This window comes from Pleurodeles waltl, chromosome 10, assembly GCF_031143425.1.
Source record: "Pleurodeles waltl isolate 20211129_DDA chromosome 10, aPleWal1.hap1.20221129, whole genome shotgun sequence".
Classification (NCBI taxonomy): domain Eukaryota; kingdom Metazoa; phylum Chordata; class Amphibia; order Caudata; family Salamandridae; genus Pleurodeles; species Pleurodeles waltl.
Genome location: NC_090449.1, coordinates 74,680,060 through 75,256,775, shown reverse-complemented (window position 1 = coordinate 75,256,775; position 576,716 = coordinate 74,680,060). Strand labels below are relative to the sequence as shown.

The 576,716-nt window shown below is 44.9% G+C and overlaps 3 protein-coding genes across 7 annotated transcripts in view; 2 read left to right on the top strand and 1 right to left on the bottom strand.

Moving 5' to 3' along the window:
• NHERF2 (NHERF family PDZ scaffold protein 2) overlaps positions 1 to 208,570 on the top strand; it is a 232,889-nt gene extending 24,319 nt beyond the window's left edge. The window contains exons 3-7 of one of the 2 annotated variants that reach the window (XM_069209755.1): positions 140,124 to 140,303; positions 155,624 to 155,777; positions 182,492 to 182,535; positions 204,027 to 204,092; positions 205,910 to 208,570. In XM_069209755.1, the coding sequence (XP_069065856.1) occupies positions 140,124 to 140,303; positions 155,624 to 155,777; positions 182,492 to 182,535; positions 204,027 to 204,092; positions 205,910 to 206,068 (603 nt within the window). In that variant the 3' untranslated portion in view covers positions 206,069 to 208,570. The remainder of the gene's footprint in view (positions 1 to 140,123; positions 140,304 to 155,623; positions 155,778 to 182,491; positions 182,536 to 204,026; positions 204,093 to 205,909) is intronic. The other variant, XM_069209754.1, reaches the window with a different exon arrangement.
• Positions 208,571 to 220,988: 12,418 nt separating this feature from the next.
• NTHL1 (nth like DNA glycosylase 1) lies at positions 220,989 to 335,817 on the bottom strand. Its single transcript, XM_069209753.1, has 6 exons — positions 335,624 to 335,817; positions 326,034 to 326,293; positions 277,033 to 277,203; positions 254,527 to 254,686; positions 225,865 to 225,970; positions 220,989 to 222,337 (listed from the first exon to the last, which is right to left on the bottom strand). The coding sequence occupies exons 1-6, from the start codon at positions 335,694 to 335,696 to the stop codon at positions 222,148 to 222,150; spliced, it is 960 nt and encodes a 319-aa protein (XP_069065854.1). The 5' UTR covers positions 335,697 to 335,817; the 3' UTR covers positions 220,989 to 222,147.
• Positions 335,818 to 336,332: 515 nt separating this feature from the next.
• On the top strand, positions 336,333 to 576,029 carry TSC2 (TSC complex subunit 2). 4 transcript variants are annotated; one of them, XM_069209748.1, is made up of 42 exons: positions 336,333 to 336,424; positions 350,632 to 350,831; positions 386,930 to 387,016; positions 388,930 to 389,040; positions 403,086 to 403,230; positions 404,810 to 404,927; positions 415,301 to 415,349; positions 418,490 to 418,615; positions 423,968 to 424,041; positions 425,535 to 425,661; positions 426,602 to 426,745; positions 427,623 to 427,760; positions 429,310 to 429,413; positions 429,505 to 429,586; positions 437,383 to 437,538; positions 440,273 to 440,377; positions 444,372 to 444,494; positions 446,195 to 446,301; positions 447,004 to 447,157; positions 447,702 to 447,824; positions 454,239 to 454,373; positions 455,133 to 455,322; positions 457,470 to 457,563; positions 470,067 to 470,169; positions 472,223 to 472,317; positions 474,723 to 474,851; positions 476,026 to 476,187; positions 481,688 to 481,834; positions 482,504 to 482,607; positions 492,809 to 492,961; positions 529,121 to 529,339; positions 532,853 to 532,921; positions 535,722 to 535,882; positions 546,957 to 547,480; positions 550,289 to 550,367; positions 551,249 to 551,335; positions 551,676 to 551,862; positions 552,287 to 552,426; positions 563,115 to 563,193; positions 567,612 to 567,703; positions 568,572 to 568,670; positions 575,642 to 576,029. In XM_069209748.1, exons 2-42 carry the CDS (start codon positions 350,694 to 350,696, stop codon positions 575,801 to 575,803), a joined length of 5,421 nt encoding a protein of 1,806 aa, XP_069065849.1. In that variant the 5' UTR covers positions 336,333 to 336,424; positions 350,632 to 350,693; the 3' UTR covers positions 575,804 to 576,029. The 4 variants fall into 4 exon arrangements, with proteins under 4 accessions (XP_069065849.1, XP_069065851.1, XP_069065850.1 ...); XM_069209750.1 differs by lacking the exon at positions 474,723 to 474,851; XM_069209749.1 differs by lacking the exon at positions 532,853 to 532,921.
• The last annotated feature ends 687 nt before the right edge of the window (positions 576,030 to 576,716 follow it).

Sequence of the window (576,716 nt, the reverse complement as noted above, 5' to 3'; positions counted from 1 at the left end):
CTTTGTCACCCTAAGTGGGAAAGGTATGCCCAGACGTGGGTCCCGTGCTTCCCATGCCACTGTATTCAAGCTAGCCTGGCTGATGAGGGGTGAAACCCCAAAACCGGTTCCAGGATGCTTGTTTCCAGTCCAGGGAAGACCTGGTCTAGCAGTTCGGGCTGGACTGTTCCCATGGGGAACAGGGTCAAGACTGATTTGCATATGGCTGGGTCCAAACTGGAATGGCATGGGTAGCAAAAAACGATGGATTTAGGCCCAGATCACTGTACTGGGGGTGAATGTTTGACAATGTTCAGCATTCCGTCCATCACTACTTGTTGTTTTTGCTTCACTAGTGTAATCTCCTGTTGTTGTTTTTGGCATTATAATTTATACGCTAAATGCGTCCCTGATTATGCCATGTTGTGTATTTGAGCCTGGGTAGAAATCCTATTGCTGGAGCATGGCAAGAAAACCCACTGAAGGCAGATGTCTGTTTTATTTACTGGCTGATTTGTAGAAAGTGCAACTAGAAAACGTGACTAAATCGTGGTTCCCTGATTAAATTGTGTGATCTTAGGCAAATATTTTATTTCACAAAAGCTCTTGCTTCATTATCGTGTATGCAAGCACTTTCAAAAATGAGTTTAGACTACCAGTTGCACAAACATGCCATTTTTAATAAGTACTCTTCAGAGCAGCGCTGCAATGCGCCATATTAATGTCAAAGCTTCCACGTGTTAAAGGAATACTTTAAAAAAAAAAAAATGTTGAACGTACTTCGTTGCATGATTTACATAGCAAATACTTTCAGTGCTCGGCTGGTGTACGGGTTCTAAGATCCGAGCCAGCCGCCCGGCTCTCCTTGTTGATTTATTTATGCGTAATTTGGACGTGCTGAACGCGACTCTATTCTAGCCATGTTTTTGTAGAGTTCAGTTCAGCACGGCACGTAGAGAAGAGTGAAGCCCCTTGCAGGAGTCCCCCCGAAGCTCCCACCCGCCTGTGGTAACCAGGGCCCGGGCAGGCTGCGCTCGCGGCGCGCGCTTTCCTGGGCTCGCGCGGCAGCCATGGTTACGGGTCACGTGCCGCCTGCGGGGCTCTGGCGCCTGCCACGGGCTGCTCCCGAGGCCTGGGGAGGGCCGATAACCGAGGGCCTGCGGCTAGGCCGAGGGAGGTGGAAGGGCTGGTCTCCTCGCCGAGGAGGCGCCTCCGTGTCCACCCCACGGCGTCTCTAGCGCGCCTACTACAAACCCCACAGAACTGATGCTGGGAGCAAGAGTTGAAATGTGTCCAGTACTCCAGCGAGAGCTGCATTCGTTGTGTTATTTGCAACGCGCCCTCGCAGGCTGGAGAGGAGAGCATGTGTGGGGATAATGTTACGAGACTGCTTCATGTCTGCAGCGGCGCAGTGCACCAGTTCTGTGGTTTTCCTAAACAAATTATTGCATACATGTGTGTTTTAAAAAGAAAATATTAAGTCGGGTGAACCAGGACTACAACTCCCAGGAGGCACTAGATTGGTAAATGAAATGCAAGAATTGAAAGCATGCATCCATGGTGTCGTGTGATCACCTGAAAACGTCTCACATGGAGCTCATTTAGCGCAGACTGAGCTAGTGAATGGTAAAGGTGCGTGGGGGTCGGATTGTGGCTTAACAAAAGAATGTGTACAAAATCGGGTCTGGAAGGTCGAGGGCTGCAGGGTCCTCGTGGCTTCAGAGGCAAAGGGGGTGGGGGGGAGCTGTTTGTGAGCTTCCTTAGGGATGGACGATGAGGTGCTCCCTGAAATTAGACTGGATCTACTTTCTGAGATAGGAAGTTCAGTTCACCAAAAATGCCTGAGGTAGCTGAAGTGACGTAAATTAATAAAAATGCACAAAAACCCAAGACGAACGTTACTTTAGGTTGCATGCCCTTTGACCTCTGTGGTATCACAGGAAGTATCATCAATATAACCATTTGCTCTGATGGCTCCAGATGAGTGTATTTTTTCAGCATACTGTTGCAAGCGAGTTGTGTTTTTCTGGATGGGAAGATACTTTACATGCGTGTCAAGTTTACCAATTAACTGTTCTGTGTCCAAATAAACGTGCATTTTCTTCAGAAGTCATAAAATATGAAGGAATTTACTTTTTCCTCCTGCCCCTCTGATTTACATTTTTGTTCTAATTTTTTTTCTCAAAATATTTTAAGCTGAACAGTGAGAAATAATGGGAGGGATGCGTATGGAGTACGGTGTCTACGTGACACGTGTCGTCTGAAGTTTACATTTTCCAACTTCTCGCTACATGAAAGAATGAAATGAACGCAACAGAATGTTCTTCACTATTTAATGGTTTTGTATACTTAAGAAGTTGAAATTATGAAACATAGATAAAAAAAAATAGCTAATAATCATGCTGACTTAAGCGCTCAACCTATGTAAATTACATTTGGCCTCCTCGTGTGGGTATTTCACATGTAAAGCCCTCAGTACATTACAGCAGTATTTGTATAAGCAATTAAATAAACACTCCAGTGTGTGCTTGGTAGCAGTAACTTCCAAGAGGTGTTTTCATTTTAATTTCTCAGACATTATTCCGGTGCTCTGGAGAGCACCGTAACACTTACTATAGGTTCTTTAAGTTCTGGACAACAGAAGCTTTTACCTCTGGCATCCAGCATCTGAGGTCCAGGGTGTGAGCGATCCTTCGATGAATGCCTCTTTACCTCGGAGTGAGCACCACAACCAACATCTCATCGCAGTACCTTCTGATATAGGCTGCGAATATATCATGATCGTTAAAAAGCAATGCGTAAGACCATACCAGTAATTAAATGTCCTCTTCCTGAATTATAGACCTGAGCCTCAAGGCTAAGCCTGTAGTTAGGGGAATCTATGTAATGATCAGTTTAGTTCTTTGTAGAAGGCCTATATTCCAGCTAGTACAGTCCCATGGAGAATAACGTGATCTGAATGATAAGGAAGTAACAGAAATATTAGAAAGAGGACAGGACTTTCACCAGTTGATCTTAGCTGTCTGCTAAGCTGTAGTCTTGAGTGTTCTTATTGTGTTTGGAATTCGACTCCCTTTCCTTGTCTCTCTCTGGTTCTCTTTCCTCACGGCTGTAAGTGGTTCATACTATTATGGATTATATTCACAAACTAAGCTCTGGCATTTGGATATTTCTGACAGGTGTCTTCCTCTGTTCGTTCGTCTTCTCTTCATCTGCTACAAACCTCAATTTCACCTGCAAATCCAGCAAGCCTTTCTTGAAGCCGTTGCCAAATTTAAGGAACAAAATCTCGCTGCACATTGATGCCGCATAGAATGCTGCTGATGGTCATTAAAAATAAAAAATCTGAGAGAAAGGGATGAAAGCCTTGTGGAGAGATGCATAGAAGCATGATTTTTGGCTCTGTGTGCTGTTCTTAAGTTGTTACAACTTTGGCAAAACGGCTTAAAGAACACACATGCTTCCCAATGGTAAAGTAAACGAAGGCTTTAATAGTGTAGGCTTTTAGCAGCAATTACAAATATCACCCTTGGCCTCGCTGATGAATTAACTTAGTCCTAACTCAACCCTCCCCAGTATTACCAGCCCCACTCCTGTTTCCCCTGAGACCGCCATCATTTCAAAGCAGAGCAACTGCGTCGCAGACATATCCGTTGTCTTCAACATCTTTCAGGTCCCTCTCCTATGTCCCTGCTTGTCTCCGAGCTGCAAACTTCCACCTGGCAGGACCCCAGCCGTTCTGTAGTATTGCATCAACACCGCTTTTTCTGCCACAGCCTTGGCCTGTCCAAAAGTAGTTAGGCGCCCAGTCCAGCAAGCGGCCCACAGGTATGGTAAAACTGTTTCCCAGCCATGACGGTCCCCTCCATACAGTTTATCCTGTAATTTCATCCTTCCTCTAAACTGCCATCTTTGTGCACTAATTTTGCCTAAGCCCTTCTTCCACAACCAAAGTACCACCCAACTTTAAAATGACAAACCCAACACTTACATTCTAACGGGATAGGTAGGTGGGTAGGTGGAAACCCTATCTGTAAGGAAACACCACGCAATCGCCTCACATTAAAGGAGCCAAGCTGACCCTAACTTAACTTTTATATAACTCGAAATCCCACCCGACATCCAATCAACCTATCCCTGTTCCTCCTGACCTAAGCTTATGGACTCCACATCCATTATCTATATGGGTTGCTCCTCAGACCTATGTGGATGGGCACATGCCTCCTTTTTAAGTCATTTGAAACCAAACCATGGCTGACCTCTTCATAGCTGTCTAGTGGCCCCATTTCACTTGTGACACGTTCAGCTACGTATGGCTTTTCTGTCAACTTCATGTTTCATTTTGGAAGGCAAAAACGTTTTCAGCATTCTGCTGCAAAGCGTTGTGTTTTTCTCAGTGGGAAGATACTTTTAAATGGTTGTCAAGTTTAAAACTTAGCCGTTTTTTTTTTGTCCAAATAGGTATGCATACTCCTTAGAAGTAATCAAATATGGAGTATACAATTTTCTAGAGACTTTTAGTGTCAACTTTTCATATTAGCACATCAAACACCTAGCTTGTAAAATACTGTTGAATTAAGGCCTAATACTGCCGAGTGGTTATGAATGACTTGGGTCCATTTGGCAACAGTAGGCATGTTATCTGCCCCGGAAGAATAAATAGGTTCAAAAGCTTGTCAGTTTCTAAATTTGAACTTTTGTCAGATGATTAAGGAGGCCGAAACCTTCTAGGATTGTTTGATGGATCTTCTGGCAGTTTATGAGGCTTCTCTGAATTGTTTTTAAGACCTTTGTGTTTACTGGTATGATGTTATGCTTCATGTTTTCTTTTTTTATTCAGACCATATTTTTTTAGTTTTGTTTATTGCTCATTCGTATTTTTATCTGTGAAAAGCTTCGCTGTTTTTTTTGTTGTTGTTTTAATTCAGACTTTTGTGGTTTTTCTGACATTCCATGGTGTTTTTTTCACATCTTTGTTTTTAATGTATGACGTGAAGATTCGTGGGTTTCTATTAAAGCCTTTGCATTTTTTTCTGATACTGTTTCATGATGCTTCATGTTTTTATTAGCACCCTTTTCTCGGACACTGTGGGATGCTATACTAAGTTTCATGTTGAAAACGTTTTCTTCTGTTTTGTGGTGGTTGTCTGGGCTTTCATTCGAACTTGTAAATATATATTTTTTGGCTTTGTTTCACCATGATTTTCTTTTGCAGACAATAAATATATTTTATGAGTATACCCTCGTACAGCATATTTAAACATTTTGTAGTGTGGATCATGTTTTCGAAGTCCATAGAATTTTTACATCCAAATAGATAAGAAGACACCCACTTAGGATGTATGGTCATCAATTCCGAGGTATAGAAGATTTGACTGCATCAATTTAGGTTTTGGAATAAAAAAAAAAATCATCATAGGAAACACCATAAAACTCAGTTAAGCTCAGCCACTCCTCTAAGCAGTGCTTTACCCTAGCTGTGGAGTCCTGAGACAATAGGGCATTTGTAAATTATCATTTGGCGCTAAGTAAATGAGATAATCCTGCATTTGTTTTGAACATGAAAATAATGCCAACGTTTTTCACAGATTTGGGATTGAAGTGGTCCGCATGTAGTCGGCAAGGTGAACAGTGACGTGAAGCTGACTAGCCGTATGAAGTTTCTCTAAAGTTTCTGTGTGTCTTATGACTTTTTGTGTCATCTACTTGGATCATGCCTCACTTTTGAAAACAATCTTCTGGGCAGAATTTCTTCCATACCTGTACCAGGCCTGCCTGCTGTGGCTCATAATTCTCTAGGGATCACCAAGCAATCACTCGCTTATGATGCAACTAGCCTCTTTTTTCTAGGTGTGTATTATGGGTGACCAAAGTCTTCTCTAAAACCTGTCCATACAGACTCCAACAAACCAATCACCTTAATAACTATCTCACAGAATTCTTAGCGTTTCATGAATTTCCTGTGGCTGCAACAAACTTGTTTACCTGGTCCTGTGCTGGCACTGGGACGTGTGCATTTCTCAAAGCTGCTCTGCAAATTATTTTGCAAACCAGCTGCTGTGCCACAGCTGCTCGGATGGCAATGATTGGAAAGTTGGCTTCAGCAAAAGTCAGGAGGCATTGTTTAAATTGTCTCTGGTTAGCTGGAATCCAGTCACCAGCCTCCGTCTTTAATCTTAGCATTATTATGAAGGGCTAAGTGGCTGTTTGACTTTAGTGATGGTGTGCGAATACATATAGCTGGAGATGAACAGTCATGCTTAATGAGTCTGCTCCTGCATGCCAGTAAGAGATGTGGTTAAGTTGTTGGCTGTGGCACCCAGAGACTCATCGCCTAGTTAAGACTACTCATGATTACACAAATAGTGTGATCGTGGGAAACTCCATCTTTTTTTGCGTGCCACAGTGCTTTAAATATGAACATTTAGCATGCTTGGAAGCCAGCACTTATCATTATGGCGCTCTGCATGAATTACTTTGATATTTGCATGTTGACTATTTGGGAATTGTTTGCTGATCTCAAGAAACACATGACTGGTGGTGGGGCCTAGGATTTTCAGACCTCCAAGTTGTTGCTGTTCTGGAGGTTGGGGGCTTTGGCACCGAATGTTTATGATCGGAGTCCATCGGGCACAAAGGTCAGGAAGCAAAGATGGCCGTCATGGATGGTTCTGGCACTTTAATTGTGTGATGGGCAAGGCAGAGAATTCAATGTTTTTGACCACTATCTGAAGTTCAAGGGGTGGAGCCTTGGATCATAAGTGCTGCTGACAGGAAAGTCAGTGGTGTTTGTGATATGAGGATTCTCATGCTGGTTGGGTGTGGGATCACTGATATTTTCAGGCCTCCCAAGTGCTGCTAGTATAGAGGTCACAAAGACTGGATGCTGCTCCTGTGTGCTGCTGGTCTAGTGTCAATACTATTTAGGTTCCCATTATTATGGAAATTGTTGTGGAGCAGCCTCAAGGTATCTTGTTGCAGTACATAGAGGAAGGATGGAGCTGGTGTCGCAGTAGAGATAAAGGCACTGGTGCTACTTCTTGCCAGACTACATCACCATTCCAGCCATTAACAAGTATCCGCTGTACTCCTTTACTTGCCTTCTCAGCATGTGACGGTAATAGAATTCCAAATCATGCCACGTTCATTAACCAAAGCTACTTGTGTACGCTTATACATCACTACTGGCGAAATCTATACTTAAGGCATCCGAGTGTGGATTCTGACACTTGCCTTACCACAGTATGCAATAAGGCACTGTGAAGTTTGATTTTTCTGATGGCAGTCCTTATGGACAGCGACATTTGATTTATCTGGTGAAAAAGGTACTGATTAAGGGTACAGTTTTATAATGGTCATACATTGTCACAGGCTGGCAATTCCTGGATTTCCCAAGCCCAGAGGAAGTCTTGTTTAGTCGAAACACGTTTTGGCTGTATTGTTTGACCAGACGGGTTATGTGAATACATAGACTGTACATTTTCTGTGGATGAATTTTTACCATCTATGTTAACTCCACAGTATTTTGTGTTCATTGGACTGGCTAGGTGATTCATGCTAAATATTGGCATGTCGATACATCGGATCATGTACTTTTTGATGATCATATTTATGTCATGTATTTTGTAATAAACGGAAAACACATTTTTTGATATAATGTTTTGACTCATTAGTTTGCTCCGGACTACTATACAATACGCTTATGCATCAAAACTGAAGACCAATGAAATTTGCTTGTCTCGTCTCCTGCTTGTTTTAGGCACTACATTAGCAATAGTTTTTCTCATTCTCTGACTTTACCCCTATTCTGTAATGACACCCTTGGGTTGTCCTAGGCCTTTCTGAATTCACATAACCTTCAGATGGAGTGCATGCTCCGTGGCCACCAGCGTACAATTGATGGCTCATGGGTTTGATGCTTCATGGGTTTGACTGCATGCTTGACTATCTGCACAGGTAGTTTAATCTGCTCTGCTTTTTTTCCCCCTGAAGCATTTCATAAAGTTCAGTTTGTGTTTGATTAATAGCAAAATACATTGAAGTAGAAGCTCAGTTCTCCTGTCCCGGTAATATTTAAGATCTTATTTCACATGTTCTCAATGTTGAAGGTCGCAGAGGACATTGTATAATCGCGAAGAGGAGAGATTGACTCTTGTAGCTGGAGGTAGGACAGCCTGCCCGTACTGAAACTGTGGGAGTTTGATGGCTCCGTAGAGTAGGAGACATCTGTATGTCTCAATAGGAGGTGGTAGTGAGCCTTACAGCTTTGCAGCTGGAGGAGGGTGTGAACCAAATGCTTCTAGCTGAGAGCTGGATGTGATAGTTAAAGGAAGAAGAGACTCAAGTGACACTAGTTGAGTGTACAGAAAGAGGTCCTCTGTACTGGACAGTGGAAAGAGATGACTTATCCATAATCTGACAGTAGGCATGATTAATACATTTCCTGGATGAGGACAGGAAAAAGCCACTCTCGCATGTAGTTGAGAGTATGAGAGAGGTAACGCCTCTAAAAAATGAGCCTTTTGCAGACCTCTGCATGGAGGAGCCCTGCACCTCTGTGTTTGAAGGCAGGGGAAGAATAGGGCACTTCTGTAGGTCTGGGTAGGAGAGAGCAAGGCAGCTGTATTCAGTCATTACCCTCGTTGATGAGGACAGAAGAAAGCTGGTCATCTCGACCGCCGCAGATGAGTGTACAGAATAGCTGAACACACTTATGTGAGACAGGCACCTCTATACTTGAGAGCTGTAGAGACAAGAGCATGTCTAAAAATACAGGTAAGAGAGAGCCAAGCACCACTATATATTGGTTGAGAGCTGTACAGCTCTACAGATGCAGATAGGAACCAGACAGCCGAGTATCTTTATCAATTAGAGTACTGGAGATGAGGATTTCTGTATGGTCGAATCTGGCACCTCTGTACTTGAAGGCTGGATAGAAAAGTCTGCTTGATTGTTAAGGTTCACGTTAATTCTATAACTCAAATGATACACCTGATGGCTGTAGCTTGAAGTACATGGAGTAGAAATAGATCTATGTGTGTTGGCTGAAACCTTCTTCCTTCGGGCCCATGGATTCGCGGATCGGATGAAAAAAAAAATAATTGGGCAATTTTCTTTTGCCCACGTGAGGACCTCTCTGTGTCCTATGGGGTCAGGATACCTGTATCCTGACCCCATATGTGTTTTTCCCCTCATCTTCTCCAACCCCAAGCCAATGCTACAAAGAAAATGGCGGATTAAGTTTTGTGTCAGGTTGTGGCCAGTCAATCAGGGCCTTGCTTTTTCCCTCAAATCCACAAATCTGAATTTGCGAATCTACTGCGCTAGATATGTTTACTCTAATAGCTCAAACTACTGAACGGATTTACACCAAACCAAAAAAGCATAAACTGCGGAACAGAATCTAGCTTGTGCCAAATTTCTTGTCATTCCGTTCAGCGGTTTGGGCTGTAGGCGTGTCTAAAGAATGAAAAGCCCTTATAGACCCAGAATAGAGAAAAAGGGTCGTCCCCCCCCCCCCCCCCACCCTTTATTTTGGCCCCTGCTTCACGGATCACCCCAAAACTTTAAAGACAGCAGCTGAACTGACCAAAGTATAAGTTTTAAAAATTTCATGAAGATTCATCAAGCGGCGCCAAAGTTATAGGCAAAACAAAAAACGCTTCCTCTATGGAAAAATTTCAAAACTATAACTACCTAGTGGTGACCACATCAAACCAATCTATCTGTGCCTTTTTTTAGGCACGCTCCAGTGTGTCATGCATTTGAGCACTTTCAAAATGATGCAGTAGCTGTCTCGTGTGTTCCTCGTTAGCAGACTTCAGAGTTCTGGTGGCTTATTTGGCCACAAAGCGAAAAGGATTCTGATTCATAAGTGCCACCTGAACAAACAGGTGCCATTTTTTTTCGATCATAATGCATTTGTTACCAGTTCATTGTTTAATATTACAAGTGAAAAATAACTCTCAAGTTCACATGTTTCGTATCACGAGTAATGAGATTTCTGTGAATTATGGAAAATAGGTTTTTGTGACATGCGTTTGCATTGAGAGTTTTGAAATCGCTGCTGTTAAGAGCCTAACAATAGCTGGCATTTAATATCCTATACTCGGGGCTTCCGGTTTTGTGTTTAACACTTCTGTATTGATCCATATTTGTTTTTTTTGCTCCCTGTGCTTTTTTTATCCAAGTTATGTCCCGTGGCACATTTATGCTACTCAGTTTCCACATTTGTTTAAACAATGCTTGTACAGTCAGGCGTGGACACCTGTGGGGCTTTGTGTGTGCGCAGCCGTATACAAAACAACCGTACACGCCTCTGAGAAGACGACCACTGTCTTTCACGCTCATGTGCTTATTTGAGTCTGCTTAATAATCCTCATTAGTTTCAGATTTTTACATTTTTGCACTAAGTTAAGACCTCAAAAGAGATGGTTTCTACCTGTGTAAAAATCAGCAAAAACTGGGAACCTTAAGTTTAATGCACTTTTGTCACTTCCTAATGAGTCTGAGTTGATGATAATCGATATTTGGACCCTGGCACTTTCTCTGCATGTTAAATACTCCTTCAATTTCTTGTATTGGCTTTCTCATGCTCAAAAGACCTGGTATGGATTGCAAGGTAAAAATGGGCTGTTGAAAAGGGAAAAAGACTCTCTGACAGAAATTACAGTCTTCTCAGATCTAATATGCTTTCTTAAAGCCCATGGGATATCTCATGAGGCAAAGCACTTGTTGGCTAATAGTTTTATCTACATGGAATCATCCATCAATATTGCATCTATAAAATTAGTGTGACCAATAACCAAGACCAGAAATGAAAGCAGGGCGTTCTCTGATCTGAATATTATTTCTTATTGGATAATTAAACTGGACATACGAGGTCACTTCCAGAGGATCCCCAGAGCACCCCTGTATAAATTAAGCCAGTTGAGAAGGTGATGAAAGCTACAGAATTTAGTTTGATTCAAGTATTTAATCTCTGGTGAATTCCCACATGCAGCCTTAACAGGAGTGTAGATTCCCATAGGCCTGAACTGCCATGAGATATTGCTTAGTCTATTGATGGATGTTCAAAAGTGAATGACAAGTTGCTAGGACACCAGAGTATTTACAAGGAACTTTGGAGAACAGGACCATTAATCCAAAAGAATTACGAGGGCATTACCACATGGAGATCTAAAGGGATTTGAAAAGGTTGATCAGCTGATTTCTTAAATGGCAGGAGAGATATTGGTGATGCCGGAGATGAGTTCTATATCTTCTGAGCTCTGCCTTAAAAGGCTTGGTTTGGAGTTTTGCATTTTCTGGCCACATATCTGCCATGGGGAGCAGATGCGAAGCAAGAATACCATGTGACGGAAGGAAAATGAGCCCCCGAGTCACTGTTTCGGCGTTGTGGTGCACTGAGCTGCACATACACGTCGGCCCAGTGCCATCGCTGCTACTGTACTAATGCTGCATGTGTCCCTACCCGGGGCAGGTAAATTCACCTGGAGAGGCACAAGGTGGCATGCCTTGAGGCCATGCTACCCAACCAGGGCTTAAACTTTAGACCAGATCGACCTCGCTTTCAGATCAGCAGGCCCTGCCTAACCCTTAACCTGGAGTTGTGACCCCAGGTGTGTAGAGAGCCCTGCAATTAAGTGCCTTCCCTGAGAACCAGTTGACCCCCAGTGCACAAAAGAAAATTCAAAACTCTGCCCTGCTGGTCCTCTCTGATTTCTGTTCACCTTTCCACCACCTGTATCAGGTGCCCCTGGCATGCTTCCAGGCTCACCCCTGCCCTGAGGATTATAGACGGATCACGGTTCTGGGGTGGGGGCAGCAGGCCTCTGTTCTGTCTTTGGCGTGGGGTGGGCTCCCATATCGGCTTTTCCATCATTACTCCGACTCTCTGGCCCGGAGATTATAAAATTAATCCCTTTCGCAGCTGTCTTCAGAGATTCCTTGGGTTTTTCATTTATTCCTTGTTTTTTTTCTGTCTTTTGCATTTTTTCCCTGTCTTGTGAGGAAGAAGTCAGTGCCCTTGTGGTGATTAATCGTCTTTAATTTCATATCTAAACTGTGCTTCTGTTTGCCACTAGCAATCCTACTCCCCAACTTAACTGACAAATGATATGAGAAGGGCTCCTAAATTGCCCTTTTCCTCGAATTCGGAAGCCGTCCCCGAATTTGGAAGGAGGCTGTTCTCAGTCCATGCCTTGGCTGTCTGAAAGAATGCCTGCAGATAAATTTTTTTTTGGCCTCCTCCTTTTGCAGATTTTTTTTTATATATATATATATACATGGCGCAAAATCGACCCAACAGTATTGGAGCGCTTTACGTGAGCACCTGTTACATTACACAAGGGCATTTTTTTTTTTTAAGACACCAAGAGGACTTTAAGGGCCTGATTACAACCTTGGAGGATGGGAGACTCCCGCCTACAGTTTTACAAGTTCCATAGGATATAATGGCATGTGTAATATGGCAGATGGGAAATCAGTCACATTTGTGATGGAGTATCCCATATAACAAGGTTGTAGTCAGGCCCGAAGTGTTTTACCTATGTACCCTTGTGAAGGATTAGAGTTTGGGGCATTGAGGCTGAGGGAGCCATTAGAGTCAAGTGAAGTTGACAAATTTAGCTGACATCGGAGGATAGATGAGTGCACACTGGGGGTGTGTAAAATGCCCGTATAGGAGAAGGTGGGTGAAATACAGCAATTTGAGGTTGCAAGTGGACCACTGTAAGTAGAGGTTGCTGGTGGCATTTGAAGGTGGGGCTGTGGAAAAACAATGTAAGTTTGAGTTGATTGGACAAAACACATGAGTTGTTGGGGGGAGGAGGGGCACCTAAAATTGACGTTTCAGAAGGGTTTTATCACCTGAAGGTAAGGGTGTAGGGGATGAGAAAACTTGTGAACTTCAGATTCCTATATCAAGGAACTCCTGAGGTGTTGGGGATGCACATTAAGAAGTTAATGCTGCTTGAAGGAGCACTTGAAGTTGTCAAAAGGAGAGAGGGTGCACACTTCAGGGAAACCACAAAAAAATCCTGGCATTCAGGTTTGAGCTATAGGTGCTCCAGACTTTGTTGTAAGGTAGAATTTTCACATGTCTGAGCACACAGTGCTGTGTCTGAAGTTTGCGGGAAGATCTCAATCTAGCCAAGCCCACCTGTCAGTTCTTCCAGCTTTGAAGGCACGTGAGAGTGTTATGGAGGACCAGTACTCATACCATTCTCCTTCAGGTTCTTATGTGGGATCTCCAAAATCGATGTAATATCCACAGGGAAACAAATGTCCTTTGTCAGTATCTAACACCAGAATCTTCAAACTTTTATTAACCCTGGTAACCCGAAAAATGCAAGGTTTGTTAAGAGCAAGACCCTAAACCCATGCTAAGAAGACCTGCAATGAGAAATCTATGAGGTTGCAGAGTAGTAGAGTATTTTCCATGTCTTCCAGGAAAGCGTAAAGTACTAACAGGCATTTAGCCCCTTGTGTGTCATTTTTTATGTTTTATATTGTCCACACAACCTCTTTCCGTTTTCCCATTCCAGAGAGCTGGGGGCAGAGAGGAAGGAGGGAATGATTTAGAGTAAGTATGGGAGTGCACATGAAATGTGGTATTGGGGTTAAAAAGCGTAGAAAGGGTATGTGGGTGAAGGGGTCATGAAGTCCTAAGATCTGAGATGTTAAAGGAAGGGGTTACTGGCGAAGAATGAAATTATGTTGCCACTTATAAAGTGCACTCATTCTCTGGGTATGACCATACGGGAGGAGAACTTAGGGGAAATAGTTTGAGGTTGAAATTTAAATTGAGGATACCAGTGAGACAAATCACATATCAACAGTGACCTAGACGTTGGTGGCGCTGAGTGTGCTGCTGGACCTGATGGAGAAATCCCTGAAAAGGTTTAGCTGCACACTTATAAGAAAAGAAACATGTCAGTTTGCAACCATTTCACTGAAATGCAGGCTATAGGCACCCCTCTGCCCCCGACGGCCATTTTCCACACTTCTACAACAAAACAGCCTAAGACCACACCTTCAAATTTTGGTTAGATTTTACAATCTCATGTTTTAGTTATTAAGTATCACAGCAAACGTTATGCTACAACACACAAAACAGAATTAAGATTTTTCACCTTGTACTTAATGTTAACAGAGTCCACTCTGCATCGTGTCACCTCACCCTTCTACCACCACAGCAACAAACTTCTGGGAACTCCTGGTTGGCATGTACCCGGATCACCCCTCCACCAACTCTGTCCCTTCGCTGTTGGTTGCGGCGAGGCGATGGGCAGTCCATGGGTGAAATGAGGTGACAAATGGCTGAGGCTCAATCTCGCCTCCCTTTTGAGTGCTGCCCCGTGCAGCCCCACCCCTCGACTTGCTGCATCTGCAAGACTCGCAACACCACGAGGACCAGGGTCTTGCAATGCAGCTGCCCATGTCCGCCAACCGAGGAGAGGCTTACCAAGTGGCCCACCATAAGTGTCAGCTTGCCCCAGTTGGGGCGAGCATCATGGCATCCCTTTCCTTGCCACCCTTCCTCCCCATCGTGCAAGGATCTTCCAGCGTCTTCTATGTACATGATCAGTGCATTTTCTGTAAGGCCCAGAGCTGAAGATACCTAGATGGAGGCAATATCCTTGGATAGTCAGTGTTTTTAGAAACTAACACCAAGGAACCGGAGTATGTGTCTGGAGACAGTGTAGATGGGGGACTTGACAAGTTCACACACATCATTTGCGTACATGACCCAGGGTTTCTAGGAGTACAGCTGTCTATGCATTGAGACAGGCCCTGCGTCACTCTTAAATTGCAAAGACTAAACCTACGGTACCTACCTTGTACTATTCAGCTTACACACCCCTCTTTAGGTTAGCTTAGGAGTTGGGGCTGTTGGAGGGTCTGTTGCTGTTTTTTCCCTGTGAGCCGAGGAAGGAGACTACCATTGTGGTGATTGAGAACGCTGTATGGAAGGTTTCTACTTCACATTCATGTGAATGAAGAGGAGGGAATGCAGCAACTTGTTTCTCGAGAGAAAGTAATGTTGAGTGTTGTCTTGATTTCGTAAAATGCACGGTGATCGCAAAATGCTGTGGGGCTCGTGTATCTCCAAGGAAAGCTTGAAGATGAACTAAAGCAGGTCCAGTGTGGCCAAAGGAAGGGTGTTTTCTGTCTTGACATTGTAATGAGTCATGGCCATCGTGCTTGTGACCAGGAAAGGACCCTTTGTTCCAGTCCTGGCATCCTTGGTCTTTGAGAAGTTACAATGAAAGTGTGTGAATCTATAAAGGTTCTGTTGCTGTGACATAATGTACCATTTAATAGACATTGAAATTTACAGAATTTTTGGACTGTAGTTATTGTGATAACTGGTATTAGGCTGTTTTTCGTTGAAACTGAGTTTATGCAGAATTTCTGTTAATCATTCGATCCTTCTCAAGCTAACTTTGATCTCTGTTCAGTTTGGTTGTGGTTACTAACAGGTTCTCTTCCCCGCTTTATACCTGTTTGTTTGTTTTTTGTCTTGCATTTATTTGTTATATGTGTAGTTGGATCTAGATTTATTGTATGGGAAACCCCTTGTTGCTTTGAGAGACATGTTCTGGTCAGCTATAACACAAAATTTTAAGCTGAGTGTAGAAGTTGCAGATGCGTGCACTCCATTCAGTGAACCTCGGTGTTTGGTAATGCAAAGAAGCGTATGAGAACTGAAGCCCAACGTAAATAACTTTTTCTTTGTTATGTGCAAACTGTACAAATGCCGTGGTTGTGCACTTTGAATGGTTATTTGTAATAAACGCAAGCACAACCAGATTCCTGTCGGTCCCATATTGTCTCCACTCGCTTGACAACTTTTTAAGTTGACCTGTTTTGGGTCTTAATGGAGAACACCTCCAGTAAACTCTGTCTGGCCTGCAGTGCTGACGGTATTTGCTATATATATATATATATATATATATATATATATATATATATATATCTGAAGATCATTGCTCTTCCCCCTGCAATGCCTATTTTTTTTTTTGTGTGGACTGTTTGTCTTCACAAAGCATGGGCGGGAAGAGAGCTTTCTTATCGTCCTTCTGTGTGCAGGCCAGCTGTGATATTGGATATTAAACCTTCTACAGTACACAAATAGCCTCAATAAAAACGCATCAAAACTTTAGTACCAAGACCTCTTCCTGGTATGGTTTGTAAATAATTAGTATCTAGAATGTGCCCTCAATTTGTCCTTGCTGGTGTCTGGCCTTCTCAAAGTTGACTGAGTTACATTTTTTTTTTAAGCTTCTGGAGTTCACCTTTAACCTCCAGAAAGAGACTTGGCATGCTTTGTACTACTTCTGCCTCGGTTTTGAAATTCGAAGTAATTGGTTTTGCCAGATATGAAAACTGTGCATAGTTCTCCCATACCCAGAAAAAAGTCTGTAAAAAGTGGCTTATGTAACTGTTAAGTTAAATATTTACTAAATTGTTTCAGAAGAGTCCGATCTCTTCACTTCGTTTCATGTTTTTAGAGAAGTGTGCTTTTGTTCTGCGTGTGCAATAGTCACCAGGTCCTCCCCTCCTCCGTGGGTCTGTGGAGCAAGCGTGCACTGCCCGTTATGATGTTTGCAGTATGTGCTATGGCCCACCGGGGTTTATCTAAAGGCCAAGCCCTTTTACCCAGGTGGCATTAAAGCTGACAGGGTGAGCTAAAAGCGACAGATGCATCGACTATAGAGACGGAACATCTTCAGGAGCCACCTTGACCATGTCCTGACTCAGTAGGAATGTCAGGCAGTTTGAAGTGATGCTCGGACTGCCGAAGTGGAATACTGTGTGCGTTAATAGGCCACTACTGATCATGCACACATAGAGGCAAAGGAATAACCCACAGAATGAGGGCGATTTTACCTTTTATAGTAACTTTATATTCTCCGTCTTTGACTTCAACATTCTCCTTTTGCCTACTTTTTTCATCACCCCCTGTTTGTGCAGTCAGCATACTTTTGTGCTGAATTAGACTCCTTCCTCGCTCCACGATCCCAGTGGAAGGGGTTTCCTAATCTCCACTCCTGACGGCGGTATTTCCTGGTGATCTCTAGAACCCGAGAAGGCAACTCTTCTCTTGAAATGAGGCCTCGGCCACAGGAATGTGAGCAGCTCTTATGAAGCCCTAACATATAGAATATTAAAATGCATGTTATTGCTGGGCCTTGGGAGGGTTTTCACTCTTATTTCATCATACTTGTTACTGCGGCCGCCTGCTGGCTTCTGGGGTCAGAATTTATTAAAACAGAAACCAGGTAGCTAAGGGAGTCCAGGGCGTGACCATGCTGCCCTGGCACTGTTAAAGGCCAGGCGCTCTTGTGCTGGAAGGAATCTGGGGAGCCATCGGTCCTCCTTTGAAAACATTGGATGGGAAGTACACAGCAAGGTGTGGTGATAACTTCTAAAGAATGACTGATCCTGGGAGGGTGTGTGGGTCCTCTGTCTGGGGCCAGCCAATCTTGGCCACACTGCACGGCATGCTGGAGACCTAGCGGGCGGGACATCTACTCGGCATTTTTAGTGTCCCAGGTCTGGAGGATCAAATCTGTGTTTTCACAGTATCTTTTTTTTTTTCGCAATGTTATTCATGTTCAGCATAAACTGTTAGGTTTTGTGTAGGCGCTTATACACGCCAAATGGATTCTTGGCACTTTTGGAATAACCCGGTGTTGCATGATGTACTTAAAGATTGATCATTTCCCATCAGAATCGCCCTGCTCCACGTTTGGCAGTAACTTGGAAATGAATTCCACACTGTACATGCAGCTTTGAAAAAGCCACGCCACCTAGAACAGAACATATGCCGATGGGACTTGTTCACAACACCCTGCATCAGCAGAGTCCCAGCAGCACAAAGGAACAGCGCTTACCTGATGCCACAGGTGGGTATCAGCCTGGTCACAGCGACACTGACCACTGAATAACGCCATCAAAGCATCCCTAATCGTATACTAGACCGAGCGCTTTAACACCGTCCGGATGTAGCATTTGGGTGAGTGTCAGTGTGCCACAAGTGCACTCTCCCTCGCCAGCATCCTCCACCACCCTACAGCAGGCCACTGCAAACAGATCTCCCAACCCCCACCAGCACAAAACTCATAGACCAGTGGCTTATTTCATGGGCTCACCAACCTTGCACACACGTAATACAGACATTATAGTCTCCCGTGCAACCCCGAGGCAAATATCCCGCACTGCTCGCAAGCATCACCAGCCACACCCAGCAAACCTCCAACACACTGAATTACCACAAACAAGATGATCAACTATATTCAGGATGCTTGAAAATGACAGAGCATCCACTAAGCAGACTTCCGCCTGTGATGGAATCCACAGTATCATTGCACGAAGGTGGCGGCCCCCTTCGGCCCTCTAAGGCCATACTAATGGCAGAGGAGTGTCCCTTACCGACGCTGGACGTGTGCGCACATACTTGTCCATCTCACCGACCACAAATGCAAGAATGGGCTTCGGTGAAACGCCACCCAAAGCTCTGGGCCCAGACTGACTTGTTCTGCTTCCGGAACAGCGCCGCCCTCGACATTCTTAGTGGATTTACAGCTGCAAATGTCCGCTTTTTTTCTAAAGCGATATTGTTCACGTGATGTTTGTGGTTCACTGTGCTTTTCTGATTTAAAATTGGTGTGTTTTGTGGTCTTTGCGTGCAGAGAACAAATCCCCTTCGATCCTCGGTACGTGGCACGGCCTGTGTTTTTGTAATCCGAACTAACCGAGGCTGAAGTAAACCTGCTAGAGCCAGGGAGGCCTGGGACCGGCCTCCCAGGGCCGCGGAAGGGTCCTTTCTCGTGCACAGTGGGTTTGGGGATGTTGGCTCAGTTGCTTTCCTAGTTTCCTTACACTGTAATAGCCCGTCCGCAAGGGGGTAGACCGTTTCGAACGAAGTTTGGAGAACTTTTCTTTCAAAGGAAAAACAAAACTTAACAAAAATACAGCACACTTGTGTTTGCAGCTAGACAATTGCCCTGCTAATATTTTACACAAGTCGGTAGTGCCCAGATTCGAATATTTGCTTTTGGACAGTGCTTAATTTGTAACAAAATAAGTGCCAGGTCCCTAGGCAGGGTCCGCTGCAGCCTGCACCACGGAATGCCCCCGCCGCCAGTGACGGTTCCAACGCAACTACTAACCAGGACACTCATGCAAGTACGACAGTTCAGACTATTCCAGACCCCCAAGGCTATAACCATGGCTTGGTTGGCAGGTATTTGTCATTTTTAATGTATTCTGAATTATAAAGGACATATTTCATGCTCATTTCTAAATTAGCGCTGCCTTCTGTCAGACTCTCATAAGCACTGGTGTAGATAATTAAGTGCCGGTGACGAGCACCGAAAACCACCGGCTCAAATTAAGCACTGCTTTTGGAGGTTTCTGAATATCAAATCCCAGTTTGAAGTCTGTGTTCAACCATTGCACTCATGGGTGTGCAAGCCTCACAGTAAACTGAATCCCTTGCATTCTCATCCTTGCAAAGCTTTATAGGAGGAGAGCGTCTATCCTTCCAACTGCCCCCTATTCTGACATGACAGATTTCATAAGCAACAGTATGCTGATTCTAAGCTGGTAGCAGGAATGGGTCCAGCTCAGCATTGTGTCCTCCAAAGGGAAGTCCTGCCATTTAAGCCAAATTTTAGAAGTCTGGACTTTAAAGATCCAAAGGTAAATTGGTGTCTTCCCTTAAATAGATGGCATTGTGCTCTCAAACCTTGAATGTGGCATTGTAGCGCCCTACACTTTTCAAATTCAGGGCAGATCATGGGAGGAAGGCCACATACACAGACAGCACTACAGTATATCAGTCCATAATACTTTCATTTTTAAGCATAGTTCGCAAAAGGGTGCCGAAAGAGAGGTCTGCACATACTTTACACACACTTTTACCCTCGCCAATTTTAGCTCTGCCCCACAGCCAGCCAGCTGCCTGTTGTCTAAACACCTCTTGTGGACCAATCCAAAAACTTACAGTGGGCATTTGGCTTCCTGTGTGGATGGAAGGAGATTATTGAGAGAACAAGATTGATGGCCCTTCGTTTAAAATTGTTCGGCATCTGGCCACTCATTTGCTTGCTTCTTATTCAATGGCTTTCCTTTTCTTGTGTTTATCCTACTCCTGGAGCAATAGCCCTTTGGTTGGATGGCTTGTGTACTTCCACTTCCTGCATGCGAGTAAACGGCTTGTCTTTTCATTTCTGCATTCCGTTTGGTACGCATGTGTTTTCTTGATTTTTTTGTTCTCTCCCATATGCGTTGCTTCTTTCTTAAATCCCAGTCTCCTGGGCTGTCCTATTGCGCCTGCTCCCGGTATGTCTGTTGCCTCCTCCACTCCCCACAGTCTGATTTTTCATTTCTTAAACCCCACTATCACCAAGTGTCCTTTTGCGCTCCCACTCTCCTTTGCTCTCAATTGCACCTGCTTTGCTCCTCATCTGTCCCCCCCCCCCCCACCATTTTCACCCCAAGGGCATTCACTTGTGAACCTTCTGCACCTGTTCCACTGTTGCTCTGCACCTCTCCTCTGCTGCTCCTTCACTTCTCCCTACCCCTAGCACCCCTCCCCTACTTTTTAGTAGGACCTGGCAGTTACAATCTGCTGTCAGTCCGCTTCGTGTTCAAAAAGCTGTTACGTACATGTTGACCTTTTTTTTTTTTTATTTATTATTTATTTTTTTTGTAATATAGTACTCCCAGGTTGATATCACTCCCAGATTGGTATCTGCAATCTTGGAATGGTAAATTAAAAAAAACAAATAATAAATAAAAAAACATACTGCCATACTATGACATGTCACCATTACTCCCTCACCTCGCCCCCGTTTTTACGCACAGCGTTGGCAAAAAAGCATTTTTTTTTTATTTTTTTTTTCCTTTCCCCCCATTTCTGAACAGCATTGCCAATAATCTTTTGAAAAGGCAATACGTTTGCATTATGGGCCGTAAGTGAAACCTATTGGTTTTGTCAATGCTTGTTTTTGGTGCAGATTTCCGAAAGCCCTTCTTATTACTGGAGCATCATACAGTTTTCAGGCTAGGACTAAGAGAATGAAGTTTTGACAGCTTAAAAATCTTTGTGACCGTTTGAATTATTAGATTTTATGGCAAAATCTCCTTTTTTTTCTTAAACAAAAAAAACGCATTTGCATTGGTGCCCTTTCCCAATGCCAGGTCATGATGGGAGAAGCAATATATGAATTGTTGCTGTCACATGAAAAGTGTAGCCATAGCGGCTTTAGACAGCAGAGGCGTGAATTTGGAGGACCATGAAAGTGATTGAAAATAGGCGGACCGAGGGTATAAAATGCACATGATTTGGGAAAGAATATTTGAAAAGAATATGGCATTTCGGCGGCCTCCACACTCCCACCAAGAGGAAGGGTGGAATTAAAATAGCAAACGAGATCTGCGTGGTACGGTCGCAGCCCGAAGTTGTTTTTCAGTTGAGATATCTTGATGTCTTTCTGACCAGAGGATACAGGCCCTGCCCATGGCAGTCAGGATTTCCTCCCAGCAAGGACTTCCTCGCCACGCCTACCTCCCAGGATCCTCCCCGTAGTTGTTTCAGCCTCTCTAACAATGCACCAGGATCTGCAGCGGAGATTACACTGAAACTCCAATTCTGCATGCTCCTTTTTTTGTTATTTTTGGCTAAAAATAATTTGAACAGAGGAAATTTTTTGCCTGAGGTGGGTCCATTCTGCCGGGGCGGGAGTCTTTTCCTGCAGACACATCTATTCAGAGTGCGGCCCGGCTTGGCTTCACCCTTAGGGCGTAGGGATCAAGCATTGTATCCTCTCCACAAGAGAACATGGAGTCCGGTACAGGATGGACATGATTGAGGTCAGGTTGTGACCGGTAGTCTTCTTGCACTCCTATGAAGACTGTAGCGCTGAGCCAGACAGGAAGGCCTATGTGTCTACATAAACAAGTGATTGTTTAATGTATTATAAGTGAATGCATGTTTTGTGATTTGCAGAAGTTAGAAAATGTATAGTGTCTAAAACAGCAAATGGTGCTCCAGTCTCATCTGTGGACTGCCATTCTTTATGATTTTTAGTATGTTTGTAGTTTTTTGTTCTCAATGATCAATTTTGAGCCTGCTGTCCGAGTCTCTTTGTATCCTGTACTGTCTGGGTATCTTAGTGACATCATCCAGAGGTTAACGCTGCCATTGCTCCCAGGACTGGTATCGCTACCATCCACCTATACATTAACTACTAATAAGGTAAATGCAGGTTTAAGGTTTGGTGTTTCGTAAAGAAAGACCTTACTTGGCTTCTGCAGCCTTCTTCATAGTCCGTGTTGCCGCTGAGCAAGACAGCAGATACAGCAGATACAAGAAATACAGGCAGATGCTGTTTGTGTTACTGAGGACAACAATGACCTATTCTACAGAACAAGTTTCATGTGTAATAGAGACGGCTTTATCAACCTGCAGTAGAGGTTACATAGAATCACACTATGCAGATTCAGTTAAGCATATGTTCCCTCCTATGGTCTTCCATCTCGGGTAGCCCTGGAAGATTCCATGTAAACTATGTATTGTCCGATAAAAGTCAGATGTTTCCAGTAGGTAGACTTAGGAGGTCAAAGGAGTACTCCGAACCCATCCGTTTGTGAACTCATTTTCTAATCATAATTGCAAATGCTACATACTGGGAAGTGGGTGCGCAAGGGCCAGAGCCATGCCTAGTTTATGGAATAACTAATATATATTTGCCAAATTTAGTTTTATCTTATGTAACAATATCTCACCTGATTATCTTCAAAGTTCTAACACTGTTCTGGCTCCTGGTGGACCAGCCCTGGTGTAAGGTCTGCCATGCCTAGGTGTTGACCGAGTACTCAAATGAGATTGGTTTTGGGGCTATTGTCTGTTGCTTTGAGGAGGGAAGGGGGTTAAAGTTTACTACGCTCCTCCTTGCTAATATAGAAAGAACACAGTGCGGCAATGCTGTGTCTGCTAACTGAGGAAACTTCTAGCAAAAGCCAGAGCTTTCAGAAGCCCGCTGGGTTGACGGTGAAAGGCCCAGTGCTGGAGGAAGATATTTTTCACTAGCCAGTCCGATCGAAAATTGTTAATTCAGGCCTAGATGCCAACTTTATCCCTTACTTTTCTTGAAACTTGCTATTTCATTTGATTTTCTAGTCTGAACTAAGCAGGACAGAGCAGTGGGGCGGGTAGAGGAGGATGTAAGATGTGATTTTGTTACTCCGCTGTGGGAGGTCTGTTTTCTCTTGGTTGTGAGCTGGTGATTTGACGTTGGTACTTGTTGATTTGTATGAGATTACCTGTTTCACTGAAATCTGGCAAGGAGTTCCATTGTTGCTGAAATATTACTATGTGTTCGTGCTCCCAGACTCTAGTGTGGTTGTGCTGTATATTTTTCTCCCTGACCAGATTTTAAACCATTCTACTAATGTTTTAGTGTTGAACCATTCTCTAGCTCTGTACTTGGTGGAGAGAGAATTGTTTTCTTAAATGATGCCTGTCTACCATTAAAAAAAAAAAAAAATCCATTGTTCGGAGGTCAGTTGTATGTGCTCATTCTTTCTTAGTGCAATTGCAGTCCCTTCTCCATCATAAATGCTGGCAGCGTCGTCATGTTTGAACAAGGAGGTGTTGGGCCTTTCTGACATTACTTCGGTCTTCCTCCTACTACAGAAGTAAGGGAAGAGTTCAGTTTATAGAAGTTTTAAATGGGTAGTGCTCCGCCCTTCAGAATCGTTGTCTTGTGTGGCTGGTTCTGGCGTTCTAAATCGTCCTATAAGGCTGGAGGGTCTGTTTGGTTACACCAGGCACACAACGGTTAATGCAGGAATGCTTGCAGTATGCCTTACCACTGTCAATCGCTTGGGGGTATCAATCCAATCCATTGTTACCTTACCCACCATGCCATCACAGTTTGGACACAGCCAACTGCCAAGCCTGGTCCTCTCTGAACCCAAAACAGAAACAACTCAAGACTGTTTTTGCCCTTATTGGGGCTCTTCGGTTGGGTGTAGCTTGGTTACAGCGGCACAGTGAACACGGGACCCATGCCTAGGCATATCATTGGCCACTTAGAGAGGTCCATCAAACACATAAAAGGTGATGAGAGGAATGCTTGCAAAAAGTCTAACCACTGGCAATCACTTGGGGTAGCACTCCAAACCATTGTTCTTTTGGTCCCCATTTCACCTTACATTGGACCCAGCCATATGCAAGTCAGGCAGACTTGGGTCCCGTACTCACAGTGCCACTGGAACCAAGCTAAACCCAACTAAAGAATCCCAATTTAGGCAAAACTGGTCTTGGGTTGCTTGTGTTCCAGTTTTTACAAGGTTCAGCAGACGAGAGCAAGGAGTGCACAACCTCTCCGAGCTATTCAACTCTTGCAGTCCTTCTTTTTAATGATCATTCTAGCATATACCCTCTAGGAGTTTGATCTTTCTTACCAAGCAATTGAAAAAGTTGTGTAGGTGGTGTGTGAGCACTTAACAGGGAGGTCGTTTGAGTAGGAAAGAACTGGTCTAGAGGCAGGGGTTATAATAACATGTTTTTGAATCTCGACTGGTGACAACTTTAGTTGTTTAATCAGCCCTATGTTTCCAAAAAAGGTCATAATAAATTTAAAAAACACACCCACATTCCTTCTGACCACTTAAACCGTTAATCTGTTCTTGTATGATTCACACATGGCTTCCATGACTCAGTGTAGAGAGCCATTGGTTGAAGTGGTCTGACCCACTATCCCAAGCTGTACACTGTGCTGCTTGGGGCAGTGGATCAAACTACTTCAACAAATGAAAAGTGACCCACTTCAGTGGTATGACTGGTGGGCCAATTCCCGCTTTCATTTCATGTTTTTTCACATTTTAAATTCGTTATTAGGGATATTTTAATCATTTTTGATTTTTGCAAGCACAGCACCTTTAGAAGGCAGCATTTTTACTTGGTATACTTCACCATCAATTCCTTTTGCACGTTTACAAAAAAATGAAGGCTTGCCAAAGCCAGTTCAGTTAGCTTTGCCAATGCTTGTTTTTTTCAGTTGTGGCGAAAGTCCTTATTCTGCTCCTTTCTGAAGGAATGCCTATCACATGGACTACTTCTGGTTCTTTGCCAGAATTAGGATCATCAAAACCATTATGGTCCTCTGGTGAAATCTCCTCCTTAAAGCCTGGTTTTCTTATCGTCTCTCTATATTATGAGAGAACCTGATAAATGGGGGACAAGCTCACTTCAGGAAGCAGGCTCAAAGTGCCACTTGCAGGCTGATGACAGGGTGTAATGGATTTTCTTAAGTTCCGGTTTGTCGAATACCTCATTTCTATATGTTCTAGAATTGCATTGTGGATTGTAACATAAGGGTACCCGGTGAAGTTAGATTTACAATCATGTGGCTGCCCTGACAATTCTGGGTGTTTCCTTCATAAGTTGGGAACTTCTGGCACTCTCAGTGAACGGATTGATCGGCCTCCCTTCAGAGTAACGTGCGTGGAGCACTGACAAAGCATTCACACTTGCCATGAAGTGTGCAATGTGCTGTACTTCAGGTGAAGTAGGGTGGGGGGTTGTGCATCTTGGAAAGTTTGACAACTCCCTCCCTGTTGCAGTCCTTGAAGCTGTTTGAAGGGGTTCTGATTTTGAGTATATTCTGTGCTGGTGGGGCGGGTTCTGACGGTTGGCAGTGCATGGACAAAGGAGTGAGGCCTACTTGTTTGGGGAGACACTGCCTGATCTGATGTCTCCAATGGCCAGAATCTAGAAGGACGCCAATGGGTCCATGGTCTTGGAGTGGATGAAGTGCTTCCTACACTTCGAGAAGGGCTGGAAGTGAGAGGTGGCACTTTTGTCCTATTTAGAGATTCTGTTCAGTTTGGGAGCCAAACATCTTTATTTGAGTATCGACTCGTTAGACTTCTTAGTTTTCTCTTACCATTGATGTTAGCTGGTTGACCTAACAGCAACTTTCTGTATTTTTCCCCCCTGCGTGTTGGTTAATTAAAACTTTGGAGTTTCTTGGCAGAGATGGCCTCTTCTGTGTTTACTATGCTAGTGGAGTAGTAAGTTTACAATTCTCCTAAATGCAAGCAAAGCAAGAAAAAACACGGCCCAACATCCCCTGGTTGAATATTAATCGGCCATGATAACTGGTCAGTTGGCATCTATGGCTAAAGCAGCAGGTGCAGAGGGCCCTTCAGTTCCCTGGGCCTAATGCACTAATGATGGAATAAGATGCTTGTTGCAGGAGCAAGGCTGTGGAAACATCCTCCCTTCTGCCAAGGGTCCTGCCCATTTTCCATGTTAACCAAGAGATCTTTCTTCTGACCTTTATACCTGCATCAGTATTCCTGATGTCACAGTCTGTGGTCGAGCTCACAGCAAACAAGCTCTTCATGTCACTGATAGTGGTTAGAATTCTGGAAGCCAGACCAAATCTATCAGTGGTCCCATATATTGTGTACTTCACCTTGGAATGTGCAAATCTGCTCATGCACCCTTAAGGGCTTTATACACATAGTAGCAGAACCATGTCAGTGTTTGGGGGGGCGGGGCTTTTTTAAAATATGTGGTGATTAACCTGACTCGTGAGTCAGCCACACAAGTTTCACCAAACGCATCCACGTGCACTAACCAAAACATGTGAGCTTTGCAACTAAATTCTCAGTTGGTCAGGCACATCCTTGCATCACGTCATATTTCTTCACCTAGTTAAAAATGCTTTGACTAAGATCCTCATATGTAATGATGTAAATGAATGGCCAGTATTAAAAAATCTTAACAAATGCAAATGAGCAAACTGGAAGAGATTCCCCCATTTGCTTGTCAAAGCCTGTGACACGTAAGGGAACGCTGAGGGGATGAGCTGGTACGGATGGGCCCTCATACTACAACTCGCAGTTTACTCAGGACTCCAACCCCTCACTGTTCTATCTAGGGTGCCCCAGGCTTATAATAGACGGTGTGGTAAATGAGTACGCGTTCAAGAGTCCAAAGAGTGAGTGACATTTACTTATTAATATTATTTTTACAAATTACAGCCTTTCCTCCTCCTCACCCTGCACAGCTTATCCCTGATGTACTGTTGCTGACTCCACGTTATAAGCTAAAATAGCTCAATCAAGAGGATCTTGGCTCCTTGTGCTGCCCAGAGTGCCAGGTGGTCCAGAGCTGTGAGGAGAGGGGGAGAGGAGGACACTGGGTGCGGGACAGCCTGTCCAATTACATGTGACCTCTGTGTGCTGCATTGCAAAGTTTCACCCACACAATCAATTAGAAGAGCACTCTCCTCCCTGCTGAGTTCAGCTACCTCCTGGCAGGCCCATAACTGCAGAATCATTAGCACAAGAACCCGTCATCCAAAGTGCCTTTGGGGGGGGGGATGTTAGGGAGCATCTGTATTAGCAGAACCAGAATAGCGGAGGCCCCTACAGCATCTCAAATGAAGTCTTAATCAGCCCAAAAATATGGAGCTATTTAACTTTTTGTACTATACGCCTGCAGAATTCTTTGGGAAGAGCATAGAAATATAAAATATTTGAAAGGTTCTTCTATGGTACCTCAAAATGTAAAGTCTTTATGAGCGTGCTGCAGCAGCATGTAGGATACCCTCAAAGTGGCCCTCGAATAGTCCCTTGTCACCACCCAGTTCAGAAGAGGCTTTCTCAGAAGAAAGGTTCCACTTGGTTTAGTAGATGGACATGGGACTAGGCCACCTTGGTTTACTTTGTGCTGCGTCCATGCTGGTGAGAAGGTGTCCAGGGTTAGTACGAGTCAGTTGATGTTGAGTGGTTGACCAGGTTCATGTTGTTGAGAAAGGTAATTTCCTTGTTGGGGTTGCCCCAGGAGCTGTATTCTAGGTGCGCTTAGTTCATACATCTAACTACAATATTGCTGCTCAGCAGAAAGGCTCAAGGCCTTACTTCACGAGTAATAACATAACTTTTGTGAACTGTGTTCCCAGTTGGATTCTCCAGCTACATTTAACTTACTTGCCTACCTTGGTAGGATAATTGCTTTGTATTTCTTGCACGTTTCCTCTCATCAATACACCACTTTTGTATATGTACTTTTGACTCCCTCCCCAACCCCCAAATTTCACAGTTTATTTGAATTCTTGCTAAACTCTAAAGCCTTTTACACATGTAATGACTTAAAATAATTTTGATCTGGAGTCGTATTAATGTGCCCCTTTCAAGTGGCACTTAATCAGTACGTACCCCAGCGATTTCCCAGACAGCAACAGATCCAAGATCCAATGAAAGTCATAAATTAGTTATGCATATAAAATCGTAGCATGGTGCATGGGGTTTGTTTTCTGAAGCGGCCTCCTGTCTAGATCTGCGCTTTAAGAAATCAAAAAATTGATGCAGTCGCATAATAAATGTGAAAAAAACACTTTTAAATAGTTTTGCTTCTTGTAAGTCGTATGCGTGATTTCTATTTATCAATGTTTAACATTATAAATTGCTGAAAATGACGACAGTATACAACTTGGTAATCACGTTTTTAAACTGATTTGTCAAAGAAAATAATATGTGCTGGATGTATATTTATTTTTCAAGACTTAGCCACGTGCTGTTAATTCTGCATTCTCACCTTGTTAAATCTTGGAATAGTTAAGTAGGCACAGTTAGCAGGTCTACAGATAACATCCTTCCAGGCCACTGCCAAAGACGAGGGTCGCTGCCACTGGGATGGACAGTTGATAACACCCCGAGGTCACATTTTAAGTGGTTGTGATGCCATACACCGACAGAATGAGCAAGCAGACTAGGTGGCGGGCCAAAAAGTGAAGTCACAAACACTGATCCTCATGGAAAGGGGGACTGAGTCCCAAATAAAAACAACACAGTGCACTCCATACACCCTCGTCCCACCACCGACTTGTGACGTGGCTCACAATCTGTGAAGCTTTCTCCCGAGTGAATGCACCTGCGAACAAACCCTCCGCCCCACCCTTTACACACGGAGTGAGGTGACCTAACACTTTCCTAATTGCAAAAGGCAGAGACGTTGGCCTGCAGCCCAGATCTGGCCACTGCCGCCCTCAAAGGTGCATTTGAGTTAAGGACTCCCGAATTGTCTAGAGCACAGTCAGACATGACAAGCTCACGAGCCCACGTCGAAGTGGGACACATTCAGAAAAAGCACGTTCCGGGCACACTGGTCCAACGTGGCAGCGCGTTTTTAAAGACAAGTAACAGCAAATGGTGTGTCCTAAAACTCACTGGAACTCTAACATTGTGCAGCACTAGATAGGATTTCAAAACTCTATTTACGCGATTGGCCACTAAGGGCTTTATGGGCCAACTAGTCTAGATGGTGCGTTTTAAGGGATATCTATGGCCTGACTTTACCTTGACCAGAGGACGTGAGGCTCCTGTTGTGGGTTTTCGTTTTATAACCTAAAGCATTCTGGGAATTGTAGTCCAGATGCATTTCCGTTGGAATATATGTGCCACCTAACAACGGTTTGTAGGAGAGGCCCGCGGCATTGTGTCCTTGATGACAAGGAGTCATCCGTCGCCTTTGGGCAGCTCTTCTACTAATACCCCACTCTAGCCATGCCCGGGTTGGATTCCTTGGGTCCTGGGAGAGCAGGCTTCTAGGGAAAGAACGACTGAAGGAAACGCCTTTCTCAAGGGAAACGCACCGAGTCCCGAGCGCCAGAATTCCGAGGGCCCTGGTGTGAATGACCTGGGCCTGTGAGGACGGGTCTGTGTGGACCGTGACCAGCTGTTAGAAGACCCGAGGACCGCCCGATGGGTGACCCTGCCTCCTCCACGCCAGCATTTCCTTCTTCCCACAAGCATATTAGCTCCAAATACTTTGAAGTGCGACGTTGTCCTGAAAGCCCTTTTTTTTGTCGAAACTTCCGACTTCATAATGGTTGAAAGATGTAAATTGCAGTAATAAATGTGCACATCTACATTGTATAGCTTAAAAAGTCTCTTTTTTTTAACCAGAGAGATTGTCACATTTTTGCAGAAAAAAAAAGAAAACTTTCTAAGCCAGAAAAAAACTTTATAGCAGAGTTTTGCAAATTTTTACAAAACTTTGAAACCTTCGTGAACGACAAAGTTAAACTTTGCAGGCAAAGACTGGAAAAAAAACCCAGACTTTTCAAGTAAGCCTTCAGTTGAAGACTGTGATTGCGGTATGAATTAGCCGAGTGCCGCAAAATGGCCAGACTTCAGCCACTTATAGTTAGTTGACTGCATATTCTACCTCCCTGCCTTCAGTCGTGAATATTAATAAGTACGTCGTGAGTATGAATGTGACAGAAGCCTCACCTGCTCCGGAAGCCAAAGCGACCAGACCAAAACCTTGTCCTCACCTAGGGCGACCACGTATTTGAAAACCAAAAACAGGGCATTGCCCAAACCTCGAAGAGGGTCTACCATTTGGCATTCCCTGAGGGCACAGAATGATTTAATCTAGAGCGATCACCACTATAGAAAGGACAATGAGGCACTAATGACAGTGAAATGCAACTTTTATTCACAATATGATCTTTGTTACTTAAATGTCTGGTCAAGGCTGCTAGCGAGTCCTGCTTTGGAACACATGAAAACGTGCCGCCCTCTTTGTTTGGTCAGCCCTCTGAAAAAGTAGGACATGGGCTAAAATCACTCAACAGATGGCGAAAAACCGGGATTGTCTGGGCAAATCCCAGACGCCTGGTCTCCTTACCCTCACGGTGCATAGTGCCCGTGATATTGTATCTCCTCTCTGAGTTGTCATCACAACTGTTCATGCGTTTGCTCTTAGGGACGGTAAACACCATGTGTGGCGCAGCATAAAATACCTCATGCACATTCCATGTTTTTAGGTCGAGTGCACAAGTGCTTTGACCTGTTTTAAGTATTATGAGCTTTTAACCACGCCCACCACACACCCATCACTATCACTCGTTCATGGGCTTGCCTTTCAGAAATCCTTCGTTATCATTGGTAAACGGTTTACGTTTGTCTTTCCTTGGGCGTTTTGTTACCGCCTTGCAGACTTCCCCTGTTACATAGATAATTGCACGCTTGCCGATATGTTTGACTGCGAGCGAACTTCTTTTCCTTATTTTTGTCTCTTCTTGGGGCTCATGCTCATGGCGGCCGCGGTGCTTTGAATCAGCTTGCTTATGTCAAGTGTTTTACTTTTCATTTTCAATTTAAGTGGCAAGAAAAGTCCGGTTAGGAATTAACAACGCTAATAGCTCTAACTCGAGGAAACTCAAGGCCCATTGCTTTGCATATGATTGTTATTCAATGCTTTTGCATTCCTTCCAGTCTACAGAAGAGAGTTGGAAATAGCCGATCTTTATGCATCCAGCACAAACCCCCTCTGTCGGCAGTGCAAGATATTTATTCAAACTGCCCCATCCTTGTGCTGCAGGGAGGACCAGAGATGAACTTCCCAGGCCAATCCTCATATCCTTCCTAGGCTTTTTAATTTTTTTTTTTTTTTTTAAGGCCATTCAATATCAGAAACTGTGTTTAATGGTTTAAGTGAAGTGGATAATATCACCTGGTGAGTGGGTTGACTCCAGCTTGTTTCTCATTATTCAATTTACTTATCTGTGTTTGTGTGGCTGAACCGTCATTTGGCCTGTCATTTCATTAGATCTGGTACTCTTGAGATCAAGTTGTTGAACCAGATGTTGAGGACACTTGTTTGATGGGAGAGTTGGGGCTGTGGGGGAAGTTTTGTAAACATTAGTGCTAGAGAGATGGATTTGATAGAACCTTGAGCAAATCAGATTGTGTCGCATCTGCGCAGAAGAGCTTCCATTGTGTATGTGGATTGGACAGCTGTGACTTCTTCAACTCACCTGAGCAGAGACTGGTTGGATTCAGGGGTGAATTACCTCTTTGAAGAGATTGAGGGTAGGTATGGACTGAACATGTTGATTGTTTGAACATGGACACGGAACTTTGAATTCATATTCCCAGTTTCCACAAAGACAAGTATACCAGTAGCATGCAATAATACCAGTAGCAAAGTATGGTGCTGTATCCCAGAAACTATCCTGGCCCCTATTTTTTGAGGTAGCTTGTTTGCTGTTTTAGCTGCCCCAGCTAGACCTTGGTTCTCTTAGTGCGCTTTGGTACTATCACATGGGCATGATGCTTAAAAAGAATGTAAGGAAGCATATCCAGCTAGCTTCTTTGGAAGAATACACCATGACCACAGCGTGTGACTGAGGGGAGATTGCTGTCAGGAGTTTTTGGATGATGATTTATGAGGTGGTTGAAGATACTCAGTGGGTGGCCTGTTATAGGTGGCCAGAGCAGGTGGCAGGGGTTTAGAGATTCGGGTCACCTCTGACTATCAGCCGTCTTGGAAATTTGAGTTATTAAAGAGTTCAGTATGCTTTGGGCAGATCAAACTTTTTATGTCGACTGCAGCATCATCTGGAAGGAGAGTCTGAAGCTTCTCAAAAGGTGCACAGGGTGAATATGTAAAGCGTGACTCAGTCGAGTGGTGAGGCGTGAAACATGGATGATGCAGAAGTTGACGATCAGGGTCTCTGAACCACAAGTAGTAGGTTTCATTCTTTCTTTATGGTGACTTTGGAGCCAGTCAAGGACGCAGCTTGGCTTGTTGTTCTAGTAGAGAATTGTAACTTTGTCCAGCAGTGTAGCAGAGCAGACCATGGTGACAGTCACCAACAGTTACCATCCGGTTGGGCAGGGTTGTAAACCCATCCTGTAGATTTGTAGTTGAGTTTGTGTTATTAAATAAATAAACATGTGTTAGTCTCCTCAGATTCTGAGCTGAAGATGCACCAAAATGATGCTTACAAGTGAGTCAGAGTGCATCTGCAAGTCTTGGGCTGTGAAAAGTTAGGTGGATAAGGAGGAATAAGAGGCTGCTGCCTGCGAGTGAGTGATGCAGCATGTAGGAACAACAGTTCACTACCGGAGTGATGTTTGTGTAGTGGAGCAGTTGTCTGCAAAGGAATGTCTCACGTCAAGTACTTCAGGTTGGTGCTTCCTTACAGGGGTTAAGAGCTCTCTTCAGAGGTGTGGGCCAATCTGTATTTGGACAAGGATTAGTGATTAACGAAAAGGAGCCTTTTAGGAGATGAGATGCTTTAAGTAGATGAATGCTAGTAACTGACTGATAGATTGTGTCTCCCTCTCCAATGACACAGAGATGATTGTGAAGTTGTCCGTGCAAGAAAGAGGGGCTACCTTGAGTCAGCATCCCTCCTGTCGTGTATTTGTCTTTCTGTTGGCTGCCGAGTGGAAGTTCCTGACTTTTCACCGGCGTTTCGTGCGGACTATAAGATTGCCTTGTTTAAGCAAATGAACAACTCTAGCCTATGAACTTCTTTATCTTGTCTTTGTTAGACTTAAGTAAACAGGATCCAGGCAGCGAGTTAGGGCAGATACTGCCTCGGCTGCTTGCCAGGCTCTGTGATAAACTTGGTAAGACTTGTTATTTCGTCTGTCACTTGACAGATATAATTTATCTTCTTGGTAACTGCTCTGACGTTTTAGGCCTTTCCAGCTGCAGTTACACCCCAGATAAGCAGATGACCACCCTCTGGCAATTTCATGAGAAGAAAGCGGATTAGAGTTTTAAAAGTAGCACTCCATGAGCGGGTTTCGTATTTGTAACCAGAAATCCACAAGTATGTACTTGGAACTCTTTAAAAACATCTGATCACATCACTCGCACCTTGACTGTGGTATGTGGAACCAGCTTCCTGCATTGTGATCCTGGTTCTCCTGCGTTTTTCCAAACATGATCAATTAAAATTAACATTCTGCCTCCAGAACCCAATAAATCCCACAAAATATATTTTGTCTGTTGCGCAGTTTTTGTGTCTCCTGTTTGATTATCTTTTCTCTCTCATGCCTTTAACTTTTTGAGTCCCTCTCTATCACAATTGTAATTAAACACTGTTGGAAATGGCCCTTTTTGCAGGTTTATCCCCAAACTTTTTGCCTTCTTCCTCCTATTTTTTGAGGTCTGTTTTTGCTGGTTTATTGTCTCTGCACACTTTACCACTGCTAATCAGTGCTAAAGTGCAAGTGTCCCTATATAAATTGTACTGTTGATTGGGGTATCCATGATTGGCATATTTGATTTACTATTAAAGTGCACTAGAGATGCCCAGGGCCTGTAAATCAAATGCTACTAGTGGGCCTGCAGCACTGGTTGTGTCACCCACATTAGTAGGCCTGTAAACATGACTCAGACCTGCCATTGCACTGTCTGTGTGTGCAGTTTTAAACTGACAATTCGACTTGGCAAGTGTACCCACTTGCCAGGCCTCAACCTTCCCTTTTACTACATGTAAGCCACCCCTAAGTTAGGCCCTAGGTAGCCCCAGGGGCAGGGTGCAGTGTATGTTTAAGGTAGGACATATACTAGTGTGTTTTATATGTGCTAACAGTGAAATACTGCCAAATTTGGTTTTCACTGTACAAGGACTATCTCTCTCATATGTTAACTTGGGGGCTGTCTTTAAATATCCTTAAAGCGCAGATACCCTTTGCGAGTAGATAAAAATGTGGCGTTTAGGGTCTCTGAACTCACAATTTAAAAATACATCTTTTAGTGAAGTTGGTTTTTAAGTTGTCTGTTTGAAAGTACCACTTTTAGAAAGTAGGCATTTTCTTGCTTATACCATTCTGTGACTCTGCCTGTTTGTGGACTGTCTGTCTGGGTCAGTTTGACAGTTGGGCTGTTCAAACCTCTCCTCTACACAGTGACACAAAAGAGGGTGGGTGTGTAGCCTGCATATCTTGATTAGCCATCTGAGCTAGAGAGGAGGAAGGAGTGGTCCTTCCCACCTTAAAGGACTGTGCCTGCCCTCACACAATGCAGTCTCCGACCCCCTGGTGTGCGTCTGGAACCTGGCCTGGACAAGGAAGGATCTTGCAAACACTTGAGACTTTGCTTTGAAGTTTGCCAACTTCAAAGGCAGAACTCGGTATAAGAAGACCCAAAACCCCAGACTTTTAGAATCTTTCTGGAATCAAGAGGAACCTCTGCCCAGGAGAAGAGCTGAAGGAGGAGAACTGTCCCTTTGTTGTGTTGCTTTGCTGGACTGGCCTGCAGTTGCTGCTTCTGCCTGAAAAGAGCAAAGGGTGAACTTTGCTGTGTGTCCTGCTTGAGAAAATTCTCCAAGGGCTTGGAGTAGAGCTTGCCTCCTGTTGGAAGTCTCAGGGACACCAAGGACTTCAGTTTCCTCAACCTGCAGCACTGGGAACTGTATGTTTTGTGCTGTTCAAGAGGAGAACCCACCGCGACGCCGCCAACGACATCGCTGGCCTGCACCCTGACCTGTCGACGCCACACAGAGTCACATTGCCCTGCTTCGCACCAGGACCCTGGTCTCCCCGACGCCATCATCAGATGACTTCACCGAGCCGCTGCTCGCACCGTGACCTGTGGGCCTCGCACTCCGGCATCGCCTGCTCACACCGCAGCCTGGGCATCCCAGACGATAACGATGCTCCTGCTGACACCGGCGCCGCTGCCTGCACCGTGGCCTGTGGACACCGCTCGTGAGGTACACTGAGCAACGTCCCATCCCGCACCGCAGCCCTGGTCCACTGACGCCAGCACAATCGACTCCTGTGTCATCACCAGGCATCCTGCATGCACCATGGCCTGTGGACACCGCTCGTGAGGTTCACGAAGCACCGTCCCATCCCGCACCGCTGGCTTGGGCCTACCGATGACAGCGCTTCATCAACGCCGCTGCCTGCACTGTGACCTGTGAACACCTCACGTCGCACCGCCCCGCTTCACACCACCACCCTGGTCTCACCGGCGCCGTCACTGAGCTGCAGACTGCACCGTGACCTGTGGGCACTGACCGTCGCATTGTCCTGCTTCGCTCTGCAGCCCCGACGCCATCCACGCCGGTGCACCTGACTTCATCAGCCTGGAGTTTGATCTGCAACGCCTGTGACCTCAAGGGCACGACGACTCCTGCACCGACACCGCAAGGTCAGTGACGCCGCTCTCCGGAGCTCACCACGAGGATCCAGATGCCCTGCAAATCCAAGGTACTGTTTGCGCTTCTTCCCGACACAGTAGCTGGCCTGCAACGCCGCGGCCAGCCTGAACTGTTGGTTTTGTTGATCATGACGCCGTGATAGCCCCAGGTGGAGCTACTGACTTCAAGGAACTGTAGTTTTGAGTAAATCTTGCATAATTCATATTTCTCTTACTGTATGTTGGATTTTTATCGTACTTGGTCTTGTTTTATATAGATAAATATTGGCTATTTTTCTAAAACTGGTGTGGTGTTCTTTTGTAGTGTTTTCACTTATTACTATGTGTTATGTGCAAATGCTTTACACATTGCTTCTGAGATAAGCCTGACTGCTCGTGCCAAGGTACCAAGGGGGTGAGCAGGGGTTATCTGAGCGGGTATCTCCCTTATCCTAACTAGACTGAGGGTCCCTACTTGGACAAGGTGCAAACCGACTGCCAACTAGAGACCCCATTTCTAACAAACACCAATAAAGCAGCAGTGGAATAAACTCAAAGACCGGAGAAGGAATCTGGCCGTGTAATTGCCACAAGGACTTGGGTGTTTATGACTCCCCAGCCTCTGTGTCAGGGCCACATCAGCAGTCTGGAGCATCCAGAGGGTCTTGTTGTGCTTGCGATAGTGGCTTAAAAACTGCGTAAGAGGCCTGTAAGGCGGGTGTTACGTTAAAATACATGTGCAGTGCGAATCCGTTGTGCATCATGCTCCCAGTATTTTGCTATGTAATGTTTTGAGCTATGGATGGGCAACTTGTTTTTCTCAAACTTGTGTGTGGACATCATCGGACGTTTGCACTCTGTACACAATCAGGCAGATGTCCGGGCGGGCTGGAAAGTAATGATTACGGGTAATTGGATGTCCAGGAAAAGTGCAAATCAAGCTACAAAGAAAATGTCTGTTATTTCCTTTGGCAAGACAAATTGCCTTGGAGCGTTGTAGATACTTTTCTGCCAGTGTGTCACAGTAAATGCCAGTGAATGCTCTGCTGGACACAGGTAGAGTATGCCGTGGAGGCATGTGCCCAGCGCCCACTAACTTAAGGAAACCTTGGCTAAAGTAAGATTTTTAACACCGACAAGTAGGACTTTGCTTACAAATTGGGGCAAAATTCTTGTTTTAAATTGATTTTCCGCCATTGCTTCTGAATAGCACGAGTCGCTGTCAGTTCACCATTTTCAATAGGAAATCTTATTTTTATATTTGAGGTGCATATCAGTGCCTGTGTTGGCTGTGCTTGGGCTAATGCAGTTTGATCTTTTTCCCTACACCCAAGGAATTATTGTTTGGGTTCAAGGACAGCAAGTTTTCATGTTGATTTTGTTTTTGGGGCAAGTAGGCCTAACCTCTGCAGCTCAAACCCTTTGCTCTGATTAGATGCAAACATCTGCAAAGGTTTGAAAGCAAGATTGCGCTTTTGTTTTGTTTTTTTCCAATATAAATTGTTCCCAAAAAATGCTGCTGGGGAAAAACATTTTGATAAACTACTGTGACACTTTAGGGACCATTTCTTTAAAGCGTTGTGTAGTAAAATGTTTTGGTACATGCTAGTGTTTCCAAAAATATTCATCATGGAAATTCAGTGTAACCAACTTCAATATGATTATTTGAGACCATAAAATAATCAAGCATTGCTAATGCCAGTAGGCAGAAACTGGTATTCAGCCTTTTGTTTTTGTCAATGTGTCTCTTCTTTTGACATTGTTTTTGTAAAACTTTGTTGTTGTGGGACCTTTCAGGCACCTACCATTATACCGGATATTCCAAAAATATATTTTGGTCTAAAAAATCACAACCTCTCTAGTCCCTAGCACTGAACAAAACTACTTTGTCAGTATGCTCTTTGTGAGAGAGCAGAATGCTGCCCCTTGCAGTGAGGATGGCCAATAGAGAGATAGAATTTCAATGAAAATGAAATGTCTTTGTTATTGCTAGGCCTAATTAGGGGCCCAATTCTTAAAGGCACAAAAATACACCCATGCTATATGTGTTTGCATTAGCACAGCTTTACAGCTTTCATAAATTATCAAGATTTTACAGAACTAGTCCATAAACTGGTACTCCTAGAAAATCTTTATTTGTGAACTGCATTTTTGCCCGCGCAAACAAGCATGTGTAGATTTGTTCATGTGACAATCTGATGAGAGTTCACTTTTCCTCCAACCCTTTTTTTCTCAACCCTAGAAGAATTGTTACTTCTGCCCTTGTTGGAAGTAAATTTCCAACCTTTAACAATATGGGAAAAGTTTAGCGAACATCTGTGAATACCCCTGAAACATGCAAGTTAGTAGGTTTGCACAGACTCTAAAAGGCACTCCATCACTAAAAATTGCTTACCGCTACTGCCAGCGCAGTTTGTAGATGTGCATAAAGGTGGCAATATCAGTAAATTACTTGTATTCAAGCCCCACCATAGCATGAGCCTTGGCGTTATCGGAGAGGCTATTAGCAGAGCTCTCATATGATGAGATTGCTTTCATAATTTGTTGCAGCACTACGTGGCATCAGAGACAAGTTGAGTTTTTGGGCTGGACAAACAGATTTTTGAATGGACAAGTAGATATTTTATTAAATTCCACACTCCTGCACACAGGAGAGTCCAAAATGCATGGTTTTTACTGGCCACAGGGCTCTACAATGTGATTATCCTTCTTGGTAGGACCGAGCTGCACTGGCCTTTTGTTGATGATTGTGCACAACTCTAGATCCTCTTCTTCTCATTTCATTTGCCAGTAGCCCATTCATAGCATTTATGGCTCAGGGTGTCTATTGAAGGCCCCAGTGGGCTAAATCCATACCATACTTCAAGGATAACCACGGATTTAAATACATTGAGTGTAAAGCTGATTGTTCTGAAATCTGGCCTAGATGAGACCCCGCCTGACCTAGGTTTTATATGCCTGTTCTAGAACTAAATGAGAGCTGCCTTCCAAATGTAGGGCTATAAAGAGGATGGATGAGGACTGCTGTGGTGAAGGTGGTAAAGATTTATAGTTTAAGGCAGAAGCTTGTGAAACATACCCTTTTCTTTTCGGGAACAAGAAGAATGTATCTTTCAGGAAATTATGAAAACACAACTAATTGTTCAAATAGGCTTTTTGGACAGAGGCCAGCTTGGTTTGCAAAGCACTTAATAAATGTGCATACACTCAATCACTGAAATGAAATGCTAGTGACTCGAATTACGCAAGGTTCTTGAATCCCATATGGGAACAGTTATACACTTAAGTACATGGTGTGCCTTCTAGGTGATGAAATCTCGAGAATGTCATGTCAGTTATCAGAGCCTTCTCTGCAGGGCCCAGCACGAGTTTGTAACTGTACATCCAGAGCAGAGGGTCTGGGACCATTCTTAAGTTTCAGTAACCTTCAGTAAACTCGGCCGAATGCTTTTACATAGTCGCTGGGTACGCCTGAAAGTCTGACTGAAGGCTGCACCCCTGGATCTGCGTTGGACAATTCTGAAACATGAGGGATTTCTGTCTCCATCGGTGACACTCCTGGCTCTCAAGAGGGAGGATGGTTGTCTGTCACTGTATATGCCCCTCGTGCGCAACGCAGAACAGAACTGGATGTGAAAATTGAAAGTGGTCATATGGACAGCTTAGGTGGAACCTGAACACTGACCTGCTATCAGTTCATTGGACTTCAGTCTCCGCTCCCCTTTTTATTAGGTCTTGCCTGAGGCAGCACAATTTACAAGAACGTTTGTTAACCTAACCTTAGGGGGTACCAGGAGGCTCCCTATTAATTACTGTTGGTTCGCTTCACCCTCACTTTTCTTTCCTTCCATTCATCGGTCATCACATTTCTGTTTCAATCCTGCTTTTGTCTCTTGGGTGGAGCATGGACCAAGTACTGATTCTTGTCTTTATTAGTGTCCTTCCGCTGCTCGAGTTGACATTGCAGCCATGGTCTTATTTGCTGATCTTGTGAACAGCGGTGTTTCCCAGCCTACGATTGCCAGCAGTGCACAGAAGGAGGATGCTTGAGTTGTGATTGTTTTTATTGTTATATTTTAATTAAATTAGAAGCTTCATCTACAAAGTAAACAGATGTTGCACTCGATGCGTTTGCTGTACCTGCGGATTCTGTAGGTAATGTTCACAAAGATGACGCCTGACCAAAGAGTACATGGATTTTGGACGTATTGATGGACTTTTCATGTATTTTGTATTAATTTAGGTTTTTCAAAACCTGCACATTCAACTTTTTCTTTGAAGGGAGGTGACTTTGGATGGATTATCTTGACACATTCTGTTAGTTGAGTACAATTCTCTGCGAGTACTATTGGCACCAATACTGCACTGGTTTTATTTCATTTTTCATATTGTACCATCTAACAATCGTACAAGAGTTTTGGAGGCCTTATCATTTTACTTTTTATTTTGTCTTGGAATGCATTAATAAGGATAACCATGTATGTGTCATTGCAAGGCGCTATTAACGATGTAGTGCATTTATCACATCTTTTAAAAGTCGATGCAGCCACCCTTGACAAAAATATGTATAAAATATGCAAGAGGTTGAGTTTTTAGAAGAATTTCATGTAGATACAAAAAAAAAACAGTAAAAAAAAATAAAGCACTGTTTAATGGTCAGCATTTACGTCATAGGGTACTTTTTTGAGTTTACTTTCAGCCATGCCTCGCGGCAGCAGCGCTACTGTACAACATGACAAAAATATTACCAAAGTAAGTAGATCCTGCATACCTATTGGCTTTGCCAATGCTTGTTTGTTAAGCATCAGTGATTCTGTTGTAGACCTACCCCTTAATCTCAGTTTATTTTTCTTTTCAGTAAGTGTAGTTTGCTTTGGAATCCAGACGTTTTCAGGGCTCATGACAGAAAGGAATTCTAAGTACATCCCAGTTTACTTTGCATCCCTGGCGAGTGAAAGCTTCTTATCATCGGGTCGGCTTGTCCAGTCCGATAACCTAATGGTTATAAAGTTCACCCCCACCCATCTGACAACCAATTCCTAAGAAAAAATTGTGTACACATACCGAATTATGCCGCCCAGTCCCTTGGAGCAATACCTAGAAGCAATTTGATTTGAGATGCAGCACAAGAATTTTTTCAATACAGGGTTTGAACAGTCAGGTGATCAAGCATCTCCGGCAGGTAAGGACCCTCCTCTCTGCATTTTGTTACTTGCATCCCATCGTTTTTAATGGGGGAAAATTACAACTGCATGCATCGAAAAGCACACCAATAAGAACCAAAAAGTAAAGATTAACCAAAGTATAGTTCACTGACTATCATAACAAAAATGTCTGCCAGAAATATTGTGTCCTAAAAATACTTTACAAAATTCTCACCACTCGGGCCAATAATAGAAAATCTACACTCTGTTTGACGATAGTTTTATAAATCATATGTAGGGACAATATTTTATGTTAGGTGAAATTTTTGATAATGATATTCCGACATAAAACACTACCTGAACCTCTTATCACAGACATGAACTGCAGCAGAAAGTTGTAGACCGGGGCCTTGCATCGGGGCGGTGCGCGCGTGGGGCCTTGCATCGGGGCGGTGCGCGCGTGGGGCCTTGCATCGGGGCGGTGCGCGCGTGGGGCCTTGCATCATGACAGTATGTTTTGGGCCTGCATCAGGATTATGTGCGATACCTACAGCAGTTCAATGTGTAGCAGAAAAGTAATTTTGCAGCTATTGATAGACCCATGAGAAGAGAGCGCAGGATCTTGGATGAAAGGCTTGAAGGCATTGTATAATATTTTAATTGCCTCGTGTTTCTCACCCTAGTTCTTGGTTACTGTCCCTCTACTCTGGCTGGAGACTGGACATGTGCTGCATCCAAAACCAGCATCTAGTGATGCAGGCAGCACACTACCTCATAAAGTGCCGATTTCAGACTTATGGAATTGGTAGGCCTATGCAGGATGGCCCATTATTTTTTGTGTTCTTTGATCTGGAACAAGATCACACTCCTGGATGTACAATGACTCTATAAAGTCTGCACGCCCTGTTGGTTTTCCTTCGTCCTGTGCCATTGCCAGTTAAGGGGAAGAATGGAACAGTTAATTTCCTGCCTCTGTTTCTGAAAAAAGAATATTGTTTATAATTGAAATAATGACCTTGAGGCTGGACACTTCCTTTAATTCACTGTTGGCTGAGTTGAGGGCCTTTGGCGGGTCCCCAGAACTATTAATGCTTCCAGTTATTTTCCCTTCTTATGCTTTTCTAAATGTGGATTGGTCACGATTTGTTAGTCAAGGTCTTTAGGTGTGGCCGGCTAGTATTTTAGTCACAGTGTGAAACAAGAGTGGTTGGAGTTCTATGTAAAGCTGATATTTCATTTAAAGGATTCATGATTTGCAGAGTTTCTCGTCCAGTTTGATGTGGCTTTCAATTCACGTTTCAAAACCCCAGCTTTCTCTCAGACTTTGCCTCACTTTAGTTTCCTGGGAGTTTAGTAGAGAGATGCTTAAAAGCTTTGAAGATTGAGGTACTGACTGACTTTCAGGTCAGTTGAGCGCCACAGCATCTTTTCTGCATCTGACTGACACAGATCATCCAAATCACATATGTTGTAGGGCCTTCAGGTCTTATCTACTGCATATGTTATAGGTCTCCGAGGTCACACATGTTGCAGTACTTCGAAGACTGACCGCTTGAGGTAATAGGTCCTCTCTGATCTAGTGCTGTCAGATCAACTCCTAAAGCTTCTGGGTCATTTATGCTTTTATGCTTCTTGGTCACTTTGGCGGTAGTGCTTCTAGGCCTCTTTGGCTGTTGTTCTTCTTGGTTGTTTCCGCTGCAGCTCTCCTGGGGGGTCGCTTGCGCTGCAGCTCTCCTGGGGGGTCGCTTGCGCTGCAGCTCTCCTGGGGGGTCGCTTGCACTGCAGCTCTCCTGGGGGTCGCTTGCGCTGCAGCTCTTTTGGGTCGCTTGCGCTGCAGCTTTCATGGGTCAGATGTGCTGCTGGCCTCTCTGGCCGGCTCAGCGCCTGTTCATCCAGCCCAGGTGGGATCTCCTTTATGGCCGCGCCCCCACGTCTGGCCTGCTGACGTCAGCCACGATGTAGAAGCCTTCTTCCGACGCAAGCATTCTTTATTCCTACATCCTATTCAAATAAAATGTGTGCAGGTTTACGAGTTGGTTTGGGGGTGCAGGTGCCAGGAAGCCTCTTCAGGCGCTTGATCCCTGCAGTGAATGTTTGAAGCGGTGCCAGTGGGGATGCAGCCACTGCTCTGCGCACTGCTTTTGTTAATCCGGGTGTTGAGAGGCTGCGCCGGGATCCTGCGCGCCGCATGTTAATTGAGAAGTGACCTGTTGAACTCTTAATCAGGCCACTGATATTGCGGCACAATGAGAGTCGGGCATTAGCGGTGTCGGGTGTCCCCAGAATCCTCTTTCGCTGCAGCTCGGCGCGCGCCAGAGCTCTGCTAACAATCACATGCTGTTCCTCGTGGGCTGGGCCGGGTCCCGCCATTTTGGGGATCGAGGGGAGCCAGTATTTTATGTTTCAGGCTTTTCTTTCACGGTGGTGCCCTACTCTTGCAGGGGGAGTTTTGTTTTGTAAAGCCTGCACCGTTCAGGTACGTTTTAGCGATGCTTTCTTGATGTGGGAACTATTTAATTATAAATTAGATTCGAGAAAGCAGTAAATGCCTAATTTAAAGCACTGTTTGTAGGGTCAACCCCACTAATAGCTTCTTCAGTCGTAGTGTCTATTCATCTATATGTTACAGTGCTCAAAATGCTAACATTTCAGGGTACTTTTAAAATATTGAACAGTGCTTTGTTCGATAACTTCTGTAGAGTAATTTGCTTTTAACAGCATCTACCAACCTCAGGAGAAGGATCTCAGAGCAGTTTTAAAATAGACATTAGCAAAGGTCACCAGGTCTTGAAAGATTATTTGTTGTGCGTTTTAATTTTGTGGAAGGATTAGTGAGTAAATGCAAGAATGAGTCAATAGTTAGGTCGATGAGTGATTGTATAATTGAATGAGTTACTGCGTTCATGGATTGTTGATAGAAGTGCGTTGATGCACTGATGGACGGATGGATGGATGAATGGGTGAATGCTACTTGTTAGAAATGGTTTAATTGTCTGAGACCGAGGCATGCTGTCATAGACTAAGAGTGAGATGCAATAGTGTCTATTCTTCAAACATCAAATATTGGTCAATTAACCATGCACAGCTTTTCTATCACGTAACTAGTCTTGCAAGTAAATCAGTGTCCTCGTTTTTGCCTAGAACAGCTACCATGATGCCAGGACAGCAATGTACTAGGAAGGCCATAATCATGCAGTGGTTTACCACATTATCCCAATAATTTTTACCATTAAGTCAAGCCCAGCATTATGCCAGAAGTCTGCACCATCATGCAATTTGTAGCTTCAGAATAGCAATTGTTTATGCATTTGTGCTTGAGTCAAAGAACACTGCCTTATTCATGATGGTCCTTGAGTCCAAAGCGGGACAACACTCTGAATGCAGTGAGCCATTGCGAAGTTATTGTTGCATACCAATGCCCTGGACCTACTTTTCCTCACAGAAACCTGGCTGAACCCTGAAATGGCATCAGACATTGCCACCATCACTGGCTACAAAATTGCCCGACAAGACAGCCTTCACCTTCACAAGCCTGGAGGCTGAATCGCCATCATCCACAAGAATACCATCAGCTGTGCCATGACAATGGGCACGTCATCTGCCGTCATTCAAGCAGCATGTCACAGCCAACCTCACCCTAATCGGCACTCCTCAACAGACCACTGGGCCTGCTCACCAACTTCACTGACACCGTCAAGGACTTTGTTGCATCACTCGCCCTCGATGCTAGCATTTACATCCTACTTGGAGAACTTAACTTCCTCCTGGAAGACCACGCCGACCCCCAACGCAAAAGCAATGATTGAAGATTTTGGTAGCCAGGGCCGCGTCCAGTGAATAACTGGGCCTACCCACGTCTCCCGACTCCTCCTGGACCCTATTTTCACCACCTTTGACAACATCCAAGTCGACTGGCCCACACTAGTCCGCTGGACAGACCTCACCCTTCTTAAAGTCAGCATCCTTGTCCAGGTCCAATGCACATTCACTACTGCCAGACCAGTCCGCTGAAACTGGAACAGCATCACCGACGTGGACTGGAACATTGCATTCAATCACCACTGACTTGAACACAGTAACAGCCTCCCCAAAGCCATTCAGAATTTCAACAATTCGATCCCCCCCCACCCCCCCCCCCCACCTCAGACAAAGCAATGCAACAAGATTCAGACCCAAGGCGGTCTGGTACACAGAGAAACTCAGACTGCTGAAATGCCGCAGCAAACAACTGGAGTGCACCCTTCACAGGACTTCTACGGCAGTCTTTCTCAATTCTTCAGCTACAAAAACACCTCCCTTTGCAGCAACTTTAACCCCCAACAGGACTGACGGAACCCGCCAACGCCTAGAGCCAATCCTAACCATATGGCCCATCTACACCCTAGATAAAACCACCACCACCATAAAGTCGATCTGCTCAGGGGCTCTATCGGACCGCTACACACACCTTGCATATTCCAGAGGGCTGCAACCCATCAGGGCCATGTTCACACCCATTCTGAATGCCTCCATCTCTTCCGTGACCCAGATGCTTGAAAACACACAGCTGTCCTTCATTTGCTGAAGAAACCCTCTGTGGACCCTAGAACACTCCAACTACAGACTGATCTCCCCGCTGCCATTCTCAACCAAGGTCTTAAGAAAATCGTCAACAGACACCTCATCGAATACCCCAACACCACCAACTCCTCAACACCACCCATTCTGCTTATAGACCCACCGCAGCATGGAAACTGCCCGTATCGCTGCCAGAGATGACGTCAACATGACTCCGGACATAGACACAGCCGCCCTCATCTTCCTCCACAGCATTTGACAGTCTCCCACCCCATCCTCATTCAATCCCTACACAATGGCGGAATTGAAGGACAGGCACTCCAATGGATCGGCTCCTCCCTGGCTAGAAGGACCCAGTCATTCAGCCTGGCACCGTACACCTCGGACGCTCGCAAACTCCTCAGGGGAGTTTCACAAGGATACTCCTTGATCTCAACCATCTTCAGTGCATACATGATCTCTCTAGCCAACATCATCCACTCTCAATTCCTCAAGGTCCTCTCCTATGCTGACGACACTGGATGCAGACCAACTTTGTAAAGTTGAGCTCCAACAAACTGAAATTGTGATCTCTGGGAAGAGCACATCACTGTGGCACTTGATGTGGTGGCCAACAGAGGTAGAACTGACACCCACCAGCCACACCAAGAACCTCTGGATCATCCTCATCAACAATAAATTCCAAATGACTTCCCAAGTCAATGCTGTCACCACATCATGCTACCATACCTTGAAGATGCTGAGTAAGATTTTTAAATGGCTTTTAGTAAGCAACCGGGAACCGTCCCTCGCATCACATCATACCTGAAAGTTCTCCACTGGTTCTCAGTTCACCATTTAAATTCCTCACCCACATTTTCAAGGCGCTACATAACATTGGCCCAACACACCTCAATTGCATCTGGTTTCACAAACCTTACAGACACCTCCGCTCATCCAGAGTCCTATAGGCACACATCCCACGCATTTAGAATACCAGATCAGATGGTCGAGTCTTCTCCTATATCACTCAGTTCTGCAAGAAGCTGAGGATCTAGCTTTTTTAGTAGCCCCATGAGGCCCAAGGTGTGGTTAGACTCACACCTGCTCAGTGCTAATGTACTGTCATGGGTGATAGTAGTAAGCCACTTGTTTATAATCCTTTGATATTCTCTTTTTCCACCTACAGGAGTTTCTCTTTCAATTATGGGGATAATTTGACATGAACACTCATGAATTTGTATTCCCCAGTTTGCATTAGTTTCGGGTTGTCGCCGAATACCTTAGCTCATAATCTGGTTTACTTAACAATGAGCTTCTTCGCAGTTACTTAATAGTTTTCTGGCTGCGTCATGTGTCTAACAGGTTCCAGACCATCTGGGTCAAAAAGTAAACTGCTGTTTAAGCTGCTGTGTTTGTTCTAGGGAGGAAGCCATCTGTGATGGGCAGGAAGTGTGTTCATGAAGTGTTTTCAGGCTACATGAACCATCAACTGCAGATTTGATCAGCATTCAAGCATTCAAGCCAGTGACCAACTCTGAGAATCGGGCCGAACCCAGGAATACACAAGTTGAATGGTTTGCAAAGATTGATTTTCCTAGAGACTTTGTTGAAGACTCAAAAAATGTGTTTGTGTGTCACAAATGGTACCATAGTCTTTAATGTCCGCCACAGTGACAAAGAAAACAAAAGCCTCATTATCGGCCCATGAGTGGTTTGTAACATGGTTTAGAGTAGTATATCACTGTCAGTTTGCTACCATTCGTATGCTCTGGTTCGCTTTCAGAATGTGGGAGCCCTTCACTGTTCTGGGGCGTTCATTGATCAAGTCAAAGTGATCTGTTCATATGGTATTCAGTGATGTTTTGTATTGTTTAGAGGAGAGTTATCAATGGAAGGCAGAAGTAGGTCATCATATTGTTTGGTGATTGATTATATTGGATAGTGGCGAGCTAAATCCTTTATCGACATTGCTGTTTGATTCACTCTGCTGGGTGTGGGTTGTCTGTGCCTCAACCTCTGGTGGCTGTTAAGTTTCCAGGCATCTTTTATCATTTTGTGGCTTTGATATACTGTTGAACCCATGAAAATGTGTTGAGCATGTGATCTCCTTCAGGGTGGTTGATATGTAGAATGGGGAGAAGATATGAATGTATTGTTAACTTGGCAAAGTCCTAGCGAACTGTATGACCTGGAGTTGTGCTGTATGCTTGATGGTACCAGGAGTTGTGTCTAAGTATGGAATAGAACCTGCTATGGATTGTTGTTGTGATGGCAAAAATGCAGCCAGCTATGGGTTGTGTGTAGGTCAGACAGGTAGGGCTTTCATTGAACCTCTAATGGATGGTATAGAACAGAGGTCCCCTCATTAGTTGTCTGACCTCATTGTGTGAAGAGTGCAATATTCGTGCTCATGCCTTGCATGGGTCACCTGCCAGGCGGATTATCATGTGCAGGTGCAAGCCTCATACAGCAGAAATTAGGAATTGTATCGCACATTATCGAGCAGGCCTTGGCAAGCTTCTTGGCACAGCATTTTGTTGCTCTCTGAAAGAGGAGCTGTTCTAGCTTTAGCAGGACACGGAATTCCTGTTGCCTCAATCGGGCCAAAAGAAGCCATGCTGTTTATGGTGGACATTGGCGGTAAAGGGCCAGCCAGGTGTGTTATGGGCTGTACATACCCTACAGCAGTACTGTCGGTGCAGCGTTCCCTTGCAATGGCACTGCGGCGGTCACATTTCTATTTTAATTCCAAGAAGTAATGGCCTTGGACCTCATGGCTGTGGTTTCACAGTTACCTGGTGGTTTACACGTCTGTGGTCCCCTGCAGTCGCCGCCATCTCTAGAAACCAGACCTTCGCCCGTTATGCTAGCATGTCTAAGAAATCAGAAACTTTTCACGCCCTCTCAAATCAAACATAACGAGGAGGCGAGTGGATGTGTTTTGCAACTCGCATTACATTTTATGGGCAGCAATGGGCGCATCGAGCACTGCTTTTTATGCCAGGGTCACATTTTTACGCTGATTGCCAACTTCTCCGTAGCATAGCATTTAATTTGACCGTTCCCTAGAAACTGCATGAGGAATGCAACTTGTAAATGTGACTTTTTATTGTTTCGAGTTGCATTTCTTCCCAGGTTTTTCTTCCTTTATTTTGCTTTTCTCTTCATTTGATTTTTCTTTTGCACATGCATGCACCCTGTTTTCCATCTCTTTGTTTTTGGCTGTCATTTTTTCCTGTAATGCGATTAATCTCACATACATAGTTTTCTCTTTCATTTGCATCTTACTCCTTTCTACTGCCTCCGCGTCATTTTTTTCCTTTTCCTTTCCCCGTGCCCAGTTTTTATAACTAAGGACGGGGTACCCACACCCCATGCACGCAACATTTTCTCTTCCTCTCCTACACTTCAGTGTTTTCCTACTCTCCTCCAACACATTTCGAAATCTTGTTTTTCTACAATATGGATGCTTCACAGTTTTTTGTTTTTGTTTTGGAACGCATGCTTTAGAACGGGGCAGGTGACCGAGTGACATTCTCCCTACACAAATAAATGCTTCTTGCCTTAAAGATCATGGTGTATTAGTTGAGTTCCTCAGTAGTTGTAGGACCCCTCCATTCCTGGTTCCTCATCTCATCAGCTTCTGCCGGCTGCCCACCTTCACCTGGATTGCAGGTCCACACGGTGTTACTAAATTCTTCTCGCAGACTACACACACTGTGCAGAGCTGATAGTTGGGTTATCCATAATTCAAGGGAGAGAAGTCTCAGGACAAAATGGAGATTGCCAGGTTGTCGTAGGTATACTGGTTTTCACACTATTTTAGAAGATAAAAACATAAAATACATTTAATATGGTACAATAAATTGACATCAAATACTTATCTGTATACTGACACCCTTTATACATGTTTGTGTCTCCCTTTGGCAACAGCAGAAGATGGCATTCAAAGTGCGTGGGACCTGAATTTTATATGGATAGGGTTTTCTGTACTTGGTTGCAGTGCTAGTAATCGAGCGAAGTTTAAATAAACCAGTAAACATGTCTTCTATGGATACTGCTCAGCATTAGGTACTCTGTACGAGTACTCTGGAATCTGTGCTGCCTTTTTCAATAGGTCTTGTCTGCCAGGATTGATCGCTTATGTCAGTACTGTGCTCTCCAGTTGTTTCTCCCTTGTTTTCTTGTGCTAGAGACCGGGTTTAGTGACCATCTTTGCTACAAGACCCCCATCCTGCTGATCATTTGTGCCCCTCTTAACGCTCAAAGCTTCACCAATAAATATTTAAATAAAGAGTTTGCCAAAACAAGGTAGGTTAGAACATCAAAGACATCCTCTGCCCGAGGCTTGCGAAGTCACCACCAAGAGCCAAAGTATAACCTTGTATGCATACATTTATCCAAATGCCATAGCACTTGCAAGGATCCGCGTGCGCTCAGGAGATAAGTAAGCTGGTTAGCTCATAACACAATACAGAGCATTAACTATTGGGACTAGTGACCATAGTCAAACGTGTTGATACCACTTCTCACATAGATTTATTGGGATTGATTCATGATGGTTCCAGTAGAAAGAGAAGATGTCTAAAATGGGCAAACCCTAATTTTACCAGTATCTCTGGGGGTACGCGTGTGCCAACCACTCGATCTATCCTGGTATTACTTCTACCGTCCCTTTATGTCTGTTGTGTCCTCCTTGTCTTTGTGGCTGTCTCTGACTTTGCCCCACTGCCCTCTGCTGCCCCACTGTCCTTCTCAGTTTCATCTCTTCTTTCCCACTCTACAACAAAGTTCATGTCAGTTCAGTTCTCTGCAATAATGGGTGCTTCATTGACATGGCAGGTCGAGAGCTAATGGCAAAGATAATAAAGTGCTGCTGAATATACCCCTCTACATGTTTCCACACGTCTTGTCACCTTTCCTTTCCTCGGTTTCTTCATCCCCATCGATTTCCAGGCCTTACTTCTCGTTTCTGGGTTCCAGCTGTGTTTGCTTCTCGCCGGATTGAGTTGTTCAACATTGTTGCTTGGAAAATAAGTCCCCAGAGAATTGATACAGATTCAAGGAATGTGTTGATGTCCAGAGGGTACAAACATCCAGCATTCTTTTCTCATTATAAGAGGTAAAAACAACGATAGGCCATCTTGAGAGAATCAGGACTATGTCCCAATATCCAGTAACATTTACTCAAGTGCCGATGAAGCTAGAGGCATGTAACTGTATTGAAAGCTGATCATACATGACATGGAGTGATGGCTGTTGCAGCAGTGACCACAGAGGTGTGAGGGAGCACCATGGAAACTTACAAAACTTGGCACTCTTGTGCATTTGGAAAGGGCTAGAGCAGCAGACCTCAAACACACCGCTATTTTAAGCCCCCCACTCCCCCCTGCTGCTAGTTGATCCTGGTAAACTAGACTGGTATCCAGCGCAAACCAGTAGGGGAATGGCTAATGATCCTAAAAACAGCAAACATGGGCACTTTGCTATCGGAATCGGTGGGGAAAAAAATGACTTTGTGTAGGGGCATATGTCCTTGCCCAAGCCCCAACTACTCTCCTACACACGAAACAATATATTAAGATTGATATAGATTCCAAATTGTGTGCAGTTTGAGTATTTATGGACAATATGACATCTTTATTTTTCTTTTAAGGGTGAAAATTGTTTATTTGCCGGATTAGTGATTTTTGGTAATCAGTGCTTGACTTTTAAAGTGGAACATTATTATGAGTTAGACATAAGAATGTTTGGTAGTGTAATAGACACTTGGTCCTCTAAAGCTGACGTGCTTGACTGCTACGCTGTTGTCCACCACTGAGTAAAAAAAACTCTTTGACTCTCTGCTTGGGGATGACAGAATGCACTCGAAGGACAACACAAAACCCAGCTTTTCTAGGAATTACGCTCCGAGTGCACTGAAACGTCCCTTGCTGTGGGGCTCCGGAGTAGCACGCACTGTTGTGCACACCTCCTAAGATTGCGCACTCTCGCCCTGCCACGCTTGAAGACCTCTGGCCCAGTGCAACTTTAGGCCACCTCAGATGGTCCTAAAATGTGTTCTATTTAGACTGCTGCTAAATGCAAACGCATGTTCTTCAACCCGGCGTGGAATATTGTTTGTGATCGTAGTTTGAAAATGTGCTTGTTAGCATGGACCCTTCTCCAACACCAAAGAGGTCACAATGGGCACAGTGTGTTACGGTAAATTTGATACACACTTGTATAGTGCACAGTTTTAGTATGGCCTTGTAGCTGGACTTCTTTCTTTGGGTGCCTTGTTATAGGATTCCGAGGTGTCCTTCGCAGACCTCTGTTTGAGGTGTCATGTACTTGGCTATGGGCATTCTGCTCTGGCAATCTCTACCTTGGATGGCAGTGTCTTATTCATTAAACTGGCAGGATGGCTCGGCCTCAGAGGTATGTGCACTGCAGTTCATGGGTATAACTCATGGCGAAGCCAGCTCGGCCTTCCATCCTTCAGAGGTAGGCAAATTAAACACCATTAAATGTGGTCTTAGTAACGCCTACTATTTCCAACGCTTAGGACTGGAAAACGTGTTCATTGTATTTGTCAGTGTTAGACGGGGCTGCTGGAGTGAGTACTACTTGCTTACGCATCTCTTTGGTCAGTACCATGCTCTTAGTTTGGTAGCTTGTCCTAATCTACGATGATGCTTCTGCATGGTTTATTTTTGTGCCTTGTACTGTTGAAAACCACTTGAAGTCACCAATATGGGATATCTGAACAGTGACTGCGTGCATGGCCTCTTCTTTCGTGCAAGTTCTGTTGGATGGACTCTGGTCACTAAGGACACTCTACTCCGAACCTGGGGTTTCCTTTATCAACATAATTCACTCAGGGAATTGAGGTCCAAGTACGTTCAGATGTTCCAGGTGAGTTAACACACTTGAAAGCTATGATTTATAATGAAAAAACTAGGACTAGAGGTCACACAGCCATGTTCAAAAGACTTCTGTTGCCATTACTGCACAGGCTCTGTTGTGTATCAGCATGTCTCCTACCAGCTTCTTCCAGACAGCGGATCTGCAGAGGATTGCTTCTGTGCTTGGCTACTTCAGTGGCGAGCAAAGGGGTAAGGCAAGCCTGCGACACTGCTTAAGCAATAGACTTTTGCACCGCGAGATGGACAATAAGCATTTTTACAAGATCTGCTGTCCTCCACTGCATGTCTACAAGAAAGCCACTTGGCTACCTTCTCCTGGACGTCTGCACAGCCCTCAGATTGGTTGGAAAGGACACATTGCTTTTGGCTGCAGAGGTTTCTCTTCATTCTGGGATGTCTTTGCTGGGAAACACCATTTTGGGAACTTGTTGGACTGGGATGTTGTAAAACAAAGATAAATATTCACATTCAATCCTAAACTCTCGTACTGCATATCCATATTAGCCTGCTGAGTCCTAAATAAAGTGAGAAAATCCATTTTGAAGCAGGTGTACGATAAGAGTGACACTTTTGCCTTGATGTGTGGATTCATCATTGGAGGAAGTGTTGGGCCTTAGGTTTTTAGGTCCTTTTTAAAGGTATCAACTGATGGGTTTGTTTGTTTTTCAGGGAAATGAGTTCCATATTTTAGGCACGTTCTCTGCAAAGGAATAAGATGTAGGGCCAGATGTATTAATATTAGGAATAACAATTTCATAAGTGTGATTATATTCGATTCACAACTAGGAAATTGCTATTCGAACAGGATGACATTTTTTATTTTAAAATAGCGATTCACAGTTTGCCACAAATCAACCTTCCTCATGAATATTAATGAGGTAGGTTGCAATTTACCACCCATTAGTAATTGCCGCCATGACAGGGATGGTGGCCTGCTTGGGGCGGCAGACCACCATGTCTGCGATTTTATTTTTAATTTTTTTAAATTAAAAAAAAATCTTTAAAAAAAAAAGAGAATGCATCCCATTTCCCTTAAAGGAAACATAACTTTGTTTAAAAATAAAAGGTTTTTTTTTTTTTTTTGCTTTTAAGAAGATGCAGTGGTCCCCTCTTCAACAAACTTTTATTTTTTTATGTTTTTTTTACATTTACAAAGGGGACAGGATCACAAGGGTCACCAATAGGTCACAAAGGATAGACAAGTTAGCGTTGCCAATGTTATTGCATTGTAATACTGCAACCACTTATGTATGAGTCGGTGTATGAATGTGATCCAGCAAGTTGATATTGTTGTTCACTGGGCTACAACAGCACATTTAAAATGATGCTTCTGTGCTCTACATGGTTATGTGGCTCTCCCAAGGAACTTTTCGACTGCTTTGGTCTTCTTGTTCCCAGTTTTGGTCTTGGTTGGGTGGAGGTGGGACAATATTGACACCACCATGAACACCATTGTCCAGGCTAACTCTGGCATAGGCAAGATGAAGTGCCGCCCCTGATGAAAGTAGTGGTTGAATAGGAGGATCTCTAGTGATGAGATGCTTTAACATAAAATAATAAGGAGAGGTGAAAGTGGGTGAGAACTAATGGGATCGGTATTGCCAAAATTTTAACTACGCAAATAGTCGTCTGCTGTTCAGGAACGTATAAGAATACGTCAGATCCAGGTCATTAATATGTACGGAGAAGGCAGGCTCCTGATCCGAGGACCCACCCTTTCAGCCTCACTCTACTTCTACAGCAAAGGTGATCACAGGAAGGGTGGGGCTGCAGGGGCCCTTGTCCTGGGGCCACTGTTTCTGGGGGCTTTCACTCTGCAGGGCAATGGAACATGTTAACAAGCCTCTCTGTTCCATAAAAATTTAAATATTTCACAATTAGTATGCTTCACAGCATGAGAACAGTGTCTTGATTGGATCAGACAGTTAACTGTGGGCCTCGCGCTTGGAGGACATGCTGTAGAACATCGAGTGGCAGTGTAAGGTAAGTATTTTTTTGTATGTTTATATATTGATATTAATGTGTATATTATTATGTAGTTTTTTTATGTATATATTTTTTGCGCCCCTCCAATGTGATTTGCCACCAACCGCCTCTGGCTACACATGCAGAATAAATGTAAACTACCGGAAGGTGACACCTTAATCCAGGCACAGGTTTATTGCTGAGCACGCTTTGTATGCTGGAACTTGTAGTATTCTACTTCATAGCTAGAGCGCAGTGAACACTTGAGTTTGTGGCTCTTTTTCGCCACATCACCCACGTTGACCCCGTCCACATAGTCCACAAACCTCCTCTCACTATCACTTTCCCCGCCCCCACAGCTTTGCGTCGTACATCAGAGTTCCCATGCTTTTTTGATGTGGCGTTAGACACGACCTTTGGATTTTAGTACAAAGACATCACTATGGCAAATAGTGCTTTTTGAATCCAAAAACATGTTTTTGCTTTTAAGTGTTTTGTTTATATTGTCTAGTGCCGGCAGCTCTTCAAACAAATTTGTACAAAAAAAATACTAAAATCTTTAAAAAGGCCTAAAAGCTTTTTTTTTTTTTTTTGAAGCTTACACATATGAAGTGTTTGCTGGTTTGACGTGGCCAGCATAACTAAAGCCCACTAAAGCAATCCCCGCATACTTTATACTTTACGTGAGTCAGTATATGCGCATTCCTCTGTCTCAGCCCGCACGCTCACCTCAAAACTCTCTGATTTTGCCTCCATGAGCAGTTGTAAGCATTAGGTATTCAGTAGACGAGCCCGTTCCTTGACCAAGACTATGGACGCATATTTCTATAAAGTAGGAGTGAAGGGGGCGAGTGACTCACAACAGATCTCATTCATAACACAATGCATTAGCGACCCGTATCCATCTCATTCATACGCTGATCAGTCTCCCTGTGCTGCAAACGCCTCCTCTTAGGCTGAATGTGGTTCTCATCCTTTACACAATGCTGTCACTGGAGTTTAAGGGTTGGCATGCTTCCAGGGCACGCACCATCCCCGAGAAACCAGTGCGGAGAGATTGGAAGGCTGATGCCTTTCCAGGGAGTCCAGGTCTCACCCTGTATTTTTTTTTATTTTTTTATTTTTTAGAGATTCCGTTTGTTTAGCTCCAGAACAGAGGGATTCCTTTGATATGGCGCTAGAAGCTTGTACTGAACTGGTCCCTTAACCCAGAACTGTTTCTGGTTCTAGTACTAAGCAATAACTCCTTCATTCTACCCCTGAAAGGGCTGCACATTTACTAGATGTATTTAAATGCCTATTGCATAGGCTATAGGTCACAGAAGCAATACGCACTCCTTTCACGATTCAAAAGTTGGTAAAAGAAATGTGGTGAAAGATATTACCCTGACAAAATGAAATAATCCTGAAGTTTAACTGAAAGACCTAAAGTTGTACTGTCAATTTACTATTCACACATTTTTAGGTTTCGACTGTATGCAAATTTGCACGCATGCTTGCATAATCTTGTGTTAGTAAAAAAAAAAAGCTTAAAAGGGGCTTGGAACCAGCCCCCTACTTGCCTGAACTTAACATTGGCTTACTCCAACGTTGTTCTGATTTACCTGCTTCGGATTGGCCATCACGTCGTCTTCACGTCACTTCCTGTCTTTGTCTTCATAACGTTTGGTGAAGAGTGGGTAGGACCGATCTGTGTGTTGTTGTATAGATATGTACTTGGTGCACATGTCCAAATGTCGCAGATGTGTAGAGTGCCTGTGTTGGTACAAATTGGGGACAGAAAAGTACCCTGTCGCTGGAGGTTGTGTGAGGGAGTGCCCCATGGTATGCATAGCTTGGTGAAGCGTAGTACCCTATCACTGAAAGTTGTATGAGGGAAATGCCCCATGGTATGTGTGCTGGGGATCCTGTTGTGAAAGGTTGTAAGGGGAAGTACCACGTGCAGTGAAAGTGTATAGGAGTCTAGTAGCTAGTGGTCTTGTGGTTGATGGCCGCAAGTTTCATTAAGAATTTTGTGGGTGATAGCTACAAGCCTGTGATTGTTGGTCCTCAATGTTGTGTTTGAATGGTAGTGTTTAACGGGGCAATCAGGCAGTGCTTGACAGGATGGTCTGACAAGTCATTCTGTTGGCTGTTTTTTACGGGCAAGAGCAAAGCGCTCCGTCCCATGTTGTAATCTCTCTTTGGGCATCAAAACACGCCTATGTCACGTCAGTTTCTTTCATTGGTTCGTGAGCATGCCTTTTAAAAATCCGTTTGCTTTCAGTAGTGAAAGGCATGCATAAGTCATGCCTTTTCTGGTGTTTACTCCTCCTCGAGCTCAGTGACCAAGTACTGAAAACATTTGAGGCTCCACGTTTTCCGTCCGGTATCTGGACTACTTTTTCTCTTTTATCGCAGCGCGATCTCGCTGGGCAGAAGTTGAGCGCTTTGCATGACATCAACCCTGTTACTGGATAATTGCACTTTTGCCGTTACATGGATAATTGCACTTTTGCCGATAGGTTGCACTATGAGTGAACTTATATTTCCTTTGTGTGTCTGTTTTGCACTGAAGGCGGCTGTCAGCTCACTTGTGTGAAACTTTTACTTTTCAGTTTATATGAAAAAAAAAGTCCAGTTAGTTATGTGAAACTGTTCTATTTTCATTTTCAATTTATGTGGCAAGAAAAGTCAGGTTAGGAGTTTACAATGCTTATTGCTCTAGCTCAAGCAAACGCGAGACTGGTTGCATTGCAAATGCTTATTTTGACTGCTTGTGGGCGCGTTTTAAGGTTTGCTAGGTTTTTTTTTTTTTCCCTTTTTTTTCTGATAATTTCTCTGTTATTAAAACAAACATTACTTGCAGCAAGCTCAAATCCATGCAGTCTTCTATACTATGCAAAACGCTTATACCAAGTGTCTATTAAAAGTTCAAAACTTTCCCAGTTTGCAAACATGGGTCACTTTTTCGAAACCTAACTCTCAAATGGTTGCTACTTTTATTTTGGTGCCAGGGCCAATTTAATGTCCCAGTTTGAACCCGGTATTTAATGCAGCTCTAGTGTGTTGTTGGTAAGTACTTCCGTTCCTTCTGACAAAGTCTTTTATTAAGGATAGCAGGTCTGCTCTAGGGTTTGATTGTTGTGTCACTAAAGTTTCAGTATGCATCTACTGGAGGCTCCCATCAATGTGTTCAGAGGAATTTACAACTTATGTTGGTGCAGTTTCCAGAAGGCCGGGTACTGGTTGAAGATTAAGCTCTTCCTCCGACCTTGCACTTGGTCAGGTTGGTTTGGCCTGCTAGTGTGATTGGGTGTGGAGCTTTTGGAGTCCTGGGCTGTTTGTTGTGTTTGTGGTAGAATAAATCTGTTTATTAGATTTTATAGCAACATATAGTCATTAAACTGAAAATGATACCCGCAATCACAATTCATTACCCCATGCATCCAATTAACCACCATAAAAACAATAATTAGACCCACATAGATTCATTCATATAGTCACTCATATCTGACTGGAAACTCAACCCCATTGGCTCCTGAATGGCTGTGTCCCACCCAGGTCTCTTCCCATATCACCCCATGTGTCCCTCTGCACTCCTCCTACACCATTTTTAATTTTACATATGTGTCTACGTGCCCTGTAGACCAACGTCTAAGCTCTTGTGCACCAGTTTAAGTTTGATTTCAATTCACCCATTGTAGGAACCATTTCTGATGCCCAACATAGAGTAATCTTGTGTCTTGCAACCATCATCGCCATGTTACAAAAGAGAAGTCTGTTTCTAAAGATTGTCACCCCCACCCCTATTCCCAAATATCAGCAGGGGGAGAGTACTATTGAGCTCTTTGTGACTGAGAGTATGTGGCAACAGACCTTCTCCCTTTATACTCCTGCTGGTGGAGAGCCCCTGAGGGTATTACACTGTGCCCCTTTGCCAGCAACCCCTAGGACATTGGTCATCTTCAATTATGCACACCCTAAATAGCCTGGATGTTTTGAAGTATGTTCGATATATAATTTTCACCTTTTTGGGATATTGGCAAGCCCCCCCGCGTTGTCCTTTTAGTCTCCCCAAGTACTGCTCTCATTTCCTCTTCAGCGTATCAAGGCGTGGTAAGCTATTGGCAAATAACGTGGCGTAGATCTGTGAGACTGCATGTTTGTGTGATGAGACCCCTAGAATTCTAAATTCAGCAGCGTCTTTTCCGCAATATCACACAATAGATCCCTATATCCCTGTAGAATGTGCTTCATCAGACTATATTGGAGGCATCGACTCCTTGTCAATTCAAACTTGTCCTGTATCATCTAACTGTCTCCTATTTTAGAGATGTCTAAAAGGTACACTTGATCAATGCTGCTGTTTCCCAGGGAGGTATCGTAAGCATTACTTTGCCCTTCCATCCTAATTCACTTGTCTTCATTCACCAGGACCTCGCCACTATATTGTTTGGGGTTGGAATCTTAATCTTTCTACCTGACCCATAGAGCTTGCACAGGTATCTTCTTGAGTCCATGGCCCTTCTATCTACAAGTATGGAGGGCTCCTCTTGTGTTGCAACAGCCTAGTTGTTGACAACCAATAACTGGTCGGCCCAATAGAACAACCGCAAATTTGGAATGGCCACCCCAACAACATCTGGCTTTCTTGTCAAGTCAGAAAGGGCTAACTGTGGCATGCCCCAGGCCAATAGCTACAGTCTCATCACCATATCTACCCCTTGGAAGAACCTCTCTGGAATCTTCAAGGGGGTGGTATGTAGGCTATAGAGAAACTTGGGCAAATGTCATTTTATATAGGGTACCCCTTCCCAGCATGGATAGGGGAAGCATTTGCCAGTGTCTCACATCCCTTCAGTACTGTTGTTCTTTCTTCACTAACGACCGACCGAGCTGAAGCACTCATTCACTGACATAAAATCTCTGGAATGTGCTTCTTAGTCCAAAGAAGACATTTACTATTTCACTACTTAAGGTTCCTAAAAGGAGACTAGCTTGCTGAAAGCACACGTTTAAAAATGGTCACACCAATTAAATGAAATAATGTACAAATGATTCTCCACTGCAATATACACAGCAAACATATGTATCTATATTATAATGCATAGCAAATAATGAATTAAAAAATATGCATCACCATGAGAAAAGGGCATCACTACTTCATCTCCCTCCTATTCAGCATCAAATCGCCAGATCCCAGAATCGATCAAAGAGAGAGAGAGATCAATTATCCTCATGGGAAGGATGGCACACTCCAGCGTCCTGGATGTACCTTACATCTGCAAACACTCTCTGTCCCCGTCCATCTGTTCTCGGCCTCTTAAACTTTGAACAAACAAGAAAGGAAAAGTCTTGAACTTTCCCTCTCCCTGCACAAGTTTATTTATTCAAAAAAATGCTGATTGCTTTAAGCCTGCTTTGAAAATAACACGTTGGTATGTGGCCACAATCCCAAGGTGATAATCCAAAACAAGTCCATTCCCTGCCGTCTGAGTACATTCTTATCAACCTGTGCCCTTGGTGGCGAAAAGCACAAAGAATAAAAACATGTGCACATTGTACAATGTGGTAAACTCCTTGCAGCTTTTAACGTAGCAGTGTCTAATGCTAAGATAAAGTCAATAGGCAGAATGAAGCTGGTGGTCACTAAAGTGACAGTGTAGTGCTAGGCTAACTTCAACGTGGAGTCAGTGGTCCGATCTCACATATCATTAGAACCGTCCAGTTTCTTCTCTAGATTTTCAAAGAGGAATACGTTTTAATTTGTGGTGACATAAATACCCAAGCATGTAAAACCCCTTTTGCTACATTTCATACGACAGTCCCATTCCCCTTGTGGTGCCCAATTTGTCAGTGGGTAGGTAATGGATTTACTCCAATTTGTAAAAATCCCTGCATATGTACCAAAGACTTTGTGAATTCTCAGGACCGAACACGACCTACCTGATGTCACTGTAGCCTAAGGGCATAACATGAAATAAAGAACTTCAACTCCTACTTGAATGGCTTCATGCTCTTGTACGAAGACCCTGGCTTCTAACTACAATATAGTGTGCTTCACTGGTTCTTCTCATACCTTTCCTACCAACCCCAGTTTGTTTACATGCACAGGTCCCGATCTCGATCCCTGTAGAAAATCTGATTTTTTGCATTATTCTGTATTATTATTTTTTTCTGGCAAACACTGCAGGCTCTGTGAATCTGTGCATTAAGAAACAGCTAACTGGTGTCTCGGTACCTGTGCTTCCATTATGGTGTAGAAAATTATCAGATTCGGTTGTTTCTCAGGTGCACAACCTGCCTGTTCTCTGCTCAGACGAGAGCTGCAGATGGGCTGGTTTCCCTTTGCACGACCTCACAACAGTACACAGAGAAGAAAAAGAGAGAAGTAGCAACCTTCCTAGGAGACTCTGTAGGAGACAAGAAAAGAATGTCCTTTAATGAATGTTCAAAACTGGCCACTCATATTGTGCCTTTGTCATAAATGAGAGACTGTCATACGTTGTAGGTGTGGGGCAATTGCAATAAAATGTTCCACCGCACACCTCTACTAGGTGCTGTCTCTTTTGATGTTTCGATGAGAAGCAGTGGATTGATTGAATTGTATTTACATGGAGACAGGAGTGCTTCTGCTGCCCATTGGCTTGAGACCCAAGAAAGGCAAACCCCTGAAGTGGGGCGTGAAGGTTTTCTGGGTCTGGACACCAGACTGGAACACAGCTGGCAGTTTGAGGAGACAGACAAATCCAATCAGATTGACACTGTGCAGGCCATGGGAGTGCATCAACTCTGCTTTTACTATGCATAGGAATGTGACCCACCCTGACTTAAGACTTGCGGAATTTGTTCTACAAAAGTATCAGTGTCAAGACTGAGTCATCTGTGGAGACGACAACCAAAGAGCACGCAATGACTTTCTGAAGATCTGCTGGCCAATTTTAACTATTTGTCTGGATTCATTTTTGAATCTGCAAAGTGAGTGACAAAGCTAACTGACACTCACTGTGAGCTGTTATCTGGAATGAGAACTCTATAGATTACTTTAGAGTTTACCTCAAGGTCTCGGCTTGGAGCTGAAAAGCAGGGTGTACTGTCTACTAGCTTAGGCAGACATGGAAACTCTAGAGACACATGGAGACTCAAACCCTCGCAACACCTACAGTAGTTCTTTTAAGTGTGGTAGCTGTGAGCTCTGTCTGCCTACACAAGAGGACTAACTCTTTCCAGACACTCCAGCATGACTGAAGGCTAGAGGTGGCCTGCACCTGGGAGTTATGAGTGGTGACTGGAAATAGGAGAAACAACCAATGGCCACTTATGAGTACTGTGCAGGAATGTTCATTAACTGTCCATGCAGAATGGAGAAGCAATGTGGAACTGGAGAAGCCAACGGAACTGTTGCTTTAAGAAGCTAGATCTTTCCTGTGACTGATCCATTTTTTTCAGTTTGACTTTACTTTAATCATAGTAAAATTATTTTTCCTTTTACCAACTATTCTGGGAGCTTTACTAAGTGGTTTCTTAATGCAGGTGTTTGCTGATGCTGTTAACCCATAACTCATATCTGAAGTCGCCTTCCTTCTCGCCCTGCGATTTCAATGGGTAGATAAGGCCTTCTTAGAATAATAGGGTTTGCCTTACTAGGAACTAGATTTGCATGGTGTTAGGAGAATTCGCCTACTGGGCAACATGGCTTCCTGCTATCTGTGTCACCTCCAAAGTCTCCCAAGGTTCAGTGCCGTTCCTTGTCATCCTCAGCGTCCACGTGGAGCCCTTCTATGCTATACTCTCATATAACTGCATCAAAATTCACCAATATGCTGATGATACCAACCCTGCTTGAAAGTCTCCTCTGCTCCAGATCTCCAATGCCTCAGACACTGCCTACACCTGATCTAGACCTTGATATCTGGCGCCTACCTGAAGCTCAGCCACACTAAAACAGAATCCCTGGTATGTGCCAAGAACACAAGCAAGAAATGATAGAAACCTGACTCAATGACCTAACCTTGATGGCTTCAAACCCAAACATTCACCAAATGCCAAGTCACATGGATTCACCCTGGACACCAACCTCACCCTTAAGGGCCACCTTCCACCCCCTTCAAAAAAAGGCCTGGTACCAGCTTTGTCTTAAAAAAAAAAAAAAAAAGCTGAACCTCTTTCTTCCCAAATGCAACATTAGAACTGCTGCTGAAGCTTACATATGCTTGCATTTGGATGAGGGAAAAGGCATCCCCCTTGGCCTCACCGCCTCCAAATTGACCTCCAATTAGGGGTGTCCTACATGCTGCAGAATTTCTCATTGAGGGCCTTATCAAATAGCACATCGCCCTCATCCTGATGGAACTCCATTGGCTCCCCTTGCTGGCCTACACCATCTTCAAAACAGCTGTGTAATTTACAGAGCAAGCACAACGAGCCTGTACCCTTGTTTGCAGACCAGCTCACAAACACTGACGGCTCTTGTCACACCTGCAGCCAGGACACCATTAGACTGGTAAAAACTGCAAAAAGTTAAAAAGTAAAAAAAAAAAAAAAAGAAATGCAACCAGCCTTTTCAATCTATGCATCCAGGACCTGGAGCAACATCTCCATGCCTGTCCTGACCGCCACAGTCATTTTCCAGTTTAGGAAAGAGTTGCACTTGCACCTCTTTAAAGAACACTATTTTACAATGAAGTGACAATACACTCCTGCTGTCTGGATCCATCTGCCTAACCTATCACTTATTGGCCGTATGCTTGCCCTTGATTCTATACAACGCGTTCTGTCTTTTGGCTAAGTTTGCACTATACAAATACCCCATTCATACATAGAAAGCATATGTATTCAGGAACATAATGCAAATGTGAAGCAAATGATCACTGTGAAAACATGTACAGTAAATGGTGAAAGAATCCTAGAGAGTTTTGATTTTGACAATATAATTTTGCAATGTTTGGCTAATTCTAGAATGTGAATGTCTGTCTGTGGACTTCAGGGTAGTGCACTCTGCCATTCAGTTGAATTTCGGTGCTTGCCTGTTAACCAGGCCAGGTCTGTAAACTTACAAAACATAGGAAATGACCTAAGAGGCAAGCCATTGGTCCATGACTACCCGACCAACAGGACTACCTCCTTTTACTTGATAAGTATTCAATACAATATACTGCTGGCTTTTAGGTGCCAGCTAGTTGACTTAAACATTTGAAACACAGAACGGGTCAGCTTTGGGCAGACCGAACAGTTAAGTTCTACAATTGTTCCAGTGGAGGCTGAACAGTTGTATTTCATAGTTGGTGTTAGGGCTCAGCAATGGTGCTCATCTAAGATTACAGCAGTGGTGCTCATGTAAGATTACAACATTGGTTAGCAATGGTGCTCATCTATGATTACAGCAGTGGTTAGCAGTGGTGCTCATCTAAGATTACAGCAGTGGTTAGCAGTGGTGCTCATCTAAGATTGCAGCAGTGGTTAGCATTGGTGCTCATCTAAGATTGCAGCAGTGGTTAGCATTGGTGCTCATCTAAGATTGCAGCAGTTGTTAGCATTGGTGCTCATCTAAGATTACAGCAATGGTCAGTAGTGGTGGTAATCTAAGATTACAGTAATGGTTAGCAGTGGTGCTCATGTAAGGTTGCAGCAATGGTTAGCCGAGGTGCTCATGTAAGGTTGCAGCAATGGTTAGCAGTGGTGCTCATGTAAGGTTGCAGCAATGGTTAGCAGTGGTGCTCATGTAAGATTACAGCGATGGTTAGCGGTGGGGCCCATGTAAGATTACAGCAGTGGTTAGCGGTGGGGCTCATGTAAGGTTACAGCAGTGGTTAGCAGTGGGGCTCATGTAAGGTTACAGCAGTGGTTAGCGGTGGGGCTCATGTAAGGTTACAGCGATGGTTAGCGGTGGGGCTCATGTAAGATTACAGCAATGGTTAGCGGTGGGGTTCATGTAAGGTTACAGCGATGGTTAGCGGTGGGGCTCATGTAAGGTTACAGCAGTGGTTAGCGGTGGGGCTCATGTAAGGTTACAGCAGTGGTTAGCGGTGGGGCTCATGTAAGGTTACAGCAGTGGTTAGCAGTGGGGCTCATGTAAGGTTGCAGCAATGGTTAGCAGTGGTGCTCATGTAAGATTGCAGCAATGGTTAGCAGTGGTGCTCATGTAAGATTACAGCAGTGGTTAGCATTGGTGCTCATCTAAGATTACAGCAGTGGTTAGCATTGGGGCTCATCTAAGATTACAGCAGTGGTTAGCAGTGGGGCTCATGTAAGATTACAGCAGTGGTTAGCAGTGGGGCTCGTGTAAGGTTACAGCAGTGGTTAGCGGTGGGGCTCATGTAAGGTTACAGCAGTGGTTAGCGGTGGGGCTCATGTAAGATTACAGCAGTGGTTAGCAGTGGGGCTCATGTAAGGTTACAGCAGTGGTTAGCGGTGGGGCTCATGTAAGGTTACAGCAGTGGTTAGCGGTGGGACTCATGTAAGATTACAGCAGTGGGGCTCATGTAAGGTTACAGCAGTGGTTAGCGGTGGGGCTCCTGTAAGATTACAGCAGTGGTTAGCGGTGGGGCTCATGTAAGATTACAGCAGTGGTTAGCAGTGGGGCTCATGTAAGGTTGCAGCAATGGTTAGCAGTGGGGCTCATGTAAGGTTACAGCAATGGTTAGCAGTGGGGCTCATGTAAGGTTACAGCAGTGGTTAGCAGTGGGGCTCATGTAAGGTTACAGCAGTGGTTAGCGGTGGGGCTCATGTAAGATTACAGCAGTGGTTAGCAGTGGGGCTCATGTAAGGTTACAGCAATGGTTAGCAGTGGGGCTCATGTAAGGTTACAGCAGTGGTTAGCAGTGGGGCTCATGTAAGATTACAGCAGTGGTTAGCAGTGGGGCTCATGTAAGGTTACAGCAGTGGTTAGCGGTGGGGCTCATGTAAGGTTACAGCAGTGGTTAGCGGTGGGGCTCATGTAAGGTTACAGCAGTGGTTAGCGGTGGGGCTCATGTAAGGTTACAGCAGTGGTTAGCAGTGGGGCTCATGTAAGATTTCAGCAATGGTTAGCAGTGGTGCTCATGTAAGAATACAGCAGTGGTTAGCAGTGGGGCTCATGTAAGGTTACAGCAGAGGTTCTCTTCCAAGATTACAGCAGTGGTTAGCATTGGTGCTCATCTAAGATTACAGCAGTGGTTAGCAGTGGGGCTCATGTAAGATTACAGCAGTGGTTAGCAGTGGGGCTCATGTAAGATTACAGCAGTGGGGCTCATGTAAGATTACAGCAGTGGTTAGCAGTGGGGCTCATGTAAGGTTACAGTAGTGGTTAGCGGTGGGGCTCATGTAAGGTTACAGCAGTGGTTAGCAGTGGGGCTCATGTAAGGTTACAGCAGTGGTTAGCTTTGGGGCTCATGTAAGGTTACAGCCGTGGTTAGCGGTGGGGCTCATGTAAGGTTACAGCCGTGGTTAGCGGTGGGGCTCATGTAAGGTTACAGCCGTGGTTACCGGTGGGGCTCATGTAAGGTTACAGCCGTGGTTAGCGGTGGGGCTCATGTAAGGTTACAGCAGTGGTTAGCGGTGGGGCTCATGTAAGGTTACAGCAGTGGTTAGCGGTGGGGCTCATGTAAGGTTACAGCAGTGGTTAGCAGTGGTGCTCATGTAAGATTGCAGCAATGGTTAGCAGTGGTGCTCATGTAAGATTGCAGCAGAGGTTCTCTTCCAAGATTACAGCAGTGGTTAGCATTGGTGCTCATCTAAGATTACAGCAGTGGTTAGCATTGGGGCTCATCTAAGATTACAGCAGTGGTTAGCAGTGGGGCTCATGTAAGGTTACAGCAGTGGTTAGCAGTGGGGCTCATGTAAGATTACAGCAGTGGTTAGCGGTGGGGCTCATGTAAGATTACAGCAGTGGTTAGCGGTGGGGCTCATGTAAGGTTACAGCGATGGTTAGCGTGGGGCTCATGTAAGGTTACAGCGATGGTTAGCGTGGGGCTCATGTAAGGTTACAGCAGTGGTTAGCGGTGGGGCTCATGTAAGGTTACAGCAGTGGTTAGCGGTGGGGCTCATGCAAGGTTACAGCAGTGGTTAGCAGTGGGGCTCATGTAAGGTTACAGCAGTGGTTAGCGTGGGGCTCATGTAAGGTTACAGCAGTGGTTAGCGGTGGGGCTCATGTAAGGTTACAGCAGTGGTTAGCGGTGGGGCTCATGTAAGGTTTCAGCAGTGGTTAGCGGTGGGGCTCATGTAAGGTTACAGCAGTGGTTAGCGGTGGGACTCATGTAAGGTTACAGCAGTGGTTAGCGGTGGGGCTCATGTAAGATTACAGCGATGGTTAGCGGTGGGGCTCATGTAAGATTACAGCGATGGTTAGCGGTGGGGCTCATGTAAGATTACAGCAGTGGTTAGCGGTGGGGCTCATGTAAGGTTACAGCAGTGGTTAGCAGTGGGGCTCATGTAAGGTTACAGCAGTGGTTAGCAGTGGGGCTCATGTAAGGTTACAGCAGTGGTTAGCGGTGGGGCTCATGTAAGGTTACAGCGATGGTTAGCGGTGGGGCTCATGTAAGAATACAGCAGTGGTTAGCGGTGGGGTTCATGTAAGGTTACAGCGATGGTTAGCGGTGGGGCTCATGTAAGGTTACAGCAGTGGTTAGCGGTGGGGCTCATGTAAGGTTACAGCAGTAGTTAGCGGTGGGGCTCATGTAAGGTTACAGCAGTGGTTAGCGGTGGGGCTCATGTAAGGTTACAGCAGTGGTTAGCAGTGGGGCTCATGTAAGATTGCAGCAATGGTTAGCAGTGGTGCTCATGTAAGATTGCAGCAATGGTTAGCAGTGGTGCTCATCTAAGATTACAGCAGTGGTTAGCATTGGGGCTCATCTAAGATTACAGCAGTGGTTAGCATTGGGGCTCATCTAAGATTACAGCAGTGGTTAGCAGTGGGGCTCATCTAAGATTACAGCAGTGGTTAGCGGTGGGGCTCATGTAAGGTTACAGCAGTGGTTAGCAGTGGGGCTCATGTAAGGTTACAGCAGTGGTTAGCGGTGGGGCTCATGTAAGATTACAGCAGTGGTTAGCAGTGGGGCTCATGTAAGGTTACAGCAGTGGTTAGCAGTGGGGCTCATGTAAGGTTACAGCAGTGGTTAGCAGTGTGGCTCATGTAAGGTTACAGCAGTGGTTAGCGGTGGGGCTCATGTAAGATTACAGCGATGGTTAGCGGTGGGGCTCATGTAAGATTACAGCAGTGGTTAGCGGTGGGGCTCATGTAAGGTTACAGCAGTGGTTAGCGGTGGGACTCATGTAAGGTTACAGCAGTGGTTAGCGGTGGGGCTCATGTAAGGTTACAGCAGTGGTTAGCGGTGGGGCTCATGAGCGGTGGGGCTCATGTAAGGTTACAGCAGTGGTTAGCGGTGGGGCTCATGTAAGGTTACAGCAGAGGTTAGCGTGGGACTCATGTAAGGTTACAGCAGTGGTTAGCGGTGGGGCTCATGTAAGGTTACAGCAGTGGTTAGCGGTGGGGCTCATGTAAGGTTACAGCAGTGGTTAGCGGTGGGGCTCATGTAAGGTTACAGCAGTGGTTAGCGGTGGGGCACATGTAAGGTTACAGCAGTGGTTAGCGGTGGGGCTCATGTAAGGTTACAGCAGTGGTTAGCGGTGGGGCTCATGTAAGGTTACAGCAGAGGTTAGCGGTGGGGCTCATGTAAGGTTACAGCAATGGTTAGCGGTGGGGCTCATGTAAGGTTACAGCAATGGTTAGCGGTGGTGCTCATGTAAGGTTACAGCAGTGGTGCTCACTTCATCGCTGAAGTGAAGTCTGGACAGTGATGCTTGCTTCAAGCTCAGCACTTAAGGATCAGCGCTGACACACACTTAAGACTACAGTTAAGGCTCAGTAGTGGCTCACCTGGACTAAAGCTTAGCAATGACACTTCATGAAGGTTTTAGATAAACATTTTGCACAGGTTCTCGTTTAGACTACATTCTGTAAGGTGAAATAGTGTGCACTTTTGCCCTTTTTATGAGTCAGACGGAGCAGAATCACCTCATGGAATTTCGCTCTTCTAATTCCAAGTGGTTCGCTTTTTCCACTCCCGGTTTTTCCTGGTGTGTGACAGCCAGACGCAATTTTACATTGCAGTAATTCTGCACAGTAAGAGGGCACGGGGCTTTTATTGCAGTAGCTGTGGTTCCTTCCCAGTTTTTTTTTTTTAAGTTTCTTTTTGACAGGTGAGGCATACAGTTCTCCCTCAACAGAAAACACCTCCCCCCCTTCCCTCTGCTACTCTGCCCTACCCTCAGCCCCCAACCCACCCAGGGGTCCGAGCATGTATTTACCACCTGCAGATAATAAATATATGCATTAAAGACCACAGAATTAGGACTTCTGTGAGGTTTTACAGCAGAAAAAATGGTATCCTAGTCAATGAGGTTTAACTTGTAATTGCACAGTACTGTGGCAGATTTACTGTAAAATTGCATGTGATTTTTATCGTGCCTTCAGCACCTCTCGTCTCTGAATCAGAGTCTTAATGTTGCAGCTAAGACTGAACAATTACACTTCAAGCTTGTAGCTAAGGTTCAATAGTTGTGTTCCCTCACACATACGATGAAGGGTAAGCAGTGAATCTACCTTAAGATTGCATCCAAGGCTAAGCAGGAGATCCTTCTTAAGGTTGCAGCTAGCACCTTAAATGTTCTTGTTTGACCCTTTATGCTTAGCAAAACCACCTTTCTATCAATTACATGTTTTTGTCATAAATATCCCAACAGTCGCAAAAAATGGTACACCTACTAGTCTTTCTCGGGAACCCCAACAGTCCATCCTCAATTCCCATTTCTGTGACTGCCAAGTTCCAAGGTTTTTGAGAGCCCTGGAAAGAGAGTCCTCCCGTTTGAGGATGAGAAGCTCCTGGTGTTCCACGTCCTGGCACCAGAGAACATGCATGAAAATTTCAAATAATGCAATTAAGAGGCATTTTAATGCATTGGAGGGTTTCTTAAAGGCGTCTTCAACTTGGTAAATGCCGAATAATGTGAATGGGACATTAAATAAAGCACATTTTAGTGCATTCAAAAAGTATTGAAGCCTTCTTGGAAATGTCATCCTCTCTATTTTAAAACCTACAGCTCCTTTATGCTACAATGAGACATGAAGTTGCTAATAAGGAAACCTTCAATGACTCGTCATTTGCTAAACTCTAAAATAATTTAAACGTTATCAGAAAACTTAAAGGGTTGATAAAGTGTGTAGCAATTCATGTAGAATCGTGTCTCCATTACAGAATTCATGTCTGAATCACTTCGGCATGGGTCAGTAGGCTGCTTACGCTTTGCATGCCCTGGATCAAGTCCAGTGGCCTTGACTTGGCCAACATATCAATATCAGCATCTCTCATGATAGTGCTGTTGTGCTACAGCTGATGCACCTCTGAAATCAGAGTGGTTGTGTTCCAAAATTCAGTGGCACAACCTGCTGTCCTGTTGCAAGAAAAAGGGCTTCTGTTCGCTAGTGGTTTGTAGGGATGGCCTCCCTGTTCAGGGTTCCATGTGGCTCTGTTTGGTCAACTATCAGTTCAAAGTCTTGAAAGTCTCATTCAGTGCCTTGGACTGAGGCACCATCACTACACAGATGAAGATGAAAGGACCTCCTCGTTGAACTGCTAGCCCAGTCCTCGATAGCTCCAGTTCATATGAGAATTTGGATAAGAAGAAATAGCTGAAGCCAGGTGCGACCGGATTGTGGCAGAATTCTAGGCTAAGAAGTGTTATTTGCAGAAATAACTTAAATATTGTCTGTGTTCATGGTGGTAATCATGGGGTTGCTGTTGTATTGTGGCTACTTTAAAATTTGAGTTTGCACCTTCTAAACACTGGATTTCATCTGCTTTCATCCTTTATGGCTCTTGGCAGAAACATGAGCAAACTACCAAATACCCCCCCCCCCCCCCGCCACCCTCATACGGCAGGCATAGTCCGTATTGGTCCATGCACTTAATCTGTCCTAGATCTTAAAGACAAACATTGTCTCCATAAATTACTCTATTTTAGATGTAGAGTATGCAAATATATCTAGTGGTAATAGCCTGAACCTGGTCATCATTGGCTGTTGACCCACTAAAAAAATCTGCATCTGAAGCTGATGGCTTTCTTTATTGCTAAAACATTTGAGACATTCGTACATATAACAGCCACACACTGTTCCTGGTGAAGCCCTAGCTTTGCCTCCAGGTGGGCCCAGTTTGAAACTCATTGTAGGACCTGTGACTCCTTTGTTTAGAGCCAAGACCCTGCTATAAACTGAAGCCACCTGGTTCAGTGATGCTGACCGTGGTGGATTCGATGTCTTTCTGTTACAAAAATGATATCCATACTAAATCTGTGCCCGAGAGTCCAAAGATATGAAGTTCTCAGCCCATCATTAATGAATATTCCAAATCCTATTCTCTTTGCCTGGCTCAGGAAAATGTGTCACTCGGCTCCCTGCCTGCAAATTCTCCCCGTAATGTCAGCCTTCAGCTTGGCGACGCCACCTTAATGCTTGGTTAATGCCCTTTCTCGTAATTCAGGCTGTGTTTTTTCAGCTCTGTTTTTGTTTGTATCATGGCAACAGATTTGCGTCGCCTCCTTTATTTCCTTTTAGTTTTGCCTCTTTTTTTTTTTTTTTTTTTTACATGTCAGATTAGTTAAATTTACTGTGAGCTTTACTTTGCAGTAGAATAAATATTTGTCCTGTGAAGCAGTAATTAATGATCTTGGCAAAACGGTGGTGCTTTTGTGGGAACAGGCTCCAGCTGCCGGGCCTGGTTAAGTTGTCAGAGGAGGGGAGGGTTACAAGAACCCGTACCTGTGGGTTGCATTTTTTTGTTCTGGCCGCAGGCCATATTCAAGTGATGCACAAGGTGACCCAGAGTGTCATCATTGGCTCCTACTTGCATCCATGTGCACAGACGGCTCATTCATCCCTGGATAATAGACCTAAAGTGGCTATTTCAGAGGAGGAAGAGCTTGCATCAAGGATCCGTGACCAAAGAGATGGCAAGAGACTCTGATGTGCCAGCAGTGCTGTCTGAGCTCTACCTGGAGAGAGACGTGTTGTCTCCATGGAGCTTGCTGTGCTTCCGATGTGTCCTGCATCTTCTGGGTTTTGTCCTTTCCATGGTCCTGGTGCATGTCTTTGCTTCAGTTGTTCCAGGGATTGATGTAAAATCACAAGTCCTGAGATTTATATCTTGTCCCAGTGATGCAAAGTGCAAAGCAGGGACTAACTGCAGGCCAATAAGCCCCAGTGTAGTAAAGCCCACATCTTCGGGAGGTGCACGACCACCGACCATTGGTTTCACCAATGGTAACACCAACCCAGTCAGAAATTAGTGTACACCAAGATCTCTGAATTTAGGGGAGAGAACAGCACATGACAGCATTACTTGGGCCCTTTTAGAAGCAACAAATATAGGAAACGTCTCATTCTTCATACTTTTAATTAAATTGAGATTACGTTCTGAGACTGTGGGTTGGCTTGAACCCCTCGGAGGGGCTGGTCTCTAGATTTCATTTATGAAGGATCTGTCGGGTGCTTGTCTGGCTTTGTATGCATCTGATAGCCTCCGAGGATTGTGAAACTTGGGGAGCTATGTTTGGCTGAAAAAGAAGACCGTATAGGAAGACAATATTATTCCATTTTCTAACTTTCTGTGTTTGCTTCCTTGTGTGTTGGTTTATTACATAAAATCATGGTGTATTTCATGAAGTTGGCTTTGCGGAAACGTTCTCAGGATATTCCTTCATGCTCCAACGGTATGCCTCCAAGGAAAAATGTAATGTGTGATAACCATAATACATAACTGGTATCTGCATTATTGTCCCACAATTGCATCAGAGACTTGAGAGAGGGAGATATTTCGTTCTCCACAGCATTACTTTACTACCACCCCCAGGAGCCATAAGCAGGCCTGCCAACTCACAGTGCCACAAGGTATTGACTCCCTTCAGACGATAACCTGGTAATGAGCCAATATCACACAGTAGCAGGGAAGACGGGCTGCCAATCACTGCACAGTTTGTCCTCCGAGACTTTAAACAGCGAAGGTCCATTAAGCGGTGTGAAAGCACCCCAGGACATCAGTGCCAGCCCTTTAAAAAACTTTTTTTGTTTTAGAACATGGGTTGATTGGTGAAGGAAGATGATGGAAGTGCCTCTGACCCAGCCATATGCCCAGACGTGGGTCCCTTGCTCACTGGGCCACTGGAATAAAGCTAGCCTGGCTGATGAGGGGTGAAACCCTGAAACCGGTCCCAGGATGCTTGTTTCCGGTCCAGGGAGGACCTGGCCTGGCAGTTCGGGCTGGACTGTTCCCATGAGGAACAGGGTCAAGACTGATTTGCATATGGCTGGGTCCAAACTGGGGTGGCATGGTGAGCAAAAGAACAATGGATTAAACCCAGATCTGTGACTGGGGGTGAGTGTTTGCATTGTCAGCACTCCGTCCATGATCCTTTTGTGTTGTTAAAGTTTTCCTGGTGACCTTCTACGGGTTCAGAGTCCTATGTATTGTGCGGGTGTTTCTAATGTAAAAAAAGAGAAAATTCTCGGTAAAGTTATTTGCTTCTTCTTGAGACGAGTCCAAAGTTTGAATAGTTGCTGATATAAAAAAAACAATTTTCAAAATGTGTTTTCGTGTCTTCCCCATTCGTTCAAATTCATAATTCACTGCCACCTCATAATTTCTGAGAATTATGGGGAAAACCACTGGCTTGACTTGTAAACCGTGAATTGTAGTTTTGTGGTCCCGTGGTTGTGAATGGTTACAATAGGCTGTTATGCTGGGATGCCGAAGACGGGTTCACAGGTCGGACTCCTTGCATTGTTTCCGGGCCGTCCACACAAGATACACGTCCGTGCAGGTAATTCCCAGGGAGACAATTTCCACAGGCTTGGCGGTTGTCCGGCATCGTTTGGGCCCTCTCCGACCCGTGTTTGGTCTAGTGGCTCAGGAGTATTCTGTTGCAGCTCTATGAACAGGCATTATTTCTTACTCTCCCACGCTTCACACTCTCTCCAGGGCGTTTCCTTTACTAACCGCGTGGCTGTGATTTGCTCGGCGCCGGCTGAAAGTTGCTAGTCTAGAGTGGCACTAAGGTCCTTGCCATGCGCTGCCAGCATGGATGGCCCAGGGTGGCAAGGTGCAGAGAAACGCCCATACTGGCACTCGGCGCATCCCAGACGCGCAAAAGGTGGTGGGTATTTTTAGCTCGGCTACGGCAGTGCCACAGGAAGTGAGCCGCACCCCACGATGCAGCCATTCAGGGCAGTGTGTGCACAGAGCCTGCCTTGGCATACACCGCATGGTCCTCGCTGGGGGTGCCCAGACCGCCGGGTAAAGGCCCCTGTTGCACCCGCAGCGTGAGCCAAGCTCACCCTGCAAACAGAGGGCTTGACCCAGAGGGCCTCTTGCCTGGCGGCCCCTTGAAAGTGCCGGAGGCGGGGCACAGGCTTTCTTCTGCTTCTTACTCGGCAGGCACGTCCATGCCAGCTTGTTTGACCTGAAGATTGCCCTTTCACTTCTTGGCCTCTCAGCCCAAATGTAACACGGAGGGCAAACGTGGTTTTACGGGAGATTTCTGTGAAACCAGATCAGAATGGGCAGACGATGTTGTTTGAAGGTTCATTTGACGAGGTTGAAATGACAAAAGGGGGAGAAGTTGTTCTTCAAATCTATGCATGACCTCTTCAGGGACCCCGAGCAAAACACTCCGAAAGCTGAGATCGCTAGGAAGGCAATTAAAGAGAAAGTATACGCTTTATCAACGCACGTTTTGAGCCTGGAAAAAAGCTGGCAAGTTTATCGATAAAAATGAACATAGTGAAGGGACGAAGCCAAGACTGTGGAGTGTTTGGTTACCTTTAAATTTCGCTCAGTTGAGAGCATCGTGAGACTAGGTTTCAAGAGAGAACTGCTGGACAGTTACAAGTGCTTGGATGGTTCGCCTCGGCGATGGCAGATCCAGAACTGTATGACGTCGGGTTCCGAGAGATGCTGGAAGAGTGTGTAGAGAGCCTCCTGCAGGCAGGGGCAGGGGCAGGCTACCAGTGCCACTGTGAATCTCATCAGCTGATCGCACCAGCAAATACTAAAACCTGCCAACCAAAACAGGGCAGTGTTGCTGGAAGACAAATCCGGATGTTTCCTGAGCCCAGACGCATCTCATCAGAGCTCAGGTAAGACTCGGCAGCCAAAGTCCTATAAGCATCGGTCGGTCATGCGTCGGGGCCAAAGAGATTGTTCCTGCGATACTTTCATTATCATTGCTGCAGCGTTTCCTCCCTGGGCTCATGCTGCTGCTCATACTTCCTTGGGGTTGGGGGTGCAGTCCGTCCTTGTTTAGAACCGAGTTTAATACAACCTTTTGCGGGGAGCACTGGGTTCAGGAGCTGGCCCGCGAGTTGTTTACACCTCTCAAGATGAGTCCCTTTCACTGCTTTCCTCCCTTCCCTGCAGGGTGTTGTTGGGCCTCTGTGTTAATTAAGAAGGTTCTGTTTATTTCCACGAGTCTTATGCAGAGCTCTAGTGGGTATATTCCATCGCTTTGCAATATCTATATTCTTATGCATCAGGGTCTCGACTGTAGGGATCTACATAAAGTTGTTAATAAAAGCACAATGTAAAACCCCTTCCTACTGTATGTTAGTTCTAAACAGAAAGCCGCCTCTTATGCTGTTTTTCAGTGTGTTCACAATGTAAAGCCTCTTCCTAAAGAGTTTTACAATGAGTTTGTATTGTAAGAAAGTACGTAGAGTACTTTCTACTACTATGATCCCCAAAATAACACTTTCTAGATGGCTCCCTCCTTTACCCCTTCTTGAATCATCTCAAACCTCTTTTACTATTCAGATCCCCACAAAAGTCTCTAAGCCCTTCCCTCTGACTCCTCCCCTCCACCTCATTTGCTCGACCCAAACCTCCTCCTACTGCTACAATCTCCAATTAAACACTTTCTAAACCCTTCCCTCTTCCATCCCTCCACTATCCTTTGCAATCCAACTAACAGACTCACATTTCCACTGCTCAAATTAATTTCATAATCCTGTATACTAATTCACTACTAATCCTTTTTCAGTTCCGGAGTGGTGGTGTTCCCACCGAAATACGCTTCTCTGTAGGAAACTGTGTTAAAAATATATATATATTTGCTTATAGGCTTCACAACGTTGCCACAACCCACCCAAGAAGGCATATTGACTTCAACATACCTTTTCACAATAAATCATTCAGACATACTGCCTTTGTCATCACTTTCAACAATAAACTGATCAGACCTATGGCATCTGACATACCTTTTCACAATAAATCAGTCTGGACTGCGGCCTTGATCAATGGCATACAACTTCTGCCCAATCAAGTTTCTGTTGATAGGAAGGTGGTGATGTGGGTGGAGCCAGAATCCCACCCTCAGCAGTGCCTAAAATGACTTTTTATGTTGATTACATAACGTCTGCAATAGCTGCACTGCCAAGCCAGACGTAAATCTCGTAGGCTCAAGAATCAAAACTGAACTGGTTGAACAGTGTAGAGATTACAATTTGCATATGTAAAATCAGAGAGCCCATGTAAAGGTAAGTTAAATGTGCTTAATAGCTACGAAGGAAACCACACCAAAAGTTAGTGATTAACAATTCTTAGAGTCGAATTGCTCCACAATTCGTTCATTATAAAGCAGTCCAGTCTCAAACTGCAGTCAAGTGCATTCACTTTTTAGGCACTTGTTACCAAGATGTCAGGGTCCAAGGATGATGCTTCAAGGGAGGAAGGAGATTCTTGTTGGTTGTACATATTGATTGCAGTTCCACAAAAACAAACAAACAAATTAACACATGATTGTCACTGAAAACACATGTATGCATGTGTAGATTAGGGTCTCTGAATATGTGTGCGCTTTTAACTGAGATGTAAAACCCTAAAGGCATGATTGAAACGTTATGCTTTGTGTGGCTTTCCTAGCCTATATGGCTTTTAGCCACAAAATTATGTGCATGGAATATTCGTGTGGTGGAAAACTCCTATCCATAGCGATGTAATTTTTATTTTTTATTTTTTTTACCAAATTTCGTTATTCTCGTTTCCTTCAGAAGGAATATCCTGTGGTCACCTCTTCCAAAATAAATAGTAGAAGTGCGTTCACGTCCCCTCACTTCATTATAAATTCCGCTTGGTTCATACATTACAAGGTGTGCGAGACGAATTGCAGATGTTTTGCGACTGCTCCCACAGTTTTGATTTTGTGAGAATTTACTTAATCTGCATAGAGAATCCTCTAGAATTTCTCACTGCCTGGTAAAACTGCGGGAATATGTTTGATTACCACCGATTCTGCACTCTTGAGTGATATCTTTTGAGAAAAATATGCTCATCTGCCTTTGTGAACCGGGGCCATACAAAAGCAAAGAAAACCAACAGATATTAATTATCTTTTCACATCCATGACTCCATTTCATGATCTCTGCCCCAGCCAGTATGTTTGTGTTAAGAGAAGAGAAACCCAGGGTGTTTTATTTTTTGAACTCGTGACAGCGCAAATATTTCAAAAGGCAAGGCATAGCTTGTTGGTGAAAAGCAAAATATAAGGCATTCTTTGACAAACGCACGCACTGGAACGCCCAGCCCCCCTTCCCAGAAACTCTTTAGAGGATTCCTTGAAAACCATCTCCTTCAAAAAGTGAACTTCCCGCTCCTCTCCATGGGTTGAAGGACATTGTGGGGGCCCATTAGGAAGGAATGCATCTGGTACATTGTGTGCTGCCTCGGTGCCCACCCATGTGCCTCTTTCATGAAACCTCTTTGGAACCAGCTGAAAAAGCGAATCTTCATAAATGGAAATTAGGGAACATGGACAATAGGACTACATCCAATTCCTTGTTTCCCTTAAATCCGGCTGGAAACAGCCAGAGAGAGGTCCAGGGCTCCAGATCATAGGGTGCCTGATGAGCAGTGCCTGACTGGGTCTGGATATCAAACTGCGCATCACCAGATTCCCTACATTAGGGTTTCCTGTTTTATGGTATTTATATTTTGACTCTTGCGTCCTTATTTTCCATTATTTTTTTGCATTTTATAATAGTATTCATTCATATTTTTATTTTTTTTGTTGGTCTGTAAAAAAAAGTTTCAGCTATATATTTGCAAAAAGTTTACCTTATATTTTTCAACTTCTATGCCTGTAGGCTGTTGGTGTTGTATGAAGGCACATACATAAAGTTGAGTTACCTGAAAACACAAGCTTTGCAGTACTAGCACAAGCATACATAGCTCGAATGATCGAGTATCGAAGATCAGACATGCATTACTAAAATGATGCTTCTGAGTAATACCTTCCTGTTGTGCAGACCTGAAGGTGAAAAGGTGAACTGGCTTCTAATCTTCATTTCTATTGTCTAGCAGACAGTGTTTTCAATACCGCTTTGAGGCCCTCGTCTAGTCAAAAAATACTAAATTAGTTGCTGTCTTTTTCTTTTATCATCAAAAACGTCTAGAATTCAAATCTTTTACAGTCCGAAGTATATTGCCCATAGTAACACATTTCGTGTACAATTTGCGTATTAAAAATCGACAAATTTAAAAAAAAAAAAAGACGATTACAATTTAGTGTTAAACATTTGCAAATTCCACAGTGAACAGGAAACATTCCTTAAAAAAATTAGTGCAATGGGACTTCGTCACTCTTATGTAGCAGTATGTTTTTGAGTACTAGTTGAATAGTTACTGGTTATGTGGCCTAAAAAAAGCTCTGATGGAATACAGAGTATGTATGTCATTTCGGGCCATTGAACACCACCTGGTAGGGTTTCTTCAGGACAATTAGTATTGTCAACAATAATGACCAATCTCCAAGTTCATATTAGGTGTTCATAAGCACAAACAGCAAAGTCAAAACATTTTCTGTTACTTCCGTTGTCTGTATCTTAACATTTTTGTATAAAAACTGTCAAAAGCTTCATACTTTCCGAAGTTCTCACCTACCAGACGCGTGAATTCATCCTGTGATGTCACACATCTGATGCGCCATCCCCTTGATTCTCCGTTGCGATGTGCACAAGAGGGGGTGCTTTGGGTAATACAAGGGTGGGTGGTGTGATCACGAAATCTTTCTTTCAGGGATTTCATTTTATTTATGGTGGATCCCGGTTACAAAGTATGTAATTCAGTTAATTTACTTCTGCAGTGGAATAAGTCCCAGGCACGGTGGTATCAGTTGCCTTGCGTTTGCCTCTTCAGTCTTCAATAAATACATACATAAAGGTGGTATATAAGCTCCACATCGTCAGTTATTTTAATATTTTAACATATGGCATGCCCCTGCTCTGCGCAAAACTGAATTTCTAGGAGACAGTGCAACATGTGGTGGGAATAAATACATCTACGTCACCAGGAAAGAGGTAATCCTTATTGTGTTGTTTTCATCTGTTCACTTCCTTGTTTTCATTGTTTAATCAGTCGATATGGGTGACTGCTGCTTTTACTGGTAATTCCTAAAACTTTCAGAATATCAGAAAAGTCCCTTCTCAGTGCCTAGTGAATGTAGCAAATAAAGACGCATGAATCACCTGTTGCAAAAGAAAACACCCCATTGTGGCAGGGATGTCTCTAACCCCTAAATTACTTACACCCTCATCTCTTGGATTGCACCCAATGAAGATGGTGACTCGCACAGAAGCAGTAAAATCTTGAGTTGCATGTACCTTCTTGTTAAATACCATTTGGGTGTAAATGTCTATATGAGGCATTTCCTCGTTGCCATTGGTTGGCTCAGGACCACTTTGGAGTGCTTTGTTGTATTAAGCGCCCTCCAGGGGGGAGGGGCGCCTGTATGGTATCAGATGAGGGTTCGTGCTTTGGATGCTAACTTTACCTAGAACAAGTTGTTTTCCTCTAACACCAGATACTACTGTCTGTGAATTCGGAGCCCTTGGTTGGTCACCACTGATATTTCATGTGCTCAATGCTGTTTCTTGATTAGCCGAGGAGTGAGCTGACCTTCTAGCTCTGTGAGGTGCGAGAGTGGTGGGTGGTCACACTTATTTGTGGAAAGACTCCCTGAAACCACTGGCCGAGGCCAATTTATCAGAAAGATCTTTGCTTTGTTAGAGTAATTGTACTTTAAGAGCAAAATCGCTGCCTCCGTATTAATATCAGAAACGCGCTAAATACGTAACATGTAACTATACTTTTAAAGGGTTTTCAATTATTTTGTAACAATAGAAATGCAAAACATTTACTATAAAATAACTGGTGTGCACTTGATTTTCTTGATTAATAATGTTAAGTGTTAAAGTCCTACATCATGTAACCACTTGTACGTTCTTTGTTCTCTGAGAAGCAATATCGGTTTAGGCCTTTATGTATTTATTTATTTATTTTTTTAACCACCAAAATCTGTTCTGTTTTGTGTACCTTACAACCATCCTATTGTGACTCTGAAAGGCACTAGCTAATGGGATTGAGATTTGGGGGGGGGAGGAATTCAGATGTTCCACTCTTGGTTCTTATACCAGGACAAAGAGCTTCTGAAAAAGATGGTTTCTCGGAGCCCGTAGTGGTGCTCTGACACAAGGGGGCGGGGTTTATAATAGTGCCGTGGCTGTTAGTTCCAGCGCTTTGAAGGCTGTGGGAGCAAGCTGATTTACCATCGCGGCCTCCCGAGCCATCTACAGTCACATTATCTGTTTCTTACTTCTGTTTCCATTATCTGTTCCCAGGGCTTTTCTTATCTGGCTCGGGGCCTTATCAGAGCTTTTATTGCTGTTATCTGAGTGTGGCTTCTCGGTCCTTCCTCTTAAGCCGGTTCCCCGCATTCCTGACTCTCCGCGGATCTCTTCACTCACCCAAGCTCTGCCGATGTACTTTTCATGTGGCATTTGCTGTCAGATGGTCTAATTATTTTGTTGACTTCTTACTGTTTACAAGACTTAAATGTTCACTGCTTTAACTTAGAGCTTGTTTTCGTTTTCCTCGTACATTTTGTTGCACAATTTGTACAGTACAGTGTTTTTTATGAAACGCAGCGAGAAGCAATCGTGCAGGATAATGCAAATTATTGGTTGTTGTTTAAATTTGAGTGTTGTGGCGAGTGAAAAAAGTGAGTAAAACCAATTCGGTGATTTGTCCAACTACAGGTAAACAGTCCTTCCAGCCGATAATCCGCCAGTCACTGCCTCAGTCACCCTGACTACCAGATGCCTCTATCCCCGTTGTTCTGTGTTTTCATTTTCCGAAGCATTCGAATCTGGTACTTCAGTAGCACTTGAGTCAAAGAATGAGGCGCAGTGCAACTTCATTTAAACACATTACACATCAGTGGCATTTCAGCTGAACCCCCGTATCAGTCAGTGTGCTGCCCGGGACTTCAGTGCCATTTCAGTCGGAGCAGGTTGCGCTCTAGTTAGTTGAGTTGTAGTAGTCCTGAAGCGCCATTGGCTCGCCTGAAGTTATCCATGCAACTCCCAGAATGCACTGTTTTTTAAATGAAGCTTAGGACGGTAAAGGTGATGATCGCGGTGGCATAGAATATTTCACTAAACTTTCTTTTAGCCCTAAATCGTGAAGTATCCGCTCAGAATCCTACTACAGATACGAACCTCACACATAAAAAAATGATGGTCCTTGGTGCACGTTTTTAATTCTTTTTATTTTTTTTACAAGAATAAAATCTTTTAATTCATTCCATTTGACGTGAAGTGCAAACGAAATAACAGATAATTTCTTAAACGCATGATTGATGCGTTGACCGGGTTTGCACACAGCGATTAATGTATTTTTTTTTTTATTCGCTAGCCCCCAGAAAATGACTAATAGCCCTATTGGGCACTTTATAAGAAGATGATCAAACAGGCGGTGGGAACATCGGGTGGATGAGGGCGGAAGTGTTTGCTTGGTTGTGTTGTGGAAGTTGAGATGGTGAAGATCCTGAATGTGCCTTAAAAAGCCAGAAGGGAAGACATATTTTCCCCCACGCCTAATGTGATTTGGGGGGGGGGGGGAGAATGGGGATGAGCTGACTGGTGGCCTCCAGCAAAAAGTGTCCAATGCTCTTTTTAGGAAGGCTCCAGTAGATGTGAATATCAAAATGTGGACTCCCTTCCCACAGACTCGTTTCCACCTGACATTGCCCTCACCTGTGCAGTAGACTGACACGACTAATCCCCATCAAGTGTGTTACACACCCTGCCTCCTCCTGGCTGAAACCTACTTGACACACACACTCACACTCTTCTTGCTGTGCTGATAACACTTTTCCAAGCATTTTCCTTTCTTCAGTTGAATATTTTGTTGTCTTGTATACAGTGCGATGGGAAGCAAAAGTCATGCATACAATCCGAGTACAGACCGACACTTGCTGCCGAAGAATCGAGATGGAAACTAATGTTTTTATTTTTAGGTCTTTCCTGTAAGACAGCACAAGCTGTCTGGTTGTAAACACCTATTTGGAACTTAAAGTGGATTGCAGCCCACTAGGCTTACCATTAGTTGGCTTTGTCACTCACTTGCATGCTTCTTATTCAGTGGCTTGCATTCCTCTTCTTGTGTTTGCCCTCCCCCGGAGCAGACTCTCTGACAATCCTTGTGACTAGCTGACTTTATCCTTCAATTGTCACATTTAGGGAAAACTTTTTTTTCTTTTTCATGCAGCACGCCATGAGATCGCATGTGTTTTCTCTCTCATACCCTTGTATGCTTTCCTCCGTCAAATCATCCCTCCCCTCCATAGCTCTGTTGCTCCGCACCCCTTCCAGCTTGTCTTTCACAGCACAGACCAGGATATTTTTGCTGGGACGTGGATGATGAGCAGACTTGAGGGATACTTTTTTATCTCCTGAATTGCATTTACTACTACATTGAAAGTAACATCATTGAGCCCAAAGGCTTTTATTGTGCTGGGGAAGGGCTTATCCTGGGAGCCCATACCTTTCCTCTCGGGGCTGCTACAGAGGACCAAATGGCTGAATCCTATGGAAAGTAAATTCGACCTCGGCAAGCTTTTTCCGTCCAGATCCCGACACTTCCTTCTTCTTTTTAAACCATTCCATTTATTAAGACTGAAAACATTGAGTTCGATGTAGAGTTTTGACATACCATATCATCCATTATTTTTCATTCATTCATTCATTCATTTATTTATTTTTTACATTTTAAAAATACAACTTTACAAACATTGGCAAAGTCAACAGCGCTCCACTTGCAATATAAAAGTGAGACTTGTTGGCCTTGTAAATTCTTGATTACTATGTGACGTGCAACAAAATACATACCGACTCGAGCTGTCTCGTGCCAGGATGAGCAGCACGATCAGTAGAGTTCGTCTCGACATCCAAAAGTAAAATCCAGACATTTTCAGAATGACCAACAAATATTCTACAATAACATTAATTATATCTATTCTATATATCCCCATACATCTTTATTGAAAGTGCTACAATGCCATGGTAATGTGGATTGTGTATAAATGAGAAATGTTTATATAATCTTCCAAGAGTCTTAATTTTTAAAATGCATTCTTTAATAACATTTATAAATCTGTTCCCAACCGTGTTAATTGTGGATATCCAGGGCACCTAGCAAAATTTAACTATTTGGTGGCTCCACAATCCCAGCCGTACCACAGATATAAACAAGCATAGGCAAAGCCAAAAGGTCTCGGCAATCCGAGAGCTACAGGCGTTGGCAATGTAAATCTATTAGTATACTGTTTTAGGGCTGATTTTACTTATACACACAGATGCATTATCATTGGCAACACCTATAGCTCTCAGATTGCTGCGACCTATTGGCTTTGCCAATGCTGGTTTTATTTATGTTTCACAAACCTATGTGAAAAAAAAAATGCTGGACCTTTTCATGTAACAGCTGCTCTCAAAGAAATGTTTAATATCATGTCTTAAATGTAGCTGCCATCGCCCCACTGGAGTTAATGACAGAAACTGCGACCAATGGGATTATATTATTTTTCTGCATCAGGCAGTTACTGCGATCAAAATACACATATGGGAAAGACAGGGCAAAGAAAACCGGAAAAGCATCTCAAAGGGAGAAAGCGGGAAGCTGCAAGATTGAGCTTAAGGGACAGAGTGGCTGTAAATGGATGAAAGTGGCCCGAGATGGCTTTAATATTACGCAGCTTCATTACTCTGTGCTGGCACATTTAAATGCAGCAGCTGCGTATTTCAGAGGAGAGCTTTGGGCACCAACACATTTTTATTTACAAATTAACCACTGCATGTGTGACCTTGTATTGAGTGACTAGTGGGGAAGAAATCAGCAGTCAGTGTGTTTGAGTGGCCGAGGTGACACCAAACACCTGAAGTGAGGTGGAGGTTGAAGATGAAAAGCAGGAAGGGTGGGGGGAGTTACTTAGCAGTACGAATGAAGGGTGGAAGTGAGCCAGAGTGAGTGGCAGTGAAAGTACACACAGCACAAGTGAGTGTGTCACGAAAAAGGGACGTTACACCGAGAGAGGTAGGGAGGCAGTGGGAAAAGATAGAAGGAATATTGTCTGCCTTGCAGTGGAAGCTAGTGGAAAAGTGGGGCGTCTGAATGACACTGTTTTTAAAGGCCCAGGTACAGAGAAAAATGAAAAAGCGTCACAAAGGGAGAAAGCTGTAAGAGTGAGCTGAAGGGGCAAGGAGTAGCTGTAAATGGATTAAAGAGACCGAAATGCCTTTAGGATTATGGTGCCTCAGCATTCAGTGCTTAGTTTTATGCATCAGACATTTACTGCGAACAAAATAAACCTATTCGTTCGATGGAGGAAAAAAAAAACGAAAGAACATCAAAAAATGAGAAAGCAAAACCACAATATCTACAGCAATTCTAGAACTCTGTAAACTTGTCCTAAAAAAAAAAAAAAGTTTAATTTAAAGTAACTGGTAAATATGTAAAGTGCTGAAACTAACAGGGCACATTGTGGCTCCCACATGCTGAAAACAGAAGTGCATGCCTTCGCACCCAAGTTGAAAGCCAGCTTGCGGTCTAGCCTAACCCCTGTGTAAATAAGTAATGAAAAGGGCCAGTGAGAAATCACCAACTCTCCTAACATGTGGCGGGTCTGTCACTCATTTGAAAACAAAAAAAGTAGTCCCAAAGCAATAGAAGAAAATGCCCACTGCATATGTTTAGCAGTAGTTGTGCAGTGCGCTCAGGGAGGGCTAAACCCTGGAAGAGGCATGACGTATTCATCCCCTTACCAAATGGGGAGAACGCGAAATAGAGTGACAGTAGTGGCAGCAATTGTCAAGCCTGTGGGCGGACTGCAGCCCATGATGTAGACACGGCATGTCTCGGTTCGCAAAGTGTTTATTACGCGACGGGTTGTGTGTTGATCCCAGTTATCGGTCTGCCACCAGATCCTCCTTTCCCAACTTCCATCCACTTGCATATTATTTTCCTGCAACCCTATATTCCTCACAGGTATAAAGTGGTGCTGAACTTGATGTATCATTTTCTCGCGAGTTAACTTTAAACCCTTTTTTTTCTTTCGAGTTTTAAAGTGGTCGATGTTGCTATCTCATATTGTCTCGCAACAACATTGGGGTGCAAAAGCTTCGAGACCCGCATAGTAAATCTGAGACGTTTGTAATAGAGAAACAGTTGCACTACACTGTTTTAGCGCAGGAAGGCATGCACTATTTTTCCCTCACTAGATAAAGTGAGATCTTGAGCGGCACCTGTGAGGTTGCGTGTTCTCTCCCCCTCTGAGACTGTAGGGGCTACCAGTGTGCAGTGCTGACGCAGGCGGCGAGCTGCCACCCGGGCTGGCTCAGCTGGTCCTGCAGCCTCTGCACATAATATGGCAGATATTACTCGTGACGTCATTGGGACTCAGTGCTTTCTTATGTCGCACTTTAGCATAAGGATGAGCAGTGCCATTAACCAGGAAGGTCTCTCTACCTCTGCACCAATGGAAAGGGCCCGAGTCCTTTTCTTTCCACTCAAACCCCTTGAAGCTGCATGTGGTGACAACATAAAACGGAGGCAGTTGTCTTTGTAGATAGTTGCTATAGCATCTGTCTTGAGCAAATCCAGCGTTATGGGTAACATTTGCAATTACCCCCATGTACAGAAAATCAGAGAACTTGCTGTCCAAGACATGTCAGGCCATTAAAGGCTGCCAACGTGCAGCTTAATTTCCACTTACAGGCCTAACATGGCCTCCGGTTTTACCTTTGCCTCCTCTACTAAACTATGTATTTATCCTTTGCTTCTGCTGGGAGTTTTTTTCCCCTTAAGCAATAACTTCTGATGTTACCCCTCATCTCTTCGGGTTCCTGCTTTCCCGATAGCCTTACAGACCTGCTTTCCCATCAACCCTATCAGCCCCACATACCTGCCTTTTCGTCCGCTCTGCACTCCTCCCCTCCCGCTCAACCCTTCTAGGTGCTAGGAGTACACCTTGCTTTCTGGGGTGCTGTAACGACCTTGCTGTTGTCTGCTGACTCAGTATCCGACTCAAGACATAGTCGCGTTGAAAATCCTGCATGGCATGCACCTTCCGAGAACCCCACTGTAGCTGTGTCGAGACGCATTATAAAGTCCACACTGACACACATGGAGTAGCCATCCAGCCATCGCTCACGACACCCAGCTCTGCCCATGTAGAACGCACTTGAGATCTACCATGTACCAACCAGGCACATCTTGCAGTGCGCCTGTGGCATCCTTTTATTCTTGCACCCTTCATCACCTTCATGCCTAATGAGAGCACCAAGTCCACACAAGTGCGTCTGGAGCACCTACCCATCCCTCACGAAAACCATCAGTGCTACCCACAAACATCACACTACAAAGTTACTCTCCCAATCATGAATAGTTACCTCAAACCTGCCCTGTATGCGGCAGCACTTCTATCTTCACCCTTGGAATGTATGCGCTCTGTAATTCGTACAGTATTAAGCAATGTATTTGAATGAGAATTGGCTCCTGATCTTGTGGTTAAAGAGCCAGCAGGGAGGAGTGAGACTTTAATGCACCAACGGGTTACTATAGAGACCTTCTGGTTGAGGAGCCAACAGGAAGGACCGAGGATTTCTGGTTTCCAGTTATTTCCATGGTCCTTGAAAGAAGGAAGTTTGATTCTCTGGAACCCAACATGAGCAGCTCTTTTTCCCGGTTTAATTATTTGCTGCTTCTTTTGACAATGCCTTAGGTGAACACGTCGACTGGGCCTCTAGATGCCACAGAGTGCCTCAGGGGGCCCTTACCCAGCATGCAAGGGTTTTGCTGGGACAAGGAAGCCTTTGATAGGCTGGATGGTGCTTTGGTGACCTGGAAGTGTCTGGAGCAGTGAACCGGAGCAGGTTACCAAAGGAAGCTGGATGAGCAGGATATGATGTAACAGTAATCTTCTACTCCAGGCCATAGTGGAAGCTGTGTATGTTAACAACACAGCTGCTCGCTACATTTGTTTCCAAACAGACGGCTCTGTTTTGTACAAAATATGAGCTCTGCTGTCGTAAATCTGGTGCATGGACTACCCCATGTGAAAGGTAAGTCTGTGAAAGTGAAACATCCCCCATGACAGCAATGGGAGTTTAAAGGGGGATTACGCTGAGATAGAATGAGGGGTGTGGTTGTAGATAAGTGATTTGCTTTCTCCCAGTTTTGTTGGCATGACAGAATCTGCACCTTTAGCTGTTGCGATTAAATAATTTTTTACTTACTCATAGTTGAGCCTCTCACCACAAGGTGAGTACCGGAGTTCTTTGGCCTGGTTTTAGCCAGAACTCTGTGTTACCTCACCAACACTACACGGCGATTTAAGGTGTCTTCACAAACACGACATGGCGATTTAATGTGCTCTCCCCTGTATTGTACGGTCAGTTGCTGGATAGCTGCTTGCCAGTGCATGGACAGCCTCAAAAGGCAACTGAACCTGCAGCAAATACGTTCAGAATACAAACTCGTGTGCCTGCGCTTCAAGCATACAGCAGGAAGCCTATCGCCCTTCAAAGCTTTTCCTGGGCTCCCATTTCCTGGGCATACTGAAACGTGGATGTGGCCTTCACTTCTTAAGCTGTTTGCGGATCTGTGCTAGCTTGAGTGAGCACCAGGGATTCTCATCGCCTGCCGAAAAGCACAAGAATGCATGCACTATTTATTGGCCACCGAGATGAGGTGAGATCTTGATCAGTACACAGGAGGTTGCGTGTTCTCTCCCCCTCTGAGACTGTCATGGCTACCTGTGCGCAGTGTTGACGCAGGTCAGACGGAGACGGCGAGCTGGCTTCACCTGGGCTGGCTCAGCCGGCCTGCCTCCCCTTGATGAAGGCAGGTATGTTCGCAAGGCCACCTTCGTGGCGGGGCACAGTGTGGGGACATGGTGTAGCACACAATGCATACAGGCTTATCTGACTCCTTCCAAAGAAAAAGGACTGGGCTGCTCTCTAGTAGCCTTAGTGTCCCAGGCTTTTGAAAGAGTATTGACGAATGGTACCCGCCAACAGCCAGGCATCTAGTTACGAATGGTGCTCCCCAGTCATATGCCTGGTATTGAGGAGCGATACTCTCCAGCGATAGGTCCTGTGTTGGTGAATGGTGCTGTCTAACAATAGGTCCAACATGTATGTTAATGTTGTGCCCTCCGAGCTACAGGACTGTGGAATTATTGTGCAAGCTGTTTCACTTTGGGCTGCTACAGGGGGAATATTTGCTGTGGAACCTGGTACGTTCCAAGTGGGGACCCCATGAGAGAAGGTTGGAGTAGATTTTGCCCCAAAACATGCAGGCCGGCCATACTGTACTACTTAATTTATGGAAAAATATTAAATTTCACCTTAAATCATTTATTTAATGTTTAGGTTTTTTTTCTCCGTACTGACCAATAAGTTCGTTATCCCCGTTTTTGGCTGCCAGCTGGGTAGCCCATTCTTTCGCAGAGTTTGTTCAGGCTTTGCTGAAGAACATTATTATATTCTTTGACTAAACATTAGGAGAGGTGCCAGGTGGACAGACGACTCTGCCAGTCGAGCGAGGTCTGTGACTGCCAGATCAATACCACCACCCAAACATTACCCCAAATAAATACTCCCCCCTACATCCACTGTCTCATCAGTATAATTACAAGATCTGAAATACACAAGAGGAGTGCATTAAATGTGTCCAGTGACTGATTAGGTAGCCCAATGCATTAACTTGCACATTTACCAGAGAATACATCAGTATTGGAGTAATCAGTAACCGGTTTGCACATCCCTGCACCCTGCAAAGATGTTTTAACAATTGTTGCCTTTCCCTAGGCATGACTTCAGGCATACGTAGGCTGCTCCAGGTTTTCTTTACTTGAGATTGTGCCGCAGGAAGGGAGCCTGTTCTTAAATTGGATTCTCCTGAAAAATCTGGGCATTTTGAAAACAATTCAATATTGTTGGTGTTCCTAGTTTTCTGCTTTTAGATCATTCCTCAGATAAAGGGTCAGGATGGTCTGATGCCCAAGAACCTGGTCTGCGATGATGCAGCTAGCTGTCCTCCAGGCAGTCTCTGAACCACACCTGGAATATAAACCATCGTACGACCCACGGTTAGCTGCATAGTTCAGATGATGCTTAGCTCTGAATTTCTGATAACGGACTTCTCATCTCCATCTTAGATATCCGGCACAGATGTTGTAGTTTTTAAGGGTGGAGCCCTAAGAGAATCAGAAGGCCGCGTCCCGTGGTTAGCTGCATAGTTCAGATGATGCTTAGCTCTGAATTTCTGATGACGGACTTCTCACCTCCATCTTGGATATTTCTCACAGATGTTGTAGTTTTTAAGGGTGGAGCCCTAAGAGAATTAGAAGGCCACGTCCCGTGGTTAGCTGCATAGTTCAGGTGATGCTTATCTCTGAATTTCTGATGACGGACTTCTCACCTCCATCTTAGATATCCGGCACGGATGTTGTAGTTTTAAAGGCTGGAGCCCTAAGAGAATCAGAAGGTCACATCTCGTGGTTAGCTGCATAGTTCAGGTGATGCTTATCTCTGAATTTCTGATAACGGACTTCTCACCTCCATCTTAGATATCCGCAACGGATGTTGTAGTTTTAAAGGGTGGAGCCCTAAGAGAATCAGAAGGCCGCGTCCCGTGGTTAGCTGCATAGTTCAGATGATGCTTAGCTCTGAATTTCTGATGACGGACTTCTCACCTCCATCTTAGATATCCGGCACAGATGTTGTAGTTTTAAAGGCTGGAGCCCTAAGAGAATCAGAAGGTCATGGTGGCAAACATTCCAAAGCAGGAAACTGTCCATCACCTGCAAACTGCAGCGGTGCTTCTCTCACAGACAATAGGTACGATTTGGAGTCGCGATTCTCGTCCACACGTTGCAATTCCTTTGGAATTGTGAGGATTTTCCATTACCAAACCATGGCCTTTGTGTTTTGTACTAGGAACTGTCTTGCAGTAAATAATGCTTACCGGTAGGCCTGGGCGATCAGATAATCCCCACTCAGTAAAAGAGATCTGTTCTGGAATGTATCTCGTTGTTTCGTTGGTGAAAGGGATGCATAATTAAATGGAAGAGTCTGTCGAGTATTCTCACTGCAAAACTTTTCTGTTTTTGCCAATTGACTGATTACAATGCTCTCTGGAACCTCGTGACAGCTTGCCGGACGGCCTCCAAGTAGGATCCGAACTCTGACCATTTGCACTAAACCTTTGCCAAATCCCACTGAAGTCGAGGTTTTGTAACTTTTTTTTTGCAAATCTACCACCTTAACATGCACCATAAATTACATTGTTCTTAAAGTTCAGTGAAATCGCATGTTTTGTATTTGTTTGCACTTTGGTTAAAGGGAAACCATGTTACCCATTCAGAAGTCTATAGCATTCTAAAGTGTTAATGCACTGAACATCCCCAGATATGGTTCCTAACTCTCAAAGGATACCAGAATAGTGATTGTAATTATGAGAAATACTGAGAAAGGCAGTAGAAAGACTGACAGTTGCGCAGAGCAATGAATGACTTTGACCGACATCTATAATATGATCACGTTCATTGTCCTTGAGTGTGAAATGCATTATCAGAGGACATTATTTCTGCAATTCACATTTACTATTTATGTATCCACCTTTTGAGTTTGTAGAGAGCAATTTGGTCTTATTTATGAATGGATTCAGGTCAGCTCAACAACTTTATTTGGTCAATTGACCATAAAAGCACAATAAAAACAAGAATAAAAAGCTTCATAATACAATAAAACCACGAAAAAATCATGCTGTGTAAAAAGTAATAATTTTCACCCACTAAAAATGCATACAAATTCTAATTAAGAACATTTGCCTTTCATAAGGATGTAAAGTGTTATAACACAAACATAACTTTACGGTGCACATTTCCTTCTCAGTTTCAATGCTTGCGTGATGAAATTTAAAACTGAGCAACATCGGTGGGTTAACTGTAGACTGTTAGAAGAAATTGTTTGCAAGTCACCACTAAAGAGGTTTTATTGTGGTAGTATTCAATTTTAGTTTCACGTGTTTAGAAATATTTCTGGCATACAAATCATTTTGTAGATACAGTGATTTAACCTAGTTGTAGATTTAGCATTCATAGTCTGATATCTAGTAAAGGGATCTAATTCTCGGTGGGACAGTAGATTTACTGATACCTCTAATCTCTTATAACGTGCATTCGATTACTCGCTTCTTGACATGCAGCAGTTTGTTGGGGTCCTTAGTGATTTTTTTTTTTTTTTTTTACGAGAACCTGTGTCGATTCCTGCGTCTTGAGGGTACCTCCCATCATGTAATGGTTGCAGTGCAGGGCTTAATGAATGCTGTTGAAGAGATAGATGCATAGGGTTAAGTGAATATGCAACTTAGCTGGAGAACAGGCCAGCTTTATTTTCTTTAATGTTGTTGTTCCTTTTGGCTGAAGGCTCATTGTTTGTCCCCGGCTTGTGTAATGCTAGAACGCATCTGCACATCTGAGGCCGAGCATTGTTGAAGCTGAGAACGGAGTTTTCTGGGCAGGATTCCCTGAGCCGGTGCCAGCGCCCCATCGTACACAGCACATGGCGACCATGGGGCAGGCGGCTGCCCAAGAGAGCACAGACCGGGCTTTGAGCTGGGCCTTTACTTCTCTCCATGAGAGATTCGTGCACTTCCGGAGCAGGCCAGATCTGCCCGCTCTCCTCTGGCCGCAGCCAAACGCGGAGCACTATTTAAGGTGGAGCGAGAACGACTTCCAGAGAACACGGTAAACCAGCCTGTCGCCTCTCTGATTTTAATGAAGGAACGGGGTAAGGACAAGGACTTCTTCCTACAGGAAGTGTTGTTGAGTCCAACAGACTTCGGAAAATAAATACCACCCAGATTACTGGATCAGTTATTCTGGTGGCCAAATTGGCAATAGTCAGGGAAAAATGAACTTTTATTGTGTGAGAACAAGCCCAGTTGCCGAAGTTAAATGGGAGGTGTTGATGAAATCACGTGCAGTGGCATGGATATATTCCAAAGCAGCAGCTTTACTTCTAGGTTAGAGCCGGGGGGAGTTCTGGTGTGACATTTACTAATCAAATTCCTAATTGTCAAGAGCTCGCCTCCCCACGTCCGCAGCACCACCTTGCTGTGTCCGTGTCCCTGACCCCCGCCCACGCTGCTGCTAGCGTGTTCGAGGCCCTCCTCCACCCGCAGGCATCCAACTGCGCCTCATTCCTGGTGTCTAGTGGGCTTCTGGTAAGCGTCGCTAGACTCGAGTGCATTGTGCCACTTTCGCCGTATTTGTGACTGTATTCTGGGCCTTGCTTTTTTGTGCCTTTTGCTCCATTTTGCTTCCATTTGTGTTTTTGCTTCCACTTGTGCCTTTTTAGACTGTTGTAACTGCTTTTTCGCCCCTTGTGTGCTCCCCCTTGCCGCTTTCCACTGCCGCTGCCACCTTGCGGCCCCCGCCCCCCTCGCGCCCCCATTCGCCGCTCCCTCCCGCCTCCCAGCTGCTCCTCCCTCCCCCTCTCTTCTCAATGGCTGGCGCTGCGCGTCGAGGGTGAGCGACATCTGACCTGACCTGTTTTCGGTCAAGAGCTCGCCCCCCCCACGTCCGCAGCACCACCTTGCTGTGTCTGTGTCCCTGACCCCGCCCACGCTGCTGCTAGCGTGTTCGAGGCCCTCCTCCACCCGCAGGCATCCACCTGCGCCTCATCCCTGGTGTCTAGTGGGCTTCTGGTAAGCGTCGCTAGACTCGTGTGCATTGTGCCGTTTTCGCCGTATTTGTGACTGTATTCTGTGCCTTGCTTTTTTGTGCCTTTTGCTCCATTTTGCTTCCATTTGTGTTTTTGCTTCCATTTGTGCCTATTTTAGAATGTTGTAACCGCTTTTTCGCCCCTTGTGCGCTCCCCCTTGCCGCTTTCCCCTGCCGCTGCCTCCCTGCGGCCCCGCCCCCCCATTCGCCGCTCCCTCCCCCCTCCCTTCTTAATGGCTGGCGCTGTGCGTCCGCGCGCCGGAGACGCGCCAGAGGCAAGCCCGTCTGCGCCCGGTCCGCGCCCAGCGCCACCCCCCCTGGTCCGCACGACCCTTGCATCACCAGACGCCGCTACTCGGCCAACCAGCTCATCGCCCTCAACCCCGGCCGCTCCACAACATGTTTCCAGTCATCCTCAAAGAACACCAAGGGACCATTCTCCTGCCACGCCTGCAACTTCACCTGCAACAGAACAAGGAAACCTGCAACAACCACAACAAACCACCTCCACTGCATACTCCTCAACACACGCTCCGCACGCAAGCATGCCATTGAGCTCTGGGACCTGCTCGACACCACCACCCCAGATGTAGCCATCCTGACCGAAACCTGGTGGAACGACTCTTCAGTACCGGACATCGCCATAGCCATCCCGGACGGCTACAAGATCACCAGGAGGGATCGCCCCAACGGAATCGGAGGAGGAATAGCCATTGCCCACAAATCCACCCTCAAAATCCACACCCACACGGACGACACCCTCAAGACCGCCGAACACCTACACTTCCAAATCCACACTGACCCCAACACCACTCTCAGAGGAACGCTCATCTACCGACCCCCAGGACCACGAGCACCCTTCTGCGACTCCATCGCTGACCTCACAAGCATCCACGCACTCACCTCCACGGACTACATCCTCCTTGGAGACCTCAATTTCCACCGGGAGAACAACAACGACGCCAACACCACATCTCTGATCGACAACCTCTCCAACCTTGGCCTCAGACAACTGATCAACACACCCACCCACATCGCCGGCCACACACTTGATCCGATCATCTCCGCAAGAAACCACGTCACCTTTAACCACATCACCAAACTCCACTGGACCGACCACCACTGCATCCACTTCACATTCAAGAAGCACATCGAACACCACCGCACCCAACTACCACCACACCGCCTCTCGAGCAAAGTCACCGAAGACCAGCTGACCAGCACCCTCGCCCAGAACCCGGCCACCTACTCCACCGACCCAGACACCGCCGCACTCAACCTACGACAGTGGATCAACGACTGCGCCAACACCCTCGCACCACTCAAGAGGTCCGCCGACAACCAAGGAAAGAAAAAAGCCGCCTGGTTCACTGACGAACTCCTCACCTTCAAACGCACCTGCCAGAAACTAAAGAATAAATGGCTCCTCGAACACACACCCGACAGCCTTGCAGCCCACAAGGAGGCCACCCGTAAGCCCCACCAGCTAATCACTCGCCAAATGTTCCCACTTCACAGAACGCCTGAACAACAACGCACACGACAGCAAAGAACTCTTCTGCATCGTGAAAGAGCTCTCCAACGCCAACGTCAACGACATCCCACCATTCCAAGAACTCTGCGACGTCCTGTCCACCTTCTTCTATCAGAAGATTGCAGACATCCACGACAGCCTCAACACCACGCCTCCGCCAGACCCCACCCCCGACAACTCCACCTGCACCAAACGCCTAACCACCTGGACCCACGTAGACGACGCTGAAACTTGCAAGATCATGAACTCCATCCACTCAGGATCCCCTTCAGACCCATGCCCCCACCACGTCTACAACAAAGCCGACTCTACCATCGCCCCCCAACTTCGAAAGGTCATCAACTTATCCTTCGAAACCGCGACTTTCCCGGAAAGCTGGAAGCACGCTGAAATCCACGCCCTCCTCAAGAAACCCAAGGCAGTCCCCAACGACCTCAAAAACTTCTGCCCGATCTCCCTCCTCCCCTTCCCGGTGAAGGTCACCAAGAAGATCGTCAACGCTCAGCTTACCCACCACCTCGAGGACAACTCCATCCTGGACCCCTCCCAGTCGGGTTTCAGACTTAATCACAGCACCGAGACTGCTCTCCTCGCCGCCACAGATGACATCAGACAGCAAATGGACAACGGCGAAACATCAGCCCTCATCGTTCTGGACCTTTCCGCAGCCTTCGACGCGGTTTGCCACTGCACCCTATTAATACGCCTCCACGAAGCCGGAATACAAGAAAAGGCCCTCAACTGGATCTCCTCTTTTCTCTCCTGCAGAACCCAGAGAGTCCGACTCCCACCCTTCCGCTCCGAAGCCACCAACATCATCTGCGGCGTACCCCAAGGCTCCTCTCTAAGCCTGATGCTGTTCAACGTATACATGGCCCCCCTCGCACAACTGGCCCGTTAGCACAACCTCAACATTCTCTCCTATGCCGACGACACCCAGCTCATCCTCTCCCTCACCAAAGACCCACACACCGCCAAAGCCAACCTCCACGAGGGAATGAAGTCCATCGCAGAGTGGATGAGAAATAGCCGCCTGAAGTTGAACTCCGACAAGACGGAGGTCCTCATCCTCGGACGCACCCCCTTGGCCTGGGACGACTCCTGGTGGCCCACCGCGCTGGGACACCCTCCAACGCCAGCCAACCACGCACGCAACCTGGGTTTCTTCCTCGACTCCGCCCTCACCATGTCCAAGCAGGTCAACGCAGTTTCCTCCTCCTGCTACAACACCCTCCGCATGCTCTGTAGAATCTACAAATGGATCCCGACGGAAACCAGAAGAACGGTGACCCAGGCCCTCGTCAGCAGTAGACTAGACTACGGCAACGCACTCTACACAGGCATCCCAGCAAAAGACATCCGACGCATCCAAAACGCCTCCGCACGGCTGGTCCTCGACGTACCCCGCCGATGCCATATCTCCCACCACCTGAAAGACCTCCACTGGCTCCCCGTGGACAAGAGGATCACCTTCAAGCTCCTCACCCACGCTCACAAGGCACTCCACAATGCCGGACCAGCCTACCTGAACAACAGACTCAACTTCTAAGCCCCTCCCCCAACTCCGCTCCGCCAACCTCGCATCGTTCCCCGCTTCCAACGCAAGACCTCCGGCGGCAGATCCTTCTCCTATCTTGCTGCCAAGACCTGGAACACCCTCCCGACCCACCCCACCCCCCCCCCCTTGCGGCAGACCCAGGACCTTCTCACCTTCAGGAGACTCCTCAAGACCTGGCTCTTCGACCAGTAGCAGCACCTGCCCCCCCCCCCCCCCTGCGCCTTGAAACCCTAACGGTTACGTAGTGCGCTCTATAAATATTGTGATTGATTGAAGTGCAGCTTTTATATATTTTTTTTATGAAGGGTCCCTCTGCATCTTACGCTAGGAAAGTAACACCCCTGCACCGCCTGACCTAGGACCTGTGTCAACAACCGTCCTCGCGGCAGGGTTGTACGCCAGGTTGTTCTGCTGCAAGAACATAACCCTGTGCTCAAGTTTTACTGGTTAATGACATTACGTTCTGTAGTTAGCGGCTTCCATGTGAAGTGAAGTTATTCCACAAAAAATAAACAAAACTAAATGGTTCCCTCTGAATTGCAAGTGCAGTTCTTGGGAACCAGCTCAAACCTACCTCAGACATCATTTGGTTTGTGTGACCAGCTGGGCAAGGACCTTACGCACAGAACAGCTGACCAGCGGGATGTACTTCATGTCACGAGTTTTCCTTGCCCACATTCCTTCCTCCCAAACAATACTTTGGGCCATTTCAGGGAGCGCGATTAATGACGCTTTAAGGTTCTGTGCCAAAGGCGGAACTAGCAGTACTCAAAGTAGGACCTGGAGGCCGCTTGCAATCCCTCAGACCCTTGCATGCGCCCCTTGAGGTAAACATAAGCATTCTGCTGGTCTTAACCAGGTTGACGACTAGCAACAGAACGATAATTGATAGACATGTAGACTATAAAGCCCGGAGGGCCTTCTGGGATGGCCTACTTACTTTGACCAAAACCTCAACAGAGCTGCTGTTGATGTTTCAGCGTCTTAACCTCAGCAGTCACGCCTCTCTGCCATACAATCCACCTTGTCCCTTTTTCTGGGACAGTGTTTAATGGGGTTATGTTCAGTAAATTGGCCGTAGTTTATTATGTATGAAAACAGATCATCACAGGTCCACCGTAGGTGGAAAGATCGTTGTACGGAAAATCTGTATTTTGATTTCACAGATGTGAACGAAAATTTGTAGTCCCTGTTCATGAAACTGATAGGACCACTTCTCGGACCGCATGTATTCATGACTCATTCTTGCTACCATTGGTCAGTCTGGTCCCTTTGCCTGGTACCCTTGGTCAGGAGGCAGTCTGCGTTACAGGGTGCTCTTTTTTCTTAACACTCCTAGCCATGCCGTCAGATATCCCAGAGCCTGCGGAGTATCAATGGTGCCCCTTTGTGCCCCGGGTTTTACCTTTTTCGTGGTCTTCTACAGCCAGTCGGCTGACAGGTTTTGGCCACTTTGTAGCTCTTCCCCCCCGTGATCTCCGGTCAAACCCAGAGATCCCCATATGTTCATGAACATCTGCACGCTTACCCAAGAGAGGTGTACACCATCACTCCCACAGAAACCTGGTACCTCTTTATTGATCAAGTCGTGTTTTACAAAGTCGAAACCTACGTTTTTGCAAAACCTATGCATTTTGACATTAAGCTTCCTCATAAATTACTCCACTGAGCTATGAGATGATGCCCCTCTCCATTCGGTTTGTGGGATAATCTCTGACCACACGACCGGAGCTTGGGCGCGTACCCTTGCTATCCTGTTCGTCTGGTTTCAGACAGTCGCCCTCTGCCTAGTGTCACCAAGTTATTCCGGCTTAGATGAATCTCCTCGATGTCTGGTCCCCCATGTTAGTCCACAAGTTTCTCCAAAGTGGGGAGAGGTTGTGCCATCTCATGGCCAGTGTGCTCATCACCTTAATGTGGTGCCAGTCCAGCACTCTGTCATGTCCCTGAGTCACCCACCTTGCAATGTACAAGTGTCCTATGAACCAGACTTTCTTCCTTTGCCTGCCGGCGTTTACGCCTGTCCAGGGAATGCAGAGGGTCGATAGTCGGGCCCATATTCAGTTTGTGTCCCCTCTTATATAGAACTTTATAGATTGTTCTTGATATTTAGTTTAACTACAAATACATTGTTTCCTCACTGAAATATCTCTTAATATATAGTTCCCATAAAATTGAGGCTTTTCTGTTAGGAGAACAAGCCCATCTCTGGTCCAGTGAATATTGGCCTCCAGCACTCATTGCTCTCATTGTGTCAAGATACTATCACATTTCCTCATCTAGTATCTCAACCTCTCTGATGGCTCAGCTCCAAACAGTCCAAAACTCGGTAGACAATGTAATACTTAATTTGCCCACAAATCTCCATATGTCTTTTGCGGGAGGTACATTGTCTTCCTATTTGAAGGAGGTTTTTTTTTTTTAAGGCCCGCTCCTAGTTCACAGGACTTCAGGGGTCCCTTTCCCAGTTACCTATCAGAAAAGGTCCATCTCTACTGCTCTAGGTAGAACCTGCACTCTGCCAAGGCTGTGCTGGTCTCATCACACCGATTCACTTGCAGCCGCACTTTCTCCTAGTTACCTCTGGAAAGATGAAATAAGTCTGCTTCATTCATCCGTCAAGAGACTGTTTTCCCCCAAGTTTAAGTAAAGACTTAGCTCTGATCACAGCCGTAAGGACCATTTTTCCTTTCATTCCTCTGAATTTCTCTCTGCCATCTTCAGCTCTTGGATACCCTTCTCTGTGTAACAGATCGCTTTACAAACCCTTATATTACAAGTCTGGCAGCAAATTACTATTGGAGGTAGGTAGGAGCCAAGATAGTAGCTCTGGAGCGGAGGCTGTAAGTAACTCCAGATTGCATTATGTGAAGACACTGACACACCCCGCCCCCCCCCCCCCCCTCCATTGCAGTACTACAAACACTGACTCTGTATCATTCCTCTTTTATTTGAGGTAATAATCAGGGGCAGCTCCTCCATAGGGGCGGAAGAGCGTCCATCACCACCCCCCCCCCCCCCCCCACCCCCCCCGCCTGCAGCGGCAGCTGCACTCCTTTTCACAAAGAACAATCATAAACTGTTTATGATCATTGTTTGGGAAAAGAGGGTGGGGCCACAGGGGTGTCGTGCACTGGGGGAGTGCTCAGCACTCCCCCTCAGAGTGCATGTTTGTTTGGCTGGCCGTCTCGGGCCAGCCAAACACACATGCACAAAGGGCTCTCTCCAGTCTAGCAACACAATTGCTGGGCTGGAGAAAGCCTGCACAGTCTCCCAGTCTGCCTGGAAGCACCCAGCCAATCCTGATGCTGCTCTAAGCAGCGTCAGGATTGACGCAGGGCGGACTGGGAGCCTGTGCCTGCAGCACCAGTGAGACGGGAGGAGTCAGAGGATCGGCGCGGGAGTGAAGGGTAAAGTGTTTTTTCAATTTTTAAAAATATTTAATTCAATCCCCCCCCCGGCTCGCACGCTTCCCCGCCCCTTTCAGTAAGCGCAAGCCGCGACTGGTAATAATAGCTCGTGCAATTCGGCTTGAAAAGCACCAGAGCTCTGTAGTTCGAACAATCAAAGTATGCCGATGTAGAGGTATGTACATAAGTAAGTACAGACACATGGTGAAACGTCACCTAAAGGGACAGGAGAGGAGAATGTTTTGTCGTTTCATGGTGGTTTCAGTCATGTTCAGTGACTTAATAAAGATCTCCTGACTACTGATGAAGGTAAAACATTTTCCTGAATTGCAAGAAGCAGAGGTGAGCCGGATTTGCAGTAGAGTTTTCTACCACAGTCTCGGGGATGTATACTGAGGCCGTTTGCCTTCATGTATTTTTATCTTTTGGAGATTTAGTCTAATAGGAGCTTAGTTGCTGATGTGTTTCTTGCCAGAGATAGTGAGTTTCCCTTGCCAGGGATGCAGTGAATCCATTGTAGGGGATTAGAGACTATTCTTTGTTGCGTGAGAATCCTTTGAAGGGTATCTAGGAGTACGTTATCAAGTGAGCATTCTGAATCACACAACATTGAGTCCCTTTTAAGGCTATTATGATAGACCCCAGTATGCATTTCAGTTCAGCACTATCGCTGCCCTTTTGGAAGGATCTATGGACTGGATGGGGCCTTGATAATCTGATTAGGGAAGGTAACCCTTATGTGCCACAAGTGGAAACGCTGAACCAAATGTATCTATTTTCATAGCTATCTAAGAGTGACTTTCTACTTAAAAGCTAAGTGACTCTGCAGGGACTGAATTGTGGGGAGTGTTGACGTTCTTTGCCGAGGGCCAAGCGGAGTTGCAGGTGTGTGCCTTATAGTCCTGTTTGGAAGAAGGCAGATGATGCTCTCAGGTGGTGCATGTTGTTGGCCATTGAAGCGTATACGAAAAGTGATGCATCATGATCAACCTGGTGAAAGTGGATTTTTTTGTTGGCAAGCGGACCTGCCTCCGCCCACTCAGTGGTTCTGTTTACAGGTTAAAAATTGTTAATGACACAACAGATGATTGTCGGAAGTCGGCACCGAGAGGTACTCAGACGAACAAATTGTTGTTGGTTCTTTAGGAAAGATGTGAACCATTGGAGCACTTTGTCCTCCAGAATCACGTGTGGTACACCTGTGAATGTTCTAGTGGTAAGCATCTTCTGAGGTTGAGTCTAGGAGCGCCAAGAGATTGGATACTCCTTTGTCCAGAGCACACTCCTAGTTCTTGATGGTGGCCACTTCTATGCATCAGCAGGTGACATATAAGTATTACCAAATATGGTAGTATGGGGATAAGGAAAGAACCTGTGTGCAATTGGTAGGAAGTCACAGTTGTGACACTAAATTATCATGACATATGACTCACTTCAGTCTTTGAGGCTGGTATCGACTGATGTAGCAGTGTGTCTTGGCATGGCTCACGCTGCTCAATAAATTTCACATCCCAGAAAAATTCCACCAATCATTTTTGCCTTGAGCATTATGTAGAATAGATGATATTTGTAGCTTGACTGTGTCTCACAACACTGCCCTTGTTAAGCCCCTGCCCTGGCCATTCTGTACTTGAGTTATATTGCCTGAGGCCCCCTTCATTGGAGTTAGTCTTATTGCAAGTATAGCCATATGACATAAAAATACAAACACCAAAAAATATGAAATATGATTCCTGTAAGTTAACTGGATATTTTTAAAGAATTGAACTTTGGTGGGGTGAGTAATCTGTGCAGCGATATAAAATTGACTATTAGGCATCAGTTTACTATCTATCAGCCTTGTGGCATACCAGACTTGGGTGGAACAAATGTGGCCTATCGTTTAGGAAACGCCCACAAAGTTGCTCCTCCCAAAGGCACAAAACACAGCCAGCCACACTGTCATTACAGGGAACGCTCCAGGCAATGGCTACAATTTATAAGTACACTGTCATCAAAGCTTACTTAGAGGCCTGAACACTGGCAGTAAATCATATCCCCGCCTTTATTAATGTGAGAGCTTCAGACACTGGCAGCAAGTCATAGCCCCGCTGTTATTAAAGCTGAGAGCGCCAGACATTGGCAGTACATCACACCCCAGCCGCCACTGCAAGGAAGAGCCCCAAACACTGGCATCAAGTCAAAAGTACACTGCCTTTAATCTGAACGCTGCAGGCAATGGCAGCAATCAGAAATAAACAGTGATCAAAATGTAGAGCTCTGAACACTGGCAGCAAATCATATCCCCACTGTTATTGAAACTGAGAGCTTGAACACTGGTCAAGGCATTGCCCCACCGTCGTTAATCTGATAGCGCCACACACTGGCAGCAAGCCGTAACTACACCGTCGTTAATCTGATAGCGCCACACACTGGCAGCAAGCCGTAACTACACCCTCATTAATCTGATAGCGCCAGACACTGGCAGCAAGTCGTAACTACACCGTCGTTAATCTGATAGCGCCACACACTGGCAGCAAACCGTAACTACACCCTCATTAATCTGATTGCTCCAGACACTGGCAGCAAGCCGTAACTACACCCATGTTAATCTGATAGCTCCACACACTGGCAGCAAGTCGCAACTACACCGTCGTTAATCTGATAGCGCCACACACTGGCAGCAAGCCGTAACTACACCGTCATTAATCTGATAGCGCCACACACTGGCAGCAAGCCGTAACTACACCCTCATTAATCTGATTGCTCCAGACACTGGCAGCAAGGCGTAACTACACCCTCGTTAATCTGATAGCTCCACACACTGGCAGCAAGTCGCAACTACACCGTCGTTAATTTGATAGCGCCAGACACTGGCAGCAAGCCGTAACTACACCGTTGTTAATCTGATAGCGGCAGACACTGGCAGCAGACCGTAACTACACCGTCATTAATCTGATAGCACCAGACACTGGCATGAAGTCGTAACTGCACAGTCATTAATCTGATAGCGCCAGACACTGGCAGCAAGCCGTAACTACACAGTCGTTAATATGATAGCGCCAGACACTGGCAGCAAGTCGTAACTACACCGTCGTTAATCTGATAGCGCCACACACTGGCAGCAAGCCGTAACTACACCCTCATTAATCTGATTGCTCCAGACACTGGCAGCAAGCCGTAACTACACCCATGTTAATCTGATAGCTCCACACACTGGCAGCAAGTCGCAACTACACCGTCGTTAATCTGATAGCGCCACACACTGGCAGCAAGCCGTAACTACACCGTCATTAATCTGATAGCGCCACACACTGGCAGCAAGCCGTAACTACACCCTCATTAATCTGATTGCTCCAGACACTGGCAGCAAGGCGTAACTACACCCTCGTTAATCTGATAGCTCCACACACTGGCAGCAAGTCGCAACTACACCGTCGTTAATCTGATAGCGCCAGACACTGGCAGCAAACCGTAACTACACCGTTGTTAATCTGATAGCGGCAGACACTGGCAGCAGACCGTAACTACACCGTCATTAATCTGATAGCACCAGACACTGGCATGAAGTCGTAACTGCACAGTCATTAATCTGATAGCGCCAGACACTGGCAGTAAGCCGTAACTACACAGTCGTTAATCTGATATCTCCACACACTGGCAGCAAGTCGCAACTACACCGTCGTTAATCTGATAGCGCCAGACACTGGCAGCAAGCCGTAACTACGCCGCCGTTAATATGATAGCGCCAGACACTGGCAGCAAGTCGCAACTACACAGTTGTTAATATGATAGCGCCAGACACTGGCAGCAAGCCGTAACTACACAGTCGTTAATCTGATAGCTCCAGACACTGGCAGCAAGTCGTAACTACACCGTCATTAATCTGATTGCTCCAGACACTGGCAGCAAGCCGTAACTACACCCATGTTAATCTGATAGCTCCACACACTGGCAGCAAGTCGCAACTACACCGTCGTTAATCTGATAGCGCCACACACTGGCAGCAAACCGTAACTACACCGTCATTAATCTGATAGCGCCACACACTGGCAGCAAGCCGTAACTACACCCTCATTAATCTGATTGCTCCAGACACTGGCAGCAAGCCGTAACTACACCCTCGTTAATCTGATATCTCCACACACTGGCAGCAAGTCGCAACTACACCGTCGTTAATCTGATAGCGCCAGACACTGGCAGCAAATCGTAAATACGCCGTCATTAATATGATAGCGCCAGACACTGGCAGCAAGTCGCAACTACACCGTCGTTAATCTGATAGCGCCAGACACTGACAGCAAATCGTAACTACACAGTCTTTAATCTGATAGCTCCAGACACTGGCACCAAGTCGTAACTAAACCGTCATTAATCTGATTGCTCCACACACTGGCAGTAAATTGCATCTACACCGTCATTAATCTGATAGCGCCAGACACTGGCAGCAAGCCGTAACTGCACAGTCATTAATCTGATTTCTCCAGACACTGGAGGCAAGCCGTAACTACACAGCCATTAATCTGATAGCGCCAGACACTGGCAGCATCAACTACACTGTCATTAATCTGATAGCTCCACACACTGGCAGCAAGTCGTAACTACACCCTCATTAATCTGATAGCTCCACACACTGGCAGCAGATCGTAACTACACCGTCATTAATCTGATAGCTCCACACACTGGCAGCAAGTCGTAACTACACCGTCATTAATCTGATAGCTCCACACACTGGCAGCAAGTCGTAACTACACCGTCATTAATCTGATAGCTCCACACACTGGCAGCAAATCGTAACTACACCCTCATTAATCTGATAGCTCCACACACTGGCAGCAGATCGTAACTACACCGTCATTAATCTGATAGCTCCACACACTGGCAGCAAGTCGTAACTACACCGTCATTAATCTGATAGCTCCACACACTGGCAGCAAGTCGTAACTACACCGTCATTAATCTGATGGCTCCACACACTCGCTAGAGTAGATTGTCAGTAAGGCTGGTTGGGGTCTTGGCTGTTTAGGAGTACCGCATTGTTTCGTGTGTGTAGATTCTCAAGGGCCCCAACCACATTGTGCATCATTTGTGTTACACTGCGGTTAAGAGGTCACAAACATTGTCGTTGTTACTCTCTGAAGCAGTTAATGATTCTGGCGAGTAGCCCTTACCAGGTTTACGTGACTGGGGTGGAGATTCTGACCTTCGGTAAGTGAGGGGCAGTAACTTGTGTTATTGACCATCAGCGAGGTGAACAATACGGCTGGCATATGATGCCATCCATGCCCGCTTACGTGACTTCCGTCTCTTGGTGTGCCTCCCCCAGTCAGTCCTGCCTCTTTCTTTGCCTATGGTAGGTGAACATAGCGCCGTGAGACGTCCCGGTGCAGTTCTTTGTCAGATGTTAGTGACCGCATTCAGAGGCCTCTGTTTGGAGTAATAACATTCAAACTTGCGTGCCAACGATTCTCCGCAGTGGCTCTGATTCCTCCTCACTTTTCAAATCAAAGTCTTGTTGTGCGTTCTTGTGCACTTTATCCAGACAGAATCTAAAACCTCTGAATAGCGCCTGTAGAAGTGGGGCCCGTCAGCTGTGTTGTGAGAGGCTCGCAGAACCTGTTCTGTCTGATGTGCAGCTCTCTGCCCCAGGGATGCGCCAAGCCTGGAACATGATGCTGCCGCGAACTCTCTGCTCCTCGATTTAAATGGAGATTTGCCTTTTCACTGCAGACTCCCCCCCCCCCCCCCCCCCCTCCTGGGGTTGCAGGTGTGGAGTGTTCAGTAATGCTCACAAACCTTCCCATGTTCTTCCTCCAGGTTCCAGGGTCTGAAGGGACGTCCTGAAGAGAGTTGTCACCCCTCGCAGTGTCACTTGTAGCAAGCGGTAGATGTCACTGCACCGTGACTTGTGCTGAGTGATTATTCAGAGAGTTGTTCCCTTCACGGCACTGAGGTTATTGGCCTCACAATAAGGATTGTTGACGTAGCCCATAAGGGCGAGAGCTGCCAGATCGTTGTCTTGTGGTCACGAATATCTCCTGTTGGAAACCAAGCATCACGCCTGCACGTCGAGGAAAAGCACCTTTTATTAAAAACTGTCTGTCATGTACATCCGCCCCTTGGCACACGCTTACACGTTCAGCCAGCTGAAGCCACCATTACTGGTGCCTGGCCCTTGGTACGGTTTGTGTGTGAGTAAAGCACACGCTTACACGTTCAACCAGCTGAAGCCACCATCACTGGTGCCTGGCCCTTGGTACGGCTTGTGTGCGAGTAAAGCACACGCTTACACGTTCAGCCAGCTGAAGCCACCATTACTGGTGCCTGGCCCTTGGTACGGTTTGTGTGCGAGTAAAGCACACGCTTACACGTTCAGCCAGCTGAAGCCACCATCACTGGTGCCTGGCCCTTGGTACGGCTTGTGTGCGAGTAAAGCACACGCTTGCACGTTCAGCCAGCTGAAGCCACCATTACTGGTGCCTGGCCCTTGGTACGGTTTGTGTGCGAGTAAAGCACACGCTTACACGTTCAGCCAGCTGATGCCACCATCACTGGTGCCTGGCCCTTGGTACGGCTTGTGTGGGAGTAAAGCACACGCTTACACGTTCAGCCAGCTGAAGCCATCATCACTGGTGCCTGGCCCTTGGTACGGTTTGTGTGTGAGTAAAGCACACGCTTACACGTTCAGCCAGCTGAGGCCACCATTACTGGTGCCTGGCCCTTGGTACGGCTTGTGTGGGAGTAAAGCACACGCTTACACGTTCAGCCAGCTGAAGCCATCATTACTGGTGCCTGGCCCTTGGTACGGTTTGTGTGTGAGTAAAGCACACGCGTACACGTTCAGCCAGCTGAGGGCCACCATCACTGGTGCCTGGCCCTTGGTACGGCCTGTGTGCGAGTAAAGCACACGCTTACACGTTCAGCCAGCTGAAGCCATCATTACTGGTCCTGGCCCTTGGTACGGTTTGTGTGTGAGTAAAGCACACGCGTACACGTTCAGCCAGCGCTTCCACGTTCAGCCAGCTGAAGCCATCATTACTGGTGCCTGGCCCTTGGTACGGCTTGTGTGCGAGTAAAGCACACGCTTCCACGTTCAGCCAGCTGAAGCCATCATTACTGGTGCCTGGCCCTTGGTACGGCTTGTGTGCGAGTAAAGCACACGCTTACACGTTCAGCCAGCTGAAGCCATCATTACTGGTGCCTGGCCCTTGGTACGGTTTGTGTGCGAGTAAAGCACACGCGTACACGTTCAGCCAGCTGAAGCCATCATTACTGGTGCCTCGCCCTTGGTACGGTTTGTGTGCGAGTAAAGCACACGCTTACACGTTCAGCCAGCTGAAGCCACCATCACTGGTGCCTCGCCCTTGGTACGGTTTGTGTGTGAGTAAAGCACACGCGTACACGTTCAGCCAGCGCTTCCACGTTCAGCCAGCTGAAGCCATCATTACTGGTGCCTGGCCCTTGGTACGGCTTGTGTGCGAGTAAAGCACACGCTTCCACGTTCAGCCAGCTGAAGCCATCATTACTGGTGCCTGGCCCTTGGTACGGCTTGTGTGCGAGTAAAGCACACGCTTACACGTTCAGCCAGCTGAAGCCATCATTACTGGTGCCTGGCCCTTGGTACGGCTTGTGTGCGAGTAAAGCATACGCTTACACGTTCAGCCAGCTGAGGGCCACCATTACTGGTGCCTGGCCTTTGGTGCGGCTTGTGTGTGAGTAAAGCACACGTTCAGCCAGCTGAAGCCACCATCACTGGTGCCTGGCCCTTGGTACGGTTTGTGTGTGAGTAAAGCACACGCGTACACGTTCAGCCAGCTGAAGCCATCATTACTGGTGCCTGGCCCTTGGTTCGGCTTGTGTGCGAGTAAAGCACACGCTTACACGTTCAGCCAGCTGATGCCACCATCACTGGTGCCTGGCCCTTGGTACGGCTTGTGTGGGAGTAAAGCACACGCTTACACGTTCAGCCAGCTGAAGCCATCATCACTGGTGCCTGGCCCTTGGTACGGTTTGTGTGTGAGTAAAGCACACGCTTACACGTTCAGCCAGCTGAGGCCACCATTACTGGTGCCTGGCCCTTGGTACGGCTTGTGTGGGAGTAAAGCACACGCTTACACGTTCAGCCAGCTGAAGCCATCATTACTGGTGCCTGGCCCTTGGTACGGTTTGTGTGTGAGTAAAGCACACGCGTACACGTTCAGCCAGCTGAGGGCCACCATCACTGGTGCCTGGCCCTTGGTACGGCCTGTGTGCGAGTAAAGCACACGCTTACACGTTCAGCCAGCTGAAGCCATCATTACTGGTCCTGGCCCTTGGTACGGTTTGTGTGTGAGTAAAGCACACGCGTACACGTTCAGCCAGCGCTTCCACGTTCAGCCAGCTGAAGCCATCATTACTGGTGCCTGGCCCTTGGTACGGCTTGTGTGCGAGTAAAGCACACGCTTCCACGTTCAGCCAGCTGAAGCCATCATTACTGGTGCCTGGCCCTTGGTACGGCTTGTGTGCGAGTAAAGCACACGCTTACACGTTCAGCCAGCTGAAGCCATCATTACTGGTGCCTGGCCCTTGGTACGGTTTGTGTGCGAGTAAAGCACACGCGTACACGTTCAGCCAGCTGAAGCCATCATTACTGGTGCCTCGCCCTTGGTACGGTTTGTGTGCGAGTAAAGCACACGCTTACACGTTCAGCCAGCTGAAGCCACCATCACTGGTGCCTCGCCCTTGGTACGGTTTGTGTGTGAGTAAAGCACACGCGTACACGTTCAGCCAGCGCTTCCACGTTCAGCCAGCTGAAGCCATCATTACTGGTGCCTGGCCCTTGGTACGGCTTGTGTGCGAGTAAAGCACACGCTTCCACGTTCAGCCAGCTGAAGCCATCATTACTGGTGCCTGGCCCTTGGTACGGCTTGTGTGCGAGTAAAGCACACGCTTACACGTTCAGCCAGCTGAAGCCATCATTACTGGTGCCTGGCCCTTGGTACGGTTTGTGTGCGAGTAAAGCACACGCGTACACGTTCAGCCAGCTGAAGCCATCATTACTGGTGCCTGGCCCTTGGTACGGCTTGTGTGCGAGTAAAGCATACGCTTACACGTTCAGCCAGCTGAGGGCCACCATTACTGGTGCCTGGCCTTTGGTGCGGCTTGTGTGTGAGTAAAGCACACGCTTACACGTTCAGCCAGCTGAAGCCACCATCACTGGTGCCTGGCCCTTGGTACGGTTTGTGTGTGAGTAAAGCACACGCGTACACGTTCAGCCAGCTGAAGCCATCATTACTGGTGCCTGGCCCTTGGTTCGGCTTGTGTGCGAGTAAAGCACACGCTTACACGTTCAGCCAGCTGAGGGCCACCATTACTGGTGCCTGGCCTTTGGTGCGGCTTGTGTGTGAGTAAAGCACACGCTTACACGTTCAGCCAGCTGAAGCCACCATCACTGGTGCCTCGCCCTTGGTACGGTTTGTGTGTGAGTAAAGCACAAGCGTACACGTTCAGCCAGCGCTTCCACGTTCAGCCAGCTGAAGCCATCATTACTGGTGCCTGGCCCTTGGTACGGCTTGTGTGCGAGTAAAGCACACGCTTCCACGTTCAGCCAGCTGAAGCCATCATTACTGGTGCCTGGCCCTTGGTACGGCTTGTGTGCGAGTAAAGCACACGCTTACACGTTCAGCCAGCTGAAGCCATCATTACTGGTGCCTGGCCCTTGGTACGGTTTGTGTGTGAGTAAAGCACACACGTACACGTTCAGCCAGCTGGAGCCATCATTACTGGTGCCTGGCCCTTGGTACGGCTTGTGTGCGAGTAAAGCACACGCTTACACGTTCAGCCAGCTGAGGGCCACCATTACTGGTGCCTGGCCTTTGGTGCGGCTTGTGTGTGAGTAAAGCACACGCGTACACATTGTCAGCTCAGGGCCACCATTAATGGTGCATGTTCCTTGCTATACCTTGTGCATGAGTATTGTGAACCGTTACACATTCAGTCAGCTTAAGCACACCATTACTTGCGCATAGCTCTTGATACGGCTTGTGCGTAAGTATGGCACGCACCTACACATTGTCAGCTGAAGGACGCCATTAATGATGCCTGACCTTAAACTAAACTGCTTTCTGCATTTTACAGGGTCGCAAGTGGATGGTTGCACACTGGCTTGTGCTCAGTGTGTCGAAACAGGAATGTCCCTTGTGGAATCTACTTGTTGTGTGAGTGCCTCACGACCTTCAGACTGGGCCCAAGGGTGGGAGAGATGAACTGGGTCTGATGCAGAGAGCCTAAGATCCCCTGACCTTTGTCTGGTTAACTAGGATTACAAGAGGTCCACACCGAGGTTAATGCAATGTAAACAAGTTCAACACCTTTTTGATAACATATGACCATAAAAAGGTTCAAAAGCTGTTTGCAGACAAAGTGCTTTGTTCTTTACTGCACCCCTTATTCCTTGGCTCGCCCTGTCTCTCTTTTTCCTTCTGAAGCATCTTGTAGCCATAGTGATTTCTTTGAATTGTGTGAAAATATCATTTTCTGTTCCTCTTTATCCAGTACGGATCATGCCATTGAACGCTTCGACCTTGAGCCTGTGTCCGTACATTGACGAGACATCTTCCTTTCCTTGGAGAGCATTTCACATTCTAGTTGTACAGGAGAATGGCTTGCTACTCTTAGGCTAGCCAGCTGCATTATGAGTGAGGCCTGGTCTGAGAGTGGAGATAAAGGTTTCATGTTTACTCCCACCACATTCTCTGCATACTGCGTACTCTAAATCCCTGTAAAATTTGGTACACCGGGGTGGGTACCTTTTGTGATAAGAACAACAATTGCACACCTTTAAAAATAACTAGATTGAAACACTTGTCACTGACAGTACTAGAGGTCTTCATTTTGAGTGTCTGAAGACCATTCACTTGGGTGTAATTCGGTTGAGATGGTGGTGGTGGCGGCGGCGGCCGGACCAACATGTGCAGAATCCCCGAGTGGCCCAGATGGGAGAGGCATTGAAGCGCCGAAGACCCTTGAGGATGTATATAGTACTTAAACTCTGGTTGGAAATGGTGTCTCTATCACCAGTAGCAGCGATTTGATTTAACAATAGAAAATGTAACAATCACCGGAATGCAACAAAAAAAAACATTTCCATCCTACTCAGAGGAACTTCAGGTCGGCCTTTCAGATGTCTTTGTTGCCCAGCGTGATCTTAAAATGATTTTGAGTTCTGCCTGATATTTCCACATGCAGTTCAGTGTGTTCGACAACATGGCTCTTGTACCTGGGTGTACTTGTTCTTGAACTTTCCTGAGCACCACATATAGACCTTACACTTTCCACAGTAGCTCTAGTTTGGCCTCTGTGCAGCGCGTTTCTCTAAATGTACCTTAACTTATTTTCTTTCTCTTCCTTGCAGAATCCTTATGTGCAGGGCACTTTTCCGTGCGTTTTAGCGCAACTCCTTCAACTCCCTTTTTAGGTGGGGCCTAGACTGAGCTTCAGCTAATTGTTGCCAGGCGTAGATTTTCAGCAGAGTTCCTAATAAAAAAAACACGTACAGAGATAAGTTCATGGGCTTTTCGTCAGACCTCTCAATCCGTTGGTCTATTCAGGTGCCATTCACATTTTGCTTTTGACCACCATGACATGGAGCAATGGCTCCGCCCACCCCAGCCTTGGACTCTCTCTTTACAGAAATGAGTGCATTTTGCTTGTGCTCACCTGCCTACATGGTAGTCTTCTTCACGGCCAAGGTTGGTAGGTCAGTCACTGCGTGGTCCTTTCATTTCAAGTTTTTGATTTGATTAGATTGTGGCATGTTTACTTTTGCACTGTAATTGCCAATGTGTTACCAAAAAAATAAGCATTGTAAGTTTGCGAATGCCAGTTTTATTGCTTTGGCAAAGCTTGTGTCTGTTCTGCATTTAACCAATTATCCTCATGCAGCAGCAGCACCGGGAGGTAATGAAGGAGTAGTTGATGGTGCGAATAATAACTGTAGTATCTAAACCAGTATCTACAGATGAGGAAGAAGGCTCATTGGAGCTCCTCAGTCATGTCTCACAAAGGATCTAGCAAGACTCTGGTACTGTTGGGGCACTAAGATTAGTGTGTTGTGTTCAATGCATTTAGTAGGCGCTTGTCCTGCAGGATGGGCCTCTGTTGGGTCAGGGCTACTGTTAGGCCAGCACCATTGTTGGCGCTCAGCCACTACAAGAAACAGCCCTGCCATGTCCTCCCCAATACCTGGACCAGTTGGGTTAGAACTCCAGTCGCATTCCTGAGTGTGCATTAGCGCTTCCCTACCCGTGTGTTCAGGTACACCTCTAGATTCCAGTCTCCTTCTGGATTCCATTGTCTGCTTTTGATTTGCAGACTTCCCAGGTGGGCTTGAAGGGTGAAGGCATTGCTGCAGATTAGGTCCATGGTTTTGTCTTCAACGACAACTGTCCATAGGTCGGAGTGGGCTACAAAGATCTATCAGCTAGCTTACTTGTGTGCACCCATCCTCAGGGAGGAGAACATTGTACACAATCCGCGTATTGAGTCGAACTCACTAACTTAAACCAGCTTCCCGGAGGCCTGTGCAGGCTAGGAGGCAGGATGAGGGGTAAATTGGCAAGGGCTTTGGGGTGGGGAAGAGGAGAAGGGTCTATACCAGTACCTGGACGGGGCTGTGAGCACTATCCATACCTGCAAGTGTGCATGTAGAACCTTGCTACACCTGTTGCTACTGGCCACGTGGAATGCAACTGTCCCTGGAATTGGGCACAAGGCAGCAAGCAAAGAAATTGAACCTGTAAAAGCTGGTTGCATCTGTTACTGGGCAAGTGGAATTTCCTTCTCAGTTTCTCGACTTGTGCACACGGACTATGGTGTTACTAGGCAGGATGTAGGAATGGACTATGCCTTTTATTGCTCATCCTTGTGGAAACAGACAAAACAGTTACCTCTCGTGAGTTCATGTTATTATTCTGTTTCTAGTGAGAATGTACTTTTCACTTGGCATGTGGATCCTAGCAGTCTCTGACCGCACCATCAGCTGACTATTTTGTATGGGTAAAGCAAGGATTCCTACTTCATGCAGTTTCTGGCGCTTGGTATCGTCAGCTGAGTGTTGTGTGTCTTGAACATGGGTTCCAACACCTAGTGGGGAGATGTTTCCAGGTGACCATGCAGTCTCCGGAACATGGCATCATCAGCTGAGAATTGTTTGTGTGTTGAACATGGGTTCCAACACCTTGTGGGGAGATGTTTCCAAGTGACCATGCAGTCTCCGGAACATGGCATCATCAGCTGAGAATTGTTTGTGTGTTGAACATGGGTTCCAACACCTTGTGGGGAGATGTTTCCAGGTGACCATGCAGTCTCTTGGCGCATGACATCATCAGCTAAGTGTTGTGTATGTGTTAAACATGGGTTCTAACACCTTGTGGGGAGATGTTTCCAGATGACAGTGCAGTCTCTTGAAGCATGACATCAGCTGAGTGCTGTTTGTCTTGAACATGGGTTCCATCACATAGTGGGGAGATGTTTCAAGGTGACCGTGCAGTCTCTGGAACATGGCATCATCAGCTGAATGCTGTGTGTGGATTGAGCAAGGATTCCAACATCTTTGAGAGAGATGCTTCTAGGTGAATGTGCACTCTTGGAAGTCGCAGTTGGAAGCAGCACGTGTCATGACAGTGGCTGCTAGTGCCTGTGATCGAACTTTGTTTCCATCACGTTTATGCAATGTCATTCACCACTACGACCCCTTCCCCACCATCATGCCACCCCCCTCCACCGAGAATTCCCTCATGTGCCTTTAGAGAGAGTGATACACAAAAGGCTTGGAAGGTGCACTCTGTGAATTGATGATGAGACTGCAACAGGTAGGGTTGACTTTATGTGTGATTGTAGCTTTACACCTGCATTACCTCTGGTGTGAGGGTCAAGGATATACCGATGTGGATGTGTGGGAGAATAATTTTTTACATTGATGCGTTAATAAAGTTATTATGCACCTATGGTTTGGCTACCTCTGGATTGGTTCAGGTTCTTCTTTCTGAATCAAGGGAATAATTAATCTATTGGGGAGCTTGCAGCGTTATTACAAATAAAGCCACTGCCTGGATGTTGGCAGCTTATAGCAGGAGTTTAGATGTGGCTCGATTATACATCTCTCCAATAGTAAGTATGGGGGAAGGCTGAGGATGAATGGTGAAGCCACGATACGGGAGCTGAGGTGTAGAGAGCTTTTTGAAAGGTGTATGTGGATTAACAATGGGAGGAACTATCATGAGATAGAATAGATGAGGGCGTTGGAGAATGACTTGAAAGTAACCAGGTCACCTATTGCAGCATCATAGTTCCAGAGTAGTCTATTAAAAGCACCTGGATGAGGACTGCACCAATGAAGCAGAAGAATTGGGTGAAGTTTGGGTATTTTTCTTCTGTTATTTATTATTTCATTTCCTCGTCATTGCAAAGAAGGGGTATATGCACACGTATTGTGCTTGTAGGTAGGTCCTCTGTGGCACGGAATGGAATGTTTTACGGGCCGTTCCAGCTTTGTTAGCGGAAACATCTTGATGGCCAGAGCTAGAGGCTCAGGGGCTCTTTACGGATAAAGTGCTTTATTCTTTACAGCAACCCTCATTCTTTGGCTCCCCTTGTGTCTTGTTTTTCCTTCTGAGGCGTCTTGTAGCCATGGTGATTTCTTTGAATTCGGGAAAAATATCCATTTTATCTTGCCCTCTGTCAAATACTGGCTATGCCATTGAAGGATTCGACCTTGAGCCCGTGCCTGTACATTGAAAAGAAATCATTCTTTTCTTGGAATGCATTTTCTATGATCGTTGTAGGGGAGAATAGGCCTGTTACTTACAAGTGAGCCAGCCTTTCCTTATAGCAAGAGTAGACTCTACTGCATTATGATGAGGCAGTGTAGATGAGTGAGGTTTACTCGGGGAGTGGAGATGAGGGATGTGTTCAATCCCAGCACATCCTCTGCTCCTTACACTACACTAAATCCCTGCACAACTTGTAATTGAAAATTGTATTTACTCAGGAGTGCGTTCTGTGATACTGAGAGCAATTCTACACCTCTAAAAATGCCTCGATTGGAACACTTGTCACTGACTGTGCTGAAGGTCTCCCTTCTGAGTGTCTTAAGACCATTCATCCGTGGGTGCGAGTCGGTAGTGGTGGTAGTGGTGGTGGTTGTGGCGGCAGCTGCGACTGGGTCAGCATTTGCAAAATTCAATGACTCACTCAGATCAGAGAGATCTTGAAGTGTCCGAGAAACTTGAAGGTGTATAAACTGCTACAGAAGTGGTGGTGCTCATCATTTACTAAGGGAAGCAGATAAAGCAACTGGTACTAAATGGTGCCACTCCTCCCATGACTTTAATTCAGGCCTGGAATTAATTCAACAATCTAATATTGTCCGGTAGTTCATTAATACTTCTCTAACTTCAGGCATTATCCCGAAGTCCTTTTGTAGAGGACTTGTGAAGTCACTCTCAAAAAGGCTGACTTGAACCGTGACAAGCTGCATCACCCTTTGCCTACCAGTGTTAAGAATACGGAGCAGCATATAGCCGTATGGCTAGCCAACCATGACTCCTTGGGGGCCTCCGCTTGTCTCAGGCAGAGCTCCTCACCAAGCACAGCACAGAGAGCTGTGTTAATAGCTAGCTTGGATGATTAGAGCTTGCAGGCAAGCCTCCTGTCTTTAGACCTCTCAGTTGCCTTCAACGTGGTCCATCTTGACCTCCTGATTGATCTGACTACCTTGGCTTCAATCCATTTCTCAGTAGACTGCTCAGTTATTCATACTTCTCCCTTTAACTTATTTGAACACCTCATTATTATGTGTGGTGTTCCAATGAGTTTGGACGGTTCACCCATCTTATTTAACCTGTACGTTCAGCGCTGAGGGAATGTATTGTTCCCTCAGCTTGCATGCTCCGTCCTGTCCAGATGTCACTCACCTCCTGCTGATCTTGGAACATCGGTCTTTGGACAGTAGAGGAATGTCAGAGGATTGCCGTACTGCCACCATGGGTTGGATGGCTTCAGGACCCCTACAACAGAACAGGATAAAACCGAGCTTTTCATTGCAGGTGGTAAGTGATCTCTTGGTCTTACCTTGCTGGCATTGGCCTGACTGCGTCAGTAGCCTCCCAGCTCCTGTGCCCAATAAAACAAAATTTTAAAAAACGTTATCATCTTACATCAAAATCTTACTTCTGACAACTAGGCTGTGAAAGGTTGTGTTTGCAGCTTATTTCAATATAGATCACGTACTGCGCATTTGCTCTCTATCCAGTATTTGGCCCTGTGCCTTGAAAGTTGTCCTTTTTAGTTCTATTTTCTAGTGTATGAAATTGTCTTGTGTCTCTCCAACATCCACAATGCACAGGCATATAGACTCCTTACAATATTGTATTCAGTCGTTGATTTCAACCCTTTCCTTTTCATTTTTTTGTTTTGTTTGAAATATTGGTTTTCTTTGGGGGTTCCGTTATACAGAAATAAGGAAAGTAACACCATGTAAAGATTGCATTTTCTCCCCATATATCATTTAAATACTATGGGGGTCATTCTGACCCTGGCGGCCGGTGGCCGCCAGGGCCACCGACCACGGGAGCACCGCCAACAGGCTAGCGGTGCTCCCACGAGCATTCTGACCGCGGCGGTTCAGCCGCGGTCAGATGCGGCAAGTCGGTGGGCTCCCGCCGACTTACCGCTGCTCGGGGGAATCCTTCATGGCGGCGGAGCGCGCTCCGCCGCCATGAGGATTCTGACCCCCCCTACCGCCATCCTGTTCATGGCGGGAAAGCCGCCATGAACAGGATGGCGGTAGGGGGGGTCGCGGGGCCCCTGGGGGCCCCTGCCGTGCCCATGCCAGTGGCATGGGCACGGCAGGGGCCCCTGTAAGAGGGCCCCGCAAAGTATTTCAGTGTCTGCCTTGCAGACACTGAAATACGCGACGGGTGCCACTGCACCCGTCGCACCTTCCCACTCCGCCGGCTCGATTACGAGCCGGCATCCTCGTGGGAAGGGAGTTTTTCCCTGGGCTGGCGGGCGGTCTTTTGGAGACCGCCCGCCAGCCCAGGGAAAAACTCATAATACCCTCCGCGGTCTTCTGACCGCGGAGCGGTATAATGGGGGCGGAATTCTGGCGGGCGGCCTCCGCCGCCCGCCAGAATCAGAATCACCCCCTATGTCTGATGTATGTCCTCAGAGGAAGGAATAACACCACAAAGTCGCCTGATGCGCATGTGCAAACAATAAGCAAAAGACAGGGAGGAAGGAAGAAGATGAAACAACTGCAGAAAGTGAGGGGAAGAGGAGACTGCATAGTGATGTAGGTGGTGGAGGGAACTTACATCATACCACTGTTCTTCCCTGTACTTAATGATACTGTAGAACCTCGTCATACCAGAATAAAATACTGTGGCGTTTTGGAATCCTAGTGCACCCTTTGAAGAGACATGCTTTTCACCACCCTTCTAATGGCATAGAGTTCACATACAAATACAGATGCCGAAGACTACACCCCACTCACGGCCTACACACATCAGTCAGACTTCTAGATCACGTGAAAATACTGTACGAGGTTCCAGGATCTGAGACCCAGGTAGAGGGAAAGGCAATGAGTTTGCATGATTCTGATAACCACACTAGGAAGAGTTTGTGAGTAGTGGAAACCTTTCCATCCAATCTGCATGTCTCCTCTACATCATAAAGGTTATCCAGTAATTTTCATCTTCGCTGCATTATCATGAGCTCTCTTAGCCTCATGTTAAAAAGGCAGTACTTTGTAGGACATGATTACGCCAGGGGGGAGAACCATCAACCTTTGTGTTCTACTTGATATTTATTTGAAGTAGGTCCTCTTCATCCCTGAACTGCATGTACACTGCCCACCAGTAGCATGAACAGTTTGTCTAGAACAGCAGCAGTGGGCAGTGAGCAACTTCCGGGAATAGGAATGCAGATACCTGCAGTTCTTCCGTCATCTGTCCCCCATGCAGAAGGCCAACCTCTGAGCCTGGATCCTGATGTTTCCGTTCTCAGCATCTTGTTCAATCCTACGAAGAAATAGACCCCAAATGTGTTCAAATACAGTTTATCCTTAATCTTGTGTATGACCCCTTCGTTTTCTGCAGTGCGTTTCAGTTCAGTGAGCCCTCCTTCTGTTGTGGGGCTTGCTGGCTGCCTCCAGTGCTGGAGGACATACATCTTTGCTGTTCACAAGGCCATTGCCAGCCATCTATGGAAGGGAGTCATGGTCTGGTACATACATTTTATCTCTGAGTAGCGCAAGATGTGTTGGAGTGAGTGGTACTGACTGTATTTTGGACAGCTCTGTCTATAATGCCTGCCAATATTGGGACAACGCATGTGAGGGACATCACAGTGAAATTGATTTAGTCTCTGTCATTAACCGTGCGGCCGCAGTCTGGCCTGGTATAGCTGTTGGGTTGGCTTGGTACTATGAGTGGGGGATTTCAAAATACAGACATTTGAGTCCTGCAACCAGCTCTGTCCAATTTGCTTCTGGGAAGTTCTTGGTGAGAATAGTCTTCCATCTGCGCCCAGCGTGTAATTCAGTTGGCTTAGAGTATAATACATTGGCCATGAACCCGTCCATCCCGGAATCCGGGCCTCTCGGGCGCCCAAACACATTCAGGTGGGGAGTCTGCAAGTCCATAGGGTGGAGGCCCTAACCTGCTGTACAGGAAGCTTCTAAGCTGTCAGTGACGCCTGAAATAGTGTTTATGAGGCTGTGTTTGTCTCAGTGTTTAAAAGTCTCTAAAGTCCCGTTTGAAGATCAGTTGATCAACTGATTGTATTCCTTTGGTAGCTCAGTCTCCCTGCCCCAAACTAATATACCTACCACTTACCAGTAGTCCTGTGATCACTCTTACCGAAGCAGGAATATGTGCATGTGGATCTGTTTTAGTAGACGGTGACATTTATTCCATATTGACAGCGTATGCATGTCGTCACTGGACTGAAGCTTGTCCTCTGGGGTGTATTTTTGTAATAGATGAACAGGGGAGGTTCAGGCCGTAGTAATAAGTCCCTCTTTATGTACCCATGTGAGTTTGTGCGGGGATTGAGGTAGGAAATTAGACATGTGAGCTAGATAGTGGATGTAATCGTATATATGGTGTGAGGGAGTCCAAGGACACCTGATGTGTTGTGGGCCCACAGTAGTATTGGGGCCTGGTTTCTCCCCATACAATTGTTTTTATAGCTTCGTCAATTCAACTCATTGCAGTGGAGTTAATCCTCAAAAGTAGCATCCCTGTAACGTATTTGTAACAAGGTGGCACCGTGATTTTAACAATTTGGACTCTACCCCATGTGGCCCCAGACTCCTGTGCCTCCTTGAATGAGAAGGACTAACATGGTTTTTACTTGCTTTGGAGGCTCACCCGGAAACCGATCTTCTTCCCTTGGTAATCGACATCTGGAAAGTGTCAAGGTGGCCACCACTATTTCCTCATCTGTGCTTTTCCCCTCCAGGAGCGCTTTACCTTCCTCTGACAATGGTGGGATTTGAATATTTCTCAAGATCTCAACTTCACTTTCAGTTGTGTCCCTGTTGCCCGAGGCATATGAGATATTTCCGTCAGGTTTGTCAGCAACTTTGGAGTATCATCTCTGGTCGTTGGTATGCATGTCTGGGTCTCTCTCTGCTGTAGCTGGGCTTTGAATAGTCGTTTATCATTTTCTTTCTCTCATAGTAATTTCATGAGGACGTGTTTTGCCATTTATGAGGACATCTTTGCCACTGTGAGTTTGTGTTTTATGGTCGATGTCTCATTATATTGTGATGTCAGGTCACAGATTTCACTGGCAAGTGGCTTTAGCTGCCATCTAGAGCATCTGCACTGATGCAGCGAGGGGGCAATCCAGCAACACTTGGGTACAGACCCTTTGTGCAGGTCACCAAACTTGTATTGATCTTGTATATATCAAACTGAAGAGGTTAATACAGTGGGCAGTGCCAGCAGGCCTGGAAAGATACTCTCCGAATCACCCACTATCCAGTGGGGAGATGGGGAGGCTCGAGGTCATAAGAGACACCAGAGAGTGCAGTTACAATGTGAATGATTGGACAGGGGAAATGCAGAGGGGGAAATGGGGGGCTGAAAAAGGCAACTAAGTGGGAGGACATTCAAGGGTGTCAAGGGTCCCCTGATTCCAGTGCGAAACCTCAGTTATAACTGTAGGCTATTAGCTATGCTCTGAGGCCACAAGAGGATTATCCTGGATACGGGTCTGAATGATTAATACACAATAGGGGGGGGGGAGAGGTTAGTTTAGTGACCTGGAACCGACCTAGTGACAGGTTGGTTGCATGATCATCCAAGTATGAGGCTGAATTTGAAATTGGAGCTTAGAGTGTGAAACGTCCAGCCATCTGTCCTTGCCAGGATCTAGTGAGAGGGGACAGTCAAAGTCTCATGGCACCCGAGTTGTTCCAACTCATTCAGAGGGTATGGAGAGGGAATGAGTGGTATAGGCCAGATTCGGATTCAGGGAGAGTTTGTATTGGTAGCCGCACTTCTCACACCTGGGACCATTGTTGAAGGAGTCAAACTGGACATCCAAGGTCTGCTATTAATAAAGGGAGGATTATTGTCCGGCTGGATGTGGTTCAAGCCATCTATTTATCCCAGTTGCAGTACCAACACCATGGCAACAGTACTACAAATCGGCAAGATAGCACTACAAACAAATACGTTATTCACCGGTGACAATACCTCATAAAACCCTCCTAGAACCCCTTGTCGCTGACCTGCATGGGCTGTTCTGAAAGTCTACATGTAGTGAGGGGCATAGAGCATATTATTACTTGAGTGGTAACGATAGCCTATTTGGTGCATTGTCCTTGCATTGAAGTTGAAGTCACCAAGCCCCAGCCTGCTTGCGGTAAAGTCCTTCAGAAGGGACCTAATTTAACCTTTGTCTCCACAATCCTATTCAGAGTGTCTGATTTGCGACGACCATCCAGTCCTGTGAATTTCTGGTATTCATGCTTGTTCTCTCTTCTGGTGTGCCATTGCACGGAAAGGGATAAAGCCCATAGGTGAGGTCGGTTTTAGTACAGAATCCATGTTGAGTCCTGTAAATACATAGAACAGTGGTTCCCAACCTGTGGTCCGGGGATCCCTGGTGGATCTGCGAAGCCTCCTTAGGGGGTATGCGACTTCTTGGAAAATTAAATAATATGAACAGATTAGGTCCCCGACTTTCAGTAATGACTCAGTTGGGCAGGGGGATCCCCGGATTCCAATAATGATAACGTGGGGGTCCACAGAAGCCAAAAGGTTGGGAACCACCGCCATAGAGTTTTCCCCTTCTTCTGGATCGGAGTACTAACTCAGTTTTTCCTTCAGAAGTTACAGTAATTGTAGCCAGCTCCAATAGTCTAAATGTTGTGTCCGGCTTTCAGAGCTATGTTGTCTTTTCACATTTGCCTTGAATGCGAAGTCTGCTGAAATGTAGTGGTCGTACTTTTATTTAGGCCTTTAATAAGACAAGCTGCAGCATATAGGATGGATTTTATAGTGCCAATGTAGGGTTGGAGAGGTCGGCAGAGCACCCAGCCTCCAGCCAGGATCTAAGACCAGACCAGTGTGGAGTGGCCCTTCGCAGGAGGTGGCTTTGTCCACAATACGTCCAAGTGATTTAGTTGAGGCGTGAAGCTGCCTAGATCCATGCTGGGTAGCCGTGCTTTAGTCTGCGATGTGGGGTCTTGTGGGGGGCAGTTGTCTTCGGATGGAGGTTCCTTGCATCATCTAGGGGGAGTGTAAGCTCTGCCTTAGATCCGCTCGGGATGCAAAGGCTCCCCAGCTCTTAACTCAGACCAGGTCTCCGTCTGAGCTCGGCGGCGGCCAGTCACCAGGCACCTGTGTACTCTCGATGTTAACGCGTCACCCCCGGCCCTTCCACTGTTTGTTTCTAGAGGGGCGGGTGGGAGTGCTGCACGTGCACTCGGCCCCAATGCTGCTTGAACTCCGTTGGGACGGATTCATTTTCCGAAAGTAAGTGTCGTATCAAATGCAGTTTCTCAATTTAACTGCAAGCGAGCGCTCTGCGCCGTACAGTGCAGATGTGCGCGTCTAGAGGCGGCTGCAGGTCGGAATAATTGACCCCAGATGTCTCCGAAATTAATGAAATAGCACCAGCTCTTCTTGAAACGCACCACGTCTCATAGAAATGAATGCGTAGAAGTCGCAACTGCGATTATAGGAGGATTATGTGAGGATTTTTTTTTAACTCTGATGTCTGACGTAGTTTTGGTAGTCTGTGAACTGTTGGTTTTCTTCTGGGTGTCTGGGAGTCTGTATGGGGCTAAGTCTGTTTGAAGGGAGTTGATGGTATAATCCCCACGCCCTGCATGGTCTTCGGATACTCACTGCTTCATACTCTGTAGTCGGAAGAGAACATGTCTGATAAAGTTCCGCCTATAGTCACTGACGCGGAAGGTTTGCTTTGAAGAGCTCACACAGCGCCCCATGTTTTCTTCATTGGGGTACGGGCACTTTAATCGGGCTGGGTCCTGCTAGGTCTCTTACCTGGCAGTATTTAGTCATTAACTTTGAAACGACTCCCTATCTCAGACTTGCCAGATCACACGGTATCGCCATGTGTCACACGGTATGGATTCCCTTCACATGGTCACCCGGTGAGGAGCCGATATCACACGGTGGCAGGGAAGACAAGCTAGAAACCACTGCCTAGAGTGGATTCCTCATCTTTGAAGGCTTTTAAAAAGTGCTGACCATTAAGGGGCGTTTAAACACCCCAGGACGTTGGCACCATCTACAGCAAACTTTTTTCTTTTTTGCCTCTTCGGTAGTTCTCGGCAGGAGGCCAGGCCCCCTCCACAGCCAGGCCCCTCCTCATACTTTTATTTTCGGTTGGCAGGTTTCCTACCGGACCCTGTGTTTATGAACTTTACTTGGGGGACAAAAACACTGATCGATTTCACATGCACGGCTGTAAATATCCTTAAGGTAATCCACGTCCGTGACACAATTCCCGTTTACTCTTCACGTATTGCTTCACCGTAGTACTCCTGTGCAGTGCATGCCATGGAGGGAGTGGCCGCTTGATGTCCTGGTGAGATTAGGTTGCGGATGGGCACTCATTACAGGGCACGACTCCAAGCACTAGAGATGAGGCTTAAGGCAGTGCCAGTTTGTCACTCTCTATTTGGGTCAGAAAGGCGTTCAGACTACATGCTCCTGCAAACTTTGGCCTCTCTGCAGAATGCACAGAGCAGTGACCACATGTATGCAAATTGTATTTAACTTTTTCTGTGAACAATTGCTGCTGGAGTATAGATAGTGTCAAAGGAAAAGAAAACGCTGTGATTATTGGTGTTGAGAGAGTATGTGTGTGTTTGAGGTGGTATGGTGAAGAGATGGGTCGTGCAAGAAAGTACTTGCAAATGGAAGACAGGAGATGGCGTGTGAGATATAGATGGAGGATTTCAGTACAGTGTTGGGAGTTGGGTGGAGGGCGGGGTGTGGCCAAGTGCACCATGGGAAACTGGTGTAAAGAGGAGAATGAAAGGTATTAGGATAATGCAAAGACCACAGACCTTAGTAAGGTTTTACTCAGTCATATATTTGCAGTATTGAAGTAGTTTGTTTTATTTTAATTATTTGCAACATAATCATTGAAGCTATTCAGTTAGCTGATTATTTACAACAGAATCATTGAAGCTATTCATTTAGCCCATACTAGTAACGGGCATTGCCAAAGCCAATGGGTCTGTCAGGTTTTAGTCGTATGGTTGTTGAGTGATGTCTGGACACAGAAACGGAACTCAGTGAGAGGCACCCAAATACTTGCCGGGGGCAGGCTGTGTGAAGCACATTTTTAAGTCACACTGTTAAAGACATCGACCACACTGCTTGCAGAGGATTTCCATTTGCGATTATTAGGCTACTACGAGTGTAAGGGGCGCCTTATATTTTAAACTCCCTGCAGTAATGGGGTGACGGGGCCGTGGGTTGGCGTAGGTGGTATTCTCTCAGGCCTAGAAAAAGCTGCCAAACTCTAGGGATCTGAGAAATTGTGTCCTATACAGAACCCTCGGGACAACTTTTTCCCGGTGATTTGTGTTCTTGTGACAAATGGCCATTTTGAGTCCTGGAAAACACTGTTGGCCCTCATAAGTGAGGACGCCAGATCCCCGTTTTCCGCTGTGAGCTCTCACTTTTACGGATCATTGTCTGTTACTTTTAGTCCAGTTCGTTCACTTGAAATGAACTAGGACTACAGCTCCCAGAATGCACTTTTTTTTAAAACGACACCCCGAACCATGTGTCGACAGTGAAGTGGTTTACCCTGCCCTGTTTATAAATACCAGTGTGTTGCTAGTTGCGCCATCAGCAGCTCGGGGCACCCTTTAGAGGCCCTCGTGTTAATGCATGAATAACTCTTCCTCCTGGGGCGAGAGGGTCTTTGCGAACGGTGCAGGCTGTGGGGTAGCCGCAGTGTAGGAGCCCCCGCGGGCACAGAGGACCCTCTGGAATGTGGGGATGGTGCTGGTGGGCACTTCCACCACTGTTGTTTGATGAAACCCAGGCACGACGGAGCTCATCCGTCTCCGTCCTCGGTTTCTGGAGGAGGCTGCATTCCGTGGCAGGCGGTGCGTGTGTTTACGGAACGAAAACATGCATTTCATCAGGCAACAGCTGTATCCGCGCTCCGGCCCCTGTCCCATGGACCGGTGGAATGTGGGGCCCCTCCCAGGGCCTTGGTGCCAGGCGGCGCGAGAATGTGTGCTTGACGTACTGATGCTGTGGTGCCGGGAGGCCCAAGGGTACGGGGATGGACCCTTGGATGTCAGGAGGGCAGGGGGGGGGGGGCTGGATTCTACCAAAGGCATGGTGCAAGGGGGTAAAGGGAAGGGTGCTTACACTATCAGCGTCGTAGTGCAAGAATGCGTTCGTAATGCACGAACCCCATGGTGTCAAGCGGCGCTAGGGTGGCCTCTTCACATACTCAAGCCACAGTGCCCGATTCTGCAAGAAACTCTGCTTACTGCACCAAGATCGTCGTACTACAAGGTGTGCTTCGTTACCAAAGCCATGGTGCCAGGCTGTGCGATTATGTGTGCTTCATGTACCAAAGCCATGCTGCCAGGTGGTGCAAGAATGTCTGCTTGATGTACCAAAGCTGTGGTGCCAGGTGGTGCGAGAATGTCTGCTTGATGTACCAAAGCCATAGTGCCAGGCGGTGCGAGAATGTCTGCTTGATGTACCAAAGCCATGGTGCCAGGCGGTGCGAGAATGTCTGCTTGATGTACCAAAGCTGTGGTGCCAGGTGGTGCGAGAATGTCTGCTTGATGTACCAAAGCCATGGTGCCAGGCGGTGCGAGAATGTGTGCTTCATGTACCAACGCCATGCTGCCAGGTGGTGCAAGAATGCATGATATTCCAAAGCCATGGTGCCAGGCGGTGCGAGAATGTCTGCTTGATGTACCAAAGCCATGGTGCCAGGCGGTGCGAGAATGTCTGCTTGATGTACCAAAGCCATGGTGCCAGGCGGTGCGAGAATGTGTGCTTCATGTACCAAAGCCATGCTGCCAGGTGGTGCAAGAATGCATGATATACCAAAGCCATGGTGCCAGGCGGTGCAAGAATGTCTGCTTGATGTACCAAAGCTGTGGTGCCAGGTGGTGCGAGAATGTCTGCTTGATGTACCAAAGCCATAGTGCCAGGCAGTGCGAGAATGTCTGCTTGATGTACCAAAGCCATGGTGCGAGAATGCATGCTTAGCCTACCAGTGCCAGGCAATGCAAGAGTACGTGCTTGATATACCAAAGCCGTGGTGCCAGGCGGTGTAAGAATGTGTGCTTGATGTGCCAAAGCCATGGTGCCAGGCGGTGTGAGAATGTGTGCTTCATGCACCAAAGCCATGGTGCCAGGCAGTGTGAGAATGTGTGCTTCATGCACCAAAGCCATGGTGCCAGGCGGTGTAAGAATGTGTGCTTCATGCACCAAAGCCATGGTGCCAGGCGGTGTGAGAATGTGTGCTTATCTTATTCAACCTTTGCGAGGGGGGTGCTGATATGGATGTCAGGGAGTGTTCCATTTCTTCTAACATCATACAGGATAGACCAGGGAGGTAGGTACGTAGTGGTGGAGGGCAAATTCGACTGCAAACAATTATCACTCATAGGAATATACGCCCCCAACACTGCGTTGCCTGAGTTCCTGAACTCGCTCACCCCAGCCCTATTGACTAACCCCGCAGCACCTGCAATATGGGGTGGTGATTTCAATAATACGCCGGACCTGACGTTGGATAGGTCTAGCCCCCCCACACATTCAGCGGCCAACAGATGCCCCGGGGGCCCACTGGCAACATGGGCCAGCAATATGGGCCTCTGTGATTTGTGGCGCATGAAGCACCCACAACACAGAGAATACTCATTTTACTCAGTACCGCACAAAGTGTACACTAGGATAGATCTGCTATGGGGTACCCGGGACATTTGCACAGTAACCAACGGGATTGAATACTTAGCTAAGTCACTATCAGACCACTCACCGCTTAAAATAACTCTAGACTGGGGCAGGAGGCGACAAGCGATCCCAACCTGGAGATTACAAGTGGAAGCGCTGCAGGACCCTGCATTTAAAGACGCACTGAGAACAGCGCTCAAACAGTACTGGGAATTGAATACTGGCACCACAAACTTAAGAGCAGTAGAGTGGGACGCACATAAAGCAGTGACCCGCGGGCACTGTATTTCCACTACATGGGGGGTAAGACGCACACTTCATGCTGAGGTTAGCAAACTGGAAAAGAAACTAAGAACACTAGAAAACGCAGTGGCCCGCAGCGAAACACCATTTACGTCATTAAAAGATGCGCGCGCAGAATACGCAGCCGCAGATGCCACACTACGCCTTCATGACTACAAATACCACTTGACCAGATTACAAGCGGAAGGCGACAGATCGGGTAGGCTGCTCGCATGGCTCCTGCGGGAGGAACGGCAATGCCACCCAATAGGGGCAATAGTGATAGGTGCAGGCGCAATAGCAACCACACAGGATGAAATTAATGATGCGTTCAGGAAATACTACGCACAGCTATACAGTACACGCACATCATGCACCTCTCAACAACTCGAGTCCTTTTTGGTGGAATCCTCTCTGCCCCAACTCACACAAAACGACAGGGAGACATTAGAGGCCCCCATTACACTAGGAGAACTAAACAAGGCTCTTGAACAACTACCTAGAAATAAAGCTCCAGGGGCAGACGGCCTGCCGTCAGAATACTACTCCACTTTTGCGACACACCTTGTCGCACATCTCCTAAAAGTCATTGAAGAAGCAGAGGTCAATGGTATTCTCCCCCCCACAATGAGAGAGGCAATGATAGTGGTCCTTCCGAAACAGGGGCGAGACCCCACCGACGTTAGGTCCTATAGACCCCTGTCTCTACTAAATCTAGATTGCAAACTACTCGGCAAAATACTAGCCAACAGGCTAGCTCCCCATATGCACACTTTAGTACACGAAGACCAGAATGGATTTATCCCAAAACGCAACACCTTCCTCAACATTCGTAGGCTATTAAGCGTAATGGGCGATACCCCCCTGAGTGCATCTGAGGAAGCGGTGATTTCGCTAGACATCGAAAAGGCATTCGACACATTAGAATGGGACTTCCTGTTTGCCACCATGCAGTGAATGGGCATAGGCCCAAAATTTATAAGATGGGTACGCATACTGTACACCAACCCACAGGCCAGGGTGAAGACAGGAGGAGTCATATCAGAGAGCTTCCCAATTAGCAGGGGAACAAGGCAGGGCTGCCCCCTCTCCCCCCTGGCGATGGAACCACTGGCCGCGCGTGTCCGTGCAAAAACAGAAGAATGGGGGGTGGTAAGGAACGGCACATCCCACGTAATATCATTGTATGCAGATGATGCCTTGATCTATATACGCAGTGTTGGGGTGGCACTGCCCCCGGTGATGTCATTGCTACGCGAGTTTGGAGAGATATCGGGCTTGATAGTTAATTGGGGGAAATCCTGCATATTCCCGTTGGCTGCCCGGTCCCCAACGAAACGAGAGAATACTTCAGCAGGACCATTAAAATGGTGCTTCGACACATTCAAATATTTAGGGGTTAACTTCTACCACAGAGCAGAAGACCTCAGGGATGGCAACCTGGGGAGAGCGGTGACACCTATAAAGAGCTCATTGCGTTTTTGGGATAAACTACCGCTCTCACCACTGGGAAAAGTTGCCATAGCCAACATGCTAGTGCTGCCCAGGCTGCTGTACTACTTCGCTGCTCTGCCGATCATAATCCCTAAAAGCTTCTTCAACAGTTTAAATTCTGCATTGGTGCAGCTGGTGTGGGGTGATGGCAGAAGGCGGGTCGCACTCAACACACTATATCACCCAGTGGCGGCGGGTGGACTGGGAGCCCCTAACTTTGAGCTCTATTCTGCGGCAGCACAGCTGCAGTGGATCTCAAATTGGATTCATAATCCCGGGTCGGCGGAGGCTGCCTGGCTGGTAACCGGACCCGGGGAGTCCCTCTGCTTGAGTGGCTCACGAGCAAGCAAACTAAAAGCACATGCGCAAATCCATTGATGGCAGCAGCACAGGCATACTGGAAGAAGTATATTCAAAAGGATGCCAAAAAACTTCCCTACTCACCTCTCCTACCACTAGAACGAATCCCCGGATGGGTGACAACTGGATCTCACCCATCCGCAACCTGGATAGAGGCGGGCATAGGCATGGTAGGTGAATGCTTTGAGGAAGGAAAACTAATGTCCTTCGAAGGCATACAGGCCCTCACAGAGATCAGCCCAGGGCAATTTCTGACATACCACGCTATACAGGGAGTGCAGAATTATTAGGCAAGTTGTATTTTTGAGGATTAATTTTATTATTGAACAACAACCATGTTCTCAATGAACCCAAAAAACTCATTAATATCAAAGCTGAATATTTTTGGAAGTAGTTTCTAGTTTGTTTTTAGTTTTAGCTATGTTAGGGGGATATCTGTGTGTGCAGGTGACTATTACTGTGCATAATTATTAGGCAACTTAACAAAAAAAAATATATACCCATTTCAATTATTTATTATTACCAGTGAAACCAATATAACATCTCAACATTCACAAATATACATTTCTGACATTCAAAAACAAAACAAAAACAAATCAGTGACCAATATAGCCACCTTTCTTTGCAAGGACACTCAAAAGCCTGCCATCCATGGATTCTGTCAGTGTTTTGATCTGTTCACCATCAACATTGCGTGCAGCAGCAACCACAGCCTCCCAGACACTGTTCAGAGAGGTGTACTGTTTTCCCTCCTTGTAAATCTCACATTTGATGATGGACCACAGGTTCTCAATGGGGTTCAGATCAGGTGAACAAGGAGGCCATGTCATTAGATTTCCTTCTTTTATACCCTTTCTTGCCAGCCACGCTGTGGAGTACTTGGACGCGTGTGATGGAGCATTGTCCTGCATGAAAATCATGTTTTTCTTGAAGGATGCAGACTTCTTCCTGTACCACTGCTTGAAGAAGGTGTCTTCCAGGAACTGGCAGTAGGACTGGGAGTTGAGCTTGACTCCATCCTCAACCCGAAAAGGCCCCACAAGCTCATCTTTGATGATACCAGCCCAAACCAGTACTCCACCTCCACCTTGCTGGCGTCTGAGTCGGACTGGAGCTCTCTGCCCTTTACCAATCCAGCCACGGGCCCATCCATCTGGCCCATCAAGACTCACTCTCATTTCATCAGTCCATAAAACCTTAGAAAAATCAGTCTTGAGATATTTCTTGGCCCAGTCTTGACGTTTCAGCTTGTGTGTCTTGTTCAGTGGTGGTCGTCTTTCAGCCTTTCTTACCTTGGCCATGTCTCTGAGTATTGCACACCTTGTGCTTTTGGGCACTCCAGTGATGTTGCAGCTCTGAAATATGGCCAAACTGGTGGCAAGTGGCATCGTGGCAGCTGCACGCTTGACTTTTCTCAGTTCATGGGCAGTTATTTTGCGCCTTGGTTTTTCCACACGCTTCTTGCGACCCTGTTGACTATTTTGAATGAAACGCTTGATTGTTCGATGATCACGCTTCAGAAGCTTTGCAATTTTAAGAGTGCTGCATCCCTCTGCAAGATATCTCACTATTTTTGACTTTTCTGAGCCTGTCAAGTCCTTCTTTTGACCCATTTTGCCAAAGGAAAGGAAGTTGCCTAATAATTATGCACACCTGATATAGGGTGTTGATGTCATTAGACCACACCCCTTCTCATTACAGAGATGCACATCACCTAATATGCTTAATTGGTAGTAGGCTTTCGAGCCTATACAGCTTGGAGTAAGACAACATGCATAAAGAGGATGATGTGGTCAAAATACTAATTTGCCTAATAATTCTGCACTCCCTGTATGTCATGCAATTAGAGGTACATGGGGGTCCGGGGACACTGAGCCAGACACCTCAACGAACCTACACCATATGCTGAGTTACGACACACGTGAAAAAGTAGTTTCAAACACGTACAAACTACTAAATAAGCCCCCGGAGTCTAATCTGCAGAAAGCCCAAGAGAGGTGGAATGCCGTACTGCCTGACCCGATCACAGAGACAGAATGGCCAAGGGCCCTGAGTCACACACGCGAGGTCTCAAGAAATCCCAGATTCCGATACACACAATTTAGTTACTTACATCAGACTTATTTAGCGCCAGCCAGAATAAAACGTATGTTCCCTGGATCGGACCCAACTTGCCCTAGATGCAAAACCCCAGCAGCACAGTTTTATCATATGGTCTGGGAGTGCCCGCAGGTGAGGGGGGAGTGGACCGCGTTGACCACTGCACTGTCGGAAATGACCGGCCTGGGCCTGGACGCGAATCCCAAATCCTGCCTACTTGGCCTCAGGACAAGAACAAAAAGAAGCAAATATGTGCATAGATTCGTAGACCTGGCTTATGCAATGTACAAAAGACTAATAGCCATGAACTGGAAGGCCCAGAAGGCCCCTGACCATGGAGCTTGGCTCGCCCTCACGCTTCGCTGGACACGAGCTGAATATCGGGTACTAACGAAACTGGCGCGAGGTGGTCCTCGACACTCGGGCTGTGAAACCTGGGGCACATTGGTCTCAAAACTAGAAACAAAGAACGACAAAAAAAAACCCTGAACAGCAGATAGATGCGATTACCCAGATAATTGCAGGTCTCACCCCGGTTGCAATACCGCAGTAAATCATGAGTAGTGCACACACCTGCCAACAGTGCCTAGGCACGGACATAAATACACTGCACCCCCAAACACACACTAGCCAAATAATGCACACAGACTACTATCCCCAATTAGCGAATACAGGTTCGGCAGAAGCCAAGCTACCTCTTTCCCCCGACCCCCGCTCCCCCCCCCCCCCCCCCCTATCTTAGGGTTTGCCCTTAACCAGAACCCTTACCGGCATCGAAACCTTCGCACGGAAGAAAGACTCAAATGCGCGAACTAGAAATGCATGTAAGTACAGACATAATAGCGCGGATCTAGCGGTGTACGAAAGTTATTGGTTGTTTGTTAAGTTCAATAAATAAGCGCCCAGCAAATCACTGTAACTGTCAACATCCTATTACTGCTGTTAAATGGACGCATCGAAATGTATGATTCTATTGAAAATTCAATAAAAATATGTAAAAAAAAAAAAAAAAAGAGAGAATGTGTGCTTAGTGTTCTACCAAAGCCGTGGGTGCAGGAAAGAATGCTTGCATTAGTAAAGCCGTAGTGCTAGGCAGGGCAGGGATAGGTGTACTCTTTAACAAAGCCTAGATGTCAGGTGGGTTTGATAGTTGTGTGTTGTGTTCTAAGGCCCTGGTGCCAGGTGGTGTTAATGGGTGCTAACACTACCAAAGCCCTGGTGCCAGGTGGTGTTACTGTGTGCTAAACCTACCAAAGCCCTGGTGCCAGGTGGTGTTACTGTGTGCTAACCCTACCAAAGCCCTGGTGCCAGGTGGTGTTACTGTGTGCTAACCCTACCAAAGCCCTGGTGCCAGGTGGTGTTACTGTGTGCTAACCCTACCAAAGCCCTGGTGCCAGGTGGTGTTACTGTGTGCTAACCCTCCCAAAGCCCTGGTGCCAGGTGGTGTTACTGTGTGCTAACCCTCCCAAAGCCCTGGTACCAGGTGGTGTTACTATGTGTGCTAACCCTACCAAAGCCCTGGTGCCAGGTGGTGTTACTATGTGTGCTAACCCTACCAAAGCCCTGGTGCCAGGTGGTGTTACTGTGTGCTAACCCTACCAAAGCCCTGGTGCCAGGTGGTGTTACTATGTGTGCTAACCCTACCAAAGCCCTGGTGCCAGGTGGTGTTAAAATGTGTGCTAACCCTACCAATGCCCTGGTACCAGGTGGTGTTACTGTGTGTGCTAACCCTACCAAAGCCCTGTACCAGGTGGTGTTACAGTGTGTGCTAACCCTCCCAAATCCCTGCTGCCAGGTGGTGTTACAATGTGTGCTAACCCTACCAAAGCCCTGGTGCCAGGTGGTGTTACTATGTGTGCTAACCCTACCAAAGCCCTGGTGCCAGGTGGTGTTACTGTGTGCTAACCCTACCAAAGCCCTGGTGTCAGGTGGTGTTACTATGTGTGCTAACCCTACCAAAGCCCTGGTGCCAGGTGGTGTTACTGTGTGCTAACCCTACCAAAGCCCTGGTGTCAGGTGGTGTTACTATGTGTGCTAACCCTACCAAAGCCCTGGTGCCAGGTGGTGTTACTGTGTGCTAACCCTACCAAAGCCCTGGTGCCAGGTGGTGTTACTGTGTGTGCTAACCCTACCAAAGCCCTGGTGCCAGGTGGTGTTACTGTGTGTGCTAACCCTACCAAAGCCCTGGTGCCAGGTGGTGTTACAGTGTGTGCTAACCCTACCAATGCCCTGGTACCAGGTGGTGTTACTGTGTGTGCTAACCCTACCAAAGCCCTGGTGCCAGGTGGTGTTACTGTGTGCTAACCCTCCCAAAGCCCTGGTGCCAGGTGGTGTTACTGTGTGCTAACCCTCCCAAAGCCCTGGTGCCAGGTGGTGTTACTGTGTGCTAACCCTACCAAAGCCCTGGTGCCAGGTGGTGTTACTGTGTGTGCTAACCCTCCCAAAGCCCTGGTGCCAGGTGGTGTTACTGTGTGTGCTAACCCTACCAAAGCCCTGGTGCCAGGTGGTGTTACTGTGTGCTAACCCTACCAAAGCCCTGGTGCCAGGTGGTGTTACTATGTGTGCTAACCCTACCAAAGCCCTGGTGCCAGGTGGTGTTACTGTGTGCTAACCCTACCAAAGCCCTGGTGCCAGGTGGTGTTACTGTGTGCTAACCCTACCAAAGCCCTGGTGCCAGGTGGTGTTACTATGTGTGCTAACCCTACCAAAGCCCTGGTGCCAGGTGGTGTTACTGTGTGCTAACCCTCCCAAAGCCCTGGTGCCAGGTGGTGTTACTGTGTGCTAACCCTACCAAAGCCCTGGTGCCAGGTGGTGGTACAATGTGTGCTAACCCTCCCAAAGCTATTGTGCCAGTGCTTAGTTTGAGCTGGTGGTTGATTTGGGGGGGGGGGGGGTACCAGAACTTACTTTTTTGGGGACCGGCAGTTATTTCCCTGCATCAGATATGTACTGGGTGAAAGAGTGAAAAACAATCTGATTGGGAAGACCGAGATAGAGAAAGACGGAAAAACCACTGCCAAGGAAGGAAGCAGGCATCTACAAAAGCAAGAAAAAGTGAGAGAACTTGTCTGGTAATGGATTAAAACTATCATACTTGGTATTCGCTGTGCCAATGTTTGAGTACACCAGCCGCCAGCTTCTGAGCAGAGCTTTGGGCACCTACACTTTTTTCTTGCACTGCAGGGCTTACAGGGATGCATGAGTGCCTACTGTTCCACGATCATGGTGCAAGAATGCGGCTGGACAGGCGCCTTCCCTGCGTGTCATAGGGGCATATTCCCCTGCCCTGGCAGCCCAACTGCATGTGAATCTGGTATCATGACCTTTATTTTAGCCCTGGTGTCACACTAATCTAGCATGGGTGCAAAGGCCTAGGCCTGAAGCCTGTCCCCGACGGTGCGAAGTCCAGGACTTGCCCTGTGACCTAGAATGGACAACAGTCCTGCCCTCAGTAGGCAGAGGACTGTTGTCCATGTCCTGGGATGGAGCCCATGAAGCAGTGGGGACGGGGACGGTCGGACATTTTTAATCTATCTAACTTGCCCCTCTCCTGTAAAGTTCTGCTGTTATGTGAAACTCAGAAACGCCCGCTTAGATCAGGATTGGCCTTGCTTACATCGGACAAAGGGATGCGCCATGCATTCACAATAACGAGTGGGTCTCACATCCTTGGTTCTCAGTTCTTGGCTCAGCATACAACCGGAGCCGCCCTCCAAGGCTCCTGTGCTCACTGAACGATTCCCTCAAAGGCAGCACTATAGACCCTCATTCTTCCACCATAAACACCAGTCCCTGCCTTGACCGACAGGAAACTGCTTCAAACCACAACACTGGCATGGAGCTCCTCACAGGAGCCGCTGTCCGGTGCATTACAACATCTGCTGGTTTCACTAATACACTTTGAGATCTGCTCTTAGGTCCGGTCCTGATTCTCCTTTAAGCATTCAAACCATCATGCTGATAATTTATTCTTACACTGCCACGAATTGAGGGGTGCACTGTGATCTGTTATCTCTTAGTCCAAACTGAGCTGTTACTGAAGCAACCAAGTTAATTTATTCTGCACCTCTTCGTCTAATAGCACATCACTGTTAGGAAGCCCATTAAGGCAAATCAGTTTCATTGTCAGTTTTCATCTTCCTTTTAAAATGAAACAAGGAAAGTAATTAACATTCCAATTTTTTTTGTAATTTGGCATTTTTGTAGTACTGACTCTTGCTCAATGGACAGTGTTTCTCTTTACATAAGCCAAGGATTAAATGCAAAGTGTGCAGTTTATGGCAGAGAGACGCATGCATACAGGTGCAGGTATGCCATCGGAAGAGGTCGCAGCACGGACCTTGGTACACACGCATCAGAGGCCCCGGTGGTTTGCAGTCGAGATGGAGATTGTCCTGGCCATAAGGGAAAATACCTTAATTTCTGAGCTGAAGGTCAGGAGTCCGAGGGCCAATCTTGGATAAAGTCGAAAATATTGCCACAGCTAGGATCAATATTCAGTGTAAAATGTCTTTATTCAATGCAAAATTTAGAAGGCAATTACCTTCTAACCTGCAGGTTGTTGCTGTTGCCTCCCTCATTCCTCTGTCAATATGATTCTGTGTGGTTGGGTACAGAGAGCTCTGCCTGTACTCCGTTCCTAGGCATGCACCGCAGTCAAGTGGAGCTCATCCCTGGGTTAATAATTTCCTGAGTGAGGCCTCTTGAATCCCTGTCAGAAAAAAAGTAGATGGATTTGCCTTCTAGTGGGGACATCACGCACACATCTAACCCCGCCCTTCTGCTTACATCTAACCCCGCCCACACATCTAACCCCGCCCATCCACTCACCTCTAACCCGGCCCCCCACGCACCCTTCTAATGTTAGAGCTTTTCCTGTGACCGGATTCCGGGTTACACGTGAAATATGTTACTTCCGAGCGCCTTGTCACTTGGCACGATGCAGGCGAGAGGTGGCTTTCAAGGGCCAGGGTTGGATCATTTACTAATAAATACTGAAATGTCAACAACATGACATCTGGAGCCAAAGAGCGGGCCCCGCCTCCTGCTTTAAAGGGTAATCTGCCAACGGGGCAGGGGATTGCCGCCAGTTATTGGGTCAGACCGAGAAAAGCATTTGAACAGATTGCAAAACTTAAGGCGGTTGGCACAGCAGAGCGACTCCAGTCCTGCTGCCTGCAAGTCTGGCTTCCAAACATGAGTCCCTTTCGAGAGACTGAAGAGGGTTTTCAGCAGCAATGGTGTTTTTTTTTTTTTAAGTGTAAAATCCCAAAATTGTAAAGGCAGTGTGATGCTGCCCGTAGGAAAGGTCTGAATGAGGATTGGGTCTTGTTGCTATCTACAGGGGTCTGCTTGCCCACTGAAAGGGGTCTGCTTGCCCAGGTGAGGGAGCGGGCCAATCATGGGGCCACCTACAGGAACACTCTGGTTTATAATGGGGAGGAATAGGCTGCTGTTGGGTAGCAAAGGGTGTATCTAACACCACCTTCCTTCCAAATAGTATTTTACATCTGAATGAGAAACTAAACCATTTTTAGGTTTTGCCTACAGCGCGCATGCAATATAATCGAAAGCTATTGTAAATGAAAAAGAGCTTAAAAACTGGCTTACGTCTTGCCCCATATTTACCGTTACCATTGGTTGCCTTCCACGTCAGTCTCATTTCCTTGCTTCTCATTGGTCAGTAACCCCTGCTGTCTCGACTAACTCTTGAGTTGTCTATGGAGCTTGAATCAAGTGCAATTTCCTGTATCTATGGTCAGTGGCCTTCCACTGGCCGTCACTTTTGGAGGTACTCTTTAAAAAATATTTTAAATTGGGCACTCTTTGCTTGCCCTGTTCCTACCACACCATTCCTTTAATTGTTGTAACGTCCCTCTCACCCCCTCTCCTACCAAGTGCTTTAAATGGGCCGGTACTGCCCAGTATTGAGTACCAGCACTTTTTTATTTTGAGAAGGAGAGTACCTGAACTTCTCAAGAAAAACGTAATACTTTTAATTGGAGAGTACCGGCACTTCCCAGAAACAAGCAGGTACTTTGGTACAGAGTACCTGCACTTTTATTTTTCCATTTCAAGCATTGCTCCTACCCTTTTTTGCTCTCCCCCCCACCTCAGAACAAAAAGAGCTATGATGGCCTGTGAAGGATACACCACAGCACTTTGTTTTTATTTACTTTAAGCCATCTTGAAAAAACATTGACAAACCCAAATTGCTCGAGTAGAGATAATCGACTTAAGATGTTATTTTAAAGATGTTGTATGTGTACTTTGAATGTTTCTCTACTTTTCCTCCTTAGTTGGTAGCTATTTTCGTTGTTGCTGCTTCTTTCCCCCACCCCAAAGTTTTTGTGTTGTCGTCTCCTTTTACATGTGTAGTCTGTTTCATTCTAGTGAGTGATGTTCTGCCTTTTAATGTCCTGTTGGTGTGTGGCTGATGTGCTGATTCCAGCATGTGTGCAGTGCTGCTGTTAACGGGCACACTAGTAATCGGCCTTTATTTTCCTCACGTGTGGGTACTATGCGCATGTGCAAGTGATGCGCAAGTATACACCATTTGTTCTCGTTCGGCGGTGGTGTTTATAGGGGGAGAGACTGGTAATTCAGTGGATATGTGCAAACCTTTACCTCTCCTTGGTACTGGCCATTGCGTTAGGTATGTGTACTCTTTCTAGGTAGTCCAATGTTTGTATATGTAAATGTGATGTTTACCTATCACCATATTAACAACCTTGCAGTGCTGTTCTGGGTGAAGTTGGTTAGCGAGGCTCGTTGCTATGGTTAGAAATCACAAAATGAGCATTTTAAAGAGCTTATTTCAAATAGTCTCTCATGATACACGTATAGCAGCGCATAGTTGGGACTTTACCTTTACCAGTGATAGTACATTGACGCTCTGGTTCCACTCACCTCGAGTGATCACCTTTCACACATCTTGCTTGGTGATTTGGTGACCGTACCTATTTAATATTACTAACCGCCCCCCCCCCCTTCCCAAAAATAAAATAAGCACACAAAGGTGGCACGTTATTTTGTGGTGTTTTTAAAGGAACCATTGTATATAGGGATTTCTTCTCCTTCTCCCAACCTTTGTACCCCCCACACTCATGCTTTTTTAACATCCCCTCTTCGCACATTTTTTACACATATTGTACAGCAGCACGAGCTTCTGTGCAACATGTTTCAAAAGAAAAAAGTGCTATAGCGCAGTCGTCGCTGGCCGCCTCATGGTGCTTCTTTTTTTTTAAAAAAAAGACAAAACTAATAGATTTCGCAGAGGTAAAATCTGTTGGCTTTGCCAATGCTTGTGATGTTCTGTCTTGACAGCACAGCGTTTGCCTGTCACTTACGTGAGCATCACTAAACAAGGACTTTGGCTCCACCTCCATGCTGGGAACTAGGAGTACATGTTTTCATGGGGCAGAACGTGGAGCTTGCGCTCCACCAGCTCTGATCATTTTGTTCATGAATCCATCATCTTAAGCTTGAACTTTAAGGGGCACACACACCATTATAATACTATTAAAGTATCTCAGTTAACCAGATATTTTAAGTTGTTTTTCTCTGATAATGATGAATATCACACTGATATGTGGCTAAAAAGAGTCTGGTCCTTTCTGCTTACACATAGCTTGGTTCAGTAAGTTTGCATAACATGTTCCACAGATGTTCACCTTTGAAATTGTCAGTAGATAAGTAACGTGACCTATGTATTGTTTTAATAACAATATTTGATTCTAAAACACCTGCACCTCTGATAGATCTACTGGTGTTGAAGTGGGTTAAACAATCGGCCTATGCTGTGATGGACGAAAGCAAATTCTAAGGACATTTTAGTAGACCAGTGGTTGAAGACTGATGACCACTCTGCTGGTCGGGCCAGTGAAAGGCGTTGTGTTGAAACACATCAGAGGCCTGTGATGTGTTTGTTTCTGTGGCGTGAAATAACTCCCATAATTCCTAGAAGGACAGTATCCAGGTACTTATTGCAAGCATTGAAAAGATTGCGTGAGATGCATGCAGGCCTTCTGGCTTTCACTGGGTCAAGATTGGGACAGATCATGCATGTATGAAACTGTGATAGTTTGGAGGGCACATATAGGATCTTGAACATTCAGAGCTGGCACAATAGGTTTGGTCTCTGGGTCACGTTGAGGCGGCAATCAAATTTGGCATACTGTGGAGCAAGTTGTGGGCACAGTGGACCTGCACGGTAGGGAATGGATGACCGTAGGAGGGGCTGTTAACTCCTTCCTACTGGTGCTTTTCCATACAAATCCATACAAATTATGTTCACATCTGCTGCTGGTTGGATTTTATTTGATGTGACTAGACGACTCCCAAGCCCGCTTAAATGAACTTATTGGTCTAGCCATGGATAACAGGAGTCCTGTCACCGTAAAAAGTTTCTACCACTGCAAAGATCATGTTATGACTATCTGTAGAGCTCTTCACACCATCGAGGGATGTTTCTAGGATCTTGTGGAGCTATTACCCTGAGGAAGAAAGAGCTGCTGCCAGCAACAGAGGTGACTTTCTTATATATAAAAACACCTTCCACCAATGTGAGGAGCAGCCTCCACCAGGAGCGTTTGGTTTTTAATACTGGGAGCAGTGTATACCACATTGCGAAGAGCTTTTTATAGGTCGAGCCCGCAAGCGCTTTGACCTGTTGTCTTTTTGTTGGGCCTTTTAACCAGGCTCATGTCACGCCATCACTTTCATTGGTTGGTGGGCTTGCCTTTTAAAATTCCTTTGGTTTCATTAGTGAAAGGCACGCATACGTCATGGCTTTTCTGGTGTTTAGCCCTCCTCGAGAGCACTGGCCAACGACGGTAAATATGCGCAGTTCCATGTTTTCCTCAGGGTTCCAGGACTACTTTTCAGGTTGACCGTGCAAGCGCTCTCGCCTGTTGTAATCTATCTGTGGGCCCCTGATTACTCTTAGCTGCTGGAATGTTTCACTAAGGCCTGTTCTATTACGAGAAAGATTATTTCTATTCAAAAGTTGTAAACGTATTTACTTTTGTTTCCTGAAGATGTTTTCCTTTACATAAACGTCCGAATGAGAATGTAAAAGGTTGAAAGGTGGAAGCTAAGGTGCGTGTGTAGAATTTGCAACTGCGTTGCCCAATCCCTTGCAGAATGAGATGTTTGACCTGGTTGAACAAAAAATAAAATTGTGCTGCTTAAATGAGTCGATCATGCTGTACATTATTAATTATGTGGCAAGCATGCCAACTCTGAAAATTTGCGCACAATAAAGCAGCTGCAGAATCACACAATGCCACGGGGTCACCCTTAAGATCCATTTGTTCAAAATGCTGGCGGCTCTGGCACAGACAGAGGAGAATTCACCGCTCCAACCACATGTTGATTTGGGGCAATTTGCAGTGTTTGGGGGCTATTCAGTCACTAGACTTGCGAAACTACGGTACAAAAAACAATCTAAGAAATGTTCAGCGTCATCAGGGCAAGACTGCAGTAAATGAAAGTGCGTTAGTTATATGCAGGGCCATTGGAATCATGTGGCAGAGAGGCCCAAATCATGCAGCGTAGTTGACAAATTTATGTGGCAAGAAAAGTCCGGTTATGCATTTATAATGGCAATAGCTCTAACTCAAGCAAATGCGAGACTTATTGCATTGCAAATGCTTGTTTCTACTGGAAGCAGTAGGCATCTCATTGTGAAGAAATAGTTCTTCTAGTAGAGGGTGGTTTTGGTGATGGAAGAGCGGATTTCTTCAGAAAGGAGTTGGTACCACATTACAAAGAGCTGGTTCCTCTGGCAGAGGATGGTTCCTCTTGCTGGAAGGAGGTGGTCATACTGTGTAAAGAGCTGATTTCTCCAGTTCAGACTGGAACTCGTGTAGGGAGGAACTAGTACCACATTGTGATGAACTTGCTCCTCCAGTAATGGTTGGTTTTTCGGGCTGAGAGATAAAATTACCCAACTCTCAGCAGCAGATTTTGCCAGTAGAAGACATTGTTTTCTCCCTGTGGAAGGAGCTGCTTAGTCCTTGTTAAGAACTGGTTCTTGTAGTCAACGTTTCCCACAGAGTGGACGACAAATTACAAGAAGCGCGACCCATCAGAAATGTGTTGACAACCGCATTGTTCCCTAAAAAATTGTGAGCCTAACTGATGAGGTGACCGCAGATTCACCCACCCCTGTAGAAATAACAGTACATACATGTGTATATTTTACATATGTTTCAGTGCAATAGAAAGTGTGATTTGAAAGTAGCGACTGACTGGTGTCCTCTCTGCTTGTCTTAGGATGTGAATGGCCAGATGAAGGAGCTCCACCCTCGCCTCTGTGTGCTGAAGAAGGGCGCGAGTGGCTATGGATTTAACCTTCACAGCGAGAAGTCCAAACCTGGCCAGTACATCCGCTCTGTGGACCCCGGGTCTCCGGCCGCAAGAGCTGGGCTGCTGCAGCAGGATAAAATAGTAGAGGTAAGGTGCCCAACGCTGACCAGTGGCATGCATAAAACAATATTCTGCTACCAATGTCTTCTTAAAGTGATACCGCATTGTTTAATTTGCACAGGTATTCTGCTTGTCTGTGCTTGATCTTTCACTCCCTTGGAATTGTTTTTCATAAATATGCCTGCTGGACCACCAGCCGCCCCAGGGCACAGACATGGAAGTGGGGTCTATGGCTGCTAAACACGTGCCGTGTCTCCACCGGGGTACTTGCAAAGGCCTGACAGGCCTCAGTGGAAAATGCAGATTATTTCTTGATTTCACGCTCTTCTGCCTGCCAGAAAGCCCCTGTAACTCCCTTAATAGGAAGTATGTGGTAGCAAGTCGGACTGTTACCAGTTTGTAGTGATGCTGTTAGCAGAAAGTACCCAGTTTGCTTTAAATTCTTTTAGCAGCAAGTACTGTGCTCCGGGTCAGTGATGGCTGGAAGTTTATTGCTGAGGCCACAGTATTTGCAGGAAGATTGGCTCCCAGAGCTAGGCTTTTGGGAGGAAGTACTCCAAGACCAGGCTGTTTTCAGAAGGAATACTATTTAGGGTCAGGCTTGTGCTAGGCAGTGAACTCCCCGCTGTCAGCTGCAACAGTAAGGGAGCGCCTTGTGGAGGGAGGAAGGTAATCTACCTGCAAAAGGGCAAGGGGGGGGGGGGGGGAGAGAAAATGTGGTTCTCACAAACAAGAACACTGTTATAGATTAAATGGTGGTAAGCAAGAACATTGAAAGTGGTGCCCCTAAAAATGTTTTTATTCTGCCAGCAGGTGGGGAAAAATGGGAAGCTTGAGAAAGTAAACCTTTAAGTGGTGCTTGATATCGCAGCAGCATGTAGGTTTGGAAATAAATTTGGAAAGGTGGAGGCGAGCAGAGACGTTAACGAGAGCAGGAGAGTATCAAAAAGTTGCTCAGCATTCCTTCTTTACGTCAATGGCTGGCAAATGCAGGGTCATGATTGAGAGACTCGATGGTGCTGTAAGGAGTGAATTAAAAAACTGTCCCTTTAATAGTTTTGTATATTTATTTTTCGACACCAAGGCTGAGGCTTGAGATGCACTGCAGAAGTAGAGTGGTGAGCTCTTCAAACATGCACTGCTGAGGAATGCTTGTAAAAGTTAAGGTGAGGAAGCCAACACAACCAGATGCTGCATATACTAGAACGGTGGTTCCCAACCGGTGGTCCGGGTACCCATAGGGGGTCCGCGAAGCCTCCTCAGGGGGTCCGTGACTACTTAGAAAATTAAATCATATTACGAGATTAGGTACCCAGGTTTCAGTAATGACTCATGTGGGCGTCCCCGGATTCCAGTAATGATTCATGGGGGGTCCCCGGGATCCAGTAATGATCAAGTGTGGGTCCACAGAAGTCACAAGGTTTGGAACCACTGTCCTAGAATGTTAGTGTTTTTTATGTGATCTGGCTGCCCTGACTTTTAAAGTTCCTCTTCCAGTGGTGTCCCTGCTCCTCTTCTGTCCTCTTCTAACATGTCAACATGTCCATCTTGTCTTCTCTCCCTCATTTCCCCTGCTGCTGAGTCTCCTTTCCTACTCAGCTCTGTACTGTTCCTTGCTCCTCTACTCTACTTGTGGTAATAGAAATAAATTATATGACAACGTGATTGATTATTACCTGATTATTTTTTCTTTTCTATTTTTAAATTAATTCAACTTTTCATTTTATATCATTTTTAGCAATTGCCTGAGGTCCCGGGGCCTAACGACATTTTCTGATAGGGAGCAGTCCTAGAGATGTTTTTACGTTTAAGGCAATCATGTTGTCATTAGTTTTGCGGTTCATGTTTTGATAAATCCACAAGGCTGTAGAGTTCCTGAGGAAGGAGACTCCCAACAAGTGCGATCCTGTTGAAGATGTTATAAAGCTCTTCTGGTACCACTGCCACTTTTCATCAATTTTGTAAGGACTGGAGGCTGTCGGATCTTGATTTGCAAAATGTACAAAACGGTCCAATACTTTAAAGTGAGTGGGTTAAATGGCCCACTGCAGAACCTGTTTGTAAAGGGAGAGTCATACAGATCTACTCAAGCTTTGGGTGGGTGGACTTGGACAGGGGTTAAGCCAGATCAGTTGCATCAGGTAGTTTTACCCTGTGTCTCTAATGAGATGTTGGTGTTCGCGTAACATAAAACATTTTAGGATTAAGGGCATTGAGATCAGTGGGTCCATTAAGTTGCAAGAAAAGAAACTATACAAAAGGATTAATATAGAAACTAGAGATTCCATCCGCCCTGCTTCCTCTGTGCACAACACTAACCTATGAAGTCTGACTTTGAAGCACTAAAAATCTATTCAGCTGGTTCAGAAGAGCAAAAGTAGCTGCCAGGAGTCACAGCATCTCAGCATCTCCATTCTGTCACATCTGCGCATGGCACTGGAGCATCGGCACTTGGCTACTAGAGGAAAGAGTTATGTTACGTGTTGGTTGTGGTTGGAATACTGTGTATAAATGTTGACATGGATCAATATTTTGTCTCTTAGGTTCTGCTTGATTTTCTTGTGTTGCTTCTTGATGTGTGGGCCAGAATAAAGTACCTTTGCTACCCTGAAACCGATTTCTTCGGTTTAAGACGAGACATGGACCAGCAGGAAGTTCGATTTTGTTTTTCTTCCTGTTTATTAATGTACCATGGTTATGGAGGATCTTGTGCCGTCTGACCCTGAACATTGTCCACAGGCTTGTGTTCTCTCAGCATAACTCTCAAGAGAGACACCCCCACTGTGCAAGTGACTGACAATTTACGCAGTCATGCCTCCTTGGAGATAACCCTGCCTGAGAGGAAGGCAGATCTGCAAGAGTCCACGAGGTTTGTGCATGGTCTTGTGCCTTCTATGATCCATAAAAGGTCATCCTGATATACAAGAGGTCATATTTCTACAGGAAGGTCTCACATTGAATGTGGTTTAGGTTCTCTCTGGAGCAGTCATACAGCAACACTACCGTGATGCTTGTGCTTGCTGTTTAATGAACTTTTGCCAGAATAAACCGTTACCAAGGCTCCAAGAGACCTGTTTTCTTGCCCGCTCCTTAATTCCTCGGAAGCAGTGGGGCCTTTGCAGCCAAGAGAAGGACACGTTGTCCCCCCTGACGTTCAGGAGGTGTATGGTGCTGGCTTTGCTACTCTTTGCATTTGACGAATGTGCAGTTGTGGTCATCTGATTATCCCAGACTTGAATTCTTAGGTGGTACATTTGTTAAAAGAGCAAACAAAATGTTGGGGTGCTTAGCAAGGGTTACATCTAGAAGAAATGAGTGACTTTGGTTTTCACGTCTACGACCAGTGGAATGCCACAATCTCGTGCTCAACACAAAAACAAGTCCCGACTGAGCTCAAGTTTCAAAGCAGACACTGTCAGTAAAAGCTGACCCGCTGAACGAAAGAACCAGCTGTCAACCTATCTTTTCACATCCTTGGAAGTAACTTGGTGCCTTCAGGCACCTAAAGACCGAACACAGAAAATCTGTGTGCCACTGGCTAATCTGAAGTGCATCGCCATGAAGCACACATCTCACCATATCATATGCACTTAGTATGTGTTTTTGTGAGAAAGAAAATTGTTGGAAGAAGCATTTGACACACATTAGCTGACATTTTAGCTTTGCCAGTGCTCTTTTGTGACACTGAAGAGCAAAAAAAGAAAATGCCTCTTTCCCTGAACAGACTGCAGCTAGGTAGAAACAACAAAAAAGGGATAACACAACACCACCTAGAAAATTGCAAAAACTGTTGAATTTTTTTTTTTTTTTCTTAGTTTGCCTGTTTTTGAATTCTGTGAAGATGTAGATATTCACACAGTAACCTTTTGTTTATGCCATTTGTTAGTGAAAATACATTTTGGTTACTTTATGTCCCTCAGAGTAAATCACAAACCATAGGTATTTTTGCAATCCTTAACATGGGCGTGAGGTTGGCTGTCTCTTAGGAAAACTAAAATCTTTTGACACTTTCGAAAACCAGAGACCCGCAGGGGTCCAGGGTGGTATAACTTGGGTGGATTTCAGTACATTTTCTACCCGGAATGCCCAACAAACATCAACATTTGGGTGATAGCACTACATTTCCTCACACCACTCTAAGAGGAAGTTTCAGAATATTCAGTGAGTAACAAAAGTCCTACTACCCAACATCCCCATACTATGCGCAGTTAAAAAGTGTATACTACGTATGTGTGAAAGGGCCTATTTGTGGGAACAGAAAAGGCCCCAAAACATACCACTGAAATGTCTAGATTATTGGGATCATAATAATTACTCAATTTAGGCCTCGGCTTAACTAGCACCAGGGGAAGCTATCAACTCTATATATTTTTAACAACCAGACAAACTCTGAAGTCCAGTGTTGTGTGGCTTGCATGGATTGTTTTCCTGACACAGAATGCTCTGCAGACATCAAAACAGTGCAAAATCACATAATTGTCTAACATTTGACAGACAATTCTGGAATCTGTCTGCAGAAACATGGGAGATACCTACCAGCATTTCAGCATTTTTTTTTTTACCATATAAACAATATCCTGCTTGACTGGGATGGCTCTATCGCCTGGGGAAGGAAAGGCCCAAAAACACATCATGAAAACATCAAGGATTTTGCTTTGAATAACATCCATGCTTAGGATTTGGGCAGCTGTTGGTTTTTTTCCTGTGTAAAGCCAGCACCTATGGAAACCTACTAACCTTGGGGAAATTCTGAAAACAAGAGACCTAGGGGAATGTAGGCTGATGAGATTTGTGTGGATCCCAGTACGCTTTCTTACCCAGAATGGCCTCCAAACGTCATGATGATGCCTAAACACAGTTCCCTCTCACATTTCAAGGGGATAAACTGAATTATTAGCCCAGGGGCGAACAGCACCCTTTAAAACTTACAATCCTACATAATTCTCAGACCTGGTGATGGACGGGAATGCATGGTTGTGCGGCTTCCATTGATCCAACCACTTTTGCATACCCAGAATATCCGCCAAATGTCAATGTATTGGCGAAAAAAAATCCGTTTCCTTGCAACCAACAGTAAAAGTCCTACTATCCTGCATTCTCTCTCTTCTCCCAATCAAAACATACCGCACATGTGTGGGTGGACCTATTGTACCAGACAGAAATCCCTTAAACTTTGGGCTGAGTGACCCCGGTGTGGTCTTCACCTGGTTACTGCCACATGCGTTAAGTTTATATACAGGTTCAGGAATGACTGATCTCACCCCCCTTTTGTTAAACTACACTTGGTGTTCAGAGGCACCAGGAATTGTTGGTTTGGGTTGGCCACCTGGATATTTAGTTCTCCCTTGGGGATGGGCAAATTGGGAGTAACCCTCTACACATGCTCTCCACTCAAAGGGAAAATAGATTTTGGGGCTTCAGGGGCTTGGGGAGAGGACAATTGGGTCGGGGCGGTAGGTGCAGGCTAATGCCAAGACAAAACTACATTTAATTTTTTTTAATTTATTTATATATAAACATATCCCTCTCTATGGAGGACAGATTAGGGGGTAATCCCCCCAATTTCCTCCACATAGTGGATAGTGTCTCTGCCTTTCAGCACCAATTACACTGGAAGTAGTCGGAATTTTCAGCCAGAAGTTCTTTCCTTGCAGCTATTTAGTGCCAACACCAGAGGGATTCCCAGATCTGGGTGTATGTGTTTCACCTCACCTTCCACAGCACTTGATTGGTTGCACTGGGGACGGGGAGATCACATCCTTAGCAACCAAGTGGTTAAATCAATCTTGCCACGGATAATTCCTCTGGCTCGCATTACAGTTATTTATTTTATTGCTCACTGTGCTGCTGCAGAAAAGGACCAGCCATTAGTAAATCATTCCCTGCCCTGCTCCAAAAGCGACAGTTCAAATCTAATTGCCACCATGTCTTTTATGTGTGGCAACACATGAAACCCTAGACAAGTTTTGTCATTGCTGCCCACATCAGTGAGTTGAGCTGTGGGTCCTTTCCCTCAGTGAGCTATAGGATGTTGTTCTGCGCATGCAAAGGGGATCTTGCGAGGGTGCGGGAGAAGCAGATAAAGGGGTTGAATTAATTGAGATCTTCCTTCCCTCCAGCCACCGCGACCATTTTATTATAGATCCGGGCTTTTTTCTTTTTTGTGTTCAGATTACCTGGATTCTTAATAAAACATAAACGCTTAATTGAAATTGAATTGAGACCCTCTCGCTATTTTTCAAGTCAAACACTAACAGGGTTGCAGTGTTTGGCACGTATTGACTGCAGCATAGACTGTAAGCCGGTGGCCCACCTATAGAACATTCCCATAATACAGTTTTTGGTTAAGTGCTCGATTAATATGGTGTTTGGCAGTAGCGATAAATGGCACACAACTCAGTTGCTCGCATTTGAGCAGGATCCTGGGATATCTGTCCCTAACTCAAGAAAAATAATCTTGTCCTCCGTTGATCCCACATGCAGTCATTCTGAATGGTGTGTTCTAACAGGAAAAAGCAGCTGCAAGTGTTGAGTGCTTGAAGGAGGGTCAGGTCTCAGTGCACCAATATAAAATAGTCCCTGCTGGGAGACTGAATTGATTTTTAGCTATTAAAATTGGGAGCGGATTCCCAGGTAACACTACTTGCAAAGAGTAACATGGCTGATGCCTGTAATGTTGCATTAGCAATGAGGAGGCCGGTTGTAGATCACCGGGTTGGACTAGGACACAATGGAACTCCATGCACCAAAATAAAAGTAGCCTCCAGTAGGGAATTGGAGAGCGGCACGTTTGCAGACTGGGACAGTTTGCAGATGGTAAAGACCATCTGTATAAGTGCTTTGCAGGGTATGGGAGACTGTATGCATTTGTGCCTGCTACAGAAAATGTTTGTTTAAATATCAGTAGCATTAACAGTGAAAAAACGGCCCAAGCAGACCATAGAAGAGGCCTACAAACATCTTAAAGACCGTCCCACACACACAACCTATCAGACCAGCCCTTTAGACATTGCCTGATTTCCCTATGGGCTAGTCCGACCCTGGTAGAAGATGGTCGGGTCTTGATACCTGCATTGTTGTGTAGTATTTGTGAGCTTGAGTTTTGAGTCTCCTCTGCTCCTTCACTGTCCCTCCATCAGGGCTCTGTGACAGTGTAAGGAACCTCTCACGTTGGTGACTGATACACGGATATCTCTTGCCATCAGGTTACTAACAGCAGGTCACTGAGTGTCCTAAGGTAGATGTTAAACAGCGAGTGCAAACCTGTGTTCTGGAACAGCTCCTACTGAAGCAGGCGGGTTGAAGACATCCTCGTGGTAGCACGTGCAGCGCCCAATGCATACAGTCAGGTGCAGTTTTTTTCGCATGACTTTTGCTACTTTGCATAATGAGGTATGTCGTATGAGAGGTAGGATTCTGTGCCAGGATACACAAGGAGAGAGTACGATTGCTGTCATGTTACTTCTGCATGCAGGAAAATGCTCATTGCTTGCAGGTGACTGACTGCAAGGCATGCTGGATGAAAGTTCTCTTAAGGTCACTCAGTAACTTCAAAGATCTGCAAAGAGCTTATCCACCCTACAGAAGCCTCCAAAAAATGCTCAACTATGGCTAGGGATTGCATTCAGAAACCAAGTCATCGTGCTCAAGGGATCGCCATTCAAGAAAGTTCACCAGTGAATCCTTTGCGTCTGTGACTTGCACAACACTGAGAAATGTCAATGTACTTCATTGACAACATCGCAGGACTTGTGCTGGACACTGACTTATGTGGCAAGAAAGTCCTCATTCTGTGGGGGTACTGGTGCATCCACTCATGTCATGACCAACACTGAATTAACCAGGCTGGCAAGTGGTATCTCGATTAAAACAACCACTGTCCGAATCCACATGCATTGCATGCACCAACTATTGCCTTGCAGAGAATACTCCTGTAATTGTTTTTCACATGAAGGTTATATTGCCTACTCTGTTGTGTTCATCGTATGTTTTATAGTAGCTGCTTACCTTTCAATCTGCACTTAAACTTGGTCTGGATTCCTGTTGGTTAGTTGTTACAATAGAGATGATGTTTAGATGTTCCAAAGCCGTGTCTAGATCGTGGCATAGTAAGGAACAAACATTTTAGGCAGAAATAAAACCCACAGCAGTGCTTCCTTCAACATACAGAAACAGATTGTAGTTTAAAGTGAAAATCTTCTCCTGCACCTCACGACTGGACCTGTAAAGGGACCCACAGCTTGTGTGTCACCAGCTGTTCTTGTTCCCTTACGGCAGTCACGTGGCCAGATTTGTGTCCGTGTGGGCATGTGACAACCCAATCTGACAATCCAGACAAAGCGACACCTTTGCATCCAGCACATGACAAATCAGTTGAATGGTGCTCAGCCATTTTCTACATTGAACATAGACCATACGTATCAGTTGGAAGTAAAGAAGTCCTTGCAATATATGACAGAAGTTTGCCTCTCACTTGGGCTTGACTCATTACAAGCGACTGCGTGTTGGGTATCATTAGCTAGTTTTTCTCGAAAAAATAAAGAAAATAATTCAGGGCATCTCAAACCGTGAGATTTAAAATGATATAGTTGTATTTTGCGAGTCCAAGTAAGAACATGATGAAATGTTCAGGGTAGTTTAAAGAGTCATAGTGGAAACAAGTATAAATTATTTCTTGATGGTATGAGCTCTGATGCTAAGAAAGGCACTCTCGCTTCGGTACCAGTGCCCGATAACTTCTTACTACTTCGATCATGTCTTGACATGGCCAGTTACTGTGCAAAGTACATACAAGATTGTGTTCTTATAAGGGCTCTGCTGAGAGATCACACCAAAAAAAAGACATATTTTACAGTGATTTCCCAACACTGCCAAGCCAGTTTCGAAGCCATCAGAAGATGAATGGCTGAAGCACACAACATGACTTAAATTGATCTGTTGCTGAATACTGATTAGCTGAGTGGGACTTGGTGCCAAACTTGCCCAATGAGAACATGCAGAGGCATTGATAAGGATCACTGCTCATCCCATGAGCAGCATTACTACACCTGCAACCTCTTACCCACAAACCGAGAGAAAGCCAGGTGATAGTTTGAGACTGAGAATTTCTGTCTGCTTGGTACATGGAAAAAAAATCAAAGTTCGAGATGATCATCTGACCCACTCCTCCATAGTCGGAAATCCCAAGGTAAAGATGCCAACAAGAATTTAAATGTTCGGGCTGCTTCTTAAAGATTACTCCTTCAATACAGTTGACAAGCACCACAATCCTGTTGATTTTCTCCCATATCCCACTGGAAAATACCTTGTCACAAGCATTGATTGCAGGTACCTTGTGAGGTAGGAGGAATACCTAAGGAAATGTGTTGAAATTAGTTCAGTTCGTAATCAGTCGTATCCAACTTGCTGTGACTGAGCACATCAACTTTAGTTGTTAAAGGCATTGTTAGCATACTAAAAAGCTGTGGAGGCACAGAGAAGATCTGAAGGTTTTCGTAATCGATTTTCTGATCTAAAATGACATCATAAGGGAACCCTGTTGATTTCACTGTGGTTCTTCAACAAAGCATTGAAGGGCCCAGAGGCGCATAGTGGCCACTAGAGTGGTGTTGTGCCAAAAAGTGTGGTTTCCTCTTAAGAAACAGCTTTTTGAAAAGATGTTTCAAAACTGTCAAATGTGAAAAAAAATATTGGAAAGGACAGAGGACTTGAGCCACTCCAGATAAGGATGATGGATAGAAAGTAGATGTTCACTTTAGGGGCCCCACTGAATCAGGTCAGTACCTACTGGTGGTGATAGATAACTGAGATTTCGTCTAGAAGTCTCTGTACCAAGATACAGCTGCTGAGATGGTTATTTTGGCCTTGAACAGAATTTTCTTGATGAAGGAAATACCCAAGTGTTATTATGTCACACAACGAGTCTCAGTGGTTGGATTTCAAGAAGTTTGTAGATTACATGAAGTTCGAGCATCACGTCACACCCCTCTAGGCTCAGACCACTGGCATTGCTGGACGATTCATGACTGTGCTGGAATAAACATGCAAGTGGTCAGTTCGACCTAAGAGCCAGCTTTAAAGGCGCTGTGATAGACCTTTGAGAGCAATCCACACACAGCTCCAAAAAGTAAGTCTCCAGCTGAACTGCTGTTTGAGAGATGAGGATGAACTATATTTTGATCACCAGCCAATTATCCGTATAAATGTGAGAGGATCTGTGTTTGTGTGGACAGTTATATTTTAACTGGGAACTAGTCTTACTTCCTCACGCTACATGGTGAGCTAGGCATTGTCTCAACCTGAAGATGACACTGATTAGCCTGTTGAACTGCTTCATGAAAGCCCATCTCTGAAAGACTTCCGCATGGACCTCTCTCACGCATTTGTCTCCCCAGATGTTAGGCCTCATGACTAGGCTATTTTGTCTCCTCAGCCAGTACCCCTTTACTTCTACTACAGCTACTGAAAAAGCAGCCTGTCACCCTCGTCGACACATCACACCCCTTGAGGCTTATTCCAGATATGGCCTGAGTGTTGTGAGTTTCAGACCAGCAAAGGAGAGATGCATCCAACAGTAAGGCCATTTGCAGTACGCTGGTAACAACACAGAGCTCACAGTGTGTGTATGCTTGGAGATAGTTCAGAAATTGAATACAGAGATGGGGGACACAATTCTGCTGCGAGTCGCCAACGAGACCCCACCACCTTTGCTGCTGTGATAGATTTTAAATTAGTTGTGTAGAAATTAGCGTCATTTTCTTTGCAGATATTACGCAAAATTCCTGAATACATTTTACAAATTGTCAAACAAGCATTTAGTATTGTATTTTAGCACGAAGCGCGCACTTTTCATTTTTTAACATAGGGATGCATTGTGTGTGTTTAAAAAAAAAAAAAAAAAAAAAAAAAAAAAAAAAACTAAAATCGCAAGCGACTCGAAACATAGCTGCTGGTGTTTTGTTTTTTCATGTTACTCCTGTGCTCCAGCAATAAGATTTTAATCCGAACGGAATCTCAGTTACGCAAACTAACATGATGGCTTCTGTTTGCACGTTTCTTAAATTACGCTACGTGACCTAATGGCTTCGTTTTAAACATTTTACTTATTAGGCAGAACGCGAAATGCTGGGAGTTACGCGAGATTACGCTGGTGTAAAACCTTCGCCGAAGCTCTTACTGTCAGCCTCAGCTGTTGTGTTGGGGCAGTGTTTTTTTTTTTAATGTGAATCTGTACAATTAGGTTGCGCTCTGTGGAAAGTGGTCCCACCGCCTTTAAAACGTTCTCTGGGGTCGGGCAGTTCTGTCTTCCCACCAGGGCGGTGGGGAATAAAGGCCGCTCCTGGGAGCACGGAAAGGTGATACCGCACCTGTCCGCCTCGCACACGTCTGTAAATATTACATGAAGAACAGCCGCGCTGTGCGGAGCGGGGTCAGCAGGGGCATCCGCGGGAAGCCTGGCTCCGCTGACCGGGGCCGACCGCGGGGCATAGGTGCAGGCGAGCAGAGGTCACAGGCCTTCGAGGAGCACAGCAAACGGGAAGGGAACGGGAGCCAGGGCGTGCGGGAGCATCACGGAAGAAGCAGATCTGAACCTCACCGCCAGCCATTGGCTGGGGAGGAAGAAGCAAAGGGTTGCTAGGTAACGAGCAACAGAAAGAAGGGGAAAAAAACAAAGGTGTTGGCTTTCACTTCCAGGAACAAAAATAAACTGTGCACATAGTTTTCTCCACAGGGATGTGAGGAACACGGGGGCCTTCCCTTTCGGGGTGTGGCGCTGCGCAGGCGCGCCCCCCTTATTTTTCTTGATAGTATCTCAAGCTGTCTCGTTTCTGCAGGTAATTCTGTAGGTCAGACCAAAGAGGTCGATTTTTTTTGTTGCAGTTTTATACAGCGCGAACTCGACCCATTGGAATTGAGACGCTTTACATGAGCACCCGTTACATTACAGACTCGAACCTAGTTTCCCACTTCCAAAGGCGGCAGCCCTAGATGTAATCGCACACCCTTTACCCAGTCGGAGGCACACGTGTGTGTGCGCTCACCCAGACCTTCAGGTACAGTTAAAATCCATGTGCGGCCAACTCAGCCTTCCATTCTTCATATGTCGGTAATGCGGGTACCGTTAAAATTGATGAGTTCCACAAATAACTTAGAACGCCTTGCTTTCCCTGCTTGGGGGTGGGGGTTGATACCCTCAGTGTGCAGAGCGTACATAATACAGTAGCTGGAAGAAATGTCGAAATAACCTGTGTCTTTTTGCCTAGGGTACATTCCACATCCAGAGCACTATAAGAACACTCTTTATAATGACCTCTGTTGATGTCAAGCATGTGGGCGAACGGAGTGGACACCCGTGAGGAATTAGTCACCAGTGTTCCCATGTAGTCTTGTGAACGTCCTGGTTCTCGAGCCTGGGGGCATACCTTGCAAACAGACAAACGCCCATCCCATCCGTGGGTAACCATGGCCACGGGGATGATTTTCGCTGAGAGGTTCTGAATGACATTGTATGGAAGATGAGAGTGAAGCTCGAGTTGTCTATGGTGTTACTCAGAACTCAGTGTTGGAAAACAACCTGATATTCACTTTTCAACCATCTATATATTTTTTATGTATGGCTGGAATAATTGCAATCATCTGTTCCTTGCTTTTAACTACCACGTAGCAGCAGAGGAATACTGGGGGAGCCAAACATAACATTCCCCCCCTGCCCCCCCACCTCAAAGGAATCTGGAAAAACGTAGATAATTGCAGTTTGCGATGAAAAGGCAGAATTCCATAAAGGCAAGTGGCATACAAGAAGCTTGCCACACGGTAGTAGGCACGGGTGACTGCAGGGCAGCGTGACTTCAGCAAGCCAGCGCTCCGTGCACTTTGGAGGGGTAAAGTTTGTCAGATATAGCGCCATAAAACCTCCCTGGTTGACGGAGCACTTTATACCACTCTCCTAACATCACATAAGATTTGTGTAGTTGATGTGCCCCTCTCCCACAGGCCTCACGCACTGGTTTAGGACCATAGTCTATTTCCAGCAATGTCGGAGTATAAATCACAAACTTTGCCTAACATTTCAGCCTCTGGAATCTTTGCTTTACCATGTCAACGCCAGCAAAGGCCTTCAGGTGGCGAGAAGTGTGTGCACCCAAAGCCCCAGGAGGTGATGCATTGGTGAGTCTAAGGGTACCAAGTGCTGCACGAAGGCATCAACAGCACTAACCAAAGAAGTGCGCATCATGTGGCGAGCGAAACCAACCATGTCACAGGCACAGAGACAGACTTAAGGTTACTCCCTGCAGTTCATCACGTTCACTAAGCTTTGCATAAAACTAAGAGAAGCTGGGACAACACACCTTTGCATAGTAAGTTACTTCTGCATTAAATGAGACCCTTGGGCCAGATTTAGTTGGTGTTGTTCCAGTTGGGTTCCCGATTATTCATCGAACTAGATCAGACCATGGGCAGGGTTACTATCATTTTGAGAGAAAACCTTGAAATTACAGTAGGCAAGTCTATTAAGGACTGTGCTACTGTAGATGAGTTTCTGGGTTGCAAGGTGAAACTCCCTGATTCCTCACATATTTACTTTCTGGTGATGTACCACCATCCTGCCCCAGTATACCTGTAGAACCTTAAATCGGGCTTCTTCAACGAGGATCTCATGAGATACTGGTAGATCCCTAGCTACCTGTAAGTAGCCCACCATGTGCAGACCAGCCTACTTAATAAGAAGCTTTTGTGTGGTTTAATGAATTTATCGATATCAAAACTGAAAATCAAGTATTCAAGATGAAAATTAATGTATTTTCAGAAGCTGATGTTTGCAGAAAAACGTTTGACCTTACAAAATATAGTTAAAGCCGATATGAGAGTTCAGTCGTGGTGCTGAGGAAACATGTTACTCTTATTATTACCTTGGTGCCAGGAACATTGTGGCTAAGGCTGACACACATTATCCATGTATAGGCATTCTAAATTCCTAACACCTTTTTACATTAGTGCTGGCATCCCTGCCTGATGCACTGAGGGGACCACTACAGACGATCTTGCATGTGGTGACTACTAATGTAATTGTGTGTGATGTGCTCACTATTACAACACTAATAGTATTAGTAGCTTGGGACGATTTTCATTGAAATAAGTAGCTTTTATTACAGAAAAGGCTACAATTTGAGGCCAAAGTTATGGTGAACCCCCGGCCACACCTGTTACCTTTTTCCAGGTCCAGATATGCCTGCAGCAGGGAGTTCCCCCACTAGTACTACTGACCTGAAAGGCCGGTGGGGGCTAGTTGGACACTTAGAAGAGCCACGAACAGAAGTGGCCATTTGAGTTTTAAAAGCAGGCCCACAACCATGAGATTACTGCATTGCTTTGTTCACAGGGCTGTTGTGATTTCCTAGGGTAGGGCTGGGGTCTTCTTTGTAAGTCCAAGGAGGAAAGGATCCATAACTTATCTTTAGGATAATCACTAGCTAGGCATACAAGCTACAAGTAGATGTATTCATTCCAAATGTATCATTAGAGTATACCACAAAACCCGAGCATGGATCTTCTCTTCCTGGACCTTCGTTCGACACCGCAGAATTCACCTTAGCAAACGTGTGATGTAGACAATACATCCGATGCTGTGTGGATGCTTAGGCAGTGGTAGCTGGCTGGACCGTCCCAGGAGCCCCACTTGATGTCCTTTCTCAGGTGATGGGCCCACAGCCTATTATACGACCGATGTTTCAGGTGGCAACAGTGGGTTGATACGGTAGTTGGCTCTCCAGCAGAGCTTGGATTCAGGGATCACCCCAGAGAAGTGGGTGAGTGTGTCTCTTGCCCCATCTGAAACACCAAATGCATACACTGCAGTTCAGTGAGTAAGAAACGGCCACTATATAGAGGAACTATGACACACTAGCTTTAAAACTCCTTTACAAGCAAAATCATACCTTAGCAATAGAAACCTGATAACTGTTTCAGAATTCAACACTGAACCCTAAAAGCACACAAAACCATACCACCGTCCTGGTGTGCGCCTTATAAATGCCCATAACATTTAAGCTGGGGTAGTCGGTTCATCTGTGCCCTTGACAGTAACTGGATTGGTGGATGGGATTTGCCCCTCTGGTTTCTGGTAGCTTCTTTGGGGAACTGGGTTTCCAACAAAGCGCAGTTGGTTATAAGAAAGGTGCCATTTGAATCCTGTTGACCATCTTAGGGAGGCTGTATTCATGGCACGGTTGTGACTTGTATCAGGCTGCTGCTTACATGGTATACCTAAAGTTGCAATGAGATGTCTATGCGTGCTAATGCCGTATCTGTCTGTGCACAGCTTGACTGTATTGGTTTTCTCTGTGCAGGTGAATGGACAGAACGTGGAAGGCATGAAACATTCAGAGGTGGTTTCAAACATCAAGTCGCGAGAGGATGAAACCAGGCTTTTGGTAGTTGATCCAGAGACGGATGAATACTTTAAGAAACTTGGAATAACGCCGACAGAGGCTCATGTTCAAGGTGAGACAAATTTAAACCATTCTCGTTCCTTACCATGTTGAAATCCTCTGTTTATAATGAGCACACCCATGTGTTGTAGTTGTGTTTGAGAGGTGAGTTCTGCACACTTGAAGTCAAGGGCTGGTTGTTATTTTGGCTTCTCTGGGTATTGTGGACTTTACCGACTGGTCTATGAAAATGACTTACAATCTCTGTATGTTTCAGAGGAGGTCTGGAGATGCGAGTCCAGTTAATGGTGGGAAGTTAATTCTCTGCAGAAGTTGGAAATGCCAGTGGTGACGAACATCTTAAGGTTCTTAAAGATCAGGGGAAATTCTTCTTGCTTAAAGACCAGGCTTCTGGAGCTTGTTACTCAAGGGCTTCTAATCAAATAGCCCAACCACCTAGTCTGCAAAATTAAGGTATTTTGTGGTCCCCGTCCATGCAGAGTACTTCCTTGGTCAGGCTTAGCATACAGAGGACTACACACAACTGACACAGAACCAGCCCTTTTCATCATGTGCTCCATACCTGTGGAATGAGCTTCCCACGTACTCCAGACATACTTTGCCTCTCTCTGGTGTTTCAGAAAAGATCTAAGGACGCGCATCTTTACTATCTTTTTACCACCAGAGGGCTGATCCTTCTCATACCTCTTCCTGCTACCCTTTTGTTGTTGTAACCTGCTCGCCGCACATTAAATAAATGTTCCTTCATGCAGGTCGCCCTCCATGTGGGTCACAAATCCCGGTAGCTGTGTGCAGCCTTCTGTTGACCTTGGGCTAGGCCAGCCCTCTAGCAGTAATCCCTGTCCAAGGAATACAACAGCAAATCTCTGTGTGGTAAAAAATTGGTTCCTTCTCTAAGGAGCAGTAAATGGTCAGCTTGCTATTTTTCAAGAAACCTTGTTTAAACTTCTCAGTTTTTTTCATGTGCTCTACTTGATCCACATTCTGCAAATCTCATTTAACTTCAGCCTTTTGGTCTTTGCCAGTGCTTGTTTTCTCTCCAACAAATGAAGGCTAACATAACTGTGGTGGTTGCTATGTGCTCCCCTTTTGCTGACATTTTGCTGTTTTAGATCAATTTTGTAATATAATAGTTGTTTTTTGTGACTTGCTAGAAATACTTTCTAGAAATACTTGCTAGTGTTCTGCCCACATTGAACTTCCATCAGACATGAGCCACGCTTATGTCGGTAGACCTTGAAAAAGCATTTGATTCTATCCGTTGGGATTTCCTGATCAAGGTCATGCAGCGCATGGGCCTGGAAGAAGACTGCATAAAGTGGGTGACACTTTTATACACAGAACACACTGCTAGAGTAAGAACTGGGGTTACTATGTCTTCAGAGTATGCCATCTTTAGAGGGACTAGGCAGGGCTGCCCTCGTCTCCTTTATTATTTGCGCTTGCCATAGAACCATTGGCAGCCTGGTTTAGAACAGAAGGGATGCAGTCTGGTCTACTGGTAGGTGGCCACCGTCATTATTTCACTATATGCGGATGATTTGCTACTATACCTAGAAAACAATGAAAGGTGGGGGCGAGGGGATACTAGACGCTACTGAAAGACTGGAGGAGTTTGGGAGGGTATCAGGTCTGCAGCTGAAGCGTGCAAAGACCTGCCTTCCTCTAGGAAGGATACTCACCCCCTACAGCCCTTCCCTCGGGGAATCAAGTCGGAGACCTCTTCCTTTCAATACCTTGCTATCCAAATTTACCACACCATGGTACATGTATATGAGGGTAATCTGGGTAGAGCATATTGTTCCATAAAAAGCAATGTCATCTTTTGGAGATGACTGAAACTGCCTTTGATGGCTCGTATAGCGGTAACAAAGATGGTAGTATTGCCCCACCTACTTTATCTGTTTGCAAACATATACCGATTACTATTCCGATGGGATGGTTCAGTCGAGTGGATGCATTAATCAGAGACCTTACATGGGATGGAAGTAGACAAAGAGTATCCATTGCAACCCTGAAACGTACCCCAATGGAAGGGGGAATGGGAGTGCCAGACCATGAGTTGTATTACTTAGCCGCCCAACTACAATGGATGGGGGGGGGGGGGGGGGGACTCAACAGGGAGGGTTGGAGCAACTGGGTTTGGTCCCTTATCAGGACAGGTTGTTACTGAGGTTGTTGAGAGCAGACGTGCCGATCCCCCACCCAGCGATACTGGTGAAGGTGGCACTATACTCCTGGAAAAGGAGTCATGTGAGGGCTCGTAGACTTGTGGCGTATGCACCAGGGCTTCATATAGTGGGTCTCCCACATGGCACTGAAGTTACTTACTTATTTTACGTCAGTGGGGCTCCAGAGTTGGTTGGCTGCGGGTCTAAGGACTGTTGCTGATTGTTTTCAAGAAGGTGGGCTTATTCTACTGGGAGATCTCATTGACACACGTAGTGTACCGGACTCCCAGTTTCTGTCCTACAAAGCTGTAACCCATGCTTTTGGAGAATTATGGCAATGCGGTCGCCATGAACCCCCTACACACAAAGTACTCCAACTTATTCTTTCTTGGGGTTGGCAAAGAGGGTGATTACATGGTTATATAGAGCACTGAGTGACACGGGGCATACACCCCTAACAAGATTGAGAGAAAGATGAGAAGGGATATTAGAAAAAGAGATACCGGATACAGAATGGAGCAGGATGATGTCATACCCCAGAGTGTCTCCCTTACCGCTAGACTTCAGTATATTCAACTTAACTTCCTACACATGACCTACCTGACGCCACATAGGTTACAAGTGATGTATGGTGGGGAGGCCCGGGGATGCCCGAGATGTGGACTGACTGATGCTGAATTCTGTCACATGTTGTGGAAGTGCCCTTTATTGCAGGTCTACTGGAGGGCAGTAATAAACAAACTACACCACACACTTGGTCGCGTGCTTCCCTGCACCTTGGAGATATGTCTGTTGGGGAAGTTCCTCAGGACTGAGAAAGGCTAAGTTGGGGTCCTGATTGCTAGAGCTAGCGCTAGCTTTGGCGAGGAGGCGTATTACAATGGCCTGGAAATCGGCCAGAGGTCCAAGTTTTATTGCAGGGGAAAAAGATCTCACAAAGTGGGCAGGAGCGGAAGGGCGGGCACTTTGGAAAGAGGATGCTAGTGGGATTAGGATGTGCCCCATAGCACATCTCTGGGATAGATAATTGATGTGTGGCTGAATCCTGCTGTAGTGACTGAATCCTGCTGTAGTGACTGAATCTGACATAGGGGAGAGCTCGGACTAAGGACTCAAGCTATAGAGAAAAACCTGTTGGGGAAGACCTATATAAGATGAGCGATAAACCAGGACCAGACAGAGCTAGAAAAGGGAACATGAGTACTGGCGGACTGAACACAAGAGTTGCACAACAATGGGTAACCTGGATCCTGGGCTCGTAAACATATCTATTGCTTGAGAATGGAAGTAACACATTTACTGTGGTGGCTTGACCGATAAGAATAAGTAATGCAACATGGTCCTCTCTGATCTTCGGCCTTTAGCGGATACCCACAGAAGAATAGACAGACTTTAACAATTCCTGCCTGCCTTTCTATGATATTTTAGTTTCCCTTTTTTTCGTTTTCTTTTCTTTTGGGTTTAAGTTTGTTCAATTTGTTGATGAATACACACATAGGCTACGAGGTTTTCGTAAAAACATTAAACAGACTGGTGTTGATGCAACACATTGACAATGCTTAAGAATTAAGACTCGAGAGTGATTGGACATTTCTTTGACAATAGCATGCTGTACGAGTCTAATACATACAAAGGAATCCTACCCATGATATTTTACATGCTTTAATTACAGCTGAACTTATTTAATGCCAAACTGTTTAAAATTGCCAATAAAGAGGTTTGAAAAAAAAAAAAAAATCTCCCATTGTGAGCGCAGGCACTTTAAATGGAGGTGCTTTGTTGACTGCCTGTGTGAGCGTTTCTTGCTTGATCCAAGTAAAGCTGCTTTATCAAAGGTAATCTGTTGAGCTGGCGGCAGCAGAGGTGGCTTTGGGTGCTAGCCGTGGGGTTTTGTCTTCATCTTTTTCCATGGGCTGACCTAGGAGCAGAGAGATGCCATTTGATTAGGACCGTCCTGCCATGCAGCTCTGGTCTCCCAATTTGAGTGATGGACGGATCCAAGGGCGGCCAATATGGTGCGGGCATCACGCAAGAGCATCACGCAAGAGCATGGATCCTTACAGAGGGTTGGTGAACCAGCCCTCTTAGTCCCACACTGTTCTTCCGTTACTGTGTTCATAAATTTATAACTCCATGCTGTGCCTGTAGGCTTTCCATCTGCCGCTCTTCCAGTTCACTGACTTTCACAAAACTATTCTGATTCTGTGGCATGTTAATTCTGGTAGTAGTCCTTTGGTCAGCATCTCTTTGGTGAGGTACATTTTCATTTGTGTTGAGCCGTTTAGTACGAGGTCTTCTCAACAGGCTTTCATTCTGAAGTCAGATATTTTCATATGAATCTAGGTGTGAGAGTGCCATAAAGTCTTTGTCTGCCTTGTTATCTTGCTTACACAAGCACCCTAGTTTGCCTATCAGTCTCATTTACTGCACTGTGGAATGTTTGGTTGAATTTAAGTATTAGGAGGTTAATTCATCCATTAGCATCTCTATCTCGGTAGAGGAAGCAGGGGTGGGTAGGGGCGCACAGGGGCAGTGTGGTAGCTTGTTCAATAACTACCAGCAGGAATGACTCTTAGCTTAGACCCAACAGACTCATAAACAGTGGTCCTGAGCCTCATGGTCAGAGGCTTCGCTGGGCCTCAACATAGCAGTGTCCCGATTCTGCACTAGAGCGTGTCCTCGTCATGGGAACTGTGAAATCCATAAACCTGGAAAAATAGTTAAAATAAAATTCTGATCCCATACCTTTTGAAGCTACCCCTCTCCTCCAGCCTTGCTCCACATTATCTCCCTAGCATCCTTTTTTAAATCTTTGGAGTCACTTCTGTGTTTGCCATCCCCTGCTGATGATGGTAATGTATCGTGCACGGTAATCCAAGGATAATTATTTCCTCCCAGATTCCTGAGTGAGTTCAAAATAATTCTATTGCGAAATCATGGGAGGTCTTGCAAGACACTGCTTTATTTAAAACAGAAGAGTTGATATTTACCATCAAAATGTCTGTAGGAACAATAACCTTTGCTTCCTTGTTTTCTACTCTGATAATATTTCTTCCCAAGATTTTCACATTGAATTCGTTCTGTGTGTATTACGTGGGTTTTCGGAAAGGTACACCAAACGCAAGTGGATGCAGTTTGTTTTCACCTGACTAGTCCCCCAAGCAAAGGCTTTGGGCATGTATAGCCTGTGATGACTGGACGGTGATCAGAGGTAGGTTTTACATGCCTTTCTACCAAAGAGAAGCCACATCCGGTGGCACCATATGTGCTCCCAAGTAGAGGTCACCCTCATTGGCAGAGCTCCAAAAAAAACATCTTGTTACCACTGGTCCATCTTTTCTGGTCTCTGTTCCTTTTAGTTTCCCACCTCTTTTCCTCCAGAGATAGTAGGCATTGTTCTGGATAGGATGCACTTATATGATCCATCAGACCCAGAGCAACTGGGCCATCTCTTTTGATTCATCTACAGATTTAACTCCATGCTGTACTCGATCCTCAGCTCATACTCGTTTCCTGAATGCTGAAGAGAGCCTCATGCCGGAGAGACCACCCTAGTCCCACAATCACAAGTGCTAATGCAGTTCTCTTCTACACAGCTGCAGGCTCTCTTGCTTTAGCAGTCAAAAGATCTTTCCAAGAGGCTTGTTTTTCTGGTTCACATCCAGCAGTCTGTCCTAGATGCTTTAGATGGGTATTAGGGATAGACTATTTTCCTTTGGACCAGTCTCCCAATCTGCCGTATTGCAATAGATTATGGTTGGGAGAACTGGACATTGATCCGGAGAATAGTGGTCATGGTGACCTGGGTCCAGCCGAGTGCCCCATTCTGCCCTGACCAAGGCTTGGGTGGTGCTATTGATGCCCTAGCATCCCTGAGAGAATCTTGCAACAGCCCCCCTCACCCTGTCTGGCCCTACAGAATATCAAATAGACACAGAAGATATTTTAGAAATTCTTTCTCCAAGTCAAGCATCACAAAGTCCTTGAACAACACATATGGCCCCCTAAAGGATACCTAGTCTTGGTTTCATAGAATTTCTGAGCGCTTTCTGTGGTGGTGATAGCAGATTCTTTAAAACAGAAAGCTGGGTTACTCTCTTTCAGGCAGGAGGGTAAATGGCTGAAGAGCTGTGGTTAGAAATTCTACCAGTCCCGGGGTCTTTACCAGAGACATGCAAACATCATTATCTTAGCCAACTCGGGGTCCATCTCTGGCATGAATTCAACCAGGAGATCACTTTACTCATAACTATGCCCAGGAAGTATAAATGTCCACACTCCCTTCTAGGCAAAGGGACTACCAAATAGTTGTTGCTTAGGACTTCATGAACACTGCGCTAGACCCATGAACTCTGGTTGGACCATGCACCAGCAATCACTGTTCAGTTCTCATCCTGAAGCCCATCAGTTGGGGGGAGTCATCACCACTCCTGTCTTTAATGCAGCATAGGTCTTCCAGTCTCTCAAGGCAAGAGACACATTTTTTTTCTTCTCCAAGACATCTGCCATTTGTTTGTCCACCTAAAGAAAATGGGCAGTCCTTTCCTCTAGCCTTAAAGGCATAGACGGTAGTTCCACAGGCAATACACTCTTCTTAACGCAGTCTCATGGGGTCAAATCGACTCAATTCAGGGCTCTGAGGCTTTATGGCCTCTAGCACCACTGGACCAGATAACCAAGGATGCATCTGTCCTCTGACTTGTGAAGAATGGCTGTGCTGCCACCACCATCCAAGCCGCCACTTCACTTCTCAAGGACTTACAGGAGAGGCTGCTCCTTAAGGACACAACGGACCCGATGCGGACCCCAGAAAGGGAGCAGGGGTACTACCACCACCGCATCCTTGGAAGAGAAAATGGGAGTAAGTTGTGTTAAGTTGTCCCAGACCTGAACTTCTGAAATATAAAACTAATGTTTTCATGGTGTGTGGACCACATTTGCTTCAGTTGAAAGTGTTGGACAAGGACAGAATGACAAACCAAGCACGTTACATATCTAGTCTGAGTTATATTAATGTCCACTCCCAGCATCTCTAGACGTGCAACTTGTATGGTGGGGAATCATGTGTCAAAAAAGATTTCAGTGCTTCTCCACGAGTTTCAGCATATTTTCATCATAATTCTATCAAGCTATAGTTTTGGTGAGTTTGTCAGTGTGAAAGCTTTCAATTGTGCATCACGAATGTCATCATAATTACCACAGTTCCTAGTTAGCTGTGGTTTTTGTTAGTTGGTCAGTTGTCATCAAACTTCTTTTAACCCTAGCTTCCCCATGTGATCCCACTTCCTCCTTGAATTCGAAGGTTAAACTAGAGCAAATATTGTTCGCCCAGAGGCAGACCAAGTAGAGCATCAAATTTGGTCTGGGCTGAGACTGGCTAGAGGTATCCGTCTGATTATCCGCTCTTTTTTTGTTTTCTTTTCTTGCGTTGTAATTTTCCCTGTGGCCTGGCATTTCTGCCTGGCTCCGTAGCATTTATCTGGCTCTTGGTCAGGGGCGCATCTAGATTTGACCCTCAGCGGGGGCTAGTAGTTCAAGCCACGGTGGTGGGACTACCGCTTCACCCAATGAGGGCGGAGGCATACTCCGAGCTAGTATGAGGACACACACTAGCAAAGCCAACAGGTTTGCCTTTCATGTCCTAACACACGCAAACAGCATTTACACATGCCAGTTTTTAAAATAAAAGCCAGATCTATTGGTCCAGTGGATCAAGAGTTACTGAAAATGCAGTGACCGGTTGAAGTACAGTGGAAGGCCTTACAGAAAGGTTGTCGGGCCACCATTAGTTACTTTTGCCTGTATTTTGGGTGTTAAACTAGTACTGGTGAAGGCGAACCTTAACCCAGATGCATATAAATGATGAAATATTGACGTAATACTATCACAAAATGTGCCACATTACATCACATAGTATCCCTCTAATTGCCAAATAATTTAGTCAAACCTGCCGCATAATTTGGTCATCTCGTTGCATAATTCTATTGTCCCTGTTACTGCTACCATCCATGGGCACCACCGAAAAAAAAAGTAATGCCCATAATCGTATTTGCCAAAACCACTGTGCTGTGCAGGTTCTTATGTTTTTTAGCCACTACTTGAATTTGTTTTAGAAGAAAAACCACAAGCCCCCTCCGCCCATACAGGAATGGAGGATGTGATGCTATTGGTAGAAAAGTCTGGACTGAGCCTATGCAAACCCATTCAAAAAGAAAAAAAAAGTCTTCTCTTTATTGTGTTTAAATAGTGCTCGCTACCGCTCCTCGTGGGCGATAAGGGCTGTATATAAATGCAATAGCTTGCAAGACAATTTGTCATTTTCTGCCCATTTCTGCCAATTTGTCCTTTTCTGAAAACCCATTTAAAAAGAAAAAAAAGTTTACGGTTTATTGCCTTTATATAGTGCTTGCTACCTCGCCTCTTGGGTAATAAGGGGCATACATAAATGCTATTTCTTGCAATACAATTTCTCATTTTCTGCCTTGTTTTCTTAGAAATTCGAAGGGTATCAGTGGAGTTAGGGAAGTAGACGACATCCACTTTTAAGAGCCGATGATAGGTCTCTCATCCCAGTATTAATTGGCAACCATTAGCTCTACTTTTAAACCATAGTGAGGATCTAGCAGTTTGCCTACATTGCGAGAGTCCCCACCATGAGGTCTGCACCCTAGGATATTGTGAATCACCAGTTACCTCCATCCCTTCCTCGGAAAACATTCAGTAGCAGCAGAAGAGGCTGAATCTGCCTTTAAAAGAAAATGAAGCATCCTCTCCGACGCGCTTCCCGATCAGTTTTCGGCTTTCTGTGAGGCCAGTTCCCTCCAAGGTGTAATGGCCCGGGCTGTGCCCCGCGGCGGGGCGAGCGGAGGGATTGGAGAGGGAGGGGAACTGAAGCCCCTTCAGCCCAATAGAGGTTGTGCGCCGCCCTGCTCTTGGTTAACTGCATGACCTGTTTTTCTGAATCTGACATCAGATGGAGTTTTTAACACACAGTGGCAGTGGTGTAGCCGGTTATTTTACGAGGGGGGGGGATGGGGAGGTTACCCATACACACGTACACCTCACACCCATTCATTCACCCACGCACTCACACACCCATTCAAAACACTCACTAACAAATACACATACATTCATACACGCACGCACCAAACAAAAAACAAAAAAATACTTACCACAAGAGCAGCAGCTCCGCATCGGAGGTCCCAGGAAGGTTGGGGCTGCTGCCTTCCATCATTGGCTGTCCTGTGGTCAGCCAGTGAGGGAAGGCAGCAGTCCCAATCTCCTCACAGATTGGGATGGGGTCAGTGAGACTTCTGACCCCACCCCCCCCCTCTGATGAGGTGTCACTGATTTACACTAGGCCCAGGGCACGTCCATGCTTAAAACCGAGTCGGCTAAGGTCCGAGGCAATCAGTGATGCTCCCCCATGTCACAGGGGAAGTGCCTTGCGGCACTTTTGCCAGGCTGAAGAGGTCACGCCCACAGCAGCTGTGAATTCTTCAGACCAGGAAAATTCAGCTCCTGCAGCCAGGAGTCTGTCCATTTGGCGCGTGTCTAACTCCTGGCTGCCTTACCTGAAACAGAAGAGTATCTGTCAGGATGACTTTTGTTCAGCCTGATAGACACTCTTCATGTCAGGAAAAAAAGTAGGGTGCATGGCCCCTCAGCCTGTATGGACGGGCCCCTGCTGCACAGTGCTGTTTACTTGAAAAAGTGGCTACTGATAAGCTACGCTTTCCCTGCAGCTGGTGCTGTCTCGCCTGAACACGTTCAAGCATTCTTTTAATTTTCTTGTGGTACTGTAGGTCCAGAGTAATTTGGGATTTGGGCCACGTTTGCAGAGTTTTCTACAGACTTCCTTTAAAGGTGGTGGACAATGGCTGGATCTGAAAGAAAACATGCATGTTTTTGTCCTGGCTAAAATGAGACCTCAATACATATGACTGCACCCACACTGTGATAAAACAGGGGCTCTGTGTGCTGATGATCGTGCCAGGCAATGTTAGTGCTGTGCCTTGATGCCTGGAACCCAGCGGTGGTACTGTATGTTTCCAGTACGGTCTTACTCAGCGTTAGTGCTGTGCCTGCAGGCCCCTGAATCTCAGTGTTAGGGCTGTGTCACAGTGTTAGTGCTGTGCCTGCAGGCCCATGAATCTTAGTGTTAGGGCTGTGTCACAGTGTTAATGCTGTGCCTGCAGGACTCTGTGTCTCAGTGTTAGTGCTGTGCCTGCAGGCCCCTGAATCTCAGTGTTAGGGCTGTGTCACAGTGTTAATGCTGTGCCTGCAGGACTCTGTCTCAGTGTTAGTGCTGTGCATGCAGGCACCTGTTTCTCAGTGTTAGTACTGTGTCACTGTTAGTGCTGTGTATACAGGCCCCTGTGTCTCAATATTAGTGCTGTGCCTGCAGGCCCGCCTGTCTTAGTGTTGGTGTTGTGCTTGCAAGCCTCCCTGTCTATGTTGGGACAGTGTCTCAGTATTAGTGTGGTGCCTGCAGGTCCCTGTGTCTCAGTGTTAGTGCTGTGCCTACAGCCCCCTGTGTCTCGGTGTCAGTACTGTCACACTGTCAGTGCTGTGCCTGCAGGCCTCCGTCTCTGTTAGGGCTGTGCCTTGGTGTTAGTCCCATGCGTGCAGGTCCCTGTGCCTCAGTTTTAGTGCTGTGTCACAGTGTTAGTACTGTGCCTGCAAGCCTCCGTGTCTCTGTTAGGATTGTGTCTCGGTGTTAGTGCTGTGCTTGCAGGTTCCTGTTTCTCAGTGTCAGTGCTGTGCCTGCAGGCCCCTGTGTGACAGTGCTGTGTCCCAGTGCCCGTGCTGTGCCCGTAATCCCCTGTGTCTCAAAGTTAGTACTGGGATTGTAGGCCCCTGTGTCTCAGTGTTAGTGCTGTGACTGAAGGCCCATTTGTCTCAGTGTTAGTGCTGTACCTGCAGTCTCATTTGTCTCAGTGTTAGTACTGTGCCGGCAGGTCCTTGTGTCTCAGTGTTAGTGCTGTGCCTGCAGGCCCCTGTCACTCAATGTTAGTGGTGTGACGCAGGCCCCTGTGCCTCAGTGTTAGTGCTGTGCCTGTAGGCCCCTGTGTTTCAGTGTTAGTGCTGTGTCACAGTATTACTGCTGTGCCTGCAGGCCCCTGTGTCTCATTGTTAGTCTGTGCCTGAGGGCCCCTGTGTCTTAATGTTAGTGCTGTGCCCGCAGGCCCCTGTATCTCAATGTTAGTGCCATGCCTGCAGGTCCCTGTGTCTCAGTGTTAGTGCTGTTCCTGCAGGCTCGTGTCGCACTGTTAGTGCCATGCCTGCAGGTCCCTGTGTCTCAGTGTTAGTGCTGTTCCTGCAGGCCTGTGTTGCACTGTTAGTGCCATGCCTGCAGTCTCAGTGTTAGTGCTGTGCCCGCAGGCACCTGTCTCAATGTTAGTGTTGTGCCTGCAGGCCCTTGTCTCTCAATGTTAGTGCAGTGCCTGCAGGCCCATGTTTCTGTGTTAGCACTGTGCCTGTAGGGCCCTTTATCTTAGTGTTAATGCTGTGCCTGCAGGTCCCTGTGTCACATTGTTAGTGCTGTGCCTGCAGGCCCCTGTCACTCAATGTTATTGGTGTGACTGCAGCCCCCCATCACTCAGTGTTAGTGGTGTGAGTGCAGGGCTCTTTGTCTCAGTGTTAGTGCTGTGCCTGCAGGTCTCTGGGCCTGTGTTACCGCTGTGTCTGCAGGCCCCTGTGGCTGTTTAGTGCTGTATCTGCAGGCCCCTGTGCCTCTGTGTTAGTGCTCTGTCACAGTATTAGTGCTGTGCCTGCAGGCTCCTGTGTCTCAGTATTACTGCTGTGCCTGCAGGCCTTTGTGTCACAGTGTTAGTGCTGTGCATGTAAGGCTCTGTGTCACAGTGTTAGTGCTGTGCCTGTATGTCTCTGTGTATTAGTATTAGTGTTAGTGCTGTACCTGTACGCCTCTGTGTCTTAGTGTTAGTGCTGTGCCTGTACACCTTGGTGTCTTAGTGTTAGTGCTGTGCCTGCAAGCCCTGTGTCTTAATGTTAGTGCTCTGCCCACAGGCCCTTTTATCTTAGTGTTAGTTCTGTGCCTGTAGGCCCTTGTGTCTTAATGTTAGTGCTGTAATCGCAGCCCCTTGTATGTCAAAGTTAGTGTTGTGACTGCAGGCCCCTGTGTCCGAGTATTAGTGCTGTCTCAGTGATGTGCCTGTGGGCTCCTGTGTCACAATGTTAGTGCTGTGCCTGTAGGCCCCTGTGTCTTAGTGTTAGTGCTGTGCCTTAAGGCCTCTTTGTCTCCGTGTTATTGCTGTGCCTGCAGGTCTGTGTCTGTGTTACTGCTGTGTCCGCGGGTCCCTGTGTCTGTTTTAGTGCTGTGCCTTCAGGCCCCTGTGTCAGTGTTAGTGCTGTGCCTGCAGGCCCCTGTGTCACAGTTTTAGTGTTGTGTCCCCTTGTTAGTGCTGTGCCTGCAGGCCCCTGTGTCTTGGTGTTAGTGCTGTGCCTGCAAGCCCCTGGGTCTTGGTGTTAGTGCTGTGCCTGCAAGCCCCTGTGTCTTGGTGTTAGTGCTGTGCCTGCAAGCCCCTGTGTCTTTGTGTTATTGCTGTGCCTGCAAGCCTCTGTGTCTTAATATTAGTGCTGTGCCCATAGGCCTTGTATTTCAGTGTTAGTGCTGTGACCGCAGGCCCCTGTATCTGGATGTTAGTGCTGTGTCTGCAGGCCCCTGTGTCTGTGTTAGTGCTGTGCCTGCAGGTCCCTGTGCCTGTGTTAGTCCTGTGTATCAGTGTTAGTTCTGTGCCTGCAGGCCGATGTGTCTCAGTTTTAGTACTGTGTCTGCGACCCCTGTGTTGCAGTGTTAGTGCTGTGCCTGCAGGCCCCTATGGCTCAGTGTTAGTGCTGTGCCGTGCATGCTCTGGCACAATGTAATGTTGTGCCTTGCGGCCTTTGGGACTCGATGACAATGCTGTGTCGTGCATGGGCTGTGACTCAATGGAGGTGTTGTAGTCTGCTGTACTATGGTATTTTGTGCCTGTCTGTTCTGTGGTGAAATGTTCCGGTGTTCCTTGTACCCCGTGACCCTGTGCTAGTCTCATCTCTGCTGTGCGACTTTTGCAGACCCAGTGCTAGTCTCCTCTCTGCTGTGACTCTTGCAATGTCTTCCCTTGTGACCATGTGCTAGTCTCCTCCCTGCTGTGTCTCTTGCAGTGCCTTCCCTTGTGACCCAGTGCTAGTCTCCTCTCTGCTGTGTGACTCTTGCAGTGCCTTAACTTGTGACCTTGTGCTAGTCTCCTCTCTGCTGTGACTCTTGCAGTGCCTCAACTTGTGACCCAGTGCTAGTCTCCTCTCTGCTGTGACTCTTGCAGTGTCTTCCCTTGTGACCCAGTGCTAGTCTCCTCTCTGCTGTGACTTGCAGTGCCTTCCCTTGTGACCCTGTGCTAGTCTCCTTTCTTCTGTGTGACTCTTGCAGTGCCTTAACTTTTGACCTTGTGCTAGTCTCTCTGCTGTGACTCTTGCAGTGCCTTAACTTGTGACCCAGTGCTAGTCTCCCCTCTGCTGTGACTCTTGCAGTGTCTTCCCTTGTGACCCAGTGCTAGTCTCCTCTCTGCTGTGACTCTTGCAGTGCCTTCCCCTGTGACCCCAGTCCTAGTCTCCTCTCTGCTGTGACTCTTGCAGTGCCTTAACCTATGACCCAGTGCTAGTGTCCGCTCTTCTGTGTGACTCTTGCAGTGCCTTAACTTGTGACCCAGTGCTAGTTTCCTCTCTGCTGTGACTCTTGCAGTGCCTTCATTTGTGCTGTGACTCTTGCAGTGCCTTCCCTTGTGACCCAGTGCTAGTCTCCTCTCTTCTGTGTGACTCTTGCAGTGCCTTAACTTGTGACCCAGTGCTAGTCTCCTCTCTGCTGTGACTCTTGCAGTGTCTTCCCTTGTGACCCAGTGCTAGTCTCCTCTCTGCTGTGTGACTCTTGCAGTGCCTTCCCTTGTGACCCTGTGCTAGTTTCCTCTCTGCTGTGTCTCTTGCAGTGCCTTCCCTTGTGACCCAGTGCTAGTCTCCTCTCTGCTGTGTGACTCTTGCAGTGCCTTAACTTTTGACCTTGTGCTAGTCTCCTCTCTGCTGTGACTCTTGCAGTGCCTTAACTTGTGACCCAGTGCTAGTCTCCTCTCTGCTGTGTGACTCTTGCAGTGCCTTAACTTTTGACCTTGTGCTAGTCTCCTCTCTGCTGTGACTCTTGCAGTGCCTTAACTTGTGACCCAGTGCTAGTCTCCTCTCTGCTGTGTGACTCTTGCAGTGCCTTAACTTGTGACCCTGTGCTAGTCACCTTCTTGCTGTGTTACTCTTGTGAGCCAGTGCTAGTCTCCTCTCTGCTGTGACTCTTGCAATGTCTTCCCTTGTGACCCTGAGGTAGTCTCCTCTCTGCTGTGTGACTCTTGCAGTGTCTTCCCTTGTGACCCAATGCTAGTCTCCTCTCTGCTGTGTGACTCTTGCAGTGCCTTCCCTTGTGACCCTGTGGTAGTCTCCTATCTGCTGTGTGACTCTTGCAGTGTCTTCCCTTGTGACCCAGTGCTAGTCTCCTCTCTGCGGTGACTCTTGCAGTGCCTTCCCTTGTGCTGTGACTCTTGCAGTGCCTTCCCTTGTGACCCCAGTCCTAGTCTCCTCTCTGCTGTGACTCTTGCAGTGCCTTAACTTGTGACCCAGTGCTAGTCTCCTTTCTGCTGTGACTTGCAGTGCCTTAACTTGTGACCCAGTGCTAGTCTCCTCCCCGCTGTGTGACTCTTGCAGTGCCTTCCCTTGTGACCCTGTGGTAGTCTCCTCTCTGCTGTGACTCTTGCAGTGCCTTCCCTTGCGACCCCAGTGCTAGTCTCCTCTCTGCTGTGACTCTTGCAGTGCCTTAACTTGTGACCCAGTGCTAGTCTCCTCTCTGCTGTGACTCTTGCAGTGCCTTAACTTGTGACCCAGTGCTAGTCTCCTCTCTACTGTGACTCTTGCTGTGCCTTTCCTTATGACCCTGTGCTAGTCTCCTCTCTGCTGTGTGACTTCTGCAGTGCCTTAACTTATGACCCAGTGCTAGTCTCTCTCCTCTCTGCTGTGTGACTCTTGTGACCCAGTGCTAGTCTCCTCTCTGTTGTGACTATTGCAGTGCCTTCCCTTGTGACCCTGTGTTAGTCTCCTCTCTGCTGTGACTCTTGCAGTGCCTTCACTTGTGACCCAGTGCTAGTCTCCTCTCTACTGTGACTCTTGCTGTGCCTTTCCTTATGACCCTGTGCTAGTCTCCTCTCTGCTGTGTGACTCTTGTGACCCAGTGCTAATCTCCTCTCTGTTGTGACTATTGCCGTGCCTTAACTTGTGACCCAGTGCTAGTCTCCTCTCTGCTGTGACTCTTGCAGTGCCTTAACTTGTGACCCAGTGCTAGTCTCCTCTCTACTGTGACTCTTGCTGTGCCTTTCCTTATGACCCTGTGCTAGTCTCCTCTCTGCTGTGTGACTTCTGCAGTGCCTTAACTTATGACCCAGTGCTAGTCTCCTCTCTGCTGTGTGACTCTTGTGACCCAGTGCTAGTCTCCTCTCTGTTGTGACTATTGCAGTGCCTTCCCTTGTGACCCTGTGTTAGTCTCCTCTCTGCTGTGACTCTTGCAGTGCCTTCACTTGTGACCCAGTGCTAGTCTCCTCTCTGCTGTGACTCTTGCAGTGCCTTAACTTGTGACCCTGTGCTAGTCACCTTCTTGCTGTGTTACTCTTGTGAGCCAGTGCTAGTCTCCTCTCTGCTGTGACTCTTGCAATGTCTTCCCTTGTGACCCTGAGGTAGTCTCCTCTCTGCTGTGTGACTCTTGCAGTGTCTTCCCTTGTGACCCAATGCTAGTCTCCTCTCTGCTGTGTGACTCTTGCAGTGCCTTCCCTTGTGACCCTGTGGTAGTCTCCTATCTGCTGTGTGACTCTTGCAGTGTCTTCCCTTGTGACCCAGTGCTAGTCTCCTCTCTGCGGTGACTCTTGCAGTGCCTTCCCTTGTGCTGTGACTCTTGCAGTGCCTTCCCTTGTGACCCCAGTCCTAGTCTCCTCTCTGCTGTGACTCTTGCAGTGCCTTAACTTGTGACCCAGTGCTAGTCTCCTTTCTGCTGTGACTTGCAGTGCCTTAACTTGTGACCCAGTGCTAGTCTCCTCCCCGCTGTGTGACTCTTGCAGTGCCTTCCCTTGTGACCCTGTGGTAGTCTCCTCTCTGCTGTGACTCTTGCAGTGCCTTCCCTTGCGACCCCAGTGCTAGTCTCCTCCCTGCTGTGACTCTTGCAGTGCCTTAACTTGTGACACAGTGCTAGTCTCCTCTCTGCTGTGTGACTCTTGCAGTGCCTTCCCTTGTGACCCTGTGCTAGTCACCTCCTTGCTGTGTGACTCTTGTGACCCAGTGCTAGTCTCCTCTCTGCTGTGACTCTTGCAGTGCCTTCCCTTGTGACCCTGTGCTAGTCTTGTCTCTGCTGTGACTCTTGCAGTGCCTTCCCTTGTGCCCCAGTGCTAGTCTCCTCCTTGCTATGTGACTCTTGTGACCCAGTGCTAGTCTCCTCTCTGCTGTGTGACTCTTGCAGTGCCTTCCTTCCCTTATGACCCAGTGCTAGTCTCCTCTCTGCAGTGACTCTTGCAGTACCTTCCCTTGTGACCCTGTGGTAGTCTCCTCTCTGCTGTGACTCTTGCAGTGCCTTCCCTTGTGACCCTGTGCTAGTCTTGTCTCTGCTGTGACTCTTGCAGTGCCTTCCCTTGTGCCCCAGTGCTAGTCTCCTCCTTGCTATGTGACTCTTGTGACCCAGTGCTAGTCTCCTCTCTGCTGTGTGACTCTTGCAGTGCCTTCCCTTGTGACCCAGTGCTAGTCTCCTCTCTGCAGTGACTCTTGCAGTGCCTTCCCTTGTAACCCAGTGCTAGTCTCCTTTCTGCTGTGACTCTTGCAGTGCCTTCTCTTGTAACTCAGTGCTATTGCTCCAGTAAGACTGTGGTAGTGCTGCGCTCTGCAGGCCATGGACCAAAGGGACGTTCTATGTCCTATGACTGTGTCTGGTCTTACCTGTGGGAGCAAGGAAAGTGGCAGCACGGCCCTGCGCACACTGTGACTCAGTGGAAGAGCTGTGCTTGTGAAAGTCTGGTAGTGCTGTGTCCAGGTTGTGCATGCATAGATGGTAATGCAGTTCACTTCTCACCCTGTGTCTTGGTGGCTGTATCCTTGGCCGGCCTGCCTTATGACTCCGCGGCAGGGCTGTCCCTTGCCCATCCTGTGTCATTGTAGTTTTTCTGTGTCCTGTCTGCCCCCTCCCCACTCCAGTTCATGTACCGGTCACGATTTTTATCATCTGACTTTGAAGTAGAGCAGCCATCTCCAACATGCATCTTGTGAGTCACTGGTAGCTCTCGAGATACCTGTAAGTAGCTCTCTGGTGTACAGGACAGCCTACTAACTTGGACGTTTTTGCTTGGTTGAATTAATATATGTACACCAACATTGAGAAGTGAGTATGTGGGATAAAAAAAGTGTGTATTTTCAAAACACATAACCTGATGTTTGGAGAAAATGGTTGGGTTTTAATATGTTAAAAGCTGATATTTGAGTGATAAGTCACGAGGAACTGGGAAGACGTATTGCTGATTTTATTCCTTTGGTGCCAGGGGCATTGCAGCTATGCCTCATGTATTAACCACGTAGAGGCATTCCAAATTGATGGGACCTTTTTTTCCCATCTTTTACAGCTGGTGACCCTGCCTGACGCACTGAGGTGATCACTGCAGCTATTCTCACACAGGGCGGCCAATAATGTAATCTTGTCTGACATGATCACTCTTGCCACACTTAAAGTGTTAGTATCTCGGTAAAATGTGCATTATTAGCCTGTTAATACAGAAACGGTTGGAGACCGTTGACTTAGAGTGAGAAGGGCAGAAAAGGGATAGGAAACGAGGAAGGGAAAAGCCGATAAAACTGGGCTGAAACCTGCAAAAGTGAGGTAGTGTCGGGGAGTGCAGGGTGTTGGAAGAAGGGGGCATGGGGTGGAACTGGCACTTGGCAGCCTTGGCACTTGGCAGCCTTGGCACTTGGCAGCCTTGGCACTTAGCAACCGCAGCATTCGGCAGTGCTAGTGGCAAATTAAGCTCTGCAGTTTCAGATTGGTCATTTGCGTCATTCCTGTGGTGGCAGCTTCAGCCGATCCTCTGTTCCTGGGCAGTGCTGCCCATCTGCACTGCTTTGGTGGTGAACGGTGCCAGCTTGGCCCGAGTCCACTGAGAGGTCCCCAGTGGTCTTGGCTGGAGACCTATTCTCAGACGAGGAGGCTTTGATTGACAGCAGTACATCCGGGGCTGCTGCCAACGGGAGGCCCGGGAAGATACCCACCACTGCCACATTGTTCCTTAGACCGTGTGGGTGCAGGTGCCTTCTCCCTAGAACCGTGCCATGCCCGTGTAGCACGGATCGAGAGCAGCTACTTGCATCGGGTGGCTTGAGAAACCTTAGCAGCACTTCGTGCCCTTAAAGCAGATTTTGTTTTTGGCGAAACTGTTCTTGTTCTTCGCCAAGGTGGTGAGCTCATCAAAGCCACAAAAGAGCTTTTAGAAACTTTATCGTTGAAAGTGAGGCGGAACTACTTTATTTGCAAAGATAAAGCCTGAAAGAGGTTGTTTCTATTTCCAGCCTTTTCTGGGCTTTTGGTCTCCTAATTTTTGTTTTCTTGCAAATTGAAGTGTGCTTTTTCTCCAGTTTTTTCCATGTACAACTTCCCTCAGCCTCCCTCATGTGACATGTCTTGACGTAAAACTATGTTCTTCAGTCATAAGTAGTTCTCTCAAAGGTCCCGAGTGCTTTCTAGATTACTTGTCCCGGGAGGTACACTGAAGGAGCTGCTTGTTAATTGGTGGGTAAAAGCAGCACGTACCATCCCCATATTGTATCGCACGAGTGTGGCGAGTATTTGTGCGGGCAAATTATACAAAATAATCTTGTGCCTTCTCCCAGGCATGACCCATGCTGGAGAGCTGATCCATCCATTCATTCATCCATCCCTAAGAGCAGTCGGTTTCTCTCGGTCCTATATGTGCAGCTCAGGGCTGGAAGGCCCTCCGAGACATTCTCACTCATGCTGAAAATAGTAGTGACATCCTACAAACACCGAGAGCGCATCCATCACTGAACCTCTGATTGAGTACTTTAAAAAAACTGGAGTCAAAGGATTATACTGATACTAAAATCAGTCTCAGCCATTGCATCCCTGCAGGGAGGGGCAAGAGACCCCGGCTGACCTAACCCAGTACCCCCGGAGTGGGTTATTGCCCCTTGTGGATAACATGGCCTATATTCGGCTGTGTTACTGCCCCGCGCGGACGGGATGCTGCTGGCAGAAGAGAACGGCGAACCGAACGTATGAAGCGCACTTATTCTCCATCCCCAAGGTCTCGCTGCTGTTAGGAGCGTTTGGCGCAGCTGTGCTCCGCGAAGGGCCAGGCGCGCCGCGACTATCTTTAGCAGAGTCGTGCATTGTGCAGGTCTTCGAGCACCGCCTCTGGGAGCGGAAGCGCATCTTTCTGATACTATAATTGTGTCCTTTCCCTTGTCCTCTAGATGGCTATTGTAATGAGAATCAGTTGCCGCTCTGCGCGAACGTGGCATGGAAGACGCAGCTCTGCCTCTCAGAGCTGCACACTGATGTGAGCATGACGGGGGTGCTCAGTGCTGGACTGTGCAAGGTTTAGGCACCCCGAAGTCGTGAACCCACAAATGATGGAAAAGCAGCACGCGTGGGCACAGCTGGAAAATCGCCAAATGCTTGTGGTTGTCTGCAGTGTTTTTTTTTTTTTTTACTTTGAAAACGCTTTATCACAGAATTATACAGAGAACCGCAATATAAGTAAAACAAAAGAGGAAGAAAATACACGAGGATAATAATAAATACAGCTGTAACTTAGAAAAGGTCTGTGGGTGTTAACAAAGATATAAGCCACTAAGCCTGGGCTCCAGAGCAGCATGCTGCCAGTGGTAAAGCGCTTGAGTGCCTCCTCAGGGGCAGTAAGTGCTACACCAATGCCATTACAATACAATACCAAGCTTCAAGAAGTGGACCTCAGTGAGGGGCTGGTCCTTCACTGGTGATGCTCATATGGTTGCCTCTTGCTGTTAATGGAATGCCATTTTTAGGTCTTGTCAGGGAGCACATGCACTCTTCCACACTCAACCATCTTCTGCTAACCAAAAAAAAACTAAAAAGGTCTTAGAGCCTGCCTATTGGATGCCATTGGTTAGCTTAATTGTTACTTTAATTTTGTTGCTTCTCATTGGTCATCGCGTCCAGTTGGCCTTTCTTATTGTGCTTGTATCTTGAGGAAGTATGTCATGAAGTACTAATTGATGTGTTTTTATTAGAGCTTGTGCTCAGACTGAGGCCTTTTTTTGTTGTTGCTGTGAACTGAACCCCTGCCCTCTCCCCTCCCCCCAACCCGCGGTTAACGAAGCAGGGTCGCCTTTACTATTCAAAAATGTAACTTCCCAACCTATTTTAGAAAAGAATTATGCTACAGTTTTACACGTTTTTCTGGAAATTTCAAATGACTGAAAGGGATTTAAATGTCGTATAAAAAAACAATATGCCTTCTACCGCTGAAAATTTCACTGGGTCCATCGCAAAAAGGCTACCACTTGACATAGATGATGGCTAATGGTTTGGGCGCCTTTAACAATAGAACATCTCGGATTGCTTCTTGGAACTGGTAATTTGTTTTTTTCTGTTTAGAATATTCAGTTGGTAGCTTTATGTGCCCAATTGAACATAGCTTGTCATTTCTTCACAGTTTTAAAATTGAATTTCAATACATAAAAGCTGAGAACTTGTATAACACATTAATGACTAGTCTACTGGAATTCAACACACAAAATGTTGGGTGGATTCCACTTCCGATACCTGTCCAAATCTTGCTCTATACTATGTACTTTGCCTACACAAAGGTATATTCCCTCTATGGATGGAAAGGCTTCACCCACTCACTTATGGCCTGCTTCATCTTGGGCCAGTCCACCCGCTGAGTTAAGGTTATACTAACTTGGTAGTCTCAACCACACCCCCAATAGAGGGCTAGCTCCTTTTGGGGCATGGAGATCAGAATAAAGCGTCTTCTGCTCAGTAGAGCACCAGTATCAGTAACAAACATTTGCAATGCATTGGGTCTTGCATTTGCTCGAGTTAGAGCTATTAGCGTTGTAAACTCCTAGCCAGACTTTTCTTGCCACATAAATTGAAAATGAAAAGTAATACCGTTTCACATAAGTGAGTCGATTCAAAGCGCCACGGCATCAGCGTGAAAAGACCCAAAAGGAAAAAGAAGTTCGCTCGCAATCAAACATATTGGCAAAAGTGCAAGTAGCCATGTAACAGGGGCGATGTCCAGGGCGGTAACTAAACCGCTCCGATGTGAAGCATTTAACAACGAAAATAAGGGATTTTTGAAGGGCAAGCCCATAAACGAGTGATAGTGATAGAGCATGCAGTGGGAGTGGTTAAAAGCCAAGATACATACCAACACCTCGGAAAAGCAGCGATTGCGTTTTATTATGCTCAACCTAAAAAGGATGGTTAAAACTACCTCCGCATATATACAAAGGCGCATCCCTATTTGGAATGATGTGGGATAGGCTTGACAATACCAGACACTCCTATCCTATAGGGGGGCTGCTACTTGGTGTTATTGATCTACACTGGATCTCTACACCTCCCTAAATGCCAACATCTTTCGGCCGTAATTAAGATACCTGTCAGGATCATCTGTACTCAGGACAACGGTCCTCCGGCCTTCTTCAGGGTAAACAAGTCTTCCAAGTCCACCCTGTCAGTCACATGTTTGGTTTACATACATGCAATGTTAGTGAAATGGCCACACCCAGTCGGAGCACTGGAGCTACTGTAAAGTCCCTGCACGCCCCTCGCCCCACTGACGTCATCGTGAAGTGCAAAGGCACATTGTCGACAAGATACTGCTTTTTGCTGGAGTCAAACCAGAATGTGGAATATTCCTATTTTAATTGTGGAAACCACTTGGTTTAGCGTAATCAGGCTTCCTGGATTTGCTGTACTAGTCATGGTCTTTCGCCACCTGTCCTGGCAGATTACACTAAACCCCATGTTGGCTAGCGCTGACTTGTAATTCCTCACGCCCCTAGGTTGATATGATATTCCAGTCCTACTTTAGTGAAATGACCCATTTTCGGTTTTCAAAATCGGGTCACTTTAACTTGGTAGCTTGAGAGATTCTGAGTAGCTTGAGAGATTCTGAGTGAAACCGAGACGGCCTCCTGAAGACCGGCCTCTCTCAAGGCTGCTCGGCAATCAGAGACATATATTGCCCTGTGTGGAAATCAGCAGTGTGATGTAGTCAACAGGCGGTATAAGTATATATGTCCTCCATTTGCATCTACATTCTCCTTGTAAGTTGACTATCAAATATTTTGTTTGCATGTTATTTTATGTCTGCTCTGCCATCATCACTGTAGAGCGCCCTGTTGTCGACAAAGATGCCATCCATGGTATATAAAATCCCACAATAAATAATTGCGAGCAGTGCTTGAGTGTGTGTTTGGGGGAGAGGGGTCTTCGTAAAGTGCACGTTTTGAAAACACTATAAAGGGGTAATTTAGGCTCACAGCAAGAGCTAAATCTAGGGCAAATATCATGTGCACCATCTTTTGCAAGTGCCCCTATGAAGGCAAATTCCTCTAGTTCCAGTTACCACCAGCTACTCTCTCTGGGCCTAGCCTTACCCTTTGCACATGGCTTACAGAGTTTAAGGTGTGGCAGATGACACAAGCAAGCACCTTGCTTGTGCCTTTCCCCCTTCTCAGTCAGACCCTGGCTCATGACTTCTACAGAGAAGAAAAACTGTTCAAAGGATGCATGGCTCAACTGTGTTCCATGCTCGCATCCCACTCACTGCACAAACCGCTTGCATACACGAAACGTGCTACAGTTCCCCTAATTAGACCTATTCATAGCAAAAAAGCTTCTACAGCAATGTGGATGAAGGATACGTGATTGTAGTACAAGCCTACTTGGGTCCACAGTTTGTTGACCCATCATATCACTTTTTTATTTTTTATTTTATTATTTTTTTTTTTTACTTTCAGCCATGCTGTTGTACAAACAAAAAACACCAACAAAGCCAAAAGCTCTCCCGTCTGCATGAACTCTTGGATTTGCCAGTGCTTGTTGGAGAAGTGCTGGACCGCTGTTGATGAGCTGAGTTGTCAAATAGGAGGTTTCTTTGTCAACTGGTTAGATCAACCTTTTGACTTCTGTGGACCCCCACTTTATCATTCCTGGAGCCTGGGGACCCCCATGATTCTTTGAGTCATTACAGAAAGCTGAGAACCTAACCTAATCTGTTAATATTATTTCAATTTTCTAAAGCTAAGCAGTCGACCCCCTGAGGAGGCTTTGTGGACCCCCCCAGGGTCCCCGGACCACAGGTTAGGAACCACTAACTTAGATGGCATTAATAAGAGGGAAATTGCACTACACTGGAGCACTACCTGGATAGAGACCCTTGGCTCCCGCCTGTTGGACACTTCAGTGTCACCTCATTCCCCCCCCCCCCCCAATTGCTGGACATTTACTCACACCAGCATTTGAGGTTTATAGATTTGTCCTAACTGATTGAGGCCTCAGTACTAAGAATAGTACTGGCAGCAGAGTTTGGTACCAAGGCAGGTCTGCGAAGGGGGAAAGAGGTGCTTCAGAAGCCAGTAAAATCTCTCAAAATGCCTTGCAGCAAAAGATGAGAAATCAGGAGAACTGAGCTTATGTAGTTTCTGCATTGGTAGCCATTAGTGCTGCAGTTTTCATTTACATATTTATAGGAGGTATTTATGTAGTGTACACATATTTCCAGCATCATTGTAAAGTATGTATAGACATGTGAGGGAAAAACTGATACTGAAGCCAGCTTTATCAGTCTTTTTCTACGTTCTGTTGATGAAGCACAAGATTAATTTAGTTGAGCTTCTTCTCCTTTAATTAAACTGGGATTAATACTTGATTTAGCTCCTGAGGACCGCATCCCTGGTTGCTATTGCACCTGCAGACAGCAGTGTGTTACTATCCAGAGGCGGCCCGCCATTAGGGCAGAGGAGCGTCGTCCCCCCGCCCCCCCGCTGCCAGTGTAGGAAACGTTAAAGATAAAATGCTAATACAATGAATTACCATTTTATTTTTCCGCTACCCCCAGCCCAGGCAGTGTTTGGGGGCAGGCGCATTGCTGCTGAATGGCAGCACGGGAGTGGTGCTCACGCCCCCAGTTTACACTGCGCATGGCTGTCTTGAGCCGGCCAGCCTCACATGCGCAGTGTGGACCTCGCCAGTGGAGAGTAGGCAAAGGCCCCAGTGCCTCCTGGAGCATCGAGGCGCCCGCTACAGCCAATCCTGGCGCTACTCTCATGCTGCTCATCTGCAGCATGAAAGCAGCGACGGGATTTGGAGTGGGGATCTGCCTGAGGCTCCAGGAAGTACCATCGTGCATATTAGACGAAGAGCAGGAGAGTGGGTAATTATTTTCTTCCATGCATTTTGGCCAACTGGCTAGCGCGGTGAGAAACTTACATTGCCTTCAGCTTTAGTTCAATAGCTGTCAAAGACGGCCTATCATAATAACGAGCCAGGATTAAGAGCTTTGGAATTTGAGTTGAAGGCATTGTGTGTGTTTTTATTTTTATTTTTTAACATTGCCTGTCCCTGGACTGCGGCTCGACGACCCTCCACTGCTAAGGGTCATTGGCCGCTACAGTTACTATCCAGTTCATTGATGAAGGAAGTTTGTGAAGTTGATATGCAGCAGGTGGACCACCATATCAGGGAGCTGTTTCCCTCTAAACCTGGAGGGTGTTGTATGCCTGCCTCACTCCCTAGTGAAAGCGTGGTTGCGCCTATAGATAAGCTGCATGTAGAGACGTGCCTTTCCTACCTACAGTTTGCTCTAATATGTGTCATAGAATCATCACTAGATTGCTTGGTGGGTCAGTGCTGCCGAGGGATGGGCTTCCTTAATTAACTAGGGTGATCCTGAAGTATATCCCACTCTCTGATTTTTTTTTTTTTTATAAATAAAGAGGATCCTTGCCTACTGGCGTCTCTAGAATGGGGCCAATGCCCCAGCTTTATTTGTCCTGCTCCCAATCACCACTACCACAGCTGTTGAATGTGTCAGAAGGTGAGACAGAAAGGCAAACAGACACTGCTCCTTTCCTTGCACGTAAATTTGCACAACTACTTTTAACTTCAAAGCAGTGTTGTTTGCGTAACATTTTTAAACCTGATTTATGCCTGTGTACATACATCTATGTAGGCATGTGACATAGTGCTGATCACTGCTGTGTAATTGTAGTTAGGTCCGACTTTCCATAATAAGAGTTTTTTTGTTTTGTCTTGCTAACAACTTTAGCGCCGTTTGACTAACCTTCACAAATCTTTGAGGGAAAAAAAGTTAATTCACCCGCCACCCACCTCCTTCCTGAAAATTATCTGGGTGATCCGTCAACATCGTTCGTAAAAGTAAAAAGAAAAGTATAAGTGGTCAGGGCAGGGTCACCATGAGCATCTGGCCTTTGAGGGGAGAGAAAGAGGGATCATCGCCCTCATTTCCAATCCACAGGGCCACCCTCTGAGCCAAAAACCCAAAGAATTTGGCCCGCAGTGGTACTGCTACACCTAGCGAGATCTCCTGTGTGTTCCACCAGGACTCCTGCGGGATACAGTGTGGACACCCTGCAAGATATATATAAAAAAATAAAAATAAAAAAATGACAGAAAAATCATTGAAAATACGGTGTAGGGGTCCCTGAGGGGGTTGGCCCTCGCAGGTGCAATGTTATTTTTTTTTATCATAAAGTAAAATCTTACTACCTTAACTATTTTTTTATTTGTTTATTGATTTTTAGAATACACACAAACAAACATTAAACCCACACGGGTCTGAAATTGACATTAGAAGGCATACATTGAAATAACAGTCCGTTTATTCGCAGTAAGCTCTCTCTTGAGGCCCACAGAGTAGTATCAAGGTGCAGCAGGAATATGTACTTTTTTTCTAAAAAAAAAAAAAAAAAATACCTTACCTAACTATATCTATATATGCATATAAATTCAGATGTAAACATTTTCAGCAACATTGTACACCTATATTCACAGATATATTTATATATTGTACTATTTTATATTATATTATAATAATATATAAAAACCTTTATATGTGGTCTGACCAGTTTTACCTATGACTCGATGTGTGCCTCCCCCAACTATAATTGACTTCTAGAGGCACCACTGTCCCTGCTGTAGAAATATTGACTCTTCATCCATTTTGGCAATTCCTCGGTCCAATGTCTCATTCCTAGTGCCTGCTCTGTGTGCTTCCATCTTCCCTAGTGACTATGTATGTGTGCATCACCACTCGTGGTGGTGGTTGTTTTTCGGGGTATCTTTCCGCGGATTAGGACTCTGTGTTTGATGATAGTGCTTTGCAGTCGTCATTCAGGAGTGTGTCTGATGTGAAATGGAGGTTGTGTGTCATTTTGTGTATTTAGGTTGGAGTGGTGTACAAATCGCTAGATGTTTGTTAATTTTTGTGTTGCTTTTGTCTCATTTCAGGACCAGCGCCTCAGCCCCTTTCGAACGGATCTGCACAGCCCCAGGTCAGTCCTCCAGCTTCACACTTTGCTAGTGGAATTGAGAAGCATAACATGACTTATCCAAAGGTGCATTTGAGAATATTAAGGGAGGATGATTTCAGAATGCTTTATGGACCTACAGGGCCCAGCAGGTGCCCAACTTACCTGCTTAGTGTCATGTGTAGTAATCTCGCTCATTCTCCACCCTTGTGAGAACCTGCATTTGATTCATCTGACGGACTTACTAAGCACTGCACCGCCAGGGGCACGGCACTTAACGTCGGTCTAGCAGTTTAGGATAACCACTAACTCTGTAAATGATTCTCTGTTAGAATAATTACATTTCAGTGCGTTTTTTTGCTGCTTGTCATACGTAGGTGTTCCAATCATGAGGTCTTGCAGCAATGTGGTCTTGTCTCATTAGGCTCAAACTGGGGGAGTTACGCCTTGTCCAGTTCGTTGAATGCAGTATGGAAATACCTGAAAATCTGTCACCGGTCACACCCACGTTTGCCACCCCCTGTTCTCTGGGCTGCTGCCTTCAGGACTTTCCCAGCATCGTACTCTTGGGGGTCCCAGTGATAGCTAGACTACTACATCCCAAGTCTTCACTCTACTACAATATGGCAGTTTATCTTAGCTTTTTTTTTATAAACTTAAAAAAAAGAAATTGTAACATGAGTGTATACAGATGCTAAACAATGGCATATCAAACAATGAATTAGTTGCCATTTGGCAGATCCAGTAGCATCGGTTTGAGTACTGAGATAGGAACACTTCAAGGTCACCTTGATACTGGCTGTAAGACCAGGTCAGTTGTGAAACACTATTAACTAATAGCGTTTTGTTACCAGTAATGGAAAGAAACACAGGAGTGATCATATCAATAAATCCACAAGAGGTGGCAATTACTCTACAGTGGTCCAACACCTCTCTCCAGTTGGTTCAGGGTGGTCTGAGACCTATGTGGGCCACCAGATCCAGCATCTTAGTTGCATCAGTTCCTTCCCTAGGGTGTTCTTTTAGTTCCTTATGCTGAGCACTCATCCCAGGGTATAATCTATTGGAAACCTTCAGGGAGAGATATGGCCAGGGAACTCGTGCCTAATGTGTGTCTCTCAGCAGGTTTTCAAGTCACCCAGATCGTATGCTCCATCCTTGATGTTTGTGTCCCTCCCCACTGGCTAGGCTCGAGTTGTGTGAAACCAATCCTGGGTTGCTTAGGTTCCTGTTCAGAGAGGACCTGCCACTGCAGTAAGGCTGGACTTGTTCCTATTGGAACAGGACCAAGTCTGATTGCATATGTTTGGTTCCTGCCTGAGGTGGCACGGTGGGCAAAAAACATGATCTGGAATGCAGAGCTGTGTAAATAACCAATGGACAAGAATATTTGAAGCATTCCACCAATCACCCTTTTTTTGTTCCACCCTGCCACACCACTTCATCACACTTACTACGCGCCCCACCAAATCGTGTGAAAATGTTCTGAGATTTTAGAAGTGCTATTCGACCACATAGATAGGTGGAATGCGCTACACAAATCGTTTTCTTGTTTTTGCTTTTTCACAGTCTTAAAGATGGGGTGTATCCCAAGATCTTCCGGCACTATGGGGAGGTGAGGTGCGGGAGGCAGTTGTGTGGTTCACCTTGTATTTCCTGCTCACAGGCGACATGGTGAAGGGAGAAGTACAATGATGATAACGCCAACAGTATTTTAACTGCAATTTTCTCCGGTTTTCCCCCCTGAGGGTCCTGGCAGTGTCACTGTGACGGAAATCCTATAAAGGAAGAAAAGATAGAAGATCTGGATATCCAGCCAGTCCATAAAGAAACTTGATATAAATATCTGTGTTTTACATCCTAATGTACTGTGGCAAATAACATCTTCACAATTAGTAAAAACAAACTTTCCTCCGAAGCCATATGCCCGCACAGCCCTCTCACAGCGGGACGCAGGTAGGCCTCGTATGCAGCACCTCTGCTCTGACGTAACCCCTTTCTGGATTGTGTTCACTGCGCCCTGGACGGGAGGCCTCTGGTCTCCCCCCTTGGGGTGCAGACCAGCTTTGTGATGTAAAACAGATTTTTTGATCAGCCCGTTCAGCAGAGTGGATGTGAATGAACAGTCCTTGGCACCCGGGTGCCCGCAGCACGTGGGGTCTTTTGCACACAACCAGTCCCGGCTCGCGACCAGGATATGGGGCGGTACGGCGCTGCGGGGGGGAAGAAGGGGGAGGGGTGGTTTGGGGTGTCAGGACTAAAAACAAAATAATTAAATATAAATAATAATAAAAAAAATACTTACCGCCGTTGCCACCGCCGCTCCATCCGCCCCTCTGCAGGCAGGCTCCCGGCCTGCCCTGCTCCAATTCTGATGCTGCTCAGAGCAGCGTTAGGATTGGCTGGTAGCGCCCAGCCAGGGCACTCCCAGGCAGACTGGGAGCCTGTGCAATCCTCCTCCAGCCCAGTGACTGTGGCGAGAGCCCACTGCGCATGTGTGTTTGTCTGGCCCGAGACAGCCGGCCAAACACACATGCGCTCTGAGGGGAGTGCTCTGTGCACTCCCCTCAAGTGCTCATCACAGCCTGTGCCCCCCCCCCTTCAAGAAAAACATAATGAACACCGTTTGTTATTGTTTTCTTGAAAAGGTTTGGTGCTGCTGGCAGGGGTGGGGGGCGGCCACGATCCTCCTGCCTCACGGAGGAGCCGCCTCTGCACACATCTCACCAGCCTTGATAGACCTAAAGTGTGCACTCACATTTTTTGGAGCCTTCCTACCTCCCTTTGTAAGGGAGAAAAAGGCCTGGTTTAACAGATAGAACAGTCCCTTTTACCTGAGTGAAATGTTCAGCGCGTCCAGAAATTGGTCATATTGTGGTGCACGTTTGTTTTCCAGTCATCCCACTAATGATGTGCTGCTGTGGAGAAATAATGCTCCAGGCGCCAGGGTCCTGGGTGAGTCCATGAAATATTTAATTATCCCGTGGGTTCCCGTACACGGCCGCCTGGAGACCCCATGGTTTTAGTCTCTTTGCAATGATACGCTGTAAATGCACCTTTTGTTGCAACTTCTTAATAGATTATCAGGGGTTGTAGAAGATCAGATGAAGGTTCACGCTGTGCACTTCTACAAGGTTGGCAGGGGTGCTTCATGTCTGCACCCGTACGAACCCCGATAAGGTTCCAGGTGCTCGACAATGCCAAGGTGGGAACAGCCAGAGCAAGGTGTGTTGGGGAGGGCTTCTCCGCACACCTGTCTGCGGTGAGAAGGCGCAGTACTCCTCGGAGGGCCCTGCCCACCACATCTGTCCTTCACCACGACCCGTGGCAAGAGGCCATTTCCTTGCCTCCATTGTAGTCCACTCCAACCACTATTCCAGTTACAGGGGCGGAAGACAAGATCGCCCCCACCTACCCCAAGTGCACACAATGGACCTCAATGCTGCTCGGTACAAAAAATCACGTAACATAACATATGCCAGACCTGCAGTTCACATGCATTGTTAATCTGTGCGTGGGAACCGCTTTTTAAAAGAAGTGCTTCACAGGGGACTGAGAAGGTTTTACATTTACAACAAGCAGTGTTCTGAGTGCTCTGGGCTCTTAGCGCGCTGTACTACGAACTTGTGAGACGTTGAGCTCAACCTATCCTGCTAGCTGTTTACCCTCCATTGGCGCACTGAGGTTCTGTTCGGTGCTTTGAGGCCTGTGCCCCGGAAAGGAATAGTTAAGACACAGCAGCAACCTCCTTTGTGGCTATACATGTGTTTACATTGACTAGGCCAGCTGAGGGAGGTACGCAGAGAGGTACTGATAGTCAGTCGCTTCTACTTCCAGATCATCAAAAAAAGGTGTTACTTCTCCCATGCATTAAAAGTACAACCTGATGTGTTCTGGGAGGTGTGGCCTTCGCTTGCTTCAACTAAACTAGTGGACCTGACTTTAAACTGGAAACCTCGAGACCAGTGCTTTAATTGAGCTGGTAGTAGCAGGTACTCAGTGCCGGCACTTCTTAATTAGAAAGGGATGGCATCAGCACCAGTGCTTTTTGGGAGAATGCCGGCCCTTCTCAGCAACAAGCAGGCACTCTGGGACAAGGAGTACCTGCATTTTTCTATTCCCATATCAAGCAGTGCCCGGAACTAGAAACATGGTGTCCTGACAACACACAGCTTGGTACAGCTCTTTATTGGCTGAAGCTGTAGTGTGATTACTAAAAACATGAAAACAGCTGCAAGATAACACCAGCCATCAAAGCCTGCGATTGTGTTGCGCCTCGGAGTTTTGCAACAAACCCAGAGCCTGCAGCACCAGCTGCCCCGGCCACGGGGCCTGGATGTCGGGTCGGACCTAAACCTGAGTTTGTTACGCCCTTACTGCGGAGCGCATGCTGGATACAGCTTGTAAAGATGTGTACTGAGCCTGTTTAAAGCAAGCAGGTGATCGTTGCAGCGGTGCTAATCCTCACAGGCATTTCCCATAAGACGCTGTCATGTTCGAGGTGAGGATCAATCCCTAAGTAATATGTGAAAACATTGAGCTAAACCTCGCTGCCCATGCACATTGTGAACTGCTTTTTATTTACGTACATACTGTTGCCTCCTCATTCCGCTGATGCTATGAGGCATGGCTAAAGAGGAGAAAAAAGTGTGGCTGGTCTTGTCATTTTGTAGGCGTTCCCACCACGCATGTGCACCTATGAAATGATGCAGCCATTTATTTTTTCTTTTTATTTACAGATCCTAGTTGGATCGGTATATAAAACAAGCATTTGCAATGAAATAGGCCTCGCATTTGCTTGAGTTAGAGCTATTGGCCTTGTAAATTCATAACTGGACTACTCTTGCCACATAAATTGGTCAACCCTGACTCATAATGTCGTCTTTTACTGCCATATAATTCCAGTGGCCCTGCAGATAACTAAAACCCTTCATTTACCTTCTTCCTCTGTCTGCAGCAAAAAAACTAAATGTTTTCATTTAGCATCCTAATTTAAATCTGCCATGCTAATTCCAATAGAATACCACTTTCACCACACCACCATCAGAGTTGCTGGGTGGCTAACACAATCCTCCCTCCCCACTCCCCCCACCCCAAAAAAGACACAAGACAGCTACAGAGGAGACATAAACTAGATGCATCACCCAAACATATCAAGAATGTTCAGACAGTCATAGTTGAATAAGGATGTTAAGAAGCCCTGAATTATGGTCACAATTGTAGTAAGGAGAGATTATTAAAACATATACAATTAGCATTTAAACCGTTTTCAGAAATAAACCTTTGGCATTAGACTGTAATGCACAAAACAGTTCCTAGAGGGCACAACCCCATGAACAAATAGGAGAAAGTAATGCAGTGTAACCATATACATAGCCCCTAGAGAGCATTTTTAGGGCTATTAAGTCTACTGCAATGATATTACAAACAAGGCCTTTAAAATACAACTTCTAATTGTAAAATGAAAGTTCTAGCCAAAAGAAATCTTAAAAGGCATTGAATGGTGGGGGGGTATTATTTTGGAGTCCCCACTAACATAATGTGGGGTCCCAGAGATGATGTAGACAGAGCACATTGTGGTCAATGTTTTCAAGGTGGCTCCCTTGTCCTAGGACCACCACAGGCTGAGTTATGAACAAAAATGTTTTGTAAAAGTAATGCCCTGCAAAGCAATATGGGGTAAGTTTCCGTGCCACGAATATTTTTAATATGTTGACATGACTGTGATGCTTAGAACAGCCTCTAGAGGACATCAAAATGAAAATAGCATTTGTAAGAAACATGGTCATGTAACTATATAGTTAGCCCCCTAGAGGGCATAACCACACAAAAAGAAAATGACAAATAATACAAAAAGAAAATGGCAATAAATAATGCAAAGTAACCATATATGTATCCCCTAAACGGAATAGCGCATTACATATTTTCAGGGGTAACAGGCCTATAGCAATTATATCACAAACAAGGACCTTAAAACACAGGCTATTCCCATCTGGAAAACAAAAGTTCCAGCCATGAGAATACTTAAAAAGACACTGAATGGTGGGAGGGGTTATTATTTTGGAATTCCCACTAACCTAGTGAGGGGACCCAGAGATGACCTAGACCGAAAGAGTGCGTTGTGCTGAATGTTTTGGTGGTGGTCCCATTGTCCCAGGACCACCACAGGCTGAGTTATGGGCAAAAATGTTTTGAAAAAGAATACTTGCAAAGCATTATGAGTCGAATTTTCCAGAGTGCAAAGGGAGGACATCATAGTATTGACCCTCCTGTACTGGGAGAGACGCTTTGCTTTGAGGACATCTGTTTTAGGGAAAGCATTTACTAATTTCAAGTGTTTTAAGGGTAGAGTCACAAGAAATGACTGATTAGGTAACTGGGAACAATATGACCAGAGCTCCAGTACCGCCGATCGAGTTCACACAGTTGTGCCTGTTGGCTCTGTGAGTGCCACGGTCACCATGCAGCATGAAGGGGAGAGACAAAAGATAAAAATAGTTCACCCACCCTGATGTATATCTGCAATTGTGCAATAATCCATGTAACAGGGGCAGTCTGCAAGGCATGATAAAAAAAACAGCCTCAAGGCAGGACAAACGTAAAGCCTTTACCAATGACATAAAGAGATTTCTGAAAGGTAAGCCCATGAACGAGTGAAAGTGATGGGCATGGGTAAAAGCCGACAATACTTACAACGGGTCAAAACGCCAGCGCTAGACCTAAAAAGGTAGTGCAAAAGTGTTTTTCTAAGTGGCGGAGGAAGCAATTTGGACAACAGTGGGCAGAAGCAACATAGAGGATAGGGTGGAAAACACACGGAGGGTAAGCAAAACAGAGGGAGAATGGTGTGTGGGAGAACAGAAGCACACAGATGGGAAAGCAACATGGAGGAGAAGCACATGAGGGCAAGGGCATCATGAACAGTGCTGTGGCATACCAGAGAAACCTTACCTTCCAGGGGTGCTAGGACTTTCCCTCCCAGTAGATCTTTAAAGAACATTGGCAAAACAGTTCACTTTTCCACATAACATCCCCTAAATGGTGGCTAAAAAGCTATATATTTTCTAGCTAAAAATCTAGTTATGCTGGGCTAGCTAGGCCGTCAGGGCATCTCCCTGATAGTAAATCACTTGGTGGGACCTTTAAATGTAAAGGAGGAAGAGCCCAGCTGGTGGTACCTGGTGTGCCACTAATGGTGGTTGCAACCCAAGGTGGAACAAGGCATCTTCCAACAATGTGGAGAACCTTTGCTGGTTCTTTTCGCCACCATTGAGAATACGCAGTATAAAATAATTTTGCATTTTGAGGTTCCAAAGAAGGCTTTCCTCGGGAGACTAATTACAGATAAAGTGGAGCACAGGACTTAGTATGCCTTTCCTCGTCTGCCCTGATTTCTGAAGATCAGGATTGACCAGTCTCATGTCATCCTAATGGTTCCGGATTAGGCCTGGAGTGTTGCTACCATGACCTTCTGGGCATGAGCATCTGTCCTCTTACTAGGTGTCCGCTTCTGGAGGATATTGTGTCGCAGCAGCAGGGCAGGGTTCTGCACCCAAATCTGCATGATGAACACCTACATGCGTGTAGATCGAGCATCAGCAGTTAATTCCATTCAGTCTACCACCTGAGGTTGTGGATGTTATTCTTGCTACCAGGTATCTAGGACAAATGTGTGGTCAGGTGTAGAGTCCGCTACACAGACCCCTTACCAGCCAAACTGTCAGATGTTTTATTGTAAGTTTTGTCTTTGGTCCACCAAGGTATTGCAGTGGGAAGTGTTAAAGGTTATTTATTAGCTCTTTCAACCTTTTTTTGTTTGCTGGACCAACCATTTAAATCACCTGTTGTGACGTTTTATTACAGGTTTGCCCAGGCTGTTTGTGATGTCACAATGGGACCTTAATTTGGTACTGATGTTCCTTATATGTATCAGTTTCAAGTGAACGTACAGCTACTTAAAACATTTTCTCACTCTCAAAATGTTTTTCCTGATTGTGATCACTTCAACTCCTTTGGTGAGTGAACGCTAGAGTCTTTTAGTACAGCCCATCTACACCACCATTTTTGCAACAGGCTGGTGTTGAGAACTTGGGAGGCCTTTTTGCCGAAATTCATGATGTCTTTTCACGTTGGACAATCCACAGTTCTTTGACCCTCCTCACCCCTCAAAAAAGGAGTGGAGACTCAATTGGCAAGACCCAAAAGGGCTTTGATTCTACATAAATCACTCCGAAGACAATTGGTTGGACGATCAACTTTTTGTGGGGTTCTCTGGTGGCAAAGAAAATGTTAGAGAGCCCATTCCACCAGGGCTAAGTCTGCTGTCAGTCTATTGGTATGCAAAGTGCCTATCCTCAACAGCTGCCAGGCCATGATGTGGGCGTCAGTTCATATGTTTATGAAGCACTACTGCCTTGACAACCAGGTCCGACTGGAAGGGCATTTGTCTGTTTGGTCTTGCAATACGTTTTGATCTGAGCCCACTGCACAAACCCTCCACAGGGTATTGCTTTGGTATCTGTTCTAAAGACGAGAAATCTGCAGTTGAAGTGTCTGTCAGAAGAACAAGTGCCTTACCTTTAGTAACACAGTTTCTGGTGGATAATCTGTAACCACATATTCCTCATTGCCCTGCCTCCTCCCCGTTCTGTGGAGTGGTCTCCCTTTTTTTTTAATCTATAAAAGGCCTTAAATTGTGTACTGACAGTTGTGTTGTGCCCCACAACTAATGGTGCAGAAAGAGTCGAGGAATAAACTGACACGGGTGTGCAGGCTTGGCACTTACATATGACTTTGCTGTGTCAGAACGAAGCCAAGACAGAGCCACACTGCGCCATCTAGTGGCACGTGGAAGCAGTGTTGAGAACTTCCAGATCTTCTACTGGTACCTGAGGATATTCCAAAAATGAGGAATCTCTAGTTAGATTATCCACCAGAACGAGTTTTATTGAAAGTACTCCTACTACATGTTCGTCTGAGCTGCTTGCTCCGCACGCCCTTTCCTCAAAGCACTATTCTGGCACCACTGCAGTCCGTCCGCTCTCATTTACAGTGGCTTGCTAAATCTATATCCTTACTGCGGGAATGTGTAGTATCAATGCGGGTTTAGCAGATAAATAGGAATTACCTAGCAAGAACACTGTTTCTGCAAGTTTCAGTGCCTTTATCTGTGTGTAGTTACTACCACCTGCCAGCTGGTGATAACAGGCACTATGGATATGAATATGGAAGAAAGGGTATGGCAACGGAATAGCAGCACAATAATTTGTTTTTTATTATTATTAATTTTGTTGTTGTTATTTTAAGTGAGTGTTTCTTTCGGACAGAAAACTGAGACATTTTTTTCTCTCCATCGACTGAAGATTTCCAAAAAAGCACCTTTCACTTGCATAGTGAGCACATACCTTCCGTTTTTTTTCCCCAAGTGAATACTTTTGTAGAACTGTAAAACCAGAAACTATTATCAAAGTGATTGACAGTTAAATCAAGAAGTGTGCCTGGATAAAAGTCTATGGGAAGAGTTTCAGCTTGTTCTGTTCTCGGCTCAAGAGGTACTTCATTTCAGAATGATGCATCAAGAATCCTTTCTGAGCTTACCTTCTCTCCTCAGTGCACTTCAGGCAAAGTGATCCTCTAGGATCATAGGTGCTGAGCGCAAAATGCTTCATGTACCAAAATTATTGTCTTCAGTGCCTGTGCTACAGCAGGAAACCACTGAAACCACAGTATCATGGGAGATAGATCACCCGTGGATCGTAGCAGCTGTTCTTATCACAGAGTTCAGGACCCCATTGTCTGTTTTGCAGTTTCTTGGGCAGACCCACGACTATTGCACTGCAATGGCCCTAGCGTTAAAGAACGACCTCCTCAACATCAGACCCAACATTAGTTTAGCAAAAATAGTGACTGGGACCACTCAATAACTGAATCATAGATCATGGAAACGTTAAAGGATTGCATTACAAAAATCTCTAGATAAGCATTACAGATAAGTAGAACATTTATGCCATGAAGGGTCACATACAGAGTTTATAATCAGGAATCATACATTTTAAGTCCCTATAAGCAGCAAAATGGGAAGGAATTGGAGGAATGGACAGAGACTGGTAGAAAAGGTAAATCATCTGGCTCCCCCAAAACCAAAGGGGTTTTACAGTCCTTTTATGAATAGGTAATAAGCAAAACCTGCAAATTCAACATGACATGACTAGTGATAACACATACTGAGCAAGTCAGAATTTAGATAATCACAAATGGACATACAGGACTAACTAAATTTTAAGGAAAGGAAAATGCCAACAGATTGTGTTGTTGCTTGTAGATGCACAAGACAAGTTGAAACGTTTTTCAAAGACCCGTACACCAGTGTATTCTAGCAGGCCCACATATACATTTCTTGCAGAAGAGTCCTTACGATTGAAACATTCAGTACAGAAAGCTTCATTCACAACACATGCTCTCTAAGGAAAATAACCAGGTGTAGGAAGTTGGCTCTGTATATACTATTTCAAAGTAAGAAATAGTGTGCAGAGTCCAAGGGTTCCCCTTAGAGGTAAGATAGTGGCATAATTAGATAATTCTAATGCTCTATTTTGTGGTAGTGTGGTCGAGCAGTAGGCTTATCAGAGGGTAGTGTTAAGCATTTGTTGTACACACACACGCAATAAATGAGGAACACACACTCAGACTTACTCCAAGCCAATAGGTTTTTAGATTGAAAAATATATTTTTTTAGTTTATTTTAAGAACCACAGGTTCGAGATTTACAGTAAACACTTTAAATGTAAGGTACTTCACTTAGATATATTAGGAACTTTGAATAAAAGCAATATCATGTACAGTCTTTGTAAAAAAAAAAAAATTGGCAACAAGCTATTTTCAAAGTGGACACAGTGCAAAAATCAACACTTCCTGGGGGAGGGAAGTAAAACACTTACAAGTCTCAGTCCTGGGGCATAGGCAGCCCACCGTTGGCGGTTCAAGGCAGCCCCAAAGTTACAACACCAGCAGCTCAGGCCCGGTCAGGTGCAGAGGTCAAAGAGGTGCCCAAAACACATAGGTGCCTATGGAGAACAGGGGTGCTCCGGTTCCAGTCTGCCAGCAGGTAAGTATCTGCGTCCTCAGGGGCAGACCAGGGGGGTTTTGTAGAGCACTGGGGGGGGGACACAAGTAGGCATACAAAACACACCCTCAGCGGCACAGGGTCGGCCGGGTGCAGTGTGCAAAGCAGGTGTCGGGTTTTGTATAGGTTTCAATGGAGGGACCCGGGGGTCACTCTACCGGTGCAGGCAGGCACAGGGAGGGCTTCTCGGGATAGCCACTACCTGGGCAAGGCAGAGGGTCGCCTGGAGGTCACTCCTGCGCTGAGGTTCGGTTCCTTCAGGTCCTTGGGGCTGCGGGTGCAGTGTTGGTTCCAGGCGTCGGGTCCCTTGTTACAGGCAGTCACGGTTAGGGGGAGCCTCTGGATTCCCTCTGCAGGCGTCGCTGTGGGGGCTCAGGGGGGTCGTCTCTGGTTACTCACGGGCCCGCAGTCACCGGGGAGTCCTCCCTGTGGTGTTTGTTCTCTGGATCTTGAGCCGGGGGTCGGGTGAAGGGGGTGAAATCTCACGCTTCCAGCAGGAAACGTGCAGTCTTTTAAAGTTGCTTCTTTGTTGCTAAGAAGTAGCTGGTTTTGAACAGGGCCGCTGTTCACAGGAGTCTCTTGGTCCTTTAGTCCAGGGCAGTCCTCTGAGGCTGCAGAGGTCACTGGTCCATGTCGGATGCGTAGCTGGTTGCAGGTTTTCGAAGTTGGAGACAGGCCGGTAGGGCTGGGGCCAAAGCAGTTGTCGTCTTCCTCCTTCTCTGCAAGCTTGTAGGTCAGCAGTCCTTCTTGTTTCTTCAGGATGCAGGAATCTGATTTCCTGGCATCTGGGGAGCCCCTAAATACTGAATTTAGGGGTGTGTTTCGATCTGGGAGGGTAGTAGCCAATGGCTACTGTCCTTGAGGGTGGCTACACCCTCTTTGTGCCTCCTCCCTGTGGGGAGGGGGGCACATCCCTAATCCTATTGGGGGAATCCTCCAAACAGTTCCTGCAGGGGGAGGTGAGAAGCACCTCCACCCAGTACAGGCTTTGTTCCAGGCCACAGAGTGACAAAGGCACTCTCTCCATGTGGCCAGCAACATGTCTGGTGTGTGGCAGGCTGGCAGAAACTGGTCAGCCTACACTAGAAGTTGGGTTGGTATTCAGGGGGCATCTCCAAGATGCCCTCTGGGTGTATGTTACAATAAATTGCACACTGGCATCAGTGTGCATTTATTGTGCTGAGAAGTTTGATACCAAACTTCCCAGATTTCAGTGTAGCCATTATGGAACTGTAGAGTTTGTGTTTGACAAACTCCCAGACCATATACTCTTATGGCTACCCTGCACTTACAATGTCTAAGGTTTTGCTTAGACACTGTAGGGGCATAGCACTCATGCACATATGCCCTCACCTGTGGTATAGTGCACCCTGCCCTAGGGCTGTAAGGCCTGCTAGAGGAGTGACTTACCTATGCCACAGGCAGTGTGAGGTGGGCATGGCACTCTGAGGGGAGTGCCATGTCGACGTAGTCTTTTTCTCCCCACCAGCACACACAAGCTGCAAGGCAGTGTGCATGTGCTGAGTTAGGGGTCCCCCAGGGTGGCATAAGACATGCTGCAGCCCTTAGAAACCTTCCTTGGCAGCAGGGCCCTTGGTACCAGGGGTACCAGTTACAAGGGAGTTACCGGAGTGCCAGGGTTGTGCCAATTGTGGAGACAAAGGGACAGTTTAGGGAAAGAACAATGTTGCTGGAGCCTGGTTAGCGCAGGGTCCCAGCACACTTTCAATCAAAACTTAGCATCAGCAAAGGCAAAAAGTTAGGGGGTAACCATGCCAAGGAGGCATTTCATAACACCAGGTACATAACAGTGTCATGTGCTCTGCGAAGACTGTGGGGAGAGAAGACGCACAGGAGGGCATTGATTGGGAGGGGTAATGAGCAAGACTAACAGCACCCCAAAACAGCATACATATTAATAAAATGGTGTCTCTGTAAAAATGTGCACAGCTAAACTACATTAATAAACAGATTTTTCTTCACCTAATAAAAATAATTTCAAGGGCAACATTAATAATTCATCGGTTAAGAATAAATTAATCACAAATCATTAGTATTAAAAAATAAAGTACCACCATAATTGCACATTCTGAAAAAGCTTCCACAACAAGATCCATCGAAACCCATTGAGTCTTGCCTTTTTTTTAGTGCAGAGGTGAGGCATTCTGCTCTGGAATGACATGTATTCCTGGAATTAGGTTTTTTCAGAACCCCTTTCAGACTGACACTCATTAACTCTACCCTATTTCCATTCAAGGACAGCCAGTTTGAACTCCCAACCATACTTTCTGAACAGCCAGCACTTTGATTTGAAACTCAGCGTTTTCGTCATAACCACCCATTAGCTAAAAGAAACGTTGATGAAGAAACTGGACACCAAAATGTCTTCTGTTGCAGTGTCCAGTATTTAAAAGGCATTGTATTATCTCAGCTGTGGCACCTGGGTTTAAACTTCTGGTCCTCATCATCTCTAGTCTTCTTATTCCTATCATGAATATCTCAACTCTTCTTGTGAAAGTGTACATTTTGGCACGAAGGGAATTGGTAAAACAATAGAACATGGTCTTCTGGTTGGATAGTTTTGTAGAGAAGGAGGTGTAAGGGATATCTCATAATCTGATAAAGGTGGCCTTGGTGCAGGGACTGTGGTACCGCAGATGTATTCCTTTCACTTGACAAGAAGTGATCCAGGGCCTTCCTTACTAAATAACTAAAGTCTGCTCTAGACGCATGTGGGGAACCAGGAACATAGCAAAGGCCTAATATATAAGTTTCCAGTTCATGTTACACAAAAGTCCAAGGTATCCAAGAACCATTGTTTTGGCCTTCATTAAAAGAAGCATACACAGCAAAACTGCCCATGGTTGTTGTTGCCTCACTAATCAACCCAAACGGTAAGTAGTAGCTGTCCTGAAAAGTCTCTAAAGATTATGAACCTGATGGAAGAGCCTCACAAAGGCCTGCTTCTATCAAGAAAATTTCTCTCTCAAGAAGAAAGTTTAAATTATTGTATCCTTAATGATCACCTAATGCCTTATTGTAAAGTGCTCAAGCATGTCTGAGCCTTTTTGAAGGTCACCTCTCCATAATCTACTCAGGGTAGAAATCTTCAGGTTACAAAACGATGTGGGAGCCGGTAGCCCTCCTTCTGTTGCAGTCACATAGACAAATAGTGAACCCCATGCAGAGGTCTACTTCAGGTGGTTCCAGTGTAAAGGCTGAATGCTGCAAGCCTTATCAGTCTTTCCTTTTGGACTACAGAAAGACTCCACCTGAGCCTCTTTCAATCTAGAAGTTGATTTAATCATTCAAGCTCCTTGATAATGGAAGAGCTCTCCTTAATGCAAACATTAAGCAAGTTCTCAAATTTTGCTTGGACTGTATAGAAGGCTTCTGGGTCATGCAAGACCACGATAAGCCCTTCACCTCTTAGAGAGATCATTTAAGTCTATATAACCTACTAGACTGTTTACACCTTTCTTGAGTATTTCACTCTGGGGCGTACTCCGCTACAGAGATCCACGTTGATGGGTTCAAGGCCAAGGCAACTTACGTGCTCTGACCTATCAAAAGTAACCATTCAGAATCTTCTGTACCAGTCTGGTAAACACTATGAACACAACATTCTATCCAGGGTTACTGTCCAGATCCTTAAGCACATCCTAAAGACTGTTTTGCTAGATTCTCCTCCACTGCCTTATTTTTCTTGAGTATTGATCAGGTATTGGGCTGCTAAGATGGAACATGGAGCCCTGGTAACTTCAGAGCTCACATGTTCAGCACCTTTGGTCATATGCCACACACCATCCTCTTTATCCCAAACCAACCATAGAAGAATCCACACATGGGCAGAGAAAAGAATCAATATACACTGGTTGAGTAGCTCTGTGGCTTGGGAAGTCCTTATTGCTCCGGCTTTTTTTTTTTTCTTCCTAAAAGGACCAGCAGGCGTACTGCAGTTCTCTGCACTGTTATAAGATTCCTAACCTCTGCACCCCACGCCCCACAGAGAAATGTTTCTATTAATTATGCTTCGCATTAAAAGCAGTAACCACGAGTCATGCTCCCAACAGAAGTATTTTCCATGTATGCGTGTCACCAGCAGGGGTGTTTACTGTAGTCTTCAAGAGCGCAACAGCGGCCTCTACCCGCTGAATGAGACCCACTCAAGCATTCTTTGCGGGCTTTAAGGGGAGGTCCACTCTGCAGTAGTGGGCCTTAAGGTTATTAACAGATTCTGTCCTCTGCACGTCTTTAATCGTCAGATTAATCCACCGCAATCAGCTACAACACTTTATGGTACCAATAGCTGGGATTTTCTACCCTATTTAATGCGCCCAGACCAAGTCATGGTCAGAAATCCTACCCCCCAGCAGAGGTGGAGGGTCATTTTCACCCTGCGAGAGTTATAGGGTGCATTTCACAGGTGTTCATTGCCCCATCTTCAACAGAGTTATTGGGGTAGTAGACATGTCCCACTGCAGAAATCTTATGCCAGTGATCGTGCCCCTTGGCGCCAGTATCTAGTCTCCCTGCTAGATAGGTTGGACTATTTATGTGCACGCACAACCGCCCCCCACCACCAAGTCCCTTTTGAGTTCATGGTCACTCGCTACATGCACTTTGGTGCTTGTCTAGCTTGCAGACTCCTGTTAGCACCAGAACACCCATTAGGCTATTACACGCTTCAGAAATACCATAAATTCTTAAATCTTTTCCATAGAGATCCAGAATTATGAAAGCCAGGTACTGGCAACTCTGTGAGAGCACTGCACATTGCAGTAGAGGTAGAGTGCAAGAAAGCACCGCTAAAAGTTCACTTGATTTAATTGACAAAGATATACATTTTGGGTGGCTCTGCTTAAGTGGGTATAGGCTCACCATAAGACGGCAAGCAATGAATAATTAAAACGAAGATACTTAGAAGTTATTTTTCATTTGCAGCTAGTGAAAGATTTGGGTTGATGGGTCCCTTTTTAGGTTGCGCGCGCAATTGCTTTGACCTGTTTTAAGTATTATGGGCTTTTAGCCATGCCCACCGCATGCCCATCACTTTCACCCGTTCATGGGCTTGCCTTTCAAAAATCCTTTATCATTGTTAGATGCTTTACGTTTGTCCGTCCTTGGGGCGGTTTTGTTATCGCCTTGCAGACTGCCCTTGTTACATGGATAATTGCACGATTGCCAATATGTTTGACTGGGAGCGAACTTCTTTTTCTTTTTGTGTCTCTCCTTCGCGCTCATGGCAGCCATGGAACTTTGAAACGGCTCGCTTATGTCAACCTTTTTACTTTTCATTTTATGTGGCAGGAAAAGTCCAGTTAGGAATTTACAACGCTAATAGCTATAACTCGAGCAAATTTAAGACCCATTGCATTGCAAGTGCTTGTTTGTACTCAGAACGGCACAGCCAGCTTCAGCAATAAAGATTTCCCTCACACCAAGAGTAGAGGTGAGTGAGCAAACAAGTTAACAAGGCGTGTCGAGGCAATGGTCTGGCTTAGCTGTTAGAGCCTCTGCACAACCTGAGCCGTGAAAATGTTTGTCCTGTAGTTCATACAAGAAACATCATTTAAAATATTGTTGCGTTTCTTCAAAAAAGTATTTATTTAAAATGGGGAAACTTTGACATTAATAAGAAACACGATACCACTGAAATGAGAACTACTACATAAAAGTGATAGTTATTAAACATGAACTTTGAACCATTCCTGCCCCCCCACGTTAGCAACAGCGTCATAAGTGAACTACGATGGCAACACGGTTATCATGTGAAACCTGTTTGTGGTCCAATTTCTTACAGACAGCGCAATATAACAGTCTGTTAAATCATACACAGCAGGTTTTTGTGCAGCTGGTATTATGAAGTCGCGTATATGAAGATGCTTTCAAATGCAATAGTGATGAAAAATGGGCTCTGTAAAATAAAATGGCTACATAAGATCACACAATTTAGTTAAGGAGGGAAGCCACGGTTAATCCAGGTTTCCTGGATTTGCTTTGTACAAGTCAGCCACTAAATGGGTATCACTAAACTGGTGTCTAGGTGACTTTCTTTTTTACCACAAATGTCGAAGCTTTGTTTTTACCTCTTTGTGGATAAGGAGAGGGGGACGGGCAGAGGCCACACATAGCTTAGATTGTTATGGGCTCGAGTTCCAACAGGACCTCCAGCTGACCCAGGCTCCAGCCTGGCTCGGGCTTTCAGCACCTCATCCACCCCTAACCAAGATACCCTGGATGGGCAGCGGGCCATGCTGAAGACGAACCAGGCAGCATGTAAAGCATGCCCCGGAGAGCTGTCCTGTTTATTCACCTTGAGGGAAAACACTTTAACACCACCGGACAGGGAGCCTGAGAACAAAAGACTGACTCAGTGACAGATATTGATTTATCTCACAATCAGAAATGAGGGAGTGCGGAACATTTATATGGAGGGTTACCGCAGCTCCCTTCAAAGAAGAGGGAACCTCCTAGAGTACATAATACCCAATATTAGAGGGGGGGGGGAACACTCCTGTTTTGTTTTACAGGAGTGTTTCCCCCTCTAATTTTGGGCATTTGATGTTCTATGAGGTTACTTCTATTTTTTTTATGGTATTGTTGTGTCAAATCCTCCCTAAGCAGCAAGAGTGTAGGATGTAATACCAGGTGGCGTCAGATATACACCGCCAACTGGATGACCACTAACCACCTCAAGCTCAACTCAAACAAAACCGAGATCATCATCTTCGGCCCCAACAAAACCACATGGGACGACTCCTGGTGGCCCACCGCCCTAGGCCCGCACCCACCCCCGCAAACCACGCACGCAACCTCAGCATCATCCTTGACCCCTCCCTCTCCATGACAAAGCAAATCAATGCTCTAACCTCCTCCTGCATCCACGCACTCCGCACTCTAAAAAAAAAAAATCTTTCAAATGGATTCCCCCAGAAACCAGAAAGACAGTCACCCACGCACTCATCAGCAGCAGCAGACTGGACTACGGTAACGCCCTCTACGCCGGCACCACACTCAAACGCAAACTCCAGAGAATCCAGAACACAGCTGCACGCCTCGTCCTTGGCCTCCCCCGCCACAAACGAATCTCACCACACCTCAAATCCCTTCACTGGCTCCCCATAGACAAGAGAATTACATTCAAGATCCTCATCCACACACACAAATCCCTCCACAACACCGTCCCAACCTACCTCAATGAAAGAGTTAACTTCCACACTCCCACACGCAACCGCTGATCAGCCGACCTCGCCCTAGCCACAGTCCCCCGCATCCAACGCACCACCACAGGAGGCAGGTCTTTCCCGCAGGCCCCCCAAAACCTGGAACTCCCTCCCCACCTACCTTCGCAAAACCAAAGACCTACTGGTCTTCAGAAGGAACCTCAAGACATGGTTGTTCGATCAGTGACCCTCCCTGCCCCCCTTCCCCCCCTCCCTGTTTCCCCTTCCCCCCCTCCATGTTGCCCCCCCCCCACCTCCCCCGTTTCCCCTCCCCAGCGCCTTGAGACCCTCACGGGTGAGTAGCGCGCAATACAATTTTTTTTTTTTTATGAGATAAATAAGGGGTAGGCTGAATTTATTAAAACCGTGGGCTAATGGATTGTCAGACGCAGCCCTTCTGCTGCCCATCGGGTCATATTCTGCATGTATTCCACTTCTGTGACCGACATAAACCATTTTAAACAGAACATATAAGAGGCCATAACCTCAAAGAGGTGAACATAGGTTTTTGAAGACTAGATATGCTGGTGGCGGCCGAGCTTAGCAGCCGGCCGAAGGCTACTGAAGGGGGTGGAAGAAAAAGCAGAAGAGCTGACCATTTTTAACCTGCAAACAATGGTTTAGGGGACCAGGAGGGAATTTTCTTCCGGACATAGAAAGTTACTTTGAGATAGAGGTCTACACCTGGAAAAAGTTATACTGTTTATAGGTAACCAGGAGTGGTATTCACCAGTAATGGATACATTCTTAGGAAGCCATAAGCCAGCCTTCACCCAGAACGTAGAAATGTTTAGAAGTTGCTTGAAGGAAACAGTCACCCTGTAGGAAATTAGTTGAGGTAGAGGTAACCGGAGTAAACATTAACCAAGAGGGACATTTATGAAGTGACGGCCTTGAATACCAGGCACTAGGCAAAGTAATTAAGGAAACCAGTGACCCTAAACCTGCAGCTTTCATTCTTCGAATGCAAACTCTGGCCTTAATTATTGTCTAGCTGTGGCTAGGTAGGAGGGCCACTGATCAGCTGAGTGGGGGCTCTGCGCCCAAAGGTGGGGGGCTCAGTGACTTAGACGTTGGCAAGCACCTGTTGCATCCATGTGCACCTGATAGTAACAGACAGAATAATGTGACCTTTGAGAAATCACTGTCCAGTGCACAACTCCGGGACCTGGATGTACTTAATGGCATTGATGACGCGGTTCTATCGTTTTTAGGCCGATTTTATTAAAGTCCCTGGTTTAAGTGTGTAATTAGGGATGGGGCCCTGTGGTTCTGATTTTCCATGCTAAATTACCAAGTGCAAACATATGCACTTAGTTTTGAAAAGAGGGCTGTCTGAGGTGCACGCCTCCTGCTCATACACTGTACCCAAATTGTAACAACTAAAATTTCATGACTTCTTGTTACAGCTTTTGTCGTTCCAAGTGGGAGTTCGATGTCATGGCGGAACGCCATATTTCCCGCTGTTTCAATCCAGAGCAGATGATGAGGGCTGTTCACTGGCATGACAGGAAACAAACAGGGCAGGCAGTGACGCCTCTGGCTTCCCTGGGGAATGTCCTTCCCACACAACATGTGCTGAGCACGGGTGTATCCTGGGGGAGCGCCTTTGTTACCCATTGACTTGGGAAGGAAGGCCTGCAGCACTAATACATTCTGCACCGAGCAGGCTTATCAACACTGTCACCTTGAGATGCTAAATGAGGATCCTGGACAACTTAATTGAAGGAGCAGGGACTGGGGGTCATCTTTATGGTAGACCGCAGTGATTAATTAGCAGGGCTGATGTCAGAGATCCTTTTGAAGCAGAGAAGTTCTCTACTTTGTGTTTCATCAGTTAGGTGCAGTTGTGGAGTAAGTGGTCATTATTTGTACTAAAGTATACCAATTTTGCCTTGAAAATATAATAAAATTATGATGTGTACATTGAGAGTACTTTGGGGGCTTTTTCCTGGGAAGATAGTGCTCATTTGTCCTTTTGAGTCTGTTTCCACATTCCCGCCTTTAGTGCAGATTAAATTACTAAGGAACATTGAGACAATGATTTGCCCAAGATCAAACAGTTTGGTAAACTAGGCGAACCGATTTTGCTATTTATGACGCATTGCTCATCCCTAGAATGTTCCACCAATAGCACATTTTGGTGAATAGATTGTGATACTTGGTGCTGTTTCCTCGAAATAACCTACAAGGCACGTGGGGGTACCTGTCTAGTTTTTTGTAACTGGCCCTTGTGACAAAAAATGGGAGCAGAGGAATTAAGTTCAAAAAGTGATGTTCCAACACCCCTATATTTGTTCAGCACGGGGGGCCAGGATTGAAACTCCTTACTGCCGGTCCCGTTTTCCAACTTGCCCACTAGACCACAACGTGGGTGAAGATGGCTCTGATTGCAGGGGCCTGGGACAGCATTTCCCACAGAAAAGCCACTAAATATCTCACCCGCCCTGATTTATAATGGTGTTTATTACCAGAATATGCTGGTGAAGTAGTAAAACCGAGATTAAATATCCAGAAAACTACTTCCATTGAAAAAAAAACTTAGCCACATTTAGGTTGAGGGTGGTGCTGGCAACCCAAAAAAGACATTCTCCAGTCTTTACTCCCCAAATTCTGAATGCTTCAAGTGTGTGCAAGTAAGTAGGTTGCATGGCGTATTCTGTGGTTACAGGGCAGGATACCTGGTCAGTACTGTTGTTCAGTATTGGCGTGCTAGGGGTAAAATACAAATCTTCCTGCAGGATGACCAAGGTATTCTCTGTGCTGTGCTCTTCACTCTCTAAAGGTAGAGGCCATGAGCCGACAATGCTTAGGACTGGAACTCCGATCACTCTATGAATTCATTGTCCGTCAAAATTACTTCTCATGAACATAGTGTGGTCCAGAATGAACCCCCAAATATCCCTGCCATGACGCCTAACCGCCCAGAATAAAAGTTTTATTATGGCTGCTTTCGCGTGTAGTGCCTTGTGAAGTGATAACGGACAGCAGGGCAAACTTCTGGTTAACCCTACTGTAATCGGTGCCCTTTGTTGACCCAGGCCCTGATGCTAGTTTGTGTAAAATGGCCAGGTGTTCAGTGTAGTTTTTTGTGTGTCTTGTGCGTGCGTACACCTACTTGAGAGCCTCTGGTTGTGACACTGAAATGTGCTGCGTTTCTCCCGCAGGTCAACGGCGGCTCCTCCACTTCGTCGTCGCACAGTGACCTGCAGAGCCCCGAGAAGGAGCCCGAGGTAAGGCGATGCCCCTGGTGTCACGCGCCGCGGGCCTGACCCGCCTCGCTGACCCCGCTCTCGCGCCGGGTGCGCGCGCCTGGACCGAGCGCGAGCGCGCCCCTCTCTCAATGGGGCTCTGTCCGGAGGCAGGCGGCTGAGCAGGGTCTAGTTGCACCGAGAACAAAAATTGTAACCCGATATATTTTATCCCTTTAAAATATGCCAAGCCCCGATCATGTGAAGCTACGTGAGTTTAAGGGGAAATGTCTCCCGGAGCGCTGGCTTCCCAATCTCTGGTTTCACGGCGCTGCAGAGCAGACCGCGTCAGCGTAATGAGGCTTGAAAGACGACTGACACAAAGATGTGTCCCTGAGCACGGCTGCTCTGGCCGGTGTACAGGGTCGGACGCATCCTTCGGGGAAGACTTTCCATTACAAGGCATGTTAAGCACATTCTAGTTTTTAGGAATAGAATAGCCATCCTAGCAGTTCTTTAAAAAAAAAAAAAAAAAAAAAGTCTTTAATGCTTAACTCGGAAAAACACAGCTCGGAGAGGTGCTACAGCTAAATCCACAGCCACTCATGTCACAGATTAAACACAAAAAATGAAAGCCAGCTTGCAGTGGGCGAAAACATTGAGATAACACACATCTGCCTAAGAAAAACAACACTGGGAGGAATATGTGGCGCTACGGCCAGAGGTGCCGCCTTTGGAATTGGGGATCCTGGGTCGAGTTCCGGCATCGACTCGTCATCCTGTGATTCTGGGCAAATCACATAATCTCGGCGAGCCTAAAAAAATCGTCTGACCTTGTGTAAACATAATGTGGGGTTCACGTAAAGCGCTCTGAAGCTCTTGGGTATGTGCGTGCCGCCCCTTTAAGGAGAGCATAAGAGATGAATAAATAGACTGAGTTTCCAACAACTGATCTCAGTGCTGCGCTGAGGGCAGCTCCAAGGACTGCATGTGCTCATTGGTGTCTGTGCATGAGGTATGGAGTCACTGAAGCCCCTGGAACCACCAACTTTGAGATGCACTCGAGAAAGACGTCTAACCTGTACTTTGACACGAGTCTGCCGGGTCATGGGCGCCCTATGATGCTTTGAGTCTAGATGTTTGCAGTTAACCCTACAGCAAAAAGAGCTCAAAGGACCCAGGAAACATTAGTGCAACCAGATGTCTATAGGATGACCTCATCAAACATTGGTCCATGCAAGTGTAGCATTGGACTCTTGCCCGCGGCAATGCTGCAACTGGGGGACAACAGTTTGTTAATGTGTGGAGGTAGCTTCAGAACAAACGGCAGTGTTTTTTTTATTGGTGATGATACTTTCTAATGTGGAGGCATCCAGAGGGGCCTTTGATCTTGGCATACAAGTATGCATGTAATATTGGTATTTATATAATGCTAACCTAGCTAAAAAGCAACGGAGCACATTACATTAAGGAATGGGAGACAATCTAGGAGATTTTGTACATCAAGTTTGGATTACACAAATACAATTCACACATTACATCCCAGCTTTTGTAAGCACTGGGAAATGAAGTGATTGGCCCAGAACATGATCGGAGTTTAGGCTGAGGCTCGAACCTGGGTTCCCAAGCTCCATAGTTGACAGCTCTAGCAGCTAGACCACATCTGCTTCCCAGGTCTATGAATTGTATCGCCAGCATGTTTGATGATCACTGGATGTTGTGCTGTTTGCCATCACGCTATGTAACTTTATAAAAACATATTTATGACCCTGTTCCTCCCCCCCGACACTTTTTGGCCTCTTGGACTTCTCTTGATTCAGTAATGTAGTAAAAGCCTCTTTTATTCTGTCTTTCCACAGGCGAGAGGATCGGACCGGAAGGACCCCTTCGAGGACAGCGGCCTGAGCCTCAGCCCCACCGCCGCTGAAGCCAAAGAGAAGGCGCGAGCCAAGCGCGCGAACAAGCGCGCCCCGCAGATGGACTGGAGCAAGAAGCACGAGCTCTTCAGCAACTTCTGAGGCCCTCCTCGGAAGGAACTCTCGCGGGAGAGCACGAGCGCAGTCTGCGGGGCCAGGCGGAGGCAGACGAAGCCTGGCCCTCAGGGGGACCCACCTATCCATACCGGCCAGCGACGAGAGGCGGACAACAACGCAGGGGGACCCTTCTAGCGTTTCGCATCCTCTCGTCCAGGCCCCCGGAACCTCGAACTGCGGGGGAGGGGTGGGCTGCCGGCCGTGAGGGTTCTTGCTTCATGTCTGTGGTTCCCAAGCAGTTTTATTTCGATGCCACTCGCGAGGGCGGAACACCATGCACATTCCTCGTATGAACGAATCTGCAGCTGGCAAAGGGGCAACTTTTAAGTAGTTGTGGACGGAGAAAGCTTGCGAGCGCTGCGAAAGCATCTTGTGAAGAGCGCTCACATGCTCGACGTCTTGTCACAGCCTCCTCCCCAAATGCCTCTAGGGGCCCTCACCACGCTCTCTCCTTGAAACAGACCAGACCCATTTCAAATTACTTAATGTGATTGAATCAAGGGCCACCACTGATGCGCAGAGGGACCTCGACCCGGCACAGATGCACATTTGGTTTTAATCGAGACCCGGATGCAGAGCGCGTTTTTTGTTGCCATTGCAGTCACCCTTCTGCCCTCTCCAGACTCCGAGGACAAATATAATTTAAAGCCCCTCCTTTCCGTGCCTTCCTCCTGAGTTGCAACATCGTGGTATGTTGAATACGAGCGGCTGTGCAAGATCTGCAGAAAGAGGCAGAAACCTGCACAGCAAAGACTGCCTTTAAAAACCCCGGGAATGCCATGCTAGACTGCAAGGGGGAGGGTTCCCCAGGTTGGAGGTGATGTTACCTAGGATTGGTGTAGCACATACATACCTGACATGATCATCCTGTTGCCATGTGAAGGCCTAACCTCTGTAGAAACACAGTCTCCATGCACCATCTGTTCACATCAATCTCTGTTGTGTAACCACTCATCCACTACAAACTTGAAACTGCACAGAGACAGTCAAAAGATAAACTCAGATTTTCAAAATAAGATGCCTGAAATACCATTACATTTCCATTGCAAATGACTGCTCATAGTTCTACAACTTAAGCAGAACCGATGTGTGAAGGACGCATAAGTGAACCAGCAGATGTCATGACATGGCCAACAGTGGTAGAAGTGGCCAAGCCTTTTGCTGCCTTTGCGCACACTTTCTAAATGTTTCTGACGTCCCAGCTGTGAATATTCTTGCAGCCTAGTTTCATTAATATTTGTGATGAGAATGTTCACATTACATTTTTTCTTTTCCTTATTTTTTTGGATCAGTTGAGAGAAAATAGCTGTGTGCAGAAAAAATATGGCACATTATGTGAAATTTCCAAGAAAAATATAACCGCTGGGGTTGACTAGTATTAAGAAAGTGATTAGCTCAATGCAACTCTTAGGATCTTGTCATTTCTTGAGATGGGAAGGGGGGGGGCACTAACACTGAGATTTGGTTTAAATTTGCTTAAGAATGTGCGAGGGATCGGAATGGAATTCGACCTATTGGTGCCATTGAATGGGATGTGCTGCTGAAGTCGATGGATTATTTCTACAAATGTAATTTGCACCTTCCCCGAGATGAACCGTTGTGCTTATCAACACAGTGGTGACGAGGAAGGATTCCTTCGTGCAGCGAGCACGTATTTTCAAGGCTTTGTTTGGTTTATTGGCGTGATCCGCAACCAGAATTTTTACGTACCTTTCGAAAAGGATTAGGCTCACCTGCCTGAAACCCTCTTTTACGGTGAGCAACATTGTTCTTCGAAGTGGGGGGTCTTTTCTGCAGGTATTGTACATTCCAGTGGACTTGTTTGTAATGTGGCATTGCTCAACAGTACAGTGTGTAGCCATCTCAGAGAAGCGGATACTGGGAACTAGGAACTGGGCGCCTTTTTGAACAGGCTTGCACCTTCCGATAGGTTGACCTTGTTTTTTGAAGATTTGTTAGTTTCATTCTTTCCACCGTTAACGATAGGTTAGCGCTTGAAAGAATAGGGAAAATTGTTCACGCTATGAAAAATGAAGAATTCAGTGTCTTTGAACAATACAGCTCAGATGCGTAAAGTACACTTTATTACATTGGGACTATAATTTGTAGACACTAATAATCTTGAAGGACAGGTAGTTAACCAGTGATTTTATACTTGTTGTCACACTAATGTCTAGTGTGTCGGCGGGAATAACACTAAACAACGGTATGTATTACTGACTTACTCTCACTAACGTATCATACATAGTTCCTTGTACTTATAAACCACTGGCGTTAAATTTGTCTTCTTTTTACGTTTTCCCTTCTGTGGGCGATTGCCCTGACAGTGCACTTCATCATATTTTTGACACCATGTTAACTCTGATAAATTCTCACACTTTTGTACATTTAATCTTGATAAAAGAAATTATAAAGCAGTGTATCTGTATTGGGAGCAACATAATGTATAGTGTACTGTTAATAATAAACATTTGCTTTGTTCATGTATGCCTTCGCATGATAATGCAATCGTGTTCCGTATGCTGGGTGTTGCACGCACATCCATTGAGCCTGGGGTGTACATTGCCAGCGATGAAGGGGAGAGTCTAGTCCGCAATCAGCAAAACTGTAGCAGCCTTACCTACTCACCTAGTTATGTGGTTACTAGCACAGCATCATCCAAATATGTGATAGTTCTCAACTACAGCTTCTTCAAAATATGTAATATAGTGAACTCAAAATCCTGGTGAACCACAGGGAGTAACTGAGACTCTGAAACCGTACCCAGCTACACTGAAGGCACAAACCTTTTTGGGAAACAATCCAAGGAAATCACGTTGGTAGCTTCCTTACAAAGCACTTCGACCCTGCCCCCCAGTAGTGTTCCCAAAAACCGTGTTGTTGATGGTGAGAATGCAAGGGAGGACCACTGTTCTTTCACTTATCTGTCCCTACAACCGTATGTCAATCTTATACACAACATGCCTTTGTTATTTTTATGCAAGACCTAGGTCTGTTGAATTTTCCCATGCAGATCTCAGACAGACGTCAAGGATTCTGAAAAGGTTGAGATTAAAGGGTGTTGAGAAGGTCTGAATGTAGGTGTCAATGAGGTTTTACCAGGACATAACCCCCAAAAAACTACTTCTTAGCGCCACCAGCCTGGACCCTGCGTCACCATAGATGTGCAGGTTTGAGTGTAGCAATAGATGAAGAGGGACGCATTTTATGCTACTGGGGTCCTTGAGGAGAAGTTTTAAGGCAAATAATGAAAATGAGGGAAGAAAAAACTATTGTGAAAGTATATGTATGTATATGTATAGATGTGTGTGTGTGTGTGTGTGTGTGTATATATATATATATATATATATATATATATATATATATATATATATATATATATAATCCAGTAGGGGGGAGGATAGTTTTGACTAGTCTAACCAAAGAGTTAAATATGACGTACATCCAAACATTCATCCCAAGATGCTTCATTTCGAGCTTGGAGAGTCTGCAGGACTGAAGGTTTTGAGTCTGGAGATGTTCATTCTTCACTACTGAACTGGGCTGTTCGAGGGGAAAATTGTCTAGCGTCAAAGTGGCATCTGTGCCCGTTGCTCCTTAAGTAGGTACATTTTGTAGCACCTTAAAGAGCAGAGTAGCGTAAAGGCTAAAGTCAGTGTGAAGGAGTTTGAAGCCTCTGAAACGCAGTGCGCCCAGAGTCGTGGTAACTGGAAAACTATCCACCGCTAACAAACCCTGTTCGGACCTGAAGTCAGAGCAAGTGTGGGATCACGAACTGATTTTCACTGGTGAATACTCCTGAAACATGTACACTCCTGGGAAAGAGGCACGTGTGTTTACACTTCTTAGCCTGCCACAAGTCTTGGCTGCCTCTAGGAGCTGTTTAATTTGTGCAAGAGGCCTTTGGCATGTTGACAGCTGCAACAGTCCTTCAGCTCTTAATGACATGCACCGCCCAGTGGAGGTTTTGATGAAGCTGATATAAGACTTTGGAATATTATAGCAGATGGGTGCTAACAAAGGAGTAAAGTTTGGTGCTTCTGAAATCGGAAAGTAAGTGAAGAAGCGGAGTGATTGCCTAACTGGGTCACGAGACCATTGGTGCGAGAGTTCAACCTAAGCAGTCTTAAGACCACGGTCCAGGTGCTGGAAAGAGCTAACCAGAAACAACTGTTGTAATGCTTCTGGTTAGCACAGTTGTACTCGAGGTTTGTAAGAGGCTTTTGTAGTATAACGGTGCAATGGGGATTGGTGACTCGCCCTTGCAAACACGTTCTGAGTGAAACGATTCTGTTCAACATCACCACAGCCACTAATAGTTACTTAAAAGGTGCCTTGCGATCGAAGGCAAAGGACAAATGAGACTAGGATCTTTTGTCTCAAGAGAGCCAAGGATGGCAGATACGCTTTTAGAAAAACAAATGTGTTGGCAGTTGCTGGGGGACCAAGAACTTTAAAAAGTTGTGTGAAAGGACAAAGTTCAGTGTTCCAACATACCAACCACGAGCACAGACCAGTTTTTCATGAAAACTGAAATCATAATATTTAACCCAGTGTATGCCATTCAGTGATTAAATTACAAGAATACACAATTGAGTACAATGTATGGCAGCAATAAACTAGTTACCTACCTTCAGTAACTCTTTATCTGGTGGCGAGACTATCTAGCTGCAGCTTCCTTCCCTTAGAATAATCCCCAGGTGTCAGACTAGATATGGACATTTTTCGAGAGCTCGCCAAGTGTCGATTGTCACACCATGCACCCCAAGGTCTTGAGGGAGAGGTCTCAAGCTCCTTGCTGCTCCACATGCAGCGCCACAATGGCTTTGATCCTGACCCAGAGGAGGGTCCCGGGATCGGTCCCTGAGCCACTCCAAGCGCTCATTGTCAGTCGGTCGTTCGAGTAAGTCCCACAAACAGAAGAAGAGAAAGAAGTCAAAGAGGTCAGAGGTCTTTGACTGCGCCCTGTCAGTCAAAGTTATCTGACTAGATGAGAGAGCATCGGCATTCAGGGCCTGGCTCCATGGTTGAACCTGTGCCCTCTCTGTGCCTTCCCGAGTTTCCAGGAGCCAGAGGGACCCCCTATCAAATCTCATGAATTTTTGGTTGTCATGCACCTCATATTTGGGTGGCCCCTCCCTGGCGCATTTGGGCCCGGTGGGCTCGGGAGGGGCCCCTACTGGTCTTCTGCAGCAGGTTAGCCCCTGGCACCAGTCAGGCCCCTTTGATCCATGAATGGGTCAGGAGCGACACCAGACAAGCCACCTAGACCTTCTCTGGAACCGGCTCCACTGGTGTTACTCCTCGACTTGTGATGGCTCTGGTTGTCCCTCCCCCCACTAGTATGTTGACCTGCCTCCAGCGTACCTGGACTACTATTGTTCCATACCATGGACTCCCGTCTCCACTGCCGTACCACTATGTTGTGTTCCCCAAGTATCTGAGGCTTATCCCCCTTTTCTTAACTCTAGTTCCTTCAAGGTCCCCATATTTCTTGGGACACCCCAACCCTCAGACACCACCCTTTGCACTCCATATACTAATCCATCCCGGTGTGCTGCTTGGCTCTAGTGGGATGGGATGTATTTCCACCATTCTCTCATTATGTAAAGTATTATATTTTAAGCAGACTGTCAGTGTTTGCACTGCGGCACACTTTTAAGGTCTTTCACGGTGCAGTCAGCACTGCCTTGCATTTTAATGGGACAGTGTCCCTCTGCAAGTGGTTGCATTGAGTGACTGCACAGTGTGTCTGTGGGGTGGGGGCTACATGGTGTCCCTTTATCCTGTCCAGGGGCTGCCCTTAGGGGGTGGTAATAACTGTGTGCCTTCTGATGTCCTCTGTATGTCTCTTATGGGCTTGGATGCAGAAGCAAAGTATTTCCCTCATTGCACAGAGTCATGGCCCCATTCAAATCAGGGAACACCCCTCCAGGATTGTTCATGGGCTCTCTGAATGGGGAGCACAAGAATCTGCTGGACCTTCTGTAATCCCAAACTGCGTGAGTGGCACAGAAAGCAGGTGCGCACCCTCGGAGTGCTCCATGTAATCCACCCCTGTATGTCTTTTGGCAACTATCAAACCTAGTGAGTCCAAAAGGCGTGTGTCGGAATCTGGTTAGTACAATATCCTACAGTATCCCAAGTTGTGGTGTCATGGGAACATGGGCTGCTAGTACCCCCACAGGTCCTCTCACACTTTTGTTTTTCTCTAAAATTACTGTATCACTTCAGGCGGTATCCATAGTGATTTCTACTTCAGCACCACAGTTAATATATTCACCATTGAGTGGCTGTCCCATTTATGAAGTCTTCTCTGGAGATTTTACACACACTGGCGGGTCTTCAGTTGTATCAGCGTTTAGATGTCTCTTATTCCCGCAACCCTTGTGTGCCTTAATGCCTTCCCACTATCTTGGTCTTCTAATGTTTGAAGGTCTGCATTCCATCTCTCTTCCAGTCTGTATGAGCATTTCAGGGCATTATTCGTGGGTGCTATGTTTCCCAGGCACTGCAACTTTCTCGAGCTCCACCTCACGGTCTATATCCTAGCAGTGATGCTACAAGGATGTGAATCCCTGGTGTGTCGATCTCACGCTTCGGTTTGGTATATCAGAAGCACTGCATTGGCACTAGTTTGAATTTCTCCCTCATTGGGGTCTGTGAGTTGAGGCTTACCAATTGTAGTTTCCAGGGGTTATTTCCGGAGAGTCAACTTTCTGAATCCCTGAAATCATGCAAAGTCTCATCGTTTCTCCTGTCCCAAATGGTTTACTTTCTGCCAATCTAACACAACTCAACCCTTTTCTACTGTGACTGTTCATCAGTTGATTTGTTGCTTCTGTGAGATGTTTTAGGAGTCTGCTGCAGTATAGATAGCGCTTGCAGTTTTTTTTTCTCCATTAGCAAGTCCGCCTGATTTCAACCGCTGGGTCACCAAGCGCAATGAAGATCCACCATTCGTTGACCATCACTAGTTACAAGAGCCAATCGTAGTGTTGTATCGTGGGGAGAGTGGTGGCTCCCTTGAAGACTGTTCAATAAAGCACTGTCATTGTTACGTTTAGTGTTTCCCCGTTCCGCAAGACAGCCAACAACTCCCTCTCTAGGCCGCCAAGTTGTAGACAGGGATGGTTTTTAATGCATAAAGAAGTCCGGGCAGAGCTCATTTTAAAGTGTGAAGACCTTCCCATTAATGTAAGTGTTGGGGCCACCACCTCTTTACATCTTCATTACGTCTAGCAAATGCCGGTGTTAAATCATGATCAAAGAAGTCCGTCCTAGTTCTCGTTATGTCCATCTTCTCTCACGCTTATACCAGACAGTTGCACCTCACTCACATCAAAATCATACATTTTGAGCTGAGTCGACTTTGCCCTGTTTACTTTATAGTGAAATTGATTCTCAAATTCTCCAAGTATGTCTAAGAATCTGGGCATGTATCACAGGACGTCTCCAATAGAGAGGAAGACATCATCTGCTTACAACAATATCCTGTCAACCTACTATGCACCACAGGTGAAGCCATCTATTCTTTGCTAACTCCCAAACTGGCTTGCTAGAGGCGCCATCATAAAGAGCACTGGGGATGGAAGACATCCTTGTTTCAGGTCCCAGTCCAAGGGGAAAGTTCTACAACTTTGTGCGGCATGGGTCATCCTGGCATTGAGGCCCATTTATTAGTTTTTTAGGATTTTTATTTTATTTTTTTAATTCAACTAGGACCATGATATGGGAGCACCTAGGGAAACAGATTTGGGAGAACCACACAGCCTTTTTCTTGGCTGGCTGGTTTTAATCCCAGGCCCAAATCCAAGCTGCTGCTCAGCTGATTTCAAGTCTGGCTGCATCAGAGATTTCTTCAGTCTGCCTAATTTTGTACCTATAATCCCCTTCCAAAGAAAAGGCATCTTGATCCACAGGGTGAAAGTCAGATGAGTTTGAAGAAATTCTTGACTAAGCCAAACAACCTACCCCCTCCCGCACTGCTAAAGTGTTTGAGGCCCATCTCTTAATTATGGACTTGCTACCCTGCAGGAACATCATTCTCTTTCCATGCACCCACAAAAGCTGCCTCACTGCAAACTGCACCAGTGGCTAGCATTATGGGTAGTTAGCCCATGAATTGTGGAGGAACAAAGAGGGCTACCTTTGTCTTTCTAACATCATTGACAAACATAAGCATTGGCGATGCCAATAGATCTGGCTTGAAGTTGTGATGTGATGTATTACAAATAGCATGTGGATGGCTATGTATTTGGGTGAAAGCAAGAAACAGTGGAATAATCTTGATGTAGTAGGTTAAAAGGTTAGGTGACAGTTGCACTTGCAAGCCAGACCTAAAATGCAGGTTAATGACTGCCCTCCTCCCATCTGTGCTGCTTCCAGAGAAAATCACAATACATTAGCTAAACATCTAAGACACTTTAGTACCTTTACAATGTCCTGTCTGTGCTGCTCTGACAGTTGGATAAATAAAGTTATAACTGTGCAGAAGGCAAGAACCTTTTTTTGGGGAAGGGGCGTGTAAGGAAATGGCTCCCTGTTGCAGTTACCCCCCACTTTTTGCCTGATACTGACTTGACTGAGAAGTGTGCTGGGACCCTGCTAACCAGGCCCCAGCACCAGTGTTCTTTCACCTAAAATGTACCATTGTCTCCACAATTGGCACAACCCTGGCACCCAGGTAAGTCCCTTGTAACTGGTACCCCTGGTACCAAGGGCCCTGATGCCAGGGAAGGTCTCTAAGGGCTGCAGCATGTCTTATGCCACCCTAGGGACCCCTCACTCAGTACAGACACACTGCTTGCCAGCTTGTGTGTGCTGGTGGGGATAAAAAGACCAAGTCGACATGGCACTCCCCTCAGGGTGCCATGCCAACCTCACACTGCCTACAAGTATAGATAAGTCACCCCTCTAGCAGGCCTTACCGCCCTAAGGCAGGGTGCACTATACCATAGGTGAGGGCATAAGTGCATGAGCACTATGCCCCTAACGTGTCTCAGCAAAACCTTAGACATTGTAAGTGCAGGGTAGCCATAAGAGTATATGGTCTGGGAGTCTGTCATGCACGAACTCCACAGCACCATAATGGCTACACTGAAAACTGTGAAGTTTGGTATCAAACTTCTCAGCACAATAAATGCACACTGATGCCAGTGTGCATTTTATTGTGAAATACACCCCAAGGGGCATCTTAGAGATGCCCCCTTAAACCATACCGACTACCAGTTTGGGCTGACTAGTTTTAGCAGCCTGCGACACACCAGACATGTTGCTAGCCACATGGGGAGAGTGCCTTTGTCACTCTGTGGCTAGTAACAAAGCCTGTACTGGGTGGAGGTGCTTCTCACCTCCCCCTGCAGGAACTGTAACACCTGGCTGTGAGCCTCAAAGGCTCACCCCCTTTGTAACAGCACCCCAGGGCACTCCAGCTAGTGGAGTTGCCCACCCCCTCCGGCCACGGCCCCACTTTTGGTGGCAAGGCCAGAGGAGATAATGAGAAAAACAAGGAGTCACTGGCCAGTCAGGACAGCCCCTAAGGTGTCCTGGGCTGAGGTGACTCTGACTTTTAGAAATCCTCCATCTTGCAGATGGAGGATTCCCCCAATAGGATTAGGGATGTGCCCCCCTCCCATCAGGGAGGAGGCACGAAGAGGGTGTAGCCACCCTCAGGGCTAGTAGCCATTGGCTACTAACCCCCCCAGACCTAAACACACCCCTAAATCGAGTATTTAGGGGCTCCCAGAACCCAGCAAGATAGATTCCTGCAACCTAAGACGAAGAAGGACTGCTGAGCTGAAAAACCTGCAGAGAATACGGAGACACCAACTGCTTTGGCCCCAGCTCTACCGGCCTGTCTCCCCACTTCACAAGAACTGCTCCAGCGACGCGTTCCCCAGGGTCCAGCGACTTCTGAAGCCTCAGAGGACTACCCTGCATCTAAAAGGACCAAGAACTCCAGAGGACAGCAGCTCTGCTCCAAGAAAGAAGCATCTTTGCAACAAAGAAGCAACTTTTGAAAACCACACGTTTCCCGCCGGAAGTGTGAGACTTTGCACTCTGCACCTGACGCCCCCGGCTCGACTTGTAGAGAAACAACACTACAGGGAGGACTCCCCGGCAACTGTGAGCCCGTGAGTAGCCAGAGTTGACCCCCCTGAGCCCCCACAGCGACACCTGCAGAGGGAATCCAGAGGCTCCCCCTGACCACCTGCTTCTAAGAACCAGACGCCTGGTAAGGACACTGCACCCGCAGCCCCCAGGACCTGAAGGATCCGACCTCCAGTGCAGGAGCGACCCCAGGTGGCCCTCTCCCTTGCCCAGGTGGTGGCTACCCCGAGGAGGCCCCCCTTGCCTGCCTGCATCGCTGAAGAGACCCCTGGGTCTCCCATTGAACTACATTGCAAACCCGAAGCCTGTTTGCACACTGCACCCGGCCGCCCCCGTGCCGCTGAGGGTGTACTTTTTGTGCTGACTTGTGTCCCCCCCTGGTCTGCCCTCCGAAGACGCGGGTACTTACCTGCTGGCAGACTGGAACCGGGGCACCCCCTTCTCCATTGAAGCCTATGCGTTTTGGGCACCACTTTGACCTCTGCACCTGACCGGCCCTGAGCTGCTGGTGTGGTAACTTTGGGGTTGCTCTGAACCCCCAAAGGTGGGCTACCTTGGACCAAGAACTGAACCCTGTAAGTGTCTTACTTACCTGGTAAAACTAACAAAAACTTACCTCCTCCAGGAACTGTTGAAAATTGCACTGTGTCCAGTTTTAAAATAGCTTATTGCCATTTGTGTGAAAACTGTATATGCTATTTTGCTAATTCAAAGTTCCTAAGTGAAATACCTTTCATTTAAAGTATTGTTTGTAAATCTTGAACCTGTGGTTCTTAAAATAAACTAAGAAAATATATTTTTCTATATAAAAACCTATTGGCCTGGGATTGTCTGAGTGTGTGTGTGTTCCCCCTATGATTGCCTGTGTGTGTACAACAACTGCTTAACACTACCCTCTGATAAGCCTACTGCTCGACCACACTACCACAAAATAGAGCATTAGAATTATCTCTTTTTGCCACTATCTTCCCTTTAAGGGGAACCTTTGGACTCTGTGCATGCTATTTCTTACTTTGAAATAGTACATACAGAGCCAACTTCCTACAGGGCGCATCCAACCTCTGCTTTACCAAAACATGTGCTCCTGGACCTCAATGTGTAGGCGGAGTCAACAAACTACTCTTCTGGTGATTCTCACATAATTGTCTGGCCAGATGTGCTGTCAAGCCAGACCATAATGAGAATGGGCAAGTTGGTTTTCATCGCCTAACTACCCCAAGAACAGTCAAGTGTAGTCGACTATAAAGTGGGGCAGGGCCCTAACTTTGCATCTTGGCTGCAGATCCTCCAAGCTAACAGGCTAAATAAAATGAGAACAGAAACTGCAAACGTAGTCACTTTTCAGTGGTCGAAGATGTGTTTTTAGTTTCAGATTTAAGGCCAGGTAGTTTCTATAAAAGCATGATTGCCGGAAGACACTTGGTTAGCAGGAACTGTGTGTCATTAAGGAGAGTGGATTGAACTGGAGTGTTTCCCTTGTCATACTTTCCGTGGGTAATGTTAGACAGTCTGAGCTCTTCAGTAGTAGGATGAATAGCTGAATGTTGGATAGCGCTACACACCACAGAAGGTAACATTAGGACGTGTGCAAGAAGAAAACTGCATATAATCCATAAATCGACAAAGTAGTATGTGTAAAATAAATACATCTGCAAAGGAAAAAACGTTTCTCAAACACTTGCAATATCACTCTGCACACCAGTGTTGGGGGAGATATATATATATATATATATATATATATATATATATATATATAATATAACTCCTGGATCAACAAACAGGCGGTAGTGGCCGTATGCGGCAGAGGGACTGCCTCTGTACAGCTTCTGGTACTCATGAGGCAGCTGCAGGATGTGCAGATACTGCATAGCGATAATGCCAGTGCCGACCAGCAGGACTGAGACGTGCCAGGGTTCTGCTTCCAGGTGAAAGGTGCACAGCCTGAGCAGTAGCTCAATGCATGGATCTTGAATATAAGGTTTTTAATACAAAGCACAGCACGTGGAAGCTGCTTAAACATTTGGTTTCCGCCTACCTACTGCAGAAATAGACTGCACAAACAAACATTTTTTGAGGAATAAGACTCCTAAGTTTAAAAGCAAACTGCACTATTCCCCAGTTGTTGATACAGTAACAGTTCTTCATTTGGAAAGTTCCAAATTTGGCATCCCCTCTGGAAACCCAAACCTGGTACTGACAAGCGAAGTTTAGCTGCAGTGCAGTAAGACGCAGGATGACGGCAAACTCTTCCAGCAAACTCTTCCAGCAGCAATAAAACCTGGGAATCGCACCTCTGGCTGGGGTAGTTTAGTTGACAGTAGCATAAAATGCACAGAGAAAACGGGCATCTTCTTCCAGGATAAAAGAACAAGTTACTTTCAGTAACTGTTTCAGGTGGATACTCTCCAACCACAGAGTCAGTCTGAAAGCTTTAACAGCAGTCATTCTGCATGCCTCTGCGTTGGGCCTCTTCCGCCCCAGAAGTGATGGATCAGGGCCACAAATAAATGCCACCCCTCTGCGGTCAGTTTGCCTCTTGTCTGGCTGTGCCCTCGGATGCAGAGCACAAAACAAGAAGAGGTATCCGTGTACAGGTCTCCAATATGGGACCTTTTTAAATGTTAACAAGTGGCCACTCCATAGAATGGGGAGGTGGGAGGCCTGTGAAGAATCTGCAGTTAGGGTGTCCACAAGAGAGAACGTTACTGAAGGTAAGATAACTGTTCTTTTGATGGCCACTGCTAACCCCAGACTCCTCACCATATCAGTACCTCCCCAATGTGAAGTCAGTGGAGTGGACTCAGACCAAAAAGTCCAGCTGGGCAAAATGCCTTTCCTGTCAGACCTAACAGCTAAAGCAGTAGTGTTACATGAATGTGTGCACTGATGCCCAAGTCATGGCCTGACAGATGTCAAGAACAGGCACCCTGTGTGCCAATGCAGTGGTAGTAGCCTCTTCCCTTGTGGAACTGGAGACAGCCTTTACAAGGTGAGCATTAACACACGTTTTTACCATGCCTGCTTTTAAAACGAAATGGTAGAAGTAAAAATGAGGAGTTTCTCTTACCTTATAAATACTTACAATTTTGTGATAAAGGCATGTGTTGTAATGCCGTGCAACCAGAGGAATTAGTATTCTGTCATTCTAGAGGCTGCTTCTTGGCCAGTGCATAGCAGATCTTAATGCAGAGGATGATCCACCTTGACAAAGTCGGTTTCTCCACCACTGTACGTTTCTTTGCTCGCTAGAACCCCAAGCAGATGGTCCAGAGAATGGTCGTTTATGCGAAAAATGTGAAAAATTAAGATACTTGGGGTTTAGTCTATGGACTCCCGCCTCTTTAGCTGGGGGAAGGTTGAGCAAGGAACATTGGGAGGATGGTGGATTTCCCAAAGTGAGCAGGATTCACAGTTTTTGCACAATGGCAAACCTGGTCTTCAGCCCTAGTTTGATTTGAGGAGGAGGGGGTGGGGGGGGGGGGAGGGGCAGCTACACTGAGACAACCTGCAAACTTCTCATGTGACGAGCTGAAATGATCCAAGAGGCGAAGATAGTTTTGAGAGCCCAAAGATGCAATGAGTAGCCATGCTTTTGCTCAAATTTGGTGACCATTAGGAAAATCCAGACCAAATTAAGATCTCACTGTGGCATCAAAAATGGTTTGGGACGGCACATGTGTCAAACCTTCTATAAACGTCATCACAACAGGTGAATCGAACAAGGAAAGGTGATCTGGCAAATGCCAAAAGGACTGAAAAAAATCACATTTAATAATGACTATTACAACCATTATGGGCCAAAGAGAAAACAAACGAAGCATGTGACAGTTTGTCAAAAAGTGAATCTCACATCTCAACAATTGCCCAGTTTTCCTTTAAAATATACATAATCACTGCTCTCTGGCCTTACTAACTCTTGTAAACATATCTTGTTGGGACTATGCAGAAGCCACCAAGATTATTCTTACATTGGTAAAATCATCAAACCTTGAAACAACTGGCATTACTGAATGCTTGTAGGCAGTAGACAACTTAGTTATAAAACCATCCGAAAGTAAACCCATCACAAAACAGAGATCTTAACTTGTGAAACATCAAAAACCTATGACCCACCTGAATCTTGGTGTGTGGAGATTGGATCCCCTCATACATAAGCAGAAATTAAGGAGTGATTATTAATTTCAAACTCTCACTCAAGTGTCAGGTCAACCATCAGACAAAACACTTTCCACATTATGAGAACTTTACCATGATGTATCCCCCAATTCGGATACACCTATATGGTACAAACCTCAACTGCCCTAGGGCTGTAGCCATCTTCATGGAGCTTACAAAATGCATAATCAACACCCTCCATTGAACCCAGCATGCTGTTGCTAGACGAATTCTTAGTCTAAACAGACGTGAGCATATCACACCTCCATTTTGAGTCCTGGATTGGCGAGACTAATCTTCAAGTCTCTGTATTCTCCATGAGGCAATCCACAGCACTGTAGCAATTTTCTACACTCCAGATTCAAACTCCTCACAAAAAGAAGGTATCTTGGACTACAAGCGCTTGTTGGTACTCATTCCTGTACATAGGAGGTAGCTCCATCTCAGCACAAGCCTGCAAGCTATGGAAACTTGGCTATTCCCCCAGTGTCATTCAACTTCGAGAAGACATTGTACAGTCTGAGGTTAGATACATGTAGTTATTAACTGCTTCACTAAGAGCACAACCTCTGCTTAGAAACAAAGATTTAAAGTGCTTTGTTCTCAAACCTAGTGGGGTGTGATGCAAAGGCTGAGATGTCATTGTAATATTTTATTTAACGTGTTTAATAGAAAACAATGGTTTACACGCAGACAAATGACGAGATGCAGCTGTTTACTAGAAGACCATATAGACATGACAGTGGAAACCAGCAAAAATATTTCCCCAGCTTTATACTCCCAGCATTTGACTTCCTTGTGTCACAGAACATGATGCTAGCCACAAACCAAGAAAACTGAATTTGCTGTGCAATCTTGTTGGCTGTAGAATCACATGGTCTCCGTGTACATAGGTGCATCTCACTTTGCTCATAACTGATCCGAAAATATTTTGCGCCAAATGTTGGCATGGCTCCTATTTACAGGCTTGGGTGTACTTGTTGAGTGTCTGCACTCCTGATTTCTTGCTAGGCACGTGCCCATAAAGTGCAGTTCTTGTGTGTCACAATTCCTTGTATGACACCCATTAGTGTTGCACTTTGATGGAATGAGAATGTTCTGCTCCTGACCCAGATCTACACCCAAAGTATTTTGCCTGCTTCGATTACTGTGCTGCCCAAAAAAAATAATCAAATCACAATAAATGCAAATCCAGGATATGCGCGCTAGAGAGACCCAGCTCCTGCTTCACCCACAACCCCCAACTTTGTTCAAAGCTATCAGGTTTGATTTTGAGGGATGTGTACAATTGTGAAGACTTTTACCTCCAAAATCTGAAGCTTTTTTTCCCCCAAAACTTCACAAACTTTGTAAATAGCAAAAAAGACGCCAAATGCTGTAAAAAAAAAAAAAAAAAAAATGTGTGGGTCAAAACCAGAAAATGTAAAATTTGCAAGCAAAATATCCACGAAAACCACTTTCAGCAGGGACATTTTCATGTACGTGACATTTTTTTCTGTAAAAACTTTTTTGCAGGAATGTTTGGGCAGGGCCCAAGTTTTGCAGATTCTACAAATTTCAGAACAGTGAATTTTCGAAGTTTGCCACCTTCGTGAAAATACACCGGTAAAATTATAATTTTGCACACCCATCTCACATTAGACGGCCTGTCTAAAATATTCTGCTTCAGAGCAAGGCTAGTGCTTCGAAGCAAGGACCTCTTTCCTCACACACTTCTTGAACCGACTGGTCATACTGTCTCCAGAAAGGGACAGGGCAGTCATGTTGCTTGGCTTCCGACCTCCCATCACAGACCCTCATTCTACCGCTGTCGCCCCTGAGGGGGCCCCTTTCCGTTTGTCTTTTCTGGAGAGGTTGGGCCCTTCCTTCGGTCTAGCGGAAGGACACACACCGCGGTTCAGGCAGGCCTCGCAGCGCGGAGTCACAGGAAGGCAGATCTGCTGTCCAAAGCCCACGAGGAGCCAGTTAATCTCGCTCCAAAGATCCCTGCAGAGAGAGAGAGAGAGGCGAAGAAATAGTTCAAAGATCACAGATGTTGTTCAGCAGAAGAGGGCTGGGGGCAAGGGGGGGCCGAGGAAAGTACGGCCGGATGCTTTCTAAAGAATGCACTATTTTCCCACTCATGTTTATCCATGGCTATGGCCTTTTCTTGCAGCACTGCCAACATTCTTTACAAAAACTTACAAGTTTCCTGTTTATTGCTTCTAATAACCTCAAACCCCCAGTGCTTGCTTTGTTTTTTCATAAAACTTTAAGACCTTTCGAATTAAAGGCGAGCACCTTTAATTATGCCTGCAATTTCAGAAAGTAATCGAAAATGATTTGTTGGTCTAACAGCACCTATTCTTTTCCAGCCTTCCAACCATTTGCACTAACTCATGTGAACCCACCCAAAAATGAAATTAATTAACCTACCACTCGGAGCCATAGGGTCGTGGATGAGATGGTACCCGAGAGACTAAACGTAACCCATAACCACCAACACTGGGTTCCGGAGTAGCACGCTACTCGCCATAGAGTACTTTATCAGGCGTCGTAAGTTCTGTTTCAGTACAATTACAACAAAAATATCTTGAAGGAAACTACGTTATATTCGAGTGTTTTTTTAACCTGGTTAGACAGCTGTGCTTCAAGTTCTGCTGCAATGGGTATTATTCACCATTAGTGCCTTTAGAGGAGGCTCTTAGGTGATGTAATTGTTAGAATTCAAGCGTAACATTCAAAAGAAAGGTAATGATTTCTTAAAAAGAGGAAATGACTACAGGCGGGTGCAGCGCTCATTCCTAAAGAGCTGACATGTCCAAAACTTTACGAGAGAGAAAGAGAGAGAGAGAAAGAGACTGAGAGACTTGTTTCTATGCACTAGGTACACTCCTCAGATTTGGGCCATCAGCGGCTGCAAAACTTGAAAAATAAAACGATAATAACCCATGTTTATTATTGTTTTATTTTTCAAGGGGGTTGGGCCATGGGGGATGACCGGCATGGAAGGGGAGTGGGGTGCACTACCCTCAGTGCGCAAGTGGGTTTGGCTGGCCACCTCAGGATGGCCAAACCCACATGTGCACTGAGCTCTCTTCAACCCAAGCTCTGTTGCTGGTTTGGAGACAGCAGGCACAGGCGCCCAGTGTCCATGGGAGTGCAAATCGAGGGTGCTCAGGCCAATCCTGACGCTGCTCTCGTGCTTCCAGCAGCATGAAAGCAGCACTAGGATTTGGCCGCAGAGCAGGCTGAGAGCCTGTGCCTGACGAGCAGCAATGTGAGGATGCAGTGATGGGCAGGCAAGGTTTTTTTTTTTTTTTTTTTTCCTCTCCTTTTTCTGTTTTGTCCCCCTCCTGCCACTTTGCCCCTACTCCAGCCAAGACTGTGGGCCAGTCACCTTGGCACCAAGGTCATTAACTGGACCAGGAACATCAGGAGGATGGGTACCTGGATGAACAGCATCAGGACTGCCAGGTGATTCTATCCAACATGTATGTATATCTCTGTCTATCCATCCATCTTGAAAGACAAGAGGAGAAGGCTGCAGAGAGCAGGGCCGTAGCTATCAATGACGCACCATCTCTGGTGCCCAGAGGTCTGAGGTGCCCACTGAATCCCGATTACTGCTGCATTTTGCTACCCATCCTTTATTTATGGGGGTCCTTTTTCCTGCTTCCACTTAGAGCCTTGGCCACCTTCCTATCCCACTGGTTTTCATAATACCTAACATTTTCGAATCTATTTAACAACCTCTAAAATATAAAGGGCCCAAGTCTGCTCTGCAGTTAGACCCATGACCCAGCACTGGGCTCTTTCCCAGAGTGCTTAACTCTCTGAGCTTTTGTATCCTGTTGCAACATATTCATAAACGTAGCTCCCACGGAAAGCATTTAAGAAGCATTCTAAAAAGGTGCACATATGAACCAAAGACAAACATCCAACACCGTGCAGGTAGCATACTATAAAATGTGCCCCAAAATGCAACAGGCATGTGCGCCCCTGGGGCACTTTGGTATTACAGAAGTGGGCACAGACACTTATGGGGCCACTTCTGTAATACTGATTGCGCTGGCACACATGTAGTGCCAGCACTATCTCAAAGAGGTTATTGCCTCATTTGTATGGGGGCGTGGCTTTACCCCTGCACCCACATCATATTATGGATGAGAGTGCAAAGGCAAAGAAGCTGTCATGAGGCGCTCTGACCCTGCACCACAAAAAGGTGGCACACTGTCAATGCTCCCCCAGATGGCAGCCCTTTGGAGGGTGTCAAGGGTCTCCTGTGCATCCCCTAGACACTCCCTTGAAGTCACTCACCTGCAAGGAGATCCAGCTCTCCCCTCTTAAAAGTGCAGGCATGTTGCCTCCTGCACTGTGAAAAGCAGACCAGCTCTGAAGCAGCTGCTTTATCAATTGAATGTGTTGCCCCCAGGGTAGCACAAGTTAGCAGTTGCCCTAAGCCCGCTTATTCAACACAACAGGACGCACTTTCCCTATTTACACGCAGAGCACCTGTCTGAAGGTGTGCCACGGAGCAAACAGTGCACTTTATATATAACAGGGCCCTAATGTATTTAAAGGAAATTTACTAATCCTAAAAAGATTGCCTCTGCATTAAAAAAAGACACAATAGAACCTAGACCCCTTTAGGGGATAAAGCTGCACAACCACCAACCTTTCCATCAACATTCAACAGGCCAGCAGTAGCGTTACTCTTGCAAAAGTACCTTACCTGGTAGTCTCTGTGGACAAAGTAAAATACCACACCCATGGGCATAGGGAGACAAGGTGTGATACCCGAGAACTGAAACATTTCCTGGAAGAGTGCATTCTCCACCCACCCACCTCTCCGGCAATGCTTTGGGCAATGACACTCACATGGCTTTGCAACAGGATTTAAAGTCGTTAACCTACATTCTAACAATGTCACTTAAATGAACTGGTGAATTAGGTCAATAAGACTTCTATGAAAGTCAGTACGAGGTGTGTCAACACAGAGTTGGGAGTCTGGTACTATCTGTTGCTGCGTAGTCTGCACTCTATATTTAAACTACAGCAGCATGTGGATCCCCGAGTGTCACACATGGGAACCAGGACAAACGCATGACTTGAACCCTAAGAGTCTGTTCCTTAGCCACAGTGTAGTGTGTCCCAGTGCTTAATTTGTAAATAAAAAGGTGCCGGTGCTAAAAGCTCTCCTCTTAAACACGCGGCTGCTGCAATTACAGATTCCGAGCACATAATACTGAGGCAGAGTAATCCTGAAGCCACCTCGGGCCTCTTCAATCCATTAACAGCCACTCCCTGCCACTTCAGCTCTCTCTTGCAGCTTCCTGCCTTTCCCCTTTCTGACGCTTCTTCTTTTTTCTCTTCCTCCGTCTTTCCCACATGTCTTTTGCTCAAAGTAATGCTTGAGACACAAAACTAAGCGCCGGCCCTCAGAAATAAGTGCCGGTGCTCAGCACCGGAAACAACAAGCACAAATTAAGCACTGGTGTGTCCCCCTTGTGGGAGCACTACATGTTCCCAACCTTGGCAACCAGTCCTCCAAGGCGACTCTGGTCTCTTCCGGGGTTTTGGTTTCCTTCTTCACCCATCGCAGTCTATTGGAGATCCTGTGCACGTGTGTGTCCACTCCTGTGGGATGAGAGGTGAAAGGCAAGTGAGGGTTACCAAAGGATGGGAGCAGATATTTAACAAGCTTCTTTACCCTCTAACATTTCAGCCGAAATCATCCAGAGTAACAAGCTGTCCTGCTACCAGGGACGTGCACACACCATAAACTGGAAGGAACATACTGTAAGCCCTACAGCTCGTGCAGTGCTGTGACCACAGAAACATGACCAAATGACTCCCAGTCCTTTTCCCAAGAAGGATGCAAAGTCGACGCTAGCCCCTGCTTGTTCTATCTTGGCCCCCAAAGACATTTCACACCAATCTAAAAGGAAAAATGCACCCTGTCTGATGCTTGTGTTATTCAGAAGCGGACAACATTTTCTCCAGTTAAAATCACAGGAATATGGATTTACAAAATACGTCCACCTTGGCATCTTGGACCTAAATGGGCTTGACGAGGGTATCGCCTCATCAGGATACTTCACAGCGTAATTCTGAATAAACTTGTCCGCTCGGATGTGACTGAACCGAGTGGAGGGAAGCAACACCAAGGGCAGTGGTGAGGAGTAAAAGCAACAGGTGAGAGAGAAAAGATGGGGGCGGGTGGGGCAACACCAGAGGCAAAGCCAATAGGTCCCAAAGGCAAGACCTATTTCTTTTGCCAATGCTTATTTAACTAGGCAACTACAATTCTAACTTCTGGTGCAGAGGTGCGGTACTCATCTTCTGTTGACGGACATGTTTCCTGGTTTGTCTGCGGCTAGTTAGAGTGAAGTCTCCCCGCACACCTGGTAAGATGCATCAAAGTACTTCCATAATACCTACCTGTGTAAGCAGCCTCATTCTGCTATGGCCTTACCTTGCCTCCTGAATGCTGTGCCAACCTGGGTCTAAGAGAGGCCAGCCCTTCTGCCAACCCTACTGCTGGTAAGAAGTGTTCTCTTTAATCCATCACCCCCTCTGAGAAGCAGGTACTTCCTTCCTTCCTGAAGTGTGGGTCCCCCTCGAGGTGAGAAGGTGGGATCTACAAGGGTCGCGTCAGGCAGCACTCTGAGGTGCAAATTCACCCTTGGTGTAGGAATGCAGAAAAAATGACGCGAAGATTAGCATTTAGGTGCAAAATTGGTCTTGTTGCAGCATTAACGCAAGTGTGGGAACACCTTTAGGAGCAAATATGCACCACCATTGCAATGTAGGCACACTCCACAATCAATGCACAGCAACGGGAGGCACCGTTTAGGCAGTTTAAGCAGGCCGTATTAACCAATAGGAGACAGCGAGACCGAAAACTCTTCTGGCCCTATCCAGTGTGAATTATTCTTTCTTCAAACGAGAACCGAAGGGAACCTAAACTAGTGAACCAATGACTAAAGGCGCTGGCCCAAAGTCCTTCTACGCATCATCTTTTAGGTATTGTTGATATGAGCTCTGGTAACAGCTAAAGAAGAAAATGCTCTCTACTTTTTACTGCATAGCTAATAAAATCCATCACAACAAAAAAAAACTAGGATCTAAAATGGGGACTGAAATCATTTTCCAATGTGCAGTCACAAAGTACAAATCAAACTTTTACAGTAATGATGATTGTCCCAATTTTGTCTCAAAAATATCCGCATGCGAGTACTTCTACATCAGTCACGACCTACTCGAGTACTTCTACATCAATCAACACCCAATTACTTCTACATCAATCATGACCTAAGTACTACAGACTATTCTGAAAATGGGACCGAAGAGTGATGGTTAAAAGGAAATAATTCACAGCTATTATCCCGGCAGCATGGCCCATAAACTTGATGAGTCTGCAGTGTGACTGAGGGTGCGGACAAGTTCTAATTTTCAGACAAACAAAACACTGGGTGTAGGCAGGGCAAACACTGGGTGTAGGCAGGGCAAACACTGGGTGTAGGCAGGGCAAACACTGGGTGTAGGCAGGGCAAACACTGGGTGTAGGCAGGGCAAACACTGGGTGTAGGCAGGGCAAACACTGGGTGTAGGCAGGGCAAACACTGGGTGTAGGCAGGACAAACACTGGGTGTAGGCAGGACAAACACTGGGTGTAGGCAGGACAAACACTGGGTGTAGGCAGGACATACACTGGGTGTAGGCAGGACATACACTGGGTGTAGGCAGGACATACACTGGGTGTAGGCAGGACATACACTGGGTGTAGGCAGGACATACACTGGGTGTAGGCAGGACAAACACTGGGTGAAGGCAGGACAAACACTGGGTGTAGGCAGGACAAACACTGGGTGTAGGCAGGACAAACACTGGGTGTAGGCAGGACAAACACTGGGTGTAGGCAGGACAAACACTGGGTGTAGGCAGGTCAAACACTGGGTGTAGGCAGGACAAACACTGGGTGTAGGCAGGACAAAGGCCGAGCACAAAGAATATGGAAGATGGGTTCATTTTTATGGCCACAAATCCTAGAATTTGACCAGCCCCACTCGTTCTCATGGCAGGCTTGGAGGTTTATAGTTTGACCAAAAAAACATAACAACAAATGAGGGCTGTGCAGGGTAAAGCTTGCAGAGGAGGAATCCTCAATGATCAGTGCAGCGTGATGGGAGAAGAGACTCAGTGGAAAATGGAACGAAGTTAGCTATAGTTTGGTATTAAAGAAACGAAACTAGAGATGAAAGCATGGGGATCACTGTCAGATATTAAATTAATACAAATATCCACATATTACCAACTACTAAGATCAAGCAAATAAATACGATTTAGGTGGGAAAAAACAGAATGGTTCCACCCATAACGGAAGCTCCACAACAAAAAATAAAATGCAGTAATGGACTCTAGGTTGGCTCGCCTCATCACGACTCAATCGTAGCCCATGGACAATGAGGTTTATGGAATGGTTCGGGTGTTTTTTTTCTGGCTTGTCACTGCTGGTTTCTGGTACAGACACAAGACTTGGTCTCCGCTCCATACGTCCTCTCACATGACTGAGCCGAGTGTAAGATTTATGCCAGACATCTCGCAGACATATTTCGAACAGTCTGGGTTTCTCAAACCGAGCCTCTGGGGAATGTATCCTGTACAGTGAACCTTTCCACGAACCTGGCCACAGGGAAAGCTTTGTAATCACTCACAGTTCCCACTATTACGTCTGCTCTGCCGAAGCCTACTACAACTCATATGTAAACAATCGGCTGGAGTGAATGATGCCACTGGGAAGCCTGTATCACATTGCCTGTGCTTAATTTGAACCGGTGAGAGCCACCAGAACTAACTTTTGGGAACCGTTACTAATTTCTTTTCTTTAGGCGCTTCCCAAGAGCAACAGAGGGAAAAACAAAGCAGAAAAACAGAGAAAGAGAAAGATGGAAAAATCGCCACAAAGCAAGAAAGCAGGAGCCTGAAGAGATGAAAGAACAGAGACACAAGGGCAGGGAGTGGTATGGATTAAAGAGGCCTGAGATGGATTTTAAGCACCAGCTGCGGGCTGCCGAGCAGGGGTTCGGGCACCGGCACTCATTCCTTTACAAATTAAGCACTGCATGCTGCACCATCCTTACTGGCTTAATCTGCTAAACCCACTAGAGCTGAAATGTACTTAAACTACCTATGTCTTTCCTGAGCTGACCACGTTATATGCTGAATAACTGTGTTCCACTGCCACAAGATGTAATATCGAATGGTGGGTAATTTGTTTGCATGGTCGCTTGTATGCCAGCTCCTTGAGCCATAGGCAGCTTACCCATCACTCCTCCTCACTTCAACTCATGCCTGGGTGCAGAGACAAGAAGACAGGGGCACAACTCCGGTCCTCACGCACGACCTAGACACTGCCCTGTAGGTACCAGAGCAGACCCATTATCCCATCCATGACACTCCACGGTACCCAAGTGCATCATAAATGAAATTACAAACCCGTAGACCAGGGGCACCTCAGTGCCCAACCATGAAGCTACAGTTTGAGGCCCTGCAGTCTGTCGCGCCCCGTGCAGTGCCTGCTAGAGGGTCCTCTGACATATGGTGGTGCCAGAAAGGAAGACTGCGGCACAGAGCACCCCTTCTCGTCGCCTCTGTGGAAACCCATGTCAGCACTGCTGCTGAGAGGTGACCAGATCCAGCCTCTGCCTACCCAGCATACCCTGCACTTTCCAAAGCGTAGAAATGAATTACATTTATTTCTTCGCCAGATGTTCGAAAGACATAACCTTGGTTTAGAATAAAGTTGACAGATGTGTTTGTTTTAATTTTAGGCAGCAGAGTGGTTTTGTTAATAAGCATTGGAGGAGTCCACACTTCCTGGCTCCGTTTGGACATCTGTTTTACTTCCAGTGTTTTTGTTTTTATGTATTTTAATTTCGAAAGCCAAACAGGACAGAGTGAGTTGGCCCATCCATCCACGAAAGGTATCCGTAAAAGCTGGTTTCCATCATTAAAGAAGCCAATGAGGATGGCCTGAAGGAACTATTGGGAACCGCTGGGTCAAACCGCTATGACGTGCACCGCACACACGTTTACTCACACTCAGGCTAGACTGAGCACCTAAGGGCTTTCTTGCCTTACTGAACATTCACTAGCCGAGCAGCTTGTAGGGATTTCTTGATATATTATCTGATATTTGTATGGCAAAGACCTGTTCCGGGGTGCAAAAGGACCTGTACTTAGCACTGTAGTCTTATGTTCTATGTTCCAACGATACACTCTTCAACTGTTTTGCAAGAAGCTAGTAAGGCATAAGGCATTGATTGCTTCTTGCAAATCTGGCTTATTGCTTTCCGGGAAATCCTGGGCAAAACTAGAAGGACCATCTGCCCTGAGTCCCTAATTTCGGCCCAGTCCCTCATCAGGGTAAAAATAGGTCAAGGAGCATCTAGCAAAGCAACCTATGGTGTGGTATGCAGTGCTGAAAGCCCAGTCCAGGCCAGACCCAAGCCTTCAGAAACCTGTGGAAGGCTCGTCAGCCTAGAACCTGGAGACCAAGTCAGCTCCTAGGAAAATGAGTAGTCGCCTTCATCTTCAGACGTGGGTAAATGTAGCTATTAGGTAAAGGCTGCTGGAGAGGCCACACTGTAGACAACAGAAATGGGAGGGGCTGGGAGAAGGATGGTTCTCCTGGCTTCCTGGGACTCTGTCACCTGCTTCAGTATCTGTCACACACAGCCCACGATTCCTTACACCCCCCATCCCTCCTCCCTCCCCCCAACCTCTATACCTTCTCCCATTCCTGACACTTTCTACCACTCTCTTCCCAGATACAAGCATTTCAGTGAAGACCAACCATCCACAAAGCTTCTTCCTCATTCTCCCTTTCGTCTCATTTTTACCTCTTGCCTCCTCGCATCCGCCTCTTGTTATCTCTGGGGCTACGATGTGACCTTGGAGAGGCGTAGAGTGCTACTGAAATGACCAGCATCGCACAGCACTGTTCAAGGCACATGGGGGTGGCTGGCCCACAATCATCTCTGGGTAAGGGTAAAAGTCCTCACTTTCCAGCCAGCATGGCCTTTCTGCCCCTTTCTTCAACTTCGGGATGACACCGTGTTTTCCCGCAACAGACTCCAAGTCTGCCTGCCCACTGTTGGAGCTTCACTGTTTTTGTTGCTGCTTCACCAGCAGGATCCTGGGTTGGGATGGTGCCCCAAAGTGTACCCCGCATCCGTGCTGAAATATGGTTACTGCCACGTCATTAAATAAACTAATGGTTTGTGATGGCTAAGATTCTAGTGAAGGGCGCAGGTTCTGGTTTTTTTTTTGTTTAGCGGCAGCTTAAGAGCCTACTCACCCTGTGCCTGTAAACTCTGCTGAATTTTCCAAAATGGGGGTGTTTCACTTTTCCCTGCATGCATGTGGGAAGTTGTGCCATGTGGCAGGCTTCTCAAAAATGTTGTATTCAATGTGCAGCATGGATGGTGTCCTCAGTGAGCACCCAGTGAACAAAGTACAAGATGGAGGTTGCCCATCTGGACCTGACAGTACTGTGGTACTTTTTCAGTCTCCTTCCCTGAAGCTCATCCCTGAGATTGTAAAGATTCAACATTCAGCCCTGCCTGAGCCCTACTGGGTAGTAAAGGGCTGCCTGGGACTGCTTCATTCTGATTTTGGGAACTGCATGCAGATCCGCCCAGCAGTAAGCTAGTATGGGGTGTCCGGCGTGACTGTGGGCATCTGTGGTCAAACCTTTTTGTCCTAGGTTGCGAGTTGCTTATAAATCAGATACACTTCTCTCAAAAGGTTTACAATGTAATGAGGAAGAGCAGTGGACTGCAGAGGCATCAGTCGAGTTTTCCCATATGCAAATTGGATAATTTAGCAACGGAAGCGCAACCTGTTCTGTGCTGTGAAGAAGGAACAAACTAACACTTTGATGGTGGCATCTGTCCAGCAGTCTACCTAGGCGTCCGCGAGGCATCTAACGAGGACTAACATGTCTACCTGGGTGGCTAAAGGTGATGTACTTCCTATTATCGCATGACCTAAGAAGGTAGTAGCTGCTTCCATGGAGTGTTCATTTTAGGGCAATCCTTGTTTTTGGAGTTCACATGCAAGGACATACCTGGGGTGGTCACTTCATAGGTTTAATTTACTGTCAACACTGGATTCCTTGCTCCCTTTAATGCACCTGATTCTTAACCTTCCTCGCAATGCAAACTGTGATTTGGAGTTAGGCGGAGTATACTTCTAATGAATATTGAATGGAATATAACATTTAAACTACCAAGATTATCTCATACTGGTTAAAGATGACCTGCCTGGATTCAGAGCTGTATCATCTGTCAATTTGCTGCACTTTGACTACTTAAAATTTAAATATACAAAACAGTGAAACTATGTTTTGCTTTGATGTCATTTTTTGGCAGACTGTCAGTAACTTGGTGTACAACCCTACGAGTTATTCCCCGCTGCAGTCAGGACAGCTGGAACACTGGGACAAAAGTTAACAGATAAACATTACAAGGCGCCAAGAACTATATCCACGGGCAACAATGGCACAGTCTACACCCGGGTCACAAGAGCAGACTTGCGAAACCCGCATTTACACAAATACGAACAAACTATATTTCAAAGCCTAAAAATATTCATAAAACAAAGGCGGACAGTGACAAGCGTTAAAGTTAATGCAAAGCAGTGGACACACTGTAACAGTCTTTCTGGCACCTTTCTCCCCTGGACTGTGTTCTGTAAACAAAGTCAAGGTGAAAACTGAAACTCGAAGTTTTGCAACTGCAAATCACTAACAACCCTGTTCCCACAGGACAGCATTGGCACTAGATGCCCGTTAGAGGAATTGTAGCGCCTTACTGTCTAAGCGCTCTTTAAATTGTCTAGAGTCGTTTTTACCTGTTCCACAATCCTATATGTAGGTAAAGACCTCGAGCTTTTAAAGGCCATAAGTACTATCGTCTCCTGGAGTCCGCCTCGATTGGTGAAAATAACAAGCATTGGTAAACAACCGTACCCAGGAAGGCTACTGTAGGGGAAAGGAGCCACAAACTGGAACAGATGTAAGATCTCAAAGCTACGGGTGTGAAACGTTTTTGTCTCGGAGTTTGTGGAGCTCAGTAGGACACTTTGCAACTGCACAAAGTAGTAAAGTTTTACTCTTCTGCACAGCTGCATGAAAACTGGCTTTTACTACAATGTCGGTGTCTGGTGAAGTCCAAATAAAACATCGTCTTTGTGGCTGGGAGACTGGGGGCGAGGTTAATCCGATTAGATGTAGTGGAAAGCCGTGACGAAAAAAATGCAATGCGATGCAAAAGCAGAAAAACAAGATTTCCGATTTAAATACATCAACATTAGGATCTACTTCCTAGGTCGGTGGTGCCACCTATTGGTGGTTGTTGGGATTTTGCAAAATCAACAGGCTAGAAAGAAGCTCCCCTTGAGTAATCCTCAAACCTCAGTTGATGATGGATTTGCGGTATATTTCCAACAACGTCCACATAACGAATTACAGCTATGGGAGCGCTGACAGAAGGCAATCAGCCTGCTTTGCACCCAGTGGCGGCTAGTGACATTCTAAAGTGATGGCGGTGTAACAGTTGGTGCGACTGCAATCGAAACAAGCCAGCTCGACAGTCAAATGTCGGTCTGGAATGGGTGGGAGACCGGAAGGGTGCCTTCTCCCGAGAATAAAAAAAAAAAAAAAAGATTGGTAAATAGTGCATGTAAAGTACATTTCAATAGATAATTTAGTGATAAAGCAACTGTGAATGTGTTGTCTTGAAACATTTAAACATATTAAAAACTGCCCCACATCTTACTGCATTAATATTTTCAACAGTTATTGTAGTGAGCAAATTCTACAGCTCGACAACTTCAGGCCCTTTTAAGTGTCTTTTGCACTGCATGCATCAGCTTTGGAAGTAAATGCTCTAACCAGGATTGGGGAAAGCACCCACAGCTTCTGGCTGCAATAGAAATATGTGCAGATAAGGCAATAAGTGTGGGATTTAAAAAGTAGGGGTTGCTAAAAAAACATGCAAGTACATTCCTGTGATTCCCACAGTCTGCCAACTGCCTGGTATTTTGGTTTCTCACAGATTTATTTGATTACATCCAGATAATTAACACAACTGACATGCATCTAAAGCTCACCAGGGCTATTAGCTTTGTCAAGGGTTGTTAGTTTCAGATACGTGAGCAACAACGATTTTGTTGGAAATAATACCACAAATATTTAAATTCTGAAACTGTGAGACTTAATTCAATATTATTGAGCCTAGTGACAGGAGGATTGGTTTAGAGTTATGTGCACTTTATGTTATGCAGGCCCTTCTTCTCTCCAAACCTCGTCCATCTGCATATCTTAAACCTCATCTCTTTCCTCTTAGCACCCTCTTTTCACTCTCTCCTGAATGTACTTGCATCTGCTTAACTTCACCTCCACCAAACATACACTGCACTCACTCATGCGGACAACCCACTGACAGGCACTGTGAGAAACTGGCACTGCCCTCAGCCCTGGCGCCACAGCTCCCAATGGCGATCCCGCAAACACCCGGCTCAACTCTGCTCCAAGTACGCACTATAGGATACGCAGAAACCCCCCCCCACAGAAACAGCATGAGGGAAATAGCTAACACTCTTAGGAAATGCAAGCTTTAGTTAAAAAAAACCCATGCAATATAGAAACAGCAACTGAATCACCGACCTATTACCTTTACATTTTTAACATTAATTGTTCGGAAATAAGTGTTTTGGGTGTTAACGTTAAGGGAATGAATATAAGACTCGAATTGTGTGATTCTAGGCAAATACTTTATTTCAGCACGTTCTGTTTTGTTAATTATTGCACATCAGAGAACCGTCAAAGACATTAGTCCAGGAAGGGCACTCTACCAACACCTTTTGTGTCCCATTTAATAAACTACAATGCTGATCTGTTTATAATAAGAATTTAGGCCACATACAGGGTATACATGACAACTGATTTGCCTTTTAGCCCACTAATAGCATAGTAATCACGGCAGAGACAGGAAAGTTTATCGGTTCAAGTTTAAAAACTATAACTTTTAATAAATACTTTTCAATACAGCAATAAACTGATGTACTAAGGTGAAACACTTCATGTGTTGAAGAAGTACGATTTTTTGAATTCTGAAGACATCGCATCATTTTCTAACGTGAAGAATTTTTCATAAATTTCATGGCAAATATTTTCAAGGCTCGACTTATGCATGACCTCTTAGAGCACGAGTCGACTCAGCAAGTCTTGACTTTCCCACTTAATATGTTGGTTCGCCCACCTCTAGTTACGACAGTGTTCAATGCGCTATAAAACGTATTTTTACTGACATGTAAGATGATAGCTTGTACACAGAAACCGTTTTTCTTAGAGTGGTCCATTTTTTTGCTTAATCAAAAGCTCCACCTCAAGACGGGTATCTTACAGGTCATTATTTCCTGTCATTTTATTTACTTAAATGTTTTACCAAGATGTTCTCCTATGGATCCTGGTGTTGCATTGTTATATTTGTTTGCTACAAACTCTGACCTCATGTCTGTCCCTCCAACATGGCTGCGCAGGAGCCTCATGTGGTCTAGCTGCTGCAACCAAGATGTACCTAACTTCTGGCTTCTAAACCAGGACTGCAGGATTTCATGCACGCATCTGGGTCTCCAGGGGGTGCATAACATTTCTGAATTGTGACTCCTGAGATATGCGCTAAAACATCACCGACACCTGAGAAACACTGTTGTCACCTTGCATCTTACAACATGCCTAGGAGACTGATGAGAGAAACAGATATGAAAAATGTTCTGCTTTCTCAAGTTTTCATAAAAGGGAAATTATTTCCATGGACAATGCATATAATACTATTTTATGAGAACATTACAGCAGATGTACTTCAATTCTCTCCAAGTTAGGAGTGTCTTTAGGTTGATGACTGTATGTAGCACAAAGCAGAAAGTGATTTTTTTTTTGGGAAATGATTGAACTTAGTGGTATTCACCTTATCAGCCTATGGATGAATTAATTTTGATTTAAATATATGCCCTTTACAAGCAGATCTTTGCCGCAAGAGCATAACCATCTGATCTATCATATCAGGAGTCAAATCTGTAGCGTACTGGTTAAACTCTTAAGAACTAAGTGTAGGGCTTGCAACACCTACTTCGAGGGTCTATAACCGTTTATTAATCTACTATTTAATTTGATAAAGTGTTGTACATACAATAACAATTTAAAACGTACATTTTTAAAATGCTCTGTACGAAAGAAAGGAATTTCAAATTGGAGTCTAAAAATTAGGCCGGAACCTTAGCTTAGGAGCAGTGCAAGTATAGCAAACATAATTTATTATAGAAGACTAGTGGCCTGAATGGAAGCACTGCTATGGACGGACAAAATTAAAGAATGGGGCTGGAGGGGAAAAAAAAAGACAGTGTGTTATGCTAGAGTCTAACATACCTCTGTCTTTAAAAATAAATCCTTTTTTTGAAAAGCTTCAACAGTCTCATTAAAATTTTGATTTTGTATATTTTTTGTGCATTAAATAAATTATGTTTCGTTTATACTTACTCCTAAATTTTGATGCAGTGTTTTGGGGTTCAAAAGGTAGAAATTGCTAAGGTCTTGTCCACAGCTTCCATCTGTAAGACCCTGGGGTGGTCTTACAGAATTCAAACCTTGGCCTGCAGATTATACACAAAACTTTGCCCTGAGAGCCTTAAGCCAATCAGCCATTTTAGCAACAGTAACTTGCACCGTTAAAATACAGCCTCAAGATAGTGCAGTTGATGACTGTTCCTGTCGCAGCAATTTTACTGCAGGCAATGGAGCATTTATTCTCTAAGCAGTCGATACATGAGTGGGATAAAGAGGGTCAGCCATCATTTACAGCGCTATGAAAATGCAAGGCTGCAGTAATATATAGCATGTACATCTGGTAAAGATTTGTTGGCATGAGCGAACTTGCACAAGTATGTATTGTGTGAAAGCAGTGTTTCATTGGCATGTCACTTTTAGGGTCTCACCCACACAGTGCATGCCCTGTGCTGCGAGACGTATTGGTTAGTATACTGTGGGCGTACAACTTGCTACAGCATACCACTGGATTTTTTTTGTTGTCACACTCATTTACAATCTTTCGATTGCTTAGTTCCTTAGAGCTTGCTTCCTTCCTCTTTCTTTCTTGTGCTAGCTCTTCCCTGGAGCATGGACCAAGTAGATGTGTTCTTTCTTGTCTTTTTATAACACACTTTTTTTTTTTTTAATTTAAAAGTGTGCCAGTATTATTCCTGAACATGCAATGTACTTTCCTACTTTTAACACAGGCATACAGTTTTTTATTTATGTTGCTTTCACCTTCTGAAGCATCTGTCGATGCGTAGTTACTTACAACCCAAAACCATACTAATCCACATCATTCCAGGCTACTCCACTCTGTCCCATTCTATACCACTCCCCTCCACACAATGCAACTCTAAGCCACCCCCACGTCACTCTGTGCACTCCACTTTATACCAATCTCATCTACACCACTCCACTTCAGGCCACTCTACACCATGCTATCCTATCCAGCACACTCCACTCTATGGCTCTCCACACTAGGCCACTAACTTTTAGCCATGCTGAACATCAGTCACGCTGCTGTAGAACATGGCTAAAAGACACTGGCAATGCCAATAGATCTCCCATGGATGAGACCTATTGGCCTTGCCAATGTGTGTCAGATGAGCGGAGGTTCAGAGCCAACCAATGCTCTGCTGAGAAATCTCAAGGTTTTCCATACAAGACATAGGAAGTCTTTCTCTGGCCTAATATTAGTTTCTATGACAAACTTCTTTCCAGAAATGAGCATCAGCAGGATCTTAGGTTTTGAGCAATAAAATAAAATAAACACACAAAAGAGGATGCAAGCAATTCTTGCAAACAGGCTAAAACATCAGCAAAAGTTGTGTGTTGTGTTCTGTTAATTTGCGAAGCGCACAATCATCCAGGAGGGTATCCCGGCATTCTAACCCATCATTTGTCACCCTCTGTGCCACTCTATGCAAGTGATGCCTCCTTCAGGAGGAAACATAAGCAACCTTCAGGCGAACTCACTGATTGGGCAGTGCCCATTCTGCACACAAGGATGTCCATACAACATGAATGTGCTTTTTTGTAGGTGGGGAGACCTTCCAGTGATGTCCAGACTCTCACTGCGAGAGTTGAGGCGCGCCAAGTGAAGAGGCATGAGTAGGCCACCGAGTTGTTTGGCACTAGTGCCATTGTTTGCTGGGTACATCACACAGAAGCACTGTAAGTGACACAAAGTACATGGGTGTGACTGTGCAGTGTCCAGTGTAGCGACACACAAGTGTGCAACACTGCCAGACGAGCATAAGGATTGGCACACAAGTGGGCATCCCGGCAGGAGATCACATCAAGTGGAAGGAAAGTAAGGGGTGGTGCAGTGCTTAATCTGTGTTCACTGTTTCTGGTGCGGAGCACCGGTACTTATTTTTGAGGGCAGCACTTATTCTTCTGCATAAAGCGTTTACTGTGAGCGCAAGACAAATGGGAAAGAGAGGTAGAGAACAATGAAAAAGCGTCTCAAATGCAGAAAGCTGTAAGAGTCAGTTGAAGGGGCAGGGAGAGGATGTAAATTGAATAAAGCGCCCAAGATGGCATCAGGATTACCCTGCCTCGGTATTTCATGTTCGCACATTTAATTGCAGCAGTCTCATGTTTAAAAGGAGGGCTTTGGGCACCGGCATGTTTTTATTTACAAATTAAGCACTGGGGTGGTGTTCGGACATTGAATTATAACAACCGAGCCATGAATTTATACAGACGTGTTCCAAGACCTTCCCTGCATTCCTATCTTCTGTGAGGTTAATATTCATAGGCGTGTGATCAATTGCTGATCCCCCTGCAATTTCTGAAATGCTTTTTGTTGCTTTGTATTTAATATAGAGCACACCTAGACCTAAGGAGTAGTAACACAGTTTACAGATAACATTTTTATTTCACCAGGACCAGTACAGAATATGTTGTTTCGAACTTTGCTGGAGCCAGGACACAGAAAACATGATGTGAGTGTGATGCTGGTGAAGGGCTATAGAGTGAGAAGATACCAAAGGTCGCACAGTATCATCTACGGGTTATTTTACGTCACATATTCACAATTTGTGGCAGTGATGGTCCTAAAACCAATGAAGGCAATGGGATGCCAGACAAGGAACTGAACCACAGGACTCCACCTCCTCCTGCTGCAACCGGCGAGAGTTAAGCCTCCAGTTGTTGAAAAACCCTTATATCAGCTGCCTTTTCTCGTCATACTTTCTCCTACAATTTGTATTTAAATGAGCTCCACTTTGGCCGCGGTTCAAGGGCTTGCGGCGGTTCCAGCAGGATGCTGTGTGGCAACACAGGGCTGGAGACAGCAACACACCCACCGCAACCCGACCGCCAGAAATCTAATCTCCACAGCTACATACTTTCCAAAGGGAACCAGGAAACCGCCGTCAAATACCATCCACTTCATAAAGTCATTGCTCTCTGGAGGAAACAACTTTTTCCCCTCCAAATCAAAACACATCTCCTTCTAACCAAGTGATTCGGAAAATAAGTGAACAAAAAGTAAACAGAATAGTAAATAGTTTGAAAGCATTTTTTAAGTAAAAAGCAAAATTGTTGAAGAGGGGATAGGGAAAGGAGGAAAAGAGGGCGGATGAGGAAGGGTTCGAAGGTGCTTGAGTATATGGAGGACGCCTCTATTAAGTAAACAAGCACTGGTCAAAGCAAAAAGGTCGGTGTTTAAAATTCTAACACATAAAAACAAAGCATTAACACATTAAAGACAGGCATTTGTAACAAACAACAGATGGTCTATATGGAAGGCTCCATTGCCTTCATCCAAGTCTGGCTTGGGTGGTTTCCATGCGAGAGGAGACAGTCACATAGAACGAAATTATTGATTACTATGAAAGGCTCTATTCCACAGAGAGTGGCAATGAAGGTAGGGCAGCCTTCATTACATACTGCCTTTTCTTACTATCAGAAAGGAAAATTCGGTGGTAACAAACCAAAGCTTCAATGTCTGCCCCCCCTTCACCACCCTCCCAAACGCCGAGCCACCAGGAGGCAAAGACAGTCAATGGTAACAAGGACTGATATAGAGTGGAATGATGAACGTGAGTGCGAGGCGGACAGGCGAATACCCCATTGAATGTGACAGAAGTAGGAGGGAGGACAGAGAGGGAGGAAGCAGTTGCTGACACAAAAACGGGGACTGGAAGAGACATCGAGGAGCCATCTCAGGGACCTATAGTTGTGCAACCGCCTCTCATGCACATCACCTCACTGGAGGCAGAAAGTCACACCCAACAGCACAGGTGAGAGAATGAATCCTCTGGGCTGAGCTAAGATGTGACTGACAAAGTCTCAAGCCAATAGCAGAAAGAGGCTAGTCAACTTCAGGCAAGGACCGAAACAGAAACAAAAAACACCCTAAGAACCTCATTACAAATGACCTGGCATTCGTGGTTGGGCTGAATTCAGGGTTAATAGTCGGTTGAGAATGACACATCCTGCAGAAACACTGCAGGCCCCTTATGTTTTCCATGGAGATGTAGGTAGCTAAAGGCAGTCAAAGGCCCCAGGGGACACTGCAGAGTTTAATCAGTAATTCCAACCCCAACACTCCCTGGAATTCAATATTACACAGAGTTCAAACCCTAATACCGGTTAATACCTCACTCCCGAAGTCAACTAGATCCTCAGTTTTGCTAACTCCATGAGTGCGGAATTAAAGCGACCCGACCAGGGCCCTCAGCAAATTAGAGACAATAGTTCTGTATGACAAATGTGCAATGAAATCTCAACCCTACATACCAGAAAAGGGACAACTTTGAGCAAATTGATCCGCAAAATAAAATCAACTAGTGTACAATGTAAATGAAATTCTTAAATCAACTGAATTCAGAAGATTTCATGTGAAAAACTAGCTTTAAACCGAACTGAGAAACTAACACATTCCATCCGGAGTGATTCGTCATTAACGGTGCATTAAAGTGCAGACAATGTATCCTAAACAAGCAACGGGGCGGAAGGGGCGTTACAATGGAAAGCTCTGCTATGCTGTTAGAAATGGGTCTTCTGGTTGGCTAGGGGATATACCCAAGACAAGCAGAACACACAACCCTAGTCAGGGTAAGTCAGATACGCACCCTAAATTAACCTGTGCTCACACTCTGGTAGCTTGGCGCAGCGCAGTCAGGCTTGAGAGGCAATCGCCACATGCAGTTACCCAAAGTAACCACCACAAAAAGGACGCCACACAGTGTTAGAAAAAACATAGATCAATTTATGGACTTCAATAAGATTAAAGTGACAATCATCCAACTATCAGTACCAAAAATATGTAGCTTTGTAACGTTGTCAGTGCCAGAGTTCGTTCAGCACATTTATGAGGCTTGGGCAATGGGGATGCGCATTGCTCCAGGTAATTACGGTAAATCCTCTGGTCGCGTTCTCATCAATTGAGCGGCCAGGGAATGGGGTCTCTGGTGAGGCTTGTTCGCCTCCTGGCACCACGGGAAGAAGTGCTGGTGCGGGCGAGTTCTGTCGGGAGGAAAGGATGGTGGAAGGGCTCCATCAGGCAAGCCCAATCCCAGACTCACCACACCGGGTAAGCCGCAGGTGTTGCTGCCGAGGGGCGGAAGCTCCAAGCTGCACACAGGGGCGGCTGCTTTGATGAAGACAGCCCAAGAGCACCATGTCGCCGGGCCAGTACAAGCCTTGAGAATACTTCCACCGGTGGGAGTGACTTTACTCCGTATCACATGCAGGCTTGGGGGCACGGCGGTGGACTTGGTTGTAGTTGCTTGGCCGCCTTGTCAATCTTGAAGACCCCGGGTGGCAGACACCAGGTTCAGCGTTGCTATCGGTCCTACAGGCTGGGGGGGTGATCTTGTCAAGGTTACTCCGGCAACCTCGTCACTGGGAGTGGGGCCGCACTGGCAAAGGGATTACCGCAGAGAGCGACAGTTCTTTGGGTGGGGAAATCAGTAGCGAATCAGGCGATTACGCCGATTGGGGTGCGAGTCTCCACGGTCCCTGATGACGGCTGGTCAAACTTCACGGAACACAGCACTTGGAGAAACAGGGTATGCAATGAAGGCCCTGGAGACACTCTGGTGTTGCTTGGGAGGTTGTTATGCCGGGCAGAGGTCAGCAGGCAGAGGGGCAGCTCAGCAAAGCCTGGCAGCAGTTCTTGGGAACACTCAAACACAGCAAAGTGGCGATCCTTCTGGCACACCAGGCTTTACTCTAGCAGAGTTTCTTCTTGGTCCAGAGGGGTACTACCTGAGTGGGTCAAGAGACCCAGTACTTATACTGACAAGTACCTTTGATGTGGAGGCTGACTACAAAAGAGTTCTTGTGAAGTGCACAAGTCCCCCTTTCAGGTCAGCCTTGGCTCCAGACTGCTAGTGGGAGGTAATCAGTCCCTTTGTGTGGCCTCCAGTCACCACCCTTTGAAATGTAAGTGTGAGCCCTTCCAAATCTCCTCCCAAGGAAGACCCATCATTATGCAGATTAATGCATATGTAGCTCAGCATCATATGTGGTGGCTGTGTGAAGGGAATGTACAAGTGTTGCTGTCACCTAGCCCAAGCAAGATGTGTATTGGAGATAGACTGTAGGCACGCAGGGCTGAGAGTTTAGAGAAATGCCCACTTTGTAAAAGTGGCATTTCTAAAATAGTAATAATAAATCTAACTTTACCAGTAAAGAGGCTTTATTATCACCATTCCAATGATACTAAACATGATGCAGCTACTCCTCTCAGATGAGGTATTACAGCTTAAAGATATTACAAGGAATTCCCAATGCAGGCCTATGAGAGGGGCGGAGGACTCACAGTAATAAAAAAGTGACTTTAGGAGTAGGATATGAAAAGCTTACAGGTACATGCCCTGTTTTTGCTTACATGGCACCCTGCCCTATCGGCTACCTAGAATCTCCCTTAGGGGTGACTCATATGTAAGAAAAGGGGAGTTGTAAGGCTTGGCAAAAGGTTATAAATGCCAAGTCGGGGTAGCAGTGGGACTGCACACATAGGCTCTGCAGTGGCAGGCCTGAGACATGTTTACAGAGCTACATAAGTGGGTGGCACAATCAGTGTTGCAGGCCACTAGTAGCATTTAATTTAGAAGCCCTGGGTATGTGATACAGCACTCTACAAGGGACGTACAGGTAAATTAAATATGTCAATTGTGGGTACACCAACGTTACCATGTTTTAGGGGAGAAGCATGTGCACTTTAACACTGATTAGCAGTGGTAAAGTGCTCAGAGTCTTACGGCCCAAAAACAAAACAAAAAAACAACCAACCAACAGGAGGTAAAGGTTTTACGTCTGGGTAAGACCCCCCAAAGGATGCCAGGTCTAACAGGTGCAGTCATTGCTGGCCACGTCACAGTGCTTTGCAAAAGAAAATAGTTCCTGTTGAATCACAGTTTGAGCAGCGGATGGATAGAGGTAGGACACTAATCAAGCTAAATCAATCAGTAGTTGGTTTAGGCTCCACATGAAAGAAGAGGAAGTCAAGCCAACATGCACTGGTTAGATAGGGGGCAGCAAAAAAGAGTGACAACAAAGCCAACGAATGGTAAGCAGTGTGCGAGCTCCAAGCCCCTTGTGGTAAACAATATCTCTTGCAAGTGATAAAGCATTTGCTCTAACAGGCGAGACCTAAAAATGTTGTGCCAATAGTACACAAGGTGCACAAAGTAATAATGGTCTACTCAGGCTTTCTCCAAAGTTTCAGACTTGGCTAAATCTTAATTTTCACTCAATTAAAACTTTCATGCTGCACAGACCATGTCCGCTTAAATACAGATCCTTCTGGCACCATTGCAGACAAAAGCTTTATTAAAAACTTTAAAAAGTTAAAACCTCAGACCTTAAAATGTGAATCACACTTGAACAATCTGGTTGGATGCATAAGACCACAGAAATTCTTTGGAAGTCCACAGCAGGAAAATCATTTTTCAACAAAAAACGACCATAGTTAATTATCAGAAGAAAGGATCATTGGAGAGATGATATTCTTTTAGAATTTGAGATCAGATGAATGGGGGAATATAAAAGTCCATCGTTGGGTAGAGGCATGTAAGAAGTATAGAAGCATGACTGCAGACGGTACAGACTGTTTAAGCCATTTGCACAAGTAATTTCTAATTAATACATACAAGTCCAGATCGGAATTCACAAAACTTGAATTAAGGGACTTACGGACTTGTTACTCTGTGATGGTATAACTCTGCACATGTAAATCATACTCCATGGTAGTGGTACTTCCTGGGTGTGGAAGGCCTGGAAAGTCAAGGAGCAAATACAAATGTCTGAGTTTGCAGGTATCTGTATACTTGTTTCTAACCCATTATCATCCTGGTAACAGTTCGAGATTTACTCCTGTCAAGAGCATTCCATGGTGGAAATGGACTGGGAGCACCCCCAAAATTAGGGACTAAAGGAAAGAGAAGTCGCCACTGAGACAAATGTTTTCTCTGTGGACAAACAAAAAACAGAGTATACATAATGCACATTTTGAAATATGGTCTAATTTGCCACCAAGGGGTATGTATGTCATAAACCAAGAAGCCAAAGGTTGAGTTATTTGTATACGTTACATGAAGAGAGAGGAGGCAATATAGGAGCATATTACCAGGCATGTATTTTTAAAATATTTTTTTATATTGCATGTTTATTTTGGGGTATTTACCTTTCTAAAGCTGTTTTATTCGTAGTACAGATATGGACACAGACTGGAATTAGAATGTTCAAGTTCATCTTTCCACAAATAAAATGTTGATAAAAAAACAGGATAATTATGAAAGCCATTGGATATATTTGGCACATAACTTGCATTAACTGCAGATTTCACAATCAATGCAGCCGCTAGATAAAATGGATGAAAATAAGACTGCCTGAATATGTGTTGCATAACTTGAAATTTGTGCTGTGTAAATGAGTAACAAATTGCAACATAACGTGGCCCTCCATTCTGTATAATTCTAGTAGCCCTGACAATGATAAGCTCTGCAGAGTCGTTTGGGGAACTGTCATTATGATAATGAAAATTGGTACTGTACAGGGAACCGTCACATAAATAAATATACCTATGTATTTTTCATTTACAAATCCAAAGGACACAGCTCCTGCCAAGTAAAGGCAAACTGCTGACTCCTGAAGGGGGGCCGCATGCCCCCAGGCCCAATTATGGCCTGGTATAGGGCCTCCCCTTCCAGTTATGAATATATTACTTGCCACAGGGAGGAGATGGCCCCAGGAGTCCGTGCAGCACCCAGCCCAAATGGAAATATAGCCCTGGGGAGGTGGTGGTCCCAGAGTCATCAAACTGCAGCAGGAAGGGCGTCCGCATGGCCCCCCTCTATATTACTACTGATGCTGCAGGTTAGTGGTGGTGGTCCCGGGGGCTCATAGGGGCCAAAAAGGGGTGCCCATGCAACCCCTCCTTTTTAAAAAGATTCTGCATGACCCATGACCTGACCCATCCGGGGGTTTAAAAAAAAAAAAAAAAAAACACACATAAGAGCAGGCTCCCGCATTTTTCAAAAAATTATTATTTTCTCCAGATTTGCGATTCCTCCTTGATTTTAAGCGAAAATTAAAAAGATTAAACAAAAGTTTTTTGCTCTGGTGGCTCCTAGGAGAAGCCCAGCACCAAGAATAGGGGTTCAGGGTATTCCTACCCTTCCCCCTTTTCTATTTTTTTATCATTTTTTTTTTTTGGGACCTTCGTTAAGGCTGAGTCCCAAAATGGCTGCGTAAACTTCCTGGTTGAAGTGTTACCAGCCAATCGAACGAGTTACTTACCTTCGGTAACGACTTTTCTGGTGGATACATTAGCTACCTGTGGATTCCTCACCTAATGAATACTCCCATGGCGCCAGCATTTGATGGAAATCTTCTTCCTAGTCTCTGCACGTCGACGAGGACGTCACTCTAGCCCACGCGACGCCGTCTGACGTCATACAGGCAAATAAGAGGTCCTCGCTGATGTGCCGACGTCAGTACCAACATTTTTTACGTGCATGAGAACAACAACCCAATGCAATGAAAGAGCAAGGCAACATCCCATAACATTGTAAAATACACAACATTGCAATAAAATGGTTGTAGATTTAATATAACTTTTTTTTTTTTTTAAACCAACAAATATATGCAAATCATGTATATACACAAAGATACATACATATATATATACATATAAATATATACAAGTATCCATATATACATCATCTATTGCAATCTTGAAGACCAAGAGGAGCGCACTCGAGGATTACTTGGTAAGACCAGAAAGGCAACGGGGAGGCGGGTGGGACCGTGAGGAATCCACAGGTAGCTAATGTATCCACCAGAAAAGTCGTTACCGAAGGTAAGTAACTCGTTCTTCTGATGGATACAACTACCTGTGGATTCCTCACCTAATTAATAGAGTCCCAAAGCAGTACCACTCCCGGTGGTGGGTGTCGAAATGGTCAAACCAAGAAATCCTGCAGCACTGACCGTGCAAAATGGCCGTCCCTTCTGACCTCAGAGTCCAAACAGTAATGTTTCGCAAAAGTGTGAAGGGACGACCAAGTTGCGGCCTTGCAGATGTCGACCACAGGAACACCTCTGGCCAAGGCCGAAGTGGCCGACTTAGCTCTGGTGGAATGAGCTCTAATGCCATCAGGAGGATCCTTCTTTGCCAAAGAGTAACAGATTTTAATGCAAAGAACAACCCACCTGGAGAGTGTTCTCTTGTGGACTGCCTTTCCTCTCCTCTTGCCCACGTATCCGATGAACAGCTGATCCTCCAGCCTGGAATACTTCGTTCTATCAATGAAGAAGCTTAACGCCCTCTTTGGGTCCAAGCGATGTAGTCTCTCTTCCTCCTTTGAAGGATGAGGCGGAGGATAGAACGTGGACAAAGTAATTGTCTGGGCCAAATGGAAGGGTGAAACAACCTTCGGGAGGAAAGCAGCCTTGGTCCTCAACACCACCTTATCCCCATAAAAAGTTCTATAAGGGGGTTTTACCGATAAGGCCTGCAACTCACTCACTCTCCTTGCAGATGTTATAGCCACCAGGAAGACTGTTTTAATAACCAAATACCTTAAGGGGCAAGAATGCATAGGCTCAAAAGGGGACCCCATAAGGAAAGTGAGGACCAAGGACAAATCCCATAACGAATGGTTTTGGAGGATATTTATTTAGAAGACCTTTCAAGAATCTGAGAACAATAGGGGATTTAAATAACAATGGTGATCTGGAAGACAAATGAAGGCTGACAAAGCCGACAAATAACCCTTAATGGTAGCCACTGCACAACCCTTCTGCGCTAGAGACAGAGCAAAAGACAAGACGTCCGACAGATGAGCATGTAAGGGATCAATCTGTCTCTCCCCACACCACATAACAAATTTAGACCACCTATTAGCGTAGATAGATTTAGTGGAGTGTCGCCTGGCCGCTAATATAACATCCACTACATCAGGCGGGAGAGAGAAAGAACTCAGGTTGCCCCGTTCAATCTCCAGGCATGTAGGTGTACACTCTGGAGGTTGGGGTGTAAAACCTGCCCCTGCGACTGCGAGAGGAGGTCTGCCCTGAGAGGGAGACGGAGCGGAGGGCACAGTGAGAGTTGGAGAAGGTCGGAGTACCACACCCTCCTTGGCCAATCCGGAGCTATTAAGATGACTTGGGCCCGGTCTTGGCGAATCTTCCTCAACACTCGAGGAATCAAGGGTATGGGGGGAAACGCGTAAAGCAACTGGTCGCACCAGGTTATCAGAAACGCGTCCCCCAATGCTCCCTGCACCGGATACTGGAGGCTGCAGAATAACGGACAATGCGCGTTCTCCCGAGTGGCAAACAGGTCTATCCGAGGAAACCCCCACATCTGGAAGATTAAACGGACTTGATCTGGATGGAGACGCCACTCGTGGTCGGCTGAGAATTGGCGACTGAGACTGTCCGCACGTACATTCAAGACCCCGGCCAAATGATTTGCTACCAAGCAAATCTGATGGGCCTTTGCCCAGGACCATAGTCGAAGAGCTTCTCTGCAGAGAAGGTACGACCCTACTCCTCCCTGTTTGTTTATGTACCACATCGTGGTAGTATTGTCCGTCAGGACCTGTACCGACTGACCACGAAGGGATGGGAGGAAGGCCTTGAGAGCCAGACGTACAGCCCGTAACTCTAACAGATTGATATGAAACATCTGTTCCTCTGGAGACCAAAGTCCTTTGATCTCCAGATCCCCCAGATGAGCTCCCCACCCTAGAGTGGAAGCATCCGTTATGACCGTGGCCACTGGTGGCGACTGCGCAAACTGCTTTCCTTGTGAAAGATTGTTGCTCGCAATCCACCACTTCAAGTCCACAGCAGCATCTCTGGAGATCTTGACCGCACCTTCTAGATCTCCCTTGTGTTGAGACCACTGCCTTCGGAGGCACCACTGAAGAGCCCTCATGTGCCAGCGAGCATGCATGACCAACAGTATGCAGGAGGCAAACAGACCGAGCAGACGAAGGACCTTGAGGACTGGAACTACCGCTCCATTTCGAAACATTGGAACCAATTCCTGAATATCTTGAACCCGCTGAGGCGGAGGAAAGGCTCGATTCAATGTTGTATCCAGTACTGCCCCTATGAACAGGAGGCGCTGAGAGGGCTCCAGGTGAGATTTGGGCACGTTCACCGAAAAGCCCAGGTCGAACAACAACTGGGTTGTTGACTGCAGATGATACGACACAAGCTCCGGGGACTTGGCTTTGATCAACCAGTCGTCCAAGTAAGGGAATACTGCTATCCCCTCCCTTCTGAGCTCTGCCGCAACCACTGACATCACCTTCGTGAAGACTCGAGGTGCTGAAGTAAGACCAAACGGGAGGACCGCAAACTGATAGTGCTGCGACCCTACCACAAACCGGAGATACTTCCTGTGCGACTTGAGTATCCGGATATGAAAATAAGCATCCTGCAAGTCGACGGACACCATCCAATCTTCTTTGTTCAACGGCAAAAGCACCTGTGCTAGGGTCAGCATCTTGAACTTTTCCTGATTGAGGAACCAATTCAAGATCCTCAGATCCAGGATCGGTCTCAACCGACCATCTTTCTTGGGAATCAGGAAGTACCTTGAGTAACAACCTCGACCCCTTTCCTGCTCTGGAACCAACTCCACCGCACCCTTTGAAAGGAGGACTTGAACCTCCTGTTCTAGCAACAGGAGGTGTTCTTCTGAACAATAAGATGGGTGGGGCGGGAGGGGGGGGCGGAAACTCCAGAAAGGGAAGGGTGTAGCCTTTCTCCACAATACTGATAACCCAAGTGTCCGTTGTAATAGTCTCCCACTTGTGGAGAAAATGCCGTAATCTTCCCCCCACAGGAGAGGAGTGAGTGGGAAATGGTGGAAGCCTAAGGCTGCTTTCCCTGCTGCACCCCTCCAGAGGACGAGGAAGAGGCAGAGTGCTGTTGAGAGGCTCCTCTGGTGCGGACCCTACCTCTCCCTCTAAATGATCTATAGGGGTGAGAAGAGGCGGGTTGCTGGAACCTCCCCCGAAAGGAAGAGGAGGAAGAGCCACGCCCAAATCCACGAAACCTCCTGAAAAACCTGGAAGAGGCAGAGGAAGAAGGAGCTTGCAGCCCTAACGATTTGGCTGTGGCCCTGCTCTCTTTAAATCGCTCCAAGGCCGAATCTGCCTTTGCTCCAAACAGTTTGTCCCCATCAAACGGGAGGTCTAATAGGGTCGACTGTACATCCGCAGAAAACCCTGAATTACGGAGCCAGGCCTGTCTCCTTGCCACCACAGCCGTGCCCATCGCCCTAGCCACCGAGTCGGTCGTGTCCAGCCCAGACTGGATAATCTGGGTTGCGGCAGCCTGGGCGCCTGAGACAACATCCAAGAGTCCCTGGGGAAGCTCCGTAAAAGAAGATGAAATATCATCCATAAGAGCATGGATATATCTCCCCAGAATGCAAGTTGCGTTGGTGGCCTTCAACGCCAAACTGCAAGAAGAAAATATTTTCTTGGATTGCGCATCCAGTTTTTTGGAGTCCCTGTCTCCTGGTACCGTCGGGAAAGATCCAGGTGCTGATTTTGATGAACAGGAGGCTTGCACCACCAAGCTCTCCGGCGTAGGGTATCTTGAAAGAAAACCAGGGTCAGATGGTGCAGCCCGATATCTCCTGGCCACAGCCCTATGAACTGCCGAGGAAGATACAGGCTTCTTCCACACCTCCAACACCGGATCAAGCAAAGCCTCATTAAACGGCAAGAGAGGCTCCGCTGCAGCAGAGGCCGGATGCAGCACCTCCGTCAATAAATTCTGCTTCGCCTCTGCCACCGGCAAAGGCAGGTCCAGAAAGTTAGCCGCCTTCCTCACCACCGCGTGAAAGGTAGCAGCCTCCTCCGTATACTCCCCTGGAGATGAAAGGTCCCACTCAGGGGAAGTATCCAACCCACTGGCCGTATCCAGACCATGCAGTCCATCACCAGAGTCCTCAACCTCTCCTTTCTCCAGGACTCGCTGGTACTCTTGCTCTTCCAAAAGACGGAGAGCACGCCTCCTTGAATGTAGTCTCTGCTCAATACGCGGAGTCGACATGGCCTCTGCCGAAGTCGAAGATCGGCGCCGATCTCCAGAAGCATCCGACGCCGCATCCGACGCCACAGGCAGCTTCGGCGCCGATGAAGGAGCAGGACAAAGAGATCTTGGAGCCGATGGACCCACCGGAGTCACAGGACGAAATCCCGACGTCGACGGGATGGAAACCTCCGGAGCCAATCCCTCTGAAGCCACCGGAGCGGCCACCGGCGCCGACACCGGCGCCGAGCCCACATTCCCAAAAGGGAGAAAGGGCATAAAGGGTGCCGGCCGAAGAGGCGCAGGATCACCCAATGAAACAGCCAAAGGCCCCGAAGGACCAGCCGGAGCACCTCCTGGAGCCATCTGCTGAAAGATGGTATACATCGCATTCAGAAATGCGGTACTATCGGCTCCAGGGGCTGGAAAAGCCGGATACTGAGGTGCCTGGATCGAAGACGACCCCAACGCCAGCCTCGACGTCCGCGACACCGGAGACATCACAAGAGGCTGCATCACCTCAACCACAGACGCTTGTCCAGGCGAAGTCGGTGACGCCGGAGAGGGCAACGGCGTCGATGGATGCGGCGTGACCGTGGGACTGACCTCCCAAGTCCTCCGACGCCGAGCCGAAGGCGACCTCGAACGAGTCTCCTTGCTTGAATGACGGCGTGAATCTCTACGGCGCCGGGAGTCTCGATGACGCCGATGAGACCTTGGCGAGGAAGACTTTTTGTGATGTTTTTCCTTTCTCTTCGACTTCGCCAGGAATAGTTTAGCCTCACGTTCCTTGAGGGCCTTCGGATTCATGTGCTGACATGAATCGCAAGTCACAACGTCGTGGTCGGAGCTCAAACACCAGAGGCAGTCGGAGTGAGGATCTATAACGGACATCTTGCCCCCACACTCTCGACAGGGCTTGAAACCCGACTTTCTCTGAGACATTGTTACCGCAGAGAAGAAATACGCAGCAGAAAACACACTGTAACCACTAAAGTAACAGTAGCTCCCTCGAAGATAACCGTTTCGAATGCACGGAAAAAAGGGAACTGACGTCGGCACGTCGGCGAGGACCTCTTATTGCCTGTATGACGTCAGACGGCGTCGCGTGGGCTAGAGTGACGTCCTCGTCGACGTGCAGAGACTAGGAAGAAGATTTCCGTCGAATGCTGGCGCCATGGGAGTATTCATTAGGTGAGGAATCCACAGGTAGTTGTATCCATCAGAAAGACCTCAGCATGAAATCTCCAGGATCTGCGGAGCCTCCATGTCCCTAGAGAGCTGTATTTTTTAACCATTAATAACTCAAAAATTACTGAACAGATTTACACCAAATAACAAAGGCACGATCTGCACGCCAAGATCTGTCTTCATGACAAATTTGGTATAATTCCATTCAGCGGTTCGGGCAGAGCAAGACTCCTGCTATGTTTTAGGGTGCCTACCCCCAGGACATAGCAGTTTCCGAAATCTCTATTTGCTCTCACTTGGCAGGAGCAATTTAAAGCTCCTGCCAAGCAAGAGCAAACAGTAAGTCTATTTCCAGCGGGTGGGTGCAAGGAACATTTTCCTGCTCGCTGGGAGTGAACTTTTCATCTGTATCCCTGCCAGCTCAGAAGCAGGCAAGAAAACAGATGAAAAGGTTGATTCTGCATGCAGGGAGCAGCATTTTTTGCTGTTCCCTGCGTGAAGGAGCAATCCTGGCTCCTGCAGGATGTGGGGCATCAGCAGGGACCACAGAACATTGGGGATTCCTCCCACATCCCTCAAGAAAAGAAAAAAAAACAAGACACTGGGTGACCTGAGTGAGGCCAAATTGGCTTGGTTGGGGGGTGTGGAGGGCGGGGTAGGGGGCACGTCCCCCTCACCCTAATTTGTGACAGACAGGCTCCAGGAGATGGGGTCCCGGGAGGGGGGCCTCCGTGTCCCCATCCCCATTTACTATATCAATGGGCCCCAGAGGAAGGGGTCTCATCTCTCCAGTCCCTTTTACTTCAGTTTTCAGGCAATAAAAATAATGTCAAGGTAACTGGTGATTAATGTTCCTGCTGGAGAGAGATTTTTTTTATATAGTGGCAGCTCTGATGTATCAGGAAGTAGCACAGAGGGTAAATACGCCTCCTGTAAGCAACGTGTACTATGCAGATCACAGACCTGTACTTTATGTGGATAGCTCAGTTGGTTACTGCTTTTGTCACAAAGATCCTTTTGTTACTTACAGTTCATAAATTCAATCTTAATATAGACCCTCCCCCCACACGCCGGGACTACCACCTCCCTGGGGCTACACTCACTGGAGGCGCCTGGGGACTGCCACCCCACTGGGCCAGCTACCACTATGTCCCATGGTGCCCACCCAGGGGACATAGCGGTTTGCTTTTGCTTGGTGGGTGCAGACCGCGCCCACCAAGCATAAGCAAACCAAGTCCAGTTTCTGCAAGAGAGCTGTCGAACAGCTCACCGTTGCAGAAAGCTGAGTTTTTCTCTGCCTTCCATACATGCAAATATGCGTGCAGGGAAGCCAGATGAAAAAATTGCTCCCACAAGCAGGGAGCTGCTATTAAAAGCAGCTCCCTGCTTGTGGGAGCAATGCCAGCTCCCACAGGTCGTGGGGAGGCAGCTAGGACCGCAGGGGCATGGAGGCTCCTCCTGCGTTCCTGTCACTCTCTCTATATCTCTTCCATTCCATAATGGGGTGGGAGAGAGAAAGAAAGAGATAGTCATTCCAATGGTCTTTCCATGCAATGACTATTAAAAAAGTCACTCATGGTCTAATGGTTTAGGTCACAGACATTCACACTGAAAGTTAAGGGTTCTACTCACTATTTTAATTTATTTCAAACTTTAAAGTTTATACTAAAAGGAGATCTGTCTCTTTTTAATTAACAAATACATTTTTATTTTCAATTTGTCCAGAAATATCTTATTCTAAGTATATAATTCATCAAACCATACAAAACTCACTATATCTCTCCCTCACTTTCGCTCTCAATTTCGAAAAAAAAAACTAAGGTTACAGGGACATTATAATTAGACTCAAATTTTAAATGTACAAAACCACAGAAATTTACCAGTTATAGTTAGAGTTCTCAAGTAAATATAACTCATGCCGTAAGGTAACTATAACTCGCACCCTCGCCATGCACTGCTAATAACCCCACAAATTATGGCCCTTATGACATCTTTGATAACATCACTGATAATATCAATGTAATATTTGCAGTAAAATTTGACAAAAAAACTGTGCACGACGAGGGCACAAGTTAGTGACTTGAGATAACTAACTGTGACAGGTGAATTTCTATGGTATCAAGTTGCACGTTTCCGCACCAAACTACGCTCTCTGAAAGAGATGCTCCTCCCAGGTGAAGCATCTTTAATTTTGTCTATTTTAATAACCTTGTCCTTTGTCCGCCAAAAGTGGAGTAAGACATGTAATCAGCAAAGAAGGGAGGATTGTATTTATCCCCTGATGAAAGCCCCCACCCCCCCCCCCCATTTACCAACCTACCAATCCCAGACACACGGTTCCAGGCTATATCCATAATGAGGTGCGCCATCTTTGGTCCAACTCCTGGCAGCTTCACCAGTTCCTCCACATTATCGGGGATATCACCATGGTACTGGTGCTTCAAGATCTCAGTTGTCTGCTTGATATACTTCACTTTGCTCTGTGATGTGACAATAGACAATGAAAATGTTAGTTACCAGAGCACTGTCTTGCCTCAGAACTTAGCAAAACAGACATAAAATCATCCAAGGCTCTGTTGATCGAATGCATGGTCAAAGCAGATAAGGCAGAACAGTGTACTCAGAAAAGGCCAGGCCAAAAAGGAGCCTCCCATCAGAAGAAACAGAAATTATCTGCAGCCTGTCAAAAGGTAGAGAGTTTGTAGTCCTAGCTGTATGGGCTGAGCTCTCCCTGTCAATTCACTAAACTCTTTCCTTCGCCTTATACAAAATACAATGCTGTGGCTCCTACCAACAGGATGGGGAGTTGATTAGGCCCTGTGAGGAAGGTTCAGTAGGCCAGGGACAATCAGTGGTTATAGAACACTGCCTCTGCTGGGTATGGTCCTTTTCCACTGGGGACCACCAGCTTTAGATACTACTGTAATGGTTATTCTGCTTGTGCATTTTGCCTCTCCAAGGGTAGCTAAACTGAGCACTCAAGGCACAAACCAGAAAGCTTGGAACGCTGATACAGAATAACACAGTGTTCATGCCCAATAAACAGTGTCGAGTCATGAATGTCTTTATTTACATATAGGAATATAAGGCAGATACAACAGTCATCAACAAACCAGAAAGACAAAGGAAAAGAGGAAAAATGATGTGTCTCTGTTTTCAGCTGCTGGCCCTGAAGCCGTGTCCCAAGAAATGTCTGCTATTCGCCCAAGGGGAAGAAACTAGTAAGTGGCTCGCATTGCCCAGTGAATGCTGACCACTTTCCCAGAGGGAGAATGCAGGTACATGAGAAGTCCCCTGGGTCCATAAATGAGGAATTCGAGGGGACGGGGTCTAAACCCTTCCAAGAGGGACACGCCAGATGCCACAACCCGCCCGGGTGCAACCAGCAGGGGTTCGGTAGAGGGACAAACCGAAGAAGTAACCTCACAAAGGTCCATCAGACTGAAAACGTAACTAACCACGTCATTCTTTTAAGAGCAGCATCTCACAGGACCATGGGCCTGTCTCCTCCATGTACAAGCATTTACTTAGGTCTGCTGTGATATGTTCAGAACTCTGTCTTTGATTTAGGTTTTAATCATATACCAGGGATGTGGAATTCCTATCGCCCGACGCCCGACGCCCATCTTGTTTGGGGTCAAGGGCAACAAGTTTTTATGTTTACTTTGTCCTTGGGACAAGTAGGCCCAACCCCCTGCAGCACAAACCCTTTGGCTGCCTGTTTACAGAGAGTTGAACTCTCTGCAGTTGAGGTAATGTGTTTCCAAAGGATAATGCTGTTCGAACTTGTATTTATGGTTCATTATTTGAAAGCCTTCATTATTAGGGTGCGTGCTGTAAATAAATGTTTTAAGGTCACACTTCACTACTGACGTTGGTTCCAGTACAACAAAAAAAAAACGTGTACACACATGTTTGAAAAGTTTAGGCTAAGAGGCTAAGTATAATGCTCCCAGAATGCTCTCAGATTATATGCAAATGAAGTGTCATTTAGTAAAATGTGTTGATGCATGCTAGTATTTCCCAAAAATATTTCTAATGGAAAATCAGTGTAACCATTTTTAACACGATTATGGGAAGCATGAAAATAAACAAACACTGACAAAGCCAACTGATCTGACATATTTTTATAAGTCTTTTAGTTTCATCAATGCGTGTCTTGTTTTGACATGGCTTTTGTAACACTTTATTGTTGTGGGAGCTACCAGGCCCTCAACATTGTAACAAACATTGGCAAAACCCCCCCAAAAAGTTTTTGAACTCTTAAAGCACACGTTGCCACCAGCGGCATAACAAAGGCCCCGCAGCCGCCCTCCAGGGGGACCCGTCAGCACAGCACCTGCCCTGAGTGAGTCTGGAGAGGGGGCTCCTCCATGTTCTTTGCAAAGGGGCACCCTCCAGTTTCGTTACGTCACTGATTGCCACTGTAGTTCCTGACACTGAACAAAACTACTTTGTGTGGCAGTATGCTCCTTCTGGAAGAGCAGAATGCGATCACTCACAGTAAAGCCAGCCGAAAGAGAGAGAGATAGAAGTTTAATAAAAACAAAATGTCTTTGTTAACACCAGACCTAATTAGGGACCAAGACCCACATGTAGGTAGCTTTTTGCATGTCGCAAACAGCGACTTTCGCTGTTTGCGACGTGCAAAAAGCACATTGCGATGCACAAACCCAGTTTTGCGATTCAGTAACCTGGTTACCGAATCACAAAACGGGTTTGCTACTCGCAATTAGTAAGGGGTGTTCCCTTCCTAATTGCAACTCGCAGTGCAATGTAGGATTGTTTTGTGACCGCGAACGCGGGCGCAAACCAATCGCAGTTTGCACCCATTTCAAATGGGTGCTAACACTTTCGCAAAAGGGAAGGGATCCCCATGGGACCCCTTTCCCATTGTGAATGTCACTGTAAACATTTTTTCAGAGCAAGCAGTGGTCCTGTGGACCACTGCCTGCTCTGAAAAAATGAAACGAAAACGTTTCATTTTTCGTTTTTGTTATGCATCTCGTTTTCCTTTAAGGAAAACGGGCTGCATTACAAAAAAACCTGCTTTATTGAAAAGCAGTCACAGACATGGTGGTCTGCTGTCTCCAGCAGGCCACCATTCGTGAGGGGGTCGCAAATTGCGACCCACCTCATGATTATTCATGATGTGGGCATTTGCGAAGCCCTTGCGAATCACAGATGGTGTCAAGGACACCATCCTACATTCGGATTTGCGACTCGCAATTTGCAGGTCACAAATCTGAACCTACCTACTTGTGGCCCCAAATTCTTAAAGAAAGTCACAAAAGTGCACCCATGGTATATGTCGAACCCCTATAAAATATTTGTGAACTGTATTTTAGCGTGGGTAAATACGATGTGTAGATTTGCTCATGTGAAAATCTATTGAGCATTTGCAAGTTCATTTTCCCTCCAGCCACTTTCTTCCCAACCCTGGAAGAAGTTCTAATTCTGCCATTGTCAGGAGTAAATGTCCAACCTTTCTTATTATGGGAAAATATTAGAGAGAAGCTGGTAACAATCTTTAAAACATGCAGGTTAGTAGGTTTGCAGACTCAAAGGCATTCCAGCCCTTTAACTATTGCTTACTGCTTCCTCCAGCCCCAGTATGCAGATCTGCAGAAAGGTGGCAAAATAAGGACATTTCTACAGTAGGGATTGAAACTCCAAGTATTCAAGCCCTACTATGGTAGTAGCCCTGGCATAATCAGAGAGGCTATTAATTGCTGCCATAATTTGTCGCCACACTACATGGCACCAAAGGGACAAGTAGATCTTTTTACAGGACAAGTAGATTTGAGAAGCAACCTGTCCCCTGGACAAGTAGATATTTTAATAAATTCCACACCCCTGATATACATTTTAGTGCAATACAAATATGAGAACAGTTCTTCTTTTCGTATAACTACTGAGTACGAGAAATAACAGTGACAGTACTTCTGTCTCGAACTTTAAAGACAACACAGGCCATCATTTTCGGTTCCAGCACAATCATGACATGCAGTGGGGACTAACACTACCTCAAACACTCACCAATGTGTGTATAAAGCCAGCACACAGCTCCTAGGAATCTATGTCGAAAGCTCATCGCTATTTTTTTTAATCGCCCAGAAGCCAACACTATACACTAACATGATGAAAGCCCCTTTAACACCAATAACAAATACGAATGGATGAAAACTGGTCAAGTTTTAACACCAAAAAAACAGACCTGCGACTAGCTGTATACAAGAGTGTTACCAATACAACCTGTCCACACACCTACGGCGTGCAGCGGAATAATTCCATATAGAAAAGGGGACTATAAAAATTCAAATACAAATGGCGGAATGAGAGCAATATCCAATTTCTACCAATTAACCTGTAATATGCTATAAGTGGCGTTTATTTTGCCAGGTCCCACAATCGCTGGGAAGTGAGTTTAGTAACCAGTCCATATTTTTGAAGCCATTCTGTATGGTCTTTAATTGTTGAATCTGTATTTGCAAGCACTTCCAGTTGTAATTCCATTTACCTTGAACAAACGTTTAAAAACTATAAAAATTATGAATTCCTTTTATTGGGTTTAAATTGGAGCAACAAAGCAATCACGTGACAAAACAACGCAGTTTACTTATATCATGTCTCTTCCCAGGCCACAAAAATACCTCCGCAACCAAGAAAGGACCAAACCCCCTGGAAGAATCATTCAAACAAAACTCGACAACTGAAGTGTCTTTTACTTAGATTGCCTAGAAGAATGACCTAAGAGCTACCGAAAACTGAAAAAGCAGCATCAGGAGGCATTGCAGGAAGTCCCAGATTCGAACATGCAGCACCAAGACAACTGCAGATGCCACCAGACTTAAGCTAGCCTGGCTGATTAGGGGTGATACCCCGGGATCGGACCCAGGATGCTTGTTTCTGGTCCAGGGAGAACCTGGCCTGTCAGTATGGGCTGGACTGTTCCCATATGGAGCAGGGCGAAGACTGATTTGCATAAGGCTGGGTCCAAACTGGAATGGCACGGTGAGGAAGAAACTGAGAGCTTAAACCCAGGTCAGCGCCTGGGGGTGATGTTTGATTTGTGCTGCATGCGTCCATCATCTGTTCTTTTTTGCAGATGTTGCGATCATAAGCCTGTTTTTGTGGTTTAACTTTTCTTTTTTTATTAACAGTTATTCAGCTACACATACATCCACCTGCAACCACAAACTGGTTGAGATGCTTAATTAGTGTAGAAGCAGCAATGTGTAATAATCCGAAAAAACCCAACTTCTCACACCATGTTACTCAGGGGTGTGCAAAAGAAAGTTCCAAGCATCATGAAGTGTTAGATGTAATCGATGGGCTAGTCTCGAGATACACCCTCCTCTTCATAAAGTCAAGGAACCGGCGTAACTCTCTGGTTCATACTATAGGACTGTGCGAAACGAATCCCTCGTAAATATCTAGGACATGTGGGCTCGCTAAATTCTAGAGATAAGGCTGTGCATGGGCCCCAGACTTTATCAAAATGGTTTTCCCGTCCCAGAGACCTTAAAGGCATGGACAAAGTGGGCTCTGGCCCAGGGTCCCAGCCTTCCATGGGCAGTGCTTAGTTTTTAAATAAAATGGCCCAGTGCCCTCGTGGCTGCTGCAATTATATATGCAAGCACGGAAAACTGAGGCAGCGTAATCCTGAAGCCTTCTCAGGCCTCTTTAATCCATTTACAACCACGCCATGCCCCTGCAGCTCACCCATGTAGCTTTCTGCTTTCTCCCAGTGTGACGCTTTTTTGTTTTTCTCTTCCTCCGTCTTTACCATGTGTGTGTTTTGCTCGCAGTAAATGAATGAGGCAGAAAAATAAGTGCTGGTGCCCGCACCAGAAACCACAGGCTCAAATTAAGCACTGTTCATGGGGCCCTCTGATAGACCCAGCTCTGTTCTCCATGCAGTTCTGCCCTTATGACTTGATAAATTCTTAAACAAATTGTTTTCAGACCGTTTGCCTTTAATTTATTTATTATGAGTGATGTGTGGGAGTCTATTACAGACATGTTTGGTTTGCGGCATCATGCAACATCCATAAAAAAAGGTCCTTTTAGAACATACCAGGACCTCCCATATGAGAGATGGCCGTCGGTCGCAGAGATTATTTGCATTAATATTAGTGAGCTGCTGCTATATTACAATATTGAACTAAGAGATAGAAACACATTTAGGACCAATGTGCCTGTGCAGTGTTGACCACCTGGCCAACGAGGGCATGAAAAAGCTAAAATTGAATCATGAATTCGAAGCTGTACTGAAGAGGTGCCCCCAAATCCTTGGGGAGTCCCTGCCCTCTAAGCTAGCTGGGAATTTCTCCATTCTCCACGGGTCCCACAGTCTGTTGAGCCACGTGTTGTGCAGTTCGGGTCCACATCGCTTCCCCATAACGCAGTCATTGCTCGTTTAGCTGCACATAGCGCTAATGTGATTCTTTGCCTCGAGCTGAACGGAGCAAGGAAGTCAGCCTGTTGAAGAGGCCTACCAGGATGTAAGCCGGGAAAGGTGGCGTATCGGTGGAACATATAGTGTTAATACTTGTCAGGACTTCTTGTCAATATCGCTGTAGCTTGATTCCAGTTCTCCTCTTGCTGCACTTCCTCCAAAAAGCCAATACTTTCACCGGGGATCAGACCTGCATTGGAGCCAGAGTGTAACACCAAAATAGAGTAATTCGAGCCAGAGTGTAAAGCCAATATTGGTTAATTCGAGTCGGATTATGAGGCCAATACTGGGTAATTTGAGCTGGAGTGTAAAGCCAATACTGGGTAATTCAAGCCGGACTATAAGGCCAATACTGGGTAATTCAAGCCGGACTATAAGGCCAATACTGGGTAATTCAAGCCGGAGTATAAGGCCAATACTGGGTAATTTGAGCCAGAGTGTAAAGCCAATATTGGATAATCTGAGCCTGAGTGTAAAGCCAATACGGGGTAATTTGAGTCCGACTGTAACGCCAATATTGGGTAATTTGAGCCTGAGTTTAAAGCCAATACTTGGTAATTTGAGCCTGAGTGTAAAGCCAATACTGGGCAATTCTGGCTGTAGTTTAAAGCCAACACTGGACAGTTCGATCTGCAGTGTAACGCCAATACTGGGTCCTGAGGCCAGTATTGGACCTCCTTGTTTTCGCTGCTCGAAGCGGAAGTGCATGTCCTGTAAGATATTTCTGCCCCCTCGCTATCCAAGTGTTCGTTCTAGATCCGCCTTTCCCTTCTCTGAGCTGAGGATTTTACCTGAAAGGCTAGCATGTTTTTAAAAGGCATACAGAGGGACTGAGTGCCAACTGATGCTTTTTCTTCCAGTGAATTACAAGCCCGTTTTTTTGGCTCAGTGTGAGCAGGTTAGCCCCCATGTTGACCTGGTAGTAGGAGAAACACTGGTCTCGTCAAGGCAGACCGGTCTCCTTTGCATGTCAGCAGGTACACCACACCTGCAATACTGCCAATGTTGAAATTCACCATTTTATTTGTTCTCCGTATGGGTTGGAGGTCTACGCAATAACAATTTTCTGTATTCCGGAAATAAGCACATTCCTTAAGTAAAATCCCCCTTTATGCACTTGTTCGCCACCACATCTGTTGACTGTTTGGCTCAGATGTGCAAGCTTTACGCACTATTGAGGAACGGTAACATGAGAACTGCCAGGGTTTCAGCCTCTCAAAGCAATAACTCTAGGTCTCGGCTTTGGAACACAAAAGAATTTCCCAGTGGAACCCAACAAATTTCGTCTTTTCCCATCAAAACCTGCCGCAGTTCTCGTTACAGGTTAATAATGCACATCTGCACAAGCACACTGTGGAGGAAAGCTGCTTTGCCTCTTCTTCAATCAATGATGATCCTACCATGTGTTTTTGGAGACTTCCTATGGCTTGTGGCCCCTTCTAAGTGTCTTCAATGTTCAGCTGCACGTCGCAAGACGTTTCGCTTTGGCAGGGTTGTGTTTTTAGTGTATGGGTTCACATCACTTTCTAATTCCTGCTTGAATTTATGCTCATCAAGGATTTTAATAATGGAGTCACGGCTTCTAATTTAGCTTCTTTATTTGCATTTATCGCATGGTGTCATAGTAACATAGATGTCATCTGTTAGACAAATGTGTTTTTGAGAGGCTTCCAAAATTTGTTTTTTTCCAGCTGTCCACAAACATGTTTAAGCCACTTGGTGCATCTTTTATTGCTCTGTGTATTTTTCTCTTATTTTCTGTCTCTGCCACATCATCTCCTCTGATTCTGTCCTATGACTTCCGGAACTACATTGCATCCGATGGACATATGTCGATATTTAATTTCATCACATAAGCCCAGCGCAGTAAAGGAAGCTTGGGTTTTGTGGGTGAAAATGTACAGATTTGCTCCTTCTGTCACTTCATTTTCTTCAGCAAGTGACACTTGTCTCTCTCGGTGTAACTGGAAAGAGCCCTTGTCCCATCTGGTTTGTTATGTAAACAGCCAGAAGAGACACTGGGAGGGAAGTCCTTCTACAGTAGCACTGGCAGGCAGCAAATTACAGAGACTGCAGCTAATGTCAGCCTTTCATGAACAAAAGATTGATTTGATAAATGATGGTTTAGTAAACTGGTTAAACCGGTGTCTCTCTTCCTCCTCCAGCGTACGCATGTTTTCTCAAATGCACTATATTGATTTTATTTCTTTTGAGTTCTGTATTCTTATTCACTGGGAATCATAGCTTTTTTATCCTTTTAATCCCGGTGTGAGGATTACCGCCCAGTTTCCTAACATTAGGCAAATATTTTGTTACTCACTTTGATGTTTTTCTCAGAATATTATTTTCACGTCCTGACCCACACCACAGAGGCTCTGCTTAAGAGCCAGTCAGAGTAAAATTACTCTATGGATTTTTTGTTTTACTTTTGCTCCGTCCGATATGTATCTCCGCAAATGGATAAATCGTACGAGGAAATGCCAATTAAGAAAACTGCATAAAACTGTTTTTAAAAATGCAAGAAATATTTTTGTATGCAGAAACACCTAGAATTAGAAGTACCCTGCGTAGAATTACAATCAGAAAAAAAGACTGACATTATGAGCTGTGTGGTTACCAAAACCACATGACGAATTAATACCAATTTTGGCCTCTGCCCAAAGCAGGTGCAAATTATATCTGAATTCCTAAAACTTAGTTAAATGCATAATATGTATAAAAAAAAAATATATATATATATAAAATGTCACTTACCCAGTGTACATGTGTTCGTGGCATGTTCTGCTGCATTTCAGTGGGCCCTGTCATATATACCCAACAATGCCTGAGTGTTGGCTATTCTCAACTGGTTGGCTGCCTGAGATGCCACCCTTTTCCCTGCAGCATCAAACTTCCTACTCTCTTTGTCTGGTAGGGGTGCATCACCTGACGACTGTGAACTTGCTCTCTTCCTGGCAGCGCTTACCACTACTGAGTCTGGAGGTAGTTATTGGGTAATATAGACAGGATTGGAAGGAGGTGGCTTATATGTTTTCTCCACTCTAGGAGTAATTATCCTTGCCTTTACTGGCTCTCTAAATATCTGGTCAGCATATTTTAGTATGCCGGGGAGCATAGCAAGCGACTGATACGTTTAATGCGTGGAGGAGAGTGTATTAAATAAGAAATCATCCTCTAATGGCTCAGTATGCATGGTGACATTGTGATATGTTGCCGCCCTAGCTATCACTTGAGTGTAGCCTATACTATCCTCTGGTGGTGAAGGCTTATAGGGATAGCAATCTGGGTTATTGTCTGTACTGGGGTCTGGATCATAAAGATCCCATGGATCCACATTGTCCTGCAGCAAATCAAATGAGTGCAATGGTGACTGCATAGGTGTAGGACTGGTGTGAGGAGAGATATGTAGATGTGGAGAGTGAGGAGCAGACTGAGGAGGAGAAAATTGAGGAGGTGGAGGTCTCTTTTTTGTTTTTGGCACTTTAGCTGGAGGCTGTGTAGTGTCCAATTCCTCCTGAAAGGCTAATTTCCTCTTTGGTTTTGGAGGAGGGGCAGTTAAAATTCTGCCAGTTTCTTTACGGATATGAATCCTGTCTTGCGTTTCATCCATTGCTTCTATTTGTGAGTCCACCTCAGTAGTTTTGTGGCTTTCTTTAAGTGCTTGTGAAAGTCCATGCTCCTCAGTGTAAATAGTTTTTTTCGGCTCCGAAATTGGCTTTTTTGGTATAGAAAAAGATGGGGTTGAACATGGTCTTGGCTCCGAAAATGATTTTCAAGATTTCGACTCGGAACAGCAGTGTTTGCTCGCTTTGGCTCGAGTCCGATGGCTTCGGAGGGGTGGCCTTTTTCGGGGGCGAGCTGGTGGGTTGCTTACCGAGCGTTTTCTTTCAGGTCGAGTCATGGCCTTCCGGCAGCGGCGTTCCCAAGGCCTTATGTTTGGGCTTAGATGACACAGGGGCAGGCGTACTCACGTGCTGTCCTGCCGTGACCGGTCTGTCCTCCTCGGAATCCTGGTCGGAGTCGAATCCTCGAATGGAGACTACGGTCTGCATGATTTCTTCCTCTTCGATGTCGAGATGTTCGGTGCTCTTTGATGCCATCTTGAGTCTCCGTGCTCTACTGTCTCGGAGCGGCTTTTTCAACCAGAAGGATCTGCAGGCCTCGCAATTTTCTTCCCTATCGTCGGGAGAAAGGCAGAGATTACAGAAGAGGTGTTGGTCTATATAAGGGAATTTAGCGTGGCACCGAGGACAGAATCGGAATGGAGTCAGATCCATGAGGCTATCACGCGGTCGGCCCGACGAGGCCAGAGTTGGGCGTGCGCACACCCGAAGGGCGAGTAGAGATGTTTGTTTCGACGGTACAGAAGTGTCGATCAAAGGTGTAACGCAATCAAAAACAATGCAGACGAGAAATGAAGAGTTTTAAGCTTTCCCGAATCGAACTACTGGAGCAAAAGGAAACACGTCAGAACCCGATGGCGGAAAGAAAACAATCTAACATGGAGTCGATGCACATGCGCAATGGAGCTGAAGAGGAAGAGTCACTTGATCTCGTGACTCAAAAACACTTCTTCGAAGAAAAACAACTTGTAACAAACACTCCGAGTCCAACACTAGATGGCAGACGTATGCATAGCATGTGTATCCGCAGCTACACATGCCATCGAACATATATATTCAACCAACATATACACATGGTAAAATATTAAATTTTAAAAATATAAATTACAAACATTAGGAAACGAGAAATGCACAGGCAAATCAAATTAGCCATAAAGTCTACAAAATCAGCCAACATGGACAGCCACACTTTTTTCCGGAGACCAAAGATCAAGCACATATTGCAGACTACTTCGTCCTGCATGAGATACAACCTCAAGCATCAAGCCTTCATCCAGGTGCAGGAGGAAGAAGGTGCACAGCGCCAAATGGGCAGAGTAAGCAGAAGGCGCTGTGGAGTGTCAACAATATCTCATATACATGCCTAATCCCTTGAGACATCACACCTATTTAAAGCATATAGGCTGGACGCGGGCACGAGCATCAACTATTTACAGAGAGACACCTTTTACAAAGGCACAGGGGATAGGGTTCACCCACTCCAATACTAAAGTTTTTCTAGTGGACTTGTTCAGATTCCATCTTCACTATGTAGATGTTTGATTATCAACCTAAGAACAACAGATATAACTTGGATAAGAAAAGGAACAAGTCATGCTCCAGCAACCACCCCTTCTTTATGTCTTTATGGTAGAGGAGGCACTGGAGCTCAATATTGCTATAAGGACAGCAGTGCCTTCCCACATGAAACTGCCGTCCTGCACTTCTTTGTGACAGAAGAAGAGCAGATGCTAGTATGCCAGTAGGCCATCTACACAGGTTTTTCACAGCCAACTTTTTGTGATATCCTCAGGCAGGTAATGGGTGCACTCCGCACCTCACTATCTCAACTCATCATTTTCCCCACATATTCACATTCACTGACATTAAGGCAAAGTTCTATGCAATAAGGGGGGTTTCATAATTTCTTGGGTGCCACTGACCACCCCTTTGTAGGCCTGCCTCCTTCAAATGTACCGCAATCAGAAACACCACCCGATGCTGAGCTTGCCTTGACCCACTCCTGAGCATGATTTGCAGAATGACTCCACGATCCTTCGTAACAGGATAGCACATACCACAGAGACCTAGAACAGAGGTCTTCAAACTGGGGGCGGGCCCCCCTAGGGGGGCCTGAAGTGATCCCAGGGGGGCCCCAGACTCTGGCCAAAATAAATGTTATACAGATAACAGGCCTTTGTTTTAAGCAGAAGCATGTTATGGCAGTTTTAAAAAGGTAACAGTACTTAACTGCAATGCTTAAATAGATTTAGACATATTTAAACATTGCCATGTTTATAAAATAATTGTGAAAAATTCTGAGGGGGGCCCAATGATTTTTATTTTCCAACTGGGGGGGCGCGGCATAAAAAAGTTTGGAGACCTCTGCCCTAGAAGGACATGGCTAACGGGCAGGTATAGACACGTCTATCTATCACTCAACCTCACTGCTGCAGACAAACCAAGTAAACCCAACATCAAGTTACAAATTAAGTGTTGTCTTTGTTAGTCAGAAGAATTGCATTACCTGGCACATATAGTTAAAAGAAGTACAACAGCAATGCATTATGGTCCTTGTAGTACTATTTCAAAACTCACATCAATGTTAAAAAACAAAACACCTTTGCTATAGTAAAACATCCTTTTGAAACGTGACATACAGGCTGTAATAGATAATGTGAACTTATATATATTACCTGCATGCTCTCATTGCTTTAGATGACTGGATATCCACGTCTCTGCTCCACTTAATATCCCAAGAACACAACTGAAAGGGCATGTTACCAATCACACAGCCACACTCCAAATTCAAGTGAGCATGCTTTTGCACTACTCAAGGCCCTTCAGGTGCCTGCCATGATCAGGAGATGCAGTGGACTAAGCACTGTAAAATGTATGCAACATCCCAGCTGCATGCTCCATAACATTTGTGTAAGGCGATTAATGCCCACGCCTACAGAAGAAGAGGATACAGGTGATGACTCGGAAGACAACGAGGAGGACACTACAGACAGAGGGACTGCAGCAGCTGCTGGATGACAGTGCCACTGGTCCCAACAACTACCTCATACCCCATTAATTGTGAAAAAAACAAAAAAATACACATCTTTACTTTGTAAAATAAAATTCCACATTCACAAAATGTTAGTCAACACTGTCTTTTATGTTAGCAAAGATGTTCCGTCAACACAAAATCCTTTAGCAATGTCCACATCCATTATCCTGACGAAACAAAAGTGGAGTGATATACTACGCTATCAAACAGGCACTCCTGAGATCACCGTAATATAAATGTATAGCGAAGGCTGGGGTGCAACAAAGGAGAAAGTGGGGGGAATAAGCAAATGACCGGAAATAAATGTTTTAAAAAAGCAAATGAGGGAGAAGCAATGGACAGGGTAGGGGAAGAGAGAGAGCAACACAGAGTGCATGGGGTGGGTACGTAACAAGTAGTTGAGCGTATGGGAGAGCGCTAGTGGGGGCGTGAAGGAGCAAGGTATAGAGCACAAAAGGTGGGTATTGGTGGAGAACACATACAAGAGAAAATTACAACATATGCCCTTCAGAAGGAGTGCTTAAAGAAAAAGAAAACTGTAGTTACCTAATGTGACCAGCCAATCAAAAGGATTGTAAGGAGGCTATGCTCCAGGACACTGAAATACAGGTAGAGGAAGGCTAGCCAATGAATAAGCAGCAGGCAAATGAGAGTGACGAAGCAAACCAATGACAAATGACTGGGGGGCTCCAAGCCCACAGCAACTTTTTGATATGGTCCATAACCAAAAGCCGTCTTTCGTAAACAGAAGATAAAAGCTATCCGCAGGTGAGACCTAACAGGGTATGGGCAGCTGTGACCATCAGAACACCCAGGCAAGAACTGTAAGTGATGTTACAGGAAACTGCAGAAATGAACCGCAGAGCACGCTCAAGTGATACGTTATTGTCTCGAACACATTATAAATGCAAATTAATAAGAATCTTGCATTCTCAACATTTACCTTCAATCAACTGGGATGTAAAGGAGGGCTCGCATTAGGTGGAAGAGCAGAAGCCTGGCTTTTCACTCACCCAATATGGCGACCATGTTTCCTAAAGCCTGCACTTGTAGATAAAAAGTGAATGTTGACCACTGATGGATTTCAGTACGGTTATCGGTCCCATGTGAGTTGGCTCTCACAAAAAGAAACCATAAGATGGTTAACGTTTGTAAACTCACCCCTAGTTTGGATTTCACAAACAACTCGGAGACAGGGGCTTGTGATTACATTGAAAGGATATGCAAGACCCTAGTACGTCTGTTTAATTTCACTATAAGGCTTAAGATTGTATTGTGTTTGATAATGTTAAGAAGGTTGCAGCGACGCCTAAATCGTTGTTAACCAACACAAAGTTTGCTGATGACAAATTATATCAGATCCAATTTTTATGGAATTAGTGCTTGTAACTCCCTAGGTTGTGAATGTAATTTTTCAATAACAGCCTGTACACGGTAAGGAGAAAGGGAGAGCAACGAAGAGGGTAGTGTTGGAGGGTGATGAATTGTAATTGCATGACAAATTCTAACATTACTTTGCTTATATTTTTCAAACTCTTCAATAAAAAATGCATATACTAAAATATATAAAAGGCACTGTCCACTAAACAAGCACTAGCAAAGCCAATAAGTCTGGCTGTGGCAAGTGTGTATTTTTTTTTAACAAACATATGGACAAATAATGTCAAAATAAAAAAATAAAGACGTGGTCTATAAGCCTACGCTGACCAGCCGTAACACTGAAGTGCACTCCTTTTTTGGTAGCTGTGAACATCGGAGCAGGGAAAATGCCACCACTCAGTGTCAGGCAGCCAATAACTGAAGGGGGCTCACCTACTTCCCCATGTTGGAGTGCGAGGAACCAGAATGTAAATGTCACTTCAATAGACCAATGGATTGGAGAATTGGCAGAAAATCCCTGTTTATTTGCACATATACTTTTTTTTTTACTGAATAATATAAAAACAGGAGTCTGGTGTTGAATTTACCATGTAAATGTGTCAGTGAAGAAGGTGAAAAGGTTTGTACGAGGCCATAAGACATGTTTTTGTAGTGGCGGCTAGTAACACCTACTTCTGAGAACCCAAAACACCAATCAACGAAGACATGTGAAAACCTAGACTCAAAAAACAAAACTCCTACTGTTAAAAAAAGGAAGCAGAAAATCAAGTCTGGCGTGTTTTTTATTTAACAAAATTCGGTTGTAATAGGAGCAGAAACGGTTTCTCAAAACCTATTACAGCTTGTACACAGTTCCACATCTCTTTAACAAGAAGTATGAATGTAGCCGCAGAAAGAGCGGTAGGATGACGTCAGGAGAGGAGAAGGCAAGAAGCAGAAGGGACACTAGGACCCTGTGGCACCAGACCAGTCCAACAGCTCTGCTTCTAGTTTAAGGTTTAAACTTCACTTGAGTTCTATTTCAGGACCAGAGGCTTCGTATTGTGCTTCTCTTTCCTCACTGTTTATTTTCACAGCAGCCAATCAACAAAGTTTTTTATAAACACTACATTACCCATGAACACAGTCACGAGACCAACCATACAGCCTCAGCCCTATATAACCTGACAGCCCCTCAATTTCCTCTTTCTTTACTGCTCAGCAGCCATACATAAGTGCAATTTCTATATTCCAGTTTGCAATTGATTGTGCTATTTCATTGAGTTTTGTCGCACTTGCTACCCTGAGCCTTTATACAGAACGCACACCAGATAGTGGGGTGGTAGCGGGACAAGCAGAAGCTTTGGTGCTCCATTCATTCACTGAAGATGCAGTCCTCCTTCTATTGGCGATTCACGCGCTCACTGAGCCAAGTCGGATGCGTTTTCTTTTCCAGTTCGCTCAGTGTGCAACACGCATCTCTGAGAAGCATTTTGGGTCCCATTTACGCCCGGAGGGGCTGGAAAACGCATTACAGGGCCTGGCCCAGGGGAAATTCATACATATTTGGCAAAGTAAATTGCAGTAGGTGGCTCTCTCCACAACAGACTTTCATACTGGCATAACAGGATTTGGGTCACAAAAAGACATTCTTTCCCCCTTCAAAGAAAAAGCACAAAACTCACTATGTCCTGTCAGAACTCCCAGGTTCGAGTGGCCGCAATCTTTTGTCTGACCCAGAAAATATTATCCACCCCACTCTGAGTGGGTTCCTTGTGTGGAAGATGTGCATTATGTTCAGACTAGATTGTACAAGGGCTTCGAGAAAGAAGTTAGGAGTACCCTGAGATCTGAATGCCCTCGCCTTTCTTTCCTTGGGAAAGTGGCCGACACTCCCGGGCTAGATCCAAATCTGATTACCTTCCTAAAAAAGTTCACAAAAGATCCGAAGAAGGATCTGGACCGTGATTGGCGTGGGTGTCAGGATAAACTTCTACATCTTTCTGAACCTCACAAAAAATTGTGACCTGGCTGTCTATGCTAAAGAATCCAACTCCCCCTTGGATCCGGAGGTCATTTTGGAGTGGGCGCAGAGAGCCACTTGCCTATTGAAAAATGTGAACTGCGCCATGTCACCAGAAAGGAGAAGGTCATTTCTCATGCAACTGAACCCCAAGCTGGCAGGATCGGCCTCCACTGAGGCAGGTTCTCTGGCCAACGAACTGTTATTTGGCAATGAGTTTGTTAAGGATTCAAGTAAATAGGCTGCCACCTTTGCGGTGCTTGACAAAGCGCAGTTTTCACTCAATAAAGTTTTCAATAATGCCCTTTTTAACAGGGCCGGGTGCTTCAGAGGTCGCATGTCAGGCCGTGAAAATTCCCAGGCCTCACGGGCAACCTATCAGAGAAGCAGAGGAGGTGCAAACAGCAATTCTAACTTCTACCTGTCCCAATACAGAGGGGGGCGCAGACGCACCTCCAGAGGTTACAGAGGAGGAAACAACTGTTCAGATGCTGCCATTACAGGTGAGGATAATACAGTTCTTTCTGAGTAAGCGGGTACACATCACATAAGACCCGTGGGTGTTGTAAACCGCGCAGGGGGTTTTGTCTAGTTTTATTCCCCTCCAGTTCAATTTCCCCCCACCCGATTTTTCTCACTCAAAACGCACCTTCTTAGAGGAGGAAGTTTGCTCGCTTCTTCGGAAAGGAGCCATCATGAAGACTCTACCCCATCCTCGAGGTTTCCTCAGCACAATCTTTTTGGTCCAAAAGAAGGGCGGAAAGTCCCACTTAGTGCTGAATCTCAAGCATTTCAACTCATGGATGGTGTTCAGACATTTCAAAATGGAAGGCATACACTTACTCAGAGACCTTTTACGGCAGGGTGATTAGTTAGTGCGTTTCGGCCCAAAGGATGCTTTTCTTTCGGTGACGCCTTTCACTCACACAGGAGATTCCTCCAGTTTCAATGGGGCCCTTGCTGCTACGAGTACTGTGCCCTTCCTTTCGGGCTGTCTCCAGCCCCTCGGTATTTAGGCTTTTGTGACCGGTAGTGCAACACCTCAGAGAAATAGGTGAGACTAATTGTCTATCTAGACAACATTTTGGTTATGGCTTAGGACAGGGAGACAGTTGTTTGCCATCTCTCTTGGACAATTCAACTGCTACAAGACCTAGTGTTTTTCATCAACGTAGAGAAGTCCAGCACGTTGCCCTCCCAGAATTTTGAATTCTTAGGCTTTCAGATAGATTCCGTCAAGGCACAGCTCCTGTTACTCTTGTACAAATGGTGCTCTATCAAGATTTTAGCCCATCTAGTGAGGCTCTTGGCATAGTCAATTCTCGCAATCTTTGTGGGCTGTCTGCATTATCAAGCCGTTCAGCGTTTAAAGATCCTACACCTTCACAAGGGTCTAAAGTACTCAGAACAGAATTCTGTTGGAGTAGGCCAGTACGGAGAGTTCCTGGTAGCTGACCCACATGGGTGCATGGAATGGCAGAGCAATCTTTGCCTCTGTTCCAGAAGTAACCGTAGAGTCAGACGCCAGCCGATAGGGCTGGGGAGCACGCTGCGCCCGGTAGAGACAGGGGGGCTGATGGTTTCAGGAGGAACTTCAGTATCACATCAACTGCCTAGAACTGCTAGCAGGGGCATTTAAGATCAAATCCAGCTCCCCCAAGAAAGCTCAATGTTGTAGTCTTCTCAAGATGGACAACGTGTCCGTGATAAGGCATATAATTTGCTTGGGGGTACGAGATCTCGCCTACGGGAAGAGATAGCGAAGGATTTCTGGCATTATTGCCACCATAATCAGATCTCAGTAGTAGCGGAATACATTCCGGACAGATCCAATGTGAAAGCAAACTGGAATTTGCGTATCCTTTGTGATTCAGGCAATTGGAAACCACTTCCGCAGGTGTTTCAGGCATTGAATCTTGGTTGGGGACCATTCAAGATAGATCTTTTTGCCTCTCGTCTGAATTGCCAGCTACCAACATTTTTCAGTTGGAGAACAGATCCTCTAACGGCAGGTTCAGAAGCATTTCTTTAGTCGTGGTCCCAGGACCTTCGGTATGCATTTCCCCCATTCTCTGGGATGCCGAGGGTTCTCGCCCTAATACAGCAACAGGGTTCTTAAGTGGTCTTAGAGACCCCATGCTGGAAAGCTCAGCCCTGGTTCCCATCAGCGATGGCACGGTCATGCGATTTCCCCAGTAAAGATACCAATTTTCTAGGATCACCTAATGGATCATATGGGCCTTCCACACCCTCTGATATCTCAGGGTCTGTTGTCCCTCATGGAGTGGAGACTTTCCAGAGACGCTAACAAGTGCAAGGAGTTTCAGATTCTATGATTTTTTTTCTTATCAAAATCCTGGGCCCCCTCTACTTATAAGCAATATGAACACGCAGGGTGGCGATGGGTACACTGGTGCAGTGAACGGAGTGTAGATCCCATGGGGGCAGAAATTCATATCCTAGTAAATTTCCTTTCAGATCTGGCTACCCAGGGCCTGGCTTATAGAACGGTTCCCTTGGACCAGATAATTCTCACCTCAGTGCCTAATCTAATAAATGAGTCCCACTCTGTAACTCTGGGCAATAGCTTGCTTAATCTCCACAACGGCCCTGACAGCACCTGGATGCCTGGGGGTTGCCCAGGAGTGGGCGCCTCACAGGGAAAAGCCAGGAGGGGTTCCACAGCGTTATGCGTACGCCTTGAGACCCTAACGGGTGAGTAGTGCGCTATACAAGTGCAAAGTTTACAGTTTTTTTTTTTTTTTTTTACAGTCAGTCTGTAAACATCTTTGCGGCATTTGTATGGTGAAACCGCCTCAACCCAAAATATTCAGTGTTATGAGATGTCAATTCCTCAGGAGCTTCCCTTGTAACAAGGACTTGTCTCGTAGACAACTCTCAGCAAAGTTGATGATGCTTTTATGCCTGATCTCCTGTACACAAATTTCAGATGTGAGAGCCTTGAACATTGCAGGTACAGTATTTACTCCCTTCTGGGTGTCTTTTTCCTTTTCAAGACATTCAAAAACTGCATCCCGTTGTATTTCTTACTCTGCATTTCCTCATGAGAATAAGTTGTGAGTGGTGCAATGCATTGAAGCTTACAAAGAGTGTGCACATTAGTTTAGACAGGATTTGACAGGCCGATTGCTTCTTTCTTTACAGAAACCTTTCCACCCGGTCTCTACGGCAACTTTAGCTCAGTGGGTATCAATGTGACTCTTTGGAGCACACACTGTTCGTGGAGCCATGGCCTCTAAGGCATTTTCTACTGGTTCACAACTAGAGGATATTATGGCCGTGGCTGACTGGTCTTCTGATTCTACTTTTAAAGTGTTTTATCATAAGCCTAGGTTGATGGGGCATCTGGGGTTGTGAATCAGCTTTAAACTAGCATAATTCGAAGCCTCCGGGCCTGACATAGGATACCAAATTTTCTAGCTATTGCGTCAAGAATTTTAGATTCCATTAGACCACGTAGGTGAGGATTATCCCACCCAGTTGAATGTTTCATATTAGGACATTCTTGTAATTTCATGGTATGGCGAATTGCAATAGCTGTGTGACAATATTATCTTTATGAAATTACCCTCCCGTTTATATGGTTGTTCCATTTAAGGTTTGGTTACTAGATTTCTTGTATCCATCTGGGACAAATGCTCCAGCTACCTGAGGTCTGTTGGCAGATCTTTGATGAGGATGACCTCAGGTTCCAGAATTAAGTATGATATCCAGTGTTGAATACCCTGAGTTAGCCAATTTGAGGAATGTGACCTGTTGTTTCTTACATTTGTGTTTGATGGCCATTCTTCAGTTGTGCAGTCTGAGAACTTCTGGTTCCGAATTCCACAATGTCAAGTTCAGCCCAGTTGGGGCCTTGGTGATTTTTGACAGTTGTTGTGGGTCCTGTTGTTGCAGGGTCTTGGACTGTTCTGGTTAGGAGACTGTTATCCACTGGACTTCAGCAAAGAAAGAGGAAGTTAGGGGGCTGTCAGTAAGTTATATAGGGCAGACGTTCTATGGTTGGTCATGTGACTATGTGTTCATGGGTAATGTAGTGTTTATTAAAAGCTTTAAGTTGATTGGCTGCTGTGAAAATAAACGGTGAAGAAAGAGAAGCATAATCCTCGCCTCCATGTCCTTAATAGAATCTAAAATTCTTGATGCAATAGCTAGAAAATATTGTAATCCTCCTACCTGGTCTGAGTGGCAGAAAGCTGATTTACTTTAACTCTTTCTTTGCAAGAGCAGCCTTTTTTATTAGAATCTACAGGGACGCCACTATCTTGAACAGAGTTTAAGTTACCCATGTGAGACTGACCTAGACCACGGGTTCTCTTTGCATCATGGGACTTGTAGTCCAGATTGTATAGTGGGATGAGTAGGACCATAAATCCTAAAATGCAAATAAAATGACCTCGACTGGATGAGTTACACAGGAATGGTACTGGTAAAGTTTAAAGCTCAGCATCCAGTAAACTCTGCTTTTTATCACACAGCTCTTAAAAAATTATTAATACTGATAGGAAGGATTGGAAATACCTTAACAAGCTAATACTGTGGCTCCTGGATAGTAAACTATGTCTTGAGTTGCAATACCAGGGAAGGAAATAACAATGCATTTTTATGTAGCGCTACATGAACAAGTCGTTGCCATCTCTAAACACTACAATTGTCCCATGTTACAATTATATTTGTCAGGGCTCGAAAAGTCTACTCGACCACTTGCTATGGGATAATTGATCAGGTCGAGCTATTTTTAGGACTTATTCGCCCCCTTCTGGCGAGTTCACAAAGAACAGGTGTTCTGTTCAGTCAGAAAGTGGAGGGGCAATAAAAGATGCCTTTAAATCTTGTTCTTATGTCACATTTGCTCTGTGTTCACAGACAGAGGTCAAAAGTCAGTTTGTCTTACAATTCATTTTCCTTCTGAATGCAGAGTTCCAGTACTTTGTAAGGTGAACTGTGTGACCTGCTGTTTAGAATGTGAAATAAAAGGACATAGGGTGTCTGGTTTTTCCTAACACACAACATTTAAATGACTAAGTCGACTGTATAAACATTTCAAAATATATTTCACTAGTTGTGAAAGCCCATTTGAGTGTATTTCTGTGTGAAAATATCTGAATTGGATGAAAACAAATGAGAATACTTTAGGTGTTGATGTGCAAAGGACATGTTTTCTAAAAAAAAATTTTCACAGATTGTTAACACACTATATAGTTTTATCAGTAAAGCTGCAAGTTAGTGGAACGATATTTGGACATTTCTTGAATATTTACTGTATGTAGATGACAATATGCTACCACATCATGGTTTAGTAATATATTTCTTAAAAGTGAGTGTTCAAACAAACTGAGAAACACTCCTGCCTTGATGGCAATGCTGTTAGAAAACTAAAAGCAAGTCTGGGGCATGTGTTACCTATATTTGGGCTAGATTATTATGATACATGCAGCAAACGTTAGTCTACTTAATCAAACAAAAGAGTTTTTTCTGTACTGCAGAAATGCTGAGCTCACATATTTGAAGGTGCAATCATATGTGGGAATAAAGAAAAAGGCAACTCTGTAAACTGTTTGCCTAGCATCACACAATTTGAGACCCATTTACGGGTCAAGTACATTACAGTTAGGTTGAGTAGATTACTTAAGTTACTCGACTTGCAGGTCTAGTAAATTTTTTATGATTTTTCGAGGCCTGTAAAGTGTACTTAAATAACTGACCGTGGAAGGATGGAATGCAAAGTTGCTGTAATTTGAACTTTTGACCTGCATACCACAGCAGATATCAGCAAGGAGCTTTCAACTCACTGTTCTGTCCACCTCGACCTTGAAGCAGAGTGTATGGGCCTTGTGATGTTTTTCTGTCATTAGTTTGTATTATTCAGGGTGTCTCTGGGAGGATAACTGCACACAGTGCAAGATCCCATCCCCCACCCAGTCACACCCCAAACCCTAGGCGCTGCTTTTGCCCACGATGAACAAATATCACAGTTTCTCCAACTGCCTATGTTGGCTTAATTCTGGTGTTATTTTGCATTTGTTTGCAGCTCAGGATCTCAGACTCTGCCGAGGCCTTCAGGCAGTATGATGACGTTTTACTGAGCACCTAAACCTAAAAAAAAAAAATATATAAAAAATGCTAAATCACATTTATGGGCAAGTATTATCCAGTAACTGGGTGCAAGAGTCCGAAGCCCATCTCTTTCAATTTACCGCTGCACCACCCTCTCGTAGAGCTGGGCGTGCATGCGTACGTCTAACACTCCTTTCATCAGTGAAATGCAGAGCACAGTCTTCCAAGTCCCAGACTGCCGAGCTTACCTTCCAGAACCCAACGGGGTAAATAAGCTGCCCCAGCGTAGCGTCATCTGTGTCCAGGATCCTGTCCACCGTCAGGCCGTGCTCCTTCAGCCTGGACATGGCCGCTGCAGTCACCTGGTCCTTGGTCTGGCTGGATAACATCAATGAAAGTAGGACCTGGTAGCGCATCACCTAGGGAGGAAGAAGGGACAGCAGTGAGGAGACTGAGCACGTCTGAGAGGTCCCCCATGCTCCCTGTGACAACAGAGACCACCACCCTGCTTCTTGCAGCCTTATAGCTGAGTTTACTAACAGCTCCTAACAGACCCCTCCTTTGGTACCCACAAGCAACACAGATTAAATGCCCACACGAGGACCAGGACTGCACAACTTGGGTAGCTTCACCCCTCTTATTTCAATCGGCTGCTCTAAAGCAACAGGCCACTCTGGACTAGGAGAACTCTCGGTCCAGGACAATAATCACATCAGTGCTGTAATGGTTGTCTCTTCTAGGCCTAGGACAATATCAGAATGAATGCTGCAGTGGTTGTCTCCTCTAGGTCTAGGACAATAATCAAATGAATGCTGCAGTGGTTGTCTCCTAGGACAATAATCCTATGAACGCTGCAGTGGTTATCTCCTCTAGGGCAATAATCGTATTAATACTCCGGGGGTTGTCTCCTCTAGGTCAGTAATCATTAGGATGCTGCAGTGGTTGTCTCTTCTAGGACAATAATCATTAGAATGCTGCAGTGGATGTCTCCTCTAGGACTATAACCGTATGAATACTCCAGGGGTTGTCTCCTCCAGGTCAGTAATCATTAGGATGCTGCAGTGGTTGTCTCCTCTAGGACAATAATTATTAGAATGCTGCAGTGGTGGTCTCCTCTAGGACAATAACCGTATGAATATTGCAGCGGTTGTCTCCTCTAGGTCGATAATTGTATGAATACTCCAGGGGTTGTCTCCTCCAGATCAATGATCATTAGGATGCTGCAGTGGATGTCTCCTCTAGGACTATAACCGTATGAATACTCCAGGGGTTGTCTCCTCTAGGACAATAACCGTATGAATGCTCCAGGGGTTGTCTCCTCTAGGACAATAATCATATGAATGCTCAAGGGGTTGTCTCCTCTAGGTCAATCATTAGAATGCTGCAGTGGTTGCCGCCTCTAAGTCCAGGACACTGATCATACTGGATGCTTTAATGGTTCTATCCTCTGGGCCTAGGCGTGTTCATTACAGGCATGGACTCCAGTAGTTGTCGCCCGAGTGCTGAGTTATGTTTATAGTGGAAATATGCAGAAAATGTTTTCTACAAAGGATGATGGCCTTTCATTAAAAGTCAGCTGCAGTTGTTCCGTCACCTGAGCAATAGGCAATTATGCAGGGGGGATTGTCTCATCCGCATGCATTTTAGGTGCCACCTCCCATGTGGCAAATGGCTAAAGCCCTCAGATAAATATCAACGCAATGGGATCACCTGCCCATGTCAGAGATGGCCAAAGTCCTCAGATAAAACTCGAAGCACTGGGACAGCACATGTGGTTTGTGTCACTGGTCAGAGATGGCCAAAGCCCTCTGATATGGGGCATTGCATGCAGATTGTCTCAGCTGCCCACAAGAGACTGCCAATCCCTCTCAGTAAGGGTACAGCAATACACAATGGAATTCAGTTCATATACTCAGTTCCTGTCCCAACGCATTAAAAGATATTTAGAAATGCTTTGAAAAAACGATGTATTCCGAAGACACTATATAGGAAACACAATGCTTTCAGAGGGCACGTGTGGATACCGCTAAAGTTTGGAAATGCAGGAAAATGTATTTTTTTTTTTTTTTTTTTTTAATTGTTTTGCACTTGTGCATTTTCTTGATAAAAAGTAATAAAAAAAGTAAATACTACTGAAGGCCTAGCACTGGTTACAGGATATATTGCTTTCAGTGCGAGTCACGCAGAGGATGCAGGATTTTTGCTCGACCCCTTTTCTGTTTCTTTACTTAAGATGAGACCTTTATCTGTTTGATTTCTGGGCCACGAGAAACACGATTCTATCCTTCAAAAAAAATGGGCCGGTGCCCTAAAGAAGTGGAAATTCTCTAATTGTCTAAGATCCTGCCCCACGGGTCACGGCCCAATCACTGTTCCAGCTCTGTCTCCCACGTGAAGACAGGCGCGCTGGGCAGTCACAAACATCTGAATTCTGAAATGAGAAATTTGCAAAAACGTGTCCCATTTAATACAAGACCCCATAAATATTATGGGAAACTTGGATCCTATTTTGTTAAATATGTTACCAACTTGCACACTGATGCAGAGGCGCATCCTGGCATGTTACCGGTTCAAACTTGTTCATTTTCACTCTAATTGACTGCAGACGGTATCTTTATTTAAATATAATGCTGATTCAGGCTGATCTTGCTTTCATTTTATCTCTATCTTCCCCATGCAAGGCCTCTGTCTGAATTTATCAAGGAAAAACGTATATTATCAAATGAATTACTTTGAATCATTCAGATCTGCATTTCAATATTATGGCATTTCCAGACAATCTAGTGGAAACCTGGAGCGATGTTCGCCCACAATACTAGGGAGGAGGATGCATGCAAAATGTTTCTTATTTGTAACAACAGTATTGATGCTTTAAGCTGTTCTCGATTCAAATTTTGATCTTTATGCTGTCATCTAGCGGTTGGAATAGTAATACTTTTTCCAAAATATGCTGGAAATGAGGGCCACTGGAATTCTGCGCCTGTGCGACCGCGGCGTTATTCGCATAATTATGGATTTGCTGCATTTGCCACATAATCCGTCATCTGCCGCATAATCTGCGGATTGTAAACCAAAAATGTTTGTAGATCAAATGGTTCAAAAAGTTACTAAAAATGCAGCGATATGTGTTGCCACGCAGAGGCACATCCTTTGCAAAAGCTGACTGGTCACTTTTCTGTTGCTAATTACTATATTTGGATGTAGAACAAGTACTAAATAAGGTGCAATCTATGCCGGACAGTTTTAACAATTGTGAAAAACAGAAAATAAGTAATACTATCACAACATATGCTGCATTACACCTCATAAATTAACTTTTCTTGCCAAATAAGTCGTCCCTTCCTTACCGCATAATTCCAGTGACTCTAGAAATAGGCATGCAATGTTTTCCATACCAAGAGTAAGCTGCGTTTTCCAATGGCAGTGACGCTCCAGCGTGCACTCGCTTTTCTTCTACTTTACTTTGGAGCGGTTGGCGACACACAGTAAGTGCGGTGGAAAATATTTTCAGGGTTTACAGAAGCAAATGAGAAAGGTGATGTGAGGATGTAATATACCCAGGGCCACTGAAACTATGCGGCAGGGGACAGCCAAACTATGCGGCAGGGTTGAGTTAATTACGAGGCAAGAAAAGTCAAATTGTGCAGCGTAATTCATCACATGTTGTGATCGTGTTACTTCATTATTTTGTAATTTTTGCACTTGTTACCACTGCGCCTTGGCATTGGCTGCACCTCATTAGTACCAAGTTATCACCCAAATATAGTACCAATAATTAACAGAGAGGGGACCAGTGCAGCTTTGCAAAGGGCCTACCACTGCACTTAAACACATGTGCTGCGTTTTTTGTAACTTTTGAACCGTTTGAGCTAGAAGCAACGTTTATTTTTGTTAAAACCTGCAGATAATGCAGTAGATGACGGATTATGTGGTAAATGTGGAAAATCTATAAAAGTGTAAAAAAATGCAGCAGCCAGACAATCGGATCGTTCCAGAGGCCCTGAATAAACCGCTACATGGCCAATGGTAGACAACCTCTATCTTCTTACCACCGGGAGACCTAGCAGGGCATCATCGGGGTAGTCACAACAAACTTCCCCTCAAGAAGAGGACTGGCAGTGGATTGTTTTTCCCTTTTCAATGTCTTAAGGCAGGCCCAGCTGATGGTACTCGCACTGTTTCGCAAATAACCTCTTTTTCGAGTGCCATTTTTCTAACGAGTTTAATGTTAGCCCATGTACAGCGATTTGCCTTTCAACTGCTAGCTCTGCCCTCTCACCTACTGGGCTGGGTGCTCTCAAGTGTGATGATTATGGAAATAGAGGCACAGCAAAAATAAGTAGTTGCTCAGGGTCACACAGTTTGGTCAAGCTGAAAAGTCGAATAGAAACCAGGGTCTCTGGCTCAGGCCACTACAACTAGTTTTTGCACAGAGCCCCACAAAAGGTTCTCAAAGGTCTGGGAATCCTTTGGAGGATTATTCAAAATATCCTTTGTTTTTAGGTTGAAGCCCACAAGACAGCACAGCTGTCTGGTTGCTGAAGATTTCTTGGGGACATTCTGAAAGCTTCCCTGGGAATGAGTTCCACCCATTGCTTACCATTGGCATTGGCTTTGTGGTTTGTAATTCACATTTGTTTGCTTTGTATTTGATGACTATTTGTTTTAGGCTGTCCAGAATGCCTTTGTATCTCCGGTGGAGCATAGCTTGTTTACTATATTCTTCAATGAGTGCTCCCTTTCTGTAAACAGGCCTTTAAAATTTGGTCTTATCTTGTCATATTTGCTATGCATTCATCAACAGAGGTCAAATGTCTAGATCTGTCTACAGCCTGAGCTTGGTGTTTCCTTTTCATTCTCTGTCTTCAATGTAAGAGGATGAATCTGACAATTGGGGGCGGGTGTGAAAGGAAAGGCTTTTTTCTAGCACACCACACAATTTAAATATCTGTAAACAGAAACATGCAAATATTTCAGAATATATCAGCATTATAAAAGCACAAATGAAGCACATTTTTTGCAATTCTGAAGTGTGGTGGAAACAAATATTTTAATAAGATCAAAACAAATCAGACTAGGTGATGCCATGTCCACACATTATTGTTTGTGCGTTGTATAGTTGTCAGTAAAACTGTATGTCTGTGAAAATGTAATGGTCATTTCAATTGAAAATGTGTTGTCTGTAATGGCAGTGTACTACCACACCATGCATGCTCCACGGCAATCCAGGACACGCTACTCTTTGCCCCTCCATGACACTACAACACACTTCTCTAGTCCATGGCCCTCTATGCCATCCACTCTACGACTCTCTGCCCGCCTTTCTTAACCTTTTGACTTCTGTGGACGCCTATTTGTTCATAACTATAATCCGGGACCCCCTCCCCAAATCAATAAAATCCAGCAACCCCCCCTGAGTCATTACTGGAAGCTAGATACCCGGACCTAAGCAAACTTGATTTGAACCTCAAAACAATGGCATAAAAATACAGAGATAAGCATTCATCAAATAAATACACAAATGAGGAAATATTTTAGCGAATATAAAAAAACTAAATTGCAATGGAAGGTTGGCGCTTTTCTAAATTCAACTGAGGTCACTCATCCTCCATACTATATTCTTTTTCATGCACTTGCACTGCTCCCAAAAAACAATATCATACTAACAAGGTTTAGCCTCCTCTTCAAATTCCTTCACATTTACAGAACGTTTTAAAATGTTTAACTTCACATTTTGCTCCTTTATTTATATGCATTTTATTAATCTGTTGATATTATTTAATTTCTTAAAACACTCACAGGCCCCCTGAATAGGCTTTGGGGACCTCCAGTGGTCCCTGAACAATAGGTTAAGAACCACTGCTCTATGCCACTCCATGCCCCTCCACTCCAGTCCATGCCACTCTCCTCTACGTCACTCTTTTTGCCATGGTGAAAAGCAGCCACACTGTTGTACAACATGGCTAAAACACACTGGCAAAGGCAGTAGTTCATGCATAGGCGAGACCTATTGGCCTAGCCAATGATTGTTTTCATAAGATGGGGCAACAGTAGTGGAAACAACCCTTCTTCGAAGAAAAGGTACACCTTGCGCAGAAACGATGGAATCTTCCCTCTGTCAGAGAACAGGTACAGGTAGGGCAGCATCAGCATGAGCTTTTCCCATGACAGGAGAGGCACCAAAGGGCCAGCTTCAGTGCGAGCTTTAACTGCTTACAGAATAAAAACAGTATGACAGTAGCAAAGCAAGTTTCTCTCTTAGAAGACAAGTGGAAACTTCCACTCTCCGCATAACAGGGCAGACTAGTACAAGCTTGAACTTGTAAAGAAACAATTACAGTTAAGGCATGTGAGACAAGTTGAAGTCAGATCTTTGGAGTGGATGCTTAGGTCACTGAGGGTATGTATAGATGGATCAGTGAGTGAATATGCGAGTACTGACACCATTCTCACTTCTGTGATATCCCATATAAGGATCCTGAGAGTCCTACTTCTATCAATTGGAGACCTATGTGTATTGATTCTTTCATTAAGCATCTATTTATAAGTAGCCATTACCTAGAAGGTCACTGGGCCTAAGGTACCAAAGGTCTTTTTTGCCCATTCTCAGCCTATGGAGAAAGGCCTCTCTGCCGCCTCTCAGAAGCTTAAGTAGGTATCCTCCAGACAGTCACGCAGGTGTCAACCTATGAACAGGTTTTGAATGAGCACAGACCAGGCTCTGTGCACTCCCTGCTTCTGTGTTGCACCTGTTCAAAATGTTGAGGCTGCCAGTGTTTCTTATTGTCCTTTGCATGTGTCTGTTGTTTGGACCCTCGTTCTGTTGAGACATTCCTGTCTCTGGTTGCCTCACCAGATGACGAACAGCAGCGTCACCGCCTCATCGCCAGCGCGTCAAGGTGACACCCGCTGACTCTGCTCCCGGCACTGTTTCTCCCCCCTGATGCCAATTGGCATCAGCACATGGTTCTGTAATGACAGTTTAACGACAATTAAATATATGATTTAGAGATTTAATAACTGGAAATTTGACTTTGTTATGCACAGCACAGCATGATGAGCAAACAGTCTCTGCACATTCTCACCATCGCCCTGGAGCACAGATTTCCTGTTTCTCAGTTGGATGTGAAGCTTAAACAACACGAGTAGAGCATCATGTGTTTAGCGTAAACAATTAAGCTGCAATGGGTACATTTCCACATGTATTTAACTGAGAAATGTATACGTGCATCTTAATGTCCAACAGATTTAAGCCATTTACCGTACATAATAATCATTTAAAAACATTTGCACCCTGGAAAAACCTTTAAAATCTATACATCTGCAGTTATTTAAGCTTCCTCAGTAAATATTTTTTCTTGTTCTCAACTCCCCTTCCTGCACAGCTTGTGACTTGGTAGTCACTACTGACCGTAGTCAGAATCATTCAAAAGAAGGACCATTTTCCAAATTCTTCCACATGTGAAAACAGACAGACAGGAAAATAGATGGTTTTCCATCTGTGTTTTTTTCTGTAAGAATCAGCAAAAACTGATAACAGTGGGCCTTAGTTATAAGAATGTGACCGACAAGACTTCCAAAGCCCTATTTGTTAGTGCATTTTAAGCGATTATACTCTTTTCTGTTTTTGTACACTTGTGGACACCGGAAGGTTGCGCGAGATGTTTTTGTAATGTTTGTTAAATGTTCACCCTCATTGCAATTTGAAACTTGCAGGGATGCCCAAGCTGTTTGGACTCAAAAGGACAAGTCCAATAACCATATCTAATAACTGCCTCTGGTCACCACGTTGAATAGTGTGACATAGAAAGAAATTGTAGGCATTTCAAAGCAGGGAAAAGCTTCTCTTTAAGGACTTATGCATACCTCCATCAGACCAGGATCCAGACTCTGGACACCTCTGGGGTGAAACCTACTTCACTGTCAAGGCACAACAGATGGTCCATGCTGGTTTCTGTTCCAAGATGACTGAAGGGTACAACACAGTGAAATTACGTGCTGCCACTGGACATGACGACACAAGGGGTCCATGAGCACATTGGAAGCATGGGGCTTCTTTTTATCATTAGGTTCACCAGTGAACCAATGCCCTGCAGCTCTGCCTTGTTTAAGGAACAGCAAGTTCAGCCCCTCACATCCGAAACCAGTATGTCCAGCAACCTGAATGCACCCACGGTGACTTGTCTGTGCAATTGCCTTGACCATCTGTTACAATTTTTATCTACAACATTTGTTATGTTGACTTAGTTTTTGTTAACCTATATGAAGAATTTATTCATTAGAACAATGTATGCAGTAAAGTGAGGTCTATTCAATTCTGGCAGAAGGGATACTGCCATGCTGCACTGTGAGCACGCAGATCTATTGACGTTGCAGACAAGACAAGCTCTTGAACAGGTTCTTAAGTCAGGATCCGAAGGTTATGATTTGGTTTGGCAAAGAAATTAAAGTTACTGCTAGTTTGTCTGGTTCTTAGCAATTTTGGATGTGAAGCTGAAGGTGTTGTGATATGGAATTCAAGAGAGTTGGTCATTTCCAAATGTTGGAGCAGAGTAGAGGTGGGCGTAATCTCACATGGCATTTTGCTGCAGGCATTCCTGGACTTTAGCTTGTCTGGTGCCGCTGGTGATCGGGAGATACGAAGTTTTCCAGGGTATCAGATTTAGGTAGCCCTTCAGCAGCCACGGTGGAAGAACCGTGAGGTAGTTCTCCAGATGACCAGCGCTAGCAGATGTGATCTTCAAACTAAGGTATATAATCCACATGCTGGTGGATGCTGATGTTCTTGCTGAATGGAAGTATGCCAAGAGGTTCCACATAAAGAATAAAGACGACTTACATGGAGCCTTGAGCACGACACAGACTTTGGTGTTATGTGTCCTGATAGTGAGGGGTTCATTTGGGCAGGGTTGTACCAGTTGGTCAGGATGTGAACTACAGCCGCACAAGCTCCTTGAAAGCCATTCATGAAGTGAGGCGCTAAGCAAGGATACATTGTTCACTATGTCCAGTGTCGCATGGAAGTCAAGTGGGTCAAGACGCCACTGTTCACCACTGTCAGGACTTCAACCACAAAGAAGGATGCAGTTTCATGGACTGCACTGTGGCCTGAACCATGAATGGTTTTAGTCACTCTTAATTGGTTAGAGAATGCTCTCTTGCTGATCTAGGCTAAACCCGGAGGTAAGTAATTAGGCAATAATTACAGAGGTTGTTGCAGCTTGAGGTTGACCTACTTCAGCAATGGGAGGATCAGTCTGGACTCGAGTGTCTGGGAAAAGACGATCTTCAGCAGTGAATTGAAATATCTACCAGAGAAGGACTTATGATGGGATGATGTCCCCTTCACTAGATGGGTCTGATGGAGTTTATGGGATATGAAAGGGTTTTGATCAGGAGAGTCGTGAAGGGCATTTACTTGGGTGAACTTAAGGGTTTCACAGCAAGAATGGCATTCGATGCTTCAAAGAGCTTCCCAAACTATCCTGTCCATTTTCTCTTGAATAAATGGTCATATTGTACTTGTATATGATACATAGGCCTGTCAGATGACAGCTCTGCTCTCATTTGGGGATGTGCTCTTTCTGTTAATGGACAAGACTGCTTTCGAATTTGGAATTGTCTGTTTGTTGGGTGTAATATTTTCCTAGCCTTAAGGTTTTTCTAGATCTGGGATCCTCACCACTTCTTCTCTTGCCTCTGGGTGGTGTGCTGGTTTCTTGTGAGCTCTAGACAGTGCGTGGACGAAAGGATGATTATGGTGATTGAATCTTCCTGTATGCATGGTTGTCCAAACTGGATTGGGACCTGCAGTTAGGGCTTCAGGTTGGTTGGTTGAATGTGATGGCTAGTACGTAGAAATCTTGCTGTGCAGTATCAAAGGCATAATCCTTCATGGAATGGAATTCCTATCGGGAAGCCTCTGGATGGCCAAAATGTAGAGATCCATCACGGAAGGAAGAAGTGAAAGTAGCATTACCTTCTGTAGATATCTTCAAAGGAGCATTGCTTTCACATCTTTGCAGCAAACTAGGTGTCAATCACAAGTGATATCTTCTCACTTCAAGACATCATTAGTGTAAAGGTGTACCAGTTAACAGTGGAGGGATGGAGTTAGGCACATCGGCCAGTCGCTGAAGAAGATGCTAAAGGTTAGAATTCACACTCCTGACCTGTTGACAGCATGAAGGTATGAGGGGAAACTTTCTATGGCTTGGCATATTTTCAGTTTAGCAAACAAATACAGCCACGTGAGTTATACGGCTAATAATATTAAAGGTATTTGGGCTAGGGAATGGATTAACAGGTTAAGGAAGTATGGTGAAATATGAATGGCCCATATTTAAATTCACGCTGATCTGCATATCTGCTGAATTGCTCAAACAAAAACGATTGGCCATACAGATGCACACGATTTAAAGGCAAATAATGCAAAATAAATTATATGATAGAATCATCCTAACCTCTGCAAGAGTGTATTGATTGGGGAGTATCGGGGAGGGGGGAATCAATGTATGAACACCAGCAGGTAAGTGATTCTCAGACCAGCTTATCTGACTCATAAAACTCCTTGTCTACCAGAGCATAAGTCGCTACAGGAGACTTGAGTCACCTGCCAGTTGTTCTCATCTCTGAAAAAGCGTGCTATTTCCTTGGGGCCAACGGGATCGACTGGGTGTGAACCCCAATAATAATGGGGTGAATAAGACAACTGCCCTCTATATTCTTCTCCCTTTAAGCCTTCCCTCCCAATCTTCTACCACATAACCCTTTGTCTCCCTCTCACCTATTTCTTCTCATCCTCTACTCTCCCTAACCTTCAACACTTGCCTCCATTCTCCATCCAAGCCCTTTAACTCCTTTATCCCATCACCCTTCTCCACCCAGGTCTTCATCTCACCGTCTTACTCCCCCGCCCTTCTACACCGTACGGACCCTACACCACACTGCACTATCTCACCTGCTGAAATGAATCTTCTGCCACCCTACATTCCTCCTCCACATAGGGTTGTAGGGTTCCCCGTTTATGTGTAGCAGATGTGGGTAGTAGTAATAGTGTTTTTGCGCTTGCTGATATAACCCTGAGATAATGTCCTTGATAAACACCTGATAAGTGGGATGATTGGGCAGCATGAGGAGGCTGCACAATGAGCGATAAAAAATATATAACATCGTGAGGCTGCAGATGGCTTCTTAAGGACCGATGGGAGCATCTCTTATGAGACTGCCTGCTATTCTGGCAGCCGACGCGGGTAAAACCCTTTTAAGTAAGTGGGTGTTACATGCCTGCTAGAAGGACCACCCCTGCCAATACACAACATCATAATCGTAAGCAGCTCAACTGCTCATTTCCCAACTGTGTCGAATGAGCATAAAAGCTTATGTGCTTAGACAGGTCTTGCGAACCTGTGATGCCTATGAATGTAAAAGTAAAACAAGCACTGGCAAAACCCATATGTCTGGCGTTAACTACTGGCCTTTGTCAACTATTTTGTGATGACCTTTGCAAAACTTTACAGTTAGGAAAGCTGTAAAAAGCACATTGGCTAACAGAAAAAAATGGTCAGAAAAATCACATTGCCATAATAGTCTGGCACCGACTAGAACTATTTTGATATAGATGTGCTCCTTATTTAAATGCAGAATTTCATCACTCACATTGAAGTTAGCCAATGCCTGAAGTGGGCTGACCCACTGCCCCATGCTATATGCGGGAGTGGGTTGAAGGAAAGTTGAGTGACACAGCAACAGAGAAATGGATGAAGAGGGCTAGCTGGAGGCCCCATAAGTATATTATTATACATATAATTTAGGAGAGCCGAATGGTCAGGCTAAAACATGAAACCTACAAGCAAGAGTAAAGACTCACTGCACTGAAGACCTTGAAGCTGCTACTAGCCATCCAGCGGTGCCTTACTAGCTCTGGTGGGGGCACGTCTGTGGAGACCGGGACTTGCGTTCCATCTTCAGACTTAGGTTCACAGCAAGCAAGAAAGGCAGAAAGAGGATAAGGGGGGAAGCAAAATGGTAACAAAAGTAGAATGCAGAGATGAAAAATAACGTACATAAGATCAGAGACAGGGTAGTGGAAGAAAGAGGCATGTGCCTAAATCAAGAATGGGCAGCCCTGGTGCTCGGCAGACCAGCGGTACTGGGAGTGGCTTGCTAAGAAAAGTTCTGGTCACTTACACAATTGTTTTTTTTTTTTTTTTTTTTTTTTTTTTAACAAACATAGCATCAATACACATGAAAAAATTATTGATCTCAAAAAAGAAATATAATGTATACGGAAGAGAGTCAGAAGGGCGACCACACCTGCTAATAACTTTTGATAAAGTACCCAATCAATAAAAGTAATTAAAAAAAAAAACAAGAACCCTTAGTTGAACCCAGGTGAGATTAAAAGTTATATGGAGCGGGAAAAACTGTGCTAACAGCCCAAACAATCCAATTGTTAACCATATGATTGACTCCACCAAAAAACGGTCTCAAATTTGTAACAAACATTTTCAGCGCCGGGAGCAATAAGCCATTTCCCTCGGGACTTTAAATTGTGATCATTTTGGGGGCAAAAATGAACCATTAGGCTTCACTGGCGTGCGAGCCACTGGAGTGTGGTCAGTAGTGACAGCCCAAGGATGTGGCACACATTTTCAGTGGAAAGATATTTTTTACTTTTACAACTTTCCCGGAAGTGATTAAAATTCTGGTATGAACAAAAGATTTTAGAAAGAGGAAAACCATATAAGAGCATCAGAACCGAATGGGGAATAACTGGGGCAAAGGTTTGGTGGCCGTGGCACCTATTCGCATAAAACTGCAACACTACAGGCACTGACTGAGGTACCCATTCATTTTACCAGCTGCTCAGCCAAGTTTCACGATGGGCTGATCAGTGGACGCCTGCTCAGTTTAAATATTTCTATACACTTGCTTTGTAAACATCCAAGAAAACTGAACTAAAGACAGCAAACACGTAGAAGATTTGCACAATTGTTTCCAAAGATTCCCTAAGCTTCCACCTAGGATGGTGCCTCATTTCCCACAATAAAACTTGAAATATTTCGGAACACTTTCACATGTTTTTGGGGGAGTCTGTCTATTTATCAGGGCTTTGTGGATCTCGTAGGTTTCGGCATGTAAGATGGACTTTAGCGGTACCACAGTGGAGTTTTACAATCCACTTTTTCTACATATTGTGCCTGAACAGCAAAAAGCATTATCAGCAATTGAAATAAATTATTAATAATAGTGATAATAAAAATAAAAATAAAAAAAACACGCAATATATGGCTCCAGACACCAAGCAGTACGGCCTCTTCATACCAAAAGCCAAGGGTTACTTCCTGACATGATTGGAAAATAAGCCCCGAACAGACTGCATTCTAAACATTGATTCAGGAATGCAGGAAGGTCAACCACCCACACATAGAAACCAATCCGGCCTGTACACAAAGCAAGGCCACGTGAAGAGAAGGTCAGGTCCGTACAATGGGCAGAAAACAAGCAGCGGCCATCTTGTGGCCGTCAGGCCTACAAAGTAACTCTCTCTCCCTGGCACTGGGCAACACGCAAACAGGGTACATATTTACGCCCAACAGTTACACTGACCAAGTCAAGACACCCTCAAGGTGATCTAACATTTCCAGGGTAACACCACAACAGCATTCCGTCATCAGTTCGTCATGCTTGAAAAATACTGGGTAAATTAGTTACTTTCAGTTTTTTCCCCAAATGCAACTGTTGCGTCCTAACTACTGGCCGCCTCCTCCTCATTGTTTGCAGAAGGTCCTTCAGAGTGGGGAGGCAGATCTAATGCACATGTTTGAAAGGCCAGGGTAGAAATGGAATTTATAGACGGGGCCCCTGAAGTTATGCGGCAGAGAGGGACAAATGTGTCAGGGTTGAGCAAACTATGTGACAAGAGAAAGGCAAATTATGTGGCATGATGCAACACAGTTTTTGACAGTATCACTTCACCACTTAGTCATTTTTAGGTTGAGCGGCAAGCGCTTTGACCTGTTGTGAGTATTGTGGGCTTTTAACCATGCCCACCACTTTCACTTGTTTGTGGGTTTGCCTTTCAAAAATCCCTTGATGTCATTGGTAATTACTTTTGTCCCGCCTTACAGACTGCCCCTGTTACATGTATAATCGAACAAATGTCGATATACTTCTGCATGGGTGAACTATTTTTTTTCTTTTGTCACTCCTCTTCGTGCTTCATGCAGCCATGGCCCTCACAGCACTAACAGCGCTAACTATTGCAGCACTGGTCACATTGTTCACACTGTTACTTTTCTATAGTCTTTTCTGTTAGCTCTCCCCTTTACGCTCCATAGCTTTCCCAAAAACAATTATAATTGATAAATGGTTTACTAAAAAACACAGAAATCCGCAACGTGGCTCTCCCAGCACAGCAGGAGAGAATATTCCAATATTCACTGCACTCAGGAAAAGTTGTCCCATAATGCTTTGCAAGCATTCTTTTTCAAAACATTTTTTGCCCAGAATTCAGCTTGTGGTGGTCATAGGACAATGGGGCCACCACCAAAACGTTCAGCATGACACTCTTTCTGTTTAGGTCATCTATGGGTCCCCACACTAGAATAGTGGGGACCCAAAAATAACTCTTCCCACCATTCACTCTCTTTTTAAGCTCTCGTGGCTGGAACTTTTATTTTACAGCTAGGAGTAGTTTGTGGTATTGCAGTAGGCCTGCTAGGCCTGAAAATGTGTAAGGCACTACGACCTCTAGGGGTTAAATATATGGTTGCACTACATTACCTTGTGCCCTTCTATTTTTATGCACATATGCCTTCTAGGAGCTAATTATATGGTTACATGACCATGTTTCTTACAAATGATATTCACTGTGGTGCCCTCTAGGGGCTTTTCTGAGCATTACAGTCAACATACTAAAATATTTGCTGCTCTCGGTCGTCCCATAATGCTTTGCAGGGCATTTTTTTCAAAACATGTTTGCTCAGCCTGTGGTAGTCCTATGACAATGGTACCACCTTCAAAACTTTCACCACAACTTGCTCTATCTAGATCATCTCTCGGTCCCCCGACTAGGTTCATGAGGACCCCAAAATAACCCCTCCCTCCATTCAGTGTCTTTTTAACCTCTCTAATGGCTCTAACATTTGTTTTATAGCTGAGAGTAGTTTGTGTTTTAAGGGTCTTGTTTGTAATATCATTGCAGTAGGCCTGCTAGCCCTGAAAATGTGTAATGCACTATGCCCTCTAGGGGCTAAATATATGGTTAGACGGCAATACTTTCAGTCATTTTCTTTTCATGTGTTTATGCCCTCTAGGGGCTAACTATATGGTAATATAACCAGATTTCTTACACATGCTTTTTTCAATGTGGTGTCCTCTAGGGGCTTTTCATAGTCGAATGCCAATTGTTTATTTCTGAGAAATGTTTTTATTAAGTTTATATTATAATTGTGCATGTTTTATTATTCTCTCCTTGTTGCAATTATGACCATGATTCAGGCCAACTTAATATCCTTATTACACTATGACTGTTTGAACACTATTGATATGTTTGGGTGACCCTTCTAGTTTATTTCTCTTGTTACTCCTCCATGGCTGTCTTGTTTTGGGAATTTTGTTAGCCAGCCAGCAACGCTGATGGTGGGGTGGTGAAAGTGGTATTATATTGGAATTAGCATGTCAGATTTAAATTAGGATGCTAAATGGCAACATTTTCATTTCTGGCTGCAGCTAGAGGCAGAAGGTAAATGGAAGTGCTTTAGTTATATGCAGGGCCACTCGTTAGTTATGAGTTAGGGTTGCCCCATTTATGTGGCAAGTAAAGTCCAGTTATGAATTTACAACACCAATAGCTCTAACTCAAGCAAATGTGAAACCTATTGCACTGCAAATGCATGTTAAAATTATTAACGATGTCTGGCCACTAGTTGTACCTCGTTAGTACCAGTTTAACACCCAAATATAGCAATAAGCTGCAGAAAGGTGGCCAGTAAACACTGACAAAGGGACTTCCTCTGTGTGGCAACACATGTTGCTTCGGTTTCACCAACTTTTGAACAAATTGAGCTAAATACATTTTTTTACGTTAAAATCTGCAGAACATGCGGCAGATGTTGCATTAAGTGGCAAATGCTGTAGAGCTACAATTATGCAAAAATTGTGCAGCTGCACAATCGCATAATTCCAACGGCCCTGCTGATAGAGGTCTTCTGTAATAGTGCTACATGACCCTACATGGCTCTGTTGGGAACAGGGGCAGACCTGGTAACAACTGGCTAATGCCTCCGACTCTGGATATGCATAAATAACAAGAAGAGCAATGTACTCCTCGACTGCCAGAAAAATGGGCAGGAGACAAGGCATAACCATACAGGGGTAGCCGGTCTTTCCTGATTGACAGTTGCTGGACGTTCCTGATCGACAGGCGCCAGATGTTCCTGATCAACAGGAGGTGGTAATTCTTTATTGACAGGCGCCGTGAGCTTTGACTTGTGAGTAGACCAACTCCTCATGGGAAATAGCTGTCATGTCAAGTGTAACAGGAGGATCCCTTGGAATGGGTAACTATTTAGCATCTGAAACTGGTAACAGTTAAGTATCTGTTCCTAATGCAACAGATGATAGCCTGAGATCAGACTGTTTAGTGGCCTTGAGTACTGAACAAGATCTTAGAATGTGTTTACCATAGCTTGTACTGGCTGAAGGAGAACAAGACGCATTAGGATTGTCAGGAAAAGCCTGCCCATCGAATGGGGATTCAGAAAGTGAAAAAGTGGAATGTCGGTTTCAGTGATGATCTGTTCTTCTCCCACTTGACCGCAACACAAATTCAAAGCATTTGATGCTTTGAAAGGTTTTCTGTTGGCTGCAAAGAAGCTACTGACTGGAGCAAACAGGCAGACTGGTATCATCTTTCAGGAAGGATCTTATAAAGTCCCTGTTGAAGACATTTTCCAGAATTTTTCTGGGACCTTCGCTCCTATGGATTTTAGGGAGCGACAGTGCACTGTTTCTTACATGCTTAACAGAACTCTACTCACACTAAAGGTTATCCATTTCCCAAGAGAAAAAACAGACATTCTGTAAACTTGAGAATATATCTGAGTTTAGTCCAGCTAAACCTTGAGATGAGAGTATATACAGTTTTACCATTTTAATGATGTAAATACTATGGTTCTGAGCTGATTGACCTTGGAGTGATGGAAGGCTACATGGCCCGACAGTTTGAGGTTTTACCCAGATCCTTCTGGTCACAGTAACAGACGATGACACCAAAGCGCTAAAGACAACGTTCTTGTGTACAGTTCTTACCTAGCTTTTTCATATGGCTCCCAATAATCTAAGTGACCCGTTTCTATGCACTCTGGATTTTGGATGAAAAGGGAAGTTGGTAAAAGGAGGTTTGTCTTTGTTTAGTCACACATTCATTCACCCACAGAATTTGCACCTGAAATGATGTCATTGATAACAATAACCTGCATGGTGAAGGCATGAATTATAGTTATTTGAAATAACGATAACTGGTGAGTTTCAGTGGTTTTGTTTATTTAAAACAGTAGGTTTTAACTGACTTTGTCATGTAGCTATAACATCCCTTTAGTCTCTGCTTTTTCAGTGAATATATAACATTTTCCACAGAAAAAACAAAGGTTATAGGGATGTTATAGTCAGGCTCACATTTTAAACGTACAAAACCTTAGAAATTCACCAGTTATAGTTACAGTTATCTCAAATGACAAACTCGGGCCCTAAGGTAACTATAACTCTGCCCTCCCCATGCACTGGTAATTACCCACAAATAATTGGCATTTATGACATCTTTGATTACATCATTGATAATATCAATGTAATATTTTGGACGAAAAAATTGTGCATGGCAGGTGCACAAGTTATAGTTACCTTAGGGCATGAGTTATAGTTAGCTGAGATAAACTACAGCTGGTGAATGTCTATGGTTTTGTACGTTTAAAATGCAAGCATAACTATAACGTCCCAGTAACTTTTGGTTTTGTCAGTGAATTTCTATGGTCTTTAATTTTCATTACTATAAGTTAGTCCAACCACTGCTGTACAGGGCCTGGCCTGGGTCCAGGCCCTGCAGCCAAACCCCTAAACCACCCAACCTTACACCGTGCATAGGCTTCACCAATGTGTAGCGGAGGTTGCCCGCAAGACCTGGCCTGCATCTAGACCCTGCGGCCAATCTCCATAACTACCCAACCCCATGCTGCGCATTGCCCTTTGGGCGTGCGTGGCAGGAGTTGTCCCGGACCTCGCTGGGTGTGAGAATAGGTGTGAGATGGCATATCAGGGGGTGAGAGTGGTTGCCAGATTGTCTGTCTGGGTGTGAAAGTGCATACACCAGTGTCTTAGTAGGTAAGTCAGTGTGTGGGCGCATCTGCAAGTGGGTGCATGAGGGGGTCAATGGGTCTATGACTGGGTGTGACAGTCTGAGTGAGTGTGTCTGAGTTGGTGCATGAGGGTCTGAGTGTGTGAGTTTGAGTGGGTCTGCGAGTGGGTACGTGAGTGTCTGAGTGGGTCTGTGAGTGGGAGCATAAGTGGGAGAACTAATGAAAAAAGAGAGACCGAAAGAAAGTGAGAGGGAGAGAGAGTTTAAGGCTTTGATGTCTGATATACTTAGAATGAGATATTTCTACCCAAATTAAAATATAAAAATATATATAATTCTTTTTGAAAGAAGAAAAGAAAAAAAAAAAAAAGTTAATTAGTCCAGCTTGACTCGAACCCCCAAAGCTCAGTGTGAAGGACTGCAACCTTCACACTGAGCTACGGGGTCTTTTTTTTTTTTTTTTTTAAAGCCCAATATGGGCTCTATAGGACTGCAAGGGAGCCCTCAAGGCTGCCCCCCCCCCCCCCAGTCCCTCCTTATATATTTATGTTTCAAAAAATAAAAATGCCCTTTAAGGGCTATCTGGCAATGCAGTGGAAGACTTAAGGCTTCCCTCGCACTGCCATTGCTTCAGCAAGCACAGAGCTGCAGCACTGCAGCGAAGCCACAACAAACAGCTATGTTACAGGGGGTGGTCACCCCGAATCATAGCAGGAGCCGGCCTCAGGGGGGTGGCGTTCCCCAGGCCCAGGGCCATCAGTGGCTCTCAGAGGGAAGCTGCGCGGCCCCCCTCCAACAGGAATAGCTTTGAGGGCGGGGGGGGGGGGGGGGGGAGGCTTCCCAGGGCCCGGGGGTTCCCATAGGCACCCCCTTTCTTTTTTAATCATTTGCCTGGGGGGGGTGGGGGGGGGCAGAAGGGAGGGTGGCCCCCCGCATTCATTAAATGGATAGCCCGGGGGAGGTGGTGGTCCATTTTGAAAACTTCATGAAGATTCGAGAATTGGTGCCAAAGTTATAGGCAAAACAAAAAACACACACATAAAATGACAGAGGTTTTGTCAGCCTGAACCTTATCAACATAGGGTTTATGCATGGGACAAAATATGTTTTTTTAGACTTTAAAAAAATATTATCAGTGAACTTCTGAGCATGCCTGAGGAAAGAACTTTGAAAAGATACAGCCAACATGCACTGATGATATGCAAATGATTTATTTTTAAAAAGCCAGGGTTTTTGTACATTACACTGTTGGTCAAAAGGCTTGACAGTTTTTTGTGGTTCATTTGGAAACAGTGGGAACACTGTTCCATCACTTGCCCGTCCCCTTCAGTTTGCACAGTGTGCTGCCGAATCATGGTACCCTGAGGAATAGTGTAAAGCAATCCCTCAGAAGTGAGGAAGACCTATTTAGAACCTCATCTATCTAGTACTTAGTAGTTTGTAAACTATATGAGCACAACATTCTGGCAATAAAGGGACTTCCTAGAACCCCGCCCTTCTATAGACATCACATAAATATTTTCCTGTATGAGTCTGCCACTGCCCACATGGTGATCTCTCCTCAAAGATACTGGTAAATTAGTCGCAGAATCTATCATGGAGTGTGCCAGGGTCCTTGAGGGAGAAACCTAGCTGAAGCTTTACATTTAGGCTTTGCTTTCCCATACTAACAAACAAAGATACAATGTTTCAGAGTGAAAAAAGGCTAAGAGAACATAGGGCAATCCCATTGCTAGAAGCAAAAGCCCTCACACATTCTCATGGATGTCATGTTTCATTATTGGGCCTGCTCCTAGTCAGACTGGTGCTGCAATGTTCTGACGGACACCCCACAAGAGGGGCTCTTTGCCGGAGATTTTTTCTCAATATTTCTGTGCCGTGGTAAGAGATATAGGCACGTAATAGGAGAGAAAAAGAAAAAAAAGATGAAAATCGTCTCAAAACCAAGCACAAAACAATTATTTATTGATCTAGGAAGGGTCTTGGCCAAGGTTAAACCAACGAGTAGAGTGTGGAATGAGGTAATGGTCTTTCACTCTCTCAATCACAATGAAGGAGGGGAGGGAAATGCCCTGTGTTCTCGTAGCCTTTTTTCACTCTGGAACAGTGTATCTTTGTTTGTTAGTATCATAGTTGGGAGGCAGTACAGTGGACCATTAATCTCCCTGTCCCTCATTTGTAATATATTTGCTTTCCCATGGATACGGCACCCCAGATCCCAAGGACCAACTCTCCCCATGCTGCTGCATCACTCCTGCTGCGGTCGTCCCCTTGCTTTACCCCCCATTGTTTTGTGTGCCTTCTCCTTGCTTTTCCCTTGCTCTTACTGCTTTCTCCTGTGTGTCCCCCGTTTTTAGGTTTCGCCTGCACAGAACTTGCAAAATCTCCTTTATTTAAAACAAAGAAAAATCTTAAAAGGGGCTTAGAGCCCACCCATTACTTGCCTATACTCACCATTGGCTGGCTCCTACGTGGGTCTCACGTCGCACTACTTACCACTGGCTGGCTCCTACGTGGGTCTCACGTCGCACTACTCACCATTGGCTGGCTCCTACGTGGGTCTCACGTCGCACTACTTACCACTGGCTGGCTCCTACGTGGGTCTCACGTCACACTACTTACCATTGGCTGGCTCCTACGTGGGTCTCACGTCGCACTACTTACCACTGGCTGGCTCCTACGTGGGTCTCACGTCACACTACTTACCATTGGCTGGCTCCTACGTGGCTCTCACGTCGCACTACTTACCACTGGCTGGCTCCTACGTGGCTCTCACGTCGCACTACTTACCACTGGCTGGCTCCTACGTGGCTCTCACGTCGCACTACTTACCACTGGCTGGCTCCTACGTGGGTCTCACGTCGCACTACTTACCACTGGCTGGCTCCTACGTGGCTCTCACGTCACACTACTTACCATTGGCTGGCTCCCACGCCTGTCTGGTTTCACTGGTCAGCACCACTTCCTCCTCGTCTTGTTCTGGGTGCCTGGAGTCCAGACTTCTCCTGCCGTCGAGTTTGGCATAAGTACTGCTTCCGGTGGACAATGTCCTTACACTGCAGACTCTGCAGTATGGGCACTTTTTATATACTTTGACACACACTCTTGTCTCTACAGTTCCTATTCAGCCTGCTTATATATAACAAGGTGAATTTTAACTCGCAGGCTTTATAGTGAAACCCTGCAAGCAGAGCGCATATTTAATTATTAATACTTTGGAGAGTACGGGCCACCATTACACGTTGATGAACGGCTGCTTCTTATTTGCATTTGTAACTGCCGCTCTTTGTTTTGTGTAATACTTCCAACTACGGTGTGCATTTCATCTCAACAGTGAGCCGTGACTGCCATCTTGTGGATCACTTGTAAATTTAAAACAAATGTTAAAAAAGAAGGACGTCTTTTGTTCTTCACTGTGGTTGAATGGTGTCGTCATCTTACTCTGTGCTCACTACTTATATGAGGAATGTAAAGAGAGCAGAAGCAGTAAATATCTGGAGACAAAATGATAGAACAGACAATGTACCATTTTGTCATGCACAGCTATTTGGCTTTAAAAAAAATTTTTTTAATGACGTTGTATAGCAGCGCGGCCTGCTTTGCAACATGGCTGAAAGTAAACGTAAACAAAAAGCACTCTAGGTGGTCAACACTGGTCGCGCCATAGAGTCTTTTTTGTTGTTGCTTACTTTGAGTCATGTTGCAAAGCAGCCTGCGATGCTCTGCAACATCTTTAAATAACATTGACAACGCTACTAGAACTTGCACAGGTGAAACCAATAGTTTTGCCAATGGTTGTTTTGTGTGCCTTCTCCTTGCTTTTCCCTCATTTTCGCTGCTTTTTCCTTGCTTTCCCCTTGTTTTCACTGCTTTCTTCTTCTCCACCGTTTTTTGGTGCCTTCTTGCTTTTCCCTCATTTTCACTGCTTTCTTCCTTGCTTTTCCCGTTTTCTTTTTGAGCCTCCTCCTTGCTTTTCCCTCATTTGTGAGGTGCCTTCTCCTTGCTTTTTCCCCTGTTTTTTGCGTGTGCATTCTCCTGTTTTTTCCCTCGTTTTCACTGCTTTCTCCTTGCTTCCCACCTGTTTGACTCCTTTCTCCTTGCTTTTCCCTCGTTTTCACTGCTTTCTTCTTGTGTGCCTCTTCCATGCTTTTCACTTCGTTTTCACTGCTTTCTCCTGCCTTTTCTGTAATTTTTTGTGTGCCTTCTCCTTGCTTTTCTCTTATTTGTGTTTTTGTGTGCTTTTTTCTTGCTTCCCTGTATTGTCTCCTTGCTTTTGTCTTGCAGCTCCTCCATGCCTCCCACCTAGCCCTGCCCACCACCTCCCAGCACCCCTTACTGCTCTCAGGACCTACTTAATGGAGGCTGCACCACAACCCATTGATTAGGTCCCAGACCCAGCTCTCCAGTGCTACTGCATCACTCTTCCTCTGGCCTTCTCCTTGCTTTTCCCTTGTTCTCACTGCTTTCTCCTTCCTTTCGCCCTACCCCCCCTCCCAGTTTGTGTGCCTTTTCCCTAGTTTTCAGTGTTTTCTCCTTGCTTTTCCCTAGTTTTCACTGCTTTCTTATTGCTTTTACCCCTAAATTTTTGTGTGCATCTTCCTTGCTTTTCCTCCATTTTCACTGCTCCTCCTTGCTTTTCCCTTGCTGCTACTGCATGCCGCATGTTATCTCCTGTCTTCTGCCTAGCCCCATCTACCACCTCCCAGTGCCACTCCCTCCTCCCAGGAGCTACCTAATGGAGGTCGTAGCTCAACCCCATTGAGCAGGTCCCAGACCCAGCTCTCTCCAGCATCGCACTTGCTTCTGTCTCTCCTTCATTTTTCAGTGCCTTGAGAACCTCACAGGTGACTTGCTGTGCTTTATAAATCCTTTATTATTTGATTAATGTTTGATATCCGTCTTTAAAGTACTTTAACAAGGAACATAAAACACAAATTTTCTGGCCTTTCTAGAATCAGTACGTCCTGGCATGTAATCTAGCATTAGTTGCAGAAGTTCCTTACGATATAACAAAAGTTGCTGCCCTCAAAACAGCAAACTTTTCAATAAGCCTTTTTTCTGCGGGCAATATACATCTTTATCTGCAACTGGTTGAAACCCATATGTTTTGAGTCAGTATATTTTTCAATGGGATGAATGGCTTCTTTGGTTCATGAGGCCATCTCCTAGACAGAGTATCAGTGTTGGAGGATGGAAAAGAACAATATCCAACAAGTTTGTCACTGGTTGGCACTTTGAGCTGCCTCTAGGAATCCAAGAACGCAATACTTTTTGATGTCCGTGAATGGCCACTTTGCGCCCTCCAAGTAATAGCAAATAATTTGTATTCAAAATGGTGCAATTGGATTTTGCGCTTTTCAATCTTATTGAGGAACAGATCATGGGTTGTATGGTGATGTTGTGCATGCAGCTGGAATGCAAACCACACATTCAGACTAGCATCATCAATTTCTACAGTAAAGGACATCTCTGGATTAGGATGCTGATGGTATTCAGCCATGCTACACTGATTAGTGAATTCCTAAAATATGTTTGTCGTTTGCCCCCAGGAACTATCTACAGGTTGGCAAGGGGGCTTCATTGAATGAGAGTATTTGTTAGTATCCTGAGCAGTGTGTATTAACGTGTCTGACCCCGAGACTCATCTGTGAGTATCCACAGACACCAGATAACCATGGAGAATAGAATAGACAAGTTCTGAACACCACTGGAGTTTTGTGTCACCATGGAGTGGTGAATTTGTTGTGCTGACTCTTTACCTGGGGTTTGCAAGCAAGACGTGGTGTTGACCATGCTCTCAACAGTTTTTTTACGGGTCAAAGGCAGTGGCATAGATGGTTGCACAACAGTTTGGGAGTCTACATGATCAAGAGTACATGTTATCCTAAACATTAGCTATTAAAGGTGATGAACTTAAAACACATAAAAATTATATTCAGAACAAGAAAAAGGACTGATAAATTCATAACAAAACACAAATAAAAAGAATATGCAAAACAGAAAAAGGTCTGATAAATTCATTACAATGCTAGTACTGTTTATTTAAACAGACAAAATATTCTGCAATTAAAAATTTGCTTTAAGTGTTGCACAATTAGGAATGAATTTAAAGTCCCCAAAGATCACTGAGTGAGAATAATAGAGAAACTAGCTCATGAAAGTAAGAAAAATTAGATACTGTTTTAAAGCCTCCAGCGACGTTGGTGGCAGTGAGTTTAGTGTGGACAACAGGAGTGTGGGCGCTGGGCTGGGCACCTTACCCAAAAGTATTATTAAATACAAGTGTCCACCATAGATTGGAAAACAGCATACATCATGTAAAACACATCAGATCTAACTTTAGATGCTTCAGAAGAGTTAGATATTCCATTCCGCCTCTGCAAATCCATCAATAGATATAAAGAAGAGCTCTGACAAGCTGTCAAAAAAGCTACTGCCATTGATTTACTTAATAAAATGATGCTAAAACAATAAAAATACAATCAGCAGACCCGGAGATATGCAATTATAAAGGCTTAAGTAAGAATAGTGCCAAGAAGTAGAACGCACTAACTGCTTGTATCTGGTTACATTAAATCAGGACAAAGTCTCAAGTTCAAGCCGACTGCGATGGAGAGTGGGCAGGAAACCGCAACCAGGTTAGTCCGGCTAAAAAGGTACCTTCTCAGAGTCCGGAGCACAGAGTTCAAAATGTCGGGATTTCAGAGGAGGAGCTCAACTGCCAAGGGTCCTGGACCTAGGGGGCGGACCACTTGGGGATCAGGAACTCACCCCAGCAGAGATCAGCGGGGCTCAGGCAAGTCCAGTTGCAGGTAAGGCAGGCCCAGTTGCAGCAGGTCAGCTGGGCAGGTGCAGAGACACCTCTGGAGCTTGATGTATCCCTGTAGATCAGAACAGGAAATCAGCAAACTTATCATTGGAGTCACTCAGGTAGTCTTGGTTTCACAGAGATGGTCCTCTCCCCTTCAAGATAGAAAGCAGTTCTCTGAAAAACAAGGCAGGCCTCAAGGAGCAGGGCAGTCTTCTGAAGTAAAAGGCAGTTGTTTTGAAGTGTTCCACAGGTCAAGCAGGGTACTTATGAGTGGCTTGAGAAATCCAATATTTACACTTGGTGCCATTCTTTGAAGTAGGGGAATCTTTTAGCCCACCCCCACATCTGGCTCTGGAAAGATTCTTCCTTCCCTTTTCCTCCCCTGCCCAGGCCCCCTTTGGTCTAGAGTGCCCAAAGGCTGGTGTAAAGTTCATTTGTAAGCATGCTCGGGGAAAGTCTTTTGAAATGGAAGTGGGAAAGGGAACAGCTCCACCACTCTCATCCTAGTTGGATGGCCTTTTCCCTGTGAAACGCAGGCCCTAGTGTTCACTAGTGTTCCTGATGGGAGAGCAATTAACAGGCCCAGGCAGCTGGAAACTCGTAGGAGGCCTCACAAAGTTTCAGGCAGGGAAATGAGAACTTTCTGAAAGTGGCATTCTCAAAATTATATTTTAAATTCTGACTTTACAGGTAAAGAGGATTTTAAATTACAATTCATTTGAGTCAAAATAGGACATCTCTCTGTCCCCAATCAAAAGTTGGCATTTAGTAAATGTAATAAGGTAACCCAATGTTAGCATACGGGAGAGGTAGTTCTTACAGTAGTGAAAAACTAACTTAAAAACACAAGGTTCTACTGCTTAAATACAATGCACAATGCCCCATGGGCTGTTAAGGCCTACTTTTGGGGTGCGATGTATGTCTTTGTCTGGCAAAAAGTTTATTTTGCTAGGTTGAATTGGCAGTTTAAAACTGTAAATGTTTTTAAAGCATGCTTTTAGAGAGTGGAACAATAAGCGGTCCTGCCTGCTAGAAGTATTACATTTACAGGCCTGTGTCCCTGTGGTACCATATACAAAGGACTTACACCTGATTGGTGCATTTAATTTACTTGTAAGCCAATTGTACCATGTTTTAGAGGCAAAGCACAAGCACTTGTTGACAGTGGTAAAGTACATAGAGTCCTAAAACCAAACAAAAATGGGTTCTAAAAACAGGAGGGGTGAAGGTAAGGTTTGTGTGTGACCCTGCAGAGATGTCCAGGTCCAGCAGGTATGTATCAAACCACACTCACTGATGCTGATAAGAGCAATCCACGGCTACTAACAGAATAGAAACAATGATCAACAAGCTCACCCTTCCCTTGCTTCCCAAACCCAAAGCGGGCAACACCCATCAAAAATACACAAAGATACTACATGATGAAAACATTAACCTTGTTGTAATATGGTGTTATCAGCCCATTCCAGATTTCTACAATGCTGCTATCATCCCTTTGCAACTCACAGGTCACAGTAAGTCTTTAATACCCGGAATAAGAGGAAGCATGTGTAGGGGGTTTGAAATGATGGTTTATGGTTTCCAAGCTGTGCAAAATGTACCCCTTTCCTTTCTCGAGCCAAATGTTAACATATTCATTGCCATGATCAGCTCTATTCTACAAGGACAGTTATAAAGTGATGGGGAAGTTGGACTGCTCCACTTCCCTGCAAACTTCTTCTTTGCTGCTCATTAGATAGTAGTAATCAGAGTCCAATCACGCTTAGATAATCTCGCCATTACCTCAGGCTACAAGCCCAGAACAACCAACCCAGGGCTAAAAGCAGGAGGGAGACTATAACACTTAATATGGCTGAATATATATATATTCTTTTAAAACAGTATTACAGATGAGTCCTACATAATGTGCAAATTATCCCCACCTCCAGCAATGTGTGTCTATGTATGAGAACTTCTAACTTAGACTGCTAGGAGCTTTGTACTAATAAAACATTATTGTGTACATAGTTTCCTGATTCTCAACTCAGGTGACAATTGTAGGTATGTTGCACCTTAATATAAGCCTTTGAGCCCATGTGATGCGTTTCTCTAGCCGTTTTAACCGAATATACGTCGGAACAACGCATGCTGAAACCACGCATTCCTGGACAACACAGTCGGAACAATGACCGCGTTGTTACCACTAATGCCTTTACCACAAATGCCTTAACAATGATTTTTCATTATAAAGGCATTCCTAGTAAAGGCATGCGTGGAATAGCATGCATGGTTCCAGCATGCGACCTCCCTGACCCCCCCCCACCCGACCCTAAAACAATCCTACCCTGGACCCACCAACCCTGTCCCTAAAAAGTAAAAACCCCCCCACCCCTGCCCCTGAAACTACTGCGACCCCCCCCACCATGCCCCTAAAAACTAAAATTACCCCGACCCTCCCACCCCGCCCATAAAACCACCCCAACCCCCTGCCCCTAAAAATACCCCAACCCTCCAACCCCACACCCCTAAAAACCTAAAAACGACCCCAACCCCACACCCCCAAAAACCTAAACTACCCCAAACCCCACCCCAAAAATCCTAAACTACCCCGACCCCCCCACCCCTGCCCCAAAAAACCTAAACTACCCCAATCTCACCACCCAAAAAATCTAAACTACCCCGACCCCCCACACCTGCCCTAAAAAACCTAAATTACCCTGACCCCCCCAAAAATCCTAAACTACCCTGACCCCCCCAACCAGCCCCAAAAATCCTAAACTACCCCGACTCTCCCACCCCTGCCCTAAAAAACCTAAACTACCCCGACCCCCCACCCCGCCCCCAAAAAACCTAAACTACCCCGACCCCCCACCCCACCCCACCCCCAAAAAACCTAAACTACCCCGACCCCCCACCCCGCCCCCAAAAAACCTAAACTACCCCAAGCCCTTCCCTAAAACCTAAACTACCCCAAGCACCACCCCGTCCCTAAAACTACCCGACCTCCCTACTCTGCCCCTAAAACCTAAAACTACCCCAACCCCCACCTCCTCCCCATAAACTAAAATTACCCCGACCCCCACTCCTGCCCCTAAAACTACCCTGATCCCCCACCCCTAAAACCTAAACTAGCCCAACCCCCACCTAAAACTACTGCGACCCCGCCAATCCGACCCATAAAACCTAAAAGTACCCCGAACACTGCCCCTAAAATGACCCTGACCCCCCCACCCCGCCATTAAAACCTAAAATTACCCGAAACCCCCCCCCCCCCCCCGGCCCCTATAAACTAAAACTACCCCAGCCCCACTTACCTGGCTGCGTCCTCTCTGATCCGGAGTCTGTTTTCCTCTGCTTTAACGACGCATGTTCTTTGTTCAGACATGCGTGGTAAAGGCAGAGGAAAACAGGGTAGTTCAGGAAAGATTTGTTCCGCTTTCATGGACAACACGCATCGTTTTTCAGCCGTCATTATTTAGGCTGCTTCCCATTTCAACCACGTTTCCATTTTGTGAATATGTCTCTAGACACGGCTGGCTAAAACCTGCATTATCATCGTTAGAGGTGAAATGAAACTAGAATGTTGTGATACCCATGCACTGCAATTTTCAATCCCAGAACTCTAGAAGGTGCTGCATGATACATTAGCTACTGTTGGTCTGCACTTTTCTGGGAGCCACAGAAGGTGCCAAATTGTTCATTTCATCATGGACCTTTTTTTAAACTATCAGCGACCATTCAAACACTATTCAACGCTGTGAGAAGTTCTCTACATGAGGGAGCCAAGTCCAACCTCTCTTTTTTCCCCACTTGTTACACCCATGTCTACACTATGCACTTTTTACCTCTCCACAGGAAGGAGTCAGATACAGTTGAACTCAGTATTGTAGGTATAGCAACCACGGAAGCACATTAATTTTAAATGAGAGTAACCAGGAGGTAAATAGTAGTAACTAATTGAAGATATCATATTTCATGTCTGTTACAGAAGGTGGTAGGTTGATTAATACAGTCCCTGTCAAGTTGGGGCTGTAAAGACACCCATAACATTTATTTTCCCATTATTGGCCCATCTGAAGGGGATATCAGTTTATTGTGGTAGCACTACACTTAACACTTCTAATTTACTAAGGTTCACTTTGAACCCTGAGACCGTCCCATAACAATGAGATACCAAGCCCTTTGGTTTGACCTCCATGGGTTACACAAAGTAAGCAACATGTAATCTGCATCTTGTGTCATCAAAGGCCAATCCCTCCACTCCCTCCCCCTTTCCAGTTAGCTGTGTTGGTGGTCCAATGACAAAGCAAGGAGAAGTTAGGCTAGAGGGCAACCTTGCTTTGTTACCCCACTACCGCTACACTTGGGGCTACATAGCTAGCTACCATATATTTTCACACCACGGGACCCATCTCTACCCTCAGCAGAACACTTCCCAGGAACGTACAATCAACTTGTTCAAAAGCCTTCCCAGTGTCTAGTTAGCAAGATCATCGGGTCCTTGAGTTGGTTTGACTTTTTGACCTTGTGCAATGCACGCTGCGTTTCATCAAAGTTCTGTCTAAACTATGAAGCATGACTGATCAGGTTCCACCCAGAAGGGGATTATGTGCTCCAATTCTGTTTGCAAGAATCTTTGTGTAGAACAGATAGTCCGTAAGATGCACCACAATTCCTGCCCATGCCCTCTGTGTAGTAATAAAATGATAACTTCCATGAAGGCATAACTGCTCCAGACTCCCAAAAAGAGTTGTTGTGCTTCATCAGATGTGTTGCAATTATTGATTAGAATGTTTTATAGAAGTGAGAGGTCAACCTGCTTAAGCTTGGTCTGTTGTTTACTGGCAGGTTTTTGATCCCTTTACTAATTTTCTCCTCTGAGACTGCCTACTCTAGCCTCTGGTAATCCAGAGTTGTGCGGCGTATCCAGTCCCTCAAAAAAGGAGGTCATAGCTTTGCGATCTAGGGTTCGTCTCAGATACAATTTTTGGAAGAAAAAGACAATTCTTTTCTTTTACTTAGCTCTGGATCAACCATGCTGCCATTTGGCTGCATGACGTTAGGTATTCTGGATCCCTTTTTTCGCTATGCATAATCTATTTGACAGCAATTTGTCTGCTTTTTTCACCTTTTTATACATCATTGTATAAGATGGAGAAGAATGTTCTCAGATATGTCTAAAAGTAATAAGTTAATCTGTCCCCTCAAGGTTGTTACTTCCCAAAGAAATGCATGTAATCTAGTCACTCCATGACAATGCTCCGCTAATTTAACATCTGATCTGGCTTTCATTTTGTTCCAATGGCATCTCTGGTTGGTTTTGGCTGCTGTATACTTCCCTCTGATGACAGCCTTAAAGGCATCCGACAGTACCTCCAGTTATGATTCCCAATTATCATTTTATGTGAAGAATCGCTTCACTTGGGTCTTAGATTCTTCCTCGTATACCTTATTTTTGAGAGGAGAGTGGTCTAAGTGCCATGTACGTGCTTTCCCTACGGGGGCTACAAACTTGCGCTCCCATATGGCCAGGGCACGACCTTGAGATGGCAATGAGACCTATATCACCCTGTCTGTCTGTATTATTGAATATGGCCTATGCATTCTGGAGAGAAAGATGTATTCTCTCTGGAGTAAAGGTTTCTCTAGATGGTATGCCAGCCCTATTCAACAAATTCCTTGATGAGTGAGACATCCCCAATCAGAAAATGTATCACTTGGGATTCTATCCATTGAGGATGCATGAACTGCATTGAAGTCACCCCCCCAATACCAGTTCTTCCTCACAGTTTTCTCTAATTATTACATTGAGGAACAGGAGGAATCATTCCTGGCTGCGTTTAGGGTGTACAATACTAACAAGGTCAGGCTACAGACTTCTATTTTCAGAGTGATGTACCTCATCTCCTTATTGTGTATGAACGTCTCCACTATTTCAAAGGTTAGGTCCTTACAGACAGCTACAGTGATACCGCTTACTTTGTTTGTCTGACACATGGGATTGTGTCAAAGTCTGTGGCCACTAATCCTGCTCTATTGATAGAAGATGGGTCTCCTGCAAGCAGATCACATAAGGGGATTCCCATATGGCTGCCCACAAGATGTTGTGGTGTGTAATCATGGAATTCAGGCCACGTAAGTTTCAGGTGAGGAAACATTACATGGGTCAGTGTGGGAGCATCAGCTTCTACATAAGAGCTTCCATGAGCGTTTGGATCAGTTACTTCCACCCACCTCACTGTGTGTGCCTGAACTGGCAGACTGTGTCCCCTGTTTGGCTCACCCATCAACCATGCCCCCCAATGCTCTCACACAATAAAGAACAAAAGGACCACTCATCCTGGCATGAACATATTTCAAATTAGCATGGAGTACTGTCAAGATAGTCAAGTCGCTCAATGAGTTCCAACCGGGGTGTGTAAACAGAAAGAGGTGGGACCTCCCAGTAAGTCATCAAGATGCCATTTGCTTGGATTCTTTAGTCATTGTTATAGCCGGTGCCAGGCCTGTTATCCACAATTCCTACCTATGTGATTCTTTCAGTCATATCAGACATTTGATACAAAAGGAAAGGTTTGCAGATATCCAATGTGTTCTCTGACTAATTCCTCTACAGTTTCTTGTAGATCACGTCTCTGGCTTAGTGAGCTTTGGGATAAGTCCTAAAAAGTTGTATTGTGCAATCATAAAAGTTCACACTGACCATTTGTCAAGCAAGGATATCAAGGGTGGGTGTGCACTGCCAGCTGTTGCGCCCCTACCACCTATCAAGTAGCCCTTTCCCCTGTGAAGACATGCCCAAACAGGATTGCTTCTAGATATCAGCAGCTTCTTCATTTTATCTCACATTCCAGATCCATACGTTGCCCCTCCAGATCGTTGCATTTGTCAGTTACTAATCTTACTTATTCAAATATGTTTCACCTATCAATCAGGTCTCTTTGAAAGTCAAACCCAACAGGGTGAAGGCATCTTCATTAGCACGGACACAATGTGCAAGGGACCAGATGTACTTATAAATTTCATGCATTTTGGAAGACACCTCAGTTTTGAGAGCAAGTTAATGGTCTGAAAGATTCTTACTGAATTTCTCTTTAAGATCCAATAAGCAAATGAGTAACTCTTCCTTCATTAGGGTGGTCTGTTCAACTTTTCTAGAAGCCCTATGGTACCCTCCGAGAGAGCTTTTGTCGTTCTGTTTTGCCTTGCCTGCTGTGCTCCCAGCTGGATCATAAACTGTGTTGGAACCAGAGCCCCAGGCCTCACCCCAGTATCCATCAAGCCCTTCCCATCTCACTGCACAGTCCTGGGATTTCCACAACTCATTCCGTTGACACTGCAGTGTAGATACAAGCATGAGTAATATCTGGCAGGAGCTCACGTCCGAGGACACTTCATCACCTCAAGGCCATCCACACTCCATGGCCTTTTTTTTTTTTTTGTGTGGATAAAAAAAGGGCATCAGGGAATCAGCAGGGCCGGCTTTAGCAGTGGTGGCGCCCAGTTGGATAGTCTGTTTTGGTGCCCCTCCAATGACCTCCTTCTCCATGTATTCTCTCACTACCACTCTCCAACAATGCACCTAATCTCTCCAAGGCCTCTCTCTGGCATAAATTTATTTTTTTATGGCGCTACTCATAGTTAACTCAAACTCACTTCTGTGATCTGCAGAGTACACGTTCTTTTCAGCTAGCGCATTAGCCCTCTTCGCTAAATTGTGATGAGTTAAAACTGCTACAGGACAAAATTCGATCTCTCACTAGTAGTAACATTAACCACAGCAATTATCTTGGAATTTTTATTGTTGGCTCTAATCTACTGCACACACAAAGTTGTTTGTGCTTTTAAGCCAATAGTTATTTTTATTCACAACCCCTTTCCACAAAAGGCAGCATCAGGTGTGACTGCACGGGTCATATATGTGGAGATCATCAGGGGGACTAGATAGCACAAAAATAGACTATAGCATTCGGAGCCACCAGTGCTGAAGCTGGCCCTGGCTATTGGCTTTGACATTGTGTTTTAGCCATGCTGTACACCAGTGTGGATGTTGTTCAGCATGGCTAATGGTTAGTGGCGTGGGGTGGGGTAGATCGGAGTGGAGTGGGGAGAGTGGGTCAGAAAGAAGCAGGTGTGGAGTGAGGTGGATTGGAATGGAATGGGGGAACTGGGTAGATTGGCATGGTAGATTGAATTGGGGTAGACTGGGGTGGAATGGGGTCAAGTCGGGTGGAACGGAGTAAAGTGGGGTGGAATGGGCTAGAATGGAGTGGAGTAGATTGCAGTGGGGTAGACTGGAGTAGGGTAGATCAGGGTATACTAGAGAGGAGTGGGTGGATGGGGGTAGATTGGAGCAGAGTGGGGTAGACTGGATTAGGGTAGACTGGCGTGGGATAGGCTATACTGGGGTAGATTGGGTGGATTATAGGAGGGTAGATTGGAATGAAGTGGGGTAGTTTAAAGTGTGGTAGATTGGAGTGGCGTAGACTGGGGTAGACTGTAGTGTTGTGGGGTAGAGTGGAGGAGTGGGGTAGATTGCATTGGGGTAGATTTGGGTGGAGCGGGGTAAACTGGAGAACAGAGGGGTAAACTGGGATTGGAGGCATGGGGTCGATTGAATTGGGGCTGATTGGGTTTTAGTAGACTGGAGTACAGTGGGGTGGAGTGGGGGATTATTGTAGGGTAGATTGGAGTGAAGTTGGGTAGACTAGAATGGAGTACGTTAGAGTGGAGCAAATTGGAGTGGGGTAGACTGGAGTGGAATGGGGTCGATTTGAGTGGGGTGGGGTTGAGTGGGTTAGATTTGATTGGAGTGTGGTAGACTGGAGGGAGTGTGGTAGATTGGAGTAGGGTAGATTGTGGTGGAGTGTAGTGGGGTAGATTAAAGTGGAGAGGAGTTGGCTAGATTGCAGTGGAGTTTGGAGCGGGGTAAATTGGAATGGAGTGGATTAAATTGGACTGGGGTAGATTGGAGGGAGGTGGGGTGGGGTGGGGTGGAGTGGGGGGGGGGGAGGAGTGGATTGAGGTAGATTGGAGAGGAGTGGGTTGGGTTTCAGTGGGGTACACTGGTGATGGGTAGACTGGAGTGGGTCAGATAGGAGCAAGGTGGGGTAGAATAGAGTGGGGGTAGATTTGGGTAGATTAGACTGGGGTGGGGTTGATTGGGTTAGACTGGGGTAGACTGGAGTAGGGTAGATTCGCCCACTCGCTAGTCATTTTATTAGGTTGAGCTATTTTTAGGACCTACTCAAACCTTCTGGGAGCTGACAGAAAAGGTGTTCTGTTCAGTCAGAAAGTGAAGGGGCAATAAAGACACCTTTAAATCTTATCTTGTCACATGTGTTTTGTGTTCGGAGACAAAGGTCAAATGTCAGTTTGTCTTCTTACATGTATTTTTCCTTCTGACTGCAGAGTTCCAGGATTTTGTAAGGTGAACTGTCTCACCTGCTGTACAAAGTGTGTGAAATGAAAGGATGTAGGGTGTCAGGTTTTTCCTAAAACACAACATTTAAATGTTAGGTCAACTGTACAGACATTTCAAAATATATGTCAGTAGCTGTGAAAGCCCATTTTCTGTACTTCTGTGTGAGAAACAAAATATATTTGAATAGGATGAAACACATCAGAACACTTTACTTGGTGCTGTACAAATGATAAGTATGTTTTCTGAAACCCAATTTTCACAGATTATTAATACACTATATAGTTTTATCACTAAAGCTGTGAGCAGGTTTTTGGACATTACTTGGAAATGTACTGTTTGTAAATGACAGTGCACTACCACATCATGCTTTAGTAGTATATATTTAGTAATATATTTATTAAAAGTGAATTTTTAAACAAAGTGAGAACCACTCCTGCGTTTATGGCAATGCTATTAGTAAACTAGTAAAATAAGAGGCAAGTCATGGATCATGTGTACCCTATATGTGTGCTAGATCCTTATTATACCTAGAGCAAATGTTTAGTCTATTTAAATCAAACAAAAGAGGGTTTTTTGTACAGCAGCAAAGCTGAACTCACATACTTGAAAGTGCACCCATATGTGAGAATGAAGAAAAACGTGACTCTATAAAATAAAGTATTTCCCTAGGATCACCCAATCTGAGACCCATTTACTGGTCAAGTACATGATAGTTAGGTCGAGCAGATTATTCAAGTTACTCAACCTGCAATTCTAGTAACATTTTTATGATTTTTTGAGGCCTAATTCGAGAGGGACTGTAATGGAGTTGCATATTTTTGAAAGATTGGACTGCAGTAGATTGGATCATAGTGGAGTGGGGTAGACTGAAGTGGGGTAGATTGGAGTGCAGTGGTGTAACAAAACTGGAGGGACACGTGCAAAGAACATGGAGGGGCTGTGGGGGCCTTTGTAATACCACTGGTGGAGTGGGGTGGGATAGATTTTGTGGAGTGGGGTTGACTAGAGTGGAGTAGATTGTAGCGGAGTGGGGTATATTAGGTGGAGCTGGATAAATTGGAGTGGAGCGAGGTAGACTGGAGTGAGTTAAGTATTGTGGAGTGGAGGGCTGCAGACTGGTGTGACACGCTGGGTCGTGGAGTGAGTGGTATAATGTGGAGTAGCATAGTGGCGTAGTGTGGAGTATGCATGGTGTGGTACCACACTGATTAGAGACAGCCCATTTTCAAAAGAAACTACCATTACGCTTGCACCAAAATATGGTTTTACTGTGCAAATGTTATCACCTAGAGTATTGATGTGTTTCGATTTTATTCAAATATTCCACCACACTTTAGAATTACAACAAAATAAAAGTGTGCTTTTTGTACCAACAGATATATTCTGAAACATGAGCACAGTTCATTTTTTGTTGCGTGCTAGGAAAAAAAAAATATCCTGCACACTCTCCTTTCACATGGGTACTCAGCAGGATTTTCACAAATTCTGTCACTTTGAAGACAGGGAAAGAAAAGTAAACACCAAGATCCCTTTGAAGACAGAGCCTGCTGACATTTGACCTGTCTTTGAATGCACAGCAAATGCGACAAGATAAGAACAAAATTTAAAGGCCTATTTACATAAATGGCGAGTTTGTGGAAGAACAAGGTTTGGGCAACTGGAGAAAAACGGAGGATGGACAGCCTAAAAAAAAATAAACCCAGGAAATAGAAAGCTGGAAACTGAGTTACAGGCCACGAAGCCAGTAGGCAGCAAAGGATGGCCCTGGAATGGAGGCAACAGACATGCCCTACAGACCTAGTAGCTGGAAGTATCGACACACCTGTGCGATAAACAAAAGCTAAAGATATTTCTTTGGCTAAAGGCATGCTAAGTATGTATAACTGTTTAGGACTAAGCTAAGTGCTGGGTGGGGGTGCATGACTGGACTGTCTTGAGTCCAGGGATCCGCAGATGGCTGAAAGATTTCAGATGTTTTCCGTTTAATTCTGAAGTCAATTCTGGTGCAACTTTGCCCCCGTTTGGGTGCCTCACAGTGATGGCGTGTTAGGTTTTAAATGTGACTATTTCACTCAGCATCATCCATCTACCAGAGCAGGTTTTTACCCTGGTGTTCACTTCATCTGTTGTTGCTGCAAGCCCTGCTTCAGCTCTTTATTGGAGCACCCAGTTAAAGGACAGAGAGTTCATGGGCATCTTCGTGTGGGTGCCTTCTCTGTTTGGACCTGTTAGGACCAGGGCCACCACCTAGTCATCCCCCTTCCTTAACTTTTCCATCCATCGCCTACACTTGCTTATACACCATAAATGCATTAGTTTCACAACATCACCGATAGACAACCTCTCGGTTCCTTAATGACACATCCAAACACCTCGCTGGGTTGTGCTCACTGCTTCTAGGTGCTACCTGGATACCCATGTAGGTGTTGTGCCACTCCTGGGCTCAAGCCAGCATGTACTATAGCTGGTGTATAATGCCAATTCTTACTGGCTGTTTCTCAGTTGTTTGTCGATGGACACTTCAGTTCCTCCTCTGACGCTCCCAATCGAGTCCTAATTGGAAGCACTATGACTGGGTGTCTAATAAATAAGGCTTCCAGTTTTCCATTTTTACTGATATACAGACAGAAACAATCTATTTCCTCTCTGTCTTTATTTTTTTTTAAACGGAAAAATACAGAAAATTGCGTTTCTGGTGAGTGACTCTCCTTGTTGTCAACAAAGCAGATAGATACAATGGGGATTTTAAACTATTACGAGATCCCCTCAAATAAAGGCATAAGTTAACATATATTTGTATATAATGCTAATATTTACATGTCCGTGGTGTTTTGTAATATTTGGCTGTTTACTTTGCTAAAACGGGACAGGCATCGAAGTATGAGTGCATGTTTATCAGTAAAATAAATGTGGAAATGTACAATTTTTCGACGCAATTTACTCTCAAAACATAAAATAACTATGGATAAATACCAATAAAATGGCATAAAAAATAATATATGGATAAATACAGATGGAAATGATTAATGCCATCAAATCGGGGGCCCTAACAATAAACCATCCTACGTCTTGCTCTCGGTTCCACCTGGTTGACACTTGAGGCATATGATATGAATGATCAAATCCAGCAAGACTCTTTAGAGTAAGTAGAGTGGCTGGTTAAGCAATGGCCATTCCTGTGGGTAGGTCTGCCTCACACCTTGGCGGATCCCTCAGGAACATACCATAGCAGATCGCACTCCAAGTGGAACAATCAGCACATATACAACGATGGCCGCATAATACCCATTCATATGGGTTGCTCCTTGCCACTCCAATGTAAAGTACACAGCATATAACATAGATGACGCAATGGACCTTAAGTTAGCACCCTTCACCTCTGGGCTCTTACGAGGCCCAAACCCAAAATGGCTTAAACAAATCAAAAACAGTAAGAATCCGCATGCTCACAACTATATTTACTCTCACACTTCCTCTGGCATTCTGCAGCACTCTGTCATAGGTGCAGCTCAGTGCTTGCAGTGGTACAGTTTCAGTAGTCACTTACACGTATGACACCAAAATATTCCCACATCAGCTGCATTGCACTCACACTTTGTATTCATCCATACAAAGTGCTCTGTTTTTTGTGGTATTTATTATTTTAAACATTTCCATCTGTATGTATCCATATTTATTGTCTGTGCATCTTATCAGTATTTATCCATATTTATTTTATGTTTTGTGAATAAATGAAGTTGTAAAATAGTATATTTCCACCAGTATTTAACTGATACGCCTGCATACACACTTTGATGCCTGACGTGTTTTAGAAAATTAAGCAGCCAAATATATATCATTACAAAACACCCTCAGGTAAACATCAACATTATACTACAAGTGTATGCTGACATATGGCGTTATGTAAGGAAATCCGATTCTGTTTTTTAACTCCCTTTTCTGTCTAACTGCTTAGCTACTGGCTTGCAATTGATGAAAGACAGCCAGGAAAGTCAAGAACAAGAAGCTCAGTTTTCTGTACTCTTATGTAGACAGCAAATACATTGTTTTCTGTCTTTGTTTACCTGTAAAATGGAATACAGGGAGCCCTATCCATACATCACCATCTAATAGTTAAGCAATCTATCTCTCTTCTAGCACCTCTTCTCTGAACATTCATCTATGTGCACAGCAAGGAAACACAATAAGAAAATAAATATTGTAGTTGTGCAGGACATCAAAACACTACCCAAATAGCTCACAGGACAAACACACACTTCTGTTTGTGACACTGTCTGAGAGTTGGGTGCCACACGTCCACAAATGTGCTTCGGTATCTCGTCTGGCGTATGAAGCAGTGTATAAGTGTAACTAAAAATCTGTATAAAAAAACAAAATGGAGCACTGTGAGAAAACTGATTAACTCAGACCAGCAGAACAATATGCGGGCTCTTGCACAAGAGCCCTGTATTTATTTTAATACTATGATATGCTTTTTGAAATATGGACCTGGTGAGCCTTGATGTGAAAGAGCTGAGTGCTCACATAGGGTACAAACTCTGGTTATGGGGAAATGTTACAGGGGTGTCTTTGTACAATCGTACAGGATGTACAGAGAAGACATTAATCGTCGAAGAGGGGAATCTGAGCCTAAAGAGATGGTTAACCTGACCGTCATAGCACATCCCCTAGGTCCTTATCAAAGTCCACTGTTTCCATTTCTCTAAATAGTCAAATATCAACTGCTTCCATACACCGAGTTGGTAAGATGCAAAAGCTAAATAATTGACACCCACTTCTCTCATTCCATCACCATTACCGCTTGTACCAAACACAAGCCTTCATTTATCCAGGATAAAAGTTCACGTCCTGCTAACAAATTTCCTTGGAAAAACAACAAGAGCATGCTTTATGTTTCTTCTAAAAAACAATGCAGGAACATACTTTTATTTGTTAATTTATAGAATTTAGTGATATGAGTATTTACAGTTTTTTTTTTTTTTTTTTGACGTTTCTCTGACAGGTTTTCAATAAGTTCAAAGGACATCTCATCTAATTCAGTGAAATGAAACATTAAAGGAAATCAGGTTAGAGAACTCATTGCTCTCTATGAGAGCCAAATGTCAGATAGTTTAACCAAGGACTGCACTGAAAGGCCCTCAACTAGAGAGCATGCAATAAACCTGCAGTTCTAAAGCATGGCAGCAAACAAAGAAACACAAAGGGATGCTAACTTATCATAGCACGTGAATTCTTTATCTATGGCTCGGATGGCTACAGTTTAAGCAGCAGTGAGAAAGACACACACTATTAACATAAATAGCCGCTTTCATAAGGCCTGATGCAAAGCTCGAGAATTTTCTGAACGATAAATAATAATTTGTTGACATTTCTGAGACTGTAGAAATGGCTTACATCACGAGTGTAATGACAATGTAGAACTCATGTACATATCTATTGTTTACAATAAAAATGCTCAACAAAGTGAGCTAAGATGACGCGAATAACCTATGGCTTGGTGAACTGTGACAAGACATGAAAAGTGCTGCTGACAGCAATTTCTGCACCGTAGGAATATTGTTTGAGCATTGCCCTCTCTATAAGAGTAAAAGTGCACCAAGTAACCCTATTTTGCTAGTGGGTGCTATATTGTTTGCAATGGATGTGGCCAGCAGGACTGCTCTGTGAATGAAGAAGTTAAATGTCTGAAGCTGCTAGTGAGAAAGAAGTCTGGCAACGACACAGATGATTGGAGCTGGACAGCCTGTGGAGAGTTAGGCTAGTTAGTTATCTGTCTGCCATGCTTCGGATGAGCAAGGCCTATTAAGACTGGTGGCAATGCACTGCAGTCTGCAAGCATCATGAATGTCACCAGAGGGCAAGTACTATGGTACAAAGAAGAGCTGAGAGACATGGAGTAGTGTGGGGTCTTGAAAGCAAAGCCTTTCGCTGTCCTGATGACGAGCCCTTGCTTGTTTTGGAACACTGAAAAATAAAGTTAACAGAAATCTATGTTCCAGACCAAGGCATGTAAAGAGAAACCGTTTTAACATATGACTGCCCTCCAAGCAGCTACATGTCTACAGAACAAGGAATGCGCGGAGAAACCTTAGCATAGATCACCACTGGAGCGGCTCTCATAGAAAGTGAAAGCTTCTAGCTCAGCAGGACAGAAGAATAAGTATTCTTCGGGTAAGGAAGGCAAGAGGACTAAGCTAGAAGAAGTGAAACTTGAGCAATATTATAGGTCTGCCATTAGAATCAATCACTTGAGAACAATGTCATAAATATGATTTTTTCATGTAATTGAGACTCTGGATCCACTTACAAGCAGTGTTTTCCACCAATAACTGGCACAATGTATTGCTGAAAATAAAGATAAATCAGGTCATTAGCCTTGCATCTTGCCTTAACTTTATTTCTAGAAACAGAGTAAGGGAATATCCAGAATAGGGTGCTTCCTTCACTAAAAACCCTGAAGCTGGAAAGCATGTGCACCCACACTCCCTGGAATCCAAAGGGCTGTCACCGTGCTACTCTTCCATGAATCGGGAAAAGTGGCAGAAAGAAATTCACCAAAAATCCATATTGCCAAGCTAGCAATGCAAAAGGATAAAAATAAGTTCTATATTTCATAAATTTAAAAGGAAATTGAGTGTGTCATTATGGAGATATTCTTAATTACGCCACTTCAGAATCTTGACAATTATCTTCATTTTTTTGCCTTGTTTTAACTCGCTCTTTCTCATGTCGAGGCTCAGGTTGCCTGGCCTATTGGTCTCTAAAGCCATTCCCTACTTCCTCAGGGTGCATCTATACTTTGTTTAAACCGCCTCCCCCAAAAAAAAAAGTAAAATATACATTTGCATTCAAGGTCGTTACATTGGAGACAGAGCGGTCATGTGGTGCTCCCGCCATGCTCTGTGCCTGAGAGCCCCTGTGAGCCGCGCGGCCCTTCTGAGACGTGCACTGTGAGCATTTTGCCCCCTGAAAGATCCTGTGCCTAGTGGAGGAGATGCAGTGGTGGAAACCGCTGCGTAACTGGTGAAAGCGAGGCCTCGTGCGCACCTGGGTTTGAGCAACGCAGCGCTGGGGGGTGGCCGATACCCGGAGTTAGAACATGCTCTGCGGCTCTCTACTGCCTGCACCCCCTCCTTCCTGGATAACTAGGAATGCAGTGCTTTTCTTCACGTAGGATGTGGCGATCGAGGCAGCAGACGAAAATGAACAATCCTCAAGGTAAGTGCTCTGTACTCGCATCTGCAATAGGGGTACTGGAAGCTTTTTGTTTTTTGCTATGGGTGTCTGAGGAGATAGCAGGCAACACTCATCTAATGCAATGGGGAGGACATACTGCAGACAGTTTATAAACACATGCTGACTCCAAGACTGCATAACTTAACGAACGCTAGCTGTGCATTTAGCCCTGCTAAACAGGGGGATCATTACTAGGGGCACTATATTGCTTGGGATTTTTTTTTTTTTTTCTTCAAGACTTTGGTGAGTCAAAAACTCTATTATCAATGGGGCCTATGACTTAAGAGTCCGAATAGCTTGGTACAGCACAAGGCAGAGGATTAGGCTCACCTGTGGGGCTAGGGGTGTGACGGAAGTGGTTTGCATGGTTCGCAAGCATGCGGATGCGGCTTGTTGTCCCCTCTTTTTTGTCTCTCCAATTCAGGCATTGTATGTTAGTAATCCCTGGCAGCCTCCTTTGGTCTCTCCATACTTCACCCCTTTTCAGCATGCAGACTTTTGATTCTATTCTACTATGAAGTGCACGGTGCGTGATGCAGGGCATAAATCAAAGACAATGGGAAAAACCCCGAAAGGACCTAAATCTAAGACTTTGACTCCCGCCACAGGAAGGCATAGACATAACTCTGAACAGCAGGATTTAGGGGGTTCTTCAAGAGAATCTGCAGGGATTCAGGATCTTTCACCCCCTTTTTCAGGTCTTTCCCCACTGCTGGAACCTGGTATGGTAGAGGGTCTCGAGCAACCAGTATGGCGCCCAGCGCAACCCATCTAACTATGCTCTCAATCCTCCACCTCCCTATTGAACTATTCGACCAATGAGTCTCATACCCCATCGCCAACTCCAACTTCACTAGGCAGCCTACCCCTCGTCTGCTCTACAATACTGCCTCAACATAAGGAGAACCCTACGTATCCCTTGTTTTTGACTGTTAGTAGGAAGGTCAAAGGGTCACTTAAGGTGATCAAAAGGGGTTCACTGAAAGAGGGAGGGCTTGAGAGAGCAACCTCTTCGGGCAAATAAATTATAATGGACAGTGGAGTACCTTCTGGCACGGCTCCAAAACCTGTATCTGGGGGTTCTTGTCCGGTGTTATCCGAATTAATTTCAGTGGATACTAATACTATTATTCTGCCTTCTCCTAGCTCCCTCATTCCAGTTAGCTCTGTGTGAAGGGGGAACTGGTACCTCAAAACAGTGGAGGAGCTGATGGGGCAGATTCTAGCGGAGCTACAAGCACTAAAAGTTTCTCAGGCGGAGACTCGCAGGGAGACTAAGGACCAGTTTAGCTAATTGAATATCCACCTAACCCTTCTCTCTACGTGAGTATCCCAAGTGGAAGAGAGGGTCTCAGATCTAGAGGATGCAGAAAATCAAGATTGACAACATCTCGGATCCAATCAGAACTCGAGGCCCTTCAATTAAAATTGGATGAGATGGAAAATAGGTCCCAGTACTCAAACCTTAGATTCGTAGGGGTCCCCGAAGAGATCGAAGCAGCCTTATCTGTGACCAAGGTATTCACGGAACTCATCTACAATTGCATCCTTCCGGACAGGGCAAAAACTGAAGGGGATCTTTCAATCATGAGGGCTCATAGGGTACCATTCACTCGTCCTGCTAACCCAAAGTTTCCTCGTACTATGTTGGTCAATTTTGGAGATTGCAGAATAGAGGAGCAAATTCTCTTGCAAGCTTTAAAAATGAGGACCTTTAAGTCCGGCGACAGTTTCGGCGTGTTTTCAGATATGTCAATTGCAGCGGCCCACAGGCGTTGCAAGTTTGTTGGACGAATAGACGCTTTTAAGAGATTGGGGGCTCCGGAAGGTATCATACAACTAGCCAAACTTAAAGTATTCCATAAAGGACAAGCGCAAGTCTTCCAGAACGTTCAGGATGCAAGGGACTTTTTGGAGTTGCTAAAAAAAAAAAACAATGATGTGGTTCTTGATGAGGGGAAGCGAGAAAAGGTGGGGGAGTGGATAGGGAAGAGAGGATGGAAAGGAAGGAGGGGAGAAGAAAAAAAAGAAAAAAAGTATATATGTGCAGTATGGCATCCCGTTTGTTGGGAACTTTTTGAACATTACGTACTGGCGCTTTATGCTTCAATATGTTTCCTATTGTTGCTGTTGTTTTCTTTACCCTGCTGCCTTACTGATTTCTTTGAGATCAGGTTTTAGACAATGATAGGCCTTGGGGGGGGGGGGGGGGGGAACGAGGGGAAGAGGGAGGAGGGGGAAGGAAAGTGCAGGGAAAAAGAAATGTTTTTCATGGTATTTGGTTATGAGGGTTCGCTTTAGTTAGGCACGCTAAGTGGTCTCTTTTCTTTTCCGCTTTAGTCTCTGCCCTGCTACTTTGCTGCTCTTTCTTGAGATCAAGGGTCTAGGAGTGCCATGAAAGCGCACTCTTTTGTTGGGTATGTGGGGAGGGGTTTGAGGGTGGGGGGGGGGTAGCACACAGTGTGGTGGGGCCATGACGGGTGGGACCTGCCGGAGAAGGGAGGGGGGAGCCATTCTCCTCCTGGTAGGGGGGTTTGCACCAGGGTGAGGGAAAAAAGAAGATGACAAAGCAGATTCTAAATCAAAAAAAGTATTTGTTCAGAGAGCCTCTTTGGGAGTTGCCTACGATTGTGGTATTATAGGATGACTGAGTTTGGTAAAGGGGGACTAGGTGGTAAACTAAGTCGTTTCTTGCAATATTAACGGCTCTAACCATCTTTTTAAATTTGCTGCTGTACTCAACTGGCTTAGGACCTCACAATCACACATTTTCTTGAGGGAAATGCATTTAAAATGGCAGAATAAGCCCCCAAAACTTCCCAAATGTATTGCTCAGGCATACTATGCTTCAGCAAACATTGCTGTTCGTGGGGTCGCTATTTTAGTGCCTGAAAAATTCCCCAGGAAGGTATACCAGATCCATAGAGACCCACAGGCACGGTGGGTTGTAATCAGTTCTCTTATTTCGAATAATCACATTCATTTTGCAAGCTTTTAAGGTCCACTGGATGACAATCCAAGCCCACTTCAGAGTCTTTACAAGGTATTGGGCTTACTCCCCGGCTTTTTAATCACTGGTGGAGATTTTTATGTTATTCCAGATATTCAGATGGATTCTCTTGTAAGAACAAGAAGCAGAATAAAACTAAAGTTTCTCAGTGGTTGGGTAAGATCATCTTGGATCTAGCGTAAGTGGGCGCTTGGAGGATCGATCACCCGCAGGACCACGACTATTCATATTGTAAAAAAATGCAATAAGGCTTCCAGAATAGACTTCTTATTAACCTTGTTTCTTTTTCTACAAAACAATTCTTATATAAATGCCAATCCTTTTTCGGATCCCTCAGCACCCCACGTCAATCTCAATGTGCATTGCGAGATGGGAGTTCGTCCTCGTTGGAGCTTTGATAAATCTCTTTAGGTAGACAAAGGACGGCTACAGACCCTTACAACTTCTGTTACCAATTTCCTCAAGATTAATAGAGATTCAGATTCTCCATTTTCTATGTGGGAAGCACTTAAAGCGTACATAAGGGGAGAAACTATATCCTATAAGGTTTCAAGGTAAAATGAAACAAGCAAAAGGCCAAGGAGCTCCAACTTGAGCTTAATCGAGCAAAAAGTGTCCTCCTGACTTCTCAAGACCCAAAGGTGTTTTCAAGATTGAACAGGGCACAGGCTAAGTTAAGGGACTGTTTCTTATCTCGTGAGATAGTCAATCGACACACAAGCTTGCAGAGCTGGTACGAAGAAAGCAAACATTTCGGTACATTTTGGCTGGCTTGGTAAAAAAATAAAATCCCCAAAAGACACCATGAAATCTATCTTTGACGAGGGGCTAGGTACGCTTATAAGTCATCCAGGAGATACTCAAAGAGTCTTTCTTTCTCATTATTTCAAAAATGTATTCTCATTCAATTGCAACTAATGTTCAGCAGATCAATCAATACCTTGATTCAGTAAATTTGCCCAGTCTTCAAGGGCAAAACTTACATCTCCTATTTCACTTCTTGAAGTCAAGAAGGCAATTACGGAGTCATCGAATGGGAAGGCCTGTGGGGAGGACGGTCTTCCGGCAGAAGTCTACAAAACTTTTGTAGACCAAATTGCTGGGTGCCTAGTTGTTCTTTTCAACAATATTTTCCAGGGGGCGGATATACCTGCATCCTTTACAAGAGCTACTGTGATCAGTTTAAAAAAAATAAAAAAGACAGGCCACCTCAGAAACCGGATTCTTACCTTCTGATTAGTTTATTAGATTTCAACTATAAGCTCTTAGCAAAGATATTGGCACAAAGATTGACTTCAGTAGCGCAAGAGCTCATCTATGGAGATCAGTGTGGGTTTCTTCCGGGTAGGCTGTTATCAACAAATACCAACTTTCTAATCCAGGCGATAGATTATTATTCTCACAACAACAAGCCGGCAGCTATCATAATGTTGGATGCAGAGAAAGCCTTTGATTTAGTCCAATGAGAGGTGCTTTTTAATCCTAGCAAAGTTTAATGTTCCTAGCCAATTCATTCAGCTTTTGCAAAATCTTTATTCTAAAGCCCAAACGAAGATTCTCATAAATCCATGCATAGCAGGAACTCTTCAAGTTCAGTGAGGCACGCGCCAAGGATGCCCCCTTTCCCCTGTGCTCTTCGCACTGTTTATCAAGCTGTCAGCAGCAGCATTGCAACAAGACACCTCTTCCTCCTCTGACCCAGGCTCCGAAACTAAAACTGTTTGCCGATGACATGATTCTCTATCTTGCAGCAGAGTCCACAAATATTAATAGGGCTTTTGCTAAAATAATGGTCTTTTCTGAGCTCGGGATATTGTATCAATCACTCTAAATCAGAAGCCCTCCTGTTCAATACCGCTGATAATCTTCTTCCTTTGGAGATGTGGGCTCATTATCGTCTGGCTCGCCCTATTAGATATCTGGATATCCATGTCGCACACGATTTTCCAGATCTTTTTGCCCTAAACTACATCCCTACCTTTAAGAAGGTGCAACATCTATTACAGAAATGGCAAGCTTCTCCTTCATCAATTATTGGACGTGTGGCTCTTGTCAAGATGATGATTCTTCCTCTTGTCCTTTTCATTTTCTCTAGCGTCTTTATTAAAATCCACCAAAAATTCTTTAAACAACTCGATGCATTAGTATGACAGTTAATATGGGCCAACAAAAAACCAAGGTCAGAGTTGGAGATTCTATCCCTTTCAGTCGAGGATGGAGGACGAGCTCTCTCAAATTGTAGGAGATACTATGATTCTGTGCTTATGGATTGGGTTTCTAGAGTAGCCTCATCCCCTGATCTTAGTTTCTACTTAAAGTCTATATTAGTGGAGAATAGATGCCAGCTAGCACCATTTCTCAAATTTCTGCTGCAATCTAAACGCACTAGATACAAAGTCGTTACTTTAATTTATGCTGGACTTATTCAATTTTGGGAGAAATATCAAATTCCCAGGCTTTATCCTGAAATGTCATTGACCCATTCAGGGATGGTGGGTCTAAAACTGATTCCTTCACATTTAAATCAATGGTTAAATTCGGGGTTTACCAGATTTTCTGATTTTTTAGTAGGAAATCAAGTCAAGACCTGGGATCAATGTCAGGCTGGAGTACCTGTTCCAGACTCTCTAAAATATTCCTACATTAGGTTTGGCATTTTTTGCTCCTTTTTACTCCTTTAGTAGATTCATCCTTTTCTCCTATCATCCAGGCATTCTACAGGAACCAGAAGGGGATCGGTAATTGGTATCGGATCCTTAATCACCAGGGAGCATCGCAAATACTTCCTTTTTTTTTTTTTTTTAACGTAGATCGACAGTACCACTGGGTGTAAAATGGAGTTAAAAATGTGGAGGAATCTCAATAGCATATCCCATAAGGCAATCTAGGGGGGGGGGGGGGAGGGGGGGGAGGGATGGGGGTAATTTTAAAAGAATGGCCTTCCATACAAAATGGATGCTATATCTTACTCCAGCTCAAATCAAAAAAGCGTTCCCAACCACTTCAGGCTCTTGTCCACGATGCAATGGCAACCCAGGGGAATGGCTTCGTATGTGTTTTAACTGTCCTATGCCTATGGATTTTTGGGATAGTCTTTGCGTGGATCAGTATGAAGACATGGTGCGTACTTATTCCAGATGCCCTAGATGCCTTATTCGGAATTTCGGGTCACCCTGAATTAACGATGGAGGCAAAGCAGTTGCTATTTGTTGCATCACTAATCGTGAAATCTCTAATATTACAAGCTTGGAAATCACCCTTTCCCCCTACATATAAAGCTTGGAAAGCAAAAATGAATGTGGTGCAGTTTAAGGTGAAGTTATACGCACAAAGAATAGGTGCAGGCCACAAGTTTGAGGGTATCTGGGGACTAACTTTTGAAGTAGAGGATGTACTTATGATATCATAAGACATGAAATGTACTGTTACAGTTGCCGCCTGTAGTTGAATAAGCCTCAATACAGTTCTGGTTGGCGAATTGTAATTTTATGTCTTGCCCCCTGTAAATTTCTTTAAATTTGCATCTGCTCAATAAAAAAAACAAAAAATAAAATAAAAAAAGTTCATTACATTAATCATGAAGGAAGAATGTAGCAAATACACTAAACAAATTATTGGATTAGTGTAATGAAATACTTCTGTATCCATATTTGTCATAATACAATGTTTCACTTTACATAGCTATTTTATATGAAGTCATAGGTATTATACAATTCTACAAGTGCCACGTTCAAAAAGCATTAGTTAAGAAGATTTCTATGGCATCCACAGTTATTGTATATGAAAAAGAACACATTATATGAAGTTTAAAACACAGATGACAGAAGGAGAGCATATGCTAGAGCATTCATTTAACCAAAAGAGTACCCTCACTCATGCTTAATAAAGCAGAAGAAAAGAAAATCACTCTAGACCCGAAGCACTCGTCCTGTGAATTGTGCTCCTTCACTGGCTTACAGCCATGCAAATGTTACCTACAGGTAGTCTTGGTGTTACGAAAGCTTGAATAAAGACAACGTCCTGTTTTCTTCCAGGCATGGCACAGCTTGTTGGTCACCAAAATGGAATTAAAATGTTGCCTGTATTTCCATTTAGAAGACACTGTAAATTGCAAAGAGCAGGGACCAGAAAAATATGTGCTTGTCTCTTTACACTGTGCTTAACTTTATAAATGAATCATCTATTAATATTGATCCATAAATGGCTTAACTTTAAGAATCGATTTCTATTTCTTGTAAATGTCTGTCTGCTTGCCCAGTACTAAGGTTGAAGAAAAACACCTCTACAGAACCTTATCCAATATTCAAGGCACCAGACCTTTTTCAACCATATTTAAAAGGAAAAGAAATTGTAGGATTCAATCCATGAATCATGTTCCCCAATGTATTTTGGCAAAAGAACGAATATTTAAATAGTCAACAATCTCAGTATTACCTCTGGGGCTGCAGAGCGATCGAAGCACTTCTCCGCACCCATCTCATCCACAGGGGCGTCCTTCCCCTTGCGCAATTCCCGGATGTTTTCCAATTGCTCTCTCCAGTCTTTTGGCTCCCATTTTGATTTCTTAAGGTCACAGTCTTGGGGGTCCTTGATGTTTCTCTCATTCGGTTGTGACTCATAAGCAACTTTCAGGGATGATTTCTTTGACCTGCGTTTTGGACAGGACTCCCCTCCGGGCAGCTCCTCCTGGACACCTATGGTAAAAAGGTGAGGGACTGATTAACGGCAATTTTAATTTGGCATACAATTCTAGGCAGGACAAATCTCCGTGAAATATTAAGCCTGTGAGTCTTTGACCTGAGTTTAGGATTTCTATAGACCTACTCATTTTGGGATTCACAACAAACAAGTATACCCTGAAATCTATGAAAACCGTAAGCTTCCAGGTGTAGTGTTACTTTACCAAGCTGTAAACCTGCCTTTGGCCCAAAAAGAATTACAACCTAAAATCTTAGTGGAAATATGAATTTGCACAATTATTGCCTCTGATTATTTTTTTCCCCACTTGTTAACTACTATATTTCACACGTGTGTAAATAAAGGCATGTTTCTCTTCTAAATAACAGCTCTCACTGGACACTGAATGCGTGTTACTGGCCCCTACTGCCTCCTATAGTGAGCTTTCACTAATTGACTTTGATACCCCCAGACAGTAAGGTGCCTAAGTGTAGTACCTTGGACATTCAACTGTTGTTCAACAGTTTGAGGCCTGGATCATCTCTGGCTTGGCACATAGCAGTAAACACCACATATAACTCCTAGTAACCAAAGATTGTTCCATAACCCAAAATAAAAGCTTTGGCACAGCAATAGGTCGCTTAACTGGGGCCGACTGGCTTTGCCAATGATTTTATTCATGCTGGACGGCACAAATAATGCTGTTCAGCATGGCTTTCAAAAAAGCAAAAAAAAGCCATACGCAGCTAGCAGTGTCATTTTGTAAGTAGGCTCACCAAGCATGCGCGAGTAAACAAAATAACAAGCATTTTTTCATGTTTGGCTGGCCAAGTTGGATTTGTAACAAACAAAAAAGCTGGGGGCGGTAGTTGGGAGGCAGTGTGGTAAATAACATGGTGGGTAGCAACATCGAGGGGTGGAAGCAACATGAGAGGTTTTGTGAATCTACATGAGGGAGTACTAGCAGAGGGTGAAGTAATGAGAAGAGACAACAACAAGGAGGTGAAAGCAAAAGATGGGCGGAGAAGGAACATGGAGGATAAGGATGAGGAAGCAAACTAAAAGAGAAGGGAATGTCGGAGGAGTAAGCAAATGGGAAACAAGGCAATCCTCAGGTGGGCGGGAAGCAAAGTGAGGTAGGATAAGCACAAGGGGGCCATGGGAACCCATCTGGGCAGCAAACGCAGTGGAGGGAGAGACCTAGAAACATTCTTATAGAATGCTTAAAGAAAAAGAAAAAAGTAGCACCTTACAAAGGAGCAGTAGAAGGACACAAGTAATGGGTTCTTGCTCTAGGGGAGAGACAAACTAAAGAAGAGGAAGTGAAGCCCACAGGCACTAAGAAAGATGATAACAAATGAGTGACAACGATGACAATCAATGGTAAGTAATGGGCAGGCTTGAAGCCCAACATAAGAAACAAAATGTTACACAACAGACAGAGCATGTAGAGGAAAACTCGTACGTGATAATCCACACAGTCCTACCAATCTTAAGAAAATTTACAAAGTATGGGATGAGATGCTTTTTTTTTTAATATATATAAATACAATATTAGGTTATGTTTGTATGCAGATAACGTATGCTGTATAGGCAAAGCAACACGTTTTTAAATTCAACCCTTTTAATGCTGAGAAACGTAGGAACACAGGTGCTCATGCTAAAGAGAAAATAAATCAAAAGGCTTGCAGATGCCTAACAGTACAGCTTTTGCTTTAAGATATTAACTACTGGCATTTCACCTCACTACCTCAATAAGCTTAGCATGCCTTCTATAGCACTTCAGACTAAAGACTACCAGCACAACAATACAGGTAATACCATTCTTCATTTGTCGTCCTTCAGCTTCTGTGAGCCCTGAGCAGCCGAAAGCAGAAAGTCAGAGCAAAGTTGGTAAGAGTTGGCAGCTTTTGCTATGCAAGTTCATATCTGAATATCTGTTTGTGCGCCCCCTCCCCTTGGGGTTTTCCTTTGTGAAAGCTCTACTAAAGGATAAAGTAGCAAGAGGAAAACAAAACGTTTATTCAAAACCTATCTTAATTATGTGTAGGGTGCGTTATCTGTTTGGGATGGTAAGAGGAGGATTTTAAAATGTGTGATAGCATTTTCACCTGAGTTTAAACTGGACCTATTGCCTTTCGAGCTTAGGACGTGGGCTTCTCTTGGTACCTATGGTTTGAGCCCCAAACAATTTCCCAGGGCTAGGATTTCTATTGGTTATGGTTTAGTACTTGCTCTCCTATTGCCTCATAAGAACAGAGTTCCCATCGGCAAAGTTCATCTGAACACTAGTGTTATTTAAACGGACAATCTAAGGTGTCCACAGAAAGGGTGACATACAAAGGGTGCTGTCTGTTTGGGTCTGTTAGAGCTGGGAAAGGGCCTCAGCCCAGAAACCCTGCATCTCCACCATTAAAACAAAAGGTTAGCATCCAAATATTTCAACAGTCTATATCTATAACTAATCCCTAAAGGCTACATATCCTAAGTACAGACTCCTCTGAACATTCACAAGGTGAACTTAACTTTTGCTGAACCAAAACATCAACCATATTACCTCTTCAACCAAAACCAACCACTGCATCTACACCACTGACACTAACTGCAAACCAACAGCACAATGTCACTTGCAAGGAGGAAACTAAAATAAATAAATTCAAAGGAAGTTGCAAACGTATGAACACAAGGTTCTCTTAATGTACCTTCCACCCAGAACCTTCCACAGCTACAACACCACTGTCTTCCATTAAAAGCCCACACACCTCTCAAAAATCAAAGTAATCTAACCTAACAACTAATCTTCTACCTTCACACCAAGCTGCAACTACATTACCCATTCAGCCCACCAACACCAAATTCCCATATGCCCAGAGACACTCGAATTATACAATTGTGTGGCTGCAGTCTTTTTTGCATAATTACAGATTTGGTGCTTTTGCTACATAACCCACCACCCAGATTTTAGCAAAAACATTTTTACTAGCTCAAACTGTTTAAAGGTTACTAAAAATGCAGCAACATGTGTTGCAGTGCAGTGGAAGGCCCTTTGCAAAGGCTGACTGGTTACCTTTCTGTTGTTTATTGCTATATTTGGGTGTTAAACTGGCATTAAAGAAGTGCAACCAATGGCCAAACAGAGTAAAAGAAACAAAATAATAAAGTAATACTATAGCAAAATGTGCAGCATTACACCTTTTCTTGTCACATAGTTTACTCAGCCCAGCAGCATAATTTAGCCCTTCCCTGCCACATAATTCCAGTGTCCCCGTCTATGCTCCAGTTCCTCCTCCCATACCGCACCACACATCTTCTCAGAGCAACACGAAATGAGGGAATACACAGCAACTACACTGCTTACTCTTCAACGCAAGAGCCATGAACAAAAATGTTCTACAAAAATCTTCAACATTTTCGATCTGCTCTCAGAAACTACCTCAGACCTCATCTTAATTACAGAAATATGGCTCAGTGAAGACTTTGCACTCACATGCAAGAAAGCCATCCCACTGGAATTTTGCATCATCAACAAAAAATCATATTGGTAAAATTGGAAGGATCCTGTCCCTTGTTCGTAAAAGTCACTAGAAAGAATACACATGGAAAACCACACCATGGACAGCTTTGAATTCTTGAAAATAAATCCCAGATTTGTAAAGCATGGCAAATCACCTGTGAGGCACTCAAGGCGCTGAATTGTAGGCACGGGAGGATTAAGTGATTTGCTCAGACACACAGTATTTTGAGCTGATGCTGAGACTCAAAGCCATCAGCTCAGGCCTTTACGCCACAACCTCTCCTCTGATAAGATGGCACCCAACTTAACTATCACTCATTCCTTCCTCTTAAGATGTAGACCACCATCCAGTACTGCAAACTTCAAAGAAATGTAACTAAATACAGTGACCAAGACCCCTTAGAACCACCCAAATATAGCCATTCTAGATGAGGTCAACATATAATTTGACAAGAATCTAACCAAAACCACAGTAATCACAGCCAACCTTGAGACCTTCAACCGCAATAAATTGTTTCCAATCCCACTCACTTCACTAAACACACTCTGGATATCACATCTGCCCCTTGGGAGAGGCCATAGTTAGACAATTTCTTTGTAAGCTGGCGTGACCACATCATCATCAAGATCAACACAACTATCAATGACAAAGTCAAAGACACCAATAAAACAAAAATAAGAAACACTTCTAAAGACAATGAAAAAATAGACCTTCACAAACTCAAATCCCATCTTGAGAAAAACCAAATAAATATGCAACCTCAAGACATATACACCTTCTACAACTGGATTGTCACTTCTCAGAACAAACAGATAACAATTACCATCACATACTGGTTGTAGAACAAGAAGAACTCTACAAAGATTAATAACATCAAATGAAAACATAGCTATTTAGCTCAGTCATCATCCTATGCCTACAACCCTGGGACAGAATCTGGAAAGATAATCACACCGTAAAGTGTAATTTATAGTTCACAACCTCTAGACAGGGAACAACCCAATCAGTACAGTACTTTCTAAATCCAGGTAAATCAAGAAGGGCTGAACTATGCTTAGACTGAGTATTATATAATAATGTTAATGTATACATAATGCCCTGGCCCAGACTAATAGGAATACCATAACACTCAGAGGTCGACAGCCAACTATAGCATAATTCTCTTACTCACATAAGATTTCTGCCACAGGTCTTGTCCATCACCTTATACTGTACCAATCGGTTGCCAAACAAGTGATCACCAACAGAACAGGCAATAGTAACTTGAAGAGATTAGTCACATAATGAAGGCCAAATGGAGGACTCTAATCTAGTCCACCACCACAAGTCCCAAATGGATAAACACTATGACTGTCTTTACATCTCACAATGACCCTCAGAAATAGGATGATAGTAACAAAGCCCATTCCATCAAATCTTCCCTGTATATCTTTCTCCAACTATGCCTGCTCAGGGCAAAAAAACTTTAAACAAAATATCAGCTTTGACAACCCAATGCAGTGACCATCTAAGTGGGCTACTGTCATAAGAAATACCATAAAGAGACCTGCAGAGCTGCTCAAGGTTGCTGGCTTACTGAAAACTATCAACTGCACATCTATCACTCACACCTGCCAAGTGCTACGTCCCAGAATCGATGATTGCACTTTGCTGGTCATCATGCATGACATAGAAATATTTTACACAAAGGATCAAAAAAAGACAACTCTGTTCCAACCACACATTCAATATGGCTTAGTTTGCTGCCCATGTAGGCAAGCCTTTCAAAGCCCCAAACAGGGGTAGCAAGCTCTATAGAAATGCTGTAATACAATACAATATCTCAACTAGTCTTTTAACTGAAAGTATTTTTACTTGGCACTAACTTGTATATGATTTTGCCCTCTGTGTAATGCCATAGATACAACTTAAAACTTCTGGAAAAAATGCATCAACAGTAATTACCAGTAGTTCAGAATGGTCCAATAACTTCCATTCATGACTCTTATGCAGTTTCTTAAGTCTTCCTGGAAGAGAGGGGCAGGCCTGGCATGTTCTAAGCATGTTGTGCCATGGGGATGCAATCTACTCCTCACTGATGATGGTAGTAGCAATGAACATAGAATAGTGTAACCAGAAAATAATTCAGCATTTAACAGATTAAACTAGTTAGTTGAGCTTGGAAAGGAATCCCACATTTGAATATTTAGCTACTGTTAAACATGCAACAAAATGCACTAAAAGAATTGTGAATAAACTAAATGAATAAAGATGTTTGTATTTCAAGTGATTAAGGAAATGCCAGTCAAGTATGTGATACCCAAAATTCACAAAAATGCCCAATTCCCACTTTTACAATCATTAGTTGTAAGAAATATTTTTATTTTCAAGATGATGGAAAAGTATATACACATTATTTTTAATAACAATTGGGAAAGCAAATTAAATCTCACGTACAGTAAATGACTGATGTTCTTTAGAAAAGGCAGCAAATACCTGCATTGGAAAGTACTTCTTTATGCAGTATGGATTTTTCTAGGTTATATACGCCATTCCAAAGGCCTAAATTGTGTAGGTAGGGCAGCAATACATGTATTTTTTAAGCAAATATTTTATACTGTTATCATCATACAACCTCATCATGTGGAAAGAACAATGGGGGTGATTTGTATGTTGGCGGTATACAATCCGTCGCAATGGCAACAGAGTAAACATGTCACCAACTTGAATGCCAGCCCGCTCAATTTAAATACAGGAGGAGCTTCAGTTTGACCACAGCTAAGACTACTCTGCCGTGGGCAATGTTTTCAGATAGCCCTGGAGAGTGAGGACAGTCAGAGTGATAGGTCCACCCACCCAATTTATATGGACGGGCATGTAGTCATTTTTTTTTACAGTTTCTTACTGCAAGGTTTTACCTGGCAGGAAGGAAAAATAAAATTGTAGTAATTCGCCCCCCGCAATGTGAAAAGGCTCTCATGGCAGGTGGAGCATTATGTTTTTTTCTTTACATAAAGAAAATCCTGTTCCAGGATTTGTTTCTGTAAAGAAAGACAAATTACTCTGTGCCACATGGCTACGTCCTACTGATGCAGCCCTGCAGCCCCAAGTATAACGCATTGACAGCAGCCACAGTGACGGCAGTTCCTGCTAATGCTTTTATAAATGACCACCTGCCTGGAGTAATTTTCTCAGTCCCCCTGGTGGGAAGGCCAGCCGTCACCTAGATTCAAATCACCCCATATGCCATCTGCAAAAAAATAGTGTATACATTAGTTTAAATAAATGTTGTAGAATCAGTGGGAAAACATTCATGAAAGATTACAAGGAGAAATGCACAATACATCAGGATGAGAAGTCAAGCCACTTGGAATTCTTAGGAATACATAGTTTTGGCATGTCATCGCTGGATCTAAAGAAAAGTTGGTAGATAATGATGGAGAATTAAATGTGATTTACTAAAGATTCTGTTTCACAGATAATATTCACGAAAAATAATGTTTTTGTATGTGAATATTTTAAACGATAAAAATAACTGGCAAACTAACATCCCTTCTAAACCATCCTTTGGCCATTTCCTTCAATGGGCAGAGTTCATACAGCAGCTCACATGCATGGTCCCTGCTAGCCAAAAGCACAAGAAACATTCTCTGCCTCATGCTAAGTACTCAACGATGGGGCCATCCATCTTTGATATACTTCAATGGAAGGTTTTTTTTGTTTACAATGTTGATATTCATTCCACCCTTCACAGATTTAATGTTTTACAAGTTTTTTATGTTAAGCTACGAAAACGCTCATGCCCCGAGCCATGTAACTTTGGGTTTCTAGGCGCTCTCAACCCCAGTTAAAAGATTATTGATTAACACTGCATAATTTAAGAACTGAGTACATAAGATAATAGGCCTAATAAAGTCCAAACATGTCCGGGGTGGCTTTTGTCCCCATTCAGAGGGAGGTTAACGTTCGACTATAACTTTTACGACAATGTCGGAGCTGATTTGTACGTAGTTTGATCTGGTCTGTAACCGAACGGAGGAGCTAAAACCATGAAACAAGAGGTACCTATTGTCGTTATCAATAGTTCAGACAGGATAAAGCATTGTCCACGAATTTGCTGCCTTCTAAACCATACGCTCTAACCCATGTTCTATTTCCACAGCTTTAATAGGTACAGGAAGCCATCATGTTTCCATCCAGAGTTCCAATAAAGAAGTTAAGCGATTTATTAGCTTACTGCCAACATCATGTGTGGTCAGCAATTCATCCTTCCAAGGAAAATATATCGAAAAGCATTAATTTGAGCGATACTATTAGTTATTTTCAAAGAGGTTACAAAAAACACAGTTATGACCTCTATTTTGAAAAAGGCAAAACAATTCTAGCAAGTGCTGTCTGAAAAAAGATTATTATTATAGACATCATGATGCTGAAAAGGGTGCTTTAGAACTTGCTTCTTACCCATAAAACTAGCTGCAGACTGTTATTTTGTTAATGAGTATTTTAAACCTGCCTCAGACCTGGAAAGAAGTGGGACTATGTGTTTTAATGAGTTAAGGAAGCATATAGTTTTAAATGACAAGTCACAGAGTAATTCTAACATGAAGTCCAACATCCCCTTTCCAAACTCCAGCTGTGCCGTATATTTATTTACGACTGCGGTGATTTACAGTGAAATGCTCTGAATACAATATTTATAAAGTATAGATACCTTGTGCTTGCCTTATGAAATGGCTGCATAGAAGGTTTATTAAATAAGGCACCACTTTAAAGGAAAGATTGTGCTTAATCAGTTCTTTAAACTTTACTTGATGAGTTTTGGAGGGGAACAGAAAAACAGATCCAGAATGGGGATGTTAAACTCGAGATGTGATGCTCATTAACACAAACTTCTATTGTTTGTAGATATTTACAGAAACAAATCTACAACCATTACTCTATTTTTGTAGAATTCGGTACCCGGTTAACTTAATGGGTGCACTGATAATGGTATTATTTACATTTTGGGTTTAAGTGTATATCAAAATCCCAGTTTTAATAACCTCTCGGTGAAGGGTGATGTTTTGCAATACATTTACATCTTGGTGTTCAAAAAGTGGGGTGTCACGTGAGCAATTAGACATCTATATCAATAGGGAACTCTAGCTAGCTCAGGTCTTGATTTTCATTTTGCATTGTGGTACTTGGAGTACTACATTTTCTAGTGTCAAAAGCAAAATAGACGAACAAACCCGGCAAGCTTCTCACACCAGACTCTAGGCATGCTATGAACTCTCCATTATATTTGGGGTAAAAAAAATAGAAGAATTTTAGCTTGAAGCATATTTTTCACAGTTCTAAAGAATTGGGACTATGTCACAAAGAATCCCACTTCTGGTATACATTGTCAACGCGTTTAGTTCTCCAGCTCTTTATTCGCTCTCTGTAGGATATAGTCGGGGCCACTAAAACTATGCGATTTTGCGGTCACTGCTTTTTCCGCATAGTTATGGAGTCTCCCATTTACCACATGATCCATCGTTTGCAGATTTGAACAAGAAATGATTTAGGCTAAACGGATCAACAGTTACTAAAACGGTGCAACGTTTGAGCACGCCAATGGAAGTCCCTACACAAGTCATTCACCTATCTGCTACGTATTTCTGTACCTGGTTTTTAAATAGCTACTAACAAGTGGAAATATTTTCTCAGACGGTGATACCAAGCGAAAATAAAGTACAAAATAATATCTAATACATCCGGCATTATCTCGCATAATTTGCCTTTTCTCGCCGCATTACTTCGGTGGCCCTAACTATATTCAACTACTTTTACTTTATTGCGCATAATCCATTTTCAGGGACAGACGCGCACCTTCGCACTTGCTCCGTGTCCGTAAGACCCCAACGCTGTTCCGCGGGAGGAGACGCCGGGTGCCGCCACTCATGGCGTTAAAGCCCCGGGAACCCGCACGCGACAGACCACCTTCAACCCCTGTATGTTTATTTTCCGGGTCACCGGAAACGTGTTATTTCTGGCTCGAGATCACACACCCCGCCCCTCTCCCAGCGGCGTCTGGGACTAGTACAAGTTTTATATAGCACAAACGGCGAGCTAGCAGGGGGCGTGGCCAGGGGGGCGGTGTGGAGGCGGCGTTCTTTTATACCAGTAAACACGCTGAGCAGCGGATAGTCACGAGACCCAGCTAACGTTTCCTCACTGCTTTTTATTACTGGATAGGGGCCAAATCCTATAGGAGCATATTAGAAAAGAAATCAATTTCAAGATCAGGGGGTCAAACCCCAAAGATATTTAGGTGAGACAAATTACTTTAGGATTGCCATAAAACTGACCTTTTTTTTTTTTTTTATAGTTTATAGATTTTTATTTAGTAAAATCTCTGTTCGTAATTTGTAGTATTTATCACAAAATATGACCCAAATTGGATAATTTTTTGAAGAATTGTCCCATGCTACTGAAAATTTATAGTCGTTTCCACCTCCTGTATGGTAGAATTCCACCTTTCCAAGATGTCTGATGCTCTCCTGTCAATGATTGGATGGTCGTGTCCGTTTATGATAGTCTCTCTTCCATGTCCCTGACAGCAGAGGTTTTATGGGTGGCCCCGGAGCAGCGGGGACGAGCTCGTTGCAAATGGGCATGAGACCGCTTGCGGTAAGTGATGAGAGGGCATGGGCATGGGCATGCCAGGAGGGGCAGAGTGCCCCCGCGGGTTGCACATGGTGTCTTGCAATGGCCCATTCGAATCTCCTTCACTGTGGCCGTGGATAAGTCATTTTAAGTATTCCTCGAGTAGCTGTCCTGGAGCCACAGCGAATCCTGTGTTTTTAGGTTTACTTAAACTGCGCGTGGTGTTATTTTGCAGGTTTCACCAATTGAAATACATAGCGCAGGTGTAGAGAAGTAAAGTGTAAGTGGGACGCATGCTCCCCGGGCTGAGACGTATGTTTTTCTTGGATCTGTTTGCTAAACACGACTTTGAATGCGGAAGACTCCTCTCCCCAAGCAAACAGGTGTGCAGAGGTACATTCATTCAACACATGACATCACCAGTCCTCTGTTCTTGCACAGTAGGATGTAAGGTTGCTGACACTCTCACAATGCCGCGTAGACACTTGCATGAGTTCCTCACGCACTGCTCTGGAGACATTCTTCTGAGTCCCCACATATTGGCCTGCATTTTGATTCACCGAGAGGTTCCATGCAGGGTCCTTTGAATGCTGCACACATTGACATACAGGCATGCTCAGAATTCCTCACACACATCAGTGACTGTTGGCAAGTAGAGTTCACCGTGAATTCAATTAATCAATCATACCATTTGTAAAGCGCACTCCTCACCCGTGAGGGTCTCAAGGTGCTGAAGGGCGGGTGGTGCGGGTGCTGCTACTGCTACTGCTTGAACAGCCATGTCTTGAGGTGTCTCCTGAAGGTTAGCAGGTCCTGTGTCTGTTGCAGGTGGATAGGTGGATGTCTTGGTGGCGAGGTGGGAGAACGATCTGCCAACCGCATTTGTTCTATGGATACCTGGAACGGTGGCGAGGGCAAGGTCAGCAGAGAGAAGCTGGCGGGTCGGGGTGTAGAAAATGAGTCGTCTGTTGAGGTATTATGGTCTGGCGTTGTGCAGTGCTTTGTGAGCGTGGGTGGGGAGCTTGGATGTGATTCTCTTGTTGAAGGGGAGTCATTGCAGGTCTCTTAGGTGGGCTGTGATATGGCTGTGGTGGGGGATGTCCAGGATGAGGCGTGCGGTGGCCTTCTGTATGCGTTGCAGTTTTTTCTGGAGCTTGGCAGTGGTTTCTGCATAGAGGGCATTCCTGTAGTCAAGTCTGCTGCTTACTAGGGTTTGGGTGACCATCCTTCTGGTTCCAGTGGGGAATCTGTCTGTAGATCTTCCGAATTCCACACAGTCACCTAAACCTCACTCTCCCCCTCTGCATACTGTTGTCTTAAGGGGTTTCTTAACTCCTGCTTTCTTCCATGTAGTGCCCTAGTAAATCCTCCTTGTTTACAGTCATTTGTTCTCGAATCCTGCTGTGTTCAAGTGTAATCTCGTATCTCTGTGCTCTACTTTGCAAAGTATTGATTTTCTGATTTCCAAGCACACTGCCATGCAAAGAATCTTTGAACCCCAGCCCCTACCATGCAGGGGCTCATCTGAAACCCTTGCATTTCTTTGCGGCTTACATTGATTGGCTGACAAATTGCATGCAAAGGCTGATCTGGATCACACACCCAGCAACAGAGGTTGCTGATTCTGCATTCACATTACCATGCAGAGCCTGAAATCTTGCATGGTCTTCTCTGCGTAGCCTATTACCTACCCTCACATTGCGGTGTTGGACAGGAACCCTTTTTGAATCTTGAAGAAATTTCAGGTAAGGTACTAACAAAGTTCCCATGGAGATCTTCCTAGAAGCCCTCCCTTACTGTCTTTCAGAATCCCCTTTGCCTCATTTACCCCACTGTAAAGGTTCCACTCCAATCACTCTACACTGGTATTGCTGAATGTCCCAGATTTGGCGAGGTCACAGTGATGCCACATATTTTCAGAATATTGACATGCACCACATTCTCTGAACTCCTAACAATGCTAGACACAGACCACCCCCTGAAACATTCTACTCATTGTATGCTATACATGTTATCTTATAAGTATTTGTAGAACGAACAGTTACCCAAAGGTGTCCTGGCGTTAGCTCTAGCTAAATCAGAGGCTGACGTCTGATTCCTGAAAAGCCATGTCTTAAGCTTTTTCCTGAGGGATTACAGACTGAAAGCAGATCTGATATGGAAATTAACTGATTCCAAATTTTAGCAGCACAAATGAAAATGCTTTTTCTGTCCCAGTTAGTTATGCTTAATCGGGGTACCACCAAAGTCTCGGTGCCTGCAGACTAGCAATTTCTTTTGGGCTTGTACCCGTTAAAGTTTTGCGTTAGATAAAGGGGGTCTTGATCATGTAACTGTTAATAAGCAATACAAAGTGATTTGAACTTGGTACAGTATCTGATAGGTATTCAGCGTAACTTCCTAATTGCCGTGGTTGCCAAGCTAAACTTTGAGATCCCGGTTAGTAGTCTTGTCGCAGCATTTTGTAACGTTTGTAATTTATTCGGATGTTGTTGCATATTGAGGTTTAACCTGTAGCAGTAGTCAATTTTGGTTATCACCATAGAGGTGACTACTGTTTTTTGTAAGTTCGATGGGATATATTTGAGAATTATTTTTATCGTTATCAAAGTACCAAAGGTAGCTAAAGTACCTAAGGTAGCTGAAGTAACTGCACTTACTTGGTCCCTGAAAGTAAGCTTGTTGTCCATTTGAATGCCTGGATTTCTGGCTTTGTGTACCGGTGTTGGAAGGGTACCCAAATCCTCCGGCCACCAAGCATGTGACCAAAAGGAAGCATGATTTCCAAACAGGATGACTTCAGTCTTGTCAGAATTAAGTTTTAAACAATTCTTTCCCATCCAGCTACTGCTGGCAAGCATACAATAGTGAAATCTAGATCCTGTATTTTCAACCCAATTGGATAATGACACAACAATTTGCATGCCATCCTCATAGGAAGTAATAAAAAATCTATAAGATCTTATCAGTGGAGCCAATGAAGATACTTAAACATTAAACAATCTGGGGCTCAATGAAGACCCCTATGGGACTCCACAAGTCAGGGAAAAAGGTTCTGATACAAAATAATCGAGGGTAACTGATTGAGTGTGCTTAGAAAGAAAGCAAACGGTTCAATCTAAAGCAGTTCCGTTAACTCCTATCGTGGCCAGACGGTCAATCAAAAGACTAATTGACCGTGTCAAAGGCTGCCCATAGGTCCAACAGCACCAAGGCAGCATTTCCTCCCATATCTGCAGCGGCTCTGATTTTGCCTGAGGCTCTCACGCCTTTTCAGAACTGTCTGCTTCTAAAGCCATGTTGGGTTCAATCAAGAAGATCATTTTCCAGAAAAAATTTGATAGTTGGATTTTTATAGCTTTTTTTAGACGTGTAGCTGGCAATGGAAGACGTGAAATAGGGCGAAAGTTGTTCGGATCGCCGGGACTCAGGTTAGGTTGTTTTATTAAGGGGAGGATGAACAGAATTGACCTGATTTTAGTATCTGATTAAATATTGAAGTTAGGTTTCCCGCAATAATATCAGGAGCAAGTTTGATCTCAGACGGTGGACATGGGTCTAAAGGAGGCCCAGATTTGACTGCTTGTATTTGACTCCGAATTTGTTCCACCATTAATGGATTAAATTCCAAGAAGGGAGCGGATTTACTATCAGGTACCTTGTGCCCAGCCTCCTCTTACCCATCTCCCCTGGATGTTACAAACTTATTGTATATCTGTTCCACTTTGTTTAGAACAATTCTTGCAGTAGAATTGCTAATCACTCGCCTACCAGCGACCTGTCCCTTACCCGGACTAGCCGTAAGTTTTGACACTGTCTGAAACAGTTGCTTTGTGGAGTTTTTCGCTTCTATCTACTTAGTAAAATAAGCTGCTTTTTCCTTGATCAGTAGGGCCTTATAATTTTCCAGAAATAGTTTATTTATTTCTTTATATAGAGGACTGTAATCGTTCCTCCATTTACGTTCGAGCTGTTTACATAGCTGTTTGTTTCCTAAGACCGTCATTATGCCATGGGGCAGAAGGACTGCTACGCTTCGAGCATAAAGATTTGTCAGGAGCCAGCAGTGAAATAAGAGTACAGTCAATTAATATAAGCAGAAACATTATGGTCCACGTCTTCAAAATAGGCTGAGAGCAGATGAGCGTACCTTCAAACTGATCTTTATTAATTTTGTTTCATGCCCTGGCTGTGTGCACCTTGGGGCACTTTTAATTTGTACTTTAGATAAGTACTGACTGTCAAACATGACTGTTTAGTGGTCTGACCATGTCAGTGGAAGGGAGCTTTGGAAAAGCTGATGTTCTGAGGCACTGCTAACACGCAGTGATATTTAAGCCCAAAAACCCCACAGAAGGAACACCCACAGAAAGTTTCTAGTTCCATCTGCGATGTAAGTAATTTCCACACAGGATATACGAATAACAAAATTAGACATATTAATTCTTAGAAACATGATAATCCTTAAAAACAAAAGTGGGTAAGTTCCCCTCCTTGCAGTGCAGTTAACATACAATGAAGAGCCTGTATGTGGGCCTGCAGCGTGTGGTTATGGTGTGTTGACTTGTGAGTGGTCCTCACTCTCTGACTTTTAGCATGAGCCCGGATGTGTGATCTGATGGTACACAAAGCTCTTCGACTTTGGGTCTCGAACTCAAGCGAAGCAAAAATATGTTTGAAAGCACAGTGTATGGACATATTTTGCTAAAATGCTAAATGAATCGTGCTGTGTGGTTTCTGTAGCAGCGAGTGACCAAGCTATGTGACCTTTAGGTGTGATCTCTGCAGAAGCGTGCACATTTCGTCGTAGTCTTGAAGCAGGATGTGCACCTGATGTGTCTTTCTGCATATATATTTCAGCAAGTGGTGGAGGTTACTGCATGGGCATGTACAGAGGAAGCAGGCCTTAATGTGATTGGTGCATCTCAGCTCATCTCTTCTAGAAGACAGAGATTGTGGTAACCTACTTTGTGACATATGCACCAACGTGCACTGTTTCATCAGTTTATTGGAACTTATGGGAAATGTGCCCTATTTTCATGCAGCAGCTCAGTTAGCTAACCAAAAGGTGTTTCCTGAAACAGGAGTGCTACCATGCATATTTGTCCCTTTGGACCTACATGTAACCTGCCGATCTTTGCTGAACCCTTTGTTTTCTATTTTATTATGTATATTTGTCCCCATGTGGGCCTGTCACTAATTACATAGGTTTAAAGCTATATCTAACCTGTTCGCATGGGGATCTGGTGTCCTAGATCTGTGAGGGTCTCTGCACGCAGCACCCCATTTTTCTCTGTATCAGCTATTTCATAACAAAGCTAGAAATAAAACTCAGATAGGCTCGTGATGCAGCAAAGATGTAATCACTAGTGTGCATCTACAGGGAGTGCAGAATTATTAGGCAAATGAGTATTTTGACCACATCATCCTCTTTATGCATGTTGTCTTACTCCAAGCTGTATAGGCTCGAAAGCCTACTACCAATTAAGCATATTAGGTGATGTGCATCTCTGTAATGAGAAGGGGTGTGGTCTAATGACATCAACACCCTATATCAGGTGTGCATAATTATTAGGCAACTTCCTTTCCTTTGGCAAAATGGGTCAAAAGAAGGACTTGACAGGCTCAGAAAAGTCAAAAATAGTGAGATATCTTGCAGAGGGATGCAGCACTCTTAAAATTGCAAAGCTTCTGAAGCGTGATCATCGAACAATCAAGCGTTTCATTCAAAATAGTCAACAGGGTCGCAAGAAGCGTGTGGAAAAACCAAGGCGCAAAATAACTGCCCATGAACTGAGAAAAGTCAAGCGTGCAGCTGCCACGATGCCACTTGCCACCAGTTTGGCCATATTTCAGAGCTGCAACATCACTGGAGTGCCCAAAAGCACAAAGTGTGCAATACTCAGAGACATGGCCAAGGTAAGAAAGGCTGAAAGACGACCACCACTGAACAAGACACACAAGCTGAAACGTCAAGACTGGGCCAAGAAATATCTCAAGACTGATTTTTCTAAGGTTTTATGGACTGATGAAATGAGAGTGAGTCTTGATGGGCCAGATGGATGGGCCCGTGGCTGGATTGGTAAAGGGCAGAGAGCTCCAGTCCGACTCAGACGCCAGCAAGGTGGAGGTGGAGTACTGGTTTGGGCTGGTATCATCAAAGATGAGCTTGTGGGGCCTTTTCGGGTTGAGGATGGAGTCAAGCTCAACTCCCAGTCCTACTGCCAGTTCCTGGAAGACACCTTCTTCAAGCAGTGGTACAGGAAGAAGTCTGCATCCTTCAAGAAAAACATGATTTTCATGCAGGACAATGCTCCATCACACGCGTCCAAGTACTCCACAGCGTGGCTGGCAAGAAAGGGTATAAAAGAAGGAAATCTAATGACATGGCCTCCTTGTTCACCTGATCTGAACCCCATTGAGAACCTGTGGTCCATCATCAAATGTGAGATTTACAAGGAGGGAAAACAGTACACCTCTCTGAACAGTGTCTGGGAGGCTGTGGTTGCTGCTGCACGCAATGTTGATGGTGAACAGATCAAAACACTGACAGAATCCATGGATGGCAGGCTTTTGAGTGTCCTTGCAAAGAAAGGTGGCTATATTGGTCACTGATTTGTTTTTGTTTTGTTTTTGAATGTCAGAAATGTATATTTGTGAATGTTGAGATGTTATATTGGTTTCACTGGTAATAATAAATAATTGAAATGGGTATATATTTTTTTTTTGTTAAGTTGCCTAATAATTATGCACAGTAATAGTCACCTGCACACACAGATATCCCCCTAACATAGCTAAAACTAAAAAACAAACTAAAAACTACTTCCAAAAATATTCAGCTTTGATATTACTGAGTTTTTTGGGTTCATTGAGAACATGGTTGTTGTTCAATAATAAAATTAATCCTCAAAAATACAACTTGCCTAATAATTCTGCACTCCCTGTATTATTGGGCATGCCCATTTATGTTTGGAACAGTTGTAGCTTCTGCTTCACTTCTTTCCCAGCCACGTCAACACACATGCAACGTGTTACACTAAACATTTCTCAGCATTGCAGATTTGGGGGAATTAGTTTCTGAAAAAATAGACATTGGTCGGCCCTCATTTATTTTGCTCACTTTTACCTGTGGAAATACACTTTTTATGGGCGAGCATAAAGTGCTCTGTCCATTCTGTAATCTCTCTTTGGACTTGAAACCACGCCCATGCTATGTCGGTCACTTACATTGATTCGTGGGCTTGCCTTTTAAAATCCGCTTGCTTTCATTTGTGAAAGGCATGTATACATCATGCCTTTCCGGTGTTTAGCCCATCTACACAGCACAAGTAAAGTACCAAAAACATACGAGGCTCGATGTTTTCAGCCTTGAGTCCAGACTACTTTGTTTATTTTCCACGCAGTTCAATTGCGCTGCATTTTACATAGCGCGATCGCGATGCATTTTGTTTTTTGCTTTACAACGCCAATAGCTCTGACTCGAACAAATGCGAGACCCGTTGCATTGAAAATGCTTGTTCGTCTTGTACCCTCTATAATATTGTCAGTGAAAAAATAATGTTACCAGCATTCCAGGTACACTTGGTCTTCATCACACTTATGAAAAGTTGCAAGCTGTGAAGCAATCTGAGATGAACAACATGGTGGTCTTCAGTGTTAAACTTTGTGATTAAGCAGTGTTGATAACAGTTGGTGTGTGCTTCATTGTAGATGCACAACATAGTCACTGGTTGCAATACCAAAGTTATCAGAGATTTTCCAGGTGCAGTATCTATTCATTACTATTTTTTTTTTAGACCTGTAAACAAACTGAGCAGCTGATAGCCACAAAACCTAGCTAGCATTTCCTGACTTCTATGTATTATTGGGTATGCGCCAAATCCTATAGAAGCATATTAGGAAGGAATTGATCCCAAGATCAGCAATTCAAACCACAAAGATATGTAGGCAAAACAAATTATTTTAGACTTGTCTTTAAACTGAATTAAACTTTTTTATTTATAGTTTATGTATTTTTAATTAGAAAATCTCTATTCGTGATTTCTAGTATTTCTCCCCAAATATTACTCTCATTACAGTAATGAGGAGACAGTTTTGTTTCTGCACAATAACTTATTCCAGACCCTCACATGGTTCCTTTTGTGGTAAATCATGCAAACCAAAATAAAACCCTGAACATTGAATTTTATGTACTACAGTAGTATAGCGTGGAGAGGTCCCTTTTTTAGGTCGAGCATAGCAGCGCACATGTGCTGCTTTTCCAACGTGTTGGTATATATCTGGGCTTTTAACAATGCACACCCATCACTACCACTCGTTCGTGGGCTTGCCCTTGAAAAATCCTTTGACATAGGTAAATGGTTTACATATGTCCCTCTTTGGGGAGGTTTTGTTATTGCCTTGGCCATCGCCCCTGTTACATGGCTAATTGCACTTTTGCCAATAAGTTTGAGTGCATGCGAACTTCTTTTTCTTTTTGCATCTCTCCTTATCGCTGATGTTCATGACGGCTGCACCGCTGTGAATTGGCTCGCTTATGTGAAACTGTTTTTATTTAGATTTTCGATTTGTGTCAAGAAAAGTTTGGTTAGGAGTTTACAATGCTAATAACTCTAATTTGAGCAAATGTGAGACCCATTGCATTGCAAATACTTGTTTCTCTTTGCTTGTTGGCCTTTGAACTGCATGCCCAGGAGTGAAAAATGAGAACTGTGTTTTCACTGACAACACGTCACATGAATAAAAAGAGTGACCTTCCATATTTGAATAAGTCACCTGCCCACGAAGAACAAACAATTGATGAAAAAGTTGAGGAATCCACAGGAATGACAGTAGACACCGGGTAGATCACTGGTGCAGAGACAATTGACTGAGAAAATAGAAGACTTCAGTGACATAATTGAGTAATTATATGCATATTTGACAGTAAGAAGTAGTATTTTCCAATTGATCTGGGTGACAGTCACAAAACTTTGCAAAAACTGTTTAAAGACCTAGTTACAGATTTGTTTCATACTTAGGCTATGACAGCTAGCAGTTAAGTGTGTTTATTTTCAGAACCTGGAGGGAATGCAAATACACCAAAGCCCCTTGAACTCTATGTATTGAGGACTATCATGGACTTGAAGTGGGCTCTTAACGTATGTATATTGGATATGTGCCTGCTGTGTAGACGTGTGGAACTGGTCATACTGTGCTTTATTAATGTTGCTAAAATTAATAAACATTGGTTGTGAAACAAACTCTTTGTATTGATGCACATACAAGAATGTAATCTTGCTTAGACATAATGAACATCGTTTACATATTGAACTTCATCGGGGTATCATTAAAAAAGAAAACAAGCATTTGTAATGCAATAGGTCCCGCATTTGCTTGAGTTAAAGCAAATGGCGTTGTAAATTCATAACTGGACTTTTCCTGCCACATGAATTGATCAACTCTCCCTCATAATTTAGACTTCTCCCGCCACATAATTCCAGTGGCCCTGCATGTAATTAAAACACTTCCATTTACCTTATTACTCTATCTGCAGCAAAAAAATGAAAATGTTGCCATTTAGCATCCCAATTTAAATCTGTCATGCTTCTTCTTAAAATTTCCAACAGAAGGATAATTTTCCAGCATTAATTTCTAAACACAAAGGAAATGATACTCTTGTGTATTTGATATCAATGGCTAAAGCAGAAGCCAGGTTCCAGTTAGATGATTAAAGAAGTATGAAAACAAAAACACCCAAAAAAATAGCTTCAGAGTAGGTTGTGGGTTTCTTGTGGTCGCGTGTTCTTTGGAAAGCCCCTCGCCCGGGGTGTCATAATCTGAAGCGGTGTTGCAGGCAGCAGCTTGTAGCTGCCTGGACAGCGGTGTGGAATTTAATAAAATATCTACTTGTCCATGGGACTGGTTGCTTCTTAAATCTAACTGTCCTCTGAAAAAATCTACTTGTCTCTTTAGTGGCATATAGTGCGGCGACAAATTATGGTAGCAATCTCATTATGTAGGAGCTCGGATAATAGCGCCTCTGATTATACCAGGGCTGGCTTGAATACTTGCAGTTTCAATCCCTTCTATAGCAGTTTCCTTATTTTGCCACCTTTCCGCAGATCTACATACTGGTGCTGGAGGAAGCAGTAGGCAATAGTTCCAGAGCTGGAATGTCTTTGAGTCTGCAAACCTACTAACTTGCATGTTTTAAGGATTTTCACCAGCTCTTTTCCCATACTGAGAAAGATTGGAAATTTACTCCTGACAATGGCAGAAGTAGAAGTTCTTCCAGGGTTGGGGAAAAAAGTGGTTGGAGGGAAAGTGATTTTGTAAACGCTCCATAGATTTTTACATGAGCAAATCTACACATGCATATTTGCTTGTGCTAAAATACAGTTCACAAATATTTTCTAGGAGTACGATTTCCTGGTCTACTTCTGTAAGCTCTTGTGAATTCACGAAAGCCACTAATTCAGAGACATATACCATGTATGCACTTTTGTGACTTTCTTTAAGAAATGGGTCCCTAGTTAGGTCTGGCATTAACAAAGACATTTTGTTTTGATTATAATTCTATTTCTCTCTCTATCTATGGCTGGCTTTGAGTGATCGCCATCTGCTGTTTCAGAAGGAGCATATTGGCAACCACAGTAGTTTTGTCAGTGCCAGGAACTACTGTTGCCATCAGTGGAGTAACGAATCTGGAGGGGCGGGGGGCCCTTGCAATGATCATGGAGGCCCCCCTCCTGTCCAGACTCAATGAGGGCAGGTGCTTTGCTGTGGGGAACCACTGGAGGGGGGCTTTGGGGCCTTTGTTATGCCACTGGTGGCAGCATGAGCTTTTTGAGACCACAAACCTTTTTTCCTTTTTGCCAGTGTTTGTTACAATGGTGAGGGGCTTGCAGCTCCCACAACAACAAAGTGTTTCAAAAGCCATGCCAAAACAAGACACACATTGACGAAACCAAAAGCCTCACACAAAAAAAATGTCGGATCAGTTGGCTTTGCCAATGCTTGTTTATTTTCATGTTTCCAGTCATCTTGTTAAAAATAGTTACGCTTATTTTCCTTTAGGAATATGTTTTGGAAATACTAGCATTTTACTAAATGATGCTTCAAAGAAATAACACCTAAAATTTCATAGTAGCAAAACATTTTTTTCGTAATTGCATTTGTTTTGGACATTTTATTTTGTAAGCAAATAATCATCACTGTTGCTTACAAGCTTCTACAAACATTTGCATCTAATCTGGGAGCAATATACTTAGCCTCATATTGTTAAACTTTTCAAACGTGTACACTATTTTTTAAAATCTTTTTTTATATATACTGGAACCACTGTCAGTAGTGCAGTGTTCCCTTAAAACGTTTATTTACAGCGGTTGCCCTAATAATGAAGACTATTCATTAATGAACCATAAATACAAGTTCGTACAGCATTAACATAAGAACACACACATTACCTCAACTGCAGACAGTTCCCTTCCCTGTAAATTGGCAGCCAAAGAGTTTGTTCTGCAGGGGGGTGGGCCTACATGTCCCAAGGACAAAATAAACTTGAAAACTTGTTGCCCTTGACCCCACACAATATGACGTGGGCATCGGGGAATAGGAATTTCACATCTCTGCTGGAATGCGGACGTTAGCATGGCTTTCACTAAGTTTTCTTAACACTCATTTGTCTCAGTTTCTTTCAGAGCAGAAATGCAGGCACTGAAGACCTAATTGGGCTATGACAACAGCGGTTTGCAGAGAGATAAAGATTGTACTTAGGAGATTCCTATTTTAGCCAGCATTCAAACTCACATGCCCTCTCCTCATTTGACCTAGAAAGACACACTAGGGCCTGTTCTTTTTTTTTTAATTTTTTTATTTTTATTCACAACAAATGTAGTTTCATTTCAAACTGAAATATTTTCCACAAACTGTGGTCTCTTTAAGATCAAATGTTTAGAATCACATGGACACTCATGTTTGAACAAGTAATTAAATAAGAAATGAAGGAGGTAAACGTAAAGCGAGGTGTTCCGTGCTGTCACAATGAAAGAAACTGGAATGTCTCATGCACTCCATAGAAACGTGGTAAAACAGGGAGAAGGTGTGGCACAACGATTAGAGCTGTCAGTTTTGGAACTGAGGACCCAGGTTCGAGTTACAGCACTTAATCCCGCTGTGCCTACAAACAATGAATATGTCCTTTTGTAATATAACTGGTACTTGTGTAAACCCTCCAATACCTCGAGCTACTAAGGAATCAAGTAATGAAACACACTAGGCAGGCACACTCAGTAAACAGAATCCAAACCAAGGTAGGGTGGGAGCCAGGCAGCTGAGAGAAGGCAGCGAAAGAGGGTGCAGAGTGAGGAAGAGGAAATGTGACCAGGTTACAGCCTGATTTACAGCCTTGTTACAGCGAAGCTAAGCTGAGAGCAAGAATGCACTGCAAATGGAAAGGGAAACTTCACCAGGAAACGATGAGAAAAAAAGTCCGCCAAAGAATAGAGGAACACAACAAAGCATAATTATACAGTAGTTTGTCCCTGCTCCCAAAGTGAAAAAGGAGGGACAAATAGGCATGACTAACTACCAGGAAGCCAGGATTTTTAAATGATACAGACGAGAATGAATGAAATGGCTATAAGCCCACAGTACTAGTATACTTAAAAGTATAGAATAGTCCGTACTCTTACACTTAACCTAAAAAACAATCTGCCAAAATGTTGCTTGATTTAGTAATGCAGTGATAGAAAAGGTTGTACTAGAAAAAGAAATGTGATGTTGTGGCTAACAACCAGTATAACACTGATATGTACTTGCAAGTTTGAGTGATCGATCCGAATTTAAAATTACAAGTGAGCTCCCATAAAACACCTCCACTGCAAAGAAGCAGACTTGATTGCAAGACTTTTCTATTGTGTACTTGAATAGTTCCTTTCATGGCCATAAAGAATATTGGGAGGGACAATTGAATGTGACTGAGTGATAACAGCAGTTTACTTACAGTAATCCATAGACAACCCACCTGAAGACTAAAATATTCCAAGGCCTCCTTTTCAGAGTCACGCTTGTCAAGTTTTAACTTCATGTTTTGGCTTAAGTACTACTTAAATATGTCTTTACGGTGTTCAGATAAAGAAGACAAGATTAGCATGCAAATTGAGATAATTTAATTGATTGTCACGGTCACACAAGTCACATTGCGGCTTATCGACATCCCTCATACCCTGTCATTCTTGGAGGGGCGTCTTCTGGTTTTGTAAACCACCATCTCACGGGTGCAGCAGTAGTCCATAATAATTTGTCAATTCTTGTAACATGGAGTGTGGTTACAGGCACTCCATTTTTTTAGTTTTTTTCTTTGGCTCATAAGTATCCTAGACCAATAAATGTGCATTGAGCCAGTGTACCTCCAAGAGGGTAGTTTTAGGTGATAACGCAACAGGACAGCCCAATAGAGAGGTCTGACCTGTTTTAGCCTTCTTGGTTGGGCATTCCTCCTGTGATGTCTGACAAAGTTAAATGCTTAGGATTTGTTCTGGACAAACTGTATCTCAGATAAACTCAGTAGACTCAACATGCATTTTCAATTAAGGAAAAGTTTAGATTTTTGCCCTACATTCTTCAAACCCTTGTTGCCAATGCGGTCTTTAATGACCGATTGGGCTACGCCAGTGCCTATTATCTGGGTCTTTAAGGGAAGGATGGCAGCAAATGTGAAAAAAAAAAATACAAAATGCAGCAGTAAGAATAGTCTTTAGTAAGAGCTAATTGCATACATTTCTGAGTTTTGGAGAAGTCTCCATTGGCTTCTGATGGACGAGAGCATAATATTGAATATCTTATGTCATAAAGCAATCTATGTAAAGGATTGGCCTTTTCTTCAGGATTTGTTCCCAAAGAAAAAGGGAGTGAGAAGATTAAGGTATTACCATCTCCTTCTGCTACATGTTCCCAGGGTAAAATACATAAGAACTGGAGGCAGAGCCTTTTTCTACAGCTGCTTCCTCAAATCTGCAGTTCATTACCTCTCACTCGCCAAACAGACAGTTATCTGATGTATTTCAAGAGGAATTTCATAATTTGTATTTAGCTAGTATTTACACCTCTAGCCACTACTTGATTTTCCTATACATGTTCTGTTAGCGCCATGAAAACATAGGGTGTTACTTGCACATTAAAGGTACTTAGTATACTGTCTCATACGCATGCTTTTATGTGACTAGCTTTTATTTCATTTGTTTTTATAGGAGCCTCTTTCACAAGCTCATCACTGACTTGTCTTTGTGGATCAAGTCATCCTGTCTCAACCATGGCAAAGCTGCCAGGCAAGGACACAGGCCTGCGGGAAAAGTTCAAACATTTTTTAGGTCTGGGACCATCACGATCAAATTGCAGAGTATCAGAGGGCAAGCGAGCAGAGTTCATAATCACAGCAGAAATACTGAAGGTAAGGTCCTGCTCATTAGCGGTTCAAAAATGTTATTGTATGTTTAAGTATACTGTGGGTATCACTGGGTGCTATTGCGATGGAAGCTAAAGTTGTGTCTATTAGAATTTGTGAGCTTCCTTATTCTCTAAGTGTGGGCATTGGGAGCTAGACACTCCTTACGTAGCGAAAATTGAGCTAGCCTGCTTTGTCGTCTGGTCTGGCTGGACCATTGATGAATCTGCGATTAAAGAAGGCATCTGTGACCTTTATCTTGTTAGGAATGAGAAGGATGTCAAAAGCTGCTGGCCTTCCTGGATTAGGACTGGTTGAGAAATTAGAGGTGTGGCCGGGAACCTTTATCTGTTAAAAGGGAGCTAATCATATGTTGGAAGCAATCCTGATAGGAGTGCTTCAGGGGTGCAAGACGGGCTTTGTAACCCATGTGAAGAGTATTAAGCTAGATGTCCTTGTCAGATGACCTACTTGGGATTAGAATACTTCTTTGTGAAATCCATTGGATAGTAAACATTTATCTAGTGAACATAGTTAGACTTCCCCTGTAAGACGATTGGCCTAGGCATGGTTCTTACATAGGAGGGTGGATCTTAAAATCTTTTAAGTGAAAAGTGAGCTAAATTGCCACATTATCTGACTTGCAGGGTCTTGAAATATTTCAGGAAAAATAGACGTGAAATGTTAAGCTGCTAGAGAATGAGCAAGACCCAATTTACTGCAGTACCTCCGGGCTGGGGTATGCTTTGGGGATACAAGCTGATTGATCAAGCCTTAGTCCAAAGAAGTAGGTTGACCTAGATCAAATCTTTTTCTGTTTTTTTAATAATTGTTATTTAGATCAAATCTGTTAGACCCTTCCATATGAAGGCTACTTCAGGGCTAGTGAAGTGACCTCAAACCCTTAGTTGCTGATAATTTAGCCAGACTCTGTTGTCTTTTGGAAATGGCAGAACTCTTTGCTTCATGGATAAATGATGGCTTGAACAATTCAGAGAAACTTACACAATGCCACTTATCTTTAGTGCCCCTCAAAGCAATGACTGAATCATTACCTCACAATGTAGTGAGGTCACAAAGCAAATGCATCAAGACTGAGCCAGTGTAACTCAGGCAGATTCCATATGTTATGCTCCTGAGTGCAAGCAGAAATGATTCATCCTTTCTAAACTAACCTCCACAAGATGGAGGTTACTGGTAAGCCTTACCCTGTGTTAGTGTTATCTGTGACATGAACGTGCTAACTTATCTTTCGCCTTTCTGAAACTGTTTATCTCCGTTTTATTTCATAGTTTGACTTTGCGTTTTTGGTGTTTGTTTTAGCTGCGTTTTTATAAAGACTTATATCTATTTATACTGTCAAAGGTTTTGTTTACTTTTGATAGTGTCTCCAGTTTCCTTCTGTCCCCTGTCATGTCACCTGAGACTGAAGCTGGGCTTTTCTTCCTGTGCTGCACATCCTTATAATGATATTTGTTCCACTATCATTGCACATTGAGTGTGCTGTGGTTTACCACCTGAGCTTGTTGTTAAACATAAGCTACTTTCCCAGTTCAGCATATGCTAATGGTTCTTTTTGTAACCTCAACATATGAATTGCTTAAGACTTTCGCCTGCTTTCCGATTTCCAACATAACGGGTCTCTAACTTACTTGCTACTGGGCCACTATACTTTAAGCTTTATGTGTAGGTTTTTGTGTTTTGAGAAACACCAGTTACCAAACTACTGAACCCTTTAAGTTGTATTCCTCACCCATTTGAAGATACTAGTGATTATTTGTTTTCCAGTGGGACCCTGTATGCGCCCTTTAGGAAAAAGTGGTTTTATATTGATATTGAGTGAAATTGAGGTGACGGTGTGTTTCGCTATGAAAAGGTTTTTCTTTAATTTAACCTAATATTTCCAGTGCCTTCACCCACTACATCACTGATGCTATGTCTTGCAGGATTACATAGATCCACTACCCTTCTTCATGTAGTTTTACTGGAATGAGGGCATACTTCCAATGAATAAAATGGCTTGCTGAAGCACTGGAGTGTCCACAAAGAAATGTCATTTCGTTTTAGGGAGATGGTTTCCCTCCAATAGTGTTGATTTACCTGCTTTAGGACACTGCGTCTTTTTGTCGGACCCTTTCTTCGTATTGATATATAATTATGTAGGTTAACTCATTATAATGCAATATCCATTAGGTCTTTGCATAGCAGATATATACACCTTCCTATCTGTAGCTGAGCATGCAATCTTTATTCCTTAAGGGTAAACAGGTACTGTTCATAGGCATTACAACTACTCAGTGACACTTCCTAGAAGATATCTGTGGTCATGTTTGGCCTTCCGTGCTATACAGGTAGTCTTCTGAGTGGCCTGTTTCTCTTGTATATGATAGATTTGCGAAATACTGGATGCAAAAGCTCTCTCAAAAAATGCACATTTGACAGCAATCTGTTCTTTTATGCTTTTCTTTTGAACCAACATTTCTGCCACACCACCTAAACTGGAAATCTGTTCTTGACTCTCCTAATAGGATTACACAGTGGTTCCTAACCTTTGACTACTGTGGACCCCCACTTAATCATGACAGGAATCAGAGAATCACCACTGAATCCTTTTTGGAATTCAGAGACACCTATTGAGACGTTGCTGGAAGCCGGGGACTCCTACCTAAGTAATTTTCATGATTTGAACCTCCAGACAATATGCACAAATATAGAACAGTGCATTAATCAAACAAAAGCACAAATGTATTTTATATTTTATTTAATTTACAATCAAATCTAAAAATAAATCGAATTTTTAATGTGAAGGTTAGTGGTTTTTTAAATCCAATTGAGGCCACCCATCAACCATACTGTATTCTGTTTGATGAATGTTGCGTTCCTCCGTTAAATCAATCTGAGGACACAAACTTAAATTTTAGCCTCCAATTTCAAATTACTTCACAGATGCAGAACGTTTTAAAATTTCCAGTTTTACATTTTCTTTTCTATTTATATACACAATCTGTTAATATTTCATTTTCAAAGCAGTTGCGGATCCCCTGAGTAGTTGTTGCGACACCTACGGATCCACGGGCGACAGTTTAAGCACAACTAAGATAAATCTTTTCAAGATATTTTCATTCACCTTACCTACCCCTACTTAACAGGGGTTATGCTCTTTTCAGGGATAGCAATGCTGTAGTAGTTCATCTTGACCTGAGGATTCAATACTTAGTATGTTTATCAGGCATTACTAATGCTGCTATTTCCGTTGAATGAAGTTTTGTAACGCAAATCAAACCAAGACTTATGTAATCTGTATTAACAAGCAGAAGCTTGTGGCTGTGCTTCAGACGTACTTCTGCTCTAACCTCATCTGCAGCAGTTGGGGCCCTTGGCTGTAGGCAGACCTCTTCCTTCCAGACGATTGAGTCTTGTTGTCTATAGCTCAGGTTTCCGTGGGATGAGTTGATGATACAGTCCTCTCCCAGGTTGCTGACTGAGTGGCTTCAAGGTACTATTGGGTAGCGGTAGCATGATCCAGTGGGGTACAAAGGAGATGGCACCACGGGCAAGCACACTGTTGTTTTGGCACAGGGCAAATGCCTTGAGTTAGCAACTGTTGCTTTCAGCGGCATAGTCTGCCGGGACACATAGTTGACCAGTACCGGGGACTAGTCTGTCCGTCAGGCACACTTGGCTGAGTTCCACAGCTTCATAGGTCTCTTCTTTAATAGAGCACACTATTTAGACGAGCATGGGTGAATGTCATAGCTGCATTAGTAGAGTTAATTTAGGGTGTGCCAAAGGTCAGCATCTGTCACTTCAGAAGACCACACCTGCACACATAGGCAAGATCCACAGCTGCAACAGCATGGTCAGTTTAGTGATTTGCGCATGCACTATTTGGCAATGGAGTGGATCTTCAGCTCCGGCTTTAGTAACTGGCTCTGAGGTGGGAGCACACCAGTCATACTCTTTACAAGTATCTGGTAGACTGACCCACAACACTGGGGTCAATTGCTTATGTCCATACAGTAGTCAGCTCTTCCTGCAGCAATGGCTTACTCATTCCCCCTTCTCCCATGAAGGACTCTCCACGTGTTCCAGGACAGGGAAAACAATTCTTCCTGTGGAAAAGACACCAATATCTAGCAAGTTGGCTGTCCGGCAGACATCTGCTGTGGTAGGGCAGTAGTTCACTAGGTACTCAGAAGAAAATGCCCTCCTTGTTGAGAAAACTTGAAACTGGAAAAACAAGTGGGCCACATTTCCCACATTTATGTAGGAATACACCTCGGGATCTGTATTGTCAGTCCTCCCTTACAAAGCTGACTTGGGTCAGTTCTCCTTTCTTGTGTCCCTCTATTGTTGTCTTCCAGAATGTGCCAATTGTAGATTGGTTCTCTTCAAAGCCGGGTCATCTCCAGGCTGGAGCACCCACAACAGAGGCACAGAGAGGTGTGAGCAGATTGCAGTTGTCAATCAACATACACACTTAACATTGGATTTGCTGACTTTCCACCACGGGACAAACTCACTCTCTTGATGCCGCTGTTTGCCTTGTGGTGATTGGCTTTTTTTTTGTTTGTATAGGAGAGTGGTCCCTGTATCTCTGCTGCCCCATCTATTCTCCCCACAGGAATTTTGCCACCTACAACTGCAGTTCTGTTTAAGCGCTGCAATGCAAGAAGCAAAATGTCAGTAGCATTACTAACGCGGGCCAAAGCCACACACACCCTGACCTTGATGTGGAAGAGTTAAAAGGCTTGACCCCCTTCTGAAGCACCCTTTGCACTCTAACAAAAGGCACTGCAATCCCAGCATTCACCTCAACCATACTCAAGGTGCCAGTTTCACAGAGATGTGACATTTCTATAGCCCAACGCCCAGGACATATTGTTTGGGGTCAAGGACAACAAGTTGCCAAGTTTTTGTTGTCCTTGGGACAAGTAGTTCTAACCCCCTGCAGCACAAACCTTTTGGTTCCCAGTTTACAGGGAAGGGAACTGTTTGCAGTTCAGATAATATTTGTATCCATGTTAATGCTGTTTGAACTTGTATTTATGGTACATCAATGTTAAACCTTTATTATTGGTGCGAGCTCTTTAACCACTTCGCTGCCAGGCCTTTTCCCCCTCCTGTGCCAGGCCTTTTTTTGCCTATTTGGGGCAGTTCGCGCTTAGGCCCTCATAACTTTTTGTCCACATAAGCTAACCAAGCCAAATTTGCGTCCTTTTTTTCCAACATCCTAGCGATTCTAAAGGTACCCAGACTTTGTGGGTTCCCCTGAAGGAGGCCAAGAAATTGGCCAAAATACAGTGAAAATTTCGTTTTTTTCAAAAAAATTGGAAAAAGGGGCTGCAGAAGAAGGCTTGTGGTTTTTCCCCTGAAAATGGCATCAACAAAGGGTTTGCGGTGCTAAACTCAGCAGTTTCCCAGCTTTCAGGAACAGGCAGACTTGAATCCGAAAACCCAATTTTTCAACACAATTTTGGCATTGTACTGGGGCATACCCCATTTGTGCAATTTTTTGTGCTTTCAGCCTCCTTCCAGTCAGTGACCGGAATGGTCATGAAACCAATGCTGGATCCCAGAAACCTAAACATTTCTGAAAAGTAGACAAAATTCTGAATTCATCAAGGGGTCATTTGTGTAGATCCTACAAGGGTTTCCTACAGAAAATAACAGCTGAAAAAGAAAAATATTGAAATTGAGGTGAAAAAAACATCAATTTTTCTCTACTTTTTACTCTGTAACTTTTCCCTGCAATGTCAGATTATCGAAAGCAATATACCGTTACGTCTGCTGGACTCCTCTGGTTGCGGGGATATATAGGGTTTGTAGGTTCATCAAGAACCCGAGGAACCCAGAGCCAATAAATGAGCTGCACCCTGCAGTGCGTTTTCATTCTATACCGGGTATACAGCAATTCATTTGCTGAAATATAAGGAGTAAAAAATTGCTATCAAGAAAACCTTTGCATTTCCAAAAAGGGCACAAGATAAGGTGTTGAGGAGCAGTGGTTATTTGCACATCTCTGAATTCCGGGGTGACCATAGTAGCACGTGAATTACAGGGAATTTCTCAAATAGATGTCTTTTTTTACTCACACTCCTATATTTGGAAGGAAAAAATGTAGAGAAAGACAAGGGGCAATAGAACTTGTTTTGCTAATCTATGTTCCCCCAAGTCTCCCGATAAAAATGGTACCTCACTTGTGTGGGTAGGCCTAGCACCCGCGACAGGATATGCCCCAAAACACAACGTGGACACATCACAGAAAACAGAGCTGTTTTTAGCAAAGTGACTACCTGTAGATTTTGGCCTCTAGCTCAGCCGCCACCTAGGGAAACCTACCAAACCTGTGCATTTCTGAAAACTAGAGACCTAGGGGAATCCAAGGAGGGGTGACTTGTGTGGCTCGGACCAGGTTCGGTTACCCAGAATCCTTTGCAAACCTCAAAATTTGGCTAAAAAAACACATGTTCCTCACATTTCTGTGGCAGAAAGTTCTGGAATCTGAGAGGAGCCACAAATTTCCTTCCACCTAGCGTTCCCCCACGTATCCCGATAAAAATGATACCTCACTTGTGTGGGTAGGCCTAGCGCCCGCGACAGGATATGCCCCAAAACACAACGTGGACAAATCACAGAAAACAGAGCTGTTTTTAGCAAAGTGACTACCTGTAGATTTTGGCCTCTAGCTCAGCCGCCACCTAGGGAAACCTACCAAACCTGTGCATTTCTGAAAACTAGAGACCTAGGGGGATCCAAGGAGGGGTGACTTGCGGGGCTCGGACCAGGTTCTGTTACCCAGAATCCTTTGCAAACCTCAAAATTTGGCTAAAAAAACACATGTTCCTCACATTTCTGTGGCAGAAAGTTCTGGAATCTGAGAGGAGCCACAAATTTCCTTCCACCCAGCGTTCCCCCACGTCTCCCGATAAAAATGATACCTCACTTGTGTGGGTAGGCCTAGCGCCCGCGACAGGATATGCCCCAAAACACAACGTGGACATATCACAGAAAACAGAGCTGTTTTTAGCAAAGTGACTACCTGTAGATTTTGGCCTCTAGCTCAGCCGCCACCTAGGGAAACCTACCAAACCTATGCATTTCTGAAAACTAGAGACCTAGGGGAATCCAAGGAGGGGTGACTTGTGTGGCTCGGATGAGGTTCTGTTACCCAGAATCCTTTGCAAACCTCAAAATTTGGCTAAAAAAACACATGTTCCTCACATTTCTGTGGCAGAAAGTTCTGGAATCTGAGAGGAGCTACAAATTTCCTTCCACCCAGTGTTCCCCCAAGTCTCCCGATAAAAATGATACCTCACTTGCGTGGGTAAGCCTAGCGCCGGCGACAGGAAACACCCCAAAGCGCAACGTGGACACATCCTAAATTTTGGAAAAAAACAGAGGTGTTTTTTGCGAAGTGCCTACCTGTAGATTTTGGCCTCTAGCTCAGCCGGCACCTAGGGAAACCTACCAAACCTGTGCATTTCTGAAAACTAGAGACCTAGGGGAATCCAAGGAGGGGTGACTTGCGGGGCTCGGACCAGGTTCTGTTACCCAGAATCCTTTGCAAACCTCAAAATTTGGCTAAAAAAACACATGTTCCTCACATTTCTGTGGCAGAAAGTTCTGGAATCTGAGAGGAGCTACAAATTTCCTTCCACCCAGCGTTCCCCCACGTCTCCCGATAAAAATGATACCTCACTTGTGTGGGTAGGCCTAGCGCCCGCAACAGGATATGCCCCAAAACACAACGTGGACATATCACAGAAAACAGAGCTGTTTTTAGCAAAGTGACTACCTGTAGATTTTGGCCTCTAGCTCAGCCGCCACCTAGGGAAACCTACCAAACCTGTGCATTTCTGAAAACTAGAGACCTAGGGGGATCCAAGGAGGGGTGACTTGCGGGGCTCGGACCAGGTTCTGTTACCCAGAATCCTTTGCAAACCTCAAAATTTGGCTAAAAAAACACATGTTCCTCACATTTCTGTGGCAGAAAGTTCTGGAATCTGAGAGGAGCCACAAATTTCCTTCCACCCAGCGTTCCCCCACGTCTCCCGATAAAAATGATACCTGACTTGTGTGGGTAGGCCTAGCGCCCGCGACAGGATATGCCTCAAAACACAACGTGGACATATCACAGAAAACAGACCTGTTTTTAGCAAAGTGACTACCTGTAGATTTTGGCCTCTAGCTCAGCCGCCACCTAGGGAAACCTACCAAACCTGTGCATTTCTGAAAACTAGAGACCTAGGGGGATCCAAGGAGGGGTGACTTGCGGGGCTCGGACCAGGTTCTGTTACCCAGAATCCTTTGCAAACCTCAAAATTTGGCTAAAAAAACACATGTCCCTCACATTTCTGTGGCAGAAAGTTCTAGAATCTGAGAGGAGCTACAAATTTCCTTCCACCCAGCGTTCCCCCAAGTCTCCCGATAAAAATGATACCTCACTTGCGTGGGTAGGCCTAGCGCCGGCGACAGGAAACACCCCAAAGCGCAACGTGGACACATCCTAAATTTTGGAAAAAAACAGAGGTGTTTTTTGCGAAGTGCCTGCCTGTAGATTTTGGCCTCTAGCTCAGCCGCCACCTAGGGAAACCTACCAAACCTGTGCATTTCTGAAAACTAGAGACCTAGGGGAATCCAAGGAGGGGTGACTTGCGGGGCTCGGACCAGGTTCTGTTACCCAGAATCCTTTGCAAACCTCAAAATTTGGCTAAAATAACACATGTTCCTCACATTTCTGTGGCAGAAAGTTCTGGAATCTGAGAGGAGCTACAAATTTCCTTCCACCCAGCGTTCCCCCACGTCTCCCGATAAAAATGATACCTCACTTGTGTGGGTAGGCCTAGCGCCCGCGACAGGATATGCCCCAAAACACAACGTGGACATATCACAGAAAACAGAGCTGTTTTTAGCAAAGTGACTACCTGTAGATTTTGGCCTCTAGCTCAGCCGCCACCTAGGGAAACCTACCAAACCTGTGCATTTCTGAAAACTAGAGACCTAGGGGGATCCAAGGAGGGGTGACTTGCGGGGCTCGGACCAGGTTCTGTTACCCAGAATCCTTTGCAAACCTCAAAATTTGGCTAAAAAAACACATGTTCCTCACATTTCTGTGGCAGAAAGTTCTGGAATCTGAGAGGAGCCACAAATTTCCTTCCACCCAGCGTTCCCCCACGTCTCCCGATAAAAATGATACCTCACTTGTGTGGGTAGGCCTAGCGCCCGCGACAGGATATGCCCCAAAACACAACGTGGACATATCACAGAAAACAGAGCTGTTTTTAGCAAAGTGACTACCTGTAGATTTTGGCCTCTAGCTCAGCCGCCACCTAGGGAAACCTACCAAACCTGTGCATTTCTGAAAACTAGAGACCTAGGGGGATCCAAGGAGGGGTGACTTGCGGGGCTCGGACCAGGTTCTGTTACCCAGAATCCTTTGCAAACCTCAAAATTTGGCTAAAAAAACACATGTCCCTCACATTTCTGTGGCAGAAAGTTCTGGAATCTGAGAGGAGCTACAAATTTCCTTCCACCCAGCGTTCCCCCAAGTCTCCCGATAAAAATGATACCTCACTTGCGTGGGTAGGCCTAGCGCCGGCGACAGGAAACACCCCAAAGCGCAACGTGGACACATCCTAAATTTTGGAAAAAAACAGAGGTGTTTTTTGCGAAGTGCCTACCTGTAGATTTTGGCCTCTAGCTCAGCCGCCACCTAGGGAAACCTACGCATTTCTGAAAACTAGAGACCTAGGGGGATCCAAGGAGGGGTGACTTGCGGGGCTCGGACCAGGTTCTGTTACCCAGAATCCTTTGCAAACCTCAAATTTTGGCTAAAAAAACACATGTTCCTCACATTTCTGTGGCAGAAAGTTCTGGAATCTGAGAGGAGTTACAAATTTCCTTCCACCCAGCGTTCCCCCAAGTCTCCCGATAAAAATGATACCTCACTTGCGTGGGTAGGCCTAGCGCCTGCGACAGGAAACACCCCAAAGCGCAACGTGGACACATCCACAATTTTGGGAGAAAACAGTGCCTACCTGCGGATTTTGGCCTGTAGCTCACCCGGCGCCTAGGGAAACCTACCAAACCAGTGCATTTCTGAAAACTAGAGACCTAGGGGAATCCAAGGAGGGGTGACTTGCGGGGCTCGGACCAGGTTCTGTTACCCAGAATCCTTTGCAAACCTCAAAATTTGGCTAAAAAAACACATGTTCCTCACTTTTCTGTGGCAGAAAGTTCTGGAATCTGATAGGAGCCACAAATTTCCTTCCACCCAGCGTTCCCCCAAGTCTCCCGATAAAAATGATACCTCACTTGTGTGGGTGGCCCAGGTGCCTGCAACATAATAAGGCCCAAAACCTGAAGGGATAGAAGGGATAGCACAGCAAGTTTATAAGGGCATATTCTTTTATACATCTTTAGACGGACTCTGCTTTGGGGACCCACATAAGTGAGGTGTCATTTTACTTGGGAGACTGAGGGGAAAACTGGGGAGTAGGAATTTTGTGCTGGAGCGGTGATCCTACTAAGAAAAATCAGGAAAATATGCTTTTTTATGCAAATTGTGAGGTTTACAGAGGAGTCTGTTTAAGAAAATGTTGGGGGAGCCACACAAGCCACACCTCCCTAGACTCCTTGGGGTGCCTAGTTTTAAAAAGTTTCTGGGTTTTGTAGGTTTCCCTACATGACGGCCGCACCCAGGACCAAAAACATAGGTGGGCCCTCCCCCCCAAACACAGGTATTTTTGGAATATATCACTTTGATGTGTGCACATACGTCCGTGATGTGCCAAACACTAAAATTGTGAAAAGAAACACACTTAGGTTATGTGAAGAAGACCCCTCACCCACCAACCAAGTTGGTGGCATGCTTCATCATCGGGGTCCCACCAGAGGCACCTAGCGTGTCTCAAGTGTGCTGCGACGCCTGATTACAGCGGAGCAGGTTTTGTCATTTGTACCACACATACTGGTTGGATTTGGCACGAGGGTGAGTGATGGTTCAGTAGATCAAATTTTATTAACAAGAGATTTCACAAAAGTGAAATGCACTGGTAATAACTGAAAGGCCAAAAAACTGAACCAATGACTCACAGCTCGTGAGCTGTAAAGCCACGACAAGGCACCAACCGCTTTACAGTCCATTCACACACCTTTCATACATGACATGCACTAGACCATTCACGCCGCCAGCCACGGGCCCAGCACATTACAAGACTCGCATCCACAGACAGCGCCAGTCAAGGGCCCATCACTTTCATACGCCCACATGCCTGATACAGCAATCACACCAGCTGATGAGTGTGTGGACTGGCGTTTGGCCGGCACTGCCAGCCAAGCGCCACCCCACCCACACCACCAGCCAAGCGCCACCCCACACACACCGCCAGCCCAGCACCACCCCACACACACCGCCAGCCCAGCGCCACCCCACACACACCGCCAGCCAAGCGCCACCCCACACACACCGCCAGCCAAGCGCCACCCCACACACACCGCCAGCCAAGCGCCACCACACCCACGCCGCCAGCCAAGCGCCACTCTACACATGCCATCCCCTTTTTTTTGTTTTTAAACAACAAAGAAACCACTAATCATAAATTAGTACAAAACTACAAACACAAAAGCTCTAACTGAATACATGACTAATGCCAACCGTGAAACCGAACATATAAAAATATAAAACACCAGTTTACGCTCACGGAATTTCCCACTAATTCTTCTGTGTGTGGTAGCTCCTGAAACAGCCACCCACACACAGCCCAGGCTTTGAAGGACAATCAGGGCAGTACATCCTAGTCTCCTTCCTGATACCTCTTCGAGCACAGACTCTACATCTCTTAGCAGGAAAGTTTTTTTTGGCCGTGGGAGGAATGTGCTCAGCAAAGTGACGATCTTTCAATCTAGCCACATCCTCCACCACTGCTTCTCTAGGAACTCTTGCCTGTTCCAGCACAACAAGGCTAGCTATGATAGACTCCTGAAATTTCACAAATGTCATCCTTGACTCTGGAGAACTATCCTTAAACACAACAAAAGCATTAAAAGTTGCCAAGTGGAACAAGTGAAGCGCTAATTTCTTATACCACACATAAGACTTACGAGCAGCAGTGTAAGGTTCTAACCTCTGATCTACTCTATCAACACCACCCATGTGCTTATTATAGTCTAAGATGCACACAGGTTTGCGCACTTCGGCAACCTGACCCCAAACAGCCACAGGTGAAGTACTCTCATCATGGATGGTGCTTAGCATGTATACATCCCTCTTGTCTACAAATTTCAGAGCTAGCAGCTCATCATTCCGCAAGGCACTGCACTGTCCCTTCTCAAGTTTTTTACAGACAAGCTCTTTTGGATAGCCTTTCCGATTAGAGCGGATTGTGGCACAAGCAACAGTGTCCACTCTGAACAACTCCTTGAACAACCGAACTCCAGTGTAGAAGTTATCTACATATAAATGGTGACCTTTGTTAAACAGTCGTCTACCAAGTTCCCACACAATTTTCTCACTAACTCCAAAAGTGGGAGGACAACCAGGGGGGTCAATATTGGAATCCCTACCAGTGTAGACCCGGAAATTATAAACATATCCTGTACTACTTTCTGACAGCATATACAATTTAATTCCATACCGTGCCCTCTTGCTAGGAATGTACTGCCTAAAAACCAAACGACCCTTGAACAGGACCAAAGACTCATCTACAGATATTTCTTTCCCTGGAACATAGATCTCTGAAAACCGATCTACCAAATGATCAAGGACAGGTCTAATCTTAAAAAGACGGTCAGAATCAGGATGATCTCGTGGCAAGGCTAAAGCATTATCTACAAAATGCAACATCCGAAGAAGAAGCTCATACCGGTTACGACTCATGATGGCAGGAAATATAGCAGTTGCCATCAAGGGACTAGTAGACCAATATGAAGACAGCGACGGCTTCCTTATCAGCCCCATCAAAAAAGTTAAACCCAAGAACTTTTCCAACTCTTCCAGATTTGTGGGAATCCACCGGCTAGCTCTAGAGTGTGGCCTAAGTCTGGCAGCGTTGTCCCTCAAAAACTGCTCTGCATACAAATTAGTCTGCTCAACAATCTCTTCCAAAAATATATCGTCCATAAACAACTCAAAAAAGTTGACGGGCAAAAAGTTTTCCGTATTAACTCGGCACCCTGGAAAACCAGTAAACGCAGGCAACTGTGGCTGCTCCATGTTTGGTGCAACCCATGCGTCAGGTCTTCCAATGGGAAGCCTTTCAGCCGCTGGCTCCTGCACCATTGGCACATCACTGTCCTCCTCTAAAACAGGCCCTTCATCAGCACTGAGAGTGGCTTCATCATCAGATGATTCATCTCTGACAGAAAATTCACTTCCAGAATCCTGCACTTCCTCCTCTGCCTCAGATGCAGAGTCAGTCTCATATTCATGGTCAGAAGATGACTCAAAAAGCACACTAACAACCTGCTGAGCGGTCATCCTACGGCTGGCCATGATCCTTCCTACTAAAATTAACTGGACAAATACACCACCAACAACCAGCACTGTGTAAGATAAGTAACAAAGTATAGGTTTATCACTAAGAATTATAAACTCAAAAACTATACTGCTCACTTGCCTGAAAAAGCTTGACTCACCAGCAACTACTCTGCACAGCCACAGCAATCACCAACAATATCCCACTAAAAAGAGAAAAAAAAAAGCAAATTAGACATAAGACAACACAATAATCATTGTGCATAACTCTAAGGACAATTTCACACACAATCCTGCATTCAGTACACCACCTACAAACATGTCATTCATGCATTGCAACAATACTCACTTGGAGTAAATTTATTTACTTACCTAAAACATGCAACTACGCAAACCGCAGGACAACTACTGCCAAAACTGCAACAAGCCACAGCAAAGTCAGCAAAAGCTTTGAACTAAAACAAAAAGGAGAAAAACTGTTATTATCATAAAAGTAAATACTTCGCCAGTTGACAAACACTCCGCCACTAACCATTTTTTCATTTTCCCGTGTCTAGTCTTCTCTGCTTGGGGGAAGATGGGCCTAAAAAAAAAATAGGCCAATCTACCCCCAAGGGGAGGGGGCAGAAATCACCCAGATTACATTGCACCATTTGGGGGGGGGGGCGACCCTTGCCCAAGGTGCCACACCCCCACACAAAGCACACACACACATACATAGTATCCCTGGCGCTATGGGGATTCTGCCCCCCTTGGGGACAGAAAGGCCTAAAAAATAGGCATATCTGCCCCCTAGGGGGGCAGAACTGCCCAAAAATACATGTGGGCCCCTGGGGGCGACCCTTGCCCAAGGGGCCACCCCCCAACACAAAAAATAAAAATCAAAAATAAAATCCCTGGTGTCTAGTGGCTTTCTGCCCCCCTTGGGGGCAGATCGGCCTAAAAATAGGGCCAATCTGCCCCCAAGGGGGGCAGAAACGACAATAAATACATTGCGCCCCTGGGGGGAGCGACCCTTGCCCAAGGGGCCACCCCCCAACACAAAGCACACATACATGCATACTATTTCTGGCGCTATTGGGATTCTGCCCCCCTTGGGGGCAGAAAGGCCTAAAAAAAATAGGCCTCTCTGCCCCCAAGGGGGGCAGAACTGCCCAAAAATACATGAGGGCCCCTGGGGGCGACCCTTGCCCAAGGGGCCGCCCCCCAACACAAAAAATACACATCAACAATAAAATCCCTGGTGTCTAGTGGCTTTCTGCCCCTCTTGGGGGCAGATCGGCCTAAAAATAGGGCCAATCTGCCCCCAAGGGGGGCAGAAACGACAATAAATACATTGCGCCCCTGGGGGGAGCGACCCTTGCCCAAGGGGCCACCCCCCAACACAAAGCACACATACATACATACTATTTCTGGCGCTATTGGGATTCTGCCCCCCTTGGGGGCAGAAAGGCCTAAAAAAAATAGGCCTCTCTGCCCCCAAGGGGGGCAGAACTGCCCAAAAATACATGAGGGCCCCTGGGGGCGACCCTTGCCCAAGGGGCCGCCCCCCAACACAAAAAATACACATCAACAATAAAATCCCTGGTGTCTAGTGGCTTTCTGCCCCCCTTGGGGGCAGATCGGCCTAAAAATAGGGCCAATCTGCCCCCAGGGGGGGCAGAAACGACGTAAAATACATTTGCCCCCAAAGGGGAGCGACCCTTGCCCAAGGGGCCGCCCCCCAACACAAAAAATACAAATCAACAATAAAATCCCTGGTGTCTAGTGGCTTTCTGCCCCCCTTGGGGGCAGATCGGCCTAAAAATAGGGCCAATCTGCCCCCAGGGTGGGCAGAAACGACGTAAAATACATGTGCCCCCAAAGGGGAGCGACCCTTGCCCAAGGGGCCGCCCCCCAACACAAAAAATACACAGCAACAATAAAATCCCTGGTGTCTAGTGGCTTTCTGCCCCCCTTGGGGGCAGATCGGCCTAAAAATAGGGCCAAGGGGGGGCAGGGGGGGCAGAAACGACGTAAAAAGCATGTGCCCCCAAAGGGGAGCGACCCTTGCCCAAGGGGTCGCTCCCCTACACTAATATTCACTCACACACACACATACAGAAATCCCTGGTGTCTAGTGGGCATTCCTGCTGCCCGATCGCATCGCGATCGGGCAGCAGGAATGCTCAAAGAGACATCGAGGGAAAGGAAAACCCTTTCCTTTCCCTCGATGCCTCTCTGAGAGCACCCCCACCCCGCACGAAGGTGAAATACTCACCTTCTCCCTTGACGCGCTGGAAGCAAATGGCTTCCAGCGCGTCATTCCCCGTTTCCATGAAATCAGCGCGCGATCGCGCGCTGACGTCATGGGGGGGGGTGGGGGGGGGTGGGCGTGAAAGGGGAAGGGATTCCCCTTTCAGCCCTGGCCTGGGGGTGTTGGGGGGCGGCCCTCGGGGGAAGCGCTAGCGCTTCCCCCGACTGCCAGTCCCTGGACGTAATGGTTACGTCCATGGCGCCACACGGGCGCTGCCATGGACGTAACCATTACGTCCGTGGCGGGGAAGGGGTTAAATAAATGTTGTAAGCTCGGACTGCACTACTGACAGTTGTCCACACAAAAAGATATTGTGGACACAGGTCTGAAAAGTTTAACAATATGAGGCTATATGTAACGCTCCCAGAATGCTCTGATTAGATGCAAATGTTTGCAGAAGATTGTAAGCAAGATTGATGATTCCTTGCTTTCGAAATAAAATGTTCCGAAACAAATGCAACTAGGGGAAAAAAGATTTAGCTAAATTACTGTGAAATTTTAGGTACCATATCTTTAAAGCAGCATTTAGTAAATGTTTTGATGCATGCTAGTAGTTCCCCAAAAAATTATAATGGGAAATCAGTGTAACCAGTTTCAACAAGATTATGGGAAACAATAAATTAAACAAGCATTGGCAAAGCCAACTGATCCGATATTGGTGGTCAGTCTTTTCGTTTTGTCAATGCGTGATCTCCAAAAGCACACAATGTCACAGTAGTTCCTGGCACTGAATAAAACTACTTTGTGTGCCAAAATGCTCCTTGTGAAAGAGGAGGATACTATCACTCACAGTAAAGCCAACTGATAGATGGATAGAGAAATAAATAAAAAATTTCTTAAAAAACAAAAGGCCTTTGTTAATGCCCGACGTAGTTAGGGGTCCAATTCTTACAGGATGTCACAAAAGTGCTCCTGTGTTATGTCTTGGGGTTAATGCAGAATGTTGGTTTTCATGAATTCACAAGAATTTACAGAAGTAGACCAGAGATTTCTTCCTAGAAAAGATTTGTGAACTTTATTTTAGTACAAGCAAATATGCATGTGTAGATTTTTTTTTTTTTTTTTACAGGACAAGTAGATTTATGAAGTAACCTGACCCATGGCCAAGTAGATATTTGATTAAATTCCACAGCCTTGCAGTTTCGGGAAGAATATCAAATCTGCCTTACCAATCCTGCTCACGCAGTAGACTCTACCAAGTACCTTGTTGGCAAAATAGAAGCTATCTATTCTGAATTTGATTATACTACTGACTCCATCCTTGACAGTCACACCAGTACTATTCCACCCTTGCTCCACTTTTTTCCCCATCTACAACTTAATGAGCTACATTACCTTATGTAACAAAATTAAATCTGGCTCACCCGCTGATCCTCTTAAACTAGACATGTTTCTTAATATCCAAGATTGCCTTATCCCATCCTGCTTGGAACTCATCAATCTTTTTGTCATCAGCAGTCGTCTCGGATCCCTGGAAACATGCTAAGGTTATTCCTCTTTGAAAAAACCTGCTCTGGATGCTTCCAAACCAGAATACGTCCGCCCTATCTCTCTTCTGCCTTTTCGTGCTAAGGTCATAGAGACACACATCAATGCTATTTTAGCAAAGTTCTTAGAAGGCAGTCTGATCCTGGATATATCCCAGAACGGTTTTAGGCCATTACACAGCATGGAGTCTGCTCTTCTTGCAGTCACTGAGCAACTCTGTGGCACCTTAGATGAACACAGGTCTCCTACCTTGGTCCTACTTGACTTAAGTGTTGTATTTGACACTGGCTCACACAAAATTCTGCTTCAGCACCTTCAGGAGATTGGTATAGATGGCCTGGACTTAGCCTGTTATTCCTCCTATCTCTCTGATCGTGCTTTTCAGGTTATTTCCCCTCCCTCCCCATATACTTCCCATTTGCACATTCCACATCACGGCGTTCCCCAGGGTTCCTCTTTGAGCCCCACTTTGTTAAATATTTGCATCTAACTTTTGGCTCAGGCTGTAAAATCCCTGAGCCTTACGTTGGTGCCCAACACAGATGACATCCAGCTTGTGCTCTCTTACCAACAACCCCATGTCTGATACGGCCAAAGGGGGTATGTTAGTTGCAGAGGCTATGAAGGCTAACTGTTTGCAACTAAACTCTAGCAAAACAGAGATTCTCCTTGTAGGGAATGACACCCACATTTGGTGCGACCACTGGTGGCCTCCCTCACTCGGTCCTCCTTCTTGTCCTAAGTCTGTGGTTAAAACCCTTGGTGTCTGGGAGGATAAGTCACTAACTTTCGAAGCACAGACAAAATAAGTGGTCGGCATGTGCTTTGGACTCATGCATGAGCATTACCCCATTCTCAGATTTTGTTTTACCCTTCTACCCGACAAGTAATTATTCAGGCAGCTATTCTTTCTTGGTTAGACTACTGTAACATTGTCTTCTACCTGGGAACTAACAAGGCTGTGATTCACAGGCTCCGGCTGGCCCAAAATGCCACAGCCAGACTGTTGTTCTCACTTCCAAAGGGCAGCTGTGTCTCCGGCCTTATGCTTAAACTGCACTGGCTCCTTGTTGAGAAGCGTGTGCTCTTTAAAACCTTGTGCACTACTCATAAGATCTTTTTTTCTCAAGGGTCTCACATCTTGTACAATCTAGTGTCTCCGTACATGCCCTTACAGCCACTACGTTCAGCTGGTAGTAAACTGGCTTCTGTTCCTTGTGTTAAGAGAATCAGAGTGGGAGGCCATTCTTTCCTTGCTAAGGCCCCTGCACTTTGGAATGCACTCCCCTGGTTTATTAGGAATGTCCCCTGGTTTATTAGGAATGTCCAGAACCATTGATCTTTTAGGAAAATCCTGAAGGCCTGGCTGTTTTCTTGATGCTGCATCTTTGGGCTGTTTGCAGTAGGTCTGTTTTTTTTTTTGTATGACAAGCACTGGGACCCCTCGTTGCCGAGGCAGCTATGGTGGTATAAATCTTATACCATAACTTAATCAGGAGCCTGCTGCATCAGAAGAACATAATCACCTTTCCAAGGGGAAGCCGGACTCCTTTCCCCCCACTTCAGTGCCTAGGTTCACTCCCACCAGTCTCCATCCTGTTCTCATAAACGGGCCAAGTGCTCCTAAAATGGAAATTCATAGGCCTGTGCCACTTCAGTTCACCAGGACAATCATTCAGTGTGTATCACGATTATCACACTTATCATTTATGCATTACATGCTCGGTATATCGGTGAGAGGATCCGGTTCATCTGTAGTTCTGAATCTTTACCTGACTGGTCCAGTAGTCTGCCACTTTTGTGACAGAGGAAAAAGGTCTGGCTGCAGTAGGATTTCTAAAAATATGGTATGCGGTCTCCATCATGCTAAATCCGTGGTCCGTTGACAGGGGCAGTAGTCCTCTACTGCTGTAGGAGGTGTGCTTGGTACACCCTTCCACGGCAGGATACTAGTTTCTCTCATTTGGGCACGTAAGGTAGTAGACATAACTGTCTACCCCCTAGGGGCATTTCCTTCCCAACAGATATCTCTCTAAGATCAAACTACTAGGAACCTTACTTCACCTTTGGGGAAGTAAGTCTTTGGACTTCCCCAACAGTGGGGCAAAACCATTCTGATTGGAAAAACCTGAGAGAAAGTCGGTCTTTCCTGTGACTCAGTCCAGCCTTATCCTGTACTTATATTAGCTTTTCAGTGAGGTTAGACCACCTCAGCAACTTGGGGTACTGATTAAGAGTATAGGTGCTTTTTATCACATCTGATAAATAACGATGTCACAGGGTATGTTATTTATTTGGTGCAACAAATAGCATATATTACAAGTTTCTGGGGGAATGACATGCACATTTTGGTGTTTAACACACCAAAATCTGCATAGTACAGTAATACCATACACATTTCCCCGATTAAATTTCGGCAGGTTTGACCTTCTGTAATGTAACAAAAGTTGAGGTGTTTAACGGATGTACTTGCAACCTTCTCACGCCCTACGGCAAAGCAGCCTTCAATGTCTGCTCAGTTTTGTTTTCTGGGTAGTAACCTATGACTAGCAAAAGCGATTGGATGGGCCCATCGCAATTAAGATATGTTTATTACATGATGCTGAGGATGGGTCCAATTGACTACGTCTATTTATTCTCTCAAAGAAATATCTGTACCTCAATGAGGCGCTGAAGGGTTCCTTGGTTTTCCTTCTGACTTAACACTTACTTGGCAAATGGGACAGATCCTGCAGAACCTCACTGTTTTTGTGCATCTCTGATCAGTAGAAGTAAGGGGTAACCTACTCTTTTGAATGCCCAAGTATGCTGCTAGGGGCACTTAATGGGCCATTGACAGCAATACGTTTCTGTGCACTGTTGAAACCACAAACTTCTTGCTAGTATCCAGGATTCACCAACTCACTATATAGGCAGCCAGCATAGTGTCTTTCCACCACTCCTTTGCCGGCCTGCTACTAGACTTCCTTCCAAAGTGCCATAGGCATAATCTGATCAACTTCTTACTTGCAGAATTCCTCCTCGGTAGGTCATCCAGCAGCTAACCCCGCCAGCTCACCCAAACTCTTCCTCGTTTGGTATTTCGCTCTCCTCTCTGTCTGCTGCAGAAGCCATGACCAGTGCCTTTTTTAGAGTCTGCCCGGATCTAACTACTTTGCCTTGGTCCGTGCAAATTGGAACTAGTCTCACTATTCTGAGACTGATATGCAGCCTGTGCTGTGGTCAAGTAATATAGGCTTCTGGTCCTAAAATGGGGCAATTAAATCATTAACCAGGAGACATCCAGTACATTTTGTCTTTCACTCCATCACCCATGGCCAAATTACCATTAATGTCAGCCTCTGTTTGGGGCAATCGGACACTCCATGCACTCTTCACTGGCTACTGTGCCTGTACTTTCGACACTTGGGAGAATCTGCTCTGGATTGAGATGCTTCCTCTGACCTATATTTCTATGAGCTCCTGTATCTGGATCTATGAGCATGAACCTTCTTCCCGTGGCAGGGCTCAAAACTCGATCACTCGCTATGGCGAGTTTTATTTTATGATTTTGAGCTATTTTTAGATCCTACTCGCCCCTTCTGGTGAGTGGACAAAGAACAGATGTTCTCTTCAGTCAGAAACTGAATTAGCAATTAAGATGCCTTTAAATGTAATTCTTGTCACATTTGCTTGTGTTCAGAGACCGAGGTCAAAAGTCATTTTGTCTTCTTGCAATACAAATACTTTTCTCGTGACTGCAGAGTTACAGGATTGTGTAAGGTGAACTGTCTGACCTATGTGATTTGAAAGGCTGTTGGTATCCGGTTTTTCCTAACACACAACATTTATATAACTAAGTCAACTTTACAAACATTTGAAAATATATTTCAGTAGCTGGGAGAGACCAATTTTTGTGCTTCTGTGTGATGAAAAAAATATTTTAATAGGATGAAAAAAAGTCAGAACATTTTACTTGGTGATGTGGAAATGATAAATATTTTCTGAAACCCGGCTTTCACAGATTATTGTTAATACATTATACAGTTTTACAGTAAAGCTGCAAGTTAGTGGGAAGGTGTGTTTGCATTTCTTGGAAATTTACTGTCTATAAATGACAGTGCGCTACCACATCATGCTTTAGTAATATATTTATTAAAAGTGAGTGTTTAAACATAAACTGAGAAACACTCCTGGCCTGATGACAAAGCTATTAGTAAACTAAGAGGCAAGTCATGCATGCGTCATGTGCACCCTATATGTCAGCTAGATTTATTATATGGAGAAACTTTTAGTGTATTTAATCAAACTAGGATTTTTTTTTTTTTACAGCCGAAATGCTGAACTCGCATATTTGAAGGTGCACTCATATGTGAGAATTAAGAAAAAGGCGACTGTAAAATACAATATTTGCCTAGGATCACCCAATTTGAGACCCGTTTTCGGGTCAAGTACATTACATTTGGTCGAGTAGATTATTTAAGTTACCCTACCTGCAGGTCTTGTAACATTTTTTTGATTTTTCAAAGCCTTCATGGTACTAGCCTCCTGCATTAACCCCATCATGTTTGTGTGAGTGTGCTTCAGAGTATCCAAGTGCCTCTCCCAAATGTCCATACCATCTAGGTTAAGTGCAGCGTGGCCCTCTTGGGTCCCTTCACCAATACACTTCCTGTGGTGAGTGCAGTTGGGACAGGGTCTTTAAACTGACCTTCTCTCTTCTAATGCCTGTATTTGTGGCACAGATTATCACCTTCGATTTTGAAGAACCTTCCTGTTTACTCTGTTACTTATTTGGAACCCAATTTGCAGGAAAGGACCTTTTTTTTTGTATGGTCACCATCCAACATGTTAGACTGATGGTGCTGGCCTTTCAGCTGTGTAGTGGGCTGCGCTCTGCTGTCCAGGCCCCAGTGCATGTCCCCTCCCTCCACCTCCTCCTCCCCCCCCCCCCCCACAAAAAAAAAGTATGTATAAAATTAGCTAATACCTTGTTGGGTTAGTTAACTTACCCATAATTCCTTAGTGTGAGGTACAAAAGGTAAAATGGCCAGTAAGTTAACTGTCACTAGTGGATTTCAGCAGTTTATTGTCCCACCACTATAGTGAGAACTGTGAAAATATGACTCTGGCCCTACCATTGCAACTTAGTCAGGCAGTGTAAACTGACAGCTCAACATAGCAAAATAAACTCTTTTGCCGGTCAGAATCTTCCTTTTAAATATTAATAGCCACCCCTTGGGAAGGCCTTGGTAGCCTAACTGGCAGGGTGCTAAATATTAAAAAGAAGGGCATGTTATTTTTTGTGTTTAACATGCCCAGACTACACAGAATTGCTGTTTTCACTGTAGCAAGGCTGGTAGTCCCATTTACTAACATGGAGTTTCATTAGCCACCATGCTAAAGTGTTAACTTCTTTTTGTTATACCAAAGATGACTCAAGGTATCAAATTAATTGTTTCTTAAACTCAGCTCATTGATGAAGGTCAGATGTAAGGTTTCTTTTAATAGAAAGGTGACTTTAGAAAGACAGCACATCGTTGCCCAAACCTCAGTAGTTTTGTCTGTCTGCAGCAGTTGTCACCAAGACTACAGGCTTCCCCCTTCCAAGAAGTGTGAAACGCTTCTAAGAACAGGAACAAAGAGAATTGCTAGTGGAAGGTGAGACCTCCCCCAGCAGGATGACTCCTGGGTGGTGGCTACAGATTTTCTAGCTTCAAACAGGCAACTCCCTCAGTGAAGCAAATGGAGATGACACCTTCACCTGCTCCCTCCTTTTGTAGGCAGACAGGTTGGCATCTCCTCCAGAGGGCGAAAACCTATTGCAGAACCCATCTTCAAAGAGGAGTGGCATAAAATGGTGCCAACAGCACACAGTCCTCAGATCACTACCTGATTGGAAAGACATCAGAAGGATTGTTTTGCTGCTCCATGGACTCATTAACGAGAAGCTGCACCCTGAAAGTATTTTTTTTGCAAAACGTACTTACCTGATAATATATGTTCAGGCACAAGATCAAATGCAAAGATACTTATTGTTTTTGTAAGTATGTGTGTATCTCCTTAATTTGTGTCTCATTTATTGACTGTGTGTGTATTTGCAGAGGTCTTCCATATTCCTCCTTCACTCCTCCCCCATCACCCGCACCAACAATTTACATTTCACTGGGGAGCGCATGGCAGTCTTGCCCGTATTGACTGCTTTCTTGACCTCACGCTCCAACTTCAATATTTCTCGGAGATCGGCCATCTAGGTAGAGGCATTACTGATCACTTCCCATATGGGCAGTGTTCAGTCTTGGGCCAGATTGTGGGACACATGTCCCACCAGTTCAACCCTGGTATCTCAAACTCCCCAAGATTAGGGTGGGGGTTACAAAGGTGGTAATTGGAGGGCAGGCACTCTTGTTGAATGCCGAACATAGAAAGGATAAGCTGGCCAAGATCGAGACACGGGTTCTGGAAATTCATACCCTGGAAAGGGGACTTAAACAGGAATCAGCCACTGTCGAGCACACTCACTTTGAAGCAGAAATAATTCAGGGATGTAGCGAAGGATGCTGCGTACATGAGTTACAGGGCCACACAGCATTGCTTATGAGGTTGGCAACAAGGCAGGGAAACTATTAGCTTTGCTAGACAAATGAGAGCTAGCTGGTCGCTAGTGTGGAAGTGAAGGAGTGATGATACACAGATGATAGACAGGGTGTGGCTATTGCGTTTGCCGCTTACTATGGGAGGAGTCCAGGGAAATCCTGTCTGATATCCATATGCTGAGACCCACTGACTCGGACCACAGTTTCCGTGAAGAGGAGATCACGCAAGGCGAAATAGTCAGTGCTACACACAAACTGAATTCAGGCAAAGCAGTTGTCTCTGATGGGATACTGGTTGCACTGTACAAACTATCAGCCTAGAAACTATCTCCTCGCATTTTGATAATGTTTCAGGAAAGCCAGCAGAGTGGTTTACTCACCAAAGGCTGGCCACTATTGTGATCATCCATAAAGAGGGGAAGCCACCTGTTAGCTGTGCCTCATACAGGCCAATATCACTTCTTAATGTTGAAGCGAAGATCCTGGCTAAGGTTTTGGCCTCCCGTCTGATCAAGGTGATTACAGACCTGGTCCGTCCGGACCAGTCAGGCTTCATTCCCTATCGCAGCACCGCTCTTAACCTAGTCAGGCATGTAATTTGCCGGAGTGTGCACTGGTGCTCTCCCTGGATGCCGAATAGCATTTGACTTAGTGGAGTGAACATATATTGAGGTGCTGGACAAACTGGGCTTTGGCCAGTGCTTTATATGCTTGGTGCGGTTCCTCTACATTGACGTCTTGGCGCAAGTGAGGATCAATGGGGATACATCCTGTGAATTCAAACTCCCGAGAGGTACTAGATAGGGCTACCCCCATCACCTTTGATCTTTGCTCTTGCCCTGGAACCACTGGTGGCCTGCATCGGGCAGAACCCCCCAGGTCTGGGGGTCTGCAGTGGACCAATACCTGGGATGATAAAATATCCTTAAATACCAATGATGTCCTGCTCTACTTCACTGGCCCAGAGAACACCCTGAGTAGGTTGATAAAGATTATCACCATCTTTGGCTAGTACTCTGGCTGTACTATTAACCGGAGAAAATCTCAGATATACTATCTACAGCGTCAACTGCAGCGATTGCCTCAATGCTATGAGGCAGTGATAGCCCCTGAGGGATTTCCCTACCTCTATGTGATGATGGTCCCTGATAAATATTTTCACAAGAATCTCCTGCCTCCTGCAGGATGCAGCGAGCTATCTAATATTGGAGGTCCCTATCATTATCACTCCGGGGTAGAGCTGCAATTTTTAAAATGCCCCTGCCACATTTCCTCTACATTTTGCAAAACATATCATACCCCATACACACCTCATATTTCTGCAAAATAGGACGCGCTGCTTTGGGATGGAGGTCTGGCGAGAATAGCACTGAACAATCTTACAGGGTTGGTATGAGGGTGGGATCGCTCTGCCAAAAATATTACTGTGTGGCACAATTAATTGCCATAAAAAGTTGGGTCTTCCATAACTCGGATGAGTCTGCTTTCGGGGTGGAAAGATTGTAGCCTGTGGGTCATCTCTGGGCTCTCTATAATATCCTGAAACACATCGATCTTCCGGGACCCATCGGCATCACGATTACACTCTGGCATAGAGCCACGAGGGCCCTGGGGTGGAAGAATAGGATCTCACAGGCCAGTTCCCCCTCTGACACAGCTAGGCTGGGTACCATGGGGAATTAACAAATGGGACCTCTTTGGGGGCGGGGGGCTCGGGGGGGAACCAAGACATGGGAAGTCTGGAGGATGACGAGTGGGCGGATGCCTTGGTGTCCCCAGGGAAGTGGCTATGTGAGCAGGGTTCCGACTGGTCCAAATAAAGATCTTCTACGGTTGCTACTACGCTTACACCACACCGGTGAAATCGGGAAGAATATCCATTGAAAGTTGCTGCTGAGGCTGTGATACACTGGCACTTTTTATCATGCACTATGGGATTGTCCAACACTTTAGCGTGTCCTATATTTCAGCGTTTCTGGGTGGCAATGGTTGCAAGGCTAGGTGAGGTGTGTGGTGCCCCCTTCACGGTTTCACCAATGTGAAGTCTCCTGAAGGTTGGAGGGTGGACCGACTCCACATGTAACGTATATGGATCACCCTTGAGCTGGCTGTCACCAAACGGATTGTGACTAGATTGTTGGGGGTCAGAACATGTACCGCAATTGGAAGATTGGAAATGTGACATCGATTGGTGCATACTGGCCAATAGAGTATAGTATGAAGGTGTAGAATGCCCCCAGAAATGGGCAAAAATTTGGGGACACTGGAGTAGTTATAGAGGCAATGTGTGTAACGTTATCACCTCTATCAACTTGTAAGACTTTACATCTGTTGTGGTTCAGTCAGGGTCTGTTGGTTGTAGGGAGGGGGGAAAAGGATGGGGATGCTCAGGATTGGTATTTAGAGTATGATGGAGTTGATTAATTTAGCAGTGCACTGTTTATTTTATTTTTGTTGGAGCACCAATAAAAAGATTTATGTAAAAAAAACTCTGATCAGAGCTGCTTTCATTTGCTCATACACCATTTGCTCAGCAACGGGTATTCTCCCAATCACTGCTGATGGATTAATGTGAGGTTGCGACCAAAATCGGCATAGCACATACTCTGTCAGACTTGCAGGGAAAGGGGCATGACTCAACACCAAGCATTGGGCATTTCCACTCCATCATGGCTGAAAAAAACTCAGATGTTTCATTCTTTCTCCTTCCAGGACAATTCCCCAATGGTGTATAAGCGTGCAAGGCATTCCCGGTGGACGTACCCCTCTTTTCCATTACAAAATATTGCCCACCCATAATTGGATTCTAAATCCTGACATGACACCTGCAGGAGATTATATAAATTTACAAATGACCTGCCAAGGCTTACTTTTATTAATGCTGTGGACACTTTTACTTCGAAACCCAGTATGTGGATTTGCAGAAAGATGGCCAAATCCTGGCACTGCTAGAATATAAAGCCCTGCTGTAGCATCAGTCCTGCCATAATCAGAGAGGCTGTTTTCTGAGCTCTGTTTCAATGAGAGCACTGCCATAATTTGTCACCTCATTACATGGCATCAAAGGGGCAAGTGGATTTTATTTTTCTTAACCCCTTCGCTGCCAGGCCTTTTCCCCCTCCTGTGCCGGGCCTTTTTTTGCCTATTTGGGGCAGTTCGCGCTTAGGCCCTCATAACTTTTTGTCCACATAAGCTAACCAAGCCAAATTTGCGTCCTTTTTTTCCAACATCCTAGGGATTCTAGAGGTACCCAGACTTTGTGGGTTCCCTTGAAGGAGGCCAAGAAATTGGCCAAAATACAGTGAAAATTTCGTTTTTTTCAAAAAAATTGGAAAAAGTGGCTGCAGAAGAAGGCTTGTGGTTTTTCCCCTGAAAATGGCATCAACAAAGGGTTTGCGGTGCTAAACTCAGCAGCTTCCCAGCTTTCAGGAACAGGCAGACTTGAATCAGAAAACCCAATTTTTCAACACAATTTTGGCATTTTACTGGGGCATACCCCATTTGTGCAATTTTTTGTGCTTTCAGCCTCCTTCCAGTCAGTGACAGGAATGGTCATGAAACCAATGCTGGATCCCAGAAACCTAAACATTTCTGAAAAGTAGACAAAATTCTGAATTCAGCAAGGGGTCATTTGTGTAGATCCTACAAGGGTTTCCTACAGAAAATAACAGCTGAAAAAGAAAAATATTGAAATTGAGGTGAAAAAACCATCAATTTTTCTCTACGTTTTACTCTGTAACTTTTCCCTGCAATGTCAGATTATCGAAAGCAATATACCGTTACGTCTGCTGGACTCCTCTGGTTGCGGGGATATATAGGGCTTGTAGGTTCATCAAGAACCCGAGGAACCCAGAGCCAATAAATGAGCTGCACCCTGCAGTGCGTTTTCATTCTATACCGGGTATACAGCAATTCATTTGCTGAAATATAAGGAGTAAAAAATTGCTATCAAGAAAACCTTTGCATTTCCAAAAAGGGCACAAGATAAGGTGTTGAGGAGCAGTGGTTATTTGCACATCTCTGAATTCCGGGGTGACCATAGTAGCACGTGAATTACAGGGAATTTCTCAAATAGATGTCTTTTTTACACACACTCCTATATTTGGAAGGAAAAAATGTAGAGAAAGACAAGGGGCAATAGTACTTGTTTTGCTAATCTATGTTCCCCCAAGTCTCCCGATAAAAATGGTACCTCACTTGTGTGGGTAGGCCTAGCACCCGCGACAGGATATGCCCCAAAACACAACATGGACACATCACAGAAAACAGAGCTGTTTTTAGCAAAGTGACTACCTGTAGATTTTGGACTCTAGCTCAGCCGCCACCTAGGGAAACCTACCAAACCTGTGCATTTCTGAAAACTAGAGACCTAGGGGAATCCAAGGAGGGGTGACTTGTGTGGCTCGGACCAGGTTCTGTTACCCAGAATCCTTTGCAAACCTCAAAATTTGGCTAAAAAAACACATGTTCCTCACATTTCTGTGGCAGAAAGTTATGGAATCTGAGAGGAGCCACAAATTTCCTTCCACCCAGCGTTCCCCCACGTCTCCCGATAAAAATGATACCTCACTTGTGTGGGTAGGCCTAGCACCCGCGACAGGATATGCCCCAAAACACAACGTGGACACATCACAGAAAACAGAGATGTTTTTAGCAAAGTGACTACCTGTAGATTTTGGCCTCTAGCTCAGCCGCCACCTAGGGAAACCTACCAAACCTGTGCATTTCTGAAAACTAGAGACCTAGGGGAATCCAAGGAGGGGTGACTTGTGTGGCTCGGACCAGGTTCTGTTACCCAGAATCCTTTGCAAACCTCAAAATTTGGCAAAAAAAACACATGTTCCTCACATTTCTGTGGCAGAAAGTTCTGGAATCTGAGAGGAGCCACAAATTTCCTTCCACCCAGCGTTCCCCCACGTCTCCCGATAAAAATGATACCTCACTTGTGTGGGTAGGCCTAGCGCCCGCGACAGGATATACCCCAAAACACAACGTGGACATATCACAGAAAACAGAGCTGTTTTTAGCAAAGTGACTACCTGTAGATTTTGGCCTGTAGCTCAGCCGCCACCTAGGGAAACCTACCAAACCTGTGCATTTCTGAAAACTAGAGACCTAGGGGAATCCAAGGAGGGGTGACTTGCGGGGCTCGGACCAGGTTCTGTTACCCAGAATCCTTTGCAAACCTCAAAATTCCGCTAAAAAAACACATGTTCCTCACATTTCTGTGGCAGAAAGTTCTGGAATCTGAGAGGAGCCACAAATTTCCTTCCACCCAGCGTTCCCCCACGTCTCCCGATAAAAATGATACCTCACTTGTGTGGGTAGGCCTAGCGCCCGCGACAGGATATGCCCCAAAACACAACGTGGACATATCACAGAAAACAGAGCTGTTTTTAGCAAAGTGACTACCTGTAGATTTTGGCCTCTAGCTCAGCCGCCACCTAGGGAAACCTACCAAACCTGTGCATTTCTGAAAACTAGAGACCTAGGGGAATCCAAGGAGGGGTGACTTGCGGGGCTCGGACCAGGTTCTGTTACCCAGAATCCTTTGCAAACCTCAAAATTTGGCTAAAAAAAACACATGTTCCTCACATTTCTGTGGCAGAAAGTTCTGGAATCTGAGAGGAGCCACAAATTTCCTTCCACCCAGCGTTCCCCCACGTCTCCCGATAAAAATGATACCTCACTTGTGTGGGTAGGCCTAGCGCCCGCGACAGGATATGCCCCAAAACACAACGTGGACATATCACAGAAAACAGAGCTGTTTTTAGCAAAGTGACTACCTGTAGATTTTGGCCTCTAGCTCAGCCGGCACGTAGGGAAACCTACCAAACCTGTACATTTCTGAAAACTAGAGACCTAGGGGAATCCAAGGAGGGGTGACTTGTGTGGCTCGGACCAGGTTCTGTTACCCAGAATCCTTTGCAAACCTCAAAATTTGGCTAAAAAAACACATGTTCCTCACATTTCTGTGGCAGAAAGTTCTGGAATCTGAGAGGAGCCACAAATTTCCTTCCACCCAGCGTTCCCCCACGTCTCCCGATAAAAATGATACCTCACTTGTGTGGGTAGGCCTAGCGCCCGCGACAGGATATGCCCCAAAACACAACGTGGACATATCACAGAAAACAGAGCTGTTTTTAGCAAAGTGACTACCTGTAGATTTTGGCCTCTAGCTCAGCCGCCACCTAGGGAAACCTACCAAACCTGTGCATTTCTGAAAACTAGAGACCTAGGGGAATCCAAGGAGGGGTGACTTGTGTGGCTCGGACCAGGTTCTGTTACCCAGAATCCTTTGCAAACCTCAAAATTTGGCTAAAAAAACACATGTTCCTCACATTTCTGTGGCAGAAAGTTCTGGAATCTGAGAGGAGCCACAAATTTCCTTCCACCCAGCGTTCCCCCACGTCTCCCGATAAAAATGATACCTCACTTGTGTGGGTAGGCCTAGCGCCCGCGACAGGATATGCCCCAAAACACAACGTGGACACATCACAGAAAACAGAGCTGTTTTTAGCAAAGTGACTACCTGGAGAGTTTGGCCTCTAGCTCAGCCGCCACCTAGGGAAACCTACCAAACCTGTACATTTCTGAAAACTAGAGACCTAGGGGAATCCAAGGAGGGGTGACTTGTGTGGCTCGGACCAGGTTCTGTTACCCAGAATCCTTTGCAAACCTCAAAATTTGGCTAAAAAAACACATGTCCCTCACATTTCTGTGGCAGAAAGTTCTGGAATCTGAGAGGAGCTACAAATTTCCTTCCACCCAGCGTTCCCCCAAGTCTCCCAATAAAAATGATACCTCACTTGCGTGGGTAGGCCTAGCGCCGGCGACAGGAAACACCCCAAAGCGCAACGTGGACACATCCTAAATTTTGGAAAAAAACAGAGGTGTTTTTTGCAAAGTGCCTACCTGTAGATTTTGGCCTCTAGCTCAGCCGGCACCTAGGGAAACCTACCAAACCTGTGCATTTCTGAAAACTAGAGACCTAGGGGAATCCAAGGAGGGGTGACTTGCGGGGCTCGGACCAGGTTCTGTTACCCAGAATCCTTTGCAAACCTCAAAATTTGGCTAAAAATACACATGTTCCTCACATTTCTGTGGCAGAAAGTTCTGGAATCTGAGAGGAGCCACAAATTTCCTTCTACCCAGCGTTCCCCCAAGTCTCCCGATAAAAATGATACCTCACTTGTGTGGGTAGGACTAGCGCCCACGAAAGGAAAGGGCCCAAAACACAACGTGGACACATCACATTTTTTTATAAAAAGCAGTGCCTACCTGTGGATTTTGGCCTGTAGCTCAGCCGACACCTGAGGAAACCTAGCAAACCAGTGCATTTTTGAAAACTAGAAACCCAGGGGAATCCAAGATGGGGTGACTTGCGGGGCTCTGACCAGGTTATGTTACCCAGAATCCTTTGCAAACATCAAAATTTGGCCCAAAAAACACTTTTTCCTCTCATTTCGGTGACAGAAAGTTCTGGAATCTGAGAGGAGCCACAAATTTCCTTCCACCCAGCGTTCCCCTAAGTCTCTCGATAAAAATGGTACATCACTTCTGTGGGTAGGCCTAGCGCCCACAAAAGGAAATGGCCCAAAACACAACGTGGACACAACATATTTTTTCACAGAAAACAGAGGTGTTTTTTGCAAGGTGCCTACCTGTGGTGTTTGGCCTGTAGCTCAGCCGGCCCCAGGTGGGGGGGGCAGAAATGCCCTAAAATAAATTTGCCCCCCCAACCCCCACCCTCCCCCGCCGGGAGCGACCCTTGCCTACGGGGTCGCTCCCCCTGCGTGACATTGGCACCAAAAAACAAATCCCCGGTGCCTAGTGGTTTCTGCCCCCTTGGGGGCAGGTTGACCTAAGCTCAGCCAATCTGCCCCCAAGGGGGGCAGAAATGGCCTAAATACAATTTGTCCCCCAGGGGAGCGACTTTTGCCTGATGGGTCGCTCCCCATCTCTAAAAAAAACAAAGAAAAAAAAGAAAAATTCCCCTGGCGCCTAGAGGTTTCTGCCCCCCCCCCCCGTGGGCAGTTCGGCCTAATAATAGGCCGATCTGTCCCCCGGGGGGGCAGAAATGGCCTAAAATAAATTTGCCCCCCCAACCCCCACCACCCCCCCGGGAGCGACCCTTGCCTACGGGGTCGCTCCCCCTGCGTGACATTGGCGCCAAAAAACAAATCCCCGGTGCCTAGTGGTTTCTGCCCCCTTGGGGGCAGATTGACCTAAAATTTGCCAATCTGCCCCCAGGGGGGCAGAAATGGTCTAAATACAATTTGCCCCCCCAGGGGAGCGACCCTTGCCTGATGGGTCGCTCCCCATCTCTAAAAAAAGAAACAACAAAAAAAAAAAAAACACAAAAAAAAAATTGCCCTGGTGCCTAGAGTGTTCTGCCCCCCCCCCCCCCAGGGGCAGTTCGGCCTAATAATAGGCCGATCTGTCCCCCGGGGGGGCAGAAATGGCCTAAAATAAATTTGCCCCCCCAACCCCCATCCCCCCCCCCCGGGAGCGACCCTTGCCTACGGTGTCGCTCCCCCTGCGTGACATTGGCGCCAAAAAACAAATCCACGGTGCCTAGTGGTTTCTGCCCCCTTGGGGGCAGATTCACCTAAATTTGGCCAATCTGCCCCCAGGGGGGCAGAAATGGTCTAAATACAATTTCCCCCCCCCAGGGGAGCGACCCTTGCCTGATGGGTCGCTCCCCATCTCTAAAAAAAGAAACAACAAAAAAAAAACACACAAAAAAAAAATTGCCCTGGTGCCTAGAGTGTTCTGCCCCCCCCCCCCCCGGGGGCAGTTCGGCCTAATAATAGGCCGATCTGTCCCCCGGGGGGGCAGAAATGGCCTAAAATAAATTTGCCCCCCCAACCCCCATCCCCCCCCCCCGGGAGCGACCCTTGCCTACGGGGTCGCTCCCCCTGCGTGACATTGGCGCCAAAAAACAAATCCCCGGTGCCTTGTGGTTTCTGCCCCCTTGGGGGCAGATTGACCTAAAATTGGCCAATCTGCCCCCAGTGGGGCAGAAATGGTCTAAATACAATTTGCCCCCCCCAGGGGAGCGACCCTTGCCTGATGGGTCGCTCCCCATCTCTAAAAAAAGAAACAACAAAAAAAAAAAACACAAAAAAAAAATTGCCCTGGCGCCTAGAGTGTTCTGCCCCCCCCCGGGGGCAGTTTGGCCTAATAATAGGCCGATCTGTCCCCCGGGGGGGCAGAAATGGCCTAAAATAAATTTGCCCCCCCACCCCCCCCTCGGGAGCGACCCTTGCCTACGGGGTCGCTCCCCCTGCATGACATTGGCGCCAAAAAACAAATCCCCGGTGCCTAGTGGTTTCTGCCCCCTTGGGGGCAGATTGACCTAAAATCGGCCAATCTGCCCCCAGGGGGGCAGAAATGGTCTAAATACAATTTGCCCCCCAGGGGAGCGACCCTTGCCTGATGGGTCGCTCCCCATCTCTAAAAAAAAAAAAAAAAAAAAAAAAAGAACAAAAAAAAAAAACACAAAAAAAAAATTTGCCCTGGCGCCTAGAGGTTTCTTCCCCCCCTGGGGGCAGATCGGCCTAATAATAGGCCGATCTGCCCCCAGGGGGGGCAGAAAAGGCCTTCCCAAAAAATTGCCCCCCCTGGGAGCGACCCTTGCCAAAGGGGTCGCTTTGTTGCGTGACATTCGCGCGCAAAAACAAACTCCCTGGTGTTTAATGGTTTCTGCCCCCCTTGGGGGCAGATTGGCCTTATCAAAATAGGCCAATCTGCCCCCAAGGGGGGCAGACATGGCCTAAATATATATTGCCCTGTAGGGGAGCGACCCTTGCCTAAGGGATCGCTCCCCACCTAAAAAAAAAGAATTCATCACAAAAAAAAAAAAAAAAAAAAAATGGTCCCTGGTGCCTAGAGGTTTCTGCCCCCCCTGGGGGCAGATCGGCCTAATAATAGGCCAATCTGCCCCCAGGGGGGGCAGAAAAGGCCTTCCTAAAAAAATGCCCCCCCTGGGAGCCTCCCTTGCCCAAGGGGTCGCTCCCTTTTGCCAATTTCAAGAAAAAAAAAAAAATCCCTGGTGTCTAGTGGGGTTTCAAAAACCGGATTGCAAGCAATCCGGCTTTTGAAACCTGTGAGAGACTTCAAAGGGAAGGAAATACATTTCCTTCCCTTTGAAGCCTCTCGGGGCCTCCCCCATGGGATTGAAAAAGAAATGCAAAAGCATTTCTTTTTCAATCGCGCTGGAAGCTCTGCTTCCAGCGCGATGGGGGAGACCCTGTGACTAATCAGCGCGCGCTCGCGCGCTGACGTCACAGGGGGGATTGGGGGGGGTCGGGGGTGGGAGGGGAAGGGCTTCCCCTTCCATCCCTGACTTGGGGGGGTGGGGGGGAACCCCACAGAGGGAGCGAGAGCGCTCCCTCTGGGCTGTGTGCCGAGGACGTAGTGGTTACGTCCTCGGCACAGCAGCACTGTGCCGCAGGACGTAACCACTACGTCCGCGGCACAGAAGGGGTTAAAGTCCATTTATGAAGCATCCCAACCCATGGACAAGGCGATCTTTTTTATAATTCCACACCCTTGGGCTTGAGTAATCTGTCAGATCAGCCAATTTGAATCTGTCTGCTTCACTGTCTGAGGGTTCTGGGTTACACTAGGCTATTCTTGATGCACTTACTTTACAGCATCACGCTTTGTGAGGTCTCATCTGTCACTGAAGTGGAGTTTAATATTAAAAATAATTTTGCATAAAATTAGTCTATGCCTTTTGTGTGCTATCCTCTCCATATTGACAAAATTTACATTATCATCCTTTTATCCGGTGGATCTTGAGCTTGTTGAGTCTTGAAGATTTCAGTTCATGGGAGTCTGGAGTAGGCATCTCAAGCTTATAGTTATGGAAGATTGAGCTAGACCCCCCCCCCCCCATTATGAAGAATATACATTTGCATCAAAGTGAAATATCATGCTACATGATTGACTTCAGTACTAAATGGTCCCTATCCCAATATAGTACAAACCTGGTCTGGTCCACATTAGCCACCAAATTGTCTTAGTAGTCTTTAGATCATTTTGAAATGTATTTACACACAACTGACTGTACATAATTTTTGACCATGCTGGCAAAATGTTGCCTGGGGAAGGGTTGTCTCATTCTAGTTGACTTAGATTACTATGCTCTACCTCAGGGGGTATAGGCATAGTTTTGCCTGCTGAAGACCTTTGAAAGAACTGTGAAAAGTGTTTAACTCTTGCTTCATGATTCCCTTAAAGGTTGCATGTTCAGTTTATAGCCCAAACTAGCCCAAAATGTGGTGGTGGTCACCTGATGCCAGCTGCAGGTATAAATGTGGTGACAGTCAAACTGGGCAGGGAGTGCACCTATGCCTTTTGGGATTGTCTCTCCTAATCCTAGCATAGAAGAGTAGCTTTCCACCCTCCTCAGGAGGATGCTGCATGCATGGGATTAAGGTATTGTCATGAAATTGGTGGTCAGGATGCTCCAGGTGGGGGAGAACCAAATGAAAAGAGCATGCAGTAAAGAATCGGGGAGGCTTTGTAGAGGCTCAATATCAGATGGTCTCAACATGATACATCTTGCCTGAATTGACACGGTTGTGCCCCCATTATAGAAATAATTATTTCGTTTTTGTTCCTTCTCATGTTGTCACCAACCTCAGTCTGTCCCCTTTTGTGCTAGCACACGCTCGCTCACCACACTAGGTTATTTACTTTACTGAATTCTGGAAACTAAAGCCATATTTAGAAGGCAGGTCAGTGCTCTTTGTCAATGCATTTGAGCCATAATGGAACGAGTGAGGTTTTATTGTTTGCCTCTTTCTAAGACTCTCTAATAGGTGCTCTAGCTGTACTTCTGGTCAGTCATGTGAACTTCAAACAACGTTTCTGCTATAGCTGCTGTTGGGTAGCTGAAGGAAGACTGGAGCAGATTGGTTTATTTTTTTGGGTACCTATTTTACCAAGTATCCCTATGATCCAAACCATCTCGATAATGGTATCAGTGGTGTTTTTTTGTGTTTTTGAACCATTGTAATTGTCACTGCCATTCTTCCCCCCCCCCCCCCCCCCCCCCCCAATTGAATCAACATTACTACATTTTCAGTGCTTTTCAGTGAAAGGAAAAGAAATGCAACTTAATGTTCCATTAACCTGAATGATTTGCCTCGTTCTTTGTTGGGGAGGGGATGCTGTATAGTCATGCAGTAAACAAATCCTGTTGCAGAACTTCATACATATAGATGACTCAGAGCTCTGTTTTATTTCCGCCCAGGAGCTGAGTATGGACTCTGTGTTGCACATCCGGATTCGAACAATAAACTACGTCTGTGAGCTGGCAAAAACAAAAAAATTCGAAGAGGTTTGTTATTTCAATTTATTGGATGTATGCACATTCAGAAATGTTTTTGATACATCATGTAACATCAGCTGCACTGATTACATTCGGAGTATAAACCAGTTGTTATCAATTGAAAGGCCTAATTTAAGACTATGTAGCAGTGTATGTAGCTGTGCTGTAAGAACACCCCTTTTTTGTAGCACAGCAAACCTTCTCATATGTTGTGGTGTAATCGCAATATTTGTTCTAGTTTGTTTTGAGTATTTCCACTCATGAGTTCATTCTACACTGGCTAATTTAAAAAATATAAAACAAGCTTTTTTGTTTGGTTCAAAAGCTTTTAATATTTCAAGACACAAATTAAAAACATGAATATAATTCACACAATTCCTGTGAGGCGACATTAAAGTTATCTGAAGAACAATTCAGGAGACACTTACTTTATTTCATGCAATGTGTAGATCAGTCAAAGGAATTCATCAAAGATAACGCAATACATACCTCAGACATGCTTGTTGTAGCATTGCGAAGGGAAGTATATGACACCCCATTGGTGCCTGAGTCAATCCTGAAGGGGATATTCCACCACCATGTTGTCTGGGCATGGAAAGAAATTAACAGAGTAACATGTCTCTGTGCGACTTTAAATGTCAGAAGTACAAGGAGAGAGAAGGGTGGTGGCTGCCAAATGTTGATTTACAACTGTTATAAAATGGAACAAATGACAAATTATTGAAAAAAAAAAATGAAATTGCTGGCTGACTCTGGCTTTTGTACTATTCAATGCTCAAAATAGTGTTTCAAAATCTTCCTGTAAAGAATCGCCAAATCGTTTCTCAGTCCGTGCTGTCTTGCTTAACATTCTCCATATAAACCTCCTTATATTGCCTGTGGTTGACAGATAACATTCTTGCTGTTCCTACGCTTTGGAAATCAGTATATTTCGAAGGGTCAGTATCTTTACCCCACCTGCTGTGGAATTCAGCTGATTTGAATGGATTTACCATTCAGAAATGGTAAAATAATCTTTAAAAAATTGGAAATACCTATATCATAACCCAGAAGTTCATAGAAATACAGACGGTCCCGATGACTCTAATGCAGAGGGTTTAATAGAAAATACATGCATATGGTCCTTAACACTTGTAGGTTTTCTTTAGTGGGTGGGGTGAACTTGCAGAGTTACATAAGCACTCTGCAAGATTCTACAGAGTACTGCCAATGAGTGGAAAATATGCAGGCCGGGCTGCAACGTAGCACCAATAGCGCGAACAACACTGAAAAATTAGCACGAATGGCACAATGCGGCGTGCAAGAGCGTGCAACCTTCAAGTTGATATCGCTCAACCAGAAAATCTACTCAAGCGGCAGCAAATCTACTTGAGAAGCAACTCTCTGACCACGACTGTCCATGTCAGAAAATCATGGCAGGGCGATGCGAAATCTCGCTCACATTCTGGAGTCACTTGAGAAAAAAGTCCTACCATGCGGCAATTGGCGGAATTTGGCTGGAACTCCACGTTACACAAGAGTAACACAGAGTCAACATATTCCACTGGTGAAATGAAACATTTTGTTCTTCTGTAACAATTCAAGTGTATTAATTCTTGAGTAAATGCATTAATGCATGCCTAAGAAAGGTCATGCAGAGTTCATGCGGTCTGGCCGTGAGCAGATGCACGCAGCATTGTGATCGTAGACCTTTCAAAATCTGACTGATAATGCATTTGAAAATACCTGAAAATTTTCAATTTTTAAGTGATCCTATGACGCTGTGAAATTAAATTTACAGTCCTTGATTAAAAACTACTTGCCCTTGGGAGTGTTTGTCCTCCTGCTTTAGTCAATCAATTTTAGAAATGCCTTTCTGCTTGGTGGTTGTGGCTACTCATGGTGTCTCATTTTATGTGTTTACTTTTGGAACCTCTTTGCAGCATGCCGTGGAGTCAATCTGGCAAGCGGTCTCTGATCTTTTGCTGCCAGAGCACCCAGCAGAGGCCAGGCATGCAGTACTGCACCTCCTGAAAGCCATCATTCAGGGCCAGGTAATTAGTTGTTTTAAGGATTGATTGTTGTTGTGATGGAGACATACTGCTGAGCACAGCTGTGTGTCTGCATGCTGGTTAAGCAGTAGGTTTGCTATGATACCCTGAAACATTATCTTTTTACTTTTAAAAGGCAAATTGTATGATTAGATAAAAATTCTTACCAACCACAGTAGCAGTTTACTTAACTGCAGAATAAATTGTAACATTTTGCTTCAGAATATGTATTTACCACATTTGCAAACCACTATTTGGAACTGGAGTTGAAAATGTATAAACAGTGCTATTCATATTTATAATAATAATATTTATAATAATCTGATTAGTACAGTGAAAGGCCAAAGATAATGTGGCATCCAGGGTCGTGCGTTTAAAAAAAACAAAAACCAAAAAAATTTTTTTTTTTTAAAAGGGGTTGGTCTATTGAAACTTCAAAATGGAGGAAGCGGCTAGAGTATGGTATTTTTGGGGTTGTTTACAATGATGCTTAGTAGACACTGTCAAGTCTTTTTCATTTTTAGTGCTCACTTTACCACATGTGAAACACATTCGTGCTTTCTCAAACAAAGTGTTCCTGCTGAATTTGACGCACTGTTCATCATAGATGGCGTACGTTGTGAATGAAAATTGCTTATAAGTGCACATTCTCTTCACGTGAGAGTCTAGTTCTTTTAAAAATACCAGCTTGAAAATGCCGCAGAACAGTGTCCCCCATACCAGTTCCCTGTTAGTGACTTTGCCTTCTATTTTGCATGCAATCTCCTGTAGAGGCCTGAAGGTTAGACCAGACTCTAGGCTTTTTCCACCCAGCTGCCACTGTCTGAGATAGGCAGTAAAGATGTCAATCCAACTTATTTTCTGTGAAGTTGACACCTGCATTTTCCAATTTGGACTGGACACACCAATTCTCTTCACTCCACTCATCAGCCATCAGCAGAAGCAAGTGTTTTTAACCACCAAAGATGTGGATATTCTAGAACTGACAGACAAATAATGTATTGTTACCATGTGCTGCATGTACATCACAATGCTTAATGCCCTACAGGGTTGTCTAGGTACCCTTACATTCAGTCTCCTTTTTCCTGAGGAGATGGTCATACAAAGTGTTTAAAAGTGGCGCATATGGTCCTCCTATTTTAACTCGACCTGTGATCCATGAGCACCCAATCCTGTTATGTTTCAGCCTGCCTCACAATGTTCATGATCTCTTATTTATTTGCTGTTAGTGATATTTAGTTTTCAGATGTTTGGTATTTAATTCACTTAATCATCTTAGCTTTTTTGAGCATTTAGCTGTGACTGGTTGTACTTGGGTGGCAGGCTTTTGTTAAAGGTAGAAATATTTTCTCCAAACCGCCCTTTTGATGTACAATCCCATAATCTAACTTTGAAGTTTCTATTGATTGTCCAGTTTGATTGTGTTCTATTACACACTAGTACAGCTCTTCAATATTCTGTATAAGCGAGCAAGGAGATATCACCCTGTTTGGCAGAGAAAATGAGTGAAGAACCTTTGTAATTAGGAGTTGAGCCAGAACACTTTCAAGGACGCTATCCATCAAGTGTCACCCGAGAATATGGAGTAGGACAGCTTATAGCTGTGTTATATCTGAACATGAGCTCATCACTGGTCGGCATGTTTGGAAAAACTTAGGGTTGAAGATAGTGGTAGTTGTATTCGATTACCACAGTTTGCAGGTGTCCTCCATACAGTTTGCACTTGGGGAATTGAAGAGGCTTCTGCTTGTACAGAACCCAGCGGCTGGAATGCAGACACATTCTTCAGTTCAAGCAGTGATTACTCATAAAGGCTGATGCCATATGTCATTAGGACTCTCACAAAGTAACAAGACTGCTGGATTTTGGGTGACAGTACCTCTGTGTTTTAGGCAACTGAGTCACTCCTATGGCAGCTATCGACCCAACCCTCCTAGCTCACTAGCAGTACCTCACCAAAATCCAACTGGTAAAGGTAATTTGTGGCAGCCTTGCGTGGACTCTGAAAACCCCTCAGGCAGATCGTGGTGGAAGCGAGTCTTACTCATTTTTCTCCACATACAAATCTCTCTCACACGTAGGCAAAAAGGAGATGCAGGAGAGCTTTCAATGCATTTATTGAAAGAACTGCAATCTACGATAAAACGCATGAGCTGAAATGATTAGTATAATGAGGAATAACAAAAATAAGGTTGTGAATATAAACAACCCCAACATATTGTAATAACATGAGTGCTCTGAATCCGAGCTGGTTGTGCTGTACCATCTCTGTAAATGATTTTGATGTTGCTCTAATGGTAATATATTAGTAGGTGCAGGGTACTCTTGTTCATATTAAAGGAATTCCTGGGTCTGTAGTTTTGATGCAAAGATATAATCAACATCAGATGCAGTCAGGGAGGTTGCCCATTGAATCAAATGTAGATGTAATGCTTCAGCGTTTGTAACGCTGGCCTTGGTGACCGCCTGGAGGGCTGGCATCGGGCTAACAACAATAATGCGTTCCCATTGGGCAAGTGGCCTCTCCTTGATGAGTCAGTGTTTTTTCTGTTGGTCATAACGTTGTTCTGCTTTGGAACACAAGTGTGATTAGTACGCTATGGGTACTGTCACCTCCATTAAATGTAACATAGGTAAAGCCAATTACACCAGCAATTATTCTGATGACCAAGTCCGTTTTGTTGTCATGTGTGTAAATATTTAGCTTCAAACATATTTGCTGGAGTTCTGATGATGCGTGTATGTTCTATTTTCCAGCATACAATGGTTTTATGCGTTGTGCATGATCGGGAATGTATGTTCTGACAAAGTTAAAGAAACCCAGCAATGACTACAGTTTCTTAATAGTATTTGGAGATTGAAGTTGAGCCCATTTTTCTAGAAAGTGCGGGCCAGGCTCTTGTCTTCATCTGATAGTTCATATCCCAGGAAAAGGACACTTAAGAAAGCATTTTTTTGTTCTTTGAAATTGAATTTGTGGCCCTGGGGGGTGAATCCCAATATGATCCTGGCCAGATATATGTTAAGGTCGCAATCTGTTGATTGCAGCCACATTCTTCTTTTTTAAATTGGGGTATTTCTTGAGGAGATTGGTCCTTTTTTTTTTTTTTTTTTGTACGTAAGCCTCTGAGGAACGTTGTAAATCCTTCTTTGGCTCCGTGTAGTCACTACGAGTTGCAGACCGTCCCACTCAGTTTATCTGGTATATCCTGAAAGGAACGAGAGGGATGTGTATCAGTATATTGGTATCTATCAGGAGTTTCTCTATTTTGTGGATGATATCTTCTTTTAGAGGTCTCCGGATGCGGAGAGTTTCCTCTCTACTTCATCTGCATTTTGTTTTTATTTATCCCAGCATTTTTTTAGAACCCTCTTGTTTGATACCTTCCTTAGGGATGGTACTCTGAAGTTGTGGTTTAGTTGGTCTGGCCCCCAGACTATCCCGACCCATACTAGTATAGGTGAAATAATCTTTGCCAGTTCACGCTCCTGTTCCTGCTGAGGAACCTCTGAGTTGTTGGCGAATACAGTGCTGCTGCTTCTCCTTTAATGTGACTTTAAATAATTGATGACACTCTGTCAAAATTGTGCATCAGTTTCATTCTCAAATCCAGGGCAGGGGTGGCCCAGTGTTCATTTTGAATTTGTTTTAACACTTCCAGTAAATTGGCAGTGTCAGGGTACCATGTGTGGTAGTGTAAATTGCGCTGAAGGCTGAACCCAATGGTTAGTCCTCTTTTGAGGGAACCATGCCAAACGGCAAGCACATGGCAAGAATTAGATGTTTGTCTTGGGGTCCTGTATGGGGGAACATTGCTTCCAGCTGACTTGTTTTTTGCTCAATCCTGAACGGAATCTTCTCCCGCTCTGTGGGTGCTTTTCCCATTATTGAGCATACTGTTGGTGGATTAATTCCTGGGACAGCCAATAGATGAACAACTGGAGAAGCCCTTGCTGGGGCTGGTGTTCAAAGTCTGCATCATAAGTTGTATTACTTGTATATATATTTCTACTGGCTTGTTGTGAAGTGTGCTTACATCAGCTACTTACATAGCATGCACATTAGGATGTGGTGTATATGTGCCAAGTGTTGGCCTCTTTGGTTCAGCTTTGCTTAAAGGTCCTAATCTCATGGGTTGTACTACATGTGGAAGGGTGCCATATTGTAAATATATCTTTGAGTTAAGAAAAAAAAAGAAGGGTATACATTACGGTACATGATACCTGTTGCAGATAAAGTAAGTACAAACACTTCAGGTTTACAGTCCCGTTGCTGTTAATCTGTAGGATAATGGTACACATCACACCTTTGGCACAAATGTTATATATTCACAGCATTATGACACTTGCAACTGAACAATATCCTGTACACACACACACACACACACACACACACATATATATATATATATATATATATATATATATATATATATATATGTTACCCTTGTCAGCCTTTACATTAAACATTTACAGCCTTAAACTATGAAGTGTGTGCATCAGGACTAGTCAGTGAGAGGTAGTTTGTAGATTATGCTGTGGTGCGAGGGCGGAGAAAGGAGTGTTGCAGCCTGTTATTCTGGGCCCCATTATCTGTATGCGGTATGATGACCATGAGGACGGGCAAAGCTCCACTAGTTTGATTTACACTAACTTTTGTTGTTGATTTGGTGGGTCGGGGTTGCCGAATGGTAAGTTTGTGATGCATCTAGTCTGTATGGACCCTATCCGCTTTAGGTACAGTGTGCCTGTTCAGGTTGCCTACGCAGCAAAGTGCATTTTGACCCCTTCTAAGAGTCTCTGCCATTCTAGTGGCCTGGTTGGGGCGGTTGCCGTGTGTCTGGGCTGTATGCATCGCCTGCTGTTGTGCGAGTATCTCTGTGCGCAAGTCGGCTAGCCATAGTGTGATAGGTGGAGCTGTGGCTAATTTCCAGCACAAAGCTAATCGGCATTTTGCCAGGATCAATGCCAGGTCAATGAATTTGTTAAAAGGTTTACATTGTGCCGTGCGGGATGTAACTCCAATATATAATGTAATCCTTCCCTGTGGAGTTGGTTTCCCACTATCATGTCAAGGATCCCATTAATGGGCTACCAGTAGGGGATGATGTAAGAGCTTGTTCACACCGTATGTATGAAATCAGCTTCATTGGACGGACATCTCAGACATATGTCCACTGCACCCCGGTATAACCTCGCCAGTCTCTTCGTAGTGAGGTAGGTATGGTGCAGGTAATTGAATTGTGTGTATTTAAGCCTGGCATTAGTGTATATGATTGTGGGCACTGAAAGGCACTGTGACCGGTGTTTATCTCTTATAGGGAGGGTAGAGTCCCAGTAAGTTCTGAGCAAGTGAAGGGGTTGTTCCCTGTGCATAAAGCACTGCAGATGTTAGTTACAGCTCATCGTGTGCATCCCAGAGGCTACAGCACCTGTAACAATGCTGATGTTGCTGGTTCCTCCTGTGTTTTTCCCAGTACTGCTTTAAATAGCTTGTGAGTGCAGAGTATGTCAGGAAGGTGCCCAGCGATTTGCCGTAATCGTCCACCAGATTATCAAATGTGGCCAATACCTGATCTGTAAATAAGTCTCCCCATTCTGTGTTGCCCACCCTCTCCCAGGCAGCTGCCTCCAGTCGAGAGTGCATGTCTGCACAACCTGGCAGTACCCTCAAGGGCAGCCCCAGTGAATATGAGTAACAGGAGTTTTTCGTGCATGTATAGGTGTACCAGCATTTCTTGGCAACTCTCCTTAAAATATTACTGTCCACTCCCGGTAGGTCTGGGTCAGTTCTCAGCATCCACTTCAATATCTGGTTGGGGGAGCTATCCCTGAAGCTATCCCCCAATTTGTTCTAATTGTGTGAGACCAGGCAGTGCATAGGCTATTGAAGTTGGGCGGCGGTGTACTAATGCTCATAATTTGGTGTGCCTAATTCCCCCACCCCCCTTGCCAGTGGGGTATATAATTTATCCAGTGCCGCCCGTTTCCTACCCTTTCTCCTTGTAAATGCTAATGGCATAGAACACGTCAGCGAACATTTTGCGTGGTAGCAGGGCCGGGATAGCTGAGAAGTATAACAGCCTAATAAGCACTAGCATTTTGGAGATGGCAACTTTGCCCAATGGGGAAAGGGGTGGGGGAGGTGACATCCAAAACTGGAGGGAGGACTGCATGTCCGTTAGGGCTGTGCAAATATTTGAATCTATAAGATCCTTTCTGAATGGCAGATTCTAACACCCAAGTACTTAATGGTGTCAAAGGCCCATGTCAGAGGAGTAGATGGAAGCTCTTCCAGTTGCTCTTCTGTAAGATGCTAGGAGAAACAAACAGGGTTTTTCCCAGTTTACCCATAACCCAGATGCTCTGCCAAATTGGTGTAGGATGTCCATCAGTTGACTTAGTACCCTTACCTTGGTGCGCTGATATATAAGGGAATCATCTGCATATAAAGATATAATATGCCAGCCATCCCCGACACAGAGGTCCCATGCAGGCGCACGCTCCTGAAGGGTGCAAGCCAGAGGCCCCACCACCAGTGTAAAGATCAGAGGTGACAGAGGGATTCCCTGGTGGGTCCCTCATCCTATAGTGAACGAGTCCAATATCTGGGTGTCCCCGTCTTCACTCGCGCCACTGGAGTGTTACGAAGAAAGGCGATCCATTTAAGGAAGCAGGGGCCAATGCAGATTTTCTTTAATGCTGATATCTGGCACTCCCAGTCCAGGGTGTCGAACGCTTTCTCTATATCGAGTGAAGCAACCCAAGCATTATCCTCCTTAGTTTTCGCCCAGCTCATGAGCACGAATAGGCATCTAAGATTCATAAACGTGTTCCTACCCGGAATAAATCCATTTTGATTGGAGTGAATCATACTCCTAATTATGGGTGTCAATTTATTTGCCGGTACTCTGCCAAGTCTTTTATAGTCTGCATTAAGCAAGGAGAGAGTGCGGTAGCACGCCATCAGTAAGGGGTCACTACCTGGTTTGAGTATCACCACCAGTATCACCTCACACTTGGACGCAGGTATCATCCCCTTGGTATACACAGTGTTAAATGCTGTCAGCAGTTGGGGGTCAAGTAATGTTTGGTTGCGGCATAAAGCTCAATCGGCCACCCGTCTGTTACAGGCGTTTTACAACGCGCAGTGTGTTTAATTGCCTCTTCAATTTCAGAAGCCTGTAAAGCAATTTCCAGGGCATCTCACGCAGCTGATTGCAAGCGTGGAATGGTAATGCTGTCCAAGAATGTCCCAGTATGGTCACTTTCAGCATTTTCTGGGTCAGAGTATAATTTGGAATAATACAAGCGGAAGGCGGAATTAATGGACTCCAGTGTGTTGAGTGACTCTCCAGTCCAATCTCGAATAGCGGGGATTGGAACTCGTGAAGATTCAGGTCTCAGGAGCCAAGCTAAAAGTTGCCAGGTTTATCTCCCTTTTAGTATTTCCCTCCCTTGGTTTTCCTTGTAGTCTAAGTTATCGAGCCCGTCAAGAGCCTCTTTATAATCAATGCAAACTTTTGCTAGTCGGGCGGCTGCCGTCCCGTCTGTTGGTAAGAGCTGCTTGTATGGTCTCATTTCAGACTCTTACTTGAAGTTCTTGGCGTAATGTTAACCTGGTGCCATAAGCTGTCTTAATTGCACGGCCCCTAAGAGCTGTCTTGAATTCGTCCCACTCAATCCTGGCGTCAGTGGCCAAACCAGCATTTGTCTCAGAATACGTTGTAATTTGGTCCCTGATGGAGTCTCCGAATGCTTGATCTTGTAATGCTGGCATAGGAAGTGTCCATGTGGATATACATGGAAGCTGACGGCCCCACATCAGCCAGAGTCACAAGGGGGAGTGGTCTGATGGGTGAGACTGAGATATTCTGCATTGCCAACCTTTGTTAGTGCCTCTGAGTTACAGTAGAAGAGGTGTATTCTGGTATGCAAATCATGCAGCCCAGAGAAAAGACTATTTACGGAAATTGGGGTGCAAGCCCGCTATGCATCCGAAAGCTGAATGTGTCACCCATCGTCACAAGTTGGACTGGGCCCTGGTTATTGGTGTGCATGATCGATCTTGTTCTATTTCTGGGACAAAATTAAAATCCCCTCCCCAGTAGCAAGTTGCCAATATATTATGCAAGAGCACCTGGGTGAGTGTTTGCAAAAATGTAACCTGGTTGGGGGCATAATGGGAAATTGAGATTGGTGCACTGGCTAAATGACCCTCTAGAACTGCATATCTCCCTTCAGGTTTAGTCCGGGTGTGTAGTACTTCTAGTGGCACCCCGGGGGCCGCCCAAATAAGAACCCCCCTAGTGTATCTGGAGTACGTGGTCCCCACCAGTGTGCCCCACCAGCATCTGCATAACTTTTCCAAATCTGGAGTGGTAAGATAGATCTCCTGTAATAGCGCCACATGTATTTTTTTCATCTGTGTAAAAATTAGTACACCCGATGTCTCTTAACAAACCCCGCCCAACTCCATGACGTTCCAAGACAATAAGAGTTTTGAGTTATTTGCATTTTTGAACAGTAGTACCACAGTTAACACAGGATTTATCACTAGTACTGCGTAGATTCGTCTCCCCATGTCCGCCTGCCCTCAGCCCTTGTACTGACTGTTCCCCATCGGTCACACACCGATATAAGTATATGAAATTGAAAATACCTTTAACTAGAACAATCCACATGCTACCCTCAAGGTACAGCAACAAACTCCTGATCCCAACCTGTTACTCCAACAGGCGACCAGCCAGTGGCACTGTAATGCACGTAAGAAACACAGCTATCAACTGTTCAGCTTTTGATACACCTTTCTTTTTTGGGGGATGTGGTTAGAGGGCTATGTAAGCACCCGCTAAATCACGTAGTTCGGTACCTAGCCCTTAAAATGAAGTCGTAACCTCCTCCTCTTATCACTGTCAGGATTAGGTGAAGCACCCCTTGGTGTGTTCTGTTGTCACAGTACAGATGATTTTTATACCATCTTGTCCGCTGTCTGCAGGGTCACCCGGCGGCCACCGCCCAGTAGTACATCTTCTCAGGCCCTGTTTGCCGCCAGATTGTCTTTGTCTATCCGTTCCTGGATGGACAAAGGCGGGAACGGGGAAAACGCTTGCAGCTCCACCTTTGTTATCACCAGGGTCCTCTCCTTAGCTGCTTGTTCCCTGGACAGTCCTGCCTGCAGTTGGTGACGGCACAGTCCCTGGCTCCCACGCCTCAGGCCCTCCAACACCTGCTCTGGGGCCTCTGCTGTAGCAATAGTTATGCCTTTCTTTTCCAGCCACACCCATACCTCCTCTGGAATGTTGCAAAATATGGTGGCGTCGCCATTCATGTTGTGAAGCGTAGCTGGGCACTGCAACAAATTTTTTAATTTGTTGTCTGGGTCTGCGCTTCACTGATAAGGACAACATTGCATTGTAACTCCAGGGTATAATCAGGGTAAATGTTTACCTGGGAGTCCTGCACGCTCCACGGGCCCTTTGTGCGGGAAACGTGGAGGATGTGGTCCCTATCCCGATAGTTAAATAGGCGGGCCACCACAGTGCGTGGTGGAGCCCCCGGGGTAAGAGGCCTGCCCGGCACCCTATGAGCTCATTCAACTGAAGAAAAAAGTTGAGTGCTTACGCTGAAGGACTGTTTCTGAGAGCCGTTCCTCAATATATAGGTCCATGAGGGGGCCCTCAACTCACTCTGGGAAGCCCACTATGCGTATATTGTTGCGGTGGGATCTGCCTGCTAAAGAAGTGGCGCCACCTCCCTCTGTAGGGCCCTAATGTGTGAGGTGGCGTCTGAGACCGATCGTCTAAGGGATGCCGGTGTCGATTCTGTAGCTTTGACTCGCTCCTTCTGTTTCTTGTGATCTTCTCGCATATGGCCCATATCTATCCGCAAAGCATCGATCTTGGGTTCTAGTGTTTTAATATCGAGTACAGCAGCTAGAATCTCGTCGAACCTGTTCAAATGCGCTGCTAGATTTACTGACAGGGTTTCAGACTGGGGATGTGAATGCTCTCCATCTATACCGGAGACATGTGCCCCGGGTGCACCTGTTGCCACCCGTCCTTCTTAGTGCAGCCCATCTCAAAACCAGAACCACTGCTGTAGGGGTGAGCACGTCAAGCAACCCAGTTGGCTTTGTTTATTTGGGCCACAAGGGAGCCAGGATATTATAAGGGGCTGCAGTGGCCATCGTGGGAGGACTGAGTGCACAGGCAATCGCTCCCGTTAACCAGCATGAGCCAGGGGTCTCAATCCTCATTCCTGCCCTTGAGGGTGCTCCAGCAACGCTCCACACACTTTGAAGGGGGAGAGGGGTTAGTCAGGCGGGGTGGCCCACAGCGGGAAGCGGGGTTTAAAGGATTCCATATTCGTTACAGTAGCCTGGTGAGGCGCACATGCTGCCTCGTGCTTGTACCACTGGCCACCCCACCCTTCTGTGTCCTCCTTACTTCACTCCGGTAGTCAGGCCCACAGGTGCCGTTCTCAGTCCCGCCAGACCGCTGTTACCACTGAGCAGCAGCTGGCCAGGCCCCGCTGGTATGTTGGTGGGGGGTCCGCATTGTACACACGGCCCCTGTCCTCAGTGCTGTGCCCCAGGGTTCACCTCACTGCTCCAAGGCCACGCGCTATAGCATATGAAGGTCTGATGGGGAGCGGGGATGCATCGGCTAAGCCTCGTTCCCCCCCCCCCCCCCTTAAAATTCCCCCCCAAACCGCTACCTCGGTCATGGTGATTCCAAGTTCACTGACCATTTCTTGCAAGTCCGTGGGCAGTGGGGTATAGGACCTCCTCTGCCCTTCCTGCTCACTTCAGGTATGTATCTGCGTATCTTTACCCCATTCCTCGGCGGGGTCCGGCGTTGTGCCGTGATTAAGTGCTTCAGCACAGGAAGATCTCCGGCCCCACCTTCGCTGGGGGTACACCAGCCGGACTGAGATGTGGCCCAGGCCCGCGGAGCGGTCATCGCAGGCACCTGTTTCCTCGGATCTGAGGGTGAAGGTCAGGTGACGAGACACCTAAGGCAGGCCACATCGGTGCTCATGCGTTTGTGGTGCGAGTTTTTTTTTTGTTTTTTTGGGGGCGAGCTGATAGCATTGGAGGTGATTGGGTAATGGAAGGGGTTGGGTGCTCACACTTCGTTCGAACTGAGAGTCCGGGTGGGGCAGTTAATGCATGCTAATCGTAGGACCTGGAGGGAGCTGAGCTTTAAACGTCCACTCCGATTGCCATCTTGGCCACGCCCCTTGATGTTCTTGATAAGAGAGAGGTATCTCTAATTAATTATTGGTAAGCTCTGTACTGTTGTGGTACATTTGCTATTCTGTATGCGTGAAATGTATGTGTATGCATCTACTTCAGGAAAGTTGACCCAGGGATAAAATATTTCTATCCACTATGGGCCATGGGCTTCCCTGACAAATGCAACGTCCCTGTCATCTTCTGTTAAGCCATTGGCTAAAAGAAACTGTGTGAGCGGTTGTCTGCAGTTATCCTATATGGTAACATTATTTACAGTATTTGGAAATAGGTATTAGGATTGGAAACACCAACAGGGGCAGAAGGTCCTTTTATGGTTTAAGCTAGAACAACCTACAGCCTAGATAAGTGCTTCCTATTTAGCTGAGGAGAATTGCCCCTAAGACCACAGATGTCTCTGTGTGACGGCACTTAGGGGACCTTTAGTGTGTGTGAGACAGATACTCAGGAGACTTGTAAAATTAGAGTCGACACCATCATTGGTGGCACCATGTCATAAGAACTCTCACAAAGTAATGAGACTGCTGGATTTGGGCCGGCAGCACCTCTACGTTGTAGGCAGCTTAGTACCTCCTATACCAGATGGCAGCTGTCAGCCCAATCCTACCAGCTCACTGGCAGTACCTCACCTAAACCCAAGTGGAAAAGATGATTTGTGGCAGCCTTGCAGGGGCTCTGAAACCCCTCCGGGAAATCCTGGTGAAACTAAGTCTTACCCTTTTTTTCTCTACATAAGTCTTACACACATTTTTCAATACTTTTATTGAGCGGACTGCAAACTACGATAAAATGCATGAGATGCAATGATTAGGATAACGAGGAGCAACAAAATTAGGATTATGTAAATCAGATGTGAATATAAACAACCCAAACATATTTATAATAATAACAGGAATACACAATTCCTACGTAAAAGCCTAATCTCTAGCCCCTAGGCGAGAGCATGGCGATGTAGGCCAAATCCGTCGTGCAGTGTCCATGACACGTACGCCCACCCCTGTTGCCTTGGTACAAGGTCAGCCCGCCAGTCTCCAGATCAAGGTCCGTGGAGAAACGAAGACTGAGGTCTCCCAAAAACTGGCATGCATCATGGATGGAAATTCTGGCTGCAACTCCCTCTAATGCCCTTTACCCTACAAGATGTTTTTATAGAGGACATGTTTATGCACAGAAGCATGACGGGGGTATGTACCTAAGCGCTGGACTGTTTACGCAGTCTTGGGTCCAGCAATACAAAATATTATTCTGTGCCTCGCATTCTGTTCTTATAATTCCGAGGAAAGAACATGATTCAAAGTATGTCACCCATAACACTGATAATGACGCTTTCTCTGAATAGCAGCTGACATTGAAATTAAAAGAATACCACTAAAAGGTGTAGAAAAATAAAATGAATAAAAACAGCCGAGCATGATAACTGGGTAAAAGGCACAAGCCGCTAGGCTATCACCTTGTGCAAGTGACTAACTAATATTGACCCACGACACACTGCTACAGCATTTGAGGCCCTAAATGGTCAATAGCATGATATGCTGTAGTGCCTGACTAATTTTACAAATGTTTGCCTGGAAGACTTTTATTCCATGGCCCTCGGATCAACTGTCTAACCTTGGAAATTTAGACTTATCGGGTGCACTCTAAGGCCTCGTTGTGCTTAAATTGTGACCTCTTACTTAATACTCAGTATCCTTTGTTCCTAAAGTAAATACAGCTACATTTCTGTTGCTTTCACTAAATATTGACAAGTTGTTAATAATCTGTTTGTGTAAAGCCTTCATGTTCATTCGTGTTTTATAATTTTTGGTATGGCGAGATTGGAACTCTTTATTGTAATGTAGTCTTATTTTTATACCATCAGACATCTGAGTCTGGCCTGGTGCTTTGGTGTACTCGCCTGTAACAGCTAGGCACTTTGTTGGCGGCATTAATTACAACATCTACAACACTTGTATGAGGCACTCTTAGTCTATATTTACATTATACAAATGAATAATAGACTATATGAAAAACATATATTACGCCATGTAATTTAGTTTCTCTTAAGCAAAGCTTCATATGGATACTAACAATATGTGCAAATTAACAGCCACAGAATTGAAAAAACATCCAACATTTGTTTTACATTATAGGTTATTACTGTTTTTTCAGGCCAAAGTGTAAGCGTTTAGGTTCATAGAGAAGAAGAAAAATAGCTTTCTGTGCCTATATCTTTGTATCAATTGTAGTTTGATTCAATCAGTTTCAAAGCTTGGCAGGTAAACTGACAGGAGAGTCTTTGTATACATGAAATAGGACACCAGTACTGTTTGCTCCTTTGTGTTATACTCTTATCAGAACACTGGACCACACCAAACGTGCCAAGCTCTCAGGGGAATACCATTGTTAGAACAATGAAGAGCACCACACGTGACTCTTTTGACACGTCATCACACCTGGTCAATAGTTTGTGATGCCATCATGATACTTATTGCACCCAGACCTGGTCTTTAGCATTTTACCCATGATCAACAATTTTCAATGTTAATACGTTCCCTCTTTTAAACTCTAACCTGAGGTGGCAGCAGACTTTATTTTTATGGTGCGATTTGTAGTGTTGGGCATATATAATTTATCTATGCTTTGTGGATAAATACAAGAGAGCACAAGATACAGTAGTGCTCTACACAATACAGTGTACCTTTTATAGTGAATGTGTACACCGCAACTTCTTCCAAGCAGCTTTGTTAATCTGCAAGATGTTATGACATAAATGACATGATTATCTATCTCTTCCTCCCAATCACTTCTCCAGGGTGAAAGGTTGGGCTTTCTCAGGGCACATTTCTTCAAGGTCATTAAGAACTATCCCTCGAATGAAGATCTTCAGGAGAGGCTGGAGGTTTTTAAGGCCCTGACGTATGATGGAAAGGATATTACTTACCTGGAGGAGGAGCTGGGTATGTATCTTGTCTTGCTGGAGCCTGCAGTGTTGTTTTGTTTTAACAGATAGACATAAGATTCAACCGTCATCTTCAGAAGATGTTGACTAAAAGCTCTCAAAACCCTTAAGGACAGGATACATACAAAAAATACACAAACTGAACAATCAAAGTACACACAAGACGTATCACAGTATAAAATATACACAATCAGAAAAATAAGGAAAAAATAGAGTTCAATCGTGTGTTCATTATGGCTGTTGAATAACTACATTGCTTGAATAAAATAGATATAAAAAAAATAAAGAAAATCAAAAAACTCAGTACGTTTCAGAAATTTCTCACATTTTCCTCTTGATAATAATATGATTTGGGTTAGCAACAGCCAGGGGCCCCCAAAGAGTGTTTATATAAAAACCAACATGAAATTCTTGACGCCTACTGAAAGCAGAAGTTGTGGTAGGCAAAATAAGAAGAAATTGTTCTATGCATAATAAACCAGAAGAGGGATACTTATCACTGTTCGGTTCTCCCATAAAGTTTTGAGCTTCAGCAGGTTGCTGGCCAGATTCTGAAAAGACAGGGCATTCACTCTGCCAACTTGGACGCACATGTCCTGAGAGCTTAATTAATCACCAGTAAGCTACAATAAAACCACAATCCTACATTCAGAAAGTAACCGTTTTATGTTGACTGTAGTTTGCTGGGTGGAAGCTTGTAGATTGGGAGCAGCTTGGGAGAACAGTTGAGCGTTGTGCATTAGTGAAAAAATGGGGGTGGTAAACGCTGAGCAGTTAACTTTTTGTAGTGTGAACAAGCAGGTTATAAGGTATTGCTTATTTCTTAAATTAACACCACTGACTGATCTATGGTTTTAATAAAAAGCCATCAGGAACTCTTCACTGACTGAATTGACTGACACTCAACAGTAGAAATAAATATTAGGTGCTCTGATGTGAGAGAAAGGATTGCGTTGAATGCATTTTTTTTTTATTTTTTAAAGAAAGTGCATCGATCTCATAGGGATGTGTATTATCAACAATTCCTAGTTTGGTACTAGTACATATTATGCAGATGAATCAGTCTGTCAATTCTGAAGCTCAAACAGCTCTTTTTAAAGCATAAAAGGTCCAGGTGAGTGATAGGTGAGACAAGTAGGTGCACCACTGTACAACCTTATAGTGACACAAAGCTACCCAGAATTTGAAAACTCAGTAGCTTTCCTAAAGAGGCTAGGGATGTAGAAAGCACTTGAATAGTGCTTGCTGTACATTTCTAGTAGTTTCTAGCTTGTGATGTTGCTGCTCATTGATTAGTAAATTGCGTTTTTAAAGTCCTCTACCACCAGGCTGGAATGCTCTGTCCAGACTATCTTTGATCGGAACACTGGTTCTGTGCCCAACACTGGCTTTTTAGAAGTAGTGTTGGTTGGTAGTCCTCAAGTCTGAGAGCATAGTGATAGAATTAAGGCTACTACATTGCTCTACTTATGATAACCATATGTTTATCATGATTATAGTGGCACTATATTTGATGAGAGTATAGTCATTGTAAACTCTTCTGACGTAGTCTTGTCTTCCATTTCCTTTTCCGACAGCGGAGTTTGTGATCCAGTGGATGGAAGTTGGTTTATCTGCAGAGTTCCTTCGTGTTCTAGTGAATCTGGTCAAGTTCAACAGTTGTTACCTGGATGAGTATATTGCTCCGATGGTCCAGTAAGTTCAATTGTAACTTTTTTTGTGCTTCATTGGTTTGTGATGGGATGACCACAAATTGTGTTCTCTACAGGCCTGTGGTCAGATGTAGATGGTGTTCTCTGCATGAACCTAAAATATGAGAAGTGTGCTATAAAAATGCCCATGTTTGACAGCAAAGCTTGCCTGGGTGAAGATGCTGCTATATTGTGCCTCCTGATTTGTCCGAACCTGGTCTTCTTTTGCTAGGAACCTGCCTGTTCAGTCTGGGAAAACCTTGTTTCTAAAACGTTCCTCATTAAAATCATTGAAATGATTGAATTATAAATGAGAAGTTGCAGTAGTGAAAAGAAAGGATAGTGTCTGGCCTTCAGTATTTTCTTAAAGAACAACTTTGTGTACAGCTTTGTTTGCATTTGCCACCGCACTGACATTTGATTGGAATTTATAGCTGCCCACAACTTTACATTTCCATATTTCTGCAGACTGGATTACAATGAGATAGGCAAAAGCAGATATAGGGATGTAACCTGAGAATATGAAAAACTTGTGTTGGCTGACAGCATAAAAAAAATTCAGAAAATTAAATTGGCCTCCAATTCCCTAAAACAACTTTTTAAAGGAGTTAAGTCTCATTCTAGTTCTAGTCATCCTTTTAGCTTTCCCCCTTGCCAGGCAGGCGTTCTGTGATAAAATAGCAGATTTTTTACAAAATAAAGTAGAGTCCGCATAAAGGGAGTTTTTGTACCTCATCTGATTTGAGCATAGAACCCTTGTTCACCGATAATAAATAAAAAAAAAACAATTGGAAGTATGTATCTTTCCTCTTGTAACTGTTCATCAAGTGAGCATTTTAATTTAGCATAGTAAGTCAGGAGCCCCCTCAGATGCTCGTCCACCTTAGTTAGTACAAACTCTGGCAGCCAGTCTTGCCCCCAGCCCTTACAATTTTGATGAATTATCACATTACAGCAGACATTCTTTGAAATGGAAGAAGGCTTCCATACTGCGCTTACTTAAAAAAAAAAAAAAAAAAAAAAAACTCCGCCCAATATCACAGCTTCCGTATGTAACCAAGTTATTTGAAAAGCATTGTAGCACCTCCTTGTCAGACTATCTAGAAGAGAATTCTCTCCTACACAACGCACAGTATGGCTTTAGAGAAGGCTATAGTATAGAGACAGCACTGATGGCTGTCTCAGAAGAGATTAGATCTATTAAAGATGACGGAGGGAGAGCCGCGGTAGTCCTTTTGGACCTTTCCGCAGCTTATGGTAAGTAATGTCATATTGCTAGATTGTTTGTCTGATATTGGCATCTCTGGTCTGGTGCACAGTATCCTTTCTTCTTTTTTGAGGGACAGGGAACAGATGGTGGCACTGGGTGAACTTAATTCTAGATCCTTCTCCCTTCCCTGTGGCGTGCCTCAGCGGGACTTCGCTCAACCCCTAGACCCTTTGGCTGGGTTGATTCACTCCTTTGGGTTTGCCACAGTTGCGCACGCTGATGACACACAAATTGTAGTCTCTGTTGAAGAGAACCTGGAAGAAGTTGCTGACAGATTAAATAAGTGTATGAGCTCAGTTGTCAACTGGATGTCTGCTAATTGTCTGAAGTTAAACTCAGACAAAACAGAGGTTCTTATTTTTGAAAGGAGGCCAATTTGTGGTACAACTCATGCTGGCCCAAAACTCTTGGTTCCCTGCCTGAGCCTGTTACTAAGGTACAGAACCTCAGAGTGGTCTTTGACTCATACCTGTCTTTCAGGGAGCAGATAAATGAACCAACATCTTGCATTTCTGATGTTCAGACCCCTGAGGAAAGTGTTGCCTTTATTTCTTTCCAGCTGCAAAAAACAGTAGTCATTGCCTTGGTTTTATCAAGGATTGACTACTGTAATGTCTTTTATATAGGCACTACACAGGGTGTGTTGAAAAAGCTCCAGACGTTGCAGAATGCAGCTGCCCTTCTTCTTAAAATAAACATCCCAAACACAAGTCTGTAACAAATGCCTTGGTGGAGTTTCACTGGCTTCCTGTAAGGAAAGGGGTTGCCTTTAAAGCACTTTGTCTGACATATACAGCTTTGAATGGAGTAGGGCCTGACTATCTTAGGAAAAAATGTATGTGTTACCACCCTCAGAGAAGACTAAGATATGCCTTCTTATATCTGGTCTCTTCCCAGAATCAAGAAGATTTCCTGGGATGGTCCCAGCTTTCTTTTTTCAACCTGTCAGCTTTGGAATAACATGCCATTACAGATTAAAAGCCAGTTCAGGTTGCTTAGTTTCTGTAAACAGCGGAAGTCTTGGCTGTTTTCTCTCCCACTATGTCTCTCTATGCCTGTGGTCAGTATTGAAGGTATTAGCGCCAATACACCCTCTGGTATTTGAGTGCTCAATAAATATCAAATAAATATCGAAATATCAGGGCAACCAGCACAATAATTACACTAGTCTGTTTTAAGTTGTATTTGCATACAACTGAATAAGCTCACTGGAATTCCGAGAATCTTCTCATTAGATTTTAAACTCTCTGATAAAGGTTAAGACTCTCTTACTTGCATGCATGTGAACTGCGTGAATTAACTTTAAATTCCTGGGTATGTTATGACTTAAACCTTTAATCAACTTAAAGTGCAAGTCCTTTGCTAAATATTTATAGAATTACTGTTACTTTTCAACTTAGTTGAATGTGCAAGGACAATCTGTCTTCTCAAAAGGTGCAGCAAAACAGTTGTCCTCTGTAGGGGTCTAAAGAGAAAATCAGAGTTTTTGGATACCCAGTTGTAGCTTAGTTGTGATATCTGGTCTGCATGATAAAGTTCAGTAACATATGTCTAGCTTTCAGTGGGGGGGGGGGGGGAGTGGCCAGCAGCCGATAAAGCTGCAGGTGTAGCGCGGCGCTCCGGGGCCGAGAACGGGACCCGTGCAAACCCTAGCCTTAAATAAGCCCAGATAATCCAAACAAAGGCGGTCCCAACACCAGTGGACCCCGAGCAGAAACCGGAACAATAACAACACCCCTGATCGGACAAGCGGGAAGAAAATGCGAATGAGCTCCGTAACTCCTAAGACCCAAGATGGCGGCCGCGTTGGGAAATCAGCTCCGCTAAGATGAAACAACGGAGCACTCCGACTCGGAACCGTGGTCCCGAGAACACGACCCCCTTTACCAAACAGAAGCAGAGAAGGAATTGTGACCCAGTAGCCGACATGGGCAGGAGGTGAGGAACAGCAGCGCGAACGAGAGAATCAGGCGAGGATGCGGAGCGTAGCTGACCGAAAGACCGAGGCAGCAAAAACACCGGATCGGCGGGGCACGCTGCAACCCGCAAGTTCAGGGACCCTACGAACCCAGGGACAGCGACTCCTCTTGGAACCCCCAGCTCGACACAGCGGGGAGTTCGTGGCCGCAGTGAGGAACCTTCGGCCATAAACACGGCAAGTGCTGGGGGGAAGCGGACGGGTGCTGAGTCGCTGCCCTATCAGGGGGACGAGGGGAACCTGGGGCGGCCGACTTCCCCGAGATCGGAGAGGTGGCGGCGAGAACTGGGGCAATAGACATTTACAACCAGAAGTAAAGGAGTGCATTTAACCAATACCAGTGAGTAGTAACTGAACCAGACATCGTCTAGAAGTGTCCAGGCCCCTCCAGAGGACCACTCCAGAGAAACTATCGCTAGAAACTACAGAAACGGCAGCGCCCCTAAGGATACCCAGAATCGCAAACTGAACCCCACCTCGCACATATGAACACACCTGTCTAATCACCCCTGCCGAACCAGGGGCATAGACGTGGTCCCCAACTGCACTTCGACAGTTGTCTCCCAGTCCGCCGGGGAGTTGCACACGGACAGAAATTTACCTCGTTCCCCAGCACCCAGACGATGCTTGCGCCCCGGCGGGGGCTCCTGCTGTGATGAACGTGACACTGAGAGCTAACCTGCCCGCTCATCAAAATCGTATTCATCGATCTATTGCCCGACGCAAAGTTGCAAAACACTCGAGGTGAGCCCCTCGGCGACAGTACCCGGATCCCAGAACACCAGATCGCCACAACTGAAACCCTCTACCTCCACCAACCTACGAAAAGCATAACAAAATGGGCAAACCCAAAAAACGAAATGGACAAGAACAAGAAGAATTGACGACCAACAAGATGCCCGGACAACCTCTTCACCTGGCCTCCCAGAATGCACCAATTCAACAAGAAACAACCCTGGATACAGTCCTACAAGCCATAAGGGAATCCTGCGAAGTACTTGCACAGAAAATAGACAATCTAACAGTGGACCTATCACTGCTGCGAGATGACCATCGTAAACTTACAGAAAGAGTGGGGACCACAGAATTTTTTTTAAATCTGGTGACGACCACACAGAAGACAATGACCATAGAGGCGGCCGAGATAACGTCCCGAATCAAAACACTTGGAAGCCAGAGCTGAGGATGTGGAAAACTGCTCCCGCAGGAACAACCTGAGACTAATTGGAGTACCGACCGGAGGGTGTGGAATCCTCTGCGGCAAATATGGAAACATTTCTAGAAAATTGGCTCAAAGACACAGTCCCACCTGATTGCCTCTCAGCATTCTTTGCGATTGAAAGAGCCCACCGAGTTCCCGGCAGACTCTCTCTTCCCCCCCCCCCCAACCAGGATCCAGACCACGCCCGATAGTGGCAAAACTATTGCACTTTAAGGACAGGGACTACATCCTTTCGCAAACTCGCATTAAGGGGGAATCATACTAAATAACCAGCGTATCATGATATTTCCCGACTTTACCAAAGAAACTGAAACCCAGAGAGCCTTTTATAATGACTATAAAGGTACTCTACACGAAAAAGGCATCAAGTATGTAATGCTCTTCCCAGCCAAACTTAGAGTTGAGCATGAGGGCAAGACACACCTTTTCTCAACACCACAGCTGGTAGGAGACTGGCTGGCGACCCTAAACTTTACATCTCTAGATCCACTGAACAGATCCTCCCGCATGCCTGGCAGGAAACGTGGTAGATCCTCCAAAAGGGTACTGGAAATAGCACCTCCTAGACATCAATCCCTACAAGAAATGCGCGAGGCAGTAGATGCAGCAGCTGCCTTGAGCAGAGGGACTTTGCATCACTCGCAAACCTCAGGAGATGCTTAGGACCACGACTCGAGCTGCGGGGGTTCCTCAATTTCATCGCAAGATACTTTCACTAATCTACCAAAAGTGACCCCCAGAACGGCAGAAGAAATCATCTAATCCCTCACGAGCCGAACAGTGAATACCCAACTTACCCAGTGAACATTACCTACATACAACTTTCGCTGAGGGGAACTCCCCATGCAACTACAAGGAAATGGTAAACCTCGAATACTCCTCCACGGGCAGCAGATATGCCTCAGCCGGGTCCCCGGAACGGCCCGGAGTGTAAGCTCTTGGCCCTGACGCACCACCCACCACCAATAGGATTTAAGATAAGTTAAAATGGTTTGGACAGTTTTGACATCCGTTCCTGGGGAGATGGAGTTGGGGAAAGTTTTTGTTAGAGTTAGGAATGGGACTATTCATGCAAATACAATCACCATAGTTGGCGGATCTCAAACCAAACCTATGTCATTAAGCCAGATCTCATACATCGCAAAGCTCACGATTAATCCTGTCAATACAGTCAAGACCAATCAAGATAATGACCACACAGTATAAAATAATAACCTCGAATATAAGAGGCTTAAATAATATGTCCAAACGATATAAAGTGCACAACTATCTCAAATGCAGGGGGATACACATAGCCCTCTTACAAGAAACCCATCTGATAGAGCAGGAAGTTAAAGCCCTCAACAAAATATGGAGAGGCCAAATAATCGCCACTAACTATTCAGCCTATGCTAGGGGAGTACTAGTGTGGGTCCGCCCCGGGGTCCCTTTCCAAATACTCCACAAGATCATTGACAAAGAGGGAAGATAAGTGGTGATAAACGGAAGACTAGGAGGAAGAGAAGTGACCATAGGTGGTGTATACGTGCCAAACCACGACCAAGGCAAATTCTTAGATAGATTATCTATAGAAATAGGCCCTCTCTTAGCAGGTGTAAATATAATTGGGGGGGGGGGACTTTAACTACATAGCAAGTAACACCCTAGACAGATCGCACCCACCAGTGTCACAATCCCAATCGTTAAAAACTGCGAAACTGTTCATGGAATGGCAACAACACTGGCAACTAATAGACAGCTTGAGAACAACTAACCCACACTCAAAGGACTATTCATATTACTCACCGGTGCATGATCTACACGTTAGGCTCGACACCATCTTGGTATCCCCCGAAATATAGAGCGACATGTTAGCAGCTGAATATCTTAGCCGAACTATATCTGATCACAACACCCTGATATCTTCTCTATCCTGGGGCAGAGAGAGACCAACCATCCCAAACTGGCGCCTTAGAGCCGAAATGCTCGAAGACGAAGCATTCAAACACACACTACATACAGCTATAGCAGAATTTTTTAAACACAATAAGGGAACTGCATCTACCAGGTCCATTGAATGGGAGACTTTTAAAACATTAATCCGGGGTAAGTGCATTGCCGAAAATATAGGTGTCTGAAAATCAATAGAAGCAGAACTCCTGCAATTGGAAGACTCTCTTAGAGACCTGGAAAGAAGGCGCCCTACACAACCTGATTTACACCCCACGTTAGTGGAAACCAGGACGAAAATTCACGAGGTAGGTAATAAACTCGCTCGCTTAGATTATAAACAATACTTAACCAGACAACACTCGGAAGGGGCCAAAACTAGTGCTTTACTAGCACGGCTTGCGCAACCCCCCAAAAAACAAACTGTTATAGTCGAAGTCGAAAACTCACAGGGCAAACACGTTTACACTAAAAAAGAGATAAACACCGTCTTCCACGATTACTATGCAATCTTATATGCACCTCCCACCGTAACATTAAACACCACCCAGTTACGTGAATTAGAAGCCCTCACTATCCCCAACCTGACACCAGAAGAAAATTTTACCCTAGCGTCGCCTAAATCGATTGCTGAAATAAAATCTGCAATCCAAAGTATGGCACGGGGTAAGGTCCCAGGAGCGGACGGGCTCCCATTAGAGTTTTACCATCAGTACCAAGACTCGCTAGCTCCCCACCTTTGCACATTATATGCAGAAGCATGGAATAGAAATGCCCTCCCCCAATCGACCTATGTAGCCATCATGATCCCCTTGCTGAAACCTGATAGACCCGCCACAGATGTTCGCTCTTACCGCCCCCTCTCTATGCTTAATATAGACTACAAAATACTGAGCCGGATCCTAGCTGATAGACTACTTCCCCATATGCCTTCATTGATACATCAAGACCAATCAGGTTTCATACCCAAACGCAGCACATCCCAAAATATTAGACACCTAATATCAGTACTCCACTCTTTGCCCCCGAATTTACCACAAGCGGCGATCATTTCGGTTGACATAGAGAAGGCATTCGAAAGCTTAAGATGGGACTACCTAGAGTAAGCTATGCTAAAATTGGGACTGGGTGAAGGGTTTGTAAGATGGACCAAACTATTATATGCTAACCCTACCACAAGAGTAAGAACAGGCAATTACATATCCCCTCCATTTCAGGTCGGAAGAGGCACCAGACAAGGATGTCCATTATCCCCCCTTCTTTTTGCAATCGCAATAGAACCCCTAGCCCAAATGGCAAGATCCGGCCTCTACTATAAGGGCATCCCAATTAATAACTGGACTCACCACATTGCTCTATATGCAGATGATATGCTACTCTTCCTACAAAACTTAGAAACAGATCAACCAGGGGCCATGAGAATGCTGGAGAACTACGGCGCTGCCTCCAGATTAACTGGAGGAAATCCTCCATTTTTCCACTGCACAAGGGCACCCCAGAACCTAATGACTCAAGAGGTCTTCCCTGGTCACCTAACACATTCAGATACTTAGGAGTAAAGATTTACCACACAATAGATGATCTACTAGAAGGAAACCTACAAGGAGCACTTAGAGGGATTAGAGCCAGCATGCGCTTCTGGGAAACCTTGCCTCTAACAGTCACAGGCAGAATTGCTCTTCTTAAAATGATAGTGCTACCCAGATTGCTGTACTATTTTTCAACCATCCCACTCATAATCCCGAAAGCAACGTTCAAAGAAATAGTCTAAGGGCCTGATTACAACTTTGGAGGAGGTGTTAATCCGTCCCAAATGTGACGGATATACCACCAGCCGTATTACGAGTTCCATAGGATATAATGGACTCGTAATACGGCTGGTGGTATATCCGTCACATTTGGGACAGATTAACACCTTCCTCCAAAGTTGTAATCAGGCCCCATGTCAACAAATTTCATATATGGTCCGAGTAGACACAGAATAGCAATACGGTCTCTTCAAAGACCTACAGCTGAGGGAGGCCTAGCCGCCCCTGACATGGAAATATACTACTGGGCAGGACAACTACAGTGGATCGCAAAATTATGCAACCCTCCGACTATCGCTGAACTATGCCTTCCCTTAAACTGTTCAATAGACATGATAATGGGCATGCTATTGAACCCCCAGAAATCCAAACAGCTTCCCATAGAATGGGAGTCAGCTAGACACTGCTGGGCCCAGTACTTAAAACGTTCTCGCACTAAAACTCCATATGCACCTGAAGTCCCACTGTCCTGCCTGACTCATATCTCAGGGAAGCAAACTATCCCAGGTCTCAATAAACTGATATCACATAACATTATAAAACTGGGAGACCTATACGGCGGAGGGAAACTTCACACCTACATTGAACTACAAACTCAATACGACCTCCCCCTGGTTTATTCATCACCCACAATGCCATCATTAAGGTCGCCCAAAAAGCATGGAGAACTGGAAGTCTTGAACCCCCAACTCATAATAGTTGCAATGTTATTTGCTCAATAGGAGATCAGAAAGGAGTGGTATCGGGAATATACAAAGCACTACAAGCTAGCACACGCTTGCCTCTAGCAAAACATAAATCCAAATGGCAATCGGAATTAGACATCACATGGGAAGAAGCGCAATGGGACCAGATCACTTCACATGTCTACTCAGTATCCAGAAATGCCAGGTTGAAATTAATAAATCTGTACATCTTCCACAGGGCCTATATAACCCCACAAATGATCATCAAAATCTACGGCACAAACAACGCAGGCTGCCCTAGATGTGCGGAACCCGCAGCAGGCTCATACATATGCTCTGGAGCTGCCCCCAACTTAACGCATTCTGGGAAGAGACTTTTGCAAACATTTCATCCTGTACTGATAGATCACTAAATAAATCTCCAACTGTGGCTCTACTAGGGGACTTCCCACGCCAGACAGCCCTTAAAATATCCAATAAGTTTATAGACCTAGCCCTGATCCTGGCCAGACAAGAAATCGCCTCAAACTGGAAGTCCCCGACGGGCCCACAAATAACTAGATGGCAAAACACATTAGAGAAATGGGCAGATACAGAAGGGACAGTATTACTACACGAGATACTACGAGAGCACAGACCCAGAGACGACGCCTCTCAATGGGACTCAATACTGGAAAAGCTGAAATCACCAAAAACATCCACCACCGAAGCAAGCATAACTACCTCGGAATCTAACACAGAATCAAACACTGCACCTGAATCCTAATGCTTTGCGAGAGAAGAACTTAGCAGCTGACTCTACTGAGACTTGCCAACTGTGATCTATATCATACAAAAGTAGACGCATGAGGGGAGGGAGGGGGGATTAGCCGTTTAAGTAAAGTATTTACTATATCAACATTACTGTTATGTTTAAAACTATAATAAATCTTTTAAAAAAAAGTCTAGGTTTCAGTGCTCAGTCTGACTGGATAATGGGTGCAACAAGTTAATGAATCTCTGACTTGGTTTATAACAGTCATATCAGGAGAGATAGAAAGTTTGTTGGGCAGCACACAGCCAGGTGAGAGTCTGTGGGGAGAGCCTCCACTCACAAACATTTCTGGTCCAGAAGTGATATAAAGATCAGGTGGCAGTAGCTTCTAAAAGGGGGAAATTTCTAAGTGGAGTGGGGCAACCTTTGCAGCCAGTTGGGCTGTACCAAGAGCTTGCCATCTAAACAGCTGGCTTGTTTTTTGGGGCACCCCATTCAATTAAGATGTTCAGCAATGAATCTCTTTCTACATAAAATATCCATGAAATTTCAGTGTCCTATTACAGTATTGAACGTGTGGCTGTTGAAACTATATGAATTTTGATAAAGGGATACTACTGCAAAACTATTTTAAGGTCTGCGTCCTAGAGAACTGCCTAAAATGCAATTCTAGCTACTGTTTATGGTCATCCAAATGTTAAAAATCGCCTTTATTCTGCCTCTTTTTCAGAATGATCTGCCTTTTGTGCAATCGCACCACCCGTGCCGTGGACATAGAGGTCAGTCATGTTTCACTCCTTAAGCTGGTCTAATTTGTCGGTGTTCTGCCAATGTTTGAGTTGTATAGCAAAAGTGTGTGTAGGTTGTATTGTTGTCTTAAGCCTTCCAGCACAGACTGTTATATTATCGGCATAACTGTTTCTCAGTGGTTCCTTGCATAGCTATGTTAAACTCTGGCAGACTCTCCCAGGGTAGTGTAGCTTGTCCTGTAGGATGGTGTGGTGTGACATGTGACTTGGTGTTACCATGATAAGTGGAGAGTTTGTACATCACATCCTTTTGCCGTTTCCCATTGCTTAACTCCTGGGCTTCAAATATGAGGTTACCCCTTGCATTATTGATTTATTGTATTGTCCACCTACATCTAATCCCAATTTCAGTACTCTGTTCACAGAATTCCTTCCTCACTTAGCACTCACCATTTAAGACATTCTGGTCCTAGTTGATTTTGATATTTGAGCAACCTGCCCTTCACATTCCGACTCTTCTTGCTCTTTGTATAGTTGCTCAGTACTGGGTCGTTTTCCGTTTGTTACTGGCCAACCCATGGTAAAGGACACTCTAGATCGGATTTTGTTAGAGTCCGAATGTTGAAAATCTGGACAGTAATTCACTCCCTTGGACTGATCATCATCTAATACAATTTTTTGGAACATAGATATATGCCAAAAAAAAGTTCCTAAATGAGGGATTCTATCTACACACACTGTATAATAGCACCTCAAGGTTCGGGTAAGAGTACTTGATGCCACAGCATATGACTTCCATGTTGATCTTTTGGATATTCATACTCTTAACAAGAGTTGATTGCAGGCTAAATAAATTGTTTTATGAGATTGCTCCTTAAAATGATTTTTATTTGTCAAAAGTCTACACAAACCTTGCTTTTCAAGTGAAATACAAAAATTGTGGAAGAAGCTTGAACGTATGTGGCGGCTTGACTACAGTTCAGGTTTAAAGTAATTATATATCTGCTAATCACCTCTATAAAAACATGGTTAAACTGGCAAAATATACATACCTTACAGAGAAAGTCCAATCCTCTACAGACCAAACCAGTGAAATATTTAATATTATAAACTATTCCCTTAAACCTAGTTGCACGTATTACGAATCCAAAGAGAATTCTCAATGCTTTTGCTCGAATTCCTCTACTCCCTTAAGGTGATCATCAAGCTGAATCAAAACAAATCAATAATGCTCCTTGTTGCTCTCCACTGGCTAACACAAGTAATCATTATTTTCTTCTACTCTCTCAACACGCAGAATACTTAGTCATGCTGGATTGCTTCTGTAGGATCCTGCCTGCCAGTGTTTAATATCTGTATATATAGCAGTTTGGCCTCTGAATGCCTGCATTGTGGGCATTTAAATCTGCTGATTGATTGAACATCTGGAGAAGAACCACATTCTTCACAATACCATTCTATGACTTCAAGTGGAAGAGAATTTGCATGTGGTTGTTGGAAAAGCTGCTTAAATGAGAACTAGCTAGGAGCAAACTGCAATACTCATTGTTGGCAAATTCTAAAGTCTGGCTATGATTACTGCCATCAAACACACAAAAGGTGATTGAAGGAATTTGTCTAACCACTACCAGTCTTTCGGGGTAGCATTCCAACCCATTGTTCTGTTGCCCACCAGGCAGCCTCAGTTTGGGCCCAGCCATATGACAATCAGTCTTGACCCTCCTCCAAAAGAGGGACAGTTCAGCCCAAACTGCCAGCTCAGGTCAGGTCCTCCCTGAACTGGGCAAAAACAACAAGTGATGGATGGAATGCTGAACATTGTCAAACACTCACCCCCAGTCATAGATCTGGGTTTAATCCATCGTTCTTTTGCTCACCATGCCACCCCAGTTTGGACCCAGCCATATGCAAATCAGTCTTGACCCTGTTCCTCATGGGAACAGTCCAGACCGAACTGCCAAGCCAGGTCCTCACTGGACCGGAAACAAGCATCCTGGGACCGGTTTCGGGGTTTCACCCCTCATCAGGCAGGCTAGCTTGAATCCAGTGGCATGGGAAGCACGGGACCCACGTCTGGGCATACCCTTCCCACTTGGGGCGACAAAGCAAAAACAACAAGTGATGGATGGAATGCTGAACATTGTCAAACACCAACCATTGCACGGTGTATCTACACTAGGGGAAAGATAGTATCTTATATTTTCCAGAGCGCTTTAAGAGCCAACAGACCTCATCTGGGTAGGCCCAGTGTTCATTCCACAAGAGTAAAGGCAACCATTCCAGTCCTTGTGAGGAATCTCCCTATCACTGTTATCAGCAGATAGCCCAGCTACAGATCAGTCCACACTTTTGCCAATATTGACTGCTTTCAATGTGCCTTTGAAGGAACACTTTTGTGGTTCAAGCTACTCTCTGCACAAAATAATTCCTTTTACCTCTTTCCCTCTTTTAGTAGTATTCTTTGACTGGTGGGGGAAGAATTGCTGTTCTTTTCTAATGTTATGAATATCTGAGAACTCCATGCTGGTGCAGAAAAAGTTGCCAACGAAAATCCTTGTTCTCTAATATGGGTATTTTTGTCAAATTGATGAGCGGCACACTATCCTCTTCATTCAACAGTAGTATATTAAGGCTATTTTTCAGAACCTTACTTGAGCCTGCCTAACTATAATGCATTCTTGGATAATGAATTTTCTAGGATTCTTACAGTGGTGGCATAAAATGTTCATAAATGAAGGGTAGTGTTTATTAGGCCTGTTTGTGCCTCAATGTTTTTTCATTGAATGTTTTAAAGTTAGCTGTTATCCAGTATATGTTTTTGTTGTCCAAATATTCTCATCATATACTTTGTTTTAAAAATAAGATAGAAAATGTTGCCTTCCAAAGTTGTCTTTTATTTGAAATTTACAAAACAGTTTCCTCTGTTTAAAATTTGTTATTGGATCTAGTGCATACATTCAAAACTACCCTGGCAGGACTTGAAATCTGCCTGATCATCTTCATCTCACAGTACTACTAAGCAACAGCATGGGCTTTCTAAGGCTAGTTTCAGTACATTTGTTTTCTTCTGAGCTGAAAAGTTAGACAAGATCAAGTTGTCCCTGTTCGCTGTGGGCATGATGACCATTCAGATGCTTTACCTAGCTGTTTGTGCTGTCTTTCCGTTCCAGGTTTCATTGCAGGTTCTGGATGCTGTTGTGTGCTACAATTGCCTCCCAGCAGAGAGTGTGCTTACATTCATCATTACGTTGTGCCGCACCATTAATGTGAAGGAGCTCTGCGAGCCATGCTGGAAGGTGAGATGGCATCTCCAACAGTTTCTGAGAATGTTAAAACAAGAACTGTAAAGCTAGTAGTCTCATCCTGTTTTGTTTAATTAGCATTGTTTGTAAAGTGCTCTCTACCACCAGAGAGCAATTTGTGAGTGTCTGAAAATGATGATGTTCTGGTCATAGACAAAGTGTGGTGACAGAAGGTAGAGAGCATAAGAGGACCTTTATTCCAGAGGAGTTTAAGATTTCTTGAAAGCATGTAAATCCAGTTGACTCCTTAGGTCATTGATGCTCAGAATTTGATCATTGTCTGATTTATTGATGTCTGGTAGGGGTGAGTAGAGTGACTTGGATTCTTTTAATCAGTGAGGTCAGCCCGGTTTATAGGATGAGACAAGCAACTGGCCCACATTCTAAGTCACACAGTGCTTCTGACAAAATACTTTAGAGGAGATCATAAAAAGATCAATTAAATTCACCTAGGAGTGAGGGGCACACAGTATTTTGATGAATATTAGTGGGCTTCTGAACAAACTGGATTTTGTTGATTACTTTTTTTGGTTGGTTGTAATACAGAGTTAGCATGGTCCTGGGTTTGGATGGTTCCTATTGCCTAGGCGCACAAGTAGGGTACTGTTTTTATTGGGAGAGTTGAGAAGGCTGGCTGATAAGAAATTTGCCCCTCAGATTCCAGACCTCTCCCTCTTACAGTAACATATGAAAAATGTGTTTAGTCTCAGTTTGAGGTTTGTTTTTAAAAAAATGTCCGAGTTTAAGAGGTTACCGTGGGTAGTGGCCAACCCTGGACCCAAATACGGTTGCTTTCCGCATCTTTAAAGGTGGTCGGTTTTGATGGTGAAAATGTGGTATGTTGTGTTTTGGGGTTTTTCCTGTCACAAGCAATACAGGGAGTGCAGAATTATTAGGCAAGTTGTATTTTTGAGGATTAATTTTATTATTGAACAACAACCATGTTCTCAATGAACCCAAAAAACTCATTAATATCAAAGCTGAATATTTTTGGAAGTAGTTTTTAGTTTGTTTTTAGTTTTAGCTATGTTAGGGGGATATCTGTGTGTGCAAGTGACTATTACTGTGCATAATTATTAGGCAACTTAACAAAAAAAAAATATATACCCATTTCAATTATTTATTATTACCAGTGAAACCAATATAACATCTCAACATTCACAAATATACATTTCTGACATTCAAAAACAAAACAAAAACAAATCAGTGACCAATATAGCCACCTTTCTTTGCAAGGACACTCAAAAGCCTGCCATCCATGGATTCTGTCAGTGTTTTGATCTGTTCACCATCAACATTGCGTGCAGCAGCAACCACAGCCTCCCAGACACTGTTCAGAGAGGTGTACTGTTTTCTCTCCTTGTAAATCTCACATTTGATGATGGACCACAGGTTCTCAATGGGGTTCAGATCAGGTGAACAAGGAGGGCATGTCATTAGATTTCCTTCTTTTATACCCTTTCTTGCCAGCCACGCTGTGGAGTACTTGGACGCGTGTGATGGAGCATTGTCCTGCATGAAAATCATGTTTTTCTTGAAGGATGCAGACTTCTTCCTGTACCACTGCTTGAAGAAGGTGTCTTCCAGGAACTGGCAGTAGGACTGGGAGTTGAGCTTGACTCCATCCTCAACCCGAAAAGGCCCCACAAGCTCATCTTTGATGATACCAGCCCAAACCAGTACTCCACCTCCACCTTGCTGGCGTCTGAGTCGGACTGGAGCTCTCTGCCCTTTACCAATCCAGCCACGGGCCCATCCATCTGGCCCATCAAGACTCACTCTCATTTCATCAGTCCATAAAACCTTAGAAAAAGCAGTCTTGAGATATTTATTGGCCCAGTCTTGACGTTTCAGCTTGTGTGTCTTGTTCAGTGGTGGTCGTCTTTCAGCCTTTCTTACCTTGGCCATGTCTCTGAGTATTGCACACCTTGTGCTTTTGGGCACTCCAGTGATGTTGCAGCTCTGAAATATGGCCAAACTGGTGGCAAGTGGCATCGTGGCAGCTGCACGCTTGACTTTTCTCAGTTCATGGGCAGTTATTTTGCGCCTTGGTTTTTCCACACGCTTCTTGCGACCCTGTTGACTATTTTGAATGAAACGCTTGATTGTTCGATGATCACGCTTCAGAAGCTTTGCAATTTTAAGAGTGCTGCATCCCTCTGCAAGATATCTCACTATTTTTGACTTTTCAGAGCCTGTCAAGTCCTTCTTTTGACCCATTTTGCCAAAGGAAAGGAAGTTGCCTAATAATTATGCACACCTGATATAGGGTGTTGATGTCATTAGACCACACCCCTTCTCATTACAGAGATGCACATCACCTAATATGCTTAATTGGTAGTAGGCTTTCGAGCCTATACAGCTTGGAGTAAGACAACATGCATAAAGAGGATGATGTGGTCAAAATACTCATTTGCCTAATAATTCTGCACTCCCTGTATGTCCACATACAAAAGTGGGGTGCTGTTTGTGTGAAAACACAGAATAGACTAACATTTTGCAATCATCAATTGAATTGCTCTTCATTTTTGACTTCCAGATGTAAGCCAGTGTGCAAGAAAGAACACATGTTTTAGGTGTCCTGTGAAATCATGTGATAGTATGGGAAATTCCAAATTTAGAGATGTACAAATAACCACAATTTCTAAAGCCTTGGTCCCTGGCACATTTAAAAAAATGAGGCATAGGTTTCCTTCATATCCCTTGTCCATTTATTAGTTGTTGCTGTATGAATTGCTGCATGGTCTGTACACAATGAAAACTCATTATAAAATACAGGTCAGTTTTTCACTCAGATCATCACATTTTGTGGACAACAAACACTGTGCAGCCCTGCGACCAGAAGAGTCTGACAGACTTGATGGTATTTTGATTTTGTAAGTCAGCCAGCAGGGCAGAAACCTAGAGGTGAAAATGTTCTTAGCTGCTTATATTGTGACCTATTTCCTTTTACACTGTTTTTGAATGTAACAATTTATTTTTGAAAACGGAGTGCTCTGCACTAAACCTTTTGATGAATTTAGTGTAGCTTTAAAAAATGTTGGACTTCCAGGGTTCACCTATGGGTTTCATCTCATTTTCTACCACAAACCACAATAGTATATTGAAATCATTCAAAATAGGAATAATGAACTACCACTTAAAGATGCAAAAGCTGGTATTCTTTACAACCTTGTTTGTTCTTGAAACCGGGTGATTTTAGCAAGGCAAACCTTTCCTTGATGCAATTGTTTTGAAACAATAGCATACGCTGTCTTGCACAGCACTTCTCCAATTTAAAAAAAGAAATAATAGTTTTGCTACATTTTGGTAATTTCTCCGATACCCTTCTGGGTAAGACACAAATCCTCAGTAGCTTTAAAATCACCAACATGTGGGAAAAGGACGCAGAGTTGGCCTGGGCCCTTTTTGAGGGGGAAAATGTTATGAAGGCTTAAGCATGAAGGACCCTAACCATTTAAAAAAAGGGTCAGCACTGGGGCAGAAGAGCCTAATCTAAACTTGATTAACAAGAGAGATTGTCACTCACATTGCACATACAGCTGTGTTTAAAGTGATTTCTTGAGCACAGATATTTTGTGCAAAGATCTTCCCAAGTCCCCCTCCTGCTCTCAGGCAAGGTATGAGATATCTGGAGGTGTGAAGAAGCAGCTGTTTAGCAGAGCAAAGTGATTTTGTTGGAGAGTGTCTAATCATGTTTAGACACAAACTTAGAGACTTCGCTGTAAAAAGCTTTGCACACAATACCTTAAACATAATGTAGACTTGAATATGGAGTCAATGCAAAGTTTTAGAACAGGGGTGTTATGACTGCTTCAACAAGCCCTGGCTTCCATACATGACTTTTGATTTTGGATCGTTTGGACTTCAGTAACAGCTTATATCTGGAGGTCCCTCATGCAAAACATGCAGGATGAAACACATGACAATGTAGTAATACATTTGAAGACCGCATTTAGCTTTTAATCTCTGGCCTTTTATTGACCTGGCAGGTTGGGGACAATGGCCCAAGCAGACGGGTCATGTGGGTTGCCCCTCATAAATGACATGTCATCAAGATATCAGTTTGGTCTTGGTTGTTAAAACCATCCAGAGCCTGTCCACTCCCACACAGCATAATGACTGTTCGGGACTGTAGAGCTCATCAATAGAATGGTTGCTTAACCTAAAATGAGTTGTGTATCATTTGCATATGTGTACTGATTTTGACCGCTTGGTCGTATAAGCACTGCTTGTGGTCTTACGAACTCTTTAAATAACTGAGATGAAGGAGCTGACTGTTGTAGTACTCCAAAAGGAATCTTGATGTATGTCCCTAGTGCCACTTGATAAAACCTACCTGTTAGGAATGACATAAAACCTTGGTGCCCTATGCCCTGAAGGGTCACCTGTTGGTCAATGAGGATCTTACGGTTAACAGTGTCCGTTGCTGCTGAAAGATCTAATGGGGCTATGGATACTGTTTATATTGGCTGCCATATGTAAATCATTTTCAAACACAGATAGCTAGTTGCATGCTACGGTTGGGTTGAAGACAAAATCTCATTAGTTTTTAATAACCTTCTGAGCTGTTTGGCTACAAACGGTTATTCTAGCCTTGTTGAAGCGGGATGCGTAGTAACTGGCCATTAGTTGAAGGGCTTCACCTGCTCCAGTTCTTTCTGTTCAACAGGGAAATCAATATTCCTGATTTATAGTCGTCTGGAAGATAGCCTTCTGTAAAAGAGAAAGAGATCATTTTCTGAAAGGGTGGTGCTAGGTATTCTCTAGTTAAGAGCTTAGCCAGTATACAACCTGAAGTGGAACCTTATCTGTAATGCAACATCAGTTGTACAAGCATGGTTTTAACCTAATTTCTGAAAATAAAACAAGATTACACCAGGTTTGAGTTGATGCCTCAATTTTCTATATGCTGTACAAACTGTAGTATGTGTTTTTAAAAGAGCATACAACAGCATATGTCTGGCCCATGTCCGGTCTGTAGCATAACTTTGTGTATGAATGCTTGCAAATTGATTTTTCATATGAACCTGTTGGCGCATGGTGCAATAGAAATCACCTTTTTCAGTAATTATCTACTGTAATTGATATTGATTTTGTGGTAATTCCAGTAACTGATCATTTGATACGTTTTACTAATTTTCTGTGAAAAGTAAAATTAATACTTAATAAGCAAATTCATTTGCATTCCATCGGTAGTAGTTTGACCACTTCATGGAGCATTTCCAGATTTGAATATTTGTAAGGTGCAGCAATGGGAATGTTATGATCCCTTTGGAAAAATGCTTTTCAATAGATTATTTCATTGCTAAACCAGTTTAATCCAATTTTATTTTATCTTTGCAGCTGATGCGCAATCTCCTAGGCACACACCTTGGGCACACTGCCATACACACCATGTGTCACATCATGGAGGACAGGTAAGGACAGGCCCTGCACACACCATGTCACATGGAGGACAAGAAGTGGCACATTAAAATGCACATGTATAGCGGGTATTGGTACACTGCTTGTGTGTGCGGTATAAAACATGGGCATTATGGGCCACATGTAGAAGGCACACAACTGTTCACATCCCACAGCATAAACCTAAAGAAGTAATTTACTATGTACATCACACAGCATGAACCACATGCAGCATACCACTATACAGACCATTCAGCGTTCATACTTGTACACATGTGCCACACGTATATCTGCTGCACCCATGCCATCATATAGACCATGCACTGTTTGAGTGATGGGTATGTTCACCATATTGTGAACACCACATACCTGTCGAGTGGGACAGAGCAAAAGATGCAAATGTGCCACATGTTGGACAAGCATTACTTGTATACATGCTGTACATGGAAGAGAGGCTGAGGCAAATCATCTTCTCAAGTTCTCTTTCCAGAATTATTCATTCACCTTAACTTCACTTGCTGAAGTGCTGTCATTAGCAATTGTGGGGTCTGCACACAAGGAAACGCAAGATAAAATATTAAATTCAGTTATGTTGACAGAAACTACTTGCAGCAATCTGCACAATTTTCTTAAGAATACCTGCGCCTTTTAACCATTTTGAGTGTTATTCATTCACACTTTACTTTGAACTAGTGTTTGTTACTTGTATTTGGGCAGTGTGGAAAGAGTCCCCTTGTTTGTCACTAAATGTCTTGTTCGCTTTTGTTTTAAGCTCTGCGTGATTAGTAAAATGTTCAAGAGTCTTAGCACTGGCTGTAGAGCCGGGTCTGGTTAAGATGATGTTGCTAATGGTCAGATTTAAATCCTGTTAGTGTGATAATTGGGAATGGAGGTTAGGTGCACAGTAACGGTCAGTGCAAGTCTTCCCCAGTATTTCCTAGTAAGTGGTTTAAATTTTACACCACCTGACCACACAGGTCCGTCTCAAGCTCTTGCTAGGAGTATACATCCATGTGCTTAGAAAAAACACCTTGCGGTCGATCCTATGAATAGAAGTAGTTATTAAAGGTGTTGGAATCTTTTACTTTAGGAGTCCGATTCCATTCTGCTATACGAAGCCCTTCTCTGATGTGTAATATCTCCTATTTTATCTGTAGACTGATAAAGAACAGCCACATAGGGGAGAGCAGTGCTACGAGGCATTGTCCTTTGGGTGGTTTGATATCCCCTCTTGTAACATTTCTCTGATGAAGTGCTGCCTTTCTAGAGTTCTGTACTGCCAGGCATAGTCCTGTAGCTAGAATGATATACCCTCTGTTTTGTTGTGTTTTTAATCCAATGAACACCGTAGAGGAGAGATGCTGTCCGGCATAGTCTATTGGCGGACGTGTTACATCTTCTATTCTATCTTTAGAAAAATTCAATACAGCTTGGGGATGAGCTGTGCTGCAGTGCATTTTCCCTTGGTTGTTGTGATAATCTTGTCTTTAATTTGTTTGTTTTTTAGAATGTACACAAAGGACGCAGCCTTGCTCCGGGGCGCAGTATTCTTCGTTGGGATGGCTCTTTGGGGTGCTCATAGGCTGTTTTCCCTGAAAAACTCTCCAACTTCTGTTCTTCCATCATTTTACAAGGTAGGTCTGAGACAAGGAAGTTTGTGTACATTTGTTTAAACCAAGGGCTTGCAAACAAGAGTATGTGAACAGTTATTCAAAGCTGTGCACTAGTTGTGTGGATGTTAGCTTGTGGCTAATATAAGTCTGATGCTGTTGTATGACTGCCAGTTACCAGCCGCATTTTCTGATGCTGGATATGGTCATAGTTGCACCACAAAGTATACACAAAGAAAGCGCCGCCCTGACTGATTAGGACTGCCAGCCCCTCCTGTGGAGGGAAACTGGCGGTGCCAGCGGCGAAAGCGCCACGGTCGGACCATGGTCATAATGTGGCGGTCTGACCAACGTGTTCGGACCACTGCTTTGGCGGCAGTCAGACAACCACTGTGTCTAAAGACCACCAGGGTCCTAATGAGGCCCTTAGTGTGGCTAATAATTTTGAACTGATGTGCATGATTTCCTTTCTCTGGAGGTTTTGCTGGTCACTTGTAAAACCCCAAAGCCCTAAAAAATCCTAGAAACTTTTAAAACCACATGCAGTGCTATCATGTTAAATTACAAATGGGGTAATTTGCAGTACTTTGGGCATCTGTAAAATCAGTCTGCACATCACTTGCCCGGCTTACTCCATGGGCAGCAGCCCCCTTTTTGCAATTACGCACATCTGATGGCTAGGTTGGGCAACAGTTATGCCTAAGGCTTTCCCAGGAGAAAGCTTTATCACTGGTTACCGTCTGGAACTGATGATACAAGTAGATTCCCTGTCCAGGCAAGCCATGGTCAGTTTGAGTAAAGTCTTTCCTCTTATGCTGTGTTCTAATCTACAGGAATAGGTGCCATTGCACTTTGGAAATTATGTAACCCGTAGGTGGTCATGCTGATAGTTTTCTAAGCGGAATAATCAGTGTGATTTGTTAACCAAAATAAATGTGTATTTTGTTTCAAAAATTTTTTACAGGCTATGACCTGCCCAAATGCTGTGGTATCCTATGAAATTGTCCTGTCTGTGACACGTCTCATCAAAAAGTACGGCAAGGAGCTGCAAGCAGTGACCTGGGACATTCTTTTGGATATTATGGAGAGCTTGCTGCAGCAGATCCAGGTGCATAGACAGATTGCTTACCCAAAAGACAATGGTGCTGTCCAAAAGGTTCAGATTACTAGACCCAAATGGAGATTCAGGAATCAGCTTCTTAAAGCTTGTCCGATAGGGCACCTAAGGGCTTCCTTTGGTGTCCTGGCCCATTCCCAGCCACGAAAACTGAAAAAAGAGCTACATTCTGCCTGTGTAGTCGTTTTTAAGATTCAAAAAAGTGAATAGTTCCTGAAAAATACGTTTAGAGACGTGCAATAATTTGGGTTTTTTCATTGGTAATTGTATCAGTCTTTATTGCATTATCTGCTTTAAGCAAGTACGAAGACATGGATATGAGTATGACATAATGAACAAACAAATATAAAACAAATCCTCCCCGAATGAGAACGGGATGGAAGCCACACTTGTATGGTTGTTTTCCAAGTAACATTTTGCCAATGTCTTCCTGAGTAGTTGTGCATTTCCTACTGCAGTGGCTTTTGGTCATTTTTATGTGCACTTTTCTGCTTCCTATGTATTTTGACAGAACAATTTAGTCTATAAATGTATTGAGAGCCTGAGAGCTGCATTATTTGGTGTTGTTTTTTTTGTTCTGATGTTGGGTAGCTTGATCCAACTGCTTAGTCTAGATCTGTAATGGTGAAACTTGACTTGCTGCATTTATGATAATATTGGATTTTAGGAAAATATGCACATCTTTAGGCTCGTAAACTTACTTTTTAGCAACAGGTTTCAAAATCCAAATGCAATTCTAAATTAGTTATTTGGAATATGGGGGTTATTTGAGAAATATATAGTGTTCAAAATTGGGGCTGGTTTTCGAGTGAAGCACGTCATTGTGGCCCCTTTAAAAGCCTTTTCATTTGCTTTTTGCTACAATCAGGTACTGAGTAGCCAGGAGCTGAAGTACATCGTCCATGACCTGCTGAGTGCTGTCGAAGAGTTGTGCGAACAGAAAGACTTCCATGGCTCCACAGACAGATACTTCGAACTGCTAGAGAAATGTGCAGATCAGAGACCAGTAAGCAACTGGATTTTTCTGAGGATTTAAATGCAGGATGGTTGTGGGAATACAGCTGCAAGGCTTAACACTGAGTTAAGTGTCTTCGTAGTCTGAGAAACCTGCTGCACAACTGCTGTTAGAGGGGGACAAATGCCATGCTGCCTCGCAGGTTGTCTATAATGTGCTAAGCACCCTCTAGGTTTGTGCAGTGCTCTTGCCTTCTGAAGGCATCCTAAGCGTTATCAACCCTAGTTCTTTGCAATTTGCGGTTTATCGAACCAAAAAATAGTTATGCTCAGCTTAGTGCTATCATAAATGGAAACTAACATGCCCTCATTAAATGGTTGACTTGTTACGAAATAGCTGCTGATGTTGCGCATGCTGCATCTTTGCTGCAAATGCTTATTTAGCAATTGTTTGACTACGCCTGATTCATTTATATTGGAATTCAATAAATATCATTGCTTCTGAACATCTTTTAGTGGTTTGCATTGCTGACCCATGTAGATAGCAACTCTAATCACCCTTAACTCTTTTGCAGAGTACTTCAAAACCCATCTCTTGGGTTTAGACTCAACCCTTATCTTACCCTCTTCTGTGGTTCCCTATAGATCCTATGGATCTGTAGGAAAATGAAAAATACTGTAATTAAGACAAACTTATGAATATAAAATAAAGACGTCAAAGATTTATTTACCTAAATTAGGTTGAGAGAAATAATGAATCCACAATAATATATGTTGTAGTGATGAAAAATATAACCGTCATCCTCCCTCTGCCTCTCAACCTAAACCTGATCCCATTATTAACCATTGCCCTAATTTTAACCTTTTATCAATTTTTTCGTTAATTTTTCATTGATTTTTTTTTTTTAAAGAATATCAATACTGTACATTGTTTCAAGGTTAGTTTTTAATTATTAGTACTACCTAAAATAAAGTATTAATTTTCACATTTATTCTGGGTTCATCGTGGTTTTTTTAACGGGTTTCATTAATTTCACAATCATAAAAAAGACATTTGGAGGATTTGATATACTGCTTGTTTCTCTTTGATGTACTAGGTTTTAGCTACATTAATAAAATAAAACCACTCTGTTTCCTTTATATCTGTCCCATAATTTATTTGGGAATTTTAAATTGATAATCTATGTATGCCGGTCTATTTTGGTATATATATTTTAGAAAGTCTCCAGGTAACATTTATAGTTACCATGAGTCTTTGTTCAAGCTCCTATGTCTCATAACTGTCTCTCATTCTCTACCGGAGTTTAGAATTTGAGGTCATAGACATGGGATCGTGGTAATGTTTTTCAGGCTGGCATTTTAGCCTCTTTTCCAAGTTATAAACTTCCACTGTAGTTGTCCCTGTTGCAGATTTGTTGGTATTTAGGAGTTAGACCTTCTATCATGGCTGATAACAACTCTAAATTTCTTGCCATATTTCCCTGCTATAAACCCTTCCTACCCATACAACACTATAGGGCTGCTGATGGTGCTTGTGTTTTAATAGTGAAGTAGGAAACATAACATATGATTCACCTTGTTACTTTTTCTCTGATTTCAAGGAATCTTCTGTTGTTAACCTCATCACATACAGAGCACAGTCCATTCATCCTGCAAAGGACAACTGGATTCAGAACTTGCAGAAGCTGATGGAGCGGTTTTTCAGGTGGGGGAAGGTCTTAGTAGTGGTTTTCTTGTACTTAGGATTTCTTTCTCATTGTTTAATCCTTTCTGACAAGCTCTTTTTTACGTTTCAGAAATGAAACTCGAAGTGCCATCCGGACTAAAGTGTTAGATGTTTTGTCTTTTGTGTTGAGCATCAACCGGCAGTTTTATGAGGTTAGTTTTGTGAATTACGAAAGATTCTAATTAGAACTGGGACAGTTTCATTGAAGATCCGCAGGCTGTGGCCATTATTGCCTAGTTCTATTTCCCTTTCCTCATACCCACCCTGTGTTCTTTAGTGATAATAGTAATTGTACATTACTCGCACAGTTAACTGGCTTTCTAAGCTTGATCTGCTTATGCCTTGATCTTATCAGAGTACTTTTTTTCTGTAAAACAGAAAAAACATAAGTGGTCAGAATACCTTTGGCCATCAAAAACTCTGAACACATTAATACCTTCAAATGTAAATGCTTTGAAACACAGGAATATGATTTCATCTTCCCCTTATCTTCAAGGGACAGTGAGGGGAAGGAAGTTAGGAGAGGGAGTTTATAGTTCACTTCCCATCAGGCTCTTCCCTTAGTACATGGTACCAATGTGGCTCACCGTTAAATAACTTATATTTCCAGCAAATAAAATGCTAAAATACTTGTCTTCCACTGAGCCTTCTTACTGAGTTTCACCGATGATTGCCCCACCATGAAGACAATAGCTACATTCCATGCATGCTTATTTTCCAATCTGCCTCTGCAGCTGAAGTTGTAGGAGTCTGATCCCATTTTAAGGTTTGCTCCAGGGATAGACGGGTGCCAAAGTAATGCATTTTACATTTCACTTGGTCACTGATATCTATGCGGAATCAATTACATGATGCATTCAGAATAAAAGGATTGATCATTTTTGACATTTGAAAAGCCAGATCTAGTTTTCAATGTGTCCTTCAAATAAAGGATCAATCTTAAGTCAGCTCCGACCTTTTCCACAATCCAAAGGAAAAAACCCAATGCTTCACTCATTTTTAATATGTAGCAAAGTATGGGGTATTTGAATGATAGTGCATTAAATACATAAACCAGTTATCTATTCATCAACCAAAAATACGTTTCAGTGCATTCTCAGTTTCAGAAATGAATAGCGCTCTGTTAGCTACATAAAACCTACTTTAAAGTTCACAACTGCATGAGACCTTTTTCTCAGTTCCTTATTAAATTTATGGATTTCTGTGAGGTCAACTCTGAAGCTACTGGGGATGATGGTCTCCTCCATCTTACCTGTTGAGCATTCCAGGTGCCATATACGGGCACTGCAGTGCGATCAGAAGTCCCATTGGGGCCAACATCAAGGGTACCTCTCTGACCACATTTCAGAGAACTCTGTAAAGGTTCTGCATTGGTGGTTGCTGGACCACAAGTAGCAGACCCCTTTAACTTCCCCCACCCAGAGCTGACAGTATTGACAGATTACTCACTTCTTGGATGGGGCAGGCACTTGAGAGAGGTGGCCATCGGAATCCTCTGGTCACCAGCAGAGTCCTGGCTCCATATTAACCTGCTGGAGCTGTAAGCCTTCCTGCTCACCATCAAAGGAAGACCGGTGCAGCTGCGCATGGACAATACAACTGCTATGTGGTATTGCTACAACAGGGACGGGGTAGGATTACAGACCCTTTACCTGGAGGCCTTGCACCTCTGGAAATGTCTGGACTACTGGTCCACCAGGGAAGTTTTCTGATGGCAAACCGTCTGTCAGTATCTTTGAATGCCAAGGCGTACTAGCTCAGCTGTCGGCACCTAGCAGGTCATGAGTGGTGACTACACCAAGAGGTAGCACAAGGTCTATTCTACGAATGGGGACAACCTTTGCTTGATCTGTTTGCCACCGTTGAACGCACAATGTCCGTAATTCTGCGTGCTTGAGTTTCCAAGGCATCTCTCGCTGAGACTTATTCCACCTCGTGTGGAACTCAGGACTCCTGTATGCCTTTCCGCCAATACCGCCCCTGCACAGAGTTCTTCTTAGTGGATCTGGATTAGGCACAGAGTATGGTATCTAGATCTCCTGGACTTGAGCCACTGTTTTCTGATCAGGCTGCCCCTCCCACAGGACCTGCTCTCATAGCAAAAATTTGGGGTTCTGCACCCCGGCCTTCGCAGCCTTCGCTTTATGCTTGGATGTTGAGCAACAATAGATGACCACCTTAGATTTTCCTCCGGATTTGGTTGATTTCATTTTAGCAGCCAAGCATCCCTTGACAAACTGTATACACCTGTCATCGGAACAGATTTGTGGTTTGATGCAGCACACACCAGATTGGCCCCTCCAGGCCAAGTTATCTGTTCTATTGTTTATTTGGTGTCCATTTGGGCAAAATGCATATATTACAGCTATCAGACACCTCCACCCATATGATTAGACCACCTTTTGATCTTCCCAAGGAAGATGTGGCTGGAACCATAAAATGATATGTACACATCTAGATTGTACTCAACAGTCACCCAGGCTTTCCAGAGTAGAATAATGCTTTATTGTCAAAGACAAATTGAATCAATTATTTATTGTTGATTTTCAAGCTAGTACCAGCAATATTCCAAAAGATGACAGTAATTCCCCTGCGATAGGTCTAGCTGAAGATCTGCAAAAGGTTTTTTTTTTGTTTTCCCTACGTATAGATTTGGGGCTCACCAGAAACAACAGTCCCATTCTGCAGTGGGGGAACATCCAGCTACACCACAACATATGAGGTGGGCTGTAGCAGTAAATTGTTTAGCTGAACTGATTGGCATACAAATGGCAAAACCATTTTGTAGAATATAAGATCTGCGACCATCTAGATTCAAATGCTGTTGTAGGCAGTATTCTAGGAGGAAGAAGCCAAACTATCTTTCCTTACAGATGCCAACTGTCTAGGTGTTGTACATTTGTTTTGTGTGACTCACATCAAGCGTTCTGCCTTCCTTCTTGGATCGAAAATTCAAATGCAGACAGCATATAGCCAGTCCTGTGTAACAATGGAAGAAACAGATGCTCATATTTTCCCAACAATGCTGCCAAAACATAGTGAAGACCTTCTCCTGTTAAGGGTGATTGTGCTTTGGGCACTTTGCCCTTCTTTGGTCAGCAACATTTATCACTCTGAGCAGGTTACTGCTCAGCAGTAATGTGCTGTAAGTTGTTGTGGATATTATGCGCATCAGTCATAACTTCGAACATTTTCCTGTTAAAGATTGATCTATCAGGGTGTAGGAGTGCCCTTTTTGACTTGGCTCGACATACGTTTTTGTCACTGGTACTGGGGTTTTTAGACTGAAGGTGCACTGGGTTCCTGCTGACCAGGTACTCTGTGTCAGTGCTCTTTCCCTAAAATAAGGTGAAAAGTCTGATTGTGTACAGTTGGCACACACTTTAGCACACCTATAAGTCCATAGTAAATGGTACCCCTGGTAACTACTGCCTGGGTACTGAAGAGTCCCTAAGGGCTGCAGATTGTATTGTGCTACCCTAAGGGACCACCGCATAAATTACATGCAGTCTGTCATTACATACTGTGTCATGGTGCGAACCATGAGTGAAAATATGACATGGCACACTTATTATATGCTATGCCCAGGTCACTGCATTTAATCTATGTAAGTCACTCCTACAGCCCTAAGGCAGGGTGTATTATATTTTGTGAGAACATATCTGCATGAGCAGATATGTCCCTGTGATACCTAGTTTGATCACTAGATATTGCATGTAAAAAGGAAAGCCATCTTAAGGTATGTACTGGGCACTGGTCATCACAAGGTATCCTGCTACATAATGGCTTCCCTGAAACCTATACTGTTTGGTACAAAACACAGGATTGTGATAAATCCATACTGATGCCAGTATTGGATTTATTATAACATGCACCCAGAAGGCACCTTAGACGTGCTCCCTGAAAACCTACTATTCTTCAGGTGTGCTTGCTGACTGATATCTACCAGCCTGTCTCCACAGATGAGTTTCTGAACCCTGGAGGTGAGAGCCCTCACGGGCCAGAAATAATGCCTGCTCTGAGAGGTGTAGACCTAGTAGATGCCACATCCTGCCCCAAGGCCCATTTGGCACTAGGACAGATGGGAAATTAGATATGGAAGTAGGTGTGTTGCACTACCAGGCTAGTTACACCCCTAAGGTGTGCTTCCTGAGGTGCTCCAAGGAGGAAGGATGCTACCATCTTGTTTTTGGTGGAACTAGGAAGTTTGGGACAGGGTTATGCCCACTCCCCACAGGAAGCTGTCATATAGGGAGTGTTGTCACCCCAGGAGTAGGTGGCCTACTGCCTACTACTCCACACTTCCCTGAACCCCCCCTAAATTCAGTATTTGCGGCCCGCTGACACCAGGGCATTCGATTCATCAGACTGAAGAAAAAGGAGGACAAAGGAGAGCTACAGAACCAGAGAACTGAAGAGCAGCCTGGACTTTTGGCACCAAACCTTGTCTACCTGCTGCTGTCCCAACAGTCGCCCAGACCCGACTCGTCCTGCAGCCAAGCATCACCAAAAAGCCTCAGAGGGCTGCCAGCACTACGTAATCCTGCCGGGATCTCCTTTGGAGTGGAAGAGCCACTTCCTTGCAACCTGCTCTTGTGCTTCATGGCCAGCTTAAATAGTATACTTTCTGAGGAACATCAGTTCATGGTGCATTTAAATATAGGTTGGAACACTGGAATTTTGAGTGATCCTTTGAAGAAAATGAAGTAGCTCAGGGCAAGTAATTGTTGGTACAGTTCTTCTCCTACAAAATTCCAATGCTTAGCTTTCTGTTTCTTTCCCTCTGGTAAAATATTCTAGCATCCTTGAGTAAAATGTTCTAATCGTATTAGCACCCTTCGGCCTTAGCCCTGTTATTTGCTTTAGTGGCTGTTAAAGGCCTTTCTCCTTTGTTGTAGACGTGTGCCTGTGGCTTTTAGCAACCGTTATAGCCGTCTGCTGTGGGCTATAATGGTATTGCCCTCTACTTTTCAGTGTAGAAGTGCTAGCCATGGAACGTAAGATTTTATGCTTCTCTAGCACCACCAGTTTTAACCATCTTGTACCCAATGATTACATTCACTGACTGCAGCTGCACATAAAGTCCTTTAATGCAGAACACACTTAGAATACATGAGAACACGTAAATACCCAGAACACATACTCACCTAAGGACACAACATGCAAACAGATTTATTATTCATTAAAATGAACCAAGATGTAATAGAAGTATTCACATGCTGATTTATTTAAGCTCTATATATAGCTCACCTCGCCTAAGTAGACCCACCTCCAATGCTGTATACGTTTGTACATGCCAGTGCTAGCAGAAGAAACACTAAAAAAATGTTGAATTTTCTGTGGAGTTATATGAAACACACTATCCTTACAGGCACACCACTGGCATTAGAACAAAAACTCTAAAAGAACTGTGCTTCAAAGCAGTCATTAAATAGACTTCACAATGTCATGGGAACAAACCAGCAAATTATAAATCCATCATTAATCATTATGTTATTTATTAGAAAAACTGCAAAAAAAGGTATGCCAATCAACAGTTCTTTCAGGTTTGGATTCAAGCTGTATTAATTTCTAACATTTTGCAGTGGTCAGCATTTCAAAAAGTAGGTAAAAAAAATCATGTACTGCATGACCACAAGAGATCATAGAAGGTGAAAATGGACTCTGTCATCCATGCCACAAGCTTCTAGGAATGACCGGACGGGATAGTTAAACAGGTAGAGTTTATCTGTTATAGCAGACATGCACGTTTCTGTAGGCCTTCTGTAGTCTCAAATATCATACAGGTGACTGGTGTATGCTAGAATACACTGGGCAGTGTGCCTTCATGCAACATGTATGTTTTTGTAGTGCACGTCTTCCAGTCATTCCTCAGCCACCTGAAATCTTCAACCTTCTGTGCGCAGGAACATGCGGCTGGTGGATCTGTGTGACCACTAAGAAGCTTGAGGGAGAAACCGGGATAATGATCCTGAGAATACTGCTGACTTCATGGTTACTGGTTTTGCATAAGGTGAAAGTTGAATGATGGACAAGTTGTCAGGTCTGCAAGGGTTGGCCTAGTGAATTAAAGTGAAGAGGACTTCCATTGAAGAGGCGATGTATGGCATCAAGCAATGAGTGGCATGAAAATAACTAAGCCTGCTCTCTGGATTAGTAGGTTTCCATGATGGAGTCACAGTTGCATCTGATGGTGCAGATTCAAGAGTATATACACTTTAATGACGGTTACTCATTAAAATGGTGGAGGACATAGGTGGAGGTTCTAGAAAATGTGGCAAGTGCCTCCTGAGTCAGGGACTTGGGGACCTCTGTCCTCTTCAGCAAGGGAAAGTTGTCTGGCAATGCAGAAATTCTTTATTTTTCTAAGACAAGTCTTGGTGTCAAATGCACAGTCGTTGATAACCATCCTGATAGCCATCCTGAAAAATAGTTTAAAAACAAGCATTTGCAATGCAATGGGTCTCGCTTTTATTCGAGATAAAGCTGTTACCTTTGTAAACTCCTAACCGGACTTTTCTTGCCACATAAAACAGTTTCATATAAGTGAGCAGACGGCACCATGAGCGCAAAGCAAACACACAAAAAGAAACAGAACTTCGCTCTCAGTGAAACGTATTGGCAAAAGTGCAGTTATCCATGTAACTGGCAAAAGTGCAATTGTCCAAGTAACCTGGTCGATGTCATGCAAAGCGCTCTACTACTGCCCAGCGAGATCGCGCTACCTATGAAATAAAGAGAAAAAGTAATGCAGAAACCATACGGAAAACATGGAGCCTCATGTTTTCAGTAGTTTACCTGTGCACTCAGGGAGGGCTAAACACCGGAAAAGGCCAGACGTAGGCATGCCTTTCACTAATTAAATCAAGCTAATTTTAAAAGGCAAGCCCACGAACAAACCAAACTCATGGATTTGACATGGGGGTGGTTACAAGCCCACAGAGATTACACCCGGGACAGAGCGCTTTGCACTCAACCCTAAAAAGCGGGGCCACTAATATGAATCTTTTCTACCGTTATCCCTACACCCTTTTTTTTTTAATTACTTTTCTGAATCTCAGTCATTAAGGGTATAAGGTCTATGCTAGACTTCCTGTTCTATCTATGTCCAAACCTGCAATCAAGTTACACAGACTCTAAAGGGTGAAGTTTTTTATTGGGCTGTTCACAAGAATTGAAAGAAAGTGCCCCTCAAGCATTGAACTTCTTTCCGTGCTGTAAGGTAATGACTATAAGAATGTAACGTATAGAAAACACAGATTTCCTGAGGAGACTAAATGTGGTATGTAAGGCTTGGCTTGATTCCAGAAAGACCGGAAGGATGATATGGAGCTTTCTATAGCCCTGTGGGGTTAGTCATGTACCAAAATTCTTTACAAATATGATTTGAATTTTCATTGGTAAAGGTTGTTTGTTTTGATCAAGTGTTCATTGGCATCCAAGGTTTTGATCAAGTGTTTATTGCCATCCAAATTCTGACAGTTCTGACTGAATTGTTTGTCATTGCTTATTGTAATAGGTTTCTTGTTATAAATGGTATTTAAATACATCCTTCTGTCTCACAGAGCAGTCCAGTGGGTTTTACAGATGAGACTCTGATCCTGCAACATAGAGATCTTATCAAGCTTGGACTACAAAAGCTATACATAAGGGCCAAGTAGTCTCATCAGTTTGACCATTTTCCAAGCTCATACTTTTAACCTGTTACTGTGTTGTACTTACTACACTCCTAACCTAGTTGTAGCAAATTTATCCTCTTGTCCTTGGACAACACAGCTTGTCTAAATGCTTGTACAGATTTCGGCCTCTGTAGTTAAGGGTTGTAACCTCTGTGCATCAGTAGTCAGCCAGTCTTTAAGTCCCTTGCTGAGCTTGGACATAATTCATAAGGTTTAATTAAATCACTGTTTCTGTTACCCACAATTGATTTCTTCCTTTTTTATTCTAGGATGAGCTCATTGAACTGGTTGTCATACCCCAGATGACGCATATTCCGGAGGATAAAGATCACCAGGTCCGGAAGCTGGCCACACAGCTCATAGTAGACCTTGCAGAGGGTTGCAACACGCATCACTTTGACAGCCTGATGGATATCTTGGAAAAGGTAAGGTTTTCGTCAAAAGCCATTATAACCTAGCTCTTCATACACTAACGTGTTTAACACAGTTGATGTTGTACCCCTCAACAGCCACAGTTAAACATTTAATGCTGAACGTTTTTGTTGTTTTGTTGCAATAAAGAAAATTCAAGAAAAAATCGAACAGCTTTTTCTAAATTAAAAAATCTTTCTTGGAGTAGGCTTTTTATAAAAAAAACTAAGCACTGTATAGATATCCACTGCCAGAATGGTACTGTTTATATCCATCGGTTGTTGAAGTTGTGAAACACCATTCTATTGATAAAAGAAGCTGATGGCAGTACCTTTGGAGCAAAGTGAACACCTTATCCTTAAACAAATTAAAAAAAATATTGAAAATCATTCCTCATTTCTTCTCTTTCTGTGGCAAAGGTTGTTTTAATTGTCCTATGTAATTATGCAGCTCACTAATTGTGATTCTGTCCAACAGAAAAGCATTCATTTCACTTTTATGAGGAAACGCTCCATTAAGATTTATAATTAAATATCTGTGGCATTTATAGAGCATGACCAGTCTCTGGAAAGCGGTTCAGCACTGTGCATAGCTGAAGGGTTGGATGTTATTTACTGATATTCATCCTGATGTTGAAGGTGTCCGTAATGGTACAGATTAGAACAGATGTGATAAAATTTACGTTTGATCTTCATTACAAGCATTTCCTGGAGTTAACAGGAGGTGTTAGGGTAATACTGATTACCTCCTGTTAATTTCAGGAGTGATCTCTGGTGTGTCCAGCAGTTGCCGAAGGAACTGTCAAAGAATCATGACAATTGTTCCCCAAAAGTCTGGAACAGGTTTAAAATATATCAGAAACTAACTTACACTATTTTCAATAATAGCCCAGTCATTTCCAAACGTTTGTTCAGCATGTTGTACATTGGGACCGTTGTTGAAATGGCTGAGTACTTGGGTGCTTGGGTTAATTTTAAGATGTGAGGGAGTATGATTTGAGAGCTGTCATTAATATAGTGAAATGTGTAATCTTGCATTTCACATGAGCTATGTTAAAGTTACAAATTTATACAGGCTTGCTTTTTAAGTCTCTCGAATGTTGTCAGAAGAGGAAGCTTTCGAGTTCCAGTCCTATTTCCCACATTATAGGGCAACTCAGACTGAGGCTGGGAAGGAGAGCCAGTGGCTGGGGCATTGAATGAAAAGGTTTGCCTGGGTACCTTGTGTTTTGCATAATGGGATGTCTGAACTTATGTAGTCTTGCCTCTTCAATAAACGTCTTATGCAGGATATCAAAAGGTTGAGATTTTCGGTGAAGTTTTCGTAATGACCAACCTAGAAATAAGCTTGAAGGATGAATTATAGGCCAGTCTGTATTTAGATGATGTAGTTATAATTGGCTTCTGGTAAGGTTGTGAAGAGGTTGTTTACGCCCTCCTAGATCTGAGGCCTGTAGCATTGCTTGATACACAAGTCCTGACAGTCTTGCTTTGATCTTTGTTTACTGTGTGGGTTTCTGAAGTAGATTTGGAGTGGAGTCAAAGCCAAGGAATTTGTTTCACGGAGTGAGTTTGGATGAGCAATCTATATTTAGCCAAGTTTTGCCTTTAAGAGTTACTTTGGGAGTAAAATCAAATTCTAAATACTGGCAACAGTATGGATTTATTAAGAAGCTTGTAATGACCAGTGCCCAGTGCATACCTTAAGATGACTTCCCTGTTCACATGTAATATCTAGTAATAGAACTAGACCAGTGGTTCCCAACCTTTTGACTTCTGTGGACCCCCATTTTATCAATACTGGAGCCCGGGGACCCCCATTGAATCATTGTTGGAATCCGGGGACCCCACTGAGTCATTACTGATAGTTGGAACCTAATGTTATTACATTTTTCAAGCAGTCGCGGCCCCCCTAATGAGGCTTTGCGGACCCCCAGGTGTCCCCGGCCCACAGGTTGGGAACCACTGAACTAGACATCACAGGGGCATATCTGCTTATGCAGCTATGTTCTCACATAAAATATAATGCACCTTCCCTTGGGGCTTCAAAGGCTGCTGTAGGGATGACTTCCTTATATACCGTGACTTTGGCATGGCACACAATGAGTGTGCCATGTTGTGTTTTCACTCATGGTTTGCACCATATGATGCAGCCTGCAATGGCAGTCTGTTTGCAATTTGTATGGGGCTCCCTTAGGGTGGCACAATACATGCTACAGCTCTTAGAAGACCCTCTTTACTACCCATGCCCTAGGTACTGGGGGTACCATTTACTAGGGACTCGCAGGGGTGCTAAAGTGCTTGCCAGTTGGGTATTTCGTTTTTAGGGGAAATAACACTGGCACTGGAGTCTGGTTAGCAGGCTTCAAGGCACTGTCAGTCTAAAACAGCATCTATCAGTTCAAATGAGGGCTAACAGTTGAGGGACAACCTGCAAAAAGCCGGTCTTCTGACAGTCGACTCATGTTCTGGTTTTGAGATCAGTGTTTCAGTACCTTGTGCTTTGTGGAGGTGATCATGCTGATTCCTGTATTTTTTTATATGGCTAATGTAGAACATTTGTGTTGTTTTGTTGCCTGACACTAGTTTGACTCAACTCCAGAATGAAGAGTGTATTCCAGAGATCTTTTGTTGATATGATTCATTATCTCTTCTCTTACCATTGTTTATTCACCTGTCAACGTTTGAGTATGTTACTTATCTCCTTTTGTTTGTTTGAAATGTTTGCATTCTTCTGCCTCTTGTAAAGGTTGTTGCACGTTCCCTTACACTGCCTGCTGATGCAGGCGAAAACCAGCTTGCCTCCCTGGAGGACGTGAAGACTGGAGTTTTGGGTCTCATAGTGATACTGCAGGTATGTGGGAACAAACTGGATTCATGCAAGACAAATGTTTACTGTAAACACTGGTGGCCAGTATTATGCACATAAAAGCATTTCTCAAATAGACATATTTTTTTACTCTCTGCCTTACATTTGGAAGGAGAAAATGTGGAGAGAGACAAGGGGCAATAACACTTGTTCTTCTATTCTGTGTTCCCCCAAGTCTCCCGATAAAAATGGTACCTCACTTGTGTGGGTAAGCTTAATGCCCGCTACAGGAAACGCAACATTGGACACATCACATTTTTACATTGAAATCTGATGTGTTTTTTGGGAAAGTCCCTAGCTGTGGGTTTTGGCCTCTAGCTCAGCTGGCACCTAGGGAAACCTACCAAACCTGTGCATTTTTCAAAACTAGACACCTAGGGGAGTCCAGGATGGGGTGACTTGTGGGGCTTTCACCAGGTTCTGTTACCCAGAGTCCTTTGCAAACCTCAATTTGGCAAAAACACTTTTTCCTCACATTTCAGTGCTGCAAAGTTCTGGAAACTGAGAGGAGCCACAAATGTCCTTCCACCTAGCATTCTCCCAAGTCTCCTGATAAAAATGGTACCTCACTTGTGTGGGTAGGCCTAGTGCCCGCGAAAGGAAATGCCCCAAAACACAACATGAACACATCACATTTTCCCAAAGAAAACTGACATGTTTTTTGCAAAGTGCCTAGCTGCGGATTCTGGCCTCTAGCTCAGCAGGCACCTAGGAAAACCTAGAAAACCTGAACATTTTTTAAACCTAGACACCTAGGTGAACACAGAATAGGTTAACTTGTGGTGCTCTCACCAGGTTCTGTTACCCAGAATCCTTAGCAAACCTCAAGATTTGGCAAAAACACTTCTTCCTCACATTTCGGTGCTGCAAAGTTCTGCCATCTGAGGGGAGCCACGAACTTCCTTCCACCCAGCGTTCCCCCAGGTCTCCCAATAAAAATGGTACTTCACTTGTGTGGGTATGCCTAGTGCCTGCGAAAGGAAATGCACCAAAACACTACGTGGACGCATCAAAATTAACAAATACGAAACTACCTGTTTTTGCTGGGGAGAGGGGTTATGGGAGGGGTGGGGGGGGCACCTGCGTTTTTGGTCCTGGGCTCAGCAGCCATCTAGGGAAACCTACCAAACCTAAACATTTCTGAAAACACCAGAGGGAGTCCAGGAAGGTGTGACTTGTGTGGATCCCCCAGTGTTTTCTTACCAAGAATCCTCAGCAAACCTCAAATTTAGCTAAAAAAATCAAATTATTCCCACATTTCTGTGTGGGATCACCGCACTGGCACCCAACGTTCCCCTCGGTCTCCCGGTAAAAATGGTACCTCACTTGTGTAGATGGGCCCAAGTGCCTGTGACGGGGAAGAGACATAAGCATGTCGAAAATGAGAGGGAAGCGTGTCCAAAAGTGCAGTTTGGGGAAAAAACATTTTTAGGATGACAAGTGGTGCATAATTTTTATCGGTATAGATGCGACAATGTTGGGTGGTAGGAATTTTGTGGATTCCTGCAGATTCCGGAAGGTTCCATCTCAAAAATTTGTGATTTCAAGCAAACTTGGAGGTTTGCGGGGCATTGTGGGTAAGAAAATGGTGCAGGGTGCATGTGAAGCACACCACCCTGGCCTCACCCAGATCTTTAGTTTTCAGATGTGTATTGGTCTCGTAGATTTTTCTACATGGCAGCATCCCATATTCCAAAAAGTGCAGCCCTCACCATTCCAATTGGGACGATTTTTGAGTTAGACAAACATTCATAGCCCAAATGTAAAACCAAAACTGATAATAATAATCAAATGTCCTCTTGCTTGCCGTTGGAATGAGGTTTTTTAGTATGTGGGGGGAGAGATGAAAAACTGTTACCCCCTTCAGTTGGGGTGGGGGCATAACCATGCCCATACTGGTTGGTAGCCACCAACCCCAGAACGTTTTTATTTTATTTTTTAAGTTCCCTGACATCTAGTAGGCTTTGTGCCTCCCCAGGGAGTGGATCGGGGGTAATTGCCCCATCTGCCAACCAGTGTCTATTTTCATTCCTGCAGCACGATCTCTATGCGATCGTGCTGCAGGAATGCTCAGAGGGACATGAAAAGGGAAGGAAAAACTGTTCCTTCTCTTTTCATGCCTCTCTGACCTCCCCTGTACCGAGGAGAAACAAATCTGTTTCTCCGCGATGGGAGGCAACCTCTGATGAGGTCAATGCGCAATTGCGTGCTGACCTCAGACGTCATCAGATGTCACTGGGGGAGATGGGGCTGGAAGGGGAAGCGATTCCCCTGCCAGTCCTGCCCCGCCCTGGGGGCCTTTGGTGGGGGGGTGGGGAAACCCTCAGGGGAGTGCTAGTGCTTCCCCCGAGGGCCTGGTGCGTGACGTGAGCGGTGCTGCCTAGGATGTAACTGTTCCGTCCCAGGCACCCAACAGGTCAAAGATTTCTTTCAATTTTGTTTTTATCTTGTCACATTTGCTGCTCATACAAAGGCACGCCAAATCTGTCTAGGTTTCTCATAAATTGCTGATTATTCTTTTAACATGGAGACTGTTTTACATTTCTTTCTCGAACTGCCAAGTATGAGGATTTTGTGAACTTTGTGACAATCTTGCTGGTGTGCAAATAAAGGCTGTAGAGTGTTTTCTTCTAACACAAATGTAAATACATATAAATGTACTGGACAAATATTTGAAAATAAACAGGAAGGCACAAACGAAGCACTTGTTTCTAATTCTGGGGTGTGATGAAAAGAAAGATTTGTAATAGTATGAAAATAAAACAAGACACTTTACTTGCTGATGCGCAAATGACGAATATTCGTTCACACCCAATTTCCACCCATTATTGTTTGTGCGCTATATAATTTTATCAGCAAAATTGGGTCTGTGCAGAGTTAGTGGTCATTTCAATGGAAAATGTGCCGCCTGCCAAAGACAGGGCGCTCCCCCATCATTCTTTTGTAATATATTTGTGACGGAGTGCTCCAAAATGCAACAACTACGTCCTGCACAGTCATTACCAATGTCCTGCTGAACGGGTGTAGCTCATTTGCAACACGTGTGCTTTGTGTGATACTTGGATTGTTCTGAATAGCTATGAGTTCAATGATGTCACATTGAAGGCAGAACCCTCACTTCTATTCCACTTGTAGTTGTGTTAGTTATAGATCACTGCTAATATTTATACGTTCCTTTCATTTCACATTACAATATGGTGCAGTTCATACCTGCCCTGTGAATGGACCATACAGTTTCCAGAGCTACTTAGCATGTTCTGTCTCTAAAGTACTAATTACAAAAAATACATCACTTATATGCCCTTGGTTCGCTCATGTCCTAGTGCTTGTCAAACTTATCAGTATTTTAGTGATGTGAGACTTTCCTAGCCCCCACCATCTGCCCCTTCAAAAATTGTGGCAGTGTGCAGAGGGCTCTTTATTGAATATTTGAAAGGCACAGATTGTGAAATAGGTGGGCATGCAAACACTATGGCAAAAATGCCATAGTGCGCTCTTCAGCGATGGCCAAGGAGAGCGTTCTGCTTCTCTTGCAGACTCCTTTAAAAAAAACAAAAAAACGTACCAAGCTCTACTGTTAGTGGATGTTTAGATGAAGTGTAATGCATTTTCTGTGCAAGGGTGCCTTGAGAGAAGATGTTTAGAGAAACTTTGGAACCTTTCTCTCATCCACCACCCCATAACAGTCAGGTAGAAGAGTCAAGAGGTACAATTTGTGGCTCCTTATTTACAGGTTTCCAGGTGACTAGGACGTTTCTTCTCTTTTCAATACCTGCCATATGATGTATTGTCAAACATCTGATGCTGCAGCAGCCAGTTTGTGCATCTTGTAAGGGCGAGTGAACCCAAAACATTTTTTTTTTTCTTCCCCCAGAGTCAGTTTGCATGAGTAGGTGTTTCATTAGCTTCCTCTGGCACAGTGTGATTTGACTCATTTTTATATCTTCATATATGCTTTCTTCCCATGACCTGTCTGCAGACGAAGCTGTACTGTTTACCTTCCAGTCATGCATCCCGGGTCTATGAAATGCTGATCAACCACATCAAGCGCCATTACAATCTCCTGTACTGCTCGAACATAGCTGGCAGCATCAGGCTGCAGGTAAGAAAAGATGGACCATACCGAGCAGGTAACACTGGGTGTAGTTGTCGTTTGAGTCCCTGACGGCCTGTGAAGTGGTGACAGAATGATGTGATAGTAATTTGACATTATCAATAGGTGTGAAAAATGAGGCTGGAATTGACTGAGTTAAATAGCCAGATTACCCTTCTTATATATTTAAATTTAAGAAGGATGAGATTTAAGTAATGTGTTTTCCCTATAACTTAGTTTCTGTTGCTGTCCTTGATGATTCCCGATGTGGTGGTCCGTTCCCCCTTGTATTTGGGATATTTGCCTTCTGGCATCGTTGTGCCTGTGATCTGATATGTATTTCACTTCTGAATATCAGGAACAGAGAGATGTTGGCCACGATAAAGCTGTAAGCGGCATACAGGACCCTGTTCAGTTGGACACAGTGAATCCCACTAAGCACCTTTATTTGGGTAGCACATAGGTTATAACTAGACCATTTTGTTTTGTGGATCGAGGTATATTTTCTTACATTGCACTGAGTCCTTGCCTGTTACTTTGAGAGTATTCATCCAGGTGGAGGGCCCATCTCTTTCTCTCTTTGCATGTTCTCTTGGTTTGTTAGTGTAGAGTTTTAGCCACTTTTCACCTTTTAACAGTCTGCCTATGGCTTTCTTCTGGAGTTTTCCTGGGGTCACAAGCATTCATTATGCTAAGAAATAATTGTTGATTACAGATGTTGAGCAGACAAAATGGGATGCAGAGGTTGGTTGGTGGTGGGCTGTAATATCCTTGCCTTTTAATCAAAAAGTCCAGCTTTGCAAACTTAAGCTGTTAATGCACATGTTGCAGTTCACAAATAAACCTCAAATAAAAAATAAGCACGCTGGCACATGAGGGACATATAAATGAACATGCCACATATGTGGTCAACCTAATGAAAACAGATTGATCAGTTTTGCTAGGAACACCATGCTTGGTATATAACAATATGAATGGCACTAAGTAACCTGAGATTTATGAAACAGACGATGATGACGTTCTCATCAGATGTGCTATTGCCAGAGTATCATACCTATGATTCTTCTTTACATTTAATTTCTCAACCAGTCTAATTCTGTTACTGTGCATGAATTATGCAGTTCACTTTTTGAATATCTGTCTCGCTCCCAGTTTCCTTCGAATTGCCCAGATATGAAAAACACTTTGTCCCTCTAGGTCGCCCCCCATGATCTTTCTCTGATTTCAACTACTTTAATTGTTAATTTTGTTACCTCAATCAGTTATCTCTTAAGTTCTGAAACCCATTGTATCTACTAATGTATTGTATTTGCTCTACGCTTGTCTGTGATTGAGGCTAGGCCCATGTTGTTTTTGGATTCTTAAAAACTCTAGCAAACTCCTTCTTATTACACTTAATTGTATATAGCCTTATGTACATGACGAGGGAACTTTTGTATGTATAAGAAGTGACAAGGTAGCTGTCGTTTAGTTTTCAGAAGTTTATGGGACATGCTTCTTATTTGGAAAGCATGTCACTGGGAGTTGTCATTAAAGTCTAACCTCTTCTATCCATATCTGAGTTCTGTTCCCGCAGTACATATTTAGTCCTCATCTATATTGTTGTGCTTCACTGAATTTTTTTCCTGTATCATACCTTAATGTTGTGTTTCACTGAGTTTTTTTCGATTTCATGGCTTCTAACCATGTGCTTTCTGCTCTCCCGAAAGGTGTTTGAATTTCTTCTGCTTCTGAGAGCTGATTCACTCCAACGCCTTGGCCTCCCCAACAAAGAAGGAGCTGTGCGGTTCAGCCCTTATTGCCTCTGTGATTATGTGTGAGTTTAAAAGTATTTTAATCACGTTTTTTTAATTGATAAAAATAGGTGGTATATGAAGAGCTTCTGAAATGGCAGGCGAAGAATCATTAATATTTGAGAAAAAAGACGCCGTTTATTGAATTTCAAAGCATGTGTATCTACTGGCTGTGCAGACAGTAGTAAAGGAGAAATGTGTTCTTAGCATAGAAATGCACATCCGATGTCTACAGGAGCATCTTTCTGGCCTCATCTAGGAAACTTGCATAATTAAAAATGTTCTGATCAGGAACTTGGGAGCAGGGAGTTTCATTCATTGATCACCTCAACATTGTCTGATTCAGTTGGGATTTCCGACGTCTTAATGCCACAGTTGTATATTCTTCTACTATTGTAGTTCCAGTAGACTGGCTCCTGAATGCCAAGTACTATGTTTTCCTGGTATCGGGGGATCCCCTAAATACTCTATTTGGGGTGAATTAAAGGTGAGTATAGGGTAGTAGCCAAAGGGCTACGGAAATAGGAGTCACATCTCCTTCCATCTGCTGCTGTTAGTGAGGGCTAGTTGTCTGGGTCTATTGAAAGTGTGCACTAGTAATGTTTTCTTTCTGAAAACGTTATCCTTTAGTATGTAGGACGGCCATCGCTGCTTTGTTCAGTCAGATCTGAATGCTGATATTTGAAGGCTTTAAAGCTAAAACTGTTTTTCCTCTGAATTTGCAGTGATTCAGAGACAAGAGCTTCAGAGAGGAAAGCTGCAGTGTCCATGTCGCCTCCAGCTGGCAGCCCCAGCAACTCCCCTCCTCAGAGCGCCTTTAGGATGGCATACCTGCCATACTCAATGGTGTTTGGTGTTCTGCTGCAATGTCTCAGACAGGTTGGTATTGGTTATTACACTTTGGCTAAACAATTGATGCTCAGTAACATATAATAGGTGTTTGACGCATGCTGCCCTAGCTTCTCCAGCTATTGCTCTACATTGCCAGTCATAAGTCACCGGTTGTGCAAGTTCCTGCTTATCTGTTAATCCAGCAGTGTTCTGTAAATGGTTCTGAAGCATCTGCCACATCCTTGCCAAACTGGGCCAGTCTTACTCACTGTAAAAGTGGAACCTTTGGCTGAGATGGGGAACCAAGTGACAGAGCCTCAAAGCAGAAAATGTTACATTTTAGAGAAAGTGAAGATGACACACATTGTTTATAGAACTTTCCTGTGTTTGGGGGCTCAACCAACCCTATTTTTGTGTTTGATTATGACACATGCGGATAAATAACCCCTAATATCTCAATCTTGAAAGTTCTTGTTCTTATGTCTTAGAGTTGGTGTTAATGTTAATTAACATTAAGCTGTTAAACTCACTTGTGAATATAACATTCTTCTTACATTTTCTTCTCTGTGCCCATCTCTCTGTCCTGGTGTAGGAAACTGATTGGAAAGTGCTAAGGCTGGTGCTGAATAAGTTACCAGAGTCTCTTCGGTATAAAGTACTCGTTCTGACATCTCCTTGTGACCTTGACCATCTTTGTATAGCCCTGTGTGCCATGGTAAGTGCACCTCTTTGCTGATGAAATTTCACTTGAACATTACAACCATGAAAGCGAAAAAGGCAAACTACCTGCAGCCCTTCATCTGGACGACACACCTGCCCAGCAATCTATCACCATCTTTCCATGGTCTGACAATTTCCCCACATGCCTTCTATCTCTAAATCACTGGTGTTGCTTTAATGGGCCAAGGTGCACACGTTATGTGCTGATGCATTTCGGCTACCACTCCCAAGGACAGACCTGCACTGCATTTCAGTCCTCTGACAATCCCACCCTCTGGCATTATTCTGTGCATCACTTGCATCACACCACAGGAAGACATACTCACTTTCTTATCCGTGACCTTTGTAAGGAACCTTGGCATCTGTACTAGTGCCTCTCATATATAATTCCCTGGGGCATTAAATCTTGTCATCTTCAGTACTAACAGTCACTTCCTTGACTAGAACCTCACATTCAGCCTGCAGGAGTGTGACAAATCCTACATCGTTTGTTAGGTACTTCTGTACCCATATCTAGCTGATCAAAAACCTTGCAGCAAGGATGCTGAAGCATTCTCTGCTCTTATTCACCAGTACAGTATCCCCCTAGTAGGCAGTTGTAGGAATCAGGCTGTTTATGTGGTGGACCAAAATGAGGTGCGCTGGGCAAAGAGTCCAAGCAACCCCCAAAGGTATCGCAGAGGCGCAAATGACACCCAAATGCTATTTAGTGGTAGTGTGGTCGAGCAGTTAGGCATATCAGAGGGTAGTGTTAAGTATGTATGGCACACACTCATACAGTAAGAGAGACACACTCAATAAAGAAATCTAACACCAATTTATAAAAATAACACATACTTTTATATAAACTTTGACACAAAGATCACCAGAATTAGGTGAGTACTTTTCGAGTAATGAACCTTTAGAGTTTGCAAAAGTTGACAGTGTGTTTTTCAGATGTGTATAGTACAGTGACTTATGGACCAATCTCCTGGTCTTAGGGTAAGTATGGGGCAAGGTCCAAGGCCACACCAACAGGTCACCTCGGACAGCACAGGGGCGGCCGAGTGCAGTGGTGCAGTTAAGAGTTGGGTGCCCTGTGTAAGTCTATGAGAATTGGTCTGGTCACAAAGTTGCTGCAAGGGTGGACTGGGGGTCCAGTCCGGCCAAAACAAGTGAGCTCTGGTCTCAAGCCTGGGGGACACACAGAAGAAGACCAGTGGTCCTCTTCTCGGTCCGGGGCTTCCAGGTGCAGAGGTGCAGTGGACCGTCAGGGTTGCCTACACCAGAGGTGGTAGCGGTGAAACGGGTCTGCAGAATCAGGCTACGGATGCCGTCTGGAAGTCCACAGAGGGCAAGCTCGGGGTGGGCTTCTGTCGAGGGCCTGGGAACCTCGCTGGTACCATTGGCCGACTTCAGCTCTGGCTAGGTGGCCTTGGTGCAGTGGTGCCGTCCGCTGTCAGGTTTTTGATGGTCCCACTCCTCACGGTTCTTTCTTTGGGTGCCTGCAGATGCAGAGAAGTAGCCACTCTTCTCCAAGGAAGTTCTTCTTGGCGATTTGCGATGCACTGGCAGCTCTCCTGGTTTCTTGGAGGCTCCAGTGGCAGTGGAAGCAGGCAGGCTAACAGGGTTGGCGCCAAGTCCGTACAGCTCCACAGTTCTCTGGTTCAGCAGGCTTCTTCTCCATTTCTTCTTTTGTGTCCAGTGAAGATCTGTCTTACTGGTTTTAGGGGATTCCCTAAACACTCAATTTGGTTGGGTGTTAAGGGGAGTAGCCAAACGGCTACTTACCCTTGGGGTCATTACGCCCCCTAGATGACCATTTCCTGTGAAGAGTGGGCATCACCCTGTCCAAAGTTCCTAAATTCACACAAGATAGTGGAATTTCCTAAGTTGTGTTCCCTTCAGGCTTGTCACCCTAGAGGTGTGTCCAGCCTGGAGGTGCAACACGCCTCCTGCATAGCTAATTTTCCTGCTTGTCCAGGTGCCAGTTGGGCCCTGGGGCGGGGAGTCAGCATCCTCCTCTAAGGAGAAACAGATCTGCATACCAAAGGTGATGGGCTTCTTTAAGGCCTCCTGCCTTGGAATGCTGATCATCCAGTGGGGAGGGGTGTGTAACACCCCTGCCCAACCAGTCTTTGTTTCTGACCACCAGAGAGCAAAAACTCTCACCCCTGGGAGTCAGATTTCAGTCTGTTGGTGGCATACTGGTTAGATCTACTCCGTGACCTCACCAGCAGTTGGTATGTTTTCTCTCCAGTTGCATATATTAATAAATCCATCACTGGAATCCGTGAGGGTTTATTAATACGAGATGTTCGAAACCAAACATACCTATTTTTAGTGAAACCATCATGTAGCCGGTGAACTGTTGTTGGCCAGGGTCCAGCCCGTGTACTTTAAATAGCTTCCCTGAACACTTACTATGTCTAAGAATCTACAAAATTATAGCAGGGGCATATCTGCTCACAAATGTAATATAATGCACCCTGCCTTAGGGCTGTAAGGCCTGCTGTAGGGGTGACTTACAAATATTACATGCAGTGTTCAGGGGACATGGTACACAGACTGTGCGCCATATTGTGTTTTCACTTTTAGGGAGCACCTTGTGAAGCAGCCCACAATGGCAGTCTGCAGTAGCCCAGTGCTGTGTCCATCAGAGTGGTACAAGTTGTGCTGTAGCTCTTAGGGATCATCTGCAGTACTAGGCCCTAGGTACTAGAAGTACCACTTACTAGGGACTTACAAAGGTATTACAGGGCCTTGTCACATGGGGATCAAGTGGCCAGGTGTCTTGTTTTGGGGAAGGAACACTGACACTCGGGACCTTGTTGGCAGGAACCTAGTGCACTTCAGTCAAAGTTGCATCAAAAATCAGGCAAACATAGGGGGTGGCGGGGGTGTACTGCAACCAAACCCAGCTTCCAACAGCAGTTTTTAAATTGCTTTCTCTAGTGATTTCATCTTTGTATCTGGTCAAATGTCCTTATGCTACACCTTCTTCAGCCCTACAGTGGAAAAGCCTGATTCACCTGTTTGGTGTCCTTGCCTCGTAGTAAATGTACCTTTTTTTGCAGTTCTATTGGAATGTAGGAAGCTGGGTTCTGGTTGCAGTACCACCCCATTCTCCCCCTCCCCCCCCCCTGGTTTTTAGATGCAGCTTTGAATGAAGTGCACTAGGTTCCTGCTAACCAGGTCTCCGGTGCCAGTGTACCCTCCCTAAAACAAGACACCTGTTCACTTGATCCCCAAGTGACCAGGCCCTCCACTCCCCTATAAGCCCCTGGTACCTAGGATGTGGGTACTGAAGAGGGCTCCGCAGGGCTGCTGCACAACTTGTCACTCGAGGAACCGAGCACAAGGCTTATGCAGACTGCTTTTGTTGTAGGCTGCATGACAAGGTGCTCCCAAAATTGAAAACATGACATGGCACACATTTGTGTACGTACTGTGTCCATCAAAACACTGCTCTTAATATCTTTCACCCCTACAGCAGGCCATCAGCCCTAAGACAGGCTGCATTATATTACAAGTGAGGGCACAAATGCATGAACAAATATGCCCCTCCTATGTCTTTGAGTCTTAGACATAGTACGTATGCGGGGGAGCCATTTTAAACACATTTGCCGGACACTGGTCAATGCAAGTTCCCCAGCTACATGATGGCTTCTCTGAAACTAGGGATATTTGGTATCAAACATCTGGTATTAATAGACCCTTACTCATTCCAGTGATACAATAATTGATGCATGCACCCAGAGGGCACCTAAGAGATGCCCTCTTAAAAACCTACCAACTGCTGGTGAGCTCACTGACCAGTTCTGGCCAGCCTGCCACCAACGGACAATCTGAACTCCCAGGGTGAGAGCCTCCGCTGTTGAGAGGTCAGAAACAAAAGCCTGCCCAGGCTGGGGTGTTACCCACAGCTTTCCACAGAATGGCCTGCATTCCAAGGCAGGAGCTTCAGTAAAACCAACCACCTTTGGTATGCAGATCTGTCCTTTCTCAAGGAAAGATGCCGACCCCCCGCTTCAAGGTCATCTGACACCTGGACAGGTGGGAAAATTAGCTATGCAGGAGGTGTGTTACACTTTCAGGCTGGGAACACCCCTAGAGTGACCTGCCTGGAGTGGACACGACCTAGGAAATTCTGCCATCGTGCCTGTGGTGGAATATAGGAACTCTGGACAGGGTGATGCCCACAGGAAATGGTCATCTAGGGGGTGTGGTGATCCCAAGAGTAAGTAGCCCATTGGCTACTACCCTTCACTTTGCTTAACACCCCCTAAATTAGGTATTTAGGGGGCCCCCTGATACCAGATCCTTGGATCTTTGCTGTACACAAAAGGAGTGAACAGGAAGTCTTCTGAACCTAGGAAGCAAGGAGCACAAATGACTTGGCGCCAGCCCTGCTGATCTGCCTGCTGCACCCAACCCTTGAGGAGCAACTGATCCGACCTGCCACTGCCGCCTCCAAGAAATGGGTAGAGTTGCTAGTGCTTCCCCAATCGCCAGGAGGAACTCTCTTGGAGTAGAGGTGCTGTTCCCCTGCATCCGCAGGCACACAAGAAAGATCTGAGAGGACCAGGACCACCAGAAACCCAACACAGGGCATCACCACTGCACCTGAGCCTGCCTAGCCCATGTTCAAGTGGGCCAACGGTGTCAGTGTGGTCTTACAGCCCGCCAGAAACTAAGCCCACCCTGTGCTTGCCCACAGTGGAATTTAAAACAGCATCTGCAGACTGTTTCTGCTAACCCCCTTGCAACCAGGATTGATCAGGAGAAAAGGACCTGATGCCCTGGGTCATCTTTGCCCCCGCCCACCCCTGGACACAGGAGACGAGAACCATGGGTGTCCCCATGCCTCCCAGTCTCTTGAGACCCAAGCCCACTTGTTGGCTTGGTCGGACTGGGACCCCATTCCATGCCTGCAGAGTATTTCTGCGGGGCCCCCTGCAACCCCAAGGAACTCCAGCACCTGACCCACTGCTAGAAGACACCCCTGCACCCATGCCGTTCAGCCTGAGGAGGACCAGACTGAAGGTGAATCCACTTGCATGAGGACCTCAAGGGTCAAGCCACCCAACCCGCCAGGGTGGGTTCTCCTGGAACATCCTTCCAGTCCATTCCTGCAGCAACTTTATAAGCAGCCCGATCCCCATAGACTTGAATGGACCACCCAATGCCATAACACACCTTTTCACTAGGACATGGCAGAGCTCCCCAACAGACCTGTTGGTTTGGCCTTGGTCTTTGTCCCAAACTCACCTGAAGTCAGGAGATTGGTCCTGTAAGTCGCTGTACTCTACCTAGTTTGCCATCTTTGATTTCCTCCATACAATTGCATTGCAGCTTCCTGAAAAATGAACTGTCTACTTTTAAAAACTCTAAAAATTCATAACTTGACATGTGCTCACCTGAATCTGGTGATCTTGGTATCAAAGTTTATATAAATGTATGAGTTATTTTTATAAATTGGTGTCTAATTTCTTTATTGAGTGTCTCACTTACTGTAGGAGTATGATCCTTTTATGCTTACCACTACCCTCCGATATTCCTAACTGCTCGACCACACTACCCAAAAAGAGAGCATTTGTGTGCTGTAATACCTCTAGGGTTTCTTGGACAGTTTTCACAATGTACCTAATTTTGATTCTCTGTATAAAGAGACAGCTTCCTACAGGCTGTATTGATGATTTGCTGTGGAATGTCAGTATGTATGTTTAATTCAGTTAAACATGATTTGATGGTCTTCACCAATTTTATGATTAAATATTTGTTATATAGTAGAAGTGACAAATGTATTCTGGCTTAGTGAATTGAATGGAAGAAATAAATAGTCCCCTCTATAGATAAAAGGCTGATACTGTCATTTGTTTGTAGATTGTGACACAAGAAACTGTAAGACTTAGATAACAAAGTGTAAGGTATCTGGCAGGGAATGTTGTCTGAAGTCTGCCGCTATTTTGGATGTGATCATGGTATGTTTTTTCCCTTTATCCTGGAAGACTGGAATTATGTTGCGCGAAATTTGTACATGCTCCTGACATCTCCTTTGCCTATGCAACTATATTTGTACTTAAGTAAAGCTTTCCGTCATTTCCATCCTGCCTTTGTCCATGTAAATGAGGGAATGCCTTTTTGAGATAATGCTTGCTCTTTGTGTGCGAGTTTGAGCTGTGTTAGAGAAGGGGGGCCGAACAAACTTTTTCAGCCTGTTCTGTAATACACAAGTATCTTGGTAGGTGCGAAAAGTGAGTGCACAGAGTTGCACCTTTGGGCCACTTTTGAAAATATACCCCCCATATTTCAGACCTTCAGATGGCTACATGTATACATGAATATGTAAATCAATGGGGTTTGAAGTAGCACAAGACATCTATGGAAAACCTCTTAGATGGCTGTATTGACAGTTCTTTTTCTCTAGCTGACGGACAGGAAGTTCCAGGATCGTCTTTTTAATCCGCCTGAGGGAGTGAGTCGCACAGACCTCCAGTTGGCAGTAGTTCCAGTACTGACTGCTTTATCGTCTTATCACAGCTCCCTGGATGTCGCTAGACAGGTAATCTGGAAGAATGGAGCAATAGTTGAGGGAGAGGTATTGAAAGTAACCTTTGACTTGTGCCTACAAGTGTGTCATGTGAAATTTGCATTTTGCCATTTGCTAACAGATTTTCAAGCTTCATAGGAAACAGCCACTTGATAATCTTTATGAAGGTGGGCAGTTCCTCTATCAATGCCCAGAAGAGCAGCATATTTCATTTAATTCCATTCTCAGTATTTTATTTACTTTTGTTGTTGGGTCCAGCCATCGTCCTTGTGCATGCATTGTATGCATTTGCCCTTCTGGTGTACAGTGTCTAAAACTCATTAGATGCCTGATACTGACAGGACAAAGGACTAAAACACGATTGCCTACCAAAAAAACAGCAAAATGCTACTTACTCCCCCACCCAGCGTGGAGACTGGTAATACACTTGACTTTTAAGCCAATGTTATGATGTATCTGAGTGGCTCACTTCTCTTTATCTTAATAGAGATCATTTTTTAATTTGCACTGAAAATCAACACGTCATAGAGTAGTCTATTTTGTGAGTAGATAAATGTAGCATATCTCTCACAGGCTTTTGCAAATTAAAGTATATGTCTGTCGTATACTTAGTTTATTAACAGGTGGTACATTTGCATCATAAATTTTAGAATACAAAATTCAGTTTGAGGGGGGGGAAAAATCTGCTATTTGACAGCTGTTTTCAGAATGTGGATGCCTTTCTTCTTGGTTCTTCTGAACCCACTAACAATGTGTCTTGTCTTTCTCTAGCGGGAGATGGTATACTGCCTGGAATGCTCTCTCCTTTCCCGTTGTGCAAAGCAGTGCGTGGTAGCACTCTCCATGTGCATCGTTGAGATGCCAGACATTCTGATCAAGAGTATACACGTCCTAATTGTGAAGGTGACGCACATCTCTGCTACAGTCACCATGGCCATCCCAATGCTAGAGTTTCTGTCCAGTAAGAATAATCATTGTTGTTCTCCCAATCTTTATCTTACCATTACTTTGCATGTACATCAGCGTTTGACAGGGAAGGAGCTTATAAAATCAGAATGCAATGATTAAAATGAGTCTAAGCTACATGGTACCACTGTGGGACAGCTTGAGGTCTGAAGTTCAGGCGTGTGGGTTCCTGGCAGAGCTTAATTTGCAAAGAAAATAAATGCAGAGGTCCAAGTATTTTTTTATTACCAGGGTGGCATCCCATCTCACTGAGGGGGGTGGCTCATTTCCACCTCCCCAGCCACCCCCCCTTTACACTTCGATCATCACAAACTGATTTTGATGCTAGACCCATCTGCAAGAATTGATGACTGGTGAACTTTTCAATTAAAAAGGAATGTGCAGGAAAATTCTGGAGAAAAAAATATGCCAAATGGTGTTTTAACAGCACAATTTTCACATAGTAGATGGACTAATATTCCAGACGTGCTGAAGGGCTAACAATGAAATAGCCTCATAATTCTTTGGTGTGCCAGGAAAGCCTTACTCTCCTTGGGTCTTTATAGGGTTACCATGTGCCGTCTTGTGCTGCAGCGTCAACCCAGCACAAACAGCATTTGGAAGTTTCTAAATTTGCTAAGGCCCTAGCATAGATTAAAAGCTTTCTCTTCCTTTCATTCATACAATGTCACTCTAGCTCCTTATTGCCCTGTAGAGCGGCATTGTTTCTCTTCAGCCTCATAAGCCCTGCAGCGTGTGATTGAGTAGCTCTCTTTGACTGGAAGCAGGCTTACAGTGTCTAAGTAACACAGCAGATAAGACCTCAGAGTATGTTTCTACCTCTTAAACTGGCGGCTTTTCAGAATGCCTTTCTGTTAGGTTCACAAATTCATCTGATCTCCCTCTCGCCTCAGTGGAAGTAGTGTGCATGCTTTTCTGCCACTGAGGATCTGCTCAACTGAACAGTAATTGTAATTTTAAACTGTTAAGTCCTACACACATAGCATGCTTGTTTCTACAGCTGTAAACCTTCCTTCCCCAGGCTGCAAGCATGGCTACGATGACAGGACATAGGCAATATCTGATGCCTCATCCCTGGTATGATGCCCTACAGAGTGCCGCTTCTTCACGATATCTCCCTTGTGGCGCGCTGAGACCATCTCGCAGTTGGGCCATCATTGTCCTACACCTCTTCCATATAAAGCTCCAGCAAAAGAGATGTAGATTTTATACATCCCGCTCTGCAGGACATATCCTAGTTCAAATCAGTGGTCCTCTTTTAGGAGTAAAGAAGGCCTGAGTGACACAATGTGACAAATTGGCCAGAACCTCAGCGAAAGCAAGTCCGAACAAGGCAAAATCAACAGATTCATTATTGAACATCAGGGCTGTCCCCCTGGTGGAGGACAGCAAGAGCCTCGAGTCACCATCGCAAATAAAGTACTGGTTCTTGGGGTGTAGCGGCTCTTATATCCTGATTACTAAGTTCAGAGTGGGACTGTAGATTAACCCAGTGGAAGTCCGTAACGCTGGGACCAGATTTGTCTCGCCCTGTGTATCATGCCAACCTTCTGGCCAGGACTCAATGCAGCCCTCCACGCTAGTGTGTTTTCATAGTGGGCTACAGCTCACACCACATGTTCCTCAATTTGAGTTGAAGACTTGTGTACCACTGGGCATGTTATTGGGAAACTATTTTGGGGAGCTCTTTTTTCCTTGTTAAAAAAAAACAGCAATGCAAATGTACAAGGTGGAAAAAAGACCTAAGGGTTGAACTTGTTGGCTAGAAAATTTAGAAGGGGGCGTGGGGTATACTTCATGTCTTGTAAGTTTGAAATTTAGCCACGATTTTGAATGTGTAGAACTGGATGCAACAAAAGTTGTGAGGAACTCTGTGAAAGTGATTTTAAATGTGCAACCAAAATCCACTAATTCTCTTAAGAGCTTTGTTAATATACAGTACCAGATGTCTATAAATAATACATCTACATTTCACTGAAGTCCTGATCCAAGTTAGAAATAACCCTTGGCAATGTAAAGGCCATGCCCTTGTAAAGTTTGATTAATTCAGCAATTGTTAATTTAAGGCTTTTGTTTTAGCAGTACTGAGTGTTTTCACATAGTATTGTTTGGTTTGCTAGCACTGTCCATTTCTTGTTTCAGCTCTCGTCAGGTTGCCTCACCTGTATGCTAATTTTGCTGCAGAGCAGTATGCCAGCGTGTTTGCCATATGTCTGCCATACACAAACCCGTCAAAGTAAGTTAAATTATGGTACAAATTTTGTGGTGTCTTTTCTCACTCCACTTTCTGCATTACCTTTAAAACTCTGAAACGTTTCATGGTCAACTTTTTCTACAAATTGTTTTTTATGCAACCTATTAGTACCTTTGTCACAACAGGCTAGTAGTAACACTTCATCAATAGTCAATACAACTGTTAGAAATGGAGTCTCTATTTGGCAGTCAGTTTGAACCCTGTCCAAGTAGGGACCCTCACTCTAGTCAGGATAAGGGAGATACCTGCTCAAATAACCCATGCTCTCACCCCTTTGGTAGCTTGGCACGAGCAGCCAAGCTTATCTCAGTAGCAATGTGTAAAGCATTTGCACATAACACACAGTAATACAGTGAAAACAAAACAAAAGGACCACACACCAGTTTTAGATAAATAGCCAATATTTATCTCTGTAAAACAAGACCAAAACGAGAAGAATCCAACATACAGTGCTAAAGATATGAATTTTGGAAGGTTTAACTTAAAAATACAGTTTCTTGAAGTCGAAAGCTCCATCTGGGGCTATCACGACGTTGTGATCAACAAAACCAACAGTTCAGACTGGCCGCAGTGTCGCGGGCCAGCTACAGTGTCAGGGAAACCTGCAAGCAGTACCTTGGATTGGCAGGGTGTCGTGATCCTCTCAGTGAGCTCCGTAGAGCGCCATCGCTGACGTTGATTCCAGAGTTGGCGGAGTCGTTGGGCATTGAAGTCGCACGCGTTGCGGATTGAACTCCAAGCTGATGAAGTCAGGAGCACTGGTGTGGATGGCATGGGGGCTGCGGTGCAAAGCAGGACGATGTGGGCACCGCATGTCACAGGTTACGGTGCAGGCAGTGTCTCAGTGACGGCGTTAATCGGTGTCGGTGAGACCAGGGCTGCGGTGTGAAGCAGACGGTGCATCGTGCGGTGTCCACAGGTCACAGTGCAGGCAGCGGCATTGTCGTTGCTGAAGCGCTGTCAGTAGGCCCAAGCCAGGGGTGCCAGACAGGACGCTGCTTTGTGACCCTCACGAGCGGTGTCCACAGGCCCCGGTGCAGGCAGGAATGCCTGGTGACAACACTGGAGTCGATGGTGCTGGTGCTGGTGTTGGTGGACTGGGGCTGTGGTGCGGGATTGGAAGGTGCTTCGTGCTCCTCACGAGCGGTGTTCACAGGCCACGGAGCAGGCAGTGGCATCTGTGTCAGCAGGAGCAGCAGCATCGGCGATGCCCAGGCTGCGGTGTGAGCAGGTAATGCCGGAGTGCAGGGCCCACAGGTCACAGTGCGATCAGCGGCTCGGTGAAGTCGTCTGATGATGCGGCGGTGAGACCAGGGTCGTGGTGCAGTGCGGCGTCAGCAGGTCATGATGCAGGCCAGCGGCGTCGCGGTGGTTCTTCTGTTGCAGCACAAAACACACAGTTCCCAGTGCTGTAGGCAGATGAAACTGAAGTCTTTGATATCCCTCAGACTTCCAGCAGGAGGCAAGCTTTACTCCAGGCCCTTGGAGAACTTTCTCAGGCAGGACACACAGCAAAGTTCAGCCTTTGCACGCTTTTCAGGCTGAAGCAGCAAACAGCAGGCCAGTCCAGCAAAACAACACAGCAAAGGGACAGTACCCCTCCTCCAGCTTTTCAGCTCTTCTCCTTGGCAGGGGTTCCTCTTGATTTCAGAAAGATGGTAAAACCTTGGGGTTTTGGGTCTTCCTCTTATACCCCTTTCTGCCTTTGAAGTTGGCAAACTTCAAAGCAAAGTCTTAAGTGTTTGTGAGATCCTTCCTTGGCCAGGCCAGGCCCCAGACACTTTAGGGGGTTGGAGACTGCATGGTGTGAGGGCAGGCACCGTCCTTTCAGGTGTGAACGACCACTCCTCCCTCCTCTCTAGCTCAGATGGCTCATCAGGATATGCAGGCTACACCCCCACTCTCTTTGTATCACTGTCCAGAGAGGTGCAAAACAGCCCAAATGTCAAACTGACCCAGACAGACAATCCACAAACAGGCAGAATCACAGAATGGTTTAAGCAAAAAAATGCCTACTTTATAAAATATGTATTTTTAAATTGTGAGTTCAGAGACCCTAAACTTCACATTTTTATCTGCGCTTTAAGGATATTAACCTATGGGACAGATAGGCTTTGCACAGTGAAAATCCGAATTTGGCAGTAGTTTACTGTTAGGACATATAAAACGCACTAGCTTGGTCCTACCTTAAACATACACTGCACTCTGCCCAGGGGGCTACCTAGTGCCTACCTTAGGGGTGCCTTACAATTAGTAAAAGGGAAGGTTTATGCCTGTCAAGAGGGTACACTTGCCAAGTCGAATTGGCAGTTTAAAACTGCACACATAAACTGCAGTGGCTGGTCTGAGCCATGTTTACAGGGCTACTAAAGTGGGTGGCACAACTAGTGCTGCAGCCCCAGTAGTAGCACTGTACTAGGGACTTACTAGTAAATTAAATATGCCAATCATTGATAAACTAATCAACAGTACAATTTACACCAAGAGCATATGCACTTTAGCACTATTTAGCTGTGGTAAAGTGCCTAGAGTCCTAAAGCCAACAAAAACTGGAGGGCGGAGTCAAAGATTGGGGATGACCATGCAAAAAGGGCCAGGTGCCACAAAAACCATTAAGTGTACATTTCCTGAACAATGTTTCAGAACATTTATCAATGTAACTGTTGAGGAAATAGAAAATGTAGTCTTCCAAATGTATTTTTCCTACAAATCTTTAACACTGATCAAGTGGAGCTCTAAGTCTTGTGCAAACAGACCTTAATCATGTGGTGTATCGTGAATACTGGTAAGCATCTCCTATAGGTCCACAATAGTCTAATCTATGCCAGATTTTCATTTTGCCCACATAGTATATGTGTACATGTAATGAATCTAAACAAAACTCATTTACAAAGTCATGTGGCCTGGATCCATCCTTCATACACCTAAGGTGTGGAAATCCTTGCTTTTAAGCGTTGTCGCCTCATGTGTAGTCTTTCCTGTTTCTTGAAGGTCTTGAGATACTTCATTTTTGTGTCTGTTTTGCTGCTTTGCCACTGCATGTCCTTCTGGTGTCTGGATTAAATACTGATGTTTTCACTCCCCCCCCCTCCCCCCCCCCCCCCCCCCCCCCACACACACACACACACACACACACACACTCCACCCCCCCATTCTTATCTTTTTTCGGATTTCAATTTTGATTTGTTTGTGTTTAGTCTGAATTCTACATTTGTGACAATCTGCTGTGTTGTCAGGTAAGTTGCTGAAGGCAGCTAGTTCCTACTGTTTCTTCTGGGCCCAGCCAGGTTTCCCAAGGCCTTGGGAGCTTTTCTTCAGTTAGTGTGCCCAGTTTTTTTCCACAAGTGCTCCAACCATAGCAGAGTTTCAAGCTACCCGTTTAAATATGAGTTGCCTAAACATAGGGTCCATGAATCACAATTTACCTCCTCTGGCCTTTCATGCAGCCTGCCTGTGTTTTGTTAAATTGAATTAGCCCTAGGTTATCCCATTAAGCAAAGAAAGGTGATCCCTATATGCATACAAATAGATGTTCTGAGAAGCATCACTGTGAGGATAGCTGTTAGCAGGCCTTTCGCTCCAGCCACCCTGCATTCAACAAGTCATGCCTTGACCAAAACATGATACAGACACCATACATGTTTCTCTCCAGAGTATTTCTGCTCTCCCTTTGCTCATGTTCTGGTCAGTCATTTGAAGAAAAATGGGTTCTAGTCTCCAAAAATGTCTGCCCGCGCCTGCTACATGAATCTACCATTACAAATTTAACACTACATGCACTTAGGATCAGTTGCATTCTTTTAAAAAAAGGTGAACTTTGTTATGCAAAAACTGTGAATTTGGAAAAGATACCAAGCAGTGACATAGACTTGATTTAGGTTGCTGTTTTTACATTTGATATTAATGCTATCAAACTCTGTGGCATTTGATGCCAGACAGCATCTTAAGAGTGAAGTCCTGCAAGGGTACAATCTGTTTCCCCACTGATAGCATGGAGATGTTTGCAGCAGGCCCATAACCCATGGAACTTGTGACTTGCAGGTAATACCTTAATCTCTACGATATCTGCATGAACCAACTTAACTATCTCAGTAGGATCAAAACCCATTGCCTTGAGTTTACAAATATTGTGGTGCAAGGGGCATACTGACATTGCTAAGAAACTCCTTTACTGTGGTAAAAAGATGCATGTAAAGGCACCTGCATTTGGTGAAGAGTGAGTGCTGATGCCCAGAGAATTTGCGAGCTGGAATGCTGAGGACAATGTAGTAGGGTGCCGTGAGTGCCAGGAAATGTAAATAGCATGCTGTTATCATAAAACTGACACAACTGTATCTCACAAAGTACCTCTGTTCTCATTTTCCAAGTGTCCCTTCTGAAATGCTTCTATGATACTTTTATAATTCACTGATGAATGAAGCTGCAACATGCACCTTTTGGCACCATTATTTAATTAAAAAAATTCTGGGTAGAACCATCCAAGCCCTCCATGAGTGGGTCAGACTCGCTAGCTTCACTCGTGGCCCACTGGCCACCAGAACACTATAACCTGGATCACACTTACATTTGGAAACCTCTGGTCTAAGTCGTTCCCATTTGGAATAATTACATACATTAATCAGTTTATCAAGTACATGTCCCAAAAATTAGACATGGCACATGCTAATTGCAGGTGATGGCCATCTTTATTGTCTAAGATACCTACATGCAAGTGGACTAGATGCCCGTGACCATCACTAAGTAGGTCTAGTAGTTCCTAGGGGGGATTGCTGAGTGGAATTCGTATTGCGTTGTGCTTTATCTTGGTCCACTCTAGGGAACTGTCAAGTTCTGTTGGTCATTGACCAAAAAAAAAAACTCTTGGATACCTAACTTTGATTTGGAGCTATGTAATTGCATGCCATATCAGAGGTTGCGTGAGGAGGAGCTTTAAAATTGCTTTCATCTACCATACTTTGTTAAAACTTCATTCAGCAGTAGCGACCAGTGTTGATAAAGCATTGGGAGCATGGTCCCAGCTAAGGTTTTAAAGTATTTTGCTCTCCCCTTTTAGAAAATAGAGGTAGTGATTTGGTAGAAATAGTATAAGAACAAATCTTCATTTTGTGACAGTAGGAAGTGTGGGAAACAAATACATTTACATTTTGAGCATTTATTTTTTGTTATATTTAATCCAACCATAGAGAAATTAAAAAAAAAATAGATGTAAAGATGCCATGGTAAGAGCAGGCAGAAACAAAAGATTGTGATTTAAATTCTTACAATTACTGATGTCGCTGATTGGAACATATCACAAGGACACTCTAGGTGGATGTTTAGACCTAAGCCTGCATATCCCTTAGCCCTCCCAACAGGCCAGCAAGTTTCTTACCCCGTGGTTTGAGTGGGGGTATCTGAAGACTTCTCCTCTCATTGCAAAGATAGAGAATGTTGTTGGAAGGCTCCGCAAGGCTAAGAAATATTTGAAGGGACAACATTTTATACATGGTAAATCATAGGGAAAGGAGAAAGATACTGTACCAGGCTACAACATTTTCTAGGGATGCCAAAGGAGACTAAATTGGAAATTCAGAGAACCCACTTCCGCGTATGAGGAATTGATAGATCTCAATAAATATGCATTCATTAGTACTTAATCTTTCAAGTAATAAAGATAGCCTGGAATAGAGGCCATTTTATCTGGGCAGGACAGAAAATTAGTATTTTGTATTTAATGGCACTGCTACAACCGGTGGAAGTACGTAAAGCCCTTAAGAATATGGCTGCGGGAAAGGCCCTGGGTCCAAATGGACTCAGTGTCCTTTTATAAGACGTATCAAGACTTATTGGTCCCACACTTGATGACACTGTATTAGGAAATGGCAGGCGCTAAAGAAATGCCACCCTCTATGAGAGAAGCACTAATTATTACACTACTTAAACCTGTTAAACCCCCCCCACACAATGCTCCCCATATAGACCACGATCTCTGATCAACGTAGACACAAAAATCTACGCTAAAATCCTGGCAGATAGGCTGGCGACAGTACTGCCAAAAGTAGTGAAGTCAGAACAAGCAGGATTTATCCCCCGCCGCAACCTAACTGCAAATTTGTGAACAGTATTTGGTGCAATACGACACATAGGCCCAGAGGTGAGTGTGATAGCAGTCTTCCCTGACGCCGAAAAGGCATTTGACTCAGTGGAATGGAGCTTCATGCTGGCAGTGCTGCGCATACATAGGGTTGGGAGAAAGTTTTACACAACTAGTTCAAAACCCATACACAGCGCCCATAGTCAGAGTTAGAATTAATGGATCTATCTCATAGGTCATATCCATCACCAGAAGCGCCAGGCAGGGATGTCCTTTATTGCCTCTGTTGTACGCATTGGTCATGGAGCCACTGGCTTCTGCGCTACGTGAATATCACGGGCACGGGGGCATCTGATTTCAGGATATAATATGATCATCTCTGCATATGCGGATGACACTTTGCTGTACATACGCAACCCCGGGCATAACCTCGCACCCGCACTCCGAGAGGTCATCAAATTTGGCACCCTTTTCAGCTAGCTGATTAACTGGGATAACTATTGCATTCCCCCTTACAAAGGCGACAACTCCAATAGTCATGGATTTCCCTCTTAAATGGGAAATAGACTCCGTGCGCTGCTTAGGCATCCAAATACACAGACCCACAAATTGTTGTGAGGGACAATTAGGGAAAAGCAATACAAAATCTAACCGAAAATGTGGAGAGATGGATTAGTCTAACATTGTCCCTGGTGGGATGCATAGCTCTCATAGAGATGGTGATATTGCCATGATTTTTATTCCTGTTCCAGAACATCCCTATCCTGCTTCCGAAGACAGTCTCTTCGACCCTGAGGACCCTGCTTAATAAGTTAGCATGGGCTTTTAAGCAGCCTAGAGTACAGTGGAAGTTATTGACCCTTCCATATGAGATGGGTGGACTCAATGCACCCGACCTAGAGACATACTATAGAGTAGCACACAACATTTGCACATCACTGGATACACGGACTACCTGAGACGCCCTATCTGACATTACAGCGCGACATCTCAGCGCCGCACCCTCTGCCAACTCGGTTGTTTCAACCCCCGGTCCGCAGACATGGAACACTTGACTCCCTCAACACTACCACCCACGCATGGCACAACCTGGTGGCTAGACAAGTGTTACCCCAATTATATTCTCATATACCGATTGAATGGTGCACATGGCTCCCGCTGGGGTGAGGCAAAAGTGCAGTCGCAGCCTTCCATAGTCAGGATATTAAGACAATTGGAGATTTTTTTTAACAAAGGGGTAAAGTGTACCTGAGCAGCAATCAAGGTACAGGAAACTTCCCCACTCATGCTATATCAGTACTACAGGACACGCCATGCTATGCGCACACTGCTGGGGGATGAGTTGCAGGAACCACCTGAAATGCAAGCACTTTCCATGATTATTGCGGATCCCCAGCCCTGCGAACTAGTGACTAGATTGTATGCTTACGCACAAGAGGCACTAGAGATGGAGTTAACGAAATATAGAGTGGAATGGCAAAGGTATAGGGATGCACAGTGGTGGTACTGCTGTGCTGCGACACGAAATATATCACTAAACGGACGGCACCGTTTGCTCCACTTCAAATATATCAACAGGACATACTACACACCCCTTAGACTATTTAGATACAGGCTGCGTGACACATCAGATTGCCCTAGATGTGGAGCGGTAGAAGCGGGCTCTATACACAGGGCATGGGCTTGCCCAGGCATACCATGTTTCTGGGGGAGTGTGTTCACAGAGCTGGAGGATATTGTGGGTAGCTGACAGGAGGGCACACCACTCCTGGGCCTCCTAGGATACGATAGGGAAGTTACGAATTAAAGCCGACATCTGGTCTCGATGGGTATGCTGCTGGCAAAACGCACGATAGCTATGAGATGGGACCGTGGCCCCCTACCGACTTTAAAGGAATGGCATGCGGATATGCTATACTGCAATACACAGACAAACACATACAATGAACTAATTCTCCCCAAAAGTCAGCCCAAAAAACACTGGGACCCTTATCATAGGTATTTAGTTGGCAAGGAGACAGTTGAACCAGAAGGAGAATAGATGTGCAATATTGATATGCATATCTCACATGACGTGACAGTTTGCACTATAACAGGTCGAGAGTTTACAATTAACAAGAATTTGCAAAATGCATTACTGCTCCGGAAGCCTGGGTTGCCGCTAAGAGGACACTAGTGTAATGCGCAGGCATAACGGGCCCTGCAGAATGGACATGGTCTATCACTGTAAGAATGCACATAAAGATGCAATGCACTGCATGTATGTAATCAGTGGTGTTGTAACTGTGGCTTGCTTGAGTTTGAATTGATGTAGTCATAAAAGCATAAATAAAACAATAAAAATAAATAAATAACCCAATATGCTCTTTTGTGGGAATGTGGGCGAGCTGTTTAGGCTTATAAGAGGGTAGTGATAAGCAGTTGTTGAAAGCAGAGTCAATAAATGAGACACACTCGAGAAGAAACTAGAGACCAATTTAGAAAAATAGTACAGATTTGTATATTTAGACACCAAGATCTTCAAGATCAGTACTTTTGGAGTTAGCAATAATTTAGCACTTAGAAAATACAGATGTCAGATTTGAGGCATGAGCCTCGAACACGGTAATGTTATCCTATGGGGAGAACATACACTGCTCAGGTTCACTTGTCAATGACTTACAGGTCTGTTCTTCTGGACTTAAGGTACGTAGGGGCCAGGGTCCTTGGAATCACCAGCAGTTTTGGGTTAGATGCCCTGGTGTGTCCGGGTGCAGAGGTGCTCCTAGCGGTGGTAGCCGCAGACGCTACATGTTGAAGTCAATGCGAGCAGTATCTGTAAGAAAAGGGATGCAAGAGCGGACTGAGTGACCAGTCTGGTTAAGTTCAAAGGAGGCCTTGGTTCCTGAGGGTCCCTGGGGTGGGAGTGAGGGGCACTGTCGGTTGGCTTGGACTCTGGTTGTGAGGCTCTCACTTCTAGGGGTTGACCTGGTGATGGTGGAAAACACGAAAGCAGGGCCACTGTCTGTGCTGTACTCTGGGTTGCTGACGTCCCTCCCCAGTAGGTCAGTCTTGGTGGTGTTGTCGCCAGCCTGGACACTAGACAAGCCTTGGTGTGTTCAGCTTGCTGGGGTACTCTGGGTATTGGTGCAGGGAGGCTTCAGGAAGGCTCAGCGTCTCGAAGGCAGGCTAGGTTGATGGGGCTGCACTCCTGGACTCTCTGGATCATCTTCTTGGCTAGATGCTCCGTCAGTGGGACCCGATGGTCAACAAAACAGAACCGGACAGTCTTATGGTTGGTGCCTCCAGGTGCGGGGAAGTGGCTCCCCCACTCGGAGGGAGATGCTGACTGGGGGGGTGAGCAGCTGGCAGTCCTAGGCTCTGGGCGGATGCACAGCCGCAGGACAAGTTGGATATTTGCATTTGTCAGGACAGGAGTCAACAGTTTTCGTGTCTTCTACTCTTCTTTGTTCTTCTCTTTGTAGTCAAGTGAATTTGGGTTCCTGGTGTCAGGGGGCCACCTAAATACTCAATTTAGGGACAGTTAGGGGGGAGTTAAGGGTAGTATACAATGGGCTATTTACTCCTGGGTTAACTACACTCCCTGTTTGACCACTTCCTGTGGGAAGTGGGCATAACCCCGTCCCAGAGTTCCCAGTTCCACCAAAACAAGATGGTGGAATCCTTCCTTCGTGGAGCACATCAGGCAGCCCACCTTTGAGGTGTGACTAGCCTGGTAGTGCAACACACCTACTTGCATAGCTAATTTCCTTCCTGTCCTGGTGCCAGATGGGCCTCAGGGCAGTGGGTACCATTCTCCAGGTCCGGAGGAATCCAAGGTCGAATATCCTATTGCAGCAGAGGCTTTGAAGCTGATTTACAAGCCATCCTGCTGGAGGAGGTGATAACACCTTCTTCCTGAGCAGGTATTATTTCTGACCTTGGAGTGTAGGCTGATCTCTGTGGGACCAGAAACTTGTCTGTAGTGGCAGGCTAGACGGTGCCAGTCAGCCAGCACACTTTAGGACTAGTAGACTTCAGGGGGTACCTCTAAAGTACCCTCTGCTTGCATGTATTATTAAATCATTTATGGAATTTGTGTGGTATCAAACACCTCGTATAAATAAACCGAAACACCATAGATTTCAGTGAAGCCATAATGTAGCTGGATAACGTGCTTCGACCAGTGCCCAGTACATAACTTAAGGTGGCTTCCCTGTACACTTTTAATGTCTTAAAAATTGACTTAGACATTAAAGGGGCATATTTACTCATGCAGATATGTCCACAAATGTAGTATAATGCACCCCCCGCCCCTTAGGGCTGTAAGGCTCCTGTAGGTGTCTTACATATTTTGCATGCAGTGTCTGATTCCACTTTTGTCTATGGCATGTCATGCAGTGTTGAAGCATCCCTTATGGTGGCACAATACAAGCTGCAGCCTGTGGGAAGGACCAGCATAAAAAGCAACAGCAGAGCTGTTGAGAGCGACATGGAGAGTGCCAGTGAGGTTGAATTTCAGCAGGGAAGCTGCACATGAGGGAGAGCAAGGAAACACCCATTCACGCTGAGTGCTGAAAGATAAAGATTAATTAGCAGAATATAAGTATTTGAAGGATAAAAGTAGTCCAATCAATCAAATGCTCCGGGTGAGGGAAGGGCAAGAATAGAAAGGAAAGCCAACAAATTAGACGCAAACAAATGAGATTAACAAGAAAGTCATCCAATGGTAAGCACTCGGTTCCCTCAAAGACTTCAGTTACTGGTATTGTTGCAAGACCTTAAAATGAAGATGTGACTGACCTAAAAATGTTTACTTAACAAAACGGAAAGAAATGTCCATGACTGATGTTCCTTACAGAGTGCATTCAGGGTTAGGTTATTCTAATTACATGTTATAATGCTGAGTGTTATCCACTGCAAGAACCTAGGCATTAGTGTCCTTTAAAAAGGCTGCAAATGCTTCAGAAGACAATCATGTAATTGTCTTGTAACTTCGCACAATATTACTTCCTTCATTAGTTATGGTAACCTAGAGGATAGGTTGTAGTTGTAATACAGCAGTCTCTAAAAAAAATTTAAAAAAATTATATCCAGTTGATGTCTATACAATTACTTTAATGCACTCACATATTTTTCCTCATTTCCTCCTGCACTGTCCTCTTCCAATCCCAGAATCATCCTATCTATTGATAGGTGTGAGATCTTTGTTAGGTGTTGTTGTGAGGCAGGCCAAGGTTCCGTTCCCTGTTTGGTGGGTTTAGGTTTTTTTCCAATGGTGCCAGGGCAACGATACTGTGTCAGTTCATTTAAAATAATCAATCACTTGATTCTCAGGGTAGCAAGATTGGGAAGTAAAGGCTTACTACATGGTTCGGAGGGTGTAGAAGCCCTGAATGTAGTGCAACATACCAAACAGTACTTAAGACTGTGAATGTCCAGTCAATTATTACCTTTAGAAAAAAGGACTGTACCAAGAGGTATGTAAACCATAATCCTATTAGTATGATATGCAGTGAAAACCAGAAATGCCTACCACCTACTGTGGCAGAGAAGCAACCTCAAACATATTCCCTTATGTGGGGGGTAATTCAGGGCAGCTGTGTACCATAATTGTGAACTGATAGGTGTGGTCTTCCGTGTTAGTGACAAAGAATGCAAATAAGTTTTCTGAGGAATGTAAACTATCCTTAATATCCCAAAATCCATTGTCCCAACAAAGCTGATTCTCACCCTTAAGGTGAACGTTTTTCTTGTAGCTGCTTCCAGAGAATCTCGTGGTGGACAAGAAATCTAAAACTAGGATGTCAACTAGCAAAGCCATGGTATATGTACGTTATGTTACTCATTAAAAATGTTGACAGATGCTTGGAGACTAATTGTTGTGACAATGATCAATCTTTATTTTCCTCCTCCCCTCTCATCCTATGCAAGGATCAATTTCCTGTACTGAAACAATTCAGAAATTTAAAATTGTCCATCTTCCTCCAACTGGCAGATATTCCTATGGACCAGCCTCTATCTGTAGAATTCGACTGGACATCGTGAATGAGAAGCTGTAGAAGCTTTTTCGACCCTCCTCTGCTTCAGAGGTGTGATTCTCCATGTAACTGGGCCACTACAATGTCTAAGTTGAAAGTTGGTTGGGTGAATGGTTGAGCACGTGATTGGGGGTCAAGCTGTAACATCCAATGCCTTTTGTGCGCTGCCAGTGTTTTCAGCCCTAAGTTAGCTCACTAAGTACTAGAGTCAGAATGAACACCCCTCATCTTTCAAAGGACTCAGTTTAGGTTATGGAACATTTGGTGAGAAATGTTGTGCAATATGAGTCTCTAAAGCTGTTAAATTGACTGGACGTCGAAGTATCGAATCTTAATCACTCAAATTCCTAACTTTTTAACATGATTATGATTTATCCGTTTGTCTTCTCTAGGTTTAACCAGTACATTGTTTGCCTGGCACACCATGTGATAGCCATGTGGTTTATCCGATGCCGCCTGTGTTTCCGGAAAGACTTTGTGCCATATATCACCAAGGTACACATTTTTAAAATCTTTCTTGAAGTACTATAATGTACTAATCCTCACACCTTGAAATACTTTGTTGTTGATGCTGGTCTTTATGGTTGATGCTGGGTGTTGTCAAGTTTTTTTATTTCCACTTGTAAGTTATTGAAGTGGTGGCAAAGTTTGAGTTGTCACACTGGGTCTGCTGCTTCCTCTACATCTTGAGTCCAAAAATGCTCAGTCTCGTGGCTGGTAGTTGAAAATGAATGTTGACGACTTTCCCCTCTTTTTCCACTTAACTGCTCTGGCTCTAAATGTATTCCCATGGTAAGATTTCGTGTCCATCCAGCTTGATGGAATTTCACATATGTTTGTGTTCTTAACTAGGACACATTTCTGTCACTGGTTATTGGCGTTTCTAAAAAATATGTCACGAACTTTACACTTTCTGGCAAACTCCTCTCTGTATGACAAGAGCTTTATCAATGAAGCTGTTGATTCCTCCAAGGCAAGGGCTGCTACTGTCACTGTGAGACAAGCTTATCCAAGAGAAGAAAAGTGAAAAACCCTAGTTCCCTTAGCCACTGATCTCCCTCTTTTCATTGCAGCACCAAAGCTATCCCTGTTTATTACATCTGTAGAACGACCCCTAGCTTTTCCAGAAGTGGCGAGGTTCTATCTTAAATCTCTTCTTCTGCTCATCTGTTCAGGCTGTTTTGATACCGCGCTGCTGCAATGAAAGGGGAAAGCCAACATTTCCCATTTCAATCTTGTGCTTTGCTGCTGAAGTCATTCTTAAAAGCACATGTTTTGACCAGCTTTGGCATCTGTTCCAACAGGCCTTAGTACCCCCATTAGCTCTTTTTACAAATGTATGATCCAGGATAGTGTATGCTGAAACCTTAGGTTACATTTTGCACAGATTGTCTGCTTACAATTTGTGCCAAAGCACTTTGTGGATCATTCAATTCTGCCATGGACTGCGAGAATTCAGGTTCCAGGGAAAAGTGGGCTAATTGTGCATGTGTGATGCAGGTGAATGCGGAGCGTGACTTCACCCCAAAGGATTGGCCAGGTTGACCCAAAAGTTTTGAATCTGCCCTGATAGATCAGAAGTAGCACACGCAGCAGGGCAAGTTTGTCAGAGTGAGAAATTGTAGGTGAAAGGAGAGTTAAATCATGCCAGGTGCCTCCAAAGCCAGTTAGCGGTTTCCCCAGGTAAGTGTGGAACTGTGCAAGGCTGGAAACTGAACTTTGTATTGTATTAAATACATTTTATTCAAGGATGTAACCCAACCATTCCTCCTTTCATTTACATTACGAGAGGGTCAGCTAGAACACCTTGTTTTAAGCAAATTTAGAAGCACTGTCCCCTGAGATGCGTTCGCGATTCTGTGTGCAGGCACTGGAGTAGCAAGCTGTAGTATTGTACCTTACCCACTATTGTTTTTTTTATATTGCATTTAGTCAATTATAATTCAACTGGAACGACGTTTTAAAGCGTTGAACAGGTCTGTTGTACTTCAATGAATATAGTTAATATCCCTATGAATTTTTAAAACAGACTTTCAGACTGACCCTAGAGCTAGGTTAAAAAAAGAAAGTGAGAAAGTAAAGTCAGGAATATGAATAGAGTAGACGAAATGCATATTCACCAGTTACTCTACCCATATTTATTGATCATCCATTGTGGATATTTAATGTCTATTACAGTTAGTTAATACTGAGCTGCTAATTTTCCCATTACTTGGAAAAGGTCTAATTTGATAGTTGGTAGAGAAGGGAAGAGATTGTTCCACCACCGATTTGTTTGTGACCCGGTGGATGCATCTTTTATACATATGCAAGTGGATGGCAGCAGAAGATCTGAGATAGATTTTTTTTCTGACACATCCACATTTTTCCTAATTTTGAGTGTAGAGTATTGGTGATCGTGTAAGCCAGAATTGGCTAAAGAAACTGTTCACTGGGGTCACAGCCTCTAATGCGAGCATGACTGCTGGTGGTCGGTTGAAACTCCCGATCTCTTCTAGTGAGTTGAACTGTGTTTCGTGTATTTCATGTGCTTTACAAACTTTTTCAGGGCTTACGTTCAAATATGCTCCTCTCGTTTGACGACACTCCTGAGAAGGGAAGCTTCAGGGCACGTAGCACAAGCCTGAATGAGAGACCTAAAAGGTAAAGCTTCTGCCGTTGTTTAGTAATATGATTTCTAGAGAAAATAAACCAATGTGTATTTTGCAGATCATAGTCCATGCTAAAGTAAACCAAGCTTTGCTTGGTGGTTGGTTAAGGTGCTGTTTTCCTAGCCTTTTATTTTGAGTGTAAACAAAGTACATCATGGTTTTCTAAACTTGGGGGAATACATTTTCACCAGTCTGCAGGAATGACGCCAATAAGCTACAAAATATGAGGGCTGTTCAGAAGTAGATCAGTAATCTGAGAAATTGCAGTACGCCTTCTGGCAGGCTGTCTGCATGTGTTCTCCAGAAGGATATGTCTGGTGTGCATTGTTATCCTCTCACTTAGTAACATGGCTGTTTGGATTCTGAAAATGCTGAAAAGTGATATAATATGAGTAAGAAAATTGACTTGCCAAATAATTTAATCACTAGCATGTCAGACTCCTATTACAGGGCCTTCCTATATTTGTATCCAAGAATTATGCAAATGTACTACTTATTGGGCAGCCCCGCCGTTCCAGGGCAGGGGGTCTGTTCTGGCTTGGCTCAGATGATGTACAAAACACTCTGTAAGCGATAACAACAGTTTGATTACCAATGTATAATATTGTGATTTCATGTTTTTGCCAGCAAAGTTATATACGCATTTTTACAGGGTTGTTGGTGCAGTATTATTCTCCCATTGCAGTCTGGAAACTGTGAGGGACCAGTAATTCGATTCAACCATTGTACCTGGGTTTTAGGCAGAGGTAATATCAATTAAATGTGCACGAGTATAAAGATTTTTGAAGGATGGCACTAGTCACTGCTAGGAAACATATAAGGCAGTGCAATCCATTAGTTTATGTATGTTTCATAGCGACACTTCAGTTGTACCTAAAATATTTGCTTCAGTGAAACTATTAAAGTGACTTTTCCCTTTTATTTGAAACTGTACAAAGAGAATCTGTTAATATAGCCGATCAGGATCTCCTTCAGCCTCCGAATGCCTACTAGCCAACTTTTTCTATTAGCGCTGTTGTGGTACGCCTTAGCGAGTCTGTGCTTGCATCTCATTTATAGACTTCGCATTTTATGTTCTGCTTTTACCATACCTGTTGTCTTTCCCTACTGTTTTTTTTTTTTAAGTTAGCTTTTTTCATATGGTTGGAATACTGCACAGTGCATAGATGTAACACAAATATCTATTTAAATGAGAAAGAAATATAAAGTACCTTTGTGGTTTCTATTGTTATACTGGAGCTGTCCTTTCATTTGTGACAGTATTACTATATAAAGTTGAAAGTTAAACTTAATAGTCCTGTTATTGTATTTGCAGTGTTAAATGTTTTTGTTTTGTATACTTCCTTCATGCTTGTGGTAAAATTCAGAGTTGCTAGACCCATCATCCATATTTCTGAAAGTACAGTTGCATAATAAAAATATCCTGCCCATAGAGTTTTACTCTAGGCAATTCCTGAACATTTTTGCAGTCCTATTTACAATATGTAGTACTTTCAACCCCACTTCCTGTTGTGCAGGGAGACTGGCTTACTTCCGTAACTACATTCTACTAATGTGTTCTCTTGAGTTAGTTACAAACTAAAAGGTACAACATCAATAAACTGGATTGCCATTTGTCTCAATGACCCTTCTTCACCTTTGACTTCAGTCCCACATTTGGTGAAGGTTGATAAGGCTTTTTAACGTTTACCTCATCATGGTTTTGTTCATGGTGCAATATTCCATTTAAGAATACCATGTATAATGCCCAGACCCAGATACAATGATAGGATGGGAAATAAGTGAAATGTCTTTGGATGCCTGGCTTCAAAATACACCTTCAAAGACCATGTTCCCTATATCAGATCTCTATTTGCTACGTACAATGCAACTCCCCTGGCCAGTGGCATTTGTGAAAACCTCAGCAAGAGGCATTGGGCAAGACAATCTTCCTCTCTTCTATCCCTTCTACCCTCAGGCATGATGACATGGGTGTCCCAGTTGAGAAGACACCAGGAGTAATGTAGGCCAGGTGTGGACAACTACTGCTTCAGTAGAGATTTCTCATAAGCCTGTGCCGTATTCCAGCCATGGCATTCTCTTTGATACATGAAATCATTTTTTGCAAATGTAATGTGTATCCTATAAAATGTTTAGTTCTTGTATTTGGTTTGCTCATGTTATGAGAAATGCTTTGCTTTCAAGTTTATTTCTTCTCTTTTTTTCTCCCTTCCGGCATTTGTACATTTGTTTTCCTCCTCTGTGGGATCCCCTCAACACTGACCCACTGAACCGATGACCTTGCAACGTCTACCCCTACACTGCTTGACTTTCTCTGCTCCTTGCCGTCTCCCCTCCCCACCCTTCCATGGCTTGTTTGTTGCTTCTGGGAGAGTGGCTCTAATACTTCTATGATAGTTTGCGAATATCCAAAAGTGTAAAGCAGGGCGTGAATAACACGTCCCCAGTTAAGGAAATGAAGGAACTCTCCTCTGCCGATGCCTTCCGGTCCCGCAGCATCAGTGTGTCCGAACATGCTGTCCGCAGGTAGTGACACTTAAATCAGGATGGGAGGGTGGCAGAGCATGAAGTGTGTATTCACATGCTTACACCTGAACCATATGGCCGGGGAGAAATGAGGGCTGGCAAAGACTTGGTGGATGGAGTAAATGGGTGGGTTGATACTGCATGCTGCCTGTGCTTGCATGCAATCCATAGATCTAGTGTGATATCCGTAACCATACTATTTTCATAACACTGGTTGAAAATGCTTAGACTGTATCCCTTTGAAGTACACATTTTGATGTTGGCTTTTAAATCTACATAGGCCAATAATAGCGTTTCATCGTGGTTTTTATGAACTGGTGTATTTATTATTCATGACTGTTACTAAAAATGAACAGGCCAAAATCTGAATGAAAGGTTGCGTTCTTTTTTTAGTTTGTTTCATGTTAAAGTTTGACTATTTGCATGGAGTTAACTTTAACTTCTGCTCCCTTTTCTATATCTTCCCCTTTTGAAAATTGATGAGTACTTTGTCTATGGTGGGTTGAGCTCCATTTTAAAGGAATATCTTCTCAGAGCAGAGTTTTTGTATACTGGTTCTAACAGAGAGGTTTGTTCTTTTATCAAGTTATGTAAAATGTACTTAATTTGTGGCTTCCTTAGGAGTTGCACTTTGTAAAGGAGCACTGCTGACACTTGCTTATTGTCTTTGCTGAAGTATCCTGTGTGCCAGTTGACATTTCACCCTTAGAATGCAACCTTTCTTTCACTGCATTGAATGATTCAGGTCTCCAGGTGCATGACGGGCCTGTTTCCTTGCCATATGAAGAAACCTCTGTTGTAACTTGATAATCTGCTATCTGTCTGTCCCACCACAAACTACTGAGGAAAATACAAACGTCAGAATTTTACATGACTGAAGTATTTTTCCACAGGACTGTTTGTCTCAGGCAGGCATCAAGTTACAAACTGATTGCACTTGATCTGCAATCAGTTAAAGTTTGGAACCACTGGTCTGCTCTGATCTGTGAACCTGTTATGGCGGGCTTTCACTAGATTTGGCACACAAATTCCAGAAGCAAATGAAGATGTATACTTATCTTTTGAGCCACAAGGTTTCCCCTCCGTGACATACAGATGGCAGATTCCCAAGTCAGTTTTTCAGGATGTTTTGTGTTAAGTCGCTCTCCCCTACGATATACTTTTGTTTCATTAGGATGCAGACGTCTATCACCAGTTCCAGTTTGGGTTCTGCAGATGAAAGCTCCATGTCCCAGGCAGATGATAGCTTGAAGAACTTGCACCTGGAGCTCACGGAGACTTGCCTGGACATGATGGCCAGATATGTTTTCTCCAACTTCACTGCTGTTCCAAAGAGGTAGGGCTTGCTTAGCAAGCAGTGTGAACTGAACTTTTTGGTCAATCTAGTTTACCTGTTGAGACCTGTAACATTATGGGTTTGTTGTCCTGAAACCACTGGAAACCACTGTTTGTGTTTGACGATTCTAGTACTGGGTGTCCACAATGTAACCTCTAACAGAGGGCCACTTTTTCACAATTTAAAGGGAGGCCTGGATTGAGTTCATTGTAATCTGGTACCATAGACTGGTGGCAGCTGCATTAGAATCCATTTACAGTGCATCAAAGGAATGGGATAGCTTGCTTTTAGTACTACATGATTAAAAATGTCTGGTGGTAAGCTCTTATGGTGGCTGCAAAAGCTGTAGCACTGGCCTCTGATTTACAGAAAAGGATACACTTGTTAGTTAAGGGAAGAATGAAGGGTGGAGGGATAATTTCTAACAAATTTATATACTTCAAATATTGTCATGGAATCGTAGAAAGTAGATTATTATGTGGTGCAGTTGTGAGATCTCACTAGGTAATGTCACAATCTCTATCAGGTCCAGTTAGATTTCTTAAACAAATCCTTTAGCTCAGTCCTGTGTAGCTGTGGCACAGAGCAGCCTATCATCAAATGAACATGTGTAAAGCATTTAGAAGTACCAAAACAGGTAAGACAAAAAGCACAATAAAAAAAACAAATATATAAAACTAGTGTATTTTATCTTAATTTGGATACCAAAGCCACCAGAAAGTCTATTGAGGGGACGTGGAGATATGATTTTTTTAAAGATCCAATAAATATTTGTAATTGGTGCTGTGGTTCCTGAGCCAATGGGCTAGCACAGCTACTAGTCTTCTCTTGGATTGGCCACAAAGTGCTGGGATCCAGTCAAAGGGCACACTGGTGCAGAAGGACGTTAAGTGTCTGGTCCAACAGTCTTAGAGTCCTCATAGATTTCCACAGGATTGCGCTTCCATCCAAGAAGTGGTCCTGAAGCTGTGGATATAGGATGCTCTGAAGATGCCATAGATACTGGAACTGTGGAAGAGATGTGGTGAGTGTTTCTTGCTCCACCTCGTGGTCCACAGACTTCGAGGGTCATCTTCAGCCTCAGCAATCGATCTTCCATAATGTCACAGTGAAGTCAGTGCAGGTCCGGTAGCTACTTGTCAACTGGTCCCTGGTTACATCAGTCTTTAGATGTTGTCTACATAAGTGTCTTTTCTTGGAGAAGGACCATGGTCCACATCGAAGGCCATGGGTCCCACAGACTTGGGGATTCACCAAGTCTGTACTCTGTCTCCTAGCAGTGGGCAGCTGGGGCTCTCAAGTGCAGGCTTCCGTCAGCTTTTGTGGCCCTGTAACTGTAACATGGAGTTAGCCAACTGACTCTTGGGGTTACTCATTTCATTCTGGCACACTTGGGCAACTTCCATGATTGGACACCACAGGCAGGTGTAGTCCAGTCTTTAGTCCAGCCTCTCTTTGCGGGGTTCAGGTGCATCAGGGCAGTCCTTCAGTCTTTCATGCCCAGTAGTGATCTGAGGACTGTGAGTCTGGGGTGCCACTGTTCTGCCGTCTTATGTTTGTGGGAGGTGAGGACTTGCTAGCCAATGGGGCAATTGTTCCAATGGGGCAACCTTTCCCTGTTTGTTGTGTCCTGCGGGTTTGGCCAAACAATCCAAGGATATCCCTATCTACCCATACCTAAGATGGCTTCTTCCTCTGAGGTGTACCCAGAATAATGAACCACTACTTGTGGAAAAAAATAATTGAAGCTTTTTGTGGGGTTTTCCCCCTCTGGAGATGGCAGCCTGTCTTCTTACACAAAGGAGTGAGTCGGCACAGGTGTGATTGCCATTTGCTTCACTGAGACAATAGCCTCTTTGAAGCTGGGCCATCTGTGCCCACCACCCAGTAGTCATCTTGCTGGAGGATGTCACACCTCCTCCCTTCAGCAATTCTTTGTTCATTGTTCCTTGGAGCACTTTACACTTCAGGGGGTGGGGATGGATGGACAGCATTTTGTCTCTAGTGATAACTGCTGCAGATAAACTGAAAAGGCTTCCAAAGGTGTGGGTAACAAAGTGCTGATTTTCTAAAGTCACCTTTCTATTAACCCCTTCGCTGCCAGGCCTTTCCCCCCTCCTGTGCCGAGCCTTTTTTTGGCTATTTGGGGCAGTTCGCGCTTAGGCCCTCATAACTTTTTGTTCACATAAGCTACCCACGCCAAATTTGCGTCCTTTTTTCCCAACATCCTAGGGATTCTAGAGGTACCCAGACTTTGTGGGTTCCCCAGAAGGAGGCCAAGAAATTAGCCAAAATACAGTGAAAATTTAGTTTTTTTCAAAAAAATGGGAAAAAGGGGCTGCAGAAGAAGGCTTGTGTTTTTTTCCCTGAAAATGGCATCAACAAAGGGTTTGCGGTGCTAAAATCACCAGCTCCCCAGCGTTCAGGAACAGGCAGACTTGAATCAGAAAACCTAATTTTTCAACACAATTTTGGCATTTTACTGGGACATACCCCATTTTTACGTTTTTTGTGCTTTCAGCCTCCTTCCAGTCAGTGACAGAAATGGGCATGAAACCAATGCTGGATCTCAGAAACCGCAACATTTCTGAAAAGTAGACAGAATTCTGAATTCAGCAAGGGGTAATTTGTGTAGATCCTACAAGGGTTTCCTACAGAAAATAACAACTGAAAAAACAAATATTGAAATTGAGGTGAAAAAATCTCCAATTTTTCTCTACGTTTTACTCTGTAACTTTTTCCTGCAATGTCAGATTTTTGAAAGCAATATACTGTTACGTCTGCTGGACTCTTCTGGTTGCGGGGATATATAGGGCTTGTAGGATCATCAAGAACTCTAGGTACCCAGAGCCAATAAATGACCTGCACCCTGCAGTGGGTTTTCATTCTATACCGGGTATACAGCAATTAATTTGCTGAAATATAAAGAGTAAAAAATAGCTATCAAGAAAACCTTTGTATTTCCAAAATGGGCACAAGATAAGGTGTTGAGGAGCAGTGGTTATTTGCACATCTCTGAATTCTGGGGTGCCCATACTAGCATGTGAATTACAGGGCATTTCTCAAATAGACGTCTTTTTTACACACTCTCTTATATTTGGAAGGAAAAAATGTACAGAAAGACAAGGGGCAATAACACTTGTTTTGCTATTCTATGTTCCCCCAAGTCTCCCGATAAAAATGATACCTCACTTGTGTGGGTAGGCCTAGCGCCCGCGACAGGAAATGGCCCAAAACACAAAGTGGACACATCACATTTTTTCACAGAAAACAGAGGTGTTTATTGCAAAGTGCCTACCTGTGGATTTTGGCCTCTACCTCAAAGGGGGCAGAAATGGTCTTAATGCAATTTGCCCCTCCAGGGGAGAGACCCTTGCCTAAGGGGTCGCTCCCCATCTGTAAAACAACAACAACAACAAAAACTCCCCGGTGCCTAGTGATTTCTGCCCCCCCTTGGGGGCAGATCGGCCTAATTAAAATAGGCTGATCTGCCCCCCTGGGGTGCAGAAATGGCCTAAAATAAATTTGCCCCCCAGGGGAACGACCCTTGCCTAAGGGGTCGCTCCCCTTACGTGAAATTCACGAACAAAAAAAAAAACTCCCTGGTGTCTAGTGGTTTCTGCCCCTATGGGAGCGACCCTTGCCTAAGGGGTCGCTCCCCACACCTAAAACAAAAAAACAAAAACAATTTTTTTTATCCCTGGTGCCTAGAGGTTTCTAATAATAGGCCGATCTGCCCCCAGGGGGGGTCAGAAAAGGCCTTAAAAAAAAATGACCCCCCTGGGAGCGACCCTTGCCCAAGGGGTCGCTCCCTCATGCCACTTTCATTTTTACAAAAGACATCCCTGGTGTCTAGTGGGCGTTTTGACAGCCGGATTGCTTTCAATCCGGCTGCCAAAACGCAGAGAGAGACTTCAAAGGGAAGGAAATACATTTCCTTCCCTTTGAAGCCTCTCTGCCTCCTCCATGTGATCGGAAGAGAAATGCTTTGCATTTCTCTTCCGATCATCGCGCTGGATGCTGAGCTTCCAGCGCGAAGGAGGAGGCATTGTGACAATCAGCGCGCAGAGGGTGTGGGAGGGGGGTGGGGGGGGTCGGGGGTGGAAGGGGAAGGGCTTCCCCTTCCATCCCTGACTTGGGGGTGTGGGGGTGAACCCCACAGAGGGAGCGCTAGCGCTCCCTCTGGGCTGGGTGCCCAGGACGTAATGGTTACGTCCTGGGCACAGCAGCACTGTGCCGCAGTACGTAACCATTACGTCCTCGGCACAGAACCGGTTAAATGTTTTCTTTAATTCTATATCAGCAGTGGGTCTGCGTTAATGTAACGATTCATTTGACACCCTGGAGAAATATCTGTGGTGGAAGTTAGCAATTAGCGCGGTGGCTAAAACTCCATGTTAACCAGTGGGACCATCTGTCTTGCTACAGGGACAATGTTAAGTTCATGTTTTTACCTGTCAGGGCTCATTTAGCACGAAGGAAACATGCTTATCTTTTAAAATTAGTATGCCTTCCATAGGTTTTGGATTATTAATAAAAAGTACACTGACCTGGCAAAACAGTTTTTGTTTTGACATGTCAATTGGGCTGTTTAAAACTGCCTGACTAGGCTGCAGTGGCGGGCTTAGAGTTTCGTTAATTTTGTCACGATGGTGGTTGCACAATGAAGTGCTGCAGTCCACTAATGACATTTATCTTACTAGTTCTGGGTACCTCTTATACCCTATACTAGAGACCTTTAAGTAAGTTAAATTAGCCAATCAGGTTTTGCCACTTCTACATGGACTTTGTGGGTTAGAGCACATGGACCGGGGTCTAGACTGCAGGTCCCAGTGCACGAGAAAGTTAAAACACTGGCAGCATCAGCCAAGTACCTGGAGGTGGGTGACCACGCAGAAAGAGGTCCTTTATTTACCCTTCAGGCAAGAATGTACATTGCTCACATTTTCTTTGAGAAACGGGGAATATGTAGGAAACTTGAAAACAGTGGCTAATCTGGGTATTTTCTAAACCTGAAAGTTGCCCCGGCATCTGGCTGTTTAGGCAAAACCCAGAATTCAAATTTCAGTCTCACTAAGTGTCATCTGAATACTTATTTTATGAATCCATGGAAAATGCTAGAGCAGCTTGTGACAACTTTGCAGCTTCGTGAGAGCCTTCTCCTTTTCTGGTCTTTGCACAAAGTACCTACTCCATGGTCACTGCAGATCTAGACTAAAGGAAGTCTGCATATAAGGAGATTGTATAATTTGGTTGAGCACCATGTCTCTATTGAATGATATAAACCATGATATCCAGTATTAGAGCTGCATACAGTTCCATCTGCAGAAGGGTCCATGGCTTATCAAAGGTCTTGGAGCCATTGTTCTCCAACAGCAGTTATGTTGTTTTTGGTAGTGGTGGGGTCACCTGTTGACTGGCAATATTGTTATGCTGTAAGTGATTTATTCTGTGTGGCTCTCCTGTTACTTACCCCTCAAATGTTTTGTGTTCTGTTCAGGTCACCAGTTGGAGAGTTTCTGTTGGATGGAGGAAGGACCAAGACGTGGCTTGTCGGTAACAAACTTGTTACAGTCACTACCAGCGTTGGCAGAGGCACAAGGACCCTTTTGGGCTTAGATACAAAAGAACTCCCCACTCACGACTGGTAAAACATACTTTCTCCTGTTTTACCCATTTCATCAGTTTTACCCATTTCATCAGTCTTCTAAATTGGTACTCCATCACAGGACCCAATGCATCTCACCTCTTACGATGCCATTTAACAATGCTTATCTTTGTCTTTGTTCCCCACCTATGCAACAAAATCCTCTTCTGTCCCAACCGTTCTATGTAGCCCACCTCAACCATGTACAAAAACACTGCACCCACCGTAATATCTAACTCGGCCTGCACATCTGCTATAAATCTGACTTGGAGCTTTCACATGGCCTTTTAAAGTCCTTTGAACCTATTCCCTCTTGGGCACCCCATCCAGTGCAGGATGACCTTAGGTGTTTATTGAACTTTGTTAACTTTGAACTGCTCTAATATCCTAGTGAATTGGTTATTATAGCCTGCACATCGGTCTTGAAAGTTCTTGAGCAAAGTAAGCAGGGATGGACATATTGTTTTAAATGTAGTTCTAGTATCATAGTGACAAAGTTTGGAAACGTTCTTTAACACACGTACATATTTTCCTTTCAGTAGTCTATCAGCTTAACACAGTACATGAGTCTGTTATGGTAACCGTTGGTTTAAAAAAGTTCTACCTTTTACACCCTAGAAGTAAGCATTATTGCTTGTCAGAAATAATTACTTTCTCCTCACCTTCTAGGCTTGATGGTCCATTTCAAGTCCGTGAGGCTCCAGCAAAACTCCAAACTGGAGCAGCAAAACCAGATTCAAAAGGAACCCGTCACAGGGTCAGATCCATGTCAGGTGAGCATTGGAAGCCATGTAATGCTGACCTGCTCTTTTGACCCTTTTTCAGGGCATGGTGTTTTTACATTCTGGATCACAAGTACGGAGCATATGATGGTGATGGAGAGAGGATGCACTTTAAATATTGACCTGAGATTTTCTCTGTAGGAAGCTGGCTGTCTATCTAGTGTACCAATGTATGGGGGCCCTATGCAGATGGTGCAGATACCCTTATTGATTTACAGGGGTTAAAAGTAGTAATCCCAAATTCTCTCTTTTGGGGGAGTGTGGGCGAGCAGTTTGGGTTTATCAAAGGGTAGTGCTAAGTATTTGTTGAACACAGAGTCAATAAATTAGACATGTACGAAGAAACTTGAGACCAACGTTTAGGGAAATACAGATACTTGTTATATTTCAGCACCAGAAAAACTTCAAAGAAGGCAAGTACTGTTGCTCTATCTCAATTTGCAAATGCGCCTTTGCGCAGGAAAGATTTAGAAGTACTTGTACTGCAATGGGGTCCCTGCAGACAGTTTACGGGTGTCCCCTGTCAGTTTAAGGGTGCTGGGGGAGCAAGGTCACTTACAACACCAGTATAGGAAGCTGGCTATTTATGATATATCAAAATGAGATATATCGTGCAAAGAGTCCTGGGGTCCCTTACTAGTGGGCAGGGGGTTTGCTCTAGCAATCCCAAGATGCACATTTAGGGGGTTGTGTGGTCGCGCAGCTTTACGCTTATCAAAGAGGAGTGTTGGACATCTGCAAATACACACAGTCAATAAATGAGACAGATGACTCAACAAGCAGATCCACACTAATTTACAAAAATAGCAAGTATCTTTATATATATATTTAGACACCAGAATCAAAACAATCAGGTAAGTACGTTTTGCAAGAAAAATACTTTGTTTTCAAAAGTTGACTGTGCATTTTTCAGAAGCGGCAATGTTACCCTATGGAGGAAAACAAGTACTGCATTCACTTATAGTACAGCGTTTTCTGGGGCCGATCTTCTGGACTTGAGTTGAGTATGAGGCAAGATCCAAGGCCTCACCAACAGGCCACAACGGGCAGCACTGGGGCGGCTGGGTGCATAGGTGCAGCACAGCGTCGGGTGCCCAATGGTAGTCAATGGGGATGGGTCAGGTTGAAGAGAGGCTGCAGGTTTGGACTGGGAGTCCAGTTGAAGAGAACCAACAGGTGGGTTCAAGTCTTAAGCTGCTTGGGGACGTGGGGACACCTCAAGTCCTTTTCTCCACAGCCCAAGGACAACCGGTACAGAGGTGTCTTGTGGCGTCTGTTTTTCTCCAGTGGTAACATTTGCAGTTGAGGGTGCCTGCGGAGTGTACAGTGGACAAGTCCAAGGGGGGCTCTTTCTCTGGAGGACCACGTTGGCACCGTTGGCCGAATTCAGCTCGGGCTAGGCAGCATGGGTGCAGTGATGCTTTCAGGTGTTGGGTTTCCAGTGGTAAGGAGTCCTCTCAGGTCTCTTGGAGTGCCACCCTCGCGATGCAGGGAAGCTGTTTTGCTGCTCCAGAGGAGTTCCTGGGTTTTGGTTGAAGGCAGGCAGTCCTTCCAGGCTTTTGGAGGCACAACAGCTTGCAGGACGAGTTGACTTTGGTGCGAATTGGGCAGAACAGTGGACAGGCTGGCAAGTCTGGGGCCAAGTCAGGTGGTTCTTCCTTGGGCTTTGCTTTTGCAGCTTTTGAGTGTCCTTCACGGGTTAGCAGGAATCTGATTTCATGGTGCCAGTGGCTCCACTAAATACTGAATTTAGGGTGTTAGGGGTGTTAGGGGAGTGTAGGGTAGTAGCCAATGAGCAGCGTACCCCTGGGGTCACTGTGTCCCCTATATAACTACTTCATGTGGGAATGCACCCTGCCTTAGGGCTGTAAGGTCTGCTGTGGGGGGTGACTTACATAGATTGCATGCAGTGTTAGGGGACATTGCACGTTTCACTTTTAGCTGCACCAATCACACAGCCTGCAGTGGCAGTCTGCATGTGCTTGGTGAGGGAACCCTGAGGGTGCCACACTACATGCTTTAACCCCTGGGGACCCTCTTTGGTACCCATACCCTAGGTACCAGGGGTACCATTTTACTAGGGACTTACATGGGGGCCAAAGGTATTGCAAAATTGGGTAACAATTGCACAGTTTTAGGGAAAGAGGTCTGGCATTAGGGGCCTGGTTAACATGAACCCAGTGCACTTTCAGTCAAAATTGCATCAGGTACCAGGTAAAAAGGGGGGCGACTATGTCAAAAAAGGGACACTTACCTACAACCACAAGTACAGTTGAACGGGTAACCAGGCAGCGTTTTGCACCAAAGTGCACCAGCAGCCCACAGTTGTCACTTCTTCGGCTATTCTTTGTCCTTGTTTTTCTTTTGTCAAAGGAATCTGATGTCAGGGGCCACCTAAATACTGAATTTAGGGGCATTTAGAGGAGCGCAGGGTAGTAGCCAATGGGCTTCTTACCCTTGTGGTGACTACACCCACTATATGACCACTTCCTGTGGAAAGTGGGCAATACCTTTCCCCAGAGTTTCTAGTTCCACAAAAACAAGATGGTGGAAACACTTTTTTCATGGAGTACATCAGGCTGTCCACCTTACTGGTGTGACTAGACTGGTAGTGCACCATTCCTACCTGCATAGCTAATTTCCGGCCTGTCCTGGTGCCAAATGGACCTCAGGACAGGGGGTGGCAACTCCCAGGTCTGGGGGAAGCCAGGGTCGCATTCCAAAGGCAGCAGTGTCTTTGAAGTCCCTGGCATGCAGATTTACTAGCCATCCTGCTAGAGGAGGTGATAACACTTTCCTCCGGAGCATGCATTGATTTCAGAGCACAGGCTCTCACCTCCACGGGTCAGAAACATGTCTGTGGTGGCGGGTGTAGGAAGCTGGCATTCTTTATAGTGTATCAATATAAGGGGACACTATGTAGATAGTCCAGGAGGACCCTTATTGACTGACGGGGTTAAAATAATAACCCTAAAAGCTCTTTGTGGTAGAGCAGTTAGGCTTATCGGAGGATAGTGTTAATCATTTATTGCACACACAGAGCCAGTAAGCGAGACACACACTCAATAAATAAATCTGACACCAATTTATAAAAACAACACATATTTTTACATTAATTTAGACACCAAGATCACCATAAGCGGGTAAGTACTTCTCGAGTTATCAGTTTTTAAGTCACAGCGAAACACACTTTTAGTGTGGCTTCAGGCGGGTATGCTATCCTATGGGGAATAAACATATACTGCATTCAGGGACTTAGCAATGACTTATAGGACCAGTGTTAAGGAGTTAAGGTGAGTATTGAGCAAGGTCCGAGGCAGCACCAAGACTTCATTTCGGGAGACACTGGGGCATCCTGGTGCAGAGGTTCTTTACAACTTCTGGTTTCACATTCACTTTAATGGGAAATGGACCTGGGGATAAGAGGTTGTAAGTGGGGACTGGGTGATTCCGAGGGGGGAGGGGAAGAGGGGTCAGGTTTTGAGGGTCACCATCTGTCCACTTGACTCTGGCTAGGGGGTTCATGCACTGGTGTTTTAAGGCGTCTGGTCGCGCTGCTGTATATCCTCGTGGCTCTCGGTTCTTGCAACAGAGGCTGGAGGCAGCGGCTGAGGGACTAGGCTGCCACACCCAGGGCTGGGCTCTGCTCCAGAGGGTGTCAGGACTTTATGGGCACTGTCACCTCCCTCTGACTCTGGCTTTGGGGCTCAGGTTTAATGGTACTTTGAGGCATCAGGTCACAGTGGTCAGAGACTTACTCTGGATCTTGGTGACCCGGTGAAGAGGGGAAACAGGGCAGTGGGACCACTCTCGTCACTGGCCTTGTGGATCCTGACATCCCTCGATGGTAGGTCTGCTTTGGTGCTGTTGGAACCAAATTGGACCACCAACAAGCCGTGGTTGCTTCAAAGGTCCAATACCCTAGGTTTAAGTGCATGGAGCCTCCGGGAGGGGTCAGCGTCTTGTGACTTCAGTGAAGTGGCAGGGCTGACCTCCTGGGCTCCAAATAGACTCCTCCTGGCTCGTTCTTCAGTCAGGGGGCCCGATGGACAACGGGACAGAGTACCGGACCTTGCAAACTGTGTCTGCAGAGGGAGGGAATCAGCTCCAAGGGAGATCTTTCCTGGTTTTTGAGGTGCCAGGCAGTCCACCAAGGGTTTTAGGGAGGGTGTCAAGCTGGCAGGGTTTTGCGCCTATCTTTGGTCCAGGTTTTCAGCTCGTGTTCTCTTTGGTCCTTCTTTCCTCATCTGTAGTAGTTGAGTCTTGACTTGATCTGCTTTCCTGGTGTCAGGGGCTGCCCTAAATCTTCAATTTAGGGGTGTTAAGGGTGATGAAGGGTAGTAGCCAATGGGCTACTTACCCTTGAGTCACTACGCCTCCTAGATGATCACTTCCTGTGGGAAGTGGGCATCACCCTGTCCCAGAGATCCTAATTCCACTACACACAAGTTGTGTGTCCAGCCTTCAAGTGCACCACACTTCCTTAATGTCTAATTCCCTGCCTTTCCTGGTGCCACATGGGCCTCAGGGCAGGGGGTTGCCTCTCCCAGGTCTGGGGGAACCTGGGGTTGGATATCAAAGGCAGTAGGGACTTTGAAGTCCACGGCCTTGGTATACAGATTTACTAGCCATCCTGTTGGTGGAGGTAATAACATCTTTTGCCAAAGCAGGCATCATTTCTAACCTCCGAGAGCGGGGCTCTCACCTCCAGGGGGTCAGAAACTCATCTGTGGTGGCAGGCTGGTCAATACCAGTCAGCCAGCACACTAGAGGACTAGTAGGTTACATGGGGCACCTCAAAGGTGCCCTCTGGGTGCATGGCATAATAAATTCAATACCTTCATCAGTATGGCTTTATTAAGATGAGGGGTTTGATACCAAACACCATTATTTTATGTTCAGCCATCATGTAGCTGGGTCACTCGTGGTGACCAGTGTCCAGTACGAGTTCTAAGATTGCTGCCCGGTCTCTTGTAATATCCAGTAATAGAACTAGACAACACAGAGGCCTGTCTACTCATGCACACACCCTTCATATGACTTTGCTTTAGGGCTGTAAAGGCCTGCTGTAGGGGTGACTTTCATATAATACATGCAGTGACTTTGGCAAGGCACACAGTGAGTGTACTGTGCTTTGACTCTGGCCTGAACCCTGACACGCAGTCAGCGATGGGAGGTTGAGTGCAATTTGTATGCGGATCCCTTAGGGTGGCATAAGAAATAGTCCATAAGGGACCGTGTTTAGTACTCAAGCCCTAAATACCAGGGGTACCATTTGCTAGGTACTTACATGGATGCTAAAGTCTTTGCCAATTGCGTTACAATAAGACATACATTGTTTTAAGGAAAGAGCACTGGCACTGAGGTCTGGTTAGCAGCCTCAGTGCACTGTCAGTCGAAAACCAGCATCTAATAGTTCTAAAAGGGGGGGGACAAATGTTGGGGGGGGGGGGGGGCATCTATAAAGAACTCCAGATTCCTACAGTGAGCTGATCTATAGCAGTCAGCCCGCATGCTAGAGGGCTAGTAGGTTTTGCTGCACCTCTAAGATGCCCTCTGGGCGCATGTCTTAATAAATCCAACACTGCCATCCGTCTGGATTTTTTAAAGACGATGTGGTTAACACCATAGGTTGCAGTGAAGCCATTATGTAGCTCGGTAACGTATGTAGACCATTGTCCAGTAAATTCCTTAAGATGGCTTCCTGTTGACTTGCAGTGTCTAATTGAACTAAGCCGAACAGGGGCATATCTGCCCTTACATCAAGTGTAATGCACCCCGCCTTAGGAATCCAAGGCCTGCTTTAGGGGTGACTTGCATATATTTGAATGTATGACTGGGGCATGGCACACATGTTTCTACTCATGGCTTCCACCGTGACACACAGTCTGCACTTGGAAGCTGTGTGCAATTTTTAGGGGACGGGTCCCTTAGCGTGGCATAATACATGCTGCACTATTAGGGACCCTCTCTAGTGCCCAGGGCGTATGCACAAGGGAATCCATTTATTAGGGCCTTAGAGTGGGTGCTAATTGTGTGCAATTAGACCTTTTACCTTGTTTAGGAAAGAGCAGTGGCTCTGGGGACCTGTTTAGCAGGAACACAGTGCACCTCAAATGAGAAACCTCAGTGCCAGTGAGCAAAAAGTGGTGGTGGCTGTGTCCTAAAGGGGCACTTTTCCTACATTCTCCAGCACTCAGTGTTACAAAGATATATAAACATTAACCTGAATTCTTGGTATTACACAGCAGTAACCACTATAAAGCGGTGTTTCCAGTGAAAATACTTCGATATGCTTCTAACTTTTAGCCCAGTGGATGGACTTACCATTCAACTTACTCAGTCAGCTAAGTTTTGGCATGCGAAGTTGCATTGAGAACCATCCACTGATAAAAAATAATTGAAGGATATAAAATGATTTTCCCATTTTAGTACCCATGTGAAATTTTGCTCACACCTACAGCCCAAATGACTACACAGGCTTACAACCAAACTTGACATGAGAGCAGATCTGTACCCCGAAGGCAATTCATTATTCATTTTTGGTTTGGTGTAAATCCATGTAATTGTTTTTGAGATTTAAGTGTGGGGGGAAAAAAAAACTTCCACGAGGGGTTCAGGGCTTCAAATGGGGTTGCGTTTTTGTATCGCTTTGCCCCTCAGGTTCGCATATAATATGGATGCCTGACAGCTTAACAAAAGCATGGATTAAACTGGGAGAGCCTTTTGCCATCCTACTATTTGGATCTGTGCATCTCAGAGCAGTTCACTCCTGCAAAAGAACAGAGCAGCCATTTCAGGAAAGTCGGCATCTTCACAAAAGGTCATAGCGGGGCTTGGTAGGGACCCCTTTAGGCTTATGCACAGTGGTGCCCCCTCCCTAAGGTGCTACCACTTTTGTTTAAAGAAAAAAAATAATACTCAAGATAATGGGAGTCCTAAAATGGTAGCTGAGAACTGCTGAGACAGTTTTGATTCCTGGTCACTATTTTTAATGTTCTGAACCCAGAACCACAAGTTAGTTGCAAGTCAAAGCAATTATTAGGATGTGTAGCTGGTGCCGGATTTGTAAAGTAATATTAAAAAAAATAAAAAAAAGGCCTGGTCTAAGACCAAGCACTTGAGGTCCCAAACCTTGGCAATTAGCCCTGCACCAACACACCCTTGCCCGTGGCCGAATGTAGCGTGTAGAAGTGGTTGCTGGTGTGCGACGACTGCCTTTGCTAAACCCCTACTGCTCACGACTGAAGAATGTGCAGAGTGGGCATTATGCACCCACACCTGGCCTCGCGCCCAAGCTGCCGCGTTCATACAACCCACACTGCAGAGTGAATTTATGAAAAAATAATGCTGGAAAAGTTACCTGTTGATGGCAGTAGCTATCCACTATTTTTATATTTGATAGGTTCATGTTCTACATGTCTTCCTTTTCCAGGACTTGAGGAGCAATAAAAAATGCACTCTCCATGCTCTTAGAATCGGAAATGTCCTCTGGTCGTAGAGTTTGAAGGCCATTTATTTACTGGCTGATAAATACAGACCCCAAAGATTAAATTTGTAGTTTTAGATACTGCTGTACATGTGTCTCTAGACTGTATACAATATTTTCTAATCTGAGTAGCAAGAAGTTTACTTTTGCCAACGTTTAGTTGTGTTTTGTTTGCTGATATTTTTGGTGGCAGTCAAGGGAAAGCCTGCTGTATGCAGCCAGTGTCCTTGCACTACAGGTATAGGGTACAGGGATTTTTGTTTTTTGTTTTTTAAACAGATTCGCCCAGGAGTTCCAAAGTTATATAAAAAAAAAAAAGTGCATTTGCTATGCAGCACCCAATTTAACCATAACTTTATAGTAGCTGTTGGCTGTCACACAACTGTTTGTATAGTTAAAATGCCAGTTAATTCCTTTGTGAATAACTTGGTTAGATCGTTGGAAAAAAAACCAAAACTTTTTTTGCTAGTAATGTGCATGAAAATGTAAAATAGAAAATGTCTGTAGTCTACTCTTAGTCAGTCCTGGAAAGATTTATCAAGCGCTTGATAAGCGGCCGATAGTTAAATATATAGCTTACTATTCATAGCATTTGTTGGCTGCTGATACACATTCTCTGCACACTCCTGCCATCAAGTGTTGGGCTCGGCCTCTACAACTTGTTTTTCTGGAATAGTTTTTTTATTTTTTATTGCTGATGTGACGTTGCATTTCCTCCGCTTCAAGAGAATGTGCATGTTCTACGGGTCCATTATTACATTTCTCATTTTTTCGCTTGCTATTCTGGTGAGTGGGGATGGAGCTAGTGAAGATATCAATTGCTGCTGAATGTGTGTAATGTGTTCGAATATATACATATACATAGCGTCTAAAACCTGTAAAGCGTACTGTCATCTCCACCTGTGGGGGAGGTGGGAGGGCACATGTGAATCTGAAGCATTACATGGTACGAATAGATGCTTTCAGGGTAAGTAACATGCTTAATTCAAAGCATGTTTTGGCTCCAGATACACATGCTATGCATAGACTCTAAAGCGGTACTCCTCTTGTGGTGACTCTAGGCATTAGATGGTGCAGAATAGCGTAAATTGGACTGTTTGTCCCACAAAGCATTGCTGCCTGGCTTGAACACCCACACAATAGTGCTTTGTGAACGCGTGTGGACTAGACCAAGTAGCTGCCTTACAAATGTCAGTTTGATACCAAACACCATTATTTTCCATGCAGCCATCATGTAGCTGGGTAAACTCGTGATGACCAGTGCCCAGTACATGTCCTTAAGATGGCTGCCTGGTCACTTGCACTATCTAGAAATGGAACTAGACATTACAGGGGCATATCTAAACATGTATTATATGTCTCACATATAATATTATGCACCCTGCCATAGGGCTCTTAAGACCTGCTGTACGGATGACTTGCACATATTGTATGCAGGGATATGGGCATTGCACATGTGGTGTGTGCAGTGTCGTGTTTTCAAAATGTTTTGCACCATTTCATGCATTCTGCAATGGCAGTCTGCATGTGTTTTTAGTGTGGGTCCCTTAGGGTAGTATAATACATGCTGCGGCCCATAGGTCTCTCTTTCGTACCCGTGCCTTTGGTACTAGGAGTACCATTTACTAGGGACTTCCAGGGCTGCTAAAGTCCTTGCCAATTGAATTACAGTTGAACATGTGGGATGTTTTAGGGAAAGACCACTAGCCCTGGAGCCTGGTTAGCAGGCTTCAGTGCACTGTCAGTGTTGAAAACCAGCATCTAGTAGTACAAATGGGGGCAAAGGTGGAAGTGGGCATTTGCAAAGAAGTCCAGCTTCCTATAGGCACTTTATGCAACCCACAGGAGCAGTGCAATATTTTAGCTGTTTAAGTTTAAACTTGGTGTATGTTTGATCCATTTGGCAAAGCTGATTTTTACTAGATAAAGTTGATCTGCCATTAACTTTTTTTTAATTGTATGAAGTTACTTTGCTGTTTAATGTTGTGTAGCTATTTGGTGTCTGAGGGTCTAGAAGCTACTCTCGTTTTTTTTTTACTGCCATTAGTTAATAAACTGTTTCAAGGGCCTCCTGATCAGTGCAGGGAGTTGTGTGGGTCTAGTTTAAAGGTGGTGTGGTTGAAGACCATGACCAACACGTTCTTTGATATCTGGAGTGGATGCAGGGAGAGCAGCACCTACTGGGACTAAACTATGATTCTTTGACTGTTGAGCACAGAGAAAGGTCAGCATTTGTGGGTACAGGGAGTCGTGTGGGGCATGTTTATAATTGCCCCACCTCTCGGTCAGAGGCTGCTGTGTTCTGCTGAATGCCCAGCAGTAACCGAGCAGGTATGTACTGTGACTCTATTGGAACTTGGTGAAGCATACCTTTAGACAACCCAACTTACATTACGCCTCGTTATAGTGACAAGGTCTAAAAAATCGCGTACATTCAAGTTTTGATGAATACCCCCTTCCACATGCATGTTAAATGGCATCAAGTGTCACAGATCACATCACAAATGTCGTCTGTAGTGACATCATTTAGAGTGTCATTATAGTACTAAGCTACTGATCCTGGTGATTATCCATAAAGTCCCTTAATACAAGTTTTTTCAGGTAAACAATATTCTACAGTCATGTGGTGAAGTGCCTGCAAAAGGTGAGTCTACCATGGTAAACATGCAGACAGGTTACCACAGTGCTGTGTCTATTTTGCAGGTGGACATGCTTTGCGCTCCAGTACATCAAAATCTGCTGATACCAGTTCTGCTCCTAAAAAGAGGAGACCACGGAAGGAAAAAACGTACCTTGCTGATTTTGTGCCTCTGCTGACACAAGGATGGGCTGAAGTGCTGGTGCGAAGGCCTACAGGTAACCTTTCGCCAGTAGTTAGTTCCTGTTCTCTGTATGGCAGGTACAGACCGCCTGATTTATATAGCAGCACTAATTGTCCCAGTTCCCTCGGTTATGCTCGGTGTGTCCTGGCTTAAACATTCTCAGGTTTTCTTTGCAAGCAGTTTTCCACCTTTTTATGATTGTTTCCAAATTGATTTGTTTAATATTTATATACACTAGCATTGTTTTCTATTAATAATTTTGGTGCAGTACAATTGTTGGAACCTCTAAGATTTAAGTATACGCTTACAGATATGAAAATGTATTTTTTACCCGGTATCATCAAGGTGTCGGTGTGTTGTGAAGAGAGGGGTGGAGTTAGCCCGGAAAGGGAGGAAGCGCATTAACACTTTTCCCCTGAGGAGCAACTTCCACTTTTTTTCCTTTAGCCACTCAGTTCACCTGTATTTTAAGCAGACTCCATGAAGCCCATTCCCCCAAAAGAGCCCCATTATGCTAGTTTGCTTGTTCCGATCGATACCTCACCCTGGAATACTTCCCAGATGCCAGCAGGAGCCAGAACTCGTTTTCATAGCAGAGCTCCGGCACACTGCTAGGTGGTGTCATGGAGCTCCACGCCGCTTTAACCTGGACTTATCTCACCAAGCGCCCCACCCCAGAGTCTTACTGTACAGGCCTCAAGCGCTAAAAATGAATTTACACTAGTTTCCCATCATTCCACTACAGGTAACCAGAGAGGATTGATTCTTTGACGTGTGGCCTCTGCCAATCTAGCACTGTGACACATAAGTGTGGTTGGTCTCCTGGGACGTTACATACATGCCCTTTTGCATGTGAACAGCAAGATTTTAGCAGCAGTCGCAAAATATCTTGAGGCCTCTTTGGCTCAGACGATACACAATGGACAGGACACGTCCAGTTAAATTAAATGCTTCGGTCTTGATACTGTGGATTCCCTGGGGAGGGCAGTAATTAACAGTGTTGCCCTTCGAAGTGTATTGATGCAATCTAGAGGATTCTTTGGCAATGTACATGCCTCCATTATAGATATGCCTTTTGATGGATACCACCTTTTCGATGAGAAGGCGCAAACTGCATTAGAATGCCTCAAGGCCAGCAAAGATAGGATGCTTCCTTGGGACAGACATAGCTGTCCCTCCACCTGTCTCACTTTCATGTTTTACTTGATTGAAGATGACAGACTCCAGATAAAGGTGCTGCCGCTACATTTTAATGTATTTTCAAAGATTATATGAATAGTTTTTGTTAGCCTATTATGGTTAAGTTGTCCAGTTAGATACACTCCACCACCACAAGTTGGACTAACTACTAGACACAATGCTACAGCACACATGAAGTTAGCAGGTAGAAATAGATCTGTAGGTAATTACACTGAAGTTATGTATCAGATTTATTAGCATTATGAATGTTGATGATTGCTTTATACATAGTTACCATCTTCAGTGACGGAAGGAGCAACCTATTCACAATTACCCCTCTTACTCTCTCTCCTGTAATGTTTTTGCTAATGTTTGTCGAGGTAGAATTCTTGTCTCATTAACCTCTGGATTTCAACACTTCTCTGGAAGGACTTCCTGCATCTGAAGGCTCTGGGGAATTACACAGCTTTTTGTAAACACTTGAACGCGATTGCACACATTAACTTGAATACTAATAAAACTGAAATGTGTTTTGTGCAGCACGAGTGACCAGGGCATGGGTTTTATTAAGGTCGATCCCGAAAGAAGGGTGACTATTTTGAGAAATTGGAGGGATGCATGTGGGGTTAAGATGCAGAAAAAGAAGCGCAGATAGATTGAGAATGGAACATGACAAACAAGTGTTGTGTATGGTGCAAAAAATGTCAGAAGGCACTAGGTCAATGGAATTAGTTGGAGAGAGTGAGCATGAAAGGAGTTGTGTTGTTGATGATGGGATTTTGATTGGGAGAACCTATATTTAGAGGAATTTATTTATGTTTGTGGTAAGACTGCCTACTTTAACCTGCCTCATCATTGGGTAGGAATCAGCTATGTTATGTTGGTGTTCCCACGGGCCACCCTGTGAATGAGATGAGTGATGCGGTTGGTGTAAAAGAGTGAAGCATGGATTTGGACAAATTGTGTTAGATGTGCTTGTTGCTATATCTTTGGTTGGTGTGACTTTGAATGATGTGGAAATCAGGAGATTGTGGATGCCTTCGGATCACCTTGCCTCTAACACTGCTGGATCATTAACTTATGTCTTTGAGTGCTACGATTATGCGCAACCGCCTTGCATTAGGTATACTTCTTGCGTGGAAACTGCAGTGTGTTGGGAATACAGCAGAGCTGCACGTTCCTTTCAGATAACAGTAAGGGATATTATAACTTGTATGGCAAATGTTACTAATATTTCTGGTGAAGCAAAAGTTCTGGAGGGTTATAGTTTGTTAGAAGATGCAGCTTTGGTTGTTTTTTAAAAGGTTGGTGAGAGTGGCATGATAGGTTAGGGGGGAGTGGTGTACTGTGCTCAGTACTTACTACTATAATTTGTGCAGTTGGTTTTATTCTTTTGCTTAAATTGTTTGCAGCAATCTTTTCCGAAATTAAACTAAATTATGGGGGTTAGAAGAATGTGCAGATAGGGTCTTCAAATAAAAGGAAGCAGGAAATGTATGAAGTGGAAGATATCTGAGCAGGAGCCTATGAAGACATCATAAAGTTTAGAAAAATCGGGTCGCAAAAGGCAAAGTGATGTAGATTGTATTATGAAATATAATAATGAGATATTAGTGAAAATTGTAATTGGGGTTTTTTTAAAAGCCGTTTTCTGATTTGAATTATATGTGTCTAATATTGAGTCATTTTCAATTGAAACACAAATACTATTCTGTAGAGCATTGTCTTTTTCTGATGGATGCTAACTACTCATTGACTCCTTTTAAAAAAAATATAATGAATGTTCTGCTGTTTCATATTATTCATTGTATGCTTATATGTACTTATTGGCACGGCACGCAGCAAAATGTGCACTACTTATTTTGTATGACATGTTCTTGAAATCTGAGAAAGCCTTTAGATTCTTTCAAGGCTCCTCCTGCTTGCACACTGTACTGTATTCATTTGAGTCTCTTTGTTGTTTATGTAACTAGTTTGTTTTAGTTCAGCAGGGGTGTAATTGTTATTAATTGTAGGACGCTGGCTATCTATGCAGTGTACCATTGTACGGGTACACTATGCAGACAGTACAGGCGACTCTATTGGTTTACAGTGGTTAAAATAACCCTAAATTCTCTCGGTTCTAGTGTGGGCGAGCAGGTTAGACTTATCAGAGGGCAGTGCTAAGCATTTGTTGAACACCGAGTCAATTAATGAGAAACACTCAAGAAGAAACTTGAGACCAATTTAGAAAAATAATACCGGTTTTTATATTAATTTAGACACCAAGATCTGCGAGATCAGGTACGTAATTTTCGTGTTAGCGATTTAAAGAGATACAGGAAATTTAACTGTCAGATTTGAGACATAAGCCTCAAATGTGGTAATGTTATCCTATGGGGAAACATACACTGCACAGGGTCACTTGCAATTGACTTACCGGACTGTTCTTCTGGACTTAAGGTAAGTAGGGGTCAAGGTCCTTAGAACAACCAGTAGTTTCAGGTTACCTGCCCTGGTGTGTCCAGGTGCTGAGGTGCTAATAACGGTGGTAGCCTCTGACGCTATGCATTGAAGTCAATGGGAGCAGCACCTGTAAGAAAAGGGCTGCAAGTTGGGACTGGGTGACAAGTCCGGCTCTAAGCTCATAGGAGGGCTTGGTTCTTGAGGGTCCATGGGGCCGGGGGTCAATGACTGTTATCTCAAACTTGGATTGTGGGGCTCAGGTCCAGTGGGTCACTGGTGTTAGAGGCTCTCACTTCTTGGGGTCGACCTGATGATGGTGGAAAGCAATACAGCAGAGCCACTCTCTGTGCTGGCCTTGGGGTTGCTGACGTCCCTCGTTGTTAGCTCGGTCTTGGCAGTGTTGTGGCTGGCATGGACACTAAACAAGCCGTGGTGCCTGCAACTGGCTGGGGCACTCTGGGTATTGGTGCAGGGAGTCTTGGGGCAGGCTCAGCATCTCGAAGACAGGCTAGGTTGATGGGGCAGCACTCAGGATACTCTGGATCCTCTTCCTGGAGGGATGCTCTCTCGGGGGACCCAATGGTCAACAAAACAGAGAACTGGACAGTCACGGTTAGGGCCTGCAGGTGCAAGGAAGCGGCTCTTCCACTCTGAGGGAGATGATGACTGGGGGGCGATCTGCAGGCAGTCCTCCTAGACTCTAGGCAAATGTACAGCTGCAGGACAAGTTGGATCTTTGCAATTATCAGGACATGAGCAGTGTAGGAAGTTGGCTCTGTATGTGCTATTTCAAAGTAAGGAATAGCATGCACAGAGTCCAAGGGTTCCCCTTAGAGGTAAAATAGTGGTAAAAATAGATAATACTAATGCTCTATTTTGTGGTAGTGTGGTCGAGCAGTAGGCTTATCCAAGGAGTAGTGTTAAGCATTTGTTGCACATACACATAGACAATAAATGAGGTACACACACTCAGAGACAAATCCAGCCAATAGGTTTTTGTTATAGAAAAATATCTTTTCTTAGTTTATTTTAAGAACCACAGGTTCAAATTTAACATGTAATATCTTGTTCGAAAGGTATTGCAGGTAAGTACTTTAGGAACTTCAAATCATAAAAATTGCATGTATACTTTTCAAGTTATTGACAAATAGCTGTTTTAAAAGTGGACACTTAGTGCAATTTTCACAGTTCCTGGGGGAGGTAAGTTTTTGTTAGTTTTACCAGGTAAGTAGGACACTTACAGGGTTCAGTTCTTGGTCCAAGGTAGCCCACCGTTGGGGGTTCAGAGCAACCCCAAAGTCACCACACCAGCAGCTCAGGGCCGGTCAGGTGCAGAGTTCAAAGTGGTGCCCAAAACACATAGGCTAGAATGGAGAGAAGGGGGTGCCCCGGTTCCGGTCTGCTTGCAGGTAAGTACCCGCGTCTTCGGAGGGCAGACCAGAGGGGTTTTGTAGGGCACCGGGGGGGACACAAGCCCACACAGAAATTTCACCCTCAGCAGCGCGGTGGCGGCCGGGTGCAGTGTAGAAACCAGCGTCGGGTTCGCAATGTTAGTCTATGAGAGATCTCGGGATCTCTTCAGCGCTGCAGGCAGGCAAGGGGGGGGTTCCTCGGGGAAACCTCCACTTGGGCAAGGGAGAGGGACTCCTGGGGGTCACTTCTCCAGGGAAAGTCCGGTCCTTCAGGTCCTGGGGGCTGCGGGTGCAGGGTCTCTCCCAGGCGTCGGGACTTTGGATTCAAAGAGTCGCGGTCAGGGGAAGCCTCGGGATTCCCTCTGCAGGCGGCGCTGTGGGGGCTCAGGGGGGACAGGTTTTGGTACTCACAGTATCAGAGTAGTCCTGGGGTCCCTCCTGAGGTGTCGGGTCTCCACCAGCCGAGTCAGGGTCGCCGGGTGCAGTGTTGCAAGTCTCACGCTTCTTGCGGGGAGCTTGCAGGGTTCTTTAAAGCTGCTGGAAACAAAGTTGCAGCCTTTCTTGGAGCAGGTCCGCTGTCCTCGGGAGTTTCTTGTCTTTTCGAAGCAGGGGCAGTCCTCAGAGGATGTCGAGGTCGCTGGTCCCTTTGGAAGGCGTCGCTGGAGCAGGATCTTTGGAAGGCAGGAGACAGGCCGGTGAGTTTCTGGAGCCAAGGCAGTTGTCGTCTTCTGGTCTTCCTCTGCAGGGGTTTTTCAGCTAGGCAGTCCTTCTTCTTGTAGTTGCAGGAATCTAATTTTCTAGGGTTCAGGGTAGCCCTTAAATACTAAATTTAAGGGCGTGTTTAGGTCTGGGGGGTTAGTAGCCAATGGCTACTAGCCCTGAGGGTGGGTACACCCTCTTTGTGCCTCCTCCCAAGGGGAGGGGGACACAATCCTAACCCTATTGGGGGAATCCTCCATCTGCAAGATGGAGGATTTCTAAAAGTTAGAGTCACTTCAGCTCAGGACACCTTAGGGGCTGTCCTGACTGGCCAGTGACTCCTCCTTGTTTTTCTCATTATTTTCTCCGGCCTTGCCGCCAAAAGTGGGGCCTGGCCGGAGGGGGCGGGCAACTCCACTAGCTGGAGTGTCCTGCTGGGTTGGCACAAAGGAGGTGAGCCTTTGAGGCTCACCGCCAGGTGTGACAATTCCTGCCTGGGAGAGGTGTTAGCATCTCCACCCAGTGCAGGCTTTGTTACTGGCCTCAGAGTGACAAAGGCACTCTCCCCATGGGGCCAGCAACATGTCTCGGTTTGTGGCAGGCTGCTAAAACTAGTCAGCCTACACAGATAGTCGGTTAAGTTTCAGGGGGCACCTCTAAGGTGCCCTCTGGGGTGTATTTTACAATAAGATGTACACTGGCATCAGTGTGTGTGAGGAAATGCCTCCTTGGCATGGTTGCCCCCTGACTTTTTGCCTTTGCTGATGCTATGTTTACAATTGAAAGTGTGCTGAGGCCTGCTAACCAGGCCCCAGCACCAGTGTTCTTTCCCTAACCTGTACTTTTGTATCCACAATTGGCAGACCCTGGCATCCAGATAAGTCCCTTGTAACTGGTACTTCTAGTACCAAGGGCCCTGATGCCAAGGAAGGTCTCTAAGGGCTGCAGCATGTCTTATGCCACCCTGGAGACCTCTCACTCAGCACAGACACACTGCTTGCCAGCTTGTGTGTGCTAGTGAGGACAAAACGAGTAAGTCGACATGGCACTCCCCTCAGGGTGCCATGCCAGCCTCTCACTGCCTATGCAGTGTAGGTAAGACACCCCTCTAGCAGGCCTTACAGCCCTAAGGCAGGGTGCACTATACCATAGGTGAGGGTACCAGTGCATGAGCATGGTACCCCTACAGTGTCTAAACAAAACCTTAGACATTGTAAGTGCAGGGTAGCCATAAGAGTATATGGTCTGGGAGTTTGTCAAACACGAACTCCACAGCACCATAATGGCTACACTGAAAACTGGGGAGTTTGGTATCAAACTTCTCAGCACAATAAATGCACACTGATGCCAGTGTACATTTTATTGTAAAATACACCACAGAGGGCACCTTAGAGGTGCCCCCTGAAACTTAACCGACTATCTGTGTAGGCTGACTAGTTTTAGCAGCCTGCCACAAACCGAGACATGTTGCTGGCCCCATGGGGAGAGTGCCTTTGTCACTCTGAGGCCAGTAACAAAGCCTGCACTGGGTGGAGATGCTAACACCTCTCCCAGGCAGGAATTGTCACACCTGGCGGTGAGCCTCAAAGGCTCACCTCCTTTGTGCCAACCCAGCAGGACACTCCAGCTAGTGGAGTTGCCCGCCCCCTCCGGCCAGGCCCCACTTTTGGCGGCAAGGCCGGAGAAAATAATGAGAAAAACAAGGAGGAGTCACTGGCCAGTCAGGACAGCCCCTAAGGTGTCCTGAGCTGAGGTGACTCTAACTTTTAGAAATCCTCCATCTTGCAGATGGAGGATTCCCCCAATAGGGTTAGGATTGTGACCCCCTCCCCTTGGGAGGAGGCACAAAGAGGGTGTACCCACCCTCAGGGCTAGTAGCCATTGGCTACTAACCCCCCAGACCTAAACACGCCCTTAAATTTAGTATTTAAGGGCTACCCTGAACCCTAGAAAATTAGATTCCTGCAACTACAAGAAGAAGGACTGCCCAGCTGAAAACCCCTGCAGCGGAAGACCAGAAGACGACAACTGCCTTGGCTCCAGACACTCACCGGCCTGTCTCCTGCCTTCCAAAGATCCTGCTCCAGCGACGCCTTCCGAAGGGACCCAGCGACCTCGACATCCGCTGAGGACTGCCCCTGCTTCGAAAAGACAAGAAACTCCCGAGGACAGCGGACCTGCTCCAAGAAAAGCTGCAACTTTGTTTCCAGCAGCTTTAAAGAACCCTGCAAGCTCCCCGCAAGAAGCGTGAGACTTGCAACACTGCACCCGGCGACCCCGACTCGGCTGGTGGCCAACACCTCAGGAGGGACCCCAGGACTACTCTGATACTGTGAGTACCAAAACCTGTCCCCCCTGAGCCCCCACAGCGCCGCCTGCAGAGGGAATCCCGAGGCTTCCCCTGACCGCGACTCTTTGAACCCAAAGTCCCGACGCCTGGGAGAGACCCTGCACCCGCAGCCCCCAGGACCTGAAGGACCGGACTTTCACTGGAGAAGTGACCCCCAGGAGTCCCTCTCCCTTGCCCAAGTGGAGGTTTCCCCGAGGAACCCCCCCCTTGCCTGCCTGCAGCGCTGAAGAGATCCCGAGATCTCTCATAGACTAACATTGCGAACCCGACGCTGGTTTCTACACTGCACCCGGCCGCCCCCACGCTGCTGAGGGTGAAATTTCTGTGTGGGCTTGTGTCCCCCCCGGTGCCCTACAAGACCCCTCTGGTCTGCCCTCCGAAGACGCGGGTACTTACCTGCAAGCAGACCGGAACCGGGGCACCCCCTTCTCTCCATTCTAGCCTATGTGTTTTGGGCACCACTTTGAACTCTGCACCTGACCGGCCCTGAGCTGCTGGTGTGGTGACTTTGGGGTTGCTCTGAACCCCCGACGGTGGGCTACCTTGGACCAAGAACTGAACCCTGTAAGTGTCCTACTTACCTGGTAAAACTAACAAAAACTTACCTCCCCCAGGAACTGTGAAAATTGCACTAAGTGTCCACTTTTAAAACAGCTATTTGTCAATAACTTGAAAAGTATACATGCAATTTTTATGATTTGAAGTTCCTAAAGTACTTACCTGCAATACCTTTCGAACAAGATATTACATGTTAAATTTGAACCTGTGGTTCTTAAAATAAACTAAGAAAAGATATTTTTCTATATAAAAACCTATTGGCTGGATTTGTCTCTGAGTGTGTGTACCTCATTTATTGTCTATGTGTATGTACAACAAATGCTTAACACTACTCCTTGGATAAGCCTACTGCTCGACCACACTACCACAAAATAGAGCATTAGTATTATCTATTTGTACCACTATTTTACCTCTAAGGGGAACCCTTGACTCTGTGCATGCTATTCCTTACTTTGAAATAGCACATACAGAGCCAACTTCCTACATTGGTGGATCAGCGGTGGGGTACAAGACTTTGCATTTGCTGGACTACTCAGCCAATACCTGATCACACGACAAATTCCAAAATTGTCATTAGAAATTCATTTTTGCAATTTGAAATTTTTCTAAATTCTTAAAAATCCTGCTAGGGCCTTGTGTGTTAAGTCCCTGTTAGCATTGTCTTTTAGAGTTTAAAAGTTTGTTAAAAGTTTGAAATTAGATTCTAGAAACAGTTTTAGATTCTTAAAAAAGTATTCCAACTCTTAGCAGAATAATGTCTGATACAGAGATGCAGGTGGTGGAACTCGACACCACACCTTACCTCCATCTTAAGATGAGGGAGCTAAGGTCTCTCTGTAATATCAAAAAAATAACCATTGGCTCCAGACCTACCAAAATTCAGCTCCAGGAGCTGTTGGCAGAGTTTGAAAAAGCCAACCCCTCTGATGATGACCTCACAGAGGAAGAAATTAGTGACTTGGAGGCCAATGTCCCTCCTCCAGTCCTAAATAGGGAGAACAGGACCCCTCAAGTCCTGTCTCCAACTGTGTTAGTCAGAAATAGTGAGTCCCTCACAGGAGGGTCCCACATTTCTGAAATCACTGAGGATGCTCTCAGTGAAGATGACCTCCTGTTAGCCAGGATGGCCAAAAGATTGGCTTTAGAGAGACAGCTCCTAGCCATAGAAAGGGAAAGACAAGAGATGGGCCTAGGACCCATCAATGGTGGCAGCAATATAAATAGGGTCAGAGATTCTCCTGACATGTTAAAAATCCCCAAAGGGATTGTGACAAAATATGAAGATGGTGATGACATCACCAAATGGTTCACAGCTTTTGAGAGGGCTTGTGTAACCAGAAAAGTGAACAGATCTCACTGGGGTGCTCTCCTTTGGGAAATGTTCACTGGAAAGTGTAGGGATAGACTCCTCACACTCTCTGGAAAAGATGCAGAATCTTATGACCTCATGAAGGGTACCCTGATTGAGGGCTTTGGATTCTCCACTGAGGAGTACAGGATTAGGTTCAGGGGGGCTCAAAAATCCTCGAGCCAGACCTGGGTTGACTTTGTTGACTACTCAGTGAAAACACTAGATGGTTGGATTCAAGGCAGTGGTGTAAGTAATTATGATGGGCTGTACAATTTATTTGTGAAAGAACACCTGTTAAGTAATTGTTTCAATGATAAACTGCATCAGCATCTGGTAGACCTAGGACCAATTTCTCCCCAAGAATTGGGAAAGAAGGCGGACCATTGGGTCAAGACAAGGGTGTCCAAGACTTCAACAGGGGGTGACCAAAAGAAAGGGGTCACAAAGACTCCCCAGGGGAAGGGTGATGAGACAACCAAAACTAAAAATAGTAAAGAGTCTTCTACAGGCCCCCAAAAACCTGCACAGGAGGGTGGGCCCAGAGCCTCTTCACAAAACAATGGGTACAAGGGTAAAAACTTTGATCCCAAAAAGGCCTGGTGTCATAGCTGTAAACAGCATGGACACCAAACTGGAGACAAGGCCTGTCCCAAGAAAGGTTCCACTCCAAACTCCCATCCAGGTAACACTGGTATGGCTAGTCTCCAAGTGGGATCAACAGTGTGCCCAGAGCAAATCAGGGTCCACACTGAAGCTACTCTAGTTTCTGAGGGTGGGGTGGATTTAGCCACACTAGCTGTCTGGCCGCCTAACATGCAAAAATACAGACAGCAACTCTTAATTAATGGGACTAGAATAGAGGGCCTGAGGGATACAGGTGCCAGTGTCACCATGGTGACAGAGAAACTGGTTTCCCCTGGCCAATACCTGACTGGAAAAACTTACACAGTCACCAACGCTGACAATCAGAGAAAAGTACATCCCATGGCAATGGTTACTTTAGAATGGGGAGGGGTCAATGGCCTGAAACAGGTGGTGGTCTCCTCAAATATCCCAGTGGACTGTCTGCTTGGAAATGACCTGGAGTCCTCAGCATGGGCTGAGGTAGAACTAAAAACCCATGCAGCAATGCTGGGTATCCCTGAACTGGTGTGTGTGAAAACAAGAGCACAGTGCAAGGCACAGGGTGAACAAGTAGAGCTGGAGTCTGGAAGAATGGCCCAGCCTACCAAGAGGAAAGGAAAGTCAGTTGGGAAACCAACTGCAACACAGCAAAAGAAAGGGAACCTCTCTTCTCAGGAAGAAGTTCTGCCCTCTGAGGGAACTGAGCCTTTGGAGCTTGAACCTTACCAGGTTGAGCTCTTAGGCCCAGGGGGACCCTCAAGGGAAGAGCTGTGTAAGGGACAAGAAACCTGTCCCTCTCTTGAAGGCCTTAGGCAGCAAGCTGCTGAAGAGTCCAAAGGCAAGAAAAATGGAACACATAGGGTCTATTGGGAAGATGGGCTCCTGTACACTGAGGCCAGAGACCCCAAACCTGGTGCCACTAGGAGAGTGGTAGTGCCTCAGCTATTCAGAGAGTTCATCCTAACATTGGCCCATGACATTCCCCTTGCTGGACATTTGGGACAAACCAAGACGTGGGAGAGGTTAGTCAACCACTTCTACTGGCCCAATATGTCCAACATGGTTAAGGAGTTTTGCCTCTCCTGCCCCACCTGTCAAGCCAGTGGTAAGACAGGTGGGCATCCAAAGGCCCCCCTCATTCCACTTCCAGTGGTGGGGGTGCCCTTTGAAAGAGTGGGTGTGGACATAGTTGGTCCACTGGAACCTCCCACAGCCTCAGGAAATATGTATATCCTGGTAGTAGTGGACCATGCTACCAGGTATCCTGAAGCTATTCCCCTTAGGTCGACTACTGCCCCTGCAGTAGCCAAGGCCCTCATTGGTATCTTTACCAGAGTGGGTTTCCCTAAGGAGGTGGTGTCTGACAGAGGTACCAACTTCATGTCAGCATACCTAAAGCACATGTGGAATGAGTGTGGAGTGACTTATAAATTCACTACACCATACCATCCACAAACTAATGGCTTGGTTGAGAGATTCAACAAGACATTAAAAGGCATGATCATGGGGCTCCCAGAAAAGCTCAAAAGGAGATGGGATGTCCTCTTGCCATGTCTGCTTTTCGCTTACAGGGAGGTGCCACAGAAGGGAGTAGGATTCTCACCCTTTGAACTTCTGTTTGGTCATCCTGTAAGGGGACCACTTGCCCTTGTTAAAGAAGGCTGGGAGAGACCTCTCCATGAGCCTAAACAGGACATAGTGGACTATGTACTTGGCCTTCGCTCTAGAATGGCAGAGTACATGGAAAAGGCAACCAAAAACCTTGAGGCCAGCCAACAGCTCCAGAAGTTTTGGTATGACCAAAAGGCTGCACTGGTTGAGTTCCAACCAGGGCAGAAAGTCTGGGTTCTGGAGCCTGTGGCTCCCAGGGCACTCCAGGACAAATGGAGTGGCCCTTACCCAGTACTAGAAAGGAAGAGTCAGGTCACCTACCTGGTGGACCTGGGCACAAGCAGGAGCCCCAAGAGGGTGATCCATGTAAACCGCCTTAAGCTCTTCCACGACAGGGCTGATGTCAATCTGTTGATGGTAACAGATGAGGATCAGGAGGCAGAGAGTGAACCTCTCCCTGATCTTCTGTCATCAGACCCAAAAGATGGCACAGTAGATGGAGTGATCTACTCAGACACCCTCTCTGGCCAACAGCAAGCTGATTGTAGGAGAGTCCTACAACAGTTTCCTGAACTCTTCTCCTTAACCCCTGGTCAGACACACCTGTGTACCCATGATGTGGACACAGGAGACAGCATGCCTGTCAAGAACAAAATCTTTAGACAATCTGACCATGTTAAAGAAAGCATCAAGGTGGAAGTCCACAAGATGCTGGAATTGGGAGTAATTGAGCGCTCTGACAGCCCCTGGGCTAGCCCAGTGGTCTTAGTCCCCAAACCTCACACCAAAGATGGAAAGAAAGAGATGAGGTTTTGTGTGGACTACAGAGGGCTCAATTCTGTCACCAAGACAGATGCCCATCCAATTCCAAGAGCTGATGAGCTCATTGATAAATTAGGTGCTGCCAAATTTCTAAGTACCTTTGACTTGACAGCAGGGTACTGGCAAATAAAAATGGCACCTGGAGCAAAAGAAAAGACAGCATTCTCCACACCTGATGGGCATTATCAGTTTACTGTTATGCCCTTTGGTTTAAAGAATGCCCCTGCCACCTTCCAAAGGTTGGTGAATCAAGTCCTTGCTGGCTTGGAGTCCTTTAGCACAGCTTATCTTGATGATATTGCTGTCTTTAGCTCCACCTGGCAGGATCACCTGGTCCACCTGAGGAAGGTTTTGAAGGCTCTGCAATCTGCAGGCCTCTCTATCAAGGCATCCAAATGCCAGATAGGGCAGGGAACCGTGGTTTACTTGGGCCACCTTGTAGGTGGAGGCCAAGTTCAGCCACTCCAACCCAAGATCCAGACCATTCTGGACTGGGTAGCTCCAAAAACCCAGACTCAAGTCAGGGCATTCCTTGGCTTGACTGGGTACTACAGGAGGTTTGTGAAGGGATATGGATCCATTGTGACAGCCCTCACTGAGCTCACCTCCAAGAAAATGCCCAAGAAAGTGAACTGGACTGTGGACTGCCAACAGGCCTTTGACACCCTGAAACAAGCAATGTGCTCAGCACCAGTTCTCAAAGCTCCAGATTATTCTAAGCAGTTCATTGTGCAGACTGATGCCTCTGAACATGGGATAGGGGCAGTGTTGTCCCAAACAAATGATGATGGCCTTGACCAGCCTGTTGCTTTCATTAGCAGGAGGTTACTCCCCAGGGAGCAGCGTTGGAGTGCCATTGAGAGGGAGGCCTTTGCTGTGGTTTGGTCCCTGAAGAAGCTGAGACCATACCTCTTTGGGACTCACTTCCTAGTTCAAACTGACCACAGACCTCTCAAATGGCTGATGCAAATGAAAGGTGAAAATCCTAAACTGTTGAGGTGGTCCATCTCCCTACAGGGAATGGACTTTATAGTGGAACACAGACCTGGGACTGCCCATGCCAATGCAGATGGCCTTTCCAGGTTCTTCCACTTAGAAAATGAAGACTCTCTTGGGAAAGGTTAGTCTCATCCTCTTTCGTTTGGGGGGGGGTTGTGTGAGGAAATGCCTCCTTGGCATGGTTGCCCCCTGACTTTTTGCCTTTGCTGATGCTATGTTTACAATTGAAAGTGTGCTGAGGCCTGCTAACCAGGCCCCAGCACCAGTGTTCTTTCCCTAACCTGTACTTTTGTATCCACAATTGGCAGACCCTGGCATCCAGATAAGTCCCTTGTAACTGGTACTTCTAGTACCAAGGGCCCTGATGCCAAGGAAGGTCTCTAAGGGCTGCAGCATGTCTTATGCCACCCTGGAGACCTCTCACTCAGCACAGACACACTGCTTGCCAGCTTGTGTGTGCTAGTGAGGACAAAACGAGTAAGTCGACATGGCACTCCCCTCAGGGTGCCATGCCAGCCTCTCACTGCCTATGCAGTGTAGGTAAGACACCCCTCTAGCAGGCCTTACAGCCCTAAGGCAGGGTGCACTATACCATAGGTGAGGGTACCAGTGCATGAGCATGGTACCCCTACAGTGTCTAAACAAAACCTTAGACATTGTAAGTGCAGGGTAGCCATAAGAGTATATGGTCTGGGAGTTTGTCAAACACGAACTCCACAGCACCATAATGGCTACACTGAAAACTGGGGAGTTTGGTATCAAACTTCTCAGCACAATAAATGCACACTGATGCCAGTGTACATTTTATTGTAAAATACACCACAGAGGGCACCTTAGAGGTGCCCCCTGAAACTTAACCGACTATCTGTGTAGGCTGACTAGTTTTAGCAGCCTGCCACAAACCGAGACATGTTGCTGGCCCCATGGGGAGAGTGCCTTTGTCACTCTGAGGCCAGTAACAAAGCCTGCACTGGGTGGAGATGCTAACACCTCTCCCAGGCAGGAATTGTCACACCTGGCGGTGAGCCTCAAAGGCTCACCTCCTTTGTGCCAACCCAGCAGGACACTCCAGCTAGTGGAGTTGCCCGCCCCCTCCGGCCAGGCCCCACTTTTGGCGGCAAGGCCGGAGAAAATAATGAGAAAAACAAGGAGGAGTCACTGGCCAGTCAGGACAGCCCCTAAGGTGTCCTGAGCTGAGGTGACTCTAACTTTTAGAAATCCTCCATCTTGCAGATGGAGGATTCCCCCAATAGGGTTAGGATTGTGACCCCCTCCCCTTGGGAGGAGGCACAAAGAGGGTGTACCCACCCTCAGGGCTAGTAGCCATTGGCTACTAACCCCCCAGACCTAAACACGCCCTTAAATTTAGTATTTAAGGGCTACCCTGAACCCTAGAAAATTAGATTCCTGCAACTACAAGAAGAAGGACTGCCCAGCTGAAAACCCCTGCAGCGGAAGACCAGAAGACGACAACTGCCTTGGCTCCAGACACTCACCGGCCTGTCTCCTGCCTTCCAAAGATCCTGCTCCAGCGACGCCTTCCGAAGGGACCAGCGACCTCGACATCCGCTGAGGACTGCCCCTGCTTCGAAAAGACAAGAAACTCCCGAGGACAGCGGACCTGCTCCAAGAAAAGCTGCAACTTTGTTTCCAGCAGCTTTAAAGAACCCTGCAAGCTCCCCGCAAGAAGCGTGAGACTTGCAACACTGCACCCGGCGACCCCGACTCGGCTGGTGGCCAACACCTCAGGAGGGACCCCAGGACTACTCTGATACTGTGAGTACCAAAACCTGTCCCCCCTGAGCCCCCACAGCGCCGCCTGCAGAGGGAATCCCGAGGCTTCCCCTGACCGCGACTCTTTGAACCCAAAGTCCCGACGCCTGGGAGAGACCCTGCACCCGCAGCCCCCAGGACCTGAAGGACCGGACTTTCACTGGAGAAGTGACCCCCAGGAGTCCCTCTCCCTTGCCCAAGTGGAGGTTTCCCCGAGGAACCCCCCCCTTGCCTGCCTGCAGCGCTGAAGAGATCCCGAGATCTCTCATAGACTAACATTGCGAACCCGACGCTGGTTTCTACACTGCACCCGGCCGCCCCCACGCTGCTGAGGGTGAAATTTCTGTGTGGGCTTGTGTCCCCCCCGGTGCCCTACAAGACCCCTCTGGTCTGCCCTCCGAAGACGCGGGTACTTACCTGCAAGCAGACCGGAACCGGGGCACCCCCTTCTCTCCATTCTAGCCTATGTGTTTTGGGCACCACTTTGAACTCTGCACCTGACCGGCCCTGAGCTGCTGGTGTGGTGACTTTGGGGTTGCTCTGAACCCCCGACGGTGGGCTACCTTGGACCAAGAACTGAACCCTGTAAGTGTCCTACTTACCTGGTAAAACTAACAAAAACTTACCTCCCCCAGGAACTGTGAAAATTGCACTAAGTGTCCACTTTTAAAACAGCTATTTGTCAATAACTTGAAAAGTATACATGCAATTTTTATGATTTGAAGTTCCTAAAGTACTTACCTGCAATACCTTTCGAACAAGATATTACATGTTAAATTTGAACCTGTGGTTCTTAAAATAAACTAAGAAAAGATATTTTTCTATATAAAAACCTATTGGCTGGATTTGTCTCTGAGTGTGTGTACCTCATTTATTGTCTATGTGTATGTACAACAAATGCTTAACACTACTCCTTGGATAAGCCTACTGCTCGACCACACTACCACAAAATAGAGCATTAGTATTATCTATTTGTACCACTATTTTACCTCTAAGGGGAACCCTTGACTCTGTGCATGCTATTCCTTACTTTGAAATAGCACATACAGAGCCAACTTCCTACATTGGTGGATCAGCGGTGGGGTACAAGACTTTGCATTTGCTGGACTACTCAGCCAATACCTGATCACACGACAAATTCCAAAATTGTCATTAGAAATTCATTTTTGCAATTTGAAATTTTTCTAAATTCTTAAAAATCCTGCTAGGGCCTTGTGTGTTAAGTCCCTGTTAGCATTGTCTTTTAGAGTTTAAAAGTTTGTTAAAAGTTTGAAATTAGATTCTAGAAACAGTTTTAGATTCTTAAAAAAGTATTCCAACTCTTAGCAGAATAATGTCTGATACAGAGATGCAGGTGGTGGAACTCGACACCACACCTTACCTCCATCTTAAGATGAGGGAGCTAAGGTCTCTCTGTAATATCAAAAAAATAACCATTGGCTCCAGACCTACCAAAATTCAGCTCCAGGAGCTGTTGGCAGAGTTTGAAAAAGCCAACCCCTCTGATGATGACCTCACAGAGGAAGAAATTAGTGACTTGGAGGCCAATGTCCCTCCTCCAGTCCTAAATAGGGAGAACAGGACCCCTCAAGTCCTGTCTCCAACTGTGTTAGTCAGAAATAGTGAGTCCCTCACAGGAGGGTCCCACATTTCTGAAATCACTGAGGATGCTCTCAGTGAAGATGACCTCCTGTTAGCCAGGATGGCCAAAAGATTGGCTTTAGAGAGACAGCTCCTAGCCATAGAAAGGGAAAGACAAGAGATGGGCCTAGGACCCATCAATGGTGGCAGCAATATAAATAGGGTCAGAGATTCTCCTGACATGTTAAAAATCCCCAAAGGGATTGTGACAAAATATGAAGATGGTGATGACATCACCAAATGGTTCACAGCTTTTGAGAGGGCTTGTGTAACCAGAAAAGTGAACAGATCTCACTGGGGTGCTCTCCTTTGGGAAATGTTCACTGGAAAGTGTAGGGATAGACTCCTCACACTCTCTGGAAAAGATGCAGAATCTTATGACCTCATGAAGGGTACCCTGATTGAGGGCTTTGGATTCTCCACTGAGGAGTACAGGATTAGGTTCAGGGGGGCTCAAAAATCCTCGAGCCAGACCTGGGTTGACTTTGTTGACTACTCAGTGAAAACACTAGATGGTTGGATTCAAGGCAGTGGTGTAAGTAATTATGATGGGCTGTACAATTTATTTGTGAAAGAACACCTGTTAAGTAATTGTTTCAATGATAAACTGCATCAGCATCTGGTAGACCTAGGACCAATTTCTCCCCAAGAATTGGGAAAGAAGGCGGACCATTGGGTCAAGACAAGGGTGTCCAAGACTTCAACAGGGGGTGACCAAAAGAAAGGGGTCACAAAGACTCCCCAGGGGAAGGGTGATGAGACAACCAAAACTAAAAATAGTAAAGAGTCTTCTACAGGCCCCCAAAAACCTGCACAGGAGGGTGGGCCCAGAGCCTCTTCACAAAACAATGGGTACAAGGGTAAAAACTTTGATCCCAAAAAGGCCTGGTGTCATAGCTGTAAACAGCATGGACACCAAACTGGAGACAAGGCCTGTCCCAAGAAAGGTTCCACTCCAAACTCCCATCCAGGTAACACTGGTATGGCTAGTCTCCAAGTGGGATCAACAGTGTGCCCAGAGCAAATCAGGGTCCACACTGAAGCTACTCTAGTTTCTGAGGGTGGGGTGGATTTAGCCACACTGGCTGTCTGGCCGCCTAACATGCAAAAATACAGACAGCAACTCTTAATTAATGGGACTAGAATAGAGGGCCTGAGGGATACAGGTGCCAGTGTCACCATGGTGACAGAGAAACTGGTTTCCCCTGGCCAATACCTGACTGGAAAAACTTACACAGTCACCAACGCTGACAATCAGAGAAAAGTACATCCCATGGCAATGGTTACTTTAGAATGGGGAGGGGTCAATGGCCTGAAACAGGTGGTGGTCTCCTCAAATATCCCAGTGGACTGTCTGCTTGGAAATGACCTGGAGTCCTCAGCATGGGCTGAGGTAGAACTAAAAACCCATGCAGCAATGCTGGGTATCCCTGAACTGGTGTGTGTGAAAACAAGAGCACAGTGCAAGGCACAGGGTGAACAAGTAGAGCTGGAGTCTGGAAGAATGGCCCAGCCTACCAAGAGGAAAGGAAAGTCAGTTGGGAAACCAACTGCAACACAGCAAAAGAAAGGGAACCTCTCTTCTCAGGAAGAAGTTCTGCCCTCTGAGGGAACTGAGCCTTTGGAGCTTGAACCTTACCAGGTTGAGCTCTTAGGCCCAGGGGGACCCTCAAGGGAAGAGCTGTGTAAGGGACAAGAAACCTGTCCCTCTCTTGAAGGCCTTAGGCAGCAAGCTGCTGAAGAGTCCAAAGGCAAGAAAAATGGAACACATAGGGTCTATTGGGAAGATGGGCTCCTGTACACTGAGGCCAGAGACCCCAAACCTGGTGCCACTAGGAGAGTGGTAGTGCCTCAGCTATTCAGAGAGTTCATCCTAACATTGGCCCATGACATTCCCCTTGCTGGACATTTGGGACAAACCAAGACGTGGGAGAGGTTAGTCAACCACTTCTACTGGCCCAATATGTCCAACATGGTTAAGGAGTTTTGCCTCTCCTGCCCCACCTGTCAAGCCAGTGGTAAGACAGGTGGGCATCCAAAGGCCCCCCTCATTCCACTTCCAGTGGTGGGGGTGCCCTTTGAAAGAGTGGGTGTGGACATAGTTGGTCCACTGGAACCTCCCACAGCCTCAGGAAATATGTATATCCTGGTAGTAGTGGACCATGCTACCAGGTATCCTGAAGCTATTCCCCTTAGGTCGACTACTGCCCCTGCAGTAGCCAAGGCCCTCATTGGTATCTTTACCAGAGTGGGTTTCCCTAAGGAGGTGGTGTCTGACAGAGGTACCAACTTCATGTCAGCATACCTAAAGCACATGTGGAATGAGTGTGGAGTGACTTATAAATTCACTACACCATACCATCCACAAACTAATGGCTTGGTTGAGAGATTCAACAAGACATTAAAAGGCATGATCATGGGGCTCCCAGAAAAGCTCAAAAGGAGATGGGATGTCCTCTTGCCATGTCTGCTTTTCGCTTACAGGGAGGTGCCACAGAAGGGAGTAGGATTCTCACCCTTTGAACTTCTGTTTGGTCATCCTGTAAGGGGACCACTTGCCCTTGTTAAAGAAGGCTGGGAGAGACCTCTCCATGAGCCTAAACAGGACATAGTGGACTATGTACTTGGCCTTCGCTCTAGAATGGCAGAGTACATGGAAAAGGCAACCAAAAACCTTGAGGCCAGCCAACAGCTCCAGAAGTTTTGGTATGACCAAAAGGCTGCACTGGTTGAGTTCCAACCAGGGCAGAAAGTCTGGGTTCTGGAGCCTGTGGCTCCCAGGGCACTCCAGGACAAATGGAGTGGCCCTTACCCAGTACTAGAAAGGAAGAGTCAGGTCACCTACCTGGTGGACCTGGGCACAAGCAGGAGCCCCAAGAGGGTGATCCATGTAAACCGCCTTAAGCTCTTCCACGACAGGGCTGATGTCAATCTGTTGATGGTAACAGATGAGGATCAGGAGGCAGAGAGTGAACCTCTCCCTGATCTTCTGTCATCAGACCCAAAAGATGGCACAGTAGATGGAGTGATCTACTCAGACACCCTCTCTGGCCAACAGCAAGCTGATTGTAGGAGAGTCCTACAACAGTTTCCTGAACTCTTCTCCTTAACCCCTGGTCAGACACACCTGTGTACCCATGATGTGGACACAGGAGACAGCATGCCTGTCAAGAACAAAATCTTTAGACAATCTGACCATGTTAAAGAAAGCATCAAGGTGGAAGTCCACAAGATGCTGGAATTGGGAGTAATTGAGCGCTCTGACAGCCCCTGGGCTAGCCCAGTGGTCTTAGTCCCCAAACCTCACACCAAAGATGGAAAGAAAGAGATGAGGTTTTGTGTGGACTACAGAGGGCTCAATTCTGTCACCAAGACAGATGCCCATCCAATTCCAAGAGCTGATGAGCTCATTGATAAATTAGGTGCTGCCAAATTTCTAAGTACCTTTGACTTGACAGCAGGGTACTGGCAAATAAAAATGGCACCTGGAGCAAAAGAAAAGACAGCATTCTCCACACCTGATGGGCATTATCAGTTTACTGTTATGCCCTTTGGTTTAAAGAATGCCCCTGCCACCTTCCAAAGGTTGGTGAATCAAGTCCTTGCTGGCTTGGAGTCCTTTAGCACAGCTTATCTTGATGATATTGCTGTCTTTAGCTCCACCTGGCAGGATCACCTGGTCCACCTGAGGAAGGTTTTGAAGGCTCTGCAATCTGCAGGCCTCTCTATCAAGGCATCCAAATGCCAGATAGGGCAGGGAACCGTGGTTTACTTGGGCCACCTTGTAGGTGGAGGCCAAGTTCAGCCACTCCAACCCAAGATCCAGACCATTCTGGACTGGGTAGCTCCAAAAACCCAGACTCAAGTCAGGGCATTCCTTGGCTTGACTGGGTACTACAGGAGGTTTGTGAAGGGATATGGATCCATTGTGACAGCCCTCACTGAGCTCACCTCCAAGAAAATGCCCAAGAAAGTGAACTGGACTGTGGACTGCCAACAGGCCTTTGACACCCTGAAACAAGCAATGTGCTCAGCACCAGTTCTCAAAGCTCCAGATTATTCTAAGCAGTTCATTGTGCAGACTGATGCCTCTGAACATGGGATAGGGGCAGTGTTGTCCCAAACAAATGATGATGGCCTTGACCAGCCTGTTGCTTTCATTAGCAGGAGGTTACTCCCCAGGGAGCAGCGTTGGAGTGCCATTGAGAGGGAGGCCTTTGCTGTGGTTTGGTCCCTGAAGAAGCTGAGACCATACCTCTTTGGGACTCACTTCCTAGTTCAAACTGACCACAGACCTCTCAAATGGCTGATGCAAATGAAAGGTGAAAATCCTAAACTGTTGAGGTGGTCCATCTCCCTACAGGGAATGGACTTTATAGTGGAACACAGACCTGGGACTGCCCATGCCAATGCAGATGGCCTTTCCAGGTTCTTCCACTTAGAAAATGAAGACTCTCTTGGGAAAGGTTAGTCTCATCCTCTTTCGTTTGGGGGGGGGTTGTGTGAGGAAATGCCTCCTTGGCATGGTTGCCCCCTGACTTTTTGCCTTTGCTGATGCTATGTTTACAATTGAAAGTGTGCTGAGGCCTGCTAACCAGGCCCCAGCACCAGTGTTCTTTCCCTAACCTGTACTTTTGTATCCACAATTGGCAGACCCTGGCATCCAGATAAGTCCCTTGTAACTGGTACTTCTAGTACCAAGGGCCCTGATGCCAAGGAAGGTCTCTAAGGGCTGCAGCATGTCTTATGCCACCCTGGAGACCTCTCACTCAGCACAGACACACTGCTTGCCAGCTTGTGTGTGCTAGTGAGGACAAAACGAGTAAGTCGACATGGCACTCCCCTCAGGGTGCCATGCCAGCCTCTCACTGCCTATGCAGTGTAGGTAAGACACCCCTCTAGCAGGCCTTACAGCCCTAAGGCAGGGTGCACTATACCATAGGTGAGGGTACCAGTGCATGAGCATGGTACCCCTACAGTGTCTAAACAAAACCTTAGACATTGTAAGTGCAGGGTAGCCATAAGAGTATATGGTCTGGGAGTTTGTCAAACACGAACTCCACAGCACCATAATGGCTACACTGAAAACTGGGGAGTTTGGTATCAAACTTCTCAGCACAATAAATGCACACTGATGCCAGTGTACATTTTATTGTAAAATACACCACAGAGGGCACCTTAGAGGTGCCCCCTGAAACTTAACCGACTATCTGTGTAGGCTGACTAGTTTTAGCAGCCTGCCACAAACCGAGACATGTTGCTGGCCCCATGGGGAGAGTGCCTTTGTCACTCTGAGGCCAGTAACAAAGCCTGCACTGGGTGGAGATGCTAACACCTCTCCCAGGCAGGAATTGTCACACCTGGCGGTGAGCCTCAAAGGCTCACCTCCTTTGTGCCAACCCAGCAGGACACTCCAGCTAGTGGAGTTGCCCGCCCCCTCCGGCCAGGCCCCACTTTTGGCGGCAAGGCCGGAGAAAATAATGAGAAAAACAAGGAGGAGTCACTGGCCAGTCAGGACAGCCCCTAAGGTGTCCTGAGCTGAGGTGACTCTAACTTTTAGAAATCCTCCATCTTGCAGATGGAGGATTCCCCCAATAGGGTTAGGATTGTGACCCCCTCCCCTTGGGAGGAGGCACAAAGAGGGTGTACCCACCCTCAGGGCTAGTAGCCATTGGCTACTAACCCCCCAGACCTAAACACGCCCTTAAATTTAGTATTTAAGGGCTACCCTGAACCCTAGAAAATTAGATTCCTGCAACTACAAGAAGAAGGACTGCCCAGCTGAAAACCCCTGCAGCGGAAGACCAGAAGACGACAACTGCCTTGGCTCCAGACACTCACCGGCCTGTCTCCTGCCTTCCAAAGATCCTGCTCCAGCGACGCCTTCCGAAGGGACCAGCGACCTCGACATCCGCTGAGGACTGCCCCTGCTTCGAAAAGACAAGAAACTCCCGAGGACAGCGGACCTGCTCCAAGAAAAGCTGCAACTTTGTTTCCAGCAGCTTTAAAGAACCCTGCAAGCTCCCCGCAAGAAGCGTGAGACTTGCAACACTGCACCCGGCGACCCCGACTCGGCTGGTGGCGATCCAACACCTCAGGAGGGACCCCAGGACTACTCTGATACTGTGAGTACCAAAACCTGTCCCCCCTGAGCCCCCACAGCGCCGCCTGCAGAGGGAATCCCGAGGCTTCCCCTGACCGCGACTCTTTGAACCCAAAGTCCCGACGCCTGGGAGAGACCCTGCACCCGCAGCCCCCAGGACCTGAAGGACCGGACTTTCACTGGAGAAGTGACCCCCAGGAGTCCCTCTCCCTTGCCCAAGTGGAGGTTTCCCCGAGGAACCCCCCCCTTGCCTGCCTGCAGCGCTGAAGAGATCCCGAGATCTCTCATAGACTAACATTGCGAACCCGACGCTGGTTTCTACACTGCACCCGGCCGCCCCCACGCTGCTGAGGGTGAAATTTCTGTGTGGGCTTGTGTCCCCCCCGGTGCCCTACAAGACCCCTCTGGTCTGCCCTCCGAAGACGCGGGTACTTACCTGCAAGCAGACCGGAACCGGGGCACCCCCTTCTCTCCATTCTAGCCTATGTGTTTTGGGCACCACTTTGAACTCTGCACCTGACCGGCCCTGAGCTGCTGGTGTGGTGACTTTGGGGTTGCTCTGAACCCCCGACGGTGGGCTACCTTGGACCAAGAACTGAACCCTGTAAGTGTCCTACTTACCTGGTAAAACTAACAAAAACTTACCTCCCCCAGGAACTGTGAAAATTGCACTAAGTGTCCACTTTTAAAACAGCTATTTGTCAATAACTTGAAAAGTATACATGCAATTTTTATGATTTGAAGTTCCTAAAGTACTTACCTGCAATACCTTTCGAACAAGATATTACATGTTAAATTTGAACCTGTGGTTCTTAAAATAAACTAAGAAAAGATATTTTTCTATATAAAAACCTATTGGCTGGATTTGTCTCTGAGTGTGTGTACCTCATTTATTGTCTATGTGTATGTACAACAAATGCTTAACACTACTCCTTGGATAAGCCTACTGCTCGACCACACTACCACAAAATAGAGCATTAGTATTATCTATTTGTACCACTATTTTACCTCTAAGGGGAACCCTTGGACTCTGTGCATGCTATTCCTTACTTTGAAATAGCACATACAGAGCCAACTTCCTACAGTGTGCATTTATTGTGCTGAGAAGTTTGATACCAAACTTCCCAGTTTTCAGTGTAGCCATTATGGTGCTGTGGAGTTCGTGTAAAACAGACTCCCAGACCATATACTCTTATGGCTACCCTGCACTTACAATGTCTAAGGTTTTGCTTAGACACTGTAGGGGCACAGTGCTCATGCACTGGTACCCTCACCTATGGTATAGTGCACCCTGCCTTAGGGCTGTAAGGCCTGCTAGAGGGGTGTCTTACCTATACTGCATAGGCAGTGAGAGGCTGGCATGGCACCCTGAGGGGAGTGCCATGTCGACTTACTCATTTTGTTCTCACCAGCACACACAGGCTTGTAAGCAGTGTGTCTGTGCTGAGTGAGGGGTCTCTAGGGTGGCATAAGACATGCTGCAGCCCTTAGAGACCTTTCTTGGCATCAGGGCCCTTGGTACTAGAAGTACCAGTTACAAGGGACTTATCTGAATGCCAGGGTGTGCCAATTGTGGATACAATGGTACATTTTAGGTGAAGGAACACTGGTGCTGGGGCCTGGTTAGCAGGGTCCCAGCACACTTCTCAGTCAAGTCAGCATCAGTATCAGGCAAAAAGTGGGGGGTAACTGCAACAGGGAGCCATTTCTTTACACAAGCCCCCCCCAGCCTACAGGCCAGGAGACTCAGCCCAAGCTGGGAGAGTCTTCCTAGTCTGTCAGGCGAGGAAGAGTAGGAGAAATAGGCTGGTTAGTTGCAGGGCCTACTCTGCCTTACATCCTTCTGTTCAGGTCATTCCCTTTGGGGAACTGACCCACTTCCACAGTGATAGGACCTAGTCTGAATTGCCTCTTGTCTGCCTCTTCAATGTCTCCACCCATTCTTTCTATTTTGGTCTTAGAGGTGTCCACCTCTGCTAACCTTATCTTGGCCAGGGTCACCCCTAGCTTACCCAGAGAGGTTACCCAGAGCTGGAGTAACCCCACCATGACCAATAGGGTCAGGGGGCCTAACTTGCTATTTGGCATGGGGTCAGACCACCATGCTAAGGATAGTGCAGCCATAAAGGCTAACACCCAGCAGAGGCCACTGACAGCTGTCAGTGCCCAGAACCACACCTTTAGCTCTTCACCTAAAAGGGAAGGGGCTAAGTTACAGGCTTCTTTGGGTTCAGGTTGCCTGTCTGCTGTATTGGAGTGGGGGGTTACCACATCTTGTAGTAAACACCCTTCTTCCACTCTTTCTTCTGTTAGCTGAGGAGCCACCCACTCAGGTTTAACAGTTGCCTGACTAGCCAGGACTTCTTGTGGGTCAGGTTGGACTTTATCAGGGCCATTTTTGGAGTTCTCCCCTACTGGAGCAGAATCTCCCTGGCTTGCTGTAACCTTGGCTAAAGGTTGTCCACCCCTCCTACTCTGTTTTCTTTTCTTCTTCTTCTGGGGCCTGCTTGCATTTACTGCAGAGGCAGGATTTCCAGAATCCTTGGGAGAGGACTGGCACTGGACCAGTTCCTCTCTTGGGCTCCGACTAACCTCTGGGTAGTCATTTCCAAGGAGACAATCAAGGGGGAGGTCTGTACTGACTACTACCCTTCTCCAGCTAAGAGTGCCACCCACTTCTATGGGCACTAAAGCCACAGGCCTCTTAGTGACCCTGTCTAGGCTAACTCTTACCCTGGCAGTCTCACCTGGGATGTACTGGTTTGAGAGCACCAGCCTGTCATGCACAATAGTGTGACTGGCACAAGTGTCTCTCAGGGCAGTGGTTGGGATTCCATTCACCAGTAGGTGGTGGAAGTGTCTACTTCCCTCTGGAATCTCCAACTCACCTGTTGGGCCCTGTTTCCAGTTGAAGGCTAGGAAGACCTCCTCATCTGAGGAGTCATCTCCCATGGCTACACTGGTTACCCCAGGAATTTTGTTCTGGGGTTTGTTTTTGGGACAAGAAGTGTCCTTGGTGTGGTGCCCAGACTGGTTACAGTTGTGGCACCATGCCTTAGTGGCATCCCAGTTCTTACCCTGGTACCCACCTTTGTTTTGGGTTGTGTCTTGGGGCCCACCCACCTGTTCTGGTTTTTGGGGGCCTACAGAGGACTCTTTTTCTTTGTTTCTAGTGTCACCCACTTTCTCCTGGGGAGTTTTTGTAACCCCTTTCTTTTGGTCACCCCCAGTGGAAGTTTTGGTTACCCTAGTCTTGACCCAGTGGTCTGCCTTCTTTCCCAATTCTTGGGGAGAAATTGGACCTAGGTCTACCAGATACTGATGCAACTTTTCATTGAAGCAGTTACTTAAAATGTGTTCTTTCATAAACAAATTATAAAGCCCAACATAGTCACACACTTCATTTCCAGTTAACCAACCATCTAGTGTTTTTACTGAGTAGTCTACAAAATCAACCCAGGTCTGGCTCGAGGATTTTTGAGCCCCCCTGAATCTAATTCTATACTCCTCAGTGGAGAATCCAAAGCCCTCAATCAGGGTACCCTTCATGAGGTCATAAGATTCTGCATCTTTTCCCGAGAGTGTGAGGAGTCTATCCCTACACTTTCCAGTGAACATTTCCCAAAGGAGAGCACCCCAGTGAGATCTGTTTACTTTTCTGGTTACACAAGCCCTCTCAAAAGCTGTGAACCATTTGGTGATGTCATCACCATCTTCATATTTTGTTACAATCCCTTTGGGGATTTTTAGGATGTCAGGAGAATCTCTGACCCTATTTAAGTTGCTGCCACCATCGATGGGACCTAGGCCCATCTCTTTTCTTTCCCTTTCTATGGCTAGGAGCTGCTTTTCCAAAGCCAATCTTTTGGCCATCCTGGCTAACTGGATGTCCTCTTCACTGGAGTTATCCTCAGTGATTTCAGAGGTGTTGGTCTCTCCTGTGAGGGAACCAGCATCTCTGACTATTATTTTTGGAGTCAGGGTTTGAGAGACCCTGTTCTCCCTAGATAGGACTGGTAGGGGGGAATTTTCCTCCAAGTCACTATCCTCTTCCTCTGAGTTGCCACCCTCAGAGGGGTTGGCCTTTTCAAACTCTGCCAAAAGCTCCTGGAGCTGTATTTTGGTAGGTTTGGGGCCCATTGTTATTTTCTTTATTTTACAGAGTGACCTTAGCTCCCTCATCTTAAGATGGAGGTAAGGTGTGGTGTCGAGTTCCACCACAGTCACATCTGTGCTAGACATTTTGCTTCTAAAAGTTGGAATACTTTTTAAGAATCTACAACTGGTTCTAGAATCTAATTCAAACTTTTACAAACTTTTAAACTCTAAAAGAAATGCTAAACAGGATCTAACACAAGGCCCTAGCAGGTCTTTTAAGAATTTAGAAAACTTTTCAAATTGCAAAAATCAATTTCTAATGACAATTTTGGAATTTGTCGTGTGATCAGGTATTGGCTGAGTAGTCCAGCAAATGCAAAGTCTTGTACCCCACCGCTGATCCACCAATGTAGGAAGTTGGCTCTGTATGTGCTATTTCAAAGTAAGGAATAGCATGCACAGAGTCCAAGGGTTCCCCTTAGAGGTAAAATAGTGGTAAAAATAGATAATACTAATGCTCTATTTTGTGGTAGTGTGGTCGAGCAGTAGGCTTATCCAAGGAGTAGTGTTAAGCATTTGTTGCACATACACATAGACAATAAATGAGGTACACACACTCAGAGACAAATCCAGCCAATAGGTTTTTGTTATAGAAAAATATCTTTTCTTAGTTTATTTTAAGAACCACAGGTTCAAATTTAACATGTAATATCTTGTTCGAAAGGTATTGCAGGTAAGTACTTTAGGAACTTCAAATCATAAAAATTGCATGTATACTTTTCAAGTTATTGACAAATAGCTGTTTTAAAAGTGGACACTTAGTGCAATTTTCACAGTTCCTGGGGGAGGTAAGTTTTTGTTAGTTTTACCAGGTAAGTAGGACACTTACAGGGTTCAGTTCTTGGTCCAAGGTAGCCCACCGTTGGGGGTTCAGAGCAACCCCAAAGTCACCACACCAGCAGCTCAGGGCCGGTCAGGTGCAGAGTTCAAAGTGGTGCCCAAAACACATAGGCTAGAATGGAGAGAAGGGGGTGCCCCGGTTCCGGTCTGCTTGCAGGTAAGTACCCGCGTCTTCGGAGGGCAGACCAGAGGGGTTTTGTAGGGCACCGGGGGGGACACAAGCCCACACAGAAATTTCACCCTCAGCAGCGCGGGGGCGGCCGGGTGCAGTGTAGAAACCAGCGTCGGGTTCGCAATGTTAGTCTATGAGAGATCTCGGGATCTCTTCAGCGCTGCAGGCAGGCAAGGGGGGGGTTCCTCGGGGAAACCTCCACTTGGGCAAGGGAGAGGGACTCCTGGGGGTCACTTCTCCAGGGAAAGTCCGGTCCTTCAGGTCCTGGGGGCTGCGGGTGCAGGGTCTCTCCCAGGCGTCGGGACTTTGGATTCAAAGAGTCGCGGTCAGGGGAAGCCTCGGGATTCCCTCTGCAGGCGGCGCTGTGGGGGCTCAGGGGGGACAGGTTTTGGTACTCACAGTATCAGAGTAGTCCTGGGGTCCCTCCTGAGGTGTCGGGTCTCCACCAGCCGAGTCAGGGTCGCCGGGTGCAGTGTTGCAAGTCTCACGCTTCTTGCGGGGAGCTTGCAGGGTTCTTTAAAGCTGCTGGAAACAAAGTTGCAGCCTTTCTTGGAGCAGGTCCGCTGTCCTCGGGAGTTTCTTGTCTTTTCGAAGCAGGGGCAGTCCTCAGAGGATGTCGAGGTCGCTGGTCCCTTTGGAAGGCGTCGCTGGAGCAGGATCTTTGGAAGGCAGGAGACAGGCCGGTGAGTTTCTGGAGCCAAGGCAGTTGTCGTCTTCTGGTCTTCCTCTGCAGGGGTTTTTCAGCTAGGCAGTCCTTCTTCTTGTAGTTGCAGGAATCTAATTTTCTAGGGTTCAGGGTAGCCCTTAAATACTAAATTTAAGGGCGTGTTTAGGTCTGGGGGGTTAGTAGCCAATGGCTACTAGCCCTGAGGGTGGGTACACCCTCTTTGTGCCTCCTCCCAAGGGGAGGGGGACACAATCCTAACCCTATTGGGGGAATCCTCCATCTGCAAGATGGAGGATTTCTAAAAGTTAGAGTCACTTCAGCTCAGGACACCTTAGGGGCTGTCCTGACTGGCCAGTGACTCCTCCTTGTTTTTCTCATTATTTTCTCCGGCCTTGCCGCCAAAAGTGGGGCCTGGCCGGAGGGGGCGGGCAACTCCACTAGCTGGAGTGTCCTGCTGGGTTGGCACAAAGGAGGTGAGCCTTTGAGGCTCACCGCCAGGTGTGACAATTCCTGCCTGGGAGAGGTGTTAGCATCTCCACCCAGTGCAGGCTTTGTTACTGGCCTCAGAGTGACAAAGGCACTCTCCCCATGGGGCCAGCAACATGTCTCGGTTTGTGGCAGGCTGCTAAAACTAGTCAGCCTACACAGATAGTCGGTTAAGTTTCAGGGGGCACCTCTAAGGTGCCCTCTGGGGTGTATTTTACAATAAGATGTACACTGGCATCAGTGTGCATTTATTGTGCTGAGAAGTTTGATACCAAACTTCCCAGTTTTCAGTGTAGCCATTATGGTGCTGTGGAGTTCGTGTAAAACAGACTCCCAGACCATATACTCTTATGGCTACCCTGCACTTACAATGTCTAAGGTTTTGCTTAGACACTGTAGGGGCACAGTGCTCATGCACTGGTACCCTCACCTATGGTATAGTGCACCCTGCCTTAGGGCTGTAAGGCCTGCTAGAGGGGTGTCTTACCTATACTGCATAGGCAGTGAGAGGCTGGCATGGCACCCTGAGGGGAGTGCCATGTCGACTTACTCATTTTGTTCTCACCAGCACACACAGGCTTGTAAGCAGTGTGTCTGTGCTGAGTGAGGGGTCTCTAGGGTGGCATAAGACATGCTGCAGCCCTTAGAGACCTTCCTTGGCATCAGGGCCCTTGGTACTAGAAGTACCAGTTACAAGGGACTTATCTGAATGCCAGGGTGTGCCAATTGTGGATACAATGGTACATTTTAGGTGAAGGAACACTGGTGCTGGGGCCTGGTTAGCAGGGTCCCAGCACACTTCTCAGTCAAGTCAGCATCAGTATCAGGCAAAAAGTGGGGGGTAACTGCAACAGGGAGCCATTTCTTTACAAGCAGGTACACACAATTTTACACTAAGTCCTCAGCTAGTCAACAGTTTTTGCGTCTTCAGGTCCTCTCTGTCCTTCTCTTTGTAGTTAAGTGAATCTGAGTTCCTGGTGTCAGGGGGACACCTAAATAATCAATTTAGGGGAGTTAAGGGTAGGAGACAATGGGCTACTTATCCCTGGGGTGACTACACCCCCTGTATGACAACCTCCTGTGTTGAGTGGGCATAATCCTGTCCCAGAGTTCCCAGTTGCACCAAAAACAAGATGGTGGAATCCTTCCTTCATGGAGCACATCAGGCAGCCCACCTTAGGGGTGTGACTAGCCTGGTAGAACAGCACACCTATTTGCATAGCTAATTTCCCACCTGTCCTGGTGCCAAATGGGACTCTGGGCAGGGGGGGGTGACATTCTCCAGGTCTGGGGAAGCCAAGGTCCGATATCAAAGGCCAATAGAAGCAGTACCTGTAAAAGTCTGCAAGTGGGGCCCTGGGTGATCAGTCTGGCTGAATCCAAGGGATGGGGGCTGAGAGGGGGATGGTTGGTGCTCAGTTCTTGAGGGTCTCAGCTCCACAGAGACACTGTCGGTTTCAGTGACCCCAGGCTGGAGGATTGCTCAAGTGCATAGGTTTTGTCCAGCGGGTTGGCAAGTTTGGGGCTCTCTCAGTTATTGGGGTATCTGCAGAAGAGTGGAAAGAAACACACCAGAGCGACTTCTGGTGTGGAGCTGGCCTCTGTGGAAGTCCCTTGATGTGCAAGTGAGTTTTTGCTCCAGTTGTGTTCTTGCTGAATATAAACAAGCCTTGGTGCTCGCAGCTCCGGGTATTGTTGCAGGGAGACTCCTGGCAGGCTCAGCATCTCGAAGACTGGATAGGTTGACGGGTCTGCACACCTGGACATTCGGGATCCTCTTCCTGGTGAGATGCTCCCTTGGTGGACCCAATGGTCAGTGAAATGATGAACCGGGCAGTCGCGGTTGGTGCCTGCTTGTGCAGGTAACTGGCTCCTCCACTCCAAGGGAGATGCTGGATAATTGGCAAAGTGCCGGCAGGCCTCATTGGCTTTTGGATGTGCACAGCTGCAGGACTAGTCAGGTCTTTGCAGGACACGTCGGGTCTTGCAAATTTTGAGACTGGAGCATGTAGGCAGGGTTGGGCACCAAAGTCCTCAGCTTGTCCACAGTTCTTGAGCTGGCCAGCTCTTCTTTCTCCTTTGTCCTCTTTAGTCAGTTGGATCTGAGTTCCTGGTGTCACAGGGCCACCTAAATACTCAATTAAAGAGTGTTTAGGGGAGTGTAGGGCAGTACCCAGTGGGCAACTTATCCCTGGGCTAACTACACCCCTTATATGACCACTTCCTGTGGGGAGTAGCATAACGCTGTCCCAGAGTTCCCAGTTACACCAAACACAAGATCGTGGAACCTTTGCTTCGTGGAGCACATCGGGGAGCCCACCTTTGGGGTGCGACTAGCCTGGGAGTGCAACAGGCCTACTTGCATAGCTAATTTCTTACCTTTCCTGTTGTCAACTGGGCCTCAAGGCAGGGGTTGGAATCTTCCAGGTCTGGGGGAAGCTGGGGCTATCAAAGGAGGCAGGGACTTTGAAGACCATGGCTTTGGTATGCAGATTCACTAGCTATCCTGCTGGAGGAGTTGATAACACCTTCTCCTGAGAAGGTATTGTTTCTGGCCTCAGAGTGTGGGCTCCCACCTCCAGGGAGTCTTAAACGTGTCTGTGGTGGCAAGCTGGTCGATGCCAGTCATCCAGCAGACTAGAGGTCTAGTAGGCTTTCAGGAGACACCTCTAAGGTGCCCGCTGGGTGTATGTCATAATAAATCCAATACTGGCATTAGCATGGATTTAAGAAAAGGAGTTTGATACCAAACATCATAAGTTTCAGTAAAGCCATTATGCAGCTGGGTAACTCGCAATGACCAGTGCCCAACACAGACCTTAAGACGGCTTCCCTATTCATGTGTAATATCTAGTAATCGAACTACACATCACCGGGGCATACCTTCTGATGGTGATATGTCCTCACATAAGATATAATGCACCTGCCTTAGAACTCTGAGGTCTGCTGTAGGGGTGAATTATATATATTATATGCAGTGACTCTGGCATGGCACACAAGGAGTGTGCCATGGCGTTTTTTCACTCATAGTGTGCATCATGTCACGCAGTCTGCAGTGGCAGTTTGCATAAAATCTGCAGAGAAGTCCATTAGGGTGACATAACATATGCTGCAGCCCTTTAGGGATAGTCTTTGACACCCGTGTCCTAGGTACCAGGGGTACCATTTACTAGAGAACCTACAGGGGCGCTGAAGTGTGACCCAATCGTACACAATTAAATTAGTTTGCCTTTTTTGGGTAAAGAGCCACTGGCACCAGGGACCTGGTTAGCAGGAACCCAGTGTACCTTCAGTAGAAAAAGCTCAGAACCAGTGGGGAAAAAGTGGGGGGTGACCATGTCAAAAAGGCTACTTTCCTACATTCATATTGTGAAAAGATCCTAGGATGGTGATATTATGTGATGTTTTAGAACTAATGTCAATACTTTTGCTCGCACCATGCCGACCATGCAGTTTGTTACTTCCTGTGGTACAATTTGTTGTCAAAACCCTTGAATGGACCACCTCCAGTCAACTACAGACCTCTTGACAGAATGGGGCTTCCCTAGCAAAGAGCTGAAGTCCATCCTGACACCTTCACAGAGGCCTTCGTTCATTGAGGCTGTTTTGGGAACAGGGGTTTATAGCTTTTCTTCCACCTCAGTGAGACCCCAGGACATTCTGGCTTTGATCTGATGTTGAAGGCTTGGTCCTGAATCAGTGAGAGCGGCTCAAAGGCTTCTTGGCCTCTTATACTGTGGCTTACTAGGAAGATGCACAAGGTTGTGACATGTGCTATGCAATGGAATTTGAAGGCCAGGTGGGCCCAATATCAGGGCAGTCTGGCCAGTGCTTTTCAGGTCTTAAGGGAGATGGCTCAAGATTTGCAGTAGTGGTTGCTTTAGCAAAATTCGTCCATTGGCAGACCCCTCTTCCATCCATTATCAAAGGAAAATAGCTTGTTCTTCTATGCCTTGCTTGTCCCAGTGTCACACCCATCCCCTTCCAAGGCCTTATCCGAGCTAATCCTAGGCTTAGAGTGGTTTACGCTGAGGCCTCTAATGCCTTTTTAAGCTGCAATTCTCTTTTACACCTATCAGTCGGATTCATCTGTGCATGCGTTTGGTTTCACTCATGTGAAGTAAGCATCTTACTTGTATTTGTTTTAAGTGAACAGGACATCCTAGCATTGATTTTATACACTTCTAGCTAAGTTGTTCTAGCCTTTTTTGGGTCGTCAAAAATTGCATCAACTAGACCCATTTATATTTTGTAGCTCTATTGATGGGTGTCCTAGGGTCTAAGCTTTTGTCCCTACTACTTAGCTTACTTGATCTCACACTTGCAGCTCCGTACAGTCAAGTTCATTTGTTTGTATTTTCAAATCAAACATTGTTCCTAGTATCTAGGAACATTGTTCCTAGTATCTTCACATGATGAAAACTCTTATGACTCAAAAGCTGCTGCCTCTCACCCACCGCCTTTCAGCTTCATTGTCTTCCCCACTCTTGTTTTCAGCTGCTTCTCAAGAGGCAGGTTGACCAGTCAGCTGGCTGAATCAAGTGACTGCCATCTTGGAACTCCTCAATGGTGTCTTGAGTTTTAGGAGGAGGGAGTCCTTTTCATCATCCTCCCCATGACCCTTCACTTCTTTTCTTCAGGCCTTGAGGATGAAATACAGGTAGAGCTCAAAGTGGATGCAGCATAGTAGCTTAAGTGTAATGTTGCATAAAGAAAGGCATAGAAAAAGTTAGAGATCTGTAGTTGGTGGTAATTGAGCAAGACTGTGATAATGCTGGTGAACAGGGGTTAATGCTCAGAGATGCATATTGCTAGAATAGGTGACGTTAAGGGTTGACTTTCCATGTACATCCACTATATTGGATATTCATGTCCTTAGTCACTGATCATATGGCACCTATCAAGGTGACTAACTGTTAAAGAAGTAATTTATAAGTCAACTTCACAATAGAGCATGAGTTCCTGAATACCGATTCTGAAACATTTTCATCAATATGGGAATAATTTCTTTCTTCTACTTGCATAGCCTCTTCAGGGTTTTTACTCTCTGCAGTATTTTCAGTTCTGCAGTAGAGCCTCTAATTTCTGACCTTTAAGTGGAACTTCTCTATGTGGTTCTTGATGTTCCCTTTGGTGGTGACTCCTTTCAAATCACCTTCTATATTGGGGTCAGGCACCAGGGGATGGGCTTGAGAATGTGGGAAGGTTGAGCTCTTTACTTTGAGGCTCAGGCCACTGATAGTCTGGCAAGTTTAGCATCCGGGCTCTTAAGAGGACCGCAGATGTCTGGTATTCCATTATTTGTCCCTGCTCACTTCTCTTCCTCCTACTACATTATTTAGCTGAATTGTAATTAGTCTGATTGCTACAAAGAATTCTGTCTTTCCCCTGAAGGGAGTTTAGCCGCTGAGAGTGCATGCCCTGATATCCGATACCACTGATTGTTTCTCTATGCTACAGAGCTGATCCGGTTCTTCCTGTGATAGAACTCTATGCTCATGCTTGGAATGCCAGTTAAGCAATCCAGCGGTTTAGGCTTTGCAGTGCCCTTCTCCTCAGTGAGGCTTTAGGCACTTGATTTGCAACTTGACTGAAAACTGGGCCTTTTGCTGCAGCTGTGCAGTGTCTACCTTTCTTGTCGCGAAGTCAGACCCTCTTGCCAATGTCCTTTATGCGGTCTCCTACATAAATATTCTTTGTAGGGAAGGCAACCTGATTGGGCAGGTGTGTTGTTAAAACTCAGCTTCTCCTTGCTCTGTTACGCACCCCTTCCTGTCTCTGGTGGTCTTCTGGCCCACATTTCTGTCTCCTGCCTGAATCGGACGCCTTTGTTGACTCTGGTAAGCAGGTCACTCGCACCATGTCAGATCCTTAATCTCTTCCTGCCTCCCTCCATGCCTTCAAACATGCCCTGGTTCTTTCCAGGTACAACTTATCTGTATAAACCTCAATACACACTGCCTTGTGGGGGGGGACCTACAGGTTTGCAATCCAGCTCTGGTTTCAGAGCAGTAAGGTCAGGGTGCTTTGTGCTATCTTTTCTATCACTCTTTGCCCAGCATTTGCCGTTTGTTTCTGTGGGGAGCATATTTACAAGACTCGAGTACTTTATTGTGTGGCCATCCTTCCACTGCCCCTAGTAGCCTCCTAGTTTCATACTTTTAGCAGGATCTGATTGTGACTACTCAATGTTGGTAGTGGAGGCTGAAAGTTTATGTAGTCCAAGACTTTTTTTTTAGTTATTTTTGTCTACAAACAATTCTGAGAAATGAGTATTAAGATCTTTATGCTTTCACTTTTCAGGCAATACCAGTTGGCTGATGAGCTTGGAGAACCCGTTAAGCCCCTTTTCCTCTGACATTGACAACATGCCTCTCCAAGAGCTATCCAATGCGCTTATGGCTGCTGAGCGATTCAAAGAGCATCGTGAGACTGCGCTGTACAAGTCACTATCAGTGCCATTGTCAAGCAGCTTGGCTGGTGGTCTGTCAAAGCACACTTTGCTGCAGCGATCCAATACAGGTAAGGCCCGACGTCTGCATTCTAATCAGAAGTGATACTTGTTCTATGAACATGATGGTGTTATTCATACCATAGTGGTTATCACTTGTTTTCTAGCAGTAAGCATGAGCTTCGTTTCTAAAAATTAAAAAAAATATTTAGGCTTGTATCAAGTCCATCTTAATCTGCCTATTAAAAACTGGAGATCCTACTTGAGGTGCTGCAAGATCTTTTATATTCCTAGAGTAGTTGGAAATTCTAGGTTTTCTAGCTGGATATCGCACAGCAAAGCAATGTTGAAGAAGGGAATGAATTCTTGAAACCAGGATCCTAAATATATTAATGAATGTTCATTCTTTGATGGCTTCACTTTTATAAACTTTGGATGCTGCAGGTCCAGAATACTTAGTATGGGTACCAAGACTGTTACTCGCCGACCTGTTATAGAGAAATGGTTCATCTTGGAATTCATCATTTTTTGGCAAGCAGCATATAGTGGCTCTGTTTCTTTAAAACTTGAAATGCAAGTGTAGCTTATTTCATTGGCTTTTTAAAAATGATGGGAAGTATTTAATTCTGGACAAAATTAAGATTTTGACAAACACATGCGTTTAAATAGAATGGTAAAGATAAGAGGGAAACCAAGTAAGCAAATGATTAATTTCTTATTGTTGCCGCTTGGGTGGTTGTGCTGTCCATTTTAGGTCTTCTCTTTTGTAATAGTACAGACTGCTAAAAGTTTCCACCAGTGGTTAAGATTGAGTCTTGATTTCCCCCATCATTCTATTTCCTTTGCAGCGTTTTTGTTTTTCAAACTGTAAAAATAGATGACAAAGTTGCTAAACCAGCCCCTGTCATCTGAGAGGGTCCAGCAGGCTCTATCCTGGCCCCATCACTCTTTAATGTTTAAAGGAACCATCCGAAAATGTTGGAAGGAACAGCTGTCTCTGTGCACCAATACACCAATGACACTCAAATTTCTCTGTATACTGCTACTATACTTCAAATCTTCTTTCCGAATGATTATGAACATGCGGACATTGTTGGTTGGGCTTTGACGGCTGACCAGTGTTGACCGTTGACAGTACCGTCTGAATAAGCCAGCAGCACAGTCGTTGACAATATCATTTTCTGTGGCTACAGTACCACCATCTAAAATATCACCAAAGAGGAATATTATCTCTGCCTCCATTGCTGGAAAAGGTGGCTTTGGCTGTTACTAAAATTACCCAAACAAGATTTCATCACATTTGTAAGCAAATTTACTTCAAGGGGAGTTGCAGGATGATGAGCTTTTAAGAACACCTCTGCCACATATTCTTCCATTACCGTGCATACAAAGTTGGGATATTGGCTTATCTGGGTCTACTGATCTCAAAGAAAGAATTTCAAGGACATCAGAAAACTAATACAGATGAATGGGATGATTCTGCCTTCTACCACAGGTGCACCGATCTGCCACAGACTGAGTCATCATCTGGTGACACCTACAGTTTCCAGTCTCTGGTGGAAAGGGTGTCAAAATAGTTTGACTTACAGTTTGAGTAGTAGAGACCGACTGGTTCTTTTAAGACGTTAGCTCCACAGAAAACAGTAAAATTGATTCCCATCATTTATGCAGAGATACATTTATGGTTCTGGATCCATAATGCACCAAACAAATGTTTGTAACACCCCGCTCTGAGGGTAGCCCAAACAGCATTCATAAGTAAACAGTATAACATATCACCATGATTATGTGCCTCAAATAGAGGTAATATTGAGGCCTCTTTTAATGAGGCTTACATTGTCTTCAATCATTTCAGCTAATGTTTGTGGCGTTCATCTTGTCTGGGTTATTTTTTTTATTTTTTTTTAGATATTCATGCAATCAACGACATCAGAGGTTTGCCTTGCATGCAGATGGGCCCAGATCCATTTGTTTATTTATATCATTTATACAGTGCACTGCCACCATACAGATATAATGGCGCTATAACCACACCGGGGAGGTCAAAATACTATAGCTAGAAAAATTTAGTTAAGGTGCAAATTTGAATTGCATTAGCATTCCCATTTCAGAATAATTAGATACTGTACCTTTGAAACCCATTGTTTGGGATGAAGGGTTATGGCATGAGCAGCAGCACATAACCAACAACTTCTGTAAGACTGAAACAGAAAATGCATCAGAACTAATTTTAGCTTGTTTGATACCGAGCTGTCAAAGCAGGATCTTCTGTCAGTGCAATGATCATCCTCTTCTCGCTACTCACTCTGTATTGCCCTTATATGATATAGGCAGCCTTGTTCACCTTGTTATCTAAAGAAAATCTATTGCACTTGACAGTGCAGCCTGTCTAAATGTAAACCCTTAGTCCAGATTCAGCAATATTATTACAAGTGTTGGCCTCAAGGTAAAATTGCAGCAGGAATACCCAAACCCCTTCAAGGAACGAATATATAGTAGATACCCAAGTGGTCAAAATCCAACAACTTATTTTTCAAATGTCTCAGAAGTGTCTTGCATCCAAGGAAAACTTACCATTGGTAAGGGAGTTGTTGAACAGACCCTACACTTTTAAAATCGAAAATCTGTGGTAGCCTTTCAGTTAGATTATATTCTGTTTTGATTCATTCCACTTCCAGTCTACGCGAGGCCAGAAAATGTTTGTTGTGGATGTTTTACCACACTCCATCTCAACGCTTTGTGGACTGTTGTCCCTGATGTAATTTACCCAACTTCTTATTTTCACATGTCACCGTTTATCCATCCCTAAACCTCATGCCAGGTGGTCTTTCTGCCTATGTCAACTATAGGTCACCTGGGGAATTTAAAACTGGATGACTGGTGACCAGAATGTAAGGGAAAATTGTCAAAGACCCCCACACTGCGGCTATCAAATTCCAGCTTGGCACCTGAGTCGTGTACATCGTACAATAGGTGCTACCCTATGAGCAGGTTGACTGATGTCAGTGTACCTGCTCAGCCCTTAGTTCAGCTTTCTTTGCATTGCAGAATCTTATCAATTACTGGAAGTTTTTGAGTCCCTCAAATCATTAGTTCTGATGCTACACATTGCTGACTGACTTGTACCATATCGCTTTATTACGTTATACCATGTACTCTTTTGGTCCGGAATTGTACACTTTGGCCTACTTTTTAATATCTCATCTTTTCTGCACTTTAGTGTTCTTGCTGTACTAAAAGAACAACCTCGACGCTTTTCGATCCCCACCCTTCAGATAGCAGTGAAGCCTTGACTAGATATTGCAAATGGAAGGAAGTAGACGTGCCTTATCTCTGCTGCTGAATCTGCTTATTTGAAATGCATTGGAGCCATTGGACAAATGAAAGTGTTTTGTGACTAGGGCTAATGAGGTTGACCTGCTTGTTTCACATTTTATTTAAGAGATCTGTATTTTATGGGCTTGTGGCAGAAAGGGGAGCAGAGGCCGCACCAAAGCTTGCAGCTCGCCATTATATTCTGTTCTGCTGATGTTTTCAGTGTCTCTTTGGTTTGACGAGCAGCTCCCATTGGTTTCCTTTTGCAGTGGCCTCTTTTCCTTCCATCCACCCGTCCAGTGGTCAAGGGAAGTTGCGCAGGAGTGTTTCCTGGGCAGGTACCTATAGCATTTGAAGGGAAACTAAAGCAAAAAATCTTCACTTGTTGGGGAGTTCGATAGCACACCTGTGATTCATAATATACCGACTCCCCCCAACCATGTTGTGCTTTGTTTCTCGTTTGTAGTGCCCCTGCTTACCATCACGGTGCCCCCCGACAGCATGATAATTTCTGAGCCAGAACGCCCATTTACGCTGCCAGTTCATGCCCCGGCACTCGTTACTCCTTGTCAGAGCTCGAGCTTTAAGTTTCAGAGAAAAATTGATGGACAATCTGCTATAATTCTCTTTGCATACTCTCCTACTTAATTTAGGACTAATATTAATTGTAAAGCAGTTGAAAAGAACTGGAGCAACTCCACGTTTGCTTCCTTTTAGTGTTGACACTTACCGTTACTGGGTGATTTCACTACGAATACATGATTGGTTATTCTCAGGATAAATAAGATGCAACCTGGTTAGCATGGCTTCTTCCTGACTTGTACACAGTCTTAAGCTGGTTATTGTAAGTTGACCATATTTTAAAGTTTGTTTCTTCACCCTTGAGTTGTCCTGTTGTACTCGATAAATAACAAAATACAAACGCAAGTCATCCCCTGATTAAGAAAATTGAAAGTTGTTAAAAAAAATAATAATAATATTTTGCGCTTTGCTAACTTTCTTAGCAACGTGTGCAAGCTATTGATGTAGATTTCCAAGGCTGGGTAGCCACATTACTCTCGAGGGCCAAGCAAGATTTGGTACAGTGATGCCATTTTAAGTGATCAGCAAAGCCTACTTTTATGCAAAGTACCAAGTATTGTCCTGTATTGTCATGCAGAAAGTGGTTATTAATGGTTACAGTTTGTTTACTTTTGATGGTTTGTAATTAATTTGTTTGATGGAAAATCGTGGTTACTTGATCAATCACAGGGTTGTACTTCCATGAGTTGAAATCCAAATCCTTAACTGAGCTTTTTTAGATGCATAAGTTGAGTTGGTGTTTGGTCTGTAGTTCCCTCTGGCAGAGTTCAAAAACAGTTACGTTCCACGTACGGCTAATGTCTGCAGCGGTAAAGGATGGGAGTGGCCTGAAGTACTGGTGACTTGTATATAATAGGTCAGTGTTTGAGAGCCTTAAACTGCCACAGAGGATCTCTTCTTGCTACACTGTTTGTAGGTGTTTGCTCAGCACCCATGTACTGTGTCCATGTGCTGAAGGAAGCAGTCACACGGAAACAAATCTAAGTAAAGAATATAATGGGTCGATTGTAATTTTCATGTTTGGTACTAGAACAATTTGGTGAGTGATATTATCTCAGTTACATATTTTAGTGTAGAGAGTAGCATAAACGAGTTTAGTTTAATTGATCGATATCCACGTTTTTAAAGGTGATTCAGCAAATTCCTGTTTTTCTAAAGAAAGAAACTGGGCTCCATGACTCAGACGTTGGCTAAGTTAAGGGACCTCTTTAAATAAGATTAAGACATCTCTAGAGATGGCATCTGACTCTTCTCCCCTTCCCTGGCAGTTGTTCAAGGGTGTTCTGGCTCAGACTACCAGCTAACCAAATCAGCACGTTAATTGAGATTTGTGTGCAGTGCTTAACTTTTAATTGCTTCATTGAGTGACTCTGGCCCTGCATTCTGAAATCAGTCCAGAAAACTGCTTTCTATGATTATCTGTTATGTTTTTGCGGCTGTTTTCAATTGGTTTGTGCTTAACGTTTGTATTTAACACGTTTAATGTTCTCTACAGAGAGATGGAGCTCTGCTTCAGCCTTTTCCTTCAGAGTGATATGGGGAAAGTTTGGTATCTTGTCAAAGTTTACTGTTTGTAGCCATGGTAAAATGGGTGAAATTAAAAAGTGATTTTTGTTTAACTTCCATGCCTTCTGCTTTTCTTGTGTTAAACTTAAGGCGATCCCTTTGAATAACCACCCACATCCTTGCAACCATTTTTTTTTTAAGTACATGTAGGCACCAGAGTGCTACAGAGTTGCATCTGTACTTACTCTAGTATTTCATGTGTCCTTCTTTTCTTGTGCTCCTCCTGTGTGCCTATTGGGGGACTCTGCTATTCCTCCCCATCTTTGTGAGACATGCCAAGTCCAGTATTTATCTTTGTGCATTGACGCCTTCTGGAAGGTGGTATGACAAAGTGTCTCTATAGAGACTGCTCTTTCTCAGTATTTCGTTTTTAAAAAGTTTGGGCAGTGATACATGGAAAACACTTGTCCTCTTCCTTGGTTGTTAATTTGTAATTTACCTAACAGTGTTAACAAAGTTACTGATTATAGACTTGGTGAAAAGGAAGTCACACACACTCCTAAATTACTTTTCCTCAAACCACTGAAAAGTCTTTAGACTTCGAGAGCTGGATTTAATGTATGTCCCGTGGTGTGCATCTCTAATTTACAGTTAAGTCATGCCTCGCTGCCTTATCCTGGTCTTGCACTATAAAATGTCCTTTTACTCTGTTTTTAGGCTCCAAATTTAAATGAGGTGGGACCTGATGTCTGAGAGTTAGATCCTCTTTAACAAATGGATTACTTCTGTTTTTGTCGTTTGGTGGGTGCATATGTGGCCCGCAGTGAAAATGAACTCGAAAGTATTTGCCATCTATTAGCAGTCCCGTCTTGTATTTGATACACTCCGAAGATGTGAATCGGGCAACTTCTACTGGAATTGGTCAGTTTGCCTATTGCGGTTGCATTCACTCTTGTAGGGAACAGGCTGACGCTGTGTTTATTATTGGGCCATCCAGCCTGCTTTTTAAAACACACTGTTCTGCAGCACTGTTTTCCTTTGTCTTGTTAGAATCTGAAGTGGTTCTGGAAGAGGGATATCAGGCTGATTCGGATCTGAAAGAAGATGTGATGTCATCAAAGCATGGGCAGTTATGTGATTTTGAGCCTGCTGTTCCTGAACTGTCTTTGAACAAAGAGAAGCCTCTTCAGCACCCTGAACTTTTCAGTCGGGTAAGGTACCTTGATTCAGTTTCCACGATTAGCACTGTTAATGATGACGGTGATGTAGGTGCTCCAAGCAGAGCGCTTATATAGAAATGTACCCAGTTGCACTGGTCAACCTAGAATGGTTTTCAGCACTGCTGAACGGGTGCTGTGAATTTCATGAGATCTATGTGAATGCTTACTGGACTGCAGTACCAATTAATTGATAAGTGAATATGAGAACACAGAGTGAAGAGAAAAGAAAACACACATATAAATAATTTAAAATTAATAAACAATGCAAAAACCGTAGTTTCCAAAAAAGGAAAAAGAAATTAATAAAAAAAGGCAAACTTAAGATGGGCAAAAAAAAGTGAAAGGGCTTGGAGTGTGAAGGTGGGAGAGCAAGAGAAAAAAAGAATAGAAATAAAAGAGGAAAATAGGAATATTAAAATGGTGCTAAAGACTGAATGTAAGTGGTTCAAATGGCAAACAAGTGGAGAATATAAGCAAGAAAAGTTTATAAAAAAAAATTAAAAAAAAGTGCAGCACTCTAACCCACCTCATCAAAGCAGTCCTTGTTGAAAGAACAGATTCTAGAGTTGGAGAAATTGAAGGCATCTCTGCACGTCTTGCCAGTTTGGGAAGTCCAGTCAGTCAGTGCTAAACAAAGTACCAGCACTGAACCTGCCTCTGCCTCGCTTTGTATGAAACAGTTAATGGTGTTAACGGCAAAGCCTCTGATATGCTGCACCATTCCTTTGATTCTTCATTGCTGCGTTCCGTTGTGTTCCTTTTGAAGCAGATGGCCCAAGTTCTGTTTCGATGCAGGTAGTGGCGTTAGCAAAAGTCCCTTTGATTCTTCATTGCTGCTTTGCACTCTCACATTTGAAACAGATATGCTGAGCTCCGTTTCAGTGCAAGTCTACATTTTTCACAGCACCTGTCATAGCTATGCAGAAGCTGTTAAATCTACTTGTCTGAAGAGGTCACAGGAAATCAACTCCTGATGCATAGACTCCCATTTTTGATCTGACACAGACTCAAATACATTTTATTTATTCTGTCTGAGAAACTGAGACCTCTAACATTTTGAGACTATAAGTGCGCCTGATACTTGTCCTGTGGTATTGTCCATATGTCAGTCTTTGTTGTAATATCGGAATTTGTTTGACAGACATGACACCTGGAAGGGTATTCTGGCTCCTGGAGCATGGGTGCTGCACTGACTGGGGTTTAGTGGAATAGCCAGGTTTTCAGTTTTATGCAGAATTCTAGGACTGAGTTGGTGGTTGTGATGTGCAGGTGGAGGTTGTTCCAAGCTTTTGGAGCCAGGTATGTAAAGACTCAGCTGCAGGCCTTGGCTGTTTGGCTGTGGGGAATGTGGGTGAGAAGTAAGTTGGTGGAGCTGGGGATCTGGCAGGTATGTGGAAGCTGTTGCGGCTGTTGGTTACGTGGAGCCTATGTTGTGCAGTGCTTTGTATGTGTGTTTGAGCAGGTTGAAAAGGTCGCATTTATAAAGGAGGTCTCAAGCCAGATTGGTAAAGTGTACAGGAACTGGCCTATAGTGTAGAAAGGAGTCTAATGGCGCTGCAGAGTCGATGGAGTACATGGTGGCAGTTTGCAGCAGGATGAAGAAGGGCCATTTGGTGAAAGTGGTTTCTGCTGAGTTAGTCTGGTTAGGTTGGAGGGTAGTGGAGTAGGAGATGTCCAGTTGTGGTACATAGTTGTACATTGTGCTGATTTTGTTGCTGAAGTAATGGGAGAGCAGGGAGTGGGGTTCCTGTGAGGAGATGACTGTTGTAGAACTGGCAGTGATGGAGGTGAATTCCTTGAGTTGATGGATCTGTTTTCAGTCCGTTTGGCAGAGCTGAGTCGCTGGTGGTAGTATCGGAGGACAGACTTGTAGGTGTTCCTGTTGGTCTCATGGTTGTTTTGTCAGTGGTGTGCCCACTGTTTGCGGTGGCATTTGGTGAGTCATAGGTCATCTGTTTACCAATTTGTTTGCTGTCATGTCTGTGCAATGGAAGAGGGTTTGGAGATAGCTTGTGAGAGTTTGTCTTGTGGCAGGCTGTGGGTTTGGAGTTCAGTGGTCAAAGTGTCTTTGAGGATGTTGGTGTGTTGGGTGGATTTGAGGGGAGTGATTCTTTGTTGGTGGGGTAGGTGTGAGTTGAAGCAGACGAGGAAGTGGTCGGTCGTTTTGGGGTAAGTGGGTGTCCACTGTGATGTTGGGGAAGTTGGTGAAGGCTGAGTCGAGGAAGGTGTCTGGTGTTGCAAGTTTGGTTCTTTAGTAGTTGCCTGAGACAGAGACTTCCAGGAGGTTGTTGGTGTTTGAGTTGCTGTAGTCCTCTAGGTGGAAGTAGCGATTATCAAGGCAGATAAAGAAGCTGGAATTGAGCACCAGTGGCACAATGATGTCTGCAGTAGTGTTACTGAAGTTGGATCTAGGGCCATGAAGTCAGTAGAGCAGAGCTGCTGCTGAGTGGCGTGGCTACTATATAGAACACAATTGAGCCTGAAGGGAGAGGTATAACCTAGACTTCCACAGTGGAAATTGTACATTAACCCACAAATAAGTTCTAATTATAGAACAAGTTTATTAACATCACATAATTCTTTTGAAACATATCATCAAACCCGTATAGTAAAAACCATAGGTACTCCCAAAAATGTGTAGCAGTGCAGTGCAGGTGATTAGTTGAAAATGTGCACCAGTGCTATACAACATATATACATGACTGGAAACAATGAATATACAAGTCCAGCAACATCCAGAGGAATAAATGTTAAAGTTTTTAGATCATTCTTTTAGAAAACCTGTCCATTGTGTAAAAAAAATAAAAATACATATATATATATATATATATATATATATATATATATATATATATATATATATATATATATATGTTCGATGGCATGTGTAGCTGCAGATACACATGCTTTGCACATCCCGCCATCTAGTGTTGGGCTCGGAGTGTTACAAGTTGTTTTTCTTCGAAGAAGTCTTTTCGAGTCACGAGATCGAGGGACTCGTCCCCTTTTGGCTCCATTGCGCATGGGCGTCGACTCCATCTTCGATTGTTTTTTTTCTGCCATCGGGTTCGGACGTGTTCCTTTTTGCTCCGCGTTTCGGTTCGGAAAGATAGTTAGAATCTCGGAAAATTCGACGGTATTGTTTGCGTTCGGTATCGGGTTAGTTACAACAGATCGACACCGACTTTTGAAGAGCTCCGGTGGCCCTTCGGGGTTTTTTCGATTCCCCCGTCGAGGCCTGGTCGGCCCGGCCACGTGTCTCTTCACGGCTGATGGAATGGACCCCATTCCGCTTCTGCCCCAAATGTCACAACAAGTATCCGTATACAGATCAGCACCTGGTCTGTACCTTGTGTTTGTCTCCAGAACACAGAGAAGATACTTGTGAAGCCTGTCGAGCGTTTCGGTCGAGGAAGACATTAAGAGACCGAAGAGCGAGAAGACTGCAAATGGCGTTGGCGCCGACAGGACAAAGGCACTTGGAGGAGGAAGAAGAAACCTTCTCCATCCAGGAGTCAGACTCGGACGAGCTCGATCCCGAAGAAACGCCTAAAACCGTGAGTAAGACGTCGAAACATAAAACTCACGAGAAGACCACAAAATCCCAGGGGACGCCACCGCCAGAAGGCCATTGCTTAACCCGAAAAATAGGTTACCGATCATCGGCACCGAAAAAGGGCACGCTTGTGCCGAAGTGATCCGACTCCGGTCGAGATACCGGCACACAGCAATCTCGAGCCCGAGACAGCGGGTCCGAGCAAGTTCGGCACCGAGAGAGCGGGACCGAAATGAGTCGGCACCGAGAGACCGCGACGCCGAAAATAAAGAAAGTGTCATCAGAGCCGAAAAAGGCTACCGAAAAGGTTTCCATTCCGAAACATCCAGCCTCGGAACCGAAATCGGGTTCCTACACAGAGGAACAGGGATTGTCCTCCCAAATGCAAGGACATAAGTTCGGACAAGAACTAGAATCAATGGAGCCAGACTACACTCAAAGAAGGCTCCACATCCAAAAGGACACAGGGAAGATAAGTACTCTTCCCCCAATGAAAAGAAGACTTGCCTTTCAAGAAAAGGACAAGCAGCCACAGGCAAAGGTGGCAAGACAAACAACACCACCACCATCTCCACCACCATCAATGCACACATCACCGGTAGCCACTCCACCACTGATGCAATCCCCAACTCGTACTGGAATGAGTCAGGATGATCCCGACACATGGGATCTTTATGATGCGCCAGTATTGGATAACAGCCCAGACTGTTACCCAGCGAGGCCGTCGCCACCTGAGGACAGTACATCCTACACACAGGTGGTGTCAAGAGCAGCGGCTTTTCATAATGTCACCTTGCATGCAGAACCGATTGAGGATGACTTTTTGTTTAATACACTATCCTCCACTAATAGCCAATACCAGAGCTTACCTATGCTACCTAGACTGCTAAAACACTCCAAACAGGTGTTTCAGGAGCCTGTGAAGGGCAGGGCCATAACTCCAAGGGAGGAGAAAAAGTACAAGCCACCGCCAACAGACCCTGTGTATATCACGCAGCAATTAACACCAGATTCTGTGGTAGTAGGGGCAGCTCGCAAGAGAGCAAACTGTCACACCTCGGGAGACGCACCACCTCCAGACAAGGAGAGTCGCAAGTTCGACGCTGCAGGGAAAAGGGTTGCAGCACAAGCAGCAAACCAATGGCGCATTCCCAACTCACAAGCACTGCTGGCAAGATATGATAGGGCTCATTAGGACGAAATGCAGCATTTCATTGAACACTTACCCAAAGAGTTCCAGAAAAGGGCACAACAAGTGGTGGAGGAAGGACAAAGTATCTCAAATAATCAGATACGGTCAGCAATGGATGCAGCAGATACAGCTGCAAGGACAGTAAATACTGCAGTAACCATAAGGAGACACGCATGGTTGCGTACGTCAGGATTCAAGCCGGAAATACAACAAGCCGTTCTGAATATGCCTTTTAATGGACAGCAGTTGTTTGGGCCGGAGGTGGACACTGCTATCGAAAAACTTAAAAAAGACACTGATACGGCCAAAGCCATGGGCGCACTCTACTCCCCACAGAGCAGAGGCACATTTCTCAAAACACAGTTTAGAGGGGGGTTCGAGGACAAGCTACAGAACCCACAACCTCACAAACAAGGCCCACTTATCAAAGCCAATATCAGCGGGGACGTTTTCAGGGACAATATAGAGGGGGACATTTCCAAAAGAGTAGAGGGAAGTTCCAAAGCCCCAAAACTCCTCAAAACAAGCAGTGACTTCCAGGTCACAAATCCCCAACACAACACCTGTGGGGGGTAGACTAACCAAGTTTTACAAACATTGGAAGGAAATAACAGACACTTGGGTACTGGCAATTATCCAGCATGGTTATTGTATTGAATTTCTCAAATTCCCTCCAAACGTCCCACCGAAAACACACAATATGTCAAAACAACACATGGATCTTCTAGGACTAGAGGTCCAGGCATTGCTACAAAAAGGAGCAATAGAATTAGTACCAATTCAACAGAAGGGAACAGGAGTTTACTCTCTGTACTTTCTCATACCCAAAAAGGACAAAACACTGAGACCTATATTAGATCTCAGAACATTAAATACCTACATCAAATCAGATGACTTTCACATGATGACATTACAAGACGTAATCCCACTGCTCAAACAATAAGACTACATGACAACACTAGACCTAAAGGATGCATATTTCCATATACCGATACATCCTTCACACAGAAAGTACCTAAGGTTTGTATTCCAAGGGGTGCATTACCAATTCAAGGTGTTGCCATTCGGAATAACAACTGCGCCAAGAGTTTTTACAGAATGCCTGGCAGTGGTAGCTGCACATATCAGAAGGCAGCAAATACATGTGTTCCCGTACCTAGACGATTGGTTAATCAAAACCAACACACTAGAACGGTGTTCACAACACACAAAGTACGTCATAGAAACCCTCCACAAACTAGGTTTCTCAATCAACTACACAAAGTCACACCTTCAGTCGTGTCAGACGCAGCAGTACTTAGGGGCGACAATCAACACATCAAAAGCGATTGCCACTCCAAGTCCACAAAGAGTACAAGCATTTCACAATGTAATACAGGCCATGTATCCAAACCAAAGAATACAAGTCAAAATAGTAATGAAACTCCTAGGCATGATGTCCTCATGCATAGCCATTGTCCCAAACGCAAGGTTGCACATGCGGCCCTTACAACAGTGCCTAGCATCACAATGGTCACAGGCACAGGGTCAACTTCTAGATCTAGTGTTGATAGACCGCCAAACATACACCTCGCTTCAATGGTGGAACAATATAAATTTAAACCAAGGACGGCCTTTCCAAGACCCAGTGCCTCAATATGTAATAACAACAGATGCCTCCATGATAGGGTGGGGAGCACACCTCAATCAACACAGCATTCAGGGACAATGGAATACTCAGCAAAGACAATTTCACATAAATCACTTAGAACTACTGGCAGTATTTCTAGCGTTAAAAGCATTTCAACCCATAATAAGCCACAAACACATTCTTGTCAAAACAGACATGACAACAATGTATTACCTAAACAAACAGGGAGGGACACACTCAACACAGTCCTGGCACAGAGAATATGGCATTGGGCAATACACAACCACATTCATCTAATAGCACAGTTCATTCCAGGGATTCAGAATCAGTTAGCAGACAATCTCTCTCGGGATCACCAACAGATCCACGAATGGGAGATTCACCCCCAAATACTACACCCTTACTTCCAAAGTTGGGGAACACCACAAATAGACCTATTTGCACCAAAATAAAACGCGAAATGCCAAAACTTCGCATCCAGGTACCCACAAGATCAGTCTCAGGGCAATGCGTTATGGATGAGTTGGTCAGGGATATTTGCATACGCTTTTCCCCCTCTCCCACTCCTTCCATATCTGGTAAACAAGTTGAGTCAAAACAAACTCACTCATACTGATAGCACCAACTTGAGCAAGACAACCTTGGTACAAAACACTACTAGACCTCTCAGTAGTGCCTCATATCAAACTACCAAACAGACCAGATCTGTTAACTCAACACAAACAACAGATCAGACACCCAAATCCAGCATCGCTGAATCTAGCAATTTGGCTCCTGAAGTCTTAGAGTTCGGACACTTAGACCTTACACAGGAATGTATGGAAGTCATAAAACAAGCTAGAAAACCAACCACTAGACATTGCTATGCAAATAAGTGGAAAAGATTTGTTTATTATTGCCATAATAATCAAATTCTACCCTTACACGCATCTGCTAAAGACAACGTAAGCTACTTACTACATTTGCAAAAGTCAAAGCTAGCTTTTTCATCCATTAAGATACATCTTACCGCAATTTCAGCTTACCTGCAAATTACGCACTCAACTTCACTATTTAGGATACCAGTCATAAAAGCGTTTATGGAAGGCCTAAAGGGAATTATACCACCAAGAACACCACCATTTCCTTCATGGAACCTCAGCATTGTCTTAATACGACTCATGGGTCCACCTTTTGAGCCCATGCACTCATGTGAAATGCAATATTTAACGTGGAAAGTTGCATTTCTAATTGCCATCACATCTCTAAGAAGAGTAAGTGAGATTCAAGCATTTCCATTACAAGAACCATTTATTCAAATACACAAGCATAAAGTAGTTCTACGGACAAATCCTAAATTTTTACCAAAAGTCATATCACCGTTCCACTTGAATCAAACAGTAGAAATACCAGTGTTCTTCCCATAGCCAGATTCTGTAGCTGAGAGAGCACTACATACATTAGACATCAAAAGAGCGTTAATGTACTAAATTGACAGAACCAAACAAATTCGGAAAACAAAACAATTATTCGTTGCTTTCCAAAAACCTCAACCTCATTCAGGAAATCCAATTTCCAAACAAGGCATTGCTAGATGGATAGTTAAATGTATTCAAACCTGTTATCTCAAAGCAAAGAGACAACTGCCTATTACACCAAAGGCACACTCAACTAGAAAGAAGGGTGCTACTATGGCCTTTCTAGGAAACATTCCAATGACTGAGATATGTAAGGCAGCCACATGGTCTACACCTCATACGTTTACCAAGCACTATTGCGTGGATGTGTTAACAGCACAACAAGCCACAGTAGGCCAAGCAGTACTACGAACTTTGTTTCAGACAACTTCAACTCCTATAGGCTGAACCACCGCTTTTGGGGAGATAACGGCTTACTAGTCTATGCAAAGCATGTGTATCTGCAGCTACACATGCCATTGAACGGAAAATGCCACTTACCCAGTGTACATTTGTTCGTGGCATGAGACGCTGCAGATTCACATGCGCCCACCCGCCTCCCCGGGAGCCTGTAGCCGTTTCGAAGTTGATCTTGAACATTTGTAAATATATCACCTTAAACTACATTATCTACATACATATTTACTCCATTGCATGGGCACTATTACTGTAATACACAACTCCTACCTCACCCTCTGCGGGGAAAACAATCTAAGATGGAGTCGACGCCCATGCGCAATGGAGCCGAAAGGGGAGGAGTCCCTCGATCTCGTGACTCGAAAAGACTTCTTCGAAGAAAAACAACTTGTAACACTCCGAGCCCAACACTAGATGGCGGGATGTGCAAAACATGTGAATCTGCAGAGTCTCATGCTACGAACAGATGTACACTGGGTAAGTGACATTTTCCATATCAATGTTTCGACCCCTATGTTAATTTTAGAACAGGACAAAAACCTTTTGAAGGAGACACCTAGGGGTAAAATAACCATGTGTAAGTAATTTCTCTGGAACAAGGTGGGTTTATAAGCATCAATTGTTGACAATTTCAAAATACCTCGCCCACGAAGATAAGTGGCCCACATCTGCCAATAGTCCGTGTAGGCTTCCGAGTGGTGCAACAATAACCACCTTAAGGTGCTTCAGTCACTTGCACCTGTACTCCCAGTCATGGAGAAACATGATCCACGCTTCGAGTGTTTAGAAAAAAACTCAAGCTGTGGAAAAAGATATATAACAAATCAAAAAACATCCACACCTGGGCTGGTAGGGCAAGAGGTTCATATGGCTAGCCAGTATGACAAGCTATAGCCCCAGACTTTGGGTACCAAGGGTGCTTATCGAGAAAAAAACACTCTGTCAGGCTTAAGGAGCCCTTGAAAGAGGAAAAGAAACCTTATCAACTCAGCAGTGGCAGAAAGGTATTCCCGACATGATTATCTCACCTGGCTCAGAAGCAGCTCTTTGAAAGGCTTACTGATTGAAACATATTAGCAACTTGGGTGTGCATAGAGACAGAACTAAGGTGTCCTAGGAATGTTTCAACATTAGCACCAGGCAACGCACTCACTATGGGTGACACAAGCGCGTGTAAGTGGGGTAGTGAAACTCTAGAAGTCATTAAATAAATGAAAGCCCACCTTTAGAAACAGAAAAGCAATTCGGGTGTGCGTAAAGACAGAACTAAGGTGTCCTAGGAATGTTTCAAAGTTTACACCAGGCATCGCGCTCACTGTGGGTGCCACAAGCGATTGAAAGCGGGGTAATTAAACTCTAGGAGTCAATAAATAAATTACAGACTGCACTTAGAAATAGCGGCAGGAAGGGCATTTGGCTTACTTCTGAAAGTCTGAGAAAGGATATCTCTGAACCGCACTGAGACGGAACAAGCCGTCAGGCATGTAAGTTGTGGACTGAAACCTGCGCATGCCGGAGGGCACTGGATTTAAATTGCCCAGCCTGTGCCATGATGCGCACAGAACACAGTGACCTAGAGGGCTCATCCCTATTTGCAAGCAGTGTGATGCGCTCTAACAGGAGCGATCTATCAGTACATCTCTGTTTGAATGAAACAGATTTTGGTCTATAAAAATACAGGGGGCAATGGGCACCTTTAAGTTTGAAACTCGGTGAAAACACAGGGATATCAGGCACCCTAAGACCTGCAGTTAAGAGATGCAACTGGTACGGTATACATAGTGTGGGGCCAGTGAAACCTATGGGTAGGGAAATACACTTTGTATCAAACAAAAGTCACACAATAGCCAAGTACCGCATAGAAAGGTAAAGTTCCTCAGGCATTTAGAAAGCAGTTGCAACATAACCTTTACTGAAAGACCACTGGAACACCAAATCAGTATCTTTACCCCCATAGACCCAGTACCATAATGGTGTGAACAAATAATACATGTAGTGATGGGGTATGAGCATAACAAACGCACAAGCAATATTGTAGTCATGGATTTGAATAACCAAACATGTTCTAAGTGAGACAATTATAATAACACAAGTGGCCCATCAAATGGTTTAGCTCTTGGAAACAACGAGAATTGTTTTGTTAGGGGAACACTGCCAGGGTCAATCCTCTCCTGTGTTCAGGCCCTCAGTCATTGATTTCAGTTTGAGTCTTGCATAATACATTAAACTGCTGTGGTAAAAAACAAATTATTTTCTTATGCAGTATGCTTGAGACACAATTTAGTGTGTGATTATTCAGTGTACTTTTCAGTTGAAAAATAGTTCCTCATGCATTGTAATGCAAGTGCTCCAAAGGAGGCAGAATGGTGAAGCAAATAGCATGAGGCAAGAGAGGTATTCTCCTCTGAGCAGAGACAAAGCCCACTCTGTATTTTAGAGCCTTGGTGAAAGTAAGCCTTCCAGACAGCTGCACTGTCAAGTCATACCGAAAAGGGTCCTGTGTTTTTCTAACAGAAATGGAGAGCATTACCAGAATAGTACTGCAGTTAAAGAGCGTATTCAATGGAACTCATGGCATAGACTCGGTATAGTAGTCAAACTTCAAAGATGTGTGAAATGGCCTTAGAAAGCAGACATTCAGTAGACCTTTTCAGGAAAGCATCTGATTAAAAACAATGAAGGTCCCAGTAACTGTTGCAAAATGTTTTTCTGTAGTTAGCTGATGCAGGCATGCACACTGATTATGTTCATTTAAATATTTTTAAGCAGAGTGCGCCTTGTGCTCATTGTTAAAAACACCCCATCTCATTTCGGTACGTGTTGTTTTTGTTTAGTCTTCTTCTGTCTCCAGCCAGGAAGACAAGTCCCTTCAGCCTGAAGCAGTGGCTGCAGTTGGAATTCCTATTGAAAAAGCTATTGCTGCATCTTCTGAAACTGCTCTGGGAGAGCTCTCCTTCCAACCTTCTCAGACTCTAAGTAAATCCAGTTCCTCCCCCGAACTTCAGACTTTGCATGAGCTTGTCAAAGATGCAACTGACAGGCTCCACCAAGGAATGACTGACCAGTCTGCAGCCGGAAGCCTCAGCGTAGATGCTCAGTCTGCCCCTCCGGTTCTTCATTTGGAAGATGGGATTGCCAGCTCTCCTGCCTCATTGGAAACTGACAACATGGCTGCCTCCGGCAACAGCGGGAATGCTGCATTGCACCCACAGCCTGCACAATCTCCAAATGGATACCGGCCCCGGGGTCACACCATCTCAGACTCCGAGCCTTCCCGAAGGGGTAAGAAAATCGAAAAAGATGCATTCAAGAGCAGAAGTAAAAGTAAAGCTGAAAAGGTGCCTGGAATAGATCCAAGGTAAGCAGAGTATTTGCGATCTCCACATTTGCATGTCTTTGTTTTTATTAGTTTTATACATACATGTATTTTCTTATATCATGCTTACAGATTCTATTAATCTCTTAAATACTGATGTCCATCAAACTATGCACAGCCTCCTAGCAGCGTCCTTTTGGTATCTTGTAATCGCGCTCATGTAGGAAGTGAATTAAAAACTTTTTCACCTTTTGACCTCTGCCAGCGTCCTGGATCTTAATATGTTTATTTCAGATAAAGGTAAACACACCGGAGTCGGGGTCCCAGCTAAGAAGATTTATGACATATATGGAAAATGTCACTTACCCAGTGTACATCTGTTCTTGGCATGTAGTGCTGCAGATTCACATGTGTGTATATCTCGCCATATAGTGTTGGGCTCGGAGTGTTACAAGTTTTTCTTAGAAGTCTTTTTCGAGTCACAAGACCGAGTGAATCCTCCTCTCGTGATAGTGCGCATGGGCATCGACTCCTTTGTTGGATTGTTTTCCCGCAGAAGGGTAAAGTAAGGAGTGAAAGATTGTGTATGTACAACTATAGATGTATAAAAGTAAATAAGATGTCCTTGCAAATGTATATACATTTGTGCAAATAAGTACTACAACGACTACAGGCTCCCGGGGAGGAGGGAGGGCGCATGTGAATCTGCAGCACTACATGCCACAAACAGATGTACACTGGGTAAGTGACATTCTCCGTTCAATGGCATGTGTAGCTGCAGATACACATGCTGTGCATAGACTAAAAAGCAGTTCTCCCAAACAAGCGGTGGTTAGCCCATAGGAGTTGAAGTAGTTTCAAATAGTGTTTTTAGCACTGCCTGTCCAACATTGGCTTGTCTAGGAAACACATCCACACAGTAATGCTTCGTGAATGTATGTGGTGTGGACCATGTGGCTGATTTGCATATATCTGCCATTGGTGTATTTCCTAAGAATGCCATGGGGGCATCCTTTTTCCTAGTGGAATGTGCTTTTGGAGTTAATAGCTGCCTTTTTGCTTAAAGGTAGCATGTTTAAATATATTGTACAATCCATCCTGCTAGTCCTTGTTTTGAAATGGCATTGCCTTTAAGAGGTTGTTTGAAAAGAGACAAAAAGTTGTTTAGTTTTCCTAAAGTCCTTTGTTCTGCCTACATAATACATTAGACCTCTTCAGATCAAGAGTGTGTAAAGCTTTTTCAGCAGTAGAGTCTGGCTGTGGAAAGAAGACTGGCAATTCCATTGACTGATTAATGTGAAAAGGTGAAACCACTTTAGCAAATTTTTGGATTTGTCCTAAGTACTACTTTGTGTTTGTGTACTTGGAAGAAAGGTTCTTCTAGAGTAAATGCCTGAATTTCACTTACTCTTCTCAAGGAAGTAATTGCCACTAAGAAAGCAACCTTCCATGTTAGAAACTGAATAGCACAAGAGTGCATGGGTTCGAATGGAGTACCCATAAGTCTTATGAGTACAATATTAAGATTCCATGCTGGAACTGCTGGAGTTCTGGGTGGAATAATGCATTTAAGTCCTTCCATAAATGCTTTTATGACAGGAATTCTAAACAGAGAGGTATGTTGTATGTTTTGTAGGTAGGTTGATATGGCTGTTAGATGAATCTTAATAGAGGAAAAGGCAAGATTTGTTTTTTGTAAATAAAGCAAATAAAACACAATATCTTGTACAGATGTTTTTAGTGGATCTATATTTTTAGGTTGACAGTAGTATACAAACAGTTTCCATTTATTCGCATAGCATTGTCTGGTTTCTGGTTTATGTCCTTGTTTTAGAACTTTCATACATTCTTAACAGAAGTAGTAGATATCCAGATTCTATGACTTCAGGAGCCAAATCGCTAAGTTGAGCACACTGGAATTGGGATGCCTGATTTGACCTCTGTTCTAAGTTAACATGTCTGGTCTGTTTGGAAGCTTGTGATGTGGTACTACTGACAGATCTAGGAGTGTCATGTACCAGTGTTGGCATGCCCACATGGGAGCTATGAGTATCATGGTGAGGGAAGTGTGCCGCATTTTGTTGACCAGAAACGGAATTAACGGGAGAGGGGGAAAAGCATAAGCAAATATCCCTGACCAGTTGATCCATAGAGCATTGCCCTTGGACGGAGGGTGTGGCTTTCTGGATGCGAAGTTTCGGCATTTCGTGTTTTCTCTTGTTGCGAAAAGGTCTGTTTGGTGTTCCCCACATTTGAAAGTAGTATTGAACTACCTGTGGGTGAATCTACCATTTCTGTATTTGTTGCTGCGTCCTGCTTAGGTCTGCTAGCTGGTTGTGTGTTCCTGGGATGTATTCTGCTAGTAGGTGAATGTGATTGTGAATTTCCCATTTCCATATTGTTTGAGCCAGAAGGGACAATTGGGATAAGTGCCGCCCGCCTCGAAAGTCCCAGAATGAGAGGGAACACGTCCGAACCCGACGGCCGAAAGAAAACAATCTGACAAAGGAGTCGATGCCCATGCGCACTGTCACCGAGAGGAGTCACTCAATTCCGTAACTCGAAAAAAGAGTTCTTTGAAGAAAAACAACTTGTAACACTCAGAGCCCAACACTAGATGGCAAGATATGCACAGCATGTGTATCTGCAGCTACACATGCCATCGAGCATATATATTTATTTTGCAGGGTGTACTAAGGGTGTGTACTTGTGGAAAGACAGTTGTCTAGTGCACATATGTTTACTTCACTTTACTGACCTAATTGAGAACAGTAACTGCTTACTTATTTGCCTGACCAGGAGGAACAAATTACACATTTTGATTATTTTATTTTTATTTGTTCTCTCCAGCTTTGTGTTTTTGCAGCTCTTCCACTCCCCTTTATTCGGAGATGAATCAAACCGCCCATTGTTAGTGCCAAACAACCAGGTAGGGCAGGATGTATCCTGGCTCTTTCTTGCTTTTAAATAAAGCTACTTATTGTAGGTATATGAATATTACTGCAGTTAATGTGTTGGTTGTAGGAGTTTGGAAATAACTCACTGACACTTTCCTAGTATACATAACATTCAGCTTATCACTTCCCTCCTATCCAATTCACAAGCATTGATCAGGAATGAAAAAGAGAATAGGAGCATAAACGAAACTGAAACAAGTGGACCTGCACAGCACTGCCGCTGTAGTGTATTTTATAGCAGTGCATGTGTAACTCCACCACTGCAGTGCTTATTACTGGATTGAATTGGTGTTCTGCACTACCATATTCCACAGTACCACACTGAAGATGTACAGCTCATCCAGTACATAGAGTGCACAAATCTCCACCTTTACAACATCTATCTAGTGAGTAGGTGTAAGCTGCAAGGCAACATGAGTTCTACAAAACTCAAAAAATTTAAAACCTGCACATTATTCTATGATAATGGAGTCCTGGGTTTTTCGATTACCTTTTATGTCTACTTATTAGGGTTACCAATAAGAATGGACCAGCATAACACTTATGCAAACTAATCCTTCTTTATGTTGTAGAGGAAGTACAGATGGGATCCCTGCCAGTCATCGAACACCTGATACATTCACAAGTATTTGTTATGTAGTAATCCCTTTTGTAAAATCTTGGATGGCTAGATGCTGTTGAAAGGCCCGCATACATCTGCCAAGACTTAATTAGTAGAATCCCTCAACTGTTCCACCATTAGCTTGCTCCTGTTTCCTATACATAAGCTGGATGCCTTCCTGTTAAGTTTTTTGTTGCAGAAGACAAATAATTCTTGTTTCATTTCTTAAGCTTAATGTTTCTTCGTTTACAGACATTTGAAAGGTCTGTGAAATTGTTGGACCAGATTCCATCGTACGACACCCACAAGATTGGAGTCTTGTATGTAGGGGAAGGTCAGGTAAGAACTGGGCAAGAGCAAGTTGAACATAAAGTTTATAGCTGTAGGTCATACACCAGAAGCTTCTAAACAGCTTGTTGGATACAAAGACTTTTAATTATTGTTGAGACTGTTGAAATGTAAACATTCCTGCACGGTTCATTGAATTTTCAGTGACTGGTGCCTCATTATGGAGGTCTTCCATATGCTCCTCCAGCCATGAAAGTAGTAAGATCAGTACTTGCTGAATGTTTGCCACTTGGCAACAACATTAAATTGATCAGTAACTTAAAAGGCCACCCAGTGATTCAATATGTCATTTGTGATGTGTAACCTGAAGTCTTCCTTCTTGATGTTGAAGGCCACCAATGAAAGAGCCATCCTCTCAAATGAACATGGCTCCTACCGGTACACTGAGTTCCTCACTGGACTCGGGAAGCTCATCGAGCTCCGTGACACACAACCCGACAAGATTTTCCTTGGTGGCCTGGATGAGTTTGGTGACGACGGTCAGTTCACCTACTGCTGGCATGATGACATTATGCAAGGTAGGCTCTCAGGCTTTTGCTACCAACATAATGTGCATGACCTGTTTACTGCACTAGAACATAATAAATCATATATGTATTCCTTCCTTTTTCATTCACGGTTGCCAGATAGGCAAAATAGCAAATAGTGAGTGTTATCCCGACTGTATGTTTCATAGTTAGTCATTGACAAGTAAAGTACTATTTAAAAAGAATATATATTACCTTTTCTGCTTACTTTGCAGCTAGATATTTGTAATGTGGATGACACATGCTGAATAATGCATGGCTGTTTACTGCTTTGACTCAGAATTGATCAGATGGCAGTTGTGGGGAATTTTTCTCGAAGAGTAAGATTCACAATGTGTCGAGGAGGGGCTGTTGATTTTCCTGTTAACCGTTTGGCTGCCTTAATGTTTTTTTGTTCCTTTTGCTATGTGTGCAGTTATTTTTCACATTGCCACCTTGATGCCAAACAAGGAAGTGGATCCACATCGCAGCAATAAGAAGAGGCACATAGGAAACAACTTTGTAAACATGATCTACAATGACTCTGGAGAATTCTTCAAACTTGGAACCATCAAGGTATTACAGTGTTCACTGTATTTCAGCAAACAAACCTCAAAGCGTTTTAGTTCACATTACCAATTTGTAAACATTAGGGTACTAAACACTGAGACCACAGGAAGATGAAAGGCCTGATAACTTACAGTGATCCCATTGAGGCAGGAAGCTACGAACCCTTAAGACGTGGAACTGTAACCAAAGAAGACGGCAGCCCGGCTTCGCCCACAAAAGGGAATCTCACAAAAGACAACTATAAAGACCTGCCCCTAAGACTTCTATCTGTAATGTCTACGGTTTCTGTGATTCTGAACTGGAAGACTGGCATATGGACCTAACTGGGTGGAATTCATTGCAGCTCTAATGGAAGAAAAGGGACCTCACTTGCATACATAGAAAGAATCCTGGTTCATGGTTGTGTATAAAGCGGAAAAAAGACTTATAGTTTTTCAGAAAAATATTATGATGATATTGATGTCAAGGAATTACTATCTTAAATAAAAAAGATATGAGTTCTCGAAAAGCAAATGGCACGAATGATAATTGAAAGACATAGTAAAATGTAGGTAGCAAATTTAGTTTAGAGACATGAAAGTGTACAACACACAACCAAAAGATAATCCATTTAGAAATCAACTATTTGGATGGTGCAGGTCTGGGAGTTTTAATCTCCATCAGTGCTAGAACAGACTGGAAACCCAAGGGAAAATATGAACCATGGAATCATTCTTAACCAACTAAATAACATTTGCAGAAAAAGGGTTCAAAGTACAAAAGGCATCTGTCTCACATTTACATTCCGAAAGAACAGTTTGCTTTATTTTCTGCTTTGTGAGTGCCTTTGCTATTTCTTCCTTGCCCTAGACAGGAAACTGACCTATATTGATAGAACAGCAATCTCAATCTTTTGTTAAAAAAGAAAGGTACAGCAAAAGACCTCACATCAGTGATTCGGTCTTATCGACACAAGAAACTTAGATGTTTTTAACAAGGCCTAGTTAGAGTCTGCAGGACTGGCTCGAAGGAACACGACTCATTAAATCCCACCCACGGCTTGTTTTGCAAGGCTTCTTGTGATAGCTGTTTTGATTTGTTACAGTACTGAAAAAACACAGTCCACCCTGAGTCAGTGAATACTGTTCAGTCTTTTGTAAGCACTCTGTTTGACATCATTGGCTGTAAAACTATTCTGAGGGGATCTGGTTCGAACAGCCATTAACTCATGCCTGTGAAGATTTAGTGTGACGAAGAGCTGAAGTCCAAACAAAGTTCTGCATGGCTTCAGATTTACAGACAGTTATGCTTTTGGCACTGCTAGTCTTCATGTTTTGTCAACAACATGCAATGTTATTCTACAACCATCAGTCAAAACGTACCATAAACAAGTGTAGGGGCCAGGATCAGTTTGATTAGCCGCAGGAAATTAGATTTCACGGAACACAAATCCACTTATCTGGCTATTGAGGAAGATGCATAGAAAGAGACATCTAACTTAACAAAGCAAAGACCTAAATGATGACTTTAGGTCTGCAAAATGCAAGGTAATCGTCATGAATAGTGAACCTTCGAAAAATGTTAACATATTTGCTGATAGCACTTGCCAGGCTGCACAGATCTCAAGTTTTATTGACTTTTATGAAGACAGCTTTTCTACTGGTTGTTTCACAAGACACTAGCACTACATTCGTATTGCATGTTGTCTTTTCTGAAAAAAAGGCATCTGAAAATGCCATCTGCCAGAAAACCTCCCATGGAATCTGGTTGGCATTGCCCAGTGTGCATTATGTGCAGAAAATCATGATTGAAAACTTTTATTTGATCAGGTCGAGCTATTTCTAATACTTACTGGACGCTTCAGGCGAGTTGACACTGAACAGGTGTTCTGTTTAGTTGAAAAGTGGAGGGGCAAAAAAGATGCCTTTAAATCTTGTTCTTATGTCACATTTGCTCTGTGTTCACAGACAGAGGTCAAAAGTCAGTTTGTCTTACAATTATTTTCCTTCTGAATGCAGAGTTCCAGGTCTTTGTAAGGTGAACTGTGTGACCTGCTGCTTAGAATGTAAACTAAAAGGATATAGGGTGTCAGTTTTTTTCTAACACACAACATTTAAATGACTAAGTCAACCGTGCAAACATTTCAAAATGTATTTCTTTAGTTGTGAAAGCCCTTTTTTATATTTCTGTGTGATGAAAAAATATGTTAATAGGATGAAAACAAATCCGAATACTTTGTGTTGATGTGCAAAGGATATGTTTTCTGAAAACCATTTAATACACTATATAGTTAGTTTTATCAGTAAAGCTGCAAGTTAGTAGAGTTTTTTAGACATTTCTTGGAAAGTTACTGTGTGTAGATGACAATATGTTACCACATCCTGGTTTAATATATTTATTAAAAATGAGTGTTTAAAAAAACTGAGAAACACTCCTGCCCTGATGGCAATGTTGTTGCTAAACTAAAAAGTCCTAGGTTATATGGGCTAGACCTCATGGGTATGTGGGCTAGAAACTTTAGTCTACTTAATCAAACAAAAGGGTTTTTTTTGTACTGCAGAAATGCTGCAATCGTATGTGAGAAGAAAGAAAAAGGTGACTCTATAAACTATTTCCCTAGAATCACACAACTTGAGACCCGTTTATGGGTCAAGTACATTAGTTAGGGTGAGTAGATTAAGTTACTCGACCTGCAGGTCTAGTAACATTTTTATGATTTTTTTTCGAGCCCTGTCTGTGCAGCCAAGCATATACCTGTGGTTAAGATGCCTTCATTGTGTCATAATCCTGTTTCCTCTCTGTTCTCACGTCCATAGTTATTCCCTGGTATTCAGTCTCATTTTTCAATATTTGATATACACTTTAAATATTGTAAACATTTTGCAGAAAGGATGGATGGCTAAATGTATCAATGAAAAGTTACTTTGCTCATGAACCCTGAATGTAGTAATAGTGATTTATAAGTCATTTGTTATGTTAAAGTGTAATTATTTTATAAGAATACTTTGTACCCAAAGAAAACTATGTAAACCCACTGGTCCTTCTGTATCGGATTACAGCATTCGTACGAGTACACCATTCAACTGTGTATAAAGAGAAGTGCACATCTTTTTCATACTTCAACAGATCTGCTGTCCTCATTGGTGATTACACAGTGAAAATGGTGAGAAGAGCATGAAGTGGTGTGTAGAAACCACAACCAGCAACCAAGATGGCCACTGAATGGATGTGCAGCAAACAAGGGCTACCTCCCTCTGGTCTTTCCATTAGCTTGTCAGCAGCATTTTAACTTTAACCATTAGTGTTAAGGTCCTCATCAAGACTAACAACAATAGGAGCACAATACAAACTATTTTTTTTTTTAAACTATTAAAGTGAGCGGAATAATGGAAATTTTTGCATTTAATGGTGTCGTGAAAATGCATGCTGTGCTTACAAGGATCGATCTGATGAACAATCACCAGAAGAATGCCAAAATAAGGTGTCCTTGGATCACCACTACTGAACAGGAAATTTGAAATTAAAAAAGTACCAGAAAAGCACATTATTGAGAGTGTTACACGTGAGTGCACACAATTATACTTGCACTGAGAATGCAATGAGAAGGTTGCAGTTGCTAGAAATCAGTTAACAAAACTTAAAACATTACAGCCATAAGAACACAGTAAACGCTATAGAAAGATTAAAAGGCCCTGCCTTGGTGGATTCCTGCACAGTTAATGCAACAGCGAACCTCAAAGAGGAATCCAGTGGAGTGTGAACAGTCGCATCTTTTTTTGACGCTGTATAGATTTGAAATTTTCAGTATTAGTGATCGACTGACACTTTAGACTGGCGGTTATCTGGTGACTGTTCAACACCATGACGCATTCAGTATGTTTCTTTTTTGCTGCACCATTTTTATACAAGAATTCCAATGAGCCTACACATTGTTTAACAGTATTTTAACCATCTTCACAGTTGTTGTTGTGCCCTTATTCTTGTAGTGATGATGCTGATCTTAAAACTGATGTGAGAAGATTGAAACTCTCATCAGGGTAACAACCAGGCCAGAGATGGCCCCATACCTTAATTTCCATGTTGTATAGTGTGGGCATTTTTTGAGCCTACCTTCTGACTGGCCTCTTGGTTGTTGGTTGTTGTTTAAACACACCACTTTACATTTTTCTTACTTTTTTCACTGTGTGATCACCAATGAGCGCTGCAAACTTATAAATGTATCAAAACAATTCTTATTATTTTTAATAGATAGTACAATGCTGTACTGCTATGGCCGAAATCCTCAGCGTGATGTAAAAGCATTAGCGGATTTGTTTATATTAAGTGTTCTTTTAGGTTCTGACTTTTCTCATCCAAATAATTAAGGTTTAACATAACAAGGAGTCCCTTATGAACCTCCGGTATTATAGCTGTAGATTACTTGAGGATTATTCTAGGCATGATGGCCCCCCATGTTTCTTTAAATACTCCTACAAGAACCAGGCAATCCCTTGCCTCTGCTGAAGTGATGGTACAAAGGGGCTTCTAAGTCTGTGAATAATGAAAATGTCACTTACCCAGTGTACATCTGTTCGTGGCATCAGTCGCTGTAGATTCGCATGTTTTGCATAGCTCGCCATCTGGTGTTGGGCCGGAGTGTTACAAGTTGTTTTTCTTCGAAGAAGTCTTTCGAGTCACGGGACCGAGTGACTCCTCCTTTTGTCTCCATTGCGCATGGGCGTCGACTCCATCTTCGATTGTTTTTCCCCGCAGAGGGTGAGGTAGGAGTTGAATTGTAGTAATAGTGCCCATGCAATGGAGTGACTAAGTATTTACCTATTTAAGGTTGAGATGATACATATACAAATAGTTGAAGGTAACTTCCAAACTGCTACAGGCTCCCGGGGAGGCGGGTGGGCACATGCGAATCTACAGCGACTGATGCCACGAACAGATGTACACTGGGTAAGTGACATTTTCAGTTCGATGGCATCTGTCGCTGTAGATACGCATGTTTTGCATAGACTAGTAAGCAGTTATCTCCCCAAAAGCGGTGGCTCAGCCTGTAGGAGTGGAAGTAGTTTGAAATAATGTTCTTAATACGGCTTGACCTACTGTGGCTTGTTGTGCGGATAACACGTCTACACAGTAGTGCTTGGTGAATGTGTGAGGCGTAGACCATGTGGCTGCCTTACATATTTCTTGCATTGGGATGTTTCCTAGAAAGGCCATGGTAGCACCTTTCTTTCTGGTTGAGTGTGCCCTTGGTGTAATGGGCAGCTGTCGTTTAGCTTTAAGGTAGCCGATTTGGATGCATTTAACTATCCATCTGGCTATACCTTGTTTTGATATTGGGTTTCCTGCATGAGGTTTTTGAAATGCAATAAATAGTTGTTTAGTCTTTCTGATGTTCTTTGTTCTGTCAATGTAATACATTAATGCTCTTTTGACATCTAATGTATGTAGTGCCCTTTCAGCTACGGTATCTGGCTGTGGAAAGAACACTGGAAGTTCCACTGTTTGATTTAGATGGAACAGTGAAATAACCTTTGGCAAAAATTGAGGATTAGTCCTTAGGACGACCTTATTCTTGTGTAGTTGTATAAAAGGTTCTTGTATTGTAAACGCCTGAATCTCGCTTACTCTTCTTAGGGAAGTAATGGCGATGAGAAATGCAACCTTCCAGGTTAGGAACTGTATTTCGCAGGAGTGCATGGGTTCAAAAGGTGGACCCATAAGTCTAGTTAGGACAACATTTAGGTTCCATGAAGGAACAGGTGGTGTTCTTGGTGGTATAATTCTCCTAAGGCCCTCCATGAATGCTTTAATGACTGGTATCTTATATAGGGAAGTTGAATAGGTAGTCTGCAGGTATGCAGATATTGCTGCAAGGTGTATTTTAATGGAAGAGAAAGCCAGGTTAGATTTTTGTAAGTGAAGCAAGTAACCCACTACATGTTCTGGAGTTGTGTGTAATGGTTGTATTTTATTAATATGGCAGTAGCAAACAAACCTCTTCCATTTACTTGCATAGCAGTGCCTGGTGGATGGCCTTCTGGCTTGCTTTATGACTTCCATACATTCTTGGGTAAGTTGTAAGTGCCCGAATTCTAGGATTTCAGGAGCCAGATTGCTAGATTCAGCGATGCTGGATCTGGGTGTCTGATCTTTTGGTTGTGTTGTGTCAACAGATCTGGCCTGTTGGGCAATTTGATGTAGGGTACTACTGATAGGTCTAGCAGCGTTGTGTATCAGGGTTGCCTTGCCCAAGTTGGTGCTATTAATATGAGTTTGAGTTTGTTTTGACTGAGTTTGTTTACCAGGTAAGGAAGGAGAGGGAGAGGAGGAAAAGCGTAAGCAAATATCCCTAACCAGTTCATCCATAGGGCATTGCCTTGGGACTGTTTGTGTGGGTATCTGGATGCGAAGTTTTGGCATTTTGCGTTCTCCTTCGTCGCAAACAAGTCTATATTTGAGGTGTTCCCCAGAGTTTGAAATAGGTGTTCAGAATTTGGGGGTGAAATTCCCATTCGTGGACCTGTTGGTGATCTCGAGAGAGATTGTCTGCGAGTTGATTTTGGATCCCTGGTATAAATTGTGCTATTAGGCGAATTTGGTTGTGAATTGCCCAACGCCAATTTTTTTGTGCTAGCAGGCTTAACTGCGTGGAGTGCGTCCCCCCTTGCTTGTTTAGATAATACATTGTTGTGATGTTGTCTGTCTTGACGAGAATGTATTTGTGAACTATTATTGGTTGGAAAGCTTGTAGTGCTTGAAAAACTGCTAGAAGTTCTAGGTGATTTATATGCAGTTTTGTTTGATGTACGTTCCATTGTCCTTGTATGCTGTGTTGATCGAGGTGTGCTCCCCACCCTGTCATGGAAGCATCTGTTGTTATTACGTATTGTGGCACTGGGTCTTGGAAAGGCCGCCCTTTGTTTAAATTTATGTTGTTCCACCACAGAAGCGAGAGGTAAGTTTGGCGGTCTATTAACACCAGATCTAGAAGATGACCCTGTGCTTGAGACCACTGTGATGCTAGGCACTGTTGTAAGGGCCTCATGTGCAGTCTTGCGTTTGGGACAATGGCTATGCATGAAGACATCATGCCTAGGAGTTGTAATATCATCTTTGCTTGTATCTTTTGTGTTGGATACATGCGTTGTATGATGGTGTTGAAATTTTGAATTCTTTGGGGACTTGGAGTGGCTACTCCTTTTGTTGTGTCTATTATGGCTCCTAGGTATTGTTGTACCTTGCACGGCAGAATGTTGGATTTCGTGAAGTTGACGGTGAACCCTAGTTTGAAGAGGGTTTGTATGATCTGATTTGTGTGATTTGAGCACTCTATTAACGAATGGGCCTTGATTAGCCAGTCGTCTAGATATGGGAACACATGTATTTGCTGCCTTCTGATGTGTGCAGCGACTACTGCTAGACATTTGGTAAAGACTCTTGGTGCGGTTGTTAATCCGAAAGGCAGTACCTTGAATTGGTAATGTATTCCTTTGAATACAAACCTTAGGTATTTCCTGTGCGATGGGTGTATTGGTATATGGAAATACGCGTCCTTGAGGTCTAAAGTTGTCATGTAGTCATGTAGTCGTGTAGTTTTAGCAATGGTAATACTTCTTGTAGTGTGACCATGTGAAAGTGGTCTGATTTGATGAATGTGTTCACTATTCTGAGGTCTAGGATTGGTCTCAGCGTTTTGTCCTTCTTTGGTATCAGAAAGTACAGTGAGTAAACTCCTGTGTTTATTTGTGTGTTTGGCACTAATTCGATTGCATTCTTTTGCAATAGTGCCTGCACTTCTATCTCCAGGAGATTGGAATGATGTTTTGTCAAATTTTGTGCTTTTGGTGGTATGTTTGGAGGGAATTGTAGAAATTCTATGCAATAACCATGTTGGATAATTGCTAGAACCCAAGTGTCTGTAGTGATTTTCTCCCATGCTTTGTAATAATGACTTATTCTTCCCCCCACTGGTGTTGTGTGGAGGGGGTGAGTGACATGTGAGTCACTGCTTAGTAGTAGAGGTTTTGGGGCTTTGAAATTTTCCTCTATTCCTAGGGAATTGCCCTCCTCTATATTGTCCCCGAAAACCTCCTCTGTACTGTCCCTGGTAACTGGACGGTGTTGCCTGTGAGGTGCTGGCTTGTGTGCTCTGACCCCGAAACCCCCCTCTAAAGGGTGTTTTACGGAATGTGCTGTAATTCCCTCTGCTCTGCGGGGAGTAGAGTGCGCCCATGGCTTTAGCAGTGTCCGTGTCTTTTTTGAGTTTCTCAGTCGCTGTGTCCACTTCTGGACCGAACAGTTCTTTTTCGTTAAAAGGCATATTGAGAACTGCTTGCTGAATCTCTGGTTTAAATCCAGACGTTCGGAGCCATGCATGCCTTCTGATAGTTACAGATGTATTAATTGTCCGTGCAGCTGTATCTGCAGCGTCCATGGAGGAGCGGATTTGGTTGTTGGAAATGGTCTGTCCCTCCTCAACCACTTGTTTTGCCCTATTTTGTAGGTCCTTGGGCAGATGGTCAATGAGATGTTGCATCTCATCCCAATGGGCTCTGTCATAGCGCGCAAGTAGTGCCTGGGAGTTAGCGATGCGCCACTGGTTTGCAGCTTGTGCTGCGACTCTCTTACCAGCTGCATCGAACTTGCGGCTTTCTTTATCTGGGGGTGGTGCATCTCCAGATGTGTGGGAGTTGGCCCTTTTCCTAGCTGCTCCTACAACGACAGAGTCTGGTGGCAGCTGTGTAGTGATGAAAGCCGGGTCTGTAGGAGGCGCCTTATACTTTTTTCCACTCTTGGTGTGATTGCCCTACTTTTGACCGGCTCCTTAAAGATTTCTTTTGCGTGCCGGAGCATACCAGGGAGCATAGGCAGGCTTTGGTAGGAGCTATGGGTGGAGGAGAGTGTGTTGAATAAAAAGTCATCCTCGACCTGTTCTGAGTGGAGGCTTACATTGTGAAATTGTGCTGCTCTAGCCACCACTTGAGAATACGCAGTGCTGTCCTCTGGTGGAGATGGCTTCGTAGGGTATGCCTCCGGACTGTTATCTGACACTGGGGCGTCGTATAAGTCCCATGCGTCTTGATCTTGGTCACCCTGGCTCATGGTGGTGTGAGCTGGGGAATGTGATGGAGTTTGTGCTGGTGAGACGTTAATCACAGGTGGAGGAGAGGGTGGTGGGGTAACTTTTTTCACCACTTTTGTTTGTGGTGTTTGTTCAGTTTGGAACTCCAATCTTCTCTTTCTTCTAATAGGGGGAAGGGTGCTTATTTTTCCTGTCCCCTGCTGTATGAAAATACGCTTTTGCGTATGGTCTACATCAGTTGAGTGTAGCTCTTCCTCAAACCTATGCTTTTGCATTTGGGAGGTTAGCGAGTGCTCTTCTGTATAAGAGCCTGAAACTGGGTCGGTTGCAGTTTGTTTTGGCACCGAAACCCTGTCTGCATCTTTTTTCGGCTCCGAGGTGACTTTTTTCTTTTTCGGGGCCGAAACCTCTCGGCGTCGATCTTCTTCGGTGCCGCTGTCTCGGCGTCGAGCCGTGTCTACACCGGTATCTCGGTGTCGATGCTTGTCTCCAGCACTTTCTCGGTCCCGAGAAGGCTGCGTGCCGGTGTCTCGACCGGAGTCGGACGATCTCGGCACTGTTTGGGCCTTTTTCGGTGCCGACGGTCGGTCACCGAATTTATGGGTCGAGCCATGGCCTGGTGGCAGTGGTGTCCCCTGGGCCTTGTAAATCTTCTTCTGAGTGGTTTTCGACGTCTTACTCACGGTTTGTGTATCGTTGAATCCTTCGGAGTCCGATTCTTGGATCGAAAAGGTTCCCTCCTCTTCTTGTTCCTCGAACTCCCGGTGGGCTGTCGGCACGGACGCCATCTGAAGTCTTCTGGCTCAACGGTCTCGGAGTGTTTTTCGGGACCGGAACGCACGACAGGCCTCGCAGGTGTCTTCACTGTGCTCAGGTGACAGGCACAGGTTGCAGACCAAGTGTTGGTCTGTATAGGGGTATTTATTGTGGCATTTGGGACAGAAACGGAACGGGGTCCGTTCCATCAGCGTTCTTCTGCACGCGGTCGGGCCGACCAGGCCCCGACGGGGGATCGAAAAAATTACCCCGAAGGGCACCGGAGCTCTTCGATCTTAGACGCGGTGTTGAATCTAACTACGCCGATCCCGAACGCAACAATACCGACGAAAATCTTCCAAAATTAGCTATCTTTCCGTTCCGAAACTCGGAGCGACAGGAACACGTCGGAACCCGATGGCGGAAAAAAAACAATCGAAGATGGAGTCGACGCCCATGCGCAATGGAGACAAAAGGAGGAGTCACTCGGTCCCGTGACTCGAAAGACTTCTTCGAAGAAAAACAACTTGTAACACTCCGGCCCAACACCAGATGGCGAGCTATGCAAAACATGCGTATCTACAGCGACAGATGCCATCGAACATAGGTTTTCTCTTCTTACCCGAGATCTTGTACTGGATGGTAACACCGCGTTCACTATGGAAAGTCGTAGTGCTTTATTCTCACTGCTGGAGACGTTTGAACTTTCTTTCTGTAGGCCTACAGGTTTTTGAGTTTCAGCAAAGAGCCCTGATGTAGAGGGAAGAAAGTTTTCTTTGCATTTGGGTTTTGCTTTTCTTTGACTTACTGGGCTGTAAGCAGTCAGCTTCCTCGGTCTGGTTTTCCAATTGCCTCTAAGCATGTTTTTTCTCCATTTCAGGGCCAGTTCAACTTTGTAGATGTGGTCATCCAGCCACTGGACTTCGAGACTAATCTGGTACAACTTCAGTGCCGTAAAGGTGAGTGACTCTGTGTCTGTGTCGCATTGTTTATTACCTTGACATCATGCATTGTACCCGTGTGGCACACAGTATTGTGACTCTAAACATCAAGACAAGCAATGGGCGTCTCCTTTAAAATGCCCTTTTGTAATACATCTTGCCCACGCAGTAGTGCAGTATCTGCATGTAGCAATTGTTGTTGGTGGTCTGTACACATAGTTCTGGTACCTGCCAGTCGAAGCTTCTGTGTTCAGAATGACTCTAGTACCTCTATGTCCAAGCGTCAGTGTTGTGAACACATCTACGGCCTTGTCCTAGTGTGTGATCACAGCTGTACCTTCCAGTCAAGGTTGCTGTCTTCAAAATGGCCCTAACGCCCTTCTCTCCAGGCACCAGGGTTGTGTGCACCCTGCACCTTCTGTGTTTTGTAGTGTGTGATACATAGAGAGCAGAATGACTGGTACATCTCTGTATAGGCATCAGATCAGTGTCTGCATCTAGCACTTCTTTGTCCTTTTGTGTGATAGCTCCCCTTTCAGGCATCCGTTTAGAGTATGCATCTACCACCTCCTTGTCTTGGGTCCTGTCATCATGTAGGATCACTCTTGTACCTATCTGTCCAGGACTCTTAGGCTTAGGCTCTTAGGTTAACGGCTGTACGCTGCATGGGTGGCACATAAATGAAACGACTATGAAATTGTACTGAGCATCACACTAGCCATAACAGTGTGGGACATGCTAAATATGAGCCCCTGTCTGCTGGAATCGCCATGTTCTATGGGATATCTAACAGCGAAACAAGTGATTGATCTAGGCACAAGCAGAAAGCCACATGGCTTTGATGAACTGATCATAAAGACACAACATCTCCCTGGGGTATTGACTAGCAGCATTACCCCTGTTTCAGCACATTTAATCTACAGATGGTTGATTGTTATCCAACAGCTAAGGATATACCTGCCCATTGTTAAAGGTCCCCGCATGATCAGGCGGTAAAGGTTGATGGCAGACGCCCTGGGTGATGTGAGTTGGATCTGTGTTCTTTGACTACTAATTGGGGAGAAAGATGAGGACCCCCTGGTCCAGGCTGGTCCGGTAAGGCTGCAATCCTGAAGAAGAGCCAGCATGGGTTGGGTTGTTTCAATGTGGTATGTCCATAGTAGACAACACCCAAGTATGTGTGGTGGATGACTGGTGGAAGACCTAAACTGTTTGTGCTCCAGTCAGTGGGCTCACAATTCTGACATAGAAGGAAAGTGGGATCTCTTCTTGAGGATCGGGGCAGAAGCAGAGACAGTCGCAGCAGAAAGCTTCCAAGAGAGCACATTACAGTGACCAATCCTATAGACCCACAGACAGATTTGAGTGCCTAAGGATGAGCAAATGATCACTTTATCAAACAAGGTTCTCAAACCTGAAATATTGTGCAGTGATAGAAGGGAAGAAATAAACCCAGCGCCACCTTGATTTGAGATGGAGGGGCCAGATTTAGCAAAAGACCTCTGAATGAGCTAGAAGGTGGTCTACATACATGTTCTTTGGGCATGAGCTCTGTTGAAATCTAAAGGGGGAGGTGAAAAGTGTGACTCCTTATAATGCTCTTTAGAATCATTAGAGAAAGGGAAATGGTTTTCACAACATCAAAACCTAAAGAGCGCTTTTAACAGTGCATTCATAATACTTAATGGAACCCGGGCAAGAATGTGATCAACAGAGGCATCTAAGCAGCCTACCACCAAGCAACGTAACAGGAGATACCCAGCTAAAACCTAACGTTGTGCAAAAGACCCTGACCCCAACCAATCTAAAGCTTCAGTGGTACAATATCCTCTTCTGTGTTTATTGTAAATCAAGACTAACAAGATGGCGATTCTGATGGATACATCTAACTGCAGACTCCCCACGTTAAGAATATAACTTGATCTGTAAGGTTTCTCATAGCTTGTGAGCTGCTTGTAGATAGTGATGTGTTGCTCTACATTGACCCCACTCATCCCTGAAAGTGATTCCTAGAGGAGCACCACCAAGCATGCTGATGTCAGTTCTGTAGGAAGCTGGCTGTTTATACAGTATAACAAAATGAGGTGTACTGTGCAAAGAGTCCTGGGGTTCCCTTACTAGTGGGCAGTGGTTTGCTCTAGCAATCCCAAGGTGTTCTCTTAGGGGATGGGGGGGTCGAGCAGCCTCAGGCTTATCAGAGAAGAGTATTAGCCATTTACCATAGGCACACAGTCAATAAATGAAACACACGACTCAGTAAGGAGATCCACACCAAGTGTATTTTTATATGTTTAGGCATCGGAATCCATACCATCAGGTAAGTACATTTTGTAAGAGAAATCTTTACCATTATGAAAAGTCGACAGTGCAATTTTCTGAAGCTGTAATGTTACCTTATAGGAGAGAAAACCTATATATCAAACAGGTACTCCACAACAACTTACAGTACCAATCTTCCAGACTTAAAGTGAGTATAGGCCAGGGTTGTACGCCACACCAGCAGGTCACCTTCGGGGCACTGGGGTGACTTGGTGACGTGTGGTAGTTCAGCATCGATGCCCCGTGGAAGTTAATGGGGATCGGTCTGGTCAGAAACATCCTGCAGGTAGGGACTGGGAAACCAGTCTGGGTGAACCCACAAGGAAGTTCAGCTCTTGTGATGCTTGAGGACGTAGGGACACCTGTGGCCCTTTTCTTATCAATCTGGTGCAGAGGTGCTGTGGGGGTTGGGGGGGGGGGTAGGTGTTTTTATAGGGGGGCCTCTAAGGTGCACTCAGGTGCATGTTTTAATAAATCCATCACTGGGGATAAAGTGACCAGTGGTCTTGTTTTTGGAGTAGGAACACTGGTGCTGGTTAGCAGGAACCCCCTGCACTTCAGTCAAAATTGCATCAGAAACCAGACAAAAAGTGTGGGGGAAGGGGGTTCTGCAACCAGAACTCAGTTTCCTAAAGTAAAACAAATACATGTGATTTAAAAAATAGGTACTTCCAAAGGAAGGAGGGCATGATCAGTAGAATTAAGATTTCACATTAACTTAAAGGCTTTGAAGAGGTGGGAATTTGTGCAGGTTGAGGGGTGAAGGTTAGTACTTGATTGTTATAGCACTGTTAAGAGTGAGAGAGCTAACAAATGAAACAAATAGAGGAAGTTGAGCTGTATTGGTTTCAAAGATCATTAATCTAAGGCCATGTTAGAGATTAAACTAAGTAAAGATAAAACACGTTGGCCAATACTAAAGGAGATCATGAGAAAGAACATAGTGATATCTGACAAATGAGACTGAGCACTTTAGAGAACTTGAGGGGAAACTATCCTGTCACTTGAAGCACACCTGTTAATGGCTGATTAAGACAGACAAGTAAAATCTTTTCTTGTGACCTGTTTTCTTTGTTATTATTTTTTTTACTCATCTTTCGGATTTACGAAAATCACAGTAAACCTCCTGTTAGTAAAGCATTCTGCATTCAGAATACATAGGATTATTTTTAATGGTGAGCTACATATTTATTCAGGAAGGCCCCGTGTTTATATTTCCATTGAGGTCTCGATAAGGGGACTGGTCACTGCTATGTCCTTTAACCTAATTTTGCCCAATAGCAAATATATGTGTCAGGCCAGCCTTTAATCTTGTTTAATAAAAGCAATATACAATTCTCTTGTTGGATGCCTGGCAAAGATTTACCCTAAAATTAAAATTCATTTATATGCTTGGCCTAGATAGTGGTGGGGTATTCAGTCAAATATTGTAGACTATTGAGGTAAGGGCTGCTAGATGCACACACTCTGGCATAAACTGCATAACATTTAATTGTGCAGGCGTACCAGTCAGAGGCTATGAATACCAGAGAAATGGTCAAGTAAGTGTCATTAAAGCACCAGTTTGTGGATGAGGAATCTAATTGGATTGGGGAATTTACTCCTGAAAACAATAAAGAAGTCTTAGTTGCCCACATGTGAAATATAGGCGAGGCTGTTATGAGGTGGCAGGTGATATTAGACTTGCAACTTAGCTTAGCTTTTTTTTAAAATTATTATTATTATTATTTTTTTTTAAGAAACTACGTCTTTGGAAAGGTAATATGAGGGTGACGTTGAAGAAAACATTAGAAGGGTTGCTAAACACCCTTGTTATCCCAGTTATTCGCCATGCTAACACAAAGATAATGGGTTGCAAACTCATGACTAGGCCGTGCCTATCGGGGCAAGAAAAAACTCCAGGGATATGAGCTTCTCTAGGGAGGATAGTACGTCATGTAGAATCATGAATGATCAGTCCAGACTTCATATTCAGCTTTGAGCTACTTGAGGTTTATGGTGGGATTGAAACACTTACTTGTTGCTGTGCTTCCCCCCAGCCTTACATCAGCCCCTTGGATGCTCTAGAAATTGAAAGAGGCGGTTGCACTTATTCTCTGTTTTGTCTTTTTTCCCAGATATGGAAGGACTTGTGGACACCAGTATTGCTCGAATCGTGTCGGACAAAAATCTGCCTTTCCTAGCACGACAGATGGCACTGCATTCAAATGTAAGAATGAGTTCTCTGTGTAACATGTTAATGTTGAGACTGTGTTCTGATCAAAGGGCTAATCTTTTGGTATTTATCTGCTCAAAATCACTGTTAATCGGCTTATTACTTTCATGTCTGTACAGATGTTAAACCTGCCAATGGTTCCTCCTTTCTTTTAAAATGGGTAGATGTTAACTCACTTTCTGTTCAGTGCTTAACTGATGTGAGCTCCCCAAAATAAAATATGCATTACATTTCTTTTCCCTTCTCTGTTCCCATTCAGTACCTAAAATTTATTTTAAAGGATGTGATACCCAGATTTGTATCACTGTCTCTGGTTAATATTAAAACACAATAGAGGAAGGGAAAATTAGGATGAAAGGCATTAAGTAAGTTGGGTTAAAGGACTTTGCAATGCAAAGCTATTGATTCTGTCACAATCATCTGCCAAAGAGACATTGCCTTCTGCAGTTATTTATTTTGCTCAGTGCTCCCTTCCCAGCGTAATATTTCGCACCCTCTTGGATTTAACCCTAACACAGATCCATTTGCAGATTGTCTGTAGTGTCAGCATAGATCTGTACAGAGAACATACTCTCATTTTAAATTGTTTTGTGGAAGCAAAATGTACTCTACATGCCCACAGAGTCCCTGACATCACCATAAAGCACCTGTGTTGTCTTTCACTTCTTAAATCGGGTCAACAGTTGTTGTTTTTCTGAAAACATCTGGAGTTACAGATCTTTGTGTGGATTTTGACTCTCATAGTAGCAAGGAGAGCTTTTTACTGTTTTATAATTCTGTATTGTGTTATGATTCCATATTCTATCTTGAGCACTTTTTCTTGTGTGCCTCTTCTTTACTCATCTCTCTTTGCCTTTATCAGATGGCATCCCAAGTTCACCACAGCAGATCTAACCCTTCTGAAATCTATCCATCAAAATGGATCGCCAGGCTACGACATATCAAGAAGTTACGACCCCGGGTAAGTTGTTGGGCTCTCACTGTTGATTTCACCTCAGCAGTCAGTTGTTCATGTGCCACAAACCGTGTGAGGATTGAAGGGAGGGAAAATAAAATGGTGGGATGTTTTGGAGTGAAGTACATTGTAATTGGTGTTAAAATTGGGTATCCTGCTCTTACCTCACTGGGAATGTTGAGGACTCTACTTTCAATAAAACTTGCATTTTACACTGACTTCACTAGAACAAGGTTCTGTTATGTTTGACCATGTTTTTTGTTTTTTGGGACTCATGATATCTCAACAGTTGGACATGTGAATCACTTAAATGTACAATTTGTAGGAAGCTCCCATATATTGAACTTAATGCCTACTGGAGTCAAAGGGTTCCTCTTCCTACCTGTCTACACCTCTTGTGCCATGAATGTTAAAGAATTTTCACTGGTTGACAATGAGAATTGCCCTTCACCGCCACTGGACTCTGGAATGGAGCATTTTGTATCCCATCCACAGGAGCTTGGTCATATTCTTGTCACTCATGATCTGATAGAGACTTATAGTTGCCGATTTCTTAACTTTAAATTTCCCCCAGGTGTCAGACTGGACCCGGAGATTTTTCTTGCGCAGTACCCCTGTGCGTAGTTAAGTGGTGTCAATCGGCTCTGTGTCTGTCGTCGGCATCGTCTGCGCCGGATATGTTGTGCTCTGACATCAGTTCTTTTCTTTCCGCACCAGCTGCACTGATCTGAAGAAATGTAGCCCTCACACATTTTTTTAATGATATTTAAACATCTTGTTGAAGATTTTTTTGAGTTTCACAAGTTCTGGTGTGTCGAGGATGTCCTTGAGGAAGACTGGTTTCAAGCCATGTGGTTCTTGTCATCGGACGATGTCTGTGACAAATCTGCGCCTTGTGTGTCTTTAGTGTTGGATAGGACCACGACACAGTCATGTTCAGAGTGACAGGCCATGCATCCAAAGGCTTTGAGGGAGTGGTTTCTGAAGCTGTTGGTGGCCTGACACTCAACAAGTGAGATCTTGGTCAAGAGGAAGGTCCTGGGATCAGTTGTGGAGTCATCCATTGTTGTCTTCCCCCTCTAAGTCCTCAGGGTGATCAGGCAAGTTGAGGCACAAGAAAAAAATCCAAGAAGTCGTACCGTTCTTCCTCTTCTTGTACGTCAGGTGGTGAGATGAGGGAGCATCGGCGCTCTAAGCTCCGCTCTGCGGAGCCTGCACCTGGGCCGACTCTGCACCTCCCTAAGTTTCCAGGAGCTGAAGCAACCCCTTGCCAACTCGGAGTTCTGTGAGGGCATGCACCTCAGTTTTGGGCAGTCGGACTCCTTTGGGCCCGGCAGAGTTGGAAGGGGTCCCTTCAGGTTACTTCCTGTGACTTCGGTGCTGAGGGACACCCATGAATGCAGTCCTGGTTCCAGACCAACATCTGTCATAGCACTCAGGCCTTCCCTGACGCTCCGGCAATGTACGCACCTACGTGTGGTGACACTACCATTCTTATCCACGACTCTGACATGGAGCCGGAAGGGCGTTGTACAAAGGCGACTCATGTTGGCAGAAACCTTGCCTCCTATGTCGGATCCTGAGTACCTTTCTTATGGGCTAGGTTACGGTTGCAAATTGGAGGGATCGCTGGACCCTTTAGAATACCAGCTTCATGACCCTATGGACTGGAGTACAGACTTGGGTGAAGCCAGCGGACTGGGTACTTCTCCAGATACTGGCATGCTTTCTCCTCCTCTTGTGGCTACAGAGGAGAGAACGTACTATTCTATTGTGGTGACAGCTGAGGTCCTGGAGTTGCCTTTGGTGGCCAGCAGGCTGGCCAGTCCACCTCCCCACCCACAATTGCCAGTTTGGAGGCAGGATCCGCCATCATCTGCTCCGTTGGCAAACCATCACATCTGACAGGTGGGTTTTGCAGATAGTCCAAATGGGCTTTTCCCTGCCCTTCAAGGCTACCGCTCCATCCATGCCACCATCATACAATCGGATGGCAGAGGATCACTTATCCCTTCTCTGCAAGGAAGTTATGGCTGTTGGACAAGGGAGCCATAGAAAAGGGTTCCTGTGCAGGATGTAGGTTGTGGTTGCTATTCCCACTCATTTATAGAACCCAAAAAGGATGAGGGCCTCTGCCCTATCCTCAACCTTCGATCCCTCAATCTCTTCTCTAGAAGTTCGAGATGCTCATTCTGGTTCAGGTTCTATCTGCCCTGGACCATGGAGATTGGGTGGTGTTATGGGACTTGCAGGACGCTTATTTCCATATTGCCCAGAGACGTTACTTGCGGTTCAAGGTAGGCCACAAGCACTTTCAGTTCACTGTGCTCCTCTTTGACCGTACCATACCAAGTTGATGGTGGTGGCCGCAGCTCATCTTTGCTGATCAGGGGCTTCAGTCTTCCCCTATCTCTACGACTGGCTGTTGAAGACTGGCTCGATTGAGGCTGTCGTCTCCCACCTTCAGGCTACTGCGGACCTCCTGCATTCGCTAGGGTTAACGGTAAACATGCCAAAGTCACACTTGACTACCCCTCAGATTCTCCTTTTGGGCTTATCCTTCCGAGAGCAAGTCCAGGATAATCGGGTATTATACCGATGTTTCAGCATCTATCCTGGATTTCGGTGAGTGCTTGTGGCTACTGGGCCTCATGGCCTCCTGCATCCTGCTGGTGACACATGCTAGATGGCATATTCGAGCTCTGAAGTGGGACTCGACGTTACAGTAGGCATAGCATCAAGGGAATCTCTCTGACAAGGTCCAGATCTCAGAGGGAAGTATGCAAGATCTGCAGTGATGCTTAAAAAACCACAATTGGGTCAGAGGTAGGTCTCTTTCCCTTCTCCAACCAAATCTGACAGTAGTGACAGATGCAGCACTCCTAAGATGTTGGGGCCATGTGGGAGAGTTGGAGATGAGACATCTGGTCTCCAGCGAAATCCAGACTCCACTTCAACCTATTGGAGCTCTGTTCGATTCAGCTAGCATTGAAGGCATTTCTTTCCTCTGTCAAAGGTAGGATGGTGCAGGTGTTCATGGACAGCACCACCGCCATGTGGTACTGCAACAAGCAGGGCAGGGTGAGGTTGTGGACCCTTGGTCAAGAGGCTCTGCACCTCTGAACATGGCTGGAACAGAAGGGCATATCTCTAGTGGTTAAACATCCTTGGTGGTTAAACGCATTGGAGTGTCCAGGGCGGCAATTGCTCGGAGGCGCTTTTCGTCTCGAGTGGAACTCAGGCCTCCATTACGCCTTTCTGCCCATACCACTTCAGCCCAGAGTTCTCAAGAAGATCAAGAATGACCGGGCCAAGTAATTTATGTGGCTCCGGACTGGGCACAGAGAGTCTGGTATCCCGAGCTGCTGAGCATGTCCATTGATCCTCCGATCAAACTGCAACTTCAGGAGGATCTTCTGACGCAGCAGCGGGGGAGCGTTCTGCGCCTGAACCGGTCAACTCTCCTCCTCGTCTGGAGATTGAGCAGTAGCAGTTGACAACTTTTGACTTTGCACCCGAAGTCTGTAATGTAATAATGGCAGCCAGGCATCCTCTACCAAAAGGGTATATGCCTGTTAGATAACGTTTGTGGCAAGGTGCGCAGACCAGTCTGACCCCTCTCTCTGAGGTCCTGTCTAGTGCTCTGCTATAGTCACTCTCAAGGGTTGTCTGCTATTTCTGTGTTGTTGAGGTCCCCTGATACACCTTTGTTTAAGACTCCTATTGATAATAGGTTCCTTAAAGGACTTGGGCATCTCTTTTCTCCGTCCCCTTTCAATATGCCATATTGGAATTTGAATTTGGTTTTGACCTTTCTGATGTGTGCTCCTTTTGAGACTCTCCACAAAAGGTCTCTCGGGCTTCTCACCTTAAAAACAGCCTTCGTTGTGGCTATAACATCTGTCCGCAGGGTGAGCAAGCTGCAGGCATTGTCATCTAAGCTGCCATGCTTTTCCATCTACCCTGACAGTTGTGCTTCGCACCAAGGCCTCTTTTCTCCCGAAAGTGGTTATGCCCTTTAATGTAGGCCAATCCTTCACCTTGCCTACGTTTCAAGCACCCCAGCATCCTTCTAAGAAAGAAGAGGCTCCACTGGCTGGACCTAAAGAGTGTTGCCGTTCTACCTTGATCATACAAGAGTTCCAGGTGGATGACCAATACTTTGTGAGTTATGTGGGTGAGAAAACTGCTCCAGCAGTGCCAAAGTGGGCCATCTCCAGCTCGTGAGGGGTGATACCCTGAAATAGGTCCCAGGATGCTTGTTCCCAGTCCATGGAGGCCCTAGTTTGGCAAATCTGTTCCCATGGGGAGCATTGTCACGACTGATTTGTATATGGCGTGGTCAGTGAGCAGAAAAGATGGATTAAACCCAGATCTGTGACTGGGGGTCAATGTTTGATTTGTTCTGCTTTCCGTTCATCATCTGTTCTTTTTGCTTTTGTCACCCTAAGTGGGAAGGGTATGCCCAGACGTGGGTCCCGTGCTCACTGTGCCACTGGTTATAAGCTAACCTGGCTGATGAGGGGAGTTACCCCAAAACTGGTCCCAGGATGCTTGTTTCCAGTCCAGGGAGGATCTGGCTTAGCAGCTCAGGCTGGACTGCTCCCATGGGGAGCAGGGTCAAGACTGATTTGCATAAAGCTGGTTCAAAACTGGTGTGGCATGGTGAGCAGAAAACATGATGGATTAAACCCAGTTCTTCTGTGACTTGGGGGTGTGGGTTAGTGTTTGAGTTGTTCCACATTCCATCCATCATCGGTTCTTTTTGCTTTTTTCGCACTGGCCAAAAGGCAACCACCTGAAGGTTTGCATGCTCATTCTACCCCAGCTACAGCCACTACCACTACGTTAGCATGTGGAGTTCCGGTCCTTGACATCTGTCAGTTGTTTACCAAACACTACTGCCTTGGCAGTCAGGTCCATAGGGACGGGTGCTTTGCCCGTTCAATCAGGACTTTCTAGTATGATCTTGGTTTGCAGACCCAGCTACTGGAATGGTATTGCTTGGGTGCCTGTTCAAAGATAAGGAATCTGCAACTAGAAGTCTCTATCAATCGAACAATTACTTACCTTCGGTAACACCTTATCTGGTAGAGACAGTATCTAGTTGCAGATTCCTTACCAACCCACCCATCCTCTCCGCTGTGCAAACTGATTTCTAGGGGCAAGGACTACCCTTTCAGGGCCTAAGTTTTGACACACCAGTAGTCCGTGTACTTTATGGCTCTGTGTTTCTGGCATGGAAATTCCTGAAAAGAAACTGATGTCCGCACACTGGGGTGGCGCCTATATAGGGCCTGCCACATTATATATGGTGCAGATGACGCTAATGACAGACACTGAACCAATCTACGTCACCCAACAGCGAGCAGGAGTACTGCTCAAGAAAAATCTCCGGTTCCAGTCTGACGCCTGGGGGAAATTCAAAGGTAAGTAATCTGCAACTAGATATTGTCCCTAACAGATAAGGCGTTACTGAAGGTAAGTAACATGCTCATCAGGCAGGAACAAGACATGGCCTCCCAGGCATTAAATTAGCAGAACACGATAAAACAAGTCCATGAGGTGTGAGTATGATGCCTACGAAACAAGGTTTGGGTATGAAACCTTCAGCACCAAATTTACCCATGCGGGGTGGCACAGCACGGCTCCTGCGGAGGGTGGCATGGAGTCCCAAACAGGGTAGAAGGAAGCAACCACATACTGGTCTGACAGAACTAAGTTCTACAAAACTAAGAAACTCTTATTAAACTCTACAAAGGTCACCCCATTTCCAAGGCAGGTATTGGAAAGTGAACAAGTGTCTTCAAACTATGCTAGAGCTAAACATAAGTACCAGGGTCACACTACACACAAAGGGGGAAGACTTGTCTTTCCTGAGAAATATCCCATTCACAGACATCTCCAAACCAGCTTTGTGGTTGGTACCTTACACCCTTACAAAGCACTACTGTGAACATACTAGCCCGTCAAAAGGCTGATTGGCATTAAAAACAGTGTTCCAAACATCTGCATCATCTTTCCACTAGCCACCACTTAGGGGAGAAAACGGATGTACAGCTGATGCACAGTATGTTTAGCCACACATGCTATGAAGGGAGAATGTTACCTGTAAGCATTTGTAAAATGTAGCGCTGTAGATTCACATGAGCCCACCCTCCTCCCCTGAAGCTAGCAATGATGGCTCATGTTTCACATTGACACACTTCTTTGACAACTTACAATGTACATCACTCTGTAGTGGTCTTACTCAACACTCCAGTTTCACTAATCTCTCGCTGAATGGAAAGCAACATAGGGTGGCTTGGTGCCCAAATGTGTTGTAGGATAAGGGGAGGTTTCAGAGCACATCCTGTGTTCTTCAAAGAACAGGTTGCAATGTCCAGGACCAATACTTGATGGCAAGAGTATGCAGAGCCTGGGAGTCCTCTGCACTACATACTACAATCAGTTGCTTATAGTGTAAAATGTTCCCGTCTATGGGGTTTGGCAGTGGTAGACGTGCAGAATATAGCACTTTATAGAAGCAATTATCATTCTAAATATATTGTTTTTGTTATTAAAATGCCTTCTCAGATACAGCTTTGCCAGCAGGAGGTGAATCATTGGACTAGTTTTTTTTCCTTCCATTTGTGACTTCACTATGAGGCAGTGGGGGTTCTTTAACTGGATCACACCTTCTCTCTTAGTATATGACCTTTCTAAAGATTATGGTGCTTTTAAGCTGTGACTTGAAGTTGTTGATTAAAAATAGTCTGTAACTCAGTAAACATTTCTCACATTTTGCTTATATTTTTTCAATTGGTTTTGTCTCTGCATCGCCTTTTTACGTTTGTAGTTTTTGCATTTTAGTACCAGAGAAAGTAAAACTCCTCAACAAATGTCACTTTGTGCTGCTTTGTCTTGACAAGTACATATATTGCAAATTACTCTGCACAAGACCCGTGTGATGTACTTCAGACTGTTGTTTTTCATAGATCCGTGAAGAGATGCTAGAGCAAGAGCAGAACTCAACCTTCCCATATGTGCCAATCACCAGACCACCTCCGCCCCCTCAGCAAGGCTCCCCGGCCAACTACGAGACTGGGCAGAGGACACGTCTGATCTCTGCCGTGGATGACTTCACGGAGTATTCCTAATGCCAGCCTTCACCACGCCACGTGCGCCCAGCCCTCCGAGAAGCAGGGATGGCAAGGGTGACATTTTGGTTTCTGATATGACTCCGATTCAACATAATGAAGTGAGATATTGGACATCTTGAAAGCTGCTTCATCAATGAATTTATGAGTGACTAACATACCCACATACCTGAAGTTTGCACTTTTTGTATAAATGTAAATTAACTTAATAAAGCTTTTTCCTATGCAGTGTGTTTTGGATCTATACATTCAAAGAGTCAACATGTCAGCGGAAAAAACGTGGTGTTAAAAAAGAAAGGGGGTGGCATTATCCCCAACACTACTTATTCCACGTTTACTGCACCTCAGTCGAGCAACAAGCTTCGCTGATCAGTGGTCCAGTAAGCTGCAGACCACTGGTGTTTGGGTCTGAGTCTTTTTAGGGTCAAGCCTGCGTTGCATGCGCTCGCGCATGCGTATCGCAGTGAGACGCTTTAGTATTTAGAAAAGGGCTCGGAGCCCTGTCAACTTCACGTCATTTTTTTTTATTGGTTCGTGGGCTTGCCTAATAAAATCCGCTTGCTTTCATTAGTCGAAGGCACGCATACGTCATGCCTTTTCCTGTGGCTAGCCCTCCTCGAGCGCAGCGACCAAGTACAGAAAACATGCGAGGATCGCTGTTTTCTATCGGGCTCGTGGACTTCTTTTTCTCTAATTTACGAGCGCGATCTCGCTTGGCAGAAGTCGAGCGCTTTACATAGTTAATTTCACTTTTTCTGGTTACCTACATAAATGCACTTTTGCCCTATAGGTGAAAAGTCAGGTTAGGAGTTTACAACACGATCAGCTCTAACATGAGCAAACGCGAGACCCGTTGCATTGTTGCTTGTTTTAACCTGGATTTAATAGATGTTAGGTTGCCACGGTAAAACGA

Bases quoted from the DNA above. Each gene is read 5' to 3' on its own strand.
- NTHL1 (XM_069209753.1), bottom strand. From the start codon at position 335,696: ATGAGTGGCGGCACCCGGCGTCTCCTCCCGCGGAACAGCGTTGGGGTC. The intron at 254,687-277,032 runs GTAAGCTCGGCA...GTCACATCACAG, and splicing joins ACCCCGTTGGGTTCTGGAAG to AGCAAAGTGAAGTATATCAA. The intron at 225,971-254,526 runs GTAGGTTGGTAA...CTCATCCCACAG, and splicing joins GAACCGTGTGTCTGGGATTG to GAGTGGACACACACGTGCAC.
- TSC2 (XM_069209748.1), top strand. From the start codon at position 350,694: ATGGCAAAGCTGCCAGGCAAGGACACAGGCCTGCGGGAAAAGTTCAAA. The intron at 415,350-418,489 runs GTCAGTCATGTT...TTTCCGTTCCAG, and splicing joins CCCGTGCCGTGGACATAGAG to GTTTCATTGCAGGTTCTGGA. The intron at 427,761-429,309 runs GTAAGCAACTGG...TCTGATTTCAAG, and splicing joins AATGTGCAGATCAGAGACCA to GAATCTTCTGTTGTTAACCT.